The sequence below is a fragment of the Triturus cristatus genome, chromosome 12 (assembly GCF_964204655.1).
Source record: "Triturus cristatus chromosome 12, aTriCri1.1, whole genome shotgun sequence".
Classification (NCBI taxonomy): Eukaryota; Metazoa; Chordata; class Amphibia; order Caudata; family Salamandridae; genus Triturus; species Triturus cristatus.
The window spans coordinates 459,133,637-459,710,352 of NC_140595.1; the positions used below are offsets into that span (position 1 = coordinate 459,133,637).

At 44.3% G+C, this 576,716-nt stretch overlaps 2 protein-coding genes across 2 annotated transcripts in view; both read right to left on the bottom strand.

The window, feature by feature from the left end:
- Window positions 1-4,230: 4,230 nt before the first annotated feature.
- On the bottom strand, window positions 4,231-276,235 carry NETO2 (neuropilin and tolloid like 2). Its single transcript, XM_085637557.1, has 9 exons — window positions 272,670-276,235; window positions 98,201-98,257; window positions 83,987-84,127; window positions 79,301-79,549; window positions 73,257-73,301; window positions 73,040-73,167; window positions 55,799-56,027; window positions 19,930-20,043; window positions 4,231-9,410 (listed from the first exon to the last, which is right to left on the bottom strand). The coding sequence occupies exons 1-9, from the start codon at window positions 272,701-272,703 to the stop codon at window positions 8,827-8,829; spliced, it is 1,581 nt and encodes a 526-aa protein (XP_085493683.1). The 5' UTR covers window positions 272,704-276,235; the 3' UTR covers window positions 4,231-8,826.
- A 174,385-nt stretch (window positions 276,236-450,620) lies between these two features.
- The window catches only part of ITFG1 (integrin alpha FG-GAP repeat containing 1), a 1,870,060-nt gene continuing 1,743,964 nt past the window's right edge, over window positions 450,621-576,716 (bottom strand). Inside the window, exons 15-18 of the mRNA XM_085639265.1 lie at window positions 509,125-509,249; window positions 486,417-486,499; window positions 474,643-474,760; window positions 450,621-451,783 (exon numbers count right to left, since the gene is read on the bottom strand). Of these exons, the coding sequence (XP_085495391.1) occupies window positions 451,724-451,783; window positions 474,643-474,760; window positions 486,417-486,499; window positions 509,125-509,249 (386 nt within the window). The 3' untranslated portion in view covers window positions 450,621-451,723. The remainder of the gene's footprint in view (window positions 451,784-474,642; window positions 474,761-486,416; window positions 486,500-509,124; window positions 509,250-576,716) is intronic.

A 576,716-nucleotide genomic window follows, 5' to 3' on the forward strand; every position in this document is an offset into this window, starting at 1 on the left:
CCTTACGTTGAATTCTACTGTCAACCATTAAGGTTTACGTGAAATTGTTAACCTATGAGTTGTGCTAGTGTTGTTGTAAATACTGCTGCAAATTAGAAAATACAAAGTTGCAATATATAGGAGCAATTTACCAGTCTATGCTGTATGACTTGTAAGGACATACTCTTATGATAGGTCAGTGAGAGAAACGATTAATACAAAAGTAAACACAGTTATTAATTGCCTGAATTAAAAAAATATCAGACTCCTTTTCTCTCCAGTTTCCTCCGCATTCCCTTCCCATTGAATTCTAGCAAGGACAGTTGCGATTTCACTATGTTATAGTTCAAGTCAGAATTTGTGGGAAAAGGGTTGCTGGAGGGGTCCACGAAGCTTCTAGGGAGGAGCTGTAAATAACAGCGCTGATGCTGTATGCAGCCTTACATTCGTGCTCACAGACCCTACTGTGATGGCCAATTTAACCACATTACAATTTATTTCTTCAGAATACCACACTATATTGCATGTGACAAATCATATGGCAATCAGGTTGCATCTACTACACCATCCTAGTACAGATGTGCGTGCACATAGGCTTTCTTAAAGATTGCAATGAAAATACTGGGCCTTTGCTAAAAGTACCAACTTTGCACTATTTTGCTGTGTATATCTTTGAGGTCACATTGTACAACGCAACCTTCATCCACTGATTCATTTTTCATTGCTCTCCTATTTGAGGGTACAGCTTAACGTTGGTCATGTAGAATGTTCAGCAAAGGAGCCACATTTCAGGGTTCCATATTGTTTTGCCCATGTTGTTACTCCATTATTGGATTTTCTTTCTAGGACAATTGGGGGTAGCACACGTAAATTAAACTCTTACCAAACACGTTCCCTAGCAAAAAAACAGACCTTGGATTAGCCAGTACATTTTAAATGCTATTAATGAGGTGAGACTGAAGTGTGGTTGTTTAATCAGGTGAAAGTGATCCACAGAAGGGCAGGTCATGGGTCTCTTCCTTCTTTCCCTTAGTAATCACCTTTTCATGTGCCCTCAAATTAATATAACGATAACCCAGCTTCTGTCAGCTACCAAACTCACAATGCTTGTTTTGAGTCACCACCCAGAGCCTGGCTCTGAAAGAATGCCCGCCTTTGCCCCGTTTACATGAAAAACGTTTTCACTGCATCAAGTGTTATCTTTTGTCTGCTGCCATCAAAATTGCGTCATACGTGATCAGGGCAGTAGGCGTCCTCTAGTTTTTCTGGACTTCCTTTTATGCATTATTCATTTGCTTGCCTTACTTATGTGACAGCCCTACTGTGGCAGCTTCAGTGGATGTGGGACCCATCCTGTCAAATGTTTCTAGAGATCCTCCCCTCTCTGAAGGGGGCTTCCAGTGTACAGATCTGAATGTCTGTTGCTCTGTTCTCCAATTTCCCAAGCTATAAGTGTACACCGGTAGGCTTTTCCACTGCCACAACAACTCTTTTGTGCACTCCCCCTCAGCTCATGAGAACTTTTTGTTGTCTCTTTAGTGTCAGTATGTTCTATTTGCCCTATTTTTACATTGTGGCCGACTCATTCGTTTTATGGCTGGGAGACTCTGTTTCCAGATGCATTTTCTCTAACACTGCCATTATGTTTTTCTTGGTGAGTAATGTGCCACAAAATGGCTGGGCCAGAGAGAGCAAGATGGTTTGCGTTTGACGCTTGCAGAGGTTTCAGAACCTCTTCTGGGGGAGAAAGTGTCCACCTGCCTCTGTTGTTTTTAAGCTTTCTCCTCTCTAGTCATTGCTTGAAGGTGATGCTTGAGTCCCTCACCTTGAATAGTATTAATCAGAGCCCCATTGTGCTGCAGAGACCCAGGTAATGCTTCATACATTTTGTTTGTGGTGCCAAGCCTCCGCGTGTATCCCTTGCCTTCAGACACGTACACTATTCTTTCTTGGAGGCAGCTGGTGCTTTCACCATCAAAGGAAAAACAGACCTCTTCGCAGATGGTACCAGAGATCACCTATTCTGCCCTGCCACACCACAGAACAAGCGGTGTACCTCTATGGACTTCTTTGGTCATTGCAGAATCCTCTGTTTAATATGTTGGTGGCAAGGTCAGGTTCCTTCCTTCAAGTACTCCATGTCCCCTATTTCCTTGTTCCTCATCTCAAGGCCAGGCTTGCCCTCTCTTCCTGAGCTGTCTTCATCCATCCCTGTTGCGAGTGCGCTCCTTAACAGTGGATGATGCACTCTGGAGGTGGTTACTCTGTTATAAGGTTTGAACTTGATTGTCTTATGTGTGTGCCACCCAGTTTCAACAAACAATTATCCTGAAAGTTTGATAGGTTGTAGGCAGGGGTTTTGTCTTGACAGGATAGTACCAAAAACTCTTAGATTTAGTTTCAGCCTGGTATCCACAAATTCTCAAATATACATTTGGCAAGCTGCTACGCCACACTACCAATGCGTTAAATATCTTATATTTTAATTAGTTCCTTGAATCTTGTACTTATTGTTTTCCAACCCTACAGAAAACTGTAATTGTTCCATATAAAGAGCACAACGCCCCAACGGTTGAGACCATTCAACCACCTGGGGAGTACAACTTTGCCATGTTAAATCTGTCAAAACTCAATGACTCCAATCTCCTTAAACTTGGTGGGGATAAGTGAACTAAGAAAGGCATGAAAATGCGGGCCCAAAAAGATCAACATTCATACCTCAGAATCTACTTGTCCCTTGTGTCATCAATAAAAGAAAGACTGAAGAAGATCAAGAGCACTCATCCCGAGGCTACGCCAAGACATGCAGATTTACCTAATTACAGAAACCTGGGGCAACGCCAAAAACGTCCGCCTTCCCAGAGCAAGCATAACAAGGAGAATGCTTTTTACCTCTCCTCGTTCTTTGCTCTTTCCATGTGTTGTGCATTTTGTAGCACCTATAGAAATACGAAAACGCCTCTCGAGATTGTTTTTGTGCAGGAAGGTTCACCTTCCTGCACAAAATAATCCTGCCTGCAACGGAGGCACCCTTGCATCATGATGGGGGAAAGGACAAGAATGCACTGTATATCATAAATACGGTGCATACCTGCCCTTTCACATTGGCGTAGGGCAGCGCAGCAAGATGACTAGCGGTGGTGCCCTACACCATATCCTCATAAATGAGGCCCTAAACTGGGTCCTTCGTGTGCGACTTTTGAAACTGGAGGCAAGTTACATTTCAGTTTCATGCCTGTCTTCCCTCCAAACACATAGAAAAAGGGCCTATCAGTGTGGGTACAGTTAGAAATTCCACCATGTAGAAGCCAGCATTAACAATGGGTGCCCAGACCAGATGCACACTGGAAATGCAGATAAAATGGTGATCTCTGGTGGTAGCGAGCATCCCATTACAGAAAACTCAGCCTAATTGTTTAAACTGTGACTATAGAACCCAAAACGTTCCCAGCAAAAATCAAAGACCAAACTCCCAGATCATCTCTGATATCACCAAGGTCAAATCTGAGTGATGTCACTTCCACTACCCTGGGGAATCACTATTCATTTTGCCCACTGACCGAACCCTTGTGTTGAGCTTAACTCCATCTGGGGCCATGTTAGCTATCCGGCGCAGTGTGGCCTGGTCTGCACTGCAATGCACTCTTAACTGGATGTGCTCGGTGCAGACCTGGATACTGCGCCAGATTACAGAAAAAAAAGCGAGCTCCCATTATAAACTCAAACTCTTACCGTGCAAACCTGTGCTGGCGACAATGCAGAAGTAAACAATAGAGCTGAGGTCTGAAACTGGGGTCTTTCATGGCCAAGGACCCAGACTCATTTCATTTTAGAAGGGTTCTGCGATCCCCTTTAAAGTGGGTGCAGCATGTGACTGCACCCACCTATCGGAGGGAATCCTGGGGAATACCCGAGACCCCCGTATTGTCCTCCCAATGAGCATATTCGTGGGCACACTGACCGTGCACCACCTCATAGGTGGCAAATTTACCTATCTAACTCTATCTGTAATATGGCACCCGTGTTGAGTCAAAAGTGTTCCCTCATTTACGTAGGGCTACGTCCACTAGCAAATGAGTGAATGCCTCCTTTGAAGAAGCCCCAGAAAGGCATTCCATCACTTTATAAACAACCAAAGTAACATATTCCTAATCTTGCAGAAAGTCTCGCCTGACGTCAGTATGTAGTTATCATGCGACCAGAACAGCCGTATCACTTTTTTGATAATTTCTACTTTTATTCACCTGCTTTAACATTGTAACCAGTGATTGTGAACTGGATTAAGACATTTAATGGAAAACACACTGCTCCCATCAAACAAGAAAAGCAATGTTCTGAGACATCTGATGTATAACTTCATTTTATCAGTACTTTACAACAAATCAGGTTCTTTAGACATCAGTCACGCCATGTTTCGGGTCAGTGAGAACATTTCAGCAAATTGGACACTATCAAATCATGGTCAAAACAAAATTACTCTGGGATTTTACATCCTGTTGAGATTGTCATGCCATACATGCCATGGAAGAACATCCTGAGGTGATTAAATTAAGTTCACAATCCTTGCAGTGTGGCAATGAAGGCTTATTAAATGTGTCTCAAATACATTAATTGATCCCCAAGGTTCCTTGTTACATGATCTCAAAGCAGAAGGATATCCAGTGAAAGGTAATGTCCCTAAACATAGGAGCCAGACTAAATACTCCAAGGTTGTCATCTGTTGGCCTGTGAGGGTCAGATCTTTACCAGATTTTCAGGATATTCACATTAAAGTACAAAAAGATCGAGTGATAGAATTATGTTGACAGTTCCTCAGATCAAAAAGTCTTGGTCTGGGGGCGGATCTTTCCCTTACCTGGCCCCCACTTACTGGAATGGTCTTCCTCTTCATATATGTAAGTTCTCTTTATCATTTTAAATTCAGGAAGTGTTTTAATGGATTATTTGTGACTGCTGCCGAAATTGTTGTTGTTGGCCCCTGCGCTGAGATACCCTGTTCGGGGTGAGTTGCGTGCAATATAAATAACAATAATAAGGTTACTTTGAAAATGATGCCTGGATCTGGCTCCCCTGGACCAAAGTTGGACAACCATGAAATGCTGAAAGGTTGGGGGTTTATTTGTCTTTTATCTGTAGAGACTAATAAATGTTGATCTCTGATACCTGCAACCTATACAATTGCCAATTTGTTATTAATCTGTGTGGTCAGCTGTGCAAGGGCTGGTGCAATGATTTTCACCATTTAAGCACAGTGGGAAATTGTGTTTTTTATTGGTGTAAAATGGAAGCCGACAGCTGGTTTGCCATTGGTGGATGCTTAGCGATAAATGAAGAGTGATACAACAGCACCACTCTCTGGCTTCTAGTCTCCTAGAGAATAGCTCATCTACACCTGTCTTTTCCTTTGAATTCTGGTACTTGTAGTCCTGTACTACCTATTTTACATTCAAGTCTATAAAGACCAAAATGGCCCCTGTCGTCATTTTCTTTCCATTTTACATTCATTCCACAAGTACCGGAATGCAAAGAAAAAACATGGACTAGTGGGTAGATGTACCTGCTATACCTTAGTTTGCCAGAGAGGGATGGAGAGAGATGGCAGTGAGCCCAGCAGAAAGAGCTCATTACTTACTTTTAAAAGGGGTTGGTTAAGTTAAGTTGAGCCATGTGGGAAGACAGTGGGGTGGGGGAAGGGTTGAGGGTAGCAGGTTACAGCGCGACTCATCACTTCATTAGGAATGTATCTATTCCTTTCCCCACTATTATTAAGGGTGAATGAGCGATGGTTTGGCGGGGAGCAGCAGAGAGAGAGGGGTAGAGGGGGTGGTTGAGTGAGGATTTCAGGTGGATCTGGCTGTTCTGTGTATTCTGAAGAAGACATTTTTCTATTACCTAGTGGCTTTCAGGTGTAGTTCCCAGGTGCGGGTCCGAACACATCTTTAACTATGCACCCTATTATACACTGTGAAGCATATGGTTAAAATTATTATATGGAATATAAGGGGCTTGTACTCCCCAGTTAAGCGCCACAAGAGATGGAGGTAGGTGAGGGAGTTTCTCCCAGATGTTGTTTGCCTTCATTGATGCATTTGAAATCCTTTGAAACCAACCGAATGAAGCTCAGACTTTATTCCACCCAGTATTTTTCGGCTACGAACACTAAGTAAGGCGGGGCTTTGACAGGTCTCCATAAAGACTTCCATTTTGAGGGGCTAAATGTGTTTGGAGACACTTTAGAGGGTCTTTACATATATCTGGAAGGTCAGAACCTAGGGTTGAGTTCAATATTCTCAACATTTATGTCCAAACTATGGCCAGGAACAATATTTACTCAGCCTTCTGACTAAAGTCACAGATTGGGGCCCATATAATTTATCCTGGATCCTGGATTAGTGATGTCAGTCTTGCACTGGACTCCCTGTGAATCTCTGGAGGTGGAATTGAAAATAGCAACAGAGCGTCATAGAACTACGGAATCCCTGAAAGGTCTGCGACAGGCAACCTTGCTGGAAAGTCAGAATGACCTTCTGGCCACAGAGAAGTCTGCGAAAGCACTATGTGGTGTAAAATAAATATTCTCTGAGTGGACCAATAAAGACTGGCTCACTTCTGGCAAGAAGAATGAAGATGTAGGAGGTTTCCAGGAAAGTTCCTTCCCTTCTTCGGTATGAGGGGAACACCCGTAGCAAAAATGAGGACAAATTTAGGTCTTTGAGACTTCTATTTCACTCTGTACTGTGAGGAACCAGTTCCACTGGAGGAAGTGATTGCCTTTATTAATGTGGTCTACCTTTCTAAAGTGACCGAGGCAAGCAGTGATAGTTTGGAAGAGCTAATTACAGCTGGAGAGGTTCTACGGCAATCTTAAGCTTGGATCTGGGGCCTGGCAGCTAACTAATAGATTCTATAAACAGTTCACATCAGACCTAACTCTATATTTAATGAGTCTATTCAATTCCTTCTTACACTCTAAAACAGTATGTTCGTCAATGGCAGAACTGAACACTCCTCTAAACTACATAAACCTGGCAAACCAACCAATAAGTATAAGGCTACATCGACCTACTGCGCTTTTAAATTCTGATACTAACATTGTCACGAAAGTACTGGCCAATAGACTTATGCCCCGTTTACCTTATCACGTAGACCCAGCTAGATCCATTGGGGTGTATTCCCCATTGACAATACTAGGTGAGTTCCCCATCTAATAGAGAAAGCTAACTTCAGGAGGATACCCCTGGTGATGCTGTCACTAGACACAGAGAAAGCGTTTCATAGGGTCAGTTGAGTGTTCCTTTCTCGAGTCCTGGAGGCGATAGGCCTAGGACCTCAAATGCAATCTTGGAGATTAGCTAGTTATAAGAAGCCTATAGTCTCACTAAAATGGAAGTCATCGGTCATACCAACAGTGCAAAAGTGAGCTGGCAAGCTCTGGATCCTGCTGTCCACAAACAAACTTGACATGGAACTCAATGAAATGGGACGCAAATATGATAGCCTGTGGCATTCTCTGCTAGAGCACTTATTGGACAAGGGGTATGTGTGAGGTTGTCCTAAATCGCTAAGAACCCTTCATCTTACCAGTTAACACGTGGGACCAAAGGCTATGTATTTAACAACTAAAAAGTAAAAGATGATGTGATAGTGTGACTATCGTGGAAAGTACACTTGGAATGTCGCTTTGTTTGATAACTTACTGGGAGTGTGGGGGGAGGGAAGGGGGCATGTAAGATTTTTGTAACTTGGAGCTACAATTTTTTTTATTTGACAACTAGCGCTTAGCAAGCTCAATCTCAAAAAGTGTGTTGTGTCTTGAAAATAAATACAATTTTGTTGGAAAACAAGAGGTTGGTTGATCCTTGTCTGGGAAATCTGCAGTAGCAGTAGAAGTTGAGAACAAAACAATAGGCAGCATGTATGTTGATGTATGTTCATCACTGTTGTAGTTGATGCAGAAACGGGTAATCCCCAAGGGCCTGGCGAGTTTTGTCTGCCCTCGCCTTCTGTACTTCTGCAGTAAGGGAAGTTGAAAAGACAGATATCCAATATAAATTGCCCTTTAGCTCTCATGTTTTTAAATACCATCTGGCATTTTAAGGACACAGGGCCGTCTCACTGGATGCTAATTTTACTGAGCTACATCAGTAGATTGCAAAGGCCGTGTCAAGCACCCTACGGGAACAGAAAGTGGACAATTTGTAAAGATGAATACAATTCAAAGGCAACAAACGAGTTCACGTATATCTCACAAAGAACACAGCGTGGGGAAGTGGTCATTAAAAGCAGCAGCGTTGAGATGAATAGGACCGAGGAAGCGGCATGGCACTTCCCAGCCTTAATTGGCACTTACCACAGTCATTCCAGCAGTAATATAGCACTCACAATAACAAATGTCTGTAAGACTGTATCCAAATGGGGGTGCCTACATCTTTTTAAAAAAAGAAAAATCATGTACAGTAACTCAGCTGTAAAAATCGTGATCATAAAAAAAATCAGCCACGCTGATGCAGAAATTAAAAAGAGGAGCGGAAGAATTACATTGGAACAAGAAAGAAAACCTAGTTGTTCAAAGTTCACGTCTTTTGAGAATTTGGAAGTGTGACCAGAACTATGTTCACAAGAGTTTTATTTTTTCAATAATGGATATTATTCCCACCATGCAAAAAAAAATTTCAGATGCTGAATTCGGTGTCTGGTCGAAGGGGGAAACAAGTGGCTGTTGTTAGGATTTTTCTCTCAGTTTCATTGGAGGATGAAGTATTTAACCCCGGAAACAACAAGTTAAAAAATATATATATATTTCAATATATACGGGCATGGAAAGCAGTTCTGTTCTTCAGGAGGAGATTAAAAATCCATAGAAATGGATCCCTGTGCGGGCTCTTCACGCCCCCGGACGTAGATCTCGCAAGGAATCTCCTCCATCACCCTATCCTCGATCACCTGTTCGGGGCAGTCATGGGTCTGCTTGAAGCTATAGTTGCTTTTCTTGAATGTGCTATTGAAAGTCTTCATAGGCTGAGGTTGTGCAAAGTCATTGCGGAAAGGCAGGTCCATAGAGCTGAGGTTGGTCCTGCTCTGCTTTATAGTCGCGGCTGTCTGCGAGCCGCAGTGATGGTCGTGGATGCACCTCGACGATGTGGACGAGCGCCGCATTTTCTGGTAGTTCTCCAGTTCATCGGAAAGGTCCGCCAAGTCTGCGGAGATCTCCTTGTCTCTCAGCGAGAAGAGTTCATAGTGCGGCGGGTCGAAGACTTCCTGGAACCCGCTTTTGTTGAAGGTGGTTTTCCTGGCCATCACCTTTTTGCGGGGCTGTTTGACTTGCACAAAGATCGAAATGATCAGGAGCACCAAAACGATCCCCGACGAAATACCAATGATTGTTCCATGAGTCTTTGTGATCTGTTCAAATAATCCTGCTTCTTTTTTTTCTGTGAAAAAAAAAATACTCGAGTCAAGGCACTAAAACAGTATAATTTATCCATTTTCATTATTTGATAAAGTAATCTCCTAGATCCAGAGAGCAATAGAGTACACCACAGAGAACTTATTATTATAGCAAACACAGGGTTTTTGGGTAACACCCCTCATCAGCCAGGCTTGCTTGAATCCAGTGGCAAAGCGAGCAAGGGACCCATGTCTTGGCATACCCTGCCAATTTAGGGCAAACAAAGCAAACACAAGGTTTTTGGTAACGCCCCTCAGTAGGGGCGTCTCAAACATGAGGTGCTGAACAGAGAACTGCATGGTGGCTTGGTTCAGGTCAAGATACAGCAACCTGGATGTGATGAAGAGGAGGATGAGGACATATATTTGGGACTAAAAAGATGAATTTTTACATTAGACAATAATATGTACAAAATTTACAGTGTGCCACTAAGCGTATGTATTATTTCAGGCACATGGAAATGAAAAGATTTGCACAGGTTTCAAAATTTTAATTTTGACAAGCCCCAGGATTAGAAATCAGGTATCCGAAAGCAAAGGCAAGAAATAAACCTTGACCACATCCAAAAGTTACCATCCTCAGCAAATTAACCGATGAACTGCTTTCAAGAATTAGAGGTTTTAAGCTATCACAATCACAAATCTGAATGCAGTTACTGGATTCTAATGTCATTCATTCATTCATTCATTTTGCCATTTAAATTGCACTAAAATCAATTGGCATCCAAGAGCTCAATATATAGATAAAGAGAATGCTGAAAGTCAAGGTACAAATATAAGTATCGGGCTAGACAAACTAATTAAATAGTTTGGGCCCGGATGATCAGAGGGTTCGTTATGGGAAGATTGCTATTTTAAATTCAATGTATTTGGCCAGTGGAAGCCAGGGCAACCTAGCCAAGACTGCCAAAATATGTTATCTTCTTTTAATTTCAACTGGTGTCCTAGCAGCAGAGTTCTGCTTTTTTAGCAATCTGAGTATTAAATTATTGGACATATCTCTGAACTGAGCATTACAATAGTCACACCTTGATCAGCTTATTGCCCTGGCTATCCTTGCTCGGTGTCCTTCAGAAATAATAGGACGCACTTTCCTGAAATGTATTCAGCAGTAATTGCAACTCTTGGAGAAACGATTCTCTTAGTGCTACATCATACATTTGGGATCTACAGTCACTCTTAGCATTTTTACCTTTTTTGAAATGGAAATTTTGCAGCTTTCCAAGTTAAAGAACTCATGTTCAGATGTCAAACTTTTAAAGGTAGCTTTAGAACCAGCAATCATCAATCCACTCACATTTCCATTTATTGCTAGAGACTTTTTCATTCATCATGGTTTTTATAGCCATGGAAGCAACCATTGAAGATCTGAGAGTTATGCCGGAAAAATTGAAAAAAGATGCATGTCATCTGCATAACTATGAACGCTCCCATCCATTGATGTCAATGACTCATGCAAGGGATGTACCTAGATATTAAATAAAAATAGTGACAAAGCTGAACATTAGTGAAAGCCACAAGAGATCAAAGAAGGCAGGGCAGCGACTGCACTGAGCCTCTTAAGGAACTATTGGGCAAAAAGAATCAAGCGATTTATTTGCTTGACCAGTCAACCTACTTATTGAATGTAATCTTTCCAACAACATAAGGGTATTTGTATAAGAAATGTCGGAGTGCGGAGCTACGCCAAATTTGGCAGTGCCACGCTCCATTGAAAAAACTCAGGCATGCGCCTTATTTATAACAATATGGCGCACCGCTGTGTTTTCCCTAGCGCTGGGGCTAAAATTAGTTGCCTAGCGCCAATGCAGGCACCCTTGCACTATGGTGCAAGGGTACCTGCACTGCAGGGAATGATTGTTTATGTGCAGGAAGGTGTCCCTTCCTGCACATAAACAATCCATAATGGCAATTTGTTACTTCTATGTTTGCTGCAGAATTCAGCACACATAGAAAAAGCAAAAACAAGGAGAAATAAAAGTATTAAGAACATAAAGGATTGCAGCCCTCAAAATGCACACATAAAATTCAAAAACACTGACTCCACTGAGGTCAGAGAAGGTTTTCCCTTCTCAGAAGCAATGCTAGGTAAGACAGGCCTTCGCTTTGCTCCCAAAATGCACTTGGGGGCTGATGCCTGTGTCTCACCAGACAAGTGTATCCTCCTGACTCCTGCTCTGGTACAGGGTCGGACTGAAACGCAAACCAGCCCTGGCAATTAAGTCAGACCGCGGGGTGTTATGGGGGGGTGTTGGTGCGAAACACTGCTGCTGCTTTTGTTACAGGAGGCCGATATTTCAGCACTGCTGCAAAACCGCCCCCCAGTAACAAAACCAACCCCCACCGGTCCAAAAACAGCCCGCCACGCTGCAGCCAGTCCGGCCCTGCACTGGTGGGAACCTTTGTGTATCTCCTCAGACAGGACCTGGAGACAAAACAAGCAGAGAGGGAAGAGGAACTGGTGGTTGGGATAACACTTATTGTTCTTCAGTGAGCAACAACCATCCTCCAGCTTACAGTCATTGTTCCTACTCAAAATATGTTTGTGATCATCTGAGGGGAACTCTAACGAAAGGTAACCTGAAGCCGATCACGATAAGTCTTCCACCAGCACGTGTTTCAATATTCGTAAGTAAGGAGCCACGTTAACGTTCGCAAACATTCACATTCATTAATATAAATAAACATGAAGATGTCATGTTTACCCTTGATAACCGGACTTAATTTACATGAGAAGGCCTATAGGCATAAGCTCTTAAAACAGCTACTGCAAATCAACAGCTATGTAAAAGCTGCCACCTACCAGAACCTGGGCACAAGACTAGAAGGGACTGACTCGCGAAATCACAGCGTGGAATAACTTTGGTTTCCATCTGTCCTAGGATAGAGCAATGGTCTGCCTATGGGGCACATAATCTCCAGTTTGGGAAGTTCTCTTAGAATTCAGGGCTCTTCAAACTTAGCTAATAAAAGAGGAAGCTGGATGATCAGGGATAATTGGAAAAAATTGTGAACTTTCCTTATTCCTCCATCATGATTTTATTAGGGTCAATGTACTGGTATCTGCACTGTAGAATATATGAAGATGATTTGAGCTTCCTGTGGTGCCCCAAGCTTCTTCAAGATGCACTTGAGCAAACACCAGTGCATCCTCACATGGGCATCTTCATGAGGTTCAGGCCTGCTGCTGCCCTGCTAAGATTCATGAACAGGGTCAAAGAGGATTCGCCTGACTCCCAGAGACCCCAGATAATTTTTTTAAACCAAATTAAATCAGATTAAATATTAATTTACCTGATCTTGTGATGTAAACTAAGAAGACACTTGATTTTCAGCACAAGTTTTCGATAGATTTCCTGTGCTTAATAGTGAGAGGGGATGGGGTTTGCGCTTTTTGACTGTGAACGAATGAATAATCGTCAGAAATGGCTTCTTTTCGGTGTTACCTATGCAATGAGACTGCACCTCGCATGTGATACCGAAGTATCAAAAAAGTGCGCCTTTCAAGGATATTCTTCTATGAGATTTCCAGAAATAGCTGCTCTTCAGCCATGCAAGTGCAGGAAATTGATTCCAGAAACCCATCTTATTTCAATTTACTCAACAATTTAAATCCTAGTGGTGTACATCAAAGAGCTGACAACAGGTGATCTCAGGCTGCTTTCCCTGAGGCCCTTGGTTCGAGAATGTTCTATTCTTAGCCACTAGTAGGGCAAGGAGCAGAATCTTCAAGGAGAATTATAATGCGTCAATAATAGTAGCCATTGCAAAGAGGGCAGTGTTTTCATGTGTCTACGCCTTATGCTGCATGCGTGTCAATGCTTTCTGATGTTCTGTTTTTTAAAAGCACACAAAACATGCGTGACTTTGCTCATATCCGTCTGTCTGGAATGAGATTTCCTGGCACAAAATATTCTGTAGATTGCAAACTTTGAAATTTACAGCAATAACTCTTGCTGAGGAACCATGAATTCGCTGCACTTCAGTGTGCCAGGCAGCTTGGGTGGCAACCTTCACAACGCAGGATGCCCCGTGGCAACCCCAAGCAATATTTCCCGTCACACAGTGCGTTTTAGACAATGTGGGGTTCGTATTTCTGTACTACTGATAATAGACTATCATAGATACAAAAAGTAAGTGTACGTCACAGGAAAATATAATTACTTTACTCAGAGATCTCTTCTTAAATACTTTGCCTGAGATTCATACAGCAAAGAAGATGACTAATAAAAACACGTGCAAAGGAATTAGATTTTAGTAGAAGAATAAACAGAAACTGACTTCTGCCAAGCAATGACATCACCAACTGCTAAATGTAAGCTTTTATCTCATTGGGTACAGTTCCTTACTGGCACGGCTTTCATGGAGGAGCACTGGGGAATCTATTATAAGGTCACTGTTTAACTAATCACAGCAAACCTTTACCTATTTCTTAGTAAAATGCGCTTTAAAGTCGGATAGGGCCTTCCCTCTAAAGCTACATCCTTTACTCTGAAGTGAGGTCTGCACTTTCACATGAACAAGATCAGACCTGTGTTCCACAGAGAAATCCTGCCCGTCCTCTGAAACTAGACGAGGCTTATTATTTGACCCTACATCAGCACTATACCCTGAGGTTATTTCCACAAAATCTCATCAGGCTAGGCCACGATAATTCTATTAAAGCAGATTAGACCTATCTTCTAAAATTAGACTAGGCGAGTCACCTAAGGACCTATCTCCTAAAACTAGGCTAGGCTCAGCCTCTAAACTTAGATCAGACCCATATAATGTCCCATTACTTAAAAGTAATCTTCATTACCCTGATTAAGGTCCTCCTTTGTCCCAGTCATGTCCCCTCCCTCCACTCTCTTTTGTTGTGTCAGGTCTTGTTACTAGCAGGCATTACTTTAATCTATGGAAATAAAAAAAATACTAGCGTGTTAGAGTGCCTGTCGGGAGGCGGGATCGCCTCATTATGTAATGACCTGGACGAGGAGGACCAATGATGGGGTAATGAAGACAGCTCAGATCTTTTCTCTGAAACAAAACTAGGTCTAAGCTCCGAAGAAGGACAAGGTCCGTCCTCTTAAGAAAGATCAGGTCTATCTGTTGAAGCTTGGTTAAACCTATCCTCTGATTCTGGACCAAGCCATTCCTCTACAGCTAGATTAGGCCTATCATCTAAGGCCAGAGGAATATATTAATCTGAAATTAAATTATCCGCATTCTCTATAGCAAGATCAGGTTTATTTGCAGCAGCTAGAACAGATCCAACCTGTGGCTCTTGGTACGAGCTATGCACCACGCGCTATCTAGATAGAGTCTGTCTTTTGAAGCTAAATCAGGCCTGGACTCGAAATATAGATGAATAATTTAATCTGAATTTTGATTATCTCCATCTGTGGCAACAGCTTGCCTATTACCTATATTTTGCACAGGAAGCCTATACAACCGCTTGTGTAGCTTTGCATCATGTACTGTCACATCACTTGAACACCTGGCTAAGTGCATAGCATATTTAGGATGTTGTTCTCAGGTTTTGCAGTAAAGAACGGCGGAAGTAACCTATTTATAGCTCTTGGTTGCTTTGCAGCTAGCCCGTGACAACAGCTTCTCTATTACAAAGAGTCATACTCGGTCCCACTCCTGAATCGGGGTTCTATTGGTAGAGGTACCACAATATACCGCCTATTTAGATTGATATTCTACCAATAGAACCCCGATTCAGGAATGGGACAGAGTATGACACTTTGTAATAGAGAAGCTGTTGTCACGGATTTCCTGAGAAATGGCATGCGTGAACGGCCTCACGCGGTACGCACCTTTGGACGGCTCACGAGTCCCGGTTACTCGATATTTAGTGTAAATATAAATTAGGGAACTGGTGTATACTCTATCTCTACTTTAAAAACAAGAGTAACTTCCCTATAAGCATCGTACAGTGAGAGATGCAAGCTTAGAAGAGGGCTGGTACATACGGCCGCATTCAGAGCTGAGTGTTTACTTTGGGTGTTTACTTTGTTACCGGAGTTACGGGTGACCGCGAGCACGTGACATGTACGTGGTGCGTCTCGCGCACCCCGCTTCCACTTCCGGGTATTTAACTGTACACACACTACATTGCGGTGCTCCCTTCCGAGTACTGAAGAGGAAAACCGTGCGTTTATAACAGGTGAGCAGTTAGCCGTCAAAGTTCGTAACATTTGGGAATTGCTTTTGAGCTTGGTCCTATTGTGGTTCTAGAATGTAAAATGCGGCCACACAGATGGGGTTCTAGCGATCGTCTGCTTATTTCCTTTTAGCTCATGTTCTGCTACAGTGGTAGTTCTAGGTGTTAGTCAGGGCAAGTCTAGGACGATAGCAATACCATAATAAACGTATGAGTTTAACAACAATTTGGCCAATCATTACACACATGCTTTGATACAGCCATTGGAGAGAGAGTATATCTCTCCTAACTATCTACTATATGTACTTTCGAGTATTATTTATGGTCTAGTTATCACTATGCTGGGGTGTCTGCAGTAGGCCATTCATTATGTTATGGGTTCACACAATGTTTTAACCCTCTACTAGAATAACGGACATGGTGAGATACCCGGTAGAAGGTTGAGTTGGGACATACATACTACACTTAGGTAATAAACTTTTTTTGAGATATTAATTATACACTGAAAAGGGGTGCTGATACACATTATCGAAAGGTTATTGTTAAGTTGTGTTGTATTATTATTGTTTTACAGAGCCTTCGGACCGATCATATTGATCTACATATGTGTGTGATGGTCAAGAAATAGAGGCCTAAGTATCACATTTTATTTTAACACTTGATATAGCACAGTGACTGTCGCTTGATCCTGATGAATGCCCTGAATATTATAGTCACTATCGCAGAAACATGTTGATCACTGAAGAGGGTATATGTCCATAACCCGACACTCACTTGCATTTTAACTACTACCACTTAGGAAAGAGGAATAAAGTTGTTACCCCTAAGTAGGTAGTTTTTAATACACTTTTTTCACTCATTCTTTAGCACTCTGCCTCTCCTTACCATTTCGAGTTGGTAGGACCAACACGTGCTTTGCACTCCTGCTCCTTCCCCCTTGGGTAAAGTTGTAGCCCACACGGGGTACCTTGCGGTCCCCGTGTGTTGGAGAAACCCAATGATGAAGCATGTCACCCTCGGGTGAGTGAGGGTTTTCGTCCACAACATTGTTGTGCCCATTCACTCCTTTCCCTTTCCCTTTTCAAGACCAGACATCTTTCTATAGTGCTACCCTATATTTTGTGTGAGATTGATGATAAGGAAGTCATATAGGATAGAAGTTTTCTATTTTGTAGCATTGTTCTTCCCTTTGGCCCCCCTGTGTGAGATACATATATGCAAATAATGACAGCTTTAAATCAATGCAAATTTAGGTGTTTCTCGGTTCGATAATAGTGAAAATATAGACTGGAAGAAAAGGCTAAACATAGCGGAACCGAATAACAAAATCATGTATAAGTACAGGAAGTAGTTCTGAGGTGAAATCTTACGTACTCTTACTTGACTATGGGAATCAAGACCAAAACATCTAACTCCCTATGAGGAGAAGTGCAAAATGGATACAGATCTATTTGCACTGATTGTGTATGCATAATGCTATAATACTCTCATTCCATTCCCACTTCAGATGTTTTGGGGCTAATACACAAAGGCATGTGGCAGTACACAAAACATTACAATAGGAGAACTACTTTACATACTCCAAAATGGTTCCATGAATGGGCCCTATTGATTCAAAACAAATACTCATAAATCCCGACCATACATACATATTCCTCTGCAACTGGCTTGTCCCATCATTTAATCTGATGTCCTTTTGGGGCATAAAAAACACTCTTGCTGCGCCTGATAGTTGATTAATTAGCATCAACCAAACTAGAGTGTTCCACATTCTATCTTCTGAGTGTTGATACAAACGGTCAACCTCGAAGCTGGGGAACTGAGTTTGAGTTTCAGCAGGGACTCTCAACATCCTGTGATTCTGGGCAAATCACTTAATCTCCTGCTAGCTAACTAAATAAATATGTCCATCTGTAAAACAACTGGTGCTCATGTAAAGAGCTCTGATAACTTTGGGTTCAGTTTGTGCTATATGGGGAGAAGAGTTGGCCTTACGGCTAGGGCGGTCGACCTCGAATCTGGGGAACTGGGTTCGAGTCTCGGCATTTACGATGAACATCCTGTGATTCTGGGCAAATCACTTAATCTCCCCGTGCCTAACAAAAATGAACGTGTCCTCATGTAATGCAACTGGCGCTATGTAAAGTGCTCTGATATCCGATTTGGGTCATGATCGCGCTATATAAAACTTTGTAAAATAAAAAGAAATATATAAAACTCCCCAACACCAAAAAAGGAGGCGTTCAATGATAGAGGACAGTGGCGTAACGTAAAATAATACAGCCCCCTGCAGAGTGGGGAGACATCCGTTACAACGCGGTCTTTACACCGCAATATGTTTACAATGTGGCCATTACAACGCAAGTCGTTACAACGACTTGTGCTGAATGGCGCTATACACTAAGGAATAGTATAATTTACTATTCCAACACCTTCCCTACTGTTACATAGGCTGGAGTTGGAAAAGTAAATCATACTATTCCTAAATCCAGCGCCCTCCAGCGAAAGTCGTTGTAACGACTTGCATTGTAATGAATGCGTTGTAGACGTATCACGGTGTAAAGACCGCGATGTAACGTCATACATTCGCAGAGTGTGATGAGTAGCCCTCTGAGTCTTCTGCACCTCACAGACTTACATTGACTTTGGGCTCAATGGGGCACCCCTGAAGTATTTGTTGCCCCTTGACGGCTTGTGGGCCCCCATACACCGCAAGGGCTGCAGGGGTCGGTGTTAGGCCACTGATAGAGGATCGATAAATGGTGCAAAATAGTTGAGCTATGTCTCGGATTTCAGAAAAGTGTGAAAATGAAGAGGAAGAAGCATGTGATGTCTACTGAGAAGGGAAGGGATGAGCTGAATTCCCAAATAATATGCAGAATGTCCTGGGGCCATTGACATCAAGGCCGAATTTCCTGTAAAATATTTTTATGCAGTTTGATTGTGTGTAAATTAATTCTATATGACAACTATGGAAGCCAGGGTTGGATCTATGTTGGACAGCCCTCAATCTCACACCAGAATTTTTAAATTTCCTTAAAATTTCAAACCATATACCTTGACAACTCGGATAGAGTTACTGACTTGAGCTGGTTTTGCGCTTGAAAATGCGGATTTCACAAGGAGATTGGGCAGTCAGAGAAAGAAGAGCTTTTCGGGCTGGAGTCCGAGAGCAAAAAAACAGTAACTGATTCTAAACAGACCTGATCCAGACATGTGAGAATAACCATAGAGTCTGAGCAAGGGTAGAGCTGATTTCTCATTGGTCTAGCATGCTGCAGGAGGCAGCGAGTTCGGCAGCCTAGATGGGCCATGAGGTCCTTACCCCCATTTTCTGTATATCAATGTGAAGAAGCTAAGGAGCTTTCGGACTCCTTCAATCACAAAAGACAATGCTGTCCGTGTATGTGCTCATTGCAACCAATCAAACTGGTCTATTTAATAGGTATTAACTACACTAATAAGTCACTTTACTGTTATACTGCCATTTTTCCCCAGCTTGTTGTAAGAGCTCATGACAGACCTGATGTACAAAAAGCATAAACAAAAATAGTGAGAATTAAAATAAAATGTAACTTTTCCTCTTTGGTAAGAACATATGAGGCATTATCCCATACATACATCTGACAGTAATAAAAACATATTTCTTAAAGGGGAACACTTACATTTACATATATTTTTTAACATTTTCACTCCCTAAGCCAGAGCACAAGGGTTGTTTATTACACCTATATAAAGCCTAAAAAGTTTTGAAAAAAGGTTTTTAATCAAATTGGGTCTACACTAGCATTGAACTAGCCCTTGGATGTCCGGTCGATTACCTATCACCTCAAGTGGGATGATAGCTGGGATGGTTGCGCCCGCCTTTTAAAGCGACAGTGTGACATATTGAAGGTACAGTCACAGATCGATTACATGCTCAGCTGAATTTTTGTGTTTAAGTTTAGAACCTCATCAGCAAGAATGGCATTACCCTAAGATGTTTGGCCTTGTCAGTGGCTCATTAAGAAGCCCTAGAAAATACTGATTTGGGCGCTATTAGAGTGATCAGCCGAATCGGGATCACAAGATCTGCAGTAACTTTGCAAATCTGGAGTATTTCAACCACAGACTTCGGCTGCTGATAGTAGCCCAGATCACCTGGTGTCCACATTGGTGTGGAAATACCGATTTCTGCTTGTTATTCATCAAAATGCAAACTCGGTAGTTTTACGCCCTCTTCCCCTGGATTTACTGATATGGGTCGGTAATTTCACGAGGAAGCAATATTTGGGTATTTGTAGCTCAACTCGTAATGGCGGTAAGTGGACAGAGATATGTCCTGTACGGTGGCAGGCACACACAGGGTTTACCTTTGCAGTGGTTTTCATCCCAGGGGTATGCACAGTTTTGAACTCCGTTGCAGACCAAGGAATTGTTGATGCACATGTTGCTGTGACAAAAGAAACTGCTTCCTGTGCAGGGAGCTGGAAGACAAGGAAGTTGGGTTAGGAAAGTGAAATACAGTTCTATGTTTTTTACTTGAGAGATTTATCAATTCTTCTGTACCTGTTCATACTGAAAATCGACATGTCAGAGATCTTTCAGATATTTAATTCACAGAGCTTTAAAGATATGGAAAACACTGCTCTCTCATTGCTGCTTTGTGCAGAGAGGGGAGTAAAGCATTGTAGAGTGTTGTGCACAAGATGGTGTGATAGCGCACTGCCCTTACAGACAACACATTTTCAATTGAAATTACCTTTACAATTGCAGAGACATACAATTTTACTGATAAAACTGTACAGTGCACAATGATAATCTGTAGAAAATGCCATCACTTAGTGTATTGATTTGTTTTGATCGTAATAAAATATCTATAACCACTAAACTTCAGAATTACAAAAAAGATTGTTTCATTAGTGCTTTCCTAATTCTGATATGTTCTAAAAAAATTGCACAGCTCATTTACAGGCATTTAAATTTAGTTTTGTACTAAAAAAAAAACAAACATTGTACAGCCTTCCTCCAGCAACCCCCATTACCCAGCATGATTGTCACATAAATCCTCTCACTTTGAAGTCAATGAAAAAAAAGTAAACACCAAGCTTCCTCGGAAGACAGAAACTCACTTTTGACCACTGTCTTTGAATGCACAGCAAATCTTACAAGATAAGAACAAAATGTAAAGGCCTGATTACAGAGAGTGAGCATTCGTGGAAAAATACAGTAAACAGGCTATGCTTTGCGGGAGGAACAAAGACATACTGGACAGCCTAAAACAAATAATACCAAAAAATAGAAAGCGGGCAACTGTGAGTTACATAACCCAAGGCCAATGGTAAGCAATGGGTGGAATGCATTCCCAGAAGAGCTTTCCAAATGTCCCCAAGAAATCTTTGCATAGGCTTCGACCAAAAAGTGGTTCCCTAAATGAGAGGAATGGAAGAACACAGATCTGCTAGTCGAAAGGATGGTAAAGAGGCTATTGTCCTGTGGAGGGACAGACACAAGACGAGGAAGGTAAGCCATGGAATAAAAAGCAAGCATGTGATAGTGACAGTAAAGCCAACTAATATGAAGCAATGGGCAGACTCTAAGCCCACCGGCAACATAAAGCTTTCTTTTAGGTGAGAACTAAAAACCATGCTACGGATTGTTTGCAAACCACATTTTTTATGTCCCCTCCCATTCTGTGCACTTTTAACAGTGCAAATGTTACCATTTTCCCCCACTTGAAATGTCTGAAGAGAAAAATCTTGCTTGCGCGGTCTTCCCACACAACTCATAATCCCCATTCACCTGGTCTCTCCTGTCGGTCATACTCAATCGGATTTACTCGAAATGTGGAAACAGACCATGAATGTTTGATTTCACTTAAACTTAAATGCTCTCAAATCCTCTTCACTACAGAAGCCATGTAAGCCTAGGGTGAAACTATTTAAAGTAAAAGCTATGTCAGCCCGGAGCCACACACACAAATAACATCACTGTATCCAGGTGTTGAAGCGCTTTCTGTCTTTCTCAGTATGGGCCGTTTAGTTAAGTATAAAGGCATCACTTGATGCTTATAATGTGATGCTGATAAAACTTGCTGTCAAAGCACAACCTTACATTTAGCAGTCAATGAAAATGTCACTTGCATTATCCCTTATCAGTGGCCAGAGAACATGTACGAACGCGAGGCAGACCTCAATCCACCAGTGCTTAATTTGTAAGAAGAGAAGTGCCAGGGACCTTGTCAGGCGGACACTACAGCATGCACCACCCATTGCTCCCACTAGCGCTACCAATGACAGATCCAGCGCGACTAGCCATCACACTCATACAAGTGTGAAAATTCAGAGTTTAAATATACATTAAAATGATTAATGCATGCCGCCCAAGCTATTCTTGTAGCTTTGGGTGACAGGTATTAGTGATTTGAATGTGAAGTTAATTATTAAACAGCTGCTGCGATCCTTAAAAATAAGGCAAACGGCACCACCGTGTGGCAGGCTGTCATAAGATCTGGTGCTGACAATAAAGTGCAAGTGTTGAGCACCAGAAACCTCCTGCTCAAATAAAGCACTGCTATCCACAAAGCCTTTGTGACAAATAATTAACTATTTCCAGTTTCTTCCTCATTCTACTGCAGAGCACAGCTGTCGACACAAGCAGATAGGGCTAATGGCTGCGATGTCGCTATAAATAACCCAAAGCATGTGCACTGCATGGAAAGAATCCATGCCATTTGTAACTTTCAGGTAAATGTCAACTGGCATGCTCCCTAGGCGCGAGCTTGCCCTAAAAAAGAAGCATTGTGCTTTGTGTTTATACTGTGTCTCTCCCGCTTTACGTGGATGTCACCATGGCTTGATCAGTTCTCTTGGAATAAAGAAACTCCATGAGTCACAATCTGGGGTTCTGGTGGTGCCAGATATAGACATTCAGCACCGCATCACTCTTCTTCCGTTCAACTCATGCTCAAGCCCGGCGGATTATGACTAATTAACAGTATCACTCTGGTCGTGATGTGAGATACCAAAAAACTTCCCACAAAGGCCAAACTACAAACCCACATCCTTCCAGCCAAGTACAACCTAAAGAGAAGCTTATCACCGGTCTGCCAGAGTTCCGGCTGTTTAAAGAGCAGTGGCGGCTCGCCGAGGGTTGCTGCGGGGTGATGGGGCAGGACGGGGGAGGGGCAGGGTGGGGGGGGTAGTGGACTCAGACATACATTGCCGAGTTGGCAATGCAGCGAGCGCAAGGTAAATAGTTGTATTTATTTAATTACTTACTTTACTCCTGTCTGTCGTATGTCTGAGTCCACTACCCCCTCCCCTACCCTGCCCCTCCACCGCCCCGCCACACGCCCCGCAGCACTCCCTCGGCGAGCCGCCACTGTTAAAGAGCTACATAAATGCAACCACAATACAATACATGTACGAAGCTGGTGGGGTTGCTGAAGTTACAATAAGCAGAGCACTTTTTCCATCATTTCTGCCTAGAAAGCATTTCTTTTTTAACAAATAGCAAGGTATTTGTGCTACATGGTCCACATTTTTGGAGGCTGTCATACGGCTTAGCCTCGGAGCATAGCTTGATGGTTAACAAAGCCACACATGAGTGCAAAGCTTAAAACTAGTTAATTTGTCTCTGCTGGACAGTTATGAGCAGGGTTTGGAGCCTTCTGCTGAAGGGTCTCTCAGTCTGTTGTGCCAGCAGTTAAGGGACCTCCTGGCCTAATATTTCCTCAGATGATGTGTTCAGCTCCTCACAGCCTCTGACCGACTGTTTCCTCCTCTGGAAACATCAGCTTTGTTGTAAGGTCTGTCATGAGTGTCATTTAGGGGCCTCCAGGAGCTGCAGCTGCGATCCCAGGCTTGACCCTTGTGACCTCTGGCACTGCCTTTGTCACCCCTGGTCACAGAGGGGGCAAAATCAGTGCCAAGAACACAGGGGCGGCTCTGCATTCCTTATTTTCTGTCCTTTTTAGGTCAAGCCTACAGCGCTTGCTGCAGTACTTTGTGGGCTCTGGAGTACTGTCACAGAACTTGTCTGTTTCCGCTTTTTTTACTTTCTGGTTAGGAACTTTTTTTTTTTCTTTTCACATGTGTGAACGCTTGTTTCACTCTCTGCTCAGGAACTATGAACAGCCCTTCACACAGCATGGTCTGGATTCCCAGTGGGCACACTTCCTCTGCTGTTTGCTGGCCTGCTCGCTTTTCTCCTCCGCTCTTGGGCTCCCTTGGTTCAGTTTGCCTGCCTCTCCTCGCATTTTCGCAGGCTTGATGAAAGATTTGGGTACTTGTCTATTTAATATTCGAGAACTTCCAACTTCCAAGCTCTCAGTGCTGCCTACCCCCACCCCACACACACACACCGAGGAATGCTGACTGGATTGACAGTCGTAAATTGAAAATATGGCGGAGCCAAGTCACGAGTTATCTAAGTTCCATTCTGCACACTATTTTGTTTCTTGTTTGCCTCAGCTTGTGCATCGGAACATCGCCCACTTCACAGACGCTGTGCTTCATGTTTCGGTCAGTATTTGCATCACTGGTTTAATTATTATTTTACTTTAGAGGCTGTGCACCTTTTAACGACGTGCCCACTTTCATTTTCACTATAGAGTCTTGTTTCCTCCTTGTGGCAGCCTGCTCACCCTGTGCCGTCTCTTCTTTCACCCCGCCCCGCCACCCCTCCCAGATCGCTGCTTGAATTTTAAGTTATTTGACCAAAATCACAGGACACTACTTCCATTTTCACCATTGCGTCTTGTTTCTAGCTCGTGGCAGCCTGCCCAGCCTGTGCCGTCTCTCCCTACCACTTCACCCTTCAACCGGCCCCCACCACCTCTCTGAGATCGCTGCTTGTATTTTAAGTGATTTACCCCAAACCACAGGATGTTGAGCCGATGCAGAGACCTGAACTCCCAAGTCGGCAGCTCTGACCATACGCCCTTCACAGCATGTTTGATGCCGTTTCATTGCTGTTTTTTAAAACGTTGACAGATGGAGTACTTTATAAGTGCAAATGCTGTTCCAGTCATATTGTGTGCCATGTCTCTCCACCCTCCTCACCGCTTTTATTTTCACAATCACATCTTGTTTCCTGCTCCCCCCGTGCTGTCGCTCTCTATCCCTTCACCCCAGCCCTCCGAGATCACTGCCTGTATTTATTGTGATTTAGCAAAATCACAGAACACCACTTTCATTTTCACCATTGTGTCTTGTTTCCTGCTCGTGGCAGCCTGCTCGTCCTGTGCCGTCTCTCCCTACCCCCTCAACCCGCCACCACCACCCCTCTGTGACAACTGCTTGTATTTTAAGTGATTTGCCCAAAATCACAGGATGTTGAGCTGATGCTAAGACTCAAACTGCCGAGACAGCAGCTCTGACCGCTGCCTTTCACAGCATGTTTGATGCCGATTTTTAAATGTTGCCAGGTGGAGTCATTAATAAGTCACCAACAAAAGATTACGGTAGTAATGTATATTAGGGTGCACATCAAGACAATTAGTAAAATCAGATCGGGTGTACAGTAATAATTGTCAGAAAAGAGGAATAGATTGAATAGCAAGATAAATTTATGGTGCCACTCGGGATAAAAAAGCACCCTACTACCTAGGTGCTAGAATACACGGGTCATGCACGGCAATCCCCGTGATGAAAAAAATTTACACAGAGATATCCCGGCACTCCAAAGTCACAGTTGTTATTCGTATTGGTTATTAGCCAGAGAAGCAGAGAACAAAATATTGGCAATGAGAAACTGGCTACAGAACAGATTAGGTCCTCACAATAATGTATGACAAAGAATAATTTAATTCGGAATTTTACAAAAAAAGGGAAAGTCGCAATCATAAACACAGATCAGAATTCCCTAATACATTTGGTTCTAGTTGTTAGTTCATGGAAAGGAGACTTATAGTCTCCAAATCTTGATCCAAATGGATGACAGCCGACACGTGTTTCGTCACGTATAGTGACTTCCTCAGGGCTTTACTTGTAATTCTAGAAACGATTTGAGTATCAGTCATGCAATTATGCTTGTGCCAGACGGTGTTTCGATTGTTTATTTTTCAAAACCGCGCTCATGGGTTCGAAAAGATTCTATAGAAAGATCCGTAATCGTTGCCCTTGTAGTTGTTTGGAAATGCTGTTTATATCACGAGGAATGGTCCTGATATCTGTACAACTTGTATTGAAGAATAACAAGTCTCCACCAATTATTTCTATTATTTAGGAAAGGTAGACCATATTACAATTTGCTATAACCCAGGGTACTCGGCTATGCTATCTCTAGTAATTAGTCGTTGTGACGGTCTTCGTGTGGTATTCTAAATAGTAGTTCTTAATGTGTTTATTTGCTCCGCCATGCTAAGTGAAGTCAAAGGACCGGCTATGGTAAGCCCGCGTAATATAGTTGGTGGGAACCGAAAATTGACTCCCGTGTCTTCTTCACAATGGTAGACCATTGTGAAGAAGACACGGGAGTCAATTTCCTCGTGATATAAACAGCATTTCCAAACAACTACAAGGGCAACGATTACAGATCTTTCTATAGAATCTTTTCGAACCCATGAGCGCGGTTTTGAAAAATAAACAATCGAAACTCCGTCTGGCACAAGCATAATTGCATGACTGATACTCAAATCGTTTCTAGACTTACAAGTAAAGCCCTGAGGAAGTCACTATACGTGACGAAACACGTGTCGGCTGTCATCCATTTGGATCAAGATTTGGAGACTATAAGTCTCCTTTCCATGAACTAACAACTAGTACCAAATGTATTAGGGAATTCTGATCTGTGTTTATGATTGCGACTTTCCCTTTTTTTGTAAAATTCCGAATTAAATTATTCTTTGTCATACATTATTGTGAGGACCTAATCTGTTCTGTAGCCAGTTTCTCATTGCCAATATTTTGTTCTCTGCTTCTGTGGCTAATAACCAATACGAATAACAACTGTGACTTTGGAGTGCCAGGATATCTCTGTGTAAATGGAGTCATTAATAAGCTCAAATGCTGTTCCAGTCACATTGCGTGCCGTCTCTTCCCACCGCTTTCATTTCCACCATCGTGTCTTTTTTTCTGCTCGCCCTGTGCTGTCTCTCCCTACCTCTTCAACCCGCCCCCACTATCCCTCCAAAATCACTGCTTTTATTTTAAGTGATTTGCCCAAAATCACAGGACACCACTTGCTCATCAGCGACTCGGCACCCTGATAGTTCTGGGCCGCACAATATACTATATTACTAAAACCTCATAAGGTCCCAATGGTGAGACCTATTGCATTGCAAATGCTTGTTTCATTATACTGTTAATGAATAATATTCTGTTATTCACTATTAGATATATTTTTTTTAATGGAGCACATTTGCTGGAACAGTACCTTTGGTCGCAGATGTAGGAAGTTAAAATGGTATGAGTGCGTGCTTGCAGGTCAGTGGGTGTTTATGTGAGAGGGAGTGTGTGTATGTCTGAGCTTTTGTGTCTGTATGTGTAAGCATGTGTGTGTCAGTGAGAGCTTTGAGAGATGAGTGAGATTATATGAGATTGCATGTCTGTAAGTATAAATGAGTGAGAATGAGTGAATGAGATTAAGAATAAATACAAACAAATGAGTTAGAATGTATAAGAATGACTGTAAGGAGGTGTATTGAGAGAGTGTGAGTGAGAATGAATGAGTACGAGTGGGTGAGGGTGAGAGAATGAGTGAGACTGAGTAAATGTGAGTGTAAGCAAGTGACTGTGAGTGAGGGCGAGAATGTGATGTGATGTTTGCAAGTTTGTTCTGGGCCCTGATATATTGAATGTAAATACAGCCTTATAGAGACACTCAGGGTAAAATACTTGCACTGGCACACTGGGGTCAATTCTTGACATAAAGGGCCCCAATGGTAAAATACTGGTACTGGCATACAAGAGGTAATTCATGGCATATATGGCAACCATGAAAAAATACTGGCATACTTGAGGAAATTCTTGGCATGAAGACACCAGTGGTTAAATGCTGCCACTAGCACACTGGAAGTAATTCTTGGGATATGGGAGGGTGGCAACCACATGCAAAGGTAATTTTAGACATAAGGGTCACCTATGGTATATGGACAGCATAAATTCAAAATTCCTGGTACTGACATTTTTTCTCATTTTTGTTAAAAGGGGGCACCCTTGGAATATGGGTCACCCATGACCAAATGCTAGCCCTGGCACAAGCAGGTAATTGTTAACATATTGAGGCACCCACAGCACATTTTGAAAATAAATGTAGTCAACTCCTGGAGCACATCAGGTTTCATTGGCTTTGCACACCACAAAAGGATGTGAATATAAGAGTGGCCTTTCAGCGCCTATGGCATTTTAGCAAATTATCTGGAAATTGTTTTTTAAAAGTGCAATATTTCACCCCATTCTGTTTTTTAAAACATTTAAGGGCCAGAAACCTCCAAGAAGAGGTTTAGCTTATTCGCTTCACTCGCTCACTAAATTATAGGGCAAGTATTATGCCCCACAACTTTCAAAGATCAAATCAGCATCATAATATGGGTGGCATCTGAAATAGGCATTTGTCTGTGTTATGTTGTTATACTAATCATGCAGGTCTTATGTAAATTCAGTGATGTCAATTGTGATGTAAGAGTCATGTGACATGCTTTCCTGGAAAAAAATCAAGGTCCAGGGTGATATGATGTCACTTCCTGTGATGCCATTACGGTCAAAGGTTATGTGATGTCAATTCCACAAAACCTGGTATTTTGGTCAATCGATGCCCATGGACATGACTGTCCTTCCTAGCCTTCGTGATCACTTAATCTGAGGATCTTCAGTTCCTCAGCAGCTCCATACAGGTCTCTCACAACAGAACACTCTCTATGCCGCTCTAAAGTAAATGTTACCTTCGATTTGAATCATGGGCCCCGCAGAACGCAATGATTCTCGTCCTTCTACCAAGTACTGCTCCAAATTTACAGTTTAAACATTAAATGCAAAAAGTGGCAACATTACATGCTATACACTTCACCCAAAAGGAACGGAAAGGCTGCCCCTTTAAGCATCCAGTAGCATTAGAACAATTTAGAATGGCCCCTATCTGCCAGAATGTTACCTGTGAGCAGATGCCAGGCTGAGGTAGCCAAGTCTTCCTCACCCAGTCTTCACAGACATATGAACATGTGTTGCATACAACCCGTGAGAGCCTCTTATCCCAGCTCACCACAAAAGCTCACCTTATTCTAAAAGGTGGACAGTGGAAGCTGCAGCTCAAAATCAAGTTTATGGTTTAGGGATATTTATTAGGTGAAAACCATGAACACACCAAAGGGAAATGTTGTAGACCCCAAACAAATAAACCAATGTGTTACTGCTACCATTTTCAAGAAAACATATCACCAGGAGGAGAGAACCTCCATTGTAAATGCTTCTGACTCAAGAGTCTAGCAAGGGACAGGGAAAGCAGAGAGACAACAGATAGAACATGCTTTAGAAACCATGATACAACTTCCATCCCTGCAGAGCAGCTAACCCTGACTGAACCCAACCTGCCAAGAAGCGTCAATACGCCCCAAACTCCAGGCACAATCCATTACCTCGATGCCACCTACCAATATATCAACCAGGATCTTTGCTGAAATTGTACAGGTATGCCATAACTGATTCAACATGTGAAAACATGTTTTAGAAACTGCAAACTTCACCTCTACAATCCATTCTTGATATCCTGTAACCCCTTTTTTTCTCACAAATGTAGCTGAGAGCAGGCAAGAAATAAAAAACCAGTTTCTGCATACCAAATTTCACCTTTTTGCGCCAAATGACTTCATGAAGGATCTGATCTCTTTCTTCAGCTGTAGACAGTACCATCTTCTCTGTGCCACTAAAATTCTCCATTTGGCCTCTTCGTTCCAATGAACGGGAGGCCACCCCTGATAGCCCTCAGGAGGAACTCTGGGCCTCATTTACAAGCCCCTTGCACCGTCGATGTGTCACTTTTTTTACGCAACAGCAGTGCAATCAGTGCGCCACACTGCGCCATATCTACAAACTGACGCAATGGGTCCAATACGTTAGTTTGTAGAGCCCTGCGTCACATTATACCCGCAGGTATAATGCATGCAGGGTAGGCGTTCCCATCTAAATAAGCCACGTAAGATTAGTGCTGTGAAATTTACAACATTTCACTGTGTCACTCTACAACTTCACTGTGTCAAAATCCTTACGCCTGCTCAGACCAGGCGTAAGGAATGATGGACTCGCCTATATGTTCTGACACATTTCTGGAGTTGCGTCAGGTTTAAGACCAACTTCAGCAATGCATCACTTTTGCACCGACAGTTGTGTCAGAATTTCTGATGCATCTGTTAACCCTTGCACCATGGAGCATTGTATTGTAAATATAGCGCATCCATAGTGCCACAAGGATATTTGCTGCAGGCGCAAGGAAACTGGCTCATCGATGCATCAGTTTCTTGTAAATGAGGCCCTTTGCCCCTCTGGCTCACTTTACCTGGCCATAGGGACCTCCCGAGCCGCCCTGATTGGCCAAAGCTCTTTTGAATCATTGGTCCCTCTATGCCCAACACCTCTTCTGCTGCTCTCCATTTCGTACCCAGATAAAGGACCTCTGGAAGATCACCATCATCAACTTCACTGTGTCTAGGGCTAGTGTGCAACTCTGTTATGTTGGCCCTAGGAGTGCTAGGCACCTTAATGGTAACAGTGTCTCAGAACAGCCCCAATCTCTAATACACAAAGCAGGAGTAAAAACAGGAGAACCACAAGCCCACAGCATTTTTGGTACCCGGCTGACTCTAACCCCTCTCTAAAACCATTTTAAACAGGATTGCATTTGGGGATACTCATTTTGGGGGTCTTACCCCAAAGTAGAGATCCAAAACCAGGGGTCCAAAAGCAAAATAAACTGAGGTAGTCAAAGATCCCTGAAATTAAATAATTGAAAATCTGCATTTTCTAAATTTCTGAGGTGATTTACCTCCAGCTACCCGGTGTATGAGCTCTTTATTTGACAGAAAGGTACAAGCAGTACTATATTTTGGAGCATGAGAACATCTGCACATGGAGAGAGACAATAAAGTATTTCCTGAAGTCAGTACAGAAATGAAAGAGGGAGGGGAGAAACTTTAAATGTACATTGTTGGAGAAGCATTACTATCAAAGTATACCTGTCCAAAAGAATAGTTTTCATTCTTGCTTTGTTGAGTAATTGTTTCCAGGACAGTTGGAAAGTGGGGGAAACTTAACTAACCACAGAGTTAATGATTAAACCAGCAGTTTAACTTATTTAGGACCTATAAAACCTTTCTTAAACCAAATAAAATATTCATGCATAAGCATTAATTGTTCTGTTTCTATTTAACACTCATTCATGCCAATACACCAGCTTCCAACAAGCACTGGCAAAGCTAATAGGTCTTGCCTGTTCAAGTTCTATTGGTTTTGTTAATGTTTTTTAGCCATTTTGTAAAGCAATGTGTCTGCTATGCAGCATGGCTGGAAGTAGAAACAAAAACGCTATGAAAACTTATTGGCTTTGCCAATGCTTAGGAAAAAAGAGCTATGGCATGGTCAGTGCAGGACGCATCCTATAGTTTTTTTTCTGGCTTGAGAGAAGGGGCAAGCAGCTATGGAGGAGGGGAGATGGAGCAAGCAATGACGTAGGGGAAGAGTGATGGTTATGGGGCAAGCAATGACCAGGGGTGGGGGTGGGAGTATGGGCAAGCAATGTTGGGGAGGGGTGTGGGGAGGACAGGGGAAGCAATGAAAGGGGGATACAGATAGTGGGGAGCAACTGAAGAAATAATTCAGGAGGGGGGACAGGGCAATCAATGACGGGGAAGGGGAATGAGTCAAGCAACAACTTGGGATGGGGATGGGGTAAGCAACAATAACAGGGCAGCACCCAGGGAGGGGAAGCAATGAAGTGGAGCAAGTCAGGAGAGAAGGGGAGACGGCTGACAAACATCCTGCTAGCAGAAACATTGCTTTGCCATGATTCTGGACTGCTTTGTTTTGTTTCACTTTTATTGAAGCGAAGTTTGGGTACCCTCTTTAATAGAGAGCTTCTTACCAAATTTTCGATGTTTCGAAGCACTGTAAGCACGGTTTTCTTTTAGCTCAATTTAACAGCTCTCTCTCATTTGAGCAAACTCAAACGGAGGGAAGGCTGAGCGGACTGACAGGATTCTAAAGAGTGATCTGCAACTGACAGCTGATGCCAGTGGCGAGCATTTAAATCAGTGAGCCACTTTGTCACTGAATCAGGATTTAACCCTTCACTAGAATAACATTGCAACTTGCCTCCTCATTACAGATTGTCTTTTTTACCCCTGTCTGCTGACATAAAACTGCAGCATCATGGCTGCAGCACTCCTCCACGCAAAATGTGCGCATGTGGCTGGAACAAACATGTGTGTGCCTAAACACCCCAGCTTTCACTGCTCAGCGATTCATGCAATGCAGCCGCCACAATCGGCTCGGACACCCGCCAGCTGGCTTCCATTACTGCCAGTAGGGCAAGGAAATGTTCCTCCTGTCCTTAGTCTGTGGTTCTTCTTCCAGCATACTCTTTCATTGTATTCTTTGTGCCCATATGCACTGTTCATTACTTGTTTCCATTTACTAACACATTGACGTGTCTGTTAACCGTGTAGTTTGTACATGCAGGTCCTTCCGCCTGGCCTGTGACATCCAGAACAGTCATTATTGAAAGAAGCAACCTTTTATAGATAAGTTCCAACACTTTTAGCATCATTTGACATTACGTCTGTCTTGGGAAGAGGTGTGGCGCCGCGGCCAGGGCGACTGACTCCGGAATCTGGGAATCACGGTTCGATCCCTGCGCCGGCGGCAGATTAGCCCAGCACCATGTGACTCTGGGCAATAGCTTGCTTAATCTTCCCCACGGCCCCCAGCGCCTAGAGACCTTTATGGGTGATTGTTCACGCTTACAAATGTGGTTTATTATTATCTATTCACCTGCGTCATCAGCATGAGTTAGTTGAGGGAAGCATAAGATCCAGGACAATATGCTGCTTGTCTAAACACTTATAAGGTCCAAAAGGCGAGACCTATTGGCTATGCCAATGCTTGTTTAGATCTCTCCTCTGCCTCTATGAGTACCTTTAGAAATATGAGCATAAGTGACTTATGCAGCACCTGCTGGGTTTTTTTCTCTTCTTTTCTCCCTATGCGCACCGACATGAGAAGGGAAGGGGCATGTCGATCTGTGTCTGCGGTTTAGGTGGCACCGTGCAAGCCAGTTAAGCAACATGCCTAGCCTCTTCGTGTGGAACTGGTGGGAGGGTTTTCCTTATGAGATTATTTTTTTTAATTAGGCCAAAAGTTTTTTTTTTAAGCCTAATTTTCAACATCTATGTTATGTGATAGGCATTTGTATAGCAGACATTCTGTCATTTGCATGGCCACGTAAAGCTTTTGATGATAATTCAAATTACTCAATGGTTCTGAAGCTACCACTGAAGAGTGGGGTTGAGTCAATTGGAGATGATTCATTATCACTATTGTGTTCTGATTCTGTTCCCGCTTACGGAGGCGAGCTTTGCTATTATGCTGTGGTTGCATGCTTCTAATGACTTGCTTTTTAATATAGCGCTTCATCCATATGGATGTCATTCCCAAGCACTGTAAATAAAAGATGTTACAATGACACAATTTAACAGTACTTGGCTTACCACCAACAAAAGGATGGAAAGCAGAACAGGCTTGGCTGGAGTTTGAAATTATAGCGTAAAGATCACCACCTATCCCAGCGGCGAGCATTTAAGTCATGGACACATCACTGGCGGTAGAGGCAAGACCCAGAGGTGAAGTTTTCATTGGTGCGGCAGGTGCAGTATCACCGGGGCCCAGAAGTGAGAAGGGGTCCACTGAACCCTAAGTATTGCTATATTTCTCAGTTCAAACACCTGTCAGGGGGGGGCATTTACTTCCTAGCACTAGGGCCCATGACCAATTGGCTACGCAAATGGGGAAGACACCAGTGTTGGCTAAAAAATACAGCATTTGCAGGCAGGATGAATGATTGTGGATAAACAGCTGCATTGACTCTGCTCTGTGGTGCTGGCAGTATTGGAAGGCGGCGGATACATCCATGGAAACAATCAATACCCGTGGAAAGGTTTACATAAAGGCACTAATTCCGCGTGACAGGCTCCCTTCCCGCCCGCCGTGTGGGCAGCGAAATGTGACTGAAATAATTTATCTCACTTTAGGGAAAGCCGCACGCATCCTCCAATCAGCATTGAGGCCCGTCTCCCAGGCCTTGCCTACCAACAGTCTGCGGTTTGTTTGCAAGGAGGCCGCAGCTGGGATAGTAAAGCCATGAGAGGGGACATTCTGGATATCGGAAGACACAATATGCTCATAAATATTCGACGTCGTACACATTTGCCTAAATACACATCACAGTATTCCAGTAGCCTCGAAAAGTGACTGTTCAGAGGTGCGCGTTCAAACATAAACAGCTGGCTTAGAATCAACGCCAGCCCAGCTGTGCCAACCAGGCGGGCAACTAGAGACAAATTTCGGGGGGGCTGATAGAGATTTCGGGGGGGGGGGGGCTAAGTCTTCCAGCCATGGGCAGAGTGGCTGTAAGAAGGGGTGAAAACACAACAAAAGCCTCATTAACGAGTAAATGGTCTTTTAACCCCTTCGCTGCCAGGCCTTTTCCCCCTCCTGTGCCACGCCCTTTTTTGGCTATTTGGGGTACTGCGCGCTGAGGCCCCTGTAACTTTTTGACCACATAAGGTATCCACGCCAAATTTGCGTCCTTTTCTTCCAACATCATGGGGATTCTGAAGGTACTCATGGTTTTTGGATTCCCCTGGAGGGGGTCACAGAAATGAGCCAAAATACAGCAAAATGTAGTTTTTTTGGGAAAAATGGGAAAAATGGGCTGCAAATGAAAGCATCTGGGTTTTTCCCTGCAAATGTTATCAAAAAAAGTGTTTGTGGGGCTGAAATCACCATTTTCCCAGCTTTTAGGGAATACCAGACTTTTGTCAGAAACCCAACATTTTTTACAGTTTTGGCATTTTTCTGGGACATAGCCTATTTTTGCTGTATTTGTGCTTTCGACCTCCTTTCAGTTAATGGTAGAAATGGGTACAAAAGCAATAATGGATCCTGGAAAGCTATACATTTTGGAGAAGTAGACAAAATTCTGAATTCAGCAAGGGGTCATTTGTGTAGATCCATCAAGGTTTCTTTATAGAAACAGTTAAATATAGGATAAATTGAAACATGTTTGAGAAAAAAAGCCTTTTGTGTCAACGTTTTCACCTGTAACTTCTTCTAATTATGACAGCTCTTTGAAAGCAATATACCGTTACATCCGCTGGACATTACTAGTTGTGGGGATATATAGGACTTGTAGGTTCACCAAGAAACTGAGTAGCAACTTGCAATGGTTTTTTATTATGTACCGGGTATATAGTAATTATTCTGTAAAAATGTGTACATGGAAAAATCGGTATGAAAGACACCTATGTATTTCTGAAATGGGAACAAAATATAGAGTTTAGTGACAGTAGATATTTGCACATTTCCGAAATTGGGAATACTCATACTAGCATGAGAATTATCAGTCATTTTTTAGAATGACTTCTTTTTTACACAATGTCTTTCATTTGGAAGGCAGAAATGCATCGAAAGTCAATAGGGTAATTCAGATTTGTAAAGGAACTGTTATTACCCAAGTCCCCCGATAAAAATGGTACCTCACTTGTATGGGTAGGCATAGTGCCCACAACAGGAAATGGCTCAAAACCCAACGTGAACTCATCACATTTTCACAATGCAAAATTACCCTTTTTTAGCAAAGTGCCTAGCTGTCGTTTTTTAACCCTAGCTTTGCCGGCACCTAGGGAAACCTGGCACACCTATACATTTTTGAAAACTAGACACCCAGGGGAATCCAGGATGGGGTGACTTGACTGCCTCCCACCAGGTTCTGTTACCCAGAATCCCTTGCAAACCTAAAATATTGCCAAAAAAACCACATTTTCCCCATATTTCTGTGGTTGAAAGTTCTGGAATCTGAGTGGATCCACAAATTTCCACCCACCCAGTGTTCCCCAAGGTCTTCCGAGAAAAATGGTACCTCACTTGTGTGGGTCGGCCTAGTGCCCGCCACAGGAAACGGTGCAAAACGCAACGTGGACACACCTCAATTTCGCTGTGAAAAATGACCCTTTTTTGGCAAAGTGCCTAGTTGTAGGTTTTGAACCATAGCTCTGCCGGCACCTAGGGAAACCTAGCAACCCTATACATTTTTGAAAACTAGACACCCAGGGGAATCCAGGATTGGGTGACTTGACTGCATCCCACCAAGTTGTGTTACCCAGAATCCCTTGCAACCCTAAAAAATTGCCAAAAAAAACACATTTTCTCCACATTTCTGTGGTGGAAAGTTCTGGAATCTGCGTGGATCCACAAATTTCCAACCACCCCGCATTCCCCAAAGTCTTCCAAGAAAAATGATACCTCAATTGTGTGAGTCCGCCTAGTGCCCGCGACAGGAATTGGCGCATAACGTAACGTGGACACATCTCAATTTCGCAGTGAAAAATGACCCTTTTTTGGCAAAGTGCTTAGCTGTAGTTTTTGAACCATAGCTCTGCCGGCACCTAGGGAAACCTAGTAAACCTATACATTTTTGAAACCTAGACACCCAGGGGAATCCAGGATTGGGTGACTTGACTGAATCCCACCAGGTTGTGTTACCCAGAATCCCTTGCAAACCTAAAAAATTGCCCAAAAAACACATTTTCCCCACATTTCTGTGGAGGAAAGTTCTAGAATCTGCGTGAATCCACAGATTTCCATGCACCCCACGTTCCCCAAAGTCTTCCGAGAAAAATGGTACCTCACTTGTGTGGGTCGGCATAGTGCCCGCAACAGGAAACGGTGCAAAACGTAACGTGGACACACCTCAATTTCACAGCGAAAAATAACCCTTTTTTGGCAAAGTGCCTAGCTGTAGATTTTGAACCATAGCTCTGCCGGCACCTAGGGAAACCTAGCAAACCTATACATTTTTGAAAACTAGAGAGCCAGGGGAATCCAGGATGGGGTGACTTGACTGCCTCCCACCAGGTTCTATTACCCAGAATCCCTTGCAAACCTAAAACATTGCCCAAAAAACACATTTCCCCACATTTCTGTGGAGGAAAGTTCTAGAATCTGCGTGGATCCACAAATTGCCACCCACCCCGCATTCCCCAAAGTCTTCTGAGAAAAATGGTACCTCACTTGTGTGGGTCGGCCTAGTGCCCGCGACAGGAAACGGCGCAAAACGCAACGTGGACACACCTCAATTTCGCTGTGAAAAATTACCCTTTTTTGGCAAAGTGCCTAGCTGTAGTTTTTTAACCATAGCTCTGCCGGCACCTAGAGAAACCTAGCAAACCTATACATTTTTTAAAACTAGACACCCAGGGGAATTCAGGATGGGGTGACTTGACTGCCTCCCACCAGGTTCTGTTACCCAGAATCCCTTGCAAACCTAAAAAATTGCCCAAAAAAACACATTTTCCCCACATTCCTGTGGTGGAAAGTTCTGGAATCTGCATGCATACACAAATTTTCACCCACCCCGTGTTCCCCAAAGTCTTCCGAGAAAAATGGTACCTCACGTGGGTGGGTCGGCCTAGTGCCCGCGACAGGTAACGGCGCAAAACGCATCGTGGACACACCACAATTTCGCTGTGAAAAATGAACTTTTTTGGCAAAGTGCCTAGCTGTAGTTTTTGAACCCTAGCTCCGCCGGCACCTAGGGAAAACTACTAATATCACACATTTCTGAAAACTAGATACCCGGGGAATTCCAGGGAGGTATGGCTTGTGTGGATCCCCAACGTTTCCTTACCCAGAATGCCCTGCAAACCTCAAATTTAGCTGAAAAAATCACCTTTTTCACACATTTTTGTGTGGGAAAGTTGTGGCATCACCGAGCTGACACAAATTTCCTACCACCCAGCGTTCCCCCGGGTCTCCCGATAAAAACGGTGCCTCACTCGTGTGGGAGGCCCAAGTACCCGCGACAGGCAAGGGCCCACAACGTAGTGAGGCGACATGAAAATTGCCTATCTCAAAACTACCTGGTTTTACAAGGGGGGTCACTTGGGTTTTTGGCCCGGTGCTTGGCGGCCACCTAGGGAAACCTACCAAACCCACACATTTCTGAAAACTAGACACCTAGGGAAATCCAGGATGGGGTGACTTGACTGCCTCCCACCAGGTTCTGTTACCCAGAATCCCTTGCAAACCTAAAATATTGCCAAAAAAAACACATTTTCCCCATATTTCTGTGGTTGAAAGTTCTGGAATCTGTGTGGATCCACAAATTTCCACCCACCCAGTGTTCCCCAAGGTCTTCAGAGAAAAATGGTACCTCACTTGTGTGGGTCGGCCTAGTGCCCGCCACAGGAAACGGTGCAAAACGCAACGTGGACACACCTCAATTTCGCTGTGAAAAATGACCCTTTTTTGGCAAAGTGCCTAGTTGTAGGTTTTGAACCATAGCTCTGCCGGCACCTAGGGAAACCTAGCAACCCTATACATTTTTGAAAACTAGACACCAGGGGAATCCAGGATTGGGTGACTTGACTGCATCCCACCAAGTTGTGTTACCCAGAATCCCTTGCAACCCTAAAAAATTGCCAAAAAAAACACATTTTCTCCACATTTCTGTGGTGGAAAGTTCTGGAATCTGCGTGGATCCACAAATTTCCACCCACCCCGCATTCCCCAAAGTCTTCCAAGAAAAATGATACTTCAATTGTGTGAGTCCGCCTAGTGCCCGCGACAGGAATTGGCGCATAACGTAACGTGGACACACCTCAATTTCGCAGTGAAAAATGACCCTTTTTTGGCAAAGTGCTTAGCTGTAGTTTTTGAACTATAGCTCTGCCGGCACCTAGGGAAACCTAGTAAACCTATACATTTTTGAAACCTAGACACCCAGGGGAATCCAGGATTGGGTGACTTGACTGAATCCCACCAGGTTGTGTTACCCAGAATCCCTTGCAAACCTAAAAAATTGCCCAAAAAACACATTTTCCCCACATTTCTGTGGAGGAAAGTTCTAGAATCTGCGTGAATCCACAGATTTCCATGCACCCCACGTTCCCCAAAGTCTTCCGAGAAAAATGGTACCTCACTTGTGTGGGTCGGCCTAGTGCCCGCAACAGGAAACGGTGCAAAACGTAACGTGGACACACCTCAATTTCACAGCGAAAAATGACCCTTTTTTGGCAAAGTGCCTAGCTGTAGATTTTGAACCATAGCTCTGCCGGCACCTAGGGAAACCTAGCAAACCTATACATTTTTGAAAACTAGACAGCCAGGGGAATCCAGGATGGGGTGACTTGACTGCCTCCCACCAGGTTCTGTTACCCAGAATCCCTTGCAAACCTAAAAAATTGCCAAAAAAACACATTTCCCCACATTTCTGTGGAGGAAAGTTCTAGAATCTGCGTGGATCCACAAATTGCCACCCACCCCGCATTCCCCAAAGTCTTCCGAGAAAAATGGTACCTCACTTGTGTGGGTCGGCCTAGTGCCCGCGACAGGAAACGGCGCAAAACGCAACGTGGACACACCTCAATTTCGCTGTGAAAAATTACCCTTTTTTGGCAAAGTGCCTAGCTGTAGTTTTTTAACCATAGCTCTGCCGGCACCTAGAGAAACCTAGCAAACCTATACATTTTTTAAAACTAGACACCCAGGGGAATTCAGGATGGGGTGACTTGACTGCCTCCCACCAGGTTCTGTTACCCAGAATCCCTTGCAAACCTAAAAAATTGCCAAAAAAAACACATTTTCCCCACATTCCTGTGGTGGAAAGTTCTGGAATCTGCATGCATACACAAATTTTCACCCACCCCGTGTTCCCCAAAGTCTTCCGAGAAAAATGGTACCTCACTTGGGTGGGTCGGCCTAGTGCCCGCGACAGGTAACGGCGCAAAACGCATTGTGGACACACCTCAATTTCGCAGTGAAAAATGAACTTTTTTGGCAAAGTGCCTAGCTGTAGTTTTTGAACCCTAGCTCCGCCGGCACCTAGGGAAAACTACTAATATCACACATTTCTGAAAACTAGATACCCGGGGAATTCCAGGGAGGTATGGCTTGCGTGGATCCCCAACGTTTCCTTACCCAGAATGCCCTGCAAACCTCAAATTTAGCTGAAAAAATCACCTTTTTCACACATTTTTGTGTGGGAAAGTTGTGGCATCACCGGGCTGACACAAATTTCCTACCACCCAGCGTTCCCCCGGGTCTCCCGATAAAAACGGTGCCTCACTCGTGTGGGAGGCCCAAGTACCCGCGACAGGCAAGGGCCCACAACGTAGTGAGGCGACATGAAAATTGCCTATCTCAAAACTACCTGGTTTTACAAGGGGGGGTCACTTGGGTTTTTGGCCCGGTGCTTGGCGGCCACCTAGGGAAACCTACCAAACCCACACATTTCTGAAAACTAGACACCCGGGGGATTCCAGGGAGTTATGGCTTGCGTGGATCCCCCAACGTTTCCTTACCCAGAATGCCCTGCAAACCTCAAAAAACTTTCGAAACTATACAGCCACTTGTGTTTAAACCCTGGATGTTTTACGCAGATTAAATATCGTAAGATCATAGGAGGAGTGCCCAAAACAGAGAGGCGCACATTTTAAATTCCATGTTCATTATTTGCTCACAACAGTTCTAAACAGACCCGATTTGTGATTTGGGTTTACCTAAAACCAGCTCACTGGTAAGTGCAAAATGTAAATCGGCCCCTATTGGTCATCTTGTTTATTTGGGGAAGCTTATGGTTTTGGTTGTGTCTTTAATTTGCTACTCTGCACTAAGCAACTTGTTTTTTTTCCAATTTAATTTTTTAGGTGTGGCTTGGCAGCACAGCGGTCTGCTAGATGTACTGTTACCAATTCTTTAAAAAATTATACATAGAGTGGGATTTGGCTCCCACTAGAGGAGTATTACTCTATCACCTCTTGCTATTGGTTGTGAGGTGCATCTTTCACCTCTTAGAGAGTGTTTGCATTGCAATGCATGAGGAACTATTTTAACTCTAAAAAAAATTACTCAATCATCACATTTTCAATTCTTCAGCTCATACATGCATTCTATACAGTACATAATATTATTCTAAATTTTTATAGCAGTATGCATTTCAGTGATTTGTCAGGACTTGAGTAGGAGCCATAACCATCACCAAAGGAAGGTGTAGGAATATGTGGTGATGCTGGTTAGGCTTCACCATGTAATACTCTCACAACACCCCAGAGATGGTCCTTGGATTCACAATAATAATCCTGAGCTCAGTCCTGGTGGAGTGGCAAAGAGCAGTCAGGCTTTAATAGAGGAGCATGTGCTAAGCATTTGAGAGTACCAGAATGGAAGATAAGTAATCCAACACCAATATACGTAATAATAAAGCAGATTTTTATCTTTAATTTAGATACTGAAATGAATGAGATCAGATACATATAACCAGAGATATGGATTTGAGATGAAAACATAATTCCCAGCAATGCACTACTGCAGTACTTTTGCATTGCAGTCAATGGTAAAAAAGTGGTAGGGACAATCACTCACTTGCAGGTCGAGCTGCGTGGAAGTCAATGAGGGTAAACGTAATGCGGGTCCCAGGACCATGTCATGATAGTCAGTTCAATTTTATCTGGCTTGAGAAGCCCGGGTGCAGAGTTGCCCTGGTTGTCCTTGATGCTGATGCTGGAGCCGTGGGAGAGCTGGTTTTACCGCTTACACAGTGCCAGTGGGGAACAGGAGGCAAAAAGTCAACAACGGAGCCATTGCTGATGTTGGATGAAGGTTTTGCGGAGTTCCCTCGAGGTGCAGCATTGAGTAAAGGGAGTGGTTGCCGGACTACCGACCAACAAACCTTGGCAGTGGTAAGCACAGTAGAAAGTTAATTCGACATCCGGAGGTCCTAGGGAACATGGTAGCCCCCTGAAACTTCGTGGAGGTCAGGACTACATTTCCTACAATGTACTGGACTATCTACTTCTGAGCGATACCTCTGAAGGCCACATAATCAGCGATTCCTTGGTTCCAGCACATTGTTTTTACCAGCGATTGCTGGAGACTAGTGTTGCTAGTCCAGGGGAGTCTGGTGATGCCTTTGCCATCAAAGGGGTCCCTCTGTCTAGGGGAACCAGGCTTTGGTGTAGGACGAGCTGCATTCATGCAGTTCCTGGAAGGTTGCCACAGGTGCAGAGTACCACGCCTTTGGTTTGTGCAGCTCTTTTTGTCGCAGACACAGGTATTTGCTTTAGTCCCTATTGCAAGTCAGATCAGAACTGAAGTTCTGGTATTAGGGGTAGCCCTTAAATCCTAGATTTAGGGGTGTTAGGATTGTGGGCACAAGTGGCCAATGGGCTACTAGCCCCAGCATCTAATCCGCCTCTGAGGTGAACACATCTGGGCTTGTAGGTCACTTTTTCCACCCAGAAGCCACTATTCTACCACTTTTAAAAATGGCAAAAGTCTTCCTCAGATGTACAGACCAGCTATCCCCACCTTAGAGGTGTAGCTAGCTTTCTGGGTGTGTACACCTCCTGAAAATCTAATTTTTCCACCTGCCCAGGTGCAAATGTGCCTGGGGGCAGGGAGAGGGCTGTTTCCTCTTTTGGGAGGCAGCCTGGTTGCATATCACAGGTGGTGCAGCTTTTTAAACTGTCAAGGAGAGTTCCCGTCCAGGCCATTGCTTCTGACTCCTGGGAGAGTTCACACACGATGGCAGGGATGAGATTCCTGTTTTGGCATCGTCAAGTGCAGGCTGGCAAGTATAGGACAGGAAAGACTGGGAAACGAGGTTGGCAACCTCTAAGGAAGCCTCCTGGATGCATGCCACATTGTCCTCGACACAAGATTCATGTCAAGGGTGATGAGGCATGTTGTTTGATATCAAAAACAACATATTTGGGTGGTACCTTAATTGAGCTGCCAACCTCAGATTTGTCTGGGTGCCAGCTCATGTAATCCAATGGACCATCTATCACTTATAGTGTCCTTTAATGGTAAAGCCACTATAGGGACATATAAGCTTGCACTTACATGTCCACACTTTTAATGTAATGCACCCTGCCTCTTGGACTCAGGTGCTCTTCTTTAGGGGAGACTGGCATATTTTAAAAATAGTATATTGGCTTTGCCACACATGGTGAGGGTAAAGTTGAGTTCAATCAGTTTCCACTGCTCCTGGTGTCTGCAATGGCAGGCCTGCTGTCAGTAGTTTACTTGGGTCACTCAGGGTGGCACAAACAGTGCTTCAGGCCCTGGTGGCCCCTTTAGCACCCATGCCCTGGGTGGGACTGGTACCATATACTATGGACTTATAACTTTAGAAAGCGTGAGAGTCAACAAGCGTGCCATTAGGGCCCGGCCCCCTGACTTACGCCCCGCCCCCATAGTCCGGCCAGGTAGCCCGATTGGCTACCGGCTGTAGTAATTCATTCCGGGTCAAGGAGTGACGCGTTTCTGGTGGGGGAACGGGTGCGGGGAGGGGTGGAGTCAAAGGGCTATTTATGCCCGGGAACACATGCAAACTTCCTCTTTTTCCCGCACCAGGCCCCAGGACTATTCGAGGGCCTCAATCTTACGTGGACTTGCTGTTGCCGTTCGTAGGGGCCCAGGCGGTCAAGAGAAGGAGTTTGCAGCCGGGTGGACGAGCGGACATAGAGACGAGCCCTGCGGCTCTCGCGCATCTGGGGTTGTTAGCGCGGTATCGGGCGGGCATCGCAGACCTAGAGGTAAGGTGTCGGGGTCTGGGGGGGTGTTGGACAGCCGTGGGTGGCCGATGGACAGTGATCGGGGGATTCTACTGTGAGTCGGTAAGATTTGGCCCCACCCACCGGACGCTTGTGGCTGCCCGGTGTCCCCCTCGGCATCCAGCACGCTTCTAGGGAAGTGCTTGAATCAGGACACCTTTCCCCTGGGTCCGGGACCTGAAGCGGGTAGTGCGGGATTGGTGAGGTGTGAGTGATTTGATTGAGGCACCGGCAAGCGAGGCAGTATTGCGGCCCCCCTTTGTGTTGTAGTACAGCTGCGATACAGGAGTGGGCGGGGAATTTGAGCGCGCGCTCTTTTGTTGCACCGACAAGCGAGGCAATACTGCGGACCCGTTTTTGAGCGAGAGAAAAGCGGCAATAACAGAGTTGCGCTGGAATCTGAACGGGCGCTCTTTTGTTTTAAAGCGGCAAAGCAGTGTGTAGTAAAGCAGCGATAACAGAGTAGCGCCGAAATTTGAACGCGCGCTCTTGTTGTTTTAAAAGCGGCAAAGCAGTGTGTGGCAAAGCGACGATAAAGAGTAGCGTGGAAATTTGAACGCACGCTCTAATGTTTTAAAGCACCTTCGGAGCTTTTAAGTAGCTCGGCTGGGAGAGCTCGGGGCAAAAATCGGCACACGCGCATTATAGACGCATTGCAGGTCAGGCGAGTGGGTGGTTACAGGCGCTAGGAAGATAGTGCGCTCTGTGGGTGTTCGTGAGCGCGCAGCAAACGCAGGCCCTGCGCTAGGCGGGCATTACTCAATGGTGAGAGGCAGCACACATGCTAACAGACCACTAATAATTGTGGGCACAGTCCTGTGTGGGGGGTGGTTACAATTCCAAGTGCAAGGCCCAATTTAGGGGAGCATAATGCCAGCAAGGGGGCGCCATCAGAAGAGGAAGGATGGTGACCCTGAATTAGCACAGCTATTAAAACTGGTATTGGCCTAAATTGAGCAGGGATGATGAGAGCGATGAGGAACAAGGGGGCGAGGCTCCAGTGCCAGATGGGGACGATGTCCCAGAGCCCGAGGATAGGGTCCGCCCTCCCAGGACCATGGCTCCTCCTAAGTCAGCATTCCCCCCTTAGTGGAGCGGCCCAGGGTGAATAAGAACGGACAAGGAAGCAAGGAACCGGAAGGGCAGGTCCCAGCGCCAGCAGCCCCCATAATACCCCCACAGCCAGAACCAGTGCTTCCAGGACCCAGCGCACCCCTGCAGCCAGTGCCCAAGGTCCCCCCGCAACCAACACCGAATGTACTCCCACAGCCAGTGCCAGTATCACCAGTACCGGTTGAGGGGCGGGATGCTGTGGGGACAATACTGGCGGAGATCAGGCGAGCACTGAAGGCCTTGGCGCCCGCACCGAATCCCCAGAATCCCATAGTGCCAGAAATAGTGCCGCCCATAGCGCCACCTCTACAGACCGGGCAAGGGGGGGGGTTACCGACACAGACGGGGGCACTGGGTTGCATGGTCCCCCCCACCCCAGTCCAACTGGAAGTAGCAGCAGGGAGGGTGCAAGTGCCCACAGCTAGCATACTGGCCTCAGTGGCAACTCTTTTGGCGCAGTTAGCGGCACCGACAGCGGGGAACCAGACCAGTGGGGCGGCATTTGCGCCATGGGCACCACTGACAGGAACAGAAGCTGCGCTCAGTGAGATTAGTAAACAGGTGGCCCTCTTGGGCAAAGCGCAGAACAAAGAGTTGGACGCAGCCCCACAGGCAGCGGGTCAAGCGGCCCCCGCCTAACCAGAGACATCAGGGACCGCTACAGGTAAGGCGGCTGAGAGTGCAAGCAAAGGGGCAGACAACGGGCGAAGGCAATTAGGGGCCATGATGCTGAGTTATCTAAGCATGGTAAACTAGCAGCGCATGTGCCTCTTGACACAAAAGAGAAGATTTGGAAGGGAGAATTCATTGACATATTCTCCCTAATCAGGCCAAAGAGGAGGGAAGTGGACTCTAAAGAGAAAGATGGGAAGGAAGGTTCTTTAAAGGATAGGAAACCAAGAGTAGAAGAATCAATCACTAACTGGTTGTTTGATTTCAACGTTTTTGCAACAGTAATGTTAGAGAAGAAGTCCGATTGGCAATACCTTTGATATGCTATGCGAATAAGATCCTGAAGACCCAGTCAACGTATCGAGGTATAGCCTGGCTGGATTATGATAGGGACTTCAGGTGGGCCAAAGTGGAAGACCCTGACATGGGGTGGGACCAAACAGAGGTGAATGTATGGTTAGAAAGTGTCAATAACAAGGTACCCATGAAGCAGCCCTTTCGGACCTCATAGGTGGGTGCGGGCGAGAAAAAAGGGACGTGTTGGGCTTTTAACCGAAAGATCTGTACTTGGCCAACCTGGGCATGTAAGTTTAAACACGCCTGTGTGTTTTACGGTCATCCTTCCCACCCCGAGTTCAAGTGCAATAAAAAATCAAAATATAGAGGGAGGGAGCCCAAGCCATCCCAGCAATAAGCTACCCATGCCAGTTGAGACAGGGAGGCTGATTTATGGCTGAATCAGTATCCGGACATGTCGGCAGCCAGGGCATTGTATCAAGGTTTTTAAACAGGTTTTCGCATTCCGGCGCTAGAGGTACCTCCTGTTGAATATTGCAATAATCTATTGTCAGCACGCATGCACCCCACAGTAGTGTCGCAGAAGGTCGGTAAAGAAAGGGCGCTGGGGTGGGGGGCTGGCCCATTGTTCGCCCCCCCCCACTGCCAGGATATGTGTGTTCACCGCTGGGAGTGGTTCCTAAGAAGGAGCCAGGTCAGTACAGGATGATACATAACTTATCAGCGCCAAGGGGAGCATCGGTGAATGATGCCATACACCCGGCCTTGTGCTCAGTGACATATTCTTCCTTTGACATGGCATTGCAGAAGCTGCGCGATTTAGGGCCCAGCGCCTTCATGGCAAAGACAGACATTGAGTCAGCTTTCTGGCTCATGCCTGTGCACCCTGACGATTACCATCTGTTAGGTTTCCAGCTGAACCACCAATTTTATTATGACAGATGCATGCCAATGGGTTGTGCGGTGTCTTGAACGTATTTCGAGATGTTTAGTTCCATGCTGCAGTGGCTGTTTGTTTTCAGAACAGGGCACAAAGACATTGTACACTACTTGGATGATTTTATGATCATGGGCCCCCCTACATCAGAGGAGTGTGGTCAGGTTTTGGGTAAACTAGTTGCAATGTTTGAAGAGTTGGGGGTGCCACTGGCCCCTGGTAAGACGGTGGGTCCAGCGACATGCATGTCTTTCCTGGGAATTGAGATAGACACAGTGTTGGGGTAATGTAGGTTACCAATGGATAAAGTACAGGCCTTCTCACAAGTAATAGACGCTGCATTGGCAGGAGCTAAAGTCACGCTACATCAACTCCAGGTGCTGGTGAGTCAGTTGAACTTTGCCTTGAGGATCATTCTGATGGGACGCCCCTTCTCAAGGTCAATTGCACGGGCAATGGTGGGGTTGTCTCAAAAGCACCATCATGTGCGACTGCAGTCAGATGTAAAGGAGGACCTAAGGGTATGGTGCAGTTTCTTGAGGGATTTCAATGGTAAGGTGATATCGCCCGCACCGCCAATATCCAGCGCAGACTTGGGTTTACTCACAGACTCAGCGGGTAGCGTAGGTTTTGGAGCAGTGTTGGGGACACGCTGGTGCAGGGGAGACTGGCCGACAGCATGGCAGGAGAGAGGGCTGACCAGGAATATAGCCTTTTGGGAATTATTTCCAATTGTAGTAGCAGTAACAATTTGGGCTGAATTCTTTGAGAACAAGTCAGTGATTTTCTGGTCAGAAAACATGGCAGTAGTGGAGGCCATTAATAGGCAGGGAGCCACATGTAAGCATGTCTTGAGGTTGTTAAAACATTTGGTCCTCGCCTGTTTAAAGCTAAATCTGCTGTTCAGAGTGGCACACATTCCAGGGGTAGAGAATCAGGCTGCTGATGCTTTGTCTCGCTCCAAGTTGCAGGATTTCCGGAGGTATCACCCACAGGCCAAGGATCAGATGACAGTGTTCCCGACATCTCTGTGGAAGATTGGGGCCCCGCTTTAGCAGGGCTAGTTGGATCTTCATTGAGCGAATGCACCAGAAGAACTTACCAGCAACAGTTCAAAGCATACAGGAATTTTGCAAAGCACATGGGCCAAGTGCCCCTTTTTTCTACAGGGCGCTATGCGGTTTTCTGCAAGTTTTAAAGGATCAGGGCAGGCCAGCTTCCTATGCTAGGGCGCATGTGACAGCGGTAGGGTTCTTTGCCAAATTGGCAGGCGAGCGCGACCCAGGGGCAGTGTTTGTGGTCAGAAAAGCGCTGTCAGGATGGGCCAGGCTGGAAGGGATCAAGAGAGATAGTAGAAGGCCACTGGATGTGAAGACTCTGGGTGACATTATTGGGTCCTTACAGGCGATATGATCCTCATATTATGAGAGCATCCTATTTGGGGCAGCATTTTCCCTGGCCTTTTATGGGGCGTTCCGGGTAGGGGAGTTGGTGGGAGCCTCCAAGAGGGACCAGTCGGGAGGGCTCCGGTGGCGGGACACTAACATAGTCCAGGGTGAACTGGTGGTGGCCTTGAGAAAATCTAAGACAGACCCATTGGGGAAGGGGGCCACGATTAGGCTGTGTCCTGGACCAGGGGTGGGTGTATGCCCCGTGGCCAGGATGGAAGCATACTTGGCAATTCGTCCATTAGGGAGTGGGCAGGCCCTGTTCATACACGAGCAGGGGGATTGCTTGTTGCAATATCAATTCAAGGCTGTGTTTGGGCAGGCGTTTGCAAGTCTGGGTTGGACCCACCAGGTTATTCTTCACATTCATTTAGAATCGGCGCGGCGACTCTGGCGGCAGACGCTGGCCTACCGGCCAAGTCAGTAAATAGGGTTGGGCATTGGTCATCAGCTTGTTTCAGACGCTATGTACGGCCCGAATTGCTATAAGTGAATGAATAGATATGTTGGCATGATCATTCTGACTTTTCCATTTCGCTTCCCGCCATTACTATGTCCTCCAAAGTGGTGTGGGTGTTTGGACACTCGTTCGTACGGCGCGCCACGGTTCGGTTGCAACAAAAGCAAATGTCAAAACCACCGGATCTGAAGGGAATGTCGTTCCTATGGCGCGGCATCGGGGGCCTGCGGATCCAGAAGCTACGACGGCTAGTCGAGGAGACAATTGCACACGAGGGACAGCAGTCCCCGGATTTGATCATCTTGCATTTAGGCGGCCACGACATGGTGGACCTCGGACGGCAGGCGGTCAGGGAAGCATTATTGACAGAGTTCGCCTGGCTAGGGAGAGAGTTCCCTCATGCACGGATTGCTTGGTCTTGTATGATTCCACGTCGAACATGGGGCGCCGGAGTGCGGTCTAGGGCCTTGAACGTGTCAGTGAGGCAACTCAATGGCGAGTTGGCCAAGCTGTGCCCTGGACAGGGTCGCTTGTGTCATATACCACACAGACTCATCACAGAGGACAGGATGTTTCACCTTGACAGCGTGCATTTATCAGACATTGGCATGAACGTATGGATGAAAGGAATTTGGTCATTTGTACAGAATTTGTTCAGTGGTGGGGATGGTGAAGGACCTCTGGGCCCTGGTCACCCTAGTGGCGGAAAAGAGACCACAGAACATTGACTTGCAGGGTTAACGGGAGTACTTCTTACATACTCCCTAGCCCAGCACTGAGGGGAGAGACGGTAAGCTCTCCGCAGGGAGAATGGGAACACCGGCTGGGGAGGCAAGGGCGCCAGGTTACGAACTAGGGCATGGGGCAGCGGCCCCGGTCATTCCCTACGAGCCTCTTTGACAGCTTGGTGGTAGAGGGGTGGGCCCCATAAATGGCAGACAAGGACCAGAGGGCTGGGGCTCACCGCTCAAGGACGCAGGTGGGTTGCGCCTTGCGTGGTTCTCAGACTAGGAGATGCAAGCCAGAGGGCCCCTTGGTGCTGGAGCAAGTGAATATCGCATAACCGGTGGTTATGATATGTGATTGTGATTATAGATATGAAAAGTGTTAATGTTGAATTGAAATGTGAAATATGTAAATGCAATTTTTGTCATGTTTATGTGTGTTTGTAATTAAACATGGCCGTTTATACCCACACACTTGGAGTACCATGTACTGATTGTAGGTTTGCATGGGGGTAGGGCGGGGGTCGTCCTACGGGGTCCGGTCTCTATAGAAAGCGCGAGAGTCAACAAGCGCGCCATTAGGGCCCGGCCCCCTGGACCCACACCCCGCCCCCATAGTCCGGCCAGGTAGCCCGATTGGCTACCGGCCGTAGTAAATAATTCTGGGTCAAGGAGTGACGCGTTTCCGGTGGGGGAACGGGCGCAGGGAGGGGTGGAGTCAAGGGGCTATTTATGCCCGGGGACACATGCGAACTTCCTCTTTTTCCCGCGCCAGGCCCCAGGACTATTCGAGGGCCTCAATCTCCCACCCACCCGTCCCTGAGATTAGAGGTTTTTGGGGCGAAGTTAGGAGAGGGGAGTGGCGGAAAAGAGGCCACAGAACATTGACTTGCAGGGTTAATGGGAGTCCTTCTTACATACTCCCTAGGCCAGCACTGAGGGGAGAGACGGTAAGCTCTCCGCAGGGAGAATGGGAACACCGGCTGGGGAGGCAAGGGCGCCAGGTTACGAACTAGGGCACGGGGCAGCGGCCCCGGTCATTCCCTACGAGCCTATTTGACAGCTTGGTGGTAGAGGGGTGGGCCCCATAAATGGCAGACAAGGACCAGAGGGCTGGGGCTCACCACTCAAGAACGCAGGTGGATTGCGCCTTGCGTGGTTCTCAGACTAGGAGATGCGAGCCAGAGGGCCCCTTGGTGCTGGAGCAAGTGAATATCACATAACCGGTGGTTATGATATGTGATTGTGATTATAGATATGAAAAGTGTTAATGTTGAATTGAAATGTGAAATATATAAATGCAATTTTTGTCATGTTTATGTGTGTTTGTAATTAAACATGGCCGTTTATACCCACACTCTTGGAGTATCATGTACTGATTGTGGGTTTGCATGGGGGTAGGGCTGGGTCGTCCTAGGGGGTCCGGGCTCTAATAAAGGGGTTAAAGTCCTTGTCAATTGGGGGTACCAATTCACACATTATCAGGCTTTTGTTCACTGTCAAAGTCGAAAACCAGCCTATAGTAGACAAAATGGGGCATATAGTGAGGGGGGGGGGGTATCTGCAAAAAGGCCTGGTGTCTTACAACCACCTTCACTATTACCATTACTATCACTATCATTACCACATAGCATTTCTACATGTCGTGGTTTCATGCTCTACCGCATTACAGCCAATCCTATTGGTTTTGCCCAAGCCTGAATACTTGTATGACTACATTTGGTAGTGTTCAAGTACTTCTGGAGTGTGGTTAATTCTTCATAAACGACAATGAATTATGTTGATCATATGTGTAGTGCTACGAGGCTTATCTTAGATGTGATTGGAGGGTGGCAGCAGCAAGGAAGAAGCTTTTTGACTGAGATGATCTTGCCAACAACAATAATTCAATTAACATAGAGATGCTAGCATGCAGCATATGGGGCAAATTACCCTGCAATCATCTGGCCTAAGCCAGATGATTAAGCTAGAGTTATCGGGGTTGCAGATCTTCACGTAGTGTGAGCTCACTGCTACTAAAACCACAGATTTTCCACAAAAAGAGAACGTGCTACAGAGCCTTCTCGGGTATCACCCCGAAGATATGGAACTCTCTGCCGCCGGATGTCTGCCGAATCTCATCTACCTCCTCCTTCAAAAAAGAAGTGAAAACTCTTCTAATTAACAAGTTTATGCCATAAGATAATCACCTTATGTTCTATTGATAAACACATTATGTCCTTTTGACTATATACATGCCTACTACTCCGATATGGTGTATGATTACTACATTGTTGATCCGCTATAGAAATCAGTCTTACTATGCTATGTTCATATATGTGACGAGTTCCTGTTCTTACAACTATATCCTGCCTTCCTCTAATGTAAAGCGCTCTGATACCCTCTAGGGTCATGTTCACTCTATACAAAACTTTATAAATAAAATAAAATAAAAAATCTGGCCACTGAACTGTGGCTGGCTACTACCATTACACTCAGGCGAAAGGAGGAACCTAGAGTGATCATAGCCTCCCATCACTTGGTTATACCTCATAGAAATCAAGCCTCAGAACAATATAAACAAATGCCTTTGGTAAATCTTCCCATGCTGAGGCTTCCCTCGAAAAGTCCAAGCTATTATTGCCTTAGTGCTTTCCGATCTTGAGTCTGTCAATGGACTATTCCTTGGATGACTTCTGTTGCTTCTTCTGAGAATTCAGAAAGCAGCTGACCAACAGCTTCTTGCCCTCAAGATCAAGATGCACACCACACCAGACATCATATTCTTGCGCTTGCTACCTGTAGCTAGATCTTAGGTCTTTAAAGCGATGTTTTCACTCATCGAGCAAACAGTAAATTGAATTGGATTACTCTTTCTTCAACAGAAACAAAACCAGTATATTCTAGACTGCCCCCTCTTTTGACTATCCCACTCTCCCCCCCCCCCCCAAAACAAACGGGTGGAACTAGATTCTCTATCCAGCTCCTGCACGAATAAGAAAAATCAACTATCATCTTGAATTCTGACCGCGAAAAACCTTGCTTTTTCTATTCCCAAAACCACAAGGTGCAGACGACCAGCTATATAAATAGAAAGTAGGCGTACCTGAATATGTCTATTCTCACACTTTGTACAATTACTTATGCTTATGGCACTATTGCATGTCACAACATGTTTTAAGCATGTCTCTGAACTTCACAAAACTCACCTAACAGCACCCACATGACTTAGAATGTCCAACATCCATCCAACCATACTCCAAAAGGGCACCCAGGGACACAAAGCAAATCATAGAGCTACTTGCTCTTGTCTGGTGTATGATGCGCTATACAAATTCTGCAATACAATACAATACAGGACTCATTACAAAATATTTTACCGGCCTTATTTTATCCCCTGTTCCATCCTTGATATCTAAAGTAACGGAGGCTTGGATGTCTTTGATCACTACCTGCCTCAATTTGCTTGCGAACAAATTGATTACTGCTTCCAAAACTTTGGGTTAAAAAAATCAAGTATACAGTTGAATACACTGACAAGAGAACTGGATCCAGAAATACCTGAACGGTTCTTCAGCTCGGAATTAGAGTGCTAGACAGCTTTGTGTGTCTAACTGTACCGTCTAAGCAAGTATTCACAAGAGCAACACACAGCCTGTCCATTTGAAGCCAGCGTAGGGAGGAGGCAGGCCTGGACTGAAATGTTTTAATAAAAGAGAGTATGGGCCAGATGTACTAAATGTAGTAAGTGTAATTTCCAAAATGCAATTGCTACCAAATTCCAATTAGGAAATTGCAATTCCTAGTGTAAAAAAAAGTACAAACTCAGATAGCAAGTCCTAATGGGTCACACATCAGCCTACCTAAGGAATATTAATGAGGTAGGTCGCAATTTGTAACCCATTGGGAATCACCGCCCTCGCAGGAAAGCCAGCCTGCTGAGGTCATCAGACCACCATGTATGAGATTGTTTTTAATAAAGCATTTTTTTTTAAATGAAGTCCATTTTCCTTAAAGGAAAATGGGGTGCGTTTAAAAAGAAAATAATTAAACTTCGAAGTTTCATTTTTTAAGAGTAGGCAGAGGTCCGTTGAACCTCTGCCTGCTCTTAAAAAAATATTTTTGTATTCTAAAAAGGGAAGGGGTCCCATTGGGACTTCTTCCTATTTGTGAGTAGGTTACCACCTCCTTCGAGGAGTAAGTAAAGCATTAATGTTTTGAGAGCGGAATTCGGTCTCAAAACATGAATACATCCCTTTCAGATTTGGTTTTTGGAAGGGACGCCAAAACACGCTTCTTCCAAATACTGAATCTCAAACACAAATTGCGATTCAGTAACGTGTTACTGAATCTCAATTTGTGCATGAACATATGTAAAAGCATTTTTGCAGTCAGAAACGGTCTGATCTGGCCATTTCTGACTGCAAAATGCTTTGTATATATGGCCCTTAGTCTCTCTCTCTCTGAAAGCTAATGGAAGATTGCAGCAGCTGTACAAGTCTTCGTTGAATGAGCAAGGCTTTGCAAAGGATCCGCAGTGGAGCACTAAGTTTTCATCGGTATTTGAGACATGAGGACAAAAGCTGAACTGTGTCAGAATCCAGGAAGACCATCAACCCCCTAAACCGCAAGAACCATTTAGTTACCGCCTACATGGAAAAATGAAATATTTGTATATCTAGAAGCAAAAATTGTATTTGAAACAATTTGACTATCAGCCCAACACTAAAGAAGGTGACCATATCAACAGCTACTATAGATGGCCCTCATTGCCAATACCCTGTAAATCCTTACTCATGTACGAATAGGACTCTGTACCCAAACTAGGATTTACCATAATTACTACACTTCCACAAACTTCCTAAGGCACACTTCATTATGAAAAATGTGGTCAACTCTGCCTGAGAAAAAATGGTCAGGAAGACTCAAAACATGCAGTTACCAGGATCATCATTTATCAAGCCCTTGCATTGACCTTGAGTCTTGCAAGGTGATGCAATGGAAACGCAATCTTTAAAGCAGATTTACCAAGCCGCAAAAGGCTACCTTGTGTGGCTCTGTGTGGCCTGGTACACCTGGAGTAGCCCAAGGCAGTGCAAGTCGCTGCCTTGCGTTGCTCTACGCTGGGAAGACGTTACATGGGTGCAGAGTGGGTGTTCCCACGCATCTACCCATGTTTTTTGCCGCAGTCCCTGATTTACTAAGAGTAGTAAACCTGGGAATACGTAAAAATTGGACACCTTTCCAACAAAAGCGCAATGAGGAGAAATATCCTTATTTCTCCTCGTTGTTTCCTCAGCACGTAGTAGGCCAGTGCAGTGAGAGAGCAGGAATGAGCTATGCCTGAGTAAATACAGCACATTTCTGCACACTCCATTTGACAGCAAGTTGCCTCGCTGCATTGCGCTGTGTCAAATATTAATAAATCTGAAGCCAGGTGTGCAAGCTTCGACACCTCACTGCCTTGTTCCAATCTGTAGAAATTGAAATGGGTGGCTAATACCACACCGGGTAAATACTTCACCAGGCGGTTTGCAAGGTGCTTTTCAGGCACCACAAATATAGAAGTAATCATAATGTGTCAACCGTGAAGTGAAAGATTTCACAACAAGGGAAATTATAGCATAGTGTGCAAAGACATAGGAACATAGGACACTGCTTGACAAATAACATTACCACATATGGCTGACGTTAATAGCGCCACCTTATGGATATTAGCAGACTAGCCAATGAGCTTCAACTGTTTGTAAGCAGACCTGTTGATTCCAAAACATAACACACATGGAGTGGGCTTTGGGTCAGCCCTCACTCACAGTGCTTAATTTGAGCCAGTGGTTTCTGGTGCTTGGCACCGGCACTTAATTTGCAACACCGGTGCTTGTGGTAGTGTGCTACAAGGTGGGGCTGTCTGAGATGACCACAACAACAGTCAATTATTAATTCAGTATACATCAAAAATTACTATTACCTGCCACCCAAGCCATTCTTACAGCTTTGGTGGCCTGGAATAGTCCGAATTGTCACACTTGTAAGAGTGTGATAGTAGTTAAGGTGCTACTGTCATAGTAGAGTGACCAGACGTCCTGGATTTGCCCGGACAGTCCCGGCGTCCCAACACTTTCTCCTAAAACACAAAAATGGCCCCGTTTGTCAGGGAGCGGTCGGGTGAACCTGCATATTAATCACAGTGTTGTGCAGTTTCACCTTTCAACCGCCCCCTTAGAAACTGGTGACAAAGGTTCATTTGTTTGGTCTCTGGTGCTGTGCTGCCTTGTCTCAATCAAGCAACACAGCAAGAATTAATGAGGTGTTAATGAGGTGTGAATCAGGGCTGCAGAGCCCAGCGACCCAGCACCCGGAGTTCTTCACAGGCGGTGATGATGCTAAGGTCATTTAGTCCTATTTCTATGTCTGTGCCCATTCCGTTTTTTCCATCTGAACATCTGGTCACCCTACTCTCATGGGCAGCGCACACGGGGGCAAAGCGTGGTGCAAGCTGCAGTGGCCTCCTGACGAGAGCCCTGGCACTAGTGTTTTTTCACAAATTATGCGCTGCTCGCTCGTAATTGGATGGCTTTGCTGTCTGTCTTTTTATGACAGTAGACAACATGAAGTGATGCCGGACCGGCAGTGCATGCATCCTGTGCTGGGCGCATCGTCTGCCAGATCACTTAGCAAAGCGTGCTGTCGCGAGGCGCCCCCCTCAGTATTCCTAAAGCCCGGGGATTAGTGTAATGCCTCGCATGTTGACGAGCAGCAGCACGCGCGCGGAAGCGCAATCTACTTACGGTCCACAAAGGAGGTAAAGAGCATTCGGAACCTGCTCAGTCGGCTGCCCTCGTCCGCCCACATGCGCACCACACCGGTGCCCGTCTGCAGCATCACGTCGTTGGCCACCGTGCTGCAGAACTTCGCCTTCAGGTTCTCGATGGAGCTGCTGCCGTCGTAGACGGCCACGAAGTTCCGCTTGCACTCGTTGGAATGTTCCATCTGGTAATCCAGGAAGCGCAAGTATATCTAAGCAAGAAACACAGGAAACGCAAGGAAGTAAATAGATTATCGACCTCAATAAACACTAAAGACAAAACGCATGCGAATTGGGCCAAAGTGGGAATGAGTACAATCCAAGCAGTAATTTTAAAACACTTTTTTCACCAAACATCACTGTGTGTTATTACTTAACGAAGTATAGTTAGGTATCCTGTCATCACAGTGTAAAAATGGTCTCGGTCAGCGGTGTAACATGGGCGCCTGCAGTGGGGCCCTTCAGTTATATGTGAGTGTTCAGACGCATGTATTTTGCGGTTTAATCTCGCGCGAAGTCGGCGTAAGGGGATGGGAGCTGCTTCACACGAGCACCAGTTACATTACAGAAGACCAGATTTATCCCCCACCAACGCCGGGGAATTAAGTGATTTGTACAGAATCACACGGTGCTGCTGAGCCGACCCCAGGACTTGAACCTGGCACTCCAGCTCCAAAGTTGGCAGCTCTGGCTGGAAAGCTACAAACTCAATGTCTGTTGTGTATCTGCATTCAAAGCGCATTTTGACTTTTTTCTGTTTGCGACCCCACTCCAGAGAGATGTAGCTGAGATGTAGATCCTGGTTGATAAGGATAAGCCTGCCCTTGTGTGCCATCCTGCTGCTTTTCAGGGGTCCCTTCATGCAAGCCTCTCCATGCTAGAACCTTCCACATCTTGCAGGAGGCCTGAGTAGGCAGTGAGGACATGGCGGCAGTCTCCAGGTTCACATTGGGTGCAGATGCTAGGGTGCGAGAGACTTCTGTGCAGATCCTCACCCTTTACTTCATCCTCCTAACATAACCTACAGCACTTCCCAGGGCCCTGGTATGGATGGGGAATGATTTCCTGCTCCCGGTTTCTCCCCAGCCCCCAGACAACGCAGCAGACATGCTGTATGGCCTGGGGATGAGCAGGGTATAGGAAATGCAGGATGGAAACAAGAGTTAAAGAGCTATGATAGGTTTACCTATCTTTTTACCTGTGGCACTGCCTCCCTTATCTAAGAGCCACATGGTCATATATTTATGGCAGAGTCAGGGCTACAGGGGTTGCAGTTGCAATCTTTGGCATAACCCAAATGATATCCATGACCATCCTTTTCTAAGAAAATGTAATAATGACTGGTGTTAGAAATATGAGTCTCTAGTTGGCAGAGGTATGCACCATGTCCCAGTAGGGACCATAATCCTAGTCAGGGTAAGCTAGATACACACTAAAAGATATCCTCTGCTCACCCTCTGGTAGCTTGGCACAGAGCAGTCTGGCTTATCTAAAAAGGCAATTATTTGTGCAACACACACACACACACAGTAACACAATGCAATGAAAACACCACAAAAATACTTCAGACATGTTTAGAAAAATAGAGAATAATTTTATGAATAAACAAAACCAAAACAACAAAAATCCAATCACTTGAACCGGAGTTATGAATTTTTAGAGAATAAATTAAAGATAAGTGCTTTAAGTCAACAGCGCTAAGGGGTTACTTGAGGTCGTGCTGGACCGGAGCAAATCCAAAGTTCAGGCCGACTGCAATGGAGGGCAGGCCAGCTACAGGACTCACATAGGTCCCTCAGAGAAAGTACCTTGGATGGGGCAAGCGTCAGCGTCAAAGACTCTATGCGTCGGATCCTATCCAAGCAGTCCTGTGGATGTGTTGATGTCGAGCCTCAAAGTCGGGTCCCATGTGGGTGTAGAACTCCTTATCATGCAGGCACTGCGTCATCATCATACCTCGCAGTCAGGCCTTGGTTTGTCGTTGAGCTATGCAGGGATGTCCTCGGATCAGCACAACGTCAAAAGGCACTGCATTGGTTCCGATCAGCGCAATGTAATCCCTGCATCGATTCTTATGGTTCTGGACAGCAGAAATCACCTTTCAAGGGCCCAGGACTAGATTGGCACAACTTGGAAGGGCAGGAATCACAGATGGCAGAGTCCAGGTGCTGTTGCAGAGTTGCAGGAAGTCTTTCATGGCCCTGAGACTTCAGAACAGGAGGCAAGCCCTTGGAGTCACTGTGGTTTCAAGTGAGATAGGTCCAGCAGGGGCGTAACACAGGCCCCCGCATCCCCCGCGGAGCGGGGGGGCCTCCCAGCTGCAGGGGGCTGCCTCACCACAGCGCTCGGGTCTGAGCGCTCTGGATAAAATCCGGAGCAGGGGCCCCTCTATGTACATTGCAGGGGGGCCCCTTAAACTTTTGTTACGCCACTGGGGTCCGGTCCTCGTCCTCAGCAGAGCAGAAATCAGCATGCACCGGGGCAGCTCAGCAAAGCAGGGAAGCAGTTCCTTCAGAACAGTCAGTCAGTCAGACAGAGTGGCAATCCTTCTAGCACAGCAGTCTTTACTCCAGGCAGACGTCTTCATAGGTCCAGTAGTGTACTGTCTTGGTAAGGTCAGAGCCCCAGTACCTATACCCAAATTTGCTTTGAAGTGGGGGTGACTTCAAAGCAGTCCATTGAAATGTACAGGTCCCCTTTCTTCCCAGCCCTGTCTGCCAGGATATCTGTGGGGGCTAATCAGCCCTTTGTGGGGGACATAGGACACTGCCTATTCAGATGTAAGTGTCAGCTCCGCCTCCCTTTTCCTGCCCAGGAAGGGCTATCAAAGTGTAGATAAATGCAGACGAGTTCTCTGTCTCACTCACCCTTCCTTTGTTTATGGCTTTCTAAAGGGAATGCACAATCTATAGCGGTCACCCATCCAGACCTGTATTGGAGACAGGCTGCAATTCACACAAAGCAGTAAGAGCAGAGAAATGTCCACTTTCAAGCAGTGGCATTGCTAAAACAGTAATGTCAATCTCAACTTTCTATTAAAGAGTATTTGTCACTCCTATTCCAAAGATTTGAAACATGATGTAACTACTCCTTTCTAATCAGGAATTACTGCTTAAATAGTTTTAAGGAATTCTCAATGCTTGCCTATAATAGGAGTAGGTCTCACAGTAGTAAAAAACACATTTAGCTGTTTGTCACTACCAGGACATGTAAAACTTAACACTTCCTGCCCTACATTTTACTTATACAGCACCCTTCCCCCAGGGCTACCTAGGGCCTACCATAGTGGTGACATGTGTAATAAAAGGGTACTTTAAGGCTTGGTAAGTGTCTTTAAATGCCAACTTAAAGTGGCAGTGAACTGCACACACAGGCCTTGCACTGGCAGGCCGTAGACAGTTTTGAATGGCTACTTGTGTGGGTGGCACAACCAGTGCTGCAGACCCACTTGTAGCATTTAGATAGCAGGTCCTGGGTATACCTTTACAAGGGACTTATAAGTAAACTGAATATGCCAATCAGGTATACATCAATGTATCAATGGTCGCAAGCTCTTTAGAATCCCAAAAACGATAGTAGGTAAAGAAAAAGTTACCGGTGCATCGGTTACGCTTCACGTTGTAGCAGCCGTGAGGTGAAAATCTGTATTTTGAGGAGATCTTCGGTTGGGTGAAAGGATCTGAAAATCAGATCGTTGCTGTCAGTTCTACTTGATCAAAGGGCCGGAAGCGGTTATAAGCTATCCGGAAAAGTTCAAGATTCACCAGTAACTTTTTCTTTACCTACTATCATTTTTGAGATTCTAAAGAGCTTGCGACCGCATAGCCCCTTTTGTGGTGGCTTATTATTTTGTATATTTTACATGTCTCTAACACAGGTTGCACTCAATGATTGTCCATAACTACAGAATTTCACACGAACGTGCCGGTAGCTTATCTCTCAACCGGCTTAGTGGTGAGTTCATGTCAGTATGTTAGACGTTCTTTTTAGCCTCACACCGACTTTGCACACTATCGTGCATGTCACAACTGACGGCATTTCTGTTATTTGAATCCCTTTTCTCACCATTTCATTCCTAGATATCCCTAGAGTCAGCCAATTCTACCCAAGTGTTTAGCCAGCCGGGTTGGAATTATCACCGGCTCAGCGGTAAGCGTTTCTTTTAACCCTTTTTCTCCCCACTCCTCTTTCTTCTTATTTTTCTAGTTTACTTTTCGCTTTACTTCTTTTTTTTTAAAATAACTGCACTTGGTTTCTCTCCAAATCTTATGGTTATCCTCCTTTCTCTTTGCTCCTTTCCTTTTATACAGACGACCAAGACCATTATCCTCCTAATTCAGGTACACTACACAATTGTTTTTCAGACATTCGAATCGGGTGACCGTTTTCCTTCTAAATTTTGGACATCTGTTAACACTCATCGATTTGTCTACGCAAAGTTAGACACCATTTTAATTCCAAATGATTAGGCACTTGCCATGTCACAATTTGGGTCTGTATATCTGTTTTAATGAACTCACGCAATTGCCGTATATCTTTTGTTATGTTTGTCTTGTTTATTGCTGACACGCTCTTACGTTGGTGAGGGTTTCCACCATTAATTATATGAAGTCACAAAGAACCATCTTAGTTTGACCATGTGGTTTTTGTATGTTTTACGTGTTTGCCATGACACATGTATCATCCATACCCCTTGTATCCTTCCCAGCCCTGAGGAAGTCGCGGAATTACTTTCCACACGTGACGAAACACGTCGGCTGTTTTTTTTCCCCCTTTTCGTTGGCTCTATGAAAAAGAATATTTAAGCCTGAACAAATATCCGATTCATCAGAAGAAATAATTTTTTAAAAATTTGTTTCCACTATGTTTTGAGTTCTTGCATTAACTTACATGCTGGCTAACTACTTTATGTGTGCCCAGGATTTTGTTTAAATTGTACTTGTGAGAGACTTTCCCACACAATAAACTGAGAGGTTACAGGGCTAATCCACTCACCTGGCTGCACCATACTCACACGTTTCCCATACACACATTTGCGTTATCTAGCAGAGTGCCTATTTCTCCCTGGCCACTAAAAACCCTCCTTTTTGAATGTTTCATTGAGGTTGTTTGGACTTTTGGTGAGATTGAGGATTTATATATATAGAACTGAGAGAGACCCCTTGGGAAGCTCAAGGGAGTAGAGTACTCTTTGCAAGTATAAGTAACCGTCCCTTTGCTAAACCAACACTGGATGGTCCTATATCACCATGTTACAAAGTTTAATCAGTCATTAACAAATTAAAAAAACTATTATCATTTATTGTATAAAAAACCATACATTCAATTACATTAAAAACATATCTCAATAGAGACCTACAATATGGACTCCTTGAAACAATTCACCATAAATAATAACATAGTTATGAACCAGCAAAACCGAGAAAACAACATAAAAGACACTGCACTTTGTCATAAATTACACATCAGATTGAACCTTCAATATAGACAACACAGTTTGTGATATATCTACCACACTTCTATCTACAACTCTATGGCGTTCCTTCTGATTATGTTTTCAAATGCGTCGACGCGTTTCGATGGATTTTGCAGTACACCACCAGTAAAGTTTACTAGACTCTGAGCTTTCTACCACCCAGAGTGAGACATGTAATTCAGAAATGGCTTTTTTTAGGCCAATAAGAAATATGTATGGGGCACTTGTAGTTTTGGTACAGCAAGAACCTATAGAATATAAGTCCTTGGTCTGTAACGGCAGGAAGAAATAGCTTAGTGGTGAGAGCCACAAGAGTGGGGGATTGTCTGGAAAAGCCAACTCAATGGGCTGGCAATATTAATGAATGCCAATGAAACACATTTGAGTTTGTGGTGGGCTCACAATGGTTTTGAGATGTGGTACTGATTCGAGGGACACTTTTGGTGTAAATCAGTAGGAAGCCACACCAGGAAGCCCTCAAGATATGTGCATGTTAAGAGAAGATGAAAGTTGACAACATGAAATGAGTGCAGAGATATGACCCGGTGTTTGTCTCCTGGTTATATGTGTCACAAACATTGTATCAGAAGCAAGGGCCTGATTGGAGCCCTACAATATCTAACAGGTCAAGTAGAAAACCTGGATGAGGTTAGTCAATCGAAGTGCTGACCACACTGATTACATTCTGTTCAATGAAATCAGCCTGTACATTGAAATACTTGTGACAACTTACCGTTGCTGTTCATTGCTAGGGCGGTGCATGGCTGCTGCACCGTTCCCAGCAATACTGTGAAAGAGAGTGAGATGTCTGCTACAAAACTGCCAGAAAGCAGTGGCAGCTATAACTTTAAAACTATGGTGAGGCTCGACGGCACAAAACTCACCATATTTATTGCTCCCCCAGTGCTGCTCTTGTCTCCCCATATCAGCATCTTCGACCAGGAAAAGGAAGGACTTCCTTCCTGCTCAGGGGAACACCAACGACTATTCCTGAAACTGCTATCGGCTAGAGAGCAGTTCTAGGATTGGTGGGAGCAGGCTAACCCAGTGCTCATTTTGAGGCTGGAGGCCTGTGCCAGGAATCCCCCGGCTGTTTCACAGCCATGGGACTGTTGGGTGGGCACTGCGCATGTTGCGCTGGCCATAGAAAACCAACCGGCCAACCCGACATGTGCCCTGCAGGGGCGGCTGTAATCCTGCAATCGTAGGATTCAGCCCCACCCCCTGCACTCCCACCGCGCTTGTAAGTAAAATGGCATTGACGTGCCATTTTACTTATTTGTGGGTGCCTGCTGCACTCGCAGCAGGCATGAAGACGCTGCTCCGCTCTCGAGGAGGAACCGCCCCTGCAAGAAAGTAAGTGGAGGAAAGTGCTTACTGTTGTGATACATCAAGTCCCCAACCATGCTGTACAGTTGTTTTCAGCCTTGGGTTTCTCCTTGAATGCCAAACTAGACTTCAACACCTTTTACAAGACTCCCTGCCCACACTTAGAATCGGCGCAAAACCACAGAGACCACCTGCTTGTCAGGACTGATATGGCTGTGCCCTCTACTTTCATCTTTAGTTGGGGATCCCTGAGTAACCACCTACATCTGAGGTTAGCCCTAGAGCAAACCACACACAGCTTTACTATGAGTGCCCTGTTGATCATGGTAGGGTTAGTAACACACATTCCCAGCACCACCAGAATACAAGATCCACTGAAACACTGGTGGGTTTGCAGTTTTTCACCTACTGAAAAGAGGATAAAAGGGCCCACCAGAGGGAAAAGCGGCACCCGTGTTTGATGACACTGTGCAAGGGATGGCAGAGGGAATGGGAAGGACTCGGAGAGTGTCACTACATATAAATGTAGATTGTATTGCTTCTAAAGTTAACCCTTTTGTGTCTGGAAAGGTTAGTGAGCATTTTTTAATGTGCTGTATTCCACCCCTGTATGCAGAGATCCATCAGATGCACAGCTGCCACTATATTTGTGGGTCATGCAAACAAAACATTCATCCAATATTGTGGGATCCCTGCATAAAACCCTCTTGAGACCCAAATCATTGTTAAAACTGTGGGTGCACATTTATTGTCTAACCCACTGTGGGTGGGTAATGTCGATATCTAGAAAATTATCCCACAGCATTAATTAATGTGATTATAGTGGGGGAGCAAGGGAGAGGTTCCTACAGTAGTAGTTCAGTATTAGAAAGCGGGAGGGCAGACCCCAACCACTCAAGCCTTCTGCTTGCAGGCTGAGCACTGCTACTGTCTTGTAGATAATTTCCCCTGAATTAAAGTAGTGCAGAGCAAAGGGGATGGACTCAGAAGGGAGTAGCGGCGAATGAACAATGAAACATGTATGTGGTAATAGTGTGTGTGGGGGAAGAGGTGGCAGAACTAGAGAAGAGAGCAGTGCTGAGTGGAGGGGGAGTTCAGTGTTGAAGGTTATGCAGGCGAGCACGGCCAGGAAGCCTGTGAATACATCACTTTAATAACATACATTACACTTGCATTTCTCTGTAACTGTAGTCGACCACATCTGCATTTGCATGAAATACCCATGGCCTACAGGAAGGAGAGGTGAGGGACAGAACAGAGAGAGAGAGAGAGGGCGGCGGAAGCAGGCAATGTGCGCACAGCGGGAAATTCATTGCCAGCAGTTGTGGGCAGAGATAATAGAGACATGCTGTAGTAATTATACAGAACCTTGGAGGTTAAAGATGTTGTAAAAAAAAACTATTATGAAAATACGAAACGCTGCCAATTCACAAATTTATAAAAAACAAAATAGGAGTCTATGTTCAATATTACAAAAACTGTGCTTTGTCGATCACGCAAACAAAGACAACGAGGAGAGGAGAAATCTCGGCCACTAACACCACGATGACGATAATATGCAATGCCAACATTTTCTGAAAAGCATATTAGCCGATGCAGCAGTATTGATGCATTCTTAAAAAGAAGGGGAAGATCCTATGATGCGTGATTGAGCGCATGCAATGTATTTCTGCGTATTACTTTGTGTAAACCACAGTTAGGTTCACCCCAATAATCAACTAGGAGCCTTGTCGTTTTGCGTCCTGATGAAGGTCAATTGAACAGGTACACAGATGACGGCCGCAACATGTAGACCAAAGTGATGCTAAAGCGCTTAATCATCTCCAAGTGTGAAAGTGTACTTTGTGTACATTTTTAACCTTACCACAGGAAAGCCTAGAATAAAACTAATAAAACCAGGAAATCCTACTAGGTCATTTTAACTTTTACTTTCACTAGGTCTCTTAGATCAAAACATAAGAGTTCCCTCTCATGAGGTTGAAGCCATTGCAGACTTTAAACAAGCATTTGCAATGCAGTAGGTCTCGCAGTTACGCTAGTTTAAGCCATTGGTATTATAAATAACAATGCCTTTTATTTATGTTTTTAAAAAGAAAACAAAAATAAAATGCATTGTTATTTGCAATGTCAATAGCTCAAATTCACGTCAATGCGAGACCTATTGCATTGCAAATGCTTGTTTAATTCTTGGAACAAATATTGTAGTTTTCTGCTCCAGGAGTTCATTTTCATTTTTGTTTGTTGTCTGTAGTTTCTGAGTACACTCACTTACGGGCACAAGTCCTGATTGATTTCATGATGAAATTCTTCTCAAGCACATATGTGAGGAGACTAAGGACAGTAAATAGATGAGCTGCTCATGTAGAAGTGTTATGTACTGGACAGTTAACAACTGTAAATGTGATTAAGCTTTACAACATATTTGTAAAGTTAGAAAGCCTTTTAAATGTATTTTATTCATTCTCCAAAAGCATTTTAGGATCTTGCCTCTTTTGTTGATCGGGTAGTGAGTGATAAAATTCTACTTCATATATTTGGTGTGACGCTGTTGGCTGTTTGTGTTGTCATTGTACTGTACCAAAGACACACAATTGATGGACGGAATGCAGAACAAATCAAAACATTCACCCCCAGTCAAGAGATCTGGGTTAAATCCATCATTCTTTTGCTCACCATGCCACCCCAGTTGGATTTAGGGCCAGATGTCTGTACTGGGGTGAATGTATGAAATTGTTCTATATTCTGTCCATCAATTGTTGTTTTTGCAATTGTACTGTACCCGCAAATTTGCAAACTCCAAATTGAGTTCCATAAATTTTGAACCTTCTGTATTTGTGGGCACTGTGAATACAGTCCCCTCCGTTTTTAGGAGGACTAAATCTTGTAATGCCCAGGGTATAAACAAATTATCCATTAATATCTTGAGTAAAAACAAAAATCTATATTGAAGGTCTGTCATTTTGACCCCTCCATTTAGTGTCCTCCTGCTGGGTGGCAGGACTGCCAGTGAGTGGAAGGGGTGATGTTGGTACTAATATTAAAGACTCAAGGCCATTGTACTGGGGGGGGGGGCGCATGGGGTTGTACTATGCAGGTAGAGTGCAGCGGGTCTGCAGAGGAGGCATGGTGGTCTTGAGCAACAACAAACACTTGAAAGGTGAATGAAACCAAGGCACAATGATCTTTGGTAAGACCAGTTTCAAGGGACAGGGTCTGGTTGATTCTTTGAGTTTACAGCTACTTTGGTTTTCAGATTGTTAGCTTTCTGAACTAAATTCACTTCTATTAAATTACAAAGTAATCCCTGAAAACGATGTCAAATGCATTTTGGAAAGTTAGCTGCACCTCGGGAGGGGCTTCCGCTGCAGCCCCTGGTGAGAGTAGATCCTGTCAACCAACGCACCTCTTGGTTTCAGAGCTGGAGGATGTTTCTAGAAATAAAGGGACATGCATGTTCCATTCGACACCGGACTGGAATCATTTTACGTCGACCCTTGTGTACATGTGTGCACCTCCTTTGGAAGCTGTAGGTCCGTTGATGGGGGCGCCTGGGATGGGTGAGTGCTCCGTCACCCCGCCGTTTCCGGCGCCCCTTCTGTGAGTGGTGTAGGCTCCGCCAATGCAGACGTCAGCCCGTTCATAACGGAGCCTGCGGACGCACGAGTTACTTCGGGGCTCGCTTTGGGTTAAAGTGTTATTAACAACAATGTACCTGAAACTGCTGTTTAAATCCTGTGTGGATGGCTCGCTGACCCGACTAAACGATGGGTAGAGCTAAGACCAAGTTTCAATAGACCGTGTTGATTATTGTGACCTTTTTAAAATTCAAACTGCTATTGTTGCTGAGTGCAGTCCGGATCGGTTGTAGCCGTCTGTGCTGCCTCGTATTAAGTAAAAGAATGAAAGCTGCGCTCGCTCGGCGGGCGCCGTGCCAGGCTCGTCATGCCTCAGCCCCCAGAAGCAGACAATGCCGGGCGTGGGCGCTGTACGCAGCGGCTCGGGTTGCTCCCGGTGGCTCGCTTTCCTAATTCACAGCAGATCCATGACCGACAGGCTAGACACTGAACCCGGCTACTGGACTTTCATGGTGGAGGGCTCCTGGCAGCCGCCCCCGCGTTCCCTCCCTCAGCACAGTGTAGGTATCCATCTGTAAGAAACATGCCCCTTCTGTGCCACCTGAGTCCATGCTGTAGGCAACAACAATTGATAAACGAAATGCCTTTTCGCAGTCCAGACATCCTCCGATGTGTCTTTTAGTAGTAATTGGAATTACCCCGAAATACTAGCTAATACCAGCACGACGGGCTAGGTGGAAAGATGGATTGTAAGCTTTGCCGGGGAGCTCACCATACGGATGGGGGCACACGGAAGTGGAGGCGAGCAGCCGTGCCGGCTCAGACACTTGTAGATATGGCCTTGGCACGTTCAGACCCCTGCCCAGCCCGTCACTCAAGACAAGGCGCCCCTACGCATGCGGCCGCCCTGGGGCATCCGAGGTTTGGTGCTCAAAGCACCCCTCAGGCACAGAGATGTACAGACGCTTCCTCAATGCTGCTGTTTCACGGAAAGGAAGATTGTGGTAATATCATTTTTGGGGAGTTTGTAAATATATTACCGTGAAAGGTCTCAAATGAATGCTCGATATTGCTTAAATTGCTTACAAATCCTAGTGTTGCACTGAGAAAGTCATGCTGTATGAGTTAATGGGCCAACTTCATATTCTTTGTGCCGTTTGTCAGTAGTGAGAAGTGAATCCCAGAGGAAGACTCCTTTTTTATCGACCATAGAATGATAAAGGGCTAACATGGATTTAGATAATACTGTTGGAAATCTGCCTTTTCTGCATGTCACCCCCGATAGTTCCCCAGTTCCAGTGCAATGGAACTTCAAGGCTGCGACCTCAAGCCCAATACAACAAGCAGCACTGAAAGCGATCGCTTTCGCGATCGCTATTGTAAAAAAAAAAAAACGCCCGCGAGTGGTGCGCACACGCGCGCCGCTGCGAGCCATATGACTTCAATTATCGCACCCGTGTCTGGGCACGATAATTGAAGACATATGGGCTTTGGTGCGCGTAACAGACACCAATAGGCCATGGGCGGAGCAACGCGACTGCCTATGGCCTATTCCGTGTTCTGTTACAAAACAACACGCACTCCAAGCCCAATCAGAGAAGACCATAGGAAATGAACACGCACAAGAGTGTTCATTTCCAGGGTCCATTTCTAAAACCCCGTCAAAAGGACTCTCGCTGCGCGAACACTGCTGCGCAGTGTAACACTAGGCGCGAGACCTAAAAATGTGGTGACGGGAACCTTTTCGTTATTGGTTGCTAGACATCTTGGGTAGAGAATCTGACCATCACAAACTCTTCTACCTCTACTTTCTGTAAGAAATATATTTCTCAGATAAACAGCCTAATATAGTTCGAAGAGAACAGTAAATCCTGTTATTTGTGGAGGAGCTCCATAGAAGAACCCATCAGTTGATTTACATCGACCACAGGACTAGCATGGCAGGGAGTATTTTACTAGAAGGTTGCCACCCATTTAGAAATCCCACTACATATTGGGGAATTGGCAGACCTTTGATGTACTTGGAACACTTAGCATATTGGTTTTTTTAATGATTTAGAGTGGTGTTTAATTTTTAGAGAATTTTAAACGAAAGCCGGCACTGCACCTTTAAATAAAATGAGTTTTTTAGCAATGCTTTTCTAACTTGTATGGATAGTATTTATTTGCCTCTCTCTATACATCTGTCTCCCTCGTGAAAGTGGGTTTTTAAAGCTCACCTTATAGTTGGCCTAATTTGTTCGGGCTGCTTAGGTTTGGGTTGGGATTATGGGTAGCTAGTGTAAGATTATAATTGCCCCATATAATTTTCCCCCATTGTCCAGATTTGTTAATTCTTAATGCGTCCAACAAATTCCTCACTTACTCCCTCAGTTCCCCTTTGTGTTTAGTATTTCTATCATTGCGATCACTGCTGCACTCTGCCTGGAAATGAATCTGCCCTCCCCATCTTTCTCTCTCTTTTTAAAATCTTTTCCATGATGGTCACAACCCCTTATCTCAATTTCAGCCTTTCTGCTTTCTTGCGGCTCAGTACTGGGTAAGAGCCCACTCTCCTTCACTCAGTCAGACATGAATTCCTAATGTTTGTTGGATAAACAAATGTTACCATGAGAAGATTTTTACAAATTCAGTGTCAGTGGGCCTACAATGAATTCACGTGTCCACCCAGGAAAGAATTAAGAAGCAGAATCCGGGGAAACTTACACAGGAGAAGCATGGATGGACTCATGAAAGGTGGAATGGCCATGGGGAAAGTTAAAAATATGGCAGACACAAATATTAGCAGGTCATTGGAAAAAAGCAATGGGAGTTGGGAGTAAACCTTATACAAAGAGAGGATGACGGTAACTGACAGCCTGTCAACGGAGTGGAGCAACACAACGGGTAGGGAAACAAACATGAGAAGTGGACACATCAGTAACAAACTCAGAAATGAAAATGACATGTCAAGGGGTTCTGGGTAGCAGGAGGACTACACATCGGAGAGTTTAAAACAGGAGCACTTCTGGTATGAGAATGTTAGCTATCTCCCCACTACTACCAAAGAGAGAGGGCTGAAGTTGAGGAACAGGGAGGAAGTGTGGGCCGCATGGCAGATCCATAGTGCCCAACCATCTTATATTGGTTGTATGAGCAGATATAGGAATAGATAGAAAAACAGTCCATAGCCTTTATTTAAAGATGCTGATCATAAAACCACAAGTGCACATATTGTTTGTGGATTGCTGTGAGAATCTAGAATAGTGTTCCTCGTGTGCTGAATGGTACTCAACTGACCAAACGTTCCAAATGACCAGTGATTCGGCCAAAAGCAGTATCAGAAGAAGAACGGAGAACCGGAAGACATTCAGTATGTACGTTTCAACAAACAAACAAAAAGACACCACAGTCAGCACGCAAGCTTACCTCAAGAAATATAAACCCACATATCTTAAAATGATACTCCACTTTATCACAAATTCTTAACAAAAGAATTTGTGGGCTAGCACTGGCAACCAGCTCAAAATATAATCTTAAGTATTTGAAGTGTCCACACCAGCCTTCAAGTAATGTGTTTAGGTAGACTGGCTCTTCCTTCAACCAATAACACTCATAGCTACTCATTCCAAGGCGGTGGAAATGGTGAGGAGCAGAAAAAAGGTTAGGTTATCAGATTACTGTACACTCCGCACTATTAACAAAACATATATGTTATTGACAGGAGTTGTTCAAATAATTATGGTGGACAGTGTTAAAGTTTAAGCTCAGAGGAAACTAAGAGCTGTCTCCTACAGCTTTCTACTGAAGCAGAGAAGGTACGTAGCAATGACCTGTGGAAACTGTGTTTATGCCTTCTAATCTCCAATTTACCAAGCCCAGATCTCAATATGAGAGAAAGGTCTACTGATAATGTACCAAGCCAATGATAAGACACAAGGATTGCCTTCTCAATTACTGTAGGACAACATTCGAGGCATACACCCCATTATACAATGCATAATGGAGGAGATCCCCCATACTTTAGGGATCAGGATCTTTAGATATACTGGAACAGCGTCACCTCTGCTCCCTGGGGTGAGATTTCTGAGTGGCAAGCAAAATTAAGAAGTTCACATGCTGAAGAAGCGCTTTTCTCCTATAATTCAAAAAAACTGTGGAACACTGCTCCCCTGAATCTTGCTCCCCTGAATCTTTGATTCTGTGAGAAAATACCAGATTCAAAAGACATGTAAAATACTACCTTCCAGAAACGCGATTCAGAAGAATCATAGATGGTACCCCAGTCATGCTCACTGTTTCCAATCCACTTTTAGAAGTACATCTCTCTTGATGTAGCCAATCCACCCAGATGCACACACCCAGGTTCACTCATGGCCTCTTATAAAAACCTATTGCTAACCATGAATTTGGTGTCTTTCATGCCTAAGCTTGGGTGTTTATTCATTTTACTAGAGTGCAACTATACCAATGGGGTGTCAGTGTGCTTTACACTAAGTCAAACTATGGAGAGAGAAATCTCTTTTACATCGAGCTCTAACAAAGGTCATAGAATTAAGAAGATCATACATAGAATATATACTGAATCCTAAAGATAAGGCAGTATGATGTCTTTGAGAACGGAAGAACAAAGTGTGGCTCGACGGTGATTGAGTAGAGTGGGGAGATGAGAGGAGAATGGTTTGGAGAAGAGGATAAGAGATAGCACAGAAGGCAAAGGGCAAGGAGGTAGCGGAAAACATGAACAGAGGTGGAGAGAGGCTAACAAAGAGGGAAGGGGAGAGAGGAGAGTCAGAATGAGTTAGGGAAGGGACAGTGAAGTGCATACATTTGTAATTGTAACTGCATGTATATAGCGCTTACTATCCATGACGAGACATCGAAGCACTTTTTCGGCAATTAGCATACCACTCTGGAACCCAAATAGGATTAGTGGTGAATTAGTATAGGGAGATATGAATTAATTTGAGTGGTGGACATGTGAGCTTGTTATTTGGATTGAAAAAGGATAGTGAAGGGATGGAAGGGTTTGCATTTATATAGCGCTTGCTACCCCTGATGAGGTGTCGAAGTGCTTTTTGGCGGGTAGCACGCTACTCCGTTTGTATGTAGGTGGCATTTGTATAGCACACACCTAGCTAAAGGAGACGGTAGGGCAAGGGCAGAGAAGTTCGAGGACAATGAAAGAAACTGGGAAGGCTTCATAGAATTACTAGTTAACAACAGGATCTTATTTCATTGTGTACTTTTCTCTCATCTAAGGAGTAGTTTTGTATAAATATACATAGCTGTTTTCCCCCAGACTGCCAAATGTATTTTCCACAAATGTACATCAGTCTTTTCAAATAGATTTGTAATAATGTTCTTTCAACGTAGGTTTACATGTTTTTTCCCTCTTAAGCTTCCATGGGTGCTTTCAGGTAAACTTGGAAGGTAACTTTTCCTGCATTTTTTTTTAACACACTTTATTGGGGACCGCTGTATGCCATGTACTTCCAAAATATAAGCATTCAAATACAGTCTTTTGTTTTTCTCCCACCATGTACATCCCCATGCATTTGTACATAGTAATCTGGTTTCTCACATCTTGCTTTAGAGGGGAGTCTTACAAAGGGCATTTATAGTCTGTTCCCTTTTCCTAATTTTTCCTGTATTTAAGTGAAAACCAGAATTGTACCTAAGTCTAGAACGATCATTGGTGTAAATGTCCCTCATATTTCTAAAAGTCGCCCTCCTGTCACGACACGTGGAGGAGACATATTTTGGACCTTTTTTCTGAAAACTGAATGATGGATACTGAATTTCACTAATCTGTCCTAGTCTTGCCAACTACCTTCTAATAAGTCTCACTTTTAAACAATAAGAAACACACCAAAGAACAAGCTCAGCAGTCCTCTTTGAGTCTGGCCAATGAAAACCCAAGAATGGCAAAGGGCACTTAGACAGTGAGGGAATAAACCTCAAAGGGGGTGTAACTGTATGTAGATGAGTATTGCAGGAGTACTACTTTACGTACTACGAAAATACTTTGTGAATGGGCCTCTGAATGTGGTACGAGCCATACAAATGGTACCAATGTCTACACAAATGCACATGACATAATGCAACTAATGACTGCAGGATGGTGTCAGGATCCGCAGATTTGGGATATGTAACAGAGACAGACAAGTCATGGCCGGACACGCTTGGCAGACAGTTACATGATCGTCCAACCAATGGCATTCTGTATTTTCATGGTATGCATTTTGAAGAATCTTGTAACATACACATCATGAAAAAGTAAGAGATCACAATGTCTAGATCAGTGTCATGGCAGCTCATAATGATGTTCATTGAATGTTATGTCTAGGAGATATCACAGAAGGAGACCTATCAACACAAGATATTCATCATCAGCACCTGGGTCTGGTGGCCTAGAGGACTAATGCATCCACTGTACGGGCCTTGCTTGACCTCATAGTCACTGGTTCAAATTCTGGTGGGTCCAATCAGTCTATCATCCTTCTGAGGTCGATAAAATGAGTACCATTAAGTTGGGTAACGATAAACATCTGTTATTCAGCACCAAGATACCCTTGGGTGAACGTGCGCTATACAAATACACATGGTATGCTATGTGCTCATCTGTATTCTGGCCAATTTGCTGTGCAAGGCAGGATTACAAATTCTGGTCACTATTGTAGTTGTTTGTTTTGGCTTTGAAGAACAATCTGTTTCGGATGCTGCATTCATCTTAATTCCCCATTAGGCAATGGCTGATTCATTTCAATGTAAGTGAAGCATTATGCAAATTGGCGTTAATGACCACTCCATCTTCTAATGATCTGGAAGCACATTATACGCTGAATGATACAAATGTACTTACTTTAGCTTTGGAAGTGGCTTTGATGGTCCAAATGCAGTCCACAGGTTGGCCGGGCTTGGTTTTCTCTTCCTGCTCTACCTGACTGGAACGTATCACACCGTCCGCTCCGGCTAGCTCGAACTGGCAGTCTGCGAAGAACATACAACCTGGTGTCACAGTCAAAGTACTGTAGCATGTAATACAAACATTCAAAAATATTGAAAAGAAAGTACTAGACCTGGGATGGGACTGAGGATGCCCCCAAGGTATGTAAAGTCAGGATCTGTAAGAGAAACAACATGAATCATTGGTGGCTAGCAAACCTTAGATCTATTCACAGGTGCTTAACAAAGCCTATGTTCCCTATCCACTATAGCAAATATACACATGTTACTCCTACGAGAAGGAGCAGATTCACTATTTCTTGGAGTTCACAAACATTCTTAGCACCTTGCCTGGAAAACTGTGCTAGCCACAGTTTTTCAGGTGTATTACTGTAAATGTAATTTGGCATATTCCCCGTGGTCCCTTTGCCCCAATGCATTATTGAACACGGTGTACAATTACGCACTAGAAAAACGCAGCCTGCTCTACAAATGCGAGTCGTTTTTCCCTGTAGAGAAAACGCTTTCCTTGCTCCCCCTCCAAGTTTGGTGGTGATCTGTGCCCTTTCCCACCCTAGAAGGCGAGTTACTCCAGCCCTTTGCTGGAGTAAATCTTCAACCACTTACAGGTTGGGACAGAGTTGGCTTGGAGTTTGTGAATGCCCACAACTCACAGGTTTGTGGGCAGTCATTAACTTTGATGCCAAAGCACGCCTTGACCCACCTACTCATCCACCCTTGCTTGGCGTTCCTGCGACAGATTTCTCAGCACTCATGGTGAAGAATTCTGTATAAGTAAAATAATTTACACCTGTCAGAAATCCTTCTATGTTTTTCCAAGGGGGATAAATGGAGCCATTCCCATCCATTAGCATAGGTTTGTAGCCGAAAATGGCTTTGTGAAGTGTACTCCATAGTTGCCAACTTATAAAGAAACGTCATCGTGTGATGAAGGGGCGGGGCCTCATGCTGATAGCTGCCTAGAGGCTCTCTGCCCTCCACCAACCCCCCTACCAAACCCCCCCCCCCAAAAAACCCTCCACCAACCCCTCACTACCTCCCTCCCAAGAAAAACTAAAGGGTCACTGAGGTCGTTGTTTCGACACCCCTCAATGGATATTGGCTGCTTCCAGCCTCCGAAAACAAGCAGTAAAGTTAGTGCTTCCTGCCCCTGTGTGATTTCAGCTCCTCACCGAGTGACCGTGTGAAGGGAGCTGAAATCGTGTGGCACACGGTGGTACCATGTGAGTTGGCAGGGCTGGGACTCTGTGTGTTTCAACAGACTGAAAGTTATGAAGGTATAGTACTCGACCTGAGAGCATATAGGTCTTTCAAAGAAGAGCACGCAATGGATATTTTCATGCTCAGGAGTGTCATTATCCTTTCTGGCTCCATTTGAGGGTGTGGCGGAATGTCTGGGCGGGGGGGTGAGATGCTGACTAAAATGAGAATGTTTGAAATTCTACATATTGGTTTTAAAATGAATTAGCAGGTTTGTCTTTTGACAAGGGATGGGGGATTACCACTGTTTCTTGCTCAAAGGGAGTGAGAAGAAAACGTTTAAATACCACTGCTGTTCAGAGCGGGGGATCCATCTAGCGTGTATGAGTATATTCCAAAAGGGTATTTATGGCAAAATATGAGTTAGGATCCTCCTTGGGTTTGAGAGCTGTCAGTTGAGTGCATCAAGTAAATGGTTTAGCAAAAGAAACAGCAAAGGCAATTGTCGGTACACATACAGGACTTCAACTTTTACCCAATTTATCACCTGCCAGCAAGACCATGAGACACATCTACGCCATATTGTCATGTAGCTTTTAAAAAGGCAACTACTGTTACAGCAAATCGTAGACTGGTTTATGAATAGGGCATCACTCATTGTGCCAGGGTGAATGTATAATAGGAAAGGTTTGTTGGCTGAAAGTGTCTTTTGAATTGGAGAATATGTGAGCGAGAAACATACCAGGAGGCAAATAAGTGTGGTACAGAGAGGCCGGGTATATTACCTATTTAGGTACAGCCAGATTAGCATTCTAGTACAACAGGAAGGTGGACTATTTAATCAGGCCCACTGAGAGAATTTACTGCTAGAATCCTAAAATCAATTTTTGGGAGTGTTTTGTGAGTGTTTTTTTCTTTTTAGAAACCTCTACTGTGTTTTACGTTTGGATGATCATTTTCATTGGACACTGTTTAAAGGAAGGATTAGCAGGTAGTTTATTTTTGAATGACATTAGATTGTAGGTGGGTGTAAAAAGTGGTTTTTGATTTCAGATCCACTCTCCGGCGCACTGCGTGCCTTACCATTTTGGGGCAGCTGGTTTAGCATTGTAGGGATCTGGGCAGGTCTTTTGTCGACCACACCCAACCCAGAACACCAGGCATCAGTGCAGCGGATGCACCAAAGGCAAATTAAAGTAAATTCTTCCAACGTTAGACTGGAGCTAAGTAAATTTGCTATTCAGCTGGTCCCTGACATTCAACAGAGTCAATTGTCATTCAAGACCTTGGTTCCTGTTGCCTTTGGATAAAAGTACCTCATATCGCAAAATACCGTCTGCCCTTTGGTACACTGAATCTCTTGCTTCACACAAAAGGCAATGCAAGGCTTTAGTGCAGGAGTGTGTAATTACTTATTAGAAACTGAAAACAATCTACTCCTCTGCTTTAAAGAAATACAATAAGAGATCAAATCAGCTTGCACCCTTTATCCATTCCTACTAGTTGCAAAAAGCACAAAACTCTACCAGAGCTCTTTAAACTTATCAATGGCTTTCAGAAGCCAGAAAGCTCTCGACCTGTAATCTCACCTTCTCAATAAATGTGTCATTCCTTAGCCTCCTTTTTTTGTTACCAACGTTTTTCAAATTCAGCATTTTTAACAGCTATAAACTCAATGACAGATAGTTCGATTGAGGAACGTGCTGACAAACTAATAATTACTCAATTATCAGAATTCATACGAACAACTACTAAATCAATTTGCAAGACAAGGCAACACTATAAATCTGTCCTTCGGAGAAGCCTCAGTACCAATAGTCGTGAAAAAAACAATAGTGCCCCCCACAGCCATTTGTTGAAAAAGTCTTCGTCCGACACCCCTATATCTACAAATTACTTTCCCATTTCATTATTCCCCTTTGTAGCTAAGGTGGTCAAAAGTGACATTAATACCCAGCTGTCCTCTTTTATGGAGGCCACTGATTAACTAGATCCCGCTCAAACTGGATTCAGAGGAGCACACAGTGTAGCATCCTCCCCAGCCTGGGTACCAACCAATGACAATGTCACACACGGAACTTAGTGTTACACGTCTTTATGCGACTGCGTGTAACTGCAAACTTAACATTCTAAATTAGCCTTCGTTGCATTCTAGGCTAACACCTACATCACAGCTCTACGGAGTCCATCAGGAGCCAAAAGGGTTCCATCATTGCTAACTTGCGAGAACACTACACACAGTTCATAGGTTGCTCGTCTCTGCAAAACGAGCTTCATATACTACTGGATAGGAGCCGCTCCTGTGCCTTGATATCATTAGGCCTACAGGTTGACTTCGAAACCCTGTCTCACACAGTACTTATGTAAATAGTAGGTATGGCCTTTGCAAAGGCAAAATATAAAAATGGCTATATTCATCTCTAAAAGATTGTGTGCAGGCAGTAGAGTAAACAGAATACGCCTCCACTTCAATCCAATAACCGTGGAGTTCCTAAAGGATCTTCATTAAGTCTTTTTAGCATTACTTAGGATTCATTTTCTGAAGTTACGCCAAAGTTATGCTGATGACACCCAAATCACACAGCAGTCGGACGGCAACAGGGTGAACACCAAACACCTTAAGATTAATTCTGCCAAAAACGGATACCGTAATAGCCTCTGTCAGTCCCAAATGATCACTATACTGGTGGTCCCTGGAACGTGGACCCTATCCTTAGCCTATGAAATCTTCCCACAATATGAGTATCATCTCTGATGACACTCTCTCATTTTCATCACAAAAATCACTTCTTACTGCTTCTTACTATTAACTTAAATTATATTCTTCTGTTTTTACCTGAAAACACGCATTTCACTATATTCAAGCTACAGTAGGTTCAAAGTTGGACCACTGTAAGAAAAACCTCTATTTGGGATTTTTCCAAGTATTTGGCACACCATCTTTAAATAGCACAAAACTGTACAGCTCACTTACTTTTAAATTTTTCAGGAGAATTTCAGGTATTTCAGCCTTTGGAAACAAATTTGTTAGTTGCCAGTTGCAAAAAGATCTGTATTTAAAAGCCTCTGTATTTGAAATAAAACTTTGAAAAAATAAGGGTACTAAATTCCATAGTATTTTCATTTTTATCAACCAACCCGCATGCCAAGCTTGGCTAGTTTTTTCCTTTTAATGGTACCAAACATTAAACAAAAATTCACCAAGGAAGCAGAGCGTTTGCTTACTAAACTTGTAGAGCCCAGAGAAAGCTCTCAAGCTTCGTTTAACCAATCATAACCATTTGCAGTTTCAGAAAGCCCTTAAGGCATGGTGTTTTATCCAACAGCTGATATTTCAATCAAATGCGAGTATATCAGGAAGGAGTTATCTATGGAAAGAAAAGTTAAACCCGGCCATCTGCAGAGACCCGCACAGTGTTTGAAAGTCAGAGAGAACAGAATCAGAACAAAGTGGTTGGACTCTAACTAAGGTTGTCTTGTGCAGGGTAGTTCTTGTAAGTATTGACAATCATGTTCTCTAAATCAAGGGGTTGACTAAGGCGGTGAGCCAGAGTCAACTGGTATTGAAAAATCCTCCACTTTCTGGAGGAAATGCTAAATCTGGAAGAAAACCATCTGGTGAAATTTCCTCTACTGAAGAGTGAAGAAAATTCTGCCTGCAGTTTCTCCCCCAGAGTTAACATTTACCCTACAAATCAGAGGAATTGCTGTTACCACTTGTCTTTAAACCAGGCCTTAAATATTTGATTCCTTTGAGATTGATATAAAGAGCACCCTTGAGGAGGGTAATCTTAACTTAGTGAGTAGGTGTATGAGACTCTACAGCATGTGCTGCTGAACACTGCAGTTGAATGTGGAGATTCCCGTCAGTGGCCACATTTTGAATAGTCTCCTTGGTCCCAGTACTTCACCCGTCAGCTCCAGACCTCTGCTGAGATCTTCGCGGCCTTTCAGTGGGACAGCTGTACTTGGGGGAACACGTGATTGGGTCACTTCTGAGAGCAGTGAAGTAGCCTATATGTGAAAAGTAGTCTGGAATACGGTCATGCGCTGATCAGGGAATGACTGAATAAGATTATCATAATATGTGGATGGCACGTGGATAAACAATCATATGTTTTTTACGCAAGCTAACCCTCTTTGTGGCCAGTTTGTAGAAATCTTCCTAGATATGTCAATGCTCAAGACAATAAATGAAGACAAGCCTCTTCACTGAGGCCATCACATCCAACTGTGAAACCACCAACCACCTCGAAGAAAGAGACAGGGTTTTGATGAGAACAGGATGACTTTCAGTGGGTCTAGGAGCACAGTACACATCGTAGATCAACGATCCACCTTTTCACAGACCAACATCTGCCCAGGGAGGCATTTGGCAGCCACAGGATGTGCCTCACTACAGCCAAAGGCTCTACAAAATGGCTACCTGGCACAAGCCAGAGCAATTCAAAATTCATAACTAGATAAATAAAAAATAAGCATGGCTAACACACTGTGGTTCAGTTCAGATGGGCACCATGGGTTGCAGTCATTAGTATGAACTCCGAGTAGACTGCTGCGCGGATGCTTTATGCGAACCTTTGCAGCGGGGTCAGCAATTTTATCTTGTAACACAGTTCACACACTAGCATTTCCATATATTTCCACTTAGCATGTTAACATAGCTTTTCACTGCCGCAATAAAGCGAGAGCTGCGGACTTCACTTCCAGCGAAATTATTTAATTAATGCAATATTTCAGCACGATTACGAGACATTCCTGGACATTCATTTTTACTGATGTAGATTTAATCATGCAATAGGAAAAATTAAGAAGAAGGATACAGGCTGCTTCCCATTTCTAAACCAATTACATCTGTTAAACTATGTAAAATATTAGCGCAACGTGACTGCAGAGAGCAATCTGGGGAGAGGAACCTTGAGACACAAATGTTGCAGGTTGCCATCAAACACCTTACCGGGTATGAATGAATATTTTGCTCTGAATCCCAGCCCTTCAAGTTCTTCATCTGATGAAAATTTTATCCACATGAACCTTCCAGTCGATCTAATCAGTATCGGGCTTTTCAGACCACAGTAGCGGTCGATGAGCGGGGAGAAGCCAAAAGGCCCATCGCGGACCTCCAAATGGTCGAAGCGACACTCGAATGACGGTTCTATGTGATAGGGTTCATCAAACGTTAGCTCAATTCTTTGTCGCGGAGCCGCTGCAAGACAGGAGAGGTTGCATGGGAAGTTACCATTTCACACAGCTTTTTGCTATTTACTTGATTAAACTTATTTGGCAGTTGTACTATGGGTGCAACTTGGCCTATTTCAAATAAAAATAATAATATACACGAGTCATTTCTCTGAAAGCGTTACCAAAGAGAATCCCGGATGAGAAAACCAGTTGGCCAATTTAATGTGCTCTCTAGTGGGATATAGTTGCAGCACATGGATTTTTGTTTCTATCAAATTCCAAAGGCACAACGCTGAAATCCCATTATTGCACACTACTAAACTTTCTCCACAATTTTATCCCTCAATTCTTATTTTCCCAGTATATATTTTGGAATCGCATACAGTAATATGCGACCTGCATAACAACATAGTATTCTTCTTTGTGTGCTGCCGTTTCTGCATGAATTTGTGTGCAAAAAATACAAGCAACAAGCAAATTTATGCTGGAACATGATTTAAAATCACAACAAATAAGAATTGCACCTGATTTGAAACATTCCGCAGCACTCAGAATGTGGCAAAATGTGTCCAGCAGAAAGCTACAGTGGTAATTCTACTAGTTTAAAACAATTGCAGAAAAAACAGTAATAACCATTTCAAAACCCACAAGACTTTTCTTGCTAATGTTAAAAAACCATCTGTAACTGGTCAACTGATATTTTAAACAAGGATAATTGAGGCAGGTTGAGTGAATTAGCAGGCTGGACATGGAGCTCAGGTCAGTCTCTAATGGGGCAGGAATAAGACCTATCCTCTACTGGAGAAGGATCTGGGTCACCCCTGATTTGCATTAGTAGGAGACATACTTAGCAGAACAGGGTCTAGGATCCTTACCTGGATAAATACGTCAGAGACACACTAAGGAAAACTGGTAACAAAAGCTTGTGCACAGATCCAAAGGGGGCATCTGCCTTGATTTCTAAAGCAGCTTTAAAGTGGAATTATGCACAGTTCAGACTAAGCGTCATTAAAACGGCAAACACGTCAGGATCGCTAACTGCCTCTTTTATTCTGCTGAAGGATGATGATGCACCAGAACATTTAGTTTTTAGATGCGATATAACCCGCCTTGGGAAGGAAACTGTACATCGAGTTTATGCTCAGAACGGGGGTAACACAGGCCCCCGCAGCCCCAGTGGTGCGGGGGACTTCCGAGCTACAGGGGGCCCCCTCAACACAGTAGTCGGGCCTGAGAGCTCCGGATTAAATCTGGAGCGGGGGGCCCTCAATGTACCTTGCAGGGGGGCCACCTCAAGTTTCGTCATGCACGTGCCTTGGAACCTTGCCGCTGCACTCCTTCACCGTCAAATGGGCTGGCACCACTAGAACCACAGAGCAGGCTTGCCTACCCTGTGGAGCAGATTTGGAATCAGCGGTCCATACTCTTTTTTTCTGCCCTGTTTATAAGAAGGCCAGTTTAAAATGCTTGGTGCTAGTACGCCGCAATTTAGGTGTCAGGCAGTACTTGGAGGCCCATAGGATTTTGCACTCTGACACTAGCTCACCTATAGTCTTTGCAGTCTCCAGATTCCTATACAGCATGTGATGAATTAGGCAAAAATACAGACCAGAATCCACCCCTCTAGGTGAGACAGACAGAGTGCTGGAGGAAGCAAATGGTTTACATGGAAATTATCCTGTACTGTACTGATATTGTTGTTTGTTACCCCATTTTGATTATAATCTTTTGTAAAAATGGAACATCAAGCCTGTGGGGAAAAATGTTGCACTTAACAAAAACCGAGGCAAAATTGACCCTATTTCGGGCAGGGTTACTTTAGTGCCACTACAAAGTCTGTGCAATTCATAAAGTGTTTCCTCGAATTGTATTTGCATTTTATTCCCCCATCATAATTGATTATTTTATGCATTTTTAGGTTTCGCCTGCACAGCGCTTGCGCTGTGCTTGTGAAATCTATAGTTTTTAATATAAACTTAAAAGGGGCTTACATCCCACCCCCTCTCTTTCCTGGCTTTTCATCGGTTCCTGCGCTTGCCACTTACTTTTCCTTCATTTCTATTGGTTGTAGCATATTTTCCTGCATTTACCAATGCTTGTTCCTTGTCTGCATCTCTCATCTGTTTCCCATAGCCGAAATACTGCTAACTTCCAACCTGGTGGGACAATTTTTTCGTAAAGTTTTACCTCTTTCTGCTTTTCATAAAGTTTTGCCTCTGCGCGTGTGATACTTATAATCAAATTAGCAGATTTATATCGTGCACTTTATCACCCGGAGAGATTCAGTCATTTGTGCTGAATCACACGTGGGCTGCTGAGACTCGAACCGGAATCCCCACCTCTCAAGTCAGCAGCTCTGGCTGCTGCGCCTCATCCTCTTCATCAGGGCCGGACTGGCTACCTACCGGGCGTTTTGGCATGCTGTCGAGCTGGGGGCTGATTTCGTTGATGGGGACCTGCGTGTGCTGAACGAAATTAGTTTTGCTTTGTTTATTTCAAAGCACATGCAGGTCTCCATCAACAAAGTTAGCCCCCACCGCAGTGACATCAGCCCCCAGCTCGGCAGCATGCCAAAACACCCGGTAGCCAGTCCAGCCCTGCTCTTCATTCCCCTGATGTGTGCCCTGCAATGTTGTGTTGCTTTTTGAAGTAAACTGCCACCACCTATCATTCACCGGTCAGTGGGCATTCCCTGCGGGGCGCAGAGGACAGCCTTCTTTCTGTTTTGTTGCAAAGGTTACTCCAGACATTTATTGACATTTCGGAAAGGTAACGTGACATTTCACACGGGCTGAGAAATTAGTTGGATGAAACAAGTACATTTTCCTTCTAGATATACAGAGCACTGGTGTACTTTCAGGTTTCCTTTTTTTTCCCTAAGCTTCCGGGCTGAAAATGACCTTAAAGAAATCTTTACAATCCCCCTTCGAATCTTCATCAGTGTGTTTGTCACAAGTCTCAGTCAGTGACCTGCAGAAAACATTTGCATTTTTCTGTGCAGTACCATTGAACAGTTAACATTAGTCACTGTTGGGTGCACAATGGTGCTAGCCACCGGGCAGTACCAGTTTGTCACAAAATGGGCGCGTGCCGTTTTTCGGTTGATTTTCTCCCTCTTTATACCACCTTGTGCTTTTGAGGCTATTCTCTTGGTGTATCATGGTGTAGGACAACATAGGCGAAACCTAATGCATGTTCAATGCTTGTTAAACATGTTTTAACAGTTTTAAGTAGTATATTTATTGCATCTTTGCTGTTTTACTGCATCCATTGTTCTTTTATGGCTGTTTGCCGAAATAAAGATTTATGACTGAGTGAATTAGCAGAAAGGACAAGTACAACGGGATGGTTTGCTCCACTATTTTACTCTGTATCTTCTGGAAATTTCTAGAAACAAGATCTGTGCTCAGATCTTCATCGAAAATAGCTGAACAGTTATCACTGCTCTCATCAATGATAGAGAAGTCACCCAGGGACTTCCATGAAGTGCGTACTGCTCCTCCACTCAGATACTGATGACGTATTATGCAGAGGACTACAGAAAACGTTTCTATGTTGAAACTTTGAAAAACACACATTTTGAAGCACTTATAAAAGTAACAAGCATTTGCAATGAAATAGGTCTCGCATTTACTAAACTCTCGAAAATGCGAGACCTATTGCATTGCCAATGGTTGTTTGCAAAAGCGCCCCATGCAGTGCTTTCATTTTAATGGCAGCAGAGCCTCTTTTCTTAGATGTGGCTCGTCTGAAGAAAGGGGTGTGGCCGCCATTAACGTGAACGCGCCGCATTGGGCGCTTTTACAAACAAAAGTTAAAAAATAGAAAAAAAAAATGCGCACATGTTCGGCGACGCAAATAAACCAAAGGCACAGTCGCCAGTATGGCGTGCTGTGCTATGGAAAAAATAAATGAAGCCTTACAAGAGAGCCCATCCTGCCTGTTTGCAGGCAGGTGAAAAGCATTTAACAAAATAGTGCTCGGAGACTGTAATTAAAGCCTACCGAGCAACAACACACGTAACAGGGGGTGTCGCCATGGGAGGTTACAAATGAAGACAAGGTGGTATTAAGAAGGGACTACCAAGCCTATTAACGAATCAGCAGATAGCATTTACCAAGGACAATGACACAAGCCAATGAAAAATATGGGTGGGGGAGTGGGCGGAGCTTCACCTCCATACTCCAAATACAGCATGCCTCGCAGAGCAGCACATGCGCTGCCCAGGCTCAACCTAAAAAAGTGGTCTGGCTGCTCTGTATAGTTAACTCATTCCTGACACAAATTGTGTTTTTTCTGGCTCAGTCAAGCGTTACCATCAATATTTGGACTTCTTTTCGTCCCACAGCGTGGCTTAAACAGATACGTTTGCCCACATACATGCATTCCAACACCTCCGCATATCTAGTATTTACTTCATTTTATGTAACACGTAGTTAGAGAGGGATAAAAGGCACAATACCTTCTAAAATGTAAACACACTCCTTGTTTGGTGGATAGGTGTCAGGGAAATTTGGCGAAGCAAAATGGCCTCCATTGCTTGTCCGGATCCAAATACCACACTGTGGTACCGGGACGTGCTTCACGGCCAGATTATGTCCATCTTTGAAAATAAAACAAAACAAAATCAAGCTCAAGGCACACATGATAAGCCATACTAAGCACCAGAAAACAGAACATAACAGTAATAAATAATAAAGTTAATCAATTACAAAACATTCTTAGGCAAACCAGTGAAATATAATATGCATCAGGCGCCACAGTGCCAAGCGTAGGTAAGATTGTGACTGAAATATTTTCCTCAGATTAATTTTTCAGTGTATAAATGTGTACTTTATTTTCCCTTGTGTATCTGTAAAGTTTGCTAAAGGTGTGTTTTACAGTTTTTTAATAAAATGTGAGATTATTTGCTTTTGAAAACATTCTATACTACCCATTGATGTGTACGGTGAGAGTTCATTCTTATCTTGGAGACTGATGTTATTTTCCTGAATTTATATTACAGTCTGGACCCAAGAGAGAGAGGGGGACAGAGAGGGCAGGCTGAGAGACCCCAGGAGCCTATGGTCAGCATTCTTTTAGAAGACAAGGCCTAGTTTTACTAAAACTTTTCACAGGAGCTCATGTGATGCAGCCTTATGGCTAGAGCGGTCAACCTCGGACCTGGGGAACCGGGTTCAAGTCTCCGCTACGACGCTACACATCCTGTTATTCTGGGCAAATCACTTAATCTTCCTGTGCCTTCCAAAAAGAAATGAATGTGTTCATCTGTAACGAAACTGGTGCTCATGTAAAGTGCTCTGATACCCGATGCCTCAGGTCTACTTCACGCTATATAAAGCTCTAAAAATTAAATTTAAAAAAAGAGGTGGTACATGACTCAAAGCAAAACAAAGCATTGATCAATTTTCGCCGACCAAAGGTTTTTGCATCAAAATCTAATGCAAGTTCAGTGCTAAACCAGCATTGTGTTTTTGTGGCCTGGAAGCCCTGACAATCTATGGAAAGTGAGCATAACAAGGTGGGAAAAGCACACAAACTGCTAGGATACCTCACAAAGACAAATCAACTACAGTCATGTAAACTAGTGCAACTGGGCTTTTGAGTGAAATCCTAACACCACATAAAAAAGGCACAAAGAAAGAGGAAAAAGTAAATCACTCAATACTAGTAGATGTAATACAAGTCATTTTTGAGAATGTACACCGAGGCTAGACTATTGTAGCTCTACGCTCTGTGGCCTTCCCAAATACACCCTGGCTCCACTAAGAGCATCACTGAACGCGGCAGCTAGATTGGTTACAGGCACCAAAAGAAATGAGCACATATCCCCAGTCCTAAAATCTCTTAAATGGTTGCCCTACAAAGCTCGAACTCAGTTAAAGATTGCTGTTCTGGTGCTCAAAGCCCTTCACTTCAAAACTCCCAGGTACCTAGCGCAAAAGCATGAATTATCCTGTGGTGGTAGAGCCTCAAGAAGCGCTAACACTTTCCTATTGAAACCACTCATCCTTAACAAAAAGAGAACTTGTCACCGAGCCTTCTCCGGCGCTGCCCCGGAGATATGGAACTCTCTTCCACCGGAAGTACGCAGAATCTCCTCAACGACTGCTTTCAAACTGGAAGCCAAAAGATTCCTAATGAATAAATTCTTACCTTGATTGGGATAGGCTCACCTGCTCGAAGTCCTTGATCCTCCAATCACTCTACCATCATTTGATACTGCTCGTCTTTACAGCATAGTGTGACCCCCTTCACAGCCCGCTATATATGTTTATTGTACTACTCTCCGTGACTCAATTGTACTGTAATTATGCAATCTTTATCGTTTCTTATTCTTACTTGTTGTCGTTATTGCATTTATGTCCTTCCTTCCACCCTATTGTAAAGCGTTCTGCTATCCTTCGGGATCTTGCTCGCGCTATATAAAACTTTGTAAATAAATAAACATATTACCAGATTTACACTTGTTGCTGTCTGCGCATCAAGATTTGTACTATGTCTGCCTTTAGTACAAAACTCACACAAGGCATTACTTGCTCACCTTTATGCCATTGTGCAAAGATAACTTGTGTCTAGTGTTGTGCAAACAAGACATGTTTGCAGAGGCTTGTCAGATGGTATAATCCGTGCTCGTCACGCAGGGCCTCATTTACAATATTTTGGCGCACGGTCAGCAAACCTTCCTGCTGCACTGCTGTGCGTCAAAATAAAAGAGAAGGAATGCGCCCAGTTTACAAGTTACAACGCATTTCTGTCCGCTTCCCCTGTGCTGGTGCACAAACAGCAGCCGTGCGCCAACGCAGAAACCCTTGCGTCATTTTGCAAAGGTTCCTGCGCTTAGGGGATGATTGTTTTTGTGCAGGAAAAGACACCTTCCTGCATAAAAACAGTCCTAAAGGCATGTTCCCCTTTCTATGCATGCTGAAAAAGTGCAGCACACATAGAAAGAGGAAAAAACGAGGAGAAATAAAAGTATTTCTCCTTGTTGTGCCTCCCTGGGAGGCGTTGGATTCTAACACATTTCCAGGTTTACAAAATGTTGTAAATCTGGGAATGCGTCAAGTTCCATGGATGTTGTGTGGGAACACCTACAGCAACACCCATAGAACGCCCCTTGCACGCAAAGTTATGCGTGAAAGGGAAACATATCTACAAGGCCATGATAAGTCACACAGGGGGACTTAACATGGCCTTGTAAATATGGGGAAACCCATTGCGCTGCCGGTGCGTAAATAAAAGTTACGCACTGGCAGAGCAATGGGATTGTAAATAAGCTCCATAGTATATATGATGCTGCATACTTTTTTGTCGTTCATAAAATGAGGTGGTCCAAATTTCTGTGCGGCATTTGCATAGAGGGAATCTTGGTAAATAAGGGCCCAGATTCTCTGTATGTAAATGAAGGATGATAGTAAAGCACATCTGCAGACTGTTATGCTATACAGAAGGCAAAGAACAAACTACTGGTGATAAAACTAGTAACAGTACAATTTGAAATTAAATTAAGGGTTTGTTTAATTATAAGCTATAAAGTTAGTTATCAGTGGTTCAGAAATTGATGTATACTCGACTCCCTTGTGTACAACAGCTGTAAAAAATATGTGAATTAATTTTAATTGGCAAACCTAATTCCATCCTTTAACCTGTTATTTGAATCAGACTCCAAATTGCCTGGCATTAATATTCTATTAACTATCATCTTGCCTTATCTGGAGCTGGCATTTCCATCAAATGGATGCTTATCCTCAGACCTGCCTTTAGATTTATTGGGCAATTAACACTGAAAAGAGTTGACCGTTCTGATGGTCCTTGAAAAAGCACTCAGGTTATCATCTTGGGTGAAACACGTGTAGGCTGCATTGTTATCACATTGAATAATAAAGCAAGAATCAAACGCTGAATGACTGTTATTTATTATATTAATAAAGCAACAACACGAGACAACAACAGACGAGAAAAGGCATTTTCAATCTCTGCTTAATCTAGTTAATGATTACAGGAGATTGCCAGGATATCCAGGTTTATTACTCACTACAACCAGTGAATGTTACTGGCTTTCTCTGCCCATCTGCATCACATTTAAGGCCTTCTAATTAGCCTGTAAAATAGTGAGCTCAGACATCCCATTTTACCTAAAGCCAAGATTACAATCTCAGGATAATCTGCAAAATACCTGCACCAGCATCGCCAAGGTTCAGTCCAGAAACAGCCGAAAAGTGAGATGAGACAGCAGGACATCTGTTTTGCACTGAGGTTCTGGAACTCAAGCCTGAGCCAGACCCCGAAGGCTCCATACTGGCTTTCGAGAGTAGCTATAGACCCTCCCTTCACAGAACACCTTTTTCCACTGTAACTGCCCAGTTATCGTCCTGCTTCTGAAGAGATCCACCACATTGCCCCGCCCTTGCTCCTTCGTGCAGGTTGTACTCTAATCCAGAATTTAATAATATTAAAATGAATACATTAATAAAGTATATACAAAAGAAGCAAAATTGAAAATTTTAAAACCTGTTTTATATTTCATTGTGAATTTTAAAAAATCAATATTGGAGCATTTATTTCGTGTATACTTGTTTCTTTATTTGTGTGTATTGTCTTGAGGTTCAAATTATAGAAATTGCTGTCGCTGGGGGTACCCACAATCCTGCCAAGTACCAGGCACCAGGCGTTAGACAAACTCATTTCAGTGTGGTACTCCGCATCACCGGAGTGAAATGCATTGTCACACATTATAGGCATTGTGCCTCAGCTGTCACTCAAGCCATTAGCGCTGCCTAAAACTGTTAACTAAACTGGAGTGACAGCTGGCAGCGCACCGTGGCATGAGTGCGCTGCTCCTACAGGCTTGGGGCTCAGCTGGCTGAGCTAGTGGGCTCAACTGTCAGACTGCTACAATGTATCTCAGAGAACTCAGATTGATGTCACGTCGAGGTAGTGCCCAATGGCTACTACCGAGACGTGACATCCCAGTAAGGTTGTGTGATACAACAGTCTGGCGCCACGGGGACGTCACGTCTTGCTGCCGGAGTTTGTTGTGGGGAGGGCGGCTGGCTACTGGTTTGTTGTAATCATGGCGCTTGTAATCATGGCGCTCGCTGCACTGCCTGCTCGCACCCGCTGCCGCGTCGTGGCTCAGCTGCCAGCTGCAGTTTTAAAATCAATCACCCTAGCACAGTACTGACGGGATGGGGGGAATCGGTATAAACAGCACCTGCTCTTCCTGGCCCTCACTATTGCTAAGCATGACATCGCCCAGTTATGGAAGAGGGCTTCCCTCCCGACACTGGGGAAATGGCAAAAAAAACTAGATAGATGCATGGGAGCAGAGATTGCGGTATTCCAAGCGTGAGGCTGCCCCCAGAAACACAGGAAAATATGGTCCCGATGGGCAACATATCGGGGTATCAATCTTCCTCTACTTCCCTCTCAGACCCCCTGATGGGTGAAGTTCCTCACACTTCCTCAACCACAACATGCCACACATTATATCTCATCATTGCCTATATGGGTACTCAATTATACTTACTAAGATGCACGGGTACTGGAGCTGTCTACGCAAAGTTTTTGTTGTTATATATGCAAATTGCAGTTAATAATGTATACAAGCTTGGTACATCTCTTGTGCAGCCAATGCCAGCAAACTCGCTTGGGACTACGTTTCAAAGGGAAAATGGCGAGGCAGCCCCAGGCAGCAATGCCCATCCTCAGCAGTGGCAGCGTTCCTGGCCAGCTACAGACAGGTATCCTTGTGTGGCAGTAGCAGCCTCCCAGTTAAATTCCCCTTAGTGGTTTTTTTTAACAGTTGCAACCTTCGGACTAATCCAAGTTTCATGCTTTGGTAGAGACACAGCCTTCTCTTGAAGCATCAGCAGGACCATCATCTGTCGCTCAGCGCACGGCCAACTGCGGGGCAACACTGAGTACTTTTTATGGTACAGCCATATTGCAACTTACAATTAAACTTTCTGGAGCAACCGGAAGGGCTGATTGACAATACAGTAACCACTGGCTTTGCTCTCTGCGAACGACACCTTTGCCTGGTTGCTTGTCACATCGGACACATGCTGGGCTTCTCGTCCTAGAGAGTGTCTACTCCTGCAGGGCCAGGTTGACTCTTTCCCTCTCTCTGCTTGTAGGATGGAGTATAAGTAAATTAATCAGATCCTCAGCTCCTCCAGAAGAAAGTGCTGACTTCAAGTGATATTCCCTACCTCTGAGAGGCGGGCAGACACCAGCATTGGTTGCACATCTGCTCTTCGAGTACTCCCTTCCTTGGTCAAATGAACCTGAGACTGGAACAAAATGGGTTGGTTTGTATTCCACAGTTAGACACTTTTTCCAGGCAAGGGATGTGGAACATATCTAGAGCACTTTTGCGCCGAGTGTGGCAGGACTTTATGTTTTTGATTTTGAACGTAAATTTATCCTAAGCCAACTCAACCCTTTTTCTTCATATCTTTTCTTTTGGAAAAGATATATCGATGATATTTTTATCATCTGGCAGGGTCCCGAAAGTATCCTTTGTGATTTCTTGGCATGGATTAACACCTGTGACCCTCATTTGCTCTTCACCCATTCCTTTCACAGATATGAGATGATTTTCTTGGATGGTATTGTCACGAAGTTCGATGGAGCTCTTCTGACAAAAACATATTACAAACCTACAGCTAGAAACAACCTTTTGACCTTTTCTAGCTTTCACCCTCGACCATTACGGGAAAACCTCCCCTATGGTCAATACTTGCGCATCAGGCGCAATTGTAGCAAGGTGGAGGATTTTCGTATACAGTCCAAAGAATTGACATACAAACTGAAACAGAGGGGTTATCCTGAGACTATCTTATCCAAAAGTTGCAAAAGAGCAAGAAATCAACCTAGAGAGGTCCTCTTGCAGGATTACCCAAAAGAGCCCACAGATATACCACTAACGTGTGTAACAACTTACAACGTAGCCTCCAATGCCATTGCAAAATCCATCAAGAAACATTGGAGGATTCTGCAGAGTAACAACATCAAGTGGGAAAAACCTTTATTTGCATACAAAAAAGCTATGAGTATTAAAGACTCTCTTGTCCACACGAGACCGAGGATTACAAACAAGTCCACTGAACCATCTGTCCTTGACACCTGGGGCTTACCACCTATTCTGGGCCATTTCCCCTGTGGGTCATGCAGTGTATGCCACCTCACTTCCCCCACCAAAACTTTGGCTTTAGAAAATGGCAAAGTCTGGACTCAACGTAGCCACACTAATTGTAACACGACTGATGTGGTCTATCTCATTACATGTCCATGTGGTTTGAAGTATGTGGGCATGACCACTAGGAAAGTCAAGCTACGTATTGGTGAACACCGAAGTAACGTTCGATGTAAACGAAGCACGACAAAATTAACTGAACACTTCTTACGCTTCAACCATACTGCGGATGATTTACAATGGACCATCATAGAATAAGCAAAACCTTCCTTGTTGTTTGAAAAGGAACAACGTTGGGTCTACCGACTATCAACACATCTAGTGGGACTTAACGATAATATCCCTTGGGGAACAGTTCTGAGACATAATAGTTAAAGGCCCCCTGTTTTGCTGTTAGTTCTCCTGACTCCAACTATCTGTCACAAAATTCTCAGGTCTCCTGTGCTCTCAATTCGTAAGGTCCTACAATTGGAGGCTCTGACTCATGTTCCCGATTTTCCTATATTGAGGGATTTTTATACTGAGGGATGTCTACTAATTTATTAGGGCAAGACCAGTGATCTGATTTTTTGTTACACAGGTAGTTAATACTGCCTCTGCCTTGCTGTTGTCGATGTGTATGCACATTAAGCACACAAGATCATTTGTGACTTCCCAGGGACCCAATCATGACGACTTCAAGTACATTTTCAAACTGAAGCCCCGAGTTTGATTTTTAAGATCTCTATACTCTGGGAGATCTAATAAACATTTGCGGCACCCTGGTAGTAAGATGCCCTGAATTTTGTATCGACTCTGCTAAATTGTTGCCTCCATACACTCCTCAATAAAGTTTTCACGACAGGAGGATTTGACGTTCTAGTTGTTTTTCTCTCCCAAGGGCCAGCGAGTAAGTCCTTTCTCTCTGCCTTTACCGCTGCGGCGCTCGCGCCCTAGGCAGACGAGAATACTTCCGGCTTCTCCGCGCCAACCCTGTGTACTTAAACTTCTGGATTTCTTTTCATGTTGACTCCGGGCTCGGCGGTCCCATGTAGGTGTAACAGCCAGGCTGAGGACTTGGACGACGTGAGTACCGCCCTACACTGGTATCTAGTGGTTTTTATAGTGCGGTACGCTGAGGTAGAATGGTTTGACAGGTAGTTCGAGGTTGTAATACTTCCCGTTCTGTCCCCTTCTTCTACCACAGTTGTTCTGTAGTCCCGCCACCCGCCTTCTTGCCTAAGGAGTATTTTTCCAGCATCAAACACGTAAGCTCTCTTTTTAAGTTTTCCAATTGTTTGTTTATTTGCCTCTTGGGACGATTTTGCGTCCCGTTTTAATCGTTCAGAAGTGCCTTTTTTAACTTGCTCCACACTGTCTCAATAATCTCACCCCAAACATAGACTCCGGATTGAATGCTTTCCAAGTACCAGTTTTATTTAAACATGGGTATGTTTGGGATTTAAACCGCACAGAGCTTCCTAAACTATATGGGAACTGTCATATGTTACTAAGAGTCCTGTAAATTATAGGTACTACAAGTTAGATTTTTACTTGTGCCAGATCTGACATTAGACTCAACCATTTGCTACATACACCTTGACAATTTTCTGTATGTCTAACGTATTATCTGTATATATATAATTCTTTTCACAGATCACGAGGTTCTCTTCGAATCGGTTGAAGACCTCCACTGTAAACCGTGAGTGTATCGGTTCCATACACCTGAGGTCAGGGTAAGCCTTAGTGTGCTTATACCGCCAAGGTGTTTTTTCAAAATGAGGTCCTGATGAAAGCTTAGTAAAATACATTGACAAGCTGAAACATGTTGACCACCCGATCATTTTGAGGATAAACCTGACCAATTTAACGCCAGGAGTTATTATCCTTCTTCACTTTTTAACCCATCCTTGCCTCGCCACTATTAAATTGTTTTGGTAGACGACACAGGATTTTTAATCCCTTTATCCTGATTTTCACTCACTAAATCACCTCACTTCTTTAGTTGAAATTTGGTTGCTCCGCTCTAAAACCAGCGTCGAAGCACACCAGAGGTGCATAAGGCACCTCTGGCAGAACCCCATGATGAAGCATGTCACCAACTATGTTGGTGAGTGAGGGTTTTATTTCAAAGTTAGGTTGACTCAGTCCTTCTGGCATGAAGTTTGATTTTGGAGAATCACTTTACGTTGATTTTCTGGTTATTACCACACTCTTTCGTTGTTTTTCAAGGGATGTGGAACCTCTGGCTAAGGCTTCAGAACAAGTTCCATTTACAAAAGTAATTTTCAGACACAGCGATTGTGCAAAGTGATGGCTCTCACAGCAGCCAGCAATAGGTCTGGCTCCAAGCAGGAATATCCAAAACAAGGACATAATAAAGTGTCAAATGTCAGCACCTGGCTATCATCAGCCTTCCTGAAGTAGAAACCAGAGGCGGAGAAAAGGGCAGGCGTTGAAGAATGACAGTGCACAGGAATGAGGCGTTAGCAGTCCTGTGCTAAAATGGTCCTCATTGAAGTTCTGTCTCTGAACTTCTATCCAGATCTCTGTACTGGGGTGAATGTATGACATTGTTCTGCATTCTGTCCATCAACTGCTGTTTTTGCATTTGTCACGCCGAGTGGGACGGGTATGCTCAGACGTGGGTCCCGTGCTCTCCATGCCACTGGAATCAAGCTATCCTGGCTGAAGAGGGGTGAAACCCCGAAACCGGTCCTAGGATGCTTGTTTCCAGTCCCGGGAGGACCTGGCTTGGCAGTTCGGGCTGGACTGTTCCCATGAGGCACAGGGTCAAGACTGATTTGCATATGACTGGGTTCAAACTGGAAAGGCATGGTGAGCAAAAAACGATGCATTTAGGCCCAGATCTCTGTACTGGGGTGAATGTACGACATTGTTCTGCATTCTGTCCAACAACTGTTGTTTTTCCAAACTTCTACCTTCAGTGTCTGGGGCTCTACCTTGCAGCAGCAAGATACTTCCACTGTCTAGGGAAACACTCCTCACCCTTTATCTTGTGCCATGCTAAACCTGTGGCATACAAAATGCATCCCACTTGCTTCAGTACGCTGACACACACACACGCACGCACGCACACACACACACACACACACACACAGAGTCCTTCAACCACATTTGCACACTATACATGTACAAACACTCAACACACACACAGGATGTCAGTGAAAGGGTCTGGGTTTTACATATACACAGTGCTTTACATGAGAGGAGTCGGTAGGACTCCCTCTCGCTGTCAGGTAACAGCGGACCAAGGGTCACCTAAGGGCAGACCACAAATCATCTAGTTACCTGTGTGCACTACAGATCAGAAAAATAACTAAACCATGTTGCAAGGATTGTACTGACCTGAAGTAATCTCTGCCAGATACAGTACTCACATGAGAGCACTGGCCAGAGCGCGGATCTCCTGATTTCGAACCCAGTGTCTCTCACCCCCAGCCCACATACACTCATGCTAAAAAGGTTCATCATGCAGTGGTTACACTGTTTTATTGCGTATTCTAGGTTCTCATATAATCACTGCCTACCACTACATGCTATCTCCTCTCCAATCACCCTCCTCTGTCCCACCCTACCTCCATATTTTCACCCCACCATCCCTGTCCACCCACGCTTGCACAACTATCCAATCCTGGTTATGGACTAAATGTACTTCTTATTTTTTTTGTCCATGTATGTATTGTTCTCTGCATTTTGCTCATATTTTCTTGCACTTTTCCTTTTTGTACAAATGTTATATTGCAATTTGTTCCACTTCCAACCCCTGTAAAGCGCTCTGATACCTTTGGGTCTAGCCAGCGCTATATAAAACCGTTTAAATAAATAAATAAAAATAAATAAATATATTAATCGGATGTGATGTAGTCGTACTTCCGGCATGTCAACGGTATTCAGCCATCACTGACATCCGTGCATGACAAAATCATGTTTAAGAGGAAAAATTATTTAATTAATGTATGAACAGGCTACATCGTAGAATTACAAGTGTCAAATAAATTAAAACAAGTTTATCTGAATATATGAGTGCTAACACAACTTAGCTTTTAGTAAGTCAAGTGCATTTTAAATATGTGACATTATTAATGCTAGGGGACACATTGCTATTAACATCTACCTACTTGATGAGTTTAATTCTGTTACATCTAATGACCTCATTTCAAATTATCTTCCAGTCGAAAAATCATGTTACTATTAATAAGCATAATACACTGCGCAGACATGAAATCAACTAAAGTTTCAAACCCGTTACAGACTTCAATCATAATGTCTTATATCAATCCAAAATATGTTTTATACTATGCTTAGGAGAATGTTTCAGTATTATATAAATAATGCTACAAGAAAGTGCCAGACAGACCAAAATGGCGTCTAGAATTCATATAGAAGGTCGCGACTTAACGTTTTACCTATATTGCCAAGAGTATTGTAATAAGAAGTAGAAATTTGAGGCAGAGCATGCCCTGAAGTGACCAGAATGTAGGTTACACTCACCCCAAAATCAGCCTTACTTTGGTAGGCTAGGGTCACAAGAACACAGAATATGCCTGTGCCTTTTACTGCTTTCGATAGATTCTCTTACCGACAGATTAGACTCTATAGCCATATTACTAAGCAGCCTTTGGGGGGTTTGTGCCACGCTGTGCTGGTGCAACCACTGAGCCGACCAGGAAGTTATGCAAACTGTGCCCCATACAGATTAACAGTGCCCCTGTCACTGGGCGCTGAGCCCACATAATGCAGCCCACATCTTTACTGCACTGGCCTCGAGCACAACTCTAAGCGCCTTATTTAGAGGTGGGCCCAGACCTAAGAATGAATGTAAACTTTTATGTGCCCCCCCTATAGCACGGTGCTGAGTTCGAGTTTACTGCTGACCTCCGTTTCCTACTCAGTGGCAGCATCAACTTAAAGTTGGTGATAAAACTTAGCACAAACCATGGGGAGAATCGGAAATAGTGCCCGCGGAATTTGCATTAAACTACTCATGCGTTATTTTTACCTAATTTCTACTGAAAAGTTTCAATAGAGCACACAAACTCAGTGGAGAACCATGCACATAGGAAAAACCTTTTAGTAGGGTGCATTTTTCCTGAATTTACCAATGGGTTCTAAATATTCATCCACCTTCCAAAGGTCAGTGCCAGGGGGCTCCTGTCACTGACTGCACTGTCTATCTCGGGAAACATCGATTACATCGCAGTGTTTACACCGCAATACCTTTACAACGCCGGTATTACAACGCAAGTCATTACAATGACTTGCGCTGGATGGACCTCTAAGCTAAGAAATAGTATGATTTACTATTTGAACACCTTCCCTACTGTTACGTAGACTGGTGTTGGAATAGTAAATCATACTATTCCTAAGTCCAGCGCCCTCCAGCGCAAGTAGTTGTAACGACTTGCGTTGTAAAGGTATTGCGGTGTAAACACAGCGATGTAACGTCGTATATTCGTCTATCGCTGATGCCTCATGGTCTAAGGAACATTTTAGCCCCGCCTACCCCCACGCCAGCCTCTGCCACACAGTTCCCATGACCAAAGAGATGTAAACATCAGCTTCGGACAACAATTGCCCTCAATTATTCTTTTGTGTTTTGTATCAAAATGTGATACAAGTGCAGTGATAAAAGGCTTTGTGTCACATAGCACCAAACACCAGATAATTCATGAAAAGTGGGCATAATGGGGCAGGTACAAGACAAAGTCACCTCGGATTCCATGCAAAGTACGATGAACTAAAGTAGCGTGATCTGCGTCTTCATAGAATCCCATCACCAAGTAAAAACAAACAACGGACAAAAAAGAAAATCAGAAATATTCACAGAAAAAGAGCAGTGTTGGCCCTGAATGGCTGCAGCAGTGTCAATACTTCAATGTAGATAGCTAGCGCTCAACCACTTGTGATTCCACTGCTCGCGAACCACCAAACATAAACAGAGAGGGAACGCTTAATAAGTTCAAGATATTTACTGAATAAGTAAGGCAGGTTTTTCGTGTCTGTGCTATTGCTTGCATCTCTGCTACATTCTGCAGAACCCACTTGTGAGTGACTTATCACGATTGTCTTACTTATTGTGGTCTATTGTAAATCCAGAAAAACAACACAAGACTTTACAAACCCTTATGAAGTCCTCCTCAGGACGAAACGGGTTGGCAGGGCTGGAGTGTAATGTCTGATTAACAGAAATAAAACTATTTTGGATACCGTATTAGGGTTTCGCTTCATGATGGGCTGAAAAGAAGAATTTATTATTGGTCTTTCCAGCTACGATGACCATTTGAACTACTGAACTTTCAGGACATTTATTGAACTTATTAAGCATTCCCTCTCTTGTATGGTTTTCAAAAAACAAAAATCACATAATTTCTCCATCGGAAATCTGTGTAATTTCTGTGAAATTACACATATTACATTGTTGAGACTTTGGCAATTGCTTGTACCTAGAAGTTCGGATTCAAAGTTGTTCCTTGGCTAAAAGAAAAAAACACACATAACACCACTTATTCACATTTGCTTCATTGCACACTAGTGAATGTACGACGTTATTCCGCCGCCTTTTTCCCCGCTTGGAATCACAACGCAGTCGTTACAACGACCGCGTTGTGATTCCACATATCATTACTCCGCAAGTCGGAACAACGACTTGCGGAGGGGGTGCTGGATGTTGGAATAGTATAATTTACTATTCCATCTCCAGTGTGTGCAGACACTAGGGAAGGTGTTTGACTTTAAATCCAGCACCTCCCCCCCCTCCGCAAGTCGTTCTTCCGACTTGCGGAGTGATGGTATGCAGAATCACAACGCAGTCGTAACGACCGCGTTGTGATTTCAAGCGGGGAAAAAGTTTTGGGGTAAACGTTGTTTACCCACACTACTTACCATCACCAAAACTGGAATCATACATCCTGCTGCATTTACTGCATAAATATGGATTTACCGTAATTGCCACATAATGCATTATCTCCTGTATAATTTGCAGACTTTAAACAACAAAAATAGATCTGTCTCAAACAGATCAAAAGTTATTACAATCACAGCAATACGTGTTTACGCAAAGCGGAAAAAGGTCCTTCACAATGGTTGACTGGTCACCTTTCAGTTTCTTGGTGCTGGATTTGGGTGTTAAACTGTTACTGTTGAGGTGAGACATTTGCCCAGTGTTAACATTTCTAAAAATGATGACATAACTAAGTAATACTATCCCAAAATGTGCCACTTAACTCCACATAATTTGGCTTTCCTTGCCGCATATTTTAGTCACCCTTGCCACATAATTCGGTCCTGCCCTGCCGCATAATTCCAGTGGCCCTGACTATACTATGTGCTCTATCATTCCTTTATGTGATCAACAGTCTCTGGGCTCGGAAGGCACCGTGTAAAAAGTGCATGCCAACAAACAAAGGAATACATTTCAGAACAAGCTGTAGTAATAAAGCAGTATTCAGAATAAAATGATACTGGAGTAAATACCTTGTGTCTTCTGGGCCACAGCTATGCCTTCCACGACCAAGATCGTTAGGAAGAGAACTGGAAAGAGAGAGGACAGGTGCAGCATAAGTGGCGGTGTTAGGAAATGTGATGAGCAAGACGACACGTTCAGCACATAATCGCGCCATAATTAAATGTAGCAGGCCCAGGATTACTCCCAGAAGTGCAGCAAACCGTAATCCTTTCGGTTTAAATTGTGCGCCTCTAAATAGAAGTTATTTAACTTCGTTTGTGTTGCAATCGCGCGGCGTTTGGCACAGATTCATGCCCGCTCCTGTTCCAAGGCAGTCCACACTTATTTCTGGATGACATTCATTGGCATTAAAAGGCAACAAAACAGAATGATCAAACGGAACTGCCTGATACTCACGCATTTTAACATCTGCTGCTGCACAGATGAAAAGAGTTTCAAAGTGCGGTGAGCAGACCTGTAAATCCGACTGATTTCAACGTGTAAGGCAGACCTGGGTGGAAATTTCAGGGTGGAAGCAAGAATTAGGCCCCTTTTACGAAAGCCCTGGAGGAGGGGGCGATAAATAGCGCAAATTACAAGTGTTGCCCGAAAATGAGTACGCATTTGCATATTTTGGTGAATCTACTTGTCCCAGTATTTACCCTTCATTTTTCCCCAGTAAATTTCAGACAGTTCCACTTGCCCTGTGTTTCCATAGCGGTGGCGCAAAAAAGCTGCCTAGCGCTAGCACAGGCCCCTGCCGCCATGCTGCAAGGGTGCCTGCGCTGCAGGGACGATTGTTTATGTGCAGCAAGGGACACCTTCCTGCACATAAACAATCAGTAATGGCGATTTGCACCTTCTATGTGTGCTGCCGAATGCAGCACACATAAAAAGAGAAAAAAACGAAGAGAAATTAATAATTTTTCCTTGTATCGCCATTCTAACACCTGGTATTCCATGACGTTAGTTTTTGACGCTACCTCAGCTTTGTAAATTTGGGGCAGCGTCAAAAAGAAATGGGTTTGGCAGTGAAATCCCCATAGCAACAGCCTTTGCACGCCCCTTTGTCGCAGAGAACTGCGGCGGAAAGGAGCATATTTATAAGGTGGCGTTAAGCTATGCAAAGTGGCTTAGCGCCACATTGTAAATATGGAAAATGGCGCTGCACCACCGGAGCGTCAGAAAAAGTGATACTCTGGTGGCGGTTAGGGCTTGTAAATATGCCCCGTTGTTTTTTACGGTAAATTTTGAAGAGCTGAGCCTTACATCTCTTAAGAATGGGAGCATGATAGTCTTGAACTTCATGTTTTTCTGGTAGTCAGTCCTGGAGTTTTGGCACCAGAAATAGGAAGGCTTGGTTAAGAGAAGTCAAGATTTGCCTTATGTATTCCTTTCTCCTCCAGCTGTTCAGAGTTTACAGCCGGGTGGGGCTAGTGGGAGGCACTGAAAAACACCTGAACTCTGCCTGAGTCAGGTAAGCACATTATCATGTCCAAAAGACACTGTTGAAAGGACCCATTAGGTAAGTAAATATAAAAATGTACCTTGCTTCAATTCATATTCTCAGTCTGCATTGGCACTGGGTCTTATAGTCCATGTGCCTTTTATTCACCAGGAGTTCCTGCTGCTGTGAGTACCCAGAGTCTTCTGAAAGGCCCCAGAGGAGGCCTTCGGATTGGTTTGGTCACAGAGTGATTTTTGTGAGGCAGCACATTTTGAGATGATTTCGTAGGGAGTGGACAAGCCAGGTAATTACAGCATGGTGTCCCCTACACCACACCAGAAAATAAATCCATGTCTCATCTCATGCTGTTACCCACAGGACATGCAGAACTATGCCATGATCTGAAACCATTTTATGCCAGGAAGTGGCACGGGTATGTGAAATATAGTTGTTTAGAGATGAAACAAACCTTTGCTATATAGATTCACAGAGAGCTGGTATTCTCAGGCCCAAATGAAAAGAGATTACGTACATGGTCCACCCTGCGACAGTTAAACAGTTGAATAGGTCTATATTGGCATTTTTAAATGGCTATCACCTTATTTTTTCTTGACCAGAGTTTACTTTTGGTCGGCTAAGACTCTTCATGCTACCTGTAGATGGATGGTGCAGTCTTTTCTACACTAGACATGGCTTTGGGCAGGTCTGAGGGCCTCGGGCTGCTGTCTTGCATGAGGAACTCATTTCTGAATTCCCCAGTCTAGGGCAGGGCTGTGAGTGCTCTAGATGTCTGCCCACCAGTGCTGGAGGATAAGTCATGAAGTTCAGCGCTGTATCCCGGACAATGGTATGTCATCAGGGGTGCTTCTACCTGCAGAGTTGCATCCAGGGGGATTCATGGCACGAATTGAGCTTCTGGGCGGGCTGATGAGGTCAGCAGAGTTTATTCCAGAGACAATTGAGAAGATTTGAGAAACAGAGATGTACTCAGTGGCGGCTCCTCCGCTAAAGCGAAGGAGAGTCTCCCCACTGCTTAAAAGGAAAAATAAAATGATAATAATGTCTCGTTATTATCTTTTTAGTTTTCCTAATGCAGTCAGTGGCTCTCGGGCGGGGCAGGGTGGGGCTGGCCAGAGCACGGGGAGGAGTGGTTTGCACTCCCTAAGTGCACACGACTGCTCGGCCGGCCCTCTTGGGCCAGTCAAACAGTCATGCACACTTTGCATCTTCCCTACCAGGCTGCAATGCACAGCCTGATGAGGAACATGCCCAGCCTCCCATTTCCCATCTGAGCACCAATCCACAGTGTTCAAACCAATCACAACACTGCATTGTAGCATTGTGATTGGCTAAGGGGAGCCTGGGAGCCCGGGTGCTTCCTGCTGCTTCCTGCTGCCAGACCAGAGACAGGAAGAAGAGGACAGAGGAGAGGTGGTGGCTGCCCATTTTCCGGTAAGTGTTTTATTTTTCTGCGCCCCACCCCCGCCGCACCACCCGGGTCTGGTAGCAGCCGCTACAAGATGTTATACATTTCTAGGAGGCAGCTATGGTGTGGTACAGAGTCCATGACTGGATATATTCTACCCTCGTCCAATCGTTGACTAGACCACTGACAGCCATCCCTTGAGGATGGAAGAATGTAAGGCTCTGAGAGGAGATTCCCTTGCTCTTCCACTTTTAGCTGGCCTGAGAAGAGCACGTAAGCGCTAGAAGAGAAGTGGGAGCTAAGAGAAGCCAACGTTAAGTAGCTCAACCGTATCGTTGCTGTTATTTATAGGGCGGACAGTGAGACGGGAAACCTCACAGGGCAGCACACTTCAACATGTCTGCACACCCAGCACAACAGAACCCAGAGACCTGTGGATTCCCAGGCTGGTGCACACAGTTTACAAGGTTTGTGACCGCCACTGGTAAATAAACAGGGGTCATGTGTGCAGGGACAGTCCCTGCACACATGACCCCTGTGTATTCACCAGTGGCGGTCACAAACCTAGTAAACTGTTCTCTGCCACTATTTTGCTAGCAGCGTCTTGGAGTTCAGCATTTTATCAGTTTAGTTCTACAGTCAATACACAACAGGTCACCGCAAGGCAGACTAGAACAAGAAAGTTGTTTTTTATCAGCCTTAGACCATATTTGATATAATTTATTTTCACAAGCCTCATTTACTTCAGCTGCCTTTCTGCCTTGACTTTCAATTCTGGAAGTGTGCGTCCCTTCACCAAAGGGCCCCAACATGAAACCTCTGGAACCCCAAAGCGGGACGAACACCTCAGCTTTTGAGTCAGTTGATATTTTATATATATATAGATTACCTATGGTTCATGTCTAATAACTATTCTGTCCCTTACAAGAAGAAATAAATAGTATTTGCCAGTTTATGCTCAATCCCACGAATGTGTATGTTAGATATGTTCTCATTGAGTGCCACTAGCATAAATACCAGATTCTAAATCTGGCTATTTACTGAAATAATGTTGAAACAGTGTGAAACAAAAGTTGTTTACCACTGATGCTACATCATAAAGGAATTCCAGGTTGCCGTGACAGGACTATAAAACTGAGCATCAATACGATACTCACTCTCCGCTCCAGTGGAGAGCAGAGAGCACCACTTCAGGAGTTTAGGAGGAGGGAAGGAACAGGAAGTGGCAGGGTTGGTGACAAAAGGCCAGAATAGTTTGGATTTTGGAGTCCATATATAACATAAAATTATAGATGGGTAAAAAGTGAATAATGGGGATGGTTTTTACTTTGGGGTTTTAAGTGACATCATAGAAAACTCAACCTTCACCCTTCTTTCATGTCACTCAGAGCACCCTGATGAAACACTGAGCTTATCCACTCACTTATTTGTTGGAAGCAGATTGAACCCGATTGATGCTAAGAAATCATCTCAAAATGTCCTGCCTCATAACAATCAGTCTGGGATCAAGCTGGCATCAAGTGTTAGAATGCTTCTGTTATTCACTCTTACGCATCTATAATTCTGTATATTGTACTTGGTGTAATGCTCCAAAGGATTACTTGCTGCCCCATGATAATCTTTACTACTATACAGACCCTGGTCCAGATCATAATATGTTTTTGTCTGGCCATATTTCATGACCTTAGTGGTAAGTAATGCAGTGCAAAGTGCAAACACTTTTTACAACCGTATTATGAGAACAAAATTCTGGAGGTGGTAATGTGCACCAAGAAAGCTTGTGGAATTTTGTTGTGTGGCATTTTGTTACGGTGGAGATGTGTTTTTGTTTTGTGTTTTTGTGCTGCATTATTGCACTGTGATGTTGTGTTTTATTGTGGCTGTTATGCTTCCTTCACATTTTGACTCTCTTGTTTAGGCCTGCCTGTTATGTTTTAATTGTGTTATTATGTTGCTTTGTTACTGTGTTATGTTCTGTGGGTTACACTAGTGATGTCATCAAATGCTGCTACATTTCTAGCCAACCACAGCATGAACACTAAGGGTTAAATCCCTAGAGGGAGATAAATGACTATAACTAGGGCCACAGTTGTTTTCTTCTTTGTAATGATTCTAAAATGGAATCTGTGAGGCATTTACCAGTATTGTATTGTTTTACCACCTTTCCACTGCAGCAATGCATGTGTGAATCTATGTTCATTCATACATTAGTACCCTTGTTCCAAAGTGATGTGGCATTGGGCCCATTTAGTTTCATAGGTATATAGCCACTGAAAAAATCATTAACCTTTGTTCCAGATCAGCATGCTGCCTGGTATAAAGCACTTCAGCACATCGTCAAGGATAGTAAGCACCATACAAATACAATATAATATACCACCCTCCACGTCCACACTAATACTAATACCATAATACTTAGTCAGGCAGTTGATTGTGGTTCTCCATAAGGCTGCATGATAATTCACGTATTCTGATTGACACTCTTAGTCTTAAGTAAGACAAAGCGGCTAGGGGTCATTCCCATCACCCAGTTCTGTACCAGTCCACAGCTACAAACCAACAATCACCTACTGAGTAGACATTGAATAACTGAATAGATCTACCACATGCCATTGGCCAATGGAGAACTTTACTTCAGTCCACCACTGCAGGTCCAAACAAGCTAACAACTATGCCCTCCCACAGTAACAATCAGATGCAGGATCCTCTGAACACATCCCTCACAATATAACAAATGTTGTTCTTTCTTTCACACCGCTTCTCTGCAATGATGCGCTTTTACCCTCTCCTCCTGTTATAATGAAGTGGTTGACTGATTTTTTAACGGATAGAACCCAGACAGTCACCTTGGGCTCTTTTAAATCTGCCCCATCCCAGGTTACCAAGGGGGTCCCCCAGGGCTCGACTCTTTTTAATATCTATGTGACCCCCCTGGCCAAACTTATGAGGAATTTGGGTTTCAATCCCATTTCATATGCAGATGATACCCAACTCCTCCTTACTTTTGACAAGAATAGATCTGACATCCAATTTATCTTCTCCAAGGGCATGATGGCCATCGCCTCCTGGATGCAAAGCACTTTCCTCCAACTAAACTCTGAAAAATCCGAAATCATGCTGTTTGGAGGAGCTGTCATTTGTTGGTCACCTACTTGGTGGCCTGAGGAGTTGGGTAAAGCCCCGACACCTAAAGAAGTGGTCAAGAACCTAGGTGTCAAAATTGACCAAAAGCTCACTCTAGATGCCCATGCCAACTCCACCACCGGCACCTGCTACTATATCTTAGGTCTACTCAGGAGAATTTTCCCTCTACTCCCCCCTTCGACGAAAAAAACGTTGATGCAGGCCCTGATTCTGAGTAGAATAGATTACTGTAATGCCCTGCTTCTTTCGACCAATGAAGCCTCTCTTAACAAACTACAGGTTGTGCAGAACACGGCTGCCCGCCTAGTTGCGGGAGCCCCGCCTAGAACTCCCTCTATGCCCCTTTTGAAAAAAACTTCACTGGCTCCCGGTAAGGAAACGAGTGAAATTTAAGATAGGCTGCACGGTCTTCAAGGCCTTAAACGATCTAGGCCCGTCCTATCTCTCTAGTAAAATAACTAACTACACCCCCCTGCGCTCTCTTAGATCAGGTTCTGTACGCCTACTTTGCATCCCCAGAATCAAAAAATCACGCAGCGGTGGTAAAGCTTTCTCATATCTGGCCCCTGTCCTCTGGAATGAACTACCACTGCAACTTCGCGACTGCTCGACCATCTCTCAGTTCAAAAAGCTCCTCAAAACCCACTTCTTTTAACTCGGTCTGACTCTGTCAGCAGGGCCGTTCCAAGTGCAGAGATACCCCCTGGGGTGATTCAGCGCTATACAAAACCATAAAATAAATAAATAAAATAAATGTGGGGCTCACCTGATGTTGGTGCTCCTTATTTGGATAACGTTTTTGTTACTTCTGTTTCATATATTGCTTATTGAATCTTTTACCTATTGCACTGATGCTCTCTGCTGTTACTACTAGATATTTTGTGTCACACATCTTTTACATATGAATGTAGTATGTACACGAAAAAATGCAATAAAAAGATTCAAACACAAAAACAAGCAGACATACGATGATATTCACAAAGTCCGTCCTAGCAGAAATCTCCACAGTTTCTCAAAAATTCTCATTCTACACTTGCTCATGGCCATAAACCTTAAACAAAATATCTCGAACTAGAAAAGCTGGTGGACTATAAAGGGACCTGCTGAGCAGTAGAAAGCTGCCAGATTACTGAAAATCATAAACTGCGCACCTATCTCTCACACTTCATCCATCACACTGCTAAGCACTGTGTTCTATAACATGAGAACCACACCTCGATGGTCCTCACGCATGACATGGAAACACATACTAGATAGGATCACAACAAAGACAACACCTTTCCATCTGCATACTTTGCACAGTGTAGCTTTCTGCCCATGTAGACAAGCGCTTCAGCACTCCACATAAGGGTAGTAAGCGGTATATAAATGTTGCAATCCACTTTAATAAAATGCAAAGGTGAAACGCAAACGGAATATCACAATACAGCAACATTGGCATGGGAAATTAATGATAATAAATGCCCAGTATGCTTTGTAATTTTCTAATTTAGATGTATATTCCAGAATCAACAATTGCGACCAATGCTTGTTATTTACTTATGCCAGTGTTCATTAGAAATCCTTGCTTGTTACTGGGCAATCCTTCCTCTTTTCACTCCTTTGTGTTTCCTCTCTCCCACCGCTGAGCACCGGTCAAGTACTGTCTCCTTACTCATTCAGTGTTTATGTGTTCCTCCGGGGACTACTTTGGTTTTTCTTGCCTGCGCGTGTTTCACACGCCATCTTAAGAGTGAGTGCGGTGGAACCACTTACACCCACGGCTTACATGGTTTCACTGTTAGTCAGCGAACACACTCAAGGTATTTCACAATTGGAAGATGCGCCGGGTGATCCATTGTGCTCCAGCACCGCGGTGGAACACTCCCGAGCCCATGAGGCAATGCAGCTCCTCCCAATCCCCCTTATGACTCGTTCGTGTCAATTTTCAAAGTAGTACGTTTTATTTTTCCGCCTACCATTGGGCATGCTGTGAGCTCCAGTATTCCTGCATTCCTCGCTGGCTCCAGAAACAAGGGGACACTCAGGTGGCGAAATCACCAGCATCTATCCCCAGAGGCAATGGCAATGGCCGACCCTGGGATCGGTTGCACTCTCCCTGGTCCAGCTCTATTTACCCCGCCACAGCTCTGCACATCACGGCCCCTCTCCTGAGACACGGAAAGCCTCTGCAGTCGGAGTGACCAGAGGAGCATCGAGGGGCGATCAGGCCCGGTTCGAGAGGGTGGGCCGGGTGGGCCAGGCCCACCCAAACATGAGCCTAGCCCACCCAAACATGAACCGTGGCCCTGGCAGTGACATCAGCAAGGCCAACAGAAAATGGCCACTGCAATTTAAAACGTTCTCTGAACGTTATTTTCCTTCTTTAGGAGTTGCGTGATTGGGCCTGGGCTCGCTCCCCCAATCACGCATCTGCATCTCCTATTAGAAAGGTGGGCTGTGTCCCCGCCCACTCGTGCAGGTACAATAGGGGCATGGCGAAGGTGACAAATCCTTTCGTTGGCACTGGATTTGTGTACCGTCCTGCAGCGTGGATATTTCATTCTTTTCAGCGCTGGTGAAGAGGAGTTTGTTTATGCGGTTTCATTTTCCTGACCCCTTGAGCTGCTTATCAGATCGGGCTGTGACAGAGTTTGTAAGGAGCAGGTAAGAGAATGTGTGGCTATTGTTGCGTTTTTTTTTTCATCTGTGAGCAAGACACATACTTTATGTCCCGTGTATATTTCATTTAAATCATTTGTTTAAATCGTTTGTATCATTATCATGACTTGTTCTGCCAAGGAGCCACGACAAATATTAAAATGTCCAGATAACTCTGGGGATCAATGATCCTGCTGGAGGGCAATCTTTTGTCTGTTTGTAGTTTTTAAATGCAGATAAACTGTAGTTAACGTGGAAAGCTCAGTGGGTTACTGCCTTTGTCACAGAGATCCTTTGATTACTTGCAGTTCAAAAGTTACAATCCTAACATAGGACAGTGACCTAAGGACTGTCATCAAAGACCTGCATACAAACCAGAATGGTATAATTAGATTTTTTTTTTTTTTTGTATTGCTAGTTAGTTCGAATTGTCCCAGTCTTTCTTAATTCTAATGTTACAATAAAGAGTTTGTTTGGGCAGATATACACATTCTAATCAGTAAAGCCAACCCCCAACCACTGGGGTATGCTTTAAATCCTGTGTTTGTGCTTCTCCAGACCTAACCCTCTTAAAACATATTGCCCAGCAGTATGGATGACATGTGATTCCTACACCTGGTAATCCTCATTAGCTTATGTGACATTCCCTATAGGCTGATTTACATACTTGTATGATTCATTGTCTCTCCATAAATAAGATAATTAAAATAAGATAAATAAATGTGTGCGCGATGTAAAGTACTGTGACACCCTACACTACGAGTAGCGCTATACAACAAATAAAATGCATACGAGAGAGGGGCCACGGAGAGATGATGGGCACTGTTGTAAGGTGGCAATAAGGGAATCCGAGGGGGACATCATGGGGGGATGGGCTATGGAGCACTGAGGGGCACTGGTGGAGGGTGGCAATGAGGGAATCCGAGGAGGAGGTCATGGGGGTGGAGCTACGGAGAGATGAGGGGCACTGGTGGAGGTTGTTTGTGAGGGAGTCTGGTCTCAAGGCTTTCGTTTAGTAATAGGGACTTCCTCAATCTTGAACGCTTTATAAAATGATCAGCATTCAAGTACTTGTGTTGAAGCCTGGCCTGCCGGAATTCGAGGGTTTGCAGTTAAGTCCAGACATTGCTCTTACTGCCTGGCCAGCTGGAATTCGAGGGTCTGCAGTTAGAAGATAAAGCAGTGTTTTCAGGGCATGGCCAACCCTTTTGGTGTTTCCTCACCTTGGAACATTATTTCTTTTTTTTTTTTTTTTTTTGTGAAACCGTTTATTGCAATCTCAAGAATATACAAGTATGGGCCTACAACCTTCCGGCCGGCCGCTAGAATGACAGGAGCATATGACATTCATATAAGACCACTGGGCGGTGCAGAGAAGCAAAATCAGGAGGTATCGGCGTCGTGGGCCACATCACTCTGACCCCACAATACGGTTTCATTTTATACACACAACACAAAAACCACACCCGCAAGGCAACCCGCAATCGAAAGTAACAGCACGTGCTCCCCGATTGGGGGACCCCAGCCATCAACAGGAGTCTAAAGAGGGGAAAGGGAACAAATTGAGGACTGGGGGAACTCCGTGGAAAGGAGTCAACTAAGGGGACGGGGCTGGTGAGGCCGCAGGCAGCAGTGGTGGCGCGCAGATACCCCCGCGGTAGGCGTTCCAGGGGCCCCATACTTTCACCCATGCCCCAGGCTTACCCCTCGCCACATACACCACCTTTTCTCGGAACATGCACCAACCTTGGAACATTATTTATTGGTGTTTCCTTTAATTACAGACTTAATACTGGGTCAAGTTACCTCCGTTACATTTGAGAATTTCTTGATGTGCATCTACTTTCTATAAACCTTGGCAAGCGACTGTTTTTTAGCCTAGATCTTTCACCGCTATTCCTCAATACTTTATTAGCTTTGGTCAACACATCTGGCTGTGTCTTTTCTGTACATAGTCTTCTGTCCATGTTTGGACACTCAGAAGGGGGTGTTTTTTTCAGGGGTCACTACTCTTCTCTCTTATCTGTTTTTTCTCTTCACTTCACATTAGGTTATTTGGTTATTTTAGACTTTATTCTACATTGCACTACTATAGCTTTCCCTCGGTTTCTCTCTTACTGGTCTTTACAACTTTTAACTGAGTTCTTTGTGCTTTGCCGTCTCGTGCTCTTCCCTGGCTTTCCGTAGCTCTTCTTTGCATTGTGTAAATGTTTTTTTCCCTTTTTTAATAATATTCGTGTTTGTGAAACTCTTTTATGTACATATCAAAGGCTACAACCAATTTCTTTGTATGATCCTTAACAGCCTTGAAGAAGCCCATGCTTGGGCGAAACGCGTTGGCTGCGAATATGGTTGTACCACATCTTGGAATAAAGAACATTTGAATCACTCAAACCTTGTGTGGACTCAACACTCACTTTTCATACTGTACCAATACAGTGTATTTATTTTTGTGTTGCCTCTCATACTTGTGTAGGTCTGCAGTTAGGTCCAAACCACCGTCTTACTTTCAAATAACTCTCCACATGCTCTGTGTACGCACAGAAGCAATCCGTTGTATCATGCTGCCTGTTTGCAAGTACATATGATGTAATCAGGGCTTGTAGGCTACCTCCAGAAGCGACAAATTGGGTCCACAGTGGCTCACCCGAATGCGCCCTTGGCCCATCCAAATAAAAATTCCTGGAGCCGGGCCTGGGGGCGAGAGCGGAGGTGCTGCTACCTCCGTCTCACCGAACTGTGACTTCAGCCACTAGTTAATGACCCTCCTGCCCCCAACTCCACTCGCCTCTGCAGGGTGGCTAGTCCAGTGGCAGCTCAGGGCTGCGGTGCTGCTCACCTTCCTGCAGCAAGCAGCCTCCTGCCCCAGCCGCTGCCTGTGTTTCAACACCATGGTGCGCAGCAGGCATCTCTTACTGGAAACCCTGCCTGTCATCTCACCTCAGGCCACCATCCTGTAAGTTCCTGCTCACTGCATTTCACTCCATTAAGCTGCCTGGCTAGACACCTACTTCCCATGCCGGTGTGCTAGCTGCATCGTAGGATTACAGGCTTACGGCAGGAGGAATATTCAAATAAACGTCTTAGAAATGCTTGCAAAGCTTATAACCGAGAACCTGAAGCCATAGCCTACCACGCTATGCTTGGGTGGCAAGATGCTGTTTGCACCTTTTACTTTTTTTGTTTGACTGTTGTTTTCTTTTACTTCATTTTTTTTTAGTTTTCAGTGCAGTGCATTCAGTGAAGAAAATCTTGAAGCAGAAGAGATCAACGAGACTACAGTACTCAGAATCTGGGGATACTGGCTCCTCCCTATTTCCGTACACCCGTTCTTTGTTTGGTTCAGCCGAAAAGTTAGGAGGAGTGAATGAAAGGAGTGGACTGGATTCCTTTCAGGTCTTTGGTGCTTTTAAGTTTACTCTTTTGCAGCATCAGAATTTTCTCATGTGGGTCTCAAGCCAGAACTGCCGTTCTGTAAAACATGCAGATTTTATCTCTCTCTCTCTCTCAGGTGTGTGTGTGTGTGTGTGTGAACCCATGCTTTATCACTTACTTCTTGGCTAATATTGAACTTCACCATGTCTTATCGGGTGTGGTGAGCAGAGGAAGCCATTATGTATAGTCAAGGCCACTGGAATTATGCATTTGTGTGGCCACAGTGATTTTCACATAATTATAGATTTGATGCATTGGACATATAATCCATCATCTGTCTCACAATCTGCAGATTTTAACAAAGAAAAATATTTCTGGCTCAAATAGTTCTAAACTTACTAAAAAAGCAGCTACACAGTGCAATGGAAGACCCTTTTCAAAGCTGGACTGGTCAACTTTCTGTTGATAGTTGCTATAGTTAGATGTCCAGCAGTTACCAAGTTTAGTGTGACACACAATACCACACACTTTCACACCACACAATTCACCGCCACACAATTCAACACCACCCAACATAATTACACACCACATAATACCACTCTAGTCAATAACACATAAGTACATCCCATATAAAACCACTCTCACATAGCAACAATTCACATAGATACACTCCAGACCATGCCACATAATTTCAATTAGCATAATTCCACTCAACATCACACAGTTTCACGCCAATCAATTCAACTCCACACATTTCCATTCCACACCACATAATTTAAAACCAAACCACAAAATTCAACTCAGCGACACAATCACGCAATACACCACATACATCAAATCCACAACACAGAACTCCACATCATGCCACAAAATTCAACAGTGCACCACATAGTGAAACTTCACTACATACCACTCCATAACACAAAATACCATTCCACACAATCCCACTCCATGACACACAATTCCACTCCACATAATTCCAGTATACTCAATACCACATAATTACTATCCACACAATTCCAATGCACACCATGCCACATAATTCCACTACACAGATCCACTCCACACCACGCAATTCCACAACTAACAATTCCAAATCAACCCACATATTTGCACTACATACCACCTACATGAACTCCATAACACATGGGTAAAAGGCAATGTCATTTCCAACGCCCATAGCTCTTACTCAAGCAAATGCGAGACCTATTGCATTTCTAATGCTTGTCATTATCTGCATGCTTTCCCTTACAGAGACAGTGAACACAAAGTGAACAGATATTGGCTCACAATGATTGTATTATGATGCAGAAAAAACAGGCTAATGCACGTCTGTGTATGTTCTCGGAAAAAGCATTGGAGGATTGTCGTCTCCCACAGTACAGAATTAAGACATACTGTGTTATATGAGAAAACCCTGTCTCATGATCATTAAAATAATTAAAGGTAAATAAAAAAAAGCATATGCTATTAGGATATGTGTGCATTTTTAAGATGGCTTCTTTACTAGACCACTCCTTGAATGAGATAAGCGCACAGTATATCATGAAAAGGTCAAGGTATAGTACCAGAATAGCAAGTATTAAATCTGGTACTACAGAAAGATCACAGCCAGCATATTGGCAACCAAAATAGGATCGATGTACTATTTCTTACTCCACAACTTACGTTTTTTATCTTCAAGGTACGCAGCTGTAGATTTCCTACTCTTAATTCCACATATATACCTTCAAGATATGCATATGTAAATTTACTATTTTTAACTCCACATCTAACGATATACATCTTCAAGGTAGGCAGTTGTATATTTCCTACTCTTAACCCCACATATATATCTTCACAGTATGCATATGTAAATCTACTACTCTTAACTCCACATTTTTGTACCTTAACAATATACATCATCATGGGACATAGCTGGGACTTTAAAAACAGTAAACCTATACTTACCTATATACAATTACCTTCACAATATTTTTGTGCTCGATATTCTGACTTACAAACATGTTTACTGTTACGTTATAGCCTACATTTTGCATACATACGGCAAGACCTTGTGCCATGATCTTTATCCAGTCCATATAGGGCATGGCCTGTGGCTTTGCCCCGTATGCAATGTGCTGATGACCCTTTTACAGACTATACCCTGTGCCCTCTGCAGAGAGCACAGCTTGAGGGGGTTCCCTGTATTTCCCATTCATTGATCACGTCCGCAGACCATACATATCCTATGTTTGGCACGCATATGGCGTGGTAATGGCAGAGGACTGCCTTCATACATGCATGAGGGGGTACACAAAGTGCACAGCTGCCCAATGTGCACTTTGTGTACATTACACATTTATGTCTCAGGCCCACGATAAAGGCTGCAGGGTGTGATGACGTTTCTTAAGCGTTACACACAGCCAGCGGCGCAGCATGGGTTGCCAGTGCCCGGGGCAAGGTAAGTATCCTTCCACATTTTGTTTAAAATTTTGCACCCCTAAGAATGCCCCTGCGCCCCTAAGAATGCCCCTAAAATGTTTGCGCCCGGGTCAACCGCCCCTGTGGCCCCCCCCCCCACGCTATGCCACTGCACAGAGAGGGAGGGAGATCATGCACTGTGCGAATCAGGTGCATGGTGCCCTGCTGAAGGCTTCTGGACATGTCTGGTGTACCTGAGTGATACACACGGTGCATTGTTTGCACCATGTATGTAGACTGAATTGGGCCCACAAGCAAAGGCTGCAGGCTGTCTAATTTGAGCACTAAGCAGAGTGTATGACCAGGGACCAAGCGATGTTTATCACACACATGTAGTACTAAAAATAAAAAGATTTGCTGCCCAAGACTGGGGGATGTGTTTGGAGTGCCTGACAGATATCCACCGTATACAGTTCACCTCATGCACTGTAGGTAAAATGGGCAAATAGTTAATAGGCAACAGTCAAAGGCTGCAGTCCTTGTTTCCCGGAGACGGGTAATTTTGTCATTGTGTGCCATACATAACCCTTGAAGCTCCCTAAAATTAACTTTAGCTGAATAGGCATTCACAATTTCCCTGCTAAGAAGAAGCAACGTTGTTTGCTTAGATGAAAATGACAAATTCTATGAACAGACTTCATGTGGAGTGACACTCAAGTACAAAAGCGATACAGTCCCCTAATTTACCAGTTAAAGTTAGCTATGTAATCTTAAACTCTCCGTGCACTGCTCATAACATCACACACATACAGTGGTTCATAATATCACACACATACAGTGTGTGTGCCTGTGGGTTTTATCAGCCATTTTTAGAATATGTGTCTTTACTACGCATGCGATACATCGCATGCCATTACTACACGGTCGTTACAACGACTGCGTTGTTACATCACAAACCATTACATCGCAAGTCGTTACAGCGACTTGCTGTAGGGGGGAACACTGGATTTAGGAATAGTATAATTTACTATTCCTACTCCAGTTTGTGCAAGAGCAGGTAAGGTGTTGGATTGTAAATTCAACACCTTCTGCCCCCTACAGCAAGTCGTCGGCACTCTGGGCAGAGATCCGGCCCTAGTGCGGACATATAGTTTTCATAAATGTTCTTTGTGAATTCCCAAAGTCATAAACTTAGATGTTTGGTCTAAGTTTAGACCAAACATCTACATTTTCCTTTGTGAATCGGGCCCCTTCCCCTTTTTTCTAGTGCCTGGATACAGCCTAATTTGTAAAAGAATGAGTGCCGGTACCGTAGCTCTGCTCCGGCGGAGCTATTAGAAATTGGCATGCTGAATACTGTGTAGAGTTGAATTCACCTCAGGCCTCTTTAATATTCTACCAGACACTCCCTGTCCCTTTATCTCACTGTTGCCGGTCCCTTATTTCTCCTTTTGTATCTGTTTTTCCATTTTTCCTCTTCTTTATTCTTTCCCGTTTGTGTGTTTTTCTCTCTCTTGTTCACTTGGTCAATATGAGATGAGAAAACATACCTGTTGATCCCCATCAATAAGTGTCAGTCAGCCCCACCGGCAACCACCAGCTCAAATTAAGCACTGAATGTGCGCTATACAAATAGTCATAACATAACAATGTAATCGGAGCACATCCTAAAAATAAGACCCCATTACAACCGTTGCCGGCACCGCAACAATAAAGAATGCTCATGCAGAACAGCAGAGAACCTCTCAAAACCCACAGTTACTTTACTGCAGTAAAAAGGCACAATCACTTAACCTGTACACTGCCAAACACCCATCCCAGGGTCACCCTTACTCCACAATCAAGGAGGTAATAGAGGTGAAGTGATCGTTCCAAAACGAAGCACAATTCACAGTTGCACAAACATGCAGATTCAAGTGAAAACAACACATACGACCTGCAACGTAAAAGGAGAAGACTTGCATAAAACACTAAAACAAGAAATGCAACAAGTAAATCATTTACGATCAAAAGAACTGTTTCAGTACCCAATGGCTAACTAACTACTAAGCACATAAAATAATGGAAATAGGCATATGCACTCTGGGAACTGAGCAACAAACCCCAAGAGTTCTACAAAGTTGTAGGACCTTCTCATTGAGAAAACTTCAAAAGTCCCCATTACAACACATACATTTGGTACACATAACCAAGTCAAAGACACAAATCAAATTCACATCACAAAAGATGAAATATTTCTCAAAGTTAAAGAAATGTGCGAAGCAGGCCTCGAAAAAATAACAAGCATTGGCAAAGCTAATAGGTCTTGCAAAGGCTTTTGATGGTGCTTCCCACTTCATTTAGTAGGGGAGCACACCACCCATGCACATGACTACAAAAAGATGCAGGCATTTTCTTTCTTTTTTGTTACCGATCCCAGTTCAATTGGTAACTAAAACTAAAATAAAATGCACAAGATTTTTTTATTTAAAGCAAGCTGGCAGGGGCTTGGAAGCAACATGGGGGAATGTGGAGGAAAACGGAGAAACTATACGGGAGGGAATGCAAACGCAACAGGGATATAGCAAGAGGGGACGCAAAAGCAATGGGGGGGGGGAGTGAAAGCAACACAGGAGGTAGGGGACAGCAACATTGAGGGCATGAGTAGGGAGAAGCAGTGGGGAGAAGCACCCACCCAAGCTCAAGAGGGAGGAGTTTGGGGAGTAGCAGCCAAGCAAGAGAGAGCTACAATGAATGCGGCGGGAGAGACGGACACAAGGGAGGCAGCTTGTTAACACATCCACTCTAATAGAGAGCTTCACACCAAAGAAAAATATTGGACATGAAAAGCAAGCAGTGCCAGCTGATCAAAGAGACTAAAAAGAGGCAATGCTCAATAGGAGGGACAAACACAAGATTGACAGGCTAGGATACGAATAAAAAGCAGGGAAATGAGAGTGAAAAGGAAAGCCAACCAATCCTAAGGAATGGGAGGGTTCCAAGTCCCTCTATGTTATTGGCAAGCTACAATATGGCTCTCAAGAGACAGTGTCTACTCGGCTCGACCTAAAGATTGAATGTTAAAATACATAATATAGATCTCAATCCTACAGAAGACCAGGGGGCATAATGTTGCAGTGCCTGATGATATAACAGTGAAAAAGTCTGACCTTAATGTTTTTCGTTTGGAACAAACCCAGTATAGCACAGCACCAAAAAACACCTGCTCCACTGTGAAGCATGGTGGGGCAAGATCACATTTAGGGAATTGTTCTCATTGGCGGAGAACAGGGTACTGATCAAGACAGGAGGGAATTTGAATGAAGTCAACTGCACTGCAGTGGCTAAGCAGCAAAAAATGTAAATGTCTTTGAGTGCAGTGCTTAATTTGAAATGGTGGGAGCCCACCATCACTCATTTTTTGGAGCCGGCACTTATTTTTCCTCATCAGACCTTGACCCTGTGCAAGATAAAGAAAAACACAAAAGGGAGAAAATGGAGGGAGAAAAAGACAGAGAACAAGGGACAAATAAAAGAAAGCAGGGATGAGAAAGAATGTCAAAGAGTAGCATGAAGTGACCAGTGAGGCCGGGGAGTCTCTAGTGATGAATGACAGAGGTATGATGTGGAATCAAAGCTACACAGCCTTGGTATTCACCTCCCCTACTTTGGGCCCTGGGACCTATTGTTTTACACATTAAGCACTGCTTGAGTGGCCCAGTCAGAGCCTTGAACTAAATCCAATTGAGAATCTGTGACATGAATTGAAGATTGCTCTCCAAGGAATTTGAAAGAGTGGCAGCATTTTTGTAAAGATGAATGGTTAAATATTACCAAATCTAGATGTGCAAAGTTCACATAGACCCATCAAAGCAACTCACAGGTGACATTGCTGCTGAAGGTGCTTCCTCCAAGTATTAACTCTGGGAGAGAACTACGAATTATCCAATTATGATGTCTCAGGTTTGTAATTTTAATATGCATAATTGTATTATAACAAAACATATTTTCGCCATGAAAGGGTTTTACATGTAGATAAGTGGGAACTGTCATTGAATTGCATGAAACACTGAGGCATTGACCCCTGACCTATAGACTTTTCATTGGCATTGTATTTCCATCCTCCTAATCCAAGCTATTAAGAACCAGTTCATAAGAATATGTCAAAATGAATAAGAGGTCAAAACATTTGGTCATTAAAATCGTACATAATCCAAGTAAAACATTTATTCCAATGGATACATTTCCCTGCCACCATCTGCAACCATAAAATATTTTATTTTTTAAATGTAAAGTTGTCATTATACAACAAAGTTATTCATCTGGCCCTTTAAACTAAGCTCTTCAATTCTAATGAAACCTAGTGCTTTTCAGACTAGGTTAGTACTACAAAATTCTAAAACAATTATCCCTATTTTGAGGACACATTTCTTTCCACCTACATGGGGTTCTTACATAGGTAATTTATTCTGGGGTATTTTCAAACTAGCACGCCCTAGCTAGGAGGGGAAACCCAGCTTTCCACACAGCAGAGGTGTAACTGAGTGCATGGTATATAGCAAGGAGGTTTCAGATCAAGCCATGTTACACTCAAGGGCAGATGGTCACAATGCACAGAGATGGGGTATGTCAAAAACAAATCATTAGGTCAGTCGGTAGAGGTATTGCAGGAAGAGACGTGTGTTAAGTTCACGTAGGAGAAGGGGCAGGTCTCAAGACCCAAAAAGATGGATTCTGAGTCACGGGAGCACAATTTAATAATGCTTATCATTTTTTTCTTTCTAGATGTTAGGTCGTGCGAGGGAGTGGCTTCGAATATTCCAGAGGAGGACAAGGGTGGACAGTGTGTCAACAAGGAAGTCTGCTTTTCTGGAGTCAAATACTTTGGTCATAGTCATTCTTGTTCTGGGACATTTGGCTATCTGGTCAGTGTGCCAGTTTGCTTCGTCTCTAATAAAACTGAGACCTATGTAGGGGCAATATCGCAACCCATCGATGGTTGCACATTCATTTATAAGCTGTAGTAACAGCTGTGTGCATGAAATGAAATGAAAGTTTTGTAAAGCGCGTGTTTGCCGAGGCGTCTTAGCGCTAGCTGTCATTGATCTATGCAAGAGGGGGGATAAAGAGTGGCTATGGTTTTGGGGCAAACAGCCATGTTTTTAGTGCTTTCCTAAACAGTTGTAAATTGGTTTGGTTTCTAAGACTAATGGGCAATGTGTTCCATTGTTTAGGGGCCGGATGGCAAAAACTCAAAACTTTGGTTTTGAACATGAATAAATATAGCATAAGAGGGTTAAAGCATCTGCCTGAAGGTGGAGAAATGTGCAAAAATGTGAAATACCAGGCAGGCTTCAGCCTGCAAAATGTGCAAAATGATCAGGCTGGCTGGATGGCAGGCCATGTGTGAGTGCACTGCATCTATGGCTGTTGGACAGACTAGGGTCAAATAAACCTTTGCAGTGTGAAGGGACCGCTTGATATTGAGCCGAAGGCTAAGCTGCCAATTTTAACACTTTTTCTATTCAATTTTAAAGAAGAGTTTTGTTTCTGAAGGGTTAGAGCATGGATTGGGGGACGGAGTCAGGCAACATAGGACCGCCTCAGGTTTGTAGCACAAAATCCTAACACATTTCTTAAGCCTCCATCTTTTCAGTCTTACTCTGAAGTCCTCTACTTGTAAAGCAAAAAATAGTGCTGTATTATTTTTGTATTTATACCCTAATTGCACCAAAACGAAGTTCCTTTTTGACTGTATTCCAGCAAAAAAAATGTGTCATGTACTCCTTAACTGTGCCTCTTTGGGTTGCAAATGTCTAATTTCATTATGGAATGAAGAGAGTTTTATAACATCATTATAAACAGGGCCTATGATTTTCACATAACTGTAGATTTGCCGCATGTGCCACATAATCCATCATCTGCCGTAAAATCTGCAGATTTTAAGAACAAAAAAAATGTTTCGAGCTCAAATGGTTAAAAACATAGCGACACGTGCTGCCACGCAGTGGAAGGTCCTTTGCAAAGCTTGACTGGTCACCTTTCTTAGCTTATTGCTGTTTTTGTGTTGCTGATTTTGTGTGTTAAACTGGTACTAATGAAGTGCATTTAATGCCCAGGCAGTGTTAAAAAGTGTGAAAAGTACTAATAAAGGGATACTATCACAGTTATAAAGTGTGCCGCATAATTTATCTTTTCTTGCTGCATAATTTAATTAACCCTGCTGCATAATTTGCCGCATCTCTGCTGCAAAATTTCAGTGGCCCTAATTATAAAGAAATAAAGAGTACTAGATTAAAATAGGTTGTCTGTAACAGTGAAACATCACTATGCTTGGCACAATGTTAAAAAATTGATTTTGCATGGGTCACCATGCATAATACATACCACTGTTTCCGTGGCAACTTAAAAAAAATTCAGCTTTACTGGGTAGAATCTGAGGCTGTGAGTCATTGCAATAAGGGTTGAGGAACTGAACGTCCACAACTGGGAACCCCAGCATGACATTTGGAGGAGGCATTTCACAGAAAAAAATATGTGTTACATTTAATGACCTCCAAGATTGAAATCCATTTGGAAAAACTAAGGCCATTTATGGGGACAGTTGTCGGAAAGCACAATCATCAGTGCAGTAAGTACCATTGTGGAATGACCAGCTGACATTTTACAATGGGCATGTTCCTGATGTTTTTGAGTTGTGCATATGGCACTTCATGAGAAATGAAGAATAGGTGATATGATGTGGTCTTCATTACACAACAAGGGTGCAAAGCATCCTTTTGTTCATTAGTAATAAAAGTTGAGATAGGCTGCTATGCACTTTGCACTTTATAAATGCTGATTGGAGTAATATGAATTGTTTGTGAGTGGATAAATTCTTATATTTAAAAATATGTATGAGATCTTGGTCTGTGAACTGTATTGAGCCATGGTATGGAGAAATTTTAATGTTTATATGCTTGTAATTTTACAAATTGTAAGTATGAGGGGTGAAAGATATATTTATGAATTCCTGTTTTAGGGTATTTAAAAACTGTCTATTTTTATGAATTGTGTGTATATTTCTATAAGAATGTATTTCTTGGAAATAAAGTACTTTGAATTGACTTGAGTGGAGTTATGCATGCGGCACTTCTGAGAAAATGAACAATAGATGATATGATGTGGGACTTCATTACATTACACAACAAGGGTGCAAAGAAGCCATTCCTGCATCAGTAAATAGCCTATTATCGCAAAATAAAATGGCCCTCCATGCAGGTGCATAGTGTCTGTGTGTCCATGCAGTACAGTGTGCAACAGTGTCACAAATGCGCCCCATGGGAGTCAGGCCATCCTAACCCTTGCTGGCAGGCTGAAGGCCCCAACAAGGGGCGTGAAGTCGAAGGCTGCACCCCATGAAGTTTCTCACCACTCCTCCTAAGGCAAGGTTCAAAGGGAAGATAGGGGCACTTACAGGTTGTGTACATTTGCCACCGGGTCTGCCATGGAAGTTGTTAGGCTCATGAGGAGCTTCTGAGCCTACCCAATGACCCACTCTCACAGAAAGGGCTGAATGCGGGATTTGAAGGTGGAACGATTGGTACCACCTTAGGGTTCAAAGTGGGGAGGAGGGGACATCCAGAAGTGACGCAGCATCAGCTGAAAGGATCTGAGTTAGGATGGAGCACACAGCAGTCTGGGGACAGCCAGGAAGGCAAGGGCCACAGAAAGTAGCACTCCTGTTATAATGTGATAATGAGATTGGTTATGAGAGGCACTAGGGGCTTTGTAGGGCTCAGTAGGCAAGAAGTAGGAGTTGAAAAAAAGCAACGTGATAGGCAGATTGATAGATGACCTGCAGTGTTAAAAAGGATCCCTTTTATCAACTGGTAAGAATCAATATCCACAACAGCTTCATTCATACAACAGACACCCTTACACATGTTATCGCTATATGTAAAACTATGGAATTACCTTCACATGTCAGCAAAAGATCACTTATTTTGCTGAAGAATGGCTGATCCTGAAGATTTTTGCAAATTCCTCACTCTATAAACCTTGCATCAGCTCACTGAATCCTTGGCCACTTGGGCATTCATCAACCATCCATCAGCACTTTGGTGACTACCTACCTCGAGGAAGGGGACATCTCCATTCTTCTAAAAGAGGAATGAGTGCGCGAGCTGCTAAAGGGACCAGAGTGTTACCGAGATAAGCTTGACATTTCCATCTTACCTTCACTTCAACGTGCAGAGAATAGAGCTACACAAACTTAAACATTGTGTTTTGCACTTGAAGTGCAAGGACTTTGCCAGTCCTGACATATATATGTTTTATAAAAGTCCAAAGTACTGACTCAACGCTTTTGTATATGAAGCACAATGTCAGGCTGCTGGGAGTCAGGAGGTCTGGGTCTTGGTGTCAGGTATTAAATAGAGGGAATCTAACAGTGGCATAGCTGGAGGGGGGAGGCAGGCTTCCCCGGATGGGACTGTTTTTGGGGGCGGCAGAGGTAAGCAAGTCAATTCTGTCGACTACCACCATCCCCCCGCCCGCTGAGAACAAGTCGGACGTCGGCCGCCAGACCGCCGCCCCCCGAACAAGTCATACGTCGGCTGCCACCCCCTACTCCCTGCCCCCCACACCGGATGGAAAACTTAGGGTCACCCCGGGTGGCAGTAGGTCTAGCTATGCCACTGGAATCTACTTACAAGCGGATTCTTATAGCATTGGATACATCAGGTATAAGAGAATGTTCGAGAGTACTGAGTCTGACTTTTAAGTGTTTCCTTTCTTTGGTTGAGGCTAAAAATTAAATTTCACAATCTGAACTTGTTGATAACCATGACCTAAAAGCTGAGCGGAACTACAAATTATGTTGCCTTAACAAGAAAGGTCCCGGAAATAACCCATATTTGATCAAACAAAAATAAAAATAGTTGAAGAACTTATATTCCAACGATTCTTCTGCAGTTCAATAAAACAACATCAATCTTTCCAAGTCATTTAGTACTGTCATTAGAGGGAAAAATGTCCTTAACTACAGCAAATAAGGGTTTTCTGAGAAAGTGAAAAACCTCCAAAATTGAAAAAAGTCTTAAGAGCAGTATATTGCTATCTAAGCATGAAAAAGAGAAGTATGTCAGTAACAATCAAATTAGTATATGTTAAAATATGCAAAGGATTCAATTGTGGTTTAACAATAAGAGTATTTTGTTTATCATTTTGTTTATTTGATATTTTATTGACTTATTTTTATTTAATTTTAATTTATTTAGTCATTTATTTGTTTCCTAATTTCTCCCCTCAGCTATTCTTTATGCCTCTGAGGGGTAGAAGAGTTGATTAGATAATAATTTAGTAAACAAATGGATCTGTTATTTTTCTGTTCCTGACTTGTTCTTATGAAAATATATAGTACAATTTTGAAAGTTTTAACCCTGTTTAAGCTCAAAGAAGAAGGAGGAGGATAATAATATTAGTCACAACCTCTGGCCCTCTATTATGAAAGCTAAATAGTCTAGATCGGTGGAATGAGGTAGAGCTCAGAAATGAGTCTAATGCACACTGGTTGTCCTAATGCACGTGTGTATGACGGCTGACCCATTCAAGGGGCTGCCCTAGGAAAATGTCTATCTCTGACTCTGAGTAGAGCTGGATCCCCTGTCACCCCTTAGTTCTTTGTTTTTATGAAACCACTGGGGAATGTGACCAGTGAAGGTGCATGTTATTACTGGCCATGTTATCTACATTGATGGCAAACAGCTTTACTCTAACATCAGGGTCAATTTCTCCAACAGCAACCTTCCTTCACACAAAAGTGGCCGCAGTCGCCTCTATATAAGCATATTTAGGAAAGACAGAGACAGTTCTGATGGCTTCTTGACATGTACTATACATATAAATAGAAGACATACTATTTTAAGCCAGATGAAAAGTAATGAAATCCTAATGGACAACACAGTACCTGCTTTGGAAGTCTGTTTTCATAAAACAAAAAATGTTTGCTGAGCGACCACATGAAACATGACAGCCTCTCAGTAAACTTTCTGTGCAATGTAAACTTTCTGCTACTGTGGTGACCCTTAAGAAGGCACAGAGATCTCCATTAGGTAGGGGAGATCTCTAAATATGGTGGGCGGTAGCCCACCGGAGCAGAGGAGGTCATTACACCTACCCACTAAACCCTACATGAGGACCTATGTCTTGTCTTTGGGGAGCGGTCTAATGGAATTTGTGTTGAATATAGCCACCATGACCACTGATCGCAGATCTCCTCTTGACTGGGCGTTGCTGACAGTAAATGTGGCTTTTATAAAGGGATAAAGTGTGTAGTACCTTGCAGAGAAGGACACAGCTATCCCCTTAGGCAACTGGAAATTAATTCATCCCTTTGTTCATATTCAAGCATTATAGTTCCAGCATATAAGGGGGTTGGTTAGAAGCGTAATGGCTCAGCAGTAAATGATTTCTGAAACAATCACACCATCTGACGGCACATGTGCTCAGTGTTCTAGAGTTTTAAGTCCCCCTTCCAAAATTCACTTCCAATAATTAATTATTAATACTGATCCAAAAGCATTCTTCAACTTTTATGTCACTTGCTTGTCTTTTGGCTATATTTTTATCCTTGATTTATGTATCTTAACAATTACAATTCAGACACAAGTGGGTTGCTCCTTATTAGTGATGCAATTTTTAGGTGTTGCCTACTAGACAGCGCATTCACTGTCTGTTGCGAGATGTATTTTTAGCTTACAATGGGCTTAGAAGTCGCCCACTGCTTACCATTGATTAGTTTCATTGTCACTCTCATTTGCTTGCTTCTTATTCATAGCTTGTGTGGGCTTTTCTTCTTCTTGTGTCTGTCCCTCCCCTGGAGCATGGACGCATTACTTGAGTGCTTCCACTGCTCATTTTTCAGATGCTATTTTTTCTTTTCCTTTAAGTACTCCACCAGAGTGCATGTGTTTTTTGTTTTTTGTAGCTATCTCCCTAGTATGCTTTTCTTCCCCTCTTCATACTCAGTATTGAATTCTCTCTTTTGCCCATGTGCTTCTCCCTTACCAAGTCTCTCTGCTCTCTCTCGGCTGTTTTCTTTTCCTCAGGCCCATGCTCCACATTGCTCTCTCTCGCTTTTACCTTGCTTCCCTCCCTGTGACCTCCGTGTTGCTTCGTCCCCACCCGCACCTACGTTTTGCTTCCTGCCACGCGCCTGCTGCTTCTCCTACCCCTGTCCTCCGTGATTCCACCCTTCCATGATCCACATTGTTGTCCCTCACCAGTGTTTCTCCCATTGAGCTTGATTTCCCAGAGAAGTTGAGGATATTTGAATCTGCTTCGCCAGGGAGCAAATGACCTGCATGACTTTTGGATCAACTTAGCCGAGGGGAAAAGCACTGCAGCTCCACTTTGCAGGAGCACGGTGGTACCAAGAGCCACAAGACCTACAATCATGGCCTAGGGTGTCACAGTGGAGAGGTTAGGCCCTCAGCTTTCACTCACTGAAGTCCACTACTCTGAGTAACACCAGCTGGTCTCCTTCCCTCCAAGAGGCACTGTAGAGTGAGTGCAGCAGGGGAGCAAAGCAGTCACTCATCCTTTCTGCTCCACAAGTATTCCATTTGACTCCTAGAATGTCACAGTTTTACAACACAGATTTTAGGTCTTGCCAAGCAGCGTGTAGCTGCTTGCTGTAGGCCGAAGCCTAGTATGGACCACTGTGCTTTATGTGAGATGAAAAAGGTGGGTTGAGTTTCCAAAACGGGTGTGGCATAACTAATTAAGGCCATGGCAGTAAACATGTGAACTACAGTCCTTTTTTCCTTAACGCAGTATGCTGCGTGACCAGCATTTAGCAGTTTCTTTGTGAGTTTTCTGCTATTGCAGGCAGACAAATTAAATTAAAAGAAAAATAGGCTTAAAACAAGCCACACCTAATGGCTTTGCAAGTGCTTGTTTGCAGTTTGATATAAATAAGTAACACCAATGATTTTGTTGTAAATAATTAGAATTGGTATTGGTACTTACAAATGCAAACCCAACAGGACCCAAAAGCCAGACCTACTGGCTTTGCCAATGGTTGCTCTTTTTTTAGTTCCTATTCTGTTTGGAATGAGTTGTTGTCCATATTTTATTCTATGCAGATTTTGATATAGTTAGACCTGAAAATAAAATATCTACAATACTGCAATTTGTGCGAAATGGGTAATGACAGATCAGTTTTTCAAAAAAGTGGGTATTTTTCATCATTATACTTAAATAAGCATAATCACAAACCCAAACATGGATAACGTAATTTACACAATCTCCACCCATTCAAATTTATGAATTAGCAAATATGAGAATTTATTAGCAGAACGCCAGTCAAAACAATGTAGGCCTCAACATCGAGTCTTGACTGGGATGAGCCAGCCTTTCAACCTTTTGACTGAGATAAAATGAGTGATAATTAGACAGAGTGGGCAAATCTTGCAGATAATCCGGTTAGTACAGTGTGCTATATAAATAATGATATTTTTTTGATAATTATGTTTTTTAAATATGTAATGTGTGCTGAAGATATTTTGGTATGTCAAGGCGTGTGCATTAGAGAGATTTTGTGTATCATTATGAGGGCAAACCGTTAATATCAAGCATTTAAACAATTACATTACAAGCATTGTGCAAAACCAATAAGTCTGGCGTTGGCTTGTAACCTTTTTACCTTGTTTTGACGTGGTTTTCGAAAAACTTTATTTTTGGTGTTGCTTCCAAGGCATTGAAAGTATAACAAAAATGGCTAAAAGCAAAACAATTGGTTTAATATAAGCATACATTGTCAAATTGGTACTATAGGGAACTACTTTGTTCGGATATGTGCTTCTTTGGAAAGAGCAGAATGCTGTCACTCACATTGAAGTTAGTCAATGGCTGAAGTGGGCTGACACATTGCCCCAAGCTGTGTACTGTAATGGCGGCTCCTCCGCTATGGCGGAGGAGCGTTGCCCCACTGCTCTCCAGCAGGGCAGAAGCAAAAAGATAAAATGATAATAACTTTCCGTTATTGTCATTTTATGTTTGGTTGCTTTGCGAGCAGGCGGGGCTGCTCTGCGAGTAGGGCAGTGGATGAGTGGTTTGCCCACTCCTAAAAGTGCGCGGTGACTGTTTGGTCGGCCCTCTCGGGCCACCCACACCAGTCATGCGCAATTTCCCACTACTCCATACAGGCTGCATTACAGCCTGCATGGAGAACATGCCCACCCCTCCAGCCCCTGGCTCAGCTCCATGTCACGGCGCTCAGACCAATCACTACGCTGCAGTTGCAGCGTTGTGATTGGCTCAGGAAAGGGAGCCTGGCTGCCTGTTTCCTGTTCCTGAAATTGGAAGCAGGAGAGCAGGAGCAGTCACACGGGACCAGGCAGGGCCGGACTGGCCGTAGCGGGCACCGGGCAATCCCCCGGTGCGCCGCACGGATGGGGGCCTGTTTTGGGCCCCTGGGGGCCATTTTCGTTACAGGGCCGTTTTTTTTGCAAAATCGGCCCTGTAACAAAATCGGCCGAAAACCTGCCCTGGCAAAAAGCTCGACGCCCCCCTCCCCCCCCCCTAACCCCTGAGCACTTTGCCAGGGCCGGTTGTGGTTCCCAGTCTGGCCCTGGGACCAGGCGGTGGCAAGGTAAGTGATTTTTTTTCCCCTCCCTCCCGCAAATCACTACCACCCCCCTGCCAACCACCGCCCCCCCCCCCCCCAGCCCCCCTACCCTTGAGTCATGCCGGACGCTGCTGCGGAACAAAAGTGTAAATGTTACAGCGAAAGACCAATGGCTGAAGGGAAATAGCAGAGAGTTCATATAAGTACATTATATATGTGATTTTATTAAAATCAAAAGGTTTTGGCTAAACCCAGACCTAAAAGTGAGCTCTGCTTTCGTTAGATCCCTTTTTGTGATGTATAAACAGAAATCCTTGCAACTTAATTGAAAAACAAGAATGCTTTTTCCATGTGCTGCTGTTGTGCTCATGCATAAGATTCACCCACTCAGGTTATAGCCTTGCACAACAGATTAGCAGCACCCTTCTCTTTATGGTGCAGGTTGACGTTTCTCCCATAATCTAATCCCATTTTCCTGAATTGTCATTTTAGCTGTACCTCCTTCCGTGTGACAACAAACATTGAGAAAAACAACAGGTTTGGTATAGTTACAGTGTATGCACACAGTGACGCACAAATCTATCTATGGTTGGTCACCTTATTTGAGGTGTTAACTGATTTGCATAGGGGAAAGTGTACCCTTGCACCAGATTCTCCCCTGAGGATTGTTGCAGATGAAACTGGGAAAAAGAAGACAGAGGTCTAGGGGATAACTGCATGCTCCCCACGATGTCTTCCCTGGATGTCTTATTTTCATAAAAGCAGAATACATCCCTTTATGTGAGATGCCGGCTTTAAAAATGTTTTGCATACAGGCAATAGGACCACAGGGACTGAGGTCTGCTGTGCCTCACAGGCCCCCATCCCTGCCTTTGCAACAATTCATAGGAGGTCACAACTATACACACACGAGAATGTATTGAGGCACCATGTACAATGACCAACAGGAATGCAGGCAGTCAAGAACATAGACCAACAAACAGTGGCGGTTTCTCTTTGAGGGCGTCGGGGCTCCGCCCCAGGTACATTTTTTAGATCATATTTTTTTTTTTTAAAATCCCCAAAGTAGAACACAGGGACTGCTTAGATCACATTTTATTTTATAAAAAAAAAATCCCAAAGTAGAACACGGGGCACTGTCTCACTGCAGAGTCTGCAGTCTCACCAATACTGGCGCAGCTCTGCTGTCACGTCACGTGACTGATTTGCTCCCGGACCCAAAGAAGCCTGCTATGTGTTTGCCGGGCCGACAACATCACAGCCCTGAAGGCTGTGATGTCATCAGCTCGGCAAAGACCTAGCTGGAAGGCCCAGTCTCCACCCCCTGATGACGTGGAAGTTAAGTTAGCCCCGGGCGTTTTAAATACAAGCCCGGGATCGCTAACTCTCCACGTCAATCAGAGAGTGGAGGAGAGCTTGTCAAGGTGTCACCCCACCCCTGACCGTCTGCGCAGGCTCGATGACGTCGATCTGACTGCTTCCCGCGTCCGTGAGTCGGCAGTTGGAGTATCAGCCATTTTACTCTCCACTCCAGATGGATGGACTGCAGAGCGGAGAACCAAGGTCGAGGAGGCGAGGCAGTGTGTCCTGTTGCTGTCCGGAGTAGGGCAGTAGTAGGAGGAAGGACTTGTGAACTCAAACAGTTCACACCAGGTGAGGAGCAAGAGAAAAGATGCTTTTCAAAGGCATCCCCAGCCATGAAAAGGGTAAATATTTGTTTTTCCAGAACTAGTCTTTTAAGGAAGTCAGATAAATGTCATGCTCTCCAACGCGGATTGCCATTTTTTCAATGCTGTCTGGCTCCATCTCCAGTGGGAACAAAGCAAGAGACATTATTGCACGCCCCTCAGCGATGGACCTCGGGGGGCAGCTGTCCTGGTGTCTTTCGCGGACGCGGAGCGGGTGAGAAAGTGTCTTAACAAACTCCTGAAGGCCCTTTCACGACCAAACATTGGACTCCCGGGTGTTTTAGAGGGCTGCCCGCGCGAACATTGGTTCATTTCCTGCACTTGGTTTGGCTCGTTTGACACGTTGTAATATTGTCACCCGCTTCATTAAAATGCTCGTTACAGACCCTGCAAGGCAGAATTTCAGCCGTTAAATGGGGTCAAGGTTCGTCGGGCTTGGCTGTGAGTTAAGTGTTTAGGGCTCGCTTAGGCCCGGGTGGAAGTGCGGGGTGGAATGAAAGGGAACGAAGGGCTGTCGTCAGGAAGCTAACCCTTGTCCCCACAGCCTCCACTGGGGCCCTATTCACCAGCTCCTCTGGGCGAGGGGCCTTGGAACGGCTGGACGCCACTCCCAGATCATTCCACTTTAACCAAGGCATTTTTTCCACGCTGCACAATTGGTTTTCTTTCATTGTTACCACTAATCGGATTAGTGGCATTACAAAAGGATTGGTACATGATAATTAGTTTATTGCTCGGCCCACAATGCAATTGGCAACATCTTTCTGAGAAAACGCAGGCAAAACGGATCAGGAATTGGGGGTAAATGATTTGGGACATTCCAACTGAAAACAAAAGTCTACAAGTTACACAGACCTGATGGTTTTAATTTACAACTTCAAACAGTTTTTTTTTTTTTTGCATGGGCAAAGGCGCTGCACAGACAAAAGGCTGGTATTTACATAAATGTTCCCTGGAATTTAAACCCAGTTTCATGAATAAATCCTTGGGATAACAAACTCATATAGATGTCTGTTTCACGCACCAATTGCACTTTCCATCATTTTGCAAGCCAGTCAAAGGTTCCATGAAATGACAATGATTATCCAACATCCCTGGCATTCCTGAAAATAAATTATCCCGCACCATCAGATGCTAGAATCATGGTTTGAGTGCTTCATTATTGCCCCAGGATTTTAACTGCAGCAGCGATTCTGGGAGCAGTGTGGTCGTGTTTGGAGAGTGGGATTTTACGAGTATAAGAACATTGGAATATTGGTAGCTCCCATTGAAAGCAATAAAGTACTCCGGGCTTTTAATGGACGGTAGAAGCCCGAAGCTCTGACAGTTCAAAGTTATGGCCTCACGGAGCCTGAGGGGATTTTAATCCCGCTCATTCCGTAGTATAACGTTCAAACTGGGAGAAAGTATATATATATTTTTTTTTAGTTTTATGTAGCGTGAACTAGACCCGAGACATCGTGCATCAATCAGAGCGCTTCACATGAGCAACTGTTTCGTTACACAAGGACACATTCATTTTGTTAGGCACTAGGAGATTAAGTGATTTGCTCAGAATCACAGGATGTGGAGTCGAGCCCGAACTCGAACCTTGGTTTCCCAGCTCCAAAGTCGACATTCTAGCCGTGAGACCACATCTCTGTTACCAGAGACACCAAGTGTTAAGTGAGGGTGCTTGCATTAGTTGAGCTATGCATATCAGCACAGAAGGGATAATCATAGATTTGATGGATAGGAGGTACTTCCTAAAAATGCGTCACTCGCATGCCAATAACCTGTTTATTGCTCACTGAAGGCTGTTTCTTAGCTCTGGAGTACATTTACCTATAAGCTGCACCTTATTGCTCTTCCTGCTGGTCTGATTCCACTGATCTCATCCTCGAACACAAAGCCTGCAAGATCTGTTTCTTCTGCAGCAAATTTACATTTATAACAAGTCTGTCGCTTTTCAACTGCGCCCGGTGTGTCTGAAAAGGTGGTTACTTCATGTGTGTCTTTTGAAGACTTTCATATTAAATTCACTGACTTGCAGTGATGGCAAATATGTATTTTAGGTCTGAGAAAGGAGTCTGTGTGAAAGAGCACCTTAATTCAAGGGGTCAGTATTTCAAGTGGTCAGTGTAGTGGCCTGGGCAGTCATCTGAACCGTAGCTCACTCAATCCCACAGGTATTTAGCCTTACAAATACTCGAATGTTTTCGCAGCATTACTCCCTATCGGCTGCCCGGACCCATCCCTCCCCTCACTGCTCCCTGGTCCATAATTATAGTTTTATGTGCGCGGTTGAGCGTAATGTACCGTAGCTTACACAGAAACATGTCTAGCTTTAATGGCGCTTGAGGTTTTTTTGTTCCTTTTTTTTTGGTAAGGAGTGAAGCATTTTGGTGACATTTGAGATTTGATAATGGGAAATTGCAAGAAATTCAAGAGGCTTGAAAAAAAGAAATCGAGGCGAAAGGTGACAACCAGAATCAGTTTGAATAGAAACCCTTTGACTGGGTTTTCAAGGTTAAATTGTATAGCTTTAAATTGAGCAATTGTAATTAACAATTGTTTTTGTATTGTATTGTATTGCAGCCTTTATATAGCGATTACTACCCCTGTGTGGGGGCACAGAAGCACTTGTGGTGTGGTTGGAAGGATGTTGTCTGTGTTCTGATCCTATGTGGGAAGTGAAACCATTGTTAATTACTTTTACCCTATTTAATGGTATACTATTTAAGCGTGAAACCCCTTTTAAAGGATTACTAGTGCTTAGAACCGTCAGAAGGTGATATGAAGCCCCCCATGTGAAAGCAATCTATACTTACAGTTAAGTGCAGAGTCCGTTTCTGGTTTATTCACATATACATATTGCCGTCTCATTGATCTGATGGTGTGTTGTTAATGGTGGAACAGTGGGACGGAAGCACATATTAATACAATGGTGTGTGTATATGGGACCAGAGTACTTCACCAGATTGTCACGGCCTCACTAAGGGGTAAACTTAATTACTATTACCATGTGCTTGTTCTCCCCCCCCCCCAATGGATAAGACTATATGCTTATGTGTTTTTTGTTTATACATGGTGCCTTTATGCATGCTATTGAGTTCCAAAAAATGAACACTAACCAATATGAGATTCAATTCTATATGGAAAAAGAAGGCATTTTACTCTGATGGGCTACCTTGAATGCAATTTTATCTCAAGTAGCCACTTGGTCAGTAGGCAGATCCAACCTATTTATGCAACATTGTTAAAATTAATTGTGGTTTATTGCAATTTAGAATGGTTTATTCATGAGGCCTTGGAACTGATGATAGTTTTAGGGGAGGCAGTGGCCTGTTTCTGTTAAGCACAATGGCTTCCGAAAGTCTTGAAAATCCACCATTTGGCTGCTAATTTTTCAAAATTTTCTCGGGGGGGGAACCCCCCCGAACCCTCCGTAGGTGGTTCGGGCTCGCTCGCTGCGCTCGCTCGCGCGCCATTCGACACCAAAAATTTTCAGCCCCACCACTTTAAAATCTCACCAGCCGCCACTGCCAACAAACATTCCATCCCCTTAGTTCAAAGACTGACAGAGTCACAGAGTTACAGGCATGCAGAAAAGCCAAAAGACATACAGACACCCACCCGCACAGACAAAAAGACTTATGGGCACAATTTCAACAAAAATAAAGGCATGGCATATGGTCACTGATATACACCTATTGTTAAAGAGAACGCACGTGCAAAGCGCAAGGGGAGTATCATGGAATAAAGAACAGAAGGATGAATGGATGAACTGATGTCGGATGAGTAAATGGATGTAGTTGGGGTTTGATCTTTAGGATCACCACAGGGAGCATCACATTTGAAGTGCATGTAAGAATGGAGCATCAAAGCCTACTTAATGCATGCCTTCTCCTCAGAAGCATCACTTCTAGGGGTGGCCAACAAAGATAGATGGGACCCAGCAGAGATTAACAGACCTACAGGGCCCCATGCAAATAAAGAAACTGACATACAATGTTTACTACAATCAGCCGCGGCCCGTGCTGGTAAGAGCGGTGAGGCCAGGTTGGGGGGGCGGGGGCGATTCCACAGATGACCACGAGGGAAAATTAGATAAATAATAAATGTTCCCTCGTGGTCATTTGTCGAATCCCCTCCCAACCCGGCCTCACCGCTCTTACCTGCACAGACCGCGACTGACGACAATAAGCAGAATCCTGACCATGCACAAACATCACAGTGCATTAACAGTTCACAAACCACCTCCCTTTTATCACTTGATGACTTTATGCTGGTCTTTGACCTTTGTGACGGGACGGGTCTGCCGGCTCAGGGGTCTCCAGAGGGCACGGACTGGTGGGCACCGATATCAGGGGTCCCTAACATTCTCCCCTCTCCACAGACCAACTGGGCAGCGGACGAAGACGAACTGCCGCTGGTGGCCGGAGCCGGGCCCTTTAACTGGGATGTACCTGGAACGCAAGCCCCGCCCAGGGAGGACGTCACTCAAGCAGGAAGTACAAGTGGAGGCGAACCGAGGAGGTGGACGGACGGCGATCCCTGGAGGAAGGACGGAGACGAAGGAGACGGAGGAGGAGAAGACGGCGCGACTGAGAGGAACGATCCAGAGCAGGCGGACACCGGAGGCTGGAGGAACGAGAGACCCAGCGGCTACGGACTCCGCGAAGCGCCCGGCCACGTTCCCAGGGGAGGAGCGTGGCTTGGACAGGTACGGGACCGGGTAGCGGGCTGGATGGGAAGGCGGGAGAACCCGCGTTAACCGGTCGCCACCTTAAGTACCTTTTTCTTCTTGTTTAGTATTGTTTGATCCCCTCACCGTTTGTGGCACTCCGTTTTCGGTTGTACACCAGTAGGGTGCTTCCTCACTCCCGGTCCCTGGTGTTAGGAATACGAGTTTACCTACTCCCAGTCTAATACAGTCCCTTATCTCTCTCTTCCTTGGGCACAACGGAGAGCCAAGTGCGTGGCCGCCGGCAGGACGAGGAAGGAGGGAACGAATCATCCGGGAAGAGCGTTGGAGACCTAATTCACCACGGATCCCGCTACCTTCGCGAGAGAAAGGCTAACTAGCCGGACTAAAAGACGATTGATCTCAATAAAGCCACGTATACCCAGAACTCGTGTAGTCTCTCTCATTGACGCCCCATCACAACCTTACACAGCACTGAGCTGCCTTTTGGCTAGGTTCAAACTATAGAAATACCACATACATACATACAAATATTCATACATAAATGCAAACTCTTCTGATCCCTTAGCAGGGATCAGAATTTTCTTCCAAATACAGATTAAGGCCATGCACACAACACATACATGTGCACAATGCCGGACAGAAGGGATGTGGGAAGGAGAGACAGACAAGTGGATGGACAAGCACAGGGGATAGCACATGTACAAGCATCCTTGCACACACAAACTAATCACCTATAGGCATCCACATAAACAGACATGGAGACTTATAGGCTTCCCAAGCATGCCGACCAATAAACAAGGAGGCACCTACACACACAGGACAAAATACATATGCACAATCCAACAGAGAAACACACATTTACTCATGCATACAGAACAGAAACAGGCATCTATGCACTAAAACATGTCTGTGGTTGCTTGGGTTCCTCTGCAAAGGGTATGTGGCTGATTGGTGCTGATTGAGCTCTCTTGTATGAGGTAGGGACAATACTAATTTAGGCATTGGTTGGTCCTTGTTTATTAAGGTACACTTAAAAAAAGAACTCTAAAGCAGCTCAGAACAAAGAGCAGCAGCTGATTATAAGTAAAGCATTCAATCCATCACCTTTTTGTTTTTTGTTTTTGAGAACCCCCGAGTGTGACATGCATGTCCACACATGACTGCTGTTGCACACTATGCTATAGGACACAAGCTGCACCCCACTTGTGGGGCCCAGCAAGACCAATAAACGTTTTTATTGCTTGGGATCTCAAGCAGAGGGGACAGGCCTAGCATTGTGATCTGCACTTGCCCTTTTGGGGCAGATTCAAGACTGAATTAAATTTGTTTGGTCTCTGTAGAGACATAGTGAGCAAATAAAACTGAGCGGGAATGAGGTCCAGATAATTTACCAGTGGCTGATATTAACTCAAACATTCCATCCATCGCCATCTTGTTTTTTCATCTACGCACTGAGGCCAACAGAGATCCTTGCATAGAGATCCTGGCATACGGTTACAGATTCTCACGCAAATACACATTAACACATAGATAAACCACATACAAGTACCCTTATACACAGAGGCATGCACGCAATCAGACAATACACATTGCCACCAGTTAACAAGGCAAGAGAAAAATGTATGCAGCTTTCAGTCCGGATCTTACTGCGCCTTGGTGCTTGCCACTTCACCCAATAGGGTGACTGCCCCCTGCAGGCAGAGTATCGCCCCCACTCTGCTTCCATTACAAAAGCCCCTGGTGTCTTGTCTCCCTGGTGTGGGTTACCCTTTCCTGCACTTCTTACCTGTGCTGAAGGGGCGGCAGCAGGTTCCCTCTGGATTTCCTGGTACCAGGTTGTCCCAGCCATGGGACAACAGCTTCCAGGATACGCAGTGCGGAAACGGTAAGGTTAGTTTACCTACAGCTAGAGTAAAGTCAGCTGTGCTCGGGAAAACATTTGAGCAGAGAAGCAAACCCAAGTTTCCCAACTAGGTCAGACTGCTCAGCATAAAAAACCCTTGCCCATTTTTCAGCTTTTATGCTCTTAACAAACTGTGTTTATCCTTCTATTATTTTTTCCTTTTATGTAAACGTTAACAGGCCGAATCTGGGACTTCTTGTTTCTTTCTTATAAAACACAACAGAATACATGCAGCAGTCCTATCTTAAGACAGCATTCGGATACTCAGGATTCTCTACCAAGGAAAACAATATAAGGTAAGGTAACTTCTCCAAGGTATATCCGACCAAAATGATCCACGGTCAGTCAATCTGACCTAATGAACTCTTGCCTCTAATCTTCATATCCAGAATCTTATAACAGGCTCATAATCTTATTTAAAAAATGGAAAACCTTTTTTTATTGAAGGCGAAAAGTTTAAAGTGCCATCATTCGAAAGGTTTCAAGGTCATTGTCAATGTAAGCGGTGCCATCAAGTAGAATATACCAATACTACTGTCCACCTCTTAGGACCTATCGTTCAAATCAGAAGTGGGTGAGGAAGAAGCAGAGGTGCATTCAGCTTCCAACTTACAATAATCAATAATCAATGAGGGGGAATGAACCACATTGGTCTGTGTACCGGAGTCTCAAGGCAGATAGTTCTGGAGACCCTCAAGCACACTTTCACAGGTCGCTGTGTATATTATCTCCGCTCGTGTGGATTGGTGGATAGCCTCGTAGGACCTATGCCAGGGAGAACATATCTCAAAATAAGACTTGCTGAGATAAAGAAAAGACTCACACTTCACACTTACACCCATAAGGAGATGTGAGACTATAAGAGCTCAGTAATAAATACATGACCTTCTCACAGGCAAACATCTACTAAAATGACCAGATATGGATAGAATGAAACAGCTTATTAGGACCACTGATAAAAGCACCATAAATACTGTTGACCTCACCTTCAACTGGAAAATACTTAATTGGTCATAGCACAGGGAAAGTAAAACATATGATTTGAATGTCAGAAATACACATTATCTGGAAGATCCACAGCTGTGTTCTGCACTAACCACAGCATACAATGTCTTCTTCTGAACCTATAGCTATGTCACAGACTACCTTAATTGAAGCTGAGGCATGTATATGGGAATAAATATCTATCGAAGATCAGTGTTCCAGTGCCAGAGACACCAAAAAGCTCCTGCTATGCAATTATTCTTGAAAGAGAACCAAACAGTTGCTGCTGGAATATCTTAGAGTAACACAAGATATTCCAGCTCCTGTGAAATGAAGTGTATTTAATATCTTTTGTTTCTAGTTTGGTGGTAGCATATTTAAATTGTGTCATTCATATCCTTGTCTTGGTAAAGGGATAATCCTCATGGGACTATCAAAGTGAAAAACACTAGTCTCTGCCCGTGAACATCTGGTTTCTTCTAGGAACCTGCTCAAGAACTTACCTTTGGCCTTTGATGTGGTGAGAAGTGATACCATGACTTTTTCAGGGAAGAGTTTCATACATCCCAGCATCCCTCCCCTCTCTTTAGAACAAACAAACTTCTTTCTGGAGTAAGTAAATTCATTGTATCATAAAAGCTTCCAGCTCGTTCCATTGTAAATTAGAGCGTGTCCAAAGTATGGATTTACAGTTGGTCTCTGGAGTTATGTGGTGGGGAAACCAAATTATGCGGCAGATTTGACTATGTTACACGGCAAAAAAAGGCAAATTATGTGACGCAATGCGGCACATTTTGTATACTATTACTTCATTGTTTTGTTATTTTACTCATGTTAACACTGCATGGGCAAAGGTTTCACCTCATTACTATCAGTTTTACACCTAAACACATCAATAAGCAATTGAAAAGTGACGGCTCAACTTTTGTGAAGGGCCTACCACTGTGCGGCAATACACGTTGCTGCGTTTGTAGTAACTTGTGATCTGTTTCAGCTAGAAGCAAATTTTTTTTTGTTAAAATCTGCAGATGATGCGGCAGATGATGGATGATGTAGCAAGTGAAGCGAATCCATAAATATGCACACAAAAAACGCAACAACCGCAGAATCACATAGTTCCAGTGGCCCTGCTTGTAGCATGCCTGTTCTGAAGTTCCATAGTTGGGACGTGTGTGACTAGTATACCTCAGTGGCCGCAAGAATCCCTCAAGAGATGTGTTTTTAAGTTGCTGTCAAGTGTAATGTTTGGCTTAACAGCGGGCAAGGCTGCACTGTCCTGCACACCACAACTATGCGCAACCGCGGCCCGTGCAGGTAAGTGCGGTGGGGCCGGGTGGGGGGGGGGCTTTGACAGACGATGACGAGGGGAAATTTAAAAATTATTAATTTTCCTCCGTCAACGTCTGTCAAAATCCCCCTCGGCCCACCGCTCATACCTGCACGGGCCGTGGCTGCTATGCTGAGGATAATTAAACCTATTCCCTTCTAGTCAAGGACTTCATTAAGGGGTCGCCGCTGCGACCCATGGTTTGCTCCTTGTGACCGCTGGCACTGCCTTTGCTAGCCCTGGCCTCAGGAGTGGTAAGGGCAATGCCAAGGGCACAAGGTAAAAAGTGCTGCAGTGGACACGGCTCACTTTCTGCAGCTCCAGCTGTGACCTGAAGCATTAACTCTTAGCTCTCTAAAAAGAACAGCAGAGCAAAGTATACTTTTTATTAATAAAATCAGAAACTGAAATACAAAAAACACACATTTGCAAACACAAAGTCCCTTTCTGCTTCCACCTATGTAACCTACTGTTTCGGAAACCTGTGTTCCAGTCCATGTGACTGCTGTAACTGAGTATTTGGACCTGTCTGCAATAAACTATCAACAACCTAAGGAGTTTTCAGGGTCTGTCTGTAGCCTCAGATGTGGGGATCATGTCTCCAGGGGACATCAAGCACCCCACAGGCGGTCAGTTAAGGAACAGGTACAATTGAAGGCTGCTTGACAGATTCAACCAGGTACTCACTCTGACTGACATGGCCTTTCTTTATCAGCTGGTATCTATCTCTCTATGGGGCACATGCATCAAGCTATTTTGCGATCGCAGACAGTGCGATTCGCAAAAATCTGCCGTTTGCGATCGCAAAATGGTATTTCCTTATGCATGAAAGATTTTTTGATTTGCAATTTAGGGAATCGCAATCTTTTGTGATTCCCTAAATTCTTAATGCAAATAGGGAATCGCAATTTGCAAATCCCTATTGCACATGCAAGAAGCCTTTCCTAAATGCGAACTGTGCATTTAGGAAACACTAATTACCATCAACTTCAAGTTGATGGTAGCCATGTGCATACTTTACAAAAATGAATTTTTCAAAGTGCTGTGTAGCGCACAAATGCCCCTAGGGCATGTGTGTGCTTTACATGTGCACACCTTTTTGGGATGATTCAGGGGGGGCCTTAGGCCCCCAGGCACCCTTGGCTTTCCATTCGCTAATTGCGATTACCAATTTGGTAATCGCAAATTAGAAAATGCAAAACCATTCATTCCTGTGGGCCTTTAGGCCCATAGGTATTAATTGAGTCATATTACCTAATAGTGATTCGCTATTTACCGAATCACTATTAGGTAATGTTAAAGAATCGCAAAATATTTTGCGATTCCTACCTGCATTGCATTTTGCGATTCCAAAATAGCGATCCAGTGAAAATTGCTATTCCAGAATCGAAAAATGTATGCTTAATGCATCTTGCTCTATGTCCCTTCCAGGAATCTGAGACCTGAAAACCACCTTACCTTGATGGTTTCCCAGTTCAACCCACCCAGATCCAGAGGTGTTTCCTTTCCAGTGATGGCGACCCCCGGCCCTGGATTGCCCTACCAGTATCTTTATATGAACAAACTGAGGGTCACCAGGTTTATTTGATCAGACCGGGGTAATTAGACACCGGGCCTCGGGTACAATCAGACCATTTTCTTGAGGATATTGTTTTTTCAGGTTAGGTAAATGATAAGAAATACTGCAATTCACCTGGCAATGCCCCTGCTCTTAGGCTCGTATTTCAAGGGGGTGAAGAATTCTGATCTCTGCAAAAACGTGAGTTTGCGCTGTGACTAGAATTCTGAGTTTTTCTGTAAGCACCACAACGCTGCAATTTTCCATTGACAAATTTTGGTAGGTCAAACCTGCCAAAATGCACAGGGAAAATGTGTGGAAAACTCAAATACCTGCAAAAATAACTGCAGTAAGCAAAAGATGCATGCGGAACAAATCAACATTCATCACCCGCAGTCAAGAGATCTGGGTTAAATCCATCATTCTTTTGCTCACCATGCCACCCCAGTTTAGACCTAGCCATATGCAAATCAGTCTTGACCCTGCTCCTCATGAAAACGCTCCAGCCTGAACTGCCAAGTCAGGTCCTCCCTGGACCAGAAACAAGCATCCTGGGACTGGTTTTGGGGTATCACCCCTCATCAGCAAGGCTAGCTTGAATTTAGTGGCGCAGTGAGTCCTGGACGCACATCTGGGCATACCAGGGCAAGAAAGCAAAACACAAATGATGGCCAGAATGCAGAACAAATCAAACATTCACCCCCAGTCAAGAGATCTAGGTTAAATCCAATGCTCTTTTGCTCGCCATGCCACCCCAAGTTAGACTCAGCCATATGCAAATCAGTCTTGACCCTGCTCCTCATGGGAACGCTCCAGCCTGAACTGCCAAGCCAGGTCCTCCTTGGACCAGAAACAAGCATCCTGGGACTGGTTTTGGGGTATCACCCCTCATCAGCAAGGCTAGCTTGAATTTAGTGGCGCAGTGAGTCCTGGACACACATCTGGGCATACCAGGGCAAGAAAGCAAAAGAAACACAAATGATGGCCAGAATGCAAAACAAATCAAACATTCACCCCCAGTCAAGAGATCTAGGTTAAATCCAATGCTCTTTTGCTCGCCATGCAACCCCAAGTTAGACTCAGCCATAGGCAAATCAGTCTTGACCCTGCTCCTCATGGGAAAGCTCCAGCCCGAACTGCCAAGCCAGGTCTTCCCTGGACCCGAAACAAGCATCCTGGGACTGGTTTCGGGGTATCACCCCTCATAAGCCAGGCTAACTTGAATCTAGTGGCACAGTGAGTCCGGGGCCCATGTCTGGACATACCCGGTGCACTTATGGCGAGAAAACAAAAGACACACAAATGATGGACAGAATGCGGAACAAATCAAACTCACCACCAGAAAGCACATTTTTCCACATGTGCTTCCTCATTTTCTTCTAGACAACTGATTGCCACATATTTAGCACACCCACAAAATACATCACCCTGGGAAATTGACATCTATGAGGTGTACATTAGGGTTCAGACTGAGCACTCGTCGTGTGCATTGTTATATACTAGTTTCAGTGCAAAGCAACGAGAATAGAGGGGTTGAGATTTGTGGTTCACTTTCCAAAGGCTTGCTCCCAAACGACTCACTTCAAAATGACTCACTTCCCACATAATTTACAAGCAATTGTAACTCCGTTGTTCTTTTTTACTGCTTACTATTTACACAATTATCATTACAAAATAAATCTTAAAAATAATGTATTTTCCATGTTATTTCAGGCCTAACATGATATTGTTATATATTTCCAGCCAGTTGACAATGAAGGGATACATCCACAACATTGAAAAGTTTTGAAAAAGAAAATTGGACAGTAAGTGTATCATATGTCTTCTTCCACACCATCACACCCCATGCCCACCCGTTTTCCTCTTCCTTACCACTCATCCATACCTCAGAAATGAATTATTTTGCCATATCAAGAATTACAGCAAGTCTTTCCTAAAAGGGTGCCCTAGTGTCCACATTCTTTCCTCACCATGCCCTGTTCCCAAACCCTATATATTAAACAATTTTCAGTACATTTCATTTTGAGAAAAGCTCATTCTTTAAAAGCACTTCGATGATTTGCTTTAGGAATAATTCTGAGCAGGTTTGATGCTCTACCATACTGAATGGGGGTGGGGGGGAGTGGCGCAATGACCAGAGCTGCCGACCCTGGTGCTCGAGATCCAGTCCCGAGCCTCGGCGTTGGCTCAACATCCTGTGATTCTGGACAAATCAACCAATTTTCCCCTGCCCGTAGGCTGTCTACCCTCACTGGTGTACAAATCGAGTATTCATTTAAGAATATTTATTTTTAATTTTGCAGTTTTACACAGCACAAGCTCAGCCCTCGTACATTGACTAGCCGACGCCAGACACAAATTTGGTTCCTCCCTCCCAAAGTCGGTAGCTCTATCATTAGGCCACACCCCCTTCCATGAAAAGATGCCTGTAAGAGACATCTCCCACCGCCGAAACTCACGTTATTGGCCCCACTTAAAATTCTTGGATTTAACATTGAGATCACTGCATCCATGTCCAGTGGAGCAATGTGAGTCTGGGGTTGTGACATTTTCCACATAATTATGCATTTACCGCCTGTCACATAATATGCCATCTACTACATTATTTTCACGATTCAACAAAACATTTGTTTGTAGCTCAAAAAGGATTGAAAGATAAGCAACAGTTGTCTTGGTCTCGAATGCCGTTGACGCTGTATGGCAGGTCCGCAATATTTAGGATGGTGGCGCTGCCTAAGCTGCTCTACCAGCTGCAAAACTATCCATAGCCGATCCCGCCTCGATGGTTCCGTCAGGTGAACTCCGTGTTGGGGCAGTTCCTATGTGGGAGTGGGGCACAGTGCGAGTGGCCCTTAGAATGTGTTTCCTGTCCACGTATAGCGGAGGACTTGCGTCGTCAGATGTCTTATCCTACTATCAGGCCTCGCATCTCCTTGTTCTCAACGAGTGGTGGTACGGGGATAGGGGAGACCCGGTGTATGCGCTGGAAAGAATACTCATGGGAACTAATACACTACATACCATCCTGTACTCGGCGTCGGTGCGCAGCAGCCTGCCGTCGGTCACGCGAGTGGTTTTCCTGATCTGGCGGCAGACATTGCATCGGATGGGCTGGTGGAATGTCTTAACTGAAGAGACCCCCTCTGGGGCAATGGGCGCCTCTCAGAATTGATGACACTGAGAGGATTCCGCGGATGGGATGCCATTGGCCTCTCGACATTGGGAAATGTTATGAGTGGTACGACACTTAAATCATTTCAGGCCCTGCAGAGGGAATTCTCTATGCCCCAATCACAGTTCTACAGATATCTGCAGCTGCGGCATGCACTGTCCCCCAGTCTGGAGGGTCTGGCATCGTTCCCAGAGTTTAGCCCACTAGAAGCGAGACTTTTTATGGGGGATCTGGGAACCCGGAAAATCTCCAGGATCTATCAGGCCCTAGTGATTCATTGTTCTACGAAGCTTCAGAAGCTGCGGGAGGATTGGGAAACTGACGTGGGGGCCTTAGATGAGGACGACTGGAGGGAGGCCCTGGCAGCCCCAAGGGAGGCAGCTATAGCGATGCGGCTGCGCCTCATACAATTTAAATATCTGCACAGGGTGTATTTTACCCGGGTCAGGCTGTTCTGAGCGGGTTTGATTGCCGCTCCGGACTGTCTTCGGTGTGGTCAGGAGGAAGGGACATTTATACATACTATTTGGCACTGCCCAGCGCTGGACCGATTCTGGAGGGGGGTAACTACTTGTCTAACTGAAGTGCTGGGGTGGATGATCCCGCGCATGCCGCGCTTTGCATTACTACATGTCATGGAGGGCATCGGGGGCAACATATATAAGCGGCACCTGCTTCGGCTGGGTCTTACGCTGGCAAAGCGGGATATCGCCAGGGCGTGGAAGGCGCCTAGAGCCCCATCGATCACAGCATGGAAAAATTGCCTAGATTTCTGTATGGGGCTGGAACTGCCCATATTTGTGGCCCGAGGGTATCCACGCAAACACTACAAAATATGGAAACGATGGGCGGATTACCGGGGGCTGTGGCTGGAGCCACCAGTGGAAGCAGAGGATTAATCATGGGGAGGTCTAGGGAGACTAGTCGGGAAGACGGGGTGCCAGGCAGGAGGAGACGATTGGGGGATTTATCTTCTTACAATACGATGTGGCAGCGGGGCCTTGGGGCGGTGACAGGGAGTCCATGGACATGGTGCGACGCAGGGGATGGGGTGGGGGGAGTTAGGGGGGGTTGTTAAAGTTCAAGATTTATTTTTGATAAATGTACAAATAGATTGCTATGGAGCTATGCTGCAATGTGATGCTGTTGTTGACTCTGATATTCAGGGTCATGTAACGTCTGTGCAATCGATTAATAAACTATATTTACAAAAAAAAAAAAGATAAGCAACAGTTGTGCTGTCCCTGAGTGAGAAACTGTTTGCAAAGATTCAGTTGCCACTTTTTCAATGGCTGACGGTTGTAGTCTAGTAGTCAACTGGTTCTAAGGAGGTGAAGCATTTGCCCAGGCAGTATCAATGTGTGCCAAAATGAAAAAGGAAATAAGACTGCCACAGTGTGGGACTTAAAATAATCGGTGGCTCCTCCACTATGGTGGTGGAATGTGACCCCCGCCAGCAGCATAAACAAATAAAAAGAAAACGATAATAATCCCGGCTTTATTATCGTTTTATTTTGTTTCCCAGACGAGTCTTGGGGGCGGGGCAAGGGAGATGACGGGTACCAACGGGAATGGTGTGCACTGGTATCTTTGCGCAGGACGGTTTGGCAGGCCGGCCAAACTGTCATGCACACTGAAGCTGTGGAGACAGCAAAGCACAGGCTCCCAGTCTCCCTGGGAGTGCAAATTAAGGGTTCTCAGTCCAATCCTGAAGCTGTTCTCATGCATGAGAGCAGCTACAGGATTGGCCGCAGGGGAGTCTGGGAGCCTGCAGTGGAGCCACGAGAGGAGCAGAAGACCAGCAATGCAGGGGGGGGGGGCGGTAAGTTCTTTTTTCCCCTTTTTTTCCTTGTCTCCTTTCCACCATCCCACCGCCCTGCAACTCTCCTCTGACTCCACTACTGCCTAAAATGCTCCAAACTTTGCCTACTCTTGTTGCAAAATTGTGTTGACTCAACAGCATAATTCAGTCCTCCATTGTTGTATAATTTCAGTTGCCCACAAGGATAAGCAAAGTTCAGTCTGCGTGCCCCCAGAATATCGACCAAATATCGTGAATACAATATCAAAGGATAAAATATCGAAAGGAAAGTAAGTATAGATTTTCTATACGTAACTCCACATGTATGTAGCTTGACAACAAGTATAGATCTTCCAGCTCCATAGATGCAGAGTTAAGAATAGTAAATCTATACTTTCTCTTTGATCTTTTGTCCCTCGATATTCTATCCACAATATTAGTTTATATTCCTAGCCTCGATATTCCATATACAATCAGATCAGTCATAGATGTATAGATGTAATTACACACATAAACACATGTAAGAGATTGTTCTCATGTTTCAACGCAAACAATTATTACTGTTATTAGCTTTACTGCCTTACACACTGGCAGCTGTGTAAAGCCGCTAGGGCTCATCAGCGGAAGCTCATGAATCTCTTGTATTTTGTGTAGCCGTGCACAATGTGAGCGCTGTAAATTAATAATGAGAAATGCGGAACATACACAGGCCAGGACACCCTGATTAGGATTCAGTACCCATCTCCTAACCAACCATGCATTTAATTGTTATGCGCAATGGGTCCTCGCGCTCTTTGCCTTGGTAGGAAGAAAGGTGGCTCAGAGACTTTCCTGGGCTTTGAATCCATGACCCTTATGCTTCTTCAGAATCAGCATCTGATGTCTATGGGGAGAGAAATATATTTCGGGGAACACAGAAGTGAGGCATCATAATCATGGTTCATGAATGATATCCTTTGGTACGCCTTATGTCATGCTGACCTGTCAGAGTGATGCATTTTCATTTCCATTTACTAATTTTTAACAGGAAAATCTATAGATTTTGTCGACAATATAAGTTACCTGCAGGTATTTAATAAAATTACTTAAGCTTAGTAAATGTATGAATTATAATCTGGCACAATTCTTTTGTACCTTGTATTGGTTTCAACCTTCTTCTTTTTTCCAATTTGTCTTTTTTAGTGAGGTTTTCTGCAGAGTGCTGTGGTTGGGGCAATGAAGATAAATCAACTTCTTTTTAATCAATTTCTCTTTTCTTTTAACGTTTTGCTGGTCTCTATAGGTCTGACCTGACAGTGCTGCTATTTGCCTCACCTATTGTTACCAAATCTTTAAAATATATTGATAAGCGGGTGTGGCCAAGACGCGGACCCGTTAAGGCTCATTGCACCTAAGTTCCCAAAAAGAGCCCATACCGATGCAGTAAAAATGCACTTTACCAGAAGATGAAGCCCTGAATTTCTGCAAAAACCCTCCTAGGTCTCCCCTGAGGGGACTGGGGCACCGTCCACTAGCTATGGGATTGTGATGAGTGGGGTGCGGCGGCCCAACCACCTGCATGTCTGAGAATCAAAATGACCAACGGAGATGAGTGGTGTGGCCAGGGAACCTTCAGCAGAGACTGGTGCCCCTCCTCGGCATCTGAACAGCAGGGAGCCCGCTGCGCTGCCTCGTCTCCTTCAGAAAGAAGATATTGACTGGGGTTGATAGAGGAGTGATCTGCGGGGAGAGCTGGGAGGCCTGGATGTCGCCGCAGCTGCCAGGTGAGGTCGGACATCTCTGTTTGAGGGACCAGCCTCCCCCTCCTTCATTGTGATGAGCCCGTGACCTACCATGCTGCAGCCAGAGCAGCATGTACAGGCAGGGGGCGATGGTGACATGGGGAGGGTGAAGCTTGAGAAAGAATAGCAGGCCTGGAGGAGTGGAGGATGCCTTGTCTGTGAGGAACGGGGAAGGACCTGTGGGACCCCGCCTGCCCTCGAGGAGAGAGGCCTTTCTAAGTGCTCAAGAGGGAGAGAGAAGCCTGTGGCTCCGATAACGATATGACCCACTGACCTGAGACGCATTGATTTTACTGGATAGGATGCACTGGTACAGGGGGTAGTGAAGCAAATGCTAGTGGTGGTCTGAATCTCCCAGGAGTCGGGAAAGACAGGCCCCCTAACACCTGTGCTCGGCCTCTCACCAAAGTGGCATATAGGGGAAGGATCATTGCCTTGTGTTTGGCCACTACAGACTAGGGGGCATATTAACAACGCCCAGCGATAATTATCGCTAGCCATGCTTAGTGATAATTATATTATCGCAGGCTATCTCTGGTATTTATCGCCCTGGTAGTGCGTTATTAACAACGTGTTACTCCCGGGCGATCAAAATTCCAGAGATAGCAAGGTTATCTCCATTTTGCAGGAACATCGCTGGTTTTCCAGCGATGTTCCCTGCAAAAGGACGATAACCTTGCTGATACGACCCACAGGATCGTATCAGCATTATCCACCCCCTATGTTAGGGATGGCGAAGTCAGGATTTTAGCAGACGTTAGGTTTTGGCGAAAACAGCCGTTTTTGCCAAAATGTAATGTGTGCTAAAGTCATGTGGGCTGCCTTGTAAATATCGCGATGTAAACATTAGCAATATTTGCAAGGTAGTCCATCTTGGGTACGTCCAGTAAGGCCCACTTTGGATCTTATTGGAGATGCAAAGTGAGGCGTTGGGAAAAAGGGTGCTAACATGCGATTATGCATGTTAGCACCCTCTTGTAAATAGGGCGCTGGTTTTATCTCTGCTTTTTTGGCTTTGCAAGCCTAAAAAGCCAAAATAAAGCGCTTGTAAATATGCCCCTGGGATTGCAGAAACAGTGAGCGGCACAGACTCAGTGTGGTGGCTCCCTAGGAGCCTTTGATTCTTTCAGCTCAGAATGTTGATGGCAAAAGGGATACCCAAGAAATTCACTAACATTAAGGACATGCTCCACAGGCAAAGGAAAGGCAAGGGACGAGGTGAAAGCTCCAGCCTCCACTCTGTCGGTCTCCAGCGAGATGATGACCCAACATTGTAAGCACAGACCACCTTTGCAGGAGTTCCACAGGGAGTTTGCATCTTGAAAACAAGAAGTCAGCAAGGCAATAGCAGACAGAAATTCACAAATGAAGGGGGCTGAAGTGAGGCTACAGCAAGTTGAGATGGACATGGCTACCACAACCCAGGAACAGGACACTGTCTCGTACAGTGACCCTGCTGGAGTCGAAACAAAATGAAATGTCGGGCAAGCTGGATGATTTGGAAAATCGATTGAGGAGGAATAATATCCGTATACAAAGGATCCCAGTGGAGAATATGTATAAGGACTTAGATGGCCTTGTTCTGGATCTATTCAAACACCTCTTATGGGACACAGTCCCGGACAGCCTACAACTAGATTGCACATGCAGGTTCTTCTAGACATTTCAGAAAGAACTGATTTTGACTCCAGATGTCCTAACCCCAGTGCACCTTTTCAAAGATAAGGAGGCTATCATTGCAGCAGCTAGTCGGTAGGAACCTGTGGTCTTCCGTGGCAGAACCCTTTCTCTTTTCCAGGACTTTTTCGTGCAGACGTTTGCGAGATGGAGGGAGTTCAAAGACATCACATCCCACCTTAAGAGAGAGGGAATACTATAGCCCTAGGGTCACCCTTTCCACTGAAGCTTTACCTGTAAAGGAGCGTGACACATTGTGAGAGAGGTCCAGACGTTGAGAGAGATGGGCCTATCAAACAGAAGCAGACCAACTGTCCCCAACCGGCTCACAAGCTACAACCAGCACTAGGGGGGCATGGCACACCCCAAAAACGAATAGGTCCCAATCAGAAAAACAGGAAAAATGGCATCAAATGGAAAGAGAGGCACATTCACCCTAGCTGCCGGAAGACGAACTAATGCTAACCTACTCCATAGAGATAGTGTGCCACGGATCGGCTGTTTTTAGCCCATTTGAGAGTATGTCTTTTCCGGGCTAACCGCCACCCTCACTTGCAGAGATCATACTGCAGAGAGGCAACTCAGGCCTAGACTAGGAGCTCCAATATTACCTCCCTTTATGCTGTAGAGGCAGACTATCAGCAGTACTGGTGGGGGTTCAACAACATTTACTAGAGCTAGCCCTCATGGTAGCCGTTCCAGCTGCACAATTGTGACTTTCTTTAATCTTCTTTGTTAGTCACCCATCTGTGTTCATGTCTCGAATGTTAGTTTTGATTCGCATGAGGACAGTTAGGACCGTTTGTCAGTTATGGTCACAGGTGGGTTCATTTTTGATTGTTACATATCCGCACGAGACCCTGACCCTATTCTCGCTATCTTTGAGCCAGTACCATACTTCTACTTCACCTGATGGTCGACAGCGGCAAATTGATTCAATACCACACATCTCACTGACATTCACACTCTGACGGTACCCACACTAAATGGTCAGGATCTTAACTTCCCGATCAAAAGGTGGGCTCTGTTTCAGTGACTGAAGGGCAAAGGTATAGACATAGTGATGCTGCAGGAAATGCATTTCCTGCAAAAGGACATATCTCAACTCAGATCCCAATGGTTGCTGTCCCAATTCCATGCAACATATAATACAAAGACAAAGGGAGTGGACATCCTTCTTCATAGAGGGTTCAATTTTGAACTGGGAGCAAAATATTAAGACAGAGACCGGAGACACCTTGGACTTCATCTCTGCCTGAGCCCCCAGAGAATTACGCTTATTGCTCTCTATGCCCCAAACGAGAGAAAGGACCAATGCTACATGGACCTATACTGCCTATAGTAGCACAATTGTCACAAGACACCTCCTTATCAGAAGCAACTTTAACTCGATTTTGGACACGACGGTAGATAGGGCTCCAGTGTGGCAGGCTTGTCCCATCCCCAGTCTTTACTGCAGGGAATATTGGATCCAGACCTGGTGGATGTCTGGTGTCAGTACCACCCAGGCGATCAAGATTATTCCTTTTTCTCCCATGTCATCAGTGCATACACTCACATTGATTACTTCCTGACATCACAAGACCTATTGCCCGCATGCCTTGCTTCTGACATAGAGCCTAAGATTCTCTTGGATCGCGCAGTTGTCAAACTGGTGCTCACTTTGATGTTTTCTCAACCATCCTTATCTAGGCAATGGCAGGTTAGCGAAGTGGCATTTCGAGACAACGTTGTGTGGGAAAAGGTTTGGGAGGCCATAATGCATTTCTTCAATGAAAACACTACACCTGAGGTTAGCTGGGATACCATATGGAATGCAGCCAAAGCGGTGATAAGAGGGGATCTGATCGTCCATAATGCTCCATTTGAAAGATTAGGCAAACAGAAAAAAGAGACCTAAAGACTGAAATAAAGCGATTAAAGGCTCAACACAAAATAGACACCTCCCCGAGAACATACAGGGTGCTTCGGAAGGCCTAAGGGGAGCTGGAGCAACTAGTGAAACCGGAGGCAGCTAAGAAACTCTTATACACCAAACAGAAGTATTATGAGAAAACCAATAGGCTCTTAGCATATATACGTCAGCAACTCCACACCCGGAGTGGGGTGACTCACACCAAAACACAGGATATCCTCTTAGTCTTCACAAAATACTATCACTCCCTTTTCACCGTACTGGGCCTTAGCCCACATGCCCAGGATCATTACCTAGATGATTTCAGATGTTCGCTACTGAGACAGGATTGTGTCGAGCTAGAGGAGGATATTTCAAAGGAGGAGGTTCTGAATGCTATAAAACACCTCTCAGGTCAAAGGGCACTGGGTCAGGATGATTTCCTGGTATCCTGCTATAAAACTTCTACTTGAGTTTATTGATTGCACCACTGACTAAGGCGTTTAATCATATGCTTACCACTGGCACGGTCACGCTCTCTATGTTAGAGTCACGCTGACCTCAATTGTGAAGTCGGATAAAGATCCATTACTTTGCTCCTCATATAGGCCAAACACCTTACTGAATACAGATGTAAAGATTTTCACTGCAATCATAGTGACCAGACTCCACAAGATCTGGCCAGAACTGATCTCATGCCAACAGAGTGGGTGCACGAAGACTCAACACGCAAGAGACAACACTAGGCTTTCTGCCCTCCTAATAGAAGCCGCAGAGGGACAAAGACAGCTGATGGTCCTTCTCTCGCTTGATGTGGAAAAGACCTTTAACAGGGTCAATTGATCCTTCATGTCCAAGATCCTTCAGAAGAGCTCATTGGGTCCGAATATGACCAAATGGATCATGGCTAATCATGGCTAATTATAAATCGCCTGAGACCAAGATACGGGTCAATGGAGCTTTATCATCGACATTACAGTTGACCAGAGGCACACGACAGGGATGCCCATTATTGCCATCAATGTTTGCCCTTTCAATGGAACTTCTTAAACAGAAGATTCAAAATAATCTGGGTATCAGAGGCATAAGTGTAGGCGTACAAACATTTAAACTGGCCCTCTATGCAGACAGCATTCTCTGCCTCCTTACACACTCCTCAGCCTCCTTACCAGCGCTTAAAGAGGAGCAGGAGGCCTTTTCGGCCGTATCTGGATTTAAGGTCAATTTAAAAAAATCTGTGGGCATAGACATGGCTGGGTGCCTCCAGGAGGCCCGAGCGGCACTGGACCACAAAGGCTTCACTTGGTCTCAAAACCCTCTACAATATTTGGGTGTTTATCTGCCACAGAGATCAGCACACCTATACAGAGCTAATACCCTACCTGTTTTGCAAGCACTATTTAAGGATTTGAATAGAGGGGTAAATCATATAGCTTGGGCACATGACAAGTGTAAAAATGAATTTCTTACCCTGATTCGATTACATCTTCTAGTGTCTCTCGATAACAGTGCACAAGTCTACTCTGACTTACAAACCCAAAAATATTTTCACGTTCACCTGGAAGAACCACTCTCCCGAGTCCCTAGAGCTACACTCCTAAAACTTGTAACACAGGGATGTTTGGGCTTTCCACAAATGAAAGCATATGTGCAAGCCTCCCATATACGGCCCGCATTAGAGTGGAACTATAATGCCACCCACACAAGATGGATGCAGGTAGAACAGAGCTTCTCAGACATTCCCCTGCAATACCTGCGCTGGCTCCCACTGTAGGCGAGAGGGCAGGTTTCTTCTCCTCTCTATTCAATGCTGATTCTCCTAGATTACTGGCAGTAGGTAGTAAGGAGGAAGGGATCAGCAACCTTCCCCTCTCTATCACGCATAGCCTGGATTTCCCACTGGGCCTCCAAGATCCGAGTTTTAAGGCATGGGACACAGACAATCCACATCCATTAGAGGAATTGCATGTGGGGGAGATTGATCACAAGGGAAAAGGTCATGGAAAATTGGAGCCATCACAGAACTGGCCATTACCGAATAACACAACTCCTGCTCTGGGCAGGCTACCAAGAGGTGATGGCACTGACGGGAAGGGGAGAAACACTTTTATTTGGCTTATCCGCAAACAAAATAGTCAATAAGGGCATCACATGACTGCAACGTGCCTTATTAAACTTATACACAAAACCCAAGCACAAATATGTTAGACAATGGGAAGGAGATCTGGGGAAAGAGATTAGGGAGGAGGCATGGGACAGTATTTGGTGTAGCTTGACAAAAGCATTCATTAGGGTAATGTATAAGAAAAATGCCTATGAATTACTTACGCACTGGTACCGCTCCCTCACCTGCTTTCATTCTATCACTGGGAGTTCGGAACTTTTCTGGAAGGGGTGTGGAGAGAAATGTACCTTTATACACATGTGGTGGTCCTGCCCTCATATCCAAACATATAGTGAGGAGATTTCAACACATATTCGCCACATTACTGGCACTCAGTTGCCCCTTGATCCCCTAATGGTTCTATTGGGAGACTTGGGCGACAACGACAACTCTATATTTCTATTGACAACACCAATAGGCACAATGGTTTCTCAGCTCCTAATAGCAGCAAGAATGGCTATAACTCCGGTCTGGAAGCAACAACCAGACGAAATCTGATAAAGTATGGAAAGCCTTCACAACATACATGGCACAGGATTGAGTGATAAATCCCTTGGCCACTCTACAACCTGAGCTTATCCACATTGCTGGCCTCCGCACCAATACATCATGGCCCCAAGACCAGGCCACTTGTGATGAATAGAAGGTGCTGGGACTGGATTCTTCTCCGGGGAATGGACGGATTTGATATAATGATAATTTTTGTATCACATTCTGTTTGGTGTCCATTGCGGCGAGTTTTTTCTTGCTTGTGAGGAACAAAAGTTATAAATAAAGTGTTATTTAAAAAAAATATATATATACCTATATTGTGCTTTAGCTCAATCCAGAGGATTATATCTTGCTCACTTCACGCTATTGGATATTTCGAGTATCTCATTCCGCCTAAGGAGTGCTTGCATTGCAATGCTTGATGGACTATATTGTATCTAAAATTTACACTGAATCTTCACACATTCCATTGTTTATATCATAAACACTATATATACATAAACAATCCTTTTTGTACTGCAGGATCCCTTTCTTTGTTTCAAAGATTTTGCCCAAGCTCTCCTCCTCTGCCCTCACAGGTGTTGCTCTCATCCATCACCCAGAGCTCTGGATTGCTTCCTCCGCCTCTCTTCACTGGAGCTCCTGTCCCTGCCACAGCCACCCTCCCCTCACCAGTGTAATTTCTTATGCCATGTTGCTGGCCCCCTTTGAACAGTTTACCTCGAGGTGCATGTCATGAGCTGTCCTATCTTCTATGAGAAGAAACCTAAATCCAACTAATATTTTTATATTAACATTTGTATTACTTTGGCATACATACACAGTGCGGTGTTTTTTTTAACATGCTACAATAGTGTAACTAGAAATTGGCAAAGTGATGTGATTATGTATATAACACGCACAGAAGCATTGATCCTTCTGTCCCTTGCAAAGTCACCCATGCATTCTTGGGACGTGCAAAAAGGCACTAGCACTGTGAATACTTTCAAGTGGCTACAAGACATCACCAGGAAAACGGTCACCCGAGCCCTAATCACCAGCAAACTGGACTACAGGAACACCTTATATGAAGGAATAACCAACGAGCTCACAGGGAGACTTCACACCGCCCAGAACACAGCAGCCAGACTTGTCTTGAACGTGCCATGCCAGGTCCACATCACACCTCCCTTTCGGGAACTCCACTGGCTCCCGATACACAAGAGTAAACACTTCAACCTTCTCACCCATGTCTACAAAGCATCCCACAACACAGGCCATGCCCACCTGAACAGCCACATTCATTTCCACCAACCTTCCAGACAAAAGCGCTCTACCTGACCCGCACTAGCACACACCCCACACATACAAAATAGCAGAGCGGGGGGCTTGCGCCTTTTCATACTTGGCTCCTCAAGCCTGGAACAACCTCCCACAACACATCAGAGCCTCCTCCTCCCTTACTGCATTTTGCAAGAAGCTAAAAGCCTGACTCTTCCATTAATCCTGTCAGGGCTGGCCTCACATACCTACCACGAGTGCATGGATACAATTGCAGGTGATTAGCACGCTATAAAAACAGATAAAATAACACAGCAATTTAAATCGCCCATCTGTTGAAAGTGGGCATTAATTGGCTTGCCTTAAAAGTTATATTTCATGCAAGCATGATTTTTTGTATGCCTATGTTTGCATGTGTTACTGCATAAAAGCCAGAACTATTGGGTTTTTCAATGCTTATTTGGTTATCCAATCATTTTTTTCCCTGGGAGTTTAAAATACCATTCATAGAGTGTGGTACCCAAATTAACACTATTGTTATTAGATACATTATATTGTCTTGGATACATTAGAAGCTTGTCCATAACAATTCCTTTAACATATTCTCATGCAGTTATCGAAATACAATTAGGCCTGGGTGGTAAATTTTGTTCCGCTGGCGGAATTTGCGATATTTTGACATTTTCGCATTCCGTGGAGAGCTCGAAAATGTCAAAACTTTCGCAACCTGCCGCGAAACGGAAGTCTTTTCCTTGTTCGCGCTTTAAAAATGCATTCTCGCGCGCGCGGTCGCGACTTACCAGGTCCCTGCGTTCGCTGACGAGTTTTCCTATCCGTTCGCGCGCGCCACAAGATGTTGGATTGTTGGTAGCCGGTCGCGCTATCCCGCGAGAGTTTGCGATCGTGAACACGTCATTGCGATCGCGAACAGGAAATAAGCATCACGAGCAAGATGGCTGCGCCCATTAGCGCCCGCATGGGCAAGTTGGAGATATATTTCCCCGCGATCACGCAAAAACACATCGCAAACGGGAGGGAAAAGCAATCTTCGCGAAAGTTTCGCATGCTCGCGGAGATTTTGCGCAATTTCGCGATAATTTGCGAAAGTCAATTTCGCAAATTCCGCCCACCCTTAAATACCATATGGTTTTGTCGAACTGTGAAACGTAATTTTGTTCATACTGTCCTAAAGCAGTTGGACAGTTTTGTTATGTAATTTGCTAATATTCCAATTAAATCAGCATTCTAAGAATGCAATAATGACAATAATACTAATAATCACCCATACTTAGTGATACTGGAAAGAGAAGATTATTTCAGTGAAGTCACCACACAAACAAAATGACTGACTGACATCAGGTAACAAGAGCACACATATTACAGGTTTTAAAACCATCTGAAAACTTGCCAGACAGTTCATTAGGAGGTACATTGATAGATGTGTTCGTGATGTGCAGTCTGTCCTCTTTGGGCATCTATCAAGAGTACAGGAGATGAAAAGCAAGTAAAAGTGTGTGACTATGCTTTGCAGTGCCCCTCCTGTCTCTGCGGCTTTTCCCACCAAGTATTTCATTTGTAATCATTTCTTCACGGCGGGGTGAGTCAGTGGCATGGTAATGAGGTAAAGGGTCTCTAGTAGAATCAAGGAAAATGCACCACCAATGTCCTGGCTAGGTACTGAAAAACAGCCATAATGGAGTCACTGCATCACTAGTGATAGCTCTGCCTCAGGTGAGAGGAGGTCTGCTCCACTGGCACTGAAAAGGGACAAGTGACCACCTGCCAGAGGCAATAGCGGAAAGTATGACCATTAGGGGCGGCTCCTCCTCACGAGCGGAGGAGCGTCGCCCCGTCTGCTGCGAGCGCAGCAGGCAAACAAAAATAAATGAAGTGGCATTTCAATGCCATTTTATTTATATACCACCACACAGCACCCCACAGCTCAAGGGTGGGGACGGGACTGAATCCTGCAAATGCAGGATTACAGCACTGGTCTACAGTGCGCATGACGGATTGGCCAGCCGTCTTGCGACCGCCAGCCCGGCATGGCCAGTGTAGACCCAGCAATCCAAAGGCTGTGAAACAGTCTGGGGATTGCAGGCACAGGCCCCCAGCCTTAAAATGTGCGCTAGGTGAGCCTGCTCAGTCCAATCCTGGAACAGCTTTCACAGCATGAGAGCAGCTCCAGGATTGGTTGGAGTTGCGTTCCACAAGTAGGAAGGAAGTCCTTTCTTTTCCTGCTTGTGGAAAGAAAACAGAAGTGCTGCGCCATAGGGGCTCCTGAATAAATCGTGAGTTGTGCGCCTTCGTGCCCTTCCATTATTTTTAAAAGCTAGCCGCCACTGATGACCGTGTTGAATTACAATCTGGGTGACTCCTTCTGGATTGATAAAAAGTTTGTATTTGATAGAGAGACTATATAGCCAGTGTGCTTTGACTATTCTGAAACGGGAAGAGTTTATGTTCATACCAAATCTAGAATTGCCACCAAATTGCCAGGTCTTGGTGAGGGTGATTCTACTAACAGTCTGTGCACCTCCCTAGTGTGAAAAAGTAGATAGATTTCAGGATGTTTTTTTTTATAAAGGACTCTAATTAATGAATAGCAACCTTTTCTGGTTCGCCTGAAGGTCAGAATGAAAAATGCTGGTAAACTTTGCCTGGTCCTTCTTTTGTTTCTCTGTTTTTCACAATTTGCCACTCTATGGCCTATGCTATGTGGCCTATTATGGGAGGGGGGCTGTGAAATGGCTGGGTTCGCCCTGGTTACCTGCTGATTGAGTCTTCTGAAAGACTGTTATAGAGTTTCAACAAAGATCTAGAAGGCTAGCAATCTGTGGAGATGACAGAACAAGGTGAGGCTCCCAGAGGCACCACGCCGCCAGAAAAGAAGCTGTGACAACACTGTGCGCCTTATTACTATGAACTGCTAAATAAACCTGGCTAAACTCTTCCTTCCTCTTTCCATCCTCTATCCTATTCATCCAACTAACAGACTCGCATGTCTCCCACTCCCAACAACAATTTATATTTCCCCCCTACTAATCCACCTTCACTTCTGGAGTAGCGTGCTACTCGCCGAAAAGCGCTTCAATGCCTCTTCAGGGGTAGTAAGCGCTATAAAAATACAATTCCAAATATGGAGTGGATTGGAAATGGTTCAACGACTGATTTTCCACAATGCTATCTATAATCTTACACACGCCCCCTTCCCATGTATTCCCCTGCTTATGTCCGCAATGTTTTGTGTACGTGAGGGAAGCTTGGCCTGCTTTGTAGTACTTTTTATGTGTTTATAGGAAGCTTGCATTCCGACTGCCCTACACTACCAGTTCTAGCTGTGTGGGGTAGTCCATTGTTGGTGGCTAGGCTGTACAAGCCTTCTGTGTGAGGGAAGCTTGCACTGCCTCTACTCCTGTTTTATCCGGGTTCTATGAGAAGCACGTACTGTTGCTGCCTGAGAAATACCTGTCCAGTGCGAATAAACCTTTTGCTGCAGCTGCCTCGGATGTACATTGTATCCAGTGAGGGAAGCTTGCACCGCCGTCACATATGCTCGTCCTGCTACTAGCAATGTATCCTTTTTGCACAGTAACAAATGTATGATGCACGGTCTGCCATGGTGTGTCAGTAGGAAGCTTGCACAGATACTGAATGCTCGAAACTTGCCCTTTTTAGGTGAAACAAATCACCGCGGCTGCCCCAGCTTTGTGAACAAAGAAGGTGAGCACTGCTGTTGGCAGGGTCGTAGCTCCAGGGGGGTGTTGGGGTTGTTAAAACCCCTTAAAAATGTATTTCGTAGTAAATGGGGCACTCGTGCTTTTGGTCGGGTAATGTGAAATGTTTGTCGGATTTCACCTGGGCGTTTTACATGCCCACACTGACAAAAACACACACATTCTCTCTCATCTATGTTTTGAAGGCCTTAGAAAATGTCGATTAGTTTGAAAAATATCGCGTTTTAAGTACCCCTAACAATCTGCTCGCCTCTCTTCCCCCTGCCCTTTTAGCCCTCGTCATGTCCTGCTTCTCATATAATGTGTTTTAGCAAGGTGTTTCATGATTGTTGGTAAAATCTGAAGCTTACACTCCCCCCTCCCAATCATACTGACCAAGCTATGCCCCTGGCTGTTGGCTGCGTTGGATATGCTTTGAGTGGTTAGTGACGCTTCTGAAAACATTCTTTCTGCACAAGCTTCAAAAGGATTGACCTTGGCAATGGTTGATTTTCAAATCAAAATAGCTAAATCGCACCATGATGTCATTTGGTATGTCAGTGCGTGAAGGCTTGCGAAGATGTGCGGATTTTCTACTTTAATGATGCTGCCCCTCTTGTGATTTACTGTCAGGTCAGTGGTTCTTGCACCAACAGCCAACTCAGCCACCAAGAACCCAGTGGGATCCTGGGCATGCCACACTACACTCCATGAGTATCGAGTGACCCAGCCATACACTGGTAGAATCCAGAAACTAAGAAGTTCCCTACACATGTGGCATTAAGGTTTGTGTAAACATTCTGGCCCATTCATTTATGCAAAATAAGATAGTGTAACTGCCCTGAAAAGAAGATAACTGGGAAGAAGGCAAGATGCTATCCAAAAAGAAAAAAAAAACTCAAAATAAAATATCACAAATTGTCATGGAGCTTCACAAAACAGTCCCAATGACCTCTCAGATTAGCTGTCCAGAACCAGCAGTGGAATAAGGGGTGAAGGGATGTGTGCTAAACTGGACACACGCCTACAGAGTAGCATTAGGGATTGTTTAAACAGTCCCATTCATTCATTCGAATCCCATATTAAATTTTGAACAGATTTATTTAAATCATTCTTCATGGCTTATCTTGAGGAGCCAATCATATGAAGCTGCTCTGCATTGGAAGGGCCCTGTGTCTCTTATAGACAGGGCCACTGAAATTATGCGACTGTGCGGCCGCTGAGTTGTTGGCATAATTATAGACTTTGCACATTATCCATTTCTGCTGCATAATCTGCAGATTTTAATTGAAAAAAAAATTCTAACTCAAATGGTTCAACAGTTACTAAGTACACAGCGGCAAGTGTTGTCGTGCAGTGGAAGGCCCTTTGTAAAGGCTGACTAGTCACCTTTCTGTTGCTTATTGCTATATTTGGGTGTTAAACTTCTACTAATGAGGTGCAACCAACGCCTAGACTGTGTTAAACAAGTGTAAAAATATCAAAATAATGAAATAATATTAATACAAAATGTGCCAAAGTGTGCTTGTGGCCCTCTTGACCTTTTCATGTGGGACCTCTGGTGAACAGCAGCACGGGCTGCTTTTTACTTGCTGAGCATTTATAGTCACAATTTTCACAATTTTATTTTTATTTTTTTAAATAAATGGGCAAGCATTATTTGCAAGTTAAAACTGGCGCTATGAAGAATCTAAGTTGATGTCCTGCACCACCTAACTTTAGGAACGCCTTTATTTTTAAAGACATCTTGCAACAAATGTGTAAAAATAGGATTATGTTTCTTCAAAATTCAAAATAGTGTATTTCATTAACATTGTAGAAGCGTTTTACCATAACACTGCATTGAGATTTTTTTTTTTAAGTGATAGTTCTGATACATGAATTTAGAAGCATTCATGCTTCCCCACCCCACCCTGACAACAATGCCATTAGTGAACTAAAAGGCAAGTCAGTTGTCATGTGCACCCTGTGGGAGACCTAGGTTGCTAATAGAGTGGACAACATTATAATCAAACACAGGAGAAGGTTTTGTACAGCGCACATTCTGAGCTTATGTATTTTGAGGTCCTCTTATATGCCATAATGAAGAAAAAGGAGGCAAAGTAAAAAATAAATTGCCTATGATCAGTTTGGTCGAGGGGAAAACCGGGATTGATATCAGGTTTTCTGGTTTCACATTGGGCATTTCATCCACCAGATGTACATGCTTCACTTCCCCTACGACCACCTTACACCATTCCTGACCCACCTGGACCCACTACCGCCTCCATGCTGGCATCAGTGCAGCCCTCGGTCACACCACAGACCGTACTTTGTTTCTCTAGGGAAAATATTTGTGAGTACCCATGCTCTCTAGATGCACTAAGTCAGTTTTGGCTGGGGTGCCATGTCCCACTTGATCGTCAAGGGGGAAGGTGGTGAGGACAGGGGCCGGAAAAAGATGGACGGGGCCCTTCCGGCAAGCAGGTTGCAAACAACAATTCCACGGGAAACAGCCATTACAACGCGGCTGTTTCCCCGCATGTTATTACATTGCATTGCATGCGTTACAGCGAATGCGATGTAACAACGCATCGCCATTACTACGCATGCCATTACATCGCATGCGCTTTTGCAACGCATGCGATGTAATGGAGATCCACATTGTTGTAAGGAAACTGACGCAGGAACCAGGAGAGAGGAACCACGAGGAGAGAGAGGTAAGGGGGATTGGGCTAGGGGTTGGGATTATTTGTTTAGGGTTTAGGGTAGTGTCGGGGTAGTGTTGTGGTGTTTGTGTAGTGTAGGGGAGTGTTTTGGGGTTTAGGGTAGTGTCGGGGGTCGTGCAGGGTAGTGTTTGAGTGTAGGGACCGGACTGGGGGTCGGGGGAGGGTCGTGATGGGGGTAGTGTTTTAGGGTTTAGGGTAGTGTTGTGGTGTTTGTATAGTGTAGGGTAGTAATTTTAATTTAGGGTAGTGTCGGGTGTCGCGCAGGGTAGTGTTTGCGTGTAGGGATCGGACTGGGGGTAGGGGGCGGGTCGTGCTGGGGGTAGTGTTTTAGGGTTTAGGGTAGTGTTGTGGTGTTTGAGTAGTGTAGGGTAGTGTTTTAGGATCTAGGGTAGTGTCAGGGCTTCGTGCAGGGTAGTGTTTGAGTGCAGGGACCGGACTGGGGGTAGGGGGAGGTTCATGCTGGGAGTTGTGTTTTAGGGTTTAGGGTAGTGTTGTGGTGCTTGTGTAGTGTAGGGGAGTGTTTTGGGGCTTAGGGTAGTGTCGGGGGGGTCGTGCTGGGTAGTGTATTGTTATTGTAGTGAGAGGACTGGGGGTTGGGGGGTAGGGTAGAGGCACTTACCTTGCAAACCTTTACCATGAGTATACCTTTACCACTCATGCCTTTGCGTTGCAATGGCATGTGTGGTAAAGGCATAGTTGTGGTAAAATGTTGCGATGTAGTGGCATGTCGTTGTCATTGACATTGCGTAGTAATACCCGCATTGTAATGGCACGTGTGGTATTGGTATGTGATGTAATGAGTCATATTCCAATTCCACTTTGCAGGTAGTTTACGGATTACAGTAATCAGAGAAAACATATTTAAAGGCAGGACGGGGTGGCGTTTTGAGGAGCACAAGCATCGAATTCTCTTTTGAATTCTTTCTTTTGTTTCAAATATTTGTTTTTCTGTGACAGACTACATCCCATTAACATTATAGATTCCATAAGTACAGTTATCTTATACAATGTCCTTGCATCATGTGAATCCATATTGCTATTGTCTTGTTGCTGTAGCCTGGGTCCTCACCCTCGCACTCCCAAAAAGATTCTCTACTTCATTGCCCTTTCTGAAATACTAGAAGGCATGATAAAGAAGGCACGGCAGAAGGCATGACAGACCCAAGATTTTCACAGAGCAAAGAAGTGTTCTCTATATTGGAAGCTAGATTTAAAGCATTTGCCTTCATTTACTTAAACAATGCAAATCAACTGTTTACAACTTACTGCCCACTGCTCAGAGTATTAACAGTGTTTAACATGCTCCGTAAAGGAAGTTATCTGCTGTTAATTGTCCAATCCTGAATGAGGGGAATGACACGTCAGAGCTTTTCTCGCCTGTAACCAGGGGGACAATAAGGCTATTAGCACCAGCCCCCTAATCTCATGCAACATGTGCAGACACATAGATTAATTGCTCCTGTCTCTTTTTATGTCTGTACTTCATACTCTTACTGAAGTTAGAATACAGGCAAACCACAGTAGTTAGTGTTCACACTTCAAGCATACTGATTGGATGAGCCAATCTCAGCATTCTAAGCGTTCTGATTGGATGAGCCAATCTCAGCATTCTAGACTCTGTTCATAACAGACAATTGCATGTCAGTGATCTGAAAGATGTTCTTCATTTGACACAAAGACAAATATGTGGTTTAAAAAACATGCAGGCCTCAGTTATGAGTGCCTCGTGAAATTATGCCACACTTGCAAACCACTGTTTGCAAAAGTACCAGAATTATAAGTACATCAGAAAAGTTTTGATGTCAATTTATTGCTGCATTAGGCACCACACTTTGACTGTGTTACACCATCTTGAGGGGAGGATTCAGGGAAACCTTGGGGTATTGTTATTTCTCAGATACGATAAACAGTGACCCCAGAATGGGGAGGGAACCCAAGAGTTGGGTTCCCTCCCCATTCCGATGCCTAAGGTGAAAAACCTGGGAGCACAGTTTTGATGAAAAATTGTCTTATGTGGGACATGCCAATGCCATTACCTCATCATGTTTCTTCATCTTTAAATCACTCAGAAAGGTTTTTCCTTTTATCCCTATGGACCTACGCAAAGCTAACTTGGTTGTTTCCAAGTTTAAAAGAGCTACCTGGGGAGGAAAGAGCTTTGCAGTGGCCACTGCCAAACACTGGAACACAATGCCACTAACAATCAACACTTCAGGAAATCTATTCACGTTTCGGAAAGCTCTTAAAACGTGGTTATTCAACCACTAGTTTATCCTGCTCCTCCACCTTTCCTGTGTCTCACTAGGCTGGTGTTATTTTTCCCTCGGACCCACCCGTTTTTGGCACTCAGCGCCTAGACACCCACGGGTAGCAGTGCACTTTAGAAATCATTATTTCATTTCAATTACAAAGCAATCATCGTAACAGGTCTTAGGATATTAAAGATCGAACAACAGCACATGGTTCTAATGACATAACAATAAAAATACCCACATACTGGGCATCCCACATATGCAGGTGGTAAATTTGTCAAATCTGATGTTGTAGCGATGCTCTAAAGAAGTGTGCATAGTTCTCAGACAAAACATGAGCAGTAAGCTTTAATGTTAGTTGTTCAACACCTTTTTTATGTAATAAAAGCACAAATTAACAAGGTCTGTAAACTCCATATAGAAAAGAACAGAAGAGGACACAACAAGTCCATTTAACTAATTATCATATGAACAGTGCCAGTTATAAGATACCTCAAACAGCTGAATGCAACTCACCCTGAAGTGAACCTCAGAGTATGTGTAATAGATAAAGTACTCCCAAAGCATCACTCCCAAAATAACTACTTTGAAAAGAAGCAGTTGTTATTCTTATAACAGTTGTATATTGCACATTGGCATTGCAGCCCCTTTTGGCATTCCAGGAGTGATCCTTTGAGCAGTTTGAAGGTGCCCCACATAGACCACAGTTTGTCTCACTTTGAGGAAGCACTCCTGTTTAGAGCACCGCCTTCTGCTTGGCTACTGAGTGACGTTTCACTCCCTTTACTATGTTATATGAGTTTAACACACTCGAACATACATTTGCCACTTTCAACTTTCCCCCCCACTACTATGGCTTTGTAACTAACAGAAAAAAGTTCTCACTCTCAGGCCAGGATTTACAAGGCGCTTGCGTCGTGTTTGTGTTACTTCTGTAACGCAAACCCGACATAAAACCTTTTTGGGGATTTACAAACCAACCCAAATTGGTATTTGCGTTGGTTTGTTAGGAAAAGTAACGCAAACCAATGTGAAGCGCTGCTTTGTGCTTCTTAACCTCAATGGGGCGTTACATGGGTGGTACATGGACGTTCCCGTGCTACCACCCATGCTTTTAGACGACATTAGTACACAGGGTTTTGCGCCCAGAAAATATAACGCTGCAGGAAAGAAGGCATTTAACCCCTTCGCTGTGGCGCGAATTCCGCCGCAGCGCTGGGGGTGTTTTAAGTGTGCGTGGCGCCGCCATGCTCATGACGGAACCACGCCGTCATGAGTCACGGGTGAGCTGTGCTCATGACGGAGTGGTTCCGTCACGGCGCCGCCCACTTACGTTAGACGCCCGCACAGGCGGGGAAAATGCGCCGCGTGGGCGGAGCGACAGCCAACGGCCGCGGCATGACGGAACCACTCCGTCATGAGCACAGCGCGACCGTGGCTCATGACGGAGTGGTTCCGTCATGAGCAGGGAAGGGGTTAAAGGAGAAATGTTTTCATTTTTCCTTTTGCTTCCGACTTTGCATGTGTGCTGCACTGTACAGCACACATACAAATTTGAAAAAGTTTTAAAACTTCTCTAGTTGTAGTATTTGTATTGGAAGGGAAGCCTTACAGTACAAAACCTATGCTAGACTCATGCAAACATCCTTGCACTATGGCGCAAAGGTGTGTGCATGGCGCTCAGCATCAAACTTCTGGGCTGCTCTAGGGAGAGGGGAGGAGAGAGTCATATCTCTGTTTATATGGCGCTCTTCTTCTCTCTCCCTGCCTCGCAGTACCTTTGGGTGCTGTGCTGCATTGCGTGACACCTTTGTATATCTGGGCCTCAGTTTCCTGAGAATAAGTCAAGTTGAATCATTTAGTCCCCAACTCAGTGGTGCTACAGTGCTCACTGATTACCAAGGAAAGACTTTCATGAGTCAATCTTTAGCTGAAACAAAATGCATAGTGCCACCACTATTTCTTCTTTGTCGTGCTAGACCAGTGATACTCAAAATAGGTCCCGGGGGCTGCCTACGGCCCTCCTGACCTTCAGATGCAGCCCTCGGGTTAAAAGCAGCACCGAACTGCTGTTTACTTCAGACAGCACTAACATTCAGAAAGATGTTAAATAAGTGGGGAAGCTTTTAATTAAAGCCAATTGAAAGGAGAGGAGTTGCCCTAACGGCTAGGGTGGTCGACCTCGAATCTGGGGAACTGGGTTCGAGGCTCGGCAATGACGCTGAACATCCTGTGATTCTGGGAAAATCACGTAATCTCCCCGTCCCTAACAAAAAAATTAATGTGTCCTCGTGTAATGCAACTGGTGCTGTGTAAGGCGCTCTGATACCAGATTTGGGTCAAGTTTGCGCTATATACAACTCTGTAAAAAAATAAAATAATTGAAGTAAAGGAAAATAATCTAATCCAGTATCCTGCAACATTTAACTACCCACAAAGCCCCACTCCCATCCTGCCAACATCAATGCGACACTGTGGCTCACCAAAGACCATACTTTGTGGGCCATCGGAAAATGCTTGGATCTCTGTGCTAGACTAATCTGACGCATATAGACATTGTGATGACTACTGTTGCTTTAAAGTTTGAAAGCTTGACAATAAATTAAAAAACAACCATACATAAGACACTGGGTACATTGACTCAAGATAGCTCATGGATATACGAACAGACTAGGAAAATTAAATTGTACTATCAAAATGTAATTAGAAAATCAGTATCTTGAAATATTGTTAAATATACAATAGCTTTTTAAAATACAACCTAATGATATGAGGGAGAGGGGAAAAGTAAAGAAAGACTTGAGGACAATGTAAATACGTTAAAAATTGTCAATAAATAGGTCTATATGCATCATCAATAACAGCGTGCAGACCAAAACTTAGTGATTCTAAAATAAAGAATCAAAATTAGCACAAAAGAAATGATAAAATATTTAAGGAGGCTTAAAGACAAAGAAAATTTGGAATAGAGCAGTTACCAATGATAGCAAACCACGCCATTCTGTTTGGAGTACAGCATTCTTGGTAATAATGTAAATAAATACACATAGTCCTTCGTTGGGTTTGTCCAGAAGAATATCTTATGTAAGTGAAGACTCTGAATGTGGTCATGTTATTTTTATCCAAGGTATACTTGGGATAAGCATAGACATGATTATGTTTTAAGTCCACCGTTGCCCTAATGGGGCGTTGCGGCGCTAAACCGCTAGATTGCATTGGAGGAAAGGGAGTGCAACAAGGACATCTGTCAAGGTATTCATGAATATTACAGGGATGATGTGGTACTTTCTCTGCCTTCCTAGGAGAATGACAGCATCTTAAAGATATAATAGTTATTATTCATATATGTGACAAATTGCATGATTTACTGACAATTGCACCTCTATTTAGATCCACAGCACCAGTTAATCTTCAAACTAAATTTGTTATGGTTGTGATTCCTAATGATATCTTATCTCATGACACTACTTCATGGCACATAAGTAAGATAATACTCATTGGATACATAAATCCTTCTTAGTCTCAGAACATCTTTCACTTAGCTAGACCCATAAGTAAGGTTAGTTGAGCTTGGCTTGACCGGTCATTCATTTGTGACCTTCCAGCTGGAGTATGCCTTGTAAGGGTTTAAGGTAATGAAACACATTACTGCGAATAAGCAATAATTACATCTTCCTCATTAAAGGAACAATAGTAAAACACTTATTATTATAGACCTTTATATCCCATCAGCTAAATGAACCTTGTATGCACATCCTTCCCCGCAAATATATTTGAATTACTTCCCTGATGGGGGGATCAAAATTGCATTTCCACTTGTACACTATAAATGTAATCCGGTCCCAAGTGTTGCCAGGGCTTGGAGTATGTCTTGTTCCTAACTTTATTGCTGCCTGCAATGCTGCATACTTTAGTTGTTCACATTTTTTATTCTTGAGATTTGGCATGACCTAAATGAATAACATTAATAAATTAAATATGAAACCCACACAATGGTTGAATGTAAACCTAGCGGGCACGGGGGCAGCGGATCTGCTGGAGAACGCCATTGATTTCATTAACCATTTTCTTTTAGACTATCCGTGCAGATTCTAAGCATTCTCGACACAAGCAGATTAAGAAGTCATGGCTCATCTATTGATCGCCTCCACAATCAGTTGTCAACACCATCTAGCGTGGTGTCCCATGAGAAATTGATCAATAACATTCAGCTAGTACAGAAGCCAGCAGCTGCACTTTAGCCACAGCGTGGTAGAAGGGAGCCCATTTCAGAACATTTTTGATTTTTACCCTCTGTAAGAATACGCAAGGTTAAAATTGTAAATTTTGATGATAACTCACACATTTCTGAATAGCACAACCTTCAAATATTTAGATAAGAATGCCAATGTCACACGGATGCACTCCATAAGCACAGAACTACAAATTCTTGATGCTAACTAATAAATGTATTTAGACTAGAGCCCTCCAATATGTAAAATGACACAGACTGCACTTCAAGTGCGCAGTACTGTACCAAAATGGTAGTTCCAAAATACACACAGAGTTCCTGTGATTGCAAGATGGAATTCGAAAATACCACAAGATGCATCAGCTCTTTAACATTAGAGAAAAGGTTTTTAGAAGAATGTTTGGCAGTTATAATCAATCAAGTGTAGTAGGCGTTTCATACTTGTTACTTTTAAGATTTTAATGCCTATTTGTATGTATCTTTAGTACCAAGACTGTGGTATTTGCGTTACCATTAGAACTTCTGCCAAGGTGCTAACATAATTTTCCAAGATGCAACAGATACATAAGAGTCTTGTTCATATATTGCAGTGTGCTTCCATTTATATAATGATATAACAGATGGAATTCTGTAATTCCTGTATAAACAGCAGTCACTCATTTCTTTATAATCAGCAACTTGTGACGTTCCAAGTCGCCTTATTATAAAGAAAAGATGTCAGAACTCCAATATTAAAAGGGTATTACAGTCAAGTTCTGATTTCACAATGCCTCCTGCCAGCAGCCAACGTGAAAGGCAGGTCATGGTATGGAGCATAATCAAAGCAGCTGTTTAAAGCAACAAACAGAACATTGCTTTTCTTTCTTCTGCTCTATTTATTAACTTACAATGACAAGCAGAGTGAAAATGTTTATTTTTTGCGCTCCTTAGAGAAATCCTAGAATCTTTCAGCATGTTTCTACATGTTCCAAGCTACTGCAGCTTTTTTTTAAACTCACTTGTATTGACCTGTTTCTAATATATGTTGGCAACAAACACCTAACAGGTTTATGATGTGTTTAATTTTGCACTACAGGTTTTATTTTTATTCTTCATGTTTGCAAACATGCTCAATCTTTCATATAAAAGAGCTATGCACCAAGGTTTTAAGTGGTTTGTGGGAAAGGTGATGGTGTGACCATGTATTATATGGGATAAAGTACCTCCTGGTGCACGTGATAAGGATACTGCAAGTCATCATAGGAGCTCCATAACCTTATAAAGGAACTCTCCCTTTGGCCGTGTTCCTCTATGTGGTTATGGGGCTCTTTGGTGACTTGCAATACCCTTATTAATACTGCAGGGGCTACTTTATCTCTTATATATTACACAAATATACCAGAATACTGCCAAAACATGGTGCTGCTCTATGTGCCAGGTTCCCAAGAAGTGATTCACAAATAGGCAGGATGCTGTTCAAATATGCCAGTGGTGCTGCTCAGAAAGACTAGGAAGCTGCTCAATAAGACTAGGGTGCACCTCAGATAGACCAGGGTGCTGCTCAGATAGATCAGGGTGCTGCTGAGAAAGATCAAGGTGCTGCTGAGATAGACCAGGGAGCTGTTCAGATACATCAGGGTGCTGCTCAAATAGACCAGGAAGCTGCTCAATTGCCCCTGTGATACTATTTTGTGCTGTAGAGCCTGCCATGGGATGTGCTTGAATAGGCCAGTACAGTTAAATGTGTCAGTGATGCTGCTCCAATATGCCAAGGCTATTTGAGGTGACAGTGTTTTTGCTCAAATATGCCTGGCTTGCCTAATGTGCCTGTGGTGCTTGTCAAATGCCTTAGGAGTGCTACACAAACAGGCTAGCACTGTGCAATGTTTACTTGTAGAAGTAGAAAAGAGAATGTGAAAGCACTAAATATCCACCAAATCCCTGTTTGGAAAGTGCCCTATTTTGGCAGATCTAAGTCCTTCAAAGAGAGATGCCGGCCTTTATTCTGAAGATATTACTCCCACACAGAGTTAGAAACGTTTTTAGCAGCACGTTGTCCATTCTTCAACTATTTATCAATTCCAAAAGTCATACTTTTTATTGTATATCAGCATTTTAAGATGGTGGGCAGCTCTTTAGAGATGTGCTGCAGATACACGATAAGATGATAAAAGACTTTATGGTGCCTTCCTTTTTGTGGCCATCTGTATGTGCTACATATTTGTCAACTCACACAGTGTCAAGGTGTGACACATGATATCGGCTCCCATCACACGGTTACCCAGTGAGGAGCTGATATCACATGGTGGCAGGGAAAACAATCTGAAAGCCACTGTAAATGAACAGCTGATGTCCATTAAGGGGTGTGAAACACCCCAGGACATCCGCACCAGCTTCAGCAAGCTTTTTTATTTGGGAGGGCGGGGCTTGGGGGCAGGGTGAAGTTCAAAAATGCCTCTTAGGTACTTCTCGGCACAAGGTCTCCTCCTCACATTGTAAGATGTTTGTTCAGGTTGGCAGGTAAGGTGCTACCAAAGGTGGCTTTGGTTCTTCTAACATTTAGAAATGCTGGAGTTCAATTGTTGCACATTCAGCCTGGCATCAGTTCCCTGGCATTCATGAAATCTTGAAGCTAGTGATGGAGTGGATGTGCATGCAAGTATTACCAGTAATGAATTATTGCAAAATATCTTGAGCCTATTTTAAGACAAAGAGCTGCTGATGAAAAAGATGGACAGGTGCACCAATTAGCGGATTTACACGTAACAAATAGTAGGGGCCAAATTCTTTTTGGCTACTGGAGGCGGACCATCAGATATAGAGGACAGCTGGGGCTTTATGTCCCCGCCCCGCACTTGTTGGGGGACAGATGTTATTCAAGTTTTGCAAATCATTCTTTACATTTTTAGCTGGAAATGTATATATAAGATATCATTCTGTAAGTATAATAGTATCTATGCATGCGAGATCCCCCTCAGATAGTAAATGTTCCCATGCACCCCGCCCCCATGAGTCGGTACAGAGTCAAGCATCCATTCTCATTGGTTGTGTCAGGAGTGCACTAGTGTGGAGTGCTGGTGAGTAGGTAGGCTATGGTTATCTGTTAGGGCAACCTTCTCATCTCTTCGGGCATGCCTGAAATGTGCATCTCTGCGTGGTGGGCAGCAGTAGAAGGGCTATGTCGGTGTTCCAGTAGGTGAGGGTGCAGGAGTATCGGATTCAGGGGATGTAAAGCAGTCTACCAGCGGGGCCCAGGCCCAGGCTGTTTGGCTTCCCTCTGCAGCAATCTTCCCTCACAACCCACCCATTTCTACATCTCCCTTCCCCATTTAGCTTTTCGGGGCCCTCCTGGTAACTTCCAATTCCTCGCGATTTCTCGCTTGGCCAATATAAACGCCAGGTCTTGGAACTTACTTGTGACTTTATTTTTTGATGTATGTGGTAACCATCCTAATATTCAGTGGCCTGACTAGACAGGAACCTCTTTCAATGACAGTTGAAACCATAGCTGTGATTTCCTCCGAGAAAGTGTGGGGCAAGACCAGAAATTATGCAGAAATTGCGCTCCCAGTTCTCCACACCGAGGGCAGGCTACCTTAGCCAGGTGGAAATATCACATTATACCCTCTAGGATTAGGTACGATCTGTGGAGGACATAATGTATAAGCCTAAAGTGGGCATTTCTAGATTTTGTTAGAGTTCTTTCTAGGATAAAGTCCCACCTTTTAGCTTCTATGGGGTTCTCAAGTCTTCCTCCCATGACAGTCATAGACGTTCTAGCAGTTGCAGAAGATCCTCCTGGATAGCAACATATAGGCATGAGACCACCTTTATTCTGCCCGCAGAGAGAGACATATATTGGCAACTTCTAAGTGCGCTTGGTTCAGAGGAGTTTGTGCCCCAATGTTTCCTCAGCGCCACTGTGAGTGCCCTATGCCACAGAAAATGGCCCCACGGCAGATTAAACTCCACTAGGGGTTTCTTGAACGGGATTCTGAGTCTCTAAACAGGTCCCCCACCTTCGTTGCACCAATCTCCATCCATGTATCAATTCTCCCCCCCAAGGATCCGCCATGTTGTAGTTCTCTCAGCATGTTGAAAGCGATATCAGGAGAGTATGGTACTTTTTTAATGCATTTTCTGCAAGCATTGATTCCAGCATTTAGTAATCACTTGAAATACCTGCGTGTCTTCTGTAGCTGAGCATCGCACCTTAATTAACAGACTCGTGAGGCTCATGGCAAATGGATTTTGGGGCTTGGTTGGCTCCCATTTACTCGCCATCATTGCACCAACCAATGTCATTGCGCTGCTATATAATTATCCTCAGGAACCACCACCTTCCATTTACCGATGCGACTCGACCCCCAGATGAAGGTGATTATTAAGGAATCAAGATCTCTGAACAGTACCCACGGGATCAAAACAGGAAGTGTAATAAAAAAATATAGGAGGCGAGGCAGTGCCACTATCTTCAGCAGAGCTATTTCGGCCTGCTACTGAGAGACGCAGAATTTTCCAAAAGTCCATGTGAGAGTGAATAGAGCGGATGACCAGTCCTATGTTGCCTTCTAGGAGATCCTGGCAAGCATGATAGATCCTGACCCCCAGGTAAGCCAAGCAATGGGGCTCCCACTTCAGGTGTTCCAATCCCTCAGGTGGGTCACAGCGTGCTGCTGCAGGGAAGAGCTTGGATTTCTGCCAATTCACCCTTAACCCAGGGAGAAGCCCAAAAAAGTCCAACATGGATCTGGTTCCCTCTTGCTCCTCTGCAGTATTGCGTAGAAATATCATTAAGTCGTCCGCATATAGCGCTATGTGGTGGTGATGGTCCTCGATGGATTATCCCCCATATGCGAGGCCCGTTCTCGCATAGCTGGCCATAGTCTCCATGGCAAGTGCAAAGAGGGTATCTCTCCAATATGACCTTCCCCATGCGGACTTGAGCAGTCGGATTCGCATACAGCAATTTTGTGCAGGCTAAGAATTTCCTACCCAGACCCTATATGCAGCATCACCCCGTACATGCAGTGTCATTCCAGGCTGTAGAATGCCTTCTCTATATCAACAGCAAATATTGCAGTGCTCGCACAATTGTAGTCTCTGTCTTCTAGTATGGCCAGTAGCCATCTGATGTTGGTGGCTGTATTATGCCCAGGTATGAATCCTGCCTGGTCCGGGTGTATTAGTTTAGTCATGAAAGGTAGCAGTCTATATTTTATAGTCAATATTTAACATTGAGAGCGGCCTATATGCTGTGTGATCAGATGCCAGTTTACCCGGTTTCAAAATGGGAATGATAAGGACTGTGCAGGTGGTATCTAGCAGGCACTCAGAGTCTCTGGCCATTGCATAGAGGGCCCGGGTGTCAATTCCTCAAAGCAAGTAGCATAAAACTCTGCTGGAAACCTATCTGTTCTGGGTGTCTTATTCCGTGCCATGTTTTTAATTGTGCCCTTTTTCTCCTGCTGAGTTATATCCCTGCCCAATTCATCTGCTTTGTCTTCCTCAAGGCACGAGAGATGCAGAGCTCCCAGGTAGGTCTGTGTCGCTAAGCCGTTGTGTGCTGTGATACTTCTGTATAAAAAATAATATTGAGTAAAGTGGGCATTAATCTCCTCTTGGGAGTATAGTCTGTGTCCCCCAACCGCTTCAATTTCCACTATGGGAGAGCCCAGTTTTGAGGGCATAGCCAGCCCCACCAAGAGGGATCCTGTCCTGGCCCGCTCAGCGTGTGTTCTGTCTGTGTATTGCCGAAAGTCAAAGCACCTGAGCCATTCTGTCTGGGCCACCACAGCCTCTTTAGCCTCCAAGAGGTCAGGTTGCAGCTCTGAGTGCCCCGGCCTATGTCTTTCTATATCTCTCAAGTGCTCCTCCTGCTATCTGTACGTCTTGCAGTGAGGTATGTCTGACCCCCTCTGATTCTGCTATACAGTGGCCATGCAGGACTCCACTTGGGGACAGAATGCCAAGTTGGCATTAGCATCACTATATTGAGTTAGTTTGTCTCTAATCATTTCCCTGAAGACTTGGTCGTCTAGCAACTTGAGCTTTAACCGCCATGTAGGAATAGAAGGACAAGCATGGGCCCATTTAAGATGTAATAATGTGATGTTATGATCAGAAATTGTATTGGTTACATATTCAGCCAGGTGTGTACGTCCAGAGTACAAAGGAAAATGTCGGACTTGGACTTCGTGAAGGCTAGAATAGAAGGAATCGTCTTGCCCTTGTGGGTGCGGCTGCCTCCAGGAGTCAATAAGCCCCGAATGGCGCTGCCGCTCCTGAAATGCTCAAGCCATTCAGTTAGTATGGGAGTCCCACAGCGGAGGTATCGACCTGTCTAGCTGTGTATCAGCCACGCAGTTAAAGTCTCCCCCCATGATGGTTGGGTTGGTTAGGTGTGGCGTGAAGGGTCTTGACAGGTCTTCCAAGAAGGCACCCTGATTGGTATTTGGGGCATAGATATTCACAATTGTTATATCCCTGCCCTCCAGATGTCCCCACACTATTACATATCGTCCCTCCAGATCCATCAGGGTGCCTGTGCACTGGAAGGATACCTTCGCCCAAATCCATAGGAGGACCCTCTTGCATAAGCTGAGCATGTGGTGTGGTATACTTGGCATCTTCATTGGCATCGGAGTGCCCCTCCCTCCTTGGCCATTAGATATGTTTCCTGCAGCATGGCTATCTGAATACCCCTCCTATTCAAATAAGAAAGCACTTTATAGCGCCTTATTGGCATAGTATGCATTCCAAGGTTTTCAAAGAGAGGCATTTATACATGAGTGGGGTCGCCATCTGTAAGACAGGTCAGGTGTGTGAGGACATGTAGGCTCCATCCAGCACCCCGCATCCCTAAGCACCCCGCCCAAGTGCAGTTCAGACATTCTAAGCATCCTAGTATGACTCATGAATCCCCAACAGTTGAACAAAGAACATCTCAGAGGGGCTAGCCAATATCTCGTCCAGGCTGTGATCCCTCCTTCTAGAATAGGTCATACAAATTATATCTGCAACCCCGGGAAAAGAAACGAAAATGGACTGCACAGTGATGCCCGTATAGTCATAGTCTTGCATCTGCAATCCCCTAGCTCTTTACCAGCGTGTCCAGTACTTTATATAATATCATCTGCCAACCTTCGGGAAGACTTTGGGCATTATCAGGCTTGAGGCCGTAGATATGCTGGAATTTTGGTCAGAGTTTGAGTCCCTCGCAAGGCCATCCTTCTCAGGCGTTGGGGGACCGGCGCCCCCTCCACTCAGCAATGCCACCACCTCCATCGCATGCTGCCTTCAGCCTGAGCAGGAGAAGCAGAATTGTGCGGCTATTTTCTATGTCTGGAGCGGAATCTGTGGGTGCACTGATCTTAAGGGCTCCGACTGGGTACCGAGTGAGGTTGTTGATCGAACCAATTGCAGGGAGTGAAAGAATTTAGCACCATCAGGTACAGCAACCCTCAGAGGGATCAGAAACATTATCACGTAGGTGAGGCCCAGTTGCCGCAGTTTCTTTTTAGCATCCTGGAATGAGGTTCTCTGCATCTCACTTGAACTATCTGGGAAAATCCTTACCACCACATTTTCAACACATAGTAATCCTTTACGATGTGCCTGCATCAGGATATGTTCTCGATCTTTGTAATAGAGGATACGGACGACCGCAGGGGCCCCTGGCAATGGCAGTCTGGTCGGCACGCGATGGGTTTGCTAGAGCACGAAAAAGGCGGCGAGACCCACCAAGGCAACCTCCTCACATATCTATTTTTCCAAATAGTCCATTATGCTGGGGCCCTCAAGCTTCTTAGAGCAGGCCCACGACCCTGATGTTGTTGAGGCAAGAGTGATTTTCGCCATCCTATGCACGCAATTCGAGAGTACAAATTTTGGACTCCATAGCAGTCAGCCATTCATTAGTTGAGGTGAGTGTGAACAGTATATCTGCCAGTACTTGTTCATTAGTAGTGAATCTCGCCATGAGACGTCGATGATTGTCACGTAGTCAGCCCATATCCAACCCTAGGGTATCTATTTTAGTTTCCAATGTCTCTCGGGAGAAGGTTATGGCCAGGGTAACATCCTGCAATTTCAGATTCTTAGCTGATTTAAGCGCCTACGATGCGGGTTCCACATCGTTCAAGGGTTCGAGCGTGCCTCCATGGTCCTGGTCTCGTCTGCAGGTGGCCTTCACACATCAGGGCATGTGTAAGGATTTGCAGTGCCTTCTGGCAAAATTCTCAAAGTTCTCTCTGGTAGAACAAGGTAGTGGTCAACACCTGGGCTCTCCAACAGTCCACCAGGCAGGTCGGCGAATCAAGCAGTGGTCACGGGTAAGTCGGTCTACTCTAGAGTGCAGTGGGCCCTCAGTTTTACTGGTGTTCGTGGCACTACAGGCCTCATTGTGGGTTATTACTCGTCCCTCTTACTGAACCAGCAGGTAGGGTCCCGGGGCTCTCACTCCTCCACTTCTCCCCACTCTCAGCAGGTGGCCAACCAGTAGAAACAGCAGCTCTCAGGTCCTCATAGGGTCCTTTGCCATCACCAGTCCAAATCAGCAAGTGCAGGCCCCACCAGGCATGGATTTCTTCAGAGCAGAGGATGATATAGCCAGACCCAGTCTCTCTAGACAGCAAAAGAGTTCTGCGCTCCAAGTGGGGTGCAAGACCTATATACCTGTACAAAGCAGAACGGTTAAACCGCATTGACGTAGGTACTGGAGTCATACTGGCGCAGGTGGTTGACCGCACGCCTACAGTGGTGTTGCTACAACCCTAAGACACAGAAGTGGTGACCCATTGGGTCAGGTGTTTGAGCAAGTGGTCGGCCATGCTTGACCGCAATTTATAAACAAAGATCATTGGTAGCGTAGATATCTCGAAAAATATATGAGAGAGCGGAACGAAAAAACAGTTGTTATTGTTGCAGGAGGCCATCATGGGTTTCATTTGAGCAAGTTTGGAACGTTTCATAATAAAAATGAAGCAAATGATATTTATGAAATGTCAAGTATGTACCAGCTGGTCTCATGTGTGTGTGTGGGTGATGCGCTGGTCTTGAAACTGTGGAAAGGTTCTGTAGTTCTGTGGTTGCCCAAGCTGCCTCGTCGTGTTCAGCACAAAAGAAACGCATGTTCAAGAACATTGGGGCCTAGTAGATTTTATTATCAAAGATGGTAACCTGAGGCAGTGGGCTTTGGCCTATATGCAAGGGGTTCAAGGGATGTGTGGGTTATCACTTACTGACTGTGTATGGTGAAAATGGTCAAAATAGCACATTTCCAGATTTTAGCTTGCAGGGCCTATGCAGGGACCTTCATTCTACATGGGTTGAGCAAAAATGCTAGGTTGGGAATTTAGATAGTAAAACGTGACCCTCCAACACTGGAATCGTGCCTGTGGGCCCCAGAGATCAGGGATCAGTGCCTTTGTTACTGAACAGTGCGGTAGGAAAGGGGGTACATAAGGGGTCATGCAGGTAGATGGGTTCTTTCTCCTCAATCCCCCAAGCTCGCCTCTGGTCCCAGAGGTAATGAGGCGGCCCTCTGTCACCCTGCTCAAAGCAGCAGGGCCGCCGCACAATATATGGGCCGATAGGCCCCATTTAACTATCTCCCACTGCTGGGCCCTCTAGAAGGTAGTGGCGTCCAGGTCACCTCTTCACTTACTGGCAGAGTTTGACACGCAGGTGGAGGCGTGGAGGCGTGGAGGCCACGCTGTGGCTCTGGTGCTATGGACAGGCACAGCCAGTGTTGTTCTTGGGTGAAGCCCGCTGCAGGACTTCTCCCGCAGCCTCAGGCATCACGCTGCTCCCCTCTCATCTGCAGTACCCTAGCGCCACTCCACTGCAGACAGGACCGAGGTACCTCAGGAAAAGTGTCATGTCCTAGGCCCTGCGTCTTCCTCTCCAGTGCCAGACAGGCTTCACCCCTCCAAGTTCAACCGATCGTGTGCTGGGTCGGAGAGCATCAATGGGTATGGGGCTCAGGAGGCACTGAGGCCATCGCAAGTCGGATCTCAAGCTGCTCACTCGGATCGGGGCTCCAGCAGCATTAGCTTAGCACTGTTGTCGTTTATCTGATGGGACCACCGCCGCCATCTTGGGATGTGGCCACGTTGCTCAGCCTCGAGGAAAGTGGATTTTGGGCCAAGGCTGGCTCGCTCATCGTCAAGGGTGACAGCGCCGGATCCCACCGCAAAGGGATGTCAGCAGGGAGGTTTTTGGGGTCCCGGGGCTGATCTCATAAATGCAGGATCGGCAGTGTGGAGCTCCGAGCAACGCTGCTGACTCCATCGGTGTCAGGCCACGCCCCACGCTCATGTTACAACATGTATTTACTTAATAAAGAGCAGGCCTGGCATTCAGTGTCATCTTAAGGAATTTTGGGGCCCTGGGCAAGACCTATTTTGGTGGCTCCTGTACGGAACAACTTTGAATTTAAATACCCATTTCTTGCTAATTCAAGCCTGCATGATGCCAAGCAATACTAAACTATATGTTAAAACTTTAACAGAATCACACATAAAAATTTAAATATATCTTCCCATATTATGATACAGGTTAGAAAGACAGAAGTAGAGGTAGGCTGAGAGAGGTTTTGATAGAGAAAAACAACAGAGAGGTCAAATAGAAAGTTCACCTTCTAAGGGGGCCCTGAGCAATTGCCCACTTTGCCCATGCCTTAAAACGTCTCTGCTGGCATGTACCTTCGTGATGCAACACCTCTAAGTGGCGCCAAATACTGTGGTTTTCCTTTCCTTGGGACTTGTTTCCTAAAATGACATGCTGCAACTTGGTCCTTGAGAAACATTATGGCCCCCAGCTCCACCAAACAGTCTGACATGTCTGCAGGAGTGTACATATTCTTGTGGTCTGCGTGACGTGTTCAAACTGTGCAGCTGAAGGCTCCTTCTAGAAGGAGTTCGAAGGTTACTCTCCTTACAAACAGTCCCTGTAAGAGTTCTGTTCAATATAGTTGGTCTGCTGTTCATATGGCAAAACGCCTTAAAGGAATTGACTCACCTCCCTTGCATTAACATCTGAATGAGATTCACCTCTGTCTAGCTGTCAGGGCATGCGAGCAGTGCAGTAATTTCATTGCATATTAGCACAGCATTGCCCCTGTGACCTTAAAGACGCTGAAAGGAGTGTTGCTTTCCTGGAAGTCAAGTCCGCCATTTTAAATGTCTTTGAATGTTGTTTTCAGATCTTATTTTGAGTGGAGTTAGAGTTAACTACTTAACGTTATTTTTAGAAGAAAAAAAATATGGTAATTTACAAATCAACCAAAAACTGGTGCCCCAAAATACGCTGCTTTTCTACATGTGTAATATTTACTACAGTTATGCAATATTTATATAAAAATGCCGCATCTTTTTATACCTATCCTAAAAAGATTAGTATGAACATTGAATGCGTTATTTAAATGTTATGTAGCAGTGTGACAAAAATAGAAGCAACACGTTCCTCAGTCCAATGCTCCGGCAATTCCATTTCGGCACAAGCACGACTTCACCCTATAACCGTCATGCATGCAAATTACATACCCAGTGATGTTTACCCAGCCTACATTTCGGCAGGTAACACCAAACTAAATGACGCTAGGGAAGGGAAGAGTACAGGAGGTCGAGTTTTGAAGCTCAGAACGAGGAAAAATGTGCGGTATTTTTTTTTAACACCCCCACCCTCACTGCAATATGAGAACTCCTGATGGAGCGGTAACACTGCACGCGAGATTTAGTAAGCTCTGCAATGTCATTATGTACAGGAGGACATTATTACCTCTCCAAGCACTGAAGCGCTCGTAACGTGGCCTTTGGCTTTATATTTTAAATATTACTGTCTGTAAATGTCATGAAAGAAAGATCAGTCTATTCGGCGCTCATAATTACATTAACTCACAGTAGAAGTAGTACTATTTCGTTTAAAACATATATAATAGGATTACATGAAGTTACTCTGACAACGTAAGAATTTAAAGACAGGACGGCTGTACTATATAGATGCATTATTTTTATTCATCCCTTTCCTTCATCCTTTTCATGTCACCTTCACGCTGAAGTTGATATTGTCAATTCTCCCTTACACCACACTGGCCATATTAAACCATTTGAAAATACTGTATTAATCTACGCCTCCCCAAAACCAGCTTTCTAGATTCTATTAAATGTTTTCAGCAGGTAATGACGTACCGTTGCTACAATCAATCAATGACCAGCTCGTAAGATAATTTAATTGAAACCTTATCACAGGACATCCATGTGTTCACAGTCTAAGTGTCTCTGCATCAGCCACCAGTCTCTGGACCATATAAAAAAGTGATTGGTGGAATACTTGCATTAATCTCACCTATTGGTACATACTCAGGCCGCATCCCAATTCACCATAATTGTACACACCATGCCACCGTAACTTTGAGCCCACCCATATGCAAATCGGTCTTGACCCTGCTCCAGTTGAAAAAATTCAGCCCTAACGGCCAGGTCAGGTCCTCACTGAACAGGCCCACAAGCAACACAAGACTGGTTTTGATCTGATCGGGGCTCTTCAGTCTAGTGTAGCTTGGGTCCAGTAGCACAATGAGAGCGGGACCCACGTCTTTACATACCAGACACACTAAGGGTGTGCAAAATATCAATGGACTGGGATTCAGTCAAATATTCCACCCTTCACTTTTTTGCATACTTCAATGCAACACCCTAAGTGTGACTGCTATCCCCAGACTTGGGTCCCATTCTCACTGTGGACTGAGGCCTGAGTAATTATCAGTGGCTGAGATTAATTCAAGCATTCCATCCATCACTTTTTTGTATACCCCAGTCTCTGGACCAGCACTGTTCACTAGATTCCTCTTCAAGCTGCTGATCTTTCAATCCCTTCACTCAACACTCTCACATTACAGATCTTAAGGATTAGTTTTAACAAGAGTCAGTAGTTCCCATCAACAATCATAAAAAAACCACCGCAATATTCATCAGATATGTAGACATAGTACCTGCATCATCAAGCCACAACATTGTTACACTGTTAGCCTATGGTGTGTTACCCATCCACTCCATATCTTATCATACTTTTGGGGGCATCCCCGCACCTCGTAGATCGGATTCTCCTGGCAAGACGACCGGTCCACCCCCTTCCTTTATCTGTCCAATGAGGGGGGCTCTGCCAGTTTCCACTTACGGGCAATATTCCTCTTGGTCACTAGTGTGGCCACCCCAATAACGGTTCTTTCCAGTCTCAGACCCCCAAACTCCTCCAAGAGACCCAGCAGGGCCGCCGGTGGACCAAGATCAATATGGATGTCCATGACCACAGAGAGCTCACGGCCTCCGTCTCCCCCAAAAACAGATAAGACTGGGCATGCCCAAACCATGTGGGAAAGCAGCCACAGATTTCAAGGATTAAAAGAAATTGCACACCTGATACATAGTTGGAAAAATGGAATGAACAAGCAAAAATTACAGTTCTTGCAATACAGATATTCCACGAAATCAGTAGAAAAATGAGCTCCAATGGAAGCAAAACGCAAAAGACAGGATCTGTTACTAATGAAAAAAGAACTTATGAAAGACAAAATACAAGTCAAGGCAAAAAATAAGAATGCTAATGACCTTCTAAAAAGTAGCAGGAGAAATTTAAAGAATCCTAAGATGCAGCACCAGTTGGGTGAATGGAGGCTGTGCACTGTGAGGATACATGACTGCTGAATTTTACACTACACTGGCACATTCCTATGCAACGGCACCACTCACTTTCCATCCTAAAACCAAATATAAGAATTACTGACAAACGAAAACCAATATCCTGGAAGATATAAACTAACATGATCATCAAGATTTCTTGAAGATTATCTATCTATCTACCTATCTACCTATCTATATATAGAGGAATATATATATATATATATATCCAGAGGAATAAAGTCGCTGATCCTCTCAGCTGCTGCTGCTTCACTGCGGCAAGTGTGTGGCGGGATAGCGAGCCCCTCAATATTCCAGAAACCCATTCCCCAACCAAATCCACCACATATGCAGGGACTCAAACCCAGTTCCCCAGCTTTGAGGTAGACCGCTCTAGCCATTAGGCCACATCCTCTCCCTGCCAATCCTGTGCAATTATAAGTGTGATTTTAATGATTTACCAACCCATGGCAGAAAACAGCCGTACGCGTTTCGGAGCAACATGCTCCTTGTTCATGGGTCAAGTTGCGTTTACCTCCACATTGTCTAAATACAACCATGTGATTCATTTTACATAAACATTAAAGATGGACACTCCTGATGAACCCAAGTCAGGGTAAAGATTTCGGCCATATTGCATTACATTTCTTGCAATTAATCACCATCCGAATAAACCGCAATTGAGGCATAAAATAATATCATGTACTTTAAATACGCGCACATGGAAAGCGCTCCTGTATGAGTGGGCTACCTCCTGCTTAAGGATACTGTGCATATTAGAAGAAGATAATCGTCCCATGGCCACACTCGTAACTTTACTACACATAAGTGCCTTTGTGAATCGGACTCTCAGATACCAAACAATATAAAAGCAGAGCTTTCTTCCACACAAATAAAGATTTGCATTTATTGTGTGTTAAGACAATAAGGGATCTTAGATCCAAGGTACAAAAGTATTTTTTGCGGTTGCAAAGCATATACTTACCTATATATTCTTACCCTCACAATATTGTTGTAGTCAATGTTCTTGCCACAATATTTTTATAGCACACTAATTAAAACTCAAAATTCTTATAGTATACTCTCTACAGTATCCTTTGCACATGTGAATGCATTACAAAAACAATAACTATAATAAGGTGAAGCCTAAAGCCATACACCCATTGTTCTTTGATTTGATCATTAAGGAAGTGAACACTCATGTTACAATGAAATACATTTATAATTGTGAATAGCATGATTTTTTCTACATTTGTTGTAATTTTCCTTTGCTTTAAATAATTTGATCATAAATGTACACTACTAAAAATTGGATCTTGAATATGCATAAATAAATGTGTAAATTTAGCCAGAAAAGGTGTAATGCGAGGGTGTAATTAAAGGGGTATGTTTATGCCTTCTCTCCTAGAAGACAAACTAGGGGAAGCTGGAGGCTGTGGCTGTACGGCGTTTGGAGACATTGACACCTGGGTAAAATCAGAGAGGTCAGCAGACAAAGTGCTTATTGAATGGATCTGAGTGGAGTTGACACCCAGCAATGCTTAAACACATAGGATGTTGATCATGAAGTCATGATAGTGGATGCTTGTCTGAATCAAGACAGATTCTCCTGACAGAAATACTGCTCCTTTAGGGAACACCTTCAGAACCAGGAAGAGGGGCCTGCACCTAAGGGATAACACAACAATAATTTCTAGATCAAATCCTCTTTTTACTCAAGAATTTTTTTTTGCCCTACTCAAAAAGGTCTTCTCTGGCTCCCCCATGGATAGTTGCCCCCCGCACATCCTTCAGGAAGTTTTTCTACGCTGCCTGGACCCTCCTTTACTCGTTCTTATTAACTCCCTTGCTCAAGGGATCGTTCCAGACCCATTTAAAAAAGCAGAAGTCGTCCCCATCCTTAAGAAACCTAGTTTAGATCCTTTGGTTCCTGGTAATTACTGCCCCATTTCTTTGTTGCCTTACCTGAGCAAGATTTTGGAAGCCCACATTAACATTTGTCTCAGCTCTTTTGTAGAGCAATCTCACTATCTGGACTCTCATCAAGCAGGGTTCAGATCTGAACATTCAACCGAGTCTGTCATCTTGGCAGTCCTGGATGAACTGAGAGGGGGGGGCTGATCAGGGCACTACTCAGGCCCTGGTTCTCCTGGATTTGTCGGCCGCTTTTGACACGGTCGACCACCATCTTTTGATCAACCGTGTCGGCTGTGCCGGGATCCAGGGTCTGTCGTTGAAGTGGATCACTTCCTTTCTCGACAACCGCTCCCAATAACTTTGTCTCACAAATTTTGGTGCAGAACAAAGAAAACTGACCTGCGGGGTCCCACAGAGCTCTTCCCTCTCACCCCTTCTTTTTAACTTGTACATTTTACCTCTGATCCTAGCTCTGCGTAAAAGAGAGGTTATAGTTTTTAATTATGCCGTCGATCTTCAGTTGGTGTTCAACATTGATTCATCTGCATCATCTGTTGTGAGTTTCCAATCCACAATGAATTTCATTAATGATTGGATGAATATAAATCAGCTCTTATTAAACCCTGACAAAACCGAGCTGATCCTCACTGGCGGGTCAGCCAACCCTTGGAACTCCAATTTCTGGCCGTAGTTACTGGGGAGCCTCACACTCCCTGCTAGTTCTGTTAAAAGTCTGGGAATTGTGATCAGCAATGATCTAACAATGAAGGCTCAGATAGGTTCAGTGGTCTCCGGTTGTTTCTTCCATCTGTGGCGAATTCGAAAAATCAGTAGATTCTTGTCCACAGAGGCCCTGACTCAAGTCGTCCTTGCCCTGGTAATTTCGCGTATTGACTATGCAAATTCTCTGTACGCTGGTATACCAGCATACCAATTGCATCGGCTGCAACTGGTCCAGAATCAAGCGGCTAGGCTAATCTTTGTTCAGCCAAAACACCAACATGTGAGACCACTGCTGAAAAGCCTCCATTGGCTTCCTGTGTCCCAACGTTGTCTATTTAAGTTAGGCTGCACCATCTATAAAGCTCTTGCAGGACGTGGTCCTGCCTTCGTCGCCTCAAAGCTACAGCGATACACTCCCTCGCGTGACCTACGCTCTTCTAACAAGAATCTGTTGTCCCCCAATCTCTTGAAACGGAAGAAACATGGAGGCCTTAGATTTACGACCTTGGCTCCTCAATTTTGGAACCTTCTTTCTTCCGAACAGTGTATGGCAAGCTCTTACACCCAATTCGGGAAATTACTTAAAACCTGGCTATTCTCCCAGGCATATAACTGAACTCACTATTTTGCGACTGCAACCATCCTCTCTTCAGCGCCAAGAAACCGCCTGGTTCGTGCGCTTAATAAATCATTTTTAACATAACATCCAGTGTCCGAGCACTGTAAATGGGGAAAAAGCTCAGATGGACCTTCTCTTGCAACAAGAAATAGTGTTCCTTCTGAATTGATACTGTAATGACTTTGGATGCAGGTTTCCTCACTTTATTCTTTGTAACAATTTCCACTAGTAGAGGAGCATTGTAGAATTTGTAGTGTGCTGAAAGTCTTTCAAGATATTTTTAGTTAAGGGCCTGGTCGGGGAATACATTGACTGGTGACTGCCAACTAGATCCAGTTCCATTACTCATGAGTTTCAAAGCGACTTCTTCAAATCAGAGTGCTATTGTACTCTCACAGGCACTGCACATGATCTGTGTCATTTCTTTGAGAGTAGTATAGTGCAGTTATGGTATGCGTGAATGCAACATGTGACCTGTGAAGAGCATCTGCATACCTACATGCCAACTTACACCACAGCAGAAACTGCTGGAGGCGTTAGACATCCATCGGCTTCTGTGTAAGCAATACCTTAACCTTGACATTAAGGATATGCGCCACTATTATGAAAAGCTGAGGTCACTAGTATTAAACCTCATCTTTGTTAACGGTGTTATCATTGAGCACCAATAAGACTATGGGTTCCGAGCTTGTTTCCATACGTTTCCAGGGTCTATCATCCCGATGCCGTGTAAATACCACCAGATTAATCCTTACCCTCAAGGCGATTATGCTTTATTTTTTTTTAACACGTAATTTATTGATTTTTTGCACAAACACCTATAAATCCGTACACAATATTTATCAGCATACTCCCTGAGGATTAATCAAAAGCCCCCCGCCAGTTATACAGTGCATAGTACGAGGATATACAAATCTTTCCAGAGCTATGCGTCAAATAAACCAGAAACCTTCGTAACTAAGACCCTACCCTTAACCACTGCGATGATGCTTTATGTTGCGGACCAGCAATTACAGGGTCCACTGACTCACCATGTACAGAAGGCAGCAGTAGGTGAGGGGGCCCTCTCCTGCAGCGATCACTGCCAGATGTAATTTATGATCGGCACGGTGACACCCTAAGGACAACTGGTAGGTGAAGGAGGAAACATCAGCTCCTCAGATCTCTTGGGACCTCAAAGCAGCCTGGAAATTGACCACCACGATGCAGCAGTGTGTGGCAGCAGTGAATAGTAGGGGCGTGCCAAAGTAGCCATTTTTTTGAGGAGAACAACATAATCTTTCCAGTCGCAGCCTGTGCAGATAAGCACGGTGGGGCGGGGGTAGGGGGTTGAAGTGACAAATGATGGAACAGGGAAAATAAAATAAATAAAACCACTTACCTTTCGCTTGCCGCATCACTTGATGATGCAGCGACCACAAGGTGAGTGGTTTCATTTATTTATTTTCCCTATTTTGTCGTTTGCCACTTCCAAGTCCAGCCCACCCCCGCCCCACCGCGCTTACCTGCACGGGCTGCGACTGCATCTTTCATAAGCATTAGAACTGGTGCTCACATTCAATAATGTAGATTGGTGACTTGTTTTGAAGTTTTGCCATAGAGGACGTTCTGTAGAAAGTGTTCTGCAGTGTGGTGGAGCAGATGTGCAACCGTATTATTGAAAGCTCTCATGAGAACTTGCCACTTCTCCAATTAAAAACCTTGTAAAACAGGGAAGCATTTAACACTGTATATTTTCCCAAACCAACCCTTTAACGTTTCTGTGAAGTAACAGCGTTGGAGAATGTTAGAGTAATAAAGTATAACTTTCTCTAACCTTTTGTGATTTGAACAAATAAATGAAGGTTACAGACTTGCAGTCTTCCTAGGAAAAAAAAGTGAATGATTCAGGTTATATTATTTGTATACTTAGAGACAAGAATATTTTATATATTTTTCTTCCTCCCTCTTAGCATCTTTTGAACAGTTTTATGTTGGACAGTCCTCTAAGTCAGCAGCTTTCATGTTTAGGTCTGGCTTAGGTATAGCTTTAGTTTTCTCGCCAGATTAATGTAATTTCAAAATATAATACATTATAATAGTGGTGAAATTACATAAGGAAAGCAGATTTAGTCAAGCTTCTTTAGTTATTGTTTTGTTGGCGAATTAAAGAAATGTTGGGTCAACCCACAGGAAAGCATAATGCATTGTGGGACTGCATCAGCCCTCTTTAGTTGTCTGTTTTACTGAGTGTGTCCTTCTTATCTAGGATCAGCTACAGAACAGGTATTTGGTGAATAAACTGTTAATTAATTATATTCAGTGGTGGCCTTTTTTCTGTGCACATGTCTAGGATTTAATTCGGTACAGCATAAGTGGATGTTTGTTAGTTGTGGCAAAGTTGGAAAGGAAGTTATTGTGTCAGTTGTTATGCAGTCGCTTGCAATTGTGGATAGCATTATAGGTAAATGGCACGGTGCCATATTGAAAAAACAGTGTATTGTTTATATTTTTGCTTTTTATGATTTGCTTTTATCAATTTTAATGGTTATTTTGTGGCACAATGCCATATTGTCAAGCAGTTTGTTGTTTTGCTTTTAGCAAATTGTAATGGTTATTGGCGAGCTGTTTGCAAGGGCCGGTTTCAGCCGATTTTGTTACCGCCGGCCGAAATTGCAGGCCCCCGGAAACGAAAACGGCCCCCAGTGGGCCTAAAACCGGCCCCCACCCTGGCAGCTCACCGGAAAAACGCCTGGTGCCTGTTACTGCCAGTCCGGCCCTGGTAGTCAGTCACGGACAGGCCTATTGACTTTGATAGTGCTTGTTTAAACTGCTGCGCGCTGCCGTAGAAGACATGTGTTGGAACAATTCAGTGGATCTACATTAAAAAGGCCAGGCACCCAATGGACCATAATTTGCAAATCCGTTTGAATTTTTTTTTCTTTTTGAACTTAAATTATTCTGAATCGTACAACATTTTTCAAAAAAGAACACCATTTTTTTTAACATTGATGAGGACATTTTTATTTTAAGGTTTTTCCTTTTAAATTTGTTTATCATCAAATAAAGACTTTTCTTTTGATTCAGAGTGAGTTCTGTTGGTCTTGGATTGATAAATTCATGGTCTTGCTGCCTGCCTGTAAAGTGCTTACTACATTTAATGCATTCATAAGCTGAAATCCTATTGAATCCCTCAAGCCTTTTGATGATTCACAGCTCTATGTCGGACTGTTTTTATGTACTTTGAATATACACATATATATGTATTTATGTATATTGGAAATGGCGCTTTTTTAGTGTCAGCTGTGTTTATTGTTTGCAGGTTTCATGTAGTTTAATAGTTTCTTGTACAGCACTGAGACGCTATCCCGCTGTCGTGTCCAGTGCAACAGAAACTCCTAAAATCATGAAATATGTATGAGAATGTAAATTGTAGAGATCCCGCCTAATATGTATGTGCACCATAGCTGTCAATTGTAACTTGCTTTATGATGCTGTAATTTCAAATGGGCTTTGGCGGCCATTTTGATGCAGCCGAATTGCAAAAACACAGCGTATGAAATATAAAAAAGTCTTCCTGGTTTAACAAAATCAGGCTTGATATCATCAAAAAAAAATTCAAGCTGTGACTGTGAGTTCCCCCTTTTACTCCAAATATGTTGTTTTCTGTAGATAATGTCTGCATTAAGTAGCAGATATTATGAGGCGATTATGCAACCAGGGAAAAGAAGGTTATGCCGCACATGTACAAATCAGTTAGGCAGACCTGCCAAATCACACTGTGGAACCGAGTGACAGACTATATAGGGTCCATTTACACGGTCACCCAGTGATGAGCTGCTATCACATAGTGGTGGGGAAAATGAGCTGAAAACCACTGAAAACAATGGATTTCCAGCTCATTGTTGAAGACTTTGAACTGCTGACGACTGTTAAGCGGTGTGAAAACACCCCAGGACATCTGCATCAGCCTCAGCAAGCTTTTTCTCTTTTTTTGACGAGGGGGTTTGAGTTGGGACTGAGGCAAAAAACCCACTTTGTTGGTACTTCTCAGCACGAGGCACGCCCCCCAGCTCACACAGTGACATTTTTGTTTTAGTTGGCAGGTCTGATGAGACCTCATACAAAATGTTGTGTTCAATTCAGGGGCTATATCAGGGATAGCTGTACATGTGTAAACACCTTTTGCTTCTGTTTTGACAGCATCTTTTGCATCATACACAAATGTGCAAAAGTTGATTTTGGTGCTGTGCATTTTTGCATGTGCATTGAGAATGTGGATCGTGTATGTGTACAAAACATATTACCACAAGCTCAAATTGTATTCCCAGGTGTGTAAAGTGCCTTAGCACAAGCGCTAATGATGATGCCGCTAAAACATACGCATTGTTGCTCCTATGTAAACATTTTATGCACACCTTTTTTTATGACACTGACAGCTGTGTCTTAGCCTTTATACATTTTTATGATGTTACATACAACATAGGCCTTGCTGAAGGTAAACATGGTCACTGTACCTGTATGGTGTGGCACCATAATATCAAGGTGGGAATCTCAATGGCATGAAATATCGTGACCAGGATATTGAGGCTAAAAATCAACAGGTAAGTAGAGATTTTTTATGCCTTACTCTACATATATGTTCCTTGGCTCTATTGTGCGCGTGTGTGTGTGTGTGCGTGCGTGCGCATGTGAGTGTGTGTATATATATATATATATATATATATATATATATATATATATATATATATATATATATATATATATATATATATATATATATATATATATATATACCTAGTGGCAGTCACCACTAGGTAGTTATAGTTAGCTCTGTTTTTCCATAGGTGGAGGGTTTTTTGGGTTGCTAATAACTTTGGCCCCAATTGATAAATGTTCACGAAACGTTCTGATGAAAAGGTTCATACACCTCAGCTCCTTCCTGAAAAGTTTCAGGGTGATCCATCAAGTGGGGGCTGAGAAAAAAGGGGGGGTCCCAAAACATAAAATCCTAATGCTTTTTCAATAGACTTTTTTAAGACAGGTGACAGGTTATTGCAAAAACTGCTGAACGGAATTACACGAAATTCGGCAGGAAGATAGATCTTGGTCCACAGATTTAGCTTTTTGTGATTTGGTGTCAATCCGTTCAGTGTTTATTTCAGATATAAAGAGTCAGAAATAATGATATATTCTGGATGTTGGGCTAGCGAGAGTCCCGCAAGAGTCCTGCAAGAGCGTTAAATCAAAAATGGAGCCCTGTGATTGGTCGAGAGGCACATTTTTCCTGTTGAGCCTTCACACTGTAGTGGGAGTGAGAGGCTCCTGCAAGTGTCCTGCGAGTGCTCTGATTAGCTGGCTGTTGGAATGTTATAAATGAAATGGCCACCATTACTGTTTACCATGAAAAATTGACGGTTTTGTGGGAATGAAGTAAGAAAAACTATATAAGGGGGCAGCAGAAAGGCATGCTGTCCCTCTAGATTTAGAGAGGAGGTGTCTAAGGGATAACTACTGTGAAGAAAATAAATGTATATTGTTTTTAACTAATTTTTGCAATCCTGCGGGACTCTCACGGAATCGTGAGAAGTAAAAAGGAGTGGATGAGTTCTCCATACACTCTATTAATAGGAATGCATATTTTGGTCCTAGTTTTTGAGAGGAAGTGTGTAAGATATAAGTATTGTGATGATTAAAAGGTTAATTCTTTTTGTTTTTTAAATGTTACAATTTCGCAAGACTCCTGTGGTATCCTATAAAGTGGGAAGGAGTAGGTGATGTTTGAATGCACTCTGGTATACACACTTGTTACTGTAGGAAGGAGTCTTACTGGAGATGGTGTTTATCAGAGTCTACTATTTACGCCTCTCGACATGGTAAGAGTTGTGAGAAGAGTTAAGTCTCTTCCCACACCCTACTATGCACAACCATAATCAAAGGGTTATTGGGTAAGACAGACCCTGGATGCAGCATAATATGCACACCCATCATCCAAGAGAGATGTCTCAGCGGAGAGGACAGTCTCTCTCCACACGCCCTACTACGCACACCCGTCATCTGAGAGAGAGGTCTCAAATGAGAGGCCTGTCACTCTCCACACCTGACTTTGGTAACCTGTCTTCTGAGAAAGAGGTCTGACAGGAGAGGCCGGTCCATCTACACCCCCTACTATGCACACCTCTCATCTGAGGAAGAGGTCTGAAAGGAGAGAGCAGCCCCTCCCCACACACTACTACGCACACTTGTTATCTGAGATGGTGAAAATAGAGGCCAGTCTATCCATACAATCTACTATGCTCAGAGAGGGGTCTGACAGCAGAGGGTAGTATATCCCCACACACTGCTATGCATACTTGAAATCAAGAGAGAGCTTTAAAAGGAGTGGGTAGTCCCTCCACACTTTTTAGTATGCACAACTATTATCCAAGAGAGGGTTTTCAGTTGAGAGGGTTGTCCTTCCCAAATACTACTATTGTCCTACAATTGTATTGCAATCCTGTGAGAGACTCGCAAGAGTAGCGTGCAGGCTTCATGGGGTTTGCTCAATCTCACGAGCATCTTGTGAGAATTGCTTGGAAAATTACTGAGCCTGTCACGAGGTGTTTTGCAATCTGGCAAGAGTCTCGCAAGATCATATGGGGAGAAGTTTAATAAAAAAGGGCCAAGGCTCAACCAACAGTTACCATTCCTATTACATGGTTGAACAAATGCTGTGATGTGATTGGGTGCAGAGCCAGAGATAGCTCAGTTTGTTCCTGCTGCTTTGGAGAAGGAATTCTGTTTCAGTCAGTTATGCTCAGCAGAAGTACATTTATTTAGAGCTGAAAGAAACCGGTGTCTTCATCAGCATTTAAGAAACAACTCTAAGTACAGGTAATTAATGATATATTTAATAAACTTTGTTGTGAAGTTTCAATAAGTGGTTAACTTATTCTACAATATGTTTATAGAGTGAAAAGCTTTTTGGGGAGGTGTAGATCTCTTAATATATCTTTTGAGAGGTAGTCATTAGAATGTACAGAGATATCAGCAAGTATTGCAGATTGTGTTGAAAAATTAAGTGTTCCAACTGTATGTACTTGTAAGCAAATGAGGCAGTGTTTCTCAAGTTATAAAACAAAGAATGTGGAATGTGTTAATACAAGCCCTAGTGTTTTTATGAACCTAACTACACATATACTTCAGCCCTATGAGATGTTTGAGTGGTAATATTGCGATATATAGAGTGAAACACCGTACTAGGTGTTAGCAAAGGTCTCTCAAGAGAAATGCGTTACTTTATAAACTTTTAATAAATTAGGTTTAATGGCATGTTATAATGTATTTGTGAAAAAATATACCAGGAGAGGGTGTGGAATTTTTTCTGGAGAAAGGAATAACAAGTTGGTGGTACACAAGATATAAATATGTTATTGTGGGTAAAACATGTGGAACATTTTACAGAATATAGTGAAGATTGATTGTTCTAGTTTATTGACTAGTATATAACTTTTACATTTTTTGGTAATTTCCTTTTTGTGTAGGAGGAAAATTTTAAATAGAAGTTGTGAACAAAAAAACTACAATGTGAGAAAATATATGCAGTAGAAAAATAAGTCTTTTTCACTTTTGATAAAACAGGAAAGTGAGAAAAAAAGATTAATTGGAAAAGTGATACAGTTTGCATTGCATGGGGGACATTTGTGATCTTGCACAAGCTTGTCCTGTGTAGGTCTACTTGTCTCTGACGAAATAATTATCTGCTTACAGAAGTAGCAGAAAAAGAGCCTTTTTAACTCAAGCAGGATTAATGTCTTGTTGAGCAGTAACTACCTGAACAGACAGAGTGTGTTCAGGTTCAAACTATGTGGAAGGACCTGAAGAGCTTTCCAGTTTTGCAGCAGAAGTTAACTCTGCCCAAGCTAGCCTTGGTAAACTCTTTTTTAAAAACTGTACGCATGAGAAACTTTGCTGAGACTTTTTTGCTAGCTGGACTCAAAATGAAAAACTGTCATACCAAAAACTCCTTGCCAGGCTGAGGTGGTGCAGCTATACTTGGCTGCTCATCATAATGTGATGAAGATATTATAAATTAGTAACGATGCTTGTTTTGTTTGTTTTATAATTGTTGATATAGTTTGTTAGTGTAGTTTTTGTTATCCTTGTAGTTTTGCAATGTTGTTAAATTGTTTTTTGTAATAAAGAGGTTTAAATTTACTACTGATTTGTTGGCTTAATAGTTGATGTAGTTTTGAATATTATCACAGTATTGTAATGTTGACTAAAACTGGCAGTTCCCTCTTCAGGGAGTGCAGGATTGCTCCTGCATGTACATATATTCATACAGTACTGTGCACATCTTTTATGCTATAGAGAATTGCCGATGGAGAAGCCAGGTATTTGAATACTCAACTATGGTGACTTCTCATGCAACAGTGAGGTCTCACTACAGAGATCAGTCCTTGGGCTCACTGTAGTATACAGACTTCTCATACAAGAGAAAGGTATTGGCAGAGAGGCCAGTCCATCCTCATACTCTATTATGCACTGCTATCAGGAGGTGAAGATGTGATAGTGGAGAGGGTAGTTCTTTTGCACGTTACTATATGTGCTTGTGACTCTAGAGAGAAGTTTCAGCTGACAAGTCTGTCCCTGTGCACAACCTACTGTGACTCATTGTCCCCTGGGGAGAGCTCCGAAGGAAAGGTGGATGTGTCCCCATATTCAACAATCCCTACCAATCAACCAAGACAGAGTTATCAGCAGAGGAGACTCCATTTCTAAACCTTACTACCCACAGCCTACTTTGCACATATATTACTCTGGGGAAATGCATCAGCTGACATGGTAGTGTGTTTATACATCATAGTTGTTATGTACAACAGACTTCTCAGCTTAGAGGTAATTTCATCCCCTCACCTTACTTGTACATCTGTCATGCTGGCAAGACCTGTGTACTGAGAGGTAAGCTTGCTTTCACAGCCTAATTTGCCCACCCATCATCGAAGACACAGGTCACAGGAATGGAGCCAGACTCTCCCCACATTGTACTACAAAGACTTATTATGCAAGAGAGATGTGTGAGCAAACAGGATACTTCTTCCCCATAGTCTACTATGCATACCTGTCAGCATGAGAAGAGGTATGAGCAGAGAGATACCTTTTTCTCAAACCCAAGTACAAACACCTCCCACCCTAATAAGATGTGTTTGTGGGTGGCTCACTCCATTCCCAGACAACACTGCATATCACTGTTGCTGTAGGAAGAGGTGTCAGCACAGAGGCCTGTGAGTGCCCACAACGTACTGCACATTCATGTTGTCCTGGAGATGGGTGTTAGTGGAGAAGACAATAATTCCCTACACACTAATGTGCATGACTTTCATGTGGGGGAGAGCTGTGATTGACCAGCAAAATCGATTCTCACCCCCTAATATATATGGTTATGTCCCTGGAATAGGTCTCAATTAAGAGGCTAGTACTTGTTATACTTACTACAGAATGCTGAGGTCATATTTGTGAGGTGAATCCGTCTCTACCCAACTATGCATAGTAACGTGGCCCGGGAAAGGTGTGATTGTAGAGGCAGTGTCTCTGTACACCCTACCCTACACACTGGTTAACTTCATGCAAGTTCCCACTGGAGAGGGCAGTCTCTCCCTATAGCCTACTACATGCAGTTAGGCTGTGGAAAGATGTCAGTGAGATCCCAAGGTCTCCTTACACCCTACTGTGCACTGTTGTTATTCTGTAAAAAGGTCTTGTTTGAGAGACTACTTTCTCCCCACATCCTACTAATGGGGACTATAAAGCATAAGTACTGTAATAAAGGAAACTGTCAATTCTTTCTACAAAAAAAGTTTATGATCTCCCAAGACTTTTGCTGGGTTGTAAAAAAAAGTATGGATTTAACTTTTTCTATAATAATAAAAGGACTTAAAGTAAATAAATGAGTATCAATGTGTGCTATGTACCAATATTGGTCTCATGCAGATAAAAAGTGTTTTTTTCTCATAAATCTAAGTGATTTATTTTTCCTTACAATGATATAATGGATTGCATCTTATTAAACTAAACACGGTGTTACTATTCTGGTGTATATAAATGATACATACTACAATAGGATATATTCAGTGTAAATGCAATGTCCATTATAAAAAGTATGATCGCACAAGAGGCTTATGAGAGAAAACCATGAAACACTGCCCCCTTGGACTGCATGTAAGGGACTGCCTCCCTAGCTTTCACCAAAGCTTTGGAGAAGGAAAAAAAGGGAAAAGTACAAACAACATAGATCAAGAAAGTAGAGGATAGCTCTGAAAAGAGCCGTTTTTGTTAACAGTTTTCAACAACTATAAAAAAACTTCTGTGTTTTCAAACATTTTAAAAAATAATTTCTATTTTACATTCTTTTAGTAGGGTAGGACAAAACATACAACTTGAGCTGTTAAACAAACTCCAAAATCTCCTTAAAAACAAAAAGAAGAAGAATTAGGAAAAAGCTGTTAAAAGAAACTACTGCCTAGATGAACATTTGTGATCTTGGACAAGCTTGCCCTAGACAGACCTGCTTGTCTCAGCTGAAAAAATTATCTACTTACACAAGCAGCAAAATAGTGTTTTATTCAATAAAGCAGAGTTATTGTATGCATGCGCGCTTAGAACCTGCACAGGCACAGTATCTCCTGGAGCAAATGACATGGAAGCCCCTGTAGAGTTCCTTGTAGAGTTCTCTGGCACCACAGCTCGAATCACCTCTGCAGATGCATAGATCTGAGGTGTCTCTACATGCCTGTGGTACTCATGCTATATTGTTTATTTCTGGTCCCTCAGCTGAACTCCTTCTAGCAAAGTTTACAGGTGACAAAGTCTGCAGAAACTTTCTTGCTACGTGGTCTCATATCAAAGAATTGATACACCAAGGGATCCTTAGGAGGCTGAGATGGGTGAGCTGGTGCAGATGCCCCTGACTGTTTAACAGAATCTGATGAAGACATTTTTGTGATGACAGGCAAACAGTAAAAGAAAGCTAGCCAGGCATGTCTACCCTCACCCAAATCCAATAGTGAAATAAAAAAAAAAATGATGGCATCTTCACTTCTAAATAAAGACATCCATATGTACCAATCACAATCCTTTCTTAGGGTGTGCTTCCTCTCCCGAACCTCTCACAAGAGGCTTGCAGATGTTGCGCAAGACCGTAGTAAAGTAATTGCTTTATATCTTCTATAGAACAATGCATAATTAATTTTTCTATCTTAATCAACATGTCTAATGTTGTACTTTTTTCAAAATTACACGGAAACACTGTAATTAACTTAATTCTAAATGTACAATCTTGTGAGTGCTTCGCAAGAGCTGAATAGAAAGTATAGCCCCCTCAGAGTCCGCGCAGGGGATTGTGCACCTGGCTCCCGCAAGTGTTTCGTGAGAGCCATCACTTAAAAAAAGAAATATCCAACTATCTTTTATTCACTATTCTATTCTGGATTAGAATGAAATAATATCTAAAATCATGATAAACAACTGTATACAACAGATTGCAATGAAATTTACAACTCTACGATCCCGCGAGTTTCCCGCAAGCGCCTTGAAAGCATCTCCCAAAAGTCATGACACCTGAAAAATACATTGCTGGTAACATATCTTGGTAGGGGAGTTACAGGAACTGAGCAAATACATAATCTCTAGTGAGATACTGAATATTTATCTGTGTAATACTCACATATAGTTTAGAAACATTTTGCAAACTGTGATCCATATCCTCTTACGTTACAAAGAAAAAAAAGCATTCTTTTTAAAAATAATTTCTGCATACAACATACATTATAAAGTCATTCTACCATACATACACTCACAAAATATATTAATTTACTTTAAAAAAAAGCACTAGAAATTCACTGAAAAAAACAAAGGTTGAAATAACATTATAGTTAGGTATAATAAAAAGATCTGCTTTCTTTCTTTCTTTTACTTAGAAATGCACTGAAAAAAACAAAGGTTAAAGTAACATTATAGTTAGATATAATAAAAAATATCAGCTTGCTTTTAAAAAAAACCTTAGAAGTTCACAGAAAACAACAAAGGTTCAAGTAATGTTATAGTTAGGTGAATTTCTCATTGACAACATTAATGATTTGAGCAACAAAAAAAACAAAACTCAGAAATTCTGTAGTTGCAGTTAGTAGCACTAACAGTAACTTGTGACCCCGTTGTACACTGCTTATGACCTCACATATTACATCACTCATAACATGTTCTATGACATCATTAATGATATCACTGATTACATCTCTAATTACATCATTTATTACATCAATGATGACATCATCCAATCAGTGTGCAAGTCTGTTTTCTAGCTAACATAGTGGCGGATAATTACCATATTACTTTTCTAACAATTTTTGCCCAGCCTGTGTCCAGCTAATCAGTATAAGTGTTTTCTGAGGCTCGAGTTAACAGACAGAGAATGGTCAATTTCTGTTCTCTGAAGTTCTGCTAATGCAGCAGCTGTAATGTGACTAAGAGAAATGGGTATGTATGACCTAGGAGAGAAGGTATCATAGCAACAGGCTTGCATGAACTTTTCTTTACTTGAATAATAGTTTTTTCACTGTCCAGTGTAGCAAGACTAGAGTCGAGCATAAGCGTACATCTTCTAGCTCCATAGAGCACCATGTTCAAGAAGGATTTAAGCTACCAGTTTTTGGGGCAGTGTAACATCCATGGACCATTTACTGGAGGTATGCTGAATTACTGATTTTATGACTAATGCCATAGAAAAGTATGCAGAGAATTCTGCATGGCTCTGCATAGATGAAAAACTACACTCATACAACTATGCTGTATATCAGCTAGGTATTACTCAGGTAGAGATTAGGCTAATTGTTTAGGGATGGGTGATGAAATATGATTGGGGAATTCTTAACCTTTTCCTGCCTGTTATAGGCTGAGTTGTTTATAATAAGTTCCTTGATTCTTACTAATGTTATTTGCAGAAGAATAGTATATAATATATAAACTTGCAGCATAAAATGCCAATACTTGCGTGTGTGTACTGATTTCAGGGATCGGGGTAGGTAATATCACCTACAAATAAGAATCACTAAATCCTAAAACCTTTGATAATGCGAGCCTAATTCAGAGGGAAGCAATGACCTAAAAAAGTTCCCTTTTCGCCAAAGAGATAACAGTTTCCATTTTGGGGCTCAGGAAATTCACCATGTGCGGACCCAATAATATGGGGAGGACACAACAATATGGCCTGTGGCATCTATGAGCCTTATTGCTGCCGGTGCTGGTAGTAATCTTGACAGTATTGCAATTGCATATGGCTTTTCAGGAGATGAAGACATGTTTCTGGGGGGTGAAAATTTATCACAGGCAGAAATAGAAATTGTTGGTCCCAGAAGCAAAAAAATCCTTTGCCAAGATGCTTAGAAGCCTTCTTTCGGTAGCTGTGTACTTTACAAGAACATAGATAGCACATGCTGTTGGAGATCTAAATAATTATATTAAACCATACAACTGAAGGTTTATACTGTGCTGACCAATGAGTTCACTTGAAAGAGGGCAATATTCTAATTATGTTATTTAATATCTCATTTGGCTGTATTATTGAGATAATTGCTTCCCCTTCATTTTGTGCCCTCGCCTCCAGCCTGGGAAGATAACTTGGCTAGTGGGAAATTATCTCATGATAGTGCCCTTTAGAACATTCTATAACGCTAAAATATAAATCTTAATTAATTTAAAATACGCCTAGTCTAGCTGAAATTACCATAATCAGCACCCACCTTTAAGACACTTTCGGCATCTCAATTAGAATGACAATGGGACAGCTAAACTGCTTCCTTCTACTACCGGAAGAGATAGGCAAAAAGCAATAACATGCTGACTTAATAAGAAACTGTGCTTTTGATAGGCACTGCCAAAAGGTTTCATGCCCAAATCCTGCATCCCCAGCTGCCTAGGTACTGAACAGGAAAACTCTTGACTATTTGTGCTTCCATATACCTAAAAGAGGTTGCAAATTAGATTTAAAGGTTAGCTAATTAAGCTGTAGGCCCATCTTCCCATATAGGTATGTTGAAGAGGGTATGCAAGGGGGTGTGTGACTGGACTAGGTGCATTGTGATGCTGAACACAACGCAAGTTAGGTGTTTAGCGGCCTTGGTAGATGCTGACATTGTATCTCCCCCAGGAGTAATGGATGATGCAAGCAGTGATAACGAAGCAATTATAGGACAAGTGTCAGACATTGCTGTTATTTGATTGGCTGCCTGAGCCTGTTCCTGTATTGTATTGGAGAGTGGGCCGTTTAAGTAGGTTCGTCGTTGAGAAGTGACCTCCAAGGACAGAGGGGCCGCTCCTGTGGATGCTGTCTACGGGGTCATCTTGGGGGCCATCACTCTGCCCGACTAGGAGAATTTGAAAGGAACAGACCTTAATCCTTGCTGGGGTGACCCTGCTAGTTCGAAGGCTTCATCTGAGAGAAAGGATCTAAGCTGAGGAGACCCAAGTGCTGGATTTTCAGGAGCTTTGATTTATCAACCCACCAGCGGATAGACTCCCTAAGGATCTCTGTGCCATTCAACGCACTCTTTCTGAGTGCACCAAGGCACACAGGATGGACAAGAGCGGCCAGATCCACACCTGATCCACCGATTCCTTGAGGAGCTTGATAAACAGTGAATCGCCACCAAGGACAGCCAGCTCCGAAGGGTGAATAATAGGACTTGGGTGGGAGCTTGGTTTTGCGCTGGGCAGAACTTGCTGCACTTTCCTCACCCATTTGCATACACCATGCACCTGTCCAACAGGGAATGTAGGCAATGTCCATTATATGGGTGGATCGGAGATGGATAAAGGGTGATTATCCTCAGACCTGCTAGCATGATGGTGTTGTAGTCTTACACAACTTTGCCCCACCACTGTGGATGAGGTGTGGAACATAACGCCAATAGGGGTGAAAGTGATCTTGAATGTGGTGGAGCTGAGAAGTACTGTTATCTCAAGAGGATGCTAGTGAGTTGTGAGGGCCACAGACTGAGAACCAGAATTGATGATCATGCATACTCCCAGGGGCATATTCTAGGTGAAATCTGGGATGTGTGAGTGCTCTAAGACTGCCAGACATCACCACAGTGTCCCAAACAAAACACAATGTTACAGTGACTGGGCGGGCCCTTTGGCGGCATAAGGAGTTTTAGAAATGTACAGGGTAAGGGAGGTTTTAAGGGTGCAGTGGGAGGGTGGAGTAGATGCTGAAACGTAAATGACCCAATTGATGCCCTTGAAAGTTACCCTAGGTTTGAGGACTCGGTCTGTGGTGTGTGTGTGTATAAAAAAGAGCTTGGAAAAAGCTTTCAATAAATAGTTCTGGGAGACGAGCTCACACCATAGAAAATAACATTTCAGGTTACAGTCAATAAATCGCTCAGGAGGTTCAGTGTTTGCTGTAGTCATCTGTGAATAATGTGAAAGTCTCAGGCTCCAATAAAAGTATGATTACTAGGTGGGTTAATGCACTTGCTACAAAATGTGTGTGTGTGTGTGTTATTTGGAATTTTTTACACACATTTGTGTTAGCATGAATCTAACTCTAAGGCTTATCAGGATGCTTTATAGAGAAAAGATTTATGTCAGCAGAAGCATCTCAAACCCAATGCTCTTCCCACTGAATAGTAAAGTGTACACAAGGTGCAGATGAAATCATCTTACAAATAAAATCAGAATTCGATGAAGCAGAGAGGGACAGCATCATGACAGAGACATTACTGGACAACACAGTGTACAGCTAGCCTCACCATTACACGTAGTACTTAACTACACAACAAACTCATAATATGAAGTACAGACAGATGAAGTAATTTACCCACAATCGCATGATTTTTGGTCGGATGAGGCAAGTTCTGGGAGCAGAATGAATACAATTGCAAATGATAATACAACCTGTTTGTTGAAGGGCAAAAGCCTGTGGCCAATTAACGTGATAATTGCTCTATCATGCATCTGATAATAACAAAAGCTGTTTGTTGACTGGCAGAAGACTGGGGGTAATTAACGTGCTAATTGTTCCATCATTACAGTCTTCACAAATAGAACAAGCAATGGCAAAGCCAGCAGGTCTAGCCTTGGCAAGCTGGTGCAATGTGTATTTCTGTTTTGTTTTCATTGCAAAGAAAAATGCCACAAAAATAAAAAGAAGGCAAGAAAACACACAAGCATGGCCAAGAATATTATTAAAATGTACGAAGAATGGAAAGAAAATGCATTTGCAAAGTTAAGTATTAGCTCTTCAGTCCTTGCACTGAAGCACACTTTTTTTTCGAGGGGTGTGCATATGTAGTCAGGTAAAATGCTATTACACACAGTGCAAGAGAGCCAATGGCTGAAGTGGCCTGATCCATTTCCCATTCCTGTATACCATTGTGGGCAGAAGTAAAATGTGAAGAACGGCCGAACAACCAGGCCAGAAAGGGAAAGCTCTCTCAAGGCCAGGCACAAAATTGCTCCTTTTGACTTAACAAAAGTGACGCTCCATCGGCGCAAGGGGCCTCATAAAATGAGACCCTACAAGCACAGGAAGTGTTTTTCACTTCTTCTGTGCTGGCATCAGGGGCTTCCTTGAAGGACACTTGCATTGCTGCCAGCTTGCCATCACCACATGCCAGCTGGGCATCACCACATACCTTCATCACTCATTACAGGTAGGCAGGAGTCATTTCACTGCTTTTGATCCCAATGTACTCACCCCTGTGGGCATTTGAATGTTTTTCTGGTATTAAAATGCCATGAGTATTTCTGTTATGTGTACTTTTGTTCTCTCTTGGCAATCCAGAAGTCGAGTTCTCTCTTCTTCGGCACATCCTCAAGATTTAGCGACTGGGACAAGGAAGACAGAAGAAGTGTAATCTCTTGTTATCTATTGGTAATCTTCATTGCTCTGAGTCCTAGCCTTCCTTGCACAGTTTCTGAATACTCACCCACCCTACTTAGCTCATTCAACCACAGGACTACTGGGGTGCTTTGTGTTTTAGCATGTGTTTATTGCTCCCAAGGATAGGTGGAGCCTGGGATATGGAGCGTCTATTTGAACTGGAGTTAAAGATTTAGGTAGGATAGGTATATCCTGTCTGTACAAGACAACAGGACATGCACTGTGACTAGGAAGACGAGGACCTTGAGTATTGAAGATTGCTGGTTAGTGACTGGGGCAATAACCATAAAACCGTAACGTTTTTTGATTCAGTAGAAAAAAGATACAAGAGCGCTTGATGACCATTGAAAGATTTTATGGACAAATATGAACTGATATCAATCAAACTTTTAACTTGAGGAGATTGCGCACAAATGAACTTTCTAAATAATTTTTAGTAATGTTTTTATAGTTTTGTAAAGATTTTAATTAATCATGTACAAATTAAAAAAAATGATTTGATTTGAAAACCTTTGCAAGGAATGTCACCTGCCCTCTGCAGAAGGACCACACTTGTCACACATTGCAGCGTAGGAAACTGGTGGTTTGTGGGTGTTTCACGATACAGCTTTAGAAGCAACCCTTAGAGAGGATTTAGAAAATCTGATTGGTTTTCAGCAAAGCTCATGCAGATTCCAAGATTCTATAAATAGACAGAGTCCCGTGCTGGGGGAAGGGAGATCTTACCCTAAGTGGCATGTGTGTAGTTTCTTCTTTTTTGTTGGTGATGCTAATTTTGCTACATTTTCTCAATACTTCTTTCTCTCACAATATATATATATATATATATATATATATATATATATATATATATATATATATATATATATATATATATTCACTGAAAAAACCATAGGTTTCACACATGTTATAGTTAGCGGAAATTTTACTGATAAAAAACCAATGAAATTGCCCCGTTATAGTTAGTGCTGGCAACTATAACTCACGCGACCGCAATCCTCTGCTGATGCTAATACTGTATTTAGACACTTATTTGCCCATGTCTTCTTCCATACATTTTTAGCTATACATATATTACAAATATTTTTTTTTATAAAGACACATATGTCATCAGCAGAAGATTGCGGTCGCGTGAGTTATAGTTGCCAGCACTAACTATAACGGGGCAATTTCATTGGTTTTTTATCAGTAAAATTTCCGCTAACTATAACATGTGTGAAACCTATGGTTTTTTCAGTGAATTTGCAAGGTTTTTTAAATGCTAATTCCTAACTATAACGTGTGTGAAACCTATGGTTTTTTCAGTGAATTTGTACGGTTTTTTAAATGCTAAGTTACTTTACGCCATTCGAGGCGTGCGCGCCCACTTAACGCAGTGCGTTCCGTGCACGGTTTTTATCAACTTTAATAAGCCCTGTACATTTGGTGGCCTTCGGCCACCAAAAGCACAGGGGGTGGGGTCAATGTGGATAGTGTTTTTTTTATTTCGATTTTATAATTTCATGTTGTCAAAATATAGTTTTTTTACTGATGTAATAAGCCCTGTACATTTGGTGGCCTACGGCCACCAAAAGCACAGGGGGTGGGGTAAGTGTGGATAGTTTTTTTTTATTTCTATTTTTTACCGTACGCTTACGGTAAGCGTACGGTAAGCGTACTCGGCGAAATTGCCGAAAAAAAAATAAAACCGTTTTTGCTCTTGGGGGATGTTTGGGGACTCCCTCAACATGACTATGTGGGAGGGAGTTGTCAAAACAGCCCCGTAACATGTTTTTGGGCATCATGTTTGATAAATAACACTCAGTGCGAGAGACAAAATGGCGGACGCCGCTTCCTGGTTTCGGCCGATTCGAATGTTTACTAAGATCTAAGAGCCAATCAGAATCGCGCTCGCGCACGCCACCGTACGCGTACGGTAAGCGTACGGTAAGCGTACCGTAAGCGGGCTCAGATATATATATTGATTTAAAGGCTATTTTCTCAGAATCTACTGAACAGATTTACACCAAACCTACAAAAGGCACTTCCTTGACATGGGGACTACCTCTCTGCCAAATTTCTAGTAATTCTGTTCAGCCGTTCGGGCTGTAGCTCGTTCTAAAGGTCCTATGGAAAAATGCATGGGAAAAACGCGTTTTGGGACCCCCCTTTTATCTCAGCCCCCGCTTGACGAATCCCCCCGAGACTTTCAGGGTAGGAGCGGAGCGTAGCGCCCCACCTATTTTGAGAAATTCGCGAGGATTCATCGACCGGCGCCAAAGTTATTCAAAATAGAATGTTGCGGATTTCCTATGGAAAAGGGGTCCTAACTATAACTACCTACTGGCGACCGCCAGTAGGTAATATATATATATATATATATATATATATATATGTGATTGTGAATTTATTGCCATTGTTGAGCATGGTTAGAGGCCATGGCTCGTGGGTGGTGAAGCCTGGAGGGGTCATGACGCCCATCCCCTCCCTCAATATTGTAATGCGTAGTAGAGATATATCAAGGATTTTACACAAACCAGGACACAAGGAGTTAAATCCATGCATTGAAATTAAATCACTCTGGTCACACTTGCTGTTTATTAGCAGGGTTCTTTTCCTTGGTAAAGTAAATGTACCATGCAATCTGTAAAACAGTAAAAAGTGTTTTCTCACATCGCACTATGGCAATAAATGCGCCAATGTGCCTTAGTGCACTGGCTCCAAATAACCTAATATTAGGACACATTTATTCATTATTCTTTGAGGGTCAGCCTCTATTAAGCAACTCTTCCATCTGTACATCCCTGCCAGAACCTTCGGATCGGCTTCCCAAGCTAACATGGTTGTTCCCAAGTTTAAAAGAGCTACCTGGGGAGGCAAGAGCTTTGCAGTGGCCACTGCCAAACTCTGACACACTACCACTAACACTCAAAACTTCAGGAAATCTTTTCACGTTTCGGAAAGCTCTGAAAACTTGTTATTCAGCTAGTAGTTTATCTTGTACATCCGCCTCTCTTGTGTTTTTCTAGGCTGGTGTTATTTTCACGCGGACCCACCCCGTTTTGGCAGTCAGCACCTAGACACCCACGGGTAGTAGGGCACTTTAATAATCATTATTTCATATCATTTCATTATTTATATTTCATAAATGTATAAAATATATAATTCTTATGAAACTGAAGCTCTAGTATCTGGGACTGAGGATAGCTTTGTGAACCAATGAATGTGTCACGGGTAACACAAACCAGCCCTGGCAATTCAGTTGCACCGGCCCGGGTGGTGGGGGGTGGGGTGCTAGTGAGAAGCACTGCTGCTGCTTTTGTTACAGGGCGCTGATATTGCAGAGCTGCAGCAAAACCGACCCCAGTAACAAACACGGCCCCCACCTCTCAAAAAACGTCCCCCACCCTTCTGGCCCATTGGAAAAACACCCGGTGCCCGCTACATCATCATCATTATATAGGTAACAGTGTTAAGCGCGCTCGGATCACTGGCGCATATAATTGTCCTTCAATATCCAACAAACGCACATATTAAAATATCCTGCGATAAACAGATTGTTACTGCTTCTGCCATGTGTGTTTTAAGATAGGAGTTCTGCTGATGAACAATAAATGTACTCTTTCTGCTCGATTTACATTTAATGTATTTATTTAATGTATTCAGTAGACTTGCAGAGAGCAGGCTCCATTTTTCTTGGCTCTAGTAGAAGGTGCCATGAAATAAACAACAACAATAAAGGCAAAAGCAAATTCCACTTGGCAGCAGCAAAAAAAAGCCATTAACAATCTTGAGTACCTTGTATAAACCCGCCAAAGAACAAAGGACATTATGTGTAAAGAGTCAAATTGGTATAGTGGTTGCAAATTACACATTGACTTTTACCACACAGTTTTTGATTTTGTGACCTATGTACTAATACGTCGGGTCACAAAATACAGAATCCTAGTGGGTCGCTTTTCCACCTACCTCATGAATATTCATGAAGAATGTTGCAATTTGCAACCCAGTATGATTGCCTACAGGGATGGTGGCTTACCGAGGTCAGCAGACCACCATTTCTGTGAATACTTTTGAATAAAGAATTTTTTTATGCTCCCCATTTCCGTAAAGTTACACAAACCTTTTGGGAATTGCCTCATGGACCACTGCCTACTGCTAAAAAGGTTTTTGTTAACCTTTCAAAGGGTAAGGGGTCTCTTGGGGACCTGTTCCCATTTGTGAATGCGTTACCACCTATTTGATATGTTGGTGAAATGGCAATGTTTTGTGACCGGATTTTAGAACAAAACATTAATACATACCATAAGAAATCGGTATACGAAAGGGGTGCGCTAAACATGGGCCTTCAGAATACTGATTCCTTATTGTTTCCTAAATCCATTAAACAATTTGGAAAACCTTTGCCGAATAGTTAATAGCATTTAATACATTTCAGAAAGTATTTAAGCAGTTGCACACCCTCAAGTTTGCAGAATCTGAGGGTTTGCAGCCGTAAAAACACTTTTTACATGAGTCCCTAAGAGACTCCGTTTTGGTTAAGAGACTGGCCCGCCGGTGGAGATCACCACCTGTACTTTCCAGGGCCTTGCTCTCCTTCAGGGACATTTATTTATAGGTTTTTATTCACCATCAAGCCTGCTACCTTCAGTAATATTGAAGCGGCTTGTGTGACCAGGCCATAAGAAGGCACCAGACACCATTTTTTCTCTTTCTCTACATTTTTTAATACATAGAAACAGGTGCAGATTGTCACACTTAGCCAAACTGGAAGAAGCATCCAGAGGGTAGCGCATTGAGTTTCAGCCACAGACCTCACACTAACCTCTGACAAGCTTGATCATCTCATGATACAAAGATGGTTCAGAGATGGCAGCACGAAGAAGGCCATGCCATTTGGTAGTGCCATCCTATTACAATAATTAAAGAACAAGTGCAGGTTTTAAAAGTGGCCCAGGACTTTGTGACTTGGATGCACCCCACCATTCTCCACTTTTTGTAACCTTTTAAATAGATACATCAGTGGGTCAAAGCAGATGGCCACATACAGTGCGTTAGCATTATCCAAATTGAATCTGACAAGCACACCAGCAACTACAGCATGCTTATCCAGGAAATGAGGAGAAATGGCATAGCCTTTGTTAAGACTTTATATGGACTGCATAATGTATTTATCAGCAATGCTACATCAAATCCTTCCTGATATTGAAGTCCATCAAACTTCCGGGTTCTGACATCATCAATGACATCATGAATGGCATGATTAATGACTTCAATAATGGTATCAAGTGTGACATCAGAGCAGCCACATATGTTTTGCACTTTTTCAAATATGTTTGCTGACAGGAGAAATAACATATTTTCCCTGTGCAGAATCTTGACAGTGACCTGCATACACTGGCAATGGTACTGCAGCCTTACAACTCTGTTTCAAGTGTGTGACAAAATAGATGAATTGGGCGTTTGAATTCAACAGCCTTTTTAGGTCTCGCCTAGCGTTGCAGCGCGAATGCGCTGCCATCGCTTTGCGAGGCATGCAGTATACACTGTAGTGTGGAACCTTCATGGAAGCTCCACCCACTCTCTGCCCATTGTCTTTTGTCTTAAATGCTGCCTTCCGATTGGTTTGAGGCTTGTTAGTCCCTCCTCATTCATCATTTTTATCCTTCATCGGCTATTGGCCCCTTTACTCCTGGCACTATTTTCTTTTATGTCTTGCCCAGCGTTGCAGTGTGAATGCGCTGCCATCGCTTTGCGAGACAGGCAGTATATACTGTAGTGTGGAAGCTTCGTGGAAGCTCCGCCCACTCTCTACCCATTGGCTTCCGTCCTAAATGCTGCCTTCTGATTGGTTTGAGGCTTGTTAGTCCCTCCTCATTCATCATTTGCATCCTTCCACGGCTATTGGCCCCTTTACTCCTAATACTATTTTCTTCCCTGTCTCCCCACCCCAGCGCCCCCTCCCTCAGTCTGTGACTTCTCACCCTCAACCCACCCCACCCCCCACTCCTGTTCGTGTTTTCTTACCTGCTGGCACTTACGTTTTCATCTTTATTATTACCACCTTGAAATATGCGAGTTTAAGATGCGTGCTGTACAAAAACTTCTCGTGTTTAATTAACTAGATTTTAATGTTACTCTAAATATAATAAGACTCTAGGCAACATTCGGGGTATGCATGGCAACGGACGCCTCTTAGTTCACAAATGGCATTGTTGTCGGGGGAGGAGCGACAGTGTTTTAACTGATGCTTAAAATGAGCACTTTTAATAACTTCCTCTCAATTCAGTGCTATAATCTTGTGTACTGAAGTGACGCGCTAAAGAAATGCACTTTTTTGAATTCTGAAGAGACATTATCGCACATTTACATCATGTTTACTGTATGATTAACATGCTGAAAATTTTCACATCTTGCCCACTGGCTCGTATACGCTTGGCTCATCTCCGGCTGGCTCTACCTGTCAATTAATATATTGGCTCGCGCACCTCTAACAAAGAGAGATGAATGGATACATGACAGTGAGCCCGGTAGATGGTAGAGAAATAGACGGGTGCAGACAAACAGACAAAGTCAGTCTCCATTGCCTCACGTCAGAATCATCACTTTCAATAACCTGGAAATCTGCTGGCAACTCCCGCATGCCCCAACCTCATCCCCCTCACCTATTCTTAGCAGAAGCGGCAGATTCTGAGCTGTGCCCTGCTGATGCAGAGGAGCACGGCAGAGTCTGTAGAAGTGCTGGGATCCCTAGCCTCTCCGGGCGGACACCTAAGCCTTCCGGGTGCTTTCACATTCAGGATAAATGAATACATTTTGTTCTGTGCTTTAGTCACCCCTCTGTCAGCACTGTCTAGTAGATGAAGCGCTGTGTTAATAAACACATTCAGAGAGGTGGTTATGTACAAACAAACAACAGCCACAACACCGTATGTTTTGAACGTGTAAATACCTGCTCATCGAGTACCTCATTGGCTGATTGTTCCATGGCACTACTAAAATTACATTTGGACACATTTGCTCCAACTGTAAAACACTCCCTTCTATGGGTCATTTAACAACTCAGGGCTTTGAGGTTAGGTAACCTACTTTGGATGCTGTGTAAAAGAGTAAATACAAAAATTATTGCAATGAAACTAAGCAACCAGTACTGTCTAAAACACTGTGAAAACTGACACGTATTCAGGCATTTTGTTTAGTTAATGTCGGTTTTCTCATTGATGCGAGTAAAGTACTCTTAATATCTTAATGAAATCTGCACACTTTTAACTAATAGCACCGGGCGACCTTTAACAACAAGGCAATGAATACATTTTCATGTACCGCCGAAGCCCCCCCTGCCCCCCCGCCCCCTTGGCAAACTTCATTGCCTCCCAGTGTTTGGGGGATAACCAAGACGCAGGAGTGTGAGTAAAATAGTCTAAAAAATGAAAAAGAAGCCGGGATTCGGATTCACATGTTCCAATCCCGATCGCGTTGGTTAGTCTGTAAGCACTACTTTTATTGATGAGTTTCGCATTAGTAAAGCACCACGGTGTGCATGTGTGGTGACACTTTACCCATGAGGTACGTGCCAAGCAATTGTTGATACAATCCACACTTTGCGTCTTTTTCAATATATTTATTACAAAGTGCAGGACCTTCCCAAGTGATTTTGCACACTACATACATTCACTCCAAAAATAAAACGTATAGGTAAAAAACATTGCCATTTACAATGTCAATAGCTCTAACTCATAAATGCGAGACCTACTTGCATTGCAAATATTACTGCTTGCAAAGGCACCTGCTGGAATCTTTAACGTCAACATATTTAGATCAAAAATCTTTGGATGTTGGCAGCGGTATCACAACTGTACAGTTGCTTTTAGCAGCTGTGGAAATATTGATAAATTGCAACTGCAGCACTTTTTCTCCTCTATATAAAATTTGAAAGAACACCTGGAGGTTAACGCTGGTACTGCAGTTGTACAATTATTTTATTACCATTGAGGATGTGTATTACGTGTGAGTGAAAGTGAACAATAGTTAATCTCCAGGTAATATAGAATGTGCTGTTACATCAGCAAGGTCACTTATGATGCTTTGTGTGATATCTTGTGTGAGTAACAAGTTCATTGGTGGATGTTACCGTGTTTATAGATCACGATAACTGATGAATTTAGCATTGTTATGCTTTGGATTGTAACCATATCGTTCGCTTCAACTGAAGTTTTTACGGGAACTTCTATTGCTCTTTTTTGAAGCAGGTTAGTTACTGATGTTAGTCTATAACAGCCTTTAATAAATGTTTCAGTTAACATTCACTTATATATCATGCTTCCCCAAGGATATATTGCACCTTTGCTACATTCGCTCTGTAAAGGACTTCTTAGGTCAAGCCTAACACTGTTATTGAAGTCAGTTGTTGGTCATGACATAATACACAATGCCTCAGAAGATTAATACTGAATATAAAACGAAATAATTTAAATATCTAAAAATAATGTCAAGTATCATACTGCAGAAATACATTTCCAAAAACCATTAAAATATAAAACAAAATGACTGTGAATGAGAAATAAAGCGCCTAATGTTTACCTGATACCCCAAATTTAGGCCTAATACTAGTCCTGGGCCTAAACGTATTCCTCACCCTAAGGCTAGTGCTAACCCTAAAATCATATTTAGTCTTCTGTCCTGTCCCCGAGACTAACTTCAAACTGCTATGGAGCTCTTCACAAACTACAGGTTGTGGTGCATTTAGTAGTACTACAATAGTAATGGTCGTGCTACAAAATGAAATTCAGAAACCCACATGTGAAGGTCTCTGCCTCCACGTCTCCTATATTTTATGTGCAGAGATCTCTGCACAGCAGCACCGCTGCGCACACGTACACCTACGTTTAAGTAGTAAATGTGAAATAGTCAGGGAGAGAGGCTGGAAAATGGGGAATACTTACTATTAAATAGGATGGGATTGGGAAGGAGTAGGAGGGGATTAAAGGAGGAGCAAGAGGGGCTTAGGGAGGGACATTTACCCACCCACAAAAGTGTAAGCCCCTTCCAATTTTCAAACTGCATTTCTAAATGTACCAAATCAGAAAAGGACCCAAAACAGTAGCTAATGTACTCCAGCATAGATCTGGAGTAAGCTCATCGCTACACATGGCCAAGGACTGGTACCTGCAACATCCACCTATAGAAAATAATGGAGACGGGGACTTAAAATATCACTTCATAGGAAATATTGTAATAATAAATACATTTTTAAATATGAATATGAATTACATAATGTATTTTAATTAATTTACAAATAAATATAACTTTAATTTATTTTAAAAATAATTAAATTAATATTTAGTAATTTTTTTCACATAAATATAAACATTTTACTTAAGCGTTTTTTGTTTAAAATAAATATTTTTTTGTAATTAATTATTGTTAATATATTTAAATAAATTCTTGAAATATGTAATTCAGCGTTAATAGCATTTTTAATTTTGTTCTAAAATTAAAATAAATAAATACTAAATCTTTACATCAATATTTAACATAAAATAATTTTTAGTAATTTCTTTTGAACTTTAATAAACTTTTTAATGTTTGCCTATGCTGTACCATAGGGAGATCTCTCCTCAGGGGGTTGAGTTCTGTTCATAGCTGCGAAGGTTACTCCTAGTAAATTTACTCTTGCAAATTAGACTCCACCCCCTCAATTCAAAAAGTGGAAAAATCAAATTCTACACTTTGTAGTAAATGTACACTTGGAATGGTGAATAACCAAAAGTAATAAATTGTGTAGAAAGAGTAAATTTACACATGTTGATTTATTCACAGGTATATTTTCTTTACCTGGCTTCGGAAACCCTAAGCCTTGAAACTGCACCTAATGCCAACCTTAAGCCTACACCTAATCATAACTGAGATAACGCTGTATCATGAATCTAACATTGACACTACCCCTCAGCCCTGAAAATAAGCTTAATGCTAACCAGTTTTCAATTTTTAAATATTGCAATTAATATTATTCTATCTTTACTCCAATTTGTGGTTGGCTGTTTTGGTCATCTACTAGTGCTAAAGAAATACTGTGCAAAATTGTGTAATTAGGAACTCATAGTAGTACTCCAAGTTAACTCATGCTTGCATAGCATATTGTATGCAAGTTCAAAGAGGAAGGAACAAAAAAAACTGTAGTGAAGTGAGGAATGGGTTTCAACATTCAAGACAATTCTGGTCCCCTAGTTTCAGATGCGGCTTAGCACTCATTTATCAGCCATAGGATTGAAGGGCACATTAAGCCTTGTGTATGAAAGATTGCTATTGATTTTCATGTCTTGTTCTATTTTTCTGTCTCTGTTCGCTAGTGTTTTTTCCCAGGGAATGTTATTATGACATCTTAGCTGCACCCATCTGTCATTTATCATTTCTGCTGGCTTCAGCCTTTAATACCAAACTATGAATAGACAAAAAGATGCCACATTCTGCACTGGCCATGGGATTATGAGAATAATTCAGATATGAGCAAGTGTTTGTGGCTTTCAGCCACAGAAACCCGGCTGCATGTCAGAATATCGATCTACAAAAACAACAACTCCAGAATATAGACTGCATTCAGGGCCGGACTCGGAATACAAACTAGCCCTGGCAATTATGTCGTTCCGGAAGGGGGGTAAGGGGGTGGATTAGAGGGTCCAGGGTTCTGGTGGGAAACACTGCTGCTGCACTTTTGTTACAGGGGGCTGATGTTGCAGCACTGCTGGAAAATCGGCCCCCAGTAACAAAAACAGCCCTCACCAGTCCAAAACTGGCCCCCACCCTTCCAGCCCACCAGGGAAACGCCCAGTGCCCGCTACGGCCAGTCTGGCCCTGACTGCAATAATATTGTTAAGGTAAGTGTGTATAGGTTTGTACAGATTCACTGTTGCTAACTCCACATCTATGCATTTTGAAGATATGTATATCATGAAGGTACATAGATGTGCAGGTAAGAATAGTATATCTAGGGGATCTGGCAAAGGACACCCTCATGGTTGAGGCGCAGTAGAAGGCTCCAGCACTCCGCCCAAAAAATCTTTGAGCGTCAGTGGGCCATGAACTTGGCTCTGCTGGGGATCCTTGACTCACATCATCACTGCGGAGCCCTTTCAGGCTGCTTGCTGTGTTTGCACCACACCGGCCCTACACAATAGTGAAGCCAGGTGTGGCAGCAGCTTCAAATTTGTCTTTAGGCCCGACCAGCGCATAGGCCCAGACAGGTGAGGGGCCCAGAGGAAAAGAAGAGAGCAGAATGCATCATACTCCATCAGAAAGGCTTTATCTCAGAAAGGCTGTATCATGGTGTGGCGGTGGGGCCAGCACAGCAGTTGTGCAGGGGAGTGGACCAATCCATGTGGGGCACCCAGTACCCTCCCAACTGGGGCAAAAGCCAGGAAGAAGGCCCTTTGAGAGTTGTGGTGGGATTCAATAGTTTACCCAGACAAAAGGATTATTATTGGGTTGTCCGATGACCTGCTTGTGCCCCTGGGCCCTGAAGAAGGAAGGAAAGCACTGAAGGTGGTGACAGGGTTGCGGGGGAGCCCGGGTACCCAGCCACCAGGGAGCCCACACCTTGACCATCTCACCTGTATGCCAAGGTGACACATGGGGCTGGAGCTATTAGCTGGGAGATTTCAGCAGATGTACTATTGCTGATCACATGGCTGCTTTGAGCCCCCTATCTTTCTCCTTCCATGGCTGTCGCTCCCCTGCAGTCCACTATTAACTAGCAGTCTGGGGCATTGATTGTGGCTGGAGAAGCGCTGTTGGACAAATGGTATGAGCAGTGGGCAGTTAAATACCCCCAAGCTCTCTGAGCTGTTATGGGTGTTGTTGAAGCATGGCACTTAGCATACATAAAAAGCTATGGAAGGAGATGACATCTGGCACATTCCATCAATCATCCAGGGGCACATTAACACCAGAGAAATGACGAAAGATAAAAGCATAAAGCCCTAGCTACAAACCAAGATGGAACATCTTGCCAAAACAACCCATGAATCACCCTCTTGGACCTTCCCCCTGTTGTAGAATGCTGGAAGTCAGTTGAGTCAGCTGCTTCACTGACGTGATCCTACAGCCCACCCAGGCATCTTCCTCCCAACAATGTCTTGAAGGTGGCCAGAACCAAGGGAGATGTGTTTTATGAATCAACAAGAATAATGATCTTTCCTGATTGCACTAGATGTGTTCAGTAAGTGTGTAAGACCTTCACTGGGCCAAGCAGAAACTCAAGGCGATGAATCTCAACTACAAACCTATATAACCTGCAAAACTGAAAGTGATACTGCATGAAAGAGCCAACTTATTCAAGACCTTTGGATTGGCATGGGAGTAGGTAAAGGAGCAGAAAGAGCCATGCATGAAAGGCTTCAACCTACAGAAGGCAGAGCAGAGGCCTGCTGGGGTAAGACCCCTTGGGAAGTTAAGGAGAATCTAGGCAAAATGGGAATAGAGAATTGTAGGAGTCACATACCAGCATCTTACCCTTGGGCGAACAATCAGGTGAGGAGGAAAGGGATTGGCCAATTAAACCAGATTTCCCACAGTCTGCTCAACCAGCTGAAGACGGTGGACCTCGATCACAGGAGAGACTGGTTATACTTAAATGGTGTTATCTGACTTTTTCGCTCTCTGCTGTCCTGACACTATCCTTTCCTCTCATTTTTTCTGCACTGTTTCTCCTTTTCCAGTTTGCTGACTACTCCCCCAATTCAAAGTAAGGGTCAATGGTTGCTCAAGTGTCCATTTTGAGCGCAACTCTAACTGGACTAAATCAGAGTTTTTCTTTTTCTCTTGGCTTAAACAGTGGCATGAGGGTCGCTGTGTTTGAATTCACCATTGCATCAAGTTCATGGGGCAAAGGATTAGTCTTAGGTAGAGTGTAGGGGTGCTGGGAAGGAATTTTCATGTTCCCTATTTGTATTTGATTACCATCACTGAGAGTGTCGAAGCGTCAGCAGCAAACTTTAAAAACTGCATGCAGGCGGTAGCTTCATGGATGGTGGAAAACTATCTAAGACTCAATGGGGATAAGACTGAGATCTTAATTTTTGGAGACAAACAGGAGATCTGGTCTGAGGCCTAGTGGCCAGATACGCTTGGAGCTTGCCCTCGCCCTGGCCTCAGTGCCAAAAATCTAGGCATCATAGTGTACACCTCCCTTTTCTCTGGGCCCCCAAATAAATAGAACAGTTTCTACCTGCTTCAGGATGTTAAGGGCTCTCAAAAAGATCTTTCAATTTCTATCCCTCCCCTCGCGGAAACAGGCAGTGGTGGCCCTTGTGCTGTCTAGATTAGATTACTGCAATGCCCTTTAAGTAGGGATAAAGAAGGGGCTCCTACATCAACTTCAACTTGTGCAGAATGCCGCTGCCAGGCTGGTGATGGGCCTCCCCAAATTCCATTCTGTATCGGCTACCATCAGAAGCCTGCACTGGCTTCCATTGGGTCGGAGAATTGTGTTTCAAGCCCTGTGCCTGGTGCTCAAGGCCTTTCATAATATGGGGTCAGAAGGCATTAAAAAACTGTTTCGGAGATATGTCCCAGCAAGCAGCTAAGATCTGCCAGCAAGAATCTGGTGACAGTTCCCAGGTTCAGGAAATCCAGATGGAGGGGGGGGGGGGCTTTTTCGCTGGCTGCAGCCAACTTGTGGAATTCTCTTCCCCCTTCAATTTCGGCTCTGGAAGCTCACTCCTCGTTCCGTAAGGCCTTAAAGACCTGGCTCTTCACCAGCTTGAATCTGTAAGCCTCTTGCCTATGGACATCTCTGATCCTGATCCCTTTCTGCAGCGCCTTGATGCCCCTGGGCTAAGTTTGCGCTTTATAAAGCCTATATTCATTCATTCATTTATGCATCTACACTTTCTGGATTGTTTGGTTATGAGACAGTGACTACATATTGTTTGCTGTACCATTATGTAGTCCATCTGGCTCTCCTGGGTGAGAAAGGGGCTACCGCATATTTTCGGGAAAGAGAATTGGCTGCAAGATAACTCTAAAAGAGGAGCAGTACTCCAATATCCCAGGTGCCACCTTCCAGATATGTTTCTGTTGAAAGACATACAACTCTATGGTACCAAATGTGGCTTCCTGGAATGGCATTGTAATTATAGTGTGTTCCACTTTGGTTACTCTGGAGGTTGTTTCCTTTGACAGTTACATTAGTCAAGACAGTCAGGGATAATACATTTCGCTGACAAGTAAGCTGGAGGGATCACCCCTGGACTCTAATAAACTTATGGCCCACCATCCCTGACAAGCCGTGTCCTGGATATGTTTAATGTGATCTTGGCGGAGCTCCCTCAGGGATTATTGGTAATTGGGGAAGGCTTTGAAGCAGTAAAGAACAAAGAACCAAACACCCACGAAGTTGAGTCCATAAGGCCTCATAAGGACACTGTACTCTTGGACTTTTCTGGTGTTGTACAATATTTTGTGCACATTGCCTTAGACAAGAGAGCCTAAACATACTACTCATTCCCCCAACGGTTCGTCTCAAGACTTGACTATTTGTTTTTCCCTCTTACTAGCATGTTCTGGGTCCTAGGTTCAACCTCCTGCTGAGAGGGATCTCTGATCATTCACCTGTTGACCACATCTGTGTTGGGTTAGAGAGGAAAAGTCATGGCCTGTGGCAAATACCCATGTGGTGGCTGGGTGACATTGAGTTTGTGGGGTCCTTGCGATCGGAGGTACAATTGTACTTTTAGCTCAAGATCGGTCCCCTTTCCCCTGCTCATACTACATTGGAACGCCTTCAAGTCTATACTCTGGGGTAAAGATACACTGTACCACTGTATAAGGGAAAAATGAAGGTGTTAAATTTAACCACAACTGAAACAAGGATGCTTTTAGTCAAAGGAGAATTCATCTCAGTCTGCTGCCTCATTGGGGCAACTGGAGGCTGACAAAGTGATCTTTCAACAACTTGCCCTAGACACTGAGAGACATGGATGGCCTCACAGCAATGAGTTTATGAAACCAGAGATAAATCTGGTAAGGTTTATACTGGATAGCTAACAGAGAGGCTACTTCCAGAATAGTCCAATACAAGATCTCTCGCTCTGGGGACTCAATATGGAAGATCATGTTAAGCTCAAACTTCTGCTCGCAGAGCAAAAGCTTTTAAATGGCATTGAGGACATGCAATCATGGTTTCCCATTGAATTTTCAAAGCTTTGGCTTGCTGATATCCCCTCATCTACTGAATAGGAAAGAGATGGCAGAGAAGGAGCAGTTAGCTCCTGAGGCTTGAGCCGGGAGCGAGTGAAACGCCAGTTACTGGTATTATTTCTATTGCTTATTTGGCGACATTACATCTGTTTTAAAACCTCTGTAAACCCCTTTTTATCTTTTTAACTGATGCGCAGGGTTTTATTAGCAAACCTCTATTTTATCCTTTTTTTAACTAACCTGCATCAGCTTGGGTGTTCCTCGGGCGGTGGGAGAGACTGGGATCCTTGTGCTGACTTCCCCGAGACGGTCGGAGTAGCTCCGCCATCTTGGATAGGGGGGAAGTTGGCGGTACAGTTGCCCGGCCGGACCCTCCCACACGCACATAAATGAGCACATTGCCGCGACCGCGCTAGCAGTTAGCTCCTGAGGCATGAGCCGGGAGCGAGTGAAACGCCAGTTACTGGTATTATTTCTATTGCTTATTTGGCGACATTACATCTGTTTTAAAACCTCTGTTAACCCCTTTTTATCTTTTTAACTGATGCGCAGGGTTTTATTAGCAAACCTCTATTTTATCCTTTTTTTAACTAACCTGCATCAGCTTGGGTGTTCCTCGGGCGGTGGGAGAGACTGGGATCCTTGTGCTGACTTCCCCGAGACGGTCGGAGTAGCTCCGCCATCTTGGATAGGGGGGAAGTTGGCGGTACAGTTGCCCGGCCGGACCCTCCCACACGCACATAAATGAGCACATTGCCGCGACCGTGCAGCGGACGCGCACAGCGGGCGCACCGCTGGCGCGCCAAAGGCGCGCTAAAGGCAAGCCCGTCTGCGCCCATCCGCGTCGGGCCGGCGCAGGGCGCAGGTTCTGTGGGTGCTACTATGCCTGATCCCATCGTGTATTCACGGGAAGAACTTATTGCCCTGGCTTCTACCTCTACTTGTCCGTCATCCCCATGGCTTCCTCACAATCTGCCTTTTCATTGTAAGTCTTACCCGTTCGAACTGTCTCCGGTACAGTGGACTTCATGCCCCTCCGGGTTTAAGCAATTCAAATTCCTAAGCCTCAATTGCCGCTCTGACAAAACATCACGCTGAGGTCTTCGACCTTTTAACTGATGAGTCCCCAGATGCTCTCTTTCTTACAGAGACCTGGCTTACTCAGGACGCCGTAGCAATACCCTGGCTGGATCTCCCACCTGGTTACATATTGAAATCTGTGAATAGGGAGGTGGGAAGAGGGGGTGGGGTGGCAATGGTAGTCAAGGAAGCTTATAGAGTCAGTTTGGAGAGTGAACCCATAGTGGGTTGTGAATGCGCCTTGTTTAAAATCGGGCTAACACACAACTTTTCATTGGCTGGTCTCCTGATCTATAGGCCCCCCGGGTCAGCAACTAGCTTTAAGGAAGACCTATTAAATAAAGTAGGCCATCTTGCTAGTAAGACAGCCAATTTTACTATTCTGGGCGACCTCAATCTTCATTTTAAGAGCATCGAACAGGCGGAGATTTGTAGTTTGTTGGCTGACCTGGAAGCCTTTCAATTAAAGCAGTGTGTGCTTGAAGCTACTCATGTAGCCGGCCATTTCTTGGATCCTGTTATTTCTAACCTCCCTCAAATCATAATGCGCTCTCCCGTCCCACAGGCGTGGACAGACCACTTTTTGGTCTCCTTCTCCCTGCAATCTCAGACTAAAGTTGACTCTAGCTGCCCTCTGAAGACCTTAAAGCGCGCCTGGCATAGGTTTAACCCAGAGATTCTCTCTGCTTGGTTATCTAGCCATCAACCACAACTACCCGTGTGCACTGATGCAGCGAATCAGTGTAACCAGGACTGGCTGACGGCGGGCCTGGACACTTACATCCCTGAGAAATGGGGATTGAAAGGACGCGGGCCATCTAACCTGTGGTTTAACGAAGCCCTCTCCTTAGCCAAAAAGGGTTGTAAAAGATTGGAACGCGTTTGGAGGTGCACATATGATGTGACTGCCAAATTGGAATATCAATTAGCCCTTAAGTCATACCATAAAGAGATTTGTAGAGCACGGGCTGACTTTGTGGCCAGCAGAATTCTGGGGAGCTCCAACCCAGCTAAGACTATTTTTTCCTTACTGGGCAATATGAAGAATTCCGGTGGCAATGGGGTTTCCCCAATCACCTCCAACAACCATTGTAGTGAGCTAGCCACATATTTTATTAATAAGGTGGAACTGATTTATCAGGGACTCCCACAAGTAGCTCCCTTGTCTGCAGAGGTGGACCCATCTGAGGGCGAGATCATGGATGGCTGTAGTCTGGGGGTATTTCCTCCTATTACGTCTCTGGAGTTTGCGGCTCTATGTTTAAAAATTAAATCGGGCTCTCCAGCTGACCCAGTGACCCCCACTCATTTCCGTCAGCTGTATTCTTCTATCTCTGAGCTGTGCCTTGACGTGGTCAATTGGTCACTGTCTACGGCATCAGTCCCACGAGCCTGGAAACATGCCAAAGTCATCCCCCTGTTGAAAAAACCCTCCCTAGCCACGTCTGATCCAGGAAATTTTTGTCCCATCTCGCAATTACCCTTTCTGGCCAAAGTGACGGAGGCGCATGTTAACTTCATCCTGGCTGGCTTTGTTGAGCAACACGCCTTATTCGACCCCACTCAACATGGTTTTCGACCTCGGCATAGCACGGAATTTGCGCTTCTGGTTGTGTCAGAAACTATTAAAAGTCATCTAGATGTAGGCAACTCAGCGGCCTTGATCCTATTCGATTTAAGCGCCGCATTTGACACGGTGTCTCACAAAATACTTTTGAAACGCCTGCAGGACATTGGGGTCAGGGACATGGCCTTGGCCTGGATTACATCATTTTTATCAGAGAGATCTTTTCAGGTCTTGGCACCTCCCTTCGCCTCACAAAAGTGTGCACTACACCAGGGAGTACCACAGGGCTCGATACTAAGCCCATTATTATTCAATCTTTATGTCAGGCCTTTGGCGGTGCTGGCCAAGGGAAGGGGGCTGTCATTGGTATCATACGCCGATGATTCTCAATTGATGATAAGTTTCTCTAAGAAAAGCACCACCAACCTAAACAACTTCAGGGGTGATTTGTTGGCTATCTCTATTGGATGGCAGCAAACTGCCTTCAGCTGAACTCCGGGAAATCCGAAATTCTGCTATTTGGAAAGGATAGGGAGTTATGGACGGATCTTCATTGGCCGGACCGTCTGAAGCCTGCCCCAGTCCCTAGGGACTCTGTAAAAAACCTTGGGATATGGTTTAACCGAGGTCTGACCTTCGAAAAACAAACCAAGGCCGTTGCTGGGGTCTGCTTTGGTCTCCTGCGGGGTCTTAAGCCACTGCTTGGGTTTTTTCCCCCTCCGGTGCGGCAGACTATTATCCAAGCATCTGTTCTCGCTAGATTAGACTACGGGAACTGCCTCTATTTGGGAGCTACAAGGGCCAGTGTAAACCGCCTCCAGAGGGTCCAGAATGCAGCAGCACGGATCTTGGTGTCACTACCTAAGTATTGCTTGGTCGCCCAGGTGCTACCTAAACTTCACTGGTTGCCAGTGTGTAAGCAGATTCAATTTAAAGTATTGTGTATCTCACACAAAATTCTAGCAAAGCAGGCCCCACCGGGCCTTCTGGATCCATTGGAGGCTTACGTACTAGAGCGCTCTCTGCGATCTGCTGAACATGCCCTGGTCTGTGCTCCTCGAGTGTGGAGGGCCAGAGCGGGGGGCGCTTGTTTCGACATCTGGCGGCTAAATTGTGGAACTCCCTCCCGACTTCTGTTAGAACTATCCCTAGCCATTTGGCTTTTCGCAAGGCCCTGAAGACATGGCTTTTCCCCCTTTCTACCATTTAACCACGATGACTTGTTCTGGCTCTCGTTTCGGATTCTCGCTGTTGCGCTGGGACGCCTTGTTGCTGTGGCAGCCATGCGCATTATAAATCTAATTATTAATAATAATAATAATAATAATAATGGCTAAGGAGGTGGGTGCATTATCTGAAGACCTTCAGTCAGCCACAATCCCAGTGCCATTACTACCTGGGCAGCCTCAAGACCTGTACACTTCCTAGTTCTCAAACCCACTGATTAATATAGAGACCAAACTCCTGGCTAAAACTCTGGCCAACTAGCTAGAAAAGGTAATAAACACACTTGTTCACTCTGACCAGCAAAGCTATATAGCAAGAGGCAGCATAAGACTCTACTCTCAACAGATACAGATAGCACGAGCATGGATGAATGAATGCCCAGTGCCCATGTGTTGATGCTGATTGATTTTGAAAAGGTCTTTGATTTGAGTGGGGCTTTCTACATCAAATACATAACAAGTTTAACTTCAAGCCACAAATATTTAATTATCTCAACTTGGTAAAAAATAGCCCCCACGCCAGCATGCGATTGGAGGGTTATTTTGCAAGGATGTCCCACTTCCTCCTTGTGTATTGTGCTCCTTGATAAGCCATTTGTAGCATGGCCTTGATGCAACAGACGAGTTCAGGGTGTCCAGTGGGGGGGGGGGGGGGAGGGGTATTGAACATTGCATATAATTTATGAAGGAAGAAAGGCTTCTTTTAATATGCTATCTGCATAAGGACCAAGCAACGATTAGTGGAAATTCTAGAACTATAAGGAGGGACTTCAGGACTACAGGCACATTCGGAGTAAATCGATATTGGTCCCACTTCGGGGTAGGATAACCACATATGGCCGGTACATCAAATCGACTATTCAAATAACAGATTTCAGATTCCTTTACATTCAAATTGCTTTGATTCTGAAAGATACTGGGAGCTCACTATGATTGTCTGTGGTAAGGAATATGGCAATCTACCCAGGGTGGGAACAGATTACCAATCAATATACAAGGTATAGTTGCATTTCAAAAAATGATATTATTGCCCAGCATCCTCTACTTTCTTCAGAATTATCCTTATGTAATCCCCAGACATTTCTGCAAGCACATACAATTGAGGGCCCAAAGTTTTCTTTGAGCTAATAAACCCAATAGAAACAAATTTGAAAAATGTAGATACTTGGTGTATAAAAGTGGGCTTGGAATGGCAGACTTATACCTTTATTATTGGGCTACCTACATGTTCTTCATAAACGACTGGGTCTTTGGTGACAGAGAGGACACAGATTTTTTTCTCAAGCACGATTTATTAGAAAAAATTGGGGTAATGGTCCTTTTTTGCAGTTGGCTTGTTCTTTGGTCCACCCCTCGCGTCCAAAGTTATGATAGACTGTTGGCATAAGGCCCTTCCATGGATGCGGCGGGAGGACAGCCTCACACAGAAAACCACATTATATCATCCAACTTCTCTGGTGCACTTAGCGTGAGTTGAGCCATTTGAGATGTGGGGCCATACAAGCATATCTCTGCTCAAGGACGTCTTGGACGGTAATCTCATGAACATCTTTGCCGCACGAAGTCTAAGAACTCCGCAAATCCCACATACCCTCAAGTCTACAGGTGCTCCCAGAGTTTGGTCCTTTAGAAGCCCAACTGACTACTGAACGACTGCGTAGAGGTGGAATTTCAGGAGTGTACAGCTCTCCTATCTCTAAGTCTCCAAACTTCTTAACAGTAATCAGCGTACAAAGGAAGGAGGACCTGGGCCTAGACAAGGAGAAATTAAGTGATGAACTACCTGCCCCCAAAGCCATATCTTGCTATACTGCATCTAATGCAGACTAAGCACTTACGTAGAGTTTAATTCACCCTACACAACTCTGAAAAACTGGCAGAGCACAATCCTCGAGTACCTGTGAGTGGCCTTATGTGGAACTGGACTTACTATAATGCTGAGTCGGAGTGTGTATACTATTGTTTTGTCACCTTTAGGGCAGTAATAACTTTTCTAGAGTCGTTTTTGAACAACAATGGTCTTACTCTTATGTGAGTGGGCATTTGAATTAGCATTCCCCTCCCTAAATTCCTCCTTATTCCTACCAAAATCCCTTCTATTTTGTGGTAGCTTTTCCCACATTTTTCCAACACTTTAGCTGGACCCGCCCACATAACATCAAGGCACATGCGTAACATCGTTTTCATGGAGAAACATCTTCTGAGCTTCTAAGGGTCAGAAAAAACTCAGAACAACATCATAAACTTCTGGCCTTTTCAACATAGAAATGACCATGACAGACAAAATGTTCAATAGGGACATGTTGTGCTCATTTTGGGGGTTTACAGTGTCCTGTCTGGTATGTTGTGGTAATACAAAGTACCTCAGTGATAGAGTAAATAATACAAATTGGAGCATTTATTGTACTTTGCTGTAGAAACAGTGGTACCATTTCTCCAAACTTTTGCTGGTGGAAGTGACATCACATGCTTGATGACCAACTGATAACATCACCCTTAATCCCAACTAAAGCTCAATTCTTTTTTTTTGTACACTATCCCGTAAATCTGAGGCTGCAGGTTGTTAATAGACAGTGCAAACACAAAATGATGGACGAAGTGCTGAAACTTTTCAAACACTCACCCCCAGTCACAGATCTGGGTTGATTCCCTCATCATTCTTTAGCTCACTTCTCCAACCAAGTTCAGACACAGCTATATGCAAATCAGTCTTGACCCTTTGTCTCGTGGGAACAGTCCAGCCCGAAATGCCAAGCCATGTCTTCCCTGGACCAGAAGCAAGCATCCTAGGACTGGTTTCTGGGTAACACCCCTCATCAGCCAGGCTAGCTTGAATCCAGTGGCAAAGTGAGCAAGAGACCCATGTCTGGGCATACCCTGCAAACTTAGGGCGAACAAAGCAAACACAAGGAGCTGATGGAAAGAGTTAATAAACAGCGACTGGCCAACAGACATCGAAACTACTACAAATATCACACACCAAGCGGCAAACTTACTTTAGAAAGTTCATTAAGCAAGATAGGTGAAACCACGGTGGTTGCAAGCAGCAAGACTGCCATTGGAATTAGTCATCCATAGATAATAAATGTTACTTATGGCTTCACCTAAATGATGATCTGAGTAGAAAATAAGTAGCGCCCTCACTCATCTTTTTGCCACTCTCACACTTATTACTAGATTGTTTTTCTAGAGTTTTCCTCCCAAGCTTAAGATACATACAATGGGTGTTGTACTTAAAACTATCAAATAGCTACACTTGCCTTGCTTTAAGCTATAATGAAAATAATGACATTTTTATATAGCACTTAGGGGGCGATTACGATACAGGTCATAAAGGTTTAGGGCCACATTGTAATGGGCCGCTCAGTTTCCTTTCTGACCGCCTCATTATGATGGAGGCGGTCGGAAAGGAAACTGGCCGGTCATTTCGTCTAGCTTTCGATGGGCTCAGAGAGCCCGTCTGCCAGTCAGAAGCCGGCAAGTAATCTCAAAGGCGGGTCTTTCCGCCCTTAAGATTACGATCAAGGTTTCCGACATGGTTTTCCATGCCAGCCTATCCAATATGGAAACCATGTCAGAAAGCATGTTCGGGGGCCCCCTTCCATGCATGGCATCCGGTTGGATAGCGAGGGGGGACCTATGGTGCCCCCCTGTTGATCCCTGCACCTGGTGGCAGGCACCTTGAGGTGCCTGCCATGGGGTGCAGGGATGAACTGCACTTACTTTTATCAATGGTAGCTTGTGTTACGGCTGATTTACAGCTGTAACACGAGTTCCCATTGAGAAAAGTTGAATGAGGCCCAACAGTGTTCGGTCACATTATAATAGGCCAGTCGGGACCGCCGACCGGGTGTCAGTCATTCCCACGACCGAGTCAGTGTCAGGTGTAAGGAATTCCGCACGGCATCAAAATAGCCCCCATAGTAGTTCAGTTTTTGTTAACTCTAAGTACTGGAGATAACAAGTGTTACCCAGAGACATTTTAAGGCATGGGAAAAGTGGCCAATTGCCTTGGCCCCCTGTCTTCAAAGGGGCCTTTAGGGAAAGCAATGTCTCTTTACATCACCTCTATTCCTCAACTTCAACCTTCTTCACTCTATCAGCCTCCCTCTACTTCAGACTCTGTCCCTTTTTATTCAGCTTAAAGGTTTTGGGGCCCCGAGCCAATTCATATTACAGCTGCATGTATGAGGCCCCATTTTTGAAAATGTCAACATATAATTCAGTACTATTTGGTATAGTGTATGTTTGGAATAGCAGAAAATGTGTAATAAAAGTTAAGGTAGTTGCAAACTGAGGGGCCCACAAAATCGAAGATAACACTGATGTTACCCGTATGCAATTTATTAGTACTCACTATATTGCCCTTGGAAGGCTGAACGGCTGAGTTGGCACCGCCAGAATTAAACCGTTGATGCGAAGGGGACACCAAACATCAACAGTGGGCTCTCAAGTCACCGTGGGCACTTATGTCGAGGAGCCATTTCGCAGGCAAGACACAGAACAATAACATAGTCTGAAAGCAGCTGATTCGCCATGAATAGAGGAAATAAAGCACAGAAGCAATACATTCAGTGGCCCCACCTAAGGTAGTGTTTTTAATTTCCAGAACGTTTTTTCATGGGATAAATTCTGCTTTTAATGCAGGGCTGGCAGATATGCTGACATCTGGGAAAATTATATCTAGGACACCTGGTTTTGTGGAGTTTATTTTTTAACCTTTTTCGCGTATATCGGTCCACATTTATTTTCTGCTTATTTTATCCACGTTTAACCCTATTTATTTTGTGGGGAAAAAAGTGAAACTGCAAGTAGTGAATTTCCATTTTAATTTAGCTGATTAAGGCATGCCTTATGCGTTTTAAGAAGACTTGATGGAGCGGCGTGTGATCTATCGGATCAGATGCACAGCTATATTAGGCGTGGCAGTCAAGATCGATAGCACCGAAAATAACTCAAAAGAAAAAAAAATCCGCTTTTTCCGACATTTAAAAATAAAAATAAAGAAATTGATGCTTTTCTGTATGCATTTATCTGTAAAGATTAGCAAGAACGGAAAGCTGGGAGCCTTCATTATAAGTAACACTGTGTGTGGTCGCTTGTTCGGTGGTCTGGCTCTCGATTGAGTTGTGCTATTCTTAGGGTTGTGCACACCCGCCGCTGAGCACTACACGCAGCAGCAGTTGCTGTCACGCGCCGGATGACGCCGAATGCCGAGCGAGTGCGTGCGTCATCATACGCTGTGCCAAAGGCCGCGTCAAGTGCCCCCCGCTGTTTGTGAATTGCCATTTAAGGTCGGGACCTGACAGGTACTTATGAGATTTCAATCACTGCTCTTAGTACAAATGGGATTCTGCCTGGTTCATCACTCTCAAGAGAGACAAAAATCAATCACTCAGCCAACCGTCGGTCTGGGACTCGAGCGGGCCCGGATCTCGAGAGTAACGGGATGGGGGTCTGTGTGCGCGCGCATGACTTACGGGCTTGTCACCGGCAGGGCAGAAAATCAACCTGTACGCCTTTCAGAGTATCAGTTTTTGTAAGGAACAAGTACTGGATGGATGTGAGAAGAGAAATGGGCCAGGGTGGGGGTTTCCAACTTCTTTCCAAGGACAATGGCCAGTTTGTCACACGGCTTGCTGTGAAGAGACCGCTTGCCGCCATTGACAGTTCATCAGAGGCGTATCTGAGAGAAGACAGTGCGAGCCTTTCCCCCTACGTCCAGATGAGGTTTTACTGTACAAGAGCAGATTCCCTTGTTGTAGCAGGCAATTGAGAGTACATGAACCAACATCAACACAGATTGAGGGGGATATGATTTCAAAGTATAAAGTTAGGAATAATTGCTGTTTCTCTGAAAAGTAGGCGTCCACTTCATATGTACAATTCTAATCTACGTAATCCTAAACCTTATTCTTATACATTTTCATGTAGCGGGGCGCCCCTACTAAGGAGAACAGAGGGCGGCGGTATATGATCCCATGTGAGGAAACGGGAAAACAGTATTTAATATCATACATTTTTTAATAGATGCTACTACTCTGAAAAGTAGGCGTCCACTTTCCCCCCAAAATTTTCTAGCCATAGAGTCAGGGTGTATCTTAGCACAAATGGGTCCCTCCCACTACTTAGACCTGACTTCGCAGATATAATTTTGGGGTCCCCCTACTGCCAAATAAAAAATGTACCTTGAATTGACTCACCCGAGCCAGAAAACCCTAGTGGCTGCATAATTTCAGAAGGTCGTGTTTCTTATTCAAAAGAATCCAGCAAGTAAAATGACCTATGATATGGACAAAACTCAGCACAATGTTTTATGAAGTGACTGTGCACCTCTCCTCTTTGATTGTGCAAAGGCTCTTGCAATGAAATTGCAGAAAGACTAATTTCATTATTTATTGCAGCCCCCCAGTCTGACGAGAAGCGTTCATCGTACTTCTAACCAATCATTGTAGGGAAACTTGTTTAGCCTTTTCTTATTAGATGATGACTTGTTATCTGCTTTCTTTAATATGGATCCCACTTAACACAGTACTTTCCATCTCTACCTAAATTAGTCCCTTCCCCACCTCCAGGACAGTAACTCTCTTCACGTGGCTGTTCAACTTACTTATGTTATAGGAATTTCTCTAGCATCGAATCCTCAATGTTTCTCTAGATATGCATGCCACAGTGAAAAAAGTGCGGGGAAGATATTTGTGGATGCCTAAGGGGGCAGAGAGAGAAACAAAGAAAAGGCAGATAGCCCCCAATAAAAGCATTTTCAGCATTTTTGTTTCATGTGAAATAGACCCGAGACCCATTGGAATACAGTGCTTAATTTATGCAGGTGTTTGCAGATGGTGAACATCAGCACCCATTGTTTGAGACCAGGACTTGGTTTTCATCATCAGACTTTGACACAGACCAAGAGAGAGAAATGTAAAAAAGAGAGAAAGAAGGGGAGCGAGAACAATAGTAAATTAGAGACAAAAGGAGAAGAAGGGCTGAAAAAGAACTAAAAAGAGTTGAGATACACATGAAGTGTAGGATGATGGAAGTAAGAGGCATGAAGTGGAGTGAGATACACAGGAAGTGTAGGATGGTGGAAGTAAGAGGCATGAGGTGGAGTGAGATACACAGGAAGTGTAGGATGGTGGAAGTAAGAGGCATGAGGTGGAATCAAGGCTGGGCAACTTTGATATGCTGCAACCCTGGCATTCATCAAGGAAAACATTTGGCGTGAAAAAACATTCAGTTTAAGCATTACTATGTATGTCCTGAACATCATTACAGCCAATGTCAGAGGTATTGCCAAAAGAGGAGCTTATTTACAAGCCCCTTGCGCTGCCAGTACGTTACTTTTTCCCATATTAAAAGTGACGCACCGGCAGCACAAGGGGCTTGTAAATAAGCCCCAAATTCTCCTTGCCATAGTAACCACACAGATTGACAATAACCACCAACTACAACCATGATCACTTTAACCAACTGCAGTGCAAGTTGCTCTGAAGTGGCCAAAACAGGACACATTTGCAGGGTACCAAATACGACAATAATAATAATAAATGTCATGTTGCCCAGGATTTGATTATAGTCACTTGGTTGGCCCTCACTTTCTGCTTTTGGGTATAAGTAAATGCTGTTGAAGAGTATGAGTCTTATTGTCAAAATAACAGTTACTATTCGGAACAAGATTAGGCAAATAGTTTGAAAAAATTACTTTGAAAAGCATTTAGTTTTGAAACTTCAGTTTGAAAGGAAAGAAATGACATTAAAACTTCCACCACAGCCACACCAAGCCATTATCACAGCTTAGCTCTAGTGCTATAGTGCCTAAAACATAAGTATGAACAGAAACCTGCCCAGTTTAAGTAAGGCAAGTCAAGGTAAGGGCCAAGGTGGGCATTATGGTAAGTTCAAGATTAATTAAAAATAGAAACAGTTTTTTAAATATTTATTTTCAAGTTAAACACATTAAGACGAATAAGTAGACAAAATGTTCTAACTAAATATATTATGAAATAAAATGAGGTTTGCAAAAATGTTGTAGAAACGTATGGAAGCTTTACTGAAATTCAAATGCATTGCATTTGTTTTGCTCCATAAATCTATTTGATTACTGAGTAAAAGAAGCAATGGCAAAGCCAAATAGACTAACTTTACTAGTGCTGTTTTGTCGCACCTTTTGCCTTTGCCAATGCTTTGTTAATTGCTTTGGCTTTGGCAAAGCCAATAGCGTTAACTGGCCATCATTCAAGTGTATTTCCTACGCTCTAAAGATGGCCACTAGGTTGTATTACGCACAAGGCATAATGCAATGATAAGGCAATCTTGAAAATATACAAAATAACAAGCAGCGCGGTAGACATCTTGAAAGTGTAAATACTTTATGTTCTATACTTTCAAGATGGACACCAGTACTTAATTTGTAAAAAAAAAAAAATGGGTGCCAGGGCCCACGTCAGGAGGCCACTGCAGCTTGCACCACCCATTGCCCCTGCCAGCACTGCCAATGTCAGTGCATACACAACTACTAAACATCACACGTGCAACAATTTAGATTATTCAAGGCGTCCAACACAATAAGAAAGGCTTGGGGGACAGGTATTAGTCCTTTTTAATGTATATTGATTTTTTTTTAAACTGCTGTTGTGCCCATTTCTAAATTAGACAGGCAGCGCCACAAAGTGGCAGAATGTCATAAGTGCCGGTGTTGACAATTAAGTACCTATGCTGAGCACCGGAAACCATGGCTCAAATTAAGCACTGATGAACACCATGTTGTATCTCACCACTTTGTGTGCCATTAGCAATGGCCAGCACAGAAGATGAGCGGAGGGAGAAAGGCAGGTCGAGGGGAGAAAGTCAGGGAGCCAACAGCAAGCTGATGGAGGGAATGTAGAGGCAGGTGAGTAGAAAGAAAGCGATATCAAGACACAGCAGTGCTCGCTGTCAGAGACTCTCAAGTGGAGTGGAACTAGAAACATGGGGTGGGGTAGGTTGGGCAGCAAGGAGAGAGTGCAAGATCACTCTATGTGCACAAACAGGAAGAGGAAGGAGCAGGACCTAAACTCTCATGGAGTGCTCAATGTGAAATGAATGTAAAAAATAAACTAGCTCCATAATGCCAACAATGGAAGGGTACATCTCAGCCAATCACAGGCAAGGGTGAGGAAGAAATGCTCCAGTTGCAGAACAAAAACCAGTATAGGGAGAAGACTCATCTAATATATTGCTGGGATCTGAGATAAACACGAAAGCCATCCATGCATGAGCAAGCAACTAACCCAAGGCCTACCCTATGTAGTATTGGGTGCAATGCTGTCTGTGACAGACAGCTGAAGTTATCACTAGCGAGGTTGCAAAGGTGGCCACAATTTCTTCCGCAAGCTTTTACCATGTCTTGTTAAACCATGTTGTGGATACAGCAAAACACCGTTTTGGAAACACTTCCTATTTAATTGGTTATGTTACTTTACCCAAGATTGATGTTAAGCTAACTGTCTAGTAGGCGCATCCTTATCCCTGCTCCATCTTTTGTGAAGTGTTATGACCTCTGAACCCTTTCCTGCATCTACTGGTCAACTGAAGAATATCGCTCATGGCATGGCATTTGCAACCACTTTAGGTTAATTAATATCCTAGCTTGAAAGTCCTGGAATTAGCCCTCTCCCAGGGTTTTATTACATTTATTTTTTGCAATTCCCTTCTGTATTTCGCCAGATCTAATTTTGCTTATCTTATTTGTTGTATCCATATTTACTATAAGTGAGATGAATCAACTTTGCAACTAGTGTATATTCACATTTAGTTATCTGATAAATGTACACATACTTTTACATGTCTATGGGGTTTTAGTGCGAAATGTAGACACATAATACAACTATACTTCTCTAAAACTATTAGCATTGTTACTAGGCCTGGGCAAAATTTCCGTTCCGTTCGCGGAATTTGCGATAATTTGGCATTTCCACGTTCAGCGGAGAGCGCGGAAATGTCAAAATTTCCGCATTCCGCAGCTTTGCGATAATTTGGTTCTTGCTCGCGCTGTAAAATAATACATTCTCGCGCGCGCGCGATCGCCTTACCTGAATCCCCGCGTTCGCCGACAATTTTTCCCGATCCGGTCGCGTTCTCCATGAGATGTTTATTGTTTTAGCCATTTGCGCTGTCTCGCGACAGTTCGCGTCCGCAGTGACGTCATGCGTCGCGCGATCACGTCTTTTTTCTCGCGATCATGCACCGCGAGACAGCTGAAAACAAGATGGCCGCGCCCTCAAGCAACCACATGGGTAAGTTGGCGACCCGCAACCATGCAGAAAATCTCGCGAACATGCCGGAAAAAAACTTTCACATCTTCGCGATATTTCCGCTTGTTTGCGGAGATTTTTAACATTTTCGCGATAATTTGCGAAATTCGCTTTCGCAAATTCCGACCACCCCTAATTGTTACACAAAACTAAATGTACATCTGTGCCTATATAAGCTTTACTAAGAAATCTTCTGACTTTTATGAACTCGCCAAACTTAGTAAGTTTCTTGATCAATATATATTTTTAGTGAGGAAAGAGGAGTCAATTAAGTGCCTTTGAGGTGCTATTTTGTCACTGCATGTTGAATGTGGTGTTAAATCTTAGACATGTAATGTTACCTTACAGTGCTTTGATATCTTATGAAACCACTGTGGAGTTGTTTGAATGTTAAAGGTTTGGTGATACATTTGCTTCTATAAGGTATTAAATTTGTTGGTCCACAGTCTTAAGTCAGGGTTCCTAACCCTAGCGCAATTATGTATTCTGATGCTGGGAGCACTGTCTCTATTAAATACTGTGTATTTCTACTTTCTGTTGTTTGAGGCTTTTCAGGCGGTCCGGTATTCACGCTGTCGTTCTCCGTGGGCAGGCACACGTTCAGAGACACAGGAGTCATGGCAACAAGAGAACAGCCATGCTTAGATAGGTGTTTTTTTTGGTTTTTTGCTTAGATAGGTGTGCATACTATGCTCTTTTTACACAAGGCCACACACATTATAACCCAATCTTGAAGACAAATGTTTTCCAGCTTCTTTCCTGGGATTGCTGGGCAAATTTTATTCACATTTGGTGCAAAGGCAACACACATTTGTCTACCGCCTTCAAAGCCGGCTATGGTATCTTCAACGATTACTGAAGATGAAAGTTGAACAATTAAGACGCCAAAAAGGACACACAGAGGGTTTATAGTTGGGAAGCAACAAACTCGATAACACCAAATGTCACCAGTCCCACCTAAAACTGCGGCTATGATTACACTACTCTGCTCACTGGCCATCTTGGAAAGAGGTTGGATCAAAGTAGAGGGAAATTAAATGTATCTGCTCAGATCTGTGGTCATAACTAGAACACATCATTTAACACCACCAACACAACCAATTGACAAATAGGGAAAACCAGCAGCATTAATTATTTACTTGTCTACTCCCTTATATGAGCTCTCTTCTACTCTGCTGTAAGCCACCAGGGTGTTATCTCCCTTGTTTCGAGACAGAGAAACAACATTTGATGAAACTTAGTTGAAAAACACATCTTGATTCTGCAATGGAAAAATTGATTAAGTAAGGGACACAAGGCTAGATCTTAGGAAATATGATAACTCACAATGTTAAAGGACATTTGGTCTCAAGGGAACGCGAACATTAATAATATCAGAATGATAAACGTTGAAAAGTCAGGATGAAACACTGCTGTTAAATTGTAAAGTAAAATGAATTAGATACAAAGCTGAAGCATGCTTTCAAAGGCCATATTGATGTCAGGTCAAGATTTAAGAAGAATTACGTCCTGGACAGGTCCTAACCGCCAAGCTTTAGTGTTATGTCTACAAGTGGGTTATCACACAAAAAGCAGCTGCGCCGAAGCCTCATTCCCATATTTATGTATTTCCCTCTCGGCGTCCTGCAGTGAGGCGCCCCCGTTTCATGGTAAAATTAATCAGAGACTCCACTCCCATGGGGTCACTGCAGAGCCTCCAACAACATGGTCTATGGACCTGAAGAGGATACACCTTATGTTTGAAAGAAAAAAAAAAGGTTTTTTAACACTGATAATGCCTGTCAATTTGTTTGCTAAAATAAATGTACAATTTTATTTGCTTTAGAAAACGATTCTGATCATGTAAAAGTTGGTAGAATAGATTCAGGCATCGATAGACTCCATTTGAGGGCAGGGTCTGACTGCCTGTTCTTTCTACCGGGCATTTCACCAGTGGGCCGGAGCCTTTGGAAGCCAGTTTTTAGTTCAGGGTGCTGCTGCTGGCCCCCCTGCCTTTCTCTAGCTTCCCCAGGAAATTTAAGCAGGCTGGGGGGGGGGTGAGTGGTGGGGGGGGGCATCAGAGAGAGGTGAACAAGTGAGGAGGATGAAAGGCGAGCTGGTTTGAACATTTTTGCCAGGGTTGCTTTTGGTTCCCAGTCTGGCCCTGTTTGAGGGATGCCCCTCAATGACATCACCAGAGCCCGGCTATGAATGGCAGAGTGTGTTGAGCAGTGGACTACGATACAAATGTAAATGTTGCTTTGGTGCTTTGTCAGAGTGGTCTTTTCTTTTAGTTCAAAATAGTCTTTATTGATTTTCAAACAAAAATTGTGGCAAAACATACTATAAACTATAATTGTCACAGCTATTAAATGAAAATATACACAAAGAAAACCATACAAGGATCACCATCTCACTTGAGAAGAAAAAATGCAGTATTGCAAGCATTAATGATAAACCTTCCACACATTTCAGTGTAAATGAAACAATGAGATCAATACTAAATAAGAGATGAGCTACAAGATAAACAGTCATCATGACAAAGAAGCAGACAGGCAAAAGAGCAGATTGTCTCGCTCTAACCATATGTGATTTTCGCACTGGCGCAAATATATATTCAGGCATGTCGGTTCTTAAGTTGTAAAGCAAGGAGTACCAGCTCAAGGAGGTTTGATAACAGCAAAGTAGTCATCTAAGGATTTCCATATAGGGTTTAGTTGTGATTTCGATGGCGAGTGTTGCAGAGCAATGTTATCAGCCCCTCTGATGTGTGATATCCAGTTTAACCAGGCTGTAAAAGAAGCTTTGTGTGCGAATTTCCAGTTAGAGGTAAGTAATTTAATTGCAGCCATCAACAAAAGGTTGGGTAGGAGACAATCAGCAGGACAAGTAATATTCAGGTCAAGGAAACCTTTGATAAGTAAGAAGAATTCTCTCGTGGGGCATATATTAAAGAGCTGGAAGATAAAGGAAAAGACATTGTCCCACAAAGATTTCACAGATTTGCAGTGAAAGACCGGATGGGCAAGGTCCCTGGTTTCTTCCTTACAATTCCAACACATAGGGATTTCAAAATATTTCTGGGTGTGTAGGCAGGAGCAAGTCCAGTAGACTTTGGGGCATATTTACAAGCCCCTATCGCCACCACAAGGTCACTTTTCAGGACATTCCTGTGGCGATAGGGGCTTCGCCTTATTACAAGGCAGCGTTAAGCCAGTTAATGTGGCTTAACGCTGCCTTGTAAATCAGGCACCCTTTCACGCTCTACTTAACGTAAAAGGGGAGGGCAATTCTTGTAAATATGGTGCAGCCCTGCATTTCTAAAGTGACAGAGTGTGTCGTTAGCCACTTTACTAGTAAATATGCCGCTTTGTGTTTTAGCCAATATTTAGATTGGGAGAGTACAGGAGTTACTTTGTGCGCAGTAACTGATTTCCAAATGGCATTGCAAAGGTGGGGGTGGAGGAGTGGTGAACAAAAGACCTCTTAGGAGACTCAGGACTAACTTGGCAACCCCAATAGATCAAGTACTGGGGCATCAAATTTGGTTCTGACCTAATTAATACTTTAAAACACAACGAACAAATACCGCTTCTAAAAATCACGGAATTATTAGAAAGTTGCACACCAAAATTCATCACTGGGTGGGGTCACACTGACACCATAAAAATGATGGTTACCCCATTAGTTAATTATTCAATTAGAATGCTCCCCCTATTGCTTTCCGACGACTTCCACCGGAAGTTAGATAAACTGGTCACAAACTTTATTTGGCAAGTTAAAAAGGTTAGAATAGAGCTGAAAACACTATGCCTCCCTAACACACTAGGAGGAGTGAATCTCACCAATTTGAGAAATTATCAGCCAGCCTTCTTGGCCAAACAGGGCACATATTAGTTATCCACACCTGAAAATACTCCGATATATTCGCAAGTTGAAAGGGCCATCTTGGACAATCGGGACCCTTCAACCCTGCTCACTATCACTTGCAAACATCTCACCAAGTCCAAATATATATTCAAAAACACCAGAAATGCCTTATTGGCCATTGACAATAAACTGCCTTCCAAGATAAGGTTTTCCAGTCTAGCTATTCCTTGGCACAACCTGAACATCACATACAAGGACCAGGCCCTCTGTTGAGATTCATGGGTCACCAAATGTATATATTTCCCTAGACAACTAGGTTCCATATTCACCCCCCTAACCTCGAAACTGAAGACGCAATATAATTTCCTCAAAATTATAATTTCCTCAAAATTAAGATGTCCATTACAAAATTCAAGACCCATTACAGAGAACTGACTCTCCCATCTCTCATTTCGAAACTCAATAAAGTAGGTCACCATGTTTCCAAATGTTATAATTTTCTGCAACCTATGCAAAGTGGTCTCTTAATGCTGGAGCCAAGGTTTACAAATACAACTGCATCATAAGTTGCTCCCAGAGGCTGTGAGATCAGGGGTGCATGGGGTAGACAAGGTGGGCAGTAGCAGTCAAGAATTTTACGATTTTTACACACACTTAATCTAAATGGCAATATTTCACGCAGTCACTCACTATCCTGAAAAATCTATTGCAATTTGTCAGGCAAACAAGGGCTACTGGCCCTTTATCTGAAATTTAGAAAAGTTAATTGATTTCCACTTTTTATGGCTCTCGTTTTATTAAGCTTTATTTAAATGTGACAAATTAAACAACGCAGTGAATCGAATCACATGATTACAAATAAAGCACAGCATAGCTTAACGTATACAGAAAATCAGGCATCTAGTTACCATCATCAGTTCAGAAATAAGCAATATTAAAATTTCCGTTGGCCTAGACAGGCTCGATTTACATGGCAAAGCATCTAAATCATCAACATCAATGATTTGTGATTGTGATTTGTGAATTTATAAAGCGCGCGATTGCCCATGGGCGTCTTGGCGCTGATTAGATGAGAAACAAACGAAGATTCTACCGAGACTAAGTTCTAACAGGAGGCAAACAGCCATGTTTTTACCTCTTTCCTGAATGAAAGCAGAGATGGGCTATTTTTGATCGAAATAGGGAGAAGATTCCAAGCCCTAGCTGCATGCAGCACAAAGCTTCTTCCCCCCCACCTGACTTGCTTGTATTTCGGCACCTGAATCAGTTTTGCTTGGCTAGATCTCAGATTCCTGGATGGTTCATATAGTTTCAAGTGTGTTTTTAAAAAATGAGATCCCATCCCATGGAGGGCTTTATAGGCCAGACACACAGACTTAAATTTTATTCTTTTTTCCATTGGGAGCCAATGGAGGGTTCTTAATCTGTGTGCAACAGGTTCAAATCTGGGGATGTCCAGCACCAGCCTAGCTGCTGCATTTTGTAAGCGCTGTAGTTTTGCTAGGTGCTGGGTCTGTATCCCAGCATATAAAGCATTCCCATAATCTAGCCTAGACAAGGCCAGTGCTGTTACTGCCGTTTTACAGGCATCATGGGGAATGAACAGCAGAAGTTTCTTTATCATTAAGAATATACCATATTGTGGATGCCAATTTGTTTGTCTGAGCGTTAAACGTCAGTTTGTTGTCCAGTATCACTCCGAGATTTCTAACTTTGTTCACTGGGGATGGACAGTCGCCTAAGGTATCTGGCCACCACTCTGGGGAGCAGATTTTCATGTCTGTCCCCAGCAGCATAACTTCGCTTTATCACCATTTAGTTTTAGGCAGTTGCCCTGCATCCAGTGATTGATCTGCCTCATGCAATTATTAAATCTGTCTGCAGTCTCTTTGACGTTGTCAGCGACTGATACCACGATTTGGGTGTCGTCAGCATAGGAGACTGGTAAGAAACCACAATTCCTTATTATTGTCACTAAAGGTGCCACATAAATATTGAAAATGGTGGGGCTTAAAGCAGACCCCTGCGGTACACCGCATGGTGAATAAAAAAGTTTCGATTTAGCCTCTCCTAGCTCCACTGTGAACGTTCTGTTAAAAAGATATGAGGCTAACAGCCTTTGCGCCGTCGCATGAACTCCGACTTCAGCTAGTCGGATCGGATCAGGAGTGTATCATGGTTTACTGTATCGAAGGCCGCCGAAAGATCCAAAAGGAACAAGGCGGCCTTCCCTCAAATGTCCATTACACTCCTGAGTGTAACAAAGATACTGTGTCGAACACGACTAAACACAGTAAGCTCCATGATTTACGTATATCCTTATTGTAGGAAAGTCAATAATAGACGTACAGCTAATTTCACTTTCAGCTAGCATGCCTTGTCCAATACTATGGCCTTGGTTACCACGTGGCCGTATATTCTGACCTGTGCGTAAATCCCTGTTTTCGAATGGGTCGGAACAATAAGATATTAGTTATTTAACGCATCCGGAAGAACGATCAGCCTCGCTGCCAAGACCTGGAACATCCTGCCCCTGCACCTCAGGCAATCAGCTTCACTGACCCAATCAGGAAGGACCTCAAGACCTGGCTCTTCGAATGATTCTCCACCCAGGCCATCTAACAGGCCCCCTCCCCCAGCATCTTGGGACCCTTATGGGTGATTAGCCGCGCAATACAAGCCCCCTGATTGATTGATTGATTGATCAAATGCGTTAAATAAGTTAATATTCCTTACATTTCAGTAGGTCAAACCTGCCAAAATGTAATACAGGAAAACCATACAGTATTTACCTTATTATGCAGATTTTGGTGCATTAAACGGCAAAACCCATATGTTATTTCCCAACAATTCATAATAGGTGTTATTTAACACACTCGATAAATAACGTACCCCATGGTGTTATTTATCATGTGCAATAAATACCACCTATACTCACAATCAGGGTCTAGATGTCAAGGTGAATCTTACTTGCTAATTATATCCTCAATGGGTCCAAAATACCTTTAGGCTTACTCCGGGGTGTCAACAGTGTTAAGAAGCAGTTAGTGGTTTCATTACAATAAACTGCGTCTCAAATCCAGTTATCCACCCTCTGTAAGGGATTGGGGAAGTTGTGAGAGAACCTCACGCTCTCTTTGCTCAGAGGTCCATGCTTGTGTGGCATTACCAGTAAGGAAACATACATTGCTCTTAAAAGAGTACTCGAGGCTATTGACGCTCCCCTAAAAAGTATGTTTGTAAGTATGCATGCATTTATATATGAACATATGCAAGAATCTCATTTATAGAAAGCAAACTCCACTCAGGAGCTGCAGAGCACTGTAAACACATCATTAGCAAAGGCAAAAGTTTTGACAATTGCATGGTGCGCAGAGCAAGTGTGTGCATGTCGCACAAATACTAAATGTTGTAGTAGGCCTTAATTAAAGTTGCACATTTATGTCAATTAATCACTGACAAACATTACAGAATGCTATACATAATATATTTTTAGTGATTTTATAATACCGTATAACATAAATTAGGAGTTTTACACTAAATGAAATATGAGTTTAAAGATGCCTGAATTAACTTTTCTCTTTAGGCTGTGTCCTTCCATGGCCTAATGCAATGAACTTTGAGACATTTTCAGATGTTGCTTTTACCTTTTGACCGTTTTCATGGACAAAGCAACAATGTTGATGTTTTTTGTCGACAAACCTGTAAGGATGCAATATACTGTCTTTTCTCATAAATTGTATGGGAAAAGTTCCTGGAGTATCAATTTGTACCTGCTAAAAGGAAGAGTGATCAAATGGGGGGCACTCTACAGTGGACTGACAACGACATCATGATGACAAATATGCACTATACAGATTATTGGATTTAGGAGTGCTGGCCCTCACTGCTTTTTCTTTGGTTTTGGATGCCGGAGGACTCTTTGGCAATGCTCTTGAGAACTGCAAACGTTCCCATTGTTCCATAACTTCCTTGACTCTATTCTGCCCGCCAAACTCTTATTTTCCTATTGCCTTATGCTAATGAGCTTATCTGCTGAACTATTTGGAGCTGTCTGGTGCGAATCCAGACCTAAATCTTTTGATAAATGCTCCATTTCCTTTTGGACTTTCCCCTAGTGGACTTTACCTTGAATCCTGTGTCCCTTTGAGAGATTTCTAAATAAACCATCCTGTTACCTTGGAATCCATCCTTTGCATATTTTGATTTGATTTTCTCAATGTTTAGAATTTCCCTGCATGCATTAGTATGCATGACAAAATTGCAAGAGCTGTTACTTGTATTAGTTTTGAATCTCTAATACAAAAAATTAATTAACTGTTAGAGTAATTTATCTGAGATTAATGTTCTTTCTTCGAAACTGTGCTTGGGAGTTGGCTAGACTGACAGTGGGTTTTCCTAGATTCCACCCCTTACTACAATGAAGACAGATCCATCAGAGGACCAATGCCTCTGTGGTGAGGTATGCCGAGTAAAGATTTGTAATATAGCACTCCTATGGACCTGGTGCTAGACTGACTATTTTTGTTCAAAAGTGCTTCCACTGCCACAGGCCCACAAGCCTATAACAAGCCGAGCTTTTGTGTGGCTTCTTCCTACCACCCTCCCTATATATACCCAGGATGCGGTCTTATGGCCAGAGCTGCCAACTTCGGAACTGGGGAGCCAAGTTTGAGTTTCAGCATCTGTTACACATCATGTGATTCTGGGCAAACCACTTAATCATCCTGTGCCTTAAAAAATGAATGTGACCTTGTGTGATGTAACTAGTGCTCATGTAAAGCCTCTAAGTTTGTAATATATAAAAAACGCAGAAACATGACAGAGGTAAAAGGAAAGACAAATAGATACTAATTTACTGGGTAATTTACACAAAGTGGATCCAGAAAACTTGGATAAATAGGGATTTCCTTCGTAAATTGAGTGATCTTAGGCAAATATTTTATTTCACCAAAAGTCCTTATTCTTCATTATTGGGTATGAAAGCACTTTCAAATATGTGAGCTCAGAATATTAATTGTATTAATTGAATAAAAACCTATAGTGTTTGATTTTTTAGACTAAAATGTTTCTCTGTAATAAAACTGTCTTGCTTATTAGTTCACTAGTAGTTTATGTTTGAAAACTATCACGTTCAATTAGTGAGCGCTATTATGTGACGTATTAATGTCAAAGCTTCCACGTGTTAAAAAATTCACCTTTTTGAATTTTGATGGGACTTTATCATATTTTACATGATATTTGTTGTATGATTTAAAAACAAACATTATTAGGACTCAGCTCATGAGTGGGTTCTAAGATCTGAGCCAGACCCTTGACTTGGCTGTCGCACGACTCTCGCTATTAATTTGTTGGCTCACCCATCTCTAGTACATGCCTTAGTGACTAAGCTGGTTGCAGTCACTACTATCTGGGATCATCAATTCAGTGATCTTAGTGAGTCCACCATGCCAGCAGCTCCCTAATCCTCAACCTCATCCCTGGCGTAGCCTTAGTCGCCAAGGGGAGTGCGGTATGTCAAAATAGCGTGAATACATGTTACTTGCCAAAGTCAGCTTGGGAAATGAAAGCACCATCCTCCATTTGGAACTGAGCCTTTCAAGTCTGTTTGGGTTGCCATGGATGGAGAATAGAGTGTAAACAAGGCCACATCGAGTCTCTATACTTCTGGTTTGCGACCAGAAGGCAAGCTGGTGTAATTGTTCATGTGCGAGTGACAATGTCACAAAAGGGGGGTTTGCAAGCAGTACCAACCCTAAAGCAAGCACAGGAAGTAGAAAGGTGATAGATGGCATGTCTTCCGCACTGGGTCCCTCCTTGTGGTTAGTCACCCAGCCAAGAGTAACATGAAAGTGAGTAAAGTAAGGTGGTATTCACCAGGAGCCCATCACCTGGCAGTGAATTCTACAAAATACCTTGTTTGCACCAAGCAATATAGTAAAATAAAAAAAATCTCAGTTGTAAAATTGAAAGTCTCATTTTCTTGTTCTGATCAATCGATATATTTGGAGGCTCTCATTTCATGAATTCCCTGAAATGTGCTCTACAAGATGTTGTCTGCTTCTCACCAACAGAGTGCCAGACTCTACTGGGTAATAGGGGTCACCCAAGGTGGTACTCTGGGCACCTAGGCCGCAAACGCAAAAACAAAATGGACTCCATCTTGCTTATTTCACATGAAAGCATTGCTATTGCACTAATGCACGTATGAGCCCATGATCTTCAGCGACTAACAATGAAGGGTATTTTGTGGAGCTCAGCTATAGATGAAATGGGAAGATTAGGGAGTGAGATATGATGTTCTCATTCTGGCATTTGCAAATAACTCTCAAGGTTGCAGGTGCAGCGGGAACAGTGAACTGTTTGCAAAATGTTATCAATGTGGCAGGAAGAGGTTGTTACCCGTATAATGAATACACAACTGTTTTCCATTCTGAGAACTGAACCCTTGAAGAAATTTCCATTGCTGGACTAGGGAATAACTAACTGTGCTTAGATTTTTTTATTAGACATTTGCTGGAGTGCCAGGAGCGCCCATGTCATGTAGGTGAATAAAATTCACTCTTAAAGAGCAATCCTCCTCATGAGTTCTAGTTAGGATTCTGGCGTGCACAGTTCTTCTTTTAGACAACTGAAAACAGAGCCCATAACCAGGTCATGATACAATTAATAAAAAGTGCAGCTGATTATTCGCCTTGGCGTTCAGGCCCTTTTGCTTGTACCCAGTCAGTAGAGATCCAATGGTCGCTCCCTGTGTAAATCTGTGCAGTGTGTCATGACTTGGCGCCCCACGAGTCGGCTCATCCTAGTATGTATGTGGACCCTTGGGTTGTAGGGTGACCAGTGATAGCTGGTGCTGCTGTCTCCACTTCCCTGCCTGTGCCCATCCACTGTTCTCTTATTCCCATCCTCCATGGAGAAGCCATTGTAAAGCCAAGTACATGTGTCTGGATGGACGGCACATGGAGATGAGTGGAGGACGAAGATCATTTTGTATTAAACTCCTCTCAAAAAAGCCATTTGGTCTGTGGAACAACATGTATGACTGTGGCCAAGATGAAGGACAAAGATACTCACCTATAACAAAGTGAAGTGCTACCTGACCAACCTCTCTGTACTGTATCATGTTCTGCCAGAGAAGGTGTGGCCCAGCACCAGCGTCTGGTTGGCCAGATGTCCTCTGATTTCCAATCCACAGCCTAAGACAGTTCCTATGGTGGCTGGTTACCAAGGAGCCCTGGCAAATCTGAAGAAAATGCACTCTGTTATGATGGCTCCGCAAAATGTTTGGGACCAACTATAAATATGAGCTATGAATATTGGCCACTCGTATTTATAGATGGTCCCAAACATTTTGGAAGAGTCAAGTTTAAAAAAAAAAAAAACTTTATTTACCATTTCCATCAATACCAATCCGCAGGTACATATTCTCATTTCGACACTTTGTATGATAAAAAAATAAATTATCAGAGCATGAAATTGACACATTACCACAGCCAAAGTTGGACATCAACTCCATAAACAGCTAGTCCTGTGTAAGCAGTTGATCAGTCGCACTATTATTTGACAAGTGAAACCTCAACCCACCCCAGCGGGGACTTTCCCAGATAGAGTTTGTGGCCAGGATGCTGGTCAATTTCTAGCAAATAGGTTTTCAGGGGCCCCCGTATGTCCTTAAGTCTGGAGGTCGCTGGCAATGTAGAGGAAAACAAATCGCTGTTAGTGTTGCAGTAAATCAGGCTATTTAACCACGTCTTAACAGTAGGAATACCCTTGTTTCCCCCAGGTCACAGCTATTTCCCTTTTTGATAATAATAATGCTATTGAGGTGTAGCAACGGAGTTGTTTGGGGATGTTCCGGACATAACCCAAAAGGGCAACTTGTGGTGTGAGCTGCAGGGCTAAATCAGTCATCCTGCTCAATGCAACATATACCCCCCTCCAATATGTAGCAACTTTCACACAATTCCAGGTCATGTGGGCAAAATCAACGTGCTGTGACCCGCATTTAGGGCATGTGTGCTGTCTGGAATGATCAATAGAGTGAAGTTTTGCTGGAAACAGGTAGGCCCTCCACAAGGAACTTGAAATGTAGCAACTTATGTTTGCTAATCAATGAGACGTTCTTCATTTGTGAGCCACAGAAAGCCCATTGTGTGTCATCAATAGGGTGCCCCAAATCCCGTTCCCAAACCGCACGGATTCTAGTATCTCTAGCTGGTTATAGCATCATAGAGGTTTTATACAGTTTGGAAACCAAGTGGTCTCCCTGAGCGCTAGTGATCAAGGTTGTCAAAGACAAAAAGGATTCCGGCTCTAGGGGAAATTCAGACAACAGCGCACAAAGTGCGCAGCGCAATCTATTAAGTGTAAATTTGTCCATGAAGGAAGCGTCCAGGAATCGGTCATCCTCAGCGCTGTGAAATATCTGTTGGAAGAGTCAAGTTTGGAGGTCAACTGCTACAGGATTCGATTGAAGCTGAGCCCTTTGGCTGATGAATTTTCACTGTTTTCTTGGAATTAGCTTTATTCACCTGCGTACAGTAAGGCGGGAACGAGACAAGAGAAGGTGGCTGTGTTCCCTAGAGGGAAAGGGAATATGAGAAGAAGGTTGCGCTGCTGCAACTCAAGAAAAAGAAACCTCTAGACTGCCTAGTTGTGTCAAGATCCTGCCTTTCCTTGGAACAGGGCATGAGGTCGTTACCAGTGCACTGCCATGTGGAGGTTTCAAAGGCTGAGGCAGCAAAGACAGAGGCCTGTAACTGAGGCTGCCTGACCTATGCTCATCCGAAACAGGCTTGAGAACAACTACTACTCCAGCATGAGGGATGCTTGCCCACAACTCCATTGCTGCACCGTTAGTCACCCCTGGGATGTTCCTGAGGGTCTGCGGACCTGGAGGGAGGGTCTTACGCCTCAACACGTCACCATAACAGCATCTGTGAGTGAGCAGGACCAAGGGCTTAAGGACTCCTCACTGGCCCTATCTGTCACTCTCCAAAGTGTCTCTATGAGCGACTGCTTGCGACCCCCAGAGTGTGGCCCCTTGAACCGTCGAGTACCTCATTGTGCCCAAGAACTTCACCATGTGAAAACAAATACCAAGCATGGGGCCCTCTCTGCCTCCACCTGACACTGCGTGGACTTCTTGATACCCATTTCATTTTAAAGTTAAGCACGCCTTTCACTGGACGATCCCTGGTATTCAAAATTCGTGTCAGTTACATACATTTTCGCCTCTGGCGTCTGCTGGCTTCAGCAGCCGGATCAACCTTTATCTTCTCAAGATCGGTAAATTGAGTTTCATTTACATAGGTAGTAGTAACGCCAGCACACAATAATAGAAAAGGCTGGGTATTAGGCGTTATAAACAATACCCGTTATTACTTTAACTTTTTCCATTTTTTTTATTTTTATTTAAACCTGCCAGAAAATTAAAATGCGTCCCTATGCATTTTTTCTAAAACATTCACAACATTATGTTATCATGTACTCTGACGGTGGGTCAGTAGAAGCCGTGAATCCAGAAGCATTGCCAAAGAACTCCATGATTTACAGATCCAAAATCTTCAGCAAAGTTCGCTTTAGAGATGGCAACTCACTAGGGGGTGAATTCTGAATAATGCCTTGAGCTGCTTCAGAGTGAGTCAGCAGGCCTGCAGACTGCCTGGGCCCATTTTATTGGCTGGCCCAGGTAATTACCCTATTTATTTCTGCTACTGGTGTGGACAATCCACAGTAATCACCTAGAAAATGTACCCATCCCAACACGGAGATCAAATTTTAATCTGCAACGCGCCAATAAAATGTAAACCTGTGCGCAATTTTGATTCACAACTGCTAGTCAGTTAACAGAAATGCCGGTGTACGTCTTCTACGCATCTGTAACTTACGCTTTTCTGCAAATACATGTGGAAATGTATGGTATTCACAAAGAAAACTAAGATACACATAATTTTGTTACCCAATACATCTGTAATTTCCGCTTTGCGGTTACTGCTAATGTACAGGGTTGAAGAAGTTACAGAATGTCAAATGTATTTTAATTATTTGATTCTTTTCTCGTGATAAAAACATATTCCCCACGCATACACCAACATATGCAGAAATATATGTGCACTGCTACCACTTTTTCACATATGACACACTAAGTCCATGTACATAACGTATTTTCTTAAGCGTAGCAAGTATACTCTCAAACATTTCTTCGTATTCCACTATTTTACAGGCATTCACAAAATGCCCACTGTGTGTTTGTAGCTAATGCTGCTACTTGGATCTAGTAAGACCCACCCCTTTCCACTGACTATCAGTTTAGTATGGCATACACGATAACGTGTATTTTACTCATTCTTCACTAAGCAGTTCCAGACTTTGTGCATTCAAAATGAACGTGTTTTGAGTACTGGCAACAGTACTACAGGAGTACTCTTTTACATCCTCATAAATGCCTTGTGAATCGGCCTAAAACATCCAACTCCCTATTAGTAACAAGCATTGGCAAAGCCAATAGGTCTTGCCTATACAAGAGCTATTGGCTTTGGCAATGTGTTTTTGCTATCTTGTACATCAGTGTGACTGCTGTTTGAATGATGAAGTAGAGTGTCGTAGACTGGATTCGTTGGAGTAGAGTGTTGTAGTGGGGAGTAGGGGAAGTAGAGTGTCATAGAGTTGAGTAGGGGGAGTAGAGTTTAGTGGTTCAGTGGAAGAGAGTGTCGCAGAGTGCACTGTCAGAGTGGAGAGGTGTGGAGTGAAGTGGGGCAAAATAGGGTGGAGTGGTTTGTAGCGGATTGAGGTAATGGGTTGGATTGGATTGGAGTAGATTGGAATAGATTGGGGTAGAGTGGGTTGGATTGAGTGGAGTGGGGTGGACTGGATGGGGTGGATTAGATTGAAGTGAGGAGGGGTGGATTGAAATAGGGTTAGGGTAAGGTGGATTGGATTGGTTGAATTAGACTGGAATGGGGTGGATTAGACTGGAGTGGGGTGGCTTAGATTGGTTTGGGGTGGGGTAGATTGGATTGAGGTGGGGTAGATTGGATTAGAGTAGGGTGGTTTGGAGTGGAGTGAATTAGAGTGGAGTAGAGGGGCTGGATTGGACTGGACTGAAGGGGGTGGATTGGACTGAAGGGGGTAGATTGGATTGGAGTTTGGTGGGCTGTATGGATTGGATTGAGTGGGGTGGACTGGGATGGATTGGATTGGGGTGGATTGGAGTGGGGTGAGGTAGAGTGGAGTAGATTGGGTTACGGTGGGGTTGATTGGATTGGAGTGAGTTGGATTGGATTGAGTGGGGTGGATTAGATTGAGATGGATTAGATTGGGGTGGGGTGAACAGGATTGGGGTGGTGTGGATTGGAGTGGGGTGGGGTGGAGTGGAATGGAGTGAGGTAGATTGGATTTGGCTGGATTGCAGTGGATTGGATTGGAGTCGGTTAGATTGGATTGGGGTGAGGTGAGGTGGAGTGGATTGGGGTGAGGTAGATTGGAGTGAAGTGGGTTGGATTAGGGCAGATTGTTTTGGATTGGACTGTGACAGATTGAAGTGGGCCAGATTGTTTTGGATTGGAGTGGAGCAGAATGTTTTGGATTGAAGCGGACTGATTGGAGTGGGGCAGATTGTTTTGGATTGAGTGGGACAGATTGTTTTGGATTGGAGTTGGACAGACTCGAGTGGGACAGATTGTTTTGGATTGGAGTGGGGCAGATTGTTTTGGAATGAGTTGGACAGATTGTTTTGGAGTGGGGTAGATTGGTGTGTGGCAGACTGGAGTGGGGCAGATTGTTTTGGATAGAAGTGGGGTGTATTGGATTGGAGTGGGGTGTTTAGGGGAGGTAATGGGTTGGAGTGGATTGGGGTGAGGTAGATCTGATTGGAGGGGGTAGTTTGGATTGCGCTGGATTGGGTTGAATTGGATCGGTATAGGGTGTATTGTATTGGAGTAGGGGGGTGAATTAGGAAGGAGTGGGTGGCTTGGGATGAGTTGAATTGGACTGGAGTGGGGCAAATTGGAGTGGGCAGATAGTTTTGGATTGGAGGGGGCAGATTGTTTCGAATTAGAGTAGGAGAAAATTGGAGTGGGATGAATTGGAGTAGGCAGATTGATTTGGATGGAGTGTGGCATATTGGAGTGGGGCATATTGGAGTGGGACATATTGGAGTGGGGCAGATTATTTTGGATTGAGTGGACAAATTGTTTTGGCATGGAATGTGGCAGATTGAAGTGGGCAGATTTGAGTGGGACAGATTGTTTTGGATTGGAGTGGGGCAGATTAGAGCGGGGCAGACTGTTTTAGATTGGAGGGTGGCAGATGTGAGTTAAACAAATTGAAGTGGGAAAGATTGTTTTAGATTGAGTGGGGCAAATTGTTTTGGATTGGAGTGGGGCAGATTGTTTTTGATTGGAGGGGGGCAGATTGGTGTGGGGTGGATTTAAGTGGGCAAGTTGTTTTGGATTGGAGTGGGGCATTAGAATGTGGCAAATTAGAGTGGTGTAGATCAGTGTGGGACAGATTAGAGTGGGCAGATAGTTTTGGATTAGAGTCGGGCAGGTTGGATTGGGGAAGACTGTTTTGGATTGGAGTGGGTCAGATTGGAGTGGAGCAGATTGTTTTAGATTGGACTGGGGCGGATTGTTTTGGATTGAACTGGGGCAGATTGTTGGAGTAGGGCAGACTGGACTGGGGCAGATTGGAGTGCGGCAGATTGTTTTTTATTAGAGTGGGGCAGATTAGAGTGCGGAGGATTGGAGTGGGGTGGATTGTTTTGGATTTAGTGGGGGAGATTGTTTTGGATTGGGGCAAATTGGAGTGGGGCAGATTGGAGTCGGTGGTGTGGGAGGATTGGATTGTGGTGGATTGGAGTGGGGTAAGTGGTTTGGATTGGTCTGGGGTGGATTGCTTGAGTGGGGCACATTGGTGTAGGGTAAGGTAGGGTGGATTGCGTGGACTGGAGTGCGGTGAATTGGAGTGGGGTGGGTTGGGGTGTGCTGCACGTGTTACAGCATCATTTCAGAAATTACACATAAGAAAGAAACAATGTTGCTTTGCAATAAAATAATCCTCATCTTTTGAGAACAGCGCCCACAAGCAAAAACAAAAGAAAACTTGAATACAAAAACAGAAAAGACGACTTGACAAAATAAAAGAAAGTTAACTATAGAAAATAAATCTTTGCAATTCTGTTTGTCCTGCTGGGCACGTTTTTGCCAGTCACACGCCTTCTGTTTGCAGGGCACTAAAAGTTAAACAGAACAAATAGTACCTCAATCATGTCGGGAGCAGCGGACAGGCACTGATTAAGTTGAATCAATCAGTGCTTGGTCCCTGCTCCACAAAGAGGAACGGAAATTATATTAGGCCTGCCTTGTCAAATTACCAGGCTGTAAAGACAAGTACTGCGCAAGCCAACAAAAGGGAAAGCAACGGGTAGGCTCCAAGCCCTTTTTGTTAACAACAGTGTCTCACAAGTGAGATGCACATGCTAAAAATGCAGAGGGCAAACACCTGTCTTTATTAATTGTATTTTACTGTTCCCTGAATAGTGCCATTTTATTTGTATCTTAGATATTTTGGGGCTAATTCACAAAGGCATGTGATAGTTTGTAAAAAAAAAATACTGCAGGAGTTCTGCTTTACGTTCTCCAGACTTGTTCTGTGATAGGCATCTTTGTGTTTTGGAAATGAACCACAGTTTACGCATTTATAGATTATGACTTCTTCTATGTCCAGTTCTTATGCATGGAAAAGGCTTTGTGAGCAGACACAATTGTGTTCAGAGTACCAATATAAGAAAGCATATGAAAATTGCCAAAACATTAAGCAATAGTAAACCAGTGGTGTAAACACGTACTCTCTGTTAACATCATGAGGACAGACATGGTAAAGGATGGAGACGGGAACATTACATGTCCTAAGCTTTTATTTCAAGGCCACTTCCAGGAACAGAGCCTGAGCAAGGAAGCAGGAAAGATCAGCAAGCAAGAAGTTTGCAGGGTAAAGGAGGTCATTAAAAATATCTCCTGGCCAACACTAGCTCCCAAACAAAACATTAACTAAGTCTGCAGTCTGTCTGGTGTGAGGGGTGTAATGTAGGTCAAGGTGTGTCATATCCATGACAGGTTTTTAGAATAACCATAGACAATCTTAATGAGTCCCATTTAGATGATCTGTATGAAAATGTACCTGATGTTGATATCCATATCGTCCAGTATGGATCCAATCCGCCTATGTTGGGCACCCCTGATCTAGTATACTTCCTGTTTATTTTTATAAATGTTTATGCCAGAATGTGGTCATTATGCCTTAAATTTTGTCATACACTGGGATCAAACCTACAAACATCTTTTAATATCTAGTCTGTATGTCTGCGTTACAGCCTATTTTAAAAGGTTGAATACATTCCATTCCTAATTGATTAATGCTGTAAGTACTGTGGTGAAGGCATCTTTCAGCTGTTATGTTATGTTATGTATTCATAACACTGAAGTATGTTCAGTTGCAGGGAATAAAGCAATGTAATTATTGACATTTTCCTTAATGAAGACAGCAACACAATATAACTCATTTATAGAGGTCCAACGAGGATGAAATTCAAGCTTTTTTATAACTGAAGGGTCTGATTTGGAATTTGGTAAAGGGGATACTCTGTCACAAACGTGATGGATATCCATCCGCCATAATAATAATTATTTATATCATATGGGACTTGTAAAACAGTGGACTGGAGATCTGTCCGGTTGTGACGGAGTATCCCATCCGCCAAACTCTAAATTAGGCCCTTAACTTTGACATTGACCTTGCATGCCATGGGAGACAGCCTCTGGCGGTGGGGCAAAGAGGCAGGGAAATTGATAACCATAGTGCACCAGTCCTCCCTCACCCCCATCACGAATGCTCCAATGTTTGGGTCCGGCCTACAGAACATTAAATGTGATAGAGAAACGTTTATTTTCCTGGATAAGCCTAATAATGGGATTCCAATGAACTCTAGACAATAAAAACGGTAAAGTTACAGATTCTAACATGTCAAGCCGCATCACTGGATCATGCACCTGTTGATATAGAAAGGTGGAGCTTAGACAAAATGGAACACAAGAATTTAAGATGCATCAACATAGGAAACCCCTTATCTAAATTCTGGCGAAGGCACCCGAGACACTCGAAACTAATAAAAAAATTAAAATATATTTAGAATTTGGAAGCTAACGTACAAAAAGATACAGAAAGTAATACATTGGAAAGTTTTTGGAAGACAGCCACCAACATGCACACACAACAACGAGAAACTCCGAAAGAGTTGTTAACGATAGTATCCTGGGATAATAATTTAGGAAACCTGTATCAGGACTTTTGCAAAGAAATTCTGGCTCTAATAAAAATAATTTTAAAAAATGATCTCAAGATAGAGTTGCTTGTCTGTCGGGGTGAGAAGTAAGATGCTTAAACGATTTAAGCAATACAATCATGAAAATCATTCGTTATTGCTCTCTGCTGAGGATTTTACCAATTTTTAAAACCCTATGTTAAGTGCAATGGATTCTGTTACTTGCCCACCTAACTAGTGGCATAACTCAGTCCCCCTAAGGTTCACCTGGCCCAGGGGTCCCAGGTTTCAGAGTGCCCCCTTACAGTCCAAAGCCTATCAATATCTATGAGCTATGGGAGTGTCAATGACCCCTCATCTTGCAGGGGTCCCCAACATTTTCTTTTCCGTTACTGCCCCAGCTACAAATATGGGCCTGATCTGAAGAAGAGACCCACTAAAAGCATGCAAACAAGTGAACTGTCCTCTGAGACTTTTGTTATGTCCATGTTTCAGTCGTTCATTGAACTTACAGGCAAACTTTAGTTAATGCAGGAATCATAAGCCTTCTCATTGAGGCAATCTGACTGTTCAACTTAAGCTGAGGGCATTAACTGCTATTAATTGAATGATCCACAAATTATGTGCCTGATGAATGACGAGGGTCTATAGAGAGGAGAAGGGCAATTAACAACTGTTAACGTCACAATATGCGACAATAAGGGTGGGAGCACCAAATCGCCAATGACAGGCAATCAACTATGTCACTGTCGAGGTCTGCTCTATGTCCTGGCTTCTTAAAACTCTCAATTAAACTAGACAGCAGGCAAAGAACGAGAATTACTGCCAACATTCTAACCATTTGACTGACTGATCCAAACTCAGATTTCCAATGAGTCACTAATACCACAAAATGGCAGCTGCATGGTTGAAGGCGGTGCATGAATGGCAAACAATGGATACTAACCGCTTTGATTTATGTCTGGTGGAAAATAATAGGAAACATAAATGAGACAGATAAAATAATTGCAGCCATTAAAAAGAAATACAGTTTATTTTTGAACATCTGTTTTGGGGAAAGTGGACAAAAATAGACAGTTGCAAAAGCACTAGGAGGGGGGGGGGGGTCATTTCACTTTAAAATATTTTGTAATCTGAATGTGCGCTGTTGCTCCTAGCTGTGTCAGCCATTGGAATGAACACTGTCTTGTGAAGTGATAGTAAACTGTTGTAATACGATTTCTGACCATTAGGGGAATGTCCACGTGTGATCTTTCGGATTCCTTACCAGATCAAAGAGTTTTTTTTTTTAATCTCTAAGTGACAAACGGACTATAAATAGGTCACTACATGTCCTTAAAGTCAAGCGTGTGTTTTTATTGCTTTAGAAATTAATTGAAAAAAATTAAAATAAAGATAGCAATTGCTGTGCACTTCAAACTCTATCCTGTGATCCACTCGGCGAAGTAGCACCAGGTGCTAAGTGGGCCGCGCTTTGAAAATTGGAAAAGTGACAGGACGAAGTTACTGTCATTTTGATCCATTGATGGCTACTTTGAAACAAGAATTGGGACAGAGTGTCTTCACCCTGAGCAATGAAGATAATGGTCGAAGATTCGTTTAGGGTCAAAATCTCTGTGGTAAAGGATGATACATAGTCCAGCTGTACAAGTAGAGTACTTCTTTATTTGTAGCTTGGTTCCAGAATAGGAGATCAGTAGATTAGGAGAAAATAGATGGTACAAAGACAACCCCACCAGGAGCAGGCTCCTAGCAGCTCAGCCTGAGTTGACTAACTGACACTCTAAACACAGAGAGGCACTCAGGCATTCTATGATGTCATGGTACATTCTAGATAGAGCAGTACAGTGGAGAATAGTAGAGGAGTAATTTACTACACTCTCCTTTAAGAAATGAGGGTGCAAGGAAAGTCCCTAGCTGCGCCCTCCAGAATTTTGAACATTCCCAACACTTCCTACGCGTATTGTCCCTTTCAGGATAGAATCATATTGCCTATCATGTAATGGACGTGTAATATTGTGTGCGTGTATATTACATGTTTGAGTGCTTTTATGGCAGAACGTTCAGTGGTATAACAGCTCATATTTCACAGGAACTTGTGAAATATTGAAACAATTTCCAGGGTCCGTAAAAATATGGAAAATTATTTCACAGGGCCCGCTGAAATATGGGTTTCATCATCATAATTAAGGCTGAGCATTAACATTCTCCTTTGACTTTCAATGTCTTTTTCTCTTATTTTTACTGCAAGCAGCCAATCAGTACTTGACTTACTTACTCTTTTCAGTGAACATTTCCCTGTTAGAAAAATGCACATTTTCAAGCTAGCTATCTGAAATTGAACATCCAAAACAAAAAATACATAATAGACAATGTGTAATATGTGTCTTACATTGCATCTCTGTGTTCTGGTGAAATTTACAAACCACTCAGCTGTCTGCCTCAAGGTAAGACTAATGTATTAGTATGTAATTCACATAAACAAAGGTGCCCCTTTTATGAATTGATAAATATAGCATGTAATGGTGTTTAAAATAAGTAAATGCCTATGTTTGTTGATTGCATAAAAGTCCCATTTTATACAGAAATCCTATTTTTGCACAGTAAGGCTATTAGCATGTCATGAATAATAGGCTGATTAAGTATAACTGACAAAAATGTTCTTGAAGAAACTCCCAAAAGGCATTTTCTTGAAAATATTCCTCTCCCTGCAGGTTTGAGTTATTAGTATATAAATTCTGATCAAATTTTTTTTACTAAATGACAATAGTTCACGTATAAAACAGATAACAAAGAAAGTGCAAATGCCACTAGACATACCCTTTACAGCATGAAGAAGGGCTGTTTTTTTGCTAACAGGCCTCAACAACATTAAAAAGTCAGACTTGGTGCCCACCCAGTAAACAGTGTCATACAGGCTGGGAAATTGTGCAGCTATTTTTTAGCTGCTACCTTTTCCTTTTCTCACACAAATATATATGCATTTATTTGATATATGTATATAGCACTGTGCCAATATAGGTGTCTGTGCGCTTTACAAGAAAAACAACAGTGGTGAGCGCACTCACCTAACACAGAACAATACAAAATAAGAACTCCCAGAAACTCAGCATATGCAGTGAGACTAAGCACCCAAAACCCCAGAGCAGAAGGAGAGAAATGATTGAGAAACTTAGAAGTAGAATTATCCCATATATCCTTTCCTTTTTTCCCTCAAAAAGATACTGCAATTGTAACTGTATTTATATAGTGCTTACTACTCCTGATAAGGCATTGAAGCACTTTCGGTGATTATAACTACTTCGGAACCCAAAGTGGATTAGTGATGGATTAGTATAGGGAAATCTAAGTTGTTAATTTGAGTAGTGGACATGTGAGTCTGTTAGTTTGACTGAATAGGATAAAGGAGGAGTGGAGGGATAGAGGGAGGAAGGAAAAGTCTCGAAAATGTATTTTGGGAGGTTATAGAAGTAAAAGGAGGTTTGGGTGCGTCAAAGGAGGGATAGAGGAGGAAAGAGTTCAGAAAGGGTTATTAGGGAGATCATAGTAGTAAAACGAGGTTTGACATGAGTCGAAAGAAGGATAGAGGAGGGAAGAGTTTAGAAACTGTTACTTTGGAGATCCTGATGGTAAAATGAGGTTTGGGATGAGTCAAAGGAGGGATAGAGTAGGGAAGAATCTAGAAAGGATTATTCGGGAGATCATAGTTGAAAGAAACTAGAAAAAAATAATAACAAGCGGGTAAAGAAAGTGTTAGGAAGGAAGCACAATAATTCAGGAAGAATACATTTGATCAATTCATCCGATAGAGAAGGAAAAGGGGGGTAGAAAGGTGTGACAGGATTTAGATGCAGCAGAGTTAGATATCAAATTCTTGATTTCAAGACGGTTGTATTTTACTGCTTAGCTTTTGTTTACCACCAGAGAAGTGCAGGAGTTAAGAAAGGCAGGTTGGTGAAATCAAATAGGCAGGCTTGAACACAGATAGACAAACTTGTTCGTAACTATGGTCACGCAAGCAGCAGAATGAAAGAAGGTTTTCAGAGTGCTAACAAGTACTTAGTAGCTCTAGTGGGTAATACATTTCCTTTATCGATTTAAGGAATGACTATTGCTTGAAGAAGAATTAGAAAATTACCCTCATATGCTATGTTTCCCAGCTTTACAAAACTTTTTTTTTAATGTAGTTGTTGAAGTTATATGGATCAATAAGACATAGGTAAGCCATAATGCCTGACCTATAATGTGGGTGGCTTTATCATTTTCTTTTATAACAAGGAATATGTTGAACATGTTAATGAATGTAACCCACATTTCAGCTACCATTAGTGATCATAGATCACTTGGTATGAAGACGTAGGGAAAGGTACTAAAACAGAAATATCTTTAAAATCGTATGCTTTTGAAAGATCATAATTTGTATATGAAATATTATAATTTGAAATGCTTGGAATATGACATCATAAGGGAGGTTATTACCTCAGAAACTATGGTATATGTTTAAGCACTATTTTCCAAGGGGAGGGGGCACTCCCGGGTAGTTCGACAGTGGAATCAGAAGTTCCATGGAAAAGTCAATGGATCTACTCAATCACGGTACAAAACTACCTGGAATTGCCCTCCCCCATGGATAATATTCCTTGTGTAAATAACCCCCTTAAAACTTGGGGTGAAATTCACAAAATTGCTAGATGGTGTGTTTTTCATGGCACTACTGTGAACGATGACAAGAAGCATATCTGTCTGATCTTTGGGTGATAAATCTTCGGCATATTTGTCCCACTGAAATGCATTAGAGTACATGCAAGGTTTGAGGGTTACAAAAAGGCACAGATATAAATGTTGATAACACATCTTAGTCACAATATAGATCATGTATTAGTGTTTTATACTAAGTTTAGGAATTCTGATGAGTTTCGAGGGGATTTTACCCTGTGAACAATGCAGATGCTCAGCTGGCATTTGATGACCCATGGCCAAGGAAAAATACCTTCTCTCACGATTTTCCCACAGAAGATATGGAAGGGACTTCACAAGCTAATTTATGATAAATGAGAACATGTTTTTCATAAATTCACAAATATCTTCCCTAAGTATGTGGGAAGAAAAAAGAATGACATGTTGAGAAAATATTTACTTCCAAGAGCAGCAGCTAACTGTCGGTTGATTCCCCAGTGTTCTACTGCAGCTTGACCACAGAGTTCTAAAGAACAACTAGACTGCTAACATTCTATATCCATGACAAATGTGAGGCACTCCAGAACACCATGTTGCTAGAATCAGAGCTGTAGAACTGAAACATTCGCTGTGGAGCAAGCTGAAAGAAATGAGCGCTAAGGCATTAAATTCGATATGAAACCAGCTAGTTAAAATTTCGAGGGAAGGTATAGGTTTTTCGTACTTTGAGGCATAATGTATTTTTAAAGGGGATAAAAATACTTCTATGAAGAAATCCCTAGTTAAGTGCAGTTTCCCATTTCCACATCTGTTTACTTAGGCTAACATCTTTATCGCTCAACACCGCCCTCATTTTCAAGTAGTATCCTTGTGCAGTACATTGAGGTTTTTTTTTAATCCATTTAAATGTCTCTGACTATATTAATTAAAGGTGTAGCAACCTATTTACAGACAGATCTCGCTTTTAAAACGATTCGATTTCTGTCCCAATGTGTAGTGAGACCCTCCAATAGAGTTGCTATTTGGACACTTATTGTTTTCTTTTTACGTTTTCCAAACTTCCTCTTGTCAGTAGCTGCATATTCCTTCATGAATATACATTTCCTTCAAAATTAATTTATTGTAAGTTGAATATAAGGAAATTATAAAACATATCTGATACATTTATATATTGCCTATAAAAGTGTGTTCTGTAAACATCATAAACTGCTATATTAAAAGATAGTTGATTAAAACATATTGCAAGATAAATCGTATTGTAAATCAGACACAACAATGAGGTCACTATTTTAAAATACAGCAAAAACTGTCAAAGCCTACACAATTTTCACAGACTGGGAACACTTTTTTAAATTCTTTAACACCAATACATAGAAAGGAATATTTATGGGGACTTATTTCTTTCATAAAGTTGTAGCAGCAGAGATATGAAACATTATCATGTACATATTGCGTCTTCGGTGCAGGACCGTGATTATTCTCTAGTAGCAGGCCTCGGTGCAGGTGCTTTCTATGAGATAGGTGAAGATTCTAGTCCTTAATTCCTTTATCGGGACTCTGTGGTCCTCACAGGCAGCTGCTATGGGAAGAAGGTGGATTGATATGTGGGTTGATACTGTAATGAGGCCTGTCTCAGGTAAGAACTATGAATCTCCAGGGTAGATATCGACCGGCTAGGAGCCAATCAAAATTCATTATATTTGGTTGTGTACAACTGTCTGATTTACAGTATGTATTACGATACCTTGGAAGCTTAAAGCATGCTCAGGAGTATTTGAGTTGCACGGATATAAATTTAGCAAGAAACCTTTTGATTTACCGCAGGTGCATGAAAGTATGGCCAATCAATGTTTATTAATGAGAGCGATGTTTGCATCTGTAACCAAACGACTAATAAAAAGGCACGCGGAAGAAATATGATATTAAAATATGCTTTCTAATGAGCAACAACACTTGGCTCTTGTAGACATATATGCAAGGCACAATCTCCAAGCTAAAGCAGTGCTTGTAGTCACCAGTGCCTAGAGGCCACTCTAGCAGTATACAGGACTATTGTAAGTGTAAACCTTTACAGTTTACTCTGGAGTGATGGCGCGTGGAGTGTCTGCCACCTCAAACACACAGTGAGAACCATCTGAGCAACATGGCTCTTTATTCATTTGTGGTTTTGGAAGATGTTCAATTTCATAAGCATTTAAGCAACATAGACAACAAGAGGGCACTAAGGAAGGACTAGGGAAGGGGTTCTGAATCAGGGGGTTGTATCTCACAACCCCCTTCCAAAGATACTGAAACTGGGGAGATCAGTAAGTCCGGGTGGGAGCAGATATACTCCTCACTACATGTTTTAGTGAAACAAAGTGGTAATCTGTGTTTCTGCTCAAATTCCAGCACATTTTCCCCAGGTGTTTCACTTGGAGACCTGAAGTCACCAGCTGAAAGCCCATGGACCTAGTTACTAGTAATTTGTGAATTAGTAGGGCGGGAATAATGCACGTCCGGTTGTATCCCTGCACATGAATCCAGGTATGAGTTAATCCACATGGAATGGTGCAAGATGTTCCAGGTCAACATTTGCACAGAATTTCAAGTTCTATATGAAAATTACCAATCCCTAAAATTTGGTGTAAATTAGACACCTGTTAATTTGTGATTTCATGGGTTTGCTAGTGTGAGTGTATACAATTTGCACCGAACTGTGCAGGGAATAAGGAATAATGCGCAAATGGTGCATTTGGTTCCCCCATTCCATCTTACCCAAATAATGCTTGTGAGCTATCTATTCCTTCAGTATATGCAAGGTTTCACCAGCCACAAATTGTTGAAGCAAGCGCGCACGATTTGCACACCCATTACAACCTGTTTGGGGCACAACATGGCATTTGCACCCAAAAAGGGATTTTCAGCCCAATCGTGATTGGGGTCTTTGAGTCCGAGCATTTCTCTGACTAAAGCGCAACACAGTTTCCACACTTGTTAAGTTCCCCATGCCCAAATACATTTTAGAATTAGTGCAGATTACATTATTAAATAACTTCTTCACAAGAGCAATTGGCTTTTAATTACCAAATAAATAACTAATGAAACAGCACACCTTCAGGATGGCTGGACATAACCTGGCTAAAATAAATTTCCAAATTATGTGCAAAGCTCATTAAATGCACCACACTGAGAATGTGGGAAGTTTTCTCTGTGGTATTTGTATTTCCAAATCTCAAATCAATTTATTTTGTTTCTTAAAATAAATACCTTTTGGGGAGAATTTAAGTTTGGTAAGACGTTGACTTGTTTGGTCCTAACCTGTTTTTTGTGCTTCTAAAAGACACTTTTTTTGCCATGAGCCTGTTCAAGACAAAACAGTGATTTTCCACCATTTTTTTTTTCAGATTGGGCATTCCCATTTTAGAGAACCTAAAAATGTGTCCTTCTTCCTCAAAGGCTGAATTAAAATTCAACAGAGAGAGCTCCCACGTCCGCCGTATGGCAGATTTGTGTGTTTTTTTAACCTAATTTGGAAAAGTGTTTGATGAAGGAAATAACGCTCAGCAATACTGAAGGCGTGCAGTATGTGGTTTTTTGTTAAGATGACAGAAGGGACGCCCATTGTTTTTACTCCGATCTTACAGGTCTGCATTTTTTCTCTGCAGAGCACAAGAGCCTCTGGATTCCAGATTCACATAGAAACCCACAAGGTGAGGTCAGGCAACAAACAAGCTTTGCCCGGAAAGATGAGCGGTGGCGGCGTGGCTTTGTGTGGACATAAATGGAGTACCTGGTATTGACTTTTACAGTTCTTGGCTTCAAATTGCAATTTCATACTGAATTAATAAGACATCACAACAGCAACCCGTGCCAGCCGGTCATTCCTACTGCCCTCAGTGAATGTCAAACAGGAAGTGATCATTGGTGATGGAGTCTAACAAATCTGTGGGCAAACAGGGTTAAAGAGATCAACATGTGAGGTGTGTGCAGTGGTTTATTTCAGATCACCAACAAACAGTCCCCCATGATCTCAATGCAAGCTGAAGAAGCATCTCCTAGTCCATAAAGAGTAGCTTTTGGTCAAGGAAGGGGTGTCTAGCATTTGTATTTATCTCGCATGTGCCCAAAGGAGCTTATCATGGAACTGGTAATGGAGGCTACATTATTTCCTAATATATTATATTGAATTAGACTCTTAGCAGACCAGCCAATCAGAAAACTGAAGCGGAGATGGAGGACATCTGTGATTTGCTCATCAAGGTCATGTGACTTGGAAAGAAGCCTCAGATTTAGCAATCAACAGAAGATGGGACATGGCGGAGGGCAATGTGCGGAATAATCTGCGGTAGAAAGCAGGCAAAACCATGATGAAATCATGGTCACCTCGTGGTTGACCATTCACCTTGACCACCTCGGAAAATATAACCGGAAGATACAACAGTGCATCCACCTAGGCCCAAAAAAGGGTGCCCAGAGCCTTAAAGAAAAGTGGCTTCTTTTGACATGCTTCTCAATTGGTTTCTTAAACAATCTGAATTAGAAGAGCCAGTCAGTGACTCGCTGACAGTATCAACACTATAAGTTCGAGATTTTCTTTCTAAAAATTTCAGCAACCAAAGATAATGATAAAAGCAAAGAGGCAGTGTTCGTCAGTATCAACGCCCAACCCTTGAATTCCCTTGGAAAAGAGCATGGGCGAAGATGCTTGGAGTGAGAGATTGTCTTACCAGACCTCCTCTATTCAGGGGTTTATTAGAACTCCTGCAACGCGGTAATATTGAATTGAATTGAAAATATTGTTATATAGCGAATGGCTACCCGGAGGCATCCCAGTGCTGCGGATGGGCGTCGAGGAGCAGGTGGAATTATGGGAATAGCCAAGTCTTCAGTTGTTTGCGAAATGTCAGATAATTGGCTTCCTTGCGGATGGGGAGAGGGAGGGAATATCACAGTCCAAAAACTACCAGTAACAGGGGTGGTATTTACCAGGTGCAGTATTACTGCATCATTCTGAGTTTCAGGATTATGCGGTAATACATGTGGTAACACAATACAATTTCTCCTTCTCCGAGATGAGTAAGGCCTCTATGCACGCAAATGTAAAGACATTTACATTATTGGTGTCCACCAGAGTAACAGAATCCCCTCTTCTCCAAAGCTTCTAGTCTTACAGAAATAAGCACTAATACAGTCCCTAGGCCTAAGCGAAAATATAAAATTGAATTCCCAAATAACAAAATTACAAACTGGGTTTAAAACACAGCAAATGTACCTCATTAAAAATATAGAAAGAGGGTCGATGTCTTTTTAATTAGCAAATCTCAAAACAATTCATGCTTTCCCAAACACTTTTCTTTTTAGATCGATCGATTTCTGCCACAGTTAATTCGCTTTTGTAATTAAAAGGCTGCTTTTTGGCACAAATTGCAATGGCTTACCCCTAATAGATCTGAGAGAAAATACATCGATTTGTTTTTACAATGTTATGGTACTGAGTATGTTTGGAAAAGTGGAGGCAAAGGGCGGGGGTGTTATACTGCGATCAAAATTAAAAAACACAAGAAACTCTCTCGTGGACTTTGGTGAATCCGAGTTTGCCTGCATTTTCTTTTTATTTATATCTTCGTGGCCACTGGTAGGAAGTCTGCGTTGTGCACTGTAGATTCCAGCCGCACATAGTAACCTACTATATCGAGGCCTTGGCAACTAATGCTGCCAGGGAGGAGGAAGGGGGGAGGGGCACTGTGCGAACTTGAAAAGAATTCCTTGTATTCGAGTTCCACAACCCTTGGATGAGAGGAGGGACAAGATTTTGAAAACCACAAACATTTCAAAAACATGGAAGTAGGTCTAAAGCTTTCATGGTCGAGGGGCACAGATGGGCTTAATTGACGGCACTTTCCATCATAGAAAAAACAGAAAATAAGGCAATAAGATGAGTGAAATGTAGCTTTTGCTCACACCGCTTATGCTCAAATTCCTTTAAAAAAAATGTACGTCAGCACTTGTGAAAGTGGCGTTGAAAATGGTCTTTCTTTTTCCTCATAGTAGCTTATAGCTCAGCCTGTTTCTCTACATCCAATGAGAGTGAGGCATTGCTGCCTGGCTGGACAGAGGCCTGTGACGTAGGAAAGGGGGAATCTGGGTGTAAATAATTGTTAGACCTGACATCCTTGACGTGAGTTTTTCCCCTATCTTTTGCCTCTGCTACCTGGATTTTTGATGCTGTGATGGATTTTGTTTTTGCTGGTTTAGATGCTTTGGACACTCTGCCACTGCTAATCAGTGCCAGAGTGTAAGTGCTCCCTGTGTAAAATATCATATTGATTGGATATATCTGATTGGCATATCTGTATCACCATGAAGTCCCTAGTAAAGTGCACTGTGTGTGCCAGGGCTGGTGATGACAGATGCTACTAGTGGGCCTGCAGCGCTGATTGCGCCACCCACCTGTGTAGCCCTAAAACGGTGTCTCAGGCCTGCCACCGCAGGCCTGCCTGCAGTCCCCGGACTGCCATGTCCTCCTGGCCAGTGTCCACACTGACCGGGCCTAACCCTTCCCTTTTTATACACGTCAGTCATCCCTATGGAAGGCCCAAGGTACCCCCCTGGGCAGGGTGCGGTGTATGTAAAAGGTAGAGCATGTACTAGTGCAGGTAACATGTTCTGGTAGTGAACAACGGCCATTTTGTGTGTTCACTGCTGCAAGGTTATCTTGCTCCATATGCTAACATGGGGGAGGCTGGTGCCAATGGCTATCCGCCTATCTTCTCATAGGAACAAGATAAGACATGAGTGTTTGATATCCCTGAGCTCAGCATTTAATAACACATCTTTTAGGAGAGGTTGTTTTTAAATCCTGAGTTGGAGAATAGTACTTTTTAGAGAGTAGCTGTTCTCTTGTCTGACCCTTCTGTGTGCCTGGGTGTGCTTGTGGATTGACTGTCTGGCTTGAGAGTGACAGGGGCTGGGGATCCCCCAGGAGGCTGGCTGAGTCAGCCCTCTGCTGAATGGCGACATTTGCAAGGAGAGTGGAGGGAGGAGATAGCACCTGGGAGTGAATAGGGCTGTGCCTGCCTGCCACACTGCTGGCTCCACCTCCTGCTGGGCGGCTGACGACTCTGCCCCTCGCTCTGAAAAGAATGTAGAAGCCAGGAAAACAAAGTGCTCCAGCAACACCCAGAACTGGATCAGACCGGGCTCAGAACCCACTTGCACAAAGACTTCAAAGACTTTTAGGGGTATAAGTACAAGACCCCTGACAACAGATTTTTAGATTCTACCATCAAGAGGAACCTCTGCTGAAAGACGGACCGCTGAAGAACTAAAGGAAGATTGCCTTGCTGTGTGCTCTAAGGGCTGACCTGTTCTGCTGTACAACTGAAGCTGAGGAGGAGAAGGGGTCTTGCTGTGTGCTGACTCTACCCACTTGACCAAACAAGACTTTGCTGTGTGCTGTGTCTTAAACCGAATCTCCAAGGGCCTGAGAAGAGCTGGCCTCCTGTTTCGCAACCCAGGGATAGAAAGGTTGCCCCGAACCCAAGACTCTGCTGTGTCCCCCCTGCGCTGCTGTGTGCTGCAGGGACCGGGGACTGTTCTACCAAGCTTCTCAACATCTGCCTGTGAAGTGGGCTGGCTGCTCTCTGTCTTGCTGGAGAGTGCCGCACTGACCCGGGCCTGACGCCGGTTGCCGCATCAAGAAGACCGACGTGCTCATCGGCACGTGCCTTGCCGCGACCCGGAGGCCTGAAGCAGATCGAGAGTCGTACTTCCCTGCTCTACGAAGCCGCACTGTGAGTGGCTGACTCCGGTGACGTCGACATCGTCACTGTGGGCTCGTCGAGGGAGTTGTGGAAACCTTGCACCGAACAGCCAGAGGAGCGCTTTGTACAACGAGCGCAGTGACACCGACGGAGCAACGTAGCTGCCTAAACACCAAGAGCCTACGAACTGATTCATTCTCAGTGAGTATCGAATCACGCAAGAGACTAGAGACTATCGTCTTAAAGATCCCGACCAACCAAGAAAGCGAATATAGTGTAAACCTGTGATGCTTGATTTCAACTGCAGAAACTAGATAAAGATATATTATTTTTGATATAACTCACCTGTGTGGTCTAAGTTTGTGGTGTGCGGAGGGGGGATCATTGTGGTGTCTACGTGCAAATACCTTACACATTGCCTTGGGGATAAGCCTGTCTGCTCGAGCCAAGCTACCTAGAGGGTGAGCAGGGGTTATCTACCGTGTGTGTCCTTGTACCCTGACTAGAAGCAAGGGTCCCTATTTGGTCTAAGGTGCATACCTCTGCCAACTAGAGACCCCCAGATCTAACAATAATAATGACTGCATTAGGAACTGCCATGCCCCTCTGCCCTCCCAGGAGGGAAGGAGGGTGTTAACGGGGGTGTAACAGTGGGGGGGGGGGCGCTCGAGGATTCTCCATGGCATGGGGGAGGGGGGGTTTGTAGGAATAATAAAGTTTATTCATTCTCTTGGCAAGGGTCTTTGAAAATCAACCAATAGCATTTTGCCAGTGTACGGGGACAAAGTACTTTTAAATGGAATTTCGTTGCAGTGTTTAAATAATGGACTACTTTAATGTGATAAAATCAAAAAAGGTAAAAACGACAATTTTTATCAATTCCTCCGATTTGTAGCTCAAAATGCCCAAATCTCTTACACGTTTTGACTGTCTCGCCTATGCTACATGTTTAATTTTACACTATTTTACAAAAGAGAGCACAGTTTGCAGAAGTATGCTTTAAGATGACGCACTCTGATTGCAGTCACGTGATGTGTTTCGGCCACTTGCAATGTTTCTACCCTGCATGTATTTAGGGTGATAAATTGAAAACCCTACTAAATATTGTGTTTTTTTGCCATTAATTCTTGGACTAAAGAACCACAAATCTGATTACAATGTTATAGCTTATTTATAACATTTACCATTTGGCACAGTTATGAAAAAATCATGTTATTCTAAGGGGAAGTTGATCGAATGATTTTACCCTGGGGGGTCTTGGGTGAAAAAGTTTGAAGACCACAGCAAAAGTGTCTTCCTACTCTACGCCTCTCTGGACCCTGAACTCCCAGCAGCCAGTTGGGGTCAGTGCCTGAAGGGATATGGCCTATATTGGTTCCGGGCCATCTATATTATGCATTATTAGCATCCAGCGTTTACCTACATACCTTTCATGGCGTATTTTTATTAAACCCCGGTGCACGCTCCTCATCAGCATCACCTGAAACCGCACATTTTATGTCAGCTCAAACACAGGGGTCCATTCACATAGCTTTTACCTGGAGTTCATCAGACTTATGTCTGCACAAAGCCATAATTATGTAATTGTAATTCTATTTATATAGCGCTTACTACCCCTGACGAGGCGACGAAGTGTTTCTCGGTGAATAGCACGCTTCTTTGGAATCCGAAAAGGATTAGTGGTGAATTAGTATAGTGAAATATAAATTAATTTGAGCGGTTGACATGTGAGTCTGTTAGTTGGATTGAAAAGGAGAATGAAGGGATAGAAGACGGAAGCGTCTAGAAAGTGTTTATTTGGAGATCATAGCAGTAGGAGGAGGTTTGGGATAAGAAAAGGTGAAATGGAGGAGGAATGTACTTTGCACATGATTCACAAAGAGTGGAACACCAAGTGCAAGCTGGAAATGGCACAGCACATATAATTTATTTTTAAGTATTTGATACAGCACATATCCAGGGCTTGAACTGGAAATATAGAAGTGCAGGTAATCCTTGTCCCAGAGTACCTGCTTGCTTCTGAGAAGAGCCAGCATTCTCCCATTAAAAGCACTGGAGCACTGCTGAGAAGTGCCAGTACTATCCATTCCAAATTAAAGAAGTTCAGGAACTGAGTCCCTGATAGCTCCTGCTCATTTAAATGACTGCAATTATGAGGGTCGGACTGGAACAGAAAATAGTCCCAGGCACCAACATAAAATTGGCCACCATTAGTGAATCAGCTGGCTGAAAATGTGGCATATGTTTGCAAAATAGGGCAGTTTTAAACGTGTAAAGACAAGCTGCATAAGTGTTTTTAGAGGTATGGAAGACTGCAAGGATTTAAACTTGCTATGGGCAATGTTCGAATTAATAGCAGGGAAGTTAACAATAAAAACCGGCCCAGCAGACCATAACACCGGCCCATACGCAGCCAAAACAAAGGCCCACACACTGACCTGTGAGACCAGCCCATCGGGTACTCCCTGACTGCCCTATAGGCCAGTCTGGCCCTGGTATATACCAAGCTCCACGCTTCTCTGACTATAGCAGGAACATTTCAAACATGAGGTGCTGTATGCAGAACAGTATGGCGTGCCGGATTTGGATGAGACCAAATTGAATAAACCGGGATGTTATTTTTGGCCAAGCGCCTAAACCGGGATTAGCAGGGAGATCTCTGGAAACCAAGATCAGAAACTGAGCCACCAGATCACTTCTCATGACTACAATAGACATATAATTTGAGTGAGGTCAGGGGAATGCTGAGAAAGGTCAACCACAAGGTCAACAGTTAAGAGGTATTTACTAACATTTTGTAGTTCATTTCCCTTTCCATATTTATTTTCTCATCTGATATGAAGGTGAAGGGTCAAGAGATAGGTGGTGCAGAAATGCATGTGTGTGTGTGTGAATGTAGGAGAGACGTTGAATAAAGCTACATATGTTATGTAAAGAGGTATGTATTCTGAAATGAATTACATATTTCTTCTAACCAAACATATGCATAATGTACGCAGCACTTAGGGTTAACATATGCTAGCAAAAGAGACATAAAATTAAAATCAATTTGCATAAAAACATCACACTGAGGCATGGGAAGAGGGTACAAAATTTACAGGTGCATAAGACAGAAATGTTTCCGAATCACCAAAGACTGCATGCTACGTTCTCGTGTGTAAATTGTGCATGTTTTCATTTAAATTGGTAACTGTGTGGCGTGGGTAATTTCCCCCCACAGGTTTCAGCTTCTTCCGATTCTGGGAAGGAGATGAATGTCATAGCCTAAATGGGACCCCAATGCCAAAACAATGCACTCAGCTGCTAAATGAAGGTAATCTGTATTGACTTCCTTAATAAAAGCAGTGTGCTCGGCGCTCTTATCAAAAGTGCAAAAAACACTGTCACTTTGCCAAATCTTCACTATAAACCTGGTGTGTAGATTCCCCTAATTGGCCTACCCATGGTTTGTACAGAATGTCCTCTTTTTTTGATGTCTACGAGCTGGTATCATTCTTCCACACAATCTAGCTATATTTCCAGAAGAGGGTCAGGTGACCCCCCATGCACCCCTCTCGCCTCACCCCCTGAAAGTAGGTGCCATTTTTCTCAAGTTTACTTTAAAATCGTTTCCCTCTCAGCTTAGAAACTAGATGGATGTTGGTGATCTTTTACCTCAAAATAATATAAAAAGGGTGAGAAGGACTCAATTTTAATATGAAAACTTTGCAAACTGCGGAAAGTGATCATAGTAATCGCAAATTTTAGGTGAAGTTCACAACAGAAGAACTTTGCAGCCTCGCACACTCGGAGCTTTACCCATAAAGTTAAACAGCTTTAGTACTCCAGACTAACCAAACTATATTAAACTCCCCTCGGTGTTTTGAACCCCTACTGCTGAGCCATATTCAGTACCAAAATTCATTATTGTAATATCCACTGTTAGTGTTTTAGAAAAAAACAAAATCAGCACCTGAGAAAAACACTAAACACGTCCACGAACCTGCAGTGCCGGCCAACAGACAGACACATACAACAATCATTCTGAAACACTACCCCACTGGCGAGCAGCTCAAGTTCGATTAATCTTAACACTAATTAATAATCTAAAGTAAAAATATAGGGCCAAAAACCACCCACCTTTAAAAAGCAGAAATTCACCTCCAAGCAGCCACCCACAGCACCACTGGCAGCCAAGGTGTCCTCTTCAACAAAGCCTCAATCAGTGTCAAGTGTTCTCAAGCCAAGACACCAACGACCTGACCAGCTTCTGACCTAAGTCCAAACAAAACCAAAAACTCCCCTTCGCTCATCGGGGATCAGCTCTGCCCTCCTGTCACCATAGAACACGTCTTGTATCCGGATCCTTTGACAAATAGGAATACGCTTCTGGTCCCCTTTGGAGAGGAGTGCTTCAAACATATCATTGAATGAATGCCTGCTATGATCAAGCATTGTCCCTAGCTATACTGAAGGGGGTTAGGGGGGGGGGGGGGTTCTCTTTTTATTATCTCTCTCATTCTCCCCCTTGAGAGAGAGAGAGCGAGAGATGGATGGATAGATGGATGGATGGATGGATATTTACAGTTACATGTATAGTTTACTTTCTTAGAATATATTAATGCTATTTACAATGTTATCTCTTCCATTTGTATTATTTAATGCACTTCCTTTGTCCTTAAAAATCAAAAAGGACAAAAATTAAAAAGAAATCATCGGAGGGAGTGGGTGGTGCTGGAACATTCCACCTTGGGACTCCCAGTGTCATGGTGCGTTTGCAGAGGGCAGATGGTAGCAGAGACATGTCACTATGAGGCTGTCTACACTAGGCTGTCTCTCTGCAGCGTCATGTGCAGCTGGGTGCAGGGGCATGTCGCTCTGAGGCTGTCTACACTAGGCTGTCTCTCTGCAGCGTCTTGGGCAGCTGGGTGGAGGGACATGTCGCTATGAGGCTGTCTACACTAGGCTGTCTCTCTGCAGCGTCTTGGGCAGCTGGGTGGAGGGACATGTCGCTATGAGGCTGTCTACACTAGGCTGTCTTCCTGCAGCGTCATGGGCAGCTGGGTGGAGAGACATGTCACTATGAGGCTGTCTACACTAGGCTGTCTTCCTGCAGCGTCATGGGCAGCTGGGTGGAGGGACATGTCACTATGAGGCTGTCTACACTAGGCTGTCTTCCTGCAGCGTCATGTGCAGCTGGGTGCAGGGTCATGTCGCTATGAGGCTGTCTACACTAGGCTGTCTCTGCAGCATCTTGGGCAGCTGGGCGGAGTTACATGTCGCTATGAGGCTGTCTACACTAGAGTGTCTCTCTGCAGCGTCATGAGCAGCTGGGTGCAGGGTCATGTCGCTATGAGGCTGTCTACACTAGGCTGTCTTCCTGCAGCATCATGGGCAGCTGGGTGGAGGGACATGTCACTATGAGGCTGTCTACACTAGGCTGTCTTCCTGCAGCGTCATGTGCAGCTGGGTGCAGGGTCATGTCGCTATGAGGCTGTCTACACTAGGCTGTCTCTGCAGCATCTTGGGCAGCTGGGCGGAGTGACATGTCGCTATGAGGCTGTCTACACTAGACTGTCTCTCTGCAGCGTCATGAGCAGCTGGGTGCAGGGTCATGTCGCTATGAGGCTGTCTACACTAGGCTGTCTCTGCAGCGTCTTGGGCAGCTGGGCGGAGTGACATGTCGCTATGAGGCTGTCTACACTAGGCTGTTTTCCTGCAGTGTCATGGGCAGCTGGGCGGAGTGACATGTCGCTATGAGGCTGTCTACACTAGGCTGTTTTCCTGCACTGTTATGGGCAGCTGGGTGGAGGGACATGTCACTATCCGGTTGTCTACACTGACATGTCTCTCTGCAGCGTCTTGGGCAGCTGGGTGCAGGGTCATGTCGCTATGAGGCTGTCTACACTAGGCTGTCTCTGCAGCGTCTTGGGCAGCTGGGCGGAGTGACATGTCGCTATGAGGCTGTCTACACTAGGCTGTTTTCCTGCAGTGTTATGGGCAGCTGAGTGGAGGGACATGTCACTATCCGGTTGTCTACACTGACATGTCTCTCTGCAGTGTCTTGGGCAGCTGGGTGCAGGGACGTGTCGCTATGAGGCTCTCTACACTAGGCTGTCTCCCTGCAGCGTCCTGTGCAGCTGGGTGCAGGGACATACTGCTACAAGGTTGTCTACACTGGCATGTCTCTTTGCAGAGTTAGAGGCAGCTGGTAGCAGAAACATGTTGCTATGAGGTTGTCTGCACTGGCCTGTCTCTCTGCAGCGTTGTGGGCAGCTGAGTGGAGGGACATGTCGCTGTCCGGTTGTCTACACTGGCCTGTCTCTCTGTAGAGCTAGGGTCAGCTGGACAGAGGGACATCACTATCTGATTGTCTACACTGGCCTGTCTCTCTGCAGCCTTATGAGCAGCTGGGTGCATGGACATGTCGCAAAGAGGTTGTCTACACTAGCATCTCTCTCTGCAGCGTCATAGGCAGCTGGGTGGAGGGACATGTTGCAATAAGGTTGTCTACACTGGCATGTCTCTCTGCAGAGCTAGGGTCAGCTGGGCAGAGGGACATGTCACTATCCAGCTGTCTACACTGGCATGTCTCTATGCAGCGTCATGGTCAGCTCCGAGCAGGGACATGTAAAAAAAAAAATGTAAATCCAGTATTTGTAAAGGGTAAACAGCTACCCGAAGGCATCCCGGCGCTGGGGACCATCGGGAAGATTAAGCAAGCTATTGCCCAGAGTCACATGGTGCTGGGATGACCTGCCGCCGGTGCCAGGGATCGAACCGGGAGACCCAGATTCCAAGGTCAGTCGCCCTGGCCGCAGCGCCACACCTCTTCCCGGTCTCTTCCCATGTCGCTACGATGTTGTCTACACTGGCATGTCTCTCTGCAGCGTCATGGGCAGCTCCGAGCAGGGACATGTCGCTACGATGTTGTGTACACTGGCATGTTTCTCCACAGAGTTATGGGCAGCTGGGTGCAGGGACATGTCGCTACGAGATTGTCTACAGTGGCCTGTCACTCTGCAGAGCTAGGGTCAGCTGGGCGTGGGGACATGTCACTATGTCGCTCCTAAAGAATCTGCAGCGAGATGGGCATCTGGTGACATGGGCAGACGGGCAGTTAGTGGCAGGGTCTTGCGACGACTGTGGTAGGGTCCTCACACTCTGGTGCGCTCTCTCTCGCTCGCTCTCTCTAAAGAGAGAGAGAGAGTTAGGGCAACCTCGTGTCAGAGACGTACAGCTAGGAGGCTCTGCCAGGTCTGCCGTCTGTGCTAAGGGTGGCACGGCACGTGGACGGATCTATTTGTCCTGATGCTTCTTCTGAGGAAGAGACAGGTGGTGACAGAGTTGTGTCTGCCCTGTCCCCATGTTTCTGAAGAGTTAGAGGCCTCTGTTGCAGGAGAACAGAGAATCGCTGCTCGGCAGTCGGGCGCATTGTGACAAACTATCACCCAGTGTTTTTAGTGCTAAGCAGACGCACACAGGAGTCAGCTAGTCTTGCCGCTACGTAAGTGCGTGCACGCGCGCACACACACACATACACACACACACTGGTTATTGTGTCCATCAGCTGGCCTCACAGGTACCTTAGTGACAGCTAGAGTGGAAACCGAAACCGGCCCTGGCAGACAGCTCGACCTGCCCTGGGGGGGGTGTGAGTGCCAGTTGGAAGCACCACTTCCGTCTCACCACTGCTGCTTCTGTTACAGGGGGACGATATTGCAGCTATGCTGCAAAACCGGCCCCTGGTAACAAAACCGGCTCCACAGGGGTCCAAAACGGCCCCCCAGCACCTCCCTGGTGGCCCACCGGGGAAACGCCGGGTGCCCACTATGGCCAGTCCTGCCCTGCTTAGCGTGCGCACACAGACACACACACACACAGGGGTTATCATTGGTGTGCATCAGCCTATCTAACTGGTACCTTAGTGCGCGGGCACACACGCACACACATGGGTTTAATATTTGTTTCCATCAGCTTGCTTCGAGAGTACTTAAGCACACACACACACACACACACACACACAACACACCGGTGTTACTGTTAGTGTACATCAGCTGATCTAGCTGGTGACTAAGCATGCACGCACTCACACATACACACGGGTTTAATATTTGTGTCCATCAGCTTGCTTCGAGAGTACTTAAGCGCGCACACACACACACACACGCTCACACACACAACACCAGTGTTACTGTTAGTGTACATCAGCTGATGTAGCTGGTACCTAAGCACACACTTTCACACACAAACACTGGTCACTATATGTGTGCATCAGCTCAGGGACGGTTCTGGAATGTTTGGGGCTCTGGGCAGAAAGGGAATGTATGAGGCCCCTCTCATTTGCATACAACGTGACACATTCAGAGCTGTTTGCATCTCAATAAATGACCCTGCTCCCGAAGCTCCTTTGTGCAGACCCTCCTGGGCTGCAGCCCCTCCCTCTCGGCCACCCACAAGCGCCTCATTTACAGCTCATAGAGGGCTGAATGCATGAGAGCTGCTTGTCATCTGAGAGGGTTAAAACTGCTGGGGAACTAAAGTACGGGACAACGGGGAGCGGTGCCTCTTCTTGGACAGCAGGGCACGGGGGGAGAAACCAACAGGGTGCGTGTCCTTGCAGAGGGGTCTTAGGAGGGCCAGGCCTCCCTGCTCTTGAAGCTCCACACCGTTCCTGCAAAGCCATGTGAAGGGAGCCCTTCGGTGGGCACAGCTGCAACAAGGCCCCTCTCTCAGTTGGATGGGCCTGGGTGACAAGATGACCCAGTGTGCCATGACCTGGCTGTGTTCCACTGGTGCGAGGTCCGATGTTGATGGGCTGAGTGCAGACCCCCTGCATCAGCCGGTCTAACCGGTACTTAAGCGCGCGCGCGCGCGCGCACACACACTCAGGTGTTATTATTATTATTATTTTTTTGTGCAGAGTTTTTATATAGCGCGAACTTGACCCGAATCTAATCAGGTATCAGAGCGCTTTACATAGCACCAGTTACGTTACATGAGGACACACGTTCATTTTTTGTTACGCACGGAGAGATTAACCGATTTGCCCAGAATCACAGGATGTTTTAGCATAATTACCGAGACTCGAACCCAGTTCCCACAGGTCCGAGGTCGAGCGCCCTGACGGTTAGGCCAACTCCTGACCATCAGCAGCCCTTGCGGTACCTAATGGCGCGCACACATGCACGCACACACTCACGTAAATGTGTGTGTACATCAGTTGGTCTGGCTGGTACCTAAGCCACGCGCCCGTGTCATAAACTAGCCTCGCCGGTATCTAAGTGTACACACACATATTATTATTGTGTACACACACACGGGTTATTATTTGCACACTCTCAGACACACACACGCATACATACACACACATCATTATTTGTGTTATAACTAGCCTCGCTGGTATCTAAGGGTACACACACAGTTTATTATGGTGTACACACACACACGAGTTATTATTTGCGCGCACACACACTCTCAGACACACACACGTTATTACTTGTGCCAGAACTAGCCTCGCTGGTATCGGTGCACACACAGATTAAATGTGTACACACACACACACGGGTAATGCGTGTGCATCAGCTGCTCTCGGCGGTTAGTCTGCCCTATTACTACGGATATAGTTTGCAGTTGCTTTTAAAGTATTGTGGTTTCATGGCCTGGGGGCCTGCGTCATCAGCTTTAATTCAATTACTCCATGTTCGTGCTTTATAGCAAGGCCCGCGGCTGTGGTCCGCGTCTCCTGTCTCCCGTAGAGGGCGCTCCAGACCACACCACCAGCAGTGTGTGGAGGGAAGCGGGGGTGTCCTGTACATGGAGCTCAGAGAATCCCGACAGCTGTCACTGCATGCCACTCAGAACTGCACATACCAATAGCACAGCGCATAGAAACTCGAAAAAGATTACTCTTTGCTCGCAGGCCTATACATTGCAACGCAGTATTGTTTTTTTACGCTGCCTAGTAGCCTACTCATAGGATAGGTAATAGGCACTGCCTCTAACACTTCCTGCTCACATTGAGGGGTGTTTGCGCTGCATCTTTCACTGTCTGCCCTGCTCACAGTGGGGGAGGGGTGCAAACGTCTGCCCTGCTCACAGTGGGGGAGGGGTGCAAACGCAGCATCTTGGCATGCTTCGCGCACGAGAGGAGCACATTGCACTGTAGGCAGTGTATCTTGCTGGGCGGGCTCACCGCTGGAAAGCGGTGCAATCCCTGGGGACGCAGGCACTGCATCTTACAGTGCCAATTTACAGCATACTTCTGAAGAGGCATCGCGCCCTGCGCTGCTTGCTCACAAGAACAAACCTGCACATGGCGCTGCATGTTTAGATGCCAGATCACGTGCATGAGATGGTCACGCTACAGGGGGGCTCACACTGCAACTCGTCATTTAACCTACTCTCTGGTGACGGCATGAGTTATGCACACTGCACTGGAGACTGCACCGGGCGCTTCGGCACTGGAGACGGCACCAGGCAAAGTGGTCCAATGGAGTACGCATGCAGTGTAAAATGCAGCGCCCACACCTGTGCAAGCCTCCACAGTAAGGTGGCCCGGTAGGGTGTCATTCACTAGTTATGCGCTCACCACACTGTCTCACCAGGCAGGTGCACACTGCATCAGACGCTCACTTACTATGAATGGCCGATTGGGCGCTATATCGTGTAAATACATATCAAACAACGTCAATCGCACTACACTGGGTCACTGCACGAAGCCACTGCTTGCTCACAGCAGGAGATGTGCAAGCTGCAGTGGAGGATGGTGAATGCCTGGTGAGACAGTGGAGTGTGCGGATAACCAGTGAATGCCATTTTAACGTGCGCACGCCACTGGACCACCTTGCTGTATGGGGCACTACATCTTGCACTGCCTGCTCGAAGCATGAAACGGGCGTGTGCCAAAGACAGTGCTAAATATTGTCAGTGAACACACTGCCAGTTCAGAGCATGAGACTTAAACACTGTCGGATTCAGCACATACATGTGAGCAGAACACGTGCACACTGCACGAGAGCGCTGCATTGTATGCTGCGTGATCATGACACTGTGCTGGGGCACAGCGTCTTCCAAAGTCTTGTTGCAGCGTGGTACTTACTGCACCGTGAGACATGCCCAGCAGCTCCGCATCTTAACAGTGAACACACTGTCTGTTCACCACTGGAGACCTCCCTGCTGAACACGGGCAGTGCATCGTACCATGTCAGCTTAGCAGGTGGTACTTACTGCATCGTGAGACATGCACAGCAGCTCCGCATCTTAACAGTGAACACACTGTCTGTTCACCACTGGAGACCTGCCTGCTGAACACGGGCAGTGCATCTTACCATGTCAGCTTAGCAGCGTGGTACTTACTGCATCGTGAGACATGCACAGCAGCTCCGCATCTTAACAGTGAACACACTGTCTGTTCACCACTGGAGACCTCCCTGCTGAACACGGGCAGTGCATCTTACCATGTCAGCTTACAGCAGAGTACATGTCCGCTGTATGGGGCCCTGCCTCTCACACTGCCTGCTTGCATCACATTCATGTCAGCTGCACTGGGACACTTCCACCTACACTGCATGCTTACATCATAAAACACATCGACTGCAATTCCGCACTGCATTCGAGATTGATATGAGCTCAGCTTGCTCACATCATGAGACCTGCATATCGCATTTGCGAAATAAACATAGCGCACTGCATGCTCACTGTATAAGACATGCACAGTGGTCACTGCATCTTACATTGCATAGTCACTGTATGAGGCTTGCATACTTCCTGGGGCACTGCATCTTATCACTAAACTCACTGCATGAACATATTATGGTACATGAACACTGTTGAAGCGCTTGGTCTAGCGCTTTCTACACGCGCCATGCGACTTGCACAAGGCACTTCATAGAAACAGTGAAAACGCACCTGCTCACATCATGAGACCTGCACACAGCACTGGAGCACTGCAGCCATCATTGTCTGTTTGATAGTGTACATGGGCAACGCATCTTTCTTTGCAGTGACCGCACTGGCCTGGCACACTGCAGTGGGACTCTACATCTTATAAGTGAATAAAATGACTGCTCACAGCAGGAAACCTACACACTGCACACGGGCACTGCGCCTCAGTAATGAAAACTCTCACTACTCATGTGAACGCTGCAAGCTGAGCTGGATCGCTGCATCCATCGCGGTTACTCACAGTGTGAGGGGGCCCGTATCTCTGTGCTGGCACAAGCCTAGGTCTCGGGCACTGCACTGGGGCTTCCACGCGACACCGGGACGCTGTAACTTATCAGTAAACACACTGCTTGCTCACACCTTGGCACTGCCTGCTCGGAGTATGGGCTCTGCGCTGCACGCGCTGCATCGCATCTCTAGAAGCCAAGGTCTGTGCGTGGGTTATGAGCACCCTTCCTCGGATGGGGGATGCGTGTGCTCACACGAAGCTCACTTACCTTTCAGTACAAAGTAGACTTTTTCCAGTGCCATGTTTCCTGCACCAGGGCGGCGACCCGGGCTGCCTGCCCATGCAGGGCACCGGGGGAGCTGCAGTCAGCGGTGGCACATGGAGGTCCTGCCGGCGGATCCAAGGCTGTGTCAGCGGGGGGCACCGGCACACATCCCGCCGTGCCCAGTCCTGGGACTGGCAGCAGAGAGTACAGGCACTGCGAGCAGTCACTGCATCCTCGTGCTCGGGCACTGCAGGTCCCAGTCCAGCGTGAAGCACTCCTTGCGGGGACAGAAGCTCGGTCTGTCTTCGGCCACTGATGAGCCCGCGGCGCTGGCACACACCGCTCTAGCCACAGCTCTGGCGGCGAGAGCTGTGCCTGGGGACGGAGGCACGCATGGGCCAATCTATCCTCTCCCGCGCTGCCTGTCACTGGCAGGGACCGCTCTATCCACAGCTTCGTGACAGAAGCACACACGAGGGCGGTCGGTGTATCCTCCGTCGCCGGCAGGGGCCGCTCTATCGCCTGCTCCGGGTGCAGCGGCTCTCCGTGGAGTCGGAAGTACACACGAAGAGGTCCGTCCTCTCCAGCGCCGGCTCTTCCACTGGCAGGGGCCGCGCAATTCGCTCCTGTGTCTGCAGGGGGCTGCACATGGGGATGTAAACACACAGGAAGCACTTTCTCATCTCCAGCGCCACCGACAGGGACTGCTCTGTCGCCTGCTCAAGTCGGAGGGGCAGAACACACCGGACCGGTCTCTCCTCAGCAGCGACCTCGCTGCACTGGCGGGCACCGCTCTAACTCCAGTCGTGATGGAGGCGACCACCCTCGTCGGAGCTCCCGCGGGCCGGTCTATCCTCTCCGGGGCGGACTCTGTCACAAAAGACTCCTGTCACGGCTCTATCGCAAGTTCTGTCGCCAAGAGAGTCTCAGGCGAACGGAGGCACCCAGCGACCGGGTTATCCTCCCCTCGCTGGGAGTGCTCTAACACCGGCTCAGGATGCAGGGCCACCCGCTGGACGGCCCTCGGGGTCCTGCCCGGGCCATGCCAGGCCCCACGTGCTTCCTAAGGAAGGGGTGCCGGGTGTCCCACCCCAGAGGATCGCAGTGCACGGTGTCGGGGCCCCTCTGCTCTTCTACAGCCCCGCTGGCCCCCACTTCCATCAGGGGGTGCTGGCTGTGCGCCAGGGGTTTAGGTCATTAATGTTATGAGGTGCTGTGCAGGGGCAGGCTCGGTTCCAGGGCTGTGCTGTGGCAGAAGTGGTTGGGATGTGCTGTGCCCTCTACGGTGCTGTGCCGCGCGCTCTCCAGTGCGGTGCCGCGGTTGAGATGGGTGGGGTGCTGCCCGTCCCCCAGTGCTGTTCAGGGGCAGATGTTGTCGGTGGGTGCAGCCCCCACCACAGTGCCTTGCAGTCAGTTGTGGGAGGGTGTCTTCTTGGTCCGAGAGCTATGCGAGAATGTTTGAGCTGTGGCGCTGGATGAGAGCGCCTACTCTCTTCGGCCGGGACCGTGCTCCTGGCTTCAAGGAGCTGTGTAGGGAGGCGAAGGCTGCAAGAACCCACTCTGCTCCATTATTTCGCTGTAACTGTATTAAAACCTCGTCACATGGAGGCGTGCACGGGTTTCCCCGTGAGTCGTTCAGTGGGTTGGAGGTGCCAGGTTCTGGGCGCACTGCTCAAGGTTTCCACATGTGGGGGCGGCGCGTGCGAGGGAGCGGGGACGCCCTTTTGCTTCAGGTCCTGTGCACGGCGCTCTGCAGGGAGCTCAATGAGAATGCCCTGTTTCTTGGACTCCGGTGGGTCGGGATCTCTGTCGTAGGAGCCCTGCTGGTTCTGTGCCCCGGGTGCTATGCTGGGGTTGTCTGCCCCAGGATCGGTGTAATTGGTGCGCTCTCCGTCACAGATCTGCGGGGGTGGGTTCTCTATGCCTGAGCTGTGGAGGGTGTTGGGTTCTCTGTGCAAGGGGTTGGGTTTTCTGTCTCAGTAGGTGCGCAGCGGTTGGGTTCTCTGTTCAGGAGCTGTGCAGGGTGTTGTGTTCTCTGTGCAGGATGTTGGGTTCTCTGTGAAGTTGGTTTTTGTTCTCTGTTCGGGAGCTGTGCAGGGTGTTGGGTTCTCTGTTGGAGAGCTGTGCAGGGTGTTGGGTTCTCTGTTCAGGAGCTGTGCAGGGGGTTGGGTTCTCTGTTGAAGAGCTGTGCAGGGTGTTGGGTTCTCTGTTCAGGAGCTGTGCAGGGGGTTGGGTTCTCTGTGCAGGGGGTTAGGTTCTCTGTGCAGGGGGTTGGGTTCTCTATGCAGGAGGTTGCGTTCTCTGTTGAGGAGCTGTGTAGGGTGTTGTGTTCTCTGTGCAGGAGGTTGGGTTCTCTGTGAAGTTGGTTGTTGTTCTCTGTTCAGGAGCTGTGCAGGGTGTTGGGTTCTCTGTTGAAGAGCTGTGCAGGGTGTTGGGTTCTCTATGCAGGAGCTGTGCAGGGGGTTGGGTTCTCTGTGCAGGGTGTTGGGTTCTCTGTTCAGGAGCTGTGCAGGGTGTTGGGTTCTCTGTTGAAGAGCTGTGCAGGGGGTTGGGTTCTCTGTGCAGGGGGTTGGGTTCTCTGTGCAGGGGGTTGGGTTCTCTATGCAGGAGGTTGGGTTCTCTGTTGAGGAGCTGTGCAGGGTGTTGTGTTCTCTGTGCAGGAGGTTGGGTTCTCTGTAAAGTTGGTTGTGTTCTCTGTTCAGGAGCTGTGCAGCGGTTCGGTTCTCTGTTCAGGAGCTGTGCAGGTTGTGTTCTCTGTGCAGGCGGTTGGGTTCTCTTTGGGGGGGGGGGCGTTCTTTGCCCCGGTAGCAACGCGAGGGTTCACCGACCCACAGGGTTGTGGTGCCCGCAGTTAGTCGCAGGCAGGATGCCCGGGTCCTTGCAGCCGCGCAGGCGGGCCTGGGCTGTCGTCCATGGTGCTGAAACAGGGATTCAGGGCCGCGCCGGAGCAGTCAGTGGTCCACGGTGCTGAAGCAGCCTAGCCCGTTGGCTTCAGGGCGCGTGAACTGTGCAAGCACGGGCTCGCCTCATCGATTCTGGGGACAGAGGTGCTGCTCCCGCGAAGTGTGATATTGTCACGAGAAAGATATAAGCAGAGGTGAGCCCTGCAGGGGGCTGTGCTGAGTGCGGTTTCCGTGCATTTCAGTGCATGCCCCGGCCCTCGGAGGGATATCAGAGGGTGAGCAGAGATTGTCCGAGTAGTAGGTAAGTCCACCTCTGGGGGTCAGTGGCTCCTCCAGCCCTGAGCAGGGGGCCAGTGTGCCCAGGTGAAGTGGTGATCAGCGCTGCAGGGGCCGCCGTTCCAGTGTGCAACCCCCCCTTCCCCATCTACTCATATAAACAGATGTCTGTCTGGGATCCCGGAGGTGTGCAGGCAGGTCGGATGTGTAAAGGGTTCCCGTGCTGCTCTGATCCCTTGAGTCCTGTACACAGCACCCTGGACTTGGAGTTGTGGGGTCGTGCCTAGAGATGGACACTGGTGGGGGCCCTGGCACACTCTTCGCTGCTTACACCTTCTTGTGAAGAGTCCCCGGGTCCTTGGGTGAGCACAGGCTGGCTCTTGGAGTCCGGAGCTGTGCGCACAGGTTGGGGATGCCGGAGCGCGCCTCAGCCTCTCCTCCTCCTCCTCCACCTCCCCCTCCGCAGCGCAGCCTCCCCGCCGTCACACGCGCCCCTCGCCCCCTCCGCAGCGCTATCCGCCCGCACAGCGCAGCCTCGTCCCCCCCTCAGCCGCGCGGTCGATGTGCGCCTCGCACGCTTGGCTGAGCCGCTTGTACGCATGTGCCACGCCAGGCGCCCTGCCTCCAGCTGCAGGCAGCTGTGGGGGTCCGCACGACTGCACCTGTGCCGCCGCTGCCCGACTCCGGGCACCAGCACTGCTGCCGCGTTTCACGGACATAGCGCCGGCGCTGCACGCGCTGCACCTGACTAGATGTGATGGGCGACTCGGAACTGCCACTTCTGCACCCCAATCTTTGACCCGAACCCCCACATCGTTTTGTGCTGTGCCCTGCATTGCTAAGTACTGTCCTCAATGACAACACCGTTAAGTGCATTGATAAAACCTTCAATATAGTACAAAATAGTGAACAATTGGAAAGTACGAAAAGTGCACGGTGCGTGGTCTGGTGCACGGCGTGTTCACACTGCAGCCGGACAGAGGGTGTGACGGGTCCAGACGCAACCAAAGAAGATGTCCCAGAGCATCGCTGGTTGGGCAGTGAAAGCTGCATTGTGGTGCAAAGGTCACTCACACTTCTGGGCCTTGGTGCCCCTGCACCTGCTGCACTATAGGTATCTATGCCCCTCGTCCCCATAGTATTATCAATGCCCGCATTGTTAATACTCTCTCCCATCATGTTAATACTGCACAGCACAAAGATACCACTGCTTTCCAAATTATTACTCCTGGCTCATATATTGTTATTACTCCTTCCTACAGTGTTAACACTACTCCACAGAATGACACTGCAGCTTTCCACGCTGTTAATACTCTGCCCTACGACATTAATATAGACCTGGGAGGAATAGTCATGGCGAGTTTAAATGAGGAAGTTGCAAACCCAACCCACCCAGAGCCTTTGGCACACGGCACGCAAGAGCATAATCACCCAATCATGGAGCCTCATGGACCTCAATCCTATCCCATATTAGATAGCCTAGACAGACACAACCAGCGAGACTTTAAAACAGTTTCCTGGAACATAGCAGGTTTATCTGTCAAATTCAACAAGCATTGGCATAGCCAATAGGTCTCGCCTTTGGGACCTTATAAGTGTTTAGCCATGCAACAGTTGCATAACTAAATACTTATAAGGTCCCAAAAGTGAGACCTATTGGCTATGGAAAGCGGCCGCGAAAGTAAAAGTGATCACGATCAAACATCAAAGCGGCCATGCGGCCGCTAAAGTGAAACTAATCGCGGTAAAGCGCAGCGCGCGCGCCCGCGCACATGCACTGTAGCTCTAGGCTGGCCTGCTAGCACTTTTTGGAGCCCTCTCAATAAGTCTCGCCAGACCAGCGCATGCGCTGGGTCAGGCGAGACCTAAAAATGATGACTGGCTAGTTTAAATTCCAAGTCATCTGTTTACAGGGAAGTAGAAAATAGTACTTTCCACCTTGAGGGCTAGGAAACCTATTTGTACCAGCGTGCAAGGCAGTGTCAGGAAGAGCAAGGGGAGGATTGATTATATATGTCGATCTCACGCTACAGGGCAGGTGGTCTGATTTAGGTTGGAACTCAGACTTCATGTTGGGGCTTAGGTTTTATAACAAGGGCCACGAGCTAATTTTTATTAATTTTTATAAGGTGATCTTACCGGGCCAGAGTACTGCAAGAGTGGATGAGCTGGAGAGTAGGCTCACTTGCATACAGGAGCAAGGGGCGCAGATGCCTCATTTGGTTTTAGTGGGCGATTTCAATTGCCATTTGTGTCCAAATCTGAAAGTTGATGGGGGGGGATTGGTCATCGTGTTCTCTGGAAGAGGGCCCGCATGTAGAACAGACAAAGGAGGGAAGGGTGCTATGCAAGTTACTAAACACACATGCCCTTACTCACACCATGGACCTGGCTGAAGTTGGGAAGGATAGAACGGTGCACCCTACATTTAAGGGCCATGAAAGTGTTTCTTTTATTGATTTCATTTTTGTTTCTAAAACACTTCAAAAATGGGTCACAGGTTTTAAAATATGTTTGAGTATTTTCAGTGACCATAATCCCCTAGTCATGTCCCTTGCGGAGTTAAATCCATGCAAGAACCCACCTAGAGTGATGGGGGGGGGGGTGGCATGTGCTACAGACCAAGGCAGGAGGTTGAGATGGTCACAGGGTAATGACGAAGCCTTTTATAAAGCTCTAGCAAAAGATGGTGAACAGCTCATTGGGGACTGTTTAGACCCAAATGTGGTGGGGGCTGAACTAGTCAGGGCATTCGAGGGTGTTGCCCAACTAATTGATGGTCTGCTTAGGACCACAACACATAAAGCTAGATTGAATGACCCAAGGTGGTTTGACCAACAGTACTCCCGTGCCCTGAGAGAGCTGAAAGTTGCTCTAAAATTCTCCCCAAGAGATGAGAGCAGGGTGACCCTTTGCAGGATAAACTACACATTGGCAGTAAAAGGCCGTACATTTAAATTACAAAAGCAGGCTTGGGAGGACCTATGGGAAGCAATAGAGCTAAAGGACACAACTGCCTTTTGGAAAGTTGTAAACGACCCTTGCTTCCATGAGGCAAACAAGCCCAGGGTAGCAAACAACATCCTGCCGGAGTCATGGCATGAGCATTTTTATGGGCTCTATAATCACTGCTTGGCTGAGGCCCAGTTGGAGGATGATGGGGGGAACATACTATCAATCCGAAAATTCTCTCTGGGCGAGAACAAGGCAGGGATTGAAGGCCTGACCTGAAACAAGGCTCCGGGTCCTGGCGGGATCCCACCTGATCTTTTTTTGAGCAAAGTAGATCTTTGGGCACCAATCCTGACCAGAGTTCTCAACGCAGCAGTAGACATAGGCATGCCGCCATCCTGGTCCACAGCCATGATTGTTCCTATTTTTAAAAAAGGTAACAAGGATACCCCACTTTGTTATCGTCCCATCTCCTTAATTGACGTGTCAGCAAAAGTTTTAGGATGGGTTATCCTCAGCCGGCTAATGGACTGGGCTGAGGATCAGCACATTATAACTGACACCCAATATGGCTTTAGGCCAGGAAAGTCAACCACCGATCAATGTCTTAACCTATATTTACTGGTAGCCAAGTACACCATTGCTAGTCAAGAAACAGTTTACCTGGCATTCATGGACTTGACGGTGGCTTTTGACCGAGTTAACCGTAGGAAATTATGGACAATCATGGGTGGCCTTGGCGTGGACCCCGGACCTATTAACATTTTAAAAGCTTTGCATCAGAACACTACCACCACAGTTAGATACAACCAGGAGGGAAGTACCACCGACCCTTTCCCATGCCTAAGCGGGGTCAGACAGGGTTGTATCCTGGCCCCTTTTTTATTTACCTTGTACATAAATAGTTTGGATCAGGCACTTAGCAATTTAAAGGTTGACACACCGAGGTTGGGTTCAAGAGGGATCCCTGTCCTGCTTTAAGCGGACGACGCGGTCCTCCTTGCCCGTACACCCAAAGGGCTTCAGGGTCTGATAGATGGCTTTGTCTCCTTTATGGAGAACTTAGACCTGTCCCCCAATCTATCCAAGTTGTACATTATGGAAGTTGGCAAAAAAAACAAGCAAAAAGTATGATTATACGATTGGCTCTCATCGCCTGGGAAATGTGCACTCTTTCTTGTACCTGGGGATTTTATTTGATGGACGTTTAAATTTTAAAGATCTTTTAGAGGAGAAATGCCGTACGTTATCTAGTTGCTCTGGGTCGATCAGGAATTTTGCACGAAGGCTAGGCCATTGGTCACCGGAGCAAATTCTGAGATTATACAGCTCTATGTTGTGCCAAACTTCTCTACGGAAGCGAGGTATGGGGATTCATTGATGCACAGCATTTACAAATAGAGGAAAATAAGTATCTTCGGCGCTTACTTAAAGTGCCTCAGAGTATACCTTCTCACATCATCCACGAAGAACTTGGCATCAGTTACATCAGGGACAGGCTGGAAGTTAAACCCCTAGTCTGCTGGGCCAAAATCTGGACAAACCCGGAGGCCACATTTAGCAGGCAGATCATAGAAGACTGCCTCGCCCGCAACCGGGGTTTGATCATTCCATGGCTCAAGTATGTGAAGGAGACTCTAGAAGGTATAGGATGCGTAGATCTTTTTAACAATCCTACAAAAATTATCTATGCAGGATAAGGCCCTGGTTAAGGACCGGTTCCTCAAGCATGTCATAACACTCAGGGAAGATAGGGAGCTGATTAAGCCGACAGTGAGAGAATATCTTCTGACCAAAACATGCGTGGGTATTGAGCCCTACTTATCATATTTTCATAATGCCCACGACAGATTTATTATGACACGGTTTAGGCTTAATCTTCAACACCACATACTAGCTGACCCGGCAGGATATACTTCATCTATAGAGTTGAAGGGTCTGTGTGGCTGCGACCATCGGTCTCCACAGGATTCCCTTCACTTTGTCTTATTATGTCCTTTTTACTCACAACCTAGGAGTTTCTTTTTCAAAAGCATTTTTAAAGAATGCTAGATTCAAACACGCAAGGGTGGCCCTGTTATTTTTAAAATTGTCCACAGATGCATTAACCCTGTTCTGCACTGTAAATATTTTAAGCAAAACACACAAGATGATGGATGGAATGTTGCACATTGGCAAAACATTCATCGATTTGGTATCGCTTTGTGCGCCCTAAGTTGGCAGGGTATGCCCAGACGTGGGTCCCTTGCTCACTTTGCCACTGGATTCAAGATAGCCTGGCTGACGAGGGTTATGAACCCGAAACCGGTCCCAGGATGCTTGTTTCCGGTACAGGGAAGACATGGCTTGACAGTTCGGGCTGGACTGTATGCCATGTCTGAACTGGGGTGGTGGAGTGAGCTAAAGAATGATGATGGATTAAACCCAGATCAGTTGACTGGGGGTGAGTGTTTGATTTGCTCTAGCGCTCCGTCCATCATCCCCTTTGGTATCGCTTTGTGCGCCCTAAGTTGGCAGGGTATGCCCAGACGTGGGTCCCTTGCTCACTTTGCCACTGGATTCAAGATAGCCTGGCTGACGAGGGTTATGAACCCGAAACCGGTCCCAGGATGCTTGTTTCCGGTCCAGGGAAGACATGGCTTGACAGTTCGGGCTGGACTGTTCCCATGAGGCACAGGGTCAGACTGATTTGCATATGGCCATGTGTGAACTGGGGTGGTGGAGTGAGCTAAAGAATGATGATGGATTAAACCCAGATCAGTTGACTGGGGGTGAGTGTTTGATTTGCTCTAGCACTCCGTCCATCATCCCCTTTGGTATCGCTTTGTTCGCCCTAAGTTGGCAGGTTATGCCCAGACGTGGGTCCCTTGCTAACTTTGCCACTGGATTCAAGATAGCCTGGCTGACGAGGGTTATGAACCCGAAACCGGTCCCAGGATGCTTGTTTCCGGTCCAGGGAAGACATGGCTTGACAGTTCTGGCTGGACTGTTCCCATGAGGTACAGGGTCAGACTGATTTGCATATGGCCATGTCTGAACTGGGGTGGTGGAGTGAGCTAAAGAATGATGATGGATTAAACCCAGATCAGTTGACTGGGGGTGAGTGTTTGATTTGCTCTAGCGCTCCGTCCATCATCCCCTTTGATATCGCTTTGTAAATGTTTTAAGGGCAGCTGTCAGGCTCAGAACAACAAGGGGCATTAGGTGAATATACGTGGCCCGTGATGTTAGTCCTCCAATGGCCCTAAGAATGAATTTGGTGAGGGAGGGGGGCTTTTAATCGCGGATGAACTGAATATGTACTATTTTAAGTAGTTGCACTGTCTTGTTTTTATATCATGATGTATTTTATCTGCACTTATATGGTATTTTCTCATACCGAATAAAGTATTATGATTGATTGATTGATTGATACTCTGCCCTACAGTGTTAATACTGCTCCACACAATGATACTGCTGCTCTCGGCAGTAACATTGCCTCCTATATTGTTAATCCCGCCTCTCCACAGTGATACTTCTCTCCACTTAAGTAATTGTCTCGTCCATTGAAAATACTGCTCGCCCTCAATGATACTACTGCTGCCCACATTGTTAATACTCCCCCCTATATTGTTAATACTGCTGCACATAATGATACTTCTGCTCCTTACATTGGTAATACTGCGCTTCAAATTATTACTGGTCCCCTACAATGATACTACTGCTGCCCACATTGTTAATACTCCCCCACAATAATGTTACTGATCATGAGCAATGGCAACCCCACTGCACATATTGCATCCATAGAATCAAAAGCCAAGGCGGTGACGTACGCCCTCTGCAAACTCAACTCCAAACTGCGCAGCCTGACAACCGAGCCAATCCAAAAGGTTATAAAAGCCAAGTTATTTCCTTCAATTTCTTATGGGCAACTAGTCTTTCCTGGAGCTCTGACTAACACCATGGAGTTTGCCAATTGCCGAGGATTCAAACAGATTTTCCAGATACCTGCCCATGCCCGGAATGCTTTAGTACGACTGGAATTTGGACTAAGTAAACAATTTTAGGAACACTGGGCATCGATCACCCGTTACTATCGAGCGACATGTGCAGCCTCCTCCTCCCAAGCACAATGAAATCAACCCTGAAAGAAATTTTCACAGAAGGCAAAAGTCCTTGGGCAAACACCCTATCTACTGCCCTCGCTGAATTGCACCTTGATTTGTCCAACTGGGTTTTTTTTATTCATCAGCTGGGAATTTTAAAAAACATTTTAAGGAAACAAGACTATAATCCAAGAGAGACGACCTGGGGCTTATAGAATCGTGTAGAAGTAATATTGGGTTCTTAGCCAGCTACAAGGAGACATGAGGCAGCCATATCTTGATTCAGCTCTGAACAAATCAATTCTGAAACAAATCCTGTCAGTCAGACTCATAGTCATGCCAATAAAAAACAAATATTTACTGGAAATCCCTAGAGGCGGTCACTTCTTGCAGATTGTGTCATCTGTATGAGGAGTCTTTGGGTCACCTAGTTTGTAGTTCCCTCAATTAAGTCACGCATGTTGCACTTTATTAAAACCTTTTTTTTTTTTTTAAATATTGCACCCATACCTGCTTAGACGCAATGAAACTTTATTTTAGAGATCACCATGAAACTGCCTAGGCTAGCGAAATTTGCACGTTAACTCAAAGAACTTATAAGCAAAGACCGAGCCTTGGTCTAAAGGCAGACCACAGGCCCAAATTAGTGAGCATATATAACATTTGATGGATTCTTATTTTTATGCCCTGAGTAACTGTTTGGAATGTACTAAATGAAATGATACAATATTGTTTATATCAATGACCGAAGAAGGCGGGTGGAAGGACACACCATGCATGGCCTTTTGTAACAATTTCTATTAATTGAAACAATACATTTATTCTCTTACTGCTCTCCATATTGCTAATACTGCCTCATATTGTTAATGCTGCTTCCCCACAATGATACTACTCCTCGCCACATTGTTAATACTGCCACCTACATTTTTAATACTGCTTCTCCACAATGATCCTCCTGTTCCCCACATTGTTAATACTGCAAACTACATTGTAAATACCGCTTCTCCACAATTATACTCCTGCTCTCCACATTGTTAATACTGCTTCCCCACAATGGTACTACTGCTCTCCACATTGGTAATACTGCCACCTACATTGTTTATACTGCTTCTCCACTGTGACGTACAAATAGTCCCCGCAGCCTCCGCTGTGCGGGGGGGCTGAGCTCCAGGGGACCCCTCCGAGTACCAGGCACGGGCGGGCCTGAGAGCTCCTGACTGTGTCCAGAGCGAGGGAGCCCCCCTCATTGCAATTTGCAGGAGGCTCCCTCAAGATTCATTCCGCCACTGCTTCTCCACAATGATACTCCTGCTCTCCACATTGTTAATACTGCCACCTACATTGCTAATACTGCCCCACTTTGTTGATACTGCTTCTCCACAATGATACTACAGTTCTCCACATTTGTAATACTGCCACCATCATTTTTAATACTGCTTCACCACAATATTAACACTGCAAACTACACTGTAAATACTACTTCTCTACAATGATGCTCCTCCTCTTCACATTGTTAAAACTGCCACCTACATTGTTAATACTGCCCCACATTGCTAATACTGATCCCCCACAATGGTGTTACTGTTTTTCACCATTGTTAATACTGCCTCCTACATTGTTAATACTGCTGCACATAATGATACTACTGCTCTCCATATTGTTTATTCTGTCTTCTACAGTAGTAATACTGCTTCCTCACAATGATATCCCATCTCTACATATTGTTAATACTTTCTCCGCCTCCCTACAATGATACTAGCGCTCCACACATTGTTGACACTGCCCACATTAATACTGCTTAGCCACCATGATACTACTGTTCTCCACATTGTTAATACTGCCCCACATTGTTAATACTGCTTCCCCACAATGATACTACTGCGTTCCACATTGGTATTCCAGCTTCCCTACAATTATAATACTGCTCTCCACATTGTTAATATTTCCACCTACATTGTCAACACTGCTTCCCCACAATATTACTGCTCTCCACATTATTAATACTGCTGCCTACAATATTATTACTGCCCCACATTGTTAATACTGCCCCCACAATGATACTACTGTTTTCCACATTGTTAATACTGCCTTCTATATTGTTAATACTGCTGCACATAATACTTCTGCTCTCCACATTGGTAATTCTGTCTCTTACAGCGTTAATGCTGCTTCCACACAGTGATATCCCTGCTCTCCACATTGTTAATACTGCTTCTCCACATAGTTAATACTGCCCCACATTAATGCTGCTCCCTCACAACAATACTACTGTGCTCCACATTGTTAATACTGTCCCACATTGTTAATACTGCTACCCTACAATGATAATACTGCTTTCCACATTGTTAATACTTCTTTCCCACAATGATACTACTGCGCACCATAGTATTAATACTGCCTCCCCACAACGATACTTCTGCTCTCCACATTGTTAATACTGCCACCTACATTGTTGATACTGCACCACATTGTAAATATTGATCCCCCACAATGATACTACTGCTCTCCACATTAGTAATACTGCTTCCCCAAAATGATACTACTGCTCTCCTCATAGTTAATACCGCCACCTACATTGTTAATGCTGCTTTCTCACAATTATACTACTGTTCCCCACATTAATACTGCCCACACATTGTTAATACTGCTTCCCACAATAATACTACTTCTCTCCACATTGTTAATATTGCCACATACATTGTTAATACTGCTTCTCCACAATGCTACTCCTGCCTCCACGTTTTTAATACTGCCACCTACATTATTATTACTGCCCCACATTGTTAATGCTGCCCCACATTGCTAATATTGACCTCACAATGATACTACTGTGTTCCACATTGTTAATATTGCCTTCTACATTGTTAAAACTGCTACACATAATGATACTCCTACTCTCCACATTGTTAATAAGGCCCCACATTAATACTTCTTCCCCACAATGATACAACTGCTCTCCACATTGTTAACACTGTTCCCCACAATTATACTGCTACTCCCCAGATTGTGAATACTGTATCTTCACAATAGTACTACTGCTCTCCACACTGTTAATACTGCCACCTATATTGTTAATAGTGCTTCTACACAGGGATACTCCTGCTCTCCACATTGTTAAAACGGGCACCTACATTGCCAATACTGCCCCACATTGTTAATACTGCTTCCCCACAATGATACTACTGCTCTCCACATTTGTAATACTACCACCATCATTTTTAATACTGCTTCTCCACAATGATACTCTTGCTCTCCACATCATTAAAATTGCCACCTACATTGTTTATACTGTCCCACTTTGTTAATACTGCATCAAAACAATGTTAAAACTGCCAACTACATTGTAAATACGGCTTCTCCACAATGATACTCCTGCTCTCCACATTGTTAAAACTGCCACCTACATTGTTAATACTGCCGCACATGGCTAATACTGATCCCCCACTATGATGTTACTGTTTTTCACCATTGTTAATACTGCCTCCTACATTATTAATACCGCTGCACATAATGATACTCCTGCTTTCCATATTGTTTATTCTTTCTACTATGGTAGTAATGCTGCTTCCTCACAAATATATCTCTGCTCTACACATGTTAATACTACCTCCCTATAATGATACTACGGCTCTCCACATTGCTGACACTGCCCCACATTAATATTGCTGCCCCATCATGATAATACTGTTCTCTACATTGTTAATACTGCCCCACATTGTTAATACTTCTTCCCCACAATGATACCACTGCATTCCACATTCGTATTACTGCTTCCCCACAATTATACTACTGCTTTCCACATTGTTAATACTGCCACCTACATTGTCAATACTGCTTCCCCACAATATTACTGCTCTCCAACTTTGTTAATACTGCCACCTACAATATTATTACTGCCTCACATTGTTAATACTGCCACCCACAATGATACTACTGTTTTCCACATTGTTAATACTGCCTTCTATATTGTTAATACTGCTGCACATAATACTTCTGCTCTCCACATTTCTAATATTGTCTCCTACAGTATTAATGCTGCTTCCCCACAATGATACAACTGCTCTCCACATTGCTAATACTGCCCCAAATTGATACTGCTCCCCCACAACGATACTACTGCATTCCAAGCTGTTCATACTGCCCCACATTGTTCATACTGCCCCCCACAATGATACTACTGTTTTCCACATTGTTAGTACTGCCTCCTATATTGTTAATACTACTGCACATAATGATACTCTTGCTCTCCACATTGGTAATTCTGTCTTCTACTGTATTAATGCTGCTTTCCTACAGTGATACCCCTTCTCTCTACATTGTTAATACTGCTTCTCCACATTGTTAATACTGCCCCACATTAATGCTGCTCCCACAACATTACTACTGTGCTCCACATTCTTAATACTGTCCCACATTCTTAATACGAGAAACATTGTTTACAACGCATGCAATACATCGCATTCCATTACAATGCAAGTCGTTACAATGACGCATTGTTACATCACATGCCGTTACAATGCATGTCGTTACAATGACGCGTTGTTACATCACATACCATTACAACGCAAGTCGTTACAACGACTTGCTGTAGGGGGAAAAGGTGTTGGATTTGTTGGATTTTCAATCCAACACCTTCTCTACTGTTGCACACACTGAAATTGGAATAGTAAGTTCTACTATTCCAAACTCCAGCGCCCCCCCTACAGCAAGTCATTGTAACGACTTGCGTTGTAATGTCATGCGATGTAACAACGCGTTGTTGTAATGACTTGCATTGTAATTGCATGCGTAGAAAACGCATGCATTGTAACGAGTGCTATTCGTTAATACTGCTTCCCTATAATGATATTACTGCTCTCCACATTGTTAATACTGCCTCCCCACACTGATACACCTGCTCTTCACATTGTTAATACTGCCACCTACATTGTTAATACTGCACCACATTGTTATTGTTGATCCCCCACAATGATACTACTGCTCTCCACATTGGTAATACTGCTTACCCACAATTATACTACTCTCCATATTGTTAATACTGCCCCACATTTTTAATACTGCTTCCCCACAATGATACTACTACTCTCCCCATTGGTAATAATGCTTCACCAAAATGATACTATTGTTCTCTACATTGGTAATACTGCCACCTACAGTGTTAATACTGCTTCCTCACAATGATACTACTGTTCTCCACATTAATACTGCCCACACATTGTTAATACTGCTTCCTCACAATGATACTACTCCTCTCTACATTGTTAATATTGCCACACACATTGTTAATACTGCTTCCCCACAATGCTACTCCTGCCTCCACATTGTTAATACTGCCTCCTACATTGTTAAAACTGCTACTTATAATGATACTACTGCTCTCCACATTGCTAGTACTGCCCCACATTCCTATTACTGCTTCCCCACAATGATACTTCTGCCCTCCACATTGTCAGTACTGCTTCCCCACAATGGTTCTACTGTTCTCCACATTGTTAATACTGCCACCTACATTGTTAATACTGCTTTCCCACAATGATACTACTGCTCTCCACATTGTTAATAATGCTTCCCCACAATGATACTGCTACTCCACACATTGTTAATACTGTTTCCCGAGAATAGGACTACTGCTCTCCACACTGTTAATACTGCCAACTACATTGTTAACACTGCTTCTCTACAATGATGCTCCTGCTCTCTACATTGTTAAAACTGTCACCTGCATTGTTAATACTGCCCCACATTGTTAATACTGCTCCTCAAAATACTACTGTTTTCCACATTGTTAATACTGCCTTCTACATTGTTGATACTGCTTCACATAATGATTCTCCCGCTCTCCACATTGTTAATTCTGTCTCCTAGAGTATTAATGCTGCTTCCCCACAGCAATACCACTGCTCTCAACACTGGTAATATTGTCCCCCACGTTATTTATGCTGCTCTCCCACAATCAGTTTTGCAATTTTAAAACACTTTAGCAGCAACAAACTGTAGACAACAGTGGCTCTTGACACGAAACAGGTTTTCATCCGTGTTTCGTACATAAGCACACACAGTCCAGCCCCCCACCATCACCATCACCTCCACCACCACCACCAAAGCCATCAACAGCTGCAGGTCCTAAAATTGATCTGTGAACCCAGTCGGTCACTTCCAGCACTCTGGTGAATTGTCTCATAGAGGACCTTGCCTGACACAAACAACAAACCAAACCCCACAAGTGTACAGGAGCTTCGACCAACATCCCACCCTTACATTATCCCCAACAATGCAACCTTAGGATCCAATGGGAACGGCATGGCCAATCTCACACACTAGCCGGTTGTGCATTGTGCACCAGTAGCAGGAGATGACACAACAGTCCCAACGGTATTCAGAGACCTGCCTCATGTATTCTCACATCTCTGACAGGATGGTGATGGAGCCCTACCCATCTTCCACAACCTAGTAAAGTGAAAATATTCACGGTGCAAGAAGTTAAATGGAGTTAAACGGATCAGCGTGCTATGGCTAGGACTCGGGTGCCATTTTGGCCTCAGCCCCATCTTCTTCCTTTAAATGACCCTGGTTACTCTCCTATCTTTCTTCAAGGCTGTGAAAGGGGTCAAGGGATTTAACTATAAAGGATCTGTTTTATGACATGTATGGGATGATGGTTCAACTGTTCGAATTTTGTATTGGTACAGTGTATGTAATGTACTGTTTGACCCAATAAAATAAATACATTCTTACAAAAACAAAACTATAAGGGATCTGTATGCCTGAGAAATTCCTTTATTTTTAGTTTTTTGCCATCATCACCTGTGCATCCAGTGAGAGGAATTCGGGCACTTCTCCGAGAGCATCTCCATGGCTATCCAAGGCATGCTTAAGCTGCAGATAACGACAGAATTGACTTCTATGGAGGTCATAGGTGTCAGTTGCTCATAGGAATTAATGTTATACGCAAAAACAGTGGTTCCTGTGGAAAGAACAATATCTACGGTACATAATATGCAAATGCACAATCGCAATGCAGGATTGGGTTAGTGCGATATCCAAAGGAGAAGAACCATACACAACACAAACTTAAGTATGAGTAGTAATTGTTTATGTAAAAAAACAGTTATGCAATTATACAGTGCATTGTGTCCCCAGTGAAAATGGAACCTACAACAATATGTGACAAATTAGTGACAATTACAAATGGTTTCCAACTAAAATCTTTGAAGTTGACCATCCAGAGAACTAAATGATGAGGATGGTTCACTTTTTCTCGTCTACGGTGTTCTAACCCCTTTACAGGATGAGGGGTCTCTTCAGGACCTAATGATATAGGGACATCTGAGTAGAGGTATAATCTGTCATCGTGACAAGTGGGCACCCCAGGTAGGTGAAAAGGTGGAAGCAAACGGTTACTCACATGGGACCTATTCGGGTGCCCTGTGAGGGGAAGGAAGGTGATGACAGGAGAGCTGAGCTTCACGGCAGTGCAAGGGCTTATGCAAATGCATAAAATCATGACAATGTGTGATTACAGAATGGCCAGAAAAGGGGAATGAATCGTCCTGTTATAGGAAAATGTTGCTCCGATATGCGGTAGCCTTAATTGAAGGTAGAGGACAGGTCATGCCGATCCATGTACCTGTGTCTGGCTGAACAGAGGCTTTGAATTGAAGCCGTGCGTGCAGTTGCTCCGCGCACGTCGGCCAGCTTGGATACAGGTCTCACTCGTGTATAATATACTTACCCTGGTTCCGTTGTGAGTAGGGTTTCCCTTGTAACCTTTTTTGACATAGGAATTAATGTGGCACCATTCCCATACATCCCCAAGGTTGGAGATGCAAATAAGAACCCAAGAAAGTAATCCCTACAGCCCAACATTTGCCACTGCAGTGACCCATCCCACACCAGGGTCTCCGTCGTCACTGTACCATATCAGTCAATATGTTTCACTGCAGCCTTCCAACAGCTGAAAGGGATCTTAGTGATCAGGGAAACGCATGCAGCCCTGGGGCGCCATACAGAATAGAATGTAGCCAAAATGAGTCAATCGTGTCCAGCTCCAGGCCCACTGCTGGGTCCCCCCTGTCAAAGAAGAGCAGTCATTAAAAGGCATCAGTTGGGAAGCCCAATGATAAAATTGAAAGTTGGGAATCTCCAAGCCACCATCAAAGGGCAACTGCACATATTTAACTAAATAAATCCTTGGGATTCTTCCCATCCACAGAAAACCAGTGAGCATTGTCCCTAAAGAATGAAAGAAATGCGGGCAGAGCCGGCATGGCCGTAGCGGGCACCGGGCATTTCCCTGATGGGACAGAGAGGTGGAGGGCGTTTTGTTTGCCCATGGGGGCCGTTTTTGCAGCAGTGGTACAATATCGGCCCCCTGTAACAAAAGCGGGAGCGGTGCTTCTTGCTAGCACACCCCCCCCGCTTTCAAGGCCGGTCGGGCAGCAATCTGGCAGGGCTGACTGCTGTTCACTGAATGGGGGGTGGGGGGGAGGAGGGGGGAAATAGAGATAGGTCGGAAGAACATACAAAAAAATCACAGAAGAGCCGTCATTTTAAATAGGGCGCAGCACCCCACTATAGTGATTGGCAACGCTGACTAGCCCTTAATGTCCCTTCTGTTTCAGTCCACTAAGGAGGCAACACTGAGTCCCCATCATAGACTGCGATCTCGAGGGACCATTAGGTCTAAATATTTGAAATGCATTATGACAACCCTCTATGGTCACCACAGTAAATGTGCCTCCCTCTAGAGGCATGGACACCAACTTGCCTCAGTTCACAATGAGGTCCAAAGCCTTGTATAAATCTGCAAAATTTGGAACACCCTAGGGAGCAAGCACTCAGGCTGCTGGATAAGATGGTCAGTGTAGAGGGAAACTCTATCTTCGAATTTACACCATTGGAAACCCCACATGCCTGCATCTCAGCGAATCCACTCTGCTAGGTTCCCCCACTTACACAAGAGACAGGGGCACCCCTGATGTGTCCCTCAGCCAGGGCACAATTGACCCAAACGTGGGCCCAGAGAGAGGAGTATACCATTTTGGCATAGCCTACAAAACACCAGTCAAAGGCCATTTTACGGACCAGCCCATGCATGAAGGGCTAGTCTACTGTGTCAAAAACCTTGTGAAGGTCCAGTGAGGACAAAGCAGCCTGTCCCTGTAAGTTGCCCAAGTTTACCATCGCCATGTGCAGGCACTCAAGACAATATCAGGTAGCTCTGCCTAGCATGAAGCCATTTTGGTTTCAGTGAACCTATGTGTGAATTTTCGCCCTCAACCTAGTGGCCAAGGCATTAGCCACAATCTTCACATCCACATCAATAGGAAAAATGAGCCTTTATGAAACACAGGAATCCACCGGGAAATCCAGCTTAGGGAGAATCATAATCATAGCTCCTCTCATGTCATGTGATAATGTCCCAGCTTGAGCACCTCTTCATATACCCCCAACAGGTGGCAATATCATTAATGCAGCGTATTTCTTATAGAGCTCTGACACATCACCTGAGGGCATGTTTGAAAATTGTCCATTGAAGCTCCTCAGCGGAGAGAGGCAGATCTAGAACCACACTATCCGTGGCCGGCAGAGACTGCAATGGGAGATAATTGACAATCGGACACACATGCTTGACCAGGGCAAGAGTGAAGGGGGCATAAAGTGCCTCATAGTACTTTGCAAATTTATCTGCGGTTTTATCAGCTGCGGTGATGCTCCGTCCCTCTGCTTCCTGTATCACTGGAACAGCACATAATTCCTTCTCCCTGTGGGCTAGCCAAAACAGGATTTTGCCCGCTTATCACACCATTCATATATTCAGTGCTGTGACATCAGCCACTGATATATACCCCGGCCAGGAGCTTCCCACTCAATGTCTCCCTGACCGTTTCAAGCTGCCCCCATCGGGTGTCAGTGGTAGTATCCACCTGTTGAGCCTTTAGGAGCTGCACCGATTCTTCCAGGGATAATATACCCTAGTTCCTTTCCCTTTGTTTACCTTTACAGTTTGTTAATGTCTGTCCCCTAACTAGAGCCTTAAAGACATCCCAAATAACAATCTGGGAGGTGACAGAGCCCTTGTTGAGCAGGAAATACTCCTCCACACCTTTCTACAGTAGAACTACCAGTTGGGGGTCCTGAAGCCACGAGGCCTTAAGTCCTCTCAACTGCCTGGTGAGCCAAATTTCCAATGGGAGTGGTCGGGGAGTCCCCGGGGCAGAATCTACAGTTGTAATGCCACGGCATTCTGACTAGCCAGCATAAAAATATAGTCTATACGGGAAAGCAAGTGATGCATGGCTGAGAAGTGGGTGTATTGCGTAGCCATTGTGTGCCATCAGCAGCAGTTATCTATTGGCCCCATCGAAGATGCCCAGCCAAACAAGTGGGATCTCTTATTTGTATGTGCAGTACTAAGCACATCTGGGGTCGGATCCATTACCGCCCCAAGGGTAAGTCCAAGACCAAACTCATACGCTCAAGTGTATCCCCAAGTAGCCCATGCGGGGTGTAAATGCTAAGGAGCATCCAGTACGAACCCTGCAGGACACCCCTCATTGCCACTTATTAACTGGGTATGGCAGCTTATTGGACTAATGCATCCACTGTAGGGGCCTGTGTTCAACCTCATGGTCACAGGTTCAAATCCCAGCGGGTCTACTCAGCCTTTCATCCTTCTGAGGTCGATAAACTGAGTATCATTGAGTTGGGTATCAATAAATATTTGTTATTAAGCGTCAAGAAACCCTTGGGTGAACATGCACTTTACGAACACACACATGTAGAAAACACATGTGTATCTGAATCTACTCAGGAAGATGCACCTGGAGCCCAGAAGGCGGGTTTCTTGTAATAGCAAGGCATCTGGGCTGTGTCACTGCACATACATCAGGACTGCCCCTATCATAACCTTGTCACTGAGGCCATTCACATTCCATGAAATTATACTATACTGGTCTTTACGTGGATCCTACATTCTATGAGGTGTATGTATAGCGTTCAAATGTGAAAAATACCATTGGATGAATCTTGTGTGTATGCATGTAATGCCATGTGTTTCTCGTCTCATAGTGCATCCTGTCAGTCGCCCCTTTAACTCTGCCACTTGTGGGGCAGGAAGGCCCAGTGTATATCCTGCAAAAGACTAGGCACATGTGTCCATCACTAGGCAGTGATCCCAGTCCCACAAGACAAGAGCCAACAAGCATTGGCATAGCCAATAGGTCTCGCTTTTGGGACCTTATAAGTGTTTAACTATGCAACAGTTGCATAACTAAATACTTATAAGGTCCCAAAAGCGAGACCTATTGGCTATGCCAATGCTTGTTTTGTTTAGTAGAGCAAGCCAGACTTAACTTGCTGCGCATCTCACAGGGGTCTCTAGAGTGTCAGCTATGCCTAGAATGGCCTCTTAGGGCGAGGCAAAGAAATCCCTTCCTTTTCTCCTCCAAGGCCTTCTGCGCCCCAACCCCCTCCCCTGTTTATTTTCTTGCCGACCCCGTGGGGAGCTAGGACAGCTGCTGGAAGCGACAGATCCTTTGCAGATTGCCAGGGTTGTGACCCCGAGGCCCCCTTTCCTCTCCACCCTGAGAACTGACGAGTCAGTCAGGTTGGCGAAAGAGAAGCGTAAAAAGGGGGGTTGGGGGCATGGACTGCCTCTCCAGCTTTCGAGTCATGAATGAAACAGGAAAGGGTACATGCAAATGAAAAGCAACAATTACTTCGTCCAGTGTGGTGAACTGCAGATGAGTAAGTGATTTTGGTTTACGATATAAAAAAAAAAAAATTGCCCAGATATTGCCATGGACATCGAGCTCACGTGTCTGTAAAGGACTCGGGTGCCATTTTGAAAAAAACACGTCCTATGCTGTTAATATTATATAGGTCCGTCTGTGTGTGTTTGCAGTGCAAACATTGGCAGCGATCGATATTGTCACTGCAGCAGTGAGGACGCTGCCTATTAGCCAGCATGGTGGGTGCCGTGGGGCACCCTGGACGCCTCTCTTAATGAGGTCCCTGCTACAGGCGCTGCTGTGCCTGTCTCCCCTGGAAGTGGGCGCTGTAGCACAGAAGCGCAGGGGAGCGAGGGAGGCCCTCTGGCCCTCACGAGTATTAGAGCTCATAATGTGTATACTTTCAATGGAAGCTCGGTGTCAGACATGGGGTTATTGCATTTTCACCCCCAAATGAAAGTAAGCGCCCGATGGAAGCCTTGACTGGGGGAAGTGAAGTGCAAATATGCAGTTCTATCATGTGGACGTTGTAGAGCAGTTAAGGCGAGAAACCCCACCTGTGCCCACAGGTATCGGCCTAACAACACTTCAGAGCCACGTCAGAACGTTTTATTAGTATCCGGAGAATGGCCTACAGGCTGTATCCATACAGAACGGCAACATAAGGCTGTCCAGCTGGGTGTCATTGTGCCTACTGACCACGCCTGGTTTGTTACATGGTGTAACGCTGTCTTGCACGAGTCGGGCCTTGTCGTTTACCTGCTGTTACGTGGGCGACCGTGCCGGTTGTGTGGCTTCTCATTTAACACTGGCTCATGTGAGTTTAACGAACCAACGGTGCTTCCAAACTATTTAAGGTGAAATCTTCAAGCGGCCGAGTTTCCCCATCAGTATACATTCTTCTGCTTTGGCCACTGTAAATTCTGCTTGCCGCACAAGCCCTTGTCTTGGCCTCTCCATAGCTTTTGTAGTGGATTAAAGTAGAGTAACACATGAAGTATATTTAACGCAGTATTCTGCAATTCAAAGTATGTGCCTTATTTACAGGAAGGGGGTGGCAAATGGTGTTCACGGGCGCTTTGATGTCCTCAGTGGCCGCGCGGCTCACTGAGAACATCAAAGCGCCCGCGAAATGTAAGTGATCGCAATCGCGATCACACTTCAAAGCGCGGTCGTGTGGCAGGCGAAAGTGAAAGTAGTTTTGGAAGTGCAAACAGTGGCTTTTCAGGCCTCCAAATGGTGCGCGCGCCCGGCCGACGCACATGCACTGTACTTGGAGGCCTGAAAAGCCACTGTTTGCACTTCCAAAACTCGCTTACTATAAGTCTCGCCAGAGCAGCGCTAAAGCGCTGTCTCAGGCGAGACCTAAAAACTAGAAAAAAAATGTGAAAACAGTTAAAAACATTGCCTCACCCCAGCTCCCCCTCCCCGTACTTCCTCCCATGAAGCATCTGTCGCCCAATAACACCCAACTCACGCAAGCAGAAGACAGATAAAGAACACACTAAGAACACCTAACTCCACAGAACCCAGGAATTGGCGTGGGAGTAAGAGTCCCCCAGAACAGAAGCCCAACCCTAAAATAAGGATCAGTAGGTATATCCTAGCAGGACACAGGAGGCCCAGTCAGGAATGAGGACTACATCTGGGCCCCCTCCAATGTCAGTTGTTTGCTACAAACCTCAGACTTCATGAGGTGACCACAGTATCTGTTAGAGTCGGGACACAGCCGCCACCGCCACCGATCATGCCTTCTGTCTCACATTGGAGCGACTGGTTGTATGAGGGCAGCGAGGTCGCCCACTTCATACCTCCCCGCTGCCCCAGCATGATCAGCTCCCACCACTGCAAGCGTTAATGGGATAGTGTTTTGGTCCTCCAGGGATGGGGTGGCAGAGCCTTACACCCTAGGTAGGGTGTGCAATCCCAGGCGTAAGACTCCACCGCAGCCACTCCAACAAGCAGGCTCCGGGGCTTCAGTAAACTCAAGGCCACACAATGTGCCTGTTCGCCATTCCATCGGCTCATGGCCCAGCAGTTGAATGCATACAGAGTCCACAGAGGCACCCAGGCATAGTTTAATTTGAGCCGGTGGTGGCCACAGGCACTCATTTCTGGGAACCAGCACTTATTTTTCCACATCAGATATTTGCAAAACAGGGGGAAAACACACAGAACAAAAAGACAGAGGAAGGGAACAACGGTAAAATCGTCACAAAGAGAGGACGCAGGAACCTGGAAGAGCAAGAAAAAGGGGCAAAGTGTCTGGAAGTGGATTAGAGAATACCAGCCATCGTATCTGGAATGCTGACATTCCAATTGCACCAGCCTCCGGCTTCTGAGCAGAGCTTCGGCACCGGCACTCTTTGTTGTTTCACAAATTAAGCGCTGCACCCAGGGTGCCCACACTCCCCAAGTCCACGCCAGCTCCACCACAGAGCATGAGGGGTTGTTATACAAAATAGGTTAGTGCTGTATACAGTCCAGGATCTTGTGGGATTGACTTCTTTGTTTTCCACGCCCCTGTTCTCCATGTTGGTAATACTGCCTCCAACATGGTTAATTCTACTTACAACAATGATACTACTGCTAACTTCAAAATACAGACTATGAATGGTCAGACACAAGGCTGTCTGTGTCTTTAGTATTGTCCATGTGTATATATGATCTGCCACTTAGGCTAAATCAGCCTCCACCTCCAAAAACAGGTAACTGTTCGATATACGCATTATATTATACTGACAATGTCATAATTTTTGACCTAACTCCTAAAGGTTTTTAAAAAAAACGTCCAGTCAGTATGCATCAAAACTCTGTTTATGCATATACATCTTGAATAGTAAAGCGCTGGTGTTTAGGGGCAGGGGCGGCCCCTCTGCTAAGGTGGAGGAGCACCACCCCACTGCTTTGCAGAAGTGCAAAAAAGGAAAAATAAAATGATAACACAATGTTATTATCATTTTATTTTTCCCTGCTGAAACCAGTTTTTTTTAGGGGAGGGGGGGCTGACTGTCATCACAGTCAGCAGGGGGAGGAGTGCGGATGCGCATGGAGATTTAGCTGGCCATCTTGGCCTGGCCAAACAGTCATGCGCACTTAGCATGTTCTCCACTCGGCTGTATTGCACAGCCTGGGTGGAGAACGAGCACAGGCTCCCACTCCCTGTCTGAGCGCCGAACCACAGTGCTCGGATCAATCACAACGCTGCTGTCTTGCTGGTGACAACAGCGTTGTGATTGGCTAGGGGAGTCTGGGAGTCTGGGTGCTTCTGGTTCATAGAAGGAGAGGCGGCGGCCGGCCAGCTGGCCGGCAGGTAAGTGATCTTACCTTTTTTTTTTTAACCTCCCCACCACTACTTCTCGGGAGCAGCTGCCATTGTTTAGGGGCAAGAGGCACAAAAATTGTGTTGAATATGGAGGGACACTAAATAAAGAAAAACATTGAAACGGTGAAACCCATGCATATCTCTGAAGAATTTTCTCCTTGGATCTCAGTCATATACCTCCCACCTCCACACTGAAGGGTTAGAGCCAAGCATGTGGAAAAGGGTTGGGATCTTTTTATAACCCACCAGTTCGTAACCCCTTTAATCACTTGATTGCGATTTATAAAATATTTATTTTTCCTCATTAGCATACGCACTCAAAATCTCCTGTGTAGCCATTGGCCCATCGTTAATGGAACTAAAGGAAAGATTTTTGTCAGCGGTGTTTACTGAACTCTCCAACTCCAGTACAAACTTTGAGAGTAGGGTTTGGACCTTCTAATGCTTATGTTTCAGGCCTCACGACAGCAATCCGATGGGGCTATGGTCTGGCCCTCCTCCCACAGCATTGTTTGAAAAAGCTGCAATATACTGAGATCTTCGAGTAGAAGGGGGCATAGCTCTTTTCTCCCAGGGTTACAGAGCACGGAAAATGGGGAGGTTAAGTGAGTTGTCCATTTGGGATTCGAACCTGGTCCCCCAGTTTCAAGGTCAGCATCATCAGTCCTAGGCCATAACTCCTCCCACTCTTCCTTCCTAAGAACTTCTCATGTGCTTTTCAACCCTTCAGCTCTCCCATACTACTCACAAGCTGGTCTCCAGGCCAACTAAAATCAAATCTAAAAATCCCAGCTTCTCAAGTAAGTAGTAAAATTGACTCAGATTACCATGCACAGTCCCTTAATTATAAAACGATTTCGGATTCTGCACAGATTTAAAAATGCAATCATACCTTGAACAGTCTCCTGAGCATAAGGTCAGGTGAATGTTCTTGTTATTAAAGGCAAGTGCTCGCCTGCTAAGAGCTGTAGGAACTTGGTAAAAAATTACCATATAAGGAACGCGCCGCACTATCTGTAATAACGGAGTACAAGATTTTAATAATGTGACTTTTGTCTGTCCAGCCCTAACACCTTCAAAGACGATTTTTCCGTCGCATTTTTCTCAGATATGGAATTTCATCTGTAAAAGACGTCATTTTATATTACCTCCACGAAATTAGATCAGTGACTTTAACGCTTTCAGTTTTTTTTCAAACCATTTTACTTCTGTACAAGTTTTATGGCGTTTTAAGATACGCATTTACCACGTATTTTACTGCAGTTTTAATGAATTAATTTTTAATTGTTTGATCTCCTTTGAGGTCTAAAAAACAAAGATTGATATGATGCTGCTCCCGTATTGGTAATACTCCCTCCTACTTTGACAATACCGCTTTCTATATTGGTAATACCACCCCGTTTGTTCTTACGGAACTATTTATTTAATAACTTAGGTCCGTCATACATTTGACCTTATGTGCTATCATTTGTCTACATCAGGGAAGGTAGCGACCCTCGAGAACGATTGGGAGACGGATGGAGGACAGATGTGTGAGCCTAGGGCACAGGGCCGGACTGGGAACCAAAACCGGCCCTGGCAAAGTGCTCAGACGCCCCCCCCCCCCCCCCCCCCACCCCCATTGGGGGTGCTGCCGAGCTCTTTGCCAGGGCCAGTTATCAGCCGATTTTGTTACAGGGCCGAGTTTGCAGGTACCCTGTGACAAAAACGGCCCCCAGGGGCCCAAAACCGGCCCCCATCCTTGAGGCCCACCGGGGGATTGCCCGGTGCCCGCTATGGCCAGTCCGGCCCTGCTAGGGCACATGTGAAGAGCAGATAAGGAAGAGGGGGCGAGGGGATCCTTCTTTCCAGTGACTGCATTTTCCTGCAGAGTGCACAGAATTACTCACCTGTGCTGTTAATACTAAGACACTGATCCCGACATTAATAATGGCCCTCACTTTTACTAATGCCACCTGTATTGTAAGTAGAAGCACCAGGTCACTAGAAGAGGATCTCTCTTAGATGTGCTTCTGTAAGAGGGTCCAGCACATACATACCTTGCAGCCCAGCTTCTGTAAAGTATTTTATTTCATGTTGAACATTAGGTTCTTATGTTCAAAATCATCACATTTGTTGAATACAATCATGAGGAGGTGCCCCGGAGGGGAGGAAGGGGAAAGTGCAGCAATGTGCAAATATGAAGGTAAGTGAGAGAGGGAGGGCAGTGAAAAATATGTACATCCAAATCATAGAAGGCCAATCCTAGCCTTATCAAAGGCTAACCTATTTACAAAACCTTAACATGAGAGAACACAGTGAATCTATCACTGTTGTCCAAGGAGGTTCACGCAAAATAAAGCTGTCGACGTTTCGACCCAGGGTTAAATGTATGCAAGTGGGGTCCTTACAGTAGGGTCTTCATCAGGACCGCTCGTTTACCCTAATGACGCAGGACTCCCCACGCAGTGCCTTATTAAGCGTGAACAGCACCAAGCTGCTGTTCATTTCAAGGCAATGCGTTTCCAACGGCACGAGTATTTAAACAGCAGGGGCTCAGTGCTCTGTTAACTCTGCTGCGATACGGACACGCTCTTTGGAAGGAGGTTTGTTTTTCTCTTCCCTCGTTATGAGGGATACTTTCACCACAGTGTAATCTGCACCAACTAGGCTGAGTGGTGATTCACTAATGTATGAGATATGTTTCACGTCCCTCGACACAAGGGACATTTTAAACCTTAGTTTTATTACAGCATAATCTGCACTAACTAGGCTGTGTGGTGGAGATCTAATGCCACCTTTCATGTTCGTTTTTAGATTTCTGGAGGAAATGGATTTATAAACCTTTAATTTACTGGATTCAAGTCAAGAAAATAGACACAGGATGCTTCTTTAATTAAGTAAGTGATTTCTCACCACTAGGATCTCTGGAAGATCAAGTTTGTTCCTTCACATGCCCGTTTAACACTTAAGATGCTGATATCCATTTAATTGTTTTTTCAGCCTGTCACTATGACTACGTCCCTTCCTGACTTTGGAGCCTGAGGGCCCATATACCCATCTCTTCGCCACCTGCAGCAGTGAGCCAAGGGTAATTCATATACCCATACAACTATTTATTTGTTGTTACTTTCACCCCTCTATCACTTGAACATAATCAAGGTCCCCTTTAATTATCCCTAGGTGCCCCCTATTTGGTCCTGATGAGGACCCTACTGTAAGGAACCCACTTGCTTACATTTAACCCTGGGTCGAAACGTCAACGGCTTTATTTTGTGTGAACCTTCTTGGACAACAGTGATATATTGACTGTGTTCTCTTATGTTAAGGTTTTGTAAATCGGTTAGCCTGTGATAAGGCTAGGACTGGCATTCTATGATTTGGATGTACAAATTGTTCACTGCACTCCCTCTCTCACTTACCTTCACACTTGCACATTGCTGCACTTTCCTCTTCCTCCCCTCCGGGGCACACCTCCTCATGATTGTATTCAACGAATGTGATGATTTTGAACATAAGAACCTAATGTTCAACATGAAATAAAATGTTTACCATGATCTCTATCATCTGTAATTGACTTAAACAGGTGTTGTTGATATCTAAATATAATTTTAAAGTTTGTACACACTGGGGCCATTTTCTCTTGTACTGTACTTTACCCAGGTCCTAGTGTCTGGGATTACCCCGTTGTTTTGTAACTCAGCTTCTGTGAAGGACAGACCCACCACTATCAGCTCCAAAACTGTAAGAGGGATGAACCTGTGCCCCTTCAGCTCAGCAAGAAGTTTTAGGCTGATAGCAGCCAAACCTACCAGTGAGTCGGTGGTAAATGGGGCAAGTTCTTTTCCCTGGGTGAGAGGAGCGAAAAGGGAAGAGCAGAATTATTTCAGTGTCAAAATGGAAGGCTTGCTGTTGAAGGAAGGGACCCGAATAGGGTCATCCGGGTCACTCGTGACCACCTCTCAGCCTTCCAAACAAATGAAGAGTCAGTCAGACAGTAAAGAATATAACCCCAAGTTATTTATTAGTATTGCGCTGCAGCGGAGCCCAGTCTGACCAGCCTCACGAGATAGCTGCCGAGGGACTGACTCCCCCATAATGACATAAGATATACATTTCCAAATCCCTAAGGACATGCCCAGGCTGGAAAATTCCAGCCCAGGCACTAGCAAACAAAGGAGGCACAGAAGGATGGGCTACAGTCCTGGGACCGTGTACATGTTATCTCTGCTCCCATGCCCGCCATTCTAGAAGGTGGGAACGAGTCTATCTAACAGCAAAGATATGCCATAATAGAGAGTACATTCATTAGTGCAGCTGAACTCGGCCTTGGAGAAACTAGAGGAAAGATGCATGGAGGCAGTCTTTTGCTGAGGCAAGCAGTATGAGGCCTGAGCTCAGCTTCGATTATGGAACAGAATAGCGGCTACTAATAAAATGGTGCCATGAATGCTAACTTAACACAGACTGAAACACGAGCAATGGGACAATAACATTTAAAATTTTAACAGACCCTGTTTTTAGCATTCATTGCTACATTTTATTATTGCCATCAGGTAAGGGCCTTACAATTCTAAGGAAAAGAGAAAGGGAAAAAAAATGCTCATGCATAGGCAACCTTTGCTAACTCGTTTGTCTACCAGCGAAAGCTAAAACTCTGTGCGATATGTAATAGACACATTACAAGGCTAGATATACATCATTAATATTCAAAAATGCCCTCGTCAATGCACATCATATCCTGGTTATCTTGCATTATCATGGCCTTGTTCTTAGAGTCATGTTTTGAGTTTTGGGGCGAGGTGACAACATGTGTACACAGCAGGCACAACAGGCAGGAAGGCAATGTATGCACAGACTACATGTCAAAATGATACCAGCTATGGCAACCAGGAAATATAATAATATTCCAACGCCAAGATGCAAATAGGCCCCAAAACCACCCTGTGAGAGACCACGTGCCATTCTCCTGATGTATGTCAGAAGCAAGTCTATGGAGCTTCTGTATTGCAGCATATACATTTGGAGCATGGTCCGGTATGTATACACATCAACTACTTCCGATAATGGGGCGGGCCCCACCCCTATCAGCAAGGATGATGTCTAACACCATCCTGTTTTGAAGGGCAACGAGTCTCGTAGCCTGGAGCTCAGCTGTAATATTAGTCAGGATACCAGCCATTGCATTTATTACTCCTTCTACCACCCAAGTGAGTCTACGAATGTTTAGGCTATTGGACATAGGATATCAAAAGGGTACAATACCTTTCATGGCATCGGTGAACTACTGCAGAGTGGTGTCTGTCTGATCTACATCTTCAGTGTTAATAACCCTCCGAACTCGGGACATGTATGTGCTCCTACGTTGCAATCAATGGCCCTTATGGTAATTGGGCGGGGCTATATATCCCGACCATCCCTCAGGGAGCCAAACATAACTCTGGGACCCACAAATGAAGTAAACACCAGGGGTAGTACTAGGTGCAGACTATCTGTCCCTCTCAGCTTATCTGTAGTGTTGTACCTGCTCTCCCCCACCTCTATCGTCCCACTCCCCTGGACACAGAAAGAGGCTGTAGTGTTAACCACTGACAGTGGCATTGGCTTATCCTCAGTGACATTACGAGCCTGATAGGACTGGAAATATTCTGATGTGTTGAACCCCAGGAAATTGTCATTTTCTGTACAAGACCATGTTCCTTTTCTTACCCCTATGTATGCATGCATGCAAGAGCTTAGGAACATCCTACCAAACGGCTCTCGACCCGGAGGAGCACCAGGTGGTGCTCTATGCTGGGAGTGTACGGTTTGCATCATGGTGTGGGAACCAATACTCTTTCTGTCTAATATATTAAATGAGGGAGGTGGACGTACTATACTAAGCAAAGTAAACCACCCCTCACAGCTATTAATATAGGACAATGGCATGGACAATAAGTTCTCACTTTTAGGAGTCACCGAGAGAAGTAGTCCACACACCCAACAGTTTGTCATGTTAGCTGCATTATGTGTCTGGTGCAACATTTGTATAAAGGCATTTTCCTTATACGACTTTCTGTGTTCCCCTTTGTGAGGTGTCAAAGTTACAAACATATGTCCAGGGGCAGCAGATGTTGTACCAATTAAGGAATGCACAGGATATTTTTCTTCAAGAAACCATATTATTGCAAGCATTGCTATGAAAGAAATCAGGACAATTGGCATAAAAACTATTTTACTCTTTCTCGACCAACCGGGCCAACCAACCCCATTCTCTTCCAAGCGTGGTGCTGCAAAAGGCTATTCCTCCTCATCATTTGGGCGGCCAAAGGGATACATAGTAATCAAAAAAGAAGAACACAATGCAATGGTGACAATGATAAGGAAATAATAGGATGGGAAAGAGTTCCCAGCATCCTTCTGAGCCTCGCTGGCAGATTCCTATTGTTCATCTACGGTGGGGCGGCGTGATCTCGGCCCATTGAAAGAATCCCATGTCGTCCAGGATAGAGCAACCCCCTTTATCCGGGAAGACCCTTCAGCTTATTCTGTTCAGTATCTCGGACAATGCACCAATCTCCCTTTCCCTAAGCTATCGTTGGTACCATGGACAGGGTATATACACCCTATTCTTCATCCATGCAGTCCAACCCTACTAATCTGGCTTTTACTTTGGTGCACTGTCTCTCCGTCGGGGGAGCAAATTGTACCTAGCTACTTCAGGCACAGAGTAGTCAGTGAACAAGGGCTCAAATTCAGAGGGGCCAAGGGACTGGGACTCAAGCACTTGTGGGTCAGGTGGAAGAGTATCCTGGGTGGCCCTTACTTCTGGGAGGACCGCTTCATTCAACAAAGCATTGTTCTCCTCATCAGTTTGCACCCACGTCAGTCGGGCATCCAAAAAGGGGATGAAGCGTGGCACTTTCTCCATCTCGTGGTCACCTATGCCATCGATCACCCACTTGTCATAGGGGAGAGGCAACGGTACCTCGCGGCAATGGTTTGTATGCATCCAGTTCTTCCGACCGGTCACTTTCACAGCACTCTTGGTGGCAAGAAGTACCTGCAGAGGCCGCTTCCACCAGGGCTCCAGGCTCCCCCGTCTCTGAAAGTGATGCACAAGTACAAAGTCGCCAGGTCGGTTGGTATGCCCGGGCCCCTCCATTTGTGGTGGCAAAGTCTCTAGCATCTGTTGATGAATAGAACGCAAATTCTTTGGGAATTCATAAAGATAATCCACCAACAAAGGATACTCAATGTCGTAAAGGTGTTTCGGTCGCAGGACGCCCCAAACGTTTGCTGGGCGGCCAAACACAACCTCATATGGTGACAATCCTGTCCTAGTATGAGCCGTAGCCCTGGTTGACAGAAGGGCTAACGATAGAGCATCTGGCTACTTCAATCCTGTGATTTCGTGCATTTTTGCCAGTTTCAGAGTACCATTGTACTTCTCAACCAAACCTGCTGACTGGGGGTGGTGTGCAGCGTGAAACTTCTGTCTAATGTGTAACCCATCACACACCAACTGAATGACTTTTGAATTGAAGTGACTGCCATTGTCACTCCAAATCAAACGAGGCAATCCAAAGCGGGGAAAGAACTCATCAGGAGGGCTTTCTTCATCGCCAAAGCTGTATTCTCCTTCGTGGGGTAAGCCTAAACCCATTTACTGAATTCACAGACAACCACCAACACATATTTCAAATTGTTAACCCACTCCATCTTGATATAGTCCATCTAAAGGACTTCAAAAGGGAAAAGGGAAAAAACGGGGAGCGAAATAGCCAGGGGGTGTAGGAGTGCCTTTCCCAGGATTGTACAGCATGCATATCATAATATATTTGTCCAAATGACCGGCTATTTTTGGAATATTATCATTCTGCCACACGGGGTCTAATAGTTTGCATATGCCCTTGGCACTAATGTGAGCTGGCCCATGCGCCATAGTGACTACAGGGAGGAGATAGGCATCCGGTAACGTCCACCTTTGCTTTCCTGACTTATCCATCCAGCACCCATCTTCGTCTAAAGATGCTGTGCTTTACTGCCATACTGCTAGCTCTCAATCATTGCCTCGCTGTATTTCCTTGACACTATCCAGTGTGTCTTCAAACATAGTAACTTTGGGTACCCATCTAGCAGGACCTGCCACAAACATTATTTTCATTTTTGTTTGCGCTGTCTCCCTAGCTGTTAGATCTGAAAATACATTTCCCCTTTCCACATCATCAGTAATTGCCTTGTTAACTTTTTGGGAAGTGTCAGAGCTGACAAAAGCTTCTGTATCAATGGACCATTCTGGATCTTTAAACCATGTGAAGTCAGGAATCTTCTCTCCACCCAGAGCCGCCCAAAATTGTGGGCAACTCCAAAGGCGTAATGACTGTCAGTATAAATATTGACAGTCAGTCCCTCACTCAACTCACAAGCTCGAAGAAGGGCAACTAACTCTGCAGCTTGGGCCGATCGATAGGGAACTTGTGATGTCTCAACTACTGGACTACTGTGTATAAGGTAGTGATTGCATATGCCGCAGTTGTTGTGCCAACCGGTTATTTGAAACAAGAGCCATCGACATATAGCTCCCCTTGGGGTACAGATAGGGGAACATCAGTCAGGTCTACCCGTCCCTTCGTCTCCTCTTCAGCCCGAAAAATGGAATCATGCACATCTTTTTCCTCACTTTCAGAAGGGAGGGGTAGTAATGTGGCTGGGTTCAGGGTGGCACATCTTTTGATGGTGATGTATGGTGCAAATAGGGTCAGCTCATAGCCAGACAGACGAGCACTGGTAAGGTGCTGTGTCTTTGTTCTGTTCAAAAGGGTATCCACAGCATGAGGTACCATAACTGTGAGATCGGTATCAAGGACGAGCCCTGCCGATTGTCAGATAGAGACAGCCACAGTCGCGACCGCTCTTAGACAGCTTGGGAGGGCTCTCGCGACATTGTCAAGATCAGAAAAATAAGCACACGGCCTCTGCTTACCTCCAAAGGTTTGTGTCAGGACAGAGAGCACGCAACCAGCCATCTCATGTACATACAATACGAACGGCTTCTGGTAGTCAGGCGTACCAAGCACAGGCGCAGAGCAAAGCGCAACCTTTAAATGCTCAAAAGCTTGTTGACATTCAGGCGTCCAGGGCAAGGCTTCATGCACATCTTTAGTGGTTACTGCAGCAGCGGTTTTGTTAGTAAAGAAAAGTTAGAAATCCAGTGGCGACAATACGAAGTATCGTCTATGAAAGCTCGCACATCCTGCTGAGTCTTAGGGATGGGCATTTTTACAATAGCACTAATTTTCAGGTGTTAGTCTCCTTCCCTCTTTCGACAGTAGGTGACCTAAGAAGGTGACCTCCTGTCGACTGAAACTTTGAAAGGGACACTTTATGTCCGTGCTGCGCCAAATGAAGCAATAATTTAACCGTTGCATCTCTGCAACCTTCTTCAGTGTCAGAAGTGAGCAAGAGATTGTCCACGTTCTTCAGTAATACATTACCTGAGGGAAGTGTGGGGGAATCCAATTGGGATTTTAGAGCTTCACTATATATGCTAGGGCTTTCAGTATAGTCCTGAGGAGCACAACAGAATCGAATGCTTCTGCTGGCCACGGCAAATCCAAAGAGGTGCCTGCTATCAGGATGAATGGGAATGCTAAAGAAAGCATATTTTAAATCAATCACAGAAAAGAATTTGGCGGTGGAAGGAATCATTGTCAGAAGGAAAGTGATGTCGGGGACCACAGGGAACTGAGGGACCACTATTTTGTTAACCTCGAGCAGACCGATCACAAAACAATAGACATCAGGATGATCATTAGAGGAACCCGAAGGTGCCCTCTTAGGAATAGGAAGAATAGGGCTATTGCACACGTTCGCAGTCGTATCTTCAACAACCCCGGACTTGATCAAGTATAATCTGTAAGAGAGCTCGGTCCCCTGCTTTCGGTATTTTGTACTGGGGAATATGAGGCAGGACAGCGTTGTCCTTGACCTTAATAGAGACTGGAGGTATCCGTTACAGCCCTACATCAGTATCGCCGGTAGCCCACAAAGTAGTTGGCACATCATTAAACTCAGCGGGAAGGCGTTCATCTTTGGACAAACACTGCTTGGAACTCACTACAGTGGGCCCTATTATCATGTAGATATATAGACACCATCTGGAGAGCAAGAAATGATCGCGTGCAACCTCTTTAACAAATCCAGACCTATCAAATTTTCTCCACAATTGGATGTCAATAGAAAAGGCGAGTCTAAAGTAAAGGGACCACAGTCAAGGCAAGGGGCTTGGAAATGGGGCTCACAACCGGTATACCTGAAAAACCTACTGAAACATTATTTTGGCCAGACAGGGCTGCCCCAGGGACCAGTGAATGAGAAACAGAGCTATTCATTGCACCTGTTTCCACCAAAAATTGCTTAGCTGAGCCATGTAAGTCAGCAGTAACATAAGGTCTGCGCTGATCTACAGGTGTCTGAACTGGTCCGTCACCCTGTCCCTGGCTGTCCTAACCATGAGTCAACCCCGTCACTTCATCCAAATCATAGTCATCATGATAGTACTGTCTGCCCCGAGGGTCATCGAAATAGTTCTGATCAGAGCGACCCTGCTGTTCCTTGTTCTCCTGGCCTCCATCATGACCACCTGCTCCATGACCCCGTCCACGAGAACCCCGTCCTCCAGGGGCCACAACCTTTTGTAACAACGTCGGGCACTCACTGTGCCAGTGTCCCTCCTCCCTACAATATGCACACTGGTTCGTCCCCAAAGGCGCTGCATTTTTGCTAGTGCGGGGCAGCTGTCAGGCCGGACCAGTGCCGTGACCTCTCCTGGTCCCTCGAGATACCCGCTGCATCAACACCTTCGTCTTCAACCCCTTATTTTTCTTCTCCACCTTCTCCTTCTCTTTGTTCTCTCTATGCTCATAATACTGTGCCATACTTAATATCTCTGACAGGGAGAGTGTAGACCAAGTGCTCTCCGAAGCCTGTAACCGAGTTGCGATCTCGATAAGCAGGTTCGTAATAAATCTGTTAACGTACAGTCGGACACCTCCCTTCATCGACAGGTCCTGTCCACTGAAGTCCCAAAACACACATTCAAACCTAGTAAAGAAATCAGATACACTCTCATCTTTCTTCTGAAGACATGCTGTTAACTTGTCCCAATCTACTCTTCTAGGTGGAATTAGAGAGTGCGTGTAGGTAATAATTCGACCTAGCAAAGCTAGTATCTCAGCCTTAGGCTTCTTACCAGGCAACCTCTCTTTATCCCATGCCATGATCTCATCCCAAGTGCCACCCAACTCCACAACATGGTCCTGCGTATGCACCTGCCGCCAAATATCAATGGTCACCAATAAACCCAAAAACATCTCAATGTCTGCTAATGTCATCACCGTTGACGACGCAGCCTCTGTTAATTCTTTATAGTATGCAGTTGGATTTTTTCTAGGATCGGGTAACTGAGTCTTAAGAGACAAAACCTCACTCCTTTTACAAGGAGTATGAACCCATTGTTCTTGAAAACAAGCCTCTACCCGCTGCCTGACAACAACATCATGCTGATCATGCAACTCCGGTATTTCAGGGTGAAAAACAGGATGCACTTCCCTCATCGTAAACTGGGACACTGTTGTCGGGCTCTTCTGATGTAACCCACCTCGATAACCAATCAGTGTTGCAACATTACTGAAAACATCATTAGGGGCCATGTCGGCAGCATACACATGGTCTCGGATGTCCTATATTATTTGAGGTGCGACACCATTAAAAAACTGCTCCCATACCCTATCAATGTAGCCGACATATGTTTGAGGGCATGCTGTTGTACAAACGGCTCATACTCCTTCAACACACTCCACACATCCTCCACACTGTAAATCGGGTTCCCACTGTGCAGCCTGATCAGCTACCATCTTTTTCTCTACATCTCCCATATCAGATCGAATCAGCACCCGCCCTATTCACTCCTGTGCAGTCGCCCAGTTGCCCTTGTCCAGTCCACGCACTGGCGTCCCAAAACTCAGCAATGTTGGGGAAGATATGCTTGAGGAAGACACAATAGATGAAGGAGCAGGCACTAAAGTTATTAATGGCTGTGTCGAGGGTGAGAGGGATGAAGAAAGAGTGTGAGCGGAAACAATAGGTGTAGCAGGGAGACTTGCAGTTGTGGCAGTTGCGGCATGTGAGGCTAGAGAAAGAGCAGGAGGTGCTGTAGCCGAGGCAGCCAGATCAAGAACAGAAGAACCAGAGGTGGAAGCAGGAGGGGCAGAAGACTGGGGCGTCGGGACAACAGGGTATATTCTCTGAGGGGCATAGGGAGGTGGAAGTCGGGCGTTTAACAGCTCTTCCACGAATGCATCGCCTTCCTCTCTGGCAACATAGGATTTGTCAAATTGCAACCTAAACTTTCCGTCAGTACACTCTATACCTTTTCCCACCTTCTCTCTATCATACGCTACTGCTTTCTGAGTCACTGTCTGCGTCTTTCCTCTTTGGGCCTCTTTTTCTGCTTTCATTCGCCTTTGCCTAGCTTCTTTTTGCCATACCTGAAGATAATACAACATCGACTGCCTACTTCGTTTTACAAATAATTTATGCTGCAGGAAATTCAATTTTTGTTCATCACCTGTTAGCGGCCACTGCAACTCGGCATTGTCCCTCGTATATTTGTGTCATAGTGTACTAAACATAATAGGGCCAAAGCCATGCTTGACATACATATCAAAGTTCGAGGTGCCTTCCGGAGGTGCAGGTTGCCTTTCCTCTAATCGAGCCTCAGCGGAACAACAACGGCACCCCAAACAACACAACTTGCTCAAGCAGGGCAATTTGCCCCAGACGAATAGCTCGCAAATATGTTCCGAAAAGGTCGGTCCTCAGAACGTATCAAACGAAGAAACCCAAAAGTCAGTCCTCAGACTGCGCCAAAGAGACAAGTTAAAATCGATACCACAAAACCAAAAGCCAGCCAAATCCCAGGCATTTTCAAAAATAAGCCAAATTCATCATGTTGCCTGGCAGAGTGTCCACAGATGCTCTGTATTCAAATCGGTGCGCAGACCTACTAGGTTCAAATCAAATTTACCTCAGACCATACCAAAGATTATTTAAAATGGTGCCATATTCACAAAGAACCAAGACAACTCACCTGGTGCACAGAGGTCGAGCAAATTTATTCTCTACTGCCGACTCTTCGGACCAAACGGCCAGATCCAAGGGTTTCGCCTTTCAGGACCCCAGCCAGGATGACCACTGGGCGAGGTACCGTCTGATCAGACAGGCGGGGCAGCTGCGAGTACTAAGCTCTATCATACATCGCCCATCCGACCCGACGTGGCCCCGTCCTCCTCACCCGTCTGCGGGCGAGGTTGGGTCAGCCCAATGGAGACCCTATTCGGGTGCCAACTGAAGGAAGTGACCCGAATAGGGTCACTAGTGACCCCCTCTCGACCTTCCAAACAAATAAAGAGTCGGTCAGACAGCAGAGAATATAACCCCAAGTTATTTATTAGTATTGCGCTGCAGCGGAGCCCAGTCTGACCAGCCTCACGATATAACTGCCGAGGGACTGACTCCCCACAACATGACATAAGATATTATACATTTCCAAATCCCTAAGAACTCGCCCAGGCTGGAAAATTCCAGTCCAGGCACTAGCAAACAAAGGAGGCACAGAAGGATGGGCTACAGTCCTGGGACCGGGTACAAGTTATCTCTGCTCCAAGGTTACTTTGCCCATGCCCGCCATTCTAGAAGGTGGGAACAAGTCTATCTAACAGCAAAGGTATGCCGTAATAGAGAGTACATTCATTAGTGCAGCTGAACTCGGCCTTGGAGAAACTAGAGGAAAGATGCATGAAGGCAGTTTTCTGATGAGGCAAGCAGTGTGAGGCCGGAGTTCAGCTTCGATTATGGAACAGAATGGCGGCTACTAATGAAATGGTGCCATGAATGCTAACTTAACACAGAATGAAACACAAGCAATGGGACAATAACATTTTCAATTCTAACACTGTTGAGGCCCACTAGATGAGGAACTCTACTGCAGGCTGGTGGCAGCACCTAACCCAGCAGCTATCGGATTCACACCATGATGGGCATTGTGGCCAGAGGCAAAGGGGCAGCTGAGCTTGGTGGCCAGGTACAAGAGGGGCAGCTGGGCTTGGTGGACAGGGGGCAGAAGGGCAGTTGGGCTTGGTGGCCAGGTGCAAAAGGGACAGTTGGGCTTGGTGGCCAGGATGCAGAGCAGCTGAGCTTCGTGGCAAGGGGGCAGAGGGGCAGCTGGGCTTGGTGACCAGGCATCAGAGGAGTAGCTGGGCTTGGTGGCCAAAGGGCAGAGGGGCAGCTGGGCTTCGAGGCCAGGCATCAGAGGAGTAGCTGGACTTGGTGGCCAGGGGGCAGAGGGGCAGCTGGGCTTGGTGGCCAGGGGTCTAATACCAAAATATGACACTCAATCACACACAATCCATTTTTCTTCTGTTAGTTCTGTTCTTTGTTAGGTTCCACTCCTCCAATAGTTACATCCAGTCCAAGCAAGCACAGTACTTCAATCGTATTTTACTTCAAAAGCAGATTCTTATGCAGTATTGTCTGTAAACACCGCAGCCGACACATGTTTCATACTGCCAGGAGCTCACCAGCTACAACACCTCCCTAGAAAACCAAACGCAGCAAATATAACCTTACATTCCTACGCCTGTTTATGGGGAGAAGATTAACAAAGGTCAGCTGTAAGGTGAAGTAGCCTAGATCTATGTTCTGTAGGAATATTTGAACTGCTTAGGATCTCTGTGCAATTCATCCTAAATACTAGAATGGCCCCCATGATAATTCCTCGGAAATGCTAGATCACTATGCAATGTCTAGTCTACGCTTGAGATGCTCCCTATGTAATACAGTCGATGCAAATGCCATATTGACCTCCCCCCTCTTTTCCTTTTTCCCCTCCTCCCACTCCTATCACTGTTCTCTGCCCCTACTTCATTGTGATGCACGCACCATTTGTAATGTATGATGTTACTTTTTTAAATGCCAATAAAAAAAAGTTAAAAAAAAGATATGGAGACAGAAATGAAGGAATGAAAAATAATTTTTTGCACAATTTTAAAATCATGTGCAATATTTCCTAAATATATATAAAACAATCGTTAAAATTCGTTAGATTTGCACTTAAAATTATGAACAGAGCCCGTTCTTCCAAAAGGGCATTTGCATGTATGACTCCCAGAAAAAAACCTCTTAGCAGTCATTAGTTTAAAAGTTAATGTCAGTTCCTGGTCTTGATGCCCTCGGAAAGCAAGAAGCAAAAAGGCTGGAAGCATTCATTCGAAACGCTGAATTGTCTAACTGCCTCTAGGCTTAAAGTACTGGTGTGCCTTTTACAGCATATTAAAGTTTGTGTTGTAGCTGCCTGACATAAATGCCAGGACAGGCGAGGATTGAACCAGAAATTCTATATTGACAAAACTGCAGCCAACAACCTCTTTAAAGTCATGGGTGGAATGAGAACCAATTACTGTGGGATGCAAATGTAAGATGGTGCTGGTGGAACCAAGAGATGCAGGTTTAGCTTTGGAAATTGAAGAGAATGCACCAGCCGTGTTACTCAAAATAGTCATCACTGATCGGGTGTTGCACCAGTGCCAGGTAGGACAGTAGCTGATGCTGTATTGGCCATATTAGGTCTCAAAATTTTAAGTTCAAATATATCAGTGTTGTCGCCAGACCTGGAGAAGCACTTGCTTTGATCAAAATGTATGACGAGCAGAGATGTCAGCAATTCACCGCACTCGTTTATTGTCATCCATAGTGAAAACAGCACTATCCTTGCTTTGCACATTCTGCACCAGAAAACAAGTTGCACATAAAGTTCTTTTAGCATCCTGTGCAGATTTCAGGTGACGTACCTAAACAGTTTGCTCAGGAGATCTACCTCAAAATATTTTCCACCATGATCTGGCAGTGATGAAAAGTTGGATATTTAGCAGTAATTTTTCTCCAAACAGTAGAATTAGAAATACAGAAATATTTATTAGCTGCAAAGGTGTGATCCCTGAAAACACATGATGTATTTGTCTCATAAATTGACAACAGCTAAACATGGTTTTGACAGTATAAGCAATCCAATGCTGCTTATTTGAAAGTTGCAGAGATTCGAGTTGTGTTTGAGGACCCAAAGGTGTTCAGGAGTAAGTCAGTAAATTGGGTCAGGTAAGCCATTTGGAGCAGTAGGGCTCTTCATGGTTGTCTCACAGCATTGATGCTCATAGAAGTCAGCTGCAGGGAGACAGAGCCTGTCTGTGATAAATATGGACGCTCACGGAACATGCTGTGTGAACATTGGAAGACCATAGAGTATGATGAACCAGAGGACCTGGAAGGCTATTTGGACACTCTTGAAAATATGTCAACGGTGATGTCTATGAACCCCCCAGTGTGGACTCCAGACCCCTCGAACCGATAGACATCAGTGACCCATCCTCAAACTTGATTTGAATGTTCCGACTGATGACTTTAAGAGGCAGTATGACAGGGATGGTGTGCACAAGATAGTCATAAACTTTAATCCGGGACAGAGATAACTCTAGGCCACCGTGGAAGAAAATCATCACAGATGAATCTTGTGAGACTCTTGTTAACTGATTCTCCAATTCCAGAGCCCTTCCTGTCTTCCATGTACACAACCTAGGAGCTAGGGACCAGTATCCCTTTATGTTCCTTCATATACGAGAAGACGGAGTTAACTATGTATGTAATTTTATAAAAGCAACAAGGGAACAGCCAACCTATACAAAAACTCCCCTGGTTCTGTGATGCACCTCCCTAAATCTATGATCTCCCTAAAAACGTTTTAAACCAAACACAGAGCCTTATGCTCGCATTGTGTGCAACTCTACTGCCCCTGCCGTTCCTCTAGGGGCGGTTAGAATAACCAAAAATACACTTATATCAACTGTGGGTTGCACCACCTTACAAAAGAGTCCATAGAGAAGTAAATATACGAATGTCCGTCCAGTGTTGAGAAAAATCAAAAATTCTTTATTCTTCTTTACAATGTTGACAATTGTACAGAAAACAGCCAAACAGCCAACGCGTTTCGCTCTATGCCAAGAACTTCATCGGGGCTGTAAAACAGCATTTAAAAAACACATGTATAATACACTGTTATGAAATACATATTACTATACATATAATTCATAAAATACATGCAATTAGTAACATAGCATAAAAACAGGAGAGCCTGATGTGCCTACAAGTTTTTGACAAGGCTCTCTTTTTTAATCTAAAAACCTCAAAGAAGATTATAATTTGTTAAGAGAATTTTGACAACATTCATTTTTGTTGTCTTTATATCATTTTCAGATAACCCCATTCCTACTTAACGTTATCACTAATAATTACTGATTTGGACCCACTGTGTAACCATTGCATTGTTGTCCATAAGTTCAACACAATTCATTTCAGGAGAAGCAAGATTTGTACATTGCATCCCCATTGTTAAAGCAAAGGAGTCAGCGTCAACACATTTTTGGAAAGCATTCCCCATGTTCTCTACTAAAATATAACCAGTGATCAAAGCCTAAATTCCATCATATATCGCTTTACAAGTTTAGCACCAAACCCGTCGTAAATTACAACAATGTTGCACCTATCAAGTCAATTAAATGTTTCCAATTTTTAACCAAAATATGCATACGTGGTCATCTAGTGTACTCCCACTGGTCATTTACCGTGGCCTGCCACTTTTCTTTAAAAAAATAACGGCAGGCAAAGGCTAATTAAGTCTAGTTATGCCTGCAAGATATCAAAACAGAAAGATACAAATGATAATCAAGTTGCCAGGGCCATAGGAACCTTATTTGTACAGGAATTCCAACATTTCTTAAGCAAAAATAAATAAATGGCGACACGCCTTCATCGGACCCGTCATGGCATGGGTCTCCAATCATTTGATCATATTGATATGACCCCATATACCTAGCTCAGCTCTTTCAGTCCATACGTATACCCAATAGAGAAAGCACCATCTTACCTATTGAGAGAACTACATCCGGCCCAAGTCCGACTCGGAAAATAAAATATATAGATGGCTGATGTGCCTGTAATGCAATTGTACAGCATTAAGCGACCAGCCTAGTTTTATGTCATATATAATATATAACCAAAGACTTAAAATGGCCAATATTTGATTCGTAATTTAAACAAGTTTAAACGGTTACGAAATGTGCTTGTAATGCAATTGTGCAGCGTTAAGCAACCAGCTTCGTTTTATGTCATTTATAATGCATAACCAAAGAGTTCAGGTAACCATTATTTGATTCGTAACTTAAACATATTTAAACAGTAACGAAATACATGTCCCCACTAATAGAGATCTGTAGTATTATGTCTCACTGTATGTCTCACTGTATTGCAGCCGGTATAGTCTACGCACCACTATAGTGATGCCGACTCCACTTTTGGAAGCCCTAAAGTATGAGGAAAGAGGTGGTACACTACACTGCATTCCATTCCATCCATCCCTTCGTACACTATTTTATATGTCGCACATACCTATCTACTTTGCTATGGCTCTTACACAAGCTAGTTCTTACACCTGTCCCCTTTGCTCATTTGTGATAGGAACGGGTTGTCAATGGGAGGGATGTTAGACCCTTTTACTGCATCCAACTGCCCTTATTATTTTTATACCATTATACTACCTACCCCCCACCTGTTTTTTACATCATAGCTCATGGAGCCACCTGGCCATTTTCCGCAACACATAATGAATGTGGAAAATTACTGTTTGGACTTGTTCTTCTCCCTCAATCCTACACCTACTTCTAAGCAATTGTCTATTCCGTGGGTACTCGCAAACATTTCCCCAGGGGACAGAGTTTGTTTTGTGATGTGACTGGGAGTCGCATTGATGCTAGCATTGTGTTGGCTGGTCATGAAGGGGTGTTTTGGGGGTGGGGGGTTGTGGCATTATGGTGGACGTATGGAAAACAAAGCATATACATCTAATGGCTGAATTACACAATGTGAAACCAAAACATCTGGGAATAATCCCGGCTTCTAAACTTTACCAAATTGTGTGATCCTAGGCAAATGCTTAATTTGACTTTCCCTCCTTTATCTTCATAATCACATTTAAGAGAACGTCAAAATGCATGACTTCATGATGTGTGTTACCCTAGTTCTGATTTAATCAACTATAATATTGTTCATGTGTAATCGGCACCCAGGCCACCCGATGTTTTCAGGGTGGGAGGGAGGCTGAATGTTTCTGAATTTATGTTTGAAAAACCTATCACTTGAAAAGAAAATACTTCTCAATACACTGATATAATCTGATGTACTAAGGTGAAATGGTTGTGCATGTTAATGAAATACACTTTATGATTTTTTAAGACCTTAATATATTTTTACACTTTTGCTGCGATATGTCCATAAAACGAAGGTGTTTCTAAAGTTCAGCAGTGCACGACAACTTCCTTTCTTTAACTTCAATTAACGTTTAAATAAAGGCTTGCCTGTTTATTTAACATCTTTGTAATCAAAGTGCTGAGTCAAGTGAACAGCTGCCCAGTGCTGCTGTTCACTAGGTGGCCGCATGTAAAGGTCAGGAGGGCCGCATGCGGCCCCTGGGCTGTACTTTGAGTGTCACTGGTCTACTGGATGTTCTTTTCACTCGGGCTATTGATTTCATCTTGCATGTGTTGCGGGTGATTTACAATGATGAGAATATATATATATACCCTGCATTGATTGGTTTTTTATTATAACAAAATAAAAAAAATGCATGAAAAGTAAAAAAAAAAGAAGAAAAAAAAAATGAAATCCAGTGCAAAATTGGTCCAACATCTTGGTAATTTTATATAAGTGCAATTCTTAGCAACTTAATAAGTTTATAGAAGTGCAACCTATTTAGTTCAGCATTGGCCCACCTGACATCAGTTACTGTCTCAATAGGCCATGGGTAAATAATCACTCTACAGCAGTGTCAAGGGAGCTGAGACGTTTGCTGTATATGGTATGCCCATTTGTTGACCACAACGAGTTTCATTAATACAAACAATCTTTGAATAATTCCTTAATATCAGACCATAACTTTGTATTAGATCATAGGACACTATCCTTAAGTACACATTTTATCACAGTTTTTTAAAATACATATTTCCAATGCAATGTTTAAAGTTTAGATTGTGAACCATTTAATTTTCAAATTAACATTAATATTTGTAAAGGAAGTTTCTTACAATTAAAAATATATTAGCCATAACAATTTAATTAAACAAAATACCATCTAAAAGACTCTATTTTTATTAATGAACATCCTGTGTAGCTGTCACTGAACTCAGAAAAAGAAATCAACTTTTCACCCATCTCTCAGTCTGAGGCTGTTCACCATGGATAAGGGTATAAACACCTAATTGCCGTACAGAAAACAAGGTGTAGGACGAATGTCTGTGCTATATCGTGTAGTGAGTTACATTAAGAAGGTATGGTTCAAAACTGGCCAAATGACTTACTTAATTCCATGGAATTAAATGCATTATAAGGGATTGCAAGGCCAAACTCAATACAGTGACAGTTTAGATTTGTGATTGGTCTGATCTAAGAAAATTCATATACTTGTCCTTTTCTACTATTTAAGGGCAGATAAATCACCTTCAGGGAAGCCATACGTTTTGTGTGTGATTGCCTTCATATTGTTATAGATCAAAGACAAATTATGTGGTACATTTACCCTGTCAATTTTGCCATTGTGTTTTCTTGCTTGCTGCTACATTTCAAGAGGTTCACCAGCCCATCATATTCATTGAAAAATTCAAATGTGATTGGCAGAAATTGTGATTTTAAATTGCCATGATGTACAAAAGTATTAACCTGTTTAAGCCCACCTGGCACATTTCTCAAATACAAGCATTTGCAAAGCGATAGGTCTCGCGTTTGCGAGAGTTAGAGCTATTGGCGCTGTAAATGACAATGTCTTTTACTCATGTGTTTTGGTATGGAGTAGACATATAAAAAAGCATTTGCAATGCAATCGGTTTTGCATTTCTGAAAGGTAGATCTCTTGGCGTTGAAATTGACAATTTTTTTTACTTTTTTTGTGTGTGCAGTGGAGTGATGATATTTGCATAGTGCTATTGCCATTCGTATGACCTCGCGGCGCTGAAGAACCAGAAAATGGGAAATGGATTATGAGGGAGAGGAGACAAGGGTAATATGCTGGCTGGAAAAAAATAGTAACAACAGCATGCAAATAGCAAACACTCATGTGGCAGGCAAGATTAAGTAAAGCAAGTGAAATGTAAGCAGGAACAACATAGTTACCTTAACGCTTTTACACTTATTATTTATAAGCCATTGAGTGTTTTTTCCTAAAAAGTTAAGAACATGACGACAGGGCCAGAAAGGACTTGTTTCAATGTTCATTGCTTGTATCCTTATGAAACGTAAGCAGTATGGTTTAAAAAGACCACATCCCTGAACACAGAGCTGCAGTACGCATTTTAAAAACGAAAATATGGAAAACCGCTGATAAGGTACACATTAAATGTTTTCCGCTTTCCGCATCAAGAAAGTATTGCAGTACCTCCAGGAATTACGTACTTCCCCATCCTAGAAAAACAATGTTGTCCAAAGGTAGCACTTCACTGGCAAACTCTGTAAAGTGGAGCGAATGTGTGTGGTTGTGAATAAAAAACAATCTGGCCACTTTCCGACTACTCTGTCTTGCTTTATTTAGTATTTATTTTTTATTTTTCGTATTATGAAACTTTTTTTTTTTCTCCGTTCCGAGGCTGAACTTTGGAATAGAAAAATTTCTAAAAAAGACGACAATTACAGCCAAAAATTTTTGTTGTCGTTTTTTGGATCCATTTCACAGGGGAACAAATAAAGGAAAGGAGTGGAAAGAGAAGGTAAGAGAAATTTGTTGAAGTCATAGTTTTCAGCAAGTGAGGAGGAGCGAGACAGAGACAGAAAGAGAGGGAATAAGAAGAAGAGGAAAAAAGTGAGAGGGGGAGGGGCAGAGCAGGAGAAATGAACACTGTTGTTCTCTGAAAGAAGAGAAAATGAAAGTAGTGCTTCACTGGCAAACTTTGTAAAGTGGCATGAAATCTGACCACTTTTCGTATTTTGAACCTTTATGTTTTCTCTCCCTTCCGAGACAACTTTGGAATAGAAAAATGTCAGAAAAAGACGACATTTGCAGCCAAACTGTTTTTCTTTCTTTTGATTCATTTCACAGGGGAACAAATCAAGGAGAGAGAGGCTAAGAGCAGATTGTTGAAAAGTCATGGTTTTCAGCAAGTGAGCCCAGGAGCAAACCTAATGCTGTCAAATGTCCTCTTTGGAATATGTTAGCGCAGCGAGCTGCCACTTTGGAACTGGTGAACTGGAGAACTGGTGCTCACATAAAGGCTCCAATACCTTCTGGTTGGGTTCGCACTACAACTACAAAAAAAATAACACGAAAGAGGTGCCTCCGTTAGTGTGCGTAGACACCGAAGCGCTCCCAACTGTGCACGCCTAATTACAAAGTGAAATTAAACATCACTTCATATTAGTGCACAGAGCAATTGCGCTGATTATAATACAAATGTCCTCGCTGAAAATGTTTAGTGCGGCAAGCTGCCACTTTGGAACTGGAGAACTGGTGCTACATAACGCGCTCAGTACCTTCGGGTCAGGTGCGCTCTACAACTGCAAAAAACAAGCATTTTTAATACAATAGGTCTCGCATTTGCATGGGATTGAGAAATTGGCATTGTAAATAAAAATGCATTTTATTTATGTATTGTTATTTACAATGCCAATGTAAATATTTAATGTTTGTTTGAATGAGATAGCCATTGCATGTAAAATGCTTCTTAAAAATATTTTTTTTTAGCAAAGCCATAATGGAACAAGAAAAATAGAATTACCCCTGAATGTTTTTAAAATTATTGCTTAAAGGCCTACACTGTAACGGATTAAAATCCCTTAAATGATTTGTACTTTATTACGTGCAGAAGAACAGCAATGTATATATATTTTTTTTATGTTGGTACTTTTTTTTGCTAATTATTTTGTTGTGAATGCTGACAAATTTTAATGTTTATTTGATCATTTGTTTGTCAACAAATATTCTAGTAGTAACGTAAGTAATATTGTAGTACCTTATGTGGCTAATAGAGGTTTGTATACAACTGCAGAGGGATACCTAAAACAGCCTGTAGTACTGCACACATTTCTTTCGTGAAATTTAGTTTATTACTTCACATTTAATCCATAATTTAATCAATTTTAAACAGCATGAGACGTCGCTTTTCACTGACAGATTTTATTCACAACTTGATGCCATTTTTCAAGATGCGCAGTAAAATCTGCTAGAAATGAGATTCCACTACATGTGGCAATTTAAATTACATTCATAATCAACTGTACCTAATGCATTTCGGGAAGTATTCCCTACATCAGGGGTAACAGGAATAAAGAAATGTAATACAAGGTACCAGCAGAATTAACGGTCAATCACGTCTTCATCATATGTACATACATCACTCTATAACACCATAATGCTCTAATAAATGCAATGCATATTATGCAACTATAGATATGCACACTATCCCTCAATCAACACAATGCTTGAACATCTGTGGTTTGACAACAATACAATAACCAAAATAGATGAATCCCGCCCACATGTGAAAAATCGCAAATGTAAACTTAACATTCATACAAGGTACCGCATTTACCTCAGATAAAAAGTGTAACCATGCTCCAGGCACATGTGAAACAAGCCCGCGAGTGGTACGTGCGAGCGCGCGCGCCACAGCGAGCGATCTGTTTTCAATTATCGCGCCCGTGTCTGGGCACGATAATTGAAAACAGATGTCGGCGTGCGGGTAAAAGACAACAATAGGCCATGGGCGGACCATCGCGACCGCCTTTGGCCTATTGCGTGCTGTCTTTCTAATAAAGACGACCGCAAACGCCAATACCGTGGACCAAAAGGAATAGCACACGCGCAAGCGTGTGCAATTCCAGGCTCCGTTTTGGAACCCTCCACAAAAGGACTCTCGCTGCGCGTGTAGTGCTACGCACTGCATTGCTAGGCACTAAGCGCTGCATCGCTAGGCGTGAGACCTAAAAATAACAGGAAAGCTGTGCCTCCATTAGTGAGCATAGACACTGAAGTGCTCCCAACTGAGCACGCATGTCTAAATGCAAAGTGAAATTAAACACCGTGCCATATTAGTGCACAGAGCAGTTGCGCTGATTTATAATGCAAATGTCCCTGTTTGAAAATGTTAGCGTGGCGAGCTGCCACTTTTGAATTGGAGAACTGGTGCTTACGTAAAGTGCTCCAATACCTTCTGGTTGGGTTTGCGCTACAACTGCAAGAAAACAAGCAGAGTTGTGAGGGTGCAGTACTACAGGCTGTGCTATATATATAAAAGCGGTTAATGTAAAATAACATAGGAATTCAATGCAGAGATATCAGGGGGCGGGTAAGCCATCTCGTGCAGGTGGTTGGGGGTAGATGGTAAAGGGTATATTAAACGAGGGACCTGCATTGCAAATTATGCATAAAGTAACCAAAAAAACAGCAAAACAGCAGTAGCCTTGGAGGGGTGGTGGGGGCCTGCAAGAAGTGTTGGGGGAGGCACAGGGAGTTAATGCGACAGCAAGAAAATGATGCGACCAAAGTTTCATTGTAAATAGAACAATTAACAAGCAAAGAGGCAGGCCAACTAAAAAAGAGTTCTCTCTAAGTATAGATAACCTGAACAGTAAGAACACATTTAACAGGGTCAGTCCTCATGGAAGGATACAAAATTCCAGAAGGAGGGACTACTAAGTGTATTCACCAATGAAAAGTTTGCAGTTCTATAGGACAGCAACAGGAACCACTGTAAAAGATGGGCGATTTTTCAAGCCCATATCCTAGATACCGCACTGCCTAAATGAGACCTAACAACTGAACAGATCTACACAAAACCACGGAAAAAGAAAGAGAGGAAAAAGAAAGTAAAAGAGAGAGCGAGAGAGAGAGATTGATTATTTCCAGAAGGCTGGAGTTAGAGCTTATTATATAACTAGCATATGGAAACGCTAGTCCATTAAACTGATTACATTTATTTCCTAAATTCCAAAAATTGACAGCAAGTAGCTTCAGAAACAGAAGGATAGAACCTTCCAGGTGCTTGATCAATCCTGGTACTCCAACACGCTTCCTACATGCTGTGGGGTGAGTCTTCCCTAGTCCCACCCTTTTCAATCTTTATATGTATCCCTTGGCTGAAATCGTCCGCTTATTTGGGGTTAATGATCCCCGTCTCCCCTGATCCCAACTCTACTCACTTCAGTCTTGTCCCGTGTCTTCAGGAAGTGGCCATTTGGATGGCTAACTGTAAACTGAAGCTGAACAAAGACAAGACTGAGGTTATGCTATTGGGTAACAGCTTTAACAAAAGGTTCCTCTTCCCTGTGCCTGACTGCCTAGACCAGTTGTTGAGTTCCAAAACAGCTATAAAGAGCCTTGGAATGTGGCTAGACTTCAGTCTCATGATGGAGCACCAAGCCAAAACACTTGCAGCTAACTGCTTTAGCACTTTAAGACTGTTAAGAAAGGTCCGAAACCACCTTCCTTTTCTGGCCAGGAGAATAATTGTTCAGGCTCTCATCATCTCCTGGCTTGATTATGGCAACATGTTTTATCTGGGCTCCCCTCATTATGTGACAAAGAGGCTCCAGACTATCCAGAAGGCTGCTGCTCGGCTCCTGATGAATCTTACCCGACATCAATCCTCAAAATCAGCCCTGAGAGACCTCCATTGGCTCCCAGAGGAGCAGAGGGTCCAATTTAAAGCCTTATGCATTTTACATATGTCCCTTCACAAGAATGGCCCTGCTCTCCTGAGACGGGTAGCCACTCCTTATATTCCTGGAAGGTCCTTGATATCTTCCTCAGCTCATCTGCTGCAGGTCCCTCAATGTAGGAGATCCCATTAGGTTTCGTTTCACATCAGGCTCCCAGGTTGTGGAATTGCCTTCCCATCGATCTTTGCCAGCTTTCATGCAAGCTTTCTTTCCACAGGTCATTGAAAACCTAGCTTTTTGGCAATTGGCTCTCTGATTACTATGTCTACATCATGACTGTTCCAGCGCTGGGAGGCCTTCTGGTAGCCATGCGCTCTACAAGACCGACAGAATAGAATAGAATTACATATGTCAAGGGTCATTTTATATTTTTCTACGCAATATTTATGATAAATCCAGCAATATGTAGAGTTTGCACGGCATGAGATCTAATATGACTATTAAGAACTTTATAGTCAAATACTATTGTATATTTATTATCCAAAGTAGCTTATGAAAACATTGAAGTGTCCGTTGAATAACTATTACTTATTGATATTGAAGCTCAGTCAATAGCATTTTTGTATCTAGAGTAGCCTCTAGTTTAAGTGTTTTTGGACCAGCAGTTCATCTCCTAATTGAATAAAGCATGGAGTAACTTCTTTGTCCCAAACCCTTTCGCTTTTAAAAAGGGCAGGAGCTTGTTCTGGATCCCGCTTCCTGGAGATGCATTCTTGAGTGCCGCCAGCAATACTGAAGAAAATGCTTTAGTTATGGCTTGCTCTCCTCTATGCACGTTTTCAATGAGTTGCGAAGGCTTATGTTCCTCAATTGACATGATATCATATGCCCTTCATATTCAGATGAAAATATTGTTTTCAGAGATCTTTGTATATCTCACTGACATGAGCTAAAAGATTTCTGGCTTCCCCTGGTCAGATTTTCCCTGGCCCTCAGAAGTGCGAAGGAGGAACCAGCACAAAGACTATCTGAGGCGTTTGGATACGTTTGATCTTTTGTTTGTTCCATAGGACAGCTGCACTTAAGGTGGCGGTCCAACCACTGCCACACTGCGGGCCCACGGCAGTATTTCGAGTGCAGCACTCAGACCGCCACAGGACCGCTGTGTTGGCTGGGGATCCAGGATCCTGTGGTGGTCACACAGCGGTCAGGGAGCTGCAATATACTGCCGGTGCCACTGCGGCACCGCCAAGCATGTTATGAGTTATCTGTCCACCACCCCTTTCATGGCGGTGAGCCCACCATGAAAAGGGTGGCGGAGAGGCAACAAAGGGGGGCCTGTCACCCACTGCCACTCCTTGGCCTGTGGTTGCTTGAGGGGTCACAACATGTGCCCCCCTGGATTTGCACCCCCAGTTCCGGCACGGTGTGGCATGCAAGCCACACAATGCAGGAAAGTGCAGTCAGCACTCTCACGGCAGCGGTCTGCATGTTTGGTTCTCCTATTAGCTTAACATACCACCGCCGTCAGACCGCCACTGCAACGTCTGCCTGCCATGGATTACACTTGTAATCCGGCGGGCACACCCCAGCCTTGGAGTTCCTACAGCGGATGGCGCAGTGGCAAAGCCGCTGGAGGACCACCAAAGTCATAATAAGGCCCTAGATAAAACAAAAGTTTACATTTAATTCTCTGCAAATTTGTAAGGAATGCAAGCCTTATAAGTCCCTCATACTTCTCCTTAGGTCAGGGATGGTGAGTGCATCTTTTGTGGAATTGATATTCAGAGTTCATGGGAAGGACATTCAGCTGACCAACATTATATCGCTAGAAGTGAACTAGTCCTCTCAGAGCTAATAAAACGTATTTGTTTAATGCATGGCTTCCCTTCAGAATTGCCCTTGTCATCCCCCTCGATGAAATCATACCAAAGCGTGCTAAGTATTGAATGTGGTAATGAGAAAATGAGTTCATGTGGTGTGCAAGCAGCAGGACTCAGGAACAGGGTTTCACATAATATTGCTGAATATGAGCAAAGACCTACATTCAAGAGTAACTTACATGTATAGATTGTGCATACAAACAATTTAAATTCATCAAGAACCAAAGTAAAACTTCCACACCTTTCATGTTATGCCAGAAGAAAGCTTGAGTCATAGGTTATAGGCGATATATGGTGACTGTTACTAATATTATGACCCTGGGAGACTGGTGCCTGTCTCCACCGGGGAGAAAAGGAACAAGGGAATAATCCCAACAAGCATTGGCATAGCCAAAAGGTCTCGCCTTTGGGACCTTTTAAGTGTTTAACCATGCAAAAGTTAATGTTGTTGCACCAAGGATATTGTGGTGCATAACTAAATACTTATAAGGTCCCAAAAGCGAGAACTATTGGCTATGCCAATGCTTTAAAAAGAAATGTTTTATAGTGATTGGGGCAGAGAAACTGCGGCAGAGATGTGTTTTTTTTTTTGTGTGCAGATTTATATAGCGCGAACTCGACTCGTAGGTATTGGAACGCTTTCCATGAGCACCAGTTACGTTACACAAGGACACATTCATTATTTGGTAGGCGCTAGGAAATTAAGCAATTTGCCCAGAATCAGAGGATGCTGAGCCAACGCCAAGGCTCGAACCTGGTTCCCCAGCTCCAAAGTCAGCAGCTGTAGCCCTAAGGCTACATCCTCTCCCTCAGGCTACATCCTCTCTTCTGTTGAACTATGTAGTTTTAGAAACAGTAACATTTACAGTTGCTGAAAAGGAGCTCTGCGCACAAGGGGCGCGTCCTGGAGGCTGGAGCCAGTCTGCTGGCAAGAATGGCACATGTCGGAGGGTGTAAATAGCCGGACTGCCTATAGTTGGAGCTGGGTGAGGCATTGAAAGCTTGAGCCTGGCCCGAGGGGATGCCTGGCTCCTTATGGTCCCTGAGCCAAGATGGGCCGAGCTGAGCTGTGGCATTTACAGTATCATGAGTCACGCAGTGGTGCTGCGGAGGAGGGTCTGCGCGGCAAAGGAGCGTGTCACTCTTGAAAGGTGCAAGCCCGGAGCGCGTTAGTTTTGAAAGGCGCGAGTCCACAGTGCCGTGTTTATGTTCGTAAGGTGTTTAGACTGCATGGCCATTGTCAAACTTGTGCCCTGCATCTGCGGAGTGTGGCGCATGCATACACAATCATCCAGGGACCTAGCATGAGACGATATGAATAGTGCTATACAAATGTGAGCCAAACACTTAGGGACCCCTTATGGTATTAACAAGATAAAATCATTTCTCCTATCAGGTGACTGGTTCGTTCAGGCTTTGTGCATGGTTTCTCAAGGGTAATTAGGATAAAATAGCAACATTGTCTCCACAATGCTTCCAGTCTGCTGGTCGCATAACACAATTGAACACCGCCGTTGTCATGTGTAATACTCTGACAAATAGAAACAAACTTACTAGTAAAGGTTTTTTCTACATGATACAATCGGGATTGCCGCTGTATTCATTCTCAGGCTGCTGTGCGATAGCACTTGTAACGTGCGCCGTGGCGTTTAACCTGATGAATTAGTTCGCAAACAGAAATTCTTCCTCAGCCACAGTGCAGTGCTGTGTATTCCGTTTCCACTCCGTGCGTCCGGTGGAGCCCCTGGTGTCAACAGGCGTGCCGCACGCGCTTGGCGCTGCCGCCCCTTGTTGTCGCTGCCTGTGCTGGAGCGCCGGCGGCAAGCCTTTGTGTGGAGCCGCAGCGAGCTGAGTCGGCTGCCATTGGTCAAGAGCCGAGTTCAACCTCTTCCTGGTCCGCACTGGTGCATATTCATGAGTCCTCCCTCGGTGTGAGGGGCCTGCCGCCTCTCTGGGAAGGAGGGCTCTGCTGCTGTCAACGTCGAGGCCCCGCCAAGCGATGGCCATGTCTGTCAGCGCCGATGACGAGGAGTATGATTCAGAGAAAGAGCAGGTGAGAGGCAGCCGTGCGCCGGGGGCTCTTTGTCGCCGAGCTGTGTGAGAATGCGCTGCCGGCGGGGTGTTGCTAGAAAGATTCCAGGATGTGTGAGAGAGGGGTCGTAGGGACGCGTAAGGCACCGTTTCATGTCTGCATTACCTGTGTGGGATACTACCGGGAGAAACGGCTGCCTACTGACCAGAAGCCCCGCATGGGCGAGGTGGCGTTCAATCAGCAGCTCTGGTAACCATGTGTGCGACCACGGCGGAGCCTCGCTGCGCTATGAGCCCTCAGATTGTGTATCATGCAGGCTCCTTAACCTGAAGGATTTAGCTTCATTGAGTGCACCAGGCATGTTCCACTGTGTATTGTTTACAAACAAAGCGGTCAAATGGGATGAAGTGGCGTAGGCTTCAGCGCTGGAAAAGAGTGAAATAGATAAAAAGCAGGTGAGTGGTGCACGCTCCACAGCGAGACATCTGTTTTCTATTATTGCGCACGCGTCTGTGCACGATAATTGCAAACAGATGCCGCCCGTGCGGGTAACTGCAAGCAATAGGCCGTGGGCGGAGCAAAGGCGGGACTTGCACCCGCCTTTGCCCAATTGCATGCTGTCTTTCTTAGAAAGACACACGCAAAGCCCAATAGCCTGTGAAAAAAACAAGAACACATGCACGAGCGTGTAGTGAGCTTGGTGAGCTTTCTGAAGACCCTTGCAAAAAGTCTTGCAAGCAGCGCATGCGCGCTGCTCTAGGCTCGACCTAAAAACCATTGCACACCCAGCTATATATATATATATGTATATTGATATATATATAGATATATAAAATATATCAACAAAAGTCTCTTCGTAAGCGGGAGCCCATGACCCTGCAGGGCAGCCTCGGCAGACCACAGGAATGAAGCATCCCGCTAGGTTGCAGCCAGCAAAATAGCCGAAACACCGGTAGTGTGAAAGAGAGACATTTATTCTGCCTTTGGGTGGCAGCACTTGATTATTGGTCTGACGCGTTTCAGCTTGTTTAGCCTTAATCCCAGAAAATCAATAGCAGCTTTGTAAAAGGTCTCGAAGTCCCACAATGCACCATCCTTGTAAGTACCAATCCAGGCAAAATGTTTCTGATCTCTCAAGGTGCAAAAGTGAATAAATCGCTGCTTCTTTACGTGTCGCCGCAATACCTTAGTAAATGTCTCTTTTCATCATCGCAAGAAGTGATGAAATATTCCTCCTGACTCCCTTGCTCCTCTCCTTATTATCGAGTGATTTCTAGGTGAGTCCTGGAATAGGAGCGGGTCAGTCTCCCGTCATCAACATCAACAAAAGTCTCTTCTTAAGCGGGAGCCCATGACCCTGCAGGGCAGCCTCGGCAGATGACGGGAACGAAGCATCCCGCTAGGATGCAGCCAGCAAGATAACAAAATAGCCGAAGCACTGGTAGTCTGAAAGAGAGCCATTTATTGTTTCTTGGGCGGCAGCACTTGATTAGCGGTCTGACACGTTTCAGCTTATTTAGCCTTAATCATAGAAAATCAATAGCAGCTTTGTAAAAGGTCTCAAAGTCCCACAATGCACCACATATATATAAAGCAGAATTGAAAAAAACGTACATGTGAAGAAATTTGAACTTGGAAGCTAAAAACGAAGTTGGTATTATTTTCTTGATTTGTGGGAGCAGTGCAAGTACAGCAAATGGAATCTAGTATGGACTGTTGGTGGCTTCAACTGAAGCAGCAGTTATATGGGCTTATAAAAAGAAGGCATGAATTAGGTGCAAAAAGACAAAGTGATATCCTGGAGTCTACCATAACGCTGTGTATTTAAAACTACATTTTGAAAAGATCCAACTTTCTCTACAAAATTGCGAATTTCACGTACTATTGGGTTTGTAAATTAAATAATTCCATTATCTGTGTATCGGTTTGATGTATATGAGCTATATGTATTTTTGTGTAGTGTTTTGAAGTTTTAATCATGGATAGTGCTTGCTTAGGTGGGGGCTCCGGCTTCCATTCGTGATTCACTGCAGGTCCATGGAAGTCAAAAGGTTAAGAATCTCTTTTTCAGAAGGTAACTGACACCCCCACAGCCCCCATGGTGTGTGTGTGGGGGGGGGGGGCGGGGGCTCAGCCTCGGCTTGTGTTTGCTTAGCAGGCCTACACTTTCGTTTTAATTGACCGTGTGCTTCACGCATTGGCGCAGCATCTTCAAGTTTTAAAGAAAATTTTATTGAAATTTAAATACAACAGAATTATAATAAAACATCATGGCTAAATTCAACTAAAAAGGGGTATTGTCCTACGGGAGGGGAGGAAAGGAAGAAATAAGGGAAGGGAACAAAAAGGAAAAAGAGATTGTCAAATATTAGAACAAAATAGATATGCAAAAAGCATAATTATTACTGTATAAAACGCATGCATAGGAAGTATAAAGGTACAATTGGGTATAGAAAGACTTCTCCAGTAACAATGTATGAAATATTTAGAAATACAAAACATTTTATATGTATAGATGCTTAAATTCAACAGAAATATGTTCAAGGAGGGTTGGGAACTTCTTCCATACGAGGATTGTGTAAGGGTAGAGAACGTGCAACTTCATTTAAAAAGTTCGTGATTGGTACCCATAATATATCACGTTTAATAGCAAGTGTAATGGGATATACATAGGCCCTATCTAATCTATGGTGGTAACAAACCCCATACCACCAAGCCTGAAAAGAAACATTTGAGGCATCCTTCCAAGACTTAGTGATTTGTTGAAACGCCACAGCTATACGTAAATCAATAATGGAAGTATCTGTAGTGGAGAAAGACCATATGTCGGAGAGACTGCCTAAGAAAATATGTGAAAGAGTAAAGGGGAAATGTGTTGAAAAGATTTTATTGATCTGCCGCCACACGTCATTCCAAAATTTGTAAATCACTGGGCATGTAAATAACATATGTTTAAGGTCTGCCAGTGAGGCTGAACAAGTTCAACAGGTAGAAGGCACGGAAGGGTCAATCACGTTCAATTTAGCAGGAGTAATTAAAAGCCTATTATAGATAAAAAATAACGTTTGAGTTGTATTAGCTGCTCTAGACGACTTCCTTATTTTGATCCAAATTTTCTGCCACACGGTAGGAGAGAAAGAGTCCTCTAAGTCTGACTCCCAATCGGATTCTACTTTGGATTTATCCTGAGTAGCAGGAACTTCTCTCAACTTTCTATAGATTTGGGAAGCAGAAGAAGAAGCAAGTAAGTAAGGGAGAGGAAGAGGAGGAGGGTGAGTGTGAGTGATAGATGAGGAGAGGGAATCATAGCTACTCTGTGCAGCCACACGCAGTATATTATATTTAGGTTCAAAGGAAACTGGTAAGGAAAAACGAGATTGAAGAGTACTGAAGGAGACACAAGTACCTTCATGAAAAAGCTGATAAGTCCAGTTAAGACCAAGATCTCTCCAGTCCTTCCAAAAAAGCATCCTATTTTTTAATTTAATAAGAGGATTATACCATAGGGGGGAATGTAAGAAACGTGAGCGATCATCAGAACCGTCCATAAAAAGAGGGGAAAACGTTTTCCGAGAATTTTTAAGAATGGGAAGGGAAAAGCCCTTAGGAATGTGGGACAATGACACAAATTCTTCAAAGGTGAAAGGATGAAAGAAAGAGGACTCAATGTCTACCCACAAAGGTTGAGAAAGGGTATCAGATTTATGATCATATAAAAGGGAAACAGAGTGCTGAAGAAAAAATGAGGTATGATACGTCGCAAAATCCGGAAAATTAACTCCACCTAATTGTTTAGGGCATTTAAGTCTGGCAAAAGACATCCTAGGTTTCTTATGATGCCATAGGAATTTTGATAAGATGGAGTAAATATTTTTATAGGAGGATTTAGGTATATTAATTGGAAGATTAGAAAGATAGAACAAAATTATCGGAACTAACATCATTTTAATAGAATCTAATCTACCCCACCAAGATAAAAATAGAGGATGCCACCGAGCTGTAGAATCCTTTAGAGTTGCTAATAAGTTTTTAAGATTAAGTGCGACAGTGTCTTTAATAGAGGGTTTAAACCACAAACCTAAGTATTTAATCTGAGGCGGGCTCCAGTGAAAAGATGAGGCCAAAAAATCTGCGTGGAAACAAAATTTATTTAGCGGAAGGATTTCACATTTGTCCACATTTAATTTATAACCCGATACCTTCGCAAACCCAGAAACTTCAGATAAAAAGGATGGAATAGAGGATTTTGGATTAGAAATGAATAAAAGTATGTCATCCGCATAGGCCGAAAGTTTCAAATACTTATCCCCATATGGAAAGCCGGTGATACTGTTATTTTCCCGGAGCTTTGTCAAAAAAGGTTCTAATGCTAAAATAAAAAGAAGAGGAGAAAGGGGACAACCTTGTCGGACACCTCTAAATAGGGGAAACGAAGAAGAGACAAGGCCATTAGCTAATATAAAGGATCTAGGAAAGGAGTATAATAAAGAGATGTATGCAAGAAATTTCGGACCAAAACCAAACCAAGCAAGAACTGCAAACATAAATTGCCAATTAACCCCATCGAAAGCCTTTTCGGCGTCCAGCGCAATAGCAGCTAAAGAGTGTGGGTAGGAATGAGATTTACTTAATACGTTAAAAAAGAGTCGAGTATTATCAGAGAGGTGACGGCCCTTAACGAAACCACATTGTTCCTTACCAATCAAGTGAGGTAAAATTTTATCAAGACGGAGCGCTAGAATTTTTGCAAAGATTTTGTAATCCAGATTAATTAGTGAGATGGGTCTATAATTCTTACATAGGGTATGATCCTTATTCTCTTTAGGAAGGAGGCAAATTAAGGCTTCCTGAAAGGAGCCTTCAGATTTTTTGGAACATATAAAGAAGGAGAACAGTTGATGAAGCTTAGGAACAAGCAACTTGGAAAAATGTAAGTAGAATTCGATCGTAAAACCATCTGGCCCAGGAGCTTTGCCTTTTTTAAGCACTTGAATGGAATCCTGAATGTCTTTAGGACTTATATCAGCTTCCAAGGGGGCAAAGTCAACGTCTGGAAAAGAAGGGGAGAGAATAGAGGATAAGTATTGATCTATATCAGTTGACAAGGGAGGAGATTCCGGAGTATAAAGCTTTTGATGAAAATTTGTAAAATCCCATCAGAATATCCTCATCTGTATGGAGTGTGACGTTAGATGAGGAAATAATAGATTCAATTCTTGTGCGCTCTCTCTTAACTTTAAGGTATTTGGCAAGAAGATTGCCAGCTTTATTCTGAGCAGTATAATATTTGGCGCTAGATTTAAGTAAACATAAATTCGCAGATTCAGTAGAGACTTTATTAAACGAGAATTTAGCCTTGAGAAGCTTGTCCAAATCAGAGGGGGATTTAGTCAAGTAATAGGAATGTTCCAATTGCTTGATTTGTAGGTTAATCGATTGTAAAGACTGGGAAGCGACACGCCTTTTATGAGAGACAAAAGAAATAATGAAATCCCTAGAGGCAGCTTTAAAAGTGTCCCATAACACTTGAGGAGAAATCATAGGAGATTCATTTTCGGTAAAAAACAAGGATGAGAACTCAAGAAAAGCTGGGGTAAATTTAGGATCTAATAAAAGAGAGTTGTTAAACCGCCATCTCCTAGTACCTTTTACAGGTGGGAGTAAATCTAGGTGCAAGGAAACTGGAGCGTGATCAGAGATTAAAATAGAACCTATTTCAGAATGGGTAATATGCTGAATCAAGGCTTTAGAAATAAAAATGTAGTCGATCCGGGATTGGGAGGAGTGGGCTGGTGAGTAGTATGTGTATTCCCTAAGTGTAGGATGGCAGAGTCTCCAGGAATCAACAAGAGACCGTTGGGAAATAGTAGAAGTAAATTGAGTGTGCATCAGAGAGGGAGAGAAATGACAATTGGAGTGACGATCAATAAGAGGGTCCACAATTGTGTTACAGTCCCCTCCCAGAATGAGATAGTCATCAGAGGATTGCATCAATGAGGTGAGCATCTGTGGCCAAAATAGTTTGTCCTGTGTGGTAGGAGCATACACATTAAAAATAGTTATAGGGATGTTATCAATTAACAAAGATGCAATCACCCATCTACCATCAGAGTCATTGGCTTGGTGTATAACTTTGATATTTAAGCGTTTATGATAAAGAATAGCAACACCATTACGTTTTCCTGAACCAGGCGATGCAAAAACATGACCCACCCAATTACGACGTAGTTTGGCAATTTCAACCTCTTTTATATGAATCTCCTGTAATAACACAATATCCCCTCTCAAACTTGCTAAATGGGATAACACACGTTGCCGTTTAATGGGAGAACCCAATCCTTTAACATTCCATGTAAGTATATTTAACGACATTTAAAAATATAAATTATACCAAAGAAGTTGTGTGGAAGTCAAATATATACATAAGTGATAAAATACAAAGCATCTTGTAAAAAAAGGAGAAAAAATGGCATTGCGTCTAGAGGAGTAGCTAAGAAATAAGGAGAAAAAATATGAAATAAGAGAAAGACTTGGAGAAGATAGATTAAAAGTAGAAAGGCATGAAGCGAAAAGATTGAGGATCAAATATAAACAAGAGGAAAAACAACTGGAGGAGAGATATGACCAGAGATGAAAGCAAAGAAAGTAAAAAGAAAAGGAGAAAGAGGAGAAAAAGCAATTATTACAAAAAACAAAGGTATAAAACGACAGACAAGAATAATAAAAACAAAGAAGAACAAATAGACATACCAGCAAAAATAGTGAAAAACGGGGTTGGTGAAGCCACATGAGGAAGATGGGACACTACAACGGGAGACTCTACAGCGCCGATGAGGGAAGGGACATCCGCTAGGCAAGCTGAGGAGAACAAGGAACGATGAGGAACCACAAAATCGCTACCTGAGAAGGAGAAGAAAAGGGGGAACACGTTAGCACAACATAACGATACAAAATACAAGAGGGGAGAATTAAATATCATTAATGGTGAGGCAAACAGACACCGCTAAAATGAAAAGGTCCATCATGACTGAGGTACTTCCATGGACTCCGTTCTGCAGCTGTTCAGGAATTGCTGGAGCAGCGCAGGGTCTTCATAACTGGTAGTTTTGTTGTTATAAGTTACTTTAAAGAGGCATGGATGAGATAAACCATAGCGTGCGTTTAAACTGCGTAGTGCAGGTCTCATGTCTAGGAATTTCTTCCGACGGTCAGCAGTTGGTTTGGCATAATCCTGGGCAAAGAAAAGAGCAGAACCATTCCAAGTAATTTTTCCCCGTTGCTTGGCAGCCTGCAGGACTCTGAGTAGATCCGTGTATTCCAGAAAGTATAAGATGACTCCTCTCGGTTTAGTAGATGATGATGAAGGAGAGCGAGCTAAGGGACCTAAACGATGTGCCCTTTGAATATTTAATGAGGGACTTTCTGGAAGACCCAAAAGAGTTGGCAAAAAGGATTTGAAAAATGAGATTGGATTGGCACCTTCAAGACCTTCAGATAAGCCATAAATGCGCAGATTATTACGCCTATTACGGTTTTCTAACATTTCAACCTGTTGTTTAAGTTGAGCCACCTCCTGAGATATGAGAGGAACTTGAGCTGTGATGTTTTGAACAGAGTCAACAAGCAATTCCAAGTCTCCAACTCTCTTCTCAGTGAGAGACCAGTTAGCTTCCAGATTCTGAAGCCTGGCGTTAGTTTCCTCCATATGTGGTTTAAGGGCACGAATTTCATCAAGAAGGAGTTCCATAGAAATCGGGGACGATGAACTAGTGGGAGAAGGCGGGTTCGCCTTCACACTTTTGCCAGAAGTAGACGGTGACGCAGAGGGTATCTTGGTATTTTGTTTAGCACTTGAGCGAGGAGTAGACGGAGTAATAGATTTGGCGCCAACATAGTCTTTGGTATTATCGTCAGTATGCTCTTGTAAAACATCAAAAGGGTTAAAAACCTCTAAATGGCCCTCAGTGGAGGAACGGGCAGCATTACAACTGCCGCGAGGCATGATGTTCTGAGAAAAAATATACTAAGAGTCCTTCAAAAGAAAGCAGAATCAAAATTGGAGGATAATAGCCCAGCAAAAACGAAGAAATATTGTTGAGCAGTAACTGCAGGCACACCATCAATCAAGTAATATAGATGCTGCTTTAAAAAGGACGAAAGAAACGTAATACTAGCAAAAAAGGCAGCCAAAAATGGATCAGCACCGTCATACAGCCGCAGGCAGGGAGCAAAGAATCGTTGAAAAAACAAAATGGCGGCCGCAACGGTGAGGTAACAGGAAAAACATTAAAATAAACTTTCCAGCCTCACCCTATGAAAAAATAAAGGTATCATTCTGTGGAAATGTGGATTTTCCTGATCAGTTATGTCCCCTATCTTGGACCCCAACGGTTCTATATGCATGTTACAAGTACATGTATGTTCCCTCCAGTTCCAGTTTCTAAGACGCAAACATATGTGTGTCTACCGTCAACATGTTCTCTGTCAGATCCGCCATCAATGGGCTGGATATTCGATTCCTAAGCATGAAAGGCCACCGACTTTATATGGCTAAGTTACTCCATTTTTACAGTTCAGGCAAGTAGGCCCGATTCTGTCCTCAAGCCTTTCCCTGCTCTCTGCCTCTGACAGCTTCAGCTTGAGCTCGCATCTGTATCCATGAACTTTGTCCTACTCCCTGTGCAGCTAACGGTGCCTGCCTCGGCTAGTTTTCGCCTGCCTGCCAAGAAGCTGTATTTCACCTTCGAATTATCTATTTTGCTCTTCAGCCGATGCATTCCTGTCTAGTGATTTAGGTAAACATTTCCTCTAGCTCACAAGCAAGGGACTCAGCCTTTCCGTCCTCCTGCAAATGATTCATAGCCCTGCTGCCATGGAAAGTTTTCTGCCTCTCGCATCTCATATAGACACTTAGACGCTTGTACACGCACACACAGTTAGTATAGAATAGATTTTGTCCGAGAGTCCTTCCTTGTGGATAACATAGTTCTCTAAACATAGGATGTTAGATATGATTTGGGATTAGGTTGACTTGACCCCTCAGACTTTTCGTCTCCATATGTAGAGTTAATGTCAAGTCCCCTTCACCCCCTAGTTGCACGTCAATTACACGTCATGCTGCCGCGCGCGCATCTATGCCAAGTATTATCTTATAGATCCACCTATGTCTGATAAATCCTAACCAATCATGTTTCTTTTATTCCTTATTACGCCTAGTTTCGATTACGTACCTGTCATGTCACTTTTCTTATCAAATGTTACGCCTTCTACATTCGTTTCATTGTAATGTACTTATTATAAAAATGCATGTCTGTCAATAAAGTATTGTACTTCACTTCCTGAACCTTCTTGGTGACGGAACCTGAAGGCCGCGACTCGAGTCGGCCATTTTGAATGGAATAAAGCCCATTTAGAAAACCTCTTATACCACGGATTCTGCCTCTTGTTATTCTGAGCTATTTTACTTTATCTTAAGATTCCGTATGAAATTCAGTCCGGTAAAGAAGATTTTTATTTACCACATAATGGCGCCCGAATAGGGACACTTTCTCATCTCACGCGCCGGCGGTGCGTTGCAGGCCCGGTCTCCTGCCACAGCTGGACGGACCATAAACGCGTACCAGCAGGATTTCCTGTAAGCTCCCTCCGGTCAAGCGGGGGCGACTGAGGCTGCGATCAACCCAGACGAGGCGGTGAGAAGTGCGAAGTATCCCGACCAGAGCCTAGCTGAGAGAGCAAGATCCGAGGTATACAGAGGCCCACCAGGTTTTTCGAAATCCCGATGTCCAGAGGGTCCGCTGTCCGCAGTCATCGAGTCCTGTCCATTCTCTGAGGCCTTCCGTTTCAAGGAGCTACTCGGTGAGTACCATCGCCGGGGAGGCGTGTTGACGCGCACATAGGTTGTGCCGGTCAAGACGGATTTGGGTACACAAATCCGGTCTGCACTGTTTAGCAGTGTATATGTACTGTTTAGCAGTATATCAAGTATTCCGAAGTATTCAGTTATTGTCAAGAATTCAGCGTGGTGATTAGTTAGGCAGACTGTCATCATTGTCGGTCGTTGTTAAAATGTTTAATGTTTAATGTTTAAAGTGTTCAAATATTGTGGTATGAATGATTGTTCATTGTTCACTGTTCATTATTGTGTTTTTTTCGTATTAAGTAAGTTCAAGAGTAAGTATCAGATCAGTTGTCAATATGCCGCTCTTCTCGAAGTTAAGACAGATTACTACCAGAAAAGGGGTGCTTGAAGAAGCAGTTCCTATTCCTCCTAGGGACACTCCAGGGCATTTTATGTACCATAAGCATGGCTTAGATGCCATATTGTTTCTTGATCTATGGGTAGATTATACCAAGGGATTACCGGAAAGTCAAAGGTGGCCCGCAGCGGGAACCTGGGATGCAGAGTGCATCATGAAAGTGGAGGAAGAGTTATGGAAAAGAAAGGTCAGACAGTCACAGAAAGACGCTGTTGAGTTATGGCGTAAAGAATCTCATAGACGAACAGAAAAAACACGTAGACAAGAAGAGAGGAGTAAAGAAAGTTCAAATAAAGTTCAAGAAAATCTATTAATTGAGGAAGGTATCCGAGTGAAATCAGAACAAATAAATAGACAAATAAATGCTCTTATGAATGGTATGTATCCCCTTCTAGCCGAAGGACTACCTAAGGCTGCTCCAGAGATGCCAAAAGACTTGCCACCCCCATTATTTCCAATTAAGGTACATCCAAAAGGGCATCCCAGAACCGCAGAAGATGTCTTTCTTTCCTCATATCTAGACGACGCAGCTCCCGAGTATGCTAACGCCACACCACATAGACCGTCTGGCGGAGGGGTTCAACGTCAGGATCAGGTATCTGTTCCCGTGCAACAGCAAGTCCCGACACAAGCTTCGGCAAGCACATCTGTTTCCGCATCTGTCTCCGCAGTCGACTCTACAGAGGTATCGACACCCATAGTTGCTGTGTCACGTTCAACGAACCCATTCACACCCGACGCCCCAGATGGGGCCACGGGAGGTGCTAGCAGTACCTTTACACCACCCAGAATAAATAAACTTGTTTTTCAAGAGTCAGCGCATTCACGTACACCAAAATTCGTAAGTGAACGTACGCTTAAGGAACTCCTTGTTAATTGTAGATATGACCCGGTGGTTGGTAAAGAGGACGAAATGGTCCTGGCATCATTACGTATCAGGCGAGCCGCAGAGTATTTAGCAAGGTTACCAGGAATGACTACACATCTAGATAACATATATCATTTTGTTCAAACAGGACGAGATCCAGGATGTATTAACAAAGCTATGGAATTCCAGAAAGTAGAAATACAGGGGGAACTGTTACGTTTCCTCATAAACTGTGTGATCAGAAATCAAGATCGTCCGGGGGTAGACCCGAATGCAATGCTTATTCTTACAAGATGGAGTCAGAATATATCAGAAGGGAGACACGATAAACAAAATTGTATAATAGCCATGTGCCGAAAAATCCGTAAAGAAATAGAACGTATTCATGAAGAAAGATTGGGAACAGACGAGTTTGAGCAAGATGAAGTGTCCGAATCAGGGAATTCCGCAAGACAGTCAGAGACCATAGCCTATGTAGGCAGAGGAAGATCCTGTGAAAATACTAGATGTTTTTCTGATCCAATACACTCTGTATGCCCAAATAATAGCAGAACGTATCCGACGCCTGTAATAAATCTGAAGTCTCCTGAACATTCGTTTCAAGCCGCAGATAAAATACTACGAGAACGAAGGGGTTACCACCTCCTCGATTCCATGGATGAGCAAGAATTAGCCAGATCAGCCGTTCACTGGATTGACAGTCCTGAAAAATACGGTGATGAGACCGTAGCACACACATTTTTTAATCTCAGTACAGATGAACAACGTTTAGCTGGAATCTATATGATTCAGCAACTCCTTATATTATATAAAAGCCAACATGCTGACCCTGGTCCTTTACCTGATATATTAACGGAACTACTCACGAACAGATGGAGAGGTTCTAGTAACAAGCTAATTAAAGAGATATTAGTGTCACGTAAGCAGTATGTCCTTTTTGTAAGTCCGGATTCTCTCTCGCTGCCCCGCAGAGAAAGAGCGCCGTACTATATGGATAGACAAAATCCTTTACGAGAAGTGCACCCAATAAAAGGCGAAGACAATGAGTTTCACCGTGTATTTGTTTACACACCCATATCAAAAATGGAATTATTAGAAATGAAGAAAGTAGTACCTAGTCATGACAAAGACCCAGCGGGTTTCCACCGAGAAATTAAAGACATGTTACTAATGGGAGAGTACACCTTTCCTGATATTATGACGATATTAAAGGTGCTTTTGCCTGCTGGCATTTATGAAAAACTGAAAGAAAAAGAGTGGGAAGTGGGAGACCAAAAGATAGACTGGACAGCATTAGCAGAGGAAGAAAGGGGCCGAACTGCAGGTTCAGGGCTCGGGGATAAAGTTAAACTGTTACCAGGTTTACTAGTACAGGTACTGCCACGTTTATTAACTACAAAAAAGGAAGATTGGGGTGCAATCACAGCCTGCAAACAAAAGCAAGATGAAGACACAAGCGATTATTATGCTCGATTTGAAAAATGTTTTGGTATAAATAGTGGTATAAAAGCAAGTAGTGATTCATATCCACATTTATTTGTGACAAAATTAGTGGAAAATGCATTGCCTCCAGTAAAGAATAGAATATTGAAATTCGAGAGTACCTGGCAAAGTAACACTCCGTCGCAAATGCTACAAATGTTACAGTATCATCACAATAGAATTAGGGATGAACAAGAACACGAGCATAGACGCATGAAGGATACAAAAATGAAAATGCTAGTTTCTCAGACAGTACCAGCAGATGGTCACAAAAAGGGTGTGACACACTCTGGTGATTCTGCAGCTCCTGTAAAGGGAACCTGCAATTACTGTAAACAACTGGGCCATTATGTACACGATTGTCCAGTCCTGAAACGTAATATAGCTACAGGTATTGCAAAGGAGAGACCACGATTAGTTAGACAAGATCAGAATGAACAAAGAGCTATGCAGCATGGACAGTCCATGCCAGTTCAGCAACAGTCCATGCCAGCCTCACAGCAACCCATACAGTTTGTGCCAGCTGCACCACCGTTGCCTGCTACTGCCACACAAACCACAACACGACAAATGTATCAGACTGCACAGTATGAATACCCTGAGTATCAGCGTTACGCATGAACCAGCCTAGAGAGGGAAGTTGACTTACCGCTTATCGAGATTCCTGTAGATCAAGAAGGACCTTATGTACATAGTGAATTATTAGGTCAAGATAGAAAATTCTTACTCGATACAGGGGCAAGTCGAACAACCATAAAACGTAGTGAAGTTCCAGGGGCACCCCTCTCAGGCTCTCAAAATGTTTCCCTTGGTTTTTCAGGAAAACCTATTGTTAATGAAGTATCACAGCCTCTACCACTTACGATAGGACCTTTGACACGAACTACAGATTTATTGCTTACTAAATCATGCCCAGAAAATCTGTTAGGAATTAAAACTCTGAAAGCACTAGGAGCCATAATATGTTGTTCTCCGGAAGGAGTAAGGTTGTTTTTGCGTGATTTTAAAGGTCACTATGTGTCTAGAGACATGGATCCCCGACTACAGACTTTACCAGTACATCTATGGGCACAAGGCCCTACGGATGTTGGCTGCATGAACATTACACCCTATCGAGTCACATTGAAAGCAGGAGTGGTACTACCACGAATGCGACAATACAAGTTACCGCATGATGCTGTAGTGGCTTTGCTGAAAATCATTGATGAGCTAATTGCCCAGGGAGTAGTTGTAGAAACAGACTCCAATATATGTAATTCACCGATAATTCCGATTCTTAAACGAACTGATCCTACTGCTCCACCAGTGTACCGATTGGTTATTGATTTGCGTGAACTAAACAAGTGCATTGTACCACAATTTCCTGTGGTCCCTGATATATCATCATTATTGACAGCAATTGATTCCGAAGCAACATTCTTTACTGTAATTGACCTCAAGAATGCCTTTTTCAGCGTCCCAATAGATCCGGAAAGCCAATACTTGTTCGGATTCAGTTTAAATGGGCGCAGCTTTAAATTCTCACGCGCTCCCCAAGGATTCACAGAAAGCCCCAGCATCTACAGCCAAGCACTGAAACGAGAACTTGACAGTATCCACATGCCAGTCAATACTGCACTGCTTCAATATGTTGATGATCTGCTGATCACCGCGAGAAGCGAGCCAGAATGTGAAAAAGCTTCTCTGACAGTTTTACATTTCCTAGCCGACAAGGGGCACAAGGTGTCCCCTTCTAAGCTGCAATTCTGTGTCCAGCGAGTTATTTATCTTGGTCACTCGCTGTCCAAGGAGGGAAGGCAGCTTACACCAGATCGCATCCAGTTAATTGCTAACATGTCAATACCCCAGACACAAAAGGAGGTGCGAGCTTTCATAGGCCTCACTTCATATTGTAGGCAGTGGATCCCTCAGTACGCATTTCTAGCAAAACCACTCATTCAGTTAACCACACAGGAGGCAGCCACATCGACTGTTCTCCCTTGGACTCAGGAACATACACAAGCTTTTGAAAGCCTAAAGGAAGCTTTATGTCAAGCACCTGTTTTAGCAACACCATGTTATAGCAAACATTTTACACTCTTTGTTACAGAACGTGAAGGTACTGCCTTGTCAGTACTCACTCAGGACCAAGCAGGATCACGCAAGCCATGTGCTTATTTTTCCAGTACATTAGATCCCGTAGCTCAGGCTTTGCCTGCATGCCTGAAATCAGTGGCAGCGACAGCTTTAGCAATCAGACAAAGCGATGCCATAGTATTAGGACACCCATTGACAGTACAAGTACCACATGCAGTAGAGGTTCTTGTGAACCGAACACAAACACAACACTTGACCATAGCAAGACTTACCGGTTATGAACTGACATTGTTTCAACCACACATAGAGATCCGACGGTGTAATACATTGAATCCTGCTACACTATTACCTGTAATTGGAACAGACCCACTAGCTCATGATTGTGTTGAAATCATTGAAATAAAGACGAAACCTAGACAAGACTTGACAGACGTTCCATTGTTAGATTCAGACCTGACGTTGTATGTAGACGGATCGTGCATGAGAACAAGTACAGGAGATTTAGTGGCCGCGTATGCAGTCACAACAGACACTGAAGTTATTGAGACAAATTGTATAGATACTTTGTCAGCCCAAGCAGCAGAACTTATTGCTCTAACACAAGCCTGTATTCAAGCCACAAATAAGAAAGTTAATGTATACACTGACTCACGTTATGCATTCGGAGTTGTACACGACTTCGGCGTGCTGTGGCGAGAGAGAGGTTATTTAACCTCCCATGGTGCCCACATTCAGCACGGACCCCTCATTCATGCTTTGTTAGACGCAATACATCTACCCACTGCTATATCGATTATGAAATGTAAAGCACACACGAAGGTTACTGATACCATTTCTCAAGGCAATGATTTAGCTGACAGAACAGCTAAACAGACTGCTCAGAATCACACATTAGACATGACAAAGCCAATAGTTCAGACACCAACACAGTGTATGACAATTAAGGATCCCGCACTTGACGTAATTGACATACAGACACATGCCACAGCAGAAGAAATAAAGAAGTGGACTGAACTAGGAGGGATCCAGACAGATCAAGGATGGATGACGAAGGAGAAATCTGTATGGTTTCTCCCTGATTCCATGGTTCAAGCCATTATAGCTACAGTTCACAGTCCAGCACATTTAGGAGAGAAGGCTATGCTAGACAGCATTCAGCACATTTGGTTCAACAAACATTTACGAGCAGCAGCTAAACAAAAAGTTCGTACCTGTATGATATGTTGTCAGTTTAATCCAGGAAAGAGTGTTCCCGTAGAGCAGGGTGGATTTCAGCCTCCTGACCATCCTTTTGAAGTCCTCCAGATGGATTATATTCAGATGGAACGTTGTCAAGGATTCAAATATGTTCTCGTAGTTGTCTGCGCTCTCTCCCGTTGGACAGAGGCGTATCCCGTATCAGATTACACTGCCCCGACTACTGCCAAGCAGCTAGTTCGAGAATTCTTCCCACGGTACGGTTTACCACGTGTTGTATATTCAGATAACGGCCAGCCTTTCTCATCCGAATTAATGAAACATGTCTCACTTTTGTTGGGATATCAGTGGAAATTCCACTGTGTCCGACACCCCGAGGCAGCAGGTCTCGTGGAACGACATAATCAACTTTTAAAAATCAGATTGTCTAAAATATGTCAGGAAAAAGGTGTGGACTGGATAGTAGCCTTACCAGTTGCACTATTTTACATGAGGATGGTAGCACACTCTCGAACAGGGCTATCCCCTTATGAGGTGATCTTTGGTAGACCACCGAATATGTGGGGGACGCCTATACCCCGTAAAATAACTGATGTTGACTGTAATATGCTGACAGATTACCTGGCTTCCTTGATGTCTGCACTACAATCTTGTCGTTCACAGGTAGTCGCAGCTTTTCCCGACAACACCGAGGTGAAACCTCATGACGTAATTCCCGGTGATTATGTTCTCGTCAGGAATTTTGATCGGAAAACCCAACTGGAGCCAAGGTGGAGGCTTCCTAAGTTGGTCCTGCTGACGACCAGAACAGCTGTGAAGATCGAAGGGAGAAAAGGCTGGGTGCATTCCAGCCATATCAAGAAATTTCATGGACTTCATCCTGACACAAACAGTACTCCCCGTGTGTCTTCCCCCATTGACTCAAAGCTAACCTTGGCTGAGGCCAGTAGCACCGAACTCTATAAGCAAAAACTCAGGTCCAGATCCAAACTGTCGGACGATTTGATTGTTTAAGTCCTCTCCAAGGTGAAGCGGTTGAATTTGTCCCGACATGTATCCCTTAGGTCTGAATCACGTAGAGTCCAGAATCATAATGAAACGACATGCTTATTGTAAATTACTGCGTAGCCACTGTATTGTGACTTTATTAATTTTGTTTTCCTTGAGTTTTTTAATAGTTACTGCAAGTATATTGTTGCATATGTATTATTCTGTTTCTAAACGTGCTTTCAATATAACTGGTGAACATTCTTTTAGTGACCTACCCCCACATGAGTTGTCCTATAGACTTGCGCTGCGCAATAACACATTCATTAGTATGTTACATCATTCCCATCAGACTAGTAATGCCACCAATTGTTGGGTGTGTGGCCGACTCCCTCCCTATCAGAATACCAAAGGAGTTCTGCCTTTCTTTCCACATCCGTTCACACACAATGGCTCCTGTGGAGCATGGTTTAGTTTATTAAATTCCATAGACCCAGACACAGCAGTTTATCAACAACATTGGATATGGGGAAATCTGAATCTAGTTTTATTCAAAGTCTGTCACCCCAATAAGGAGGGTCACCCCAGTAGAACAGGAACTGATTTAGAAAATGAAGTGTATAAATTAGGTAATTTTACGCCTAATCTTATGATTTTGAATGTCAAATCCGAAGTTGAACTAATCCTGCCCACTATGTCAGTATTTCCAGTTAAGGGTGAATTATGTGTAAGAAAAGTTGGTTCCATACATATGGGCCATAGCCAATGCGTTACTACAGTAGAATATAGTGATCAAGGTAAATCTTCATTTAGAGCTTCTCGCCATTCTTACTTTATATGTGGTCAGACGGCATATATGCGTCTGCCTCTAGATTGGGATGGTACCTGTTACATAGCATTCCTTTTGCCACCTGTTTTCCTAGCTCCCCCTGATTATTATCGAAATGTTCATTTAGTACATAAAAGAGAGCGTAGAGATCTCCCAGTTGTCGATTATACTGAAACGGCATGGGACAAGTATGTAGATTTCAATAAAGGTATCTTTCCCTATATAGGTACAATATCAAATAGTAAGCTGATACGTAGACTAACCAAGACTCTTGAAGCTGTAGTAAACGAGACTATAGCCGCCCTAGGCAATCTGACAGAGGAACAATCAGTGATGAGAATTGTTGTTCTCCAGAATCGTCTTGTCCTTGACGTCATCCTGGCCGATAGGGGCGGAGCTTGCAGGATCATCGGATCCAGCTGCTGCATATTCATACCAGAAAATTCGCCATCTGTATATAAAGCTATAACACGCCTTCATAAGATTGTAAGCCAGATACACGAGAATCCAGGCACTTGGACGTGGTCCGGGTGGTTTTGGAGTGTGATATCAGCCTGGGGATGGAGAGTTCTATCCTTCCTAGGTATTGGCCTTCTTATGCTCTTCAGTTGTTGTTTATGCCTGCAATGTGGACCAGCGATTTGTGGTCTGTGTGCCACATCATGCATTCCATATCAAAGTTCTCGTTCAAAATGCCGGAAGAAGAAGGAAGAAGAAATGATGCTCCATGAGCAAATCGATGGAATGATGAAGATTGATATCTCTTGAAGGGCAAGTAGGGGACAAGGAGGGAATGTGGAAATGTGGATTTTCCTGATCAGTTATGTCCCCTATCTTGGACCCCAACGGTTCTATATGCATGTTACAAGTACATGTATGTTCCCTCCAGTTCCAGTTTCTAAGACGCAAACATATGTGTGTCTACCGTCAACATGTTCTCTGTCAGATCCGCCATCAATGGGCTGGATATTCGATTCCTAAGCATGAAAGGCCACCGACTTTATATGGCTAAGTTACTCCATTTTTACAGTTCAGGCAAGTAGGCCCGATTCTGTCCTCAAGCCTTTCCCTGCTCTCTGCCTCTGACAGCTTCAGCTTGAGCTCGCATCTGTATCCATGAACTTTGTCCTACTCCCTGTGCAGCTAACGGTGCCTGCCTCGGCTAGTTTTCGCCTGCCTGCCAAGAAGCTGTATTTCACCTTCGAATTATCTATTTTGCTCTTCAGCCGATGCATTCCTGTCTAGTGATTTAGGTAAACATTTCCTCTAGCTCACAAGCAAGGGACTCAGCCTTTCCGTCCTCCTGCAAATGATTCATAGCCCTGCTGCCATGGAAAGTTTTCTGCCTCTCGCATCTCATATAGACACTTAGACGCTTGTACACGCACACACAGTTAGTATAGAATAGATTTTGTCCGAGAGTCCTTCCTTGTGGATAACATAGTTCTCTAAACATAGGATGTTAGATATGATTTGGGATTAGGTTGACTTGACCCCTCAGACTTTTCGTCTCCATATGTAGAGTTAATGTCAAGTCCCCTTCACCCCCTAGTTGCACGTCAATTACACGTCATGCTGCCGCGCGCGCATCTATGCCAAGTATTATCTTATAGATCCACCTATGTCTGATAAATCCTAACCAATCATGTTTCTTTTATTCCTTATTACGCCTAGTTTCGATTACGTACCTGTCATGTCACTTTTCTTATCAAATGTTACGCCTTCTACATTCGTTTCATTGTAATGTACTTATTATAAAAATGCATGTCTGTCAATAAAGTATTGTACTTCACTTCCTGAACCTTCTTGGTGACGGAACCTGAAGGCCGCGACTCGAGTCGGCCATTTTGAATGGAATAAAGCCCATTTAGAAAACCTCTTATACCACGGATTCTGCCTCTTGTTATTCTGAGCTATTTTACTTTATCTTAAGATTCCGTATGAAATTCAGTCCGGTAAAGAAGATTTTTATTTACCACAATTCTGGAGAGTGGCAGTTCCGATTGTCAAAATGAACAATTTCGGCGATTTCAACGAAGAAATGCTGCCTGCAGAGGTCGCGTTCCTTCACGGCTCGGCGGAGCTCCCGGGAATAGCGGCCATCTTCTAAGGCTCCGAAGCCACGCCCCCCATTGGCGCAGCTTCTTGAAGCTCGAGAAATAACAAAAAACAAGAACAATCATTATAGAGTAATTGACTAAAGGCCCCTTTAGTTAGTGAAAGGGACCCCATGTCCAAAGAACGATCGATTCCTCCAAGGTGTTTATTGTACAGCATGCCAGGCTTTTTTTGCAGTTTTATACAGTGCAAAGGCGACGTGAAGGCATTAGAACCCTTTCCATGAACACACAAGGTCACATTCAATGCTGAGGCCCCAGGAGGTTAGTGACTAGCCCAGAATCACAGGATGCTCAGGGGCACAACAGAGGCCTGTGCAGCCCCCTGCAGGCCTGACCCCTGCTCCCAGCCCTTCAGGGGCTCCCAAAGGCTTCAGAGGGGCCTCATTCCACCCATGTCCAATGAGCGTTTCTGAGACATGGAAGGCTTATGTGCCACTCTACACATTCTGTGGAGGGGGAGGGGGGGGGGATCCTTTTACGTTACGCACCGCCTCTGTTCCAGAGCACTGCAGTTCTGCTGGGATCCGCTGTAGAAATATGGGTGTGAAGGAATTAATTGACAATGGAAACGATTAAGTTGTTTCTCATCTGTTCCACTTTTATAATTATCACTTTATCTATGGTATTTTGACCAATCAAAAAGGCAAAAGACTCTTTAAATAGTTCAATTCAAAGAGGTGCGTTTTAAAGGGATTCACATGAATCCATATCCCTCCAAAGGCGGGTTGAGTACCCCATCACTGGTTTCCCCTAAAGGTTTAGATCAAGTTGCATTTTAATTACCAACTAACCTCCCACTCATTACTTTTTTTTATAACAGGGGATTTTACTGCTAAGCAGATACATAATGCAAAGTATTGAAGAACTTCCCTGCAGCTAGCCAGCTGGCAGCCAAAGGGGCGCAGGCATTTCAAGTTAGATTGATTTTTAAAGCTGGCAGTACAGGCAAATGTGAACAAGCATTTGTTATATTGTTGCATGTTTAATAACACCCTGTTTTAAAGAATATCACACTGCTTTGTAAATATTTTAAAATGGCCAGATGGAAGTATGCAGGCGGTGACACGTTTTAAGTATGTACATTTAATGATAGGCACTAAACATGTTTCTATTACTGCTACATTTTTGACGAGTACAAATTGACAAACATCAATAAAAGGAATGGCAGATATTTATTCTTAACCACAAGGTGCAAAATAAAAGCAGGGAAGGCCTGAAATGCACTTATTGAAGGCTTATCTGCAGTGGCGTCACTAGGGTTGGTGTCACCCGGTGCGGGTAACTCATGGTGTCACCCCCTCACGACTTATCCCATGAATCCATGATGGACCTCCTCGAGGAGATGTATTCATCTGTGCGGTACCCACGGAGGGGTCCTTCTTCTTCTGGGGCCTTTCCAAGCCCACTTCTCTACGCCGGAGTCTAAAGCACTGCAGAGGTGTTACCCATCCTTTCATAACTCCTCCCCTTGCTCCTGGCCAACATAGAAAAGTCTTAACCACGCACGGGAAAATGTGGAGTGTGGCTTTGACGCATTCCTTCGAGGCGGAGACGCCTGCCCCATTCCAATGTGTGGCGCTTCGCATCATGCTCACCGGACCTGACTGAAGTTTACTTAAATAACAGTAGCTCTGCACCCGTCAACGGTTACAACAATGCCAATTGTCTTACCAGGCACAGTGTCATTGCTATTCATTCTGCTCAAGACATCACTCAACAACTTTCTTTAACACGGAAGACGAGAGGGCAAAAATGTTGCCAAATAAATAATACAGGGCACAAGTAAATTGTTTGAGAGCCTGTAACTCTATTAACCAATTGGTTTCCATCACCCAAAAAAGTTACATGATAAAAACGAATGCTACTTTTTAATTTATATTCAGAAGTGCAGAGCCAGTGTTCACCTTTCCGACTCTTCCTTTTCAGTGCATTATTTCTCACGCACTGAGCAGCAGTGCCACTCATTTTGACACAGGGGTGCAGGTGTATGTGAGGCCACTGCGAATGGCCACTTTTGTTGACTACGCACCTATTAGGCTTTTAGCACGGACAAACATTTTCTATGCTGCACCTGAGTCACTTCACACCATGAGGCGCGCAGGAAGAAAATATGAAACCAGCTGGAGCCTAATGAGTCCTATTGACAACCGCCTTGATACTGTTCCGAAAAGCACTAGGGACAGCAAGAAGTACCCCGGATGGTGACCGCCAGCAAGTTAAAGCAACGTGTTCGCTTCAGGCTGGAAAGTAGCTCATAGAGTCTTCTTGCAGAGAAGAGTAGCAGCCATGATAAAAGGGGGAAGTAGAAAGCAGCAGATTAGAGCTTGTGCGAAGAGGAGCACAAAGAAGGGTGCAAAGGGGCCAAAACCCCTGGACGATTATTATAGGAGAGTTCCAGCTGGAATCTCAGGGGGCTCAACATTTGACTCCAGTGCGGATAATGACAGTGACAGGACGTCAAAGAGAGGTGGTCGAGAGCCCTCCCCAATAAAGAGGGGCTTAGCATCAGTAATGAAATGGACTTGGATGCCCCCAAAGTAATGAAAAGGCTCCAACGTATCAAACAGTCACCAAGAATAGCGTCACAAGAAGTTGTGATACCTACGCCACTCACATACAGACGTGATAGAACTTTCGTCAGGTTCATTAGTAGTGCCCTGTCAAGGGGGTGACAAACCCATTTAGTAGTCTACAAGGATGTCGGGCTCCAGGTCCCCACAAAAGGCTCGACAGGGTGAAATCACTGTAGAAATACACACCAAGATGCAGTGAGTGTTCTAATGGACCCAATTGAAACTATCCCAACCAGCCCCTTGACATCAAGAGACAGCTGTATTGAGCTGAGTGGAAACAGACCTATGCTGTGGTTGGAGGTGCAATAGCAAGGGGATAGTCTGCTCAGTATAACACACACACATCTGATGTCCCATGACAATTTCCAGGAGACCAGGCATGAAAAAAGCCAAGACTTGCACAAAATCCAAGATATCCTGCTGTCATCAATTAATGCCACACTTTTAGAAGCCACTAATGCCCTCACTTGGCAGTCACATAAGCTGGAGGTCCAAATGGACATTATGCAAACTATAGCACTGGCCATCGCTAGAACACTTGGAAGAAAGAGCTACTCCAAAAGACTGCCCCTGCAGAATCATAGTGGAGAAACTAGCAACGTTGCCTGAAGTTTTTACATCTATGATTCAGGACCTGAAAAATCTCCTTTAACCAGCTGTGCCAAAACAAGCATAGAAACAAGTATAGAAACAGAGGCAATATTGCAAATGATAAGGAGTTCGAAATCCAAATAAGGCCAGGGAGCCAGAGAGAGGAGGGGTCCCTGATGGAAGCCCAAACATCAGATACCCATCACCAAAATGACTCAAAGGTGCAGACATCCTTGCCAAACAGAGCCAGCGGCAGTAACAACAATTTAATGTTGGCTGGCCTGAATTCAGAAGGCAATATTATTAGCATTACAAATATATAATTAGCATTAAAAATAGCACAAGCAACATAAGCAAAAAAAAAGCAAAGATAGAAGAATCATCCATTATAAAACTCTTTCCGATATTTGACACAAGAAAGGCACCCCGAGGGTCACAAGAGATCCTGAATCCACGGCCGTAGAGGGGGAGGGTCCAGCCCCAAGCCAAATGTCAGCACAAAAGGATTCTATGCCATCTCAAGAAGCAGATGGTCCGGGCCCAGGGCAACTAAAAGGAGGGGGGAATAGATTCAGCCTGCCAGGCTATGCAGGAAGATCTAAACGATTTGAAAAAAAGAAAGACCTCTGGGCTAGTAGTAATATATGGTGAGTTGCCACACAGTGGACAGGAAAGTGTCAGATTGATTGATACCCAGACGGAAAGCACGGCCCAAGAACTTCCAATAAACAAAGGGCATACTTTCAAACACAGCGAAGGGAAGAATGCGGGTGCCACCAGAGGCGTAGCGAGAGCTGATGGCGCCCGGGGCTATCCCTCAGATTGCCGCCCCTGGGGAGGGGGGGTTGCTGGGGAAAAAGGACGGCGAGCACTTGAAAGAGGTCCGAGAGACACGTAGTATCGCCGCTAATAGTTACCTCGATCATGCAAGTTACATGCACATACATGACACGGTCCAAGGCTACACAGTTGAATACACCGGTGACTGGCAGTGACTGGCAGTACAAAAGAGAACACACAGACTGCATGATCTATCTGGGGACTCAGAAAAACCACATGTGACATCCATCAGAGAGCTGCGTGAATAATTACCTGGTAATCCCCTCAGCACAATGCAAACATGCACATACATGACACTGTTCAGGGATCCATCATCTACAGCTGACATTAAATGACCATTCATCATGGTCCTCCCATTAAAGCAGTGCACTTTGTGATCTGCATGGTACATGTTCTTGCCAGCAGGCACATTAACCCTCTGTGCTACCTTTCCAGGAGTCAACCCTTCCAATAGACAAAATTCTGATCTCTCTCTAGGAAGAACATTAATCACCAAAGTTATCATTACATTTTTATTGTTTCTGAAAATTGCTGGAGGCCAGGAAGGAGGCAGCAAGTTTTTTTTAAACCATAATATACTTGCAAACACTACGCACCCACCCGAAATAGGTACCCAGTGCGGTCACACCGTTCGCATCGCCCTAACCTGCTCAAGGTTCATGTGACCTCAGTGACAGGGTCACAGCGACTGGATCACTGTTGCTCTAGGGTGTGCTGCTTCATAGGCCTACCCGCAAGACTGGAGATGAACTTCAGTATGGATTGTGGTGGACAGGCCTTCAAGGTTAACCCAAAATTGACACCACTAGGGTACACCTGCTTGTGCTAAGACATCAAGCCTTCTAAGGTCTAGTTGGGCCTTCTAAGGTCTAGCATGGGAATGTGCTCCCTCAGTAGAGTGGTCTGGTGGACTGGTCATGAAGGTTGAACCCGGTTCCCCAGTTCCAAATTCGACAGCTCTGGCCATAGTGCCACATCCTCTCCCCCACTGAACACCATACTTCCCCATTGAGAGAAACTCGCACTGCCTGCAGCTATAACCTAATTGTGCCCGCTATAAACACTTGGATGTGGCTCAATTCAAATTATGCACTTGATAAGAGTAATATCCTGCCTAAAAAAAAAAAGTTAAAACAACCACTCATAGGGAATGCAAGATTAAGTACAGCATGTGAAATGTAAGCAGAAACAACATGGTTACCTTAACGATCTCTCACTCACTATTCAGAAATCAGCGAGTGTTTTTACCTGAAACGTTAAGGACATGACTAGAGGGCCCTGAAGGGAACCGTTTCAATGTCCATTGCTTATATCCTTACAAAACGTAAGCAGTATGGTTTAAAAAGACCACATCCATAAACACAGAGCCATGGTACACATTTTGTTTTCCAATCCACCCATCACCCAGGTATAGGTACACTTTCCCACCTGGGAACAACAATGCTGTTCATAGAAAGACGAGAAAACAAAAGTAGCGCTTCACTGGCAAACTCTGTAAAGTGATGCTGATTTATTTGGATGTAAATAAAACCAATCTGGCCACTTTGCAACCACTCTGTCTTGCTTCATTTAGTTATGTATTTATTTTTCATATTTAAAACCTATTTCTCTCCATTCCGCTGCACTTTGGAATAGAAAAATGTCAGAAAAAGGGCATTTCTCACAAGAGTGTTTTTCTTTTTGGGATCCATTTCATAGGGAAGTAACTAAATGAAAGAAGGAAAAATAGGTTGTGAACCGTTTCTTCAAGTCACGGTTTTCAGTAAGTGAGGAGCAAGACAGAAAGAGAGGGAATAATAGGAAGAGGGGGGGGGGGGGAACAGCTGCCAGCACAAAAAAGAAGAGGACATTGCCCAAGTCCTATTCCTTCTCTGCCCGTCCCCAAACGTCCATGAAAGTAAGCCGAGTCTTATCTAAATGCCTTTTTTCTCCCCCACAATAGTGCTGCCTGGGGCGGACCGCCACCACCCTAGCTACACCACTGGGTGCCACTTACCAGCTGCAGGCTGCAGTGGAAGACAAGCGTGCACCTGGCGCTGCAAAACCCCATGGGCAGTGATGAAAATGGCGGGGCCGGGAGCCACGTCACGTGAGTGACGTTTCGAACGTCGTCTGGACGCCCACGTCGTAGCCTAATTGGATATTAATCTTGGCCGGCGGCCGGGTAAGGTTCGACAGACAGTAATATTATTTAGCATTTTGGTGTCACGGACTCCGTGACACCAAAATGCAAAATAATATTACTGTCTGTCGAACCTTACCCGGCCGCCGGCCAAGATTATTGTCGACATGGACCACGGTGTCACCCCATGCGATGGTGTCACCCGGTGCGGTTCGCACCCCCCGCACCCCCCTAGTGACGCCACTGCTTATCTGGAACATAATTTCTTCAGGTTTGGAGGAACATTTCTTTGTAGCACAAGAAGTGCTTCTCTTCTTATATAAAAGAGGCCAAAGTAGTGATTTAGCTCTGATGACTTATCAAGCTACAGGTCTGTTGGGGGCATGGCCAGGCTGCTAACCAAGATGGCCACGTAGCGCTCTAGCTCCGTCAGCCATCCCGAAATCCGTGCCATATTCCCATCCTAAAAGAAGCATCCAGCCTGCTCATATGGCTCATTGTATAGGTGGCCGGCATGGGCACTGAAATAAAGGAGCAGAAATCTCAAAATAAACAACCTACGCAAATGCCGGCTGTGAATCCTGTGACTGTGCCTGCGGCCTAAAGGAATAAATCAACGGTGCGCTCGCTGCCCAATGACGTGCACGCACAAAACTGTGTGTCGCAGACTCAGTGAGAAGGCCCGATCGGAGTCCCCTCATCCCGAATCGGACAGACTGCTGTCGGCGGAGACTGCTGTGTGGCGGGGGCTGGGGACCCTGTGCGAGTCGCTGCAGCAAGAAATGCACGCTGGGCCGCAGGTAAGCCGGCCTGTATTGCTCTCAGAGGCCTGCGGTGACAGGGACCTGGGGCGAGCCTGGGGGCCGCCCACCCAGTTGGTTCGGGCAGGCCGACTGTGTAAGCAGCCTCTGCTATCCCTTGCCCCCATGCATTGACAACCATTGCATGCCACTGAACACCGCCGCTGCCCAGGGCTGAGAGGAAATACGGGGCTGAAGTGAGGATCACCAACCGATCAGCAGGTAAGCTGGCCTGTGTCGCTCCCGGACGCCCCGCAAAGACAGGGTCCGCTGGTGAGCGTGGGGGCTCAACACTCGGCTGGTTCAGGCCGGCTGACTGTGCACTGTGGCCTTTTCCGTCCTTTGTCCCCCCAGACATCGCCGGGTGTAGCTCACCGCCGCTGACTGGTGCCATGAGGAGAACGGACCTGTGGAGCCCGCTCCATGGGGGCGCCATGGTCTGCAAAAAGAAACACAAGCCGGGCCACAGATAAGCCAGCCCGTGTCACTCCTGGAGGCCCCGTGGTGAAAAGGACCGCGGGCGAGTCTGGGGGCCGGCCACCCGGCTGGTTCGGGCCGGCTGGCTGTGCACTGCGGCCTCCACTGTCCTTTTCCCCCCAGGCATCACCGGGTGTAGCCCACTGCCATGCACCACTGCTGCTTGGCGCTGTGAGGAGAACGGACCAGTGGGGCCCGCTGTGCGGGGGGTGATGTGTTCTACAGAGCAGGGCTGCAAAAGTACACTTAACATACAGCGGGGGTATTTGCATATACTGGAGGCCACAAGCACCTGGGGCAAACCAGGAGGACATTCACTCACTTCACCCAAAACCCCCCTCAAAAGAAGAAGGCTAGGACACTGAGTGGCACCTGCTGAAGACCACAGAGGCCTGGGGAAAATCGGGAAGACACTTACTCACTTCTCCCAACTTCTCCCAACCCAGAAAGAAGGAGGCTGGGACGCCGTGCAACAAAACCTCATCCTTGACACCACCCACGTAACCAGACTGCTCAGCCATTTCGGCTGTGACCGCGGATAAAGCAAGCAGACTCTTTGACCCTCACCATTGTGGTTTGGCCTGTGGTGTGGTCTCGGCCACTTCAAACATACGCTGAACACTGTGGCGGGACAGGAAATGGTCCATGGAGATCCTAAACAGCGGCGCCTGCAGTTTGATAAACCAAAAGGTCCTGAAAAGAACCCTAGTTTAAAGATTGCCAAAAGTGGGGGTGCAGAGGGTCCTGCAAATACGACACAGATGGGGGCGGATGCCCTTATGGTTGAACTCAGGGCAGGTTTCAAAGCCCTAGATGCACGCTTCGATTTGCTGGAAAAGCGGCTGGACACTTATGAGAAAAGGCTAGATACAGTGGAAGGTAGAGTCTCCTATCTCGAGCACGGTGCTGCACAATCAACAAAGAAAACTGACCAAATGGAAAAACTCCTCCAAACCGTGGTGATGAAAAATGAAGATTTGGAGGCGAGAAGCAGGCGCAATAACATCCGCATCATAGGTATCCTGGAAACCACGAACAAAGGCAGCATGTAGAAACGCTCCTGACAGATTTATTCAGCAAATTGCTACATTTCTGGTGGAGAGAGCCCACAGAACATTGGGCCCACGTCCAAACCCTGACTGCCCCCTGAGACTGCTCATCACCAGGCAGCTAAACTTTCAAGATAGCTGGCCAGGGAAAAGGGACCTCTTAACTGGCAGGGTTCTCGATCTCCCTGTACCCAGACTTCACCTCCATGGTGCAAGATGCCTGTTGCAAATATACTGGAGTCAAGGCCACACTGTGGATCTTGGGCCTGAGATACTGCATAATCTACCCTGCCTGGCTACACATCCAAGTTGAAGGCAAGATGCAGATCTTTGACACCCCAGCAGCGGTGCAGGAATATTGCCGCACATACTCGGAGACCCATGGGACTAGACGGAGGGATCCTCTGCGGGGTTCTCCACTGGACAGTAACTCTGGAGCCAGTGCTGTCCTTTTTTCCACTGAGTGACGTATCGCCTAATATATCGCCACCAAGGACACATGAGACTCACACAACCACAGGAAATACTACATTGATGCTTACTAAATCACTGTACTCTGTATATCGCAAATGACGTACCATAACTCAGTAACTGGAACACTTTACAAATACAGGTACCTGGTGTAGTATTACCACACCCCAGTGTGTATCACACCTCACCGAATTATAGATAAGAAATTGACATTTTCTATTTACGTTAAATTGTGTTGGTATTGGGGGATTCCCTGTTATGGAAATAGCACGGACGGGTGGGGGAGGGAATGAGAGTTCACATGGCTTAGAAGGGAAGTTTAGCAGTGATTACATGTTTTCATTGTTGTCCTCAACATACCATGGTGCTACTTACTAATATCATGCATTGCTAGAAACCATTCATGAGCACATACGGTAAGCTGTGTCCATTCTCGAATTTAACACTAATCACCTGGACCATTAAGGGATTAAACAATGCACGTAAAGGCTAGCAGGTCCTACACGATCTGCAACATCACCAGACTGACATTACTTTCTTGCAGGAAACACACCTTACCCCCACGCAAGCGCCCGGTTTTGCTGCCACATGGGGGATGCACCGATACTTTGCTGGTTACAGCACATATTTCAGGGGCACCGTCATTTTAATACATAAACAAATACCCTTCCAACCCACGATGGGTCGTGTAGACACTGAGGGACTCTATCTCCTGGTGGTTGACAAAATGGCCATCATCAATGTTTACGCGCCCAACACTGACAGTCCTGAATTCTTTTGCGACCTGCAGGCCCAGATAGACCAGGTTGATGTGGACTATATTTGCATGGGGGAATTTTAATCTATTATTATATCCCAAACGGGATAGTACAAGCGATGATGGACCTTTGTGACAAACACAACCTGGTAGACAGCTGGCGAAACCAGCACCCCTCCGAGGCTGCCTACACATATTATTCAAAACCAACACCAGAAGTGCCAATACTGATACACATTCATTCAACCTTTCATACAGAGATCACATGACCTAATCACGGTGATGTGAAAACATATTATTTATTTTCTTTGCTTTCGATTATTTTAGTTATTTTACTTTTTTAAGAAGAAGTTATTTTGCACTGTTTTACAACATACACAATATTTTTTTTTTTTTTTTTTTTCCCCAAAACCTTTATTTTGCAAATCAGTGACACAGCTATTCAGCCGACAACCCGGAGGTACGGCAGCTTTAGAAACACAACACATACGAGTGTCCACATTTCACTGACAGGGTAGGCAAAGGTTCTGTTTTAAATAAACACAAATCCAAACCAAAACACAAGCAAGGCGGTAATTACTATAAGCACCAAAAGGGTTCCCATCAGGGGGAGCGAGCCCCGTTTCGTCCAACAGACACAGATTTATAGTAAGGGAAAGGAGGGGAATTCAGGGACTCAAGAGGACAAACACATTCAGCAAAGAGGTCTAAGCCGGAAAAAAGGGGCTAAGGGGAGAGCTGCTCCTCGGGCGGGTCCGGGTCTGGGGGCAGGCATATGCCCCCTCTGTACTGGTTCCATCGCCCCCATACAGAGTGCCATTTCCGAGGGCGCCCTCGAGCACAATACACTGTCTTCTCCCTAAACATGCTCCAATCCATGTTTTCCATCCACGCTGTCAATGTAGGTGGCCTATTAGAGCCCCACAGACGTGCGATGTCGCGCTTGGCTACCATATTCCCTAGGGTCACCCATTGGGTCTGTGCCGCGTCGTGGTCAGTAGGACCCCAAACATTCAGGAGACAGCACCGCGCCTCAGGCTGCATGACGATGCCCGTCACCTCCCCCATCACCTCGTGTACTCGCTTCCAAAACTCCATGATCACACCGCATTCCCAAATAATATGTAGGAAGGTGCCCACCATACCACAGCCTCTCTTACATAAGCCCTCCTCAGAGAAACCCATATGAACCAGCCTAGGCCCCGTCACGTAGACCCTATGGAGTATTTTAAGCTGCACCAGCCGCAGGCGCGCGGGGATCGCGACCTCTTTGGGAGAAGAAACTGCATACTGCCAATCCTCGTCGTCCAGTTCAAGGCCATCCCTGATCCATTGGCCGCGCAACCCTAGAAGAAGATCCGCCCGAACATTAATAAGTTTCTTATAAATGAGCGAGATCGTACTCTCTGGCATATGGCCGTCCAGGATCCGGTCCTCCAACGGGGAGGACTCAGGCACCTTCTCACCTTCTACCAGGACTGACCGCACGGCGTGGCACACTTGGGCGTAGCGGAAGAACTCCGAGTTCCCTAGCTCATATTCCTTCTGCAGCTCCTCGAATGACTTTATCCTACCCTTAACCAAAAGGTCTCCAACCCTGGATATACCGATCAGGTCCCACTTCGCAAACCCTTTTGTATGCCAAAGCTTTCCCAGAATATCGGAGTCAAACAGAGGGGTGGCAAGGGTAAGCTTACCCTTCCAGACCAGTGAATCCGTCGCCACCTTCCATACATGCACGGCCACCCTGGTGGGCCCCGTAAGGGTTAAGTCTGACGACTTCGAGTACAACGCTCTGTGGTAATTGCCCCCACGCAGCAACCAGCGGTCCATGGCGAAGCCAGGGCTCAGCGCCGGACCATACACACCATGGTTAATCGCGCTCAACTGGGTGGCCCAGTAATAACGTCGAATGTCTGGAAGCGCAATACCACCGTCGTACCACGGGAGCGTCAACTTAGCAATCGCTATACGCGGACGCCCTTCCCACAATAGCGCGCGCTGGTGGCTTTCGACCTCACGGAAGTAGCTGGCCGGGACCAAGTCAAGGGTATTCTGCAGGGCATAGAGGAAACGGGGGAGAGACATCATTTTGAACAAAGCGGCACGGCCAAGGAGGGAAAGTGGCAACCGCCGCCAGCCCGCCAAGTCCCGCCGCAAACGTGCCAAGGGAGGGAGCAAGTTCTTCTCGTATCGTAAAATGGGGTCGGTGGAAATATAGATCCCCAAGTACAAAAAGCCCTGCTGGGCTATCTGGATAGAGCAGTTACGCGGGACAGGCGGGACATCCCCACACAGGACGTACAAGTATGACTTACCCCAATTAATGACAAGACCAGAGTTCCTACCGAAAGAAGTCAAGACGTCACAGACCACTATCAGAGATTTCTTAGGCGAGGCGAGATATAGCAGAATATCGTCGGCGTAGAGTGAAATACGGTCTTCGTGGTCGGGCGACCAACGAATCCCACGTATATCCGGGTGCCATCGTATCCACGCCGCCAGCGGCTCAAGAGTAAGGGCGAACAACAACGGCGACAGGGGACAGCCCTGCCGGGTGCCTCTCCCGAGCTCGAACGGTGCCGACGCCCGCCCGTTCACCACGACGCTAGCAAGAGGCCCCTCATAGAGCAACCTCACCAAGCCTACAAATCCAGGCCCAAAGCCGAACTTGGCTAGCACAGCCCACAGGTATGCCCACTCCACCGTATCGAAGGCCATCGTGGCATCGAGAGACGCCACAATAGCTGGCTCTCGCATCGTGCCCGTCCTAGCAATCACTCCGTGGAGGCGTCTAAGATTCAGTGCAGTGTTACGGTGCGGGATAAAGCCCGACTGATCCGGGTGGATCAAGTCACCAAGCACCCGGACCAAGCGGTTAGCAAGGATCTTAGCAAGGATTTTCGGCTCGGCGTTGAGAAGTGATATCGGCCGATAGGAGCCACACTTGTCCCGGGGCTTACCGTCTTTGTGTATTACCACAATCGTCGCCAGCCGTTGATCGAGCGGAAGAAACCCATTCACCCGCGCCTCCACGTACATGGCGCGCAGGTGAGGAGCCAACTTATCCGGAGGGAGCTTGTACAGCTCAATCGGCAAACCATTTGGGCCCGAAGCCCTACCGGAGCGCAACGCTCGGATAGCACACGCCACTTCATCTACCGTTATATCCCCATCGAGGTCATCCCTATCAATGGCAGAAAGGCAGGGCAGAGTGATGTCTCGCAGAAGGGCACACGAGTCCTCAGTGGGCCTGTCCGAGACCGAGGTGTATACCGTACGAAAATAGTCCGAGAAACACTGAACTATACCGTCGGGGTCAGTGACAACCTCTCCCCCATCCGTCGACAACTCCGGCACCACACGATTAACACGCTCTTTTTTATCCAACCACGCCAGCAATTTCCCGGCCTTATCACCAACATCGTACAATCGACCCTGCTGCTCTCTATTGAGGGTCTTGGCAGCGTTCGTCACCAGGTCCCTATATTCCAATTGCTTCAAGCTCAAATTATGCAGTGTGGCCGTTGCAACATCCTCTCCCAAGGCCACTTCTAAAGCCGCTATCTCGTCCTCTACTTGTGTCACCTCAGCGTCTCTCCGCCGCTTGGCGGCCACTACCAAGGAAAGGGCCTCCCCTCTCAATACCGTCTTAAAAGCTTCCCATAGGGACACCGCAGATTCAACTGAACCCTGATTTTCTTGAAAATAGTGGTCAACTGTCTTCAGCAACGCACTGCGCATCTTGGGGTCACGAAAGTACCAGGGGTTAATGGGAGCCACCCTGCCCCCCACCACCCGGCCACTATCAAGACGGGCCCACACCGGTGAATGATCAGATATGCCCCGTGCCATGTGCCTAGCCTCAGATACCAAAGAGGCGTGGGCAGCCAGAGTGAGCAAGTAATCAATCCGAGAGAGACTCCCGTGGGCCCCGGAATGGAAGGTATATTGTCTCTGAGTGGGGTGCCGTAGCCTCCAACAATCTACCAGACCAAAAGTATCTATAAAGTCGGGAAGCCACTTCTGAGCACCCCCGATGTCTCTGGGCGGGTGCCTATCGAGCGTTCCAGAACCAACCGCATTGAAGTCTCCTCCCACCACTAGCATCCCTTCGGGGAGTTCCAACAAGGCCTTGCCCAGATCAGCAAACGTGGAGGCCTGCAGGGCTGGAGGGACATAAACAGAAACCAATACCAACGTTCTGCCCTCCCACCTCCCCGCCACAGCCACAAAGCGACCCCTGTCATCAGCAATGGTGGAGTCAACCTCAAATGGTAGGGAAGCTCTGACGAGTATGCCCGCACCCCTGGAGCCCGTAGAGAACCCCGAGTGAGCAATGAATTTGTAACCCTTTCTGTTAAGTGCATAACACAGATTCCCTATAAGGTGGGTCTCCTGCAGGAGGACCACATCTGGCGAGGTCCGTTTCAAGAATTGCAGGACTATCCCCCGTTTAATACGATCCCCTAAGCCATTAACATTCCAGCTAATTATGTTTAAGCCCCTATCCCCCATCCCTGAACACAAAGAGACCCCCACCCCCCCAGAGAACCACGATCGGACAATACTGACAACCATTGCTACGCCTTGCAAGAAAAAGGAAACAACCCCCAACAACAACCCCCACATCCCGAATCCCCCCCTCCCTGCACCCCTGCGTCAGCTTACTAAGCCCCCCCAACTTGCAGTGTGCCTGTCGCCCTATCAAAAAACAAATCTACGAAAAGTACCCCAAGGGAGGAAAGAGCTCCTATCTTCCCCCCGCCGCCCTCCCATTACTGCAGTAAGGTGCGAGTCACTGTCCGGAGCTGAGTCAAAAACCAGCCGACACCGGAGATATCACTTCTGGCCATCTCGGTCTCCTTCCGCTCCATCCACGCTGTCCCGGCCAGGCTGTCGCCGCGGGAGCGCATCCAACCAGTCCCCTGCCATGTCCGGTGATTCGAAGAAGAAAGTCCGATCGTCATACACCACACGTAGCCTGGCGGGGAAAAGCATGGCATACTTCAGGTCCATCTCCCGAAGCCGCCGCTTTACCCCCAAAAAACTTTGCCTCTGTTTCTGCACCATCTGGGTGAAGTCAGGATAGAAGCTCACGGAGGCATTCTGAAAAGGCACCGGGCCTGTCACCCTCGATGCTTGCAGGATAGCGTCTCGATCCCGGAAATTAAAGATCCGGGCTACAATCGGCCGCGGGGGGGCTCCCACCTTAGGCCGTCCGCCAGGCACTCGGTGAGCCCGCTCCACCGCAAAAAACCTGCCGAGGCCCTTAGGCGCAAGATGATTCACCACCAAGTCCTCGACAAGTAAATCCACGGAGTGCTCCTCTGAAGTTTCCGGGACCCCAATAAGGCGCACATTGTTGCGCCGGGCCCGACCTTCAAAGTCATCAAGCCGGCGGGCGGAGAGGTCATTCGCGGTTCGTAACTTACGAACCTCAGCCTGGAGTTCCGAGACATCGTCCGCAAGGCCAGTAGTCTTGAGGTCCAGGGACTTGACCCGCTCATTGGTTTTGCCTAGGTCCGCGCGAATCAAGTTGACATCCACCAAGATTGTGTCCACCTTGTGCGCCAGGGCCTCAAACTGTCGCCCAATCGATGTTTGCATCCCATCTATCGCCCCCTTGATATCCTGCAATGATAACTCCGAGGCTGGGGGCGAATCGGCCTTCTGTGCTTCCAGCGACTGTCCCGATCCACCAGGTGACCCTTTCTGCTGGGCATAACGATCCATATTGTTGGATTGGGTATAGCCTCCCCGCCTGGTAGTCTTGGACTTCGACCTGTCTGCCTCCGATTTGGTCGACATCTCGAACTGCAGGACGATCAGTCGCAAATGGACGTCCCTCACTCAGCTAGAGGAAACAGGGTCAACTCGGACTTCAGCAGCCAGTCAGGACCGAGTGGAGGTCTTCCAGACAACAGCGGATCTGCATGAAGCGCTCCCAACCCAGCGCAAACAAAGGGGCGAGAAAGCGAAAGTGAAAGTGCAGCGGCATCGGTCCGTCAGTTCACACCTCCCTAGGCCGCTGTTGTTCAATTAGTGGCCGGGCATCCTGCCAACGCAAGCCCCTGGCATCCTTCGGAGGTAGGCCGCAATCTTCCGCCATGCACAACTTCGGTCCCCGGTGGGCGATCTCAGCCCGGACAACGTCAATCGCCCCCAGCTGTGACTCATCTGCAGGATTCCGTGCATGAAAATCAGGATGTAGGACAGGATGATTGCCGGAGGGCGCGAGGGTAGCGGGAGCTCAAGGCTCACGCGGCCATCTTGGTCAAGCGCTAGGCTCCTCCCCTATTTTTAGATATTTGAACATACACTGAGATCACAACAAGAAAAAATGAACATATACATTAAATGACACAGTTTATTGTCAATATACAAAGACATCACATTACAATATAATAACATAAACATATGTAGCTCTGGTTCTGTAGATGTTCTTTACCCACACTCACATTCACAACCAATACCTCTGAACCATATCTCACTTGGTTGTATTTAATCGGCACAACATGACACATGGATGCGCCTTGACCATTAGATACTCCCCCCACATGACGCTATGGCACGACACTAAACAGCACCTCACCAGAACACTATCCGACCGCTCCCCAATCCTTCTTAAACTGCGTGGGGAGTTGCGGAGGAATTGAGAGACAATGGAGATTCCCGGGGCTAGCACTCAGAGATGAGGTACTTCGGTCTGAACTTTGCGCGGCCATTATACAATACTTTGATTTAAACAAAGGATCAGTGAAAGCCTGGGCCACGCTATAGGAGGCTTTCAAGGCCTACATGAGAGGGAGCTGTATTTCCAAACACTCCGGAATTTAAAATACTCGAGGTGCCACTCTTTCAGCTCGAAGAGCAGCTGGACGCGATGGACCAGGGGCAGGTCGTGGGCGGGGTACAGGCAAATCTACATCAACGAGCGGTCACCCTGGCTGAGTTCTGCGAAGCAGCAGAGCATGAAACACACTTCTTAAGCAAATACGCTATGGCCAGGAGAAATGGCGAAGGGGAGAGACCAGGGCGCACACTCGCACGACTACTACAGCCCCCTAAGTGCCCTATATCACAAGTCTTTGGGTTAGCGACGGCACCCAAAAAACAGATACACAGGCCATCCATACCGAAATCCTTCCGTACTAGAAGGACCTATACACGACCCGAGTCACAGAGGATGTTGCGGAGAGAACGCAATACCTGGAAGAAATTGCAATGGTATGGTTGAGCTCTGCACAACAGCATTTCCCGGGGGAACCCTTCACAACAGAGGAAACAATTCAAGCCATCGATGCAATGGATGGCACGAAGGCACCCGGTGTGGACGGCTACATTGGAAATTTTTATAAAACAGATAAACACATACCCGCTCCGCATCTCCTTGAAGAATATTGAGAAGCCCTTGAAAACAAAGTCCTGCCATCCACACTGCGAGAAGCTTCCCAAACCTGGAAGAGATTCCTAGATGTGTGGATCATACAGGCCCCTTTCGTTATTACATTTTGATAATAAAATCCTTGCTAAAAATGATTGCAATTCTACTTTCTCTCCTAATAGATCAAATAATCTCATCAGCCCAATCGGGCTTTATACCGCACAGATCCACAGCTCTGAATTTCCGTACACTTTTTTCAGTGCTGCATTGGATCTCACCCAAAATCCCCACAGTGGCCGGGCGGTTAGACACCAAAAAGGCATTTGACTCTTTGGAGTGGCCTTTTCTGTTAGCCACACTGTGCAAGTTAGGCATCCCACCGGGATTCGATGCACTCATTACCTTACTTTGTACCCAGCCTACAGCACGAATCTGATTGAACGGGACCTTGACCTGTCCTTTTGTCCTGTCGCATAGCACGAGACAGGGATATCCCGCTATCAACCCTGCTGTTCATTATTGCGCTTGACCCCCTAATAAGGCACTTGCAGGAATGTCATCTCCATAGAGGTTTACAGTTCAAGACTGGCTAGCTTTTAATCTCACTCTATGCAGATGATATTATCCTTTGTATCCGGCACCCCAACGATAACCTGGCCCTGTAGTCAGGGAAGTAATTTGGTATGGTACATTATCTGGACTCCACATAAACTGGAACAAATCTGAGGCATTACCCCTAACGGCGGTGATGGTAAGCAGGGACTGCGAGTACCTCTTGGCGTGGTGTGACACGTCAGTTAAATATCTAGAGATACATATACACAAAGAGGCAGAACAGATAATACGACTGAATTATGGTCCAGTGCTAAGCAAACTAAACACTCCGATAGAGCGTTGGCTAAAACGTCCACTATCGCTGGCCAGTCAAGTTGCCAATATTAAAATGGTAGTATTGTCTACATTCTATACATGTTCCACAACATTCCCATCCTGCTCACTTATGCATTTTTCAAGATACTACGTACCGCCCTTACAGGCCTGGTTTGGGGGGCAAACAACCCAGGATTAACTAGGACACAATGACCCTGCCGCATGAACAGGGAGGGTTTGGAGTCCTTAATTTTCAGCTATATTACCAGTTGGGGCAATGCAGTTTTGCACACCACTGGTATGATCCCAAACCCCATACGCTAAATCAGAAGCAGACTATGCTGATCCAATCCCACTGGCCGCAATACTGCCACTGGGCCTCTCTAGGGACCCCCACGATATTTAAACTGTATCAACAACTAGCTGGGCCTGGAAGAGACTGGCCCTTCTGACTGGAAGTCGTGCACTTTATTCCTCAGTGATCCCACTGGCTGGCAACCCATGGCTGCCGGTCACGCAAGAAGCACTGGTACGCCGTACCCCTTACACAATACTCCCTCGACACCATGGCCGGCCTTTTCCCGGGAGGGCATGTATATTGATGATGGGCGGTTCCACTGGGCCCCATAGATGGATTAGTTAATACTGTGCATGTTGCAGACCCGCAAGATATCCCTCAATTACAGACACAAATTACTTCATTTCACATTTTTAAGGCAGGCATATGCGACACCAGCCAAACTGCACAAATTTGACTCTGCCCGAGCCCATACCTGCCCCAAATGACAAGCGCAATTTGCGGACTTTGCGCACATGACGTGGAACTGAGAAATGCTTTTAAAAATATTGGCGGGACATATTCACTGTCCTATCGCACATGTTGAACACCTCTATTACACCAGCACCAGAAATGGCACTCCTGGGATATGTGAAAGAGCTCCCAAAGTCCATACAACAATTTATCGCAATTGCCCTCTTGTTAGCCAAACAGGAGATTGCCATAAAACGGAGCAGCAGGTTCACCCCCATACAAAAGGCATGGATTCACAGTTTAATCTACTGCAACACTAACTGCGAGCTATACGCTACTCTACAGCTAGTCACATCTAGACCACGCGATATTTGACAGCCACTGCTACAATACCTCATAGACATGGACGACACCCAGGGCCCCCAGACTCAAAGTCCAAATCATACAACACAAACACCCACTACCAGGTAAATCGACAGAGTATACATAAAGGTTTATTATGAATCGTGACTTTCTCAGTATGTCGGAATAGAGTAAAGAGGACAGTTGTCTATGTGGACCAGGGCCATGTGATGATATTCCAGATTTGTACAAGGAGGTGATTATGTAATGCACATAAATGTACCACATGTATCTGTTACTGTTTTAAACACCTAAGAACTGTTTTTTCTTATTATTGCAAAATGATAAACAATTTTATTTTTAAATAAAATAACGCTACAGGTCTCTTGGCGCTGTCGCCAAACTGCCTGTCAAACTTCCCAGGTTTAAGGACAGAAACTATACTATCCAATTTGGATGTGGGCACACCCATGTCTGGTATCGTCATGCTTTCTAGGCTTTGAAGGTTCTCTTCACAGATGTTAAATCTATAGCCGTTTTCTTTAATTGTAAAAAACTACATTTGTGTAAGAGACAATGCTTAATCCTTTTGTACACAACTTTATAGATGCACAGATGGTCCAATATAAATATTCCATTTAAAGAAGGCCGTGACAACCGCAAGTTTTTGATCCAACGCGAGACATCGTGGATTTACAGAATGAACTCCCTGGTACCTTATGGACTCAATGATCGGACTGAACTTAGTTGTTTTATTTAACTTGCTATGTACTTCGTTGCCTGTTCCTATGTATAAGTATCTCTTTATATGTGTCTCATTGTTTCCATCATTTCAAACTTTCCTATATCTTCATTATATAGCACTTTGCACTTGTCTTTTCTTGGTTCCTGTCTCCCCACTTATTCCATCAGCATATCTGTCACCTCACTACGTCCTTACTACACGACTTCACTAACTATTTCACACAGTTATGGTATTTTATTTAATTTCACCTTCACTTATTTACATTTTCTATACATGTTGATTTCCACTCGTGAGTACACGTAATTGTCTTTATATGTTTACATCGATCTTATATGTTTTTGTCTGAATTCTCTTTCCAACTTTTTCTTCCTCTTTTTTCTATGTTTTTTCTTAACTTTATTGACAACGTACAAGATTTACGTTATCATTGTTCCTTATTTCTTTTTATCACTATTCACATCAACATATTGCTTTACCATTTCAATTGCACTGGACTTGACATGAGCAGTTTATCTTACCACATGTCATAGCGGCGTTACACATTGTTAATCCCGTATTTGCCTTCTTTAAGATGGCCGCCGTTTGGGTGTCCGCTTTTAGTGTTTATAACGCACAAACGCGGCAGTAGCTCACTGCTGTGTCCACGCGAGCACTCGTCTGACGTTCGTTCTTGATCAAACCGAGGTAATTCTACACCGCAAGCTTCCGTCTTTTGACTGTCTGTGCACCTTCTTAGCTGGGATTCTATGTTCTTGACCGCTGGCTTGCTTATTATCTGTTGCCTGCATTAAATAACTTTGCACGCCATTTCACGTCGCAAGATTCCCACACGTTTTCACTACCATGGCGGTTGTTTCTGGTGGTTGTTTTTCTTGTTCACTCGGCAATATCATGCCGATAGCTTTCGTACCTTCGTACCTTTTTACCCGCTGCACGCATAAAGTAACTTAGTACGTCACCCTGAGTTTTCACTATTGGTGGTTGCATTTGGTAGTCGCGAATTGGAGCACCTTCCTTCTTTCTTGTCACTTGGTTTTGCTCACGTTCTTGTGCACCAAGTCTTACATTTTGTTTTCCAATGTCACTATCTATCTTATTTACACCAATGCTAGCACTGCATGCCATACATTCAGGCATTACTTATACATATTTAGTTCATTGGGGGCTGTGATATTTACTCCTACCCTTTTTGTTTAGGATTCCTCCTGACGAAGGGTCATTTACCCGAAATGCAACGGGGACTTTCCTTTGGTTTCTTCTAAAAACATTTTGGAATTCGTTCAGCATTTGATTTGTGATTTACAAGTGAATAATGGACATTCTCGTTTAATAAAGTATTCAAGAATCACCTGGTTAAATATCTTTTGGATACTTGGCGACTTCGTCGCCCATTATTGCTGTGCTACAAGAGGGACACTGCTCAGTCCTGGGCAGTGCAACTATTGACATTATCTTTCCGCCTTGGTTTAGAGGACGCTTCCTCTTCAGCACGCTATTATCTTTTTCAAATTGGGTATATTTCAGTACAAAAGGTGTGCGTGGTATTTCAACTTGTTGATTTCTCCAATATAAATATTGGCATTAACGGGTTCATAACTACAATTATATATATATATAAAATCTTCAACAAAGTTTCCAAAAAAGGTTCATCCCCTTCAGTTCCTTCCTGAAATGTTTTGGGGTGATCTGTTAAGCGGGGGCCGAGAAATAGTGGGAGCCCCAAAACGAGTTTTCCCCATGCAGTTTCCCAAAGGAAATTCAGGCACAGCTGCAGCCAAAATGGCTGATTCGAATTACCTCAAAGTTCTTAGAAAGTTAGGTCTTGATCCAGAAAGGGCGCTTTTTGTGATTTGGTGTAAACCTGTTCAGTAGTTTTTGAGAAATGAAGGTTAAAAATGTATCTTTATCTAGAGACGCGCTACTACTCAGTGCTTAATTTGAATAAGAATGAGTGGCAGTGCTCAAATCACTGCTCAGAAGCACAGTCAGCGATATTATATATCAGCGTACTGAATACCAGGGCTGCATAGTCCTGAATCCACCCCAGGCCTCTTTAACCCACTGCCAGACACTGCTCCAACTATTTCCCACTCTTGCTGGACTCTGCTTTCTCCCTTTGTGATATTTTTTCTGCCTTTCTCTTCCTCATTCTTCCCCATTTGTGTGTTTTTCCCTCTATTGCTCTTGGTAAAATCCCCAAAACTGAGTGCTGGTGGCTGCTGCAACTTGAAGAGAATGTTGCAGACACCATTTTAGGGCTTGCTGACTCTGTGTCCTGATAAACAAATAAAAATAAAGAATTAGGGGGCATGGTAGGGATACCTTTAGGTTAAATTAAGTATGTTATAATGTCTGCGGAATGGTACCGCGGGTCTACTGAGGGACCCAGCATGGCACCTGTGGTCCCAGCATGGCACCTGTGGTCCCAGCATGGCACCTGTGGTCCCAACATGGCACCTGTGGTGCCACCGTGGTACAATGGTACCTTGAATAGGACGATACAGTGACAGAGGGACAGAAGTCCACAGACACTCGTACACAGAGAGACTCAAACAGGCATCAACACAGATATTCACGGACATACACACACATACCTACATTCAGACACACACATTGACACACATACACAGAGAGACACAGACATATAACCACAGAAACACATGGGCCCACACACACAGAAATGCACATATACACACATGCGCCCAGACATACACACCCATTATACACAGATAGAAACACACATAAAGACAGAAACACACATGCACCCAGGTATACATACCCACATATATGCACAGAGAGACTCACACATTTACAAACAAACACATGCAGACAAACAGACATACAATCAGAGACACACAGTCACACACACATACTAATATACAGACTCAGACACACAGAGACAAACACACACCCAAAAACATACACACACAAACACACACAGACACCCACAAATATATGGACAATCACACATACACCCACACAGGGATTTACACACAAACATGCATACTCATAGATATCCAGACACTAACATAAAGTTATATAGACACTCAACTATAAACATATACACACAGACACACACATGCACACAGATACAGTACGGGTACAGTCCCACACTTAAAGAATGAGCACATTTTTACTGCACCAGTAATCCACTGAATACAAACTGTCAACGACCATTCATGCCTCCATATTGGTCCTCCGACAATCTCGGACCCCAAAATAGAGTTGACATTGTTTCTTTGGGACACAAGGATCGCGGCCAAATTCCAGCGCTTCTGACAAAACCAGACCTTGGTGGTTGTTTGGAGAAACGATTTCCTAAAATAAACCATAAAGTAGGAAATATATTTTAGATGTAAAGAGGACACCCTAAAAACGAAGATGTCTGATAAATGTGTAGGCTGGCAGAGTCTGAAGTACCTTAGAACAGTGAGACATCACTCTGCAGTCTACACCCCCACTCCTGTTTGTTAACTGCTGTCTCTGTGGCTGGTGTAGGCTGGAAGAGTCTGAAGTGCATTAGAATAGTGAGACGTCACTCTGCAGTCTACACCCCCACTCCTGTTTGTTAAATGCTGTCTCTGGGGCTGGTGTGGGCTGGCAGAGTCTGAAGTGCATTGAAATAGTAAGACGTCACTCTGCAGTCTACACCCCCACTCCTGTTTGTTAAATGCTGTCTCTGTGGCTGGTGTAGGCTGGCAGAGTCTGAAGTGCATTAGAATAGTGAGACGTCACTCTGCAGTCTACACCCCCACTCCTGTTTGTTAAATGCTGTCTATGTGGCTGGTGTAGGCTGGCAGAGTCTGAAGTGCATTGAAATAGTGAGACGTCACTCTGCAGTCTACACCCCCACTCCTGTTTGTTAAATGCTGTCTCTGTGGCTGGTGTAGGCTGGCAGAGTCTGAAGTGCATTAGAATAGTGAGACGTCACTCTGCAGTCAACACCCCCACTCCTGTTTGTTAACTGCTGTCTCTGTGGCTGGTGTAGGCTGGCAGAGTCTGAAGTGCATTAGAATAGTGAGACGTCACTCTGCAGTCTACACCCCCACTCCTGTTTGTTAACTGCTGTCTCTGTGGCTGGTGTAGGCTGGCAGAGTCTGAAGTGCATTAGAATAGTGAGACGTCACTCTGCAGTCTACACCCCCACTCCTGTTTGTTAACTGCTGTCTCTGTGGCTGGTGTAGGCTGGCAGAGTCTGAAGTGCATTAGAATAGTGAGACGTCACTTTGCAGTCTACACCCCACTCCTGTTTGTTAACTGCTGTCTCTGTGGCTGGTGTAGGCTGGCAGAGTCGGAAGTGCATTAGAATAGTTAGACGTCACTCTGCAGTCTACACCCCCACTCCTGTTTGTTAACTGCTGTCTCTGTGGCTGGTGTAGGCTGGCAGAGTCTGAAGTGCATTAGAATAGTTAGACGTCACTCTGCAGTCTACACCCCCACTCCTGTTTGTTAAATGCTGTCTCTGTGGCTGGTGTAGGCTGGCAGAGTCTGAAGTGCATTAGAATAGTGAGACGTCACTCTGCAGGCTACACCCCCACTCCTGTTTGTTAACTGCTGTCTCTGTGGCTGGTGTAGGCTGGCAGAGTCTGAAGTGCATTAGAATAGTTAGACGTCACTCTGCAGTCTACACCCCCACTCCTGTTTGTTAAATGCTGTCTCTGTGGCTGGTGTAGGCTGGCAGAGTCTGAAGTGCATTAGAATAGTTAGACGTCACTCTGCAGTCTACACCCCCACTCCTGTTTGTTAAATGCTGTCTCTGTGGCTGGTGTAGGCTGGCAGAGTCTGAAGTGCATTAGAATAGTGAGACGTCACTCTGCAGTCTACACCCCCACTCCTGTTTGTTAAATGCTGTCTCTGTGGCTGGTGTAGGCTGGCAGAGTCTGAAGTGCATTAATATAGTGAGACGTCACTCTGCAGTCTACACCCCCACTCCTGTTTGTTAAATGCTGTCTCTGTGGCTGGTGTAGGCTGGCAGAGTCTGAATTGCATTAGAATAGTGAGACGTCACTCTGCAGTCTACACCCCCACTCCTGTTTGTTAACTGCTGTCTCTGTGGCTGGTGTAGGCTGGCTGAGTCTGAAGTGCATTAGAATAGTGAGACGTCACTCTGCAGTCTACACCCCCACTCCTGTTTGTTAAATGCTGTCTCTGTGGCTGGTGTAGGCTGGCAGAGTCTGAAGTGCATTAGAATAGTTAGACGTCACTCTGCAGTCTACACCCCCACTCCTGTTTGTTAAATGCTGTCTCTGTGGCTGGTGTAGGCTGGCAGAGTCTGATGTGCATTAGAATAGTGAGACGTCACTCTGCAGTCTACACCCCCACTCCTGTTTGTTAAATGCTGTCTCTGTGGCTGGTGTAGGCTGGCAGAGTCTGAATTGCATTAGAATAGTGAGACGTCACTCTGCAGTCTACACCCCCACTCCTGTTTGTTAACTGCTGTCTCTGTGGCTGGTGTAGGCTGGCAGAGTCTGAAGTGCATTAGAATAGTTAGACATCACTCTGCAGTCTACACCCCCACTCCTGTTTGTTAAATACTGTCTCTGTGGCTGGTGTAGGCTGGCAGAGTCTGAAGTGCATTAGAATAGTTAGACGTCACTCTGCAGTCTACACCCCCACTCCTGTTTGTTAAATGCTGTCTCTGTGGCTGGTGTAGGCTGGCAGAGTCTGAAGTGCATTAGAATAGTGAGACGTCACTCTGCAGTCTACACCCCCACTCCTGTTTGTTAAATGCTGTCTCTGTGGCTGGTGTAGGCTGGCAGAGTCTGAAGTGCATTAATATAGTGAGACGTCACTCTACAGTCTACACCCCCACTCCTGTTTGTTAAATGCTGTCTCTGTGGCTGGTGTAGGCTGGCAGAGTCTGAATTGCATTAGAATAGTGAGACGTCACTCTGCAGTCTACACCCCCACTCCTGTTTGTTAAATGCTGTCTCTGTGGCTGGTGTAGGCTGGCAGAGTCTGAAGTGCATTAGAATAGTGAGACGTCACTCTGCAGTCTACACCCCCACTCCTGTTTGGTAAATGCTGTCTCTGTGGCTGGTGTAGGCTGGCAGAGTCTGAAGTGCTTTGAAATAGTAAGACGTCACTCTGCAGTCTATACCCCCACTCCTGTTTGTTAACTGCTGTCTCTGTGGCTGGTGTAGGCTGGCAGAGTCTGAAGTACCTTAGAACAGTGAGACATCACTCTGCAGTCTACACCCCCACTCCTGTTTGGTAAATGCTGTCTCTGTGGCTGGTGTAGGCTGGCAGAGTCTGAAGTGCATTAGAATAGTGAGACGTCACTCTGCAGTCTACACCCCCACTCCTGTTTGTTAAATGCTGTCTCTGTGGCTGGTGTAGGCTGGCAGAGTCTGAAGTGCATTAGAATAGTGAGACGTCACTCTGAAGTCTACACCCCCACTCCTGTTTGTTAAATGCTGTCTCTGTGGCTGGTGTAGGCTGGCAGAGTCTGAAGTGCATTAGAATAGTGAGACGTCACTCTGCAGTCTACACCCCCAGTGGTCCTGTTTGTTAAATACTGTCTCTGTGGCTGGTGTAGGCTGGCAGAGTCTGAAGTGCATTGAAATAGTGAGACGTCACTCTGCAGTCTACACCCCCACTTCTGTTTGTTAAATGTTGTCTCTGTGGCTGGTGTAGGCTGGCAGAGTCTGAAGTGCATTAGAATAGTGAGACGTCACTCTGCAGTCTACACCCCCACTCCTGTTTGTTAAATGCTGTCTCTGTGGCTGTTGTAGGTTGGCAGAGTCTGAAGTGCATTGAAATAGTAAGACGTCACTCTGCAGTCTACACCCCCACGCCTGTTTGTTAACTGCTGTCTCTGTGGCTGGTGTAGGCTGGCAGAGTCTGAAGTGCATTGAAATAGTAAGACGTCACTCTGCAGTCTACACCCCCACTTGTGGAGAGGTGTGGCTCACTAGTTAGAGGCGGCAGACCCGTAAGCAGAGAATCGGCCAGGGACCAGGGTTCAATTCCCGACGCGGCAGGGTCGTGGACCAGGGTCAAAACGGACTCGATAATTCTCGCCTCGGTACCTACTCTAACCAGGAACGCACTCGGCAACTCTGGGCATTAAGCTTGCCTCATCTCTACAATGGCCCCCCACAGACGCCGGGGATGCCTGGTATCACCTTGGAGATACCCAGAAAGGGACCATCTCACAGGGATAGCCAGGACGGGTTCCCCAGCGGTCTACAGCGCCGGGACGCCCTGTTGCTGGGGTAGCTGTGCGCTTTACAAGTCTACAACATTTACATTTTACATTTACTTCTGTTTGTTAAATGTTGTCTCTGTGGCTGGTGTAGGCTGGCAGAGTCTGAAGTGCATTAGAATAGTGAGAAGTCACTCTGCAGTCTACACCCCCACTCCTGTTTGTTAAATGCTGTCTCTGTGGCTGGTGTAGGCTGGCAGAGTCTGAAGTGCATTAGAATAGTGAGACGTCACTCTGCAGTCTACACCCCCACTCCTGTTTGTTAAATGCTGTCTCTGTGGCTGTTGTAGGCTGGCAGAGTCTGAAGTGCATTGAAATAGTAAGACGTAACTCTGCAGTCTACACCCCCACTCCTGTTTGTTAAATGTTTTCTCTGTGGCTGGTGTAGGCTGGCAGAGTCTGAAGTGCATTAGAATAGTGAGACGTCACTCTGCAGTCTACACCCCCACTCCTGTTTGTTAAATGCTGTCTCTGTGGCTGGTGTAGGCTGGCAGAGTCTGGAGTGCATTGGAATAGTAAGACGTCACTCTGCAGTCTACACCCCCACTCCTGTTTGTTAAATACTGTCTCTGTGGCTGGTGTAGGCTGGCAGAGTCTGAAGTGCATTAGAATAGTGAGACGTCACTCTGCAGTCTACACCCCCACTCCTGTTTGTTAAATACTGTCTCTGTGGCTGGTGTAGGCTGGCAGAGTCTGAAGTGCATTAGAATATAGTGAGACGTCACTCTGCAGTCTACACCCCCCACTCCTGTTTGTTACATGCTGTCTCTGTGGCTGGTGTAGGCTGGCAGAGTCTGAAGTGCATTAGAATATTGAGACGTCACTCTGCAGTCTACACCCCCACTCCTGTTTGGTAAATGCAGTCTCTGTGGCTGGTGTAGGCTGGCAGATTCTGAAGTGCATTAGAATAGTGAGACGTTACTCTGCAGTCTACACCCCCAGTGGTCCTGTTTGTTAAATACTGTCTCTGTGGCTGGTGTAGGCTGGCAGAGTCTGAAGTGCATTAGAATAGTAAGACGTCACTCTGCAGTCTACACCCCCACTCCTGTTTGTTAACTGCTGTCTCTGTGGCTGGTGTAGGCTGGCAGAGTCTGAAGTGCATTAGAATAGTGAGACGTCACTCTGCAGTCTACACCCCCACTCCTGTTTGTTAAATACTGTCTCTGTGGCTGGTGTAGGCTGGCAGAGTCTGAAGTGCATTAGAATAGTGAGACGTCACTCTGCAGTCTACACCCCCACTCCTGTTTGTTAAATACTGTCTCTGTGGCTGGTGTAGGCTGGCAGAGTCTGAAGTGCATTAGAATAGTGAGACGTCACTCTGCAGTCTACACCCCCACTCCTGTTTGGTAAATGCAGTCTCTGTGGCTGGTGTAGGCTGGCAGAGTCTGAAGTGCATTAGAATAGTGAGACGTCACTCTGCAGTCTACACCCCCACTCCTGTTTGTTAACTGCTGTCTCTGTGGCTGGTGTAGGCTGGCAGAGTCTGAAGTGCATTAGAATAGTGAGACGTCACTCTGCAGTCTACACCCCCACTCCTGTTTGTTAACTGCTGTGTCTGTGGCTGGTGTAGGCTGGCAGAGTCTGAAGTGCATTAGAATAGTGAGACGTCACTCTGCAGTCTACACCCCCACTCCTGTTTGTTAACTGCTGTCTCTGTGGCTGGTGTAGGCTGGCAGAGTCTGAAGTGCATTAGAATAGTGAGACGTCACTCTGCAGTCTACACCCCCACTCCTGTTTGTTAAATGTTGTCTCTGTGGCTGGTGTAGGCTGGCATAGTCTGAAGTGCATTAGAATAGTGAGACGTCACTCTGCAGTCTAAACCCCCACTCCTGTTTGTTAACTGCTGTCTCTGTGGCTGGTGTAGGCTGGCAGAGTCTGAAGTGCATTAGAATAGTTAGACGTCACTCTGCAGTCAACACCCCCACTCCTGTTTGTTAACTGCTGTCTCTGTGGCTGTTGTAGGCTGGCAGAGTCTGAAGTGCATTAGAATAGTGAGACGTCACTCTGCAGTCTACACCCCCACTCCTGTTTGTTAAATGCTGTCTCTGTGGCTGGTGTAGGCTGGCAGAGTCTGAAGTGCATTAGAATAGTTAGACGTCACTCTGCAGTCTACACCCCCACTCCTGTTTATTAAATGCTGTCTCTGTGGCTGGTGTAGGCTGGCAGAGTCTGAAGTGCATTAGAATAGTGAGACGTCACTCTGCAGTCTACACCCCCACTCCTGTTTGTTAAATGCTGTCTCTGTGGCTGGTGTAGGCTGGCAGAGTCTGAATTGCATTAGAATAGTGAGACGTCACTCTGCAGTCTACACCCCCACTCCTGTTTGTTAACTGCTGTCTCTGTGGCTGGTGTAGGCTGGCAGAGTCTGAAGTGCATTAGAATAGTGAGACGTCACTCTGCAGTCTACACCCCCACTCCTGTTTGTTAACTGCTGTGTCTGTGGCTGGTGTAGGCTGGCAGAGTCTGAAGTGCATTAGAATAGTGAGACGTCACTCTGCAGTCTACGCCCCCACTCCTGTTTGTTAACTGCTGTCTCTGTGGCTGTTGTAGGCTGGCAGAGTCTGAATTGCATTAGAATAGTGAGACGTCACTCTGCAGTCTACACCCCCACTCCTGTTTGTTAACTGCTGTCTCTGTGGCTGGTGTAGGCTGGCAGAGTCTGAAGTGCATTAGAATAGTGAGACGTCACTCTGCAGTCTACACCCCCACTCCTGTTTGTTAACTGCTGTCTCTGTGGCTGGTGTAGGCTGGCAGAGTCGGAAGTGCATTAGAATAGTGAGACGTCACTCTGCAGTCTACGCCCCCACTCCTGTTTGTTAACTGCTGTCTCTGTGGCTGTTGTAGGCTGGCAGAGTCTGAATTGCATTAGAATAGTTAGACGTCACTCTGCAGTCTACAACCCCACTCCTGTTTGTTAACTGCTGTCTCTGTTGCTGGTGTAGGCTGGCAGAGTCTGAAGTGCATTAGAATAGTGAGACATCACTCTGCAGTCTACACCCCCACTCCTGTTTGGTAAATGCTGTCTCTGTGGCTGGTGTAGGCTGGCAGAGTCTGAATTGCATTAGAATAGTGAGACGTCACTCTGCAGTCTACACCCCCACTCCTGTTTGTTAACTGCTGTCTCTGTGGCTGGTGTAGGCTGGCAGAGTCTGAAGTGCATTAGAATAGTGAGACGTCACTCTGCAGTCTACACCCCCACTCCTGTTTGTTAACTGCTGTGTCTGTGGCTGGTGTAGGCTGGCAGAGTCTGAAGTGCATTAGAATAGTGAGACGTCACTCTGCAGTCTACGCCCCCACTCCTGTTTGTTAACTGCTGTCTCTGTGGCTGTTGTAGGCTGGCAGAGTCTGAATTGCATTAGAATAGTGAGACGTCACTCTGCAGTCTACACCCCCACTCCTGTTTGTTAACTGCTGTCTCTGTGGCTGGTGTAGGCTGGCAGAGTCTGAAGTGCATTAGAATAGTGAGACGTCACTCTGCAGTCTACACCCCCACTCCTGTTTGTTAACTGCTGTCTCTGTGGCTGTTGTAGGCTGGCAGAGTCGGAAGTGCATTAGAATAGTGAGACGTCACTCTGCAGTCTACACCCCCACTCCTGTTTGGTAAATGCAGTCTTCTGTGGCTGGTGTAGGCTGGCAGAGTCTGAAGTGCATTAGAATAGTGAGACGTCACTCTGCAGTCTACACCCCCACTCCTGTTTGTTAAATGCTGTCTCTGTGGCTGGTGTAGGCTGGCAGAGTCTGAAGTGCATTAGAATAGTGAGACGTCACTCTGCAGTCTACACCCCCACTTCTGTTTGTTAAATGCTGTCTCTGTGGCTGGTGTAGGCTGGAAGAGTCTGAAGTGCATTAGAATAGTGAGACGTCACTCTGCAGTCTATACCCCCACTCCTGTGACGTCACTCTGCAGTCTACACCCCCACTCCTGTTTGTTAAATGCTGTCTCTGTGGCTGGTGTAGGCTGGCAGAGTCTGAAGTGCATTAGAATAGTGAGACACTCTGCAGTCTACACCCCCACTCCTGTTTGTTAACTGCTGTCTCTGTGGCTGGTGTAGGCTGGCAGAGTCTGAAGTGCATTAGAATAGTGAGACGTCACTCTGCAGTCTACACCCCCACTCCTGTTTGTTAACTGCTGTCTCTGTGGCTGGTGTAGGCTGGAAGAGTCTGAAGTGCATTAGAATAGTGAGACGTCACTCTGCAGTCTACACCCCCACTCCTGTTTGTTAACTGCTGTCTCTGCGGCTGGTGTATTATACCTTGGCACAGAGCTCTCTCACCTCCCATCTTAATATCTGTGCTCAGCAAAAAAAGACTAGTTCTCGTCAGAGTGTTCTGGCGCTAGGGCGATGTGTTACTCTAAATATATGTAAAGGAAGATGAGTGCTCTGGGGTTCTGACAAGGAGTGCTTCGACGAGGCTGAATGTGATAAGCGAGCCAGGGTAGAGTAAAGTTATGAATGCCAAGATCACGCAGCCAATTGAAAGTTGCTGCCCCCATGGACACAATTGTTCTAACAAGAACACGCGAGAGACACGCGGTGCAGCTGCCAGAGTTTGATAGCCTGTAAAAGGATAAACAAGGGTCCCCTCGAGGGAAGCTGCGGCCTCTTTAAATGCTAATTACATTTTGCTGAGGTGGCCTGACGGAACCTAAAAACGGCAGCTGAAAACTCCTCGCAGACTCAAGAAGCCGGCGAGGCTGTTGTAAGTGCTGCCGAAAGGGGCGCTATTGTTCCACAAGACAACAAGACTCTATTAAGTGAACTGCTAATTGACTCATCAAATAAAAGAAGTAGGCATAAATGGAACAGGTAATCGAAGTGCGAAGCAGACAAGTCATTCCTGGGTACATTAGGGAACTTAACACGTATTTTGTAAATGTATTCATACCCGGTTTAATATAAACAGATCACACTTGGTCACGGTCTGATTTCAACAACCTGGGTCCCAGGTAACACAAAAGGAGTAAATCTACAACTTATTGACATACACCTATTGTTGGCAAATTTTGGGTAATGTATAACATTCCAGGTGGGAATCTTCGCATGCCACAGTCTTCAAGACATACCATGACTCCCCTGCAATTGCTAAAAAAATTGTCCAGATTGCAGAGAACCGGCAGCTCGGGGCACATCATCCAGGAGTACCTATGGGGGAAGAGTGCATTTCACATTTTGCTTTTTTCCATGTTCTCCCCATGGAATTAGGTTTCAATTTTGAATACCTTTCCACACATTCACTGAAAACATGAGTGTGTATGGTGCACTTTCGCGCACTTTTATGTCCAATTTGTCAAATTACAGCTGCATTTGTAGCACTAGTCATGTGTGCAAACTGTGTATAAAGCCACTGGGAATCTTTGTGAATATTCTCAGAGTTACAACTTTGTGGGTGTTCGTAGCTTTCCTATCTGCCACATTGTTACCTCACACTGACAACACTCGTGTTTGGACCCTTAACACAAACGCCAGGACTGGGAAAACCCACCACACTGGAGGCAAGGTGAATGCTGTAGGGCCATGGGTTGACCACAAGACACACGGAGGCTGTGGACTGTGGAGGACTTTCTGTGGCACCCGGTGCTCTTCAGCGGGTGCAGGCAGCGGGCAGCACTTTCCCATGCCCTTCTGAACCAGCCAATGAATGAGCCATATGAACTATGCACTGAATTTACTACTGGTGATTGCTGCAACATGTTTATCAAGTGCCTTGTAACATATTAAGTTGTGAGTGTTTACATCACAAACCATGTTTATATGTGTAGTTTGATTGTGTAACATGATTTGCATACATAAACTGTCACAATACTTCATAGTATTTAATGTAGTGCTGAAGTAAGTACCCAGAGGTGTAGTGTCCAGGTTTGCAAGTATTTATCTTGCACCTACCTGTTGCAGTGGGGTGATGTGCACAAGAACTTTCTCAACGATACTTTCAAATTCAAACAATCATGGGCACTGGGTTACGCTTAAACGCCAGTGCTTGACGTTCGCTCGCGAAGGGGTTGCCTTTAGCGATGAGGCAAGTATCTGCCACCTCTTGAAAGTTGCCTCTAGAAAGACTGTTAAAAGCCCTATTCCTTTACAGTACAGTTTATAATTTTTTTTCTTTATACAGGTTTACATCAACGGACTGCATGTTATGTAAAAGTCTCCCTGCTATATTCCTAAAACCCAGAATAAAAAATGAACTTGACTTAAACTATTTTTTTCCCCTCATATTTATTTTGAATGCCCCTCTCCTTTAATGTTACCCTCTGTATGTCGCTGGTACCTATAGACTACTCTAAAATGCATGCTTATCTTAAGCTTACTTTCTTGGAAACCATATCCCTGCAACCTAACAATATCTATTCAATCCTTCAACCGTTTGCTTCTCACATACCCTCCTCTAATGGTCTCACATAAATCATTAATCTACAACAAAGAAACTGGAGTAAATGCATGGAATAGTTTCTTTGAGCGTACAAGACTAATTCCGATAACCAATGTATTGACTGCTAACTTTGAGCTTCTTATTGCCATTAACCCTCTGGTCGATCACATCACTTCCAAGAACGCATTTCGATCGGGGGCTTCGATTCCATCGAGGTCCGTTGCTGGCCTCTCTCTACGCGGACGACATTATTATTCGTCCGGGAACCCTCGATTAACCTTCCTCCCTGATCAGAGAGGAGGTGCGCTTAGGAAACTTTTCTGGCCTATCAATTGGAGTAAGTCGGAACTCTTCCCACTGATGGAGGCAACATTCCCTTGCCCTGTCTGATACCCTCTACAATGATGTGAGGACTCCCCTAAGCATCTCGCCATCTACCTACACAGAGATAGTTCTAAAGTGATTCAGTGCAATTATGGCACAGCAATTGAAAAACTCTCAACCCAAGTTGAATGATGGATTAAGCTGCCTTTGTCAATAGTGAGACAGATTGCTATAATGAAAATGGTGGTTCTCCCACGGTTTCTGTACTTAATTCTAAATATCCCCATTGCACGGACTAGAAGCTTTTTTGACAGCCTGCACAGTTTGCTTACACAACTCATATGGGAAGGCCGTTGCCCTCATATTCGCTGGAATATGTTAACACTTACTTATGAAAATGGCAACTTTGGAGTCCCCGATCTGCATCATTATTATCTGGTCGCTCAATCACATTTTGCCTACTTCTGGTACCACCCAGATGCTAGAATCCAGTATCTTAAGCTGGAATGGACGCCAGCCTTCCACTTACCCCTCTCCACCATACTACCCCAGGAGCCCAGCGGAGATACAGATGCTTCCAACAACATACTGAAGAAAGAAAGAAGAGTCATAAACAGTGAGAAAAAAGTGCCCAAATACTGTTTAGATAAAGGATACCCTTGCATAAATTAACTCATTAAATAGAAAATGTATTAACAAAGGATAAATAATCAAGCCAAAGAGTTATAATAATAATGGCGCTCAACAAGCTACACACCTTCCGGTCCTCTACCCGGAACAGGTTTAATCGGCATACTGGTCTAATTCAACCTTTTCAGTGGGAAGTTGAGCCTGTCGGGTGGGACCTTGAAAACCAGTAAGGCCCGCGTCTTTCTTCGCTTTGCCTGTAATTTTACACAAAGTTTCGCGACAACAGGAAAGCGTTTATTTTAATTTGATTACCAGCCCATAGAAAGTCTTCGCCAGATCTTTCTGGACTGGCAGTGAGAAATATATCAATTCCCTGCCATAAATTGGTGTAGATCTCTGTTTAACATGAAGAAGCAGAACAGCTATTTGTTTAGCTGTTGTATGGCAGTCCCTCGTGATTTGTTGGGGTTTAGACACTTAGATCTAGTATTTGGATATGCCACATACCGTGCTGGATAAGAGCGCTACCTTAAATGTACAATGACACTTCCGGACTTCATATGAATGAAATCTACTCCAATTTTTCTGTTGGACCTACCTTTGGAATAGATGTTTTATTGAATTTTCTTGGACGCTCCTATATTCATTGCTTTGTCCTGATGACATCCATCTAACTTCACTATGGTCGAAACGCCGTCGATGCTTACATGTGGCCTTAATTGAAGAGGACGCATTTTCTTGCTATGTGTTGTTTCTGTTTTGTCCTGAACTTCTTATTTGTATAATTTCTTCCTCAGCCACTTTTTTGATTACACATTGTATTGTTTGTATTGTTGTTTGTGTAACTTGTTGTGCGCCATTATTACTATATATCTTTGGCTTGATTATTTATCCTTTGTTAATAAATTTCCTATATGAGTTAATTTATGCATGGGTATCCTTAATCTGAACAGTATTTGGGCACTTTTTTCTCACTGTTTATGATTCTTCTTTCTTTCTTACTTTTTGTATAACTTAAAATTATTTTGGTATGTTAGGATGTATGTTTTGTTTCTTTAAGTATCACACTTGAACCATTGTTAGGATTCTAGTATTTAGTTTGCCCCAGGTTGAGGTCTTAGGGCTGCCCCTGTTGTCGTTAATTCCTACAGCATCGACTGGGCATCAACCAAACTCCTCCACTTATTGGGTTACACCACTTTATATTCCCCACATATCCCACTTTCCAAAAACCCATGGCTCCCACATACTCAAGAGAGATTAACTCAGCACACTCTTGCAATACATCAATAGCACACTGTAAGTGACCTGTAAGTGACCTGTTTGTCAACTCCACTCTAAAATCTATCTCTGCCCTGACAGAGGGACATAGCACCTCACACATGGACAGGTTCGTACTACATCGATTGCATAGCACATCATGTGCTATTCTACCTTCCTACCCCGCAGACCCAAAGGACCACCACACACCCCTTGTTAATTATCACTACTCAGGACATTGCTCACCTGATATCCCGCTTATATAATGCCTCTTTGCAATTTAGGCCTATTGGGGCAGAGAAGGTGAGGGATGCATGGGAAAGAGATTTGGGGCACCCCCTTCCTGATAATACATGGTATTACTGCTGCGGAGAAACCAAACTGATTTCAAACAATACCGCCATAGACTGCTGCACTATAAATATCTGCATCATGCTTATACCACCCCCAAAACACTAAATAAACTAAACCTGGCCAAATCACAGCACTGCCCTAAATGCACAGCATAACACACCGATGTTGTTGATTTACCTTGGAACTGCGCCCGATCCTTACATTTTGGGAGACATCCATTCTGCTTTATCTCGCATGCCTGAACAAATTCTCTCTCCTGACCCATTACTGGCCCTTCTTGGGTATGTTAAGCCTCTGCCCGTGAACATACAATGTTTTACAGCTATTGCACTGCTACTGGCTAAACAGCAGGTGGCCCTCCATTGGGGCAGCACCACACACCCCGACAGTGGCTGCTTGGATGCGAGATATGTCTTACTGTGATACTACCAATGAACTCTATGCCTCACTACAGCCTCCATCTTTGCAACAAAGGACATTTGGCACCAACTCAGAAACTATCTATTGATGCTTACTCCCATTGCTGGGGATGACAGGAAAGAGGTCATTTGTCCCTATGAAGATGATGGGTTTTTCTTTTTTCTGCCTTCTCCTTTGTTCATTCTATATTGCTCCTGCTGGTGAGATACTGCCACCCGATCTACCCCTTGTCCTTATTTCTTTTTTCGTACACACTCAGTTTCTGACAATCTCCCTCCGCCTCCACTTCCCGACTCCCCTCTCCTTCCCTCTTCTTGCTGGCTCCTTGATTCACTTTTATGTTATATCGTTTATAATGTTGTCATTGTACTTCTGTTTTCAATTTTGCTGCTTCTGTGTTTTTTATAAAATGCTTTTAAAAGAGATTTAAAAAACTACTTTGCCCTGGACTTGTTTCCCTTCCCCTCTTGGGGGTTTTCAGTGGATGGTTTGGGGTCCCCCATTTGAGGAGCACGTGCTGTCATTCTCGATCGTGGATTGCCTTGCGGGTGTGTGTTTATTTATGTTGTTGTGTTGTAGAAAATGAAACCGTATTGCGGGCTCTGAGCCATATGGCCTGCGTTGTTGATACCTCCTGCCTTAGTGTCTATGCAAAGATAAGTGTCTCATTGTATGTCTCTCATTTGTTCTCGTTACTTTAGCGGCCGGCCAGAAGGTTGTAGGCCCATACCTGTATATATTTGAGATTGCAATAAACGGTTTCAAAAAAAAAAAAAAAAAAAAAAAAAAAAAAACTACTTTGGGCTCTTGAGTAGCATTCTACTCGCCATAAAGCACTTCAACTCCTCGTTAGGGATAGTAAGCACTATATAAATGCAATCTCAATTTGATGTCAATTTGGAAAAAATTGCAGATCCTGATTTGATAGGCCTCTCAGCCGGACACACCGTTCAATTGTCTTCTAACAGTAGGTGTGTCGAGTTTCCATAAACATTGATTTGTAAGTCCTAAGAAAGAAATAGTTGGGATGGAAATCTGACTCAAAATGGAAGCACAAAAAAATTGTTTGTGGAGCAATTTTCTTGTGATGCTACCTAGTAAAAGAATTAGACTGGTAAAGGTAGCTGATACATCCAGCAGAACTGATACCGAGGAAGCATTGTTATATTCAGATTAGAGCAGCAGTCCTTTGCCAGGGATTCGCAGACGCCTTGGGGGTCCCTGACAACTACTCAGGGGTTTTGCAACTGTTTAATAATATTAGCAGATCAATAAAATGTACATATACATGTATATGTGTAGGAATTTGAAATTGAAAGCCAAAAATGAAGTGGTTGATGGGAACAGCTAAGTACAGTACACTGAGTCTAGTATGGGCTGAGGGCCTCAATTGAAGCACTGGTAAAAAGTGTTACAAGAGAACAGTCCTTAGAAGCATTCATTTGGAGCAAAAAGTACAAATTAATATTCATCATTTTTGGATTTGCTGTATACTTGTTTCTGTGTATTATTTTGAGGTTCAAATCCTAGCTATTGCTTAGACGGGGCTCTCAGATTCCAGTAGTGATTCAGTGGGGTTCGACAGCAGTCAAAATGTTACGAACCACTGGATTGGAGAGAACAGATGTATCATCTTCCAGCATATACCAACAAGCAAGGAAAAGTACCATCCCATCTATTGATATTTTAATCCAACATATGTGATGTCCTGGCAACTTTGAGGAGCTGCCTTTTGCTTAAGAGTTAGTTCTGTTAGATACAGTTCACAAAACCTGTTATCAAGCAAGCATACAATCCCCAGAAAGCTAACGATGAAGGGTGATGAAGAATCGAAAGACGAGTAAGACTCCCATAAACCACATTTACAGACTGTAATTAACTTGTTCTTCTGATATCTGCTTCCCCCTGCAGTTTCCAGCAGTTGCCCGATGGCGAGGTAGGAAAATCATCAGCAACAAAGAAAGCCACAACATCAAGAACTGCTGAGGAACAGCATGGCCAAAACTGGCAAAATTATTGAAGTCAACCAAGTTTCCACAGAGGACCAAGTTGCACTCATATAGATATCCAAGATGAGGTACATATTGAGATGCCTAGTCACTGAGCTTCCCCCTTACCAGAGAAACCAGTAAGTGTAGTTGAGATTAGGCCTAGGCAGTGAACTCCACTCCATTCTCAGAGTATTTTGCACTCCACGCAGCTCGTGGAGTTCTGAAAAATGCCGCTCCACGTAGCAAAGTTTTTTCCGTGCTCACCAGTAGTAAGTTGGAGAATGCGAGTGAGGAAAATCCAATGCTCTACTGCTTCCCAGCTAGATTTCTCAATGCAAGCGGTCGCGGATGGTTGCTACTGCTTACGTTGAGAAATCTTCTGTTCGCCTTGAGGAAGCTGCTGCTCGAGTAGAACTTCTTCTCAAATGGTAGAAAGAAGCGGCGCCCTCTTGCGTTGCAAATGAAGCCGTTCACACTGATTTTACAGCGCGGGACAAACACCTGGCGCTAAAAATCAGTGCGAACGGCGCAAGGTAACACACTTCACCACTCGTGGAACTCCACATAGCCTGGCGGAGTTTTTACGCAGAAATCCGCGAACTCCGCCCAGACCTAGTTGAGATCACCATTACTGTGGATTCCCCTGAGTATACCTTGTTAAAATAAAACACAACACATCAGGAAGCCAAAAGTCAAACATTGCATTAATGAAAAAAAATCGGGAGCGAAACAACAAGTAATCAAGAGGTCAATGTAATTTCAACTGACCAGAGATCGCAGGCAAAATGGTCAGTTGGAGCAGGTAATGCTAAAATGCATGCAAATGTAAACCGTTTATATACATTTGTCTCTAAATACAAGCCCATGGAGCATAGACACTGTCAATAACTTGTTACTTTCAGCAAAACCCATCTAATGTGCACTTGGCAGGATCTTCTCAAGGAGATAACACAAGACTTCACTGAAACCAAGATACAGTACATGAGCACAATTCTAGCTTTATTAAATTCTTAATATTGCGGCCAATATCGTAACTGAGGCTACGCTTTACTACAAGATGCTAGAAATGTGTTATCTTGAATAAAATGGCTTCTAGGCCTACTAGCCATGAACCTTAACAAGCTTATAGCACTTTAAAATAATAAGAAAACGACATCCATAATATACTAACGCACATTGTGCCATACATATGTTAGTGGACATTGACGATAAAGCAATAGGAATTGAAGATTATGTTTTCATAACCATTAGATATGAAAAATTACCTGGGAAATCAGTAATTCTAGATCAAATTGTCCAAGTAATTTCTCATTTCTCCCCAGAGGCGTATCTTTTTAAAGTTTTTAAGCAACCGAAATTCAGTAGGAATACTTGATAGCAGCCTTTCTTTTCTTCTACACAGAAAATCAAACAAAAGCCTCCTTGATCTTCTAGTACAGCTTTGTTTTTATCACAAAGAAAATTAGAGCACTTTGATCATCCAGCTGGTGAAGAACCCGAAGCTCTCCATGTAGGTGCCAAGTTACATTAACATGGAATGCTTCCATCAGGTAAATTAAAACCAAACTTAAGTCCAGGGGAGCATGACTAGCCAACCAATTATGGCAGACACACACTAATGAATCTACTGATATCTAGCCCATCCAACATAATCCTCCACCATCATGGATCTAAACCATTCCCAATCACAATATTCAGCACCCAGAACCCTGGCAGATGCTGGGTGGCAGAGTTGCATGGAGTGACAGCAAACAAGAAGTAAGGAACAACTTTTACATGTGGCCAGCAAGAAACCACGGCTGCAAAATGACCAATTGGGCATTTGCAGGCCGCATAAGAGTTGCTGGAAAGCAAGGAAGGTGACAGCCAAGTGGAAGCTCAGATGATGGAGGCTCAGATCCCATTGTTTGCATATGCCCCACGCTCTGGAACTTAGAGCCTGATTACACTGAAAGGTAGAGGAACAGCACCCCACCATCCGTGCCATTGCTGGGCTGGTGGCCACAATAGCGATGCACATTGTAAAAGGAGAAGAGGCAAAGTGAGCTTTGCAAAGGAGGGCTGTAAGGTAGAGACCCCTGAGCCTGGGTTGTGTGGTGCTCCCCCAACCCGTGTAAGAAGAGATATGGCTCGGGGGGGTCTCGTAAGGGGGCTGCAAGAAAAGACAGACTGGGACCTAGGCAGCAAGCTAAAGTCTTGCCATAAACTGTTAGGCCAGCTATGCAGCATCTCCCCAACCACAGATGAGTACACAATAAGCGAAGGGGAAACAAGAGAGACCAAAAGTAGGGTCTCCTCCAGGGACGAGTACCAACTGGCGATACTCCATAACGTGGGCTCCAGAAACACCAGGATTTAGAAGGTGAGGTGGGAATAGTTAAAGCACACTGCAACACTGCCTGGGTTTTCATAGTGGGAGTGGTGTGTACCATACACTGAAGAGGGTTTACTGGAAGGACATTGCTGGGCAGGGCAATGGTGCATTTCCTGCCCATCCACAGAAAAATTGCATGCTCATGGAGAACATCTTATGACCAAACAGGTCAGTACCAACTGGGTCCATAGGCCACTGCTGAGCCCAATAATAGATGTCTGGCAGTTAAAACCACTTGGATGACCACCCTGTGCTGACAAAACAGACAAACCCAACATGAAGATATTCACCTCCCACACAAATCATATGGTTTGGACTGGGAACATGAGGGGGGACAACTACCTTTTGAAGTATATCCCCAGTGACAATGATTCCGAAGGTGGAAGCCATAATACAGACACTGAAAAGCAGGGATAGGAACCTCTATTCCAGGTGGGAGACTGACCGAGGGATAGGCACCTTGCTATTATGGGGATCACGTAGGGCCTATCAAAGTCATCAAGGGATACACAGCAGTGAAACCACCCCATGGCCGATACAGAAAAGTAACAATCAACATTGTGCTCAAAGACAAAAGGAACCAGATTACACAGACAAAAATAGGACGCCAACATGACCAATCGTGCACCATCGACCCTCCTGTTTAGCTGCAGAAGAAAATAACTTACTCCCTTTAGCAGAGGCTAGGTTCCAAGCCATCAACCATCTTTGGAAGAGAAAAAGTAAGAACTTTAGAAAATGCATATAAACATTCCCTTCTAATGGTATGATCCCTGTAAGACTCTGGATCATGTCACTGAATCAGAGGGAAGCATATTAGCGACTGAAGATCAGACTAAGTCTATACAAGTTACTCTAACACATTGTAAAGGCATTGCAAGGTGACTAGAAGAAAGAGTCAAGGATATAGAGGGGGAACTGGCAGGAACAATTTTAGAATAGTGGATTTCCTCGAGGGCACTGAGGAAATACGAATGAATAAATGAAGGAAAAGTTTAATTGCACAATTACTTAAAACCATTTGCAATATATCTTACACCAATAAGAATGAAAAACATGGTTCCTTAAAAACCTTCACAGTATATCTTACATCTAAAAAAGTTCACATAAAATTCTAACCGGTTGCAGTTGTGAGGAAAATACTGTTTGTATTAAAAACCGTTATATAAACATTGTTGCGACAGAGTTCCATGTATCATTTGAAACTTTTCTTTAGACAAATAAACAACAAATCTGTTTTCTATTTAATGGCTTGCTTCTATTCAAGACTCCTCCGGTGTTGTCAGGACCTTCTTCTTCAATAAGTCTGGTGCGCAGCTCATCCATATATCTACCAAACTTGGCTAAGTCTGTCGATACGGTGTGAGAGAGTAGAACCAAAGCTGCTTCTTTCACTGTCAGAACTCCTTTGCATAGCCACATTGGCTTTAGCAGCTTCTGACAACACTGTAACAGGCCGGGGCAGCAGCACATTAAGTGAAGCAAGGATTCTGTTTTAAAATTGTAAATTCTACAGATGGCTATAAGATCAAGGGATTTCCACCCAGGATTTAATTCTTTGATTTGAAGGGGCACTAGTCTGGCACACTGAATATTTTTTAGAGCCTTCCTCCCCAATGCTTGGCTTAGGTAGGGCTGTGTTTTCTGCTCCATAAATGTTGAGATCAGCCCAGGATGACCTCCTCCAATTTCGTAATGAGCTATGTCTGTTTTATGTGACAGTTGGTAGATTTGTTTATTGAATGCATTTTTGATAGCCTGGTAGTTTATGTCCTCTTGGCCCCAATTCTGTGTTGGCAGATCCAATGTTTCCACTGCTTTCTGCTTATAGATTTGCCATGGGTTGGTTGTCTCTTCATATATGGGTTTTAGCATGTTCTTCACGCTTCCAACTGGGGCCTTCAATACTTGGTAATAGTATTTCGCCTGCATACCCAGGCATTCATTGTTTTGTTGCACCAGACCAAACTCCAGGCGAATCAGGCTGTTACTATTGTATTTTGGTAGCTTGAATATGTGTTTATGCACCTGGCATTGTGCTTTTCCTAACATACTGTCCATTTTGCCAGGGAATGCCTGCTGTGCGTAACCCGCTATTGCCCTTATTTGGTATTGTAGTACCTTTCTTATTGTGACTATCATTGGACTTTGCATTTTCTCGTGCAGTTTGCACAGAGTGTAAATTGTTGACTGTACTTTGGAATTCATTTTATGCAAATGTAAAGATGCTTTTCCAGAATCACTGAGCCAAGCACCAAGGCAATTATAGGATTTTGTGGTGGAGATTATCTTTCTACCCACGTTCCATTTAAGCAGTGCTTTTCTTGCGCAATGCCAGAAGATCATTACTTTGGTCTTGTATGAGTTAATTGTTAGTTCATTTGTCTTGTTGTAGGTGTTTAAGGCATTTAGACCCCTTTGTAGGCCAATTTTGGTGTGATCCATTACCATTAGTTCATCTGCATATTGTAATAACTGAAACTTGTTAGCTCCGATTTTAGGGCTTGCAAGATTGGCATTATGAAGCATCTTAGGCCTGCTCCATATAGGTTCAAAAGTGTAGAGGCAATAACTAATCCCTGTTTTAGACCCCGGTTTGTGGAGCACTTTTTTGTTTTTGTGTTAACTGCTAACTTGACTTTAATCCAAGTTTTACTTTCTAACGAGATAATGGTGTTGAGGTGCCCTGCTGGAATTTGCCAGTTGTGCAATTTGGTCCAGAGCTTGCGTCGAGACACCCCATCGAAAGCTGCTGAATAGTCTACAATACAGGCAAAGACTGTTTTTTCGTTTTTGATGTTTGCTTGCTGACTCAGAAACTATATGGCTACTATGTTATCGATTGTTGAGCAGCCTTTACGAAACCCTGTTTGGTATGGGGGAGGATTTCATTATCTTCGATCCACCTATTGAACTCTGTAAATAGGGTGCTTGCATAGGCTTTCCCTTCGATGTCCAGAAGGGCGATCAATCTGTCGTTTTTTGTCTCTGTATTGTCTCCTTTCTTGAGTATTGGTTGTAAGAAGGGCCCGCGCCATGAGTCTGGCACCTTCGCTTGCAATCGACATTCAGTGAATAGGTTAGATAGAACTCTACCTCAGTATGCCGGGTCTTCTCTAAACATTGCTTCCGGAAGGCCATTTGGTCCAGAGGCCCCGTCTTTTCTTATCTTTTTTCCTATTTTTTCAATTGTGTGACCGTCTTGGTCTTTTGCCTTTGCTTCTGATGTGGGCTCTACTTAGTTGTTTATACTCTCTATAGGACGTTCCTCTGTGCTTCCAAGTTGAATGCAACCTTCGTTTTCTATGTAGATTGTGGAAACGTGTCTCAACCTTTGTTTGATAGTAATACTCAATTCAACCTGGAGAATTTCGTGATCACTTGTGTTATGTGTTTTCATTTCAAAATGGGCTATTTTACGATTAAGTTGATTACACAGAAAGATATAGTCAATCGTCGTGCAATTATTGAATGTAGCTATTCCCGGTTGATTTGGGTCTGAGCTTTTGTATAATTCCTCGGTTGACTTGAGGTCGTAACTTTGGAGAAAGTGGTTAACAATTATTTTTTAGCTTGTTAGGTGCATCATGTCACTTGTCTTCGTTCCCAGGTGGTGCAGGTTGAAGACACCCGAAATCACTTTAGCCATTAGCAAATATGTGCATAAAATTTCTTCTATTGAGGTGATCATGGATCTTGTAGCTTCCAATTTTGACTGTCCATGGACGTTTAGATATACGTTAATTATAAGCATTGAAGATCTACCTTCCATGTCCCCTTTTCCTCCCACTATGAGTGCCTGTAGCATATCTGACTCTGTTTTTATTTTCCTTACTGTAATTTCTATTGCGTGTTTTATATACGTTGAGATCCCACCCAACGGTCTGCAATATCGGTAAAGTTTAGTTGCTAGTTTATGGAGGCCGGCAAAGCCTTCCAGATGTGTGGACTCTGTTGCCCAAGTTTCTTGTAGGCATAGAATATCACCTTCTTGCAGTCTCTTTTTTGCTGACTCCTGTTTGAGAGCGATGTGTATGTCTGCAACATTCCAGGAGACAATTTTAATATTGAATTTATTATTTTGGTTGGGGCGCTGAGTTCTAGTCATTGCAGCAGTCGACGGATTTGTGTTAAACTGCTCTTGTGGGACCACTAAAGTATCAGGAATAACAAATGAGATGCTGTGTCTCACTACTTGTCCTGCTGTGTTGCTCCCTCCTTCAGGTTTTTGAAGTGCTTCATCTTTTACTATTCTATTTGTGATCGTGTCCACCTGCATTCCTACCGATATACTTAAGTTTTTTAAATTCTGGTCTAGTTGTATTTTCATAGTGCCTCTCAATACACCCAGCGAGTGTTCCTTCGCTTTCTTTGAGTATTTTACTGTATTTGGTGGTTCGAGTTCGAGTAGAATAAGCGGATAGTTTTCTTGCTCTGGTTCATTTATTGCTATCCCCCAGTTTTTGATGATTTCTTTTTCCTTGAAAACTGCTTCTGCAGTGTGATGGTTTTTCCAGGTCACTACGGTATCATCCTGGGGGGTGTTTTTGTGTTTGGATTCAAATTGAATACTGACCATATCTACACTTGTCATGTTTGTCAGCCATTGTATATGTTTAAAGAGCCTTAGTAAATATGCCTACCCTTTTAATTTGTAGAGTGGTCGAAAAGTGATTTTGCATGTGTTGCTTTTGTAGGCATGGTTTGATGTATTGCCCATCACAGTCTGTGGGTGTTTTATTCCTTCACGGAGTATCTCCTTAGGGAGATCACTGACAGTTTCTTTGCGGGCAGATTTTGTTGTAGCTTGTAACCCATTCTTAGCTGCCTCCTCCTGCACAATGTGCTTGACTTCTCGGGCAATACGGTAGGGAAGCTGGTCCCAGTAGAACAAACTTAAATAGCACACACACTTAAAGGCCAATAGGCATTAACACACTAGTATTCCAAAATTCGTAGTTTAACGTTATTTATTCACATCGAACAAATTTTCATATATCAACAGGAAATACAAATTTGTACCAAACAAGTGCCCCACGTAAAGAGGGGGGAGAAAAAGGAAAAGATAGTGTGCATCAGGTGAGGGTTGAAGGAGTGAGAAGGGAAGGTAGTGACAATAAATCCATCACACCACTATTTACAATAAAACCGTTTTTTCTGAGCCTCGCAGTTAACAGAAAATGAATGCATAGCCATTGTTTGTAATAGCACAGTAAAAAATCACTGTTGACCAAACTGGCACACAAGGAAAACAGTGTTGATGTTTCGACCCCACAATGGAGTAGGCTGCTTAAGTCCTTACGACGGGCCTATTGGCCTTTAAGTGTGTGTGCTATTTAAGTTTGTTCTTCTAGGACCAGCTTCCCTACTGTATTGTTCTATACCCAGGTCCCAGTGGCTTATTTGGGCTTACCCCTTCTCTATAACTATGACTTCTCGGGCAACTAATATAGTTGTGGTGTTTACCGTGGCATGTCCTTCTCCTAAAAGTTTATTTTATTTCTGCATCTTGGCGCAGATCGGGTATGGCTTTTTGTTCGTTTGCCCGTTCTGGTTTTGTGCCAACTTTACTGTTGGATCTCTCCAAGCATGCGATGGCTGCCCCCAACTTCTTCTGATTTGTTTGGTCTTTTGACACTTCAGTTGTTTTTTTAATCTTTTTATTCGTGCGTCGTGACAACTTACTTGTGGTTGTTCCCTGTTTACCGGGATCATGTGATTTCTGTGTTTTCTGTGATTCCTATATCGTTGCTGACTTCGTGAGTACCAAATCGCACAACTTTATTCCCCCTAACATTTTTTTTGCTGCTTCAAGTTTTAGGCGCGTCTTTGTAGGGTCTTCTTTTTGCTGCCTGTATGTTGCATTATCTTGTGTTAGGCCAACTTTCTTTAGTTTTGAATTCGTTGATTTAGGCTCTATTTTGCCCACGGATGAATTATATTGAGAATTACAGGACCTGGAAATCAGAGTCGTCAATTTGTTTTTATCTTTATCCAACTCATTTAGCTGTTCTACCTTTTTACCTGCCAGTACTTGGCCTTTAGAATCTAGTCTTGTGTTCTCAAAGTTAGAGTTTATTTGTCCAAGTGAAGTGAGATTTCATTACAAGAGCGGAGGCTACCATTATGCATATAACTTTTAATGCGTCTCCAAGCAGCCGCATACATCATAAAGATAAGTATTCCAGAATAGAATATTCAAAACAAGTAAAAGGCATGAGCTCCTAAGAAACAGCCTCTTTTGAATGTAGCTCCAAGCAGATAAGTTCATTGCCTTACTTCTCCTTTGATAATACAATGTCTTGTTTTTTGATGTTTATTAGTGAGATTGGCTATTTCTACATTTTAATTACTCACTACTTATTCTTTGATGTTGTCGTCTATTTACCGATTTGCTAATGTTTTTCACCATGCGTTTTTTATTGAATTTCCCACCTTTGATGCCTGACCGCCCCCCCTCTCTCCCTCGCGGCGCTCGGCATTCCGCTTTTCCACTCGCCTCTGTCTCCCGCTCTCCAATTTACGGAGACCGGCGCTGACCCCCTCTCCCCCCGAGCCGCCTTCTCTCGCGCACGGAGCCTCAGAGACTGATTATCGATATTAGAGGAAGATACCCTGGCAACGCGCGCGTCACACAGATGCGTTGCCAGGGACCTTTCTTCAAACTCGGCTCATATTCCCCTATAACCAGCTTATCCGACGCTCGAGCCCTCTGTCGGTCGGTCGCGTCTTTGGATCATCTGGTAACTCTCTCAATTACCGGCCCTCTTACACTAAAATACATTTTCTGATTAATTCCAATCTTCCTGATTATTGAACCATCTCTCAAAGAATAAAAATATATATATATATATATATATATATATATATATATATATATATATATATATATATATATATATAAAAAAAAAAGATAAGATTGGGGTGCCATTCTTTTACTTACCTTAAAGAAAAAAAAAGAAGGTGACGCTGCTCCTTATTCCTTTACTTAAAGCTAAGATATGTCTGACTTAGACGCTGACGACGCAAGTGCACCTATTCCCAGTATGGATAACCAGGCCTTTAAGAGCATCATCCATAATGAGATGAGATCTTGCATGCTGGAAACCTTATCTAAGGTTATGCCACCCAAAAGATCACTCCCTATCTTGGTGAATGAGTCCAGCGAAAACCCAACTAACCTTTCTGACGATCTCATCGAAATAAGGGGGAAAAGACTAAAAAAGAATAAAAATACCGATCATACTACCCCAAGAGCACTTCAGGAGTTCAAAACTCCTCTAATTTAACGGGAGGTCACCGCACCTCAGTTTCATCGGGTGTCCTTAGCGGTACAACTTATAAAGGTGTCCTTAGCGGCACACAATTTATGGGTGTCCATAGCGGCACAAACTATCCTACATTTTTACAAGATGATGATGACTCACTACACGGTGATGGCTGAGCCTTTTGACGAATACGTCTTGGACTTTGACAACGATGACGAAGACTTTTCCAATCATTCTTTAGATGAAGATCTTCCATCCATGTCCAAGGACGTTATTCTAGACCCATCAGGAGAAGAGATGTTCTCTCCCCTTAATATAAAACACCCTCGTAGCTCGGAATGGTATCCACAAGACCATGTCAGCCAATTCATTAAGAAATGGATTAGAAACAATTTGGAGAGAGATACCCGTAACCTACTCAGAGCAGAATGCTCTAGACCCTGTATAGACGTTAAAGTATGTCAGACTCCCAATCTCGACCCAGAACTTATTAAATACCTTTTCAAACTCGGGAGGGATCCGAGAAAAGGAATGGAAAGGTCCCTTAAAGGTTGCCAGGACCGCGTGCTCGATATTCTGGGTCCTCTGGCAAGGATCATTGACTCAGCAGAAGAGAGCCATATCAACGGCACACCCCTAGACACCGAAGCAATTAGAGATTGGTCCCAGAGGGCAGTGATCCTACTGGGCAACGCCAACGCAAGCCTGAACTCTGAGAGAAGAAGAGTCATGCTCACTAAAATCAGTCCTAAATTGGGCAACCTCGCTGACAAAGAACCCTCCGTCAATCCCAAAGGCTTGCTTTTCGGAGAGGATCTCATCAAGACGCTCGGCAAGTACGTCATGACCTTTACAGCCTTGGACAAGGCACACCAAAATATGAGAAGGGTCTTCAACAACAACCTTTTTGGCAGGGTCAGAAGAAGGGGCCTCTCTTCTGGCCGCTTCAACCGTAGGCCCTATCCAAGGTCTAGAGGATTTGGCAGAGGCTACCAACCCTCCAACACCCCCCCAATTCTACCCTCAAAGAAGAAGAAGCGCACGCTCAAGAGGATTCAGAGCAAGAGGAACGTCCAACGACAACAACTCCCAGAGTGAGTACAACTTTACTTTCCTCCCCCCCTCCCTTTCCCACAAGGTCGGGGCAGACTAACATTTTTCTATCAGAACTGGGAACTGATTACTCGAGACCCTTGGGTCCTAAATACTGTAAAAGGCTTTACAATAGATTTTATTCAGACCCCGTTTCAATCTTCTTTCCCCACAGATATTCCCCTCTCCCTAGACCAGGAGAAAATAATAGAGGAAGAGATACACTCGATGCTCCAGAAGGGCGCAATTTTAGAAGTTCCCATGGAAACGCTAACCTTTTTAAGCACTCATTTCCTTGTCAAGAAAAAGGACAAGGGTTGGAGACCTGTTATAAATTTAAGGGAACTCAACAAGTTCCTTGTCTACAGACACTTCAAGATGGAAGGCATCCATCTTCTCAGAGACCTGCTTCTGAAAGACGACTGGCTAGTCAAGTTAGACCTAAAAGACGCTTACTTCACCATCCCTATGGCCAAAGATCACCAACCCTTTCTCCAATTTATGTGGAAGAACCACCTTTTCCAGTTCCAAGCACTCCCTTTCGGTCTCTCCTCAGCCCCATGGTGCTTCACCAAGGTAATGAGATCAATCGCTTCCTCCAGAAGACAAAAGGGCATTAGTTTAATTATATATCTGGACGACATCCTCATCTTTTCCCAGGACCACTCTCAACTCATTGGGGACTTGAAATTTGTAATAGACCTTCTCGAGAACCTAGGCTTCATTATAAACAGAGAGAAATCGATTTTAACTCCCTCCAGATCCCTGGAGTTCCTAGGCTTCACCATAGATACCACAAACTGTCTTCTTCTCCTCCCACCGAAGAAAATTTCCAAGATCAGGAAAGAGATAAGCCACGTCCTGAAACAAGACAGCCTATCCCTAAGAGAGCTCGCCAGACTTCTCGGTCTCCTTTCTTCTTCTATTCAAGCTATCTTCCCGGGCCCGCTGAATTACCGAGCCCTTCAAAGAGTAAAAGCGAAAGCCTTAAGATCAGGGTTTTGGTACAGAGATCTCATTTCTCTCGACCGGGAAGCCAGATCGGAACTCACCTGGTGGCTAGAAAACCTGGACGCCTGGAATGGCAGGGCAATCTTTGGTTCCGCACCAGAATTTATTCTGGAATCGGACGCGAGCCTTCATGGTTGGGGAGCATGTCTCCTAGACCAGAACACTGGCGGTGTTTGGTCTCAAGAAGAATCCTTTCACCATATAAATTACCTAGAACTCACTGCCGGTCTCTATGCTCTGATGAGCTTCAAACATTCTCTTCAAGGCAGATCAGTCATTCTAAAGATGGACAATATGTCCGCGGTTGCTTATATAAATCGTCTGGGAGGCACGAAATCTGCGGATCTCTCAAATTTAGCCAAAAAGCTTTGGATGTTCTGCCTGGAACACAAGATCACCCTCAAAGCCGAATATCTTCTAGGGAAAACCAATATTTGTGCACATTGGAATTCGAGGTTCCTCTTAGACTGGAAACTAAATGTTTCCGTATTCAATTCCCTCAACAATATTTGGGGTCCTTTTCATTTAGATCTCTTTGCCAGCAGACTAACTTTCCAATTGAAGAACTACTTCAGCTGGATGCCCGACCCGGGTGCTCTAGCGGTGAACGCCTTACTTCAGTGCTGGAAGGAGAGCAACGCATACGCCTTTCCTCCCTTCTCAATGATCCAGAGAGTTCTTCAGAAGGTGAGACATCAACAATGCTCCATAGTCATAATTACCCCCTTCTGGCCATCTCAAGCATGGCTCCCCACTGCCTTGGAACTAGCTTACGACCTCCACTTCCTAATTCCTTCCCTACCGGACCTTCTTACAGACACAGACGGTCTAATTCACCTACTATTTCAGACAGGGACTTTGAGCCTTCTTGCCTGGAGAGTGTCAGGAGATCCAACCTACTCTCAAAACTTTCGTCATCTGCTGCAACTCTCCTCGGAGAATCCTGGGCCCCCGGTACACATTACAGATATAACAGCATTTGGAAATCATGGTCACGTTGGTGCATGGAATGGAACCTGGATCCCGTGGAAGCACCTATCGCTGACATAGTTAACTTTCTCGTCGAACAATTCGATCAAGGCCTCAGCTATAGATCTATTAATTGTTACAGGTCCACTATTTCCGCAGGTCATTCTCTCGTCAATGGTAAGACGGTTAGTAAGAACCCCATTATCTGTAGAGTCCTCAAAAGCATCAGAATCAGGAATTCTCCTAAACCCAGATACCAGTCTCTCTGGGACGTTAATCTAATCCTTGATCTCTTTTCTAGCTGGCCAGATAACATTCACCTTAATAGGAAAAACCTCTCTATCAAGCTGGCCACTCTGCTTCGCCTAATTTCCTGTCGGAGAGTTTCTGATGTTAAAGCCCTCAAAATTTCTTTTAGGTCCTATAACATGTTTGGAGTCATGTTCGAACTCTTTAAAAGAACTAAGACTATGTTCGACTCCATTTTCTATCCACGCTTCGATTCATGCAAAAAACTTTGCATAGTTGACTGTATGAAAGAATATGACCGCAGAATGAATCTTCTTCGCCCTCCAGGTGTTAAGCAATTACTTATCTCATTTGTTAAACCACACAAAGCCATTTCCTCTACTTCTATCTCTAGATGGGTCAAAATAGTTATGAACCTAGCTGGCATTGACTTGAAGTTGTTCCAACCTCATTCAATCAGAGGCGCTATGGCCCGCAAATCCTTTTTGGTCTGGCGGTAAGTTGGATGATATTCTAAAGGCCGCCTACTGGTCTCATGCCAGTACTTTTGCTCAGCATTACTGTAAACCAATTGGTTATATGTCCGATGTTGTGTTACATGGCTACCAACATGCATAATGGTAGCCTCCGATCTTGTAATGAAATTGTGATTCTCCTATTAACATGACTAGAGAATCTGGATTTCATTAAAGACTCGGAGGCTAACATTATCCCTCCCACCCTTTACCCCAAGGGTTTATTTAATACTTACAGTTCACTTTAATGTCATACTTATATCCATAACTGAATTTGCTTCTTATCATATTTTAAGACTATTCATTATTGGCTTTTGACTGTCTTGCTTTTACCATTGTACCTAACTCTCCTATTTGTTCTCTCCTTACAGGAACATCTTTGCTAAATTACACTGTTTATCTCATGTTACCCCCTTTTTCTTGTCGCCTTCCTGTTTGAGAGAATATATTTATTTACTTTTTCCTTTCTCTTTTTTTCAGATAATCTCTAATGATCTGATGCCGTCCTTGATCGTTCTCTCCCATCTTCATATTCTTCGTTTGCTGATGATTTAACTGACTGTTTGGACTTTGTTCATTGTTATAAGACTTCTTCATCTTTACAAGACCCTTCCTGTTTTACGCCACATTCAAAAGAGGCTGTTTCTTGGGAGCTCATGCCTTTTACTTGTTTTGAATATTCTATTCTGGAATACTTATCTTTATGATGTATGCGGCTGCTTGGAGACGCATTGAAAGTTATATGCATAATGTTAGCCTCCGAGTCTTTAATGAAATCCAGATTCTCTAGTCATGTTAATAGGAGAATCGCAATTCCTCAGCTCCTTTACTATGGATGCCAGAACTGCGGGGAGTGTTGTTAGTTTCTCTACAATATCTGTACAATGGAACTCTCTAACCTTGAGCCCCTTTTCTATATTGTCTATTTTATCCGAGGTTTTTATAATAGCTAAGGCTATTGTTTGAATAATGTCCATCTGAATTTATAATTTATTTGACTGCCAAGTGAGGGCATCACCAGCAGACTCGACTATGGAAATGCACTCTACGCCGGCATCAACAAGTCCCTACTCCGCAAATTCCAGACAATACAGAACACCGCTGCCAGACTCGTCCTTGGCATCCCCCGACACAAACACATCAGCCAACACCTACGAAGTCTCCACTGGCTCCCCATGGAGAAAAGAGTCACTTTCAAAATCCTCACTCACGTCTACAAATACCTACACAACAACAGACCTAAATATCTCAATGACAGAATCAACTTCCACGTGCCCAAAAGAAACCTCCAATCTTCCAACCTCGCTCTGGCCGAAACCCCGTGCATCCACAGAGCCAAAGCAGGCAGAAGATCCTTCTCTCACATTGCAGCCAAGACCTGGAACGAGCTACCAGCAGGCATCAGACGCGCCCCCTCCCTGAACACCTTCAGGAAGACCCTCAAGACCTGACTCTTCAGCTAAACAGATTTGTGGACCCCCCTCAGCGCCTTGAGACCCTCACGGGTGAGGAGCGCGCTTACAGTTCCCTGATTAATTGATTGATTGATTGGACGAGAAAGGCTATCTCTACGCCTTCTATGGCGGTAGTTTGTTGACTGATACACCATCAGCGACACAATGGTGGTCACTATCACACTGCAGTGAGAAATGTGATGGGGAAAGAGACTGACTCCAAGACTCCTTGTGGCTGGGGACCAAATTCGGCCCAGTCAACACACTGCAGAGATTCAGGAAATGGGACTTGATTGGTCTGTCTACCCAGGAGGAGGTGTGGGATGCCAACGGGATAGTACCCTTCGAACACCTGAGGAAGCAATACGACATGTCACAACATGTCACCCAAACAGCTGTTTAATTACCTGCGACTGCACCATGCATTCGGGGCCTAAGTCCTCATGGGGGGAAGCAATGGAAGAATCCCCCCTGGAAACACAATGCTAGACGTGCACATGACAACTCATGTCATCTCCCTAACATATGGCACACTCATGACTTACACACAGGGAGAACTAAGCAAACTTTGAGCACGCTGGCAGGAGGATGTAGGAGCAATAGATGACAATGACAGGAGGGAAGCCCTACAGTTCTCTCAAGAGATGGTGATACAGGAATGTTTTCGTCTGATTCAAATTAAAATATTGCACAGAATATACTACACTACAATGCTATTCCACAAAATAAGAAGGTCATCGGATTATAGGTGCCTACGAGAATATGGCCAACAGGGATCCTTCCTCCACATTCTATGGAACTGCCCTGTACTAGGAATGTTCTGGACAGGGGTGCGGACTATACTTGAAGCCGTAGTAGATACATCGGTAGAGGGGCAGGTGACCCTGGTGTTACTGGGAGTATGAAGGTACTCAGACCTATCAACTTACCTGAAACACCTGGTCAGCCTGGGACACTAACTGGTAGACTGAAAAAACATGTAATTCATAAATAACTTCCTTCTTTTTTACTTAACAATGGCTTCTCCAGAATAATTGACTTCCTGATGGGGGATAGATGGAGAAACTGGGGGAAAATAGGTAAACATTAGATGCAATGCTCCTTTAATGCTATATATAATGTTATATAGATTACCGTCAAGATGATCCCCTTAGCACTGATAAAAGATCAGGAAACTTAATTGAAAATGCTACAATTAAAAGGCAGGAAATTGCAAAGAATGCTTGATGAAGTCAAGCAAACAACTCTATTCCTAAAACTCTGCTCAAAGGGAGAATCAGGAAGATATTGTTTTATCAGAAATATGAAGTTGAATCAATAAGATACATTTTTCAGTTTGAAGAGGTACTAATTTTCATAAAATACAATTTTAGTCTAAATGGTTGATCTATTGTGCTCCAATGTATTTAAGGAAAATGCAACCAGAGGGTTCAGCAAACTGCTTTACAAGTAAATCTACAGAAATGGGTCCCTTAAATATTTGGATCTGCCCTGATTTTGAAACTTTTGGAAATCCATATTTAAATATCTTGACAGTCTATTTTTTATTCAAATTTAACTGAATCTGATCTTACCCTTGAAGGGTTATTACCTAAAACAGGGAGTAGGCTAGAGATACCAAAAAGCTGATCTATATTTCAATGTCCGGAGCACACTCATTCATTTGACAAACATGGAGGTCCAAATCAATTCCCCTGTTTCTGAATTGACAGAGGAAATTGTGTAGAGTTTAGCAATATGAAGGGCTTTAATAAGGAACGGGTTTAACCAAGTCAAAAGTATTTCCAGTTAAGGGATGAGCTAGTTGTCTAACTCTATTTGCACTTTTGCACTTTTTGAGTACTGATGTCAGGTTCTTGTCTATTCGCTTTCCCCCGCCATCAGACACAGCCCGTAAAACAATTGGTGACAATGTAATGATCTCTAAATTAGGATCTTTTTAGGCGATATATAGAGGCCATGCCACAGAATGCAGCAGTGGGGGAGTAGTGAGGAATCTGTGATTAGAGTATCCACCAGAAAGAGAATCACCAAAGGTGGTTAACTTGTTCTTCTGATGAATACTTCTAACAGCAGACTCCTAATCTTTTTAACATATACTCTAGAAGCACCCCCCGACCACAAGGTTGGAGGTTATGTAGGGTAGATTTATATTAAAAATCCTGCAGAACAAATCAGACAGAGTCCTTCGTTGCGGACCTGGCTGTCAAGACAGTAGTGCTTTTTCGATCAATGCTCATGTCGCAGACTGACAGATATCTAGGACAGGCATTCTGTGAGCCAACACACTTATAGTGGCATTGGCCCTTATGGAATGAGCACTCAGGACCTCATGAAGCTGTTTTTTCAGCCAGTGTGTAGCAGATATTGATGCAGAGGAATCAACAGGGTCTTCTCCTGCACAGACTTCCATTTCTTCATGCCAGGAAACCCTACAAGCAGCTGATCATCCATTTGCTAATCCTTGCTACTATAAGTTTAAAAATCAAAGCCCTTTTTGTGTCCAATCAATGAATCATCGCGTCCTCTTTAGAGAAGAGAAGGGAAGCAAAGAAAGGCTGGTAGAGTTCTTGACCGCCCAACGTGGAAGAAAACATATTCTTAGATAAAAAGGGCACTCAAATCCTCAGCACCATGTTATCTGGGAAGAAGATGTGTCTGGCAGTTGCACTTCAAGTGCCTGCAGTTTGCTCCGTGACACGTTGGCATACTCTCAATGAGGATGAACATTTTTCAGAGTCAAGAGATGCAAAAAGCAACTATGCATAGGCTCAAAGGGTGTACACATAAGAAATGTCAAGACCAAGTAAAGTTTCTACTTGGGTGGGAAAATGCATGTCACACCTTTTATACATCACCTCTGAACTGATGATTAAAAGCAGGATGGTTGGCCCGGCAAAATTAGAAAGGCTGAAAAAGCGGACATATAACATTTTACACTGCCCACTGCAAGTCCGTGCCGGGCTAAAGACATCACAAATAGAACATTTGACAGCTTTGGGGGTCACTATCCCAGGCACCACAGAAGGTTATGACCTTGTCCCAGCACCAAGCATAAATGGACTTCGTAGAAGGGCGTCTGGTGACAATTAGGCCCTCAGATAGCTAATCAAATGCAGTCAATTGATGCCTCTCAATCTCCATGCATGAATGTGTACAAATCAGAGGTCTGGATGAAGGAGTTTGCCCAGATGGTGAGAGTCAGTCCTCATTAAAGTGGTAACCTGAACAAAGGAGCGGTGTTTATAATCAGTATTTCCAGGTACCACATACTTATGGCCAAATCTGTGGCAATTAGGATGAAGTGGGCCCTTCAGTCTTGATCTTCTCCAGAACTCTGGCCCGGAGAGGTACCAGCAGGAAGACATAGAGGAGTCATTTGTTTATTGGAGGCAGAATGCTTCTTCTAACCAGGGCCTATCTCACTGAAAGAATACACGCAGTGTACCTCAAGTGCAGATGCTATTGTGGTCTGTCAGGTGACATCTGCTGAATTTGTCCACTCTGGTATTCAGGGATCTGGCAAGTGGATGGCAATTAGAAATAGGTTCTATCACTGCAGCCTCCTCCAGAGATGCAACTCGTCTTGAGAAAGACCCCATGATCCCACTCTGCACTGCATGGTGGTGGGGTTATCTGTGAGAACTTGCACAAGTCTTCCACTGATGGATGGCACGAACGACTGGCCAATAGCTACAGTAGGTTGATGTGTAGCTGTCTGTCTGTCTGCTGGAGACAAATGGCTTCTGATCCCCACCTCCTCCAGATGACACTCCCAACCCAGTAGCAATGCATCCATCACCAATGCCAGCTCCGGGTGGGGAAGGGAGAGCAGTCTGCTCCAGGACAAATTGTAGTTGGTCAGCCGGTACTGCAGATCTTGGGCGGTCTTCTTCAAGACTTAGATGGGTTCAGAAAGAAAGCATTGATGTTGCGTCCTCTGGGAATTTAGGCTCCATTGCAGGTCCCACTTGTACCACCTGGAGTAGATGACAAGGAGGCTACACGAGACTAAGAGGCCATGAAGACTCAGTGCGATCCTCACCAGGATCCAGGACCAAGCCTGAAATATCGGGGTTTATAGTCTAAATATTCTGGACTCGTTGCAGCAGAGGAAATGCTTTGGAACCTACTGTATCCAAGATCGCTACAATGAATGGAATCCTCTGTGAGGGAAGCAGGCTGCACTTCAACTCACTTACGGTAAAACCCAATGATGTTAGCAGCTTTGCTGCTGTACGCAGGTGGTCTACGACTGACTGCAACAAGTTCTCTTTCATCAGCCGGTTGTTAAGATAAGAGAATACAGGAACTCCTGCCCTCTCTGAAGATGGGCAGTGACTACTTCCATCAATTTCATAAACACTGAGGAGTGGAGGCGAGGAGGTAGGGAAGCTTGGCAAATCCAAAGTGTTCCTGGCCCACACCGACTCGCAGGTAACCCCTGTGGGAATGGATGGCGGGTGTAAGAGAATAAGCATCCTGCAAGTTTAAGGACACATCCCGTCTCCTAGGTCCTGAGCAGATATGATCCAATGTGAGCATTTATAAATGTGCCCTTCCACAGGAAGAAATTGAGGGGTCGATGGTCTAGGATAGACATAGAGGCTCGTCCTTTTTCAAGATGAGGAAGTAGTGCGATTAGCAACTTTCACCTCATTCTTACTTCTCCCTCAGTCCGGTACCCATTTGATGGCACACTTGGAGAGTAAGAGGTGTACCATTTGCAGCAGGATAGACAAATGCTCCTCTGAAATTCGTTCTGCTGTGGCAGGAAAAAGGGGTGAGGGAAATGAATGACAGGGTGTAGCTCCTTTGGATAATCTGTTAAGACCCATCTGTTGGATGTGAGAGCCAATCTGGGAGGAACTACTGAATCCTTCCTGCCACCAGTCAGGTGTGAACCACTGAGGTTACAACTAAAGCGGATTAGTGGCCATTGTAGCAGGGGGAGTTGGAGCAAAGGTGCACCTGCTGGTTTGTTCGATGTCCGGCGGTGCAGTAAATGGAGCCACGAAAGGACTGGGCTGTCTTTTGCATCACTGCCTGGTAAGGTTGGCATTGCCTATAGGCTAACCCCCTGAAGTAGCCCTCACATTTGAAGGAGCCAAAAGCCCAAAGAAACGAGCTGTGGCCCTACTATCTCTAAACCATTCTAGCTCAGCGTCTGTTTCTTTTATACCCCTCAGATCAACCAAGTTCCCCTTGCCCTCACATCACCGTAGTTCGTAGTTGTGTGTTAGTGGCACCTCGAAAGCCGTTCTTATCTGAAGAGCTGCCATTGCTATGTCCTACCTCTGATGACCTAAAAAAGTTGTGCACTTTAAAGGAATCCAAGCTAGAGGTGTCTGTGCCTGTAGCAATCCCTGCTGCCGCACCTGTGCATTTTGTCTAATTCAACTGAAAAGGCAAGATGAGGAAGGCTACCATTGAGAAGGAGTTGGTGCCTTTCGCTAAGAAATTCTATAGCAATAAATGTTTAGATCTTCCTTGTGACATATACGAGGGCGAGTTTTGAGCCCTATATGCTTCTACAGTCTCTTGATGAGGACACCAGTGATTCGGATGGTGACAATGGTTTGCTAACCTTGAGCATGATATGTTGTGATTTCCAGGATGCCAGTAGCCTACATACACCTGAGGCAGTGTTACTTGTGGATTGTGCCTTGTGCCTTACGCCTAAGAACGAATCCTCTTTTGCCACTGTAATTGCCAGGGTGCCTAAATTGCTGGACATTTTTCTAACCAGTTTAGAAACAAGGGCTAATGTTTTTGTTGGAATTTTGGAAATGGAATGGATGCCCTTGATGTCAGTAGGTGTTTATTTTGGATAATTTCGCTCTCTGTCTAATACAGCATGTCTTCTCTCATGCACTGTGGGAAATGGTTCATTTGACTGCCAGCACATTCCTGAGAATATGTGGTCCTCATTTGAGGAGATGTTTAACAGCGGAATGGTGACCTTGGCACACTTGCTGGACACTTAGTTTTTTGTTTTTTTAGAGTTTTATATATGCTGCATCAAGGACTGACACCCTGCTTGACTACTGATCTGGAAGACCTGCTTTTCTGCTGTGCAACCTTGCTGCTCTCTGAATCTGCTGAGGGAGAGCTGTGATCTCCAAGTGATTGTTGGTTTCCCCCCTATTGCTTGAGACTCAGGGCTATCAAAGTCTCTACCCATGCTCCTAGTTCACTGAAAGTGGACCCAGATACATGTGCCAGAGAAACTGACCTATCTCCCGTCTGCATGTAGCAGAGTGGGCACATTGACCCTGTTGCGGGAGTAAAATCGATGCATCTTTATTGGTACCAACACCCTGCTTCCAAAGCCCAATGCATCAGAATCACGCATTGCCGCCGCGGCAGTTTGGAGACATCGGGTATCAGAGCGCTTTGCATGAGCACCAGTTTCGTTACAGATGATCACATTAATTTTTGTTAGGCACGGGGAGATTAAGTGATTTGCCCAGAATCACAGGATGTTGAGCGTCGTTGCTGAGACTTGAACCTGGTTTCCCAGGTCCGAGGTCAACCGCTCTAGCCGTAAGGCTACATAGTTGGACAGAATTAAGCAATGGACTGCTCTATGAGGACAGGGTTGTTACTACAATGCAATGCCTGAAAGTGTTTCTCAGAGTTCTCTTTGACATTCATGCAGGCTCTATTGATAAGTTTTCAACAATGATATGTTGTTAAGTGCAAGGAAAATGAAAGTTCAGAAAGATTCAAACAAAACAGAATCACCCATAGAGTTCTCTGGATTGTTTCTAAGATGTACACATATTATGGGCAATATCAAAAGTTCCCAAACAATGCATAGTCCATCCTAAAGCAAAGGCTTTTACCCCAACTGCAACACCAGAAGTACTTTGATCTAGAGAGGGGCGGAGCTTCTCTGAGAGGATACCAGCTGACGCTTACAGTGGTACACCGAGCTGACTGTGGTGTGATTTATTATGACAGACCACGAGGGAATGGTGTTTGCCAAAGGGCAGTGTATTGGATTCAACTTACCAATTCTGAAGAAAAGACTGTGTCACTCCTAATTAGATTACTTGTTTCTGAAAGGTGACTTGCTTCAGAAAGTTTTTTTCTATGTGGCTCCTCCTCTTTCAGCAACATGTGAACGTTTGTTCAGATTGGGATCTTCAGCGCCTGCAAATAAGTAGTTGCATACCCGTAGCAATATATCCAATTATCTAAACTGTCCTGACTCAGTCCAGGGGAAGGCTTTATCCCATGTGGAGCCAGTGCCAGCCAATGTTCAGTCAGTTCAAAAGTTCCATCCCAGAGTTTGGCCAAAAATCAGTGGAGTTCCTCTCCCTTCTTTGTCTGATGGCTTTTTGCATGTTCTGGTTTCCTAGGTTTGCCTGGGGAACAGATCTTTGTAGTAAGGGCCTCTGGAGACCCTTGAATCAGGCTTGGGATGGGCATCCTTGTGATGTAGTCCCCTTTTTATCAAGATGTTTGTATAGCTCTGCAGTGGTGGACTTTGAAGAACTTGCTCTTGGAGATTGTTAGAGGAAACGTTTGTCATAAATACCTCTTAGTTGGGCTGGGTGGGGGCAATTTTAGCACATTTAGGAAACTTCAGTATGCTCATATTTACATCAGCTTTGCACAAGCCAAGGCTTTCTGATGGACAGTCTATCTACCCTCAGATTCCACACCTTTCAAATATCCCAGATGCCAGACTCGGTGTGGAGAATTTTTCACCAGTGCTCCCCTCACTGGTAGGTTGGTGGTGTGCGGCCCACCACACAATGTTCTTGAGTCAGGCCCTCTCCGCTGCTGGGGATCGAATCCTCCATGAAACATCAAAAAATACCTAGAACCAGTACAATTAACTTCAGATATTATCAGATAGGAAGCAGGTACAAAAGGAATTGACTTAATGGATGTGAGCCATATCCTATTTTGAAGTCTCCCCATACCATTTGGGATGTGTAACACTTGATATGCACACAGAAACAAAATATATTATCAAGTAATGGCAACTTATCTTGAAGTGTTGTTGATTAAGTCATGTTCTCCCAAAAGGTATTGCAGTATTTATAACTGGAGGTGTTGTCTTTGGAAATGCAGCACTTTATATTTCTTACAGCTTTGTTATTTAAAAATGAAAAATGGATTGCTAAAATATGGTAATGCTGGCTTCTCTTGACAGCTGAGAGTAAAATACCTGTATATTGGTTTATTCCAGGAGCAGCATTTCATAGGTCTGCATATTGCATGACTGAGGGCAAGCAGCACATGAGGCTACACATGAATCAGACCCACAGTAGATTTTCAGGTCATCCATGCACAACAAATCTACTTACATTTTAAATTGTAAATTGATATTTGTATAGCGCACTACTCACCCGCAAGGGTCTCAAGGCGCTTGTACGAATACCGCTGTGGAACCCATCCTGGCTTTCCCTGTGAGGCGTCTACTCCTGGGCACCCCCAAGGTGGAGGCCAGGCATCCTTAGCGTTGTGGGGGCCGTTGTGGAGATTAAGCAAGCTATTGCCCAGAGTTGCAGAGTGGGACTCCATGATTGGAATGGCACCGAGGCGAGAATTATCAGGTCCGTGGAATTTTTGAGCCCAAGACCCGCCGAGGCGGGGAATTGAACCCTGGTCCTGGGCTAGACCTCTGCATCAGGGTCTGCCGCTCCAATCATTGAGCCACACTTCTCCACATTAATCTATTGACACAGAAAATGGTTATCCTGGACATGTAGCATTGACTCAGCCTTCGTGCAATAGAATTATATAGTATTGTACTGTAATGGCATTTATATATAACATGGGAGGGAACCTGTAATCCTTGTTTAAAATCCAATCTCTAATTCCCTTATTAGAATAGATATGTGATGACTGTAGTTACCTGCAAGTAGAAAATGAAGTAGCTTCTCTACTGTAATGTTGCTGCAGTTGAGTTGTGACCTCATAAAGCCTGGGGCAGGAGCCAACATCCAAGGGAAAGGGCTGGTCACAGAGCATAATTACAGCTACAGATTAAACAATGAAAAAGGGAACAGTCTTTTTATTCTTTTGATCTATTATTCTAAAATGAACTGTGATCAGCAAAAAGGAGATATTTATGGCAACAGGTAAACTTTGTTACATGCTATGGGTCATTACCTGAAAGATAGGATTCCTCCCTATTTCGACACATTTTGAGCTACAGCATTTTATTTAATCTGACTTACCTTAAACTGATTCCAATATATTTTTGTAACACATTAACTAACTGGTTTTTGAAGTGTGCAAATTCCCACTACTGAGTCTACATTTATTCTTCAAATCAGCATATACCTTTTTAGCCTCACCTAGGCAGCACTTGCGCTGTCTCTTCGAGACATGCTGTTTTCAGGTATGGACTTTAAGCTACCCCCATTTTCCGCCCATCTTTCCAATTGGCTCCTATTACTGTCCTTTGTAAATGGTGGCTTTTGATTCGTGAATAGGCTTAGTAGTCCCTCCTTAATACCTCTCTCTCTTCTTTTGTTACCTCCCATGAAGACAGCCCCTGTTACATGTGTCCTTGATTTCTAGGTTTCATTAACAGTTAGTGAGCATTATTTAGTTAATGTCTTGCTGAAGTAGGCATGACATGCTGTCTGGCTTCTGCATCTGTGACGCTACAGAGGAGGCAAATTAAAACAAATCTGCTTTACTGTAAAAATTACAACGTTTATTTACTTTATCAGTAGCTGTAAAGTCGGCCGCCCGCCTTTTTCTTTGTCTTTATTTGCTTTATTAGCATTCGCATCGTACCACACTTTAGGTCACATGTTTAAAGCTACAAAAGTAAATACATTTTAAAAAAGGATGGTGGCCGCCACATTTCTTTTCCATTTCTTTACCTTTGTAGCAATCGCGACATGCCACGTTTTAGCTTTAAACATCTAAAGCTAAATCTCAGCGTGACGCGATTGCTACAAAAGTAAATAAATGGAAAAGAAATGCTTTGGACGTTCGCCTTTTTTTTCTATTTATTTACTTTTGTAGCAAAGCCAGACGCGCCTAATGTTTTAACATGGCGGCCATGCTGCTGTTAATATTGTGTTGTTAGTCAGCGCCTGATGCACATCATGTTTTAAGATCCACTTATAATTTGTGTTAGTATTCTTTAACTTGACCCTAAGGCAAGCCCAAAGCCGAGCCATGGAATAAAAAATAGTTCTCCCACTTCAAAAAAGACTGGTCTATTATACAAATGTCTGCAGTTTCCCTTTTACAAATGCTAAGCCATTATGTTTAACTGCAAGGGCGGTTGTGAAAAAGTGAGATCCGCTCCGTGTAGTTTTACTTCACAACACTCAGTCACCTTCTCCACGGCCCTCCCACTCTTCTTGACACACAGCAACCTTTCGCCATATAAAATGTCAAACATGGACCCGATTAAGCACAAAACTATTATGCGCTCTATTAAAAAAAACTCCTTACACACCTGTCTGTCGTCAAAGGTTTAACTTGGTTAGGTGAATCAAGCTTTCGAGTTAAGTCTTCAATCGCTAAAGGTGTACCTTTTTAATTCACCTTGCCATATCTTTCTTAGACTAACAGGTCCTGCCGTCCTAGTTGCGACTCATGATGACCAATTCTATAGCAACAACAAAGGGGCAAAACAAAGAGCTCTGACTGGAGTACAAGGTACACTGCTTTCTAGAAAAATAACCAATGTTTTGTGATACAAGGCTGTGCCCAGAGCTTCATACCTTTGGAAGTAAGAATGAATATGAAGGAATATATCATGTTGTTTAGACTTGAGGCGATTGTGCGTATGGAGTATTTGATCATATTCAAAAGGCATGTATTAAGCTGGTGATACACAGGCTTGTCTCCTTTAAACGCGCAGTTCAAAGGCTGCATATGTATTCCAAACACAGCTTTGAGATCCATGTTGTCAAAGACGATCTCTCTACTGAAAATTGTTATGATCTCAGTTTACAGGTTATTCCGCAGGTTTCATAGGGGGAACTTTTTGGATTCAATGGCCGTGCTTCTTTCTCTGAGACCTTTGAGAGGAAAGGGAGTCACAATATAAAACAAAAGTTGTTAAAATCATCTCTATCCACAGAGGCTTTTTTAGGTCTCGTCTACAGATAACTTTAGCTTTCTCACAAGCTTCATGTTATCCAACACATTCATAATATATTCTTTCGGCCGGCATCGTCATCCTTTGGCATGTTAAAGGGCCATTCACATTTAACTCTGCTTCCTCCCACCACACAATGGGGTAGTAGTCCAGTACAATGAAACCACTGACTGTCTTCACATTGAGTTGTGCTCTTCCACTAGCAAGCGGTACACTGCAGCGCAAGGGCTGATGGCAGTCTCTCTTTTCGTTAAAAGTTTTATTTATAAAAAAAACAAACAAAACACTCAGGCACTTGATATGGGCTATTTTTTCAAAAATATATACATGTCATGTTTAGCCAGCGGCACCATTACTTTTTCTTAGCGTTAAACGCTTAATGCCTGCAATGTATTTTTGCAAATATATATTAAATATATGTATATAAACAATGAAGGCTTGACAAGGATAGCTATCATCTTTGCCAATGCTTGATTCAAATGGGGCTTAATTTAGAATTGTTCCTTGCCGACTTTTTAGCTCTGGCTTGGAGGTGGAATAAAGCTAAATAAACAACAATAATGAAATTTTAAAACGCAAGCTAAAAAAAATCTCTCTTCCAATAGATCCAATGGAAATGTATGCTAAGCTGCAATCTTTCTCTCTATAATTGCATTAAGGGAGCAGTACCTTATGTGGTTTGTAGAGGCCCCTTTACAACTCCACAGGGACACTTAGTAGCCTGTGGTACGGCACCCTTTCCTTGATTGGTGGAATTTCTTTGATTACTTATGTTACTGCTGGGATATTTTTTTACAAAACAAATAAATCTAATAAACTTTTTTATTTACAATGCCAATAGCTCAAAGTTTCACTAATACGAGAACTATTGCATTTCTTAATGCTTGTTCTTTCATATGAAAGAACAAGAAACTAAAGATTTAAGGAGTATGTGGGAAGGATGTTACTGTGATTATGTATAAGAAATAACATACATTATGCTGTATATTAAAGGGTATACTCCAAGTCACCTCGGAGCTTCATGACCTTCTCGACTTTGTTCCGCGATATGGCCATGGAACTCTTCAGTGACTTGCAGTATTTTCATTATGTGTGGCAGGGGGTGATCTATCCCATATAATGCATTTTTTTCCTGGAACGAGGAGCTGAAGTGCCTTTGCAGACGAGTAGCAGCCGACTTCGGGGAAGTGCTCTTATATGGACATATGGGGAATTTAGAGGCTATGCAAGAGGACCACACTTGTGATCTGATCTTGTTTTTGTTGCGGTACCCATGTGTGAACAAGAAGTAGAAAGAAGTGAAAGATTGGACGCTTAAGAATAAGAGAGGTGATCATGCAAACAGACATATAAGAGGTCACCTACAGTTTTTTTTAATCGCAATCTAGGAATAGTGGTATAGCTCTGTTCAGCAGAGAACACGGACAGCTCAGACAAGACATGGGTAGTTTAATTACATTCAAGGTCTAGTGGGTCTTGACAGAGTAAACACAAGAGTTGTGCAATATGTCAAGTTTTTTCAGTGGCCTTGTTAATGCAAGCATTTTAATTATGTTTCAGTTATAGCACAGTAGCCAGACTAGGACTATCAAGCAGTGTAGTGAATTACAATAGAGAGCACAGGTTGTCACACAAGACATGGGTGGATTAATTACATTTCAATTTGAATGAGCTCAGTAAATTAAATAAGTAAGAGTTATACAGAAGTTTGTACATTTCCCAGTGGCCCAGGAAAAGCAAGCACTTGAATAGCATTTCAGAATAGTTGCCCTGTGCATGTTAGAAATAATAAAGGAGGGCAATGATTTTTAACTTTCCACTGGTTTTAGGATCCTCGAGAGACGGACAATTTACCATACTTTTCCCAATAGCGTGGTTGATTAAAGGGAGACAGTTTATAGTGTGAGGATCCCACTCCGGAGTGGTAAAAGGGAAGCGCATATGAATGGGCATCACACAACCAGCCGTTGAGTGTGCTCGGAGATCCAATTAGGAGAGGCAGAAGAGCAACCCATGGGATCTGAGGAGTCCACACAGTATTGGGGGGTCGCCCTTATGCAACCAGTCATGGTAAATGGAGCAGGAAGGATCATGCCCATAGGAATGGGAAATAAAACCAGTCATAGTACATGCTCTCAGATGTCCATTCCAGAGACAGGAAGCAAACCACTGGAATGGGGGGTATATAACTACAGTGGCACCCGGTAGAGTTTAAAAGTGGCGGGATGTAAGACGGATTAATGAATTTTGGCATGCAAGCTAGCTGGACATTTCACATGAGTGCTTAGGGGTGACAAGGGGGCTCTCCCCCTGAGATTTTGTTTTAAAAAACTGATGCAATAAGGTGCAATTTTGAGTCTAGCCCACATATAGGGTACTCATTACTCTGGACTTGCCTCTTAGTTCACCAATAGCATTGCCATCAGAGTGGGACCAGGAATGTTGCTTAGTTCGCGTTTTAAGCTCTCACCTTTAAGAAACACTTCTCAATGCAGCAATATATGATGAGCTAAGGTGAAAAGCTTCAGCGTGTTAAACAAATGATTTTTTGTTTACTGAATGGGCACCTCATCGTATTCAAACATGATCTTTGTTGCATGATTTACATTCCAAATATTTTTTAGATGAGGCTCGTGCACAGGCTGTTTGACCCAGAGCCGACCATTGGCTCTGATCTCCTGGCAATGTGTTGGCTCATCCCCCTCTAGTGCTAATGACTTCATTAGCACATATGAGAGCCTTGCTCAGCGCTCCCGGGCTCACATAATTCGAGGCCCTTTCATATGTGCTAATTACTACATTAGCTCACACGAGAGCGCCTTGAAATGCATAAGCTGTGCACGGTAAACAATTAATCCTTCATAATAAATGGATCCAACTCTCGACTAGAGGGACAAGGTAAATGGGACAGGGGTTCTAGCCCTAAGCCCTACCAGGCCCAAATAGGGAAACTGCCTTTGGTGTTCCATAAAGTGAATATAGGTTTTCACAAGGAGAGGTTTATAAGGAGCATTTAGTGTTGATTTCCAGTGTTTAATTAGTACAGTGGCTCAGTCACCGTGTTTCCGGGACACACTCTCAGGATGTGATATAGATTTGTTAGCAGTATGTATAGCATCCAACTAAAGATGTTGTACAGGTGCATATATTACTAAAAGATTGTTGTACGTTATCAGCCACTTGCTAGGAAGTAGATGTAAATTATTTCCTTTAGGTCTACAGTATGGTGGCTCTTTGTTTCTTTCAGGGAAGGTGGGACATTCATTGCAGAAGTAAGAGTTTTGGCCCAAGGCCTTTCTGGGCCAAGCAGATAAGTTACCACTACCTCAGATTCCCTAACAACAAGACGTACATATGGAACGTGAAGAGAAGGACAACAACCTTGTCACATGATACTCTCAGATGGGGGAGATTTAGTGAGATCATGAAACTCACTGAAATCTAGAGCTCCTGGTACCACTTTTATGCACTAGACTTGACTGGGAGATGTGTGTAGATCAGGAGATTCTGACCAGGGCTAGTGGGTAGAATGAGCATTGTCATAGGACAAGTAGAAACCATGGAAACCAAAAATGCCTACTGGGGCTAAATTCATCACCCAAGCAAGATATAATGAAACACAAATAGCATCATTAACTCTAATGCGGACAAACAGGCACATAGCCAACAGGCTATGAAACAAGAAATGGACAGTTGGATTAGAGACCTCTATGAGGATAGAAACCATATGCAACCATGGGCTAGCAGAAGATTTGGTAGACCAGAAGGAATGTTTGCAGTCACGTTTAAAAAATGCCTTGTGGCAACTGTGAATCTTGTGCTGCTCTAATTTCTGAGTTCTTGAAAAGAAGGATACATTTAGAAAGAAAGCAAGGCTGAAAATACTTCATGCTTACACCGTCAAGTGACTCTGAATTAAGCATGCAAGTTAAAGAGGTGAATCCTTCTATCTTGGTCAACAGAGAAAGGGGGACACAAGGGGAACTAAAAGGATGCACATTGGGCTCAGTAGAGCCAAATGGAGATCGTGTGCTTGTGATCTAAAACTCACTATTGCTGGCTCATAGCATAATTTATAATACTGTCATCTAGGTGGCAGTTTTTCCACCATTTGCATCTACGGAGCAGATTGATTAGGAACATGAGAAGATCAGAAAAGGCTAAAGACATCTTCAAAAGACGTTGCAGACACGTGCATTTCTGCGAATCTAGAAAAAGATGTAAGGTTGGAAAAAGAGAATTACAGTCTAAGGGCCTGATCTAGAGATTGGCGGGCGAGCTGTCACATATCCATCAATGGAACGACAGACACTTAGGCAGACTAGTGCATTTTGGTCTGTCATATTTAGGGTTTGGCCTGACGGACCTCCATCCATCATGTTGGAGGGGAATCCAATTGCTGACCGTCAGGTCTCCGTCATCAGTCCCCCTGTTCACCGTCAACGAACACCACTCCATCATCGTTTGTATGGAAGACATCTGTCCACCATATTTAGAGTTGTCCAGCGTCTGAGTTTTAGGGAGGGATCCTCACGACCGAGGACAGCAATGGAAGCCCGGGTTTCTGACAGCAGACACATCTATCAATGTTGACAGAAATGTCCTTCAACACAAATGTGTTCCAAATCTACTCACAACAACTGCAGCTTCCACTACAAAAGTCATTCCTATAACCACACAAACCATTTACCACTCACATCACATATCACCAGCTGCAGACCTACATCTTTTTAAAAAAAACGTCTGGAAGCCAACCCAGGTTCTCTAAAATTGAGTTAGCTGTCATGGTAGATGAGATAATTATGGCTGAGAGTCAGTCGCTTGGAGCACTGGCTAAGACAACAGATAAGGTGACTGAGGTCTCCAACACCGCTCAGTCACAGGAAGGCATCCTCAAGTGCTGGAATGACCTGTAGGGAAGGGACTGTTTCTTCGCTTACAGAGCACACCAAGAGGCCCTGGCAACTGATTGTGGACAGCCCAGGCCCCTCAGCCTCATGTTCTGGAAAGAGACACAGAAGCTACTGTAAGGATTACAGGCAGACTGGAGACTGGTTGTTACAAACACTACCTCTTACATAATAATGAATTCACCCTCTCACACACCTAATCCCTAATGCAAACCTCTACACAAATGACAACTTTTTCAAACAAGTATGCCAAATGATGTGTGTAATAACTCACTACATTTTCTATGTATTCATAATCTCACATATATTTACTCTGGCACAACATTCCCATTAACACAACTCATGTAGGAAACAATCACACAGGTGTGACCTTACATTTGTACAACGAATAACAAATCCCATATTTATATACACCAGCTATCAAGTTACTGCTAACGATGTAAGTTATACACACTTATCAGATTCACATAATGCGAACTATCTCTCTTGATATGATACATCTAAAATAAGTACTAGAAGGAAGAGATGAATCCATGTCACCAGGACTAGAACGCTCCAGTTCTGGATTTGGAAATCACATATCACTGCACTCTACCATTTTACTTTTATTCTTTTATTATTGTACAAACAAACATGATTTTAATGATATCTAAAGCTGCGGAATGAAAAGGTGGGCACATAATGAAGTTTAGTCATCATGTCTAATAAGTATTACTCTATTTTTATACTCCACTTTCTTATCATCACATATTACATTGAGTCTGTAGTTCTAAAAAAGGTGCAAAACTGCTTATTTATATTTGAACAAGAAACACATACCCATGGTGTCATCTACACAGAAGTGGAAATAGAGTGATGTACATATACATCACCTACATATTGCACAATTTGGTTTTTTTAAAAACATTTTATTTCGTCAATTTGACTATCACAACGCAGGGCTCTGTACTCCAGAGACGTCTGCCATATCAATCATACATATACAGGCAAGCAAATGACATTTGTATATGAAAAATCACAATATATAACAAATGCATATTTGAAAACAATTAGTTTCCCCACCCTTAACTTCCCCCCCCCCCATCTACCCTGTGATCGCACTACTTCCGCCTAATCTTGTTTTCCCGCTCCCACCAATATTATATTTTCCCTCTATTTTAAATAGTGTTAATATAGCACTGTTATCTGTTACAAATCTAAAGCAATCACAGCAAAAGTGTTTTTTTAAATGGATTATACCATCAAAGTATGGACCAGGAGAGAGTCATGGAAACGGCATACATGAAAAGCACTTACATTTATATGCAGCTAATAAAGAAGCATGTGAGGGACTTCACACTCCGGCCCTAATGTTTCAAAAGTCACAACCACTGTAAGAATAATTTTTCATAACCCTATTATGTGGCAATTTGTGATTTACACATAAGTTACTTGCAAAACCACACGTTTTGTAAAAATTGTGAGTCTAAAATATACATTTGGGGACTACTTGTACCATATTTTTACTGAAGCAATATGTAAAACTGAGCGCACTGGGCAACCACCCAGATTTCAATATTACAAGCCAATGCCCCACTGAAAATGCGCTGATATGTATATTAAACATAATAAGTTTTTTTTTAATGTTATACATGTTTTAATATTTTAAGACATGGCACTAATGCAGCCAAGGGAACCCTGGGTATGCAAGTTACCTTTCCAACTGCTAGCCAATGGGGAATGTGCACTTTAACAATTCACAATGTACTTGACTTCAACAATGATTTTTTTTTTTTGTAGACAGGGTACTACATGAAATTTGGAAAGGACAGAAAGGAGCTCCCTCTACATTAAACACAAAGGTCCTGAGTTTTCGTTTGCCCGAATGGATACTCCATCACAACCTCACAAATAGCCCATAAACATAATTAGATGTCCAATACTATATAAGGCATTTGTACTCAGGTGGGTGTTGGTCCATATATCACACTGACATCATGTAACTAGTCCTCCCCCAAACTATCCCTGAGTATAAACATGTATGCATCGTACAGCATTGAGTAATGCCATGAAGAAAAGTAGCAAAACAAGCTTGGGTTTTGACTCGATGGCAGCAAGGCCAAGTCATATAAACTGAACAAAACAAAGAGAGTGCCAATGCTGCACTGAAATTTCAAGAAAAGTTTTTAAACATGAACTGAATTAAACACGTCCATTTCTGCCCATTTTTTTGGTTGATTTTAATCAAAAATATTTTTATGCAAATTTTCTTATTATTTTGCACGGTTATATTGAAGTGATTAAAGCATTAAATAATCAAAAAACAACAAGTTATTACAAATATATACACTACATTAACACATATAAATGACATCACCACTAGCGTACCTCAATCACTCAGACAACAACAACACTCAAAAATACACAGAAAATGCTAACTAAACACCATAAAACAGACAATTTACAATTGTATGTACAAAATACATCAGGCCATCAGCAACTAACACTTGCAGTACTTCTAAACATTTATTTTTTAGTTGTTTTAGCAGATGATTGGCCAAGGGCGAAGATAGGTCAAAATAGGTCTACGCGTTTCGAATCCCTTCACCGGGGACTCTCTTCAGGACCAATACTCTCTAAAGCTTGAAAGTACGCTACCCAGGCTTTCAATGTGAAATGAAATTAACGTCCAACGACAACAATCACAGATAAACATTGAGGATGGGGGAGGTGAAGCCACATAGGAAAAGGCAGCGTATCAAGACGGACAACTCCAGGACTGACGAGGGCACGAGGAACAACAACCTCCAGGGATAATGAATAAGTAAGGAGGAAGGGATTGTATAATATATCCTGTATTGGGGACAGATTATGGAAATAAAGTACGTATTTACTCGGCGTGGTAGAAAATTCTGATTTAAGATGATTATTATCTTTGTAGGGATTCTGAAGTTTATATCGCGTTTGGTTCGCTGATACAATAAGGATCTTGTTCCAATGCGTGTCTGCCCAAAACGAGCACCGCACTAATGTTGCCAGGTCTGATCGCTACGAACCAAGTTCATCCAAAGGTTTAGCGCCAATATTCGGAAACACTATATAAGGCATTTGTACTCAGGTGGGTGTTGGTCCATATATCACACTGACATCATGTAACTAGTCCTCCCCCAAACTATCCCTGAGTATAAACATGTATGCATCGTACAGCATTGAGTAATGCCATGAAGAAAAGTGACATACACTTTTCCAGAAAGTATTTTTTTTAAAGCATTACTTACAATTTGCCAGTTGTTTGGTTTTTGGTTCCTCACAAGGTAACAGAAATCTCAAACACCTTATTACAATTTACATAGTATATCAACCATGAGTGATAAGGAGGATAGTATGTTCATGACAGTTGTGCTGCAGTAAAACATCAAGCAGAATGTCAATCAGCACCATTGTATGTAAATAAAAAGTAAAATTAATAGTACACAAAAATGTTTGATAACGTGTTGTTTAGACAAGATTATTGAGATTTATGTTGTTATTTTGTTTTCTTATCATCTGTAGGTTAGCCCCCACAAGAAGAAAAAGATCTGACAAGCCATTGCCAGGCAAGTATGCCAAAATGGGATCTTCAAGTTTAGCAGCATCCACCGCAGGAAACGGTGGGAGGACTTTTGGTGGTAGACCCATCCCTTAGCCCTTAACAAACTGGGAAGGTCCACCCAGCTAAAAAACAAACAAAGTAGGTGCAAAGTTAACTGTCCTCATGACTAGGTGCATGCTGGCAATGGATTACCTCGACTTGGATGGAGAGCTGAAGGCCACACTGCAGCAACAAGGGGTACGTGTATTCAAGTGGAAAAATACGTGTTTTATTCCTACTTAGCGGCTTATTACGAGTTTGGTGGCCTATTGGACTGCCAAAATCGTTGTGGTGATGTGGGAACTGCCGCACTGACGGTCCAACCGCTTAATTACAAATGTGGTGGTCCCACCACCACAGGACTACCGCAACCGCCTGGGATCAATGATCCTTGGCTGTGGAGCGGCGGTCTGGCCCAGCAATATGCTCGTGGTGCCGCAGCAAAACTGCCAAGCATATTATGAGTTTCCTCACAACAACAGTTTTAATGGTGGTCAGACCGCCATAAAAACTGTGGCGGTGAGGAAACTAAGGGGCCCCCTTCTGGGCCCACTGTTGCCTCTGGACCAGGGGATGCATGCAGGGTGGCACATGGTGTAGCTTCTGTCTGCATGCACCCCCAGTTCCTGCATGGCATGGACTTCACAGTCCATGCCGGGCAGGAACATGCTTTTGCGCTCCCATTGAGGTGCCTTTCTAACAGGCACCACCCGCCAGACCATAAATTAACTCATATTTCTGCTGGGCGGTGTGCGAACGAGTTTGGTGGTGTGTGAGCGTGGATGTGGCATGGCGGCTACGTGACAGCCCGCTCCCACACCACCAAACTCGTAATCAGGCCCTTAGTCTATTCAATTTCGGAATGCAATATAATAACACAATTTAAAAGTTATAAATTAAGTACCTATTACACGTGCCATAAAATATAATACATTTTGGCCCAGATTTAGAGGTTGCTGGACAGTTATTGCATCACAAATGTGACAAATATGCCATCCACCTTATTGCAAATGCAACTATATACAATGCACTTGTAATAAGGCGACAGGATATCTGCCCTATTTGTGACCTAGTAACATAACCATCAAACTATAAATGAGGCCGATTGACAATACTGTATTTGTAATTTACCTGATGGAATATTTGTTACTGATGGATTATGCCCTCAAAAATAATTACAATCTACCCTTTCATCAAATAGTTATTGAGACTCCAACTCCAAAGGTATACATAAACAGCTTTTGACATGCTCATATCTATATTAGACATGTTGTCATAACACAACTGTGTTTTTAATATGATGCGACATGGACAGTATCACTTGGCAGCATTATTTTGGGATATTGTTAAAAAGGTGGCTTAGGCACTAGAAGACACACATGTAATTTGAGTTTAGGTCCATATATACATGCAAGTGTGGTAGCAGGTATGTAAAAATGTGAATGCTGGACATGAGCCACTTGTATACAGCATGTGTGGAACATTACGGGCAACAATCTTTCAAGGGTAAAATGTATAAATATATGTTTGAGTTTGATTGCGGGATAGTCCTTGAAAACATGGGTGAACACACATATTTTCCCAGTGCATTAAAGCATATCTACCTTGTTATGTGTTGGCTTAGGCACTAGAAGACACACGTTTGTTTGTCAGATGTGTGACTTAGGGCCTGATTTAGAGTTTGGCAGACTGGTTACTCCATCAAAAGCATGATGGAAATCCCAATCGCCGTATTACACGTGCATTATACCTATGACATTTGTAATAAGGCAAAATAAATGTCGGTTACATTTACGATAGAGTAACCCGTTCGCTAAACTCTAAATCAAGCCAAGAGTATCACCTACAACTAACTGTACAGATGTGAAACACTGTTTGTGGTTGGATTACAAATGTGGATTCTTAATAAGATGTAACTTTAGAGTAAATTAGTTCATTAACAGATATAATGCATGATTTTGAGTTTCGCAGATAGTAAGTCTGTCAAAAAAGAGAATGATATTCCATCACCTTATTACAAGTTCTAGATAATATAATGGACTTGTAATAAGGCAGTCATAATATCCATGACATTAGTGATGGAGCAACTGGTCTTCCAAAATCCAACTTAGGATCTTTATGATGTTCCACTGTGTGCCATTCACTGAGATTAGTACGGTAAAACGTCTAAAGTTTAAGCCTTCTTTGATGTATGTACCTTTTGCTAATGACTTCTGTAGTATGTACCTCGTGTTCAGACGTCTGCTTTTAGCTTCCTACGGCGCAAGCACGGAAGATTTTCCAGACTTTGAGATACACGTAGTAGAGCCACTGGGAGAAGGAAGGTGGAGCCACCAATGCAGAGGTACCCAGTGGCAATTAGAGTGATGGAGCTGGCCAGGAGGCAACAACAATATCAGAATCTGAGGCCTCTGACTCAGGCATCCCTCTTGGTGGTTCCTGTAGCTGCCACCAACACTACCATCACACCGCCCTAGTTCCTGTACCCCCAGTACAAAGCCAGCACTCAGTCCATAAATGGGCTGGGATCTCCTTTGACCCAGGCACCTCTCTCCATGCACCCATTCCACAACCGCTGGTGTCAGAGAAGGCAATCTGTGGGGCGAAGGGCTGCTTGACTGTGAATCCCCTTAATTTCTCTTCGCTTGTATTGGCCCTCTGTCTATGATCACTCTCTCAGGGTTGATAGTATACTCCAGTAGTGGATAATCTCAGCTCAGCCCATCCAATCTCATCCCCCCCTCCCCCCCCTCTCCTCCCCCCCTCCCCCCCTCTCCTCCCCCCCCCCCCCCCCCATCACTGCACTTCGCTTCTGTGGCTTGGGCAGCCCGTTGACATTCAGAGATCTTCCACCGCCAGGCATTCCCGCCTGTATCTCTGGGGCCGATAGATTCCACCACCGTAGTCCACGCAGACCTCCTCGGGCAGCGCAGATATTCCCAGCAGGGAGCGGCAGTCTCACACCGCCCCCGCACAGGCAGGATCTGTGGCCTTACCGCTCAGATGTTGTCTCCGGTTACTTCACTTCTCTGTCTCGGACCGAGTCACTTCAGGTCTGACAGAGTCCTCGCGCCGGGTGGTCAGAGATGTTTTAATGCATGGGCAAAGTGGGTTCTGGCCCAGGGCCCCAGCCTTTCAAGGGGCCCCCTGACAGAGTCAGCTCCGTTCTCCAGAGTTTTGCCCTAATGACCTTGATTATTTCTCAAACAGATTGTTTTAAATACTGTTTTCTTTTAATTTTTTTTTTTATGTACCTGATGTGTGTGAGTCTAGTACAGCCATTTTGCAGAGAAAGTTGTGTTTATGTTTCATGCAATATACATAAAAAAGTTTCTTTTAGATCAAAACAAGGCCTAACATATAAGAAATGGAGGGCGTCACAGAGATTATTTGCAGTAATATTGGTGAGCTGCTGCTGTGTTACAATATTGAAAACACACATAACTATCCCTGAATATTAGATGTAAACACATTTAGGGCCTTATTTATGACAAGTGATGCATCGATGTGTGAAAACCGGGAAGCGTCACTTTTTGGTGCGCCCTCCTTGCGACATGATGGATGGTTCATATTTACTGTATGACGCATCATGTCACAAGGAGTTACAGATACGTCAGTATTTCTGACATATCTGTAGGCGCAAAAGTGATGCATTGCTGAGGTGTGTCTGAAAATAGACGCAACTCCAGCAATGTGTCCTTTCACATGGGGCAAGCCCCATGTGAAAGGGCCTGCATCAGTCTTACACCTGCTGTGAGGCAGATGTAAGATATTGACGCAATGGTGTCCTAGAATGGCGCACTGAGTTCTCATAGATTTCAATGCGCCACTTCTACAAGGCTTTTTGCGGGGCAACACCCACCCTGCATACATTATGCCTGGCGCAGGTATAATGTGGTGCAGGGGTTTACAAAGTGACGCATCAGCCTAGATGCGTCACTTTGTAAATAGGGCACAACATGGCACATTTTTTACGCTGCTGGTGCGTCACAAAAAGTAATGCACCAGTGGCATAAAAGTGAAGCAAGGCCTCATAAATAAGGCCCTTAGAATTTGAACGAGTGTTCCTTTGCAGTGTCAAGGAACTAATTAAATGAAATAGTGTATTTAACAAAGCGCGCAGCTACTCAGACTAGAGCGTCCTGCCGCGTGGCAGCGGGGGGGAAACAAGCGTAAAAGACCCACCAGTTATTAAAAAGCCAGGTTTTTAAGTTCTTCCTGAAAGAGAGTAGGTATGTGGTTAGTCTCAGAGACTCAGGGAGGCTATTCCACAATTTAGCGCCTAGGAAGCCGAGGGATCTGCCTTCAGTGCGGGCACAGCATATTTAAGGCACGATGGCCAGGTTGCCATTGGAAGATCTTAGGGGTCTAGATGTTGTGTAGCGATTAACTTGCTTATTTAGGTAGCCGGCTCCTAAGCAGTGGAAAGCTTTAAATAAGATGGTCATCGCTATGAAGTCGATCCGTTCTTTTATGCGGAGCCAGTGTTGAGAATTAACAATAGGGGTCATACAAGATCTGGGTTTAGGTCTCAGGGTGGCTCTGGCCGCCGTGTTTTGTACCACTTGTAGGCGCTGGATAAGGGATTTGGGAAGAACGAGGTACAAGCTGTTGACATAGTCAAGCTTTGATGTCACCAGAGCCTGCACCATGATCTTTCTGCTCTCAAGTGGTAACAGTGGCAGGAATTTTTTTAGCATCCTGAGTATGCCAAAGCAAGCGCCAGTTAGATTTTGGATTTGAAAGCGCATGGAGAGTGTCTTGTCTGTGACAATATCTAAGTTTTTGACTTTCTCCTTTTCCGCGGGCAGACGCGGCAGATCTTTTGGCCACCAAGATCTCCAGTCTGGATTACCAAAGGAAACAACTTCAGTTTTGTCAGGATTGCACTTCAGCTAATTGATCTTAAGCCAGTTAAAAACCTTTGTGAGGCAAGACCTAATCATTGCCCTGTCAAAGTTGGTTCCTTTTTCACACGTAAAAATCAGCTGAGTGTCATCAGCATAGGAAACAATTTTGGCACCCTCTTCCTTTACCAGAAATGCAAGGGGGGATAGATATATATTAAAAAGGGTAGGACTGAGAATGGAACCCTGAGGGACACCTACATTCATGGCCGGAATCGGGGATGAAAAAGGGGAGAGCCAGATGTCCTGAGATCTATTTGCCAAGAAAGATAACATCCATGTTCAGGCGGTCCCCCCCAGACCGACGTTAGCAAGTCTCTCCAGGAGCCTCTCATGTGGGACCGTATCGAAGGCTGCCGGCAGATCGAGCATTATCAGAACAGCCTTGCCTCTCTGGTCCAGTGTGTGGACTCCATACTGTAGTTAGCCCTAAAACCGGATTGGTACTCATGAAGGAGCTTCCCATCTTCAATGTGTTTTTGTAAGGCCTTGTTTACATGCTTCTCCAATACTTTGGAGAGGGCCGGAAGAAGGGAGATTGGCCGGTATTTGGCAGGGTCCGTCGGTTTAGCGTTAGTCTTTTTTATCAGTGGAAGAATCTTAGCATTCTTTGACAATTTCGGCATATTGTCTGAGGAGAGGGAAGCATTAAAGAGCTGGTTTACCGTGGTGTTTATGGTGGGAGCTAATAGGTACAGGATATTCGCTGGAAATGGGTCGGTAGGAGAGCCAGACTTAATGCTTTGGGGAAGGGTCAGTGACTCTTCAAGCTGAAACTCAGGAAAAGACAGTAAAGATGGAGGATCCAAGAGGTGAAATTTGCTATTAGAACTAAGGTAGAAGGTTAGTTCTTCCTCTGAGATGTTAGTGAAGGCTTGTTGGATCACAGAGATCTTTTTGTGGAAGAATTGAGCTATTTGCTTAGACCATTCTTCCATGCATGGCCCTTCCTTTGTGCTGGCTTTCGGGCGGTAAAGGATTTAATTATGCTTAAGATTTCGTTAGTCTTATTTTGGGCATTTTCAATCTTGGTTTGAAAGAAGTATTTCTTGGCTGCCTTCATGAGAATGTAATAAGGTTTTAAGTTGTCTTTATACACCTTCCTGTCCTCAGGTAGATAGGATTTATGCCATTTCCATTCCATCTTTCTACAATTTCTTTTGCTAGATCTGAGGGAATCGCTAAACCATGGAGCTGTTGGGGTCAAACTCTTTTAGGAGCTGGAAACAACCTGTATCGCTGCATCAATGTTGGTTTGGAGCCATGAATCTATTGAGAGGGCGTCTGACTCGGAGCAATCAGACAGCTCTGGTGAGGAACGACCAAAGGCGTCTGCTAACATCGGGATGGATATTTTATGGAACATCCTGTAATTAGGGACTCTCTGCCCTACGTTAGCCCAAGGGGCTCTGGCAGAGTTGGGATTGAAAAATGTTAATAGGAGGTGGTCAGACCAGATAATGGGAAGAGGTAGGCTTACTGATATGTCAAAGTTGTTAAAGATTTGGTCTAGGGTATGGCCCTTCTCATGGATGGTCGAAGAAAAAGATGGAAATATGTTGCCGGCCTGCAGTGTCTCCAACAAGGAAATTGTTTGAGGGTCTTTTCCATTGTCCATATGTATATTGAAATCTCCCAGAATAAGGCAGTTGCTGTATTTTAAGGCCAGGGAGGTGGTGGCTGTATTAAGCGTAGTAATAACATTTCCAAATGCACTGGGAGGTCTGTAAATCAGAAAAACAGCTATGCTATGATGGTGGGATAAGGTACAGCGGACGCCTAAGGACTCTGCGCCCTCAATGTTTTCCATAGGGATGGGAGAGCAGTCTAGTTTTTGATTCTAAATTATGGCGTCACAGTCCCCCTTCCCACTCGGTCGGTCCCTCCTAATGATTTTATAACCCATAGGGATGGCTGAGGTGATAGTAGGGTTGGAGGCTTCAGACAGCCAGGTCTCAGTGAGAAATAAAAGATCAGGCTGTTTGTCTAAATGTAGGCCATAAATGTGTGGTTCATGCTTTTGCATAGAGTGACAATTTAAAAGTGTGGCCTTTAAATCCTCTGTTTTCTTTTATTTTTACACTTATCGCTGCATGGGAGGATCTTGGGTGCTAGATTCCTCGGCTGGAGGAGAGACTAGTTGCACTTATTGCATCGAAAGTCTACCTCCAAGCTCGGATCAGCCGCTGTACACTGACATAATGGTAGCTGCCTTAGGCTAAGCAGTTTTCCCTATTGTAATATAGTGAAAGAAACTCACCGAAGGGGAACTGGGCAGCATGGCCGGCGCCGGACACCACTGGGTTGAGACGGGCTTGCCTTCGGCGCTGCAGCGGGGTGCCCGCTGTGCGAGTCCGTTTGCATCAGGAATATATTGGCTAATGCCTAGGATGCAAGCTGGATCGCTAACGCAGCTGAGGAAGTGGAAATTGCGTGGGCAGAAGTGAGGAGCCCGATAGTAGTCCCAGCCCTCTGCATAGTCAGCGTAACAGCCGCGGTGGACCCGGACTGGAGGAAAGGCGAGATGCGAATCGAAGCAGCTAAGGAAGTGTAGGCAAGCAGAATCAAGTAAAGGGCATGTGCGCGTACGTAGGAGAAATTGTTAAAAAGTAAATCAGCCACACATATACAATAATTTAAAAAGTATTAAAAACCTAGTAGCAGGGCAGGAAACACTAAATCCTACTGCTGTCAGCTGCGCACATCCATTTATATCGGGAATATATAGGCTAATGTCTATGATGCAAACTGGATCGCTAATGCAGCCGAGGAAGAGGAAACTGCGTGGGAAACAGTGGCTCAAATTGGATCATAAATTCAAAGCTGTTCTGAACAAAAATATGTTTGTCCCAGGGCCCCCAAAATACTTAAGATGTCCCTGCGGGTGGTCCCTCACCTCCGCACGGACAGCAGGCGATTCCTCCATGTACCCCACGAGGCAAGCCAGGGGCACTCAGTTGGCGCGCAGGGTCCGGTGAGCCGCGCTCAGAGCGTGCTGCGGTTAGTGTCTGGCGGCCAACATTTTATCAGCCGCTGCTCTGCTGCATAGGTTCATAACACTGCGGGATTCACACTGTTTCGGTCACACAGTTCGCCAAAATCAACTTCCTTCGGCGCACCATCCCTTTATAGCATGTTGCTGGTGCAGTATGATTCACAGTGCCCACCAGAAGGATGGATCTTTTAAGGATCTTTGCTTCAGCCAACGGAGCGGTACTAAGGTGCGGCCATTTCGCTTCGGGCTCTCTAGCACCCCCAAGTTTCAGAATAATTATATGATTTAAGTCCAACACTCTAGTTTGAAAATATTAGCAGTATACATGTATTTTGTATAACATTCAAAACAGCTTAGTTATAGAGATCTAGCACTATGTTTGCGTAGCAATATAGAAGTGTTACAAATGTGTTTGGGCTGAACACGGGACATGGATGAAGACGCAACCTCTTAGGGGGCAAGGATGTGCGGACATACTTAGACACTGGAACCTGGAGTGAACTGGGGCACGACCGATGGGTGATGGAGGGAAGTTAGTAGGGGTGGTCACGTTCTTCCATTGATGTTGAGTGCCAGTGTGAAGTCTGGAATAGGGGGTAGTGCCACTGATTATGGTGAAATGGTTATGAGAACACACAGTACACTCTGCCTTTGCTTACCACTGATCAGTTGTACTAGCATATTCATGTGTATTGAAACATGGCCTAGCAAGAATGTATGATGACACAGAACAGGGCACTGTTACATGTATGTACCTCAATAAAATTTGCTTTAAAAAAAAGTGATGGGGGGCATGGCCCGGGAGGCAATGGAGTAGGACGTGTTTTTCACACACTCTGCCTTCCCGGGGCCCATCCACATGTTGCTGGCTGCCGTGGGGTGTTTGCGTAAATATCGTACCACAGGGTGGCTGTGATGAGGCGCGCTGCTGCTTCCGGAAGGGGCTGAGAACGGCCACGGAAGGTCTGGATCACCTGGAGGCGCAGAGCGAAAGCCGGAGGTGGCGCCTGCCATTTTGATCCCGAGGGGCGGCTGGAACACGGTAGCGGAGAAGGCCACGGCGGAAACTATTGGACCTAGCAATACACGGGTTTGAGACATGGGGAACCCCATGAGCGCCTAGAAAGTGCAATCCCCACAGCTGGACAGTGGTAGCCCCGCAATTGCAGCCCAGATGTACTGTGAGCCGGCTGAAGCTCTGGGGGCTGTCTCACCGTGACCCTGCTTGCGGTAGAACATCCAACACCGGAGTCCTCGGATCGGAGCTGCAGGTATGGGCGGCTGCACGGGGTGCGGCTGGGCCCCAAGCTGTGCTTCAGCTGGAGAGGGTGGGGCCGAGGCAGGTGCCCTCGGTGCAGGCACTTCTGCAGCCGCTGGAACTGGTATGAGGGCCCTGGTGCAGCTGGAGGCCGCAGCGAAACTCCCATGCGATATCATCGGCAGACCGGCTTCAGGTACTGCGGGCTGTGCATCAACGGGAAGCAGGGGAGCACCGGTGCTGCTGCGCCGACACAACGCAGGTCCATAGCAAAGCCGGACCCTGCAGGTAGCAGTGACCAAACCTTGACGGAGACCAAGCCTGACCAAGTGAAGGGAACAGAGGCATGGTGGGAGCACCATATACACAGAGCATCTGCCCGCCTGTGGCCCAGAGACAGCCACACTTTTTTTTTTTTTGCAGATTTTTATATAGCGCGAACTTGACCCGAATCCAATCAGGTATCAGAGCGCTTTACATAGCACCAGTTACATTACATTACATAAGGAGACACATTCATTTTTGTTAGGCACAGGAAGATTAAGTGATTTGCCCAGAATCACAAGATGTTTAGCGTCATTACCGAGACTCAAACCCAGTTCCCCCAGGTCCGAGGTCGAGCGCCCCAATACTTGGGAGCTGTATGGACCGGGCCATTGCATGATTGTGGGCCGCAATCCGGTGGGCCCTAGAAATAATCAAGGAGGAGGCAGCGCATCAACTCCGGAGTTCAGGCGGGGCCTCCCGCCGAAGTGAGCCTGCAGCACCTTACAGAGGGAGTGGTGGGGATCTCCTGGCCACACTAAAAAAACATAGTTGTCTGCTGTCGAACTCCGCAGGACTCAGTCCAGTGCCTGGATAACTGGTGGGGGTAAGTCGCTACAACGGGCAGGTATGTTATGTTATGTTAATTACACTTTTAAAGCGCACGGTTACCCTGGGGTGTCCTGGCGCTAACACTGCCTGCTGGAAAACGTGATGGAATATATTACTGAGTAAAAAGCTATGTTTTCAGCCCCTTTCTAAATGAAAGGAGGTCTGTAGAATTCCTCAGCTAGAAAGGGAGATCATTCCAAGCCTTTGAGGCACAGGTGATAAAGCTCCTACCTCCCCAGTTGACTTTTTTGATTGAAGGAACTAGGACTTATTTTGCTCCTGCTGAACGAAGAGTCCTTCTAGAGACATACCACAGGAAGTCGAGTCCTACTCTGTTGAGGGCCTTAAAAACAGTGTCAAGTGCTTTAAAACGCACTCTTTGTTTGACAGGGAGCCAGTGGTGTTGTTTTTAGTTCTTTCTTTACAGAGACAAATTTCGGAATCCCTGACGACAGTCTGGCCGCTGCATTCTGTGCAATTTGAAGCCTACTGATGTGTCCTTTTGGGTCATTCAAATATAGGCTATTACAATAGTCAAGACGTGACATAATGAGTGCCGTGACCACCGTCTTGAGACTAGTTCCAGGAAGAAAAAACGTGATTTTGTGCCAAAAAGCAGGCCAAGACCACTGTACTTATTTGATCACCCAGAGCAAGCTTGTTATCAACTATCGCCCCTAGATTGTTTGCTTTCCTAGTGGGTGCAGGACGGTTCTCAAACCTTCAGGCCACCAGTCAGGTGTCCACATATATGGATTGTTCCCAAACTTTATGACCTCGGTTTTACTCGAGTTTAATTTTCAACAATTAGAGAACATCCATCCAGAGATAGCTACCATGCAATCATGGAAACGTGCCCCTGTTTCCTTTTCAGCCCCATCCCTTAGTGACAACACTATTTGAGTGTCATCCGCATAGGAGGTGAGTTGGAAACCAAAGCATCTTATTACGCCTGCCAGGGGTGCCAGGTACACATTAAAGAGCGTCAGGCTGAGGGGCGAGCACTGTGGCACACCACATGGGAGGAAAAATGGCTCTGACCTGTTATCATTCAGATCCACGATTGCGTTCTGTCGGAAAGAAATGACTGCAGGAGTTTTCAGGCTAGTCCTTTTATCCCTACTTCAGACAACCGGTCCATCAAGACTTCATGATGGACCGTGTCGAAGGCCGCGGACAGATCCAGCAGAATTAATATTGCATTGCCTCCACTGTCCAAGGCCTCCCTAATTTCTTCTGCAGATTTGATTAGAGCCAGCTCAGTGCTATGTTCTGCTCAAAACCCGTATTGGGACGGGTCGAGTATCTTGTTAAATTGGAGCAATGCACTGAGTTGGATATTCATGGCTTTTTCAGTGACTTTAGCAGGGAGCGGGAGCCGCAAAATTGGCCTGTAGTTATTTGGGTTCTTTGGGTCGAGGGTCTGTTTTTTCAGTAGGGGAAGAATGGAGGCTTTCTTCCACTCTCTGGGAAAAATGCCCAAGCTAAATATGGCATTCAACAAGGGTGTAAGTGCTATCCCTATGACTTCTGAAATTTGTTTCAGCACAGACGCTGTACAGGGATCAGTGGGGGCCCCAGACCAAATAGAACTCAAAAGTTTATTCATGTCTGGTGTCTCTAGAGGTTGAAATTGGTCTAAGACCGGTATAGAGCTGAAACTGTTTGATTCTGCCACAAGCTGCAGCACATTTTCCCCTTTATCAGCTAAAGTAAATTAGGAAAAAATGGATTCCACCTTTTGTTTAAAAAAGTCGGCCAGTTTATCACAACGTTCTGGGCTGCTTGAGCTCTTAGGGCCATTTGGAGTGACCAGTTTCATAATAGTTTTAAAAAGTTCTTTAGAATTGGATTTGGCTTGTGAGATTTGCGCTGCAAAACACTTTTTTTTTGTTTCCAACAATAACTCCTTGTAGATGGTGATGCTATGTCTATACGTTTCCTTATCTGAGCTTTTATAGCCTCTCCGCCAGGCCCGTTCCAATCGCTTACATGCCAGTTTTTGATTTCTTAATTCATCGGAATACCAGGGGGCTGAGGGTTGGGCCCGTTTAGGGGTCCACTTTTTTACCGAGGTTAGTATGTTGCATGTTGCGTCTAGCCATTGTGTGTAGGCTGACATGGCCTCTTCCACTCCAGGGGGCGCAACAATCTCATCAGTGTTTCTCCTAATTCGGCACAATCCACATTTTTCCATACTCTATTTGCAATCTCCCTTGCAAGCTTTAAGCTAATTCGGTGGCCCGCAGGAGTCTTCAGTTCAAATTGAATGGCACTGTGATCCGACCACTGCAAAGGAAGTACTGCAGTGCAGACCAGGTCTGGGTTGTTAGAATAAATCCCATCCAGAGTGTGCCCTTTAACATGTGTTGGCAACAACTGCTTAAGATTCCCAGCTCCCATAATTTGCTCCAGTAAGGTGGTATCTGGATCGGAGGGGACCTCCACATGAAAATTGAAATCACCCAACACCGTAAAGGAGTCTAAGCATAACCCTTCCTCAAGCAGAGTGCCTAACATCTCCAAAAAGTTGCCTCTGGGGCAAGGAGGGTGATAGAGCAGTATACCCTTAAAGGTGCTATGATATGCGGTGTGGAGACTGAATGATAGAGCCTCGCATGATGTATTAGAGGCAGTGTGGAAGGTAGGCTCCAGCGAGTCATGATAAATGACTGCTACCCCCCCGCCCCCTTCTGTGCGGTCTATCCAGCGTATAGCAATGAAAACCTGGGGGGGTTGCTTTCACTAAATCTGGTCCCGAGGCATTATCTGCCCAGGACTCGGTTATGAATGCCAGTTTAATCTTATGTTCCTCCATCAGTAATGCACATTCTGTACTATGTTTGATCAATGATCTGGCATTTACTAGTACACATTTTAGGGGGCCTGGGTCAGCTAAGTTAACCCTCTTATCTAGCCTGATATGAGGGTCAGTGACTGGAGAGTCTAAAATATGGGGATGTGTAACCGGCAGTTAGAACAAGTACTTGCCGTGCTATTATCCGTGGCTGTTAAGGGGATCAAAGGACATCGTAGCGTTCCCCTTCCTGGATCCAACCTTAGTAGCTCCTCTTTGGTGTAAATCATGGTATCTGGGGACGAACAACCAGGGGGACTGGCCCTGAGCCCGGTCCGAGCGCGTGCCTCTTAAGTAGCAAGCGTCCTACCACTGGACCGCTAACCCGCAAAATGGCTGCCCCTCTATTCGCTTCTGTCTCCCTCCACCTTGTGCAAATAGGTCTAAATGGCAGAAAAGGATAAAATGACCCCGCAAGATAAAACTACTGTTTAAAAGTGTTAAAAGTTAACAGCAATGGCAATTAACGTCCCCTCCTGGTAGTGGGCCCGCCGCATCCATTGGAAGTAATTTCAGGCACCCTGCCCTGGTGAATACTACAGGCATTGAGCTCGGCTCCGGCCAAGCTTGGGCTGGTGGGTGCATGTGGAGGGGTGAAATCCTGCATCGAGTTGGCATGCCCATAAGGCCTCAGGAAGGTGGACAAGCTGAGAAGAAGAGGGACTGGTGATCGTGGCCAACCTGCCTAGCCTGCTATGCCGAGCTCCAAAATCTCCAAGGATAACCCGGTGGTATCCCTTTGGAATAAGGCCCGCAGACATAGATGGCAGGTACCCCACCCACATGCTCGCCAGCGAGGGATGACGGATCCTCTGCCCCCATCACTTAAGGGTATATGGACTGGTTCCTGCAGGAAATGCGGGCAGACATCACTTCTCTCAAGGATGAATTTAAATCCTGCCTACGTGAAATCCGGGGAGATGTCAATAGGTAAAAGGGTTGATGGCCTTGGGCGGACGGTGGACGAGAGGTCTGAGGACCAGGAGATGCTATGGCGTCGTGTAGTGGTGCTAGAGGAGCAGAATATCAACCTACAAATGAAGCAAGAAGATCTTGAAAATAGGAGCCGCCGGAAAAACATCTGCATCCGGGAGAGAGATTGACGTGCCAAACCTCACTAGGTGGTTTTGCAAAGCACGATAAAGTTCAGAGGTTTTAAACGCATTTTATCTGGTTCTTATTGTCAAACTGAATTTTTGTGTTTACCTGAAGCGCTGATTTTTAGTCACCTCACACGAAATCTTTGCCTCCTCCCACCTGATTGCACCCTACCAGGTTACCTGCACTGGCACTTCTGCTTTGTTAATGTGGTCTAGTGCTCAAGGGGGAGGTCAGCTGCTGCACAGCAGGGCTGATTGGTTGGGTGGGCGGAAGGAAACGCCATAACTGCCGCACTGGAGCAGACGCATGCAGTAGGCACCCCGCTGGTGCGCCAAAGGCGCGCCAAAGACAAGCCTGTCTGCGCCCGACTGGGTCTAGGGGCCAGGACCCCTGGTCGATCGCTGACCTACTCAGCGGAAGACTTACGGGCGTTAGCCTCTGGGAACCACGCCTTGGACAAAAGGCTAGAAGACACTCTGAGGTCAGAAAACATACTCGGAAATAAAGGGGGTGGCGGGTGCATGGTCTCAGGACCATCTCCCCACAAAAATACAGAGCGCACACTGCAGAAACATAGCATTGAAATCTTCTTGCTCCTCCAGGATGGGACTATGGACATCTTGGCAGTTACTGAAACTTGGCTCGAGGACACCTCAATCTGGATGTCCTGGCGGCCCTCCCGGGGGATTTTGATGACCTATGGCACAACAGACAAGAAAAGACTAGAGGAGGGGGAGTAGCTATATTCTATAACAAATGACTAGCTGTAGATAAGATAGCGGCTGAGAGCCTTGAAAGCGTGGACATTTTGGGGGTAAAAATTGGGTCCAAATCCTCCTGTTTGACACTCCTAGTGGCGTATTGCCCCCTAGATCAACCCTCAGGTTCATTTAGCTATTCACGGAAATCATCAGTGATCTCTGCTCGCGGTACCACGACTCCTGGTAGTGAGGGACTTTAATTTCCACTGGGATAAAACACTGAGAGAACTGCTTGCCAGTCAATTTGCAGAAGCCATGAGCTTGATGGGGCTTCATAAGCTGGTCGACTCCCCAACCCATATCAAGGGACACATCCTCGACCTCTTCTGGACCACTCAGCCACTGACCAAACTAGTAGAGATTAGCCCCTGCGCCTGGTCAGACCACTCACTTATCAGTTGCTGGGTTCCGCTGGCCAGCCAACCGACGCAACCACCCCCAGAGTGGAGTGGTGCGTGGCTGGAATAAAATCGAAGCAGGCAAACTAGTGGGTACTCTACTCAGTATCCTTCCTAAATATTACATGAAAGGCAACCTCGACCAGGAGAACGAGGCCCTCATCGACATCTTAAGAGAGGCCATAGATCAGGTGGCACCTGCTCGGAGGGAAAGAGTTAGGAACAAGGGCAAAGGGGCCCCCTGGTTTAATGAGGACCTGAGGGGAAGGAAGCAAACCCTTCGCCAATCTGAGAGTCTCTGGCGCAAATCGTATTACCCAGCTGTGCTCGCAAGTTACAAAACCATGCTAGCCACATACAAAAAAGCCATCATGAACAGGAAGTCTGAATACTATGAGGCACAAATTACAGACGCCACAAATAAACAGAAAGAAACTTTCAGAATCCTAAAAGAAAACAGAGCAGAAATCCACACCCAAGCCGGCAGACTGTAACAAGTTCCAGGCCTTCTTCCTTCAAAAAGTCAGGGTCATTCTAGCAGATATTGGCAACAGTCGAACCCACCAGTGCCCCCTGCATCCCCAGCAAGCAACTCACCTCTCTTCCAAGCCTAGACCTAGCCTCCCTGTCACTCCTGATGACCCGTGTTAAATCAGGCTCTCCGGCAGACCCCTGCCCTCCAAGGGTATTTCGAATGGGGAGGGAGATCCTTGATCGGCTCAATCGCTCCCCGGAGACAGGCTGTATGCCCGTCAGCTTGAAGGATGCCAGGGTCATCCCCCTACTGAAATAATCAGGGGCAGATGTAGCTAATTTGAAGAGCTACAGGCCCATCTCCCAGCTCCCCTTCCTGGCAAAAGTAGTGGAACAACATGTCCTCAAAACACTCTTGTTGTTTACTGAGGAACAACAGCTACTGCAGGTTTTGGCAGGCTGGCTTTAGGGCCCATCACAGCACATAAATGGTGATGTTGTCAATTCTGGACGAACTTAGGCTCATGGCCGATAATAGAAAGCCGAGCGCCCTGGTCCTATTGGATCTGTGAGCGGCGTTCGACATGGTCAATCACTCACAGCTTCTGGCATGGCTCTCCAATTTGGGCATCAGTGGGCTGGCACACCAATAGCTTGAGTCTTTCCTATCAGGTCTCTCCCAAAGGGTCCAACTGGGTGAGCAGGTGCAGAACATTGGCGCACTAACCTGTTGTGTCCCCCAGGGCTCAGCACTGTCGCCTGTTCAACATCTACCTCCAGCCACTCGGGGCCACACTGGTCCGCATGGACTAACAAGTATTTAACTATGCGGATGACACACAATTAATTCTACAGATTGATAACTCCCCTCAAGCTCACGCCCGTGTGCAAAACATACTCAGACACACGGTCAATTGGATGACAGCCAACTCGCTAAAAATCAACCCTGATAAAACTGAGGTTCTTGTCATTTCCTCTAAAAACAATCCCTGGAAAGACCTTTTCTGGCCACAAGAGCTTGGCACCACCCCTACGCCAGTTCCAGTTGTAAAAAGCTTAGGCATCAAGATCGATGCCAATCTCTCTATGGCTAATCAAGTCTCTGCCGTGGTCAGAACCTGTGTGGGCTTATTGAGACAGCTGCGGAGACTTGCCCCGCTCCTTTCATCAGCCACACTACAGTTGGTCCTGTCGGCTGTGATCGTGTCCAGACTGGATTACGGCAATGCCGTATATATTGGTCTCCCAGAGAAACTTATTAAAAAGCTGCAGGTGATCATGAATGATGCAGCTAGGCTGATCTTCAGGCTTCCCAGATGTGCTCGCACTACCCCACTGCTGCAACAGCTGCACTGGCTACCCATTAAACAGTTCAAAGGTCTCTGCATAGCCCACAAAGCCGTTCACGGCCAGGCCCCAGTTTACATCAAGGAGCGCCTACAGCACTACGTGCCAGGATGTACACTTTGGTCATCCGAGGCAGGACTCCTGGTCCATCCCCGGTTCAAAATCACATCTAAAGGCGGTGGAGCCTTTTCTGTTTTAATTCCCCAAATATTGAATTGACTGCTCAGAAATCTCCGCAAGGAACCCGCACTCCTCCCTTTCAGGAAACAACTTAAGACTCTTCTGTTCAGGGAGGCTCTGGACACAGCATAAAACCCCTCCAAGTGTTGTATTTGTAACTGCTGGTGGGTTTGGCCACTTTCTCAAAGCGCTAAGAGACCTGCCGGTGATTATGCGCTATACAAATCATACAAATCCAAGTTAACATAACATAACATCTGGGGAGTGCCGCCGGGGGTGTAGGGCACCGAAATTATGGCCTTCGCGGCGGAACTGTTCCAGGAGGTCAGGGGTGATGAGGTGGCCTCCCCACCCGCTTTGGATAGGGCTCACCGGGTTGCGGCTGCCGCCAACCGTGCAGAGAGGACACCAGATATTTTGACCAGAGTTCACTTCTTTATGAAAAAAGAGACGATAATGCTGGTGGCTAGGGGCAAGACTGAGCTCAAGTTTAAAGGCCATGCTATACAGCTTTTTCAAGACCTCTCCCCCATAACCCCTGGAAAGCGACTTGACTTTAAACCTGTCACTGAGAAGCTCCGAGCTCAGGGGACTCGACATCAATGGGGCCATCCCTTTGTTCTTCTGGGAAGGTAAATGCCGTGTGTTGCGGTCGCAGGCAAAGGGCTTGCTTGAGATTCCAGAGGACTCTCAAAAGCATGGTGCCTCCTCCCCCCCCTCCCCCACCGAGCCCCTCCAGTCGAGGATTGCAGCCCAAATGGTCAACGGTCCCTTCGAGACGAACTGGCAAGGGAGTCAAAGATAGATATTATTCAGTACCTCCGTACGCTCAGCGACTCCAGATGTTGTATGCCGAATATATGCTTCTATAGGACAAACCACGGCTGGGCTATTCCCTTTAGCTCTGATCTGCTATTGAGGCAGGTGGGCCCCGGGGCTGCAGAGAATTACGACAAACGATATTGGACACTACTATGGGACTCCTGCTGGCCACCCCCATGACCTTATCTTCTGGAGGGTGACTCCTTCCGGCGGGTTTGGAACACGTTGGTACCACTCTCTGCACGTTGAAGAGGTCATGATTGGGCCCTGTTGGTCAATTGTACTGTTGTGTTGTATGACGTTTGCCATTACAGGTCGTATAGGATGTAACAAGGGTTGGAGGCAATGGTGCCTGGATTTATCTGGCATATGGGTGAGGGAATCTGGACGGGGCTGGCACCTTATTTTTGGCGCTGGGCGGGACCACGTCTGGGATTTGCTGGCGAGATGGTGGTGGGAGAGCGGATCAGCTCCCACTTTTGCTGGGAAGGGGTCGAACAGAGTTACATCCTTTTGTGTCCACATTAGCTACACAAACAACCCAGTTACCTTTTGATGCTGCGTCTCACAACTGCTTTACGCCCCTTTGTCTACAAAGAGTAGCCTCAAATTAATCTCTAGAATGTACGGGGCCTAAACTCCCCAAATAAACAATAGCAAATCTAGCGCTATATCCTGCAAAACGATCCAGATGTTCTTTTGCTCCAGGAAAGCCACTTAATGAGGCCCGATTGTCACCGAATGGCACACCCTAAATATCCCAAGCTACACTGGGCATACACATTCTCGAAGACGGTGGGGGTGGGCAACCTATGTTAAGCGAGTTTCTACACATCTGCGGTACGAGAAGTCCACGATAAAGAGGGGCTCTACAGAAATCTACATTTGCTACGAGGACAGCGCAAACTGACTCTCCTTAACCTTTATTTCCCGAATGCCTCCCAGGACACGTCCATTAGGCACATTTTGCAGGAGCAACTTGAGGGGGTGGATGGAGACATCATAGTCTGTGGGGACCTCAATCTGGTATGGAACCCTTCACTCGATCGAAGCGGGATGACATTTCACAACACTGGGGCCATGTCCATGCGCTTAAAGAAAGATATAGAAGATTATGGGCTGGAAGATGCGTGGCGTTATAAGCACTCTGGCGTGTGAGATTTCTCCTTCTACTCAAATGTTCACGCCTGCTATTCCCGCATATATTATGTTTTACTTACCCTCCCCTTACTCCGCTGCCTGCATACCGCGTAAATCTCCAATATCTCTATCACTGACCATGAGCATGTCGAACTGACCTGGGCAGACCCAACACAGCGCCTGGGACACGTGCCACGCTGGTGCTTGCATCCGCACCACTTGCATGATCCTGTAGATGTAGAGGAGATACGCAAGAGGATCACTGACTACTTTCGGCTTAACGCGCTCCCTGAGACCTCTCTCCACATGCTCTGGGATGGCTTCAAAGCCACAATAAGGGAAGCGAGCACATCCATTGCATTTGAGCGAGGGCGGGAAGCAGGGCTTGTAGAGTCAACACTGTCGGCAGAGATTAAGCATGGAGCGCATGGATAAGGATGCCCCCACCCACCGGACCAAGTGGCAGCAGGCCATATTGCGAGGCCAACTGCGCGGTCAGCGCTCGAGAAAGGCGGATCGTGCATTTCTGGCTCTCCAGCAGTGCTACTATGAAGGTGGGGATAAGGTGGGGAAGCTTCTTGCATGTAGACTATGACAGGCACGCACTAAAACTCACATTGCTAAAATCCGTGATCGGGGCTCAGGTTGCATCACAGCAGAAAGGGACAAATTAGAAGCTTTCCGGAATTACTATCACTGCCTCTAAACCCGGGACGAACCCCCATCTGCACAGCTTTGAGCATACCTTGCAGACTGTTCTTGGGAACCTCTGATCCCACAACATGCCGTGCTCTTAGGTAGCCCAATCACTGCTGATGAACTCCGGGCTGCAATATGGGCCCTACCCTTGGGTAAGACACCAGGTCGGGGTAGATTGCCGGTGAGCTTCTATAGAATACTCCAGCCCCAGTTGCAAGAGCACCTCCTGCGTCTGTTTAATTCTTTCTCCCAGGATATGGGCCTCATGCCTACAATTGCCGAGGCAGAGATCTCGCTTATACCCAAAGTGGGCAAGGACCCTGATCTGTGCTCCTCTTACCGTCCATTCGCCTTGCTTAACACTGATGCTAAGCTATTTACCACAATACTAGTCACCCGGCTGGAACCCTATCTACCGGGCCTAATTAGCCCTGACCAAGTGGGTATACGCCAGCGGCAAGGAGCTGACAATGTTCGTCGTATAGCCCACTTGGTGGAAAAGTCGCACAAATATGGTATTCCTGCTTGCCTTCTCTTGCTCAATGCAGAGAAGGCATTTGATACGGTCGATTGGAGATACCTACAGGCGGTCCTGCACAAGGTCGGCCTGGGCGATGCCTTTATTTCCAAGGTCATGGCTTCTTATGTGGCGCCAGTAGCGTGCATCCGGGTCAACGGGCAGACCACAAACCCTATCTCTTTGCAGCTGGGGCACGCAGCAGGGGTGCCTGCTCTCATCTTTACTGTTTGCCCTAGCGGTTGAGCCCCTTGCTATTAAAATCCGAGCCACGGACACGATTACCGGCATACCCTTTGAAGTTCAAGTACACAAAATAAGCTTGTTTGCGGGCGACCTCCTGCTCACCCTGAACGCGACCTGAGATATTCCTCCCTAGTGTTGTGCGATGTTTGCAGACCTTTGAAACTATCTCTGGCTTTAAAATTAACATGTCCAAGTCGTCCGTGCTTAATCTTACTATCCCGGCTCAGGAGGTTAAGACCTTGCAGAGGCTTGTGCCATTTCAATGGTCCCTGGTCTCCATAAAGTACCTGGGCCTCCACATCAGCCCGGTGCTTGCATCCTGGTCACGAGCAGATTGGCCGTTTCTTCGCCGCGCCATACTGCCAGATTTTCAGAGATGGAAATCGGCGCACATCTCCTGGTTGGGACATATTAACGTCATAAAAATGAACTCCTCCCATGGGTTCTTTATCTATTTCAAACTCTGCCAAACCGATCCCACAGGAGGATATTCAGTGTCTTCAGAGGGATATACGTTCCTATATATGGAACGGGAAACAGCTGAGAATAGCTCACTCTCTGCTGATGCTACCCCGTGATAGGGGTGGGTTGGCATGGCCAAATCTCCTGGATTTCTATTGGGCAGCCCACCTAAGATATATATCTGAATGGGTAGTACGCGAGAGTGAGAAACATTGGTTTCGTATGGACCGCACAGTCGCCTGCAGGCCTTTGTTGGACCTTGCCTGGCTCCCCAAGCAGACTCGGCCGTGCAGCGCCTATATTGCCACGCCGACCAGGACAGTATTGGAGATCTGGGACAAGATAGTAAAGAAAAAGGGTCTAACCACTTTCCCATCCCCACACACACCTTTAGCCCGTAACCCTGCCTTCCTTCCGGGGTTATCACCCTCCAAATTTCGTAGCTGGAGTGATGGAGACTGTCGGACGCTACAAGATCTCTTTGCTGGAGGCATCATGAAGACGTTCTACGAGTTTAGGGCCGAATTCCATCATCCGGCCACCGCGCGCCTTGAATACCACCAGCTGCAGCATTTGGCAATGCACCCCGAGGTCTACCCTGCGGTTGTTCATCCACACACTCCCTTTGAGAAACTCGTCCGTGCCTTTGACGGCACTCGAGGGCTAATATCAAACATGTACCGGGTTCTGCAGCACTCGTTCCCGAATCGCACGCACCAGTAACAGTCCACATAGCACAACACCACCACAGGGGAGATCGCTGCTGAACAGTGGGAGGCGCTATGGCGAGATATCCCTAAAATGTATCGTAGTCTCTCCTCACAGGTAACTACATATAAGCTGATGCACAATGGTACCATACAGCAGCAAGTCTGTCTCAAATCTACTCTGATGTCTCTCTTCTGTGTTAGCGCTGCGGGAAGGGAGAAGGAACCTTCTGTCATGTGTGGTGGTCATGTAGAGTGATTGCCACATACTGGAAGGAGATTCTGGTAGACATTGAGGGCATTGTAGGCTTTCTCGTCCCGAGTCTTTACTCCACGATCATACTTGGCTTACGTCCTGCTAATCTGGACGCTATGATGCACGCAGACTGGGCGCTCATCAGCTATTTATTGCTAGCAGCACAACAGCTCATTGCAGCTATGTGGAAGCACTCTGCCCCGCCCTCAAATGCGCAGTGGTTCGTGCGAATATGGCATCTGCTGACATTGGAACAGCTGTCTCACAACCTAACTAACACTGCCCCAAAGTTCCAACGCATATGGCGACCATTAATACCTCATGCGTATAGAATTTGTCTGCTTCAGTCCCCTAAAACTTAGAGCTCTCCAAATCTTTGAATAGGGACACCAGATAAGCCTCTGCTCCCTAGCACAAGGTGCACTGAGTGTAGAGGGAGGCCTGTCTGACCCGTTCTCAGTTGGTTATTCCAGCTCCGTATACGCACCTTGACCCTGCTAATAAATGAGACCTGTGTTGAGTTTGTTTGTTAAGTGCTCATTAATTCTTGGGTATTACTGTCAGCGTAAATCGCGCCAGGGTGTCTGGCACTAGTTACAGAAGTGCCGATGGGGGGCCCGCCATGGGTGAAATGCATCAAACTGGATTGCACATGTGCTACAGGATTTATTCTGGCGTATAATAGCTACACATTTCTAGCTGTCAGCATTGTTATCTGCACGCCCACATGTGTTGCAGCTAATTGATGGTTGTACTTTTCTGAGCCTACACTGCGGTCGTTGAGGGAGTACTAGAGGCTCTCCATGAATGTATGAACAACGCTCTTGTACTTGTGTGCTGTAAACAATGGGGTCTCATATTGACACTAGAACAGCAACCTATATTTCAGAATGTATTGCACCTTGTTGAAGCACTGTGATGTACTGTTTTATATTTTTCAATAAAAAGATCTTAAGTAAAAAAAAAAAAGGGTTAAAAATGTGCAATCGCTGATGTGAGGTATGAGTTGGTAGTAAAATTATATTACGTGACTAACGGGCATGTAGTGTGAGACATGGCCAGACAGGGTAAAATGATGATAGACATAGTTTGGTGTACAAAAAGTTAAGTGCCATTGATAGCTAACCTAGTGCATTTAGTTTTAAAAGTTGTATCAATGTGCACTGTGGTGCTGTTCCTCTGCCACTGTCATATAAGAGTTTAACCACAGAACCTCAGGGAAGGCCTGAGGAAGGGAACTAGAGGCATGGGGTGCTAAGAGTAGGCAGCCTCCAAACTATAATGTTTAACACAAAAGAGCCACTCCCAGTATGATGACATAAGTGCTACAGTGTACTAGTGTTAATTTGTGAGTGCAGGCATTTCACAAAAAGTGAAAGACTAGTGTCACACACCACCTGGTGTCATGCTTCCTCATTGACCAGTCCTCGCCCTCTAAAAACTTGGTTTGATAGAGGGCGGGCATACACCTGGAGACAGGGATGCACTTCTAAAGCTAAGTGGGGGCCCTTACAAAAAGAAAGTGAGGTTAAAATTCCATTACAGATGTCATATTTGTTTTAATGTAACTGGCATCTGTATGGTGTTTAAAATCAATGGTCGGTGTGTTGTGGATTCTATTGCCCCCCCACCGTACTATAAGTGGTCAACATGTTTCTGCCTGCTGGCACCAAGGGGTCTGTGGCATTCATCAGGACCAATACTGAATAAACGGGCTCCGCCCTTACCGTACTTAGTTGGTGAGGGTTTCACTTGGTGGGGTGAACACAATCACACGCCACCGTATATGCGATTAAAATTAACGCCTGTAGGAAAGAAAACAAAAGTGAAGTCTGGAAAAGGTCATCTGGTATGCCACATACTCATGCAAATTATAAGTGCGTGGCTATAAGTGCATCAAGTTGTGCCATTCATCTGTGCACTTAGTAGAAAAATGGGGAACACAGTCCCCATTGCTTACCCTAACTAATGGGACCTACTAGCCCCATAGGAGAGTGAGGAGGGGAGACCTCTTTGGTCAAGCGCTAAAGGAAAGAGGAGAAACAAACGAGAAAGCCCAGGGGGGGGGGGGTTAAACTGGTTAATGATGAAGCATGACACCAGGTGGCGTGTGAGACCAGTCTTTCACTTTCTGCGAGATGCCTGCACTCACAAATTAACACTAGTACACTGTAGCACTTAGGTCATCATACTAGGAGTGGCTCTTTTGTGTTAAACATTATAGTTCGGAGGCTGCCTACTCCTAGCACCCCGTCCCCTCTCCAGGCCTTTCCTGAGGTTCTGTGGTTAAACACTTTTGTACAGCGGACAGCTGTGGGAACACTCGTAGGGGTGAGTCACTGACCCAATTATTGGCCCACCCTTGAGTCTGGAATTTAACATAACCAGACTGGTTTTTTTTTCTTTCTGTTAGCAACATGGATACCAAATTAGGGTTTAATGAGGAGAACTATGCAGAAATACTAACACCGTCTTTACTAGCAGAAACGGTGGTGTCACAAGTAGTCCAGAATTCGGATGAGTGGGAAGCACTCACCGCAGAGAAGAAGGAGCAGATTAGAATGGTCATGCATGGAGCATTCATGACAGAGTACCTGCGAACGAACAGTGCCCCTAGTGGTCTAGTGGTTACTAACGAGCCAAGACTTTTTCTTAACAATAAGGAATTCCGGACCAATTGGTCTAGAATTGCATGGAAATGCACTAAGGACTGGCTAGTCCTTATCATTAATACCGCCAGGGAATTGGCAGATGCTCTCCTGGTAGAAATTCAACAAAGTGGGAGCAGATTAAAAACCATGGTGCATATAACAGTATTCAAGAAAAAGCTGGATGAGATAAGTAAAGACCACACGGATTACAAGGAGTACCTCACCCAGTCAAAATTGACAAAGCTCAAAAAAGATGTCCAGAAATTCAGCCGGGAAACCGTATATCCCTATACCACGGATGAGTACTATGAAAAAGCTACCCAACAACATCAAAACAGGAAGCCACAATGATTTAGACCCACTCCACAGAACTGGACTTTCCGTTCATGAGAGGAGAGGAGCACTAGTGGAAGCAGCAGCGATGAAAGCACCGATGGCTGTCAAGTAAGACGACAACAGAACTATCATAACCCGATGATGCAGCCACCCATGCCACAGTTCGGGTTCTGGCAAAAAACCGTATTTCCCTAAAGGCTTTGGATTCCGACAGGGCCCACAGCCTTTTTTATACAGAGGCCGGGGAAGAGGAAAGAAAAAACAGAACCCAAGAGTTCAATGGGAAGACCAACCTCCAGTCGCATTGGGCACAAGGAGCAGAGAGAGAGGGAACGGCCCATCGACGAGCCTGGAGTAACGAATATTGTGAAACTGAGGAACCACATTCTGTCAAAAAACGAGGAATCAGTCCTCTCTAAAGGCCTAGGCTTCGTTCCCACACCATTGAACAACCCCTTCACACTCAATACTGAATTAGCACAGTTTTTCAGGAAGATCAAACTTCACAACCACTTCCAGGACAAAGGGGGAGAGCAGCCAGAGGCGAGAAATACAGGCCTTAGGAAGAAATCCACATTTGTACCCCCCACTCAGACTATCCCTTGCCACATACTGGCCTTTGAACAACGAGTTCTGAAGGAAGTGGAAGAGATCAATTTTGGACAAGAAAAAGGCTTCCAAAACCTGACTAGAGCAGAACGAAAAGCACTAGAAGACCTGAAGAACAACTCAGACCTCACGTTCAAGCCAGCTGACAATGGGGTCGCGCGATTGTGCTGATGAATAAAACCATGTACAGGGATGAGTGTAACCGACTACTCTCAGATGGCAACAGTTATGAAATCCACACAGAAGACACAACACCGCGTCTTATCAACAAAATCAAAAATATGGTGGATGAAGCACTTTGCCATGACTGGATTACAAGACAGGAAGCTGATTTCCTCATCAATGAGTCCCCGAGAACACCAAGATTCTATACTCTCCCCAAAATTCACAAGGGGAGGATGCCACCCCCGGGCAGACCGATAGTCTCAGGCATTGGATCGATGTTGGAGCCACTTTCGCAATTTTACCATTGGTTTTTAAAACCAATACTCCAGAAATCTCCATCCTATCTAAAAGATAACAAAGATGTATTGTGCCTACTTCGAGACCTGCAGATTAATAGCACAGAAGATATTTTTATTACAATGGACATCGAGGCCTTGTACACGAGTATCCCACAAAGACGGACACTGGCAGTAGTTCAAGAAATCTTGCTACGCTTGGAATGGATTTCCTCACCCCTCCACATTTCATCATGGAGTGTGCAGAGATTGCCCTCACAGAGAATTTCTTTGAATTCGAAGAAGTGATTACAATTAAATCACAGGTACATCGATGGGCAGCACATGCGCCCCCAGCCCGGTATGTCTGTACGTACACCAATTTGAGGAGGACTAAATTTTCAACACCAACAACACCTTCGCTGAACAAATGAAAACATGGAAGCATTATATCGACGACGTGTTCATCGTATGGAGAGGGGATGCGGACACAGCAAAGAGCTTTGTAGACTGAGTGAATACAAAAGACAGTCACCTGAGATTTACTCATTCCATCAAAAAACAGCATGCCATCTTTCTTGATCTGGACATTAGCATGACGGAAGGGGGCATCAGTACGAAAGTACATAATAAACCAACGGACAAGAACAGCCTCCTATTATACGAGAGCTACCACCCTAAAGCGCTGCGTGATAACCTGCCAGTAGGTCAGTTCTTACGGGTACGCAGGAACTGCTCAGAGACAGAGAACTTTACTATACGAGCGGAGGAACTTGAAAAGAAACTATTGGACCGACATTACCTTAGGAAAATTATTTTAAAAAGCCAAAAAGAGAGCCAGGAATAATACCGCGAGGCCTTGTTAGAGGAACAGTAACAAGGAGAAACCAGACCGCATTGTGTGTGTAACTATATACACCCCAATCTCAAACACTGTACAAAAGATTATCAAGAAGAATTGGCACATCCTGGATGGAGCCGACAAACAATGGGCAGCCCCGCACTTCGCTTTCAAAAGAAGTAAAAACATCCGCGATGTCCTAGTACATGCTAAAGACCCCCCGCAACCGGTGGACAACCAGGTCACCCTATGGAACACATAGAATCCTACTGGCCATTTCGCCTGTGGTAGCTGCGTGGCATGCCCACTCACCATAACTACTAAAGAAGTGGACATAGGCACAGGGACCCCTTGGAAACTCAACAGCTTCAGTAACTGTAACACCGAAAATGTGGTCTATCTCCTGAAATGCCCTTGCGGTCTCATGTACGTAGGCATGACCACCAGGAAGATTAAGGTTCACATCAAAGAACATCGTAGTACGATACGATGCAAAAAAACAAACACTAAACTCACCAGGCATTTTTTGGAATCTTAATCATAAGGATAGCGACCTGAGATGGGTAATCCTGGAAGTCATGAAAAAACACAAAACTGAACTCACCAAACCATTACACATCAGAGAACAGAGGTGGGTCCACAGGCTACGTACTTGGGAAACGAGACTCGATGAGATCCCGTGGCTCCAAATGGCATAGTAGTCTACGTGACCGCGCAGTGGCCCACGCTGTCTTTAATTCATACTGACCAGAAATAAATACAGAACCTTCCATCAGAGTCAGTCAAGAAAACGCACTGATCACATATGGCACTCACATCTTTGAAACTCAGGAGCACCGATATGGACTACTCTGTGTTTTCTGGTAGCAATGTCATCTAATAAGTCTCCACGTAACATATTGTGTATAGATAAGTAGCCGCTTTTAGGTGAGTGTAGCGGCCCCCATGACATGGAGGCCTAATTACATGACACTTAACTCCTAGCAGACACTGATGTTTTATCTCCTTTTTGCTTGTAGAACTCGCTGGATGACTACTGAATCCTTGAAACATGCGCTGCATCAGGCGTAGTAGCTAGCAATGTATGGAGATATTGCCGCTTTTGTGTAAATGTGGTGGCTCTACCTGTAGGCCTTATTACATGACACTTATTCACAAGAAGCACTGCTGTGTTACTGCGCTGACAGCTCTCCTAACGATTACCAAATCCTTTTAACACACGCTGCATCAGGCATAGCAGCTAAGAACCACGCCCCGCCTAGTGGACATTTGTGCGCATGCGCGACTGCGAGACAGACGCTATTGAGTCATCAACCACACGGCACCAGCCCATAACGTCAGAACCAGAAGCCCGCACCCCCTGCCCTGCAAGCGGGTGCACCTGCGCCAGACATTGACAGGCGCTAGCAGTGACATTGGCCCCTCTCCATGCCGTACCATCCAGGCAAGCCACAGCTGGGACAGCGGATGTCCTTGTAAGGGCTGTTCTGATCCTCAACAAGCAACAGGCAGGTCAGGCACCATTTTTTAAGCACGGCTTCGTGATACCGGATCCTCTTTATCCCACCCCAATTAGCGATTGCGTACCGATGCTAAAGGGTATAAGTAGCACAGAGTTATGTCCCTCATTCACCAGCGAGGAGATCGGATGCAGGTGTAGAGGCGGGAGTTCTCCGCATTCACAGTAAGAGCATATATGGGATGGATGAATGTGTTGGTAACCCTTGAATACATACTATAGACGTATATGACCAGCTGTTGACATCAGTTGGAGTATAACAGTACCCAGAACATTCCTGGGACTTGTTTTTTACCCCCCCCCTCTGGGTTTTCTCTTTTGTTTCTCCTCTTTACTTTAGCGCTTGACCAAAGGGGTCTCCCCTCCTCACTCTCTTATGGGGCTAGTAGGTCCCATTAGTTAGGGTAAGCATTGGGGACCGTGTTCCCCATTATTCTACTAAGTGCACAGATGAATGGCATGACTTGATGAACTTATAGCCACACACTTATAATTTGCATGAGTATGTGGCATACCAGATAACCTTTTCCAGACTTGTCATTGTATCACTTGTGTCTGGACTTCACTTTTGTTTTCTTTCCTACAGGCGTTAATTTCAGTCGCATATACGGTGGCGTGTGATAGTGTTCACCCCACCAAGTGGAACCCTCACCAACTAAGCACGGTAAGGGCGGAGCCCGTTTATGCAGTATAGGCCCTGATGAATGCCACGGACCCCTTGGGGCCAGCAGGCAGAAACATGTTGACCACTTATAGTACGGTGGGGGGACAATAGAATCCCCAACACACCAACCATTGATTTTAAACACCATACAGATGCCAGTTACATTAAAACAAATATGACATCTGTAATGGCATTTTAACCTCACTCTCCTTTTGTAAGGGCCCCCACTTAGCTTTAGAAGTGCATCCCTGTCTCCTGGTGTATGCCCGCCCTCTATCAAACCAAGTTTTTAGAGGGCGAGGACTGGTCAATGATGAAGCATGACACCAGGTGGTGTGTGAGACCAGTCTTCCACTTTTGGTGAGATGCCTGCACTCACAAATTAACACTAGTACACTGTAGCACTTATGTCATCATACTGGGAGTGGCTCTTTTGTGTTAAACACTGCCAGATAAGACCCTGGCTTGCAGTATGAGAGACATGCTAATTGAGCAGGTTTTGTGTTTGTAGTGGGAATGGTTTCCATATTTATGTTCTTTTTCCTCCAACACAGGTGTGGAGGATGAGCCACCATGTTCCAGTCAACATAAATTATGCTCTAAATATGGTGAATGGAGTAGTGGCTTTCCGTAGGTCCCTCTGTGGTAATTAGGGTATACCATTGCTGATGTAAGAAGGAAAATATGGAAGAGGCAGCAAACGGTAGACAGGCTTTTCTCCATCAAACCACCTTACCCTAAATCTGAAAGACAAATTTCCATGGTGATAGACGAGTAAGCAGGCGTTTTTTGACAAACCGGCCATATGCAACAAACTCTAAATTAGACCATTAATATTTATGTAAATACAGATCATCAGCATACAATAGGTCCTTGGGCATTTTGGCTTCCGGCTAAGCCTTGAATCTGGCCTATGATTTAATGACAAACTAATGCACTAACAGTAGTTCTAGCATGCTGCAGAAGGAATTAGTACTTACCTTCATTGATTACTGAAACTGTGACAATGATGTAACTGCCCTACTGACATTTGCTACTCATGCAGGTCTATAATTAATTATGACAGTTAGCTTTCACAATATAGAGTACTGATTGGTTAACTCATTTGACTCTACACTCATCCCTCATGTGCCACTCACAAACATAGCCAATACAATGGTCATTTAATTCAGTTCGTCACAATTTGTACAGTAAACTTGAATTGTGAATTTTTCAACCATAAAACAAGGACACAGTGTCAACAGTTAAGTTATGGGACATCCAATTTAATCTCATATAATAAGCATTGCACTTTTAATCTTGTAAACTCAATACATTTCAATTAGTAAATTGAATCATTCTATTACATACAACATTTTGTAAGATAGTGGCATAGCATGATTCAAGGTTATAGACTGATTAATTATTTGCATCATTGCTGAACATGATCTATCAGTAAACTGTGCATCCAATCAATTCATTATTATTATTATTTCCAACATTCAACATCAACCAGGAGAGGAATATCCTACACATCCACTATCCAGTTCAATAACAAAACAGAAGCTGAGCTTCTCTTCTCTGGTCCAATAATAATGACGGCTATTTTTCAGTCAAGATCGATCACCGTATAACAGTGAAGTAAGAATTATACTTTTGAATTCCTAATCTATCATATCAAATGTCTTTTCCCACAATGGTGCGACCTGATTCCCTAGTTCTATACTACAAGGCTATGTTCTGTTGAATATAAGTAATAACCTTTGGTTATAACAGGCTATTATTAACCCTGCTTTTCCCACATGCGCTGTCAGACATTCTAGCTGATGTTACTGCGCATGCATGGGGTGAGAGAGGCAGATAATTAGAGATGTATTCTTTAGAACTGTGATCAAATGCCCCCAAATACTGCAATGATCAGTGAAGTAAAAATGTCTTCCCTTGCATCATATAATCCACATTACAATCATGAAAATATGGCACAGCCAACACAAGTGGCCCTAAATCATTCCAATGAATTAAAAAATGGTAATCCTGTCTAGACTTTACATACAACTTTGATTCGCTAAACACTGATGCAAAAGATGAATCGGAATGTAAACATTAAAATACATGCAATATTATCCCCTAAACACAAAAAGTACACCTTTGTTAAATAAAAATTCAAGAACAAATATATACATGTTAGCACAAAAATGGCAATATTAAAATCTGCGTTTAATATTTTCAAACCAATAAATATCAGCTCGTGAAACATTTGCCAAGAGACTGCTTCAGAACAGTGCCTTCCATTTTCCTATTCCACGCCAGAATTTAGTGCAGTGATGAAAAAGTGAGTAGCAGTTCCTTTGTTATTCTTGAAAGTAGCTCACATGGCATCAAAATGAAACCGGTGGGCTTCCTGCCTCTTCTCTCGATCATCCGCTTTCTGGAAAAAAATAAGCATAAGTGATGCTCTGGGTTATGGAAATGCTTTCAGCAGACACTCCAGGCAGGGTGAAGACTAACACGCATCAATTGCTTCCATAGGAGTTTCATCAATTAAGGGTGCGGGAAGAGCTGGGGCTGACTATGAGGGAGCAGCATTTTTTCACTTGACCAACTTACAGACTTGATATTTTATACACCATAATGTGTTTCCTCCTGTACCTTATCAAAAGCAGACAGACCTCTGCTGCACATCTTCATTATTGGTCTTTGCATGAAGAGTAACTGGTGGCGTAAAAGCCAAAAGTCAAATGTTCTACTTTTGTCACACATCTGAATAAACTGCAATAATTCCTCAAATTCTTGTAAATGTAAATTGAATGCGGGGGGCATTTCCTTTTTTTTTTTAATAATCAGCAACTATCCCCCTGATTGTCTGATCCAAAAATCTATAGAAATAAACATTTTAGCTCAGTGCTAACATAATATAATGCAGAAATATGCCCACAGTGAGAGCACCTGCTTGGAAACAGCTGCTTATACTACAAAAGAGAGTGATATCTAGAGTACTTTAACTGCATATCTGAATCAGATTGTCCTGATCTAAAACAGGTGATTACCATATAAGGAAGGCTTTTCTTGAATATCAGAGGAGAAAAACTAAAGACTACTGTCAGACCACATGAAGGTGTCTAGGGAGATTAACAGGGATGCTGACCTACACTGGGCTGGTTGGTGTGGTTTGCCTCTGGCATCCTGGGGTCTGTCCTAATATGGCTTTTCAAACTGGGCAATGTATACCCCTTCCACACTTGGCTCTCAGCATAGCCAGAGCAAGCAGTCAATGGCTCTCAGGGAGGTAGTATAAGGGACAGAGCCTCAAAAGCAAAGTCAAACAACAGACTCAATAATTCAATGTTCAGCACTGTGCGTATCTTAGTAAATCCCATGCTTCACTTGGGCATCTGGGATGAACAATGTGGCAGGGCTGGTCAAGGCTGCTCGTCTTTGCCAGTTGCCGCACCAGGGCCGGGGGCAGTTCCTCTGCTTTGGAGACTATGATTGCTCTCACAGATAAACCACACAAGTCCCTATGGCACGATGTAGGAGTGCCAGACGGCATAGTATTGTTCAGCTCTGCAATTTCTTTACAGTTGTCTACATGAACCATGAAGGGAGACCACGTGACCATACTTGACTGAGGTCAGCTCTGGCTTCCGTCTCAATATCATACAGCTTCTTCTGGGTGCCCAGAACACAGCTAGACTTTTCCTCCTGGGCACTTTCTTCTCCTGCAGGGTCAGTCACTTTCCTTCTCTCTCTGAGGAGACAGACAGGCAGGCTGTTAGGCTCTAGGAAGGCCTACATCTTCTCCAGCATGTTGTGCAGACTTTAGAAGATGCCCAACCAATGCCCTGTGAGACAGACTGCCAGACAGACACCGGCCCTAGACTCGCAGCAACTCTTCAAGTACTCTGTGGAGCACTCCTTTTATTGGTCAACAGGAATGTGAAACTGAGATAACCAAATAGACAAATTCTCATTGATGGTTACTCGAGAATTATACAAATTGGAGGACAGGTACTCACTAGAAATATTAGGCACAACATTACGTTGGAGGAAAGATTAGCACTTGATACCCTAAGGAACGACAAATCTCTAGTGATCAGAGAAGCCGACAAAGGGGGTAACGTGGTACTCATGAACAAGAATGAATACTTGGGGGAGATTGATAGACAACTATCAGACATGACAGCTTACTCCAAACTTGTAGGTAATCCTCTGCAAGCAACAACAACAAAAAATTGTGGACAAACTCAATTACTGGAGAGACTTGTGTCTCTTGTCAGACTTGGATTACAGATACTTGCTTAATAACAATCCCACTTGTCCCTGCATCTACACCCTGCTGAAAATTCACGAGGGACTAGGTTTCCCACCGGGCAGGCCCATCATTTCAGGAATAGGATCTCCTACGGAGAGACTATCAGAACACATTGATCTATATCTTCAACCACTGGTTAGAAACTTACCATCGTACTTAAAGAATACCCGAAATTTGCTGAGCAAAATGGAAAGTGTGGAATGGGTGGAGGGACACTTTCTAGTTACTCTTGATGTTTGCTCACTTTATACATGCATACCGATGGACCTAGGCATGAAGGCTGTAAAGCACTATTTAGACACCAGACCTGCTGCATTGTATGAGCATACGACCATGTTACTGGATCTAATCCAGCTAGTGCTTGAGAATAACATTCACACAGAATGAAGAGTGGTTTCGCCAGATCCAGGGTGTGGCCAACGGGGCAAAATGTTCACCCTCATTTGCTAACCTATACATGGGGTTTTCGAATCAAGACACATATGGAGAGAGGGTCCTGCGGAATTGTTGGAAACCATACTATACTGGGGACGTTATATCGATGATATCATTTTATTTTGGTCTGGCGCTAATGAAGCTCTGGAACTTTTCTTTCTGTGCCTGAAGGCCAACACATTCAACTTTACGTTCACAAAAGAACAGAGTATCAAAAATCCATTTCCTTGATGTTAGCATTCAGGTTGATGGTTACATACTATTGGCTCTACCATATAGGAAACCTACAGCATGCAATTCAGTATTGCATGCCACTAGTGCCCACCCACCATCACAAACAAAAGCAATCCCCTATGGAGAAATGTTGAGAATGAAAAGAAACTGCAGTGATGAAGGGGTACTCGATTAGCAATTGAATATGGTGGAACGTAGATTCACAGAGAGAGGGTACAACAAGAACACACTAATACAAGCACGACACAAAGTGAGTAAATTCAAGCGGGACAATTTACTAAAACCCAAAGAAAAGAAGAAAAACAGGAGCAAGATTGCACTCATCACTAAGCACGAAGTATACAGAATTCTAAGAAAACATTATTAATCCCACATGCATACAGCGTTGCAGGTCCCATGGTTTACAGAACGGGTAAGAACTGTTCTCTTCCGCTGCTTCTCCGCTCAGATTACTCGCCCCAAATTTTTTCCTAATACCGAGATAAGGTTAGGGGATAGATTTCCTTGATAATTCTACTCCCATCTTACTATTAATACACCGCTTTTGATACCGTCTTTTCATATGTTTTACAGCAGGCGTATCAGGGCCCTTCTCATCCCCGGACCAGTGGATCTTTACCACATTGGGTTCATACATGCTTTGACCAACTCAACTGTCACAGAACCTCTACATGAGCTGAAACAAGCTTAGAGGAAGTGTAAGTGTCTACACCTTTTTCTTTCTTTGTCTTTACTGTCTCGAGTTTACACTGTGCATAACAAGTTGCTGTAACCAATGTTTATTGCGAATGCACAGGTTCACGATCAAATGGGTTCTTCCTAACAGATACTTCCTGAATTTTCTGTCATTGGGACATCTTACACAACGACGAGGTCGGCGGACTGACGTTCGACAAACCTTGACATATGAATGCAAAAGAAGATGAGCCGTCATTTTTCTTTTTGGACCAACATCCATGCGCATAGGTACGACATATCTCCGCACTGCTTACTCCCATAGCATGTTTAAGAGATTACAGACATCGTCAAATTGCACACTTAATGCACACTGGGTCCTTTTTCTAACTAACAAAACCATTTGCTTCTTCTAACAGACCACTCCACAGGCATCTTATGATTTCCCACTAATCATTTGGTAGGCACCTCACGGTTTAAGCCTTTATAGGATAGTGACATTTCAAACATAGCCCTTCCTTATGGGGTTCTTTTTTGGATGCATGCACATTAATCATCGCTGTAGGTTGAACAGGTGACGGCATACAAATAAGGGAATGGCACTGATTTTTTGGTGTCAGGAATACAGAATTGATAATTGTCTAGAATAACTGTACAATATGATCTTGCAGCCTTGAAAAAGTCCAGGAGGATGAAACAAGTGTCTGCTGCGGTGTTTATGGACATTAACATATAAAGAATTTGACTTCTGAAGCAAGCAAGACTGAAGTACTGTGTTTTTGACTGGATCCAACTACTGAAAGAGTGGAACTCGAAAAAGAAACTAACTAATTCATAACAAACTGGACTGTGTGTGCTTGAGTGCTAAACTTTGTGCTTAGATACCATTACAACCTGAGCCTAACCTGGGACAGCTGAAAGGGTTCCCACATTACACCTGGACTTTGGAATAACTACGCTGAAATTTCAGAGCAAACATCACCAATGGATGTTGACAAGTGTCAGAAAGAATTATTTACCATCTTTTCAGAATTTCATAGTGGATTCTAAAAATAAAAAAGGCATATTCCTCTATAGGATGGTCTCATCATGGATTTTTAAGTGCAAACTTATTACTAAAAATATAGCCAAAGTGCTGCTGTGCTTAATGTATTTTGTGCGTTTTTTTTTTAACTTCCCTGGGCTCCAAGGGAAGCGTTTAAAAAACCGACAAGTCAAGAGCTTACCTACATCTGTGGTGGTTGCTGACAATATCTGACCAAAGCAAGAAATGCAGAAACAAGGGGAGGGCTAGCAGCTACAAGGAGTAATGTTCCTCTACAGCACAAAGCAAAGTAGTCCCTCCACATCGGAGGCATTTTAGGGTGCCAGATTCAGATCAGTGAACCCTGTTCTTCACGCCAGCAGTTCAGCCGATCACAATGGCAAACACTTAAGGTAGTCCATACTATACACTCACTCGCCTCTTGGCATTTACAGAGATTAGCAACGTAGGTGCCCAATGCTATACTACATCTCACTGTGGTTCTCCTTTAAAGAGAATGAGGAAGGATATTACATGATAGTATCACAGGAAGCAGAAAAATTGCTGCAGAGAACGATAAGTCTAATCAACAGTGGTAAATTATTCGTCTGAAGAGGCAATTTGCACACAAGTTCCAGCTGTAGCAGTCCACCTATAAGTAACATATTACTTCAGAAGGAGACTGGGGTCTACAAATGAGTGATGGCTAAAAAACATACAAATACACCTTACGTTCATGGGCTTTTATGTTGTTGACTGCAACAGTCATGTGACGTCTGACTATCTATTCTAATGATTATCATCAGGTGGCAGCAGGCTTGCTTATAAACTAGACAATCAATTTTGTAAACAATCTCTGGATTGGCTTGCTTTAGCGCAAGCACCGGTTATTTCTGTGTAGCGAGAATGCTACATCTTGCGTCATCTAAGACATAAGCGACGTTTTAAGGCCTGGGCAAAGTGGGCAACTGCATGGGTCCCTACTTTCCAAAGGACACCCTGAGAAAGTGATCTTTCTCCATCTCACATCTGTCAATTTCTCTATCGCAGCATCTGTCCTTCTTCTGCCTATGTCTAGCTCTTGGCCCATCTACATAAAGCCCTTGGGCAGGACATAATTTGGCTGTTTTTGTGTGACAACGACTCTACAAGTTTAACGATTAATTCAATATTGCTTGGAATCCTGCTGAATTAAATTAGAGGTAAACATGCAGTCAAATTGTAACTTTTTGTAACCAGGGGCATAATAGGTCTTGCCGTGGCCCCAAAAATCATGAAGATAACACTCATAAGAAAGTGGAACTTCAGAGGTTGTTTCTCATACTGCCTGTAGAAGCAACATAATGTCTGCATAGCCTTGTCCTGGGTAGGGCACATGAAAAGGAACGTGTAGCTGTATAGCGGGGCTTTGGCAATACGGTCCTTCCGATATGCACCATTTACAAGTAAGGGGGGTCAGTGTTTGAAGACAGAGGTGGCCGGAGGTGTGTACCACAAGGCTGCAGAACTCTCTTTCGGATTTGGCTACTCTCCAGACTTATGACTGTGAGCATATCATTAACACTGCTCTATTTGCATAAATAGATTGCGCTGTGTCCTCAATGTTAACCAACCTTCCTCCTGGCAGGTCACTACATAAACAGGATGTCAATACTGCCAGAAAGGTCACAGAGAACGCGAGTAATGCAACCTCTTTATAATTTTGTCGCTTCTTATTAGGAACACAGATTGGGAAAGCTGCCTTCAAATAAAAAAAGATCAGTCTATGAAGGCAAATTCAATTACAGTTTAACACATTCGTAATTGATAAATGAAGCAAATGTATTCTAACGGATCTTTTTGCACCTCCACAGTAAAAACATTTTTTCCAGTTCCCCAATTTTCGTTATGCACATTTGCATTTTAGAAAGCTGCAAATCACAGTTTTTCGAGTTGGAAGCGCAGTAAGTTCTTTTGACAGCTGTGATTACAGTATGGCAACGCAGCAGCAGACTGAATGTCCTCACAGTGGGAGATTCCAGATTTGGGAACGGGAAGAGCTGCCCAGAACATTCTCCTCTCGTGAAACGACTGGAAACACTAACATGCTCCGACTCGGTCGTGCATTAAACATATGCAGAGAAGAAAGGCACGTGCCCGTCCTGCAGTCCGATGCGCCTCACGTATGCTATGCCTCCTACTGCTGACGATCAAATGCAAAGTTGGCAGCTTTTGCGGGTAGCTGGGTGTTCTGGGTGAATTACGGTACATTTATAAGTATATTCATGTGTAGTTGAGTATAGGCGGCTTATTTTTGTATTTTGTAAAACGTCCCAGTGTGCTTCAAGTGTGAGACGCATCATTGTATTGAGCGCGACGTGGCACGCCTGACAGTCTGTGTAAAACAGCAAACCGCCAAGCGCGGCAGCTGTCACCCTCCGGTTGTCGACGAATGCTTTTAAGAGCTGTCTCTCAGAGCTAATGTGCCTACGAGTACCGGACAACCTTAGAAGGCCTCTGCCGCTCAATGAAGTGTATAAGGTTTTTCACGTCACTGCGTTGTGACTTTAAGATTGGCGATATTGAATGTAGTGCCAAATGTGCTTCCACAAAACAAGCCGTTGTCTAGTGAGCTGCCCATATTGATGTAACTCACAGGAATTCGATAGCCATGCTGGACATGCATGTGGATAATCCTTGCTCCTGGCGCCACCATGGCTGATGTATTGGGCAGGAAAGCACCGCTAGCCCTGCAGCCTGAACTTTGATCAGTGGGGCAGGTTAATCATGTGGTGTTTACCTGCTCTCTCTTCTTAAAGGTTTTCAGGAAAATCCTGGCATTTCTCCCAAAGAATGTCCATTGTGGTTTGATCCAGGCCGTTATAATGAGTGGCCTGGACGGCTGCACTCTCTCGTTTAGGGTATGGGCAAAGGCTTTCTGAGGAAGCTACACAGGGTCCAGAATGAAGCTGCCAGGCTGGCTCTCTGACTTCCACTGCTTTCCACTGCCTATGAAGCTTTAAAGGCTTTCCATTGGCTTCTGGTTGAAACTACCATGGGCAAAGCAAAAAGGTCTTGCCCATGCAATAACTATTGGCTTTGCCAATGGGTTTTATCCATGTTGTACATCAGCGTGGCTGCTGTTCAGCATGGCAAAAAGTTAGTGGCATAGAGGAGAATGGTATGGAGTGTCATGGAGTGGAATAGAGTGGAATGGCGAAGAGTGGAGTAGAGTGTCGTGGAGTGGCATAGAGTGGAGTGTCGTGGAGTAGAGGAAGTCGGTGAATGGAGATCCACACCTCCACGCGCACCTGAGGATTCCCGGTTCCTGACTCCTCCCTCCTCCCCGAGGCTGTGTGGTTCCTGCAGAGGCTGATGGCGGCTGCCGGGCGGCGTTTCTCTCATCGGGCGGATTTCCTGTCCTCTGAAGCCTGTGTTTGACGGGAGCACACGAGAGCACAGCGGCTCTTTCCATCGTAGTGGAGCAGTTCTTTCAATTCCAAATCTACCTCATCTTTCGGCATCCTTAGTCTCCAGTTTTCAGCCTCGCATCGTATCTGCCCTGTGCATCGAGGTTAGGCAAGGTGGCAGACGGAAAGCAGCTGGTGGCGGCGCTATAAAAAAAAGAAAAAAAAGTATGAATTTGCTTACTGGAGCACCTTTTCTTATTGGAGTGGAGCAGCTCTTCGTATTTCAGTTTTGCCTGAAGTGAAGCTGTAGAAGCTGTTTGAGACTCTGTCATTTTTTTCCATATGGATTAACAGAATTCAGCGACGTGGATTGGGAGTTTTGAAGTCCTATTTGGTGCTCAGGGCTCGCTATGATGGAGTATCTCAGCTGGTTGTGTTCCCCTGTAATCAGCAGCAAACTCGATGTGAAGTCTGTCTCTGCACTGAAGATATCGGTATGATGGTCTGCCTTTTGTAATAACGCTGAGGCTCATACTCCTTGCGGGAGCGCCGCTGCTGCTGTAACTTTCGTTGACTCTGGTAAGAGATTTCCTCTGCAGCCGCCGCTGTCGCTGGTACTTTCCGCATTGTACTTTCCTCTTCACGAAGATTGGTTCTACTTCTTAGTCGCTGGTCATAGCTGGTGTGTGGCGGTGTGACTAGACTACAAGTCCCAGCATTCATTGTGTGATGGACTATGGATTATGGAAATGGAAATGTGGAGTTATTTTTGCCGCAGTGATTGCATTGCTGATTACTGATTCTCCCTACGTATCCTATTACTCGGACAGACTGAGGTGTTAGTCCAGTCGGCTTGAGCTGTTTCCCCCGCTGTCGCAGCTTAATATCTTGTGTTGCAGCCGCTGTGTGGGTTGAACTCTCGGTCCCAGTTTTCTTTTTTCAGCCTGGATTTTGTTTCCACTGCGACTTGTAGTACTTTTGTTATCCTTTTTGAGGTCGAAGAGAATCACATCGTCACTAGTCTCAATAATGGGCAAGCAATTGACGGCCAGGGCTAAAGCCAAAATACGACGCCAGCAACTAAAAGAAAACTCGGAAAGGGCCAGGCGGGCTGGGTCAGTCGCGGAGAGAGAAACCTCCTCTGTTGAAAATTCGGAGAGTTCCGGAGAAGGTGAGGACGGCCTTCCGGGCGCCAGCCCGACTCAGGTCCATCTCCAGAATCCTTCCAAATCCGTTGTCAGTGTGGCAAAGGAGGTAATGGTGCCATCCGTGGAGGGAATGGATATGCCTCTATTGGGCTCAGAAGTCAAATTATCTGAGATACAACTCCGAGTTTCAATTCAGTGGCTTTATTTGATTTACAGGTGTCTAAAGAGGTTACGTCAGTCCCTGCTCTCAAGGCTTCTAAACAATTCCCGTTATTTGAGCGAAAAGGAGCAATATCTGTCCCTACTAATACAGCCGGTACTCGCGCAGTGTTATCAGGGGCTTCAACTCTCTTTACTTCTCCAATAGTCATTCCTTCCATTGAAAACTAAGTTTCTACTGGTGATCTAAGCTTAACAGACCCTCCAACCTTAAATCCAACCTCCACATCTCTCAGCGATAAAGATCTCTCCATTTCTCCAAGCCGTACTTCTACGATTGTCTCCAGCGGAGTTACTTTGCCTCAGAGCTCGATCATGGGGATCGACACTGAGACTACTGGGGATTTTCAGATCTCAGTTAAGGATATGTTGAACTTGATTCTGCAAGAAATCAGAGAGATGAAGCAATCTCAAAAGACGGAAATGGAGGCAATATGTAAGCGTCTGGACAAAATTGAAGACTCGATGGCTTCATTTTCAAATCGATTGCTTAAGTCTGAGACTAGAATTTCCGGGGTGGAGGATAATTTGACGATCATGCAGAAAGAAATCACCACTGTTTCTAAATCTTCCAAGGCTCTCGAATCTAAGCTGGACGAGTTAGAAAATTATAACAGAAGGTCAAATCTTCGAATAGTCGGTGTACCGGAGAATATTGAGAATAGCGCAGGATCGGATATGATGAAATGGATCTCTTCTTTTTTTTTCTCGAGAGGTTGTCTCTGAGTTTAAGGGGGACTTAACAATCACTAGGGCGCATCGAGTTCCAGCTCGTCCATTCCCCAATTCTCCATTTCCTCGAACTATTATTGTCAATTTTGCAGACGTTCGGGTTAAAGAAATGATCCTATCTCAGGCCTTCAAGCAAAGACAATTTCACGTCAATCCCACTACCAAGTGCCGGATTTTCTCTGACATGTCAGCTGCTGCTGCTAGACGGAGAAAAGACTTTGTAAAGATTCTCCAGCTATTTAAAAATAAAGGTGCTCAAGCATCGATTGCACAGCAATCAAAGTTAAAAGTTCTGCTTAAGGGCAAATTTTATCTATTTACAGATGTTGATGAGGCACGTGAGATGCTTGATAAGTTGGTCCAGGGCTAGGCTAATGCTAATGCTGGATTGCGATCTGTTTTGCTTTAATGGTTACTGAAGATTTTTCTTTTTTTTCTTCTTTTTCTTCTTTTCTCCTTTCTCTGTGTATTATTACTTAGGGGGAGGGGGGGCGCAGGTGGGAACTAGGGGTCATGGGGAACAGGGCGCACCACCAAGGCGCCCTTATAAGAGGGGTTAGTGCCATGTGGCCAGCGTGGGTGGGAGATATAGGTGTAGTACAGGGCCACGGGACTAGGGTTAGGGGGGGTGGCACTTGGGTGGAGGGGAGAGCACCTAGGTGGGGAAGGGGGGGTGGGGGGCAAAATGGAAAATGGAAATTCTTGTGGTTTGTGATGAAAAATATGTTGGCAAGAAGTTATTCTTAATAATTCATGTCTATTGGAGGGGTTAGAGTTATCTCTTTCAATGTTAATGGATTGAATAATAAAAAAAAATGCGCACTATTGAGCTTTGGATTAAAACAGAGCGCCCAACAGTTGTGATGCTGCAAGAAACTCATATTTCCGTGGACAAAATCAATTATTTTTCCATGTTTAAAAATTGGTCTTCATATCGTGGGTTCTCATGTGCTCAAGAATCTCAAAGGGGAGTCGCGCTTTTTATTAATCGCAATTTAGATGCAGACATTATTCCGTTTGAAGATGGAGGAGCAGGGCGGTGGTGTTGGGCTACTTGCGTAATAAAAGACAGGAATAGGCCGATTACCTTTGTTAGCTATTATGCTCCAGTGGAGGATCGTGCCCCCATCTATGAGGAGTTATTTCAATCACTACTATTGGTTAGGGGAGATATAGTTATAGGCGGGGAATTTAATATTCTTATGGATATAAAATTAGATTCTACTGGTCTCTTAAAGAAACAATCTAAACCAAAGTCATTAAGGTCTATTATGAAGAACTCTGCCTTACTCGATCTTTGTGATCCATGGCGATTAAAATTCCCTCATAAACAAGAATTCACCTATTGGTCGGGAAGACATAGATCCTCCTCTCGTATTGATTTTTTTTTGGCCTCCAGTTTACTAAAATTTTCATATCAGAAATTTTTGCATAATGGCTTTTCAGATCACGCAATGCTGGTAATCGAGTTTAAAGTAGGGGAAGAAATTAGGCCCCCCAAGAGATGGATATTTAATAAAATGCACCTACAAGATAGTAATTGGGTTTCCTTTTTAAAATTGGATATTGTTGATTTCATTGCTCGTAATTTACACACGGCTCCACTACATATCATTTGGGATTCACTAAAAGCCTTTATTCGTGGTATCATCATCGGTAAAGACGCAGAAGATTGGCGTACTATTAAACAAACTAGGACCTTACTCTATCAAAGAATTTGCTCACTAACTCGGCTTCGACAATCTAATTTTTCTAGTCTCGCGCAAAAAAATTAAACGAGGCCAAACGCGAACTTAGCACGGTTTTTGCTACACAGAGTGAACAGCAATTTCTTATACAATCTCAAAGGAGTTATGAGGAGAGTAATTTTTCCGGCAAACTCCTTGCGTGGCAGGCTAAGGAGCAAGCTGCTGCAAATTCAATTCGTACTTTGACGTCTCCTACTACCTTGATAGACACATCACAGCCTGATGTCATTGGCACTATAATGCTTTCTCACTATAAACAGATATATAGTCATCACCAGGAAATAGACCATTCTAGGCTCTTTAATTTTTTAGCAAGATATGATATGCCTTCTCTATCTCAGGCAGATAGTGGAGCAATGATGCGCTTATTTTCAAAGTCAGAGCTGGAATTAGTGGTAAAGAACCTCCCAATTGGCAAGGCCTGTGGCCCGGATGACTTCCCCGCCGAATTTTTTAAGGTTTTCTTCTGCGCCTTTGCGGATTTATTATTACAATTAGTTAATTATATGTTAATGGGTGGGCAAGTTCCAGATTCTTTCGGGGAGGGTACAGTTGTTAGCTTTCTCAAAAAAGGCAAAGATCCCAAAGATCCCAACTCATATAGGCCTATCACATTACTTAATACTGATTATAAGATCCTTACCAAAATATTATCAATACGTTTCAATCACATTGCCAAGGATCTTATTCACCCAGATCAGAATGGCTTTGTGGCAGGCCGGCAATTAGTTACTAATACACATTTTCTTACTGAGCCTTTAGATTATTTTCAGACAAACAAAATTTCTGCTTTAATTTTATTATTAGACGCGGAAAAAGCTTTTGATTTGGTGGTATGGACAACTTTATTTGTTATTTTAAAGCACTTTGGAATTCCTCCACAGATCATTAGTTTAATTCAGAATTTGTACATGGGTGCCAAAGCCAATATAATTATTAATTCAGTTATGGTTGGTAAAGTATCGGTTCAACGGGGCACCAGGCAAGGTTGCCCCTTGTCCCCTATTCTTTTTGCATTCTTTATTGAACCATTAGCCACAGCTATTCGTCAATCCGTAAATATCTCTCCTCCTATCCCTTCTATGGCAAAAATCAAACTATATGCCGATGATATTTTGCTACTGATTAAGTCGGATATTCAATCTCAAACTGTCGCTTTTCAGCTTTTCGAAGAATTCGAACATCTGGGTGGTTACCGAATTAATAAAAAAAAAACTGAAATATTAGTTTGTGGTGGGGGCGAGGTTGAGCTACATACTGACTTACTCGGCTGTATCAATTCAAGACCGAAGAGGTATTTAGGCGTTATGTATTCTGTTTCGGTTTCCGATTTAGTTATGGTGAATTTTGATCCTCTTCTACGTAAGGGTCAATCCTTATTTAGTAGATGGGACTCGTTGCCATTTTCCATCCTGGGGCGGGTGGCACTTATAAAAATGTCTATTCTTCCGTTATTTAATTTTTTATTTTCTGCCATTCCCTGTTTTTTGCCCAGTGGTTTCTTCCTAAAAGTGCAATCACTATTCTCAGGTTTTATATGGGCAAAAAAAAGTCCCAGGATAGCAATGCGGATTCTCTACGCCGATACGGAATTGGGAGGTCTAGCTGTACCCAATGTTAAAGATTACTATAGCGCATATTTTGCCCAATATTTAGAGCGGTTTAAATCTGGAATGCAGACTCCAACTGTGTTTAATAATTTTCTTTTTGACAAAATTTGTCATGAGGTTCAGATCCCTTCTCCGCTACATATTTCCAAATTACCGAAACTTACTCGATACAAGACGATGTTTTGGTTCTTTAAGCGTCGTGATGTCTTTCTTAAAAGATATTCTCTCCCGCAATATAATATCAGAACCCCCTTAAGAAATGCTCTCCTTTTTTTGGGAATGAAAATTGGAGTCGACATTGCACTACAATGGGCGCGTCTGGGATTTCATTCCTTGACAGATTTCTTAAGGGAGGGGACATGGCTGTTACCTCGAGAGATGCAACTTATTATTCCAGGGAATTTTATGTTACTCGGCTCGTATGTTTCAATCTTTAAAACGGTGGTACAAGTGGAGCCAGTAAGCATTGGTTCCTCCAATCAGTTATGGGACGACCTGTTTACGACTTGTAGGACGAGGAAGCCAGGGGTATGGAAACGTTTTTTAGCACAATTTACTGAGGACGATCTTAGCCAAAAAGCAATTAAAAAATGGCAAGAACAGGAGAATCACGTACTTACTAACAATACTTGGAAAACTATAAATAAACTGAATTTTAGTGTTCTTCGAGGATCTAATTGGAGAAGAATGCTATTCTTCAGTAAATGGCTCCTGTATCGTACTCCTGCTGCCATTGCTAAAATGTTCGCTAATACCTCTGCCACCTGTTTTAGATGCCAGCAATATACTCCCGCAAACTGGTCCCACACTATAGCTTACTGTGTTCAAATTATGCCTTTTTGGAATGAGATATTCGAATATTTGCAAAAGTATTGTGGGATTCTGATTACTTATAATGCTAAAATAATATTGTATGGATACGATTCTGATCTTGGCTTGACAGAACAGATGGTCAAACTATTATTCATTGCAATGGCAGTTGCAAGGTCATTGGTGCTGCAGAACTGGAAGTCAACTCAAGTTCCTCTTTTTAATGCCTGGCTGCAAAAAATTAGGAATGTTAGAAAGACTGAAATGCGATATGCACAGCGAATAGGTGGGATTATGAAGTTCAATAGAATTTGGAGTCTTTACTTTGAGTATTGGTCAAATTCTGCATTTCTTAAATTATTTTCTCCATGTTGCTCTGTATTTTTATTTTCTGCTCACCAATTTAAATAAATTATTTTCTGTAAGCCATTTTTATCTTTATTCTCTGTTCGCCAACTTATGTTATTGTTAAATTGTAACTCTGACACAAGAATTTCAATAAAAAAAAAAAAGAATGCTTTTAAGAGCTGTCTCACAGAGCTAATGTGCCTACGAGTACCGGACAACCTTAGAAGGCAGGTATTAGCAATTTGTAATGTATATTTTATTCCTAAACAACCGTTGTTCTGCTCATCTCTAAATTAGATGAGCAGCGCAGCCATGTGGTACACTGTTCTAAGTATGGTGTTGAAAATTAGGTGCAGAGCACCAGAAACCAATTAAGTGCCGGTGCTGAGCACCTGAAAGCACCGGCTCAAATTAAGCACTGACACAAATGATAATGTGTGGAAATGGCATCACCTGGTGTACTCATTTGTTTTGATCATATTAAAGTATTGGTTTCCACCACACTTCAGAATTAAAAGAAAATGTGCTTCATTGTGCTTTGCTAATTTAGATATATTCTGAAATACTTCCACCGTTCATGTAGATGTTGTTGTATGTAAGAAAAAAAACATTTCCTCTACCCCCAGTATCCAGCAAGACTGTCACATAAATATTCTCACTCTGAAGTTAGAGAAAGAAATGTAAACACCAAGCTCCCTGAAAGACAGAGCCTGGCATTCGACCCCTGTCTTTGAAATCACAGCAAATGTGACAAGATCAGAACAAGATTTACAGGCCTGTTTACAAAAAGGAGCTCTTGTGGAAGAATACCAGGGAGTGTGAAAATCATTTACTACTTGTGAGAGACAAACTGAACTTGGATAGCCTAAAACAAATAAAGCCAGCAAATAGAAAGCCAGACAATGTGAGCTACAAACCACAACGCCAATGGTAAGCAGTGGGTGGAATGCATTACCAGAGAAGGCTTCTGAATGTTCCCAATATATCTTTAGCGAGCCAGACAGCTACGCTGTCTGGTAGGCTTCGACCTAAAAAGAATAGTGTCAAGCTTCTGTTCCATGCATTTAAAGCTATCTACCAAATCGACCCAGATTAATTATCACAAACATTTCCCATCTTTACATCTTCTTGTTGGCTACATTCATCAAATGCCTTTTGGGCAGGGTCAAGCTGTCATTTTCAGGTGGTAAATCTTTTTCGGGTAAGGCTGCTAAACAGTGAAATGAGCTCCCTCTCAATCTTCATAAGATCTTTTTCTTACTGAATTTCTAGAAAGCCTTGACGACCTGGATGTCAGGAATTAGGGCACTACCAATGCTGCCCCGGACTCTTTGATTCTCAGTTCTAGTGCCAGGAAATCTTTTAGATGAAAGACCTGCACTTTAGAAATTCTATAACATAAAACTACCACCTCTCACCCACCCATGCATCACATGACTCTCACCCATCCACCACTGCACTGTCACCTCACTGCCACCCTCACAACTAAACTATCATCCCACCTCAAAGTGCTAAAGTACCAACCAATACAACCACACTATGTCCCTCCCCCCAATCACAGCACTAACACACCAACAAAGGACTAATACTTCTCACCACCACCTCCAACCTCAAAGCATCACAGTGTAACCCTAAAGCCAGATTACAGCTCCACATGCTGCTCACCCACCATGAGGCCTCTCAGTACTATGCCCAGCACCAAATGTAAACATCTCAGCCCCATACTAACATTCCCTCCATTACTCTACTACCACAAAATAAATCCATCACTCTAGAACCACATTAACTTGCAGCACCGCTACCACAAAAAAAGTCCAGCACTCTAGAACCACTACATTAACTCACAGCACCAAGCTACTATCCAGGTTCCTTTGGACAATCCTCAGCCTACACAGCCCTGTCCTACTCAGGAACACATTATTAGCTTTCAGCAAAGCACTACCATTCACAACACTGTTCCAGCCCTCAAAGCACCACATTACCACACCACACAGTCCACATTACCAACATTCACCACTGAACTACCATTATCAAATATCCCATCAGCACTGCACTACCTCCCTTACACCAGGCCTATCCTTCCAGTGCCACACAATTATATTCTCCAACTTCACTACCAAACTCAGGCATTACACTATCCCCAAAGCACTAATGTCACCACCATAATGCACTACTACCATCTCACACCATAGCACCAGCTCACATCCACACAGCATTGCAATTTGACCTCCCAACGCCACACTTCACTGCACTCCCACCCAGCTGTACTCACCACACCTCTGAACTACCAACCCAAATCATTGTCATACCACAGAACCTCCATTTACCGCAGCATCATACAACTTCCTCCACAACACAGCACTAACACCTTCCTCATCACTTTTCAACTGCCCCTACATCTACACTACGCTCTGTAAAGCTGTACTCTTCAGCAAAATAACACACTACGTCTCTCCAGGATGCATGCACCACCTGCTAATGCCATGTCAATCCCCCAAACCCCATCGCCCTCACCACCAGGCAGTCCTCTCACAGAAACACAGAAGCTCCCCTAGCACCTAACCACTAACCAGCACTGTTCTAACCCTCACAGAACTGCGCTACCAGACAGCTTTGTCAAATAACCACCACATATCAGTGCACTACTGCCACAGTATCAATCAGAACACTGCACTATCACTTCACACTAATGTATTGCCAAGCACAGCACTATGACATCACACCTCTACACAACTACCATCAACACTACAATACCTTTTTCAACTTTCTTTCATTCCACCACCAACCAAGACCACCACACAAACACCTCAAATCACCTCAAACAACTACAATAAGAACATCATCTAGTACTCCCTTTTCTCCTTTATATAAGGCATTATCATAAACGCACCCTCCAGAGATGGAACCAGATGGGGGTTGAGGCGTGGGGGATAAGTGGAACATAAACTATGAAATTCTAGTACTGTTAATATGCGCTCAGCATCTGAAGTGCAGATTTTCACAGAGGAATGCATGAAGTTTCTCACTATTTGCAATTTAGGCTACTTTAGGTATGTGGTTTTAGTGGATTGTCATTACCAGTTATTTTCTTCCTATAATGCAATTTGCCTTCACAATGCATTCATATTCCCAAGGGGTCATTAATTTGGCTCTCAAGTTTAGTTTTTGCTGATTGGGTGTGACTACATCTAGAGGACTTTCATTGATTTTTCTAAAAATGTCTGGGCACCAACCAGTCTAATGCACTTCATTAGCACTGTGTTTTTTCTGTAAAGCCAAAATATGCTAAGGAGCAATTCAGGTGACAAATTATGTTGCATATAACATTTAAAAACGGGCGGGGATTGACAGGTAGACTTGCTTTGAGATTGGTTGATGGAGCGGTCTGGAAACGTCATGGCTCAGAGAAGGAGTCTGTCTTCTCCCATGGTGATACAATTACATTTATTTTGATGGTAGCCAGCTAGAGATTGTAGAAAATGTGGCTTTGAACATCAAGCTGTTTGAGGGAGGCATTTCTTTTGAGATCCAAGTGATCCATATTAATGACTAAGAGATAGTTGGTGATGGCGATATACAGCATGTGAGTAAATTAAAGGGAGAACAAAAAATAAATATTTTCTAATATCAAAGAAGACACAAAAGAAAGAGAGAGAATCAAAGGAGAATTAGAGGAAGAAATGTCTCAAGATGAAAAAGATCAGCCAACCAAGAAATATAATAGCCAAAGATGTGGCATGTAATTGATAATGAACACTTCAAAAGAGGAGTGTAAGGAAGAGTCCTGGTCATCTAGGCCAATCGAGTTACAGAAACAACAAGGAGCTTAGTGCTACATTGATGTATCAATCAGTGACAAAGCCTACGAAGGTGGCACTAACAATAATGGATGCAGGAGGAAAGTGGAAGACACAAACCGCAGATCTGTACAAGCAATCGCACCTTGGAAAGCAGAGGGAAATTGCACGCAAGAAACGCCGCACGAAAGGGACAGAATTGAGAGACAGCAAGCCATCTCACAAGGGAAGAACGAAGACTAGACCCACATGGCTTGGAATGAAAGGCAAAACAAGTAACACTCAATGACATCTACAGCAGCTGTCAAACCAGGGTGAGAAAAAATGAATTGTTAAAATCTGAGTAACATTCTTAAATTCCAAGCAATGTCCTAAGATCAGTGGTTCTTAACCCGTGGTCCGTGCGCCCCTGGTGGTTGACCACACCTTCTCAGTAGGGAGAGGACTACTAGTAAAATTAAATAATTTTAACAGATGAATAAATTCGATATGCATAAAAGGGCAAAAATGAAAATTTTAAAACTCTCTGCAAACGTGAAGACATTTGAAATTTGAGTCTAAAATTAAGTTGGTAGCTTTTTTAAAAATGAAAATTTTAAAACTCTCTGCAAACGTGAAGACATTTGAAATTTGAGTCTAAAAAGTAAGTTGGTAGTATGGGGGCTTTGCAAGTACAGCAAACAGAATAGAGTAGGGACGATTGGTGGCTATTGAAGCACTTGTATGCACTGACAAAAAGAGAGCATGCATTAGAGTAAAAGAGTCAATGTCATTTGCTACTGTCTAGTATATCATTTTATCTTTTAGAAATAAAAGCACATTTTGAAAAGCTCCAACCTTTCCATTAAATCAAATTACGATTTTTTTTTTTTTGCTTATGAACTAAATAAAATAAGGCATAATTTGTGTACTGGTTTGATGTATGCTCATTTCTGCATTTGTGTGTACTATTTGAGGTTCAAATCATAGAAATTGTTTAGGCGGGGTCTGCGGCTTTCAGTAGTGAGTCAGTGTTGGTCCAAAATCAAAAGGTTAAGAAGCACTGCCCTAGGTGGAAAAGCATCTAGGAACAGCCATAGGTGATGGCTAGAAAACTACGTAAATACTCAAGGAGCGCTTCATCAGAGTCAGTTCAATTAATGGACTCTCCAAACAAATTCAAGGTATCTTTTTCATAGGAAAACACTGGAGAAATCCGATTCCAAGAGCATGTCATCACAATCTCCCAGGTCAACAGAATTAAAAGTCACATCAAAATAAAGAAAACACCCGTATAGACGACCACCGAAATACACCTCAGAATCAGAGGACAACATCTTTCAGTCTGAGACACGCACATCATACTCCAATGATTCACAGCAAGTTCCAGCTATATCACCCAACAAGTCGCACCACCTGGAGTCACACAAAAAGATGCAGAAGCACATTGCACCTTACACAGCAAGAGGAGCAGCTTGACTGCAGGGGAAGTTTCTCCATTAGGGCTCAGGGGCTGCGCCCCTCTGAAATTCCTACACAATCACATAAAAACATATTAAATAGATTTATTTAATTTAGATATACAATCATATCTCTAAATAAATCGATGTATGTAATTCTAGGCTGGGCTGTCTGTTTCAGGCTGCCTGCCCAACCTCGCTCTGAAGCAGGAGACGGAAGCCAAGCAGTAAATAAACTTTTGGAACTGTGATGCAAGACAAAAGGCTTTCTGTTTAAAAGCCCTTCATTGTCATTGTGGTATATAGTTGTTTGCACTCTGTAGGCCAGTGACGCAATCAGCATCATGGGTTTGAGCGACAGAGACTTTATCCCTGCGAGACTTTAGACGGTCATCATTCAAAGGTGTAGATCCCACCCTTTCGTCATATGTGAGAGTGTATGCAAGCACGTCTGATCCGGTGCCTTGTTCTCGATAATGGTAAGTGTTTGCAAGCTAATGTGGTGTGTAATGTATATTGTGCGGAGACCTCTCATCACGCTAACCTCTCTTGCTGTGACACCCCAGGCCTTTGCTGCAGATTGCCGGCTCAGTTAGAAGTGGAGCTGCTGTATTTGTTAATTGTTCCCCCGCGAAATGGGTCCGAATAAGAGCAGGGTTCTTGTTCCCTTGTGCAGTTGATCCAAATATCTGAGTCAAGCAAGGCAAGAAATATGTTCTTGCAGTGGCCAGTTCTCTGATGTATGACATTAAAATAGGCCCTGTGTACATGCCCCTAAGTTAAAACTGACGCCAAAAACATGGATTCACTTGCAAACAATGAATGTTAAAAACGTTAAGGGAATGAATTTCAGTGATTTAGTTCCTCTCTTATTTCACATGCTTCACTTAATCTTGTATTCCCCAAGAGTTAGCTATTTTATAATTTTGCTATCTGTATTTTTTTTCTAAGCATATTTTGAGGCTTGAACCATGCCAGGTGTTTATAAGGGGCTTTGATTGAGTGCGCAGGCCGAAGCTAAAAAAAAGTGTGTGTCCGTGGGTTGGCATCTCTGCATAGCTTACAGAACTATGTTTATGTATTCCATTTGCAACAGAAATTCTGTGGCTATGTGTTTGAAGGGGATACACAAATGTCAAAATACTTGCAAGGTAAGAAAAATTAAAGTGCTTAAATTTGAGGGAATGCAGTGCATGTTTGAAATGACAGAAATGCGAGGAAGTGCATTCAGGGGAAGAGTTAAAAGAGGATGCTAAAGAGGAAAGAGAGGTGGTTGAAGATGTGCAGATGGACAACATATGAAGAAAAAAGAGGACACATATCTAACATAAATCACGCATAACTGAAGGCCAAAACTCGTTCTACAGGCCTCAATGCTATTTAATTCACAGACTCACAGTTTCAGAATTTAAACATTTCAAATGTTAATTATTCATTACAAATTGTCGTAACTCATTTATCTTAAGTAGCTAACACCCATTGACAAAGCCAATCGTCCTAACAGGCTTTAGGTGTGGTTGTTGTGTCATTTATCTGACTACAATTACTTCTAAAATACCGGTCAGGTGGCACACTATGGGAATCACAAAAATTTGATATGTTCCTTTATAGCGAGCCGCCACTATTTTCATCCCACTTAAAGACCTGACTGCACTTATTTCTATAGGACTGGTTGCAGCCAGCAGCTGTGGGTGTTTCTCGAAATCAGGTTAGAGCATATTTTTCCAAAGTTAATACTCCATGCAGTGCAAGAAACTGGGCATGCATAAATTTTAAAGGGATACGATTGTCATGCAGTACAATTTACACATTACAGTAACTGTTAAACATCTTAATTCAGGAAGATATGGGGCAGTTTTTAATGTATTTAATATTTCAAGACTGTACGTTTCCACTGCTTTATAAGCCTTGCTTTATCGCTACATTAATTTGCTTTAAAATGCACCCTTTACCAATCTTTTTTTTCATTTCTTTCTTGGGAGAGGGACTTACCCTGGACCCCAGCTTTTTCCATTGAACTTGTTCACATCGCTCGCTATATAAAAGTCATACACAACGTTTACACCGCACCACTTTCAAATGTCACCAGCCAACACTAATTGATTGACTCGTTGAAGCTTGAGTTGGGAAGACCAAATTCGTGGAAAGACACCAAAGGGTTTTATGTGGGAGATGCCATCTCCACCACTTTCAAATGTCACCAGCCACCACTACTTGACTGACTCGTCGATGCTTGAGTTGGCAAGACCGAATTTGTGGAAATACACCAAAGGGTTTTATGTGGGAGATGCCATCTCAGTGATGTGCCGCTTTTCTCGAAGGGTGGGGGACAATAGGACTCTGGGCCTGCCAGTTACCAGTTGGGTAAAGGCAGTAAGGAGGGAGAACAAAGGACATATGTGAGAGGTCTTTTATAACAAAGCAATAGGTTAGCATCTAATATGTGTCTATGATCATTTCATACCACAGTCAGGACATTACATAATTTCCCTCACTAGCAAAATAATAATGGAGCAGACGCCATCAAAATAGTTCACTTTTTCCACTGGGTTTTGCAAAGTGGCACATTATGTAGTATACACAGGGCTTTAAGTGGGATGAAAAAACTGGGGGCTCACTCGAAGGGGCACAGCCTATGGAATTAGGGTGTGTCTTAAAAGCAACTAAGATAAAAACCTGTGCTTAGCATAGTGTGCCCCCCAACTGGTATTTTGCTGTGTCTGTCATTGCATCCAGATATATAATACATCAAGAAACATTATACCTACACCAAGTCAGGGCTTTCGGCTGTGCCAATGGATGTTAGCTGCATAAGATAAATAAGTAACAACTATGACTTCGTTGTATATAACATTGAAAATGCTTCAGTTCTGAAATGATGAGACTATGAAAGACCTACAACGAGTATCTTTGAAGTTACATCGAAGGCAGTGAAGAGTGGCACTGCTTCAGAGTTAAGATTTTTTTCCCCCTGAAACCTGGAGAGCCCGATAGGGACCCGTCTCAGCACCTGCATTTCAGCACCGGCAGGACCCGTCCCACTTAAAGCACTGAGTATACTACAAATATAATGTGTGCTCTTCAGGCTCGAGCGTGCTCCAGTGGTCAATCCTGGACGTGGAAGGGGCTTATCTGAACTACAAATGGATAAATAGATCTACTCATAAGTCATTTCTCTGGTAGTGTGCTCTCTTTAAGCAGGCTAACGCTCCATTTTATGTCCCATGTGAGACCTTCGTCATTTGACTGACAGAATCAGTAAACCTGAACCTAAAACCACAGACCTCTATGATGAATTTAAGCCATATCCACAGTGAAACAAATGCACGTGCCCCGTCGAGGAATTCTCTCGACGCCTCAGACTTACCTTTTCTTGCCAGTGCAGTATGCCAATTATTATCAGGATGAAGACGCAGACGCCAATCAGCGCGATGGCGGTGAGCAGCACGATGTTACTCGGGGTCAGGTACAGCTTGACGCTCCAGCTGCAGAGGAGAGAGAAGCAGAACCGTTGGACGGCGACGCCCACGCGCTGCATGATCACAACAAATTACAGTACACGTGGCAATCAGGCAGGGCGCGAGGAGTACAACGGAAGGGCGTGTCCCCATGGCATTACTCTAATAGCTGCAGCATGCTTTAATGACTGGGAGGGCCGTTCAGCGAGACGAACGACGTTAAGACCAATCGAGCTCTTGTCATGGTCACAAAGACACCCTCACAGGTCTCACAGGCTGCCGATCCATCCCAAAAAGTATAAATCATATGATCACTATTGAAATCGTACCTGGAGCAAAAGGAGGACCCTAAAACATTTAGACCCGGGCACTGCTCTGGCAGGACAACCTTCAGTTTTAATAGTAACAATTATGGCAACAGTTTCAATAACAACACCAATAGCAATACTACCCGTTTGTTTATACTGTATTTTCACTATCCTTAAATGTACATCAAGCAGAGGTCCAGATTATGTTACATACTGATTTCTGCAAAGGAAATAGTTGTTCATTAAGTCATCGTACAATTTCCTCACCCCAGGCCCTCCAACCTATAATGTTTTGGGTGAACCCAGACCATCAAATTCAATTTGGGGGTAGGCTTGATGCGGAATAAGGCAGCCACAGGCTGAGCGAGCTCCACGCCACCCACCTCGAGATCCTGCGACATGCCTTCCATCCAGTGACTGCAGGCTGCTTTCCACCCATGGCATGGAGGCGTCACAAAACAGTAGCCAGAAAATTAAAATACCGCCCACTTTGATCCATCCCTCGAGCACCGTCAGGTGAACAAAGCGAGTAAACTCTACCCACTCTAGATGAGGTCCATTAATCCAGCCTTCTGCCCATCTATTCTCCATCTTTTAAGCCTGTCATGCATCCACCCATCCATCTTTCAATATTTCCACCTATAAATCCATCCTTTCAGCATTCAATCCATTTACCCGCTCATCATTAGAGTCTTGCATCCATCCTTCTACTCACACTTCCAACCATTCCTCCATACTTTTACCCATTCATCCATCCATTCATTTTCATCCCTTCACCAATTTACCCTCCTTTTATCAATCCACCAATGCATCCTTACATCCAGCCGTCTATTCAATTATCCACCCATTCATCCAGCCTTTCATCATTACAGACACATCAGTCCTTTTATCCTTGCATTCATCCTTTCAGCCACTGTTCCTTCCTTATGTTTACATCCTTCCTTTTGCTCTTCCTTCCAACCCTCTCTCCCACTCTCTCTTTCATTCCCTCTGTTTTTCTCGTAATTTCTTTGCTGTGGTTAACTCCTGATCACTGTGATGTTTATAGTTTTTCTTTACTTTGGATTTTTTTTTTTTTTTAAATAAATTTTATTGGTTTTTCCATAACGTATGTAACAATCTGTGACGTTGCATACCTTGAGAATCGTTCCATCAGAATCTGTAGTTTCATTCCACATCAAAAACAGCATTACAATAATTGTCGAGTACAGTATCTCGGTTTTCCGTGTACTTTTAATTTTTGAAATAGATTTTGTCTGCAGAGCTGCAGCCAGGACAGTTTCATAAATAACTATAATTGTCAACACCACCCTGCTTATGCTGTGAAAGCAGGGGGTTCACGATACCACTGAGGCAGAAGACGAAGAGGAGTCGCCAGAGGTCCGGGGTGGTGTGGATAGCCCAGTGACGGCCTAAAGCATCAGGTGTGAGCGTTGCAGCCTCCGGGGCAGCGGCGGAGGCAGAGACCCGCTGGGAAGCTCCGAAGGCTGTGGCTGGGCCCCGGCAGTGGCCACAAAGAGCAGAGACTAAGGTGGTAAAAGCTGGCCAGCAGAGACGTTTTAAGGCATGGGCAAAGTGGGCTCTGGCCCAGGGCCCCAGCCTTTCAGGGATTCCCCTGATAGAGCCAGCTCTGTTATGCAGAGTCTTGCACTGATGATCTTCTTGAACAATCCTTAAACAGATTGCTTTGAATACGTTTTCCTACAATTTTATTTTGTGGGTGATGTGCGAGTCTATTACAGACATTTTGCAGAGGAATGTGTTTATGAGTCATTCAACATCCATTAAAAAATTCTTTTAGATCAAAACTGGACCTCACATATGATAAATGGGAGGGTGTCACAGAGATTATTTGCAGTATTAGTGAGCTGCTGTGCTACATTATTGAAAACACGTGACCTGGTCAAAGAGTGCATGAAATACCTGAACCTTGATCGGAAATTCAAATTTGTTCCGAACAGGGGCCCCCATAATATGTTTGGTCCAGGGCCTCCAAAATCCTTAAAATATCGGAGTGAAAGCCTCCTAGGGGACCAGTAGTGATGTGTCTTGAGTCTGGACGCCACTGTGAGGCCACTGGGGCCCATGAATGTGGCCGGGCCTGCAGCCTTCTGGGAGGATTCCAAATGCCCCAACGTGGCCCTGGGAGAGTCCCCACAGGTGAGAGAAGTCATGTAGTGCAGGACAGCTTGGGGGGGTTTGGACTGACCTTGATTCAGCAACAAAGGACCGGGCGGAGGTCTGACGGACCGGGCCTCTGGCCACTGGGATAGCCTACCGCACCCAGCCGGGTGGGCTGGGGTAACCCAGTGGGAAGCCCCACTGGACAGGCTGTGGACTTGGAAGGGAGTTGGCTTTCCTGTCGCCGCCTTGGAGCCCTATTGATCCAGCTCGTTGGAGCCTGCCTGTGGCTGTGGAAACATGAGATTTTGACCACTCGTGCCATCTCAGTGGCCCCCTTGGTGGGTTGAGGGCAGGCGGGTTAGTTCAACCTAGGCGTGCCTGACTGAAGAAACACTGCATGATAACGAACATCATGGCTAATGACCAAATCCCCATCAGCAAGCAGAGCACATTAGATAAATGTGCCCATTCATGGGGTGCAACGCTACCCCCTCCCAGACCAAGACATCTTCTGGGGAGAATTCCTAAGGGGGCTTAGAACCCAGCAGAGCAGCAAACAATACCTCCAGAATTTTGGCAGCCATTGACCCCTCCCAGGATGCACTGGAGGCCAAAATAGGCGTGGTGGGGCCAACATAATGCTACTGTGCCAGGACCCTTTCCAAGCTGTGGACAGGATCTCAGAAGAGAAGCTTCCGGTGTCTGGGTTGGAGGACACTGGGGCGGAAATGAAAAGGACAATAATACGACTAACAACGATGTCCAAGGAACTGGCAGGAAGGATAAAAGACACAGAGGAGAGAGCCCGCGGAACAATCCCTGGTTCGTGGACTGCCCGGAGAGTGGCAAAGGGGCCTCCCCATAGAGGTTTCTCGACTGATGGCTATGCTTTATTACACCTGCAGACTCTTTATCCCCCTGCTTCATCATTGAAAGAGCACACAGAACCTTGGTGCAGCAGCCACAGCCATGAGTGCCCGCCAGGCCAGTGATCATCGGCTTTCTGAACTACTCACACAGGAATACCATCCTGCATTACACCCACTCTCAGGATGCTCTACTATTCCAGTTATATAAAGTCATGATCTTCCCAGATTACACCAGAATGGTCCAGCATCAGCAGAAGTCATTTGTGGAGGTTAAGAGAAAGTTGGGGGACTTAAACATCTGCTACATGCCTCTGTACCTGGCAAAACTCAGAAGAGAGAGTCACTGTTCATCCCGTTCCCCCACCGTTTGGAACGGCAGGCCCCACAGGGGGAAGATCCCAGCTCTCGAGACGGGTCCTGTTATTAAAGACACAACAGTAATCACTCACGCTCCTCCTAGTGGAATAAACTATCTGCGTCGGACCAACAGCGGGAAGCCGAGGGGAGATGCCCCAGGTCCGCAGCCAGGAGACAGAGAAAGCAAGCAGCAGGATTGACCCCCCCCCGGGTCACAGGGGATCTGATGGATGTTGTCTTGCTATTACCATCATTGGGGATCCCCAGCAGGTCGAATGGACAAGTTACTTACCTTAAAAAATGCCTTATCTGGTATAGACATAATCTTGCTGCGGGTTCCTTACCTAAGAATTTCCCAGGCGTCAGACTTGATCCAGAAGATTTTTTTTTAGCAATACCCTTGCGCGTCAATAGGTGGCGAAGGTCATCTCTGCATGACGTTTTCAGCATGGTCTCCACTGTTGTGACTTCTGCATCACCTATATAGGCGCCACCTTGGTTCGCTGACGTCAGTTACTTTAACAAATGTCCACGCCAGAAGCGCAGAGCCATGAAGTGCAGACATTGGTGTGTTTTGAACAGCTAGGGCCCTGAAAGCAAACAGCTCTGACCCTAAAAACCTTTCCATAGTGCGGGGAGTATGGGTGGGTTGGTAAGGAATCTGTGGCTAGATTATGTTTCTACCAGATAAGGAGTTACCGTAGGTAAGTAACTTGTCTATCTGATAGAGACATCTTGCCGCAGGCTCCTTACCTTAGAATAGATACCCAAACAATACCATCCTCAGAAGAGGGACTGTAGACTAGTTTAGACAAGGACGTCCAGCAGGACAGAGCGGCAAAAAAGGCCGTACCTGGGGACATGAGTGTCCAGGCTGTAGTGCTTGGTGAATGTGTGCATTGATGCCCATGTTGCTGCCTGACAAATGCCGAACTAGCAGCCTTCGCTCTGGTAGAATGAGCCCTTAAGCCTTTATGAGGCTGCTTTTTGGCAAGAGTGAAGCCGATTTTAATGCAAAGGACGACCCATCGAGAGATCCTCCTTATACACTCCCACGTACCCCAAGAAGAGTTGGTCGTCCACTCAGAACTCTTTGGAGCAGTCAAGATAGAAGGATAACACTCTATTTGGGTCCGGACGATGGAGTCGCTCCTTTTGTTTAGAGGCGTGTGGAGGAGCATAGCAAGTGGGCAAGGTACAGATTGCCCCAAGTGGAAAGTTGTTACTTTTGGTAAGGAAGAGGCCCTAGTGCGAAGCACCAACTTATCAGGGAAGATGGTCAGGTAAGGAGGCTTAGATGACAAAGCCTGCAATTTGCTAACACTCCTGGCGGAAATTATGGCCACTAAAAAGGCTGTTTTGATGGTAAGCAGCCGGAGGGGGCAGTTGCACAGAGGTTCGAACAGAGCACACATCAGTCAGGTGAGAACCAAACTTAGATCCCACTGAGGCATGATGAAAGGGGCAGGTGGAAACATATGTACAAGCCCCTTAAGAAATCTATTTATAATAGGGGATTTAAATGAAGACAGTTGGTCTGGCAGCCTTAAGAAGGCAGACAGGGTGGATAGGTAGCCTTTGAGAGTGCCCAGAGCAGAGCTGCTGGGCAAGTTTCAAAATAAAGAGAAGGATATGAGAAAGGGAAGCAGAAAGAAAATCAATGGATTGGTCTGTACAATTTTTTACAAATTTGTGCCACCGGCAAGCGTACATGGTCTTGGTAGAGGGACGCCTGGCTGCCAAAATGACATTACAGACTTTGGGAGGAAGGTTGGATGCTGTCAACTGCCGCCACTCAATCTCCACGCAAGAAGGCGTAGAGTTGACAGCTTCAGGGGGAGGACCGTCCCCTGCTGCTGCGACAGAAGATCCTCCTGAAGGGGCAGACTGATCGGAGGATCGATAATCAGTTGGAGACGTTCGGGATACCAGACTCTCCAAGCTCAGTCTGGAGCCACAAGAATGACTTAGGCCCGGTCGCTCCTGATCTTCCTGAGAACTCTGGACAGGAGTGGTATTAGCGAAAAGGCGTACAGGAGGCCTGAGCTCCCCTCAAGATGAAAAGCGTAGCCGAGTGAGTGCCGCCTTGGAAATTCCATCGTGCCAAACTGCTGACATTACACATTCTTGACAGAATCAAACAGATCTAACCAAGGCTCTCCCAACTGCTGAAAGAGACCTTGGGCCACCTTTGGATGGAGACGCCGTTCATGATCCTCCCCAGTAGGTCGATGTGGATTCCGAATTCCACCAGAGAGCAGAGGTCTCTGATCTCCACCTCTCCCAGATGGTCGCCCCATCCCAGGAGTGACACATCTGTTACCACTGTTAGATCTAATTGGGGAAGTGAGAGGAATCTGCTGCTCATCCATTCGCAGTTTGCTAACCACCACTGTAGATCTTCTGCATTTCCCTCCAAGATCTGGAACATTTCAGAGAGATTCCTCTAATGCTGTGCCCACTGGAACTTTAAGTTCCACTGTAGAGCCCACATATGCCAGCGGGCATGTGTCATAAGTATCCCTGGGCAGAGTTGGCGGAGTGCCACTACGTGGAGTTCCACGGAGTTTAAAAAAAACTCTGTGGAACTCCACTCCGCTCCACCCTCCCACACTTAAAAATAGTTTTTTTTAAAACCGCTTACCTGCTCTGGCGTCGCCGGGCTGCCCTCCTCCTGGCCATGGTCTCTCCTTGCCATCCTCGTCGGTAGCCAGCCCTAAGTTGTACGTCTTGCGAGGACAGCACATGCGCAGTCCTTGCAAGACGTACAACATAGGGGTTTGCGACCGGTGAGGACGGCGAGGAGGAGAGACCACGACCAGGAGGAGGGCAGCCGGGAGACGGCCGAGCAGGTAAGTGGTGTTTTGTTTTTTAAACTATTTTTGGGGCGTGGGCCATGGACAGGGGCTAAATCTGCTCCACCGCAGAGTCGGAGTTTTGCCTGAACTCCGCCTTCCCAACGGAACGCGGAGTTGGCAAAACTCCACTGGCGGAGTAGAGTATGCCACCCGGGCTTAGTCATAAGCAGGATGCAGGAGGCCATGAGTTCCAGCAACCTCAGAGTTATTCTCACTGAAACTTAAGATAGCGTCTGAAACATCGGTATCATAGCCTGAATTTCTTGGACTCGCAGTTCGGGAGGATGAGTTTGAAACTGCACTTGTGTCCAGAACAGCTCTGATGGAAGAGAGCATCTGAGTGGGAGTCAGGTGTGACTTCAGCACCTTAATAGCAAACCCCAGTGAGTTCACGAAGTCTGCCATAGTCTGAAAGTGGGAAACGCCTGCCTTCAACAGCCAGTTATCGAGATAGGGGAAGAATAGTACCCCTAATCATCGCAGATGAGCTGCAACCACTGCCATACCTTGAAGAACACCCAAGGGGCACTGATAAGGCCAAGAGGGAGCACAGCGAACTGAAAGTGCCCGCATGCCATGGTGACAGGGGGGGTAATGATGCGTCTGAAAGCCCCTTCAGTGGCCACAAAAGGAGCGAAAGGCAGACTGGGATTACCAGGGAGCCATCAAAGGTCCAAGGATCTGCCCGCAGCTCTGACATCCTGAAGTGCTCCTGCGCTGAGTCAACCTTGTCTCCAAAGAGACAGGAGCCATCAAAAGGCATGCCCATAAGCAAAGCTTGGTCATCCCCTGAAAAGCTAGGGCAGGCTAAGGTCCAGGTCTCAACCGACCTCTTCACCACCATAGCAAAATAAGCTCGCTCCTCCATAGCCATGGTAGGAGGAGAGACCATGCCAGTATCTGGATTGATGTCCAATCCATTGGCATCTGCCAATCCCTTACACCAGTACATTTTGGGATCCAGGAGCTGCTATTCTTCACAGTACAGTGGCCCCTCCCAATCTTCCCCATGTCTTGGCCCATAGGAATAGAGCTCAGGCTCTAGTCCGGAGGATATGACTCCAGTTGATGCCGGCAGACGATGCCCCTCTAGCTCCATGTCGGAGTCAGGGTTGAGAATGGGACAATGGGTGTTGAGAAAGTTCGAGTTGGTACAACTGACGCCAGTTCAGATCCATCCATGGATCCAAAGGGTTCGACTAGTGCCGGGGTTGGACCCGCTGGCAGGGGAACCAGTAGGGGTGCCTCCCCAACCCGCGGGGCCGGAAGGCACGCCAGCGGGGATGGGCCATCCAAATATGAGGTGCATAGCCTCATAAAATTTGTGGAGTTGGGTGGGTGTCCTTGTGGCTCAAGAAATGGGATTTCATAGGCATCTCAATGCTAGGCCACTTAATGGAGGGCAGGGTTCTCAAATCCTACAATACCCAATAAGAGGATTTTGAGCTGCATCGCAGTCAGTTCTACAGTTATTTGCAATTCCAGCATGCACTATCCCCCTACATTTCGGATCTGGAAGATCTCCACAAATTTAACCCATTAGAGGCAGAGCTGCTCATGGACGAACATAGAGATCATAAAGTGGAGCAGGTCTACTGCACAATAATTAATATGGCTGGCTCCTTTGATTCCCTTGCCATGCCTGGGAATGAGATCTGGGTTCCCTCACAGATGAGGGTTGGACTAAGGTGAGGGAAGCTCTGAGGCACTAGGCAATATCATCCAGGATGCACTTGATGCAATTAAAGCTTCTCTTTAGGGCTAATTTTACCTGACAAAGACTATGGAGGAGGAAGGCGATATACTCCTTAGCCGATCTTCATTGCTGGTGGTGGGTGACCTCTTACACACGACCTCGAGCCGTTGTACATTATTACCATTTTGGTCATGGGTGCCTTCTTGCCTAGAGTTGGTCCTGGAATGGACAATATCACATGACCCCAAACTCGTCCTACTGCATGTCAACTCCAACCTGGATAACAGCAGGCGCAAGCTCACATTACTTTGGTTGGGGTTGACAGAGACTACATGGAATATTACATGCAATTGAAGGGAGGAGGGACCTCCAATGGTGAAGGAGAGGAGATGGGGAATGGACTATTACACAAATATGGAAAAACGGTCTATGAAGCCAGGGGGTGTCCCCAGACGTATGTGAAACTGTGGGGGGACTGGGCTGAGTATAGAGGCATGCTACTCTCACCGGGAGTCACCAGGGCTAGAATGCCATAGACTGAAATTCACACCTACAAGGGATGAAGGCCAGTGACCCTGGATGGGTGGGCTGGGGCCATGTTCTGTCTTGTAAATAATACCAGAGGCATTGAAGAGGGGAAGGAGGGGAGTGACCAGATACTATGTGCCTTAGTTTCCCTTTACGTTTGTTCAGTGTTCCTTTAATTTGTTATATTGCACTTAATCATTTACCTTATCTTATAAATCCTGTATTTTTTGTCATGAATCCACAGGAAGTTACTCTTCAAAAGAGGAATATATATATTTTTTTAATTAGATTTTCAGCTTGCAAGATGAATTAATTTAGGAATATGACTGATCTGATACATTACCATACTAAAAACAAGCATTTGCAATGTAATCGGTCTTGCCTTTGGGACCTTTAATGTATTTAGCTATGCAGCACATTAGCCTGGGTGCTGAAACATCTACTGTTCTGTAACATGGAGGAAAAGTAAGCACCAAACTGCGTGACATGCCAGGTATGGGAACACATGGAGAGAAATATTGCCTTTCAGCAGGAAATGGTATCGTCCAAAGCTCTGTTTTTAATATAAAATCAGGACCTTCGGTGGTCATATCACTGAAAATATAAGATTTGAAAAAATATTATTGTCTACAGGTGCTCGTGGAAGACAATTTCTATGGACTGGAATCTAGAGAATGCTAAAGTAATTCTGGTATTTTACGGACCTCTGCTGGTCGTTTTGTATCAAGAAAGTTAAATAGAGGCAGTTGCCAGAACAATAAAAAAAAGACATTCCCTCAGCAGGAAGCAATTCTGGTATTTTACTGACCTCTACTGGTCGTTTTCAATCAAGACAGTTAAATAGAGACAGTTGAAGAGAAAAAAAAGTTCCTAAGCGGAAGAAGACAAGTCCTAGGGATGATCTCCAGAGCCCACATAGTACATACTCATATAAGTATATGCTAAAGTATATACAAGAGGTCTTGAATGCTCAACCTAATAAGAGCTTTGCCTTTTTGTGTCCCCATAAATTGTTAGGAGCATTTCCAAGAGATATTTTCAAGGATTATTTTGAATAAGAAATTAAGCGTACCTCAGAAGAAGCCCTGTCCATCAATGAAGGGACAGGTTGGACTCCTGTCAGCTGAGGCTTGTCTAGCCTGCTGTCTGCTCTAAATAGGCATACATTGGATTATGTGACAATGTATAGCAGACAGGAATCAAACTACTTATATTAAAAGGCTATACAACATCCTTTGCATTTTAACAACTTCAGAAGTCTTTCCTGATTCTTTAGCAAGGATTAACCGAAGCTTTACTATTGATGAGGAATGATCTGAGCTGGCAGTATCTTATTCCAGTTTGGAGAACCTAGGGTCGCCTGAGGTTTTTCAGATGTGTTTTTTAAGGGATTGAGTGCTTAAGGGTTCCAGTAACGGGCCAATCTTTCAATGGACTAACTACTACTTTGTAAGGTCAAGATCAAATGCAGACTGTGTGTAATGTAGGATTGAGCTTTTTCAAGTTGTGGTTTGTTAGGGGTTTCTTAGTAACTGTAAGAAGCCAACCAGGTAATACTCAATTTACTGAGGCATTGTTTATAAAGGAACTCTTCTTCATAAATCTATTTCCGCATACACATATTACTGTATACTCGTGGAAACTTGGACTAAGGAAATAAACACATACCAAGCACATTGAAGGCTGATTGAACACAAGAAACTAAATCCTGAAAGGAACTGTATGTGACCTTCTCTTCAAGATGCAAGCACCAGGACGCCTTGCAGGGATTAGCGCAGTTTATAAATATCCTTCAATCAATGTTGCAGCCTAATACAGGTTGCTCCCCTGAAAGGTTCTAAATAGATTGCATAATACCCACACATGATTCATCAGTTGTGTACTTCTAGCATAATTCAAGGTTGCATATCTTTGAGCACTCTGATGTGAAGATCATGGCTAAGGTATTTGGTTTGCTCTTCTGAGTGCAAGATATTATTCAACGATTTAGTAATATGAATTTATTTAGGTTATCACACTTATTATAAGACGTGTGCAATAGTTTTGACAGTGGGTACTATTGCTTGAGTAGAGATGGCCACATATTTTGAAGCAATGTGAATCCTCAAGTTCCGACAGTCCATACTCCGAAGTAATGAATGGTTGTTTTATACAATGTAATGTGCTTTATCAACAGCAACATGCGAGAACTTCATAACTTTTGGTAAGCACTTATTGTATTTACTGAAAATAGGTTCATTTGCATTCGACTAGAAAATGTGTATTTCTAATCACCATTTGTTTGCCGTTTTTACTGTACTGTATCCTTGCTTTTAATACACCCCTGAATTTGTAATGCGTCAAGCTTTAAAAATGTTAAATTATTTCTTAAAGAGAAAAGGAGAAATGATTTTCGGTGCATAAAAAATAAGCACTCCTAAAAAAAAGATTGGCAAAGTTGATTTGAGAAAACATGAGTGGCAATTATCAGACATACATTACAGTCTTTTGAAGTTACATTTTCTTTCTTTATTTTCCTGTGGATGTTTATATAACATAAAGCCACTGAGAGGAGGCAGCGAATCCTTTTACATAGAAACAGCACTGCATGCCCCACAGGCAGGTTTTAGAAGCGTGTGGGGGTGATTACAAGCCGAGGCATGTAAATTAAAGTGAAAGGAAAGAAGAAGAATTTGAGTGGCGTGGAGGAAAGAGAGAGATTCGTTTTTATCTCAGAGCAAGATGGTCAAGAGGTGAAGATTTAGATGATTGAAGGGATCCTTGTGGTTTACTTAAGAGCAATTTAATATAAACTTACACTGAAAGTAAGACATATTTATCATCATTGTTTTTTCCTTTGTGTTGCATCCACAACAACTGAAGCTGTAAACCTTTACCCTCAGTTACTAAAATAAATCTCTGTTATTAATCAAATAAAATCAAGCAAGCAAATGTTGGCCTTACCTTCGAGGGGAATCATGGGGATATGGAATAACTATCAGTTGAGAATTTGGGATAATGGCTGTCCACTCTTGTTTTCTTATAGCCTGGAGGAGATAAGAAAGAATGGTTTTAAATTGTTTTGAAGTTAACAGTAAGTGAAAACGTTGATACATTAATATAAGATACATCAAATTTTGAAATGCAAGATAATAAAGCTACAACATGATAACAAAATAGAGGATGGGTTACCATAGACATGACCAGCATTTTTCCAATGTGTCCCAAATTCTTCTAAAATCAATGAAGAGTAGGTATAGCCAAGCTCAGACAAGACAAATTCATATATTTACCTTCGGTAATGATTTTTCTGGTGAATATACTAACTGCAGATTCCTCACCATGTGAATACTCATTTGTGCCTGCTGGAGGTGGAGTGTACTGGGCTACACGTTGGCCCTGCTGACCTCAATATCTCTAGGACCGCAGCATCTGCCATGAAAGGGCTGAAAAGCCAGGTGGGCTGGATGAGGAGTCTGGCATTGACAGATGGAAAATCCCTACCGTAGGCACATGGAGGTGGAGATTGCTGGTAAAATTGCCTCGTGGGAGCAGACAAGCCCACGAAACATACTGTGGCTGTGCTCTCTTTAAAGCACTCCAAGGCTGAGTCAGCTTTATCCTCAAAAAGCCGAGATCCATTAAAGGGCCTAGCCATTAGATGTCTGGATGTCCCCGGAGAAACCAGTGGACCTCATCGTGGCATAGTGAGAGATAGCCACACTGGCACAAATGGCACACCCCATGCAATCAGTCGTAGTCTGACCCCAGGCACCCCAAAAAGACTTGGTGAGGGTCACAGACATTTGCTTGGGACAGTCCATATGCAGTTTGACCCAGTCAATTTAGGGGGTTATATTTCCCTGAAACAATATCATGAAAACCCGGATCGAAAATCAGGGAGAAGCTCTGGATGCGCGTCTGAAGGGGCAGAAAAAAAGAAACTGATGTCAGCGCACATGTCACTGCTGGGGTGAAACGAGGTCGGCATGGAGCCGCACAATGCCACCTACCAGCGTGCAAGGGCACTGCGGAAAAGTTTCCGGATCCAGTCTAATGCCTGGTGGAGTATTCACAAGGTGAGTAATCTGTGTTAGAAGTACCCATCAGAAATGTATATTATTTACATGTCCTCAATGAGACCCCAGTATATTTTGGTGCTCTCAAGCATTACATCAATTGTAGTGGTCAGGTGTTTATCCCCAGGGAGATTCTACTGCATTTATGGTACTTGCAGTCTTTAACATCACAAACATTCAGATTTTTTCTCTACTGTTTCTTGAATGGTTACATAAACATCTTAATTGACTAGTAAGTCATCAGCTGAAGCTCTCAGCTGCAGAACACCAGGGACCAAAACCTGACAACCAAATATAATTATGTAATCTTTGCCATTACAAACATTCTTTCTGGGGGATACTCTATCTACCTGTAGAGTTCTCAAATTTTTAATATTGCCAGGCCAGACTGGATCTGGAAAATTCCAAAAGCTCCCCAGAACCAGTAAGTGGGGACAAGATCCATTTTGGAATCAGATACCACACTGGACACAATACTACCAGAGCCAGATAGCCCCACCCGGCAACTTGACGTTAGTTGCTCATCAATTTCTTTCCCCAGCCCTGAAAAGTGGGCCTGAGCACAGCAGGATTGTACCAATATTTATGCATTCTGCCAATCTAACTATGAATCTTATTAGCATGGTACCTATCACCACTGCTCAGAACGGGGATGGGGATGGGATTGGGGAAGAATCTGCAGGAATACATAGGTCCACCAGAAAGATCGTTACCAAAGATAACTAAATTGTTATGGTAGGTACTTCTACCTGCTGATTCCTCACCTTTTTGAATGAATAAATACCACAGTAATGCCCTCTCAGGTGGTTGGCCCAATGAGATGGTCACACCAGAAAGATTTGCAGCACAGACAGTTTTGAAATGCCAATCCATTCAGACTTCTGAATATAAGCAATAGTGCTTAGTAAACAGTGACCACAACCAACAAAGTCCAGATCGTCAACAACACCTGTCCGAGGAAAATCCTCCAAATCCGCTAGGCAAACAGCATCAGCAACAATGACCTATAGCAGCAGACTTCCCAAATCCCTGCTCATGGAGAAATCATGAAAAGACACTGGGGCTGGAGAAGACACACCCTCTGCATGCCTGCTTCAAACACCACCAGGCAAGCACTGACCTGGTACCCACAAGGGAAAAGGAAAAGAGGAACACCAAGAAACATGTTGTGCCAAGTCCTCGAGGAGGGCTGCAAAAAGATGAGCTACACTTGGAGTCATATTGAAATAAAAGCCCAAGAAAGAGATGGCTGGAGAGTCCTGGTTCACAGCCTATACCCCTGGAGGGGTAGTAGGCATAAGTAAGTAAACGTAATCAGAAGCCCACTTTGCGGACCAGCATATGTCTGAGATCAGAGCAGCCCTGGAAAAGGCTGTTGCTTCTACCCTGGTGGAATGATCTCTGATACCTTTCAGTGGTTACTTTTTGGCAAGGGCATAGTCAATCTTAAAGCATGCACTGCACAATCAATCTGCACACAATCGTCCTCTGGACAGCTTTGCCCTGTTAGGTGTCTACAAAGTCTACGTCATCATACTGGAAACATTCTTCCACATCGGCTCTATGCTTTAAGACTTACGTTGAGGAGGTGCACTGGGAAAGGGCTCTGGATACTGTTTCATGCAAGAGGAAGTTTACCCCACTAGGCTTTTAGGCAATGGGTGACCTGAGAGGAAGCTAGAATTCCCAGGGACCGGGTGATGGTGACAGGCAATTTAACAGCTCACTGCTGGAGTGAAAGATGGACTGGCCCATGCTGCCATAATATTCAGAGCCACTCTAAAGAGGAACACATGCTCTAACAATGATGCAGCCAATTGAAGAATCTCCATCAGTGGATTGGATCTATTTTAACCTATAAGCTGGTGTTGGGGACGAAACTGGCTTCAGTGCCGAGCTGACCTCTATCTACTGCGGCTCGACGTTGGTCGAAGTGGGAAAAGGCATGTCTTGGTGTGGAATTTGCTCTCCTGTCTTACCTCTTGTGCTTTCTCCTCTTCACTGTCAATTACTTTAAGGAAGGGGAAAACCTAGACTTCCAGCAGGACCTAAAGCACAATTGATTCTGAGTTCTGCAATTTCCACAATAAGCTTCACCTACCTTTATGGCTTGAGAGTACATGAGGCCACGCCAATCGCAAAATTTCATACCCTGCTTAGGCCAAAAGCACCACAGACAAACTGCTTGAGGGTCCTAAATAGACATTTGTCAGTTCATGAATGGCAATGTTTGAAACCTGAATTCATAGGTTGTAACATCCTGCTAAGCACTGAGAAAAAATCCCAAATTTTGTATAAAATATTCCACTGAAAGTCGCTGTGAATCTAGTGTTGAAAGGTGAAAGAAAAAAAGTAACTGATATCAAAGCACTGGGTTACGGCTATATCATTCTGGTGATGTCATGCCCAAGTAATACTCAACGCCAAAAAGGAGTCGAACGCCACCTACCAGCGCAGTACAGCTACTGCAATTTTTCCAGATCCTGTGTAGCGATTGGGGATATTCGAAAGGTGAGACAACTGCAAAAGAAATATCCTTCAGAAAAAGCCATTATGTACTGCCAATATACTTTCTTCTTCCATTTTATAGGCTGCATATGCTGTATGTGTTGAAATGAGGCCGCAAATGTCAGTCAGGATATTCTGACCTTCCAGTACTCAGTGCAATCTCAGAATTTCTGATATATGTTTACTCTACCTCACCTCCTGTTTGGCCCAATATGCTATCTACTGTTACACAGCTATATCTCCAAGCCGCTAACTGCTAAGCAGCAGTGATGGAAACTTCATTCTGTGATACTGGAGGGCAAGCGATTCTTGGAACTACATATCCATGAGCAGTGAGTTCAGAGCTTTGGCAAAGAGGTAACTCTGTAACTATTCCAGGTTAAACCAGGAACATGTTGCTGGTCACTATTGCTCTTTTAGTATATTACAAGCATGGACTCCCAGTAGACTACGCATGTTAAGGGTGAACAAGACAGACCCATGCTGCCTCATGACATGCCAGAGAATGCAGCTCCATTTATTTAGTGTAGCACTGTACTGTAGGCTCCTCATTCTGGAAATATGTGGTAAAATGCTCTTTGAAGTGATAAGGTTAAATGTCGAAGCTCAGCTGGTTGATGTTTTGGGGTTTTTGTTGATGAATCAATCTTGCTTCTTGAATGTTCAGTGAAGAATCCCGCCTCAGATGGATATTAATCAGGCGTTCTGGAATTGTAGAATGGATGGTAAATACTACTGCTTGCAATATAACCAAAGCTGTCTGCTGCAAACTATTTGAAGCTAGATTTAGACATACAGATTGATGTCCCGAGTTTCGCACTTATACAGGCAACGTGCAAGCCACTAAATTGTCGATGGTTGGAGCACAATACCTCCTGCATGACATATAGAGGTGATCCTATCTCTATAGGATATCTGTTTATGGGATAGACTGTGATATGGTGATGTACAGCTTTCAAAACATAAACACAAATTCTTGGTCACCTTTAAATCCTTTCCCAAATAAGATCTTTAAAGAACTAGCCTCAACACTTAAAGCGAGATTGTTCCCACCGTCAGTAAAACAGCACTCATCTACGCTCTTCTAAAAAACAAAAGGAAACTTTAGCCCCTGTATTCCTTTAAACTATCACCCCATTTCCTTCTTTTTTTTTTTTACTAAAATTTTGGAGAGTTGGGTGAACAAACAATTATCTTCTCATATTGAGAAAACAATGCCCTCAATAATTATCAATCTGGTTTTAGATCATCTTTCATCACAGAAACTGTGCTTACTGCTGCTGTTAATGACATCCGCATGATCTTGGATGAGGGAGCTCGTCAGCTCTTATCCTCCTGGACCTTTTGGCAGCTTTCAATACGGTCTCACATGATGTCCTGCTGGATAGATTAAGCACCATTGGTCTACAGAATAACACTGTACATTGGTTTGAATCTTTTCTGAAGAATAGAATGCAGGCTGTTCAGATGGCTTCATTCCGTCCAGATTTTAAAGACATTTCTTGTGGGGTCTTTCAATCAGCTGCCCTGAGTCCAACTCTTTTTAACATATATGTTGCTCCTTTGGCAGGCCTGATTGTTTCCCAGGGGTTTAAATTTTACAGCTATACAGATGATAATCAGATCATCATCCGCATGAAGGGCAATCTTGGCCAACTTCAAGCCCAATGTAAAAGCTGCCTGGTGAAGGTGGCCTTTTGGATGACTGCTAGCTCCCTGCGATTAAACTCAGAAAAAAACGAGTTGCTGGTGTTTGGCAATCCCTCAAGAATGGTCCTCCCTATGGTGATCCCAGACATTAGGGGAATGCCTTAAGCCGGCAATAACTGCCTGCAATCTGGGTATACTGTTTGACCACAAACTGCCATTTGAGCAGCACATAAAAAATGCGAATGACTACTTTCTTTTTAATGATGAAAGAACTAAAAACTAAACTACCTTTCATTCCTCAACACTCTAGGCTGTTCAGCTGCTTGTTCAAGCTTTGATTGCTAGCAGGCTGGACTATTGTAATGCACTATATGTCGGTCTCCCTGCTTGTCTTATACAGAGACTGTGATTAATTCAAAATGCAGCTGCCAGACTGATATTTGTAATTAGGAAATTCAATGGAGTCTACTTATCTGCGTAAGTTACACTGGCTCCCAGTTAAAACAAGCATTTGTAATGCAATAGGTCTTGCATTTCTTAAAGTTAGAGCAGTTGGTGTTGAAAATGACAATGTTTTCAACGTGTGTTTTTTTTTATTTGTCAGTGGATTCATTATATTTGCATAGCACTATTGCCATTGGTATAAAAAAGCAAAAGTAAAAAACATTGTCATTTTCAACACTAAAAGCTCTAATGTTAACAAATGCAAGACCTATTGCATTGCAAATGCTTTTTCTTTTGATACAACTCAGATCAGCAAGCAAAAAGAGAAAAAAAAGCACTTGTGTAATTTTTTTGGCATTCGCATGTGAACACCTAGAAAATGACAACTGGTAATTGTAGGCTTTTTTTCTTTAAAGCCATGCGGCACAACATCCCTGAAAAAGCCAAGAGGTCCCAGAGGCAAGACCTATTGGCTTTGCCAATGCTCGTTAGTATGGTATCCGTTAAAGTGGAGAGGGGATATAGTCAGTGCCTAGAACTGCCTGAAACAGTTACTCATAACGCTTCGATATTAGAGAAAGTATGGTTGATGAGAAGTGTTAATGTATATTCGAAATCAAAAATCGGAAGGTATGGGTCCGTAGATGAGATCTGACCACTATTATGATGTAACAGTGTTATGAGCGTTGACGTCTGATAATGTACCAACAGAATGCATTTGTATAGCTATTCCTGTGATTGTGCTCTGCCCTAACTTTAATAATAATAAAAACAATGTTAAAAAAAAAAATCGGAAGGTAGATACAAGGAGCAAAATAATGGAATCATCTAAGCAACACAGAAATTATTTAACTTAGAGGAAACTAGACCTCTTAATGGTTTCAGTGATGCAACAGAACAAATCAGTCTAATAAGAGAATCGAAGGCAACACTTCTCATGCAGTCATTTACAAGAGGTGAAAAGAAACAAAAGGGCTAAATTGCTTAGCAAATGTTTGCCTGGGCTTGGTCAGAGCTGCTTGCAATCGGACAGCGTTTTACATGTAGGAAAACAGAACGTCGTGACCAACAACTAAATGGGTATAGGGTATACTCACAGAAGTGCTGACACAAGTTCATGATACTTCAGGGAAAGCAAGCCAAAGCCTCGTTATAGTGAAAGTTGCCGCTTTGGGTGCCGATGCGGCTATGCATGGCGTCGCCCTGCCGGGGGCACTTTGGGTCTTCTGAGACTGCGTCCGCCATTTGTAACAAAATAATGAAGCGCTGGAGAGGGGCGAGGTGTGCATTTTGCAAATAAAGGTGTGCGGCGCCATTGGCTGGTATGCCGATGAAAAGAACGGCACACAGCCACTATAGCGTGCCACACTTAAAAAAAAAACAAGCGCAAAAAGAAACACAGTGCCCTAACAACGGGGAGACCAGCTACTCCAGTGAGGACAGCTGGAGACAGGAACAAACCTCAGGGAGCCCAGCTACTCCAGTGAGGACAGCTGGAGACAGGAAAAACAAGCGCTCGCCATTGCGGGAAGGCAGCCGCTGTTTAGCTGAAAGCACGATGCAAAAATAAAAACACGGCGCCCTGTCTCCTTTTGGGACGGCCCATCCGGACTGGATCTCACGGCTTGTTTATGTAACACGCCTCCTTGATTGCTTCACGACAGCCGTGAGGCAGGCGATCCAGTCCGGATGGGCCGGACAAAAAGGCGAAAGGGAGGCAACGCAAACAGCTCATTTCCAAAGGCAGCCCACCGTTTAGCATAAACGGTGACGCCAGCCAATGGAAATGAGGGGCGGGGCTTCAAGCCCACTTCTGAAATCCCTCTCTCACAATATCTCTCGCCAGCAAGCAACGCATGCGCTGCAACGCTAGGAGAGACCTAAAAAATAAAATACTGGTTTAAGGCCCTCTGTATGTGCCACAGGGCTTTTTTTTTATCAAGCACCAGGTACCACCTATATTTCTGGAATGTTTAAAAGGTATACCCCATATAGGCTTCTTCGTTCTACCTCCGTTCATTTGGTTATTGTACCCAAGTAACAGAGGTCTAGCCTGGAAAGACACTACTTTTCTGAAATTACAGCACAGGCAAAGGACAAACTACAGATTAAACTATGTTGGAAAACTATGTCTTAAAAGTTCGGAGGTCTTTAAAAACTCACTTTTTTTACTCAATATTCCAAATAGATAATGAATAATTCTTTCTTTTCTATTTAGATTTTATGTACTGATAGGCAAAGCTTGACACCTTCACTTAGCGCCAGGACACCCTAGGGTAATTACCCGCTCTATAAAATAATAATAATACTTATGAATACCCTTCATGCGCCGGACAGGATCCAGAAATATTCTCCCCCAGCAATAGCTCAATAACACTGCCAGTAGGCAGCAGGTGACTCCTGTCAAGACCTTATCCAGGCTAGATGTGACCTCAGGATATATATGGCTTCGACAAGTGTCAGTTCCTGTTTTTCCAATCCTCATTGATGCACGTTTGGAGCTCTGCTGGAAGAATCTGAGCTGAAATGAATCAACAAATCCATCTGAGACTATGTTATATGTTTCATGGTTTAATCCCTGTAAACAATGTTACAAGAAGCTGCCCTAATTGGATCCTGACAATATCTGTATGAGGTATGTAGGTTTCAAGTAGAACTCATCAGCCAGAGACTGCAACTCTTGAATGCCCTCAAAGGGCATTAGGGATGTCAAACTATTTTTGGTAAGTGTAGGAAGCTGACTCTGTATATACCATACCAAAGTGAGGTATAGTGTGCACAGAGTCCAGTGGAACCCCAAAGGTAGGCAGATGTAAAGTTAGATAGCACCTCACTCTCTATTTGCGGTAGTGTGGTCGAGCAGTAAGGCAGTATCAGAGGACAGTGTTAAGCATTTGTTGTACACACTCAGTCAAAAAATATAAACAAGGAAACCCTATTGATCAGACGGGACCAAGGGTACACGGTTATTTAGAAGAAACAAGGTCCCATTCAAAAATAGATACAATTTTCAATATCACAATTTTCCAATCAAAAATTGGATTTAATGTTTTATTCAGAAGATGAATTTAAGATATAATACAGTTGCTAAGAACAAGTATGCACGTGGTGAAATAAGTGAGCAGCCCGTGAGTAGTAAAGGAAATCAGCCGATTTCCTAACCGCAGGCAAGTGACTTAAAAAGTGACTTTTGGTGTATCTGAAATAAAGATTATTTAAAGTCACAATTGAGAAACATCTCATACTCTGAATAGAAAATTCCAGTGTAACATCAAGAGATTAGAGATGTAGGTCGACGACGTTTCGATCCCCAAGTTGATGGTGGGATCTCTTCAGGACTAACAAGGTAATGGAATGCCTGGGAAAGTGAGCCTGGAGGGTAGATGCTCCAAGCGCTCCTGGATGAGCCTGTGCGGGGGGCACAGTCGTAAAGGAACGAGCGGTGGTTGTTCTGGTATTGGAACAAGGTCAGTATGGATGCTTCCTGGTGCGGCAAAACCGGCAATAAATACCGGTCCGTCACTCGCTGCAGACCCGGAAACCTCCATTCGAGTATCGTCCTCGCAACGAAGATTGTGCAGACTGAGCCGATCTCCATTCAGATCCGCCATCATGGGCTGCCTCTAATTCCTTCCGGTACGAAGTTTAACTTACACGCGGATATTTATTGCCGGTTTTGCCGCACCAGGAAGCATCCATACTGACCTTGTTCCAATACCAGAACAACCACCGCTCGTTCCTTTACGACTGTGCCCCCCGCACAGGCTCATCCAGGAGCGCTTGGAGCATCTACCCTCCAGGCTCACTTTCCCAGGCATTCCATTACCTTGTTAGTCCTGAAGAGATCCCACCATCAACTTGGGGATCGAAACGTCGTCGACCTACATCTCTAATCTCTTGATGTTACACTGGAATTTTCTATTCAGAGTATGAGATGTTTCTCAATTGTGACTTTAAATAATCTTTATTTCAGATACACCAAAAGTCACTTTTTAAGTCACTTGCCTGCGGTTAGGAAATCGGCTGATTTCCTTTACTACTCACGGGCTGCTCACTTATTTCACCACGTGCATACTTGTTCTTAGCAACTGTATTATATCTTAAATTCATCTTCTGAATAAAACATTAAATCCAATTTTTGATTGGAAAATTGTGATATTGAAAATTGTATCTATTTTTGAATGGTACACACTCAGTCAGCAAATTAATTCACAGACTCAAAGACTGTACTTCAGACCAATTGTTTTTGTATAAAAACATATTGTTTTAGGTATTTTATTTCCTAGAACCAAGCAAGCCTGGCACAGGTAAGTGATAAGTACTTTGCCGTGAATATACAGATTGTAACACAGTTTGGATAGCAATTGGAAATGTACTTTGATTTGATTACAGTAGTGTTACTGATAATACAATGCTTTTCAGAATACCGTACATATACTTTGAATGGGATTTTCAGTAAGATTACAGTTACGTTACTTTTGGATTACTTTTTTAACTCGGAGTAGTATACCTGGATACTACTCTGGGACATTTCCTGTAAATAGGTAAGTAAAATTGTTTTTGTTAAACGGTACAATTTTAAGGAATTTTTTTAGGTTTTCAAACTCCACTCTTAAAAACTTTTCACAGAAAAACAGTCAATGTTATCCTATGGAGGAAAATAGTGTCATCGGTTTTGAGGTAAGTATTTGGTAGTGGGAGTTGAGGTTCAGGGGGTAGACTCAGGGGTCCCCCAGGGTCAAGGATGCACTCTAGTTACATCCTCAGCGGCACTAGCGCGGCCGGGTGCAGAGTGCTGATGCCTAATGTTATCCAATGGGGAAAGGGGGCCTCCGGTTGGTGGCTGCTGGCAAGCAGGCCACTTGGTTGGGGGATCAAAGCTCCTGGACTTTAGATCAGGGCAAAGGGGGAAACAAAGTAGCACCAAAGGTGCACCCTCAGCGGCACTAGGGCGCCCGGGTGCAAGTTGATGTTTTGACGTCAGGTGCCCTGTTGTTTTCAATGAGGAACCTCCGGTTTGCAAAGGCACTGCAGGCTTGGGGACGAAGGTCTCCTGGGCGTGTACACTACTTCGAAAGGTAAGTTGGGAAGTTAGAGGTTGGTTAGGCACTGTTGGTTTGGGCACCCAGGCTGTGGGGCGTCGGGTGCAGGGGTGCCTTTTGGGCTTGTATCTTCTTACCAGCTCCTGGTCGCGGTTGGCGGGACCTTTTGGATTTAGGCTGCAAGCGTCGGCTTGAGGCAGGTCAGGGGTCGCCGGATCTCGGGTCAGAATCGCCGGGGTAACCTCCTTGTGGTGTTTGCCCACTCGAGCTCGGGCCGTGGATGGCGGGTGCAGAGTGGGGCGGATTTGCGGTGTCCGGACGGAGCCTGAGGTTGCAGATGAACAAATCCGGTGTTCACGGGAGACAAAGTCTTTCTTCTTGAAGACAGGCAGGTCCTCCGGGGTTTTCAAGGTTGCTGGCTGCAGAACACACAGGGGCTCCGCAAGAGAAGGTTCAAGGGGGAGACAGGCCGGTAGGACTGGGGCCAAGTCAGTGGGCGTCTTCCTCTTGTTAGCTGCTGCACGGCTGTTCGGTCCTTCTTCTTGTTGTGGTTTCTTCTTGTCTGAGGAAGGAAGGTTCAGGGGTGCCCCTAAATACTAGATATAGGGGTGTTGCAGGTAGGTAAAAGGCATGGACCAATGGGTCCCGTCCCTGGGGTGTGTACACCCCCTACTATGCTGCCCTCCAGTGGGAGGGGGGGGGTTCATGAGCCTGTCCCTGGTTGGCTAAGTCCCCCATCTGAAAGATGGCAGGGACTGATTATTGTGCTTCACCTTGCCTCCCCCACCTGAGGGGTGGAGTTGGCAGAGGTGGGCACCCCTCTCTTCCTCACTTGTTTTTCCCGCCAGTTCTCCCGTCCAAAGTGGGGGTCAGAACCAGTGGGGACCAGTTGCTGAAAGCAGCAGGTGGCCTGGGGAAGCTCACAAAGGTGGAAAACCTTTGAGGCTTCCCCTTCGTGAACCCTGCCAATTCCTGGGGGAGGAGGCTTGGCACCTCGTCCCAGGATGTGCATTGTTTCAGGCCCCAGAGAGCCGCAGGCTCTCGACCCAGGGGTCCAGAAACATGTCTGGTGGTGGCAGCTGAAAGCAGCCACTCAGCCTGGACACTAGTGGTAGGTTAGTTTTCCGGGGGCATCTTTAAGATGCCCTCTGTGTGCATTTTTCATTAAATCCCACACTGGCATCAGTGTGGGTTTAATGTACTGAGAAGTTTGATACCAAACTTCTCAGTTTTCAGTGTAGCCATTATGGTGCTGTGGAGTTTGTAATGATAAACTCTCAGCACCATATACTCTTAATGGCAGCATTGCACTTACAATGTCTAAGAATGGCCTTAGACACTGTAGGGGGTACAGGGGTCATGCACCTGTACCCTCACCACTGGTATAGTGCACCTAGCTAGGGGGTGACTAATCTATGCCAGGGCAGTGGGTTGTAGGCATGGCACACAGGGATGTGGCCATGTCGACTCACTTTGTTCTGCAGCAAAACACGCAGCCTGCAAAGGCAGTGTGTCTGTGTAAAGGTACAGGGCCTCTAAGGGTGGCACAATACGTGCTGCAGCCCTCAAAGGTCTTCCCTGGTCACAGTGCCCTGGGTACCAGTGGTATCATTTACCAGGGGCTGACCTGCGGCCAGTGATGCCAATTGGGTTAGTTTTGGGGAAAGAACACAGGCCCTGGGAACCTGATTGGCAGGGACCCAGGGCACATCAAGTAAAGTGCATCAGTAGTCTGGCAAAAAGGGGGGGAGGGTTACTGCAACAGAACCCCACTTTCCTACAGTAAGGGCACACAAGAATAATCCAAAGAGGTAAGGGAATTAATCTACCAAAGAATCCTCTCACAATAAACAAAAACACACAAGAAGAGGCTACCTGCTTTTTTTAGAAGGCTGTTGCTCTTCTGGAACCAGACAGAGACTCTGCAGCTGCAGTAAATGTTTTCTTGGGCAGTTTAAAAAAACTATATATATTTCACTCATTAACCTCTACAGCTACTTTTTTGTGTCACTGTAAAGTTGGCAGATAAATGTTTTAAATATGCTGTAGGTTTTTACCAATTCAAGTTTATATTCTGCTTTAAAATAAAAACAATTTGCCTTCAGACTTGGAGCCTTGTAACCGCTATTATCTTGGACCAGCTGAATAATATGTTTGATGGTTCGAGGTCAGCTCTCTATTTCTTTTTCCTTTCTAGGTGGAACATGTGCAGAGAGGCAGAGCTCCATGGAACAGAGGCTACAGTATGTTCACGCAAAGGCACACCAGCAGTGTTCCAAAGGAAAGCTTGTCGGTGCCCGTCAGCGCAGCAATAGAACGCAGGACACAAAAGTTTCGAAAATCCACCTTTTCTGCAAAGTCACTCCGGATTTTTTTGCCTTTTGCTGGACCCTATATATTTGCTGGCTTTGGAACTCTGTGAACTTTACCTCTGCTAACTATTAGTAAAGTGCCTATGTTCTCCCTTTAAACACTGTCAAATTAGCTAATTCCTAATTGCAATATTTAACATACCTATAAGTCCCTTGATTATGGTTCAAGATGTACCCAGAGACTGTAAATTAAATGTCACTTGTGGCCTGCAGTCTCTATTGTGCTATCTGTTACAGTGACAATGTAAAAAGGGGTGTCAGGACTACCATTGTAGCTGAACTGTGGCAGTTTAAACCCTGCAATTCAACCTATCAATATCAACCCTTTTGGCAGGTCAAAACCTCTATTTTAAATATTAATAGGAGTAAGCCCTGTGTACCAGACGGCAGGGTGCATGGTATTGAAAGGTATGACATGTAGAAATGTAATGTTAACATGGCCTTAAAGTGACTTCCACCCAAAAGCTATTTGTTACCGTGGCAGGTCCAGCTGTCCTGTGTGGAAAACCAGAGTACAGTTTAAAATCCTAAAACAGCATCAGGAATGGGCTACCTAGAAACATAAACTATTTAATTCATTGATGAAGTCTGATTTTTAATAAATATTAAGTAAAACTAACTTTTAGAAAATTACCCTTTCCCTGCCTGACGTTGCTAGAGACTAATTTGCTTTGGCTCTCCAACCTCTCCCAGCCACTGGTTAGCATTTGGATGAAAAAGGGGTGAAATTCCTACCAAGAACAAACAATAGGCTGACCTGAATGGAGAGAGTACTCCCTTGAATCTCACAGAATATGCAGAGAGGGGGTTATGAGCATACTTTCTGACATTACAGTGTCAAATTCTGCTTGAATGTCAATTCATGCTTCACAGGTCTGCTGGATTTATAAATAACACATTGGGACACACTTGAAAGGAAGGGAAACAAGATGTCAAAACATTTCTTCTGCATCAACTGTTTGGTTGCTGGAAAACCCTACTTTTATTCTATCAGACTTCTGGCTCTGGATTTATTGTGGGTACAGTGACTGTCTCAAACTGAATTTTTGTGTTGGATGTGGGAAGACACAACGATTACCATAGTGCACTCTCCAAATATCGTCAGCCCTCAGAGTCAAAGTTTACTGAGACTGAAAACTTTTGCCATCTTGAAAATGCCCAAAGTGGGTATGGTTGGCGCCAGGAACTTTTATCCCATTGTTTAGGGTATGCCCAGGAGTCACCTCACCCACTAGCTCGTGCCAGACATAAATGTGGTATCTAAAGACACTCACTTCAGAACACTCCTAGACATGAGGAAGATCAGAAGAGGACTGAACCTGCTTCCTGCAACTCCAGAACAGCCCTGAAGGACTAGACCTGATCTCTCTCGCACCTAGCATAAAGAGGTAAACTTGAAGGGTCATAGGGCTGATCTGCTTTTCAAGCAACAGGGCTACAACTAGCTACAAGAGACCTTCCCTGACACTGCTCAGCTGATCAGTGGCGACTGGACCCTGTTGATGGTCTATGCCAGACACCTTGCTAGTCAGTTAGTACTGTCCCTAAGGCCCTGGAGGGTTCAGAAGTGTGCACCTGCAGTGGATTGGGACTTGAAGGACTGAAGTTAAATGGGAATCTCTTTGACCAGGATGAACCTGGTTGGTGTATCCGACCAGCGTTCGATGTCGGTCAGCACAAAATTGTGTCTAGGTCCTGATCTATCACAACCATCATATGTACTTTGTGCTTTTTGGCCCTATTCCTACTTAAAACTTTACAAATTAATATCTCGAGTTCTCCTTTATTGGATGTTCGTTGTATTGATGTCATTTTGTTATTAAATTTTACCTGGGATTTTTACTGATTTGCATTTCCACTTTATTACTGTTTCGGTACTACAAAAATACTTCGCACATTGCCCCAAGTAAAGCCTGTCTGCTCTGTGCCATAGCTACCAAAAGACGGAGCTCAGGTTAATTTACTGACTTTGAGGGTTCTCCCTGACAAGGGCTGTGATTATTTCTTGAAGTGGCTATTTACCAACCCCACTTCATTATCTAATTGCTTAGAGAGCAACACCCCAATTTCCCTGTTTCCCAGTCCCTGTTTGTAATTGTACTCGTATTCAGGCCCTCTGGAACAGGCGTCTTCCCTGAGTCAAACCCACTGTGTAAACTGCTGAGGTATGCATTACTCTCCCCTCACTTGTTAATGCTGTCTCTTCTGCTTTTCCTGTTATGTATAACTGTATAATTGTCAAAGCTTTAATTATGTGTTTACTGCTCAATACATGCTCATCCGTTAAACATGCGGTAGAGTTTCATGGTTTATTCCTGGCCATTAAGTTGATACTGCATTTTTAACTACAAAATGAAAATCTGGCTTCTCAAATAGGGCTCATCCAGAACAGTACTCCCCCCTTTTCATCAGCGGCAGGATACCCTTCCAGGTAAGATGTTTGCTTTACATGTAACACAGCATACACAAAGCATAACAAACATAACATAAACATGGCTTCAATATGAAAAGATGACTCTCCCGGAGTTGATACTCACAGTTCACAATGCTTTGAAGATCACCCCCCTTGATCATATACTAAAGATGGGTGATGGAGTTGCTGTCCTCTCCAGGTCCCATTTTGCTGTACCCATGCTAACCATGCCTAATGAGGGTCCTTCAGAAACTTTGTCAGTTAATTTGAATTTTTTTTCTTTGTTTACCCTCAACCTCTTCTAATTTACAAACCATTTCTACTAATTTTGTTAATGCTCTTTTAAACGTGATCTGTGCCTATGGTTTAGACCAAAGTAACTTTGGGTGATTTTAACTGTTGGGTGGATGACTTTACGAATCGTACTATTTTGAAACTTATTGAATCTTGCACCACTCTGGGCCTTGGTCAACTAGCCGTTACAGTTTTTGATGGGGCAGAACACATCATGGATGCCATAATTACAAACTCTTCAGGAGTCCATATTAAATTTAACACCGCACTAGCTTGAATGGACCACACAGCCATTCATTTCTCCTATCACTTACCTAACAGACCTCACAACTCCAGTTCTCTTAGGATCACCAGCACCGTTATGGTTAGCACCAAACTTTCTCTGCATGCCTTCACAACCATTTTGGATTCCTACACCCCTAAGTTTAGACAAATTTTAGAAGGGAACAAAAATACTTCAATAGATGCATTACAGAAGCTTTTGATAAATGTATTCCTGTGAAAACCTTTACCACTCACTATACCTCGCCCCCTCTGCCCCATTGGCTCACACCTGAACTGCTGGAATTCAAAATGGAATATAACCAAAAAGAAAGGACCTGGTGGAAGAGTTCTTATGACAATAAGTCTAAAATCACATTATTTAAAAGCTCTACATGACTACAAAAGACTAATTAGATCTGGCAAACCTTCATACTTTGATAATTGAATTAAATTAAGAAATAAGATATTTTTAAATCTTGAAAGATTTTGTCCATCTTCAAGCAGTTGAAGCTACGGTTACTTCTACTGCCACTGTTTGTGATAGTTTGTCAGACTTTTTCAGGATAAAATAAGTAATATGTTACAGGCAGTTCAACTGAATTGTTCTTCTAGATCTGTAGGTTCTACTACCATGAATAGTATTTCCTTTTCTCTTAATAAGCTACTAACCTCTATTTCTCCTGTTTGTTGCTTGTATTGCCAATAAACATTCAGATCTCATCAGGCTCCCTCTCAGCCTTTGCCCAGCAAACGATTTTAAAATCTGTGGGGACGCCTCTGAACCAGTGCTTGGCCAAGGGGTAAGTTTCCACTCCCTGGGAAAACTCTGATTGTTACTTCTCTACTAACGTAACATATGTGGCAGCCTCTTCATTGTTGGCCAGTCTTTGATCCAGCTCCTTACTGCTACTACCTGTAAAACTGATGGATTTTTTTTCACTAAACAGATGACTAATTTCAGTGAAGAAAATTACATAATAGACTCCATTCAGACTGGCTTTAGGCTCCCATACAGCAAAGAGTCGGTACTAGTGATGGCCACAAATCAAATTCAAATGCTCTTAGATGAAGGAATCCAGTCTATCTTGGCCCTATTGGATCTCTCTGTGGCTCCTGATACTGTTGTACATGATGAACAAGTTACTTAACTTCGATAACCCTCTTTCTGGTGGATACTTTAACTGACCGTAGATTCCTCATCTTTAGAATATCTCTAGGCGCCAGACTGAACGTGGAAAAATCAAACAACATTGCTACTATACATCAGTAGGTGTGCCTAGTCCAACTCTGTGTTGACTTTGTTCCACCTCAGAAGTCACAAGGGAGCCGCGTCTAAACGCAACCGCTGCGCCCGTCTGTTTTTTTCCTGACTTTGTCCATGTCCTTGGACGTGGTACCCAACAGTAATCAGTGTGAAGATCTCTAATCTGGTATCTCTTTAGATGGAAAAAGAGACAACTCTGGGGAGATCTGAGGGAGGTGAGGAATCTAAGGTTAGAAAGAATATCTGCCTGAGAGTTACCGAAGACAAGTAAATTCTCTCAAAATATTTCTAACCACAGATTCCTCACCTTTAGAACAGATAGCAAAATAGCACCACCCAAAGTGGTGGGTCTGTGCAATGGATCAGACCAAAAAGTCCTGCAAGACTGAACAGGCGAAACAGATAAAAAAAAGTCCAGCAAGACTGTACAGGCTAAACAGATGTTTGTTCCCCTGATGGTCTTTGGTGCAATGCTTAAAGTTTATTTAGGGTCCAGCTAATGGAGTCTCTCTCCTGTTTCGAGGGGTGAGGTGGAGCATAGAGCGTTAGGAGAGTGATGGATTGCCCAACATGAAAAGCAGTCACCACTTTGGCAAAAAAGTTGCCCTTGTCCTCAACACCACTTTATCTGGGGAAAATCTAGTGTAAGGGGTGCTGCACTGAGAGCTTGGAGTTCACTCATGAAATTAGCCGAAGTTACCACGACCAGCACAGGTGTGCATTGGTCCGAATGCAGCACACATGAGGAAAGTGAAGACCAAATTAAGGTCTCACTGTGGTATCACAGGCTTGGGAGAAAACAAATGAGTCAAACCTTTTACAAATCTCTTCACAATGGCTGAGTTTAACAAGGATGGGTGGGCCGGTAAATCAATAAAGGCAAAAAGGGCCAACAAATAACCTTTAATGAGATCTGCTGCAAGCCCTTTCTGGGCCAGAAATAAAACAAAGCCAACCAACAGTTTGACATGTAACAGGTCCTTATTCTGGGTACCAGACCAAGCTAAAAACTAAACCCAGTGCCTGGCGTAGAGTGTCTTTATAGAGGGACTCCTGGCAGCAAGGATGACATCCCCAACTTCGGGAGGAAAAATGAACACAGTCAACTGCCACTATTCGATCTCCATACATGGAGGGGCAGATTGGGCAGGTTTTGGTGTATGATTCTGCCCTGTGCTGCAATAGCAGATCCTCCCTAAGCGGTAGCCTGACAGGGAACATATGCTCATCCTCAGAAGCTCCAGATACCATACTCAGGAGCCACTAGGATAGCTTGGATCAGGTCATTCCTGATCTTTCTCAGAGCTACGGGCAGGAGAGGCAGAGCTGGAAAGGTGTACAGGAGTCCCATGTTCTACTCCAGCCAGCACACATTACTCTTATAGATAGCCTTTTTGAAAACTCCACCATGGAAAAGTTATGACACTGCACATTCTTGGTGGTGGTAAAAAGATCTAGCCTGGTTCCTCCCCATTGCTGGAAGATGGCCTGTGTCACTTCGGGGTGTAACCGCCATTAACGATCCGCCAGGCGCAATCGGCGAATTCATCCGCCCTAGCATTCAAAGAACGTGCCAGGTGGTATGCAACCAGGTTAATGCCCTGACACGCCAGCCAGCTCCAGAGAAACAGTGACTCTTGTCACAGGATCCAGGATTCCACTCTGCCCGTATTGTTGCAATACCACAATGTGACATTGTCCATGAGAACCTGAACCAGCCTCCCTTTGATGGATAGTAGGAAGGGTTTCAGTGCTAGTCAATTGCCTGCAACTCCAACAGGCTGATGTGGAGACCTCTGAACTTTATCTCTTTTAGATGACCTCCCATCCTAGCAGTGATGCATCCATAACCACCGTCGGCTCTGAGTGAGTCTGGGAGAGGGGTCTGTCACACGTCAAACTGAGGTTCAGCAGCCACCACTGCAAGTCTTGTGCTGTCGTCTCGAAAACATGAGACGACCAGAGCATCTTGAATTCATCCTTCTACAAGATGGTTTACAGATGGTGGAGATCTAAAATGGGACAAAGGCCTCAGTCCTTCTTTGGCATTAAGGACATATCAGGTGTTACAGCCAGTTCCAATTTTCAGCCAGATATCTAAAATGGGACTAAGTCCTCTGTCCTTCTTCAGCAGGAGTTACAGCTAGTCCCGATTTCTGGGGTCAGGACACTCTCAATGGTTCCTTTGACTAAATGGGCCAGCACTTCTTTAAGCAAGATGGATAGGTGCTCCTCTAAATTACTCTCTGGCGTGGGCGGAAGATGTGGTTTGTCTAAAAGGAAGGGTAGAGCACAGGCTGGTTGAACGATCTGAAGGACAGAACAGTTTGTTATATTTTGCCACTGTTGGAAGAAAATTCCTGATTCTGCCTCCCACCTGGTGGTTGTATGACACTAAGGGCAAACTAAAGCGGTTTGGAGGCTGATGTCACAGAGGTGGGGGACTGGGAAGTGTGCGGCCCATTATAGCCTAGGTGTAGTCTGCTTGATCTCTGCCTCTGACCCAGAAAGTACTGGGGTGCCTATTGTGGGGCAGGGAACCTTGAAGCTGCTGGTATGCCAACCCTCTGGAGTAGCCTTGAAAGGGACGAAACTATTAAGGATACTGTGTTGCATGGAAGTAAAGGCCTAAGAACTGTGCTGTTGCCCAGTGTGTTTGAAGAATTCCAATGATTAATCAGTCTTCTCACCAAACCAGCAAGATCCATCAAACGTCATATCCATGAAAGAGACCTGCCAATCACCAGAGAAGCCTTGTTATTAATCAGATGGAAGGCATGCAAATGTGTCTTCTGTAGTAATTGTCATTATTGTTAAAGCTATCTTGGTTTCGCTTTACATACCTTGGTTGGGTGTGGAAAACATGCAACGAACTGGCAGCGTGTTACTCAGCATCATATATACATTGCCACAAATAGATCCATTTAGTGAAAGTTAATTTAGCTGCTAACACATCAAGACTAATTTGCCAAATACTGACGTGAGGCCAAATACAGGGCTGGGTAGCAAAGTGAAAATGTTCTGCATCCAACTAGAAGCACAGGAAGTGCAGGTGGCGATGGCTTAGAGGAATGTGATAGTAGATGTCTTGCTAGTTAACAGCTACTCTTGTAATTCTAAGGCTTTGAGGCCAATCCTTCAAGAATGTTTTTCACAAATCTCACATCTAGAATAGAACAAGGTACATAGAGTAGCACCCTTCAAGTGCTCTTTCATTGGCACACATTCTTCTGAGCCATTGCAAAGCAGGGCTCCCAGCTCCTTCTTCTTCAAGGAGTTCAGATGCATGGAAAAGGAGTGAGTAGTGGGAGACACCAGATAGCTTCCTGAAAAACAGAAGGACGTACCAAAACAGAAGTATCTGCAACAAAGACTGGTCGGATGTAATTTCCTTCCATATTTGTAGGAATAGTAACACTTCCCTCAATGCACCACCAGTAACCATATAACAACAAGGCTAGAGTGTATACTCTGCTCTAAGGCTTCCCTTTAAGTGCTTGACGTGTTCAAGAGATCCCTGTGAATGGCATGCTACAGCACTCTACAAGGCACTACCTAGCTTTTTTAGGCTAATTGTAAAACAGGGCACCAAATGCTATGGGTGCTAGGCCAACTCAGTTCATGTCTTTATCTTTTAATGCCATAGGAGTATATCCTATATCCTATAGGAGTAGGGCAAGGGAATTTGAGTTATATTCATTCACTTTGACCTGTAGGTTGCTGATGAAACAGTGGACCACAGGTCCTGCTGAATGCAGAGAGTAATGAATTTCGTTCACTTTTAGGTGGAGTCACTCCTGGCAATCAAATCTAAGAACTTAAATCACCAGATCTAACTTCTCTCCCCTATTCACACTCTGACATGGGTGTCCCACATGGCTCTTTGCTTTCTTTAATGCTTCCAATTCTTTTATGGAACCACTGTCTGCAGATTTCATACACTTTGACATTAATTTTTAAATGAAAGCAGATGAAACAATGTTAGTGGTTAGTTATAAAGCAGACTCCTAATACACACCAATTTATACCATCTGGACATAACACACTCAAGGCAGAAAGAATAACAGGTGTAATGCAGAGAAAAACAAAATGATTGTTTTCAGCACAATAGGTCTACCCAAATCACCATTTTAAAGAGCTAATACCCTGGTCCAGCTTCCATCTCCAGTCACCACAACCTGCAACTGAGAAGTTTAGCCCAGTGACTAGCTATGGCTCCTGAAGCAAGTGAATAGCATAGTAAAACCTTGCAACTACTTCCAGTGGCAGCTGGTATGGTACGGGGGTGGCAAGGAGGCGGGGGTGCGGTGGGTGGGAGGTTTAAAAAAATTAATTCACTTGCCGCGTCTCTCCTTCGTCACTCCCACTCAATCCAGAGTTGTGATTGGCTAGAGCGCTGTGGTTCGGCGCGCAGATGGGGAATGGGAGCCTGGGCATGTTTCCCACCCAGGCTGTAATGCAGCCTGGGTGGAGAACATGCAAAGTGTGCATGATGGTTTGGTCAGGCCAAGACGGCCCGCCAAACCATCATGAGCACTTTAGAGTGCAGCAACCACTCCTCCTCCCTCGTCACAAGAGCCCCGCCCCGCCCGAGCCTGGCGGATACTGAAAATAAAATGATAATAACTTATGTTATTATCATTTGTTTTTTCTTATACACTGGTCCGCGAGTAGTGGGGTGATGCTCCACTGCCTTAGAGGAGGAGCTGCCATTGACTATTTATTAACTTGGTTAAAACCTTCCTTCCATTGCTTTCTTCACAATCCAGAAGGTACTCTTCTCACTATGAATTGAGTCCTTCGTCCAAATCTATATGCGTTATCTTGTATATAAAGAACTGATTGACATTAGCACACATACCTAGGAAATAAAGGCAAAGGCTACTCAACACGCATGTAGATAATACTGTCAACATTCCCAATCTTTATTTGGACAAAATGCCCCAAAAACATCTAGATGGCCTATGCTTCATGGTCTTCACACCAATTATTTCCTACTCTTCTAAAAAGGCAGCCACAGACCAACCAGATGACCAACAAGTCACCTATAAACTGAACTGAAGCTATCCACTCTTTTCTTACCCCCCTCGCAGCCTTTCCACTCTGCATCACCGACCATTCAGTATTTAACACTCTGTCGTGGGTCGGTCTACAAGGGTGTGACACAAAGATACAATTCACAAATGCATTCTTGAGAACCGTTAACTGTTTTCAAACATTGGGAGTGCAGTTCACAGATTCTGCAATGTATGAAATTGTGGAATTACTCGTCTTTGAATATTAGATTATATGGCCGCCATTTGCATTTTCCAATAATGTAAGCAGAATATTTTTTTACTTACCATTTCCCCTATAGCACGAGGAATGCCGACATACAGATGGTCAAGGAAGTTAGCACTGCGTCCCAATCCGAGCACATTGAACGGGAGCTGCAGAGCAGAGTGAGCTGTCTGACTCAGCTGTCCAACTGTAATGAAAAAAATAATGGACAAACTGAAAAAAAACTGACCTTACACCACTGCTATTACAGTTCCAGTATTACTTTTAGACTGAACAATGCAACACTACCAAGATGATACACCATAGCCAGTTAGATAGCTTAGACAGTTGAGTGCTTGTTGTGGAGCAAGGTATGAACCCCAGCAGGACCAACCAGGACAATAAAAGTTCATAGTTCAATAAACCGAGTACCATTAGCTTGGGCATCAATACCGGCTAGATATAGTGCTACAAAAAATAAGAAAATTATCTTAACTACTTTAATTATCATAATGACACATAGGCTGATGTACTGATCACAGATTGGCTTTATTCCAGCAATGAACTTGCTCAGTGATTGCTAGGGCCATATTAAACAACTGCTGACTGGAAAGTCAGAGGAAACGTGTTGAAAACTGGGTTACTGGTTGACTGGGGTGTGAGCCGTGGTCAAGCAGGAACCACAGTCCTAGAAAGGGTAAGGCACAAGCAAACCCCAAGTTAACCTGCGCTCAACCCCCTGGTAGTTAGGCACAGAGCAGTCAGGCTTAACTTAGAGGAAATGTGTAAAGTATTTGTGCAACACTTCAAACAGTAAAAGAGTGAAAACACCACACAAAAAGATCCCACACCAGGTTAGAAAAATATAGGTAAATGTATTAAATAAACAAGGGCCAAAACACCATAAATCCAATCAGTAGAACCGGAGTTATCAATTTTTTTAAAATAAAGAGAAAAATAGCGCCTAAAAGCATAAAGTGCCAGCCCTAGCTATCTGGTCACGGTGGACCGGTTCAAAGTCAAAAATTCAGGCCAACCATGATGGTGCGCAGGTCGGACACAGTCCCAGATCAGTCTCACTGAAGTTTTACCTTCTCAAGTTTTGTGCCAAGAGTTCTGTACGCATGGGGGAGTTCAATGCAGTTGTTGGTGTGGCGCGAAGAGCAGGTTGGGGTCTACGACCTGCGGACTGGTGCTTCACGTTGGCAGTCCTCTGCGGGCGATCAAAACTTGCTGTGCGAAGAAAAAGACTGATGGCGACTCATGCTGATTTTCAGTGCGAGCGGCGTGGCCTTGATGCAAAGAGGTCCTTTGCAGTTGCACAGAGCCCAAAACCTTTATTTTTGAGGTGCTGAACCACACCAGGGCTCCAGGACCTAAGGGGGGCCATGCGGGGGTCATGGACTTATTGCAGCTGGGTCCAGGAGCTGGTTGGGGAGCCTTTTGTGTCTCTGAGGCTCAGATCAGGAGACCAGCAGACTAGCCCTATGAGTTACTTTGGGGTCCTGGGTTCAAGATGAAGTTGCAGGTCCAGTTCTGGTTCCCCAGGCAAGAGGGCAGCATGCCAACACAGCTGGGTTGCAGGTCCTTTAGAGCATCAGTCCAGCAGAGTGGCGTACTATGTAGAACCACAGCAGCCCTTCTTCCTGGCAGAATATCCATAGGTCTAGCAGTGTACTCAAGAGTTGATGTATGAGGCCCTTCTTTTATACACAGTTGTGCCTTTGAAATAGGGAGAAGCTTCTAGAGGCATGCCTTTAAAGTGCACAGATGCCCTGCCTTCCTGGCCCTGCTACAGAGGGTATGCAGCCCTTTGTGCGGAGACAAGACACAGCCTATCCAGGTTTAAGTGAGGTTGGGCCCAGCTCCTCCATCCCATCCTGTCAGTGATGGCCCATCAAGTCACACCTAAGCAACCTATTGGGTGTGGTTGTCTAGGAGGAATACATAAAGCTCAACTAGCAATTATACCCAGTCTTGTGACTACAGACAGGCAGCAGGCAACTTTCTAAAAGTGCCATTTTCAGAATTGCAATTTAAAATCCAACTTCACCATAAGTTAGGATTTCAAATTGTGATTCGAGAGACACCAAACATGAACTGGGTATCTCTTCCCATTTGGAAATTACACTTATGAAATGTAATAAGGCATCTCCAATGTTATCCTAGGGAAGGAATAGGTTTTGCAGTAGTGAAAAACACATCTAAAAAACACAGCTAAGAGTTTTTCACTACTAGGACATGTAAAAGTTAAAAGTACATATCCTACTTTTAAATACATTGCACCCTGCCCTATGGGCTGTCCGGGGCCTACCCTAGGGGTGACTTATACGTATTAAAAACGACGGTTTGGGCCTGGCAAATGGCTTACTTTGCCAGGTCGAATTGCAGTTTAAACTGCATACACAGGCTCTGTAGTGGCAGGCCTGAGACATGTTTAAAGGGCTACTTAAGTAGGAGGCACAATCAGTGCTGCAGGCCCACTAGTGGCATTTAATTTACAGGCTCTGGGCACATGTTGTGCATGTTTTCCTAGGGACTTATAAGTAAATGTAATATGCCAGGTATAAGGCATACCATGTTTTAAGGGGAGAGCACAAGCTCTTTAGCACTGGTCAGCAAGGTTAAATTGTGCAAAGTCCTAAGGTCAGAAAAAAATAAGTCACGAAAAAAACAGGTCTGAAGGCAAAACGTTAGGGGGAAGCCATGCCAAGGCCGCCAGGCCTAACAAACTATAGGAAATTGTGCTATGCCGTATATTTTAAGTACCATAATCAAAGTAGGCAAAATATTTAAAGTAGGCATTTTAACATGTCATGGCAGTAACACAATGCGTTCTAAGCAGGTAGTCGCTGCAGGAAGTAACTGTAAAAGAGTGCATTGCATCATGCCTTGGAGCATATCACTCTAAGCATGGAGCAGTAATCATGTAGTATGCAAATCTATATTATGTGATTTTTTTTTAGCATAAGCCACTTCACCCCAACAACAGGAGCAGAATCAATTCTCACAATGTAATCCATTTGCCTATATTGATACATTACAGCTGCAACACCAGCCCTCCTTTTTGTATTTCCTAGAATCCCCAGTTCCCATGCACTGGTGGGCAGAATTAAAAATAGCTTTTAAACTCCAACTTGGGCCTTGTGTATCAGAAAGTGAGAAAATCTAAGCTATGGTGTCTGGCACCATGATTCACAAGGCTGGCACATTCTGTAAACAATGTCGCCAGTCTAGGTAATAAGTAAAACATTAAAACTCTTGTGCTCAGTCTCCAGGTAAATTCATCCTGATTGGAGGCAGTGCTGTAATCAGGCTAAGGTAGGATTTCATCTCACTCCATATAATTAGGATATCTTGCTTCCAGTCCCAAGCATTTTACTTTTTTTTTTTTAAAACGCTATTTGGTGCATTTGTCAAATGGGTCGAAAAAGGCAAACAAAGGAACAGCGCCCATAATTTAGTAGGATGCAATAGGAATCCAAGAACTGGAAACATACTGTTCTGACGAGATGGAGCATTTTTGACCACTATTGTTATGAAGGAGAGGGATGGGGTAAGTAAAGGAGACCATGTTAGGAACAAGCAGATCAAGCCTTTCACCGGCTTACAGGGAATAGTGTAGACAACCAAAACCAGGTCCGTGAAGGAGCTCAAATATACACTTTCCATTCAATCCAATGTACAAGCAATAAATAGAAACACCACTTAAAGAGATTTTGCAAAGCGGGTTCTGTTGTGCTAAAAACAGGCTGTTACTTTAATTAATATCTGTGTGTAAGCAACAAAATATGAGTCTAAGCACTGTATTTCATTCTGGACGTCAATTGATGTTTTAATGTTGTGTCGCAATAATAAATACAAGCATTTCAGATTTTCAGACCCACTTGTTGGACTGCATCAAAAATAGCTCCATAGTTTGTTGGCCACAATGTTCATTGGAGAAGGTCAATAGTCCATTTTCTATTTTGCTGATGCTCCTCTTTCAGCTGACTCCCTATCAGGCCCCATCTGTCATTAGTAGCACATCCTGTCAATGAAGCAAGGCTGACGTAGAGGTAGACCTACCTCCTTTTGATATCAATATCCTTTATCAATAAACGGGTGATAAAAGTGGTATGGAGATGGGGTGCAGGTCAGGAATAGGCATCAGGGAGAAGGCAGGGTTCTAGAGTGTCACTGACTGATTACGGCTAATCTGCCAAAAAAAGAGCAACCCTCTACACTCATACCATGCAAGGCACACAAATAATAAGAGTGAAGAAAGGCAGTATCTGTTAGTTAGAAATACACAGTCTGCCTTCCGTGTGTACTGATTAAGAACTAGAGTGCAGAATTCAGGAGCTTTGCCTGGCACCCCCTTTGTCGTTGGCGTGTACCACAGCACGAGGGAGGGTGTTAAGCTTCAGTGTGAACACTGGCCGGGGGCAGGTGGAGGCACAGACGGGGCTGTGGAGATCAGGACGCCCGGGAATGTGAGACGCGGCGGGGGTCTAGAACTACAGGAAAAATGCCCGGCACTTTCTGACGGAAGGGATAGTCCGAGGGCAGAGGCCGGGAGGTGACTGACTTCCTCCCAGCCTTCAGAGAGATGAGTCGTAGGAGCACGACTGCGTCTGAAAGGCAGTCGAGTAGTGACATCGGAACTCACCTACCATCCCCACAATAATAATAACAAGCGAAAAACAAGCTGTCTCCGTGGAGCAAGTCAGCAACGAGGTGTGTGCGCGCGCGTTAGGCGTGTGTGCGCGCGCGTGTGTCTGTGCGTCTGCGCGTCCACAGACCTCGATCGCTGCGCGTGCCCTGGTCTGTCTCCCTTGGGAGCAAACACGGTGACAATAAGTCTCGTTGGCGGCAGCGCTTCGCGCTGCAACGCCAGCGAGACCTAAAAAAGGTTCTAACGCGTAAGCAGAGTGAACGTGTGGAACAACTATCATGGCATCCACATTAGAGAGAGACAATAGGTAGGGCACTGCCTTGCTGAGGCAGAAGGTACTAGAGTACTTAGCTTTGTCCTGCTTTACATTCAAATCATAAATGTACATTTTGGTTTCTATTGGAATAAGAAATATTGAAAAGGGAATTATTATGTGTTTAGAAGTTAATGAATGAAAACAAAAATAATGTGTTTGCTATGTTGTGTGGCAAGATTTGTCCTTCTATTTCAGGAGACAGATTTCCTTTTGAGTCTTAAAACTGCAACCACAATTAAAAAAGACCCAATTAATTGCATGCTGATTTCATCAATACTGCTGTCAGCTGCTGAGCAACTAATAAAGAAATATGAACGAAGAAATGCATTTTAACAAGAACATGCCTCGGGACACATATACAATATATTTGTTTAGAACAAGGCAGTACTACCGTTGTTACCGATTTAAACTGGTGTTTTTTCGAATTAACATTTTATTATAATTGCTTCCGAAACTTTGCAAAGAAACAAAACTTGAAAATCGGAATAGTTTAAGCTGAGCAGCCAAAATATATTTTAAATACTTTGTAAAGCTGTCCTGCTCTAAAATAGCAACAATTTATATGCTATGATTTGGAACATTATTATTATTATTAACCACCAGCTTTATAGTGCACACTTGTCATGAGAATGGCATCGAGAAGCTCTCTGTAGTCCAGATATGACTTTACAAACACTTAATTCGCAGATTGTGGGGGTTTGGGGAGATGTGTGGTGGTCGGTAGGGGGTATATCCGTTTTAATACATTGAGAGATTTGAGATTAAAGGCAGTAACAGGTTGTTGACGTATTTCCTCGGTTTGTATTGGTGCATTCAGCATTACAATTTAAGGTGTAATAAAAAGCTGAGATAACGGGTGCTCTCTTTACCATAATAGTCCGTTAATTACGTATTTGGGCAGAGGTGGGTGTATGTTCAGAGCGCTTTGTTAAGGGTACTGTTGTATTAGTTAAAGCAGAGTAAACAAAAACATTTTATTACATGAAAGCACACTGATATATTTAAGAATATACAAACGTGATACCACGGTGGTGTTTGTACGATATATAGCTTGAGGAAGAACACAAAAGAGTGTAAACAATAGTTATCAAAACAGCAGGTCGGAGCATATGTAGTGTGGCAGACTGGTCGGCAATGGTCCCAGGAATATGTTGAGCAACAGTATTTTTATTTTTTCAGGAGACGAGAAGGGAGTTAATTAAATGACGGATGTAAGACAGGCCTAGCAAGTGTGTATGTCAATGTCAATGTGTGAGATAGCCATAGTTACCTGCTGTTGCAATTGTCTGCTCTGTTGCACTAGGCTGTATTTTGCGTGTATGCCTTTGTGTTAAGAGCTATAATATAATGGATAATGTCACTGCAACTCTATAGTATAATATTTCAAGTCACTGAGCGGTTCTGTCATCATGTAGAGAGGCATGGGGCCAGAAGACTTACTCACCACCCAGTGACCTTGAAACTCCATTTTACGTGCACAAGAGGGTGTCTTACTCCTGCTCATCCAAAACCCCCTTTCTCTGCTTGCTCTATCCTCCTTTTCTAAATCTTTCTGCTACTTCCCTCTCCTTACATTTCCATTGCTCAAAATGTGTGGTATGCTTTCCCCTTTCATCTCCCCTCAAAAATAAAATCCTATGCCACCCCTTGCATTGCATTTCAATGGTGCATCTGTTGCTTTCCATTGCTCTCAAAATATATTTTCTTTGATAGCCCAATCTGCCCCCACACCACATCCCTACTTTCCATAATATCTTAACACAAAAAGCATTGATAAAAGCAACAGGTCTGTCTTACATGTGATAAGGCATGCACGTGCATTCGGAATGCTGTTAACATAAAGCATAGACATAATAGCCAGACTTAATGTACTGACAGTGCTTGTTCTACTACGGATAGCACAGGCACATTGTGTCTCACTCACATATCCACGTCACTCTTTATCTCACGCACACACACATAGACACACACACTCTCTCTCACTTGGTGGCAGTGATGATGGTAATGGTGGCACTGGTTATGGCAGAGGTGCTATTGGTCGCAATGGTGGCATTCGTACTTTTGGTGGTGATAATAATGGAGGAAACGTAATATAGGGAAACAGTGACGAGGGAAGAAATGAGGCATGGACAAACCCTGTAAGGGTTAGATAACAGGACAGGAAGTGCAGGAGAGTGTTAAAAACAATGGAGGTGCTGGAACCAAGACTAGGTAGCCATGATATTGGCTAACCCAAGCTTTCGGGTGCACTCACAGCAGGCTCCTAAGAAAAACGTCAGGATCCTGCACTTACTATTAATATCTCAACTACTTTTTACATATTAATCCCTGGGACGAGGTTGCATTTTTACTTCCCATCGGCCATACTTTTGGCAAACGAGCATGGATAGGGAACTCTCACACATAGTAGGGACGCCTTCGTTTTAAGATAATGTTATTTGACCCTGAAACTTTGGGGGGGGGCAAAATAAAGGCTTTTAAGTTGCCGCACATAAAACGTTCAAACAGGGAAAAAAAACAAAGGTAAACTGCAAAGGTCTCAGCCATGACTGAAATTGTTTGTCAGGATAACAAGCTAGCATGACTTCGAATTGAAATATGTTAAATGAGAACGATGCTTTGGGCGGCAGCGCCCATAACAGCTGTCACTCGGCTGAAATATATGGAACAAGCATTGGTCAAGCCAAAAGGTCTCACCTATGCAAGAGTTATTGGCTGTGTCAATGTCTTTTAGCCATGTTTTGTGCGCAGCATGGCTAAAAACTATAATAACAAAAAAGCGATATGCAGCGAACATTGCTGGCCACGCCATAGGTTTTTTCTTTTTTTTCTTATGGTTATGGCGAGTGTGCGAGCGCAACATAGAGAGCTGGAGGAAGAATAGGGCAAAACTGATGACAGGAAGGGTGGGAGGGAAAGGACAACAGGACAAAAATAAAGTGCTATGAAGCTTGTAAGAAGCAACACAGATAAGGGAGTGGGAGGGGAAAGAACCAATAAGGACAGAGGGGTGGGGTGAAGAGGCAACAGGGGCGTGGGATGGAAAAAGCAACACTGACAAGGACGATAGAGGAAGAAGAAAAAAGAAGTAAAATAGTACCTCAATCACAGCGCAATCAGCGGAAGGACAGCAATTAGGCTGAAACAATCAATACTTGATCCATGCACCATCCGAAAGAAGAGGAAGTGAAGCCTGCACTTGCTGGGCAATAACAAGGCAGCAAACAAGAGTGACAATGAAGCCAATGAATGATAAGCAAGGGGCATGTTGCAAGACCTTTCTTATGTACAACATATCTTGCAAGTGAGAGCGCATGCGCTGTTCTAGGCGAGATCTAAAAAATGAGGACCAGAGCCTGCAAACGATGGGTCTTCTGAAACTGTGCAATTCCTCACCGTTTGACAAATAATAAAAAAAAGAATTTTGTGCTGCTATAAATGTATTTCACACTTGTGCTTGAGCATTTAAATTAATATGGGGTTTGCTTCACAAAATGAAAAACAACAACATATGGGATCATTTTTTTTTTAAACTGAGAAAGTTAGCTTTTTTGCTCTGAATAATTAAATATCACTGTGGGTTCTGCATACTAACAAAGCACGCAGCCCTGCAGGATTCCCAGTTCCTGAATGGAGATACCCTTGGGCTAAATTGAATTTCATATTTCTTCACAGTACATTCATTCTTTTCCCTTTTATCTCGTAATGAAGGCATTATCATAACCATCTTGTAAATAATACCCTTTTTACAGTTCAAATCTGCAATACGTTACTTAATTTCGTTACAGTTCAAGAGTTGCAGTACTATTTGTTCTTGCAACATCAGTAGACTTACTAAACTCAATTTCAAGACAGATCTTCAAGTGGTTTGAAATGCGGGAATGGAGTACCCGAGTAGGAAGGAGAGGGAAGATCAGGGTCCGCAAAGTATGTTTTAAATTTGAGAGACAAGGGATATAAGGTAAGGACATGCGGGTAGGAGGCAGGACTACAAGTGCAGTTTGAATTTCGGCAAGACGTCACTGGTCACCTTACTGTGTCCTGGGGTGCACTATGCTTGGTGCATAAACATCATGGTAACCCCTGGTGCACAGCACCATGAAAGTTGCTATTACAGAATATGCACATTAAGGCCACCCTCCATGCTAACAATTTTAGACTTCCATCAAATTTCCATCCACCTAGTTCTTTGGTTCTGCATGAAGTCTTAACTTCGAATACTCACCCTTGAGAAAAACCTATCTATTCGATAAGAATGTTTATTCCATATAACATCAGTTTGGCGGAAAGACACTCCCTGTTAAATCTTAAAGAAAACAGGGGGATTACAATCAAAACCACAGACAATGAAATACGAGGAAGAAATCTATGATCACTTGGTGATCAATATCACTATAGAAACTGCCAAATAATCTATTGTTAGGAATGCAGGCTAACATATTAGAAGTGACGTAGCAAGCCAAGGATAAATTCTTAGACAAAATAGCTTTTTGTTCTTTAACAAAAAAAATCTAATTGGACACCACTACTATATACTCTTCAAATGGTTAAAAAAATACGAAGGCCCTCACAAGGAGATCGATTTTGTTAGGCTATGGGTCATAGTTGGTGATGTTGGGCCAATATATAGATTTATTCATCAAAGATTTTTATTCCAGACTATCATTTATGTCAGAGATAGTATATACGTGATCAATGTGATAAAAGATTCCACATGGGGGCGGTGGGGATAGGCACATTCATACTGGCACCTGTCTATGTTGAGGTTGTTGGGTTTTTAACTGTTTCATTTCATTGATATCTGTTTAGAAGTCTGTACCAATTCGTTTGGGAGACCTTATGCGGTGTATTGATGTAACTGTGTTTCATTGCATTGTACTGTAATCTGCTATGTTCATGGTCTGAGCTGTTCATGGGACTTACGAACATTCTGGTGCGACAAGCACCTCAGGGACTGCTACAACGCTCTACCTCCTTGCACCTGATATGTATTTCCATCAGTAATAGGTGCTCTAATGCATGGTTCAGTACAGGAGCGAGCCGCATTCATGTAAACGTAAACTAAAAGTCAATAAAAACAGATTTAAACAAAAAAATCAATGTGATAAAAGATTCCCTTTTAAAAAGGAGTCTTAAACGCTTGTCTCCATGGATATAGACACCCTCCATACACATATCCCTCAGCAAAAGAGCATGGAAGTGATTGCAGATAAAACTAGATCGGCACCAGTTAGTGTCCTTGCTACCTTTACTTTGTCCCAAATGAAATAGCCCTTAGACAGAACTACTTGCTTTTTGATGGCTACTCTTGCTTTCAATGTAAAAGGACATCAATAGAAGCAATCCTTTCCCCAAGTCTGGTAAATCATTTCATTGATAACTTTGAACACATCTTTTCTGACAGTTATCCCTTTCAAGATTCAGCCACTCCTGGAAAAGATATATCAATGATATCTTTCTCATAAGGACAAGTTTTCTTGAAGCATTAACCACTTTTGTCAGCTACTTTCACACATCTCAGATTCACACACTGAAGTAATAGGAATTCAGTCACATTCCAAGATCCTACCATTAACTATACAGAACGCAGGATGATAAATAATTTATACAGAAACAATCTAAATAAAAACATTTTATTTCAATAGTAGTGATTTCACCATAAGACTCTGAAAAATGATCTCCCTTTTAGCCAGTTTTGAGGCTCTGCTGAGATTGTACACTTAAACAAGACTACATTTCTTAAAAGTGCTTGGTTCTGTCCCAGATAATATTTACTGACTTGTGAACCTAAACAAGGAACTGAAAGACTAGCATGTGTTACGACTTTCTGTCCTCACACCAACAATTTGGTCACAATTCTGTCCTCACACCAACAATTTGGTCACAATCAATAAGAATCACTGGTGGGTTTTACAAACAGGCAACCTTAATTTAGAACTCTGACTTTTGTCTTATAAACAGAGATGCAATATTAAGGATTATGTTGTATATTTTGGCGGCCGTTGCCTTCCTGAACAGAACTCGATAACGAAGTCTTAGGTTTTCCCAGAAAAAATGGTCACTACAAAGGTGGCTACAGTTTTGTCTGTAATTTTTCGTTCAGTACAAAGACCAGCTCATACAGAATTTAAAAGCACTTAGCAATTGAACCTGGTGCCCATGCGATATGATCAAAGATTAACAACCTAGCAGGTGAAAGCACTGACAAGAATACCTGTAAGGTGACTTCTACCCAACTAGTTGTTAATTTTCTTGAAAAAGATCACAAAAAGGAGAACATCTGATGTCAAGTGATCGAAATGGCCAAAACACACCTAGAAGACGAAACTCCAAGTAAATTTTACATAAAATGGTAGGTAAATAGATATAGTGTTGAGATTCAATTAATCATGGACTGTCCTCAAAAGAACAGCATTTCATTGTCAGAAAAGGATTCTACAATTTTTAATGGACTGCATCTTGATTCGGCTTGTGGTTGTAAAGTCCTGAACCATTCTATACTACTGTGAATCATTTTTCATTAGGGACATGTATATTCTTATATGTTATATATAAATTTACTGTCATGTCCTATTAGTACAGTATGTTTTCAATTGTGAATTATATATTATAACAATTTACTGTTACACCATATCTAGTGGAGTAGTCTGTCTTACATTTCCTCTTTCTGCAAAAACCTCTATTTCCTCTCTGATCCATAGGATTGTTTACAGAACTGATTCAATGACATCAATTCTGGATTTCAAGATTTCTGAATACACTATTTGGGAGCAGCCTTTCACATAGATATGTTTTACTCTCTCTATGATCCAGGGTTTGTTTTTGGGCCCGGCAGACATATTTATTTGGCCTTGAAAGCGGAGTGTTTTTCATTGAGTAAAGCGTGGCAGGAGAGCGACTGTTGCACTGTGCCGGGTTCTTTTCTCCCACCACAAGGAGCGGGTTCCCGATTTTAAGTCCTCTTTGCTAATTTGTGCTTCTCACACTTAACCTCGTCTGTGCACCCCCTCAGCATTCATTAAGTGAGTTGTGCGATTTTCCTCTACCGAGATATGGATGTGGATTTTTCTTTTGTTCTCCTCACACTCACAAAACGTTATTTTTTCGGCAGTGTCTTGAATGTGTATCTCCTTACCACTGAAATTTGTGAGTGAGTACTTCTCTATCTGATCTCACATTTGGGAGGCCCACTTTATTCTCATGCCTCAGTTTATAAATATTTTACAAGCCAGACCCCATCCTGTTACGAAACGAGGTCCTAAAGCAATACCACTGGAAATGGGTGGAGCAACGTGCGCTTACCTTGCCTACTCTGGGGGAACTTACTGAGGAATGTTTGCTCCATAAACAGGTTAGATCGCTGGAACCCTATCCAGATATAATCCAGGTCCCCCAGGATAGAATGTTATACATTCAATTCAGGTTTGGTACCCTTCCTGTGGGAGAGGTTACAGCTAAGTGGCACTCCAATTCTTTAAGTTTAAGCAATTGCCCCGGTTGCAATGCCTTAGAGGAGTCCATAGCTCATGTGCGGTTTGCATGTCCTGCTTACACGCACACCAGGGACAAGTGGCTTAAGCCGGTCTGTCGCCAACTGGGCACACGGAACCACTGGGATGCGCTTCACATACTGGAGTCGAAAGCCAGGCCTCTTTTTGCCTGTGCCATGGCTAAGTTCCTAAGCCACATGCGGGCATTAGAAGGAAGGCACTTATGACATCATCTTAGTAATGGCCAGGTTGACCCGTAGTTTGACTTGCCCTATGGGTCCCAGTACCAAAGTTAGGTTACCGCCACTTGTTTTAGACGTTCCATAAGCACTTTATTGTAGATTGCTTGCATAACCTGATTGTAAGGGGTCGACATTAAGGTCAACCCCGTGACATCCCTTGCTAGATGCTTTCATCATCTTTCACTAGTTTTTATATTCTATATTTGTTTTTAATTATTGAATCTTTTTTTTAAATGTACAAAAGATTTTATGATGTCTAATATGTTTTAGCCATGCAGGTACTTTGCTGTAAAATCACAATTTTGAGACATAAGCTTTTGCATGTCTACTGTGGGTTGCATTGTTTGAATTCTTCTTCTCTTATTTTTTAAACTTTTTAGCTATGTAAGTTCTGTGCAGCTTTTATGACTTGAACAGTCGAAATAAAGCTTGATGATGATGAAATATTTTATCTATTTTGCAGCACAACGACATACGTTTGTCAGTAATCTTGAATACTTCCTCTACACTACCACAGATTATTTTTCAAATGTAAGTACTTTTGTTCCTGCTCGTCTCTCACTCATTACATTTTCCAGCCCAAGGGCTTGTCACTATTATCGGTTTATTCAAGTACACACTTCAATTCTTTGGGGCTTGTCACTATCATTGATTTACCTAAGTACCCAAGTCATTTGAGTTACTAGCTTTTCTTATATGCATTGAATACTTTCTGATTACTTTTCCCTCTACTCCGTTACTGTGTAGGTCCACGCTTACTCTCTGTGCGGATGATGCTTTCGGAAAGTCTGACATTTCAACCTTTCCAGATTGACCCGGAAAAACTGAACCGTCAACATTACAAATAACAGACCAGGCCCCTGTCTATTCATTCGTGGACTGAGAATTATGAATTTCTAATCCATCTGAATTCACCAATATAGTGTGTTGACTCAGGTATACACAGACACAATTTTTCTGCTATCGCTTGTTTTTGTGTGATCAATAAGGACGCTGAGCACGCTTGCAATTTTTGTCTCTTGTTGATGGTCTTTGAATACTATGCCTATGATTAACTAGAATTCAGATTTATGAAGGCTAGTTGATGTTTTGTTCAATCACTTCTGCAGCATTTTTTCTGCTGATGAAAATATTGGAGGTTTTCATTTATTACATGTTTAAATTGAATTGATTTCTCTATGAAATCGGATATCTAAAGAGTCCTCGGTGAACCATTGTTTTCCATATATATAATTTATAGGTTGCCCTTGTACTTTAAAAAAAAATCCCAGGGAGGGAGGCACAGTCCCTGCACGGGTAAGCCTGTGCCCCCCCCCAATCTTGGGACGGCAAACAAGGGTGGTGTAGTCCCTCATCACTATACTTGCAGCATCCTTCAGGATATCTCTCAAAAACAGGTTTTAGGGTTCCCATAGCAAAGAGCAAGTTTGTGCAGTCACTGGAGCATTGCTAGGCTCAGAGAGGGAACCCCGGCTGTAGCTATGAGAATGTGTAAGTGCACTGCACACCTTCCAAGCCCCAGCATGCTGCAGTGCACGACTAACCTGGAGGGTTTATTTACCCTGAAGCTTCTTATGCATTGTCTTGCTGTAGTGCATGTTCCATAAAGATAACGTATAGGAGCACAGCAACCCCATAGCTTACTTAGGGCGATACTTGAATATGTAACTGTGCAAGGTATTCACAGCCGCTTACAAAGGAAGCTTGCTCGTTAACAGTTGTGCAGTCATGTTTGCACATTTATGCCAATTGTACTCATAGTTCTCAGCCTGGCCAAGGATATATTTTGGGCGGGGGACCATCAAGGTTACTTATAATTGTGAGATGGCAGGTCACCTCGCCTTTTATTGATGGTATATGGCCACAGAAGTCTCAGACACTTGCTAAATGGTTGTTTATGTACAAGAACGAGCTATAATATCCACAAATGTGCAACCGTAACAGTTAACACAGGACCGCGAGGTACAGCAGCGGTATGTTAAATTAACACATGCATAACAAATCAGGTCACAACACCCCAGTACATTCTTACTTAAGTATTCTTTTTAACATTACCATTATAAAGGTCTTTTTCTTTACGGACTCTGGAGGCGGGATGAAGTCAGTGCTTAATATGCAAAAAAATATATATATATGTGCCAAGGCACAGAGTTTTGCTCTGAAGCCCATGGCTGGAACTACTGAATGCCGGCAAACTGAATACCAAGGCTATGTAGCCTCTTGGTGATGGTTTTCCGCCTTTCTCTCCCTCCTTAAGTGTTTTTCTCTCTCCTAAACTGAGTGCCGGAGGACCCCAGCTGCAGCCACCGGGTCACAGTGACCACTAGAAGTCGGCCAACACCCAGGGGAGATGCAGCAATGGGCGCCTCAGTGTCCTCCGTGCTCAGCTTGATTGACTTATCTTCCCTCAGTCTTTGGTGTGTGGCTAATGCGCTTGCCCACATCGTTAAGCAAATCAATTTCCAAGTACATGAGGTGTCACTAACGTATTCGAGAGGATCTAATTGTAGGTTGTGTTACTAAGGGCTGATATAGATTGCACAACGATCTGAAAAGTTAATTCCCTACTAAGACTATTTTTAGAATTACATCGACTTCTCTGAGTAAAAGGCCAAGAAAACATCTCCTGAATTCGAACAAATAGGGGTGCATTTACATTATTATGTTGCATCAAATCTGATTTAGTGGTTATTGCGGGTAACAGGAAACAACAAAATTGCTAAGTGTTTAGGTTAAAAAAAACACTAGCTCTAGCAAGCAACAAGGACAGCAAGAGTCTTTCGCCCTCGAGATGCACGCCGCTGCGTTTCAGCTGGCACTAAATTCCGGGATGAAAGATATATTTTAGATTGCTTTTATTGATTTTCTGTACGCAGCAAAACCAGGTAATGAAAATGCAAATCATTAAAATATTAAACTAGGATTTATGTCTTGAATCGTCTCCCAGTTCACTGGAACTAAATATAGTTGTGGCAAGTGTGTTATTATGCAGAGGAAATATCCTTCTAAATCACATGCAGGTCCCAAGGCGCAGGGCTCTTGCAGTTTAGGAAGCGGGAGTAATTCCTGCTTGTCTACATCTCCGAGGTTGTGATCGCTTAAACAACTGGGGCCTTCCCTTCAAGACAGTAGTGCAGTCCAAATAAACCTGTTTACTGAGCTGTGCTAAAAAATAAAATAAAAAACAACGTTGTACTCTGCCTGAAAGGGACTGCCCAGCTGTAGCACATCCGAGAAAAACTGTACATTTGACACTAGGTCTGAAGTCGGACACGCAAAAGGTTAATACTAGCATACTTACCTGTTGTGATAATGTCTATACTATTGGGCTTAGAACATACATTTTTTTTTTTTTTAAATACAAGCAACTCATTAATAAAAATGCCACACTTACAATCGGGGTCGGTGATGGAAAAGTTAGGAAAGTCATGCCTTCAAAAGACGTGGTTATAAAACACTAATGGCAGATTGTGTACTATTTGTGTGTATATATAAACAATAACAGTAATAGAGAGAATGCAGGGAAAAAGGGGGGAAAAAAAAGCTTATTGGTACGATCAGAATACAGGAGCTGACCTCAAAAACAAGATGAGAGTAAACCCAATAGAATGAGAATATGTGGGGTGCATGGCAAGGCCCTGCACCCAATCCCCCCGCAAACGCCCAACCCCATCCTTCAAATCTTATTTTGGAACCCCATGGATTCATGGCGATTCAGTAGGCAGCCAAGCTGGGCTTCACAGTGGATCCACAGATTCATGAAACGACTAAGAAAAAAATATTTCTTATTTTGACACAAGGCCAATGGGGTCAGGGATCCCCTACCCTGCCCCCTTATATGTTTTTAAAACACATTTTATAGGACTTGGGGACTGAGTCCCTGAGTCCTAAGATGGCAGCCATGATATTTTCTTCAGGTTGCGGCCAGTCAATGGGATCTTGTAGCCTCATGGATCTACCACTATTGGTTGCGGTGGACCAATAACAGCGCGGCAGGATCCACAGATCCACTGCAAAGGATCCGCAAAGTGAAATATATAAATATTTTGAACCTTATTTTGTCAAAATCTACTGAACAGATTTACACAAAATCACAGAAAGCACACATATGGACCAAAATGTAGCTGTCTGCCAATTTGCTGTTCAATTTTCCTCTGAAAAATTGCTTAGGGAAGACTCATTTTAAGACCCCTCCTTTTCTCGGCCCCTGCTTGACGGATCACCCTGAAAATGTCAATGAAGGTGCTGAGTTAAATGAAAAAGTTTTGGGAAAGTTTCATCACATGGCACCCAAGTTATAAGCAAAATAAAAAGGTCAGAAATGTGATCCTAACTTTAACCACCACTGTGATATATGTAGATCTTTTGTCCAAGGGTGACTTTAATTTAGAGGCATGCATACGCCACATTGGCGGAGGGTGTGGGACATGGCTCACATCTAAGTCCAATTGCACTACAGCATAGTCCGAGATACCCAAAGCACTGTCTCACATTTAGACTACCAAGAGAGAGGCGTGTAAGAGAAAGAAATGTATCTGGGATTCCATGCCATGTGGGTTAGACAAAAAGGTATATGTTTTGTGTATGGTGTGTAGCAATCTCCACACATCCATCAATCCAAATTCGGAACCAGTACTGTATTAGCATGGTTATTCACTGGGTCTGTTGGTCCGGAGTTAACTAATATGGGTTCAATTACTACGTGCCAATCTCACTTCAGAATCAGGTAATCAGAATACAGATCAACCAGAACTCTAGAAAGCGTGGAGAGAAAGGCTTGAGTGTGTAAATGGAACATATACAAGGTGTGGTGTTCAAAGTTTTGATTTTTTTTAAAGGCGTATCTACAGTGCGGGTCTCTCCATGTGCTGAACACTTTTTGTGTCATCGACTTCATTATGTGAATGGCAACTCCATCTCTGCATCTAGTTTAGACTGACCACTGTTCGCTACCAAGCCATCTAGTCTCTTTTCACATACTGAGCATGTTTGTCCATGAGCTGTGTTTCTTTCACAAGGGCTACGTGAGCTGGTGTAGTATTTTTCGCCTTTTAATATAAAAATGCAGGTCATACATTTTTAGTGAGGAGATGACCAACGGTTTTGTAGTAATACGTGTCATAGTATGTGCATGTGGCATAGCAGTCTCCTTTGACACATTAATTAAAAGTGTGAGGACAATTCCCCAAACCCTGCTGTATAGTGTCACAAAGGTCGTTGTAGAATATAATAAGGGAACCTTCAATGTATGTTGTCAGCAAATATGTGAGGAATATGCCAGGTAAGTTTTGTGGTTAGTAATGAAATCCGTTGTGGGGTTATTTGGGTGTTAGGAACACACTACTGTTGTCCATGTGCTCTAAACCTCAGGTACCCGATCCCAGACCATGTCTGGTCTCTTCTTGGCAAACATATGTGGGCTGGTAAGAGGTTGCATATTAAGACAACTTCAAGGGGTGAATGTTATGTGGAAGGATTATAGGTACTAATCCTTGATGGCACAATACAATAAGTTGGTACACCTCATTAATCGAGACATAGATTCAAGTCATCTGACACAATACAGAAAAGCATGTCGAAGCAAAGATCCCCCTACAAAGTACGATCAGTAAAATGAGTCAAGTGATTTAAAGGAGACTTTGATGTATTGCGTTCCTTGTGTAGCATCTACTATTCTTCCCAAATCTTCCTTATTGGATATTGGATCTCTGTCTTCATAGATTAACCTGTGTCCGGTTACCTTTGTGCTGAGCTCTGTTGGCAGTATCAGGTTTGATGCTTCAACATTAAGGCATAGTATCCCTGGTGTATGAGCTTTGGAGACAGAGAGCGCTTCTGAAAAAGTTCATTGCCTGGCCAGCCTGGAGGAAGACATTAAGCAGTTAGGTCACTGAAGTGTAAGGAAACAGAATTGCCAGCACTCGCAGTGTTATCTAACTACTCGGCCTCAGAAGTGTTTAGCTTGCGATCAACTATTCAAACATGATCGCCTGACTTGCAGGTGATGTGCCTGCATACTTTACACTTATCCCTCCCTCTTCTTTTAAACAACCTATTTTTACTGACCAGGACTTTTGCTTGCAAAGTGAGAAGAAGAATCCAGCCCATAAATCGGACAATCTTTCAGGTTTATTCCCCTCACCTGCAATCTCTTGAGGCTATCCTAGGCCGGTACTGCAATTGGTAGGGGAAAGCCATCCACTGAGTATACAGGCTCCTCTGTCGATTTTGTTGAAGTAATAATAATCAAGCTGATGAAGGGTTCACAGCAGCGGGAAGGCCCCTCATGTACAACCCGGGCCAGCACCTCCCCCCACTCTGTCAGCACTTCTGGCATGTGTTGGAATCACTGTTGGTTCAGCTCTGCTAGGATCTCCCTTCTGCTCCACTCTGACTCCAACACAATACTTGATACACGGGGAACAGAGGTCCTGGAATCCTAGACTCGGCCTGCATTGCACTGGATTATTCTCCCTTAAAGTGGCTAGGATTGTACAGATAGTTTACCGATCAGTCATCTTGGTCGTGGCACAGCTCCACCCACCTCAATTCTGAATTTAAGATGAACCAGGGTCTTAAATTACAGGGTACTAAATTATTAAGTATTAATCCCTCACCAGAAAAGATCTGAAAATCAGAAATCTTCTGACCAATCATACTCTCAACTTCTAAAGAAAAGATCTTTGCCATGATCTTATCAGCAAGGATTAATAAAATCATGCACACATTGACCTGAAAGGATTTGCCATAGATTTTTCTAAAGATCAAATAATAAGAGCTATAAGAGAACCCTGCCCTCGGAAATGGTGTGCTGAAGCATGAAATTAATATATATGAAGATACAAGAGCCTTTGTTTTGATCAATGCTTGTCTCTCTCAGGAATATCAAATTCTGGGAGTTCCTTGTTGCTGCTTTTGTATGAAATGGCCTTGAATCCGCTCACACAGTTAGTTCCCCAAGTATGCGGGTATTACGTCATTTGAGTACAAACGATAAAGCAAAAAGATCCCCCACTTCCCTCTAATTTTGCAAAACAAACACCACATCAGATAGCTCTCTTTAGCATGTATTCTCAAATATGAAGGAATATATTAAAGATTTAGGGCACAAATTAATGCTCCAACAATGGAGTTGATGGTTTCGAAACCATTAATCAACTATTTCAATCATGTAATAAAGGATGTATATGGAAATTTAGCAGGGATGTTCACCCAATTAGTTTCTGGGTCACTGGTTGCCCACAATACAACATACCGGAATCCTCCAGTCATTTTATTTTGTGCTGAAAGGTAAAATACTTGGCAGTGGTTTTTCTTCTGTCTCTCCTTGATTTTCACTGACATATTTCAAGTGGAAAACAGACACATTACTTTCTTACTTTATGTGGATGCTGTGCCATGAGTGATCCAAATAAACTAAAATATATGCATGTTCCTATCATGTACTTGAAATGTACTACCCTAATGCTGTATAAGATGAGAAAACGACACGTAATATTGGAAAAATAAAAAGGATATGTTGGGTGAATCTTGCCTTTTAGTTAGCAGAACATCAAGAAGGTATGTTCGCTCAAAATCACGTGAATGTGTTTTTTGAAGAAGTGAAGGTTTATTGTGGTCTTTGGCATGCCTATCATTAACACAGAGTAGACATAGCTCGAATATTATTTTTTTCAATATTCTGTTCTATCTTTGAAATCACTCCTTGACATAACACCAGCAACTATCAGAAGTGGATGTGTTAATCTCTATAAGTACCCACATGTCTTGTCTGGGATGGAGGAAATGAGACCAACCCTGAGTGGGAAAGCAAGGGCCATTCCAAAAGCTAAACATTGTTTTCAATTCTCATATTTTAAGAAATAAGATTTTGACTTTCCATAAAAAAAAATAGCAAGGGTAACATATCGTATTATAATGAGTTGGGTCACCATCATAATCCATCTGATTTGAATACCAGATTTGAGACACAAACATGTTACCAAAACATATCTAACTACATCATTTGCACTTTAAAGAGTACAGGCAGAAGCTCATATTACTTTCAACACCATATGCTTATCAAGCCATGAACTATAGGGAAATAACTACTCTCGGAGATTATTAAAATGAACAAAATCGGAAATACTTAAGCTTTGAAGACATGCCATGGTTAACTAGTGTCAATCGGAGTCTGTTTAGGTTTAAGTATCATTAGTAAGCAAGAAATGTCCCAGAGAATGCATCCCAAAGATTTAATTTTTTAAGATAGGTTAAAAACAGCATACATTTAAAAAACAGAAAATGTTAAAAAACATAGAATGTGTTTTTCCATGACCGAAGTGCAGCCTGCAAAAAGAGTTCAATGCAAGATACCTTTAAAAAAAAGAGAGATGAAAAATCTATTGGTTAAATAGGCCAAACTAAAAAAAAAAACCTATTAGCAGACTACACTGTTTACAGGGTAAAATAAAAAATATCACCTTCAACTAATGTAGTTATAAATCTTTATCACACATTAGCCCAGAATGTGCACAAGCAGCCTAAGGACACATTCATACAAAGTTCAAAAATTGAGAATTTTCAGAGAAAGCAGATGTTCAACTATCTTTGGAATCACATAACATTGTAACAAGAATCTCTCGACTGATGAAGGAAAAAATTTACTTTACACCATTATAATATCTAGAAATGCAAAATGCTCAGGTGAGGAATTTCAAATGAAAGTCCATTATTTGAAGGCTTGATACACAACATTAACAGAACAATGTCTATTTGATAAAGCATTGAATAGTGCTCATATGTCTAGCCAAACAAAGATAACATTCTGCTCTCACCACCTTTCCTCGGAGGAGATAATATCAGTAGTCAGTGGAAGATCTGTTATAACTTCTTACTTCAGCCAACTTCTTTTCATAGTCTCTTCTTTTAAGAATTAAAAAATGTAAACAGATAATAAATTTAGGGCCTGATTCCGATGCGGTTAGGAAGGCCTCCTAACGGCATTTACTCTGTCCAAATCGGGAACATGTCTTTCCGACCGACTCTGGAAGGTTTACAACAGACCGAGTATGATGCTAGTTAGGCGTTAGGAATATCCCAATCCGAACCCGACTGCATTTGGAATGTCAGAGCAGTACAGAGCAGAATTGTACGTCTCTATGGGCCGCCTTTTCCGAACGACCAAGTACGATGCTGGATTTGCCCAGCCTTTCCGAATCATGTCGTTCGAATCGGCAGTCGGAATCAAACTTTGGGGGCCGTAGTGGGCCCCCTGCACCCTGAACCTTCCCAATCGGGCCCGTGGGGGTACCCATTGGTCCTCCCTTACCAGTCATGCACAGTGTGGCAGCCACCAGGGGGGCCCCCCACAGTGTGCCCGATTTTCCCCAGCCAACCCTTTTCTTCAATGGGAGCCTATGCATTCGGTCGGAACAAAGGCTCCTATTGAAGTCAATGAGAGTCCAACCAAATTGTATCTGGAAGCATCCGGATGCATCGTACTCGGTTGGTTGGACTCTCCCGATCCGATTCTATCGGAAACCATTCCCAAACCCATTCGGTCTGGAAGCTTCCCAAACCGCATCAGAATCGGGCCCTTAGTAGGAGCCCAATGATTAGGCTAAAAGACTTGATTAAGAGGCTTCTTGAGTTCTTCACGAGAAACCTCAAAACTTGGCTCTAACCTCAAAACTTGGCTCTTCGATAGACCTTCTCCTTAATGGACTGAAACCTGCACCCGCCCTCCTCCCCAGCGCCTTGAGACCCTTATGGCTAAGTAGTCGCGCTTAACAAGTACCTGATTGATTGATTGAGTTCTAATATTCAACACACTGTGTTAGCTAGGTGGTGGGCAGGGGCTTTATTCCCAGCACTAAGGAACCAGGGCAATTCATTTTAAAACCTATATTAACAAACTTCCTCCATCAGTACTTAATGAGACAGTATAATAGTAAGTATATTAAGTCAGTAAATGTTGTCAAGAAGCCAGAAACCTTAAAGGTCATTTAAAGGGGTGTGAAGCAACAAATACCTTTAGAATTATTTTGTCAGTGACGTAATGTTAATACGCTTACAACAGGAATATATTTGTAAGTGGGGGCGGAGTGGAGTGTGCTTGTTGCAAACAAACCCTTTTTAAAGCATAGTACTGGGCTTCATAAGACGGTGAATGAGAATTAGAGAGGAAAAAGATTAAGAAAACTATTTAAAAAAGAGAGATATATAGCTTCGCTGATGACTTTAGAGAAAGAGTACATAATAACCCACGTTTGTGCGGTACTGTGTCTGGGTTATTCTGCTTGGTTGGGAGGGTACACCATAAAAGAGGCACAATAGTCGCAAACAGTTCTTAGGTAGTCCAAATACACATTTTGTGGGTCTCTGCCACCTTTTGGTTAGTCCTGCAGTTTGAAGCCGAGCCTGTAAGTTCTTGTTATCATATTTATCATTTATATAAAAAATGTTTCTGACGGTAATACCACTTTAAATATTGCTTTGTCAAAAACTACCAGTTGCGGTTTAGCAGCTCTATAAATACAGCATTAGCCACTAAGGCCCTTAAAAAAAAGCTATAGGGTGAACATCTACAATATCTTGACCAATTCTACTTGCTAACCTTCCATACGTGCTATTAGTGTTACTGCCAACTCCTCCAGCCCCTGCTGGCCAGGCACGTGGACAACTGCACCCCCAAACTATCCTGAACATCCATGACTCCTTACTTCGTTTGCTTGCCCACACCCCAAATCCTACCATAATGTCTAAAAGCCTGGTACAACAGCATTGCTATTAAGGAAACAAATAGAAAAAAATGGAAAAACTCAACAATGCCAGTGTTATCTTCAATACCCCGAACAACAGCATCCATATCACACAAAAAATACGTTTTTATATATTTTATCAAATATCACAGAAATCGACTAGACATACTATTCTGGGTACAATGACCTGCAGTTTGGAGACAACCCGCATTCCAAAATCCATTTCTACCATTTATTCTATTGCTTTGAAAAAGTAAATGCTGTGACTTGTACTTATTTTTGCGATGTTTCATAATATGTATGTATTGACAGTGCAATTTTACAAAATGCGAGCCCGCGTGCACTCAATTAAAATAGGATCCGCCACCAGTTCAGCATGACCAGCCCCATGAGACAACCCAATGACAGGCACGAATTGTGTGCTCCGAACCAACATTCATTTCTACGTTTCAACACTAGGTCGCTTGTCTGAAGCAAGGAAAGATGTCAGAGGTTTACCAGTTACCATGATTAAATGCCAGAAAAAGCAAAACATCTAGGCGCAAATCTGATTGTTCAGAAAGAGAGGGAACTTTTACAGAGGATGACAGGGGCATCTTTGCAAGTGACTACTGCATGCACAGGTATTTTAATTGGATTGTGTGGGGGGGGGGGCACTGCAAATACAGCCACTATATTAACTTTACATATTATTAACTAATTGAGTAAACAGTTCTCTGTCTAGATGACCGTGGGTGAAACATACTTCAAGCCGTCCTCTTATCAGACTTGGGGAGCTCTGGCAAAAATAACCAGAGTTTCATTTGTGTCCTTGGTTGCAGATGCCGCCACTGGCATTCAGTTTTGGGAACCATTACTGATTTTTCATCAGACAGAGAACCAGAGAAAAGTTAGAAAGACAGAGAAAAGAGGGAGAGAAAGATAGAAAAACTGAAACAAAGGAATACATCAGATGGTAAAAAAAAACTGCAACAGGAAGATAAAGAGAGAGGAAGGGAGTCCAAAGAAAGAGGCATGATGTGGAATCATGATTATGTAGCTTATAATTTGGCTGACCCAAGGATTACATTAATTAAATAGCATCAAAGTCTCAATGAAGCAGATGTGAGTGAGGAAAAATGAGGATCAGCACCCTAAGTCCCACACCGCTCCATCACAGAGTGCCAATATTAGTGTCCCTACATTCAGGTCAGTGGTGCATATCAATCACACGATTAATGAGTCACAGAAGCTGGAAAATGTTCCTCCAGTGTGGCAAATACAACGGCCAAGCTAACAGTGCCATGCCTGCCAATTTCAGAGTGGGTGTTTTTCAATATTTCAAATAACAATTTTTCAAACGATGATAAAAAAATTATGAAACCTCCTATGATAATATATTGTAGGTCTCAGTCCTGTTTAATACAGATCATAACCCATCTTGCCAAACAGCCTTCTTCAATTCCGTCCCCCAAAGGCAGACATCACCCATCTTTCTCAACCCAGCTCTTCTCCTAGGCCACAAATTTGCTCTCTCCCCACCACTCATTCCCACATTTTCTGGGAGTTTGGGAGAAGGAGCTGATGCTTCGTAGGCAGGTGACATCTTCCTTCAAAGGCAACCTTCATCAGCAATAATATCTTCGGCTGAATTCCTGATGGTGCCCGTTCCCCCATGTCTTCCCACCGCAGGGCCGCAGGTCCCTCGACTCACACCTATACTCGAATCACACCTACAACACACGCTTTTCAACCATTACTTGCCTACATTCACTGATTGCAATCTCTTTATGCATTGCCCTCTGTCCTTCCTACTCCCCCTGCACCTCCACCTTAAAATGCTTGATGAAGAAAACAAACTGTCATTTTTTTGACTCCTCATTTTTCATTTTCTGGTTACAAACTAGCAAGAACATAACAAAAGCTTTATATATGTATACAACACTAAACTATGATTAACTTGGTCATTAAACAGTGTACAGCAAGTAAAGAAATAGAGAAATACGACGACAAAGAGGAAGCATACTTCTAAATAATACAATTTCCACCTACTTGGGGTGTTTGAAATTTACACGAGAGGCTGTTTGGCATATGTTTCAAGGTAATTGTATATAAGCCAATAATAACTTGACTATCAAAATAATGTGGCAACTAACTTTTTCCACATGATCCCATTAAGAAGAAGGACTAAGCCCCAGTCCAGAAGACTTCAAAGAAAAAGGAAGAAGGGGTTGAAACATGTTGACTATCCCAGCATGGAGTTGTACAGACCCAGACAATAGCAATTTGTATGAACAAAACATATTAAAAACAAGCCACTTGCGTGAAAAGTAATCCAAAACAACCATTTCTCCACTGACCTTCCTAGATATTTAATTAAATTTAGCCTGAAGTGGAAATTCCAACACCGCGGTGGTAGGCCAGCCTGTGTAACCTTGTGGGGCTTTAGTATACACAGCACAAGTATTTCAGTTGAATAAGGCATAGCTTCACAGAGACTGTCAATGTCCTGGGGGCTATTATGGCCTCCACCCAATCGTCGTCATCCAAGAGGCCCACATTGCCCTAACATCTCACCTTCAGTGTCATCATGGGGTCCGGGGTATTGTTAACAAGGGATCGATAGCCATGATCCCATTAGGTGTGCCTCTAGGGGGTTGCACTGGGGAAGGGCATTGAGGAGTCGAGGGAAACCTTGAGCGCATGCTGTGGTAGCAGAAAACAATAGAATTGTGTCGTGTGCATGGTGTATTTATCTGCAAGATGTTGAAATGTACACATGGAGGAGCCCATCCAATCATCTCCTACAGTGGTAATTCCTATGGAATCCCACACCCGGAATCTCTCCAGGGCAGATGTGTGGCTATGCCAGGACCCAGGCCAAAGTGGCACTGCCACTGTCGGCACACTGTACTAGCCAATTCACAGTAGGGCCTGGAGCCAGGGTTGAATGGGTCAAGGGCGGAAAGGTCTCAGGCATGCTGGGACCATAGAGGAGATTGAGCATGCCATGGCGGTTTAATTCGCCGAGTTTCACCTATATTGATGGATCATCCTGGCCCGAGAAAATTCACTTGGAAATGGGAAGGAGGTGACTGTCCCAATAAAATAAGTGAAGGTCCACGAAGCCCAACCTGCCATTGTATGGGTTAAGCACACATTTACGGAAGGAAATTTGCAGCTGACCTCCCCCCCCCATGCCATATAAAGCGTAACACCTCTGATTGCAGTGTGCGGAAGAAGGCAGACAGGATGGGGTATGGTTATTCTGTAGGGAGTAAAAGAAGCGTGGTTAAGCAATCATTTTGAACAGAGCTCCCTTAACCCGCTACATTAAGCAGCAGCATAAGCCAATGAGTTATGTCCTTTCTGGTCTGTGCAATCAGAGGTGTTACATTGAGGTCCCACATCCACTGTTTGGGTAATCACAGTGTGCATCCCAAAGTACTGGACGTGGCGGCAAGACCGTGGCGCCGGATCATAGCCCTGATGTCCTCATGAGCACCATAGAGGAGGATCCATGAGGCCTGATGCCTCAGCATAGACCTTTAGTATATCTAAGAGATGCGGGATGGAGGTTTCGGGATCACTTAGGTAAATCAGGAGGTCATCTGCAGAAAGCGAAGCCCACTCCTCATAGCCAGCGAGCCATCGGAATCCGCAAAATTGTGTGTTCTGTCGGATCCACTCCACCAAAGGTTCAATAACAAGATCAAAAAGGAGGGGTGAGAGGGGGCATCCTTGCCTTGTACCCCGCTCCAAGAGAATAATCGAGGAAGTATTTCTCTTCAAGCAGACCCTCATCTATGGCCCGGAGTAGAGTCTCTTGAACCAATGGCAAAAAAGAAGATCAAAGTTCATACGTTCCAGGAGGCGGAACATGAACTGCTAATGGACCGAAACAGAGGCATCCTCAAAGTCAATAGAAATGAGGGCCCAGTGGTCTGCGCAATCACTAGGTAAGGCAATTTCGCTGTACACCCAGCGGAGGCAATGGCTTGTGGTAGGCCCTGGCATGAACCTGTTTTGGCCCGGGTGTATTAGAGAAGTGATTACTTTCCCAAGTCGGTTCGCTAGTACTTTGGCCAGGATCTTAGATTCCATTTTAATATAGAGATAGGCCTGTGCGACCCACACTCTTCTGGAGGTTTCCACAGTTTCAGGATAACAGAGATCATGGCCCCTCTTAGGTCATAAGGGAGCTTACCTTCTCCCAGTGACTCTTCATACATGGCAAGCAAGGGGGCAGTCAAAGGGGAAGCATAATTCTAGCATAGTTCTAACAGAAAGTCATTAGGCCCCAGCGTCTTTCCTGTGGGGAGTGATATTTTGTTATTTTATGTTAACCCAACTAGTATAGCGCACTGCTGCCTCAGCAAAGAGGTGTCCTGGCGCTGACTGCAGCAAGACATATAAGCTAGAACCTAAACCAGAGGGAAGAGATAGGTTTTAATTGCCTTCCGAAATGCCAGATAGTTGTCCAGACTGCGGATCGGGAAGGGAGTTCCAGAGTTTGGCCGCTAAGCTGCAAAAGGACCGTCCCCCGGCACGTAGACGTTTCACCGGAGGGACGAGAACCAGGCATTGCCCCATGGAGCGCAGATGGCGCGTGGGTGTGTAAGGCACCAACAGACTGGCCAGAATACCTGGGGAAGAGAGCTTCAAAATGTTAAAAGCCAAGCAAAGTGCCTTGAATTCAATACGCTTAGCCATAGGCATCCAATGTAACCGTCGAATGGCACCAGTTTTCGGGCAGCTTCTAGGGAGCCCAAGTAGGGCTCTGGCTGCCGCATTTCGGACTCTTTGCAAACGCATGACCTCTGCCTTATTTGCCGCCAGGTAGAGTGAACTGGCATAGTCCAGCCTTGACAAGATAGCCGCTTGGACAATCGTTTGTCGGGTAGAGGGGTCGAAATATCCCCACAGTGGTTTCAATCCCCGGAGTAAGCCAAAGCACGTGCCAGCCACTTTCCACTGATCCGAAAGCATCATTAATCTTTATGGTCATGATGAGCTCCTCAAGGTCCTGTCTGTCTGCAGCTGAGAGACTGGGGACAAGGAAGTCCTCGGCCATAGGGTTGGATTGTTCGACCTCGGGTACCGGGCAGCTAGCATAAAGACGTGTGAAATATCATTCAAATTCCTGGGCCATCAACTGGGAGGCTCTCCTCTGTCACCAAACTGAGGACCTGGCAGAGGGCTAGGTCTCTGCTCGCCAACCAATGTAGGTGTGCAAGGGACGCCTTATCCAACAACTTAGGATGTAGAGTCAGTCTTTTCAGGTCTACCACATTACTTACTTGATCGTTAGGGTGTGCTGCAAGAGCCTCCTCCTTTGAGTGCAACTCGTGCTCTAGGGTAGTGATCTCCCTGTATTTACGGGTCCGGGTAGCAGTCTGGTAGGACATGATCTGTCTAAGTAGAGTCACTTTCAAGGGCCTCCCACAGTACAGTGGAGCCAACCGAGTCAGTGTCAGTTTCAAAATAGTCAGAGATTTGTTTACGGAGGAAGTCCTCAAAGTCCACATAATCAGCCACAAGACACTTAGTCGCCAGTGTCTCAGTTGTTATCTCTTGGAAGACCTGATGGCAAAAGTAATCGGGACATGGTCTGTCAGGGTACGGAGGAGGATGAAGGATTCAATCAGTCAAGGTTTGTCGATGGAGGGTATAAGGAGATAATCAAGTCGGGCAGAGGATTTGTGAGAATGGGAATAGGAGGTGTATTGCCTAGCATGCAGATGGAGCAGGCGCCAAGCGTCCGTCAGGGCTAGGGATGAAGCCCAAGCCGCCTAGTCAAACGAGAGGCGTGCTGAGGGATTGCTGGAGTCCACCTGGGGGTCCAGCACCGAGTTAAAGCCACCCCCCAGAAGCGTGGAGCCAGGGAGGGACTGGAGGAGCAGGAGTGAAAGGGCTTGCAGTTTGGGGGGCGTAAATGGAGGCAATCTTCCAGTGAACCCCCATGTCACCTTAAATGATGACAAAGTGTCCCAGGGCATTAGAGTGGGGTTGTGTAACCAGCATGGAGAGACACTTGTGCAGGACAATGGCAGCTCCCCGGGAAGTGGCAGTGTAGCCAGCATAATACACCTGAGTGGAACCCCCAGCTGTGAAAAGGGATAATGATTTCCAAGCAAGCCGGTCTCCTATAGGAGCACCACCAGACGGGAGTGGCATTTCAAGTATTGGAATTATGCACCTTGTTTAATTTTATTATCAAGATCGTTACCATTCCAGGAGAGGGCAGTAAACAGATCAGAACCTTCCCTCATCGGGGTTGAGCCCTCAATAGATAGGCCAGAGGGTCGGGTAGGACATGTAACAAGCATCTGTAAAAAAGGCATAACAGTAAAACAACTGTAATAGTAAAACAACTCCATCGTAAATCCCTCCACCCTACACTTCCACCCCTAGAAGACTCTGTAGCCCTTATGCAGCAACAAGAAACTAGGTGGAAAACAACCAATCCCGAGTCCCAACCGAACCAGGTCTGATATAAAGGATATAGTGTTGCTGGCGGAGAAAAAAATATAGAAAGAAGACAGTCAAGAATGTCGGGCTCAGTTATACAGCCGCTGGAGGTTCAGGTGGCCGCATGCGGAAGAGGGCGACATGTTGAAGGGGTCCAGGGAATGAGAGGAAGCTTCTGCAAGCCCTCCCATCCTTCCCCAGAGTCTGTTGGTGAACGCCTCAAGGAACCCCGGCATCTCTTGTGTGTCCCTGTAAGGGGGCCCCTAAGTTCTCTCCTCCCCAGAGGGGCCCCACAGGGGCAGAGTGTTAAACTTAAGTGGCAGCTGTTCATTTGCTCCGGAGAGGCCCTTCTCCGGAGTCCCAAAACACCAGAATTTGGAGTGGTAGAGCACTCTGAGACGACCTGGAAAAAGAAGCATGTATCGAATGCCCCTGAATGGAAGTTGCTGTTTGACTTCGTTGTTAGTCCTGTGTTTTTCCTGCACCAAGCAATGTGGCTCTCTTAGAATCACACAACCCACACTTCCTGGGCCTCCCAGAGAATGGCATCTCGTTCTCGGTAATTCAAGAACTTGGCAATCACCGGGCATAGCAAAGCCCCTGGGCAGGGGGCCGCGGTGCAAGGGAATGGTGCACCCTTTCCACAACAAAGCAGGACGACAAAGAAGAAGCTGGCACCCAGGAGGCCAGCCAGCTCTCCAGAAATCACTCTGGGGCTTGTCCCTCCGCCCCTACCTGAGTTCTGTTGGTGCACGAGCAGCCAGGCAGCAGGCTATGCAGGGAGGGGGGAGAGGAAAATGCGAGGCTGCTCCTCCCAGGAGCTCTCACAAATACAGTGGCATGCGGGCCCCCCTCATTTTCAGGCAGGAGATGCATCAGTAGGTCGTCCGGGGCCTCCGAACCGCCTTGGCGCCAGCTTTAGAACCAAGCAACAGCAGTTAAGTCGTGGAGGCTGTCACCACTGTGGTCCACAGAGCCAAAAGGAGAGGCGTCAGACCGAAATTCCACAGGTGGCAACACAGCCCCCAGTAGTGCAGCAGGTTGGGCCAGCTCAGGAGACCCCCACAGGAGTTCCGACCGTGCCCTACAACCTCGAGAGGCCCTTGACGCTCTGCCCTGTCTTCCCTGGGGCCCACCTCTAATGCCTCCACGCAGCCCCGAGCACTGGAAGATAAAAGGCCACATGAGTAAGATCTCGGCCATGGACCCTCGCCATATTAATTAGCGGTGTGATCCCCACGGTGTGGGAGAACAGTAGGGACAGCAGGGCTGTCTCGATCCACCACCAGCAGAACGGGTATGGTGGATGGAAGCTCAGGAAAGAGAGCCCACCATCTTGCCTCATCCGGCCATGGCCCCTTATTGAACCTGTCTTGATAGATAAGGAGGGGTAATCTGCTGCAAAGTTTTGTGCCGAAAGTAAAGTAGGCAGCAATGTGAATTATGACTTTCAGGACGTGGGCTAAGAATCGAGAATACTTGCTGGAATACCACTACCATGGTAGATAAATGAAATATTGAGTGTGAACTGCTGGCTGGAGGTCTTCAGAGGAATTTAAAAAAAGCATTATTGAAGGTGCATAACCTGCTCATCTGGGCAGTGACATATGGCAAAATGATGAGGCCAAAATGTGTAAAGCCCCTCCCACCCGTGCCTGTCATATGTCACAGACATTCATTGGCCTTGGGCTGAATGGGGTCCCCTAAAGAGGTGCACGAAGTCCTCTTAAGGATTGCCCCTCCCCCGCATACCACTGGGCCTGCAGGGGCCTTAGTTACGCCCCTTTTCTAGGTCATGATAGGAACTAAATATTATTTGAGTTTAACACAAGTATTTATTAATTTATGTATTTATTTATTAGAGCTTTATATACTGCAAACATGACCCAAGAGGGTATCAGAGCGCTTTACAAATGGGCAGGTGAGCGAAACCGGTAAGTCAGTCAATAATAAACAGTCATTACAATCACAATAAAAGTATCAGGGGGCGAGGAGCCCAGGTGGGGGTGGAGAACTACCAAGAGTCTCCAACCAAACTTTATAAACAAGGAAAGGGTGAGAGAGAGAGAGAGATAGGGCAGGCAACAATAAACAATCTCAATCACACGAATAGTACCGGACGAAGCAGTACCAGACAGGGTGAGGAAATCCCTCTAGTCCAAACGAGAGTTCAAAAGAACAGGCAAAGTGTCAGGAGATAGATTACCAGTGCGGACAATGTGCATCATCAGTGTAGGAGAGTCAAGATCATGGGAGCTAGTGCAATAATTTGTTCATCAATAGCATGGTTGTCAGTGCCCTGGTTAGGGATCTTCTTTCGACGAATATGGGTTAAGGAGGGAGAAGAGAACAACGTATGGTAATGCAAGCCTGTTTACAGCTTTTGTCAGTCAAGCATAAAACAAGTCAGAGAAGGAGACACCAAAGAGTTTTGCACAACGTATTCCTTGTAGGCATATGCTTGTACTAGTAGGATGGGGAAATTACGTTTTTTTTTTTAAAGAAAGGTATGTTGTTTGCTCAATAAGCTACAGAAAAAATCAATTGCTCTCGGAGGTTTGCGATCATGTTAAAGTGGGATTATTAAAGATAATGTAAAATTGGGATTATTAAAATACACTTAAACACAGAGTAGCTGGAATCGATCAACATTGAAGAAATCACAGCTTTTGTCATACTTAAAGCCTTAAACTATTTTTTTTTTCCTAAAGACTTTCAAGACAGTATAAAGGATTTCTGCGCAATTGTGGCTTGGCCGGCACAGCACAAACCCCCAGTTTGCAGCGATTATTGACGTGATATAATAAGACTGCCACTGAGCTTCCTTCATTGCACAAGAAAGATTGTGCAGCGTATGGATTTATATTTCCAAGACTGCACTTAAAAAGCAACCTACATCACGGAATGTTTAAAGCTTTTCCTTTGCCTCAATTGAACACTATCTCATACTATTACCACGGCAAGGAGCATATCTGTAGTTTTGTTGGAAGTGGCTGGCACTGTCATCAATAGTCTACATTTGCAATGTATTGATAAACTCTTCCCTGAAACCACGCACAATAACACTGATTATCCCTGCCAGCAGTGTCTGCTAGAAGATCTGCTTTTTCAAAATAATACGCCCTACTAAGAGAACCTAGCCTGCCGATCCCCCCTGCAAGAACATTTTTCAGATATTTTACGTTAACCAAAGTGAAGGGAAAATTAAGTTAAACCGATCCAAGTACAGGGAAGCTCCGCTTCCCACTGACTTCGAGATGCTGCGTAGGCATCATCAACTGTTGTTCATCTGAGATTTAATGGAAGACCTTCAAATTAGCTAAAGCAAATAAGTTACCACTTTGGAATCTAGCGTCATGGACGTTATTCCAGTTCATTAAATTCCTGATTTTTCATTTCATATCTTTGCAGAGGAATTCCTTGCAGATGTCTGTTGATGGAACAGCAACACACCAGCCAAAATAAACCAGCATTGGCATAGCCAATAGGTCTCGCCTTTGGGAACTTATAAGTGTTTAGCCAGTGATATTGACTTTGCCTATGTCTTTAAGCTGTGCTGTACAGAAGTCTGCGCATGCTGAAAAGTTATATTAAAGTGTCAGAAGCATTTTTGTTACCTTAGATATGACCAAGAAAGCATTATGTACAAATGAACGACCATATTAATAAAGTATTAACAACAAATAATGTCTTTAGTTTTTTTTGTCCTTTCAATGCTGGCAACTTGTATCTGCCTGTCCCAATGGTTGCTTGCTTCCAAACTGATTATTTTTTTAGCATCGACCACAAAGGGGTTCACTTTTGCACAAATATTTCGAGCATTTCGTTGCTGTTGCTCGTGGGGTCAGAGACAGTGGTACATTCCCTGGTGGTCTGATTCACTGGAAACGTGTTAAAGTAGTTAGTGAAGAGTCCCACTAAAAAATAGTGTTCGAGGAGGAAAAAAGCATGGCATTTTTAAAGATTCTCATGCACAAGTTGCCTTTCAAAAAACGCACATTTTGTGGGGCATATAAGCTGCAGGTGAAGCGTGAAGGTGACAACCTTTGCAAATATGTGTGTGCAAATGTGTCACATTCACAAAACTTTGTAAGAAATGACTGGAATTAGTAACATTATGAAGGTGGCCACTTTTTTCTGGTCAAGACAAATATTCCTTAAAGCAACACTCCAAGAGATAATGTGCCACACACCGCCACAAAGAAACATCAACAGCTATATGCTATCCCAAAAGCTGGTATAGAAAATACTTGCTGGAGCAGGTGAATGGTGAACAGGAAAAAGCGAAAGACACTTTCCGCAAACTCCTTGCGCACAGATTGGTCTGAATGACTGCAGCCAGTTTTTGACCATATGCGCACCAAAGGCTTTGCAAATACAAGTCTCATCCAAAAGCACCCTTTTGTAATCTGAAATGATCACTGGCGTTTAACTTGCAAATACATCGCCCGATACTGTTTTTTCTGCCCTGCTTAACAGCTGTTCTTACCCAAATGAACAGTACTCAACTTTCTGACCTCAGAAAGGCGAACAACTGTAGATTAAGATTAAAGCAAATGTAAACAGCAAACTGTCACTCAGCCCAGAAGATTTTTTTCTGCTTGGCAGTTTCCCCTGCAATACACGGGCTAAAGTCATGATGGAGTTCTGCAGTGGAGATGAGGAAAGTTGTTTGGTAACTGCTAAGTGTTCATATTACAGAAAGAAGCACAGGGGATTTAGTAGGAGAGAAGGAGACAGAAGTACTCAACGAGCTGGCGAATGGAAACTGGCATTCAATGAGCACCCATTTGACAAAATAAGGAGAAATACACCATGCATCAGCCCCATATGCGTCGAAAATAAGGCTGCGTCTCTTACTGCGCTTCAACTTTTAACATTCATAAGGTATTAAAGGATAAGTTATTGTTTGCAGGTGCATTATTATGGAAAATAAACAGATATTGTATGCGATGCTGCCATATGTTTTAGCAACAATTGCCCTAACATTCAAACACTAATAAATATTTCAACTTCAAAGGCAAGTTTTCTGCCGGTGCTTAATTGCTCAGCCCATCATTGGAAACGCAGACAACTAGCAATGCCTGCTCCCGTATTTGTAAACTTTGTTGCTGCACAAAGAGCTGCGCGAGAGCAGCCAGCGGGGTGAATAGAACTCAGCATTCAGCCCCGAATTGTACGTACCCGGCCTGCATGCAGCAGAGCGTGAGCCATGAGACAGGGATTCTCCTTCGCGATCACTTTGTGCCTGGCAGGTGAATTCACGCGCATTTCTGGTGCGGATGGGAGCACAATGCACACGCTTGTTGCATGAATTCTCGGGGGCGGACACGAGCTGCAGGGGCCCGCCCGTCTATAGTGGGAGGGTGGCTCCAGTGGCATGTGAGTGTGCTAGCTTCGATTACTGCCAGAATGTCAGCTTGTGGAGGAAAGGAGGTTTGTACCCCCAGTCCACAACACGAACAGCCTTGGAGTCCACAACAGAGCAAAGCAGCATAGAAGACAAGCGAGGCCCCGGAGAACCTCGCATACAGGAAGGGGAGTGGCCACGTGAAGAGAGAGGGGGAGCAGGAGGTGAGCCAGCGGAATGAACAGTCTTGGAGTCCACAAAAGAGGAACGCAGCTAGAAGACAAGTGCGGCCCCGGCGAGCCTCGCATACAGGAAGGGGAGTGGCAACGTGAAGAGAGGGGGGGAGCAGGAGGTGAGCCCATGAGTGGTGCGAGCGCTTGGGAGAGTAGTCTTCACTTTTCAAGCACTGCACTCATGCTTGTGGCATGCCGCTGCTCGGTCCCGCAAGGTGGATGCCGCCACAAGCACGAGTGCAGTGCTTGAAAAGTGAAGACCGATGGCTAAAGGCCCTCCTAAGCAGCGCATGCGCGCTGCGTAGGCGAGACCTAAAAAGGTCATATAATATCTGCCCCCCAATCTTCTGTTTAGGTCCTGAAAGTGACTGATTTTCATTTATATTGTTGTACTAAATATATGCAAATATTTGTACAGTATTTAAATATGTGTTGCATAGTTTCAAAGTCAAAGAAACAGCCAATAAAAATCTGGAGGGTAACTAGGTTCTGAGAGTGGACTAGTGTTATTTAAAAGGGTACCTTCCCTAAATTGGAGGGTTGGAAGTGTCCTGCACGATGCAGAGATGTCGTTCCATATCATGGATGAATAACCAGAGATGGCGTGTTGCCTTATATTTTTCATTATTACACGTGTCAGTGATGGTGCCCTGATAGTAGGTGTGCCGGTAACCACCAGAGGTAGTGAGGTTCGTCAGCAATACAGGCTGTGATGCCCATTGGGATGGCTGTGACGATGAAGCAGGTGGTTTTGAGGATGATTGTGCCAAATCTGGATCCCATCCACCACCAAAATGACTAGCCACTTTAAAGCACTGCTGGCTTCATCGCAAGCATTTCAGCTCAGGAAAGCCATGCATTTTGCTACTCTTCGTAGGCCCATCTTTGTTTAGTTTCACTTTTCACTGCGAGTGACCAAGGTCTGTATCTCCTTCGTCTCCACCTCTCATATACTGTAAGCCCCCCCCCGCCCCTCCACCCCCGAATCAAACTCTTTGAAAGCTTGTGCTGTCTCTCTTGGAACACACTAGGTCCTGCACACACTTGAACAGGCACTATGCCCACACCTAAAACTGGCAGTCTGATCTTAAATCTACATCCTCAGTAAAATGATAGCTCCAGACTACAAAATTTCACAATCCCGTCACTTGTTGCCACACACTCTAAAAGTTACCTTCATTGCATCGGTTGAATACCTGTCAGATTTTCAGGATTGTCACCATATAAATAAGTTGAGTTTAGTTCAGTGGTGAGTAAATTTATCTTATTGTATTGTATTGTAATTGCATTTATATAACGCTTACTACCCCTGACGAGGTGTCGAAGCTCTTTTTCGGCATGTAGCAGGCTACTTTGGAACCCAGAAAGGATTAGTAGTGAATTAGTATAGTGAAAATATTAGAGTCCTGCTGCAGAATCAGTCTCATTACACTGAGTATAGTATATTATCTGTACTCAGCGCTTACACGCCCTCACAGGCATGGTTCTGTGTCGTACATAACTTTAAAAATAAATAAAAACATAATTTTGATTCTTTTTAGGTGTGACAACAAAGGGACGGTTGTGAGTGGATTGTAACTCTAAAATACATCAGTTTACAGTGGGTGTTGCTACTGTTTTTAATGAGGATCTAGACAAGATACATTATGAGGAAAAAGAAGCAACAAAAAATCTACTCAGAAATGCACACTATTTTGTCTAATGTAACTCAAATTAACCTCTCTTTGCAGATTAGAACAGAATACACAGTGTTCTCTGTGCAGAACGTTGAACTGGCTGCTGCATCCCCACAGGAGGCAATCCCACAGGAACCCTTGCTACTTGGCCTTTCACCCCGGAAGCAGCAGGCATTTGTCCTCTTCCTTGGTATCTACCGCTCCTTTGTATTCAGTGCCTTGAAAACGCGTGTGAAATGTGAGGCGCGCAAACGGCTAATCAGTGAGATTATTCTGCACTCCCATCCCTTCATTTTGTAGCGTGGTAACAGAATGTGCTATCTTGCTAAATTATATTTAATCATGCATTAACTGGTGAAAAGGTTTGAGTGGGTGCTGTTCCTTTTATCAATCTGTCGCTGCCGGGTTTTTGGTCACGTGACAGGCTGTGTGGGAGTTCTTTCGGGCTGCTTTCTTGCGACAATACTCATATATAAGCTTCTCGCTAGAACACAACCTTTAATTTACACAGCTGTGCAGAAATCTGAAGGCTGATCAAGGCGGCCCACAGTAAAGAACCGTCAATCTGAATTTAGCGCCCAAAACAGTAAGGGCCATATGTATGAACACATTTTCCCATAGACGCAGAATGGGTAAAAACCTTTGATACATCTGGCCCAAAATCCCTTTCTTCGCCTGAATAAGTCGCTTCTATCCGTCTCGCTGTGGGTTCTTAGGGCAGCACTGACAAAACAGGAGTTGCAGACCACACTTTCTTCCACTGACAAAAATAAATACTCTGACAGGTCCACCACAGAAAAACCTGCAAGAGACTGAGCGACATAGCATTCAGGCATGTCTCTACACGTCCCTCAGATCTAGAGAATATGGGCTTCACACTGGACACAATGGTCAGTATTAATATGGCCATACTGGGGTACAGTGAGCTCCTCACACCTCTGGGCATTGATGGCACTACAGCCACCGAATTAAAGATGGCTGAAGCCACTGCTAATGTCTCTGTATTCCTCATTCTACCTGTCTTTCCTCTTTCCTTCCTATTTTCATTCCACTATGTGCCCATATTCTTTTCCATGTCAGTCACGCTCCTCATTAAGCCTTCCACTGTATTCTCTTCGTCCCTCTACCATTCGTCCAATCTCTTTCCTCCTCTACTCTTTCGCAGACTTCTCCCTCATCCTCTCCTCACTCTTCTAAATATTATCCTCTTCTTTCCTCAGCCTCCATTTATTCTACCTACACTCTTCCTATACCCTTCTTCCTATTCACATCTATACCTTGTCTCCACTCCTCTTTCTGCTTCTTCTTCTGCCTCCAGTACTCTGACAACCACTTTCTGCCCCTTTTATCTATTTTTCCTATCGGATTTTAGTTGTTCTTTTCTCCTTTCTTCCTTCCATCTTTATGTTCTTCATAATCTTTTCCTCTCCCTGCTTCACTTCAGTCTCCTTTTTTCTACCATCCCCTGGCCTCCAATTAGCACCATATCCTCGCCACCTCCAAAGCGTGTAATCTTTTCTCCTATTGTCTCTGCCCTCCCTTTCTCTACAGTCAATCTTGCCTTTCTATTTCTTTCTCCATCATATGTTCCTTCTCCGTCTACTCTCACATCTTTATTTGAATTATTTTTTGTTATTTTGGTCTTTTCTCATTTCCTCTTCATCCCTTCTCTTTCTTTACATGCGTATTCAACCTTCCTTCTTTCTAATTTTCTTTATTCCTAACTCACTCTCTGCTCTACTACACCGCCAACTCCACAAAGCTTTAAGCCCCAGCCTTCACCTACAGGAAGCATAAACAGACACAGACCCCAGTAAGGCACTGTTAAAAAGAATTTTAAAAATACAGCCAATCTGTCAAATTGCAACCAGTCCAGGGCATTCTGGGTCCCCTGATACCTCGGGCTCTTGGGCCACTTCACTAGCTGCAAAACTGATAGCAGTGGCGGCTGGCATGCAAGGAGGGTGGTGTGGCGTGGGGACAATCATAGTGTAAAACATACGTACAAAAAATATATATTTCTACTTACCTTTCTGGCACAACGTCCTCTTCGCTCTAGTCTTCTACATGCAGACAGGCTCCAGCAGGACCCAAGAAACTGCAGTAACCAATCCTAGCGCTGCTGTCATTCATGCCTTGAAATAGGCGCCAGGATTAGAGGGAGCAGCCTTCTTTGGTGCTCCTGTGGACACTGGAGCCCTATGCTGTCTGTACCTCAGCTATCTATGACAGCTGGGGTAGATAGGTTTAAAATGCTCATGTTTGGCTGACCGTCGCAAGACAGCCAGCCAAAAAGGCATGACCACTTTGAACTGACCTGTCCATCACTGCTTTCTGCTGCTGCATGACTGCCCCACACCTACCCCAGTCCAACCCCCCCACCCCCGTCCTGACGCTCGGCTCAGGACTGGGCTTTAAAAAATAAAATAGTAATAAATGACCTTTATTACCATTTTATTTTTCCATCTCTGGGGGGCAATTTTTTAGTGGGCGAAGCTCCTCCGCCTTAATGGAGGAGTCGTACCTGACTAACAGATACATCCCGGAGTGGAAGAAGGGGTCAGACACAAACATTTACAAAAAAAACAATGCAAGTTTTCCTGCTTGTTAGATGGGACATTTTACGAGAGGGTGTTAGATGAATAATATTTAGGCAGAAGATGTTCCCAATCTATTATACCTAAAAGGAGAAAACAACCCCAGTTCCACCTGTCAGACCGACATCAATTAATACTACAGGGGTTCTCCGCTTCACCTGTGTCAGAAGGTTCACTCTGGTTGGTGGAGCCCCATTATCACAACGATCCCCTCAACCTCACACCAGAAGCACCTCGTCTCTACTTTGCAATCTACATATAGTCTTACTCATTCACAAACAACTTAATGGGAATACAGAATAGCCCTTTTGTTAGATCACAGTAAGTGAAAGGTGAAACCATTCCCACATCTATATGAAAATAGGGACCCCCTCCCTATAAACAATGGCAGTACTCAGGGCAGGGAAAACACCAATGTGTAGCCAACATCCCTGAGCAACTATGAATACATACGCAGTACATATTTACTATATACAGACTAAGACTTAAAAAAAAGTAATATATTTTATTATAAGCTGATTATCTCTTCAAAAGCATACTATACAAAATATAATTCATTCACAATGTTGCACCAATTGAAAATACAACAAACACCCATACAACCACACATTCCCACAAACAGTACACCATCAATGTACAGTCTTTTCTGGTATTTTCGTATGATTAGTTGTCCTCAATGAGTTTAAATTCAGTCCAGCATCATAATTAGCAATGTATCTCTTAAATACAAATAATGTTACACAGACATGATCATTATAGGACAGGGATCGAGGCTTTAGGTTATTGATGAGTCTTTATGAGAACTATGTGGGTTTCGATGCCAAGCACCTTCATAAGAAAAGCCACAATTAGAACTGTAGGATACCTGAAAATATACAGTCTAATAAAAAAGGAAAATAAATAGAAGAATAAATAGGTTGGTTTACCCAGATGTCAGACCTTCACAACAGAATACAAAAAAGAACAAAGAAGAAAATACAGATCAAGTGATTTTCAATTCACCCGTGAAAAAAAACATTACCACTAGAAAATCCTGTAAAAGAATGACATATCCTATATACTATAGTACTACATATCAGATGTGTCACATCACATCTGGATCAACAGAATTCAGAAGGTGGAAAGACCCATAGTGTCAGGTGCACAATGAGTTTAAAAGTAGTACAGAAATGTACTTCTGCATGTGAAATAGTTACCAACAGGGGAATAGTGCAACTTTAGTACCTTGTCCCTAACCAGGTGTGAGGCTGAAATTTGCTCAGGAAAGGCTAAAAAAATAGGGAATATCCAAGGACAGATGCTCAGCCTGGCCGCCACAAGGCAAGAAAACGATGAAAAGAATTGCATGAAATTAATAATCATGATAATAATGGCTCACAGAACTAAAGAATTTTATTTGTAAAGAAAGAGGTACACTTATACCTTTATTCATTCGATGCAGGAGAATAAAATGTCAAAAAAATAAGCATGGAACACGCACTCCCACCACGCTTGATAAGACCCGACTGGCCTGGCTGGCTGATATTCCAGAATTGATTGATGATGACTGGGCAGAGGCGATTGCCAGCCCCAGGGGCGCGGCAGTCTCTACGCGTTATCGGCTCATTCAATTCAATACCTACATAGAGTTTATTACACAAGAGTACCTTTCCTGATTCGGCCGTGGTGGACCAGGATATTCGGGATGTGTCAGGACCTGTAGGTGAGGATGAGGGACTAGATAGCTTTTTGATCCCTCCCCCTGAGAGCCTGAACAAAATCTGCCTGAGTGTTAAGTCAGGTTCCCCTAAAGATCAGGCCTCCCCGAGAAGGCTTGGGGGTGCTTAGAAACCTTGGAACCCTTTATTAGACATCTCTTGGAGGTCTCATTTAGGACCAGTACAGTCCCTAGTTGTTGGAAGGAGGCAGTAGTACTTCCCCTCCCAAAAAAACCTCATTTAGGCCTGGAGCGATTAGATAATCTGCGACCTATCTCTCTTTTACCCTACTTTGCTAAGATCGCAGAGAAAGTGGTAAATGAGCAACTCACGGCTCACATTGGGAAATGTCATGTCCTACACCCCACTCAATCGGGTTTCCGTGAATGTCACTCGACTGAGTCGGCCCTTCTTCTGGCAACAGAGACCATTCGGCAATATGTGGATGCGGGTCAAACGGCTGCCTTGATCCTGCTAGATCTGAGTGCGGCCTTTGATACGGTAGCCCACCACACTCTAGTGTACCTTTTAAAGAAGGGAGGTGTGTCAGGTAGGGCCTTAGGCTGGTTAACATCATTTTTGGCAAAACGTAGCTTCCAGGTGAGGCAGGGTGAGTTCTACTCTAGGGTCATGGGATTGCAGCAGGGGGTTCCCCAGGGCTCTATTTTGAGCCCGACCCTATTTAACCTTTATGTGGCTCCCTTAGCGGAGATCGCTGATGGTTTTGGGATCAGAGTCGTATCATACGCCGACGATACCCAGTTGGTGGTGTCCCTGACTCAGGAACAGCAGTTGGCAGCCCCCAATTTGGTGTCATGCCTGCAAGAATTAGCTTCTTGGATGGACAAAAACTGTCTGAAACTTAATGGTGATAAGACCGAGGTGCTGGTGGTGGGAAGAGCACCATCTGTGTGGTCGTCTGCGTGGTGGCCGCAGAATCTGGGACCCACCCCTGTGCCATGTGCCCAGGCAAAAAATCTGGGGGTCTGGATGGACTCCGACCTCTCCTTTGAATACGACACCAGACGGGTCGCGGGAGCCTGCTTCGGAGTTCTTAAGAGACTCCGGAAAACTTTGGATATATTACCTATTGCAGCTAGGAAGACCCTAGTTCACGCCCTTGTGACATCTCGCCTCGATTATGGGAACGTCTTATATCTGGGTGTTACAGGAAGGTGTATGCAGAGACTCCAGTGCGTGCAGAACGCAGAGGCCCGCTTGATCCTGATGCGTCCTAGGAGAGCTCCCTCCAAACCGGCTCTTGTTTCTCTTCACTGGCTACCGATTCGGGAACGAGTCTGGTTCAAGGCGTTGTGTGTGTGCCATCGCATTATTCATGGGACTTCGCCTGCTTACTTGCTGAACCTCCTTACCCCGTACGTTCCAACTCGCCGCCTGAGGTCTGAGGGGATTGGTCTGCGTCCCGGCTGTAAAGAGAGCCAGGATGGGTGGACGCTCTTTCCACTTTTTGGAGGCTCAACTCTGGAACAAACTCCCAGTGAGTTTCACTATGAAGTTACAACATTCAAGCACATGTGACACCTCTGACATTTATGCTTTAAAATGTCCTTGTGGGAAAAAGTACGTGGGGAAAAAACAGAACAAAAAATTTAAATTCGAATCACTGAGCATAAGAGCAACATTAGGAACCAGAACATGAAGTCTACAGTAGCCATGTATTGGAAGGAAGCAAGACATAATATCTCGCAATTGCGATTCACCAATCTAGAAGCTCTCAAACCCAGACCTGATGCTGATCATCAGAAACTGTTAGCCAGATCCGAATGTTTTGGGATTAAAAAATTAGACTCCATGCAGCCTCACGGGATGAATGACAGGCTGGAACTTCATTGTTTTTATGATTGAATAGGATGTTTTCCACAAACGGAACATGATGTATTTTATTAGTTCACAATATTCAAGAAGGAGCGTTGCAACGTGTTTCGTCCTTCTTTAGGACATCATCAGGGCTGCAAGGTAGAAATACACAAAATCACAATTTTATCCATGGTATCATCTATTAATTTTCTAAACAACTCTCCCTGAACCAATATTCAAATACCTGCCTATTTATGTGGGTCTCTATACTGTGCGCATGGAAAGATCAATAGCGGACTTGAAAGAGCACTCCCGGTGAAGAAATAGCCGGCAGTTACGAATGAAGAGTGAGGGATAAAAGGTAATTTCCGGTTCCGGCAGTATTAATCGCTGGAACAGTTGGCAGCGGACCTGATAGGAAACACCAGGTTAGGATTTAAATTAGGGCAGTGCCGCAAGTTTGGATTGGTCGGTTCGCAAATCCACGTTTAGGGGAGGGGACACCTCTCTAAACCTTGGTACTTTTGATTGGTGCTCATGGTTTGCTGGTGGTTTGATAGGATGTTTTTGAAGCCTATTTGATCTACATAATTGAAGGCTTGAAACTTAGACACCTGATTGGATATTTCTCGTTTTAAAAGAAGGAGCCTGGCGGTTGAGGTGGCATTCCAGATTTATCGTACCGGACTGTGGCAGCTTGGAGAATATTTGAAAGGACAGCCGTTGCGATTTGAGCAGGTACGAAGGGGTGGGCGCATGTTTCGTAGGTAGCGCGGTACATTTTAATTTAGCAAATGATTTACGATTTCAAACTTTTTCTCTTTTTGCTTGATATTGTTTCATTTTGTATGCAGAATTGGAATAATACGGTGCACAGAACTGAGTACTATAATAGGAAAACCTGGCCACTTTGTATGGAATCGTTTGAGCAGAGAACAAGTCTTATTCAAATGATTTGCAGGTGAGGTAATTGTGAAATAGTTGAGGTAATTATTAAGAGGTGACCTAACCAGTGATTTTTCTTTACAACCCCTTTTTTCGTTTAACGTTGCAGTGCGCTGATATTTATATCAATTAATATTCTTTTGGATTTCGGCTGTCATATCTAATCAAAATCAAGAGGACACTAGGATTTGAATTAAAGGAGGTGAGAAGGATTTAAATTGACTGCACCCACTCAATAATGAATTTCTCTAAAGTTTTCGGTTATTAGCGTAAGAATTGTGATGGGTATAGGACCTAGTAGGTATTTATAATACAGTGGATATATCAACTATAGATTCAGTAATACCAATTAGTGACTCACTAGGAATGTTCGGATCTGCTATCGATTAATAAATCATTATGCATGTAATGAGTATGTGATTATATTGCTAATGTATACAGTAATTTCATCGTTTTGTTTTTGTAAAAGTTTCCCCCTTGAATCATTTATAGATTGTTAAATAGGCAGGTATTTAAATATTGGTTCAGGGAGAGTTGTTTAGAAAATTAATAGATGATACCATGGATAAAATTGTGATTTTGTGTACTTCTACCTTGCAGCCCTGATGATGTCCTAAAGAAGGACGAAACGCGTTGGAACGCTCCTTCTTGAATATTGTAAATTGTGGTTTGATGTTGTGGCTTGAACGGTGAGCCATAAGGAGTTGAGCGCACATAACCTATAATAATTGATAATAAGACTCACTAGTGCTCACAGGGTTTGACCCTCACCGCTGTTCTTTGTTACTTTTATTTTATGAATTCACTCAACTCACGTTACGACCTCTGGGTTAATTGGCACGTTGCAGTCTGGGTGGTTTTTTATGTTTCCTTTCGGGTTAACTTTATTCCTTTTGCTTGTTAACAATATTCACCTTGGGTGAAGGCTATCCCTTTAAGCATGTTCTTTGCAAGTCTAGGTTATTTAAATAATGGAAGAAACGCTCGCCTGATAGCGTTTCCAGTTTTCCGGAGTGAGGATCTTGTTCGCGCTGGCTCCGTAAGCACTGAACCTTTTCTTTACAATATGCCAGTCACCTTTTGCATGCTATGGTTGTTAAATCACATTCTTGTATGTAATGATCTTTTGATTAATGGTAGGAACGCTCGCCCGATAACGTTTTGAGTTTCCGGAACGGGAACCTTGTTCACGCGGTTCAGTAAGCACTGAAGATTTCTTCAAAGCATGCAACTCTTTTTTGCACATCACGGTTGTTTCAACAATAAACGAGAAAGCCCGCCAGAAAACACTATTCACGTCAGTACATAAGATGTTCTTTCAGAGCATGTGAGTCACAGTTCTTGGTTTGTTTATCCTTGTGAGATTGTGATATATATACCTTTTACTTTTCTGGTTTCAAGTAAACGCATGAGCATTTTTTCACGATTCACGGAGGCTTCAAGTGACTTGGCTCGCTCCACGACGGCATGAATAAGAAATGTAATACGTTTGTCTTGAGGCACGATAGAACATCTCACTCATGATTATAAAAGAAGCACAGCATTTTGAACTTCGTTGAGATAGTTGGGAGTGCACATATTGTCTTGTGCATGTTTTGATTTCCACTGATGACGTTGGTAATCATATTAATTTCTGTATATATCTGAAACTGGAGGACTGGATTGAGTCTCAGGAGTCTCTTTTTTCATTTTACGTTTTCAGAATTTTTACAATGAGACCCCTGAGGAAGGGTCGTCAATGACCTGAAATGCATTGGGTTTAAAGAGAATTTGTGTTCAATGTGCTACTACTACCAAGAAGCAATTGGTACATCATAACTCTTCAAATTAAAAAACATAAAAAGGAAAAATGTGAACCATGGATGACTGGGTATTACTATGAATACAGCTTATTAAAACTTTTACAATTGAGTGAAGAAAACAAAATAGTTTTCGAGATAAGTGCTCCCGTCATCCAGGCAGCGGTTCCCCAAACCTGGCATTCCTGCAGCCAAGGTAGGATTGACACATACATCACAGCACCAACCAAAGCAGTAATTGGCTGATAGTATGTGTGTAGTAATGGCAGGTGGTATGTGTGGCATTTTCCTCAGGTTTCTGTGAAGGAATGTTCAGGAACCTGTGGGATTCACAAAATTCCTCCCACCCAGAGTAACCACACTTCTCTTGATAAAAAAAGAGTACCCAACTTGTGTGGCTGGACTTAGAGCCCCTGATGAAATGGATCAAACAAAAGAAATGTCTCTCCTCTTTTGATTCCCAGTTGTAAGTCAGTGTGTAGTAAAGAACACATTTTGCAAAATGCTCTATGATTCATAGGAAAGTATGGTAATACCAAATTAAGAGATGTACGAGTACCCATTATTCCAGAACACAGGATTGTGTGCACATTTTTAAAAAATGTTTCCTTCATACCATTGTTTCTTCATTAATTAGATAACACCATATGAATAGCTTCATAGTTGGTATACAATAAAAAAAACATCAGATGCTGCACCTCAGTTATTGGCTCTGGGTATCTAATGTTTTTCGACAACCAACAAACACTATATATCCCTCTCACATGAAGGGTCTGATGAACATAACGGTATGATACTTCTGTAAATCGCATACTGGGTCAAAAATTACTGATGAATACATTGTCACCAATTTCTATTTTTCCCTGCTTATTTTTAGAGTGTTTTGACTTCAACAATTAGATTCTTTTGGAAAACCATGAATAATGTACACAAATGCCCCCTTGCAGAATTTGCTATTTTGTCTAGTTATAAGAAATATATAGCTTCTGTAATCATCCATGGGTTTCACATCTGTTTCAACCACAAATTGCAACTGAGGTGAAATCACAAACAAATGAAATGGACTACCATTTAGAAAAATGCAAAAAGTGTAAAATATAAAAAAAAGTTTTTTATTTTACAACCCTGCTTGTTACTGAAAGCTGGGAAGATGGGGACCGTAGCTCAGCAAACCTTTTGTTGATGCTGTTTCTAAGAAGAAATAAACCATATGCTTTTCAATTTTTCCAGTGAAAACAAAATGTTACCATATTTGGGGTATTTTCTCGGTTCTCCTCAGGGGAAACCACAAACACGGGGTACCTTTAGAATCATCAAGATGAGTGGAAAACAGAAGGCAAATTTGGCCTGGGTATATTGCGAGTAAAAAACAAAGGTAGTGAACAGAAGAATACCAAGCACAACAAACATCAAAAAGAGAGATCAGCACTGGAGTGGGAAAGGCCTCAGCAGATAAGTGGCGAAAACTAAGTTGCAAATATTGTAATTTCTAAGTAAAATTAATCTGATTCACTGCGTGAATATAGCACAATGTTTTTCGTGGTTGTGGAGTGTGCTATTGTGAATAGTTCCATGTTAAGTGGACCAATGAATACATTGTGTGATTCACGGATGATCATTTATGAAAGACTGAGATTTGGCTTTGGACTACGTTTACGGCAATTGGTGCTTTAAATCGAGTATTTCCATTTTTATGTCTTATCGCTTTTTGCTTGGAATGTTGGATTTTTTTTGTTTACCTTTTGGCATACTGAGTAGTTGTTGATTGATTGTAGGTTTTAGTGTACAGAAATGTGACTAGCATCTTTTGGGGGGGCTATAATTGTCAACTAAGTTCAGAATTGCTTTCAGAGTTTTCATTATTGAAAGTGTTTTGTTTTCACTAATTATCATTGATCTATGTCACAAAAAGACTGCGGGGTTGTAGTTTGTGTTTGGGACCTATTCGACACCAACACCCCAGACGTCGCCTTCCTGACGGAAACCTGGCTGACCCACTCCTCGGAACCCGACATCGCCATAGCCATCCCGGAAGGCTACTAAATCACCGGCAAGGACCGCACCAACGGAGCAGGAGGAGGAATTGCCATCGTCCACAGAAACACTCTCAAAATCTCGACAGACACCGACGACACCCACAGCACAGCTAAACACCTGCACTTCCAGATCCACACCGACCCCAACACCACCCTCAGAGGCACCCTCATCTACAGATCCCCCGGACCCCGACCGCAGTTCGGCGACTCCATCGCCGACTTCATCAGCACACACGCCCTCGCCTCCACGGACTACATCCTCCTCAGGGACCTGAACTTCCACCTCGAGAACAACGACGACTCCAACTCCTCCATCCTGATCGACAACCTCCCCAACCTCGGACTCAGACAACTCGTCACAACACCCACCCACTCCGCCGGCCACACGATTGACCCCATCTTCTCAGCAAGCACCCACGTCTTCTTCAACCGCGCCACCGAACTCCACTGGACCGACCACCGCTGCATCCACTTCACCTTCCGGAAACCCACCACCGCACCCAGCAGATGCCTCGCCGCAGCTGGAGCAAGGTCACCGAGGACCAGCTAATCACCGCCCTCGCCCGCAGACCCGACCGACCCCGACACTGCAGCCCGCAGCCTCAGACTATGGATCTACGACTGCGCCAACACCCTCGCTCCGCTCAAGAAACCCCCCAACACCCACACCAGCAAGAGAGCCAGCTGGATCACCGAAGACCTCCAAGCGAATCTGCCGAAAACTAGAAAAAATCTGGACCCGCGAAAGAACACCAGAAAGCTACACAGCCCACAGGAACGCCACCTGCCGACACCACAACCTCATCAAATCTGCCAAAAGGACCGCCTTCAAAGACCGCCTAGACAACAATGCACACAACAGCAAAGAGCTCTTCAACCCCAGCTCCAACACCAACGACATCCCACCGTCACAAGACCTGTACGACTCGCTGGCCACCTTCTTCTATCGCAAGATCGCAGGCATTCACGACAGCTTCAACGCCGTCACCACCCCGGCAACCGCCGATACCCCCGCTCCCACGACCACCACCCGCACCAACCGCCTGCTCGCCTGGACCAACATCAACGACACCATCAAGATCATGAACACTGTCCACTCTGGATCCCCGGAAGACCCCTACCCACAACACATCTTCAACAAAGCCAGCAGCACCATCGCACCCCACCTCCGGAAAACCATCAACATCTCCTTCGAGACAGCGACCTTCTCGGAGAGCTGAAAGCACGCAGAGATCAACGCCTTACTCAAGAAACCCAAGGTGTACCCCAAGGACCTCAAGAACTTCCGACCCATCTCCCTGCTCCCGTTACCGGCAAAGGTCATCGAAAAGGCCGTCAACAAACAACTGACTAGCTTCCTCGAAGAGAACAACATCCTGGACCTGTCCAAGTCCGGGTTCCGTAGCAACCACAGCACCGAAACTGCCCTCATCGCCACCACCGACGACATCAGGACCCTGCTCGTCAACGGAGAAACCACGGCCCTCATCCTCCTGGACTTGTCAGCCGCCTTCGACACGGTCTGCCACCGCACACTAAGAGCACGGTTCCACGACGCCGGTATCCAAGAAAAGGCCCTGGACTGGACCACCTCCTTCCTCTCCGGCAGAACTCAGAGCGTCCGCCTCCCCCCCTTCCGCTCTGAAGCCACCGAGATCATCTGCGGCGTACCCCAAGGCTCATCCCTCAGCCCCATGTTGTTCAAAGTCTACATGGCTCCGCTCGCCCACGTCACCCGTTGACACGACCTCAACATCATCTCCTACGCCGTAGACACCCAGCTGATCCTCTCCCTCCCCAACGACCCCCACACCGCCAAAACCAACCTCCACGAAGGAATGAAGGCTGTCGCCGACTGGATGAGAATCAGCCGACTGAAGCTGAACTCGGACAAGACGGAGGTTCTCATTCTCATCCTCGGTTCCACCTCCTCGGCCTGGGACAACTCTTGGTGGCCGACTGCACGAGGAGCACCCCCTACACCCACCGACCACGCACGCAACCTAGGGGTCATCCTCGACTCCACCCTCTCCATGACGAAGCAGGTCAACACCGTCTCCTCCGCCTGCTTCAACACCCTCCGCATGCTTCGCAGGATCTTCAAGTGGATAACCACTGAAACTAGGACGGGCACCCAGGCCCTCATCAGCAGTAGACTGGACTACGGCAACGCACTCTACGCAGGAGCCCCGGCCAAACTCCTGAAACTGCTCCAACGCATCCAGAACGCCTCCGCACTCCTGATCTTCTATATCCCCGCCGCAGCCACATCACACCCCACCTGAGAGACCTGCACTGGCTCCCCATCAACAAGAGGATAACCTTCAAGCTCCTCATCCACGCACACAAGGCACTCCACGACACCGGACCAGCATACCTCAACAGCTGACTCAGCCTCTACACCACCACCCGCCAGCTCCGCAGACTGCGCCCTCGCCACCGTCCCCAGCATCTGAAGAGCGACCGCCGGTGGCAGATCATTCTCCCACCTCGCCGCCAAGACGTGGAACACCCTCCCCATCTGCCTACTGCAGACCAAAGACCTCCTAACCTTCAGGAGACTCCTCAAGACCTGGCTCTTCGAACAGTAGCAGCGTTCCTCCCCCCCCCAGCGCCTTGAGACCCTCACGAGTATGTAGTGTGCTTTACAAATGCTATGATTGATTGAGGCGGATAGAAAGGCGAATCAGTATTTTTTGCTTTTTCAGGTCGGTTTGCTGCGGCTGTAATCGAGTTTCTCTTTATGTTTTATTTATTTTCATACATTCTTGGTTGCACTGGTCTAACGTCTTTTGTATCTCTTCCGGTAGGAGTTTTGAGTTGTCACTTGTTGCATTGAATGCATTTCTTACCTTCTGCTGTCTTTTAATAGTTGAAGAAGATCCCATATTAGACAGTGACGCTTATTACCGCAGAGTGCAAAATGGATGGAAACGTAGATAATCCAGTGCAGAAGTAACGTTGCACTGTCTAGGCCAATGGCATCAGAATAAATAGTAGGTCAATTTCAGTGTCTGTCAAGGCTTCTGCTGTTGATGGTATACAACTAGTCCTTGGCAATTAAGTACCTGTCAATACTCACACAATTGATGGACGGAATGCAGAACAAATCAAAACATTCACCCCCAGTCAAGAGATCTGGGTTAAATCCATCATTCTTTTGCTCATCATGCCACCCCAGTTTAGACCTGGCCATATGCAAATCAATCTTGACCCTGTGCCTCATGGGAACAGTCCAGCCCGAACTGCCAAGCCAGGTCCTCCCTGGACCAGAAACAAGCATCCTAGGACCGGTTTCAGGGTTTCACCCCTCTTCAGTCAGAATAGCTTGATTCCAGTGGTACAGTGAGCCCAGGACCCACGTCTGGGCATACCTGGCGCACTTAGGGCGAGAAAGCAAAAGACACACAATTGATGGACGGAAAGCAGAACAAATCAAAACATTCACCCCCAGTCAAGAGGTCTGGGTTAAATCCATCATTCTTTTGCTCACCATGCCACCCCAGTATAGACCTGGCCATATGCAAATCAGTCTTGACCCTGTGCCTCATGGGAACAGTCCAGCCCGGACTGCCAAGCCAGGTCCTCCCTGGACCGGAAACAAGCATCCTAGGACCGGTTTCGGGGTTTCACCCCTCTTCAGCCAGGATAGCTTGATTCCAGTGGTACAGTGAGCCCAGGACCCACGTTTGGGCATACCTGGCGCACTTGGGGCAAGAAAGCAAAAGACACACAATTGATGGACGGAAAGCAGAACAAATCAAAACATTCACCCCCAGTCAAGAGATCTGGGTTAAATCCATCATTCTTTTGCTCACCATGCCACCCCAGGGTCAAGACTGATTTGCATATGGCTGGGTCCAAACTGGAATGGCATAGTGAGCAAAAAAACTATGGATTTAGGCCCAGATCTTTGTACTGGGGTGAATGTATGACATTGTTCTGCATTCTGTCCATCAATAGTTCTTTTTGAATTTGTCACCCCGAGTGGGACGGGTATGCTCAGACGTGAGTCCCGTGCTCTCCATGCCACTAGAATCACGCTATCCTGGTTGATGAGGGGTGAAACCCCAAAACCAGTCCTAGGATGCTTGTTTCCAGTCCAGGGAGGACCTGGCCTGGCAGTTCGGGCTGGACTGTTCCCATTGGGCACATAGTCAAGGCTGATTTGCATATGGCTGGGTCCAAACTGGAATGGCATGGTGAGCCAAAAAAACGATGGATTTAGGCCCAGATCTCTGTACTGGGGCGTATGTATGACATTGTTCTCCATTCTGTCCATCAATAGTTCCTTTTGCATTTGTCAACCCGAGTGGGACGGGTATGCTCAGATGTGAGTCCCGTGCTCTCCATGCCACTGGAATCAAGCTATCCTGGCTGAAGAGGTGTGAAACCCCGAAACCGGTCCTAGGATGCTTGTTTCCAGTCCAGGGAGGACCTGACCTGGCAGTTCGGGCTGGACTGTTCCCATTGGGCACAGGGTCAAGACTGATTTGCATATGGCTGGATCCAAACTGGAATGGCATGGTGAGCAAAAAAACGATGGATATAGGCCCAGATCTCTGTACTGGGGTGAATGTATGACATTGTTCTGCATTCTGTCCATCAATAGTTCTTTTTGTACCTGTCAATACTTTCAAATTTTTTCCCTCAATGGTGAAGGATTATAGTTTTCACCATTTTGTGTTTTTTAATAGTTATATGACATCTGAAGTGTGCTAATTCGGTTTCTTTAGTGGCACGTCTTTTATATATATGGTATTTGTTTTTTGTTGTCATTTTTAATATACTCCTTTCTCAAGGGGCAATTATTGAACACACTTTTATGAAATCCTTCTATTAATTCGGGAAGGAGGTAGGTGTAGCCTGTTTTAGTAATTTCACACACTGTGCTTTTAATTTGGAATATTTTATTTTACTGGTAGGAGGTGGCCTGGTTTTGTGTTGCAGGAGGTGGGCCGCGTCGGTGCTATGATGAGGGTGAGGGGGCAGTTTAAGGAGGCGGCGGTTGCTGTCTCCCAGGCAGTCAGCTGAAATGAAGGATTTGTCAATGTCGGCCAATGAGAACGCTTCGCTAGTTTTGGCGCAGGTGGTCGCTCGGCAGCTGTTGCTTGAAGCCAGTCAAGCTACGGTCAGTAAGGCTCGGCGCAGCTCCCTCCATGTGATCGACCAAGACGTGGTAGAGATGTTCGACACCCGCTGAGGAGAGGGAGGCTTGCTGTGCTGGAAAACGTCTGCCGGCGCTTATAAAATTGTCCACGCGGGTGTTGCGACGTCACTAGATGTATGCCTCCGTCATCCTAAATGTCAGCAGGACGTTTAGTGCGTCACAGCAAGTGGAAACACGTTTTGTTTCGCACTGCTGTGACATAATTACAGCGGATACACAGCATTAACCGGATTCACTATCATTCGGGAGAGGATATGGTGTCCATATATAACATTTCTCCGTTTGATCGCCTCATGTGCGCTAACTCCGGAGCGCGGGGCTCGCGGTTCGATCCCGGCGCAGGCGGCAGCACAGCTCTTAATCATGTGACTCTGGGCTCCCTTCATCTCGCCGACGCCTCCCTGCGCCTGGATACCCTTAGTGATAAATCGCGCTTTACAAATCTGGAATTATCATTACGCTGATAGCATCGCAGAAAGTAGCGTTACATTGTCATGCCAATAGCCTTCCCCATAACGGCCTAGAGAGTCCCAATGGGCGGTCGTTAAAGTGCGTTAGGTGAAGGTGAAAGAAACAAGCACACGTCACGTGGCTGGGCTACGGATGCTGGGCTAACATGGATTCTGCCTCACGCCCAGAGAACACTGCCTTACACTTGCAGCTTTTATTCATTACATTTTTTCATGATTCATTGACTGCGCCAGGATGATAGATTGCTCAGTTTAAGGTGCCATTCCAGCGTATGACAACCCTACACACTGAAAGTCACTGACTAATGATGTTATGAACACAGAGACTGCATCCCGAGGCCAACAATCAATTTTTAAGGAACAGTCACTGAAAGGTTAGGCAGCGGCGGGTCCGAAGCAGAAAACATGATGCAATGCCATGCAGTGGGTCACGCAGGCATAACTCTTGAAAAGCATGAGGCTACTTCAAACAGCTACCTGTCTGTCTCAGGGTGTTGTCTTTGTTAAAAGGTCGGATGCTAACTTTAGCAATGTGTTAGACTTTTAAATCAACACTTTACTAGACCACGATATAGACACAGGCATGCCCTGGAAATTGGATGACTTGTGAGGCTCACTGTTTGAGCTGTCCATCAACAAACTGGGGAAAATGATGGCCGAGGTGGGCAACCTTTTCAGAAATTAATTCTGCAGGTCACTGACCAACAATCCTTGAGCACTGTTACTGCTGCTTCAACCTTAGGCTTTTAGCATCCTGTGGCTTCTTCGGCAGAAGGCCCAGTTGTATATGACGCTGGCCACCCGCACCCATCAGCTTGTGGGTACCTTTGCAAGTCTTGTACTCTGGACTTAAAACAGAGGGAGAAGGGAAACTCGCAGACCACTAGAAAGGTAAGAAGAAATAAAAGAATTCTTTGGATCAGTGAGTGGCTACCTATTGTATGTGAGGTGCTGCTGCATTTGGCCCAAGGGCAATACGGCACTGTTGCAGGTGGTGGTGCCACGACCTGCGGCAAGACCAGCCTGGAAGAACTCACACATTGCAGCATGCCGCTTATGTTTATGATGAAACCTACGAAGGGGGAGTGAGGATGACGCTGCCTGCTAGCCCCCACACATTTTCATGCATACAGTTTGTCAGCACCGCTGTACCTTCAGACAAGGTATGAAGGCGAACCTAGGGCCAATTAACACAAGTGATATCTAGCAAAGGTCTGGCATGGCAGCTAGCAAGTTCTACCTGAACACCTTGCACCAGCGATGAAAGGGGACAGACTGGAAGACATAGGAAGAAAAATACAGTATATAATTAGGTAATGAACAGCGTCATATGTTAACTATTAAATCAACCCTATGGCCATCTTCCTCTTTTAAAGGAAGGGAGACACTGGGAGAAATTATGGGAATTCAACATGCCACTGCAGCCGGTATCACACAGAAAAATGGAGAGGGGCTTATAGAGAAGCACAGACATTTCATAACCCTTCTGCAAGAACATAGGAAGAACCTAGACAAGAAAGGCTAAAAACTGATGAAAAATCCAACAAAGTTTATCTAAGAAAAAGGAAGCTTCCAAAAGACCAGTAAAGAAAATGCTATAAAGATGTGACCAAAAGGCGAGAGGCAATGTAACACTCCCCAGGTCCAAAAAGGTAACATTTGTGGTTCACCAAGCAAAGCTGCTAAGTAACAGAGAATGCCCTAAGGAACTAAATGAACTGAACCCTGTTTACCTTTATTCCATCGTGAAAGAACAAGCCCATCCATTATAGATAGAACAAACCTAAGAGGAACTAGGAACAAAAATATTACGATCCCAATCACATGCCTGCTTCGAAGCCTCCCTTCCATACATAGACACAATGAAGTCAAAGCAGCAACAAATGAAGGCCCTGAAGCAATCAATACTTAAGGGGAAACAAGAATTGTAGAAATTTCAGAAATTACCGTTAGCATTAGCTGAAGCCATTTTGTTCGTGGCAGCCATTTGAGTTATGAATAACAATTTGGGGCGGCATACGCCCCAAACCAAAGGCACAGCGCTCAAGTCCTTGAATCCTCAGTTTATGTTTAGACCAATTAATCATATTTTATAACGTGTAATCACTTGCTTGCTCATTTTTCTCTCTTCACTCCCGTTTGATCCACAAGTGCAGTGTCATGCCAATTTTCCAGATTTCTAATGCCATTGATGTGCCCATCCGGACCTCTTTACAATAACACATACTGACGCATTAAATTCATCCAAGACAGCTTTTATTAAAATACCCAATGCATTTCCTTTGAAAAGAATAGATGAAGAGGGTTGATTCACGGCAGTGACCCCTGACGAAGGGCTCCAGTAGCCCGAAATGCATTGGGTATTTTAATAAAAGCTGTCTTGGATTACACGTTATAAAATATGATTAATTGGTCTAAACATAAACTGAGGATTCAAGGACTTGAGCGCTGTGCCTTTGGTTTGGGGCGAATGTCGCCCCAAATTGTTATTCATGTTATTTCAAGTGCCAATGGGCAAGGCACTTTCGTCCAAGGAGCACGCAACATTGCAACATGAGGATTACTTAAGGATTACTATTTGAATAGGTGTGCATTCCCTTTTCTGAACAGAGCCATTTGAGTTAGCCATGTGTTAGCCATGTGCTTCTTCCGTCTTCACTGTTGCCTGCTTTTCTATTCTGCTGGAGTCATCAACTATAGTTAACTCCTTCAGTACTGAGCCAGAGCACTGCGCATGCTCAGAAAGGCCTGTAGCTACTAGAATGCACCTGTCTTAGACTGTAATTGTCAGGCTATTCCAACTGAAGTAAGCAGTACATCTCCCCTCCCACTTTGTTGACCAAGCAATTTCTGTATGTCCATGTTAGTCAATAATTATTCCAGTATATGCCTGTACCTCCCATTTGAGTCTCCATGCTTACTCAGTTGTAAACTGGGTATAAAAGGCACATGGCCTCTGTATTCTATGGACTACCTCCTACAGTGGCCTGAGGGTACTGTATTGACGTAGTCACACTCATGAGAGGTTAATAAACTTATTTCTTTGATATTACCGCTTCCGTGCCAATCTCTTCTTTGTTGGTTTAAGAACCAGTGGACAGATAAGGGTGAACCCCTGCACTGGTGGGCCTCTAAAAAGGCTAATTTCCACAAACTGGCACCCAAGTTGCGGGGCTTATCGGAGACACGGCCATCCGAGGGAGTGGTCTTGACGGAAGACAGGAATCTACTGAGGAGGTACCCTGCACGAGGAGACCCTTTGTCTTTGCAGACCAACGTGTTTTCCGGTTTTCCCGATCTGACCCTCCAGGTGTTGGCCGGTCCCGACTGAGATCTCCCTTGTTGTACATTTTTTTCTAGAGACCGTTAGGTCAACCCAGAGCTTGGCAGGTGGAGGTTGGAGACTTTGGTAAGGTCGCTAAAGCGACACTCTTGTTTTGGATTTGCTTTGCCAAGATTCTGGTTTTGTTTGATTTGTAGATTGCAATGTACGAAGGCAGGTAATGATGAGATGTTTTGTCTCTAATTTTAACATATTTGGGATAAGTACTATATTTGGGATAAGTACTACTTTAGTTATAATATTATATTTACTATAATATTTTGTCATGCCTGCTCCTACCACACTTCGTAGAAAGTGTTACTGTCTTGGAGGTACCAATATGAATCTAGAAAGTAGTCAGCCGGCTACCCTAGAGGGGACACCTAATAGGTTTATATATATTAAATATGGTATTTTTTCCATAATGTATAGTACACTGGAACAAATATATGAAAAAAGGATCCTGATCTACGCACTTAGGGGTAGATTAGGATGAAGGGCAGATCGCCACGCCCGCATGGCGGTGGTGATCCGCCCCACATCCTTCCCCGCCTGCCACCCATTTCCCCCCGCCATATTAGTTTGGTGGGGAGTACCCCGGCGGAAGGAAAGACCGTCCGCCGGTTTTCCACCGGTCGACCAGTCAACCGGGCGGAAAAGGGGCTATATATGGTGGCGGTGTCTGCTAGATACCGCCATCCATATTAGCATGGGCAGCGGAGCATGGCTTTCCATGGCAGAGACCCCGCCATGGAAAGCCATGCGGAGTCTGATTTCGGGGACCTGTTGCAGGCACCCGGGGTATTGGGGGGGATGGGGGAGTGCACATGGGGGGTACCTATGGTACCCCCCTGCATTGTCATGGGCATGGTGGTAGGCACCTCGTGGTGCCTGTCACCTTGTGCATGACAATGCACGCAGTGCTTTCCCAGCATTGTGGTGGGCGGTGCTGTGAGCACCGCCCGCCACAATGCTGGGAATGGAGGATGCCACCGCGGCGGTGGCAACCTAATTGCAGGTGCGGGACCGCCGCACCACTGGCGGCTGGTCCCAGCACCGTTAGGGTGGGGGGTGGACTAAAGTCCGTCTGCCATCCTAATCGGCCCCCAAGTCTTGTTTTGGGTGGGTCTGTGGACCCCTATAATAGGCATGCCTTCTGGAATAAGTATGATTTGGTAAAGACACAGATTGTTTGCGAACACTCTGCCAGACCAACTGGTAAAGCGGCGTATTTTGGAAAAGGTCTGGGGCTAGAGCCTGTCTTCTTGGAACAGTCTTTGGGCTGTTTACTTGTTGTGCTGCAGTCTCTGGACTGCTTTTGAGAGCTCTTTTGTTTGAAAATATGATTTACAATTGGTTTGGTTTGAGTACAGTCTGTGGGCTGCCTCTTGTTTTTGTCCTGGTGTTGATTTGTGGTTTGATTGTGTATTTGAGTGTCTCTGTGGATTATTGACTGACACCAGTGGTGATGCTTGTGAAGTACTTGTTTGAGTGAGTAGCGACTGTGCTCTTTGTGTAAGGGTGGCTTGCCTTTGCAAGCTGTGTTGTGTGTTATGAGTGTGTGGCCCCGTTCTTGAAAATGTCTGGAATGAGCTCAATTTGGTTTGTTGTCGTCATTATTTCTGCAGATATGAACATTCAATTATTATATTGCCACAATGGTAAAAAATTAGAATTAAAACTCAATAGGAAACAATAGGCCTCACAGAAAAAAAACGAATTTGTGTGTTTTACACAACTAGGACTCAATACAAAATGTTACAGCATTACACTTAGATACATTATATTAAATATTAAAAGGCATTCACATCATCTGAGTAATTGGTTGCTGCCAAAATAAAAGCGTCCTCCTTGTACCACACTGTGAACGATAGATTTTGACTGGCTTGGAATGCCTGGGTTTTAAATAGAATGAACCGTGCTCATTCCTAGCACCAGAAAGAGAGCTTTTTAACAGCTGCTCAAAGCTGTCTGTCCGAAGGAAGTTGTCTGTCAGATTTGACGGAGGTAGTGAATGGTTTATCAACTTTTTTGGGTTTCTGTGAGGACATTAGAATACTGCACATTGCTGTCATATTTGAAACAGATGGCATTATAAGGGGCCCTTTGCCATTAAAAGTCAGACAGGATTTATCAGTCTTAGAGCACAAGGCCTTTTCTCCTGAAAAAGCGTAGAAGCTAACGCCTGCTGGTTCTAAAACACAGCTGAATAAATAATACAGGCTTTACCCAGGCACAAACTACAAACGCTGTGGCAACTAGGTTTTAAGCTAGTACAGAATGGCCTAAAAGCACGTGCATTAAAGACTACTCATTTTGAAAGTTAGAAATACAGCTTCATTATTGTAGATAAAAGAGAAAGGATAAAAGTAAGGACTTTCTTTCTTGTTGCTTTCCTAAAAAACACATCTGTGGATCTGATGGTAAATCATTACTGCTTTTTAAAAGATAAAGTGAAACAAACTTTCTCTGTTTCAGTAAAGCTTCTGTGCTTAGTTTCAAAGGAAATTCTGTAAGTGTTATAATGCATTTAAAGACAAAAGGAAAGGAATGAGGCTTGCTTTTCATATGTGGAAACCACAAAAAGGGTTAGTGATCATTATTCAAAAACTGACTACATGTAAAAAATTATTAAAAGTCACTCCACTAAAATCGTTTTTGCATTATCATGATCTTTATAATGTATTATAATGTCTTTATACTGTGCAAATTCAGTAATATTTAGCACTGTAGAAAATTACCCTGTGCATATTGTGCATTACGATTTCAATGTTTAAATGATTAAATACATTGTGCATCCAAATTAAAAAGGTGAGTATTCGATTCTCTAACAATGACAATTTTACTGTATCTTAGTGACAAACTTAAAATATGATTTCTAGTATGGCCTAATGGCTGCAGTCTCAAATACAATTAAAAGTTATATAAAAATGAGTAGCTCTAGAGATATGTAAATTACATTGCCCGCCTTAATGCACAATAGTTCTGAGCGCATTATGGCATTCTGAAAACAAAAATTTTGAGCCCGTTTTTTAGGTGCTAGAAAAGCGCAGTGCACAAGAATAAAAAAAACAAATAAGACAGCAAAAGTTACATCCTACCTTTAAAATATCACCACCGGAGTCAGCCCCTCAGTCATGCTTCTCGAGAGTTACTTTGAGGTGTGATGCCCACATGGGAATAGCCTGTCTCAGGCAGAGGACAACAGGTTTAAGGGTCAGAGGCCAAGTTCTGTATTTAGAACTGACCACCACTACTGAAAGAAAAATGTCCACGCAGGGAGTTTTGGAGCATTTTTTTTTATCTGAGGTTAGCCACTTTGACAGTGTGTGATTTCCACTTTTAGGGGTCTACAGTACACCATGAAAGCATCACAATGTTTCCTGATGTGTACATGTACATATATAATTGTGTAAATGCAAGTTGTACATTTAGTCTATAGCCCTTCTAGTAATAATACACATACATAAATAAACAGGGCTGTATTTGATTGAACGAGAAAGCATTCCTTTTCAGCACATTTGCTACTATTTCGGTGTACAGCAAATAACACGTGTTAAGCAAACGCACACTCCAGTGCCACTTGTTCTAAATAGGAAAAACATAGATATAATACCTGCTTGTAATGTTAAAGAGTAGTTTAACATGAATTCCTTTGTATTATTTAAATCTCCTGATTCTAACATTGTAGGATAAAACACTATAGGTAACGTAAACTTTGCTCTAATGATGTCTGAGGCTATAATGTGCCTAGGAAAATTAGGGTCAAATAAATTCTCAATCCATGTTAATAATATTTAGGATATTGTCATTAGTAATTTAACTACATTTAAGAAATGGAAGAATTTTCTTAGTTCTTTCAATGAAATTATGGCCTTGATTAAGCCTTCCTGGAACAAGATTGAACACCATAGATCTGTTTTAGGTAACATTAGCTAAAGGAAATATTGCATATTCTGTTAGGAGTAGATGGGGATATCACTGTTTTCTTGAGACTACTGAATACCGTTATCAAGGGGCAGGAGCGTCTGTGAGCCATGTGCAGAGAACAGCTCTGCCATGTATACAGAATAATGGTTTTTAAATTAAAATTGTTGTGCTAGGGTCAGATAAAAAGGCTATGAAATTAAGCTTGCATTCATGCGCCATCATGTTAAAATAGTACAAAAGCTAAAGGAATTGGTAGTTGGTTTTGGATTAATGTTTTCTAGTTAGCTCAATGTGCTTGTACACCAACATTTACAAAGTGGTACAGTCCAATAGTATTGGATATGGCCTCCTTGATATGGATTCCCCTAGCTATTTACCTCCTACACGTCTGTTTGTGCCCAGCTGCCAAAAGGGGGGTAAATATTGTCAACAGGAGGTCACCTGTTTAGGTTACCTAGTGTCGAAGGGGGGTAGGAGACTAGCTACTGGGCAAATTAAGGGTAGGCAAAATTAAGTACAACATTATCCTTTTTTCTTGGTTTATGTGCCTATTATGTGTATTATTGTGAGCTGTTCTGCGTGGAAAGTACGCAGGGCAGCTTGTTGCTCTTTCTCTTTCTCTCTCTCTCTCTCTCTCTAGAGAGCCTGTCTAAGCTGTCTAGGAACGACCATGAGACAACTGGTAGGACTTGCTTTAGTCATTTATTTCAAAAGATGCTGTGAATATGTTATTGAATAAATAGAGACAAAGCACCTCACCAGTGCACGTCTAATTGGCTATTAAGTAATACCGTTTGAACAAATTGTTAGAATTAATAAAATAAATAAATAAATACGCCATGTTACTGCCCATCCTGTCTGTAAACTGATAAAATTGGAATTACATAAAGATGAAAGGATGGGTAGAATAGACTGATGTTCCCTTATTTGACCTTTAAGGGGAACTATATGTCGGTGGTTTTTGTTCAAAAATCTCAGGTGACAACACCATCATTATTTATGTTATTCTCATGCTATATACAGTTTTATAGAAGCATCACTAGTCTCTTATTAGTTAGTCTGTGTAATTGAGCTGATAGCCCTTGCTAGAGCTGGTGAATAGGTTTTTTCCCCTGAATATGATGTTACATAGTCCAGATCGTGAAAGATAGGATGCACAGGGTTCAGTTATATATGCAGTAAGCATCCCTGCTAAATTAGCAGTTTTTAGATTTTCCCGCTGCGCCTATAACATGAAAGCATGGTCATAAGCGCAAAATGTAGGTGTTTTTTACGTAAGGAAAATAATTCTAGAAGTGTCTGCAGTCCTGTACAGTAGTGGAAGGTTCACAAGTAGAAGTGTTGTGAACTATATGACTTATGAAACACAAGCTTGCTAAGACAAGAAGCACAAAAGAATAGTTGTTTTAAATTCCCTTTTTTTAAAGTTCTTCATATGAATAATATAGGAATATACAAATGTAAGGATTCAGAGTATGTCCGTATTGTTTTTCTTTTTCCCTCAAAATTTAGTAAATAAACACAGACTTCCTTGGCTGCTTGGGATTGGGAGAAACAAATCAAATCCTGTAACGTTTTACTCTTGTCAGTTCACTAAAAGTTCCTTTCATACTCGCTAATAGGTCCAGGGTGTTTTTTACTCTCAGATAGATGAAGTGTGTTAGAAATGGCGATTTCTGGTTGGCTAAGGCTTGCGCCAAAGTCAGGCAGAAACCACCACTCTAGTCAGGGCAAGGAAGTTACACGCCAAAGATAACCCCTGCTCACCCCCTTGGTAGCTTGGCACGAGCAGTCAGGCTTATCTCTGAGGCGATGTGTAAAGCGTTTGCGCGCGCACCCAGCAACAACACCCAAGGCCCACCACAAAGGAAACTCCACACAAGGTATTCTATAAAAATAACCTTTGTATTATACACAACACATTAGATAAAAACACACACTCTACAATGTGCCAACAGGCACGGGCAGAATTTACAAGGGATTATATGTACAGGGGACAGGGCCACATGGACCACTGTCAGGAATTAGCACTTTTGGAACATAGGAATAATACTGTAGTACAAAATAGCAAATGTAGCACACAACCAGTGACTACTGGTATCAGGTAAGTACCACCTACGCAACCCTAACCACCTTAGGAAAAATACTGCGCAGGGAATCAGGACCTCACTAGCACCACCTGTACTAGGAGAAAAACAACCACCTAAGTATCACAATACCTGTAGGGGTCTAAGCACATAAACACATGATGCATAACATTCAGAGGTGTAAAGCAAGGCACATGACGCATAAAAATACATTCAGCGGTGCAGGTTAGGAACAATAGCGCAAAACTCACATTAGCCACCCTCTGTGGCAGTCCCTAGGCCAACTGGCCTGGTCGGGGCTAGGACGCCCTATGTTCAGCAAAGTCAGGGGCCAGACTGCGCAGGAGGCACAGTCCAAAACTCAGAGGGCCACAACCTAAACGTGGCAGCTGCCCACTAAGTGCTGGGCAGCTGTGGAACGAACTCCGGCACCGGCGTGCCTCTGGAGCCCTCTCTGGGCTCTGTCCACCCAAAATGTCCCCTCGAGCCTCGCAGGCTCTAAATAATAATGCTCCCCTTCGTTGGAGCGCTCAGGGCGCTCTGAGCAACCAATATGTCCCCTTGGAGCCTTCTAGGCTCAAGAAACAATGTGCCCCTTGTTGGAGTCTCACAGACTCTATCAAAATGCCCCCGGTCGTGGGAGCGGCCCGCTGCCTTCCGGGGCCGCTCTGTGTGCAAAAGGAATGCCCCCGACGTTGGAGCCTTCACGGCTCTGAAGAGAAATGCCCCCGGTTGTTGGAGTCCCCCACGGGGGATTCGTGGAAGAGCAGAGTAATGCCCACGACGTTAGAGCGACCTCGCGCTCTACACAGACACTGCTCCTTCGCTGGAGCGACCTCGTGGGCTCTTTTAAACAAAGTGCCCCCCCCCGTTCGTTCAGAGCGTCCCCTACTCACCGGGCCGTTCGCAGGGGGGACTCCGTTCTTCCCTCGGACCGTCGGTGCTTCGCGTAGGGAGCCTCTGGAGCTCCCGTCACTCTGGACTCTTCCTCCGCAGGGTGAGGCGGCGCCAGAAAGCTCCCGCTCCTCGGGGCTCTCTCGCTCTTTCCGGGTGCCGTCCAGCGCGGGGTGGGCTCCCGCCTGGATTGGTCTTCAGGGTCAGGCCCCGCCTCCTAAGGCTGCCGGGATTCCCTTCCGGGTTGCCGCGGGCAGCGCGGCGGCCCAGGGTTCCCGGCGGCTGCGGGAAACACGGGGTGGGCACCCGAGAATTCAGCAACAGACTGCGGCCAGGTCCCTGGCGGGGTGGGCACCCGCCAGGGATACGTATCCTTCAATAAAGCGGGTTAGGCACCCGTGGGCCGGCAAAAGTCCAACACAACCCCCTTCCAGCCAAAACGCAGGGCAGACCAATCACCACCGTGATGGACTTCCCTGCTTGGGGCGATAGAACACGGACGCGGGCCCGCAACTGCAGGGACACCCTCCGGTTCTACGCCACGGTGAACCCATGGAATTCTTTCTAACACCACTGTCTGGACCAACTGGGCTACCCCACTGGTACTCCCAAGCTGTCCGCGGCCAAGACCAGGCCCTAGGCCACCCAGGTGCCACCGGTCTTTGCCTAACCATAGAGTGGGGGGTAGTAACCCCTGGCACATAGCGGCCATTCTCCACTCTACCCCTCATCAGGGCAGTTCTAAACTGCCACTGATCCTCCAGCCTAGGGTCTGTACCCTCAAGCTGACCAAAAGTCACGGGTGAGGCTCTCCTCCCCCTACCTCTTCTTCTGGGGTTCCGCCCTCTCTTCCTCTGAGAGGCGACCCCGTAACGCAATTCACCTACCAGCTCAGGACCCCTCCCTGAGAACTGGTCTCCCAACCTAGGGTTTAACCCCTCAGGTTGCACTGGGGTCAGAGGTGGGCTCTCCCACCCTCTGCACCCCCTTCCAGAGTCCTGCTCCCTACCAACTGGGGCGGTACCTCTGGAAGAAGAACCGGTCAGGACACTGGTTACAGTCGTCCTACCCTTCAGGTCAGGCTGATCCTGAACCTGGCCTCCCAACCTCGGGTCTAGAACCTTTGGTGGAATACTTGCCTGGCACTCCAGGACTTCGGGGGACTTACACACCATCCCCCCAAGAGGAACATATGCCTCATATGTTGCATGACAGTCTGCCTGGCGCAGATCTCCCGTCCCCTGTCCACCTGACAGTGCGCGAAGATCCCCCAGGACAGACGTGTGGTCACCATGGTCACCTCGAGGAGACTCAGCCCTCCCGGCTGGTCCCTGACCCACTGGCTCCTCCACCGGGGAACACCGCCCCATGCCACTCCTCTCGCTGGACTTCTGTACCCTCCCTACTGGAGCGGTACTGCCAGACATCAGAACCCCTGGAGCTTTATTTACAGACGCTCCAGGTCCTCCATACACTAGGTGATCCTCCTCAAATGGACTAACAGGACAGTCTAGGTCCCAGACTTGGTGTTCCCTCATGAAACCATCCAAGTCATGAGGCAGGGTTTCGTGCGTCTGGGGACCCTCGGTCACCCACTTACTCCCGCTCCACTGAGCCAGGCCGTAAGCCCCTACACCCTCCTCGCTATCCGGGGACCTAGCTGGGCTACACTGAGCCTCCTCCACCACGCTGGGCTGGAGGATCTCTAAACCACTACTGTTGGAATCACTCTCCCATTCCTCATCAGAACTTGGGACCCCTTCCCATCGGTCTGCTCTTTTTGCAAGGTCCCAAGCATCCAAATCGTAATATCCCAACAGGTGTTGGCGCAACCCGGGGTAAAAACTACTGAGTAGCTGCTCTTTGATAACCAGAGCATACAGTCCTTCAAAATCCCGTTTCGTGTTTACCCTTACCCAATCATCCAGTGCATCCTCGCATTCACCCACAAACGTGTCCCAAGACTGGTGAGACAGCTTCCTACTGCCCCTGAATTTCAACCTATACTCCTCTTCTTGGGAAACAGGTACCAGACTGGGTAAACTGGGAATGGGACTTCCTGCACTGGACTTTATCTCGCTGTCACCACTGGACTCAACCCTCCCTGGGGAGCCCAGACAACTACAACTGCGCTCAGGGGACAACTTACCCTCCAGAGCTAATTTCTCTGTGGCAAAGGCCCGCTCAGCCTCCGCCATCTGTTTCTGAGCTAAGACCCTCTCGGTCTCCAGCTTGGCATGCTCTATCCTGAGCTTCTCCATGGCCAGCTGATGCTCCCTTTCTTCCCTCCTATCCACCCACTCCTCTGGGGACAGGGAAAGGGATGGGGTGCTGCTCCTGACACTGGGCCCAGCAAGGGACTCCCTATCTATGGGGTCTCCACTATCTAATGGCGTCCCTGTCAGGTTACTTTCTTCCTCCTCTTCTAAATCTTCAGGGCTCCCTACAGACCCATCACCCTCCTGGTGTGAGGCCCGGGCCCTTATCCTACTGCGCTCAAGACCCCATTGACCCTTTTGCCATAGGATCAGGCTGCTTCTAAGTTCGGACTGAGAGTCTGACTCATCCACCCCTATGTCTCTCTCTTCACAGAACCTTACCAACTCCAACATACTGTACCCAAACAGATCACAGAAATCAAAAGCTGGCTCCATTTTGGCGGACGTTCTTGAGAAAAGATCACACAGGGAACCTAGGGGTCTGAGCTTAACACAGGAGTACACAATTCGCAAAGGATTCAGCAAGCTCTCTATCCCAGAGAACTCACACTCACTTGTCTAGTGCCACACACCACTCATCCACACACAACCCTCCCCTCGGACTGGTAAGGCAGTTTCTACCACCCCTGATTCCTCAACCTGACCACCACGTGACACAGGTACCAACTCTGGGCGCAGGGCGGGGGACAAATGTACTGGACACTATTACGCTGCCACCACTGGATCCCACCCTCTGGTGAATCCAGAAACAATGCACTAAGGGGGATGATCTACCCTCCCGAGCTAGGGACACCTAACTCACAGTGCACAAAACCACATTTCCAAAGAAATGACAATTAAAAACAAACTTAGAACAATAATCCCTATACCATGTGATTTATCTAAATGCAGAGTTTTGTAGTGCGGCCAGTTGCCGCTGCGGTACAGCGCAAACGCAAGTCCAAATCCCACCGCTGATCACCAATGTTAGAAATGGCGATTTCTGGTTGGCTAAGGCTTGCGCCAAAGTCAGGCAGAAACCACCACTCTAGTCAGGGCAAGGAAGTTACACGCCAAAGATAACCCCTGCTCACCCCCTTGGTAGCTTGGCACGAGCAGTCAGGCTTATCTCTGAGGCGATGTGTAAAGCGTTTGCGCGCGCACCCAGCAACAACACCCAAGGCCCACCACAAAGGAAACTCCACACAAGGTATTCTATAAAAATAACCTTTGTATTATACACAACACATTAGATAAAAACACACTCTACAATGTGCCAACAGGCACGGGCAGAATTTACAAGGGATTATATGTACAGGGGACAGGGCCACATGGACCACTGTCAGAAATTAGCACTTTTGGAACATAGGAATAATACTGTAGTACAAAATAGCAAATGTAGCACACAACCAGTGACTACTGGTATCAGGTAAGTACCACCTACGCAACCCTAACCACCTTAGGAAAAATACTACGCATGGAATCAGGACCTCACTAGCACCACCTGTACTAGGAGAAAAACAACCACCTAAGTATCACAATACCTGTAGGGGTCT

Excerpts from the sequence above, each read along its gene's own strand:
- NETO2 (XM_085637557.1), bottom strand. The coding sequence starts at position 272,703 with ATGGCACTGGAAAAAGTCTACTTTGTACTGAAAG. Across the intron at positions 84,128-98,200 it reads TGTGGCCCAGAAGACACAAG|ATGGACATAATCTGGCCGTG; the intron begins GTATTTACTCCA and ends TTATTTTCAAAG. Across the intron at positions 20,044-55,798 it reads CTTTACCTCCTTTGTGGACC|CTCCCTGCACAGGAAGCAGT; the intron begins GTAAGTAGATTG and ends CTTGTCTTCCAG.